At 40.6% G+C, this 485117-nt stretch overlaps 5 protein-coding genes, 2 long non-coding RNA genes, 1 other non-coding gene and 2 pseudogenes across 15 annotated transcripts; 4 read left to right on the top strand and 6 right to left on the bottom strand.

Annotated features, from left to right (window-relative positions):
- Positions 1 to 2631: 2631 nt before the first annotated feature.
- On the bottom strand, positions 2632 to 3474 carry LOC114113591 (rRNA N6-adenosine-methyltransferase METTL5). Its single transcript, XM_027965780.3, has one exon. The coding sequence runs from the start codon at positions 3336 to 3338 to the stop codon at positions 2709 to 2711; it is 630 nt and encodes a 209-aa protein (XP_027821581.1). The 5' UTR covers positions 3339 to 3474; the 3' UTR covers positions 2632 to 2708.
- Positions 3475 to 14377: 10903 nt separating this feature from the next.
- LOC105612743 (uncharacterized) lies at positions 14378 to 79923 on the bottom strand. 2 transcript variants are annotated; one of them, XR_009600150.1, is made up of 4 exons: positions 79743 to 79923; positions 72008 to 77378; positions 51302 to 51428; positions 14378 to 28753 (listed from the first exon to the last, which is right to left on the bottom strand). It is a non-coding gene; the product is annotated as an uncharacterized LOC105612743 (long non-coding RNA). The 2 variants fall into 2 exon arrangements; XR_003588694.3 differs by having other exon boundaries at positions 77283 to 77378.
- LOC105612742 (multifunctional methyltransferase subunit TRM112-like protein) lies at positions 56736 to 57095 on the top strand (annotated as a pseudogene).
- A 19183-nt stretch (positions 79924 to 99106) lies between the features above and the next one.
- On the bottom strand, positions 99107 to 100642 carry LOC101119974 (protein O-linked-mannose beta-1,2-N-acetylglucosaminyltransferase 1-like; annotated as a pseudogene).
- A 16591-nt stretch (positions 100643 to 117233) lies between these two features.
- Positions 117234 to 142817, bottom strand: FAM161A (FAM161 centrosomal protein A). 2 transcript variants are annotated; one of them, XM_027966713.2, is made up of 7 exons: positions 142535 to 142817; positions 129847 to 130085; positions 127458 to 128627; positions 126860 to 127027; positions 125152 to 125251; positions 118244 to 118398; positions 117234 to 117813 (listed from the first exon to the last, which is right to left on the bottom strand). In XM_027966713.2, exons 1-7 carry the CDS (start codon positions 142730 to 142732, stop codon positions 117675 to 117677), a joined length of 2169 nt encoding a protein of 722 aa, XP_027822514.1. In that variant the 5' UTR covers positions 142733 to 142817; the 3' UTR covers positions 117234 to 117674. The 2 variants fall into 2 exon arrangements, with proteins under 2 accessions (XP_027822514.1, XP_027822515.1); XM_027966714.2 differs by lacking the exon at positions 126860 to 127027.
- Positions 142528 to 145694, top strand: LOC121819032 (uncharacterized). Its single transcript, XR_006059162.2, has 2 exons — positions 142528 to 143301; positions 143713 to 145694. It is a non-coding gene; the product is annotated as an uncharacterized LOC121819032 (long non-coding RNA).
- Positions 145695 to 158563: 12869 nt separating this feature from the next.
- On the bottom strand, positions 158564 to 171473 carry CCT4 (chaperonin containing TCP1 subunit 4). Its single transcript, XM_015094328.3, has 14 exons — positions 171210 to 171473; positions 168724 to 168776; positions 168178 to 168267; positions 167149 to 167257; positions 166414 to 166556; positions 165179 to 165300; positions 164702 to 164834; positions 163613 to 163752; positions 162306 to 162402; positions 162113 to 162223; positions 161883 to 162013; positions 161476 to 161710; positions 159527 to 159640; positions 158564 to 159297 (listed from the first exon to the last, which is right to left on the bottom strand). Exons 1-14 carry the CDS (start codon positions 171343 to 171345, stop codon positions 159283 to 159285), a joined length of 1629 nt encoding a protein of 542 aa, XP_014949814.2. The 5' UTR covers positions 171346 to 171473; the 3' UTR covers positions 158564 to 159282.
- On the top strand, positions 171050 to 359120 carry COMMD1 (copper metabolism domain containing 1). 5 transcript variants are annotated; one of them, XM_060412080.1, is made up of 5 exons: positions 171522 to 171550; positions 218106 to 218143; positions 219261 to 219432; positions 254923 to 255204; positions 358897 to 359120. In XM_060412080.1, the coding sequence occupies exons 3-5, from the start codon at positions 219346 to 219348 to the stop codon at positions 359002 to 359004; spliced, it is 477 nt and encodes a 158-aa protein (XP_060268063.1). In that variant the 5' UTR covers positions 171522 to 171550; positions 218106 to 218143; positions 219261 to 219345; the 3' UTR covers positions 359005 to 359120. The 5 variants fall into 5 exon arrangements, with proteins under 5 accessions (XP_042101946.1, XP_060268063.1, XP_042101947.1 ...); XM_012168684.5 differs by lacking the exons at positions 171522 to 171550; positions 218106 to 218143; positions 219261 to 219432 and adding exons at positions 190692 to 190885; positions 302777 to 302828 and having other exon boundaries at positions 358897 to 358975; XM_042246012.2 differs by lacking the exons at positions 171522 to 171550; positions 218106 to 218143; positions 219261 to 219432 and adding an exon at positions 171050 to 171155.
- On the bottom strand, positions 176687 to 176793 carry LOC114114142 (U6 spliceosomal RNA). The gene has a single exon (XR_003588981.1). It is a non-coding gene; the product is annotated as a U6 spliceosomal RNA (small nuclear RNA).
- A 60347-nt stretch (positions 359121 to 419467) lies between the features above and the next one.
- Positions 419468 to 452661, top strand: B3GNT2 (UDP-GlcNAc:betaGal beta-1,3-N-acetylglucosaminyltransferase 2). Of its 2 annotated transcripts, none has more exons than XM_060412078.1 (2): positions 419468 to 419626; positions 450167 to 452661. In XM_060412078.1, exon 2 carries the CDS (start codon positions 450176 to 450178, stop codon positions 451367 to 451369), a length of 1194 nt encoding a protein of 397 aa, XP_060268061.1. In that variant the 5' UTR covers positions 419468 to 419626; positions 450167 to 450175; the 3' UTR covers positions 451370 to 452661. The 2 variants fall into 2 exon arrangements, with proteins under 2 accessions (XP_060268061.1, XP_004005900.1); XM_004005851.5 differs by lacking the exon at positions 419468 to 419626 and adding an exon at positions 420850 to 421092.
- Positions 452662 to 485117: the final 32456 nt, after the last annotated feature.

Genomic DNA, 485117 nt, shown 5'->3' with positions numbered 1-485117 from the left:
GTTTTCTGGCCACAAAGGCTGTGTTGGGTGCTCGTTCTGTGCGTTTGCACAGGGCTCTATCATAGCACTTACCACACCACCATATCTACCTGTATCTTCCCTGTTTCTCTCTCTAAAATTGCAAACCTGTAGGGAGTAGAAAGTAGATTATTTTTCCTGGCTGACAGCATCCACCCACTGAATGAATTATGGGAGATGGTACTATGCATTAGAAAAAACATGGAGTCTGGATTCAGACAGACCTAGATTTTGGTTTCTTCCTCTTGTATTTTTCAGTTATAACATGCAGATCACAGTTCTTTCCTCACAGAGCTGTTGTGGAGATGAAATGAGGTATTTAGCACAGGATGTGGCACGTTGGAGCCTGGAGTCAAGTGTGTGTTCCCTTACCCAACTCAGAGCAACCTGAGAACCTGGTTTGAGGGGAGCAGGATGAATTCAGGGTAGGTCATGCAGAAGGAGAAGCCAGTGGGGAGCAATGAGTTGGGCCTGAAGCTGGAGTGGGAGCTGGAGGTACAGGTTTAGGAGTCATCAGCGCTCACTCCTGAGGCCTAGGAGTAAATGAGAATGTACATTGGGGAAGGCTTGGGCCTAGGTCTGCCTTCCCAAAAGAAGGAAGAAGAAATGTTCTGAGGAATGTTAGAGGAGAACCAGAATAAGGAGAGAGAAGCAACAGTGTGACACACTGCAGAGAGGTTGAGGAGAATGTGTTCGTGGGCTTGAACTTAATGAGGTCATTGATGTCCTTGGAAAGACTGTCAGTGTCTGTTTTGTGTGGTTAATCATTTGTTCTAGTTCACAGCAGAATGAGGAGGGCCCTGTGGGACTTGGAGTTCCATAGCAAAAGCCATTGAACTGATAAGCAGGGAAGGAAGGGCTGAAGACAACAATAGCAGCAAAAACTGTTCATAAAGGCTGAGTTGGGGCACAAGCCAATGCCCAGATGCCAGGGCTCTTCCCCACCTCTCTTACTCAATAGTCCTTTAAAATATCATCAGTTCATTAATATGAAAACTAAGGCTTAAAGAAGTTAATTAACTTTTTGGAAGTAAGTGGTGAACTGACTTCACAGCCCTTGCTCTTAATTGGCCTGCTGGGGATGGGGTAGCTTGGGGGAGGGGACTTGGAGAAATCAGTCTGGGAGTCAATGGAGAGGTGTGGCAAGGCTTCTGGGTAGTTAGGGGATGTTTTATATATACAACATGGCTCCCCTGGTGGCTCAGAGGTTAAAGCGTCTGCCTGCAATGTGGGAGACCCAGGTTCGATCCCTGGGTCAGGAAGATCCCCTGGAGAAGGAAACAGCAACCCACTACAGTATTCTTGCCTGGAGAATCCCAGGGACAGAGGAGCCTGGCAGGCTACAGTCCATGGGGTTGCAAAGAGTTGGACACGACTGAGCAACTTCACTTCACTTCACTTCACTTGTATATATAATATACTTCCCTGACACTGCTGGCCAAGTCGTGAGTGAAGGTTGCATGCACGCATGCATGCTAAGTCGCTTACTGTACACCAAAGGCTACATCTAGAGCTGCACAGCCTCACAACATTTCTGCACTCATAGAATGTTCTCCATCTGTGCTGTTGAATACAGTAGCCATTAGCCACAAGTGGCTAGTCGCATTTGAAATGAGGCTACTGTGAACAAGGAATCGAACTTTTAATTGTATTTAGTTTATTAGCTAATTTTAATTAGTTTATTTTTAAACATTTTTATTTATTTTCTATTTTTTTTAGCCACACCACGTGGCATGCAGGATCTTAGTTCCCTGACCAGGGCTGGAACTGGCATCCCCTGCAGTGGAAGTGCAGCTCCTTAACCACTGGAGCACCATGGTAGGCCCTAATTTTAATTAAATTTAAATTTTAAAACAACTGATGCAGTTACTGAAAATTTTTAAGTATATTTTGAAAAATAGTATTTGTTGCTGCTCAGTCACTAAGTCGTATCTGACTCTTTGCAACCCCATGAACTGTAGCATGCCAGTCTCCTCTCTCCTTCAGTATCTCCTGGAGTTTGCTCAAATTCATGTCCATTGAGTTGATGCTATCTAACCATCTCATCCTTTGCTGCCTTCTTCTCCTTTTGCCTTCAATCTTTCCCCAACATCAGGGTCTTTTTCACTGGATTGGCTCTTCATATCAGGTGGCTAAATTACTGGAGCTTCAGCTTCAGCTTCAGTCCTTCCAAAGAATATTCAGGGTTGACTTTCTTTAGGATTGACTGGTTTGATCTCCCTGCAGTCCAAGCGACTCTCAAGAGTCTTCTCCAGCACCACGGTTCAAAAGTATCAATTCTTTGGATAAAACTACTTTTTCAATTAAAAATTTTGTTAGCATTCAAACTGATATTTGTTGTACATGTAATACACACTAGATTTCTAAGACATATGAAAGAAATGAATGTGAAATAGCTCAATAATACTTTTTAATTGGCTAGATGTTGAAATGATAATATTTTTGATTGTGCTCTGCTTAGTCGCTCAGTTGGGTCTGACTCTTTTCAACCCTTTGGACTGTAGCCCACCAGGCTCCTCTGTCCATGGGATTTTTCAGGCAAGAATACTGGAGTGGATTGCCATTTTCCTCCTCCAGAGGATTTTCCTGATCCAGGGATCAAACCTGCATCTCTTTTTTTTTTTTTTTTAATAAACAAATTTTTAATTCATTTTAATTAGATTTTAAGCTGCTTTTGTCTTTGGAGGCTGTTAAAAAGAAAATCGAATTAGATCCACTTCGATGTCTACTGATTTTTTTTTATGAAACTTGTATGATGCTGGCAGGTCGTATCGCAGCTCTGCAATAATATCTATCTTGACTTTCCACTCTGCAGCTTTCTTTTGAATATGTTCTCTAGTTGAGGATTTGTGTAAAGAATATACTGCAGTTCTTGCCATTTCTAAAGCAGTCTTCAGAAATGCCATATCTGTCCCTTTATTATTTTTGGTCCCAAAGGGAGGATTCATAATTACTGTATCAAATGATTTGGACAGTCTGTTAGATAACGAGCATACATCACATTGAACCATGTCTACATTTGTTAACTCAAACTCTTCTACATTCCTATTAAATATTTCCAATGCATCTTCATCTATGTCAAATCCAACACACAACCCTGCTCCTAGCATTGCAGTTCCAATGCTAAGCACTCCACAGCCACATCCTAGATCTGCAATCACTTTATTTTCAATGTCATCATATGTATTATGGATTGTATAGAGCATACATGCTGCAATGTGCGGCCTGGTTGGATACTGTTCTAGAAGGAGCTTGGGCTTTTCGAATCCATCCACTTGTTGCAGGCGACTCTCTAGCTCCTTAAGCCTTAATTTCTTCATTTTTAAAAGAGTGTGCGCAGGGTTTAGAGGCACTGGATCTGTAGAGCAACCTACTTCACCTGCATCTCCTCACCAACCCCTTTCCCCTTATCTTTTTCAGCGCCGCTGGCTGAGGGCCAAGCAGAGGACACCCAGCCAGAGAGGTTCCCGCTCTTCTAGTGCCAGCGGCGGGTGGAGTCCGCGGCCAGGCTTCAACCCGCCTACAAGGTATCCCGCACGGTTACTCGACTGGAGTCGCCAAGGGATCCACACGCCACATTCCTGCACTTCCAGACGCTGCTCCTGCCTCTGCCCGGGCCGGAAGGGCCGCCACGCACGCGCACACGAAACCTGCATCTCTTATATTTCCTGCATTGGCAGGCGTATTCTTTACCTGCTGAGCCATCAGGGAAGCCCCAATATTTTTGATGTGTTTATTTAAATAAGTATATTATTAAAATTAATTTCACCTGGTTGTAGAAAAAAATTTAATGTGGCTACTAGAAAAATGTTAACTGAACTATGGTATGCATTATATTTCCATTGGATAGTTTGCTCTGAAGATAGGGTCCTGGTACTAACAGAAGTTTCAGTCAAATGGTGGGGTTGGAAGGTCTTTCCCCACCTTTTACTACTCTAGTTGTCTCCACTCATTCTTCCTCTCCATCATTCTTATTTCTCACACCCTTGAGGTAGGGAAGGGATAAGGTACCTAATCATACCTCTACATGCCGGGGTCCAGCCCCGGTGGATCCAGGGTGATTCGAAGGTGGGGGGACAGAGTCGGCATCTTTGGAAAAATACATATTTAATCACAGATAGAGAGAGATTAGAAACGGATAGTGTAGTAGGAAGATTAGTGGAGAAAAGGAGGCTGAATAACTTGGATTACGTGGAATAGCATCCATGCTCCAGATGGGAATTCAGCCAGAAAAACGGGAGCAAGAAAGAAGCGACATGGGGGAATCAGTCTTTCCAGAAACTGATCCGGTTTCTTTATTTTGGGGTTTGCTTATATACCTTTTGTTACACATAGGGATGAATACAGAGTCACGCGGGGGTCAGCAGTTCTAACCTTTATCAAAATCAGGTGCTTCACATAAATGTATAAAAAAAGGTCTTAGGGATATTACATCATCTTCTGGCCATGAATGAGACCTGCTGACATTTTATGATCCTTTCTTTCTGATAACCAAAAACTTATTTCTTCCAAGGGTGTTTTTTCTTAAACCAGGCACCACCCTCCAAATAAAGTTACATTCCTATAGGGTGAGGGTGTAGTGAGCTACAATCAAGAAAGGAATTTATTTAACTCAAGGTTAACATGATTAGTCTTAAAGGTTAATACTTATTTCTCCTATATGCTTAAAGGTTAATACTTATTTCTCCTATATGTTAGTTATATTCATTATAAGGGTAGGGAACATGGAGATTTAGCAGCAAACATCAGCCTAACAAATGAAAATCCTTTCACCAATGCTCCCCTTAAGATCTGTTTAGTCTTAAGATATGATAAAGTTACATTTTTACATAGCAAGGACACAGCGATTTATAACAAAGTACAGTGATCTATTACAAAAGAGAAAATCCATTAACTCAAAAAGTCTAGTATTGCTAACATCAAAAACTACTATATTTCCTTTGCTATATTCCAAATATATTGATTAATATATTCCCAGGTGCCTAAGGATATGGAGGCCTGGCAGCAATCATTGACTCAACAACAAGAAAAAGTCCTATGCTAATTAAGACTCTCAAAATACTCCAAAACTCTCTGTGCTGTTTATGGTTGAGAGGTAGTAAACAATCATGTGGCAGGAGTACGGATAATGCTGTCACACAAGCTAGTCTGTCAGCAGAGAGGTTTGACCTGAGACATCCTTGTCCCACCCAGAGCAGGGAATTAGCAACAATTATTGACACAACAAATGAAAAACCCTTCACCAATATAATTCCTAACCAACCCACTATACTAATAATTTCTAACTCCCCAAAAGAATTCGCCTTTAATAAGTCTAAAACATCTCGTGCCTCTCAGATTGGGAGGCTGTAAACAATCACATGTGGCCAGACAAACCTATACAGGTGGGCTAGATAACCTTCAGAGGAGTCCGTAAGCTGAAACACTCTTGTCACACCCAGGAATTTTTATTGCCTTGGGGCTGCGCGTTTACTCCTTCTCCAAGAGAAACGGTTATGGGGGAGAGCCCCCGTAAAGTCAGAGGTGTAGGTGAGAGCATAAAACAGACTCTGGTTTTGGGGTTAGATGCTCGGGAACAGGGGGTTTCCTGAGGCTTGATCACCCCTTTGCGTATGCCAAGCCTCCTTCCTCATGACCTTTGCCATGGGCGGAGTTCCTCACGCTGGCCCCCGGCATCTACAGGGTATTTAGGAAAAGGAGTACATCAAGGCTGTATATTGTCTCCCTGCTTATTTAACTTATATGCCAAGTACATCATGAGAAACGCTGGGCTGGATGAAGCACAAGCTGGAATCAAGATTGCCGGGAGAAATATCAATAACCTCAGATATGCAGATGACACCACCCTTATGGCAGAGAGTGAAGAGGAACTAAAAAGCCTCTTGATGAAAGTAAAAGTGGAGAGTGAAAAAGTTGGCTTAAAGCTCAACATTCAGAAAACAAAGATCATGGCATCCAGTCCCATCACTTCATGGGAAATAGATGGGAAACAGTGGAAACAGTGTCAGATTTTATTTTTTGGGGCTCCAAAATCACTGCACATGGTGACTGCAGCCATGAAATTAAAAGACGCTTACTCCTTGGAAGGAAAGTTATGCCCAACCTAGATAGCATATTCAAAAGCAGAGACATTACTTTGCCGACTAAGGTCCGTCTAGTCAAGGCTATGGTTTTTCCTGTGGTCATGTATGGATGTGAGAGTTGGACTGTGAAGAAGGCTGAGTGCCGAAGAATTGATGCTTTTGAACTGTGGTGTTGGAGAAGACTCTTGAGAGTCCCTTGGACTGCAAGGAGATCCATCCCGTCCATTCTAGAGGAGATTGGTCCTGGGTGTTCTTTGGAAGGAATGATGCTAAAGCTGCAACTCCAGTCCTTTGGCCACCTCATGCGAAGAGTTGACTCACTGGAAAAGACTCTGATGCTGGGAGGGATTGGAGGCAGGAGGAGAAGGGGACGACAGAGGATGAGATGGCTGGATGGCATCACGGACTCGATGGACATGAGTCTGAGTGAACTCCGGGAGTTGGTGATGGACAGGGAGGCCTGGCGTGCTGCGATTCATGGGGTCGCAAAGAGTCGGACACGACTGAGCAACTGAACTGAACTGAACAGGGTATTTAATTTTAAAAGACAGCAAAGGTCATGTAGCTGCTTCACATAAAGAAGCAGCTCACAGTGAGTTACTGCTCACTGTAACTGGATTTAAGGCCTCTGAGACGGGGTATTTGGCCTTCTAAAAGTTTCTGTTGATAGGTGTTGGTGGCATCCTTGGATTTCCAAGACTGTCCCGATTTACAGGTTCTGACCACGTAAGTATTCACACTTGTCAAACTTTGAATCCCAGTTTAAAATTCCAAAATGTGTATCTATGGGAAATTATATGTTTTGCTTATCTGTAATACCACTTTATTATTAAAAATGGGCTTTTCAGAGGAGTTGAAGGATACATGTACTTGCAAATCTGTTTTGCTAAAGCCCCAAATCAGAGCTGGCATTTCTGGGTGATAGAATAAAACACAGACAATTGTACATCTCCAAAGTTGGCTCTTTGGAGCCTCTATTAAAAGGACATGTAGTAGAATCTCTTGTTTATTTTTTATTTTAAAACAATGTAGCCTTGGGGAAAACAATAGAGAGAGGGCATTTGGGTACACTCACATTGTTGCTGAGAGGACTAAATGAATTCATATATGTAAGGTGCTTGGACCAGTGTCTGAAATATAATAAACCCTCAACTCAATCAATGTTAACTATTAACATAAAATAGGCACAGGATACTTCTAGCACACACATATTGTTAGAACACAAAAGATTGGAACAGTCCGACTCCAGGGAGCTAGGTACAGCTGGACCTCAAGAACTTTGAATGCTGCAGGCACTCTGTCTCTTGTCTGTGCCTCTGTGTGTGCTGATTTCATTCTTGCTCACTGCAGATGAGCTTCCTCACGTGGCCAGAAACCAATAACTCTCAAAACTATCTCTTACAATTTCTTCCACTGGAGAGAGCTTCTTCTGAGTTATAGTTGAAAAAAAAAATCCAAGGAAAGGGCTATAGGTGACTTTAGCTTAGCTCAGGTCCCCATCCTTAGGTCCCCAGCCTACTTTGGTGGTAGGAGAGAGGACATACAAGAGCCTGGTTGCTCTCATGGAAAACCAATGGTTGAAGTTTGGGTAGAGAAATTCCCCAACATAAAGGAGACTGTTGAGCACACTCCTGCCAGACTCAGACGTGTGCTGGGGACTCCCAGAGAAAAGCCTAGCCCCAGCTCAAAAACTGTAGCAAATAGAGCCTATCATTTAACTGCTTCCATTGCAGCTCATCACTAAGTCCTTTCTTGAAGGGACATTCAAGCAACCTATCTATCCATGGTTGCCAAGGTTTACCCTTCTGCCATGGATTTACTTCTCCACACAACAGGTTCAGGGAGTAGCTCCTCCATGTTCCTCCATCCTGTAGGGTCTGAGCTTTTGTTAACCATACCCTTCTCTGGCTGGGATTACTGCACTTGTGCTGACCTTGGATCACCTGGTCAGGGTTAGGTATGAACACTGCCTATACACTTGCTGATTGCTCTGGAGACTATCCCAGAAGGGAAGAGCCTGGGGGGAAAATAAGGAAATCTGGACTATGTCAGTGTGGTGTCTTGGGAAAGATAGATCAAAGAAAGTTTTGAAGTATGCAATCAGAAATAAAAGCTGGACTCCGAGTGGACTCTGCACCTCAGCCCAGTAGAGGCTGCAGGACCCCTGACCCATTGCACCAAATTTCGTGTTCTGTTTCCATTCTTGTTGCTCCTCCTGGACCTTTAGGGCAACGTGGGGTTGGAGCGAAAGTGAAAATACAGCGACACAGAACCTGGGATGGTTGAGAGGGCTCTGAAAATTCTTGCTGGTAAGTCTTCAGGCATTTAATCAGGGTTAAAATGGGAAATGTTGAGAGTGCAGAACACTATCGCTCATGCATTTGTTTATTAAGACAGCTCTTGAAAGCAGGAGGAGCTTCTATTAGTGAAAGGTGATTTTTAGAATCAAGCAGTGGATAAATATTGCTGCTGGTTCCCGTCAATAGAGACCTTAGATTTAAAATTCTGGAAAAAGGCTGGAGCCAAGTTAAAGAAAGAACATACAAAAGGAACTCTGCTCCCTGTTTATGTTTGGAGTACATGGGCATTAATTAAGACAGTACTGGAACCTTTGCAGACTTCTGATTCTTTTGATGAAGGTGATGACAACTCTTTTGAAAAACCTCAAAATCAATAGTGAGGCCAGTCACCAAATTATGTTCAATCAAGGTTAGAAACTAAGATTGGGACTGGGCAAAAAATCAACAAGGAAGACTTTATCCTTTGAATGTCAAGATTTCAAACCTCCCCACCCCTTTTTTAATTGGTGGCTCAGATGGTAAAGCGTCTGCCTGCAATGCAGGAGAGCTGGGTTCGATCCCTAGGTCGGGAAGATACCCTGGAGAAGGAAATAGCAACCCACTCCAGCATTCTTGCCTTGAAAATCCCGTGGTCGAAGGAGCCTGATAGGTTACAGTCCATGGGGTCACAAAGAATCAGACACGACTAAGCTACTTTACTTTCACTTTCTTTCATTTTTCCTTTTCACTAGTGGTCACTGCTCCTATTAATCTTCCTCCACCCACACCTATACCTCTTAATTGGAAAACTGATCAACCTGCGTGGATAGAGCTACTGCTGCTAAGTCACTTCAGTCGTGTCCGACTCTGTGCGACCCCATAGATGGCAGCCCACCAGGCTCCCCCATCCCTGGGATTCTCTAGGCAAGAGCACGGGAGTGGGTTGCCAGTTCCTTCTCCAATGCATGAAAGTGAAAAGTGAAAGTGAAGTCGCTCAGTCTTGTCCGACCCTCAACGACCCCATGGACTGCAACCTTCCAGGCTCGCTGTCCCTGGGCTTTTCCAGGCAAGAGTACTGGAAAATTGCCTTCTCTGCAGTGGCTTCTAAAACAAGAAAAATTGGACGCTTTACATAAATTAATTCATGAACAGCTTGCTGCTAAGTCGATTCAGTCGTGTCCGACTCTGTGTGACCCCATAGATGGCAGCCCACCAGGCTTCCCCATCCCTGGGATTCTCTAGGCAAGGATACTGGAGTGGGTTGCCATTTCCTTCTCCAGTGCATGAAAGTGAAAAGTCAAAGTGAAGTCGCTCAGTTGTGTCCGACTCTTCATGACCCCATGGACTGCAGCCTACCAGGCTCCTCTGTCTATGGGATTTTCCAGGCAAGAGTACTGGAGTGGGGTGCCATTGCCTTCTCCAAATGGCATTTGTTTGTTACTGATCCCAAAGATTGTTTTTTCACTATTCCTTTATAACCTGATGATCAACCTATATTTGCCTTTTCAATTCCTTCCGTTAATTTAAAGGAGTCACACGAAATATTTCAATGGACTGTGTTACCTCAAGGTATGCTTAACGGTCCCACTATTTGTCGAAATTTTCTAGCCAAGGCTTTACACCCAGTGTGATAGCAATTCCCTCATGCATATATCATTAATGATATACTGTGACTACAAAAAAGAGAAATGACATTTTTGACACTGAATGGCCATGATATTCTTTAGACTCTGGAGAAAACTGGTTAAAATAAATTTTTTTTTTAAATTGCAAAACCAGTTCTTCTTACACGTGCAGTTAGGAAAAAGTTGACTTGTTAAAATACTTTTTTGGAGCTCCAATTCTGCCTGGGAAACAAAAACATGCCTGGGAAAAAAACCTGAAGTTAACTCTTATCATGTCCTTGAGATAAACAGCCCACTCTATCTGGGACTCTAGCCATAAACAAATTGGCAGAACTCAAACCAAAAAAAAAAAAAAAATGATGGGGCAAAAGATATTTTAAATTTCAAGCGGAAAACTATGTCTGTCTATCTAAATTTATCTGTGTCTCAGTGTGCGTCTTTGTTTTTGGATAATATCAAGTTAATTTATAAATGAGTTCTATTTAAATTCAGGTTCACATGAGCTGAAAATATTCAATATTAAATATCTAACATTAATGTTTGTTTGCTAATCTAATTAAGACATGTCTTATGTCATCAACATTGTGTAATACTTTTATTGTCCCTAGGTTTAAGGTAAACTAAATTTGTCAACAAAAAAGTAACTCTTTATATACATATAAATGAGATGAAAACTTTTAGATAAACTCTATTAAAAATAATTATATTTTAGAAATGTCTATCTAAAATAATCTCTGAGGATTGAGGTAACTTAAATTTCTAGAGTTGTACTAAACTATACGATAGAAGTTTATTGAATAGCTAGGTCATTTCCAAATAAAGTAAGATTTTAAAACATTAATTACTGAATACTAACTTCCTCTTACAGAAAGTTTTTCTTACAGAAAAACTAAAGAGATTTTGGACTACTAATAAATATGTTTGGTGCCTCCTGAGATGTTCTCTATTAAAAAAAAAAGCAAAATGGCACATGTTTAAAAAAAATTATAAATGGTATTTATTATAAACTGGTATTTATGTTCACCAATCTATAAAATGCTAATATATAAGATAGTTCACAGTTGCTAAAGAAAAGTAAGATGTGTACTTTTAATAAAAATTTATAAGGAATGGAATTACATTCTATTAAGGAAAAAGTAAGTACATCTAAACTTACAAGTGGCTGTTCTCTGAATGGGCAAATAGAGTGAAGAGTACAAAAGTATAAAAAAGGTTTGTGGCAAGTGGAAGAGAGTTTTATGCATGATACAAGTTTCTTAAGACATCAAACTGCCCTTGAAATCTTTTATTGTTACTTTGACTAAGTTAATAACTATTGTTTCACAATGAATATAAGCTGGTACCAATCTGAAATTTGATTTTTTCTTCCTGTTAAAAAAAACAAAGTCTTCTTGGAATATGACTTGTAATAATAGACTATATAAATTTCTGTCTAAGTGATTCCTAAATTGATGCTTTTGAACTGTGGTGTTGGAGAAGACTCTTGAGAGTCCCTTGGACTGCAAGGAGATCCAACCAGTCCATCCTAGCGGAGATCCTGGGTGTTCACTGGAGGGACTGATGTTGAAGCTGAAACTCCAATACTTTGGCCACCTGATGTGAACAACTGACTCATTTGAAAAGACCCTGATGCTGGGAAAGATTGAGGCCAGGAGGAGAAGGGGATGACAGAGGATGAGATGATTGGACGGCATCACTGACTCAATGGACATGGGTTTGGGTGGACTCTGGAAGTTGGTGATGGACAGGGAGGCCTGGTGTGCTGCGGTTCATGTGGTCACAAAGAGCCAGATATGACCCAGTGACTGAACTGAACTGAACTTGCTTTTAAAATCTTTTGTTACTTTGATATAATGAATGTTATTTCCAATGATCTATGGAGACTATGACACACATAGACAAAACTTATCTGCTTCTGCAAAATTAGCTCCTCATCAGGAAATTTAAAATGGATAAATAATGGCTATAAACCAAACAGTCAGGGCTATGGAAAGTCCAAGATGGCTGCCTGGCTTTTCCCTGCTCTCTGACAAACTTCAGTTTTATTTGATAAGATAAAGCCTTTCCTGGCAGTAGAGTTAATATCTCACAATGAAAAAAATGGTTAAAATACATTTTCCACGATCTCCAGTGATTGGGAGGACAGGTCACTTTGCTGGACAGGTCATAGAGACATTGACAAAAAACTTCACAAACTTCTTGGAGACCATCGTTTTTACTGACATCCTCGGTCATCAGGCAAGGACCTCAAAACAAAGAGATTGGTTACATGAAATTGAACAGACTGCTAAATATGACTACAATTTTCATGACTTTTTGTCTGACATATTACTGACTTCTAATCTTTGTTTTCAGATATAAAATAGCTCTTCTCCTCAAGTCACTGATGGTTTAAAATAAATTAGTGATTTACACCTGTGGATAAAATTAAAAAATTTTTCTTTTCTCTCTGCCTCACCCCTCCAGAAATTGGAAACATTCGGGTTCTGAACAGCCTCATCAAGGTGAAAAAAAGAAAAAAAAACAAAAGACTGTCTCCAGACATATACAAAAATCTCAAGAGAATACTGCGGAGTTCTGAAAGAAATATCCACCTAACTGATGTCAGGCCTATGACATCTATGTTTCACAGAATCTTAAGTTCTAGTTTTGTTAATTAAGATCTGTATTTACTAAGACTCACTTCTTAGATAATTCCTTATGGTTATGTTACATTGCTAAAAGCCTTCATTAAGTTAAAATAAAAAGGACATTCATTAAGTTAAATTAAAAAGGTCCTTCATTAAAAAAGACACTCTCAGTTTGTTTCCAAAACTTATCTCGGTAACCAGTCTTTAAATAAAGATCAGATGCTCCAGGATCTACAACAAGGAAATTAACAAGCCATAGTCATTTAACAGACTAAGTCAGATGACTTAAAGATGTCACTAGTGAAGTCGCTCAGTCATGTCCGACTCTTTGTGACCCCGTGGACTGTAGCCTACCAGTTTCCACCATCCATGGGATTTTCCAGGCAAGAATACTGCAGTGGGTTGCCATTTCCTTCTCCAGGAGATCTTCCTGACCCAGGGATTGAACCCGGGTCTCCCATATGGTAGGCATTGTAGGCAGACGCTTTACCGTCTGAGCCACCAGGAAAGATCCTAAAGATGTCACTGGGCCATACCTAACAAAAGTTCTTGACTTAAATTCTTACTTATGATTTTACTATTACTGTTAACTATATTGTTTTCTATATTGCCTGTTTTGAGAAATGTCCCTTACATTATTAAATGTGTGACTGAGCCACTGATATAATGATGGTATATAGTTCCATATAAAATCCATAGTTATAACGGATTTCAGAAAACGAAGATCATGGCATCTGGTCCCATCACTTCATGGGAAATAGATGGGCAAACAGTGGAAACAGTGTCAGACTTTATTTTGTGGGGCTCCAAAATCAATGCAGATGGTGATTGCAGCTATGAAATTAAGACATTTACTCTTTGGGAGAAAAGTTATGACCAACCTAGACAGCATATTCAAAAGCAGAGACATTACTTTGCCAACTAAGATCTGTCTAGTCAAGGCTGTGGTTTTTCCAGTGGTCATGTATGGATGTGAGAGTTGGACTGTGAAGAAGGCTGAGCGCCGAAGAATTGATGCTTTTGAATTGTAGTATTGGAGAAGACTCTTGAGAGTCCCTTGGACTGCAGGGAGATCCATCCAGTCCATTCTGAAGGAGATCAGCCCTGGGATTTCTTTGGAAGAAATGATGCTAAAGCTGAAACTCCAGTACTTTGGCCACCTCATGCGAAGAGTTGACTCATTGGAAAAGACTCTGATGCTGGGAGGGACTGGAGGCAGGAGGAGAGGGGGCAACAGAGGATAAGATGGCTGGATGGCATCACTGACTTGATGGATGTGAGTTTGAGTGAACTCCGGGAGTTGGTGATGGACAGGGAGGCCTGGCGTGCTGCAATTCATGGGGTCGCAAAGAGTCGGACACCACTGAGCGACTGAACTAAACTGAACTGAATGGATATAACTCATATATCTTCCTTTGATAAACTCTCTTATGTACATATGACTATTGATACATTCTTTCAATTTATATGGGCCACTGCTCACTCCAGTGAGACTACAAAAAATATACAAAGACATTTATATGCTTGTTTTGCTGTTACAAAACTACCAAAAACTATAAAAACTGATAATGGCCCTGTTTATACCAGTAGAACATTCCAACAATTTCTTAAAATTTGATCTATAAAACATTCTACTGATATTCCCTATAACCTACAAAGACAGGCTATAATGGAGAGGGCTAATTAATCACTTAAACATATAATACAAAAACAAAAAGGGGGAAATGACATAGGACAATAAACAATATTGAATAAAGCTTTATTTACTCTCGATTTTTGAATATTTCAACACAAGCTATGGAAACTGCAGCTGAGCGACATTTTCAGGCTAGATCCACAAATACAATTAAGACTGTGATTTGGTGGCAAGATCCACTAACAAATGCTTGGTCACCAGGAAAGTTAATTACATGGGAAAGAGGGTTTGCTTGTATCTTCCCGGGAGAAGATCTAGAACCTTGTGTGGGTTCCAGCTCGTAGAGTAAAACTGAGCAGAAATAACCAGTGACTCCAGACAACCTCATCATGGTTATGTTTGCCCTGATAACCATCACAGTGAGTATACCCCTGGTTTCAGCAAAAGCAAAGAATTATACTTATTGGACATATATACTTAATCCCCCATTACTAAAACCCATTGATTGGGGGGATTCTATGATCCCCATTTATGTTAATGATTCTTCCTAGATACCAGGACCCGAATATACATGCCTTCCTCTAGTTTAAAAAGAGGAAGGGGCTCCCTTCGGTGTTACTTATGGGTATGAATCCTGGTCAATTTGTGTAGGACCAGCTACAGGATGTGTTAAATTATCTGTGCAAGCCTGGCTGTCCACTAATTCTTCAAATCATAACTACACTAAGGTTCAACTACATCTTCTCTCTGGTCTGAGTTTTGCTTACAACGATTTAGAACCCAATAATGACACCAAATCAGACAGACCTTTATGTGAGCATTGCAACCTGCGGACTGAAAAACAAGATCGTATTCAGTAAGATAATTGCTGCGGGACTGAAGGAGTAGTTTTGATTAATGGTTCCTATGGAACTGTATGGGACTGGTCCTCTAAAGGGGTATGCAGTCTCCAATTGCTCTCATCAAAATCAGTCCTACAATCCTCACAAAAGGCTGTGTTAGCAGGTGCACAAAGTCTTTGACCATACTAATATTACCACTCATTCAGATCATCCAATTATATGGCATTGAAATGACTTGTCACCCCCCTTTTCCACAATTGGATCAAGGAAGAAGGCAAAGGGAGATTTGGAAATTAACTTTAAGTCTTAAAAAATTCCAAATTTGGGATGGACATTGTTCCAATAAAACTAATTATTCATTGACATTTAATACCAGTACAAACTGTACATTTTCTATTCAGGCTTGTGTGAGAGATCCTTATGTGCTCTTGAAAGAAACAGTTTCTATCAGTGAAAGGGTACAGGAACCTTCTTGCCAGGATAAATTATATACTTGCTTATATTCTTCACTTTATAATTCTAATCACTCATTTGTTATAATAAAAATGAGATTGGGAATATGGCTTCCAGGAAATCAAACCAGACCTTGGGAAGGCTCCCCTGAAATACATGTTCTTTTAAAGGTTATAAAGAAAGTAATGCAACATTCCAAAAGGTTTATTGGACTCCTTATAGCAGCTATTGTGGGAATTACTACTATAACCACAACCGCAGCAGTAGCCAGGGTAGCACTGCATTAAACTATACAAACAACTACATTTGTATAGTTCAGTTCAGTTGCTCAGTCGTGTCCGACTCTGTGACCCCATGAATCGCAGCACGCCAGGTCTCCCTGTCCATCACCAACTCCCGGAGTTCACTCAGACTCACATCCATTGAGTCAGTGATGCCATCCAGCCATCTCATCCTCTGTCGTCCCCTTCTCCTCCTGCCCCCAATCCCTCCCAGCATCAGAGTCTTTTCCAATGAGTCAACTCTTCACATGAGTTGGCCAAAGTACTGGAGTTTCAGCTTTAGCATCATTCCTTCCAAAGAAATCCCAGGGCTGATCTCCTTCAGAATGGACTGGATGGATCTCCCTGCAGTCCAAGGGACTCTCAAGAGTCTTCTCCAACACCACAGTTCAAAAGCATCAATTCTTTGGTGCTCAGCCTTCCTCACAGTCCAACTCTCACATCCATATATGACCACTGGAAAAACCATAGCCTTGACTAGACGGACCTTTGTTGGCAAAGTAATGTTTCTGCTTTTCAGTATGCTATCTAGGTTGGTCATAACTTTTCTTCCAAGGAGTAAGCGTCTTTTAATTTCATGGCTGCAGTCACCATCTGCAGTGATTTTGGAGCCCCACAAAATAAAGTCTGATACTGTTTCCACTGTTTGCCCATCTATTTCCCATGAAGTGATGGGACCAGATGCCATGATCTTAGTTTTCTGAATGTTGAGCTTTAAGCCAACTTTTTCAGTCTCTTCTTTCACTTTCATCAAGAGGCTTTTGAGTTCCTCTTCACTTTCTGCCATAAGGGTGGTATCATCTGCATATCTGAGGTTATTGATATTTCTCCCGACAATCTTGATTCCAGCTTGTGCTTCTTCCAGCCCAGCATTTCTCATGATGTACTCTGCATAGAAGTTAAATAAGCTGAGAGGCAATATACAGCCTTGACGTACTCCTTTTCCTATTTGGAACCAGTCTGTTGTTCCATGTCCAGTTCTAACTGTTGCTTCCTGACCTGCAAACAGGTTTCTCAAGAGGCAGGTCAGGTGGTCTGGTATTCCCATCTCTCTCAGAATTTTCCACAGTTTATCGTGATCCACACAGTCAAAGGCTTTGGCATAGTCAATAAAGCCGAAATAGATGTTTTTCTGGAACTCTCTTGCTTTTCCATGATCCAGCAGATGTTGGCAATTTGATCTCTGGTTCCTCTGTCTTTTCTAAAACCAGCTTGAACATCTGGAAGTTCACGGTTCATGTATTTCTGAAGCCTGGCTTGGAGAATTTTGAGCATTACTTTACTAGCGTGTGAGATGAATGCAGTTGTGCGGTAGTCTGAGCATTCTTTGGCATTGCCTTTCTTTGGGATTGGAATGAAAACTATACATTAGTATAGTAGTGGCACCAAAATGCAAGTTCTGCCTGGGGAAGTCAAACCCACATAGACCAAAAAATGGACAATTGATTGATTTAGAAAATACAGTTCTACTAGGGGACAAAGTGCAAAATTTCAAATTACAGATTCATCTTCAGTGTGACTGAAATATCTCTTCATTTTGTGTCACACGTAAGTATAATCAAAGTACATATACTTGGGATCAATTATCTAAACTTTGAGAGGAAACATTTGTAATAATCTATCCTTAGATATTACAAGGCTACTATTTCTATTATGCAAAATGTTCACTTACAATTACTCCCAGAAACTGCTTTATTTAAAGAAATTGAGGAACGCTTACATAAACTTAACCCCATGATGTGGATTAAAACTTTAGGGGGAGGATTACTTGGTACTATAATATCAGGATGTATATTTTTAACTGTTTCATGTATAGTCCTCAGATGTACGAGAAAAACCATCCGAAAACTGATGAAGAAAAGAGTTGCTCAGACAGCGTAAATACTCCTGCAAAAACAAGAAGGGGGTTATGTAGTGGGAATTCCTAATAATGTACTTTCACAGCCTTGAGAAATTTCACAGAAATAGCACCTGGAAAAACAGCATATATTAAGAAACTGTGTTGATGATTACTTTTCATGTTTTTCTTAGAATAATAGCCTTGTTACAAACCCCAAGGCCAGACCCAGAAGGGAGTATGACTGGGATCGTGAAATCATGGACCGTGGAACAGCGGGTCGGCATTAGGCATGAACCCTGCCTACACACTTGCTGACTGTTCCCAAGACTATCCCAGAAGGGAACGGCCTGGGGTGAAAACAAGGAGATCTGGACTATGTCAATGTAGTGTCTTGGGAAAGATAGATCAAAGAAAGTTTTGTAGTCTGCAATCAGGAATAAAAGCTGGACTTAGAGTGGACCCCTGCACCTCAGTCCAGTAGAGGCTGCAGAGACTCACTGCACCAGATTTCGTGTTCTGTTTCCATTCTTATTGCTCGCTCCCAGACTTTTAGGACACTTGAGGTTGCAGTTCAATGACAGATTGCCAAGAGGCACCCATGTGGGTCCCCTGATTTCCACACATAGTCTTCCTCTCTCCCATTGTATAGCGGGAGCCCTGCCTCCACTTGCTGATCAGGAACAATGACCACTCCCAAGATTGTGACTCTTCTTCCTGTCTGTTGCTCCTCAGACACAGGAATCCAAAGTGCCCAGGCAGCAGCCATAGTTTGTCATTTGCTATGTTCAGTGGCAATAGCACACTCCCTGACCAGGCCCTCCAACCCTGCAGAGTCCAGAGTTGCTAGAATAGGAAACGGAAAATCCTCCAGTGAAGTGAAGGTAAGTGGAGCTACTTCTGCTTCCACTTCTTGGTTCCTAGGCACAGATCTCCTTCCTACTGGGGACACAGCACTATATAGAGACCTCTGATTCACTGCATGTACTGCATCCAGGAGCAATGCCCAGTTTTTAAGAGTCTTGCCTCCAACACAGCATTTCAGCTATGCTTTCAGCAGGTCATTCCTTCACTCTATCAGGTCAGCAGCTTCTGGTGCTGCCGTGAATCACAAGGTCCTGGCCCAAACACACACACCTCCTTTATTCAGAACAGGGTCCTCTGGTCATATCTTAGGTTGTGGGATACTATGCTTGTGGATCAAATACTCTGTAAGCCCCTGGATACCTGTGCAGTGGTAATGGCTGCAACTCTGATGTTAGGAAAAGCAAATCCATATTCAAATAAATGTCCATTTATGTGAGAATGAACTTGTCTTCTGGGATGCCAGGGACCTAATTATTCTACTTATAACTGGTCAGCCTCCTCAAGGAAGAAAGCCATATGCAAGGCTGGGCTTTGGTCTCTGACAGGTTGGATACTCAGAGGCAGTAACTATGAGGCCGTTCTATGTGCGTGCTAAGTCACTTCAGTTGTGTCCAACTCTTTATGACCCCACGGACTGTAGCCCACTAGGCCATTGGGCCCATATGTAGCTTCTGTCTCTGCCACTGTGGCCACTCTGTTCACGTGCCCATTGTGCCAATTCCAGTGACAAAGCTTGCACCTACAATCGAGCTGACCCATCTGTAACAAGATTGGCCTTTTTCCTCCTCCTCTAGCTGATCATACTGTATGTCCCCTTGGCCACAGAGGTGAGCTAAGGGAGGAACACTATTGCTCTTAGCAGGTCCAGTATGTCCCAGTCAAGTTATTTAACCACAGCTATCAATTTGGCAGCCAGAAAAGGAGGTGGCATAGCACCAGAGAAGGTATTGGATGCCTGTGCCATCCTACACAGGGAGGGGCAGGCCACAGGAGGGGGCTCAGGAGAGTCTGCAGAGCCACTGTCTTTGAGGGCATCCACTGAGATGTTATCATTCCATGTTTCAGGACTGCAGGTTTTCTCAACCAGAGTATAACGGACCTGCGGTATCTGAGCATTCCACTGTTTGAGGGAGCTCCTAACTATCAGATCCTGAGTTTACTCCTCAGTGTGCTAACTCTTTTACTTTCTAAGCTACCAAAGAGATCTTCTGGCTCTTGTATTTAGCTGTAACTGTTTGTTAATTGCCCTCCATTTCCAATTATTCCTCTGTAAGATGTCAACGCAATTTTTTAATGCCCAACCAATTCCATTACCCTTATGCTTAATCACATGCATTTAAAAAGGCTTGAATCATCTCACCAGCCAGGGCATTCTGCACTGGGATGGCACTCTCTCAAGTCACTACTGGTGATATTTTTAGCAACTGGGCTACCACTTGTGGCTGAGACTATCCATGACCACATACCACTTGGATGGGGGAATCCTCCTTGACAGCAGGGAGGTATGTGGTCTAGTCTGCAAACTGAGTTCGTCATTTTAGTCCACTTCCAGAACCACTTGTGTCAGTGGGTCCTCTGGACAGCAGATATCCAGGCAGGGTTATAAGCTCAAGAGGTTTATTGCTGATAACATCTATTAAAGGACAAAAGGGAAAAGGAGCAGGAGTAGTCAGGATAAAACTTTAGAGCGTGATACAGGTCTGACACCTGGAAAGGAGAAGGGAAAGGAAGAAAGACAGAGAAGTAAGAGCCTTAAACTGAAGTACGGCTTTGACAAAATCTTGGCCAGCACACAGAGGGGGCCAACATCGGGCAGAAATGTCCAGGCACACGTATCTAAGCCATGCTTAGTTACCTATCTATCACCTCCCAGCCTATATCAGGTGAAATAGACTGGGAGCTTCCTGGAGACAGTGGCTCTGGTGCATAGTAACTGGAGGACAGAAGAGGGCTTCTGAGGCTTTGGTAACGATCTGTTTCTTAGTCTGGGTTTCATGTGTGCGGTCATTTTATAAAATTTTATCAAGCCCAGCTTTTATTTGTGAACTTTCATGAATATATGCTATGTTTCTATTTTTTTTAAGTATTTTTTCTCAGGAAACTTAAGTTTCCATTGGTGTAGGACCTGCCACATAAATTATAGGACAGTCATACAATGGAATAATGAAATGGTTTTTAAAATGATGATGAAAATCTATATTTACTGGTACTAAAGTATGTTTGTGATATAGAATTTTTTAATTTAAAAAAGTGACACAAAAATATGTTCAATACGATGCTTTTTACCAAAAATGTAATAAAGCATGTTTTTATACTTAAAGGATTATGGGTATTTTACATAAAATATTAATAGTGGTTATCTTTGGACAGTATATTAATGATTATTATTTTTTCTTTTTAATGTAGTTTCTAAATTTTTATAATGAAAATTTAATTCTTTTCTAGTCAGATCTCCTTCCCCAAAAGTATTTAAAAATAAATTGGTCTATGTTTTAAACTAAGTACTGAATCTATCTTTCAAGGCTCACGCTGAGCATCTACAATGAACAGAACTTTGTGCTAGGTTTTTACAGGGATTTAAAAAAATTTTTTTTAAATTTTTTTATGAGGACAAACTTTGGGAGTTTATCCTCTTCTTAGAGACATGACAGACACACACAGAATTAGAGAGTTAGTTTATAGTCAACAGCCAGGTTATGAGATCCTATCCTTTAGGGTAGGGAACCAAAGCTTTTTTTTATTGGGACTTCCCTAGTGGTCCAGTGGCTAAGACTCCACGCTCTCAGTGCAGGGGGCTGGGTTTGATCCCTGGTCAGGGAACTAGATCCCATATGCCATAACTAAGACCCAATGCAGCCAAATAGATAAGCTTTTTTTTTTTTTTAAATGCTTATTTATCTATGTGCACCCAGGGTCTTTTGGCATCACCTGGAATATGATATCAAAGTTCCATATGTATTGAAGATATTAATTAATGAATAATAGATTAATTAAAAAAAAGAATGTCAGATGAGTAAAAGGCATTTGGGACTAGGGAATTGTATGGGAAGGCTACACAACTGGCAATGTCATCCATAATCATGTTTCAGCCTGAATCCTTACCTCCTACCCTTACTTCTTTCATGAATTTTAGACAAATGTTTATAACAGCAAACCTGATGTTGATACCTGGCTGTTCCAAAGGCCCCTGCAATGTTCAAGGTTGAACTCATTTTCTCACCAACCCTGTTCTTCTTTCTCCTGCTGCTAATGCCACTTGGACCAGAATCCATGGAAGTCATCTTGGACTTCATCTTCTCCCTCAGTTTTCACATTCAGTTTGTTATTAAAATATTATTTCTACTTCTTGGATCACTTTGGAATATCGACTTTCCTCCCCTCTGGTTTCTTCCCTCTGGTCATTCTATCTTATTATCTGTTGTCTCTGTCATTGCTAAGTTGATTTTTCTATAATACAATGCAAATTTAATCACAATTTTCTTCCTTAGGGTTGTCTAATAGCTCTTTGCTGCCATCATAAAACCCACACTCTTTGATTAGCTTGGCTTACACTGTCTTCCAGAATTGGTCCTTTCTACCTTGTCCATCTCCCTGCAAGGCTGGGAGCTCCTGGTGTTGGGGATTATATTCTCTTCATCTTCATTATTCCAGTGCCTAATACAGTTTTAAGAACCCAATAAAGTTTTCCTAAATGAGTGGATGAGGAGGTAAGCCCTGAAGTAGGCTTTGAAGTTTGGGCTAAGTGGATAAAATATAGATAGAGAATCTAATCTGGATCCTTTACACAATTATTGAGTTGCTAAGGTCAGCTTATTGATGAAAGACATTCCTTGTTATTAATTTTTGTATCTCCATAACCTTGCAATGTTTAGCATATAATAGATGTTCAATACATATTGGATTAATTAATCAATAAATTGATGAATGTTATTGTGTATTTAGCCAAGTGAGTATTTCTTTTGGAAAATGTAATGCTTAATTAACTACAGAGCAACTTATTTGGGGAACAGATGAAAACTCTGTTAATACTTTGTGACAAGGCTACTATGCTGGCCAGATACCTGAGCAAACAGAACAGCCCTGAAGGCAATTTAATAGGGCATATTTTTTATTGACCAGAATAGGGACCTGCTGTTGAAGAGGACACCTGTCTTCCGGAGGTCAGCAGCTTCAGCATTAGATTTAATAACTGTAACCAGATATGGCTACAGGTGCTGCCAGAACAGGGCTATCCCAAGGTGTCGTTCAGTTCAGTTCAGTCGCTCGGTCGTGCCTGACTCTTTGCAACTCCATGGACTGCAGCACGCCAGGCCTTCCTGTCCATCGCCAACTCCCAGAGTTCACTCAAACTCATGTCCATTGAGTTGGTGATGCCATCCAACCATCTTATCCTCTGTCATCCCCTTCTCCTCCTGCCTTCAGTCTTTCCCAGCATCAGGGTCTTTTCAAATGAGTCAGTTCTTTGCATAAGGAGGCTAATTTTGGATAAATACCTCCTGGAGGCTTTTAGTATTTCAAAATGAAGACTGTATGCTCTAAGAAGTCATAAAAATTACTGGAGTTTCCATTTTCAGTAGATAGTTAAACTCATATCTTTTATAGTCTGGACATGTAATGGACATGCTGACATTTTAATACTTATATTGACGTTTAGAAGTCAAATATTTTACTAGGAACTTGTAAAGGTCCTAGGAACTTGTTTGCAAAATACCATGTTATAAAAAGTGACCCTGGTGCAATATGATCACTCCTTTAGGAGAACTTGCAAGTAAATTTAGTTAGTTAAAGCTTCTGCCAGCATGATTCTAGCCCAGGGAATAACAAGGATATCTTCGGTTGCCAGTTGATCTTATCCACTGCTTCTCCTGCTAATTTGGAGAAACTCCATTTTGTTGTATGTTCAAGTCTCTGGATTATTGTACCCTTGGACTTTTTTCTCCATCTATTTGTTTCTCTGGAGCTTTTGAGGAACTTTGTGGTCTGTGATATAGTGCCTTTTACTCAAAATACAACAGGGTAAGCTGGTTAAAATATCAACAGTCAAGACTGCAAAGCTTTTTTTTTCTTGACAGGAAGGGTATTAATTCCTTGACAGGAAGGTTGATTAAATGAAGAGATTAAAACTTAATAACAACCTTGGCTAATCTTCCATCATTAAGTTGGAATGTGGCTAAAGGCTTTCTACTGTCATGCCAACACAAAATGCTTTTCTTGCTTCCTGTTTAACTAGCTAGTAACTTCAACAAATAAAGCTTAAATCTTAAATTGAGATGGTTTTCTTTTGGCCCTCTATGGCAGAAAATGGCAAAACAAAAAGGAAGAAGACCAATTTATTCATCCTGGTCACCAAGAGGCTTGGAGCTTTAGGGAAATATTTCCACAGAGATGATATGATGGAAGGAAAGTTATGATCAACCTAGATAGCATATTTGGAGAAAGCGATGGCACCCCACTCCAGTACTCTTGCCTGGAAAGTCCTATGGATGGAGAAGCCTGGTGGGCTGCAGTCTATGGGGTCGCACAGAGTCGGACACAACTGAGCAATTTCACTTTCACTTTTCACTTTCATGCATTGGAGAAGGAAATGGCAACCCACTCCAGTGTTCTTGCCTGGAGAATCCCAGGGACAGGGGAGCCTAGTGGGCTGCCGTCTATGGGGTCGCACAGAGTTGGACACGACTGAAGCGACTTAGCAGCAGATAGCATATTAAAAAGCAGAGACATTACTTTGCCAACAAAGGTCCGTCTAGTCAAGGCTATGGTTTTTCCAGTAGTCATGTATGGATGTGAGAGTTGGACTGTGAAGAAAGCTGAGCGCCGAAGAATTGATGCTTTTGAACTGTGGTGTTGGAGAAGATTCTTGAGAGTCCCTTGGACTGCAAGGAGATCCAACCAGTCCATTCTGAAGGAGATCAGTCCTGGGTGTTCTTCGGAAGGAATGATGCTAAAGCTGAAACTCCACCTCATGCCAAGAGCTGACCCATTGGAAAAGACTCTGATGCTGGGAGGGATTGGGGGCAAGAGGAGAAGGGGAGGACAGAGGATGAGATGGCTGGATGGCATCACCAACTCGATGAACATGAGTTTGAGTGAACTCCAGGAGTTGGTGATGGACAGGGAGACCTGGCATGCCGCGATTCATGGGGTTGCAGAGTCAGACACAACTGAGCGACTGAACTGAACTGAACAGTTCTCTGGAAAATTAATAAGGCTAAGGCAATTTGATTTTTAATGCTTCTGCAGTCTTAGCATAGTGGCTTTGTATAGCCCTGAGCTATGTGTTTAAGTGCAAATGAAAATGTCAAAGTGGACCTCTATACATCATCCCTTCCTGCTGTTTTAAAAATGGTTTCTTTCTTAATTATTTTCAGACTAACAACTTTATTTGAAAACAATTCGAAATGCCTCTGAGTAATTAGGAGCAAGGGCTTCTCAGGGGTAAAGGGGTTCAGTGGTAAAGAATCTGCCTGTCAATTCAAGGAGATGCAAGAGATGCGAGTTTGATCCCTAGGTTGGGAAGATCTCCTGGAGGAGGAAATGGCAATCCACTCCAGTATTCTTGCCTGGAAAATATTAAGGACAGAGGAGCCTGGTGGGCTATAGTCCCTGGGGTCACAAAAAGTTGGTCATGACTGAGTGACTGAGGATGCAGGCATGCAATTATGAGCAAAGCTGGTCCTCTGGTACTGTCTCAACATTAGTCAGGAGCAAATGCAGCTTTCTTGGAGTTTGGTACCTATAAATATTCATGAGGGACAAGGTATCCTAGTGGTTAAACACACCAGTTCTGAAATATGATGTACTGGGTTTGAGTCCTGGGTCCACTGCTCGCTAGTTATGACTTGTGCAAGTTAATTAAAATCTCATTGGTTAAGTAGTGAAAGTTGCTCAGTCGTGTCTGACTCTTTGCAACCCCATGGACTACACAGTCCATCGAATCCTCCAGGCCAGAATACTGGAGTGGGTAGCCTTTCCCTTCTCCAGGGCATCTTCCCAACCCAGAAACTGAACCCAGGTTGGTGGATTCTTTACCAGATGAGCCACAAGGAAAGCCCAAAAACACTGGAGTGGGTAGCCTATCCCTTCTTCCCAACCCAGGAACTGAACCGGGGTCTCCTGCATTGCCGGCAGATTCTTTACCAACTGAGCTAACAGAGAAGCCCATTGTGTTAAAAGGGAACAATAATAGCACCTACTAGCCTAACACAGTGCCTGGCACAATGTCAAGTGCTTGGTAAATCTAATTAGCAATAATAATAATAAGCCGTGGCAGCAGAAAAACCTTTTACCTACAAGATTTTGCACTAAGTTTTGAGAATACAAAAGTATGTAAGATATGTGTTCCATCCTTCTCAGGCTGATGGGAGAGAAAGGATACATATACACATGTGTTTATTAGACATATATATTAATAATAAGTTGAGTGGGTGAGGGAAGGTTTGTTGAGGAAGAAAGACAGGAGCTTGACCTTGGAGGAAGGGCAGGATCCAGATATGTTGACTACAAGACTGGGTGCATTCTCAGGGCTGTCAAAATTGCATGACTGACTCTTCTTGTCAATCTCCTTGAGCATCTCAGGCACTTCAAAGACTAAGAATTCATGGAGCAGGGAGGTAGGGGCAGTTAAAAGGTCTTTGGCTGTTTTTGTTTTTAAACTGGATGTTTCCAGCTTGGTCATTTGAAAACAAAGATTTGTTGCTAGCTTAAAAATATTTCTTTTCCTTAAGTAAATATTTTCTAGAATGAAGAATGGAAATAATCCTCTGCCACAAGAAAAAATTATGCTATATTTTTGCTCTCTCGCCTCCCTGCTTCCAAGATGACCAAGAAAAGAAGGAACAATGGTCGTGCCAAAAAGGGCCACGGCCATGTGCAGCCTATTCACTGCACCAACTGTGCCTGATGCGTGCCCAAGGATAAGGCCATTAAGAAGTTCGTCATTCGGAACATTGTAGAGGCTGCAGCTGTTAGGGACATTTCTTTTTTTTTAGTTTTAAAATGTTTAATTTCATACTGGAGTATAGCGCCTTTACATTGCTGTGTTAGTTTCAGGTGTATAGCAAAGTCATTCAGTTATACATATACATACATTTATTCTTTTTCAGATTCTCTTCCCATATAGGTTATTACAGAGTACTGAATAGAGTTCCTTGTGCTATACAGTAGGTCCTTGTTGATTATCTATTATATATATTAGTGTATATATGTTAATCCCGACCTCCTAATTTGTCCCTCCCCCTGCCTTTCCTCTTTGATAATCATAAGCTGGTTTTCTAAGTCCGTGAGTCTGTTTCTGTTTTGTAAATAAGTTCATTTGCACTATTTTTTAGATTCTACGTATAAGTGATGTCATATCATATTTGTCTTTCTCTGTCTGACTGACTTCACTTAGTATGATAATCTCTAGGGCCATCCTTGCTGCGTGCGTATGTGCTAAGTCACTTCAGTGGTATCTGACTCTTTGCAACCTTATGAGCTATAACATGCCAGCTCCTCTGTCCATGAGATTCTCCAGGCAAGTATGCTGGAGTGGGTTGCTATGCACTCCTCCAGGGGATCCCCCTGACCCAGAATCAATATAGTGAAAATGAATATACTACCCAAAGCAATCTATAGATTCAATGCAATCCCTATCAAGCTACCAATGGTATTTTTCACAGAACTAGAACAAATAATTTCACAATTTGTATGGAAATACAAAAAACCTCGAATAGCCAAAGCAATCTTGAGAAAGGAGAATAGAACTGGAGGAATCAACCTGCCTGACTTCAGGCTCTACTACAAAGCTCCAGTCATCAAGACAGTATGGTAGTGGCACAAAGACAGAAATATAGATCAATGGAACAAAATAGAAAGCCCAGAGATAAATCCATGCACCTATGGACACCTTATCTTTGACAAAGGAGGCAAGAATATACAATGGAGAAAAGACAATGTCTTTAACAAGTGGTGCTGAGAAAACTGGTAAAAGAATGAAATCACTTGCAAAAGAATGAAACTAGAACACTTTCTAACACTATACACAAAAATAAACTCAAAATGGATTAAAGATCTAAACGTAAGACCAGAAACTATAAAACTCCTAGAGGAAAACAGGCAAAACACTCTCCGACATAAATCAAAGCAGGATACTCTATGACCCACCTCCCAGTGTATTGGAAATAAAAGCAAAAATAAACAAATGGGACCTAATTAAACTCAAAAGCTTTTGCACAACAAAGAAAACTGTAAGCAAGGTGAAAAGACAGCCATCAGGGACATTTCTGAAGCGAGTATTTTCGAAGCCTATGTGCTTCCCAAACTATATGTAAAAATACATTACTGTGTGAGTTGTGCCATTCACAGCAAGGTAGTCAGCAATGGCTCTCGGGAAGCCCAGAAGGACCAAACACCTTCACCCCAATTTAGACCTGTGGGTGCTGCCCCACGGCCTCCACCAAAGCCCATGTGAGGATCCAAGTCCTTAAAGACTGAAGAAATACTGGTTTCTCTGAAAAGACAATAAAATGGAAATTATACTTTATGTAGCATGTTGAATATATGTTGCCGATGGAGTGGGGGTTGTGTACATCTTATTTCGGTCTTTGGTCTCCCAGTTTGCATAGCTTAGGGGTGGGGGCGAGGAATTAGGGCATCTGTGTTTGATTGATTCAGCCTGGCAAATGGCTTAACTTGGTGTCTTAAAAATGGGGAGAAAACTAGCAAAGTGAGGAGTGTATCAGGAAGTGACTTAGACTAAGGTGTGCATTCCTCTTGCGGCAACAAGTTCAGTACAGTTCAGTTCAGTCGCTCAGTCGTGTCCGACTCTTTGCAACACCATGAATTGCAGCATGCCAGGCCTCCCTGTCCGTCACCAACTCCCGGAGTTCACCCAAACTCATGTGCATCGAGTCGGTGATGCCCATCCAGCCATCTCATCCTCTGTCGTCCCCTTCCCCTCCTGCCCCCAATCCCTCCCAGCATCAGGGTCTTTTCCAATGAGTCAACTCTTCACATGAGGTGGCCAAAGTATTGGAGTTTCAGCTTCAGCATCAGTCCTTCCAATGAACACCCAGGACTAGTCTCCTTTAGGATGGACTGGTTGGATCTCCTTCCAGTTCAAGGGACTCTCAAGAGTCTTCTCCAGCACCACAGTTCAAAGGCATCAATTCTTCAGCACTCAGCCTTCTTCACAGTCCAACTCTTACATCCATACATGACCACTGGAAAACATGAAGATTTTAATAAAAGTCCACAACTTGAATAGCATAAGGGGATCCGTATTCAGGTCCTTAACCTCATCAAGTTTACCTGCTTACCTTGATCTGCTGCTAAGCCAATCACTCAGCCTTCGTCTTTCTGTGGTACATTGCTCTATGGGGTGACAATGCCCTGAATGCCAGGCATTTATAGAAATTTGTGGAAGTCCCACAAGAGGGGAAAGAGGGGATTTTGTGCAAAAAGTCCAGGAAAAGGCTGAGGTCTGTGTGACAACAGCTCATTTGTTCCAGAATTCAGAAATTAGAGGGTTCCCAGCTAGGAATATACAGTTGACCCTTTAACAACATGGGTTTAACTGCAGGGGATGGAAGTTGTTTTGTTTTCAGTAAATACATACTACACGATCCACAGTTTGTTGAATCCTCAAGTGTGAAAGTACAAACAGATACAAAAGGCTAACTCTAAAATTAATTATATAAGGATTTTTGAAGAGATGGTGCCCCTAACCAATGCTTTGCTCAAGGGTCAAATGTACATGTATATTTGAAAATTTAATATGTAAATGGTTTGCTAAGGACTTTGCTGGTTAGGTTATATGATTTTTTGCCTTAAGCTAAACTAGTAGCTTGGAAGTTTTGATTAAAGTACATATTGTTCCAGGAAAGAAAGCTGAGCGCCGAAGAATTGATGCTTTTGAAATGTGGTGTTGGAGAAGACTCTTGAGAGTCCCTTGGACTTCAAGGAGATCCAACCAGTCCATTCTAAAGGAGATCAGTCCTGGGTGTTCATTGGAAGGACTGATGCTAAAGTTGAAACTCCAGTACTTTGGCCACCTCATGCGAAGAGTTGACTCATTGGAAAAGACCCTGATGCTGGGACGGATTGGGGGCAGGAGGAGAAGGGGACGACAGAGGATGAGATGGCTGGGTGGCATCACTGACTCGATGGACATGAGTTTGGGTGAACTCCGGGAGTTGGTGACGGACAGGGAGGCCTGGCATGCTGCAATTCATGGGGTCTCAAAGAGTCAGACACACACACACACAAAAAAAGAGTCAGACACGACTGAGTGACTGAACTGAACTGAACTGTTCTGGGGGAAAAATATGCTATATTTTATAGTAAAAGTATATATATGCCTACCTTTCTTTGAGAAAACATAAACAGATATATCCTTGGTCCTGAGATATAATAAAAACTCTGGACTATTCAAGTTTATGAACAGCTTAATAAATCATGCTTAAGGAAAAGTGTGTGGTCCAATTTAGTCCAGGGGAAATATGATAGTGTGTTTGATGAGGGTGACAGCAGTGAAGAGGGGGAGAAGTGTATAGATTCATTTTTACAGACAGCCTATTTTAGACATGATATATTGAAGCTAATAGGTAATATTTTCCAAAAAGACTCTTCTCTAGAGACAATAAAGATATTTGGTGCTCTATCATAACCAGAAACTTAATCAAAAGATAGTTTAAAAAAAAAAAAAACCCAAACAATGACATGCTGCTGGTGGAGCTACTAAAATATTTATCTTGAAACCATACTCATTCATTTATTCTTTTATTCAAAATAAACAAAATATTAACAAAATTAACAAAATATTAATATATTATGTTTCCTTCTATGTGCCATGCAGTATGTGTTAGGTATTGCATATCCAATTGTGAATAAAATAAATGTTTCCTTCTCTCATGGAGCTAGAAGAAGACAGACAATAAAATATCACTATATAATTGTATACTCATCCATTTGCTCCAAGAACTAATTCTTTTAAGACTTTTTCTGATGTGGATAATTTTTAAAGTCTTTGTTGAACTTGTTACAATACTACTTCTGTTTCCTATTTTTGTTTTTTTTGGCCCCAAGGCATGTGGGATCTTAGTTCCCTGACCAGGGGTCAAACCCGCATCCCCTGCATTGGAAGGCGAAGTCTTAACCACTGGACCACCAGGGAAGTATCAAGAACTAATTCTTGAGCACATATTCTGTGTTGGGGAATATTTAGGGTTCTGGAGATATAATGATGAGCAAAAATAGACTGGTTTCTGCTATCATGGGGCCTAATTTCTGAAGAAAAAGGCAACTTAAAGTTACACTAAGATAGTAAAGTTATAACTATGTAAGAGCTAAGAAGGAATACAGAATAAGTAAATTTGACCTCACAAGGAGGTCAAGGGAGGCCTTCCTGAAAAAGCGAAGAAAGGATGGAGAACTGAAGGATGAGAAAGAGTTATCTGGCAAGAGAGAAAAGGGGAGAACATTTCAGATAGAAAGAAAAGCATGTTGCTGAGGCCACGGTATGTTATAGAGGCTGAAAGATGTTAAATTTGGCTAGAAGATAAACATTAATCCATGCAAGAGACAGGGAGGGAAGTTAGAAGTGAAGGAACTAACCCACAGAAGCTGTGAGAAGACAGGGTTTCAAAAAGGAAGTCATGGACAACAGAGTCAAATGTTGCTGAGAGGTTAAGTAATATGAGAACTGAGAATGTCCCTTGGATTTCACAACTTGCAGGTCACTGGTGAGTCCAGTGGAATGATGGGCCAGAAGCCAGAATGGAATGGTTTGAGAGTGAGTCAAAGGTGAGTGAGGAAATGTAGGGAGCAGGAGTATAGATTAGGAATCACATTTGGTCACATGTAATGGAACCCAATGACAGTAGCTTAACTAAATAGAGTTATTTTTCTCACATAGCAAGAATGACAGAGGGTGACATTCAGGCTGGTGCAGTGGTTCCATGATGTCGTTAATGTCCTAGAAGCTTTCTTTCTGTTCTGTCATCCTCAGCATATGGCTTTTTTTTTTTTCTCCCAATCAGGAATTCAAAATGGCTACTCACTATCAAGCCAGTGCTACAGACAGAAGGAAGAAAGAAACATCAGGGGAAAGGCCTGGTACCTATACCAGGAAAGCAAACATCTATAAATCCACAGCTGACTTCACGTCATCTGTCAGAGCTGTGCCATGTAGACATTCCTAGCTGCAAGGGAGGCTAGGAAATAAAACTCTTCAGTTTGACCCATGTACTTATACATACTTATATGCAGAGTACACCATGAGAAACTGTGGGCTGGATGAAGCACAAGCTGGAATCAAGACTGCTGGGAGAAGTATCAATAACCTCAGATATACAGACGACACCATCCTTATGGCAGAAAGTGAAGAGGAACTAAAGAACCTCTTGATGAAAGTGAAAAAGGTGAGTGAAAAAGTTGGCTTAAAACTCAGCATTCAGAAAACTAAGATCATGTTATCCGGTCCCATCACTTCATGGCAAATAGATGGGAAAACAGTGGAAACAGTGACAGACTTTATTTTGGGGGGGGGGTCCCAAATCACTGCAGATGGTGACTGCAGCCATGAAATTAAAACACGCTTACTCCTTGGAAGAAAAATTATGACCAACCTAGACAGCATATTAAAAAGCAGAGACATTACTTTGCCAACAAAGGTCCATCTAGTCAAAGCTACATTTTTTCCAGTAGTCATGTATGGATGTGAGAGTTGGACTATAAAGAAAGCTGAGCGCCAAAGAACTGATTCTCTTGAACAATGGTGTTGGATAAGAGTCTTGAGAGTCCCTTGGACTGCAGGGAGATCCAACCAGTTCATCCTAAAGGAAATCAGTCCTGAATATTCATTGGAAGGACTGATGCTAAAGCTGAAACTCCAATACTTTGGCCACCTGATGCGAAGAACTGACTCACTGGAAAAGACCCTGATGCTGGGAAACATTGAAGGCAGGAGGAGAAGGGGCCGATAGAGGATGAGATGGTTATATGGCATCACCGACTCAATGGACCTGAGTTTGAGTAAACTCTGGGAGTTGGTGATGGACAAGGAGGCCTGGCATGCTGAAGTCCATGGGGTCGCAAAGAGTCGGACATGACTGAGTGACTGAACTGAACTGAACTGAGTCTGACCCGTTGCTGCCATGAGAGAATCAGCTTCTGTGGGAAGAATGGGAGATGGATGTTGAGAAGGCAACCACTGCAGCTACACAGCATGTACGAATCACATGTTCAAAAAGTGGGTCACAAAGGGAAGGAGATAATAAGATGACAGGATGGTAGTTGGAGGGGGAATGTGGGATTGAGGATTTTTTTTTAATGGGAATGACTGGAATGTATTTAAAACTTGATAAGAAGGGTCTAATCAAGAAAGAGAAAGTTTAAACATACAAGAACAAAAAACTATAACTGACAGTGTAATGTTCCTTAGGAGGAGGGAATGGAATCTAAATGAGAAGTGCATCCTGTGCTTAATTGCTCAGTCACGTCCGACTCTCTGTGACGCAGTGGACTGTAGCCCACCACGCTCCTCTGTTCATGGGGATTCTCCACGCAAGAATACTGCCATGCCCTCCTCTAGGGGGTCTTCCCAACCCAGGGATCAAATCCAGGTCTCCCGCTTTACAGGCAGATTCTTTACCGCCTGAGCCACCAGGGAAGGACAGGCTCTCAGTTTTAACAACAGGAAGGAGGAAAGGTGTATATGCTTTATTTTCAGAAATGGTGCTCCTATTTCCTCTATAATGTTGGAGGTGAGGTTTGCTATTGCCAATGAGAAGATAGAAAGAAGTGACCAGGGTTTTGAGAAATTTGAGATGTTAAAGTTTGAAACACCTGTTTTAGAGCAAAACTGACTCAAGTATAAAGGGCACAAATAAACTGCTATCAGGGAAATGTTGTTCCCAGTGACTTTCCTGAGAAATATATTACAGAATGAGCTTTAGACAATCAGAATGAATAGAAAGACATCAACAAAAGGCCCAGTGTTGAGTAGTAAATATACAATGATTTACAGAACTACCCATACCCATGCCTATGCTCAACTGAATATTGTCCCATTTCCATGATTAATGTAAACATCATTTATTCAACAAAATATTGAGTGAATATCCTCTACACACTAGATACTTATGCAGTGGTTTTGCAGCAAGCTAGGAGGAGTTGGGGTGGGTGAGAAATAGAGCCAGGGAAAGGGCAGCAGTGAGAAAGCAACTGTTTAAAAAGATGGACACACTCTTAACTGGGGAGGAACATAGAAATCTTAACATCCAGGCCTAGGGTGAGTGGCTAAACTCCACCCAGGCAATGGCATGCAAGGGGTGGTCTGATCTGAGGATAAGATAGGCAATTGTCATGGTGCCAGGGGCAGACCTAGAGTCAGATCAATCGGAAATAAGAGCACCTGGAAGAGAGGTCTAGCTGTGAAGACAGTGGGTGCAAAGTTAGAGGGTGAAACAGGTTTTAGCAGGGCTGCTTTCTTCTTGGTTGATTCTTCAAAATATCAGCTTTGAGAGGTGGCAAGAAACCTAGATGTTAGATCCCCTAAAGTAAAGAAGCCTGAGAGATTGATATAAGAAAATTTCATCTGAATAATGTTGCCCATATCAAGAGCTAGGCTACCCTCCATATGTGTCTATCTTATACTGCATAGTGCAAGAAGATATTTCTATCTCTATATTCTACTTACCACTAAGGATATTTCTATTAATATATTCTACTATCACTATGGAGAGACTATATCATACTCAACAGAGCAGACAGTAATAATAACTCTGTTTACTGTACATATATCAGACACTATTCTAGATACATAATGGGCTATATTTCATCTTATCCTTAAAACAACCCTCTCAGTTAGCCATTATTGTTCCTATTTACAGAGCAGAGGATGCTGAACCTGGTCCAGTAAGTTTAAGTTATTTTGCCCAGTATCACATGGCTGTAAATGGCCAAACCAGGATTCTAGTCCATGTGTGACTCCAAACCTACCACTATGCCATAACTGTTACATCACACTGTTCTGGTACAGTGCTGAACACTTCATGTCACTTAAGGATGTTAATGATTAATGATTTAATTGGTCTACATCTTTAGTGAGCAAAACTGGGATCTTAGCCCATTTCTCTGTTGCTAAAAATCACAAGACCATGCTGCCCTCTATCAGCTTCACTGACATTGGCCACTGGTAATTTTCAGAATGAATTTGACTTACAAAAATACTTACAAAAAACATTTTACTCAGCCTTACCACAAATATTGGGCTTTTCTGGTGGCTCAGCTGGTAAAGAATCAGCCGGAAAGGTCTCTGAGGGAGACCTGGGTTCGATCCCTGGGTTGGGAAGATCCCCTGGAGAAGGGAACAGCTACCCACTCCAGTATTCTGGCTACCTACTCCAGTAGTCTGGTCGCAAAGAGTTGGCCACAACTGAGTGACTTTCACTTTTACCACATATATTATGAGCACTGAAGCTGGCACATTTATACACACAAAAATCAATGCAAAAATTTTTAATGACTATTAATTCAATTCGTGGTTCAGTTCAGTTCAGTTCACTCACTCAGTTGTGTCTGACTCTTTGCAACCCCAGGAACCACAGCACGCCAGGCCTCCCTGTCCATCACCAACTCCCAGAGTTTACCCAAACTCATGTCCATTGGGTCGGTGATGCCATCCAACTATCTAATCCTCTGTCGTCCCCTTCTCCTCCTGCCCTCAATCTTTCCCAGCATCAGGGTCTTTTCAAATGAGTCAGCCCTTCAATTTGTGGTAAGGTCTAGTTATACTCATTGCAGCATTCACTTTTTCCATAACCCGTCACTTAAAATTTTATTTTCACTTCTAGAGGAGTTAAAAAAAAAGTGATTCAGGTTCTTTTACACTTTTGTTTCCTTATCACTTATTTAATGGAAATCTTCAAAGATATACAAAAGTAGAGAAAATAGAACCTCCAAGTATAACTCAGTTTCAACAATGATTATTTTTCCAGTAAGTTTAATAGATAACATGATTTCCGATGAGAGTTATCTTTTAAATCCTTACTAATCTAATTACTACTTCATTCAGATAGTATCTCAGTGTTTCTACATTAATAGTATAATTGCTACCTCATACTAATTAACTATGGCTGATGTAAGGGAGCTTTGATATATTGTCAAATGCTGTTGTTGAAATTAGCTAACTATAGCCCAGGAAGTATTTCTGTCTTACTGAGAAAATGATTGTTTTAAGTTTTAGCTTAGCTTGGTAGTGAAACTGATTCTGCTTGATATCTGTTGGCCCTGTTGGGTTAGTCTATGTTTACCACACTAACCATCTAATCTTAACCCTCTTTCTGTTAACACAGAAACTGAGAAAAAATTTATCCTATGCAAAGATAATCAGAACAGAAAATGCAGCCACCTGAATAATGGCAGCATGCCTAATGTATTTCACAGCTATTCGTAGTAGGTCCACTCAGACAGTTACAAGAGGCTCATAATCCTGAAAGTTTGATGCCAGCGTGGGCAGGTTGACTTTCCTGGTTCTGATCCTTTGCCAGTCTTCTTTATGACATAACAAAGTAAATCAGGTAAGAGAGCATAAACATTTCAACCAAAACCTATCCTGGTACTAGATAACATAAATGAAAACAATAACAAAACTATACTCAACTCCTGGAATTCTTGACAGTGGAGCCATTATACTGTATTTTAATATAAATATAATAAACATGGTTCAAGTATTTTTCCCAGAAATTTTAAGACTAAAGTATTTTTTACTCTTCTAGCTAGAAGACAAATATCTTGTTAAGATGTAGATTTATTGATATTAGAGATTTTTTCTTATATAAAAATCTCAAGCTAAATTTTGACCTTTTCCCAAGGCCTCAAGTGACTTTTAAAATAGATTAAGCACATACCTTTCTTAAAATCATTTTTTAATTTCCACAATAGCTGTATGTCAAATCCCAAATAATCTGGAATTGGTCAATATGATCTGATAGTACTGTTTGCTCCCACCTCTCTTTTTCTTCTGGTCACTTACAAGTAATCAAAATTTTTCAGATTCAGATTTAGTGAGCTGTATTTCAAGCTACTTGGCAAACTATCTGTTTTAACCCATCCAGTTATATAGTTAATATTTTTTAGTATTTTCTTATAATTGCTTCTTTAACATACTAGAATCTTGACAGTTACTCATCTTCCTAATCAAAACACTGTTTTACATTTTGATATATTCTCAAATCAAAATAACTATTTTCTATTTACAAGGGACTCACTTGAAACAACTTGTCACAGTTAAAAATAAAGGAATAGGAAAAGATTCAGTAGGGAAATGCTAATAAAAAGGTGGATATAACACTTTTATGCTCATTATTCTACTTGGATATTATTTGGTATAGCACTTCAGTATTATAAATATTTAACTTTTGTGTATAAGGAGTCTGAATAAAATAGGTAATAGTGATGACATCTTAATCCTACTGTATAGTTCTGGCCTACCCCAGCCCACTGCCTCTAGGATCCCCCACAACTCAGGAGGTGCCCAGTGTGCCAGATGCTCCAGTGCTTTTACACTCACTCCCAAAACTCGAGGTATAGCCTTTTATGCTTCCCTGGTGGCGCAGATGGTAAAGCGTCTCTCTGCAATGCGGGAGACCCGGGTTCGATCCCTGGGTTGGGAAGATCCCCTGGAGAAGGAAATGGCAACCCACTCGAGGACTATTGCCTGGAAAATCCCATGAATGGAGGAGCCTAGTAGGCTACAGTCCATGGGGTTGCAAAGAGTCAGACACGACTGAGCAACTCCACTTTTCACAGCCTTTTATACCTCAAAATCTAGGAATGAATAAACCTGGAGCTCAACTGACTACAAAGTCAACAACCTTGAAATTCTCCCAAGCCCAGTGATCTCTGCTTTCACTTGGCTTCTTGTAAGCCTGTCCACATCAGATTCCATCACAGGTTCAAGCTCACGCTGAATCTCCATTCAATGAGAGACATTTCAGGGCCCTGGGTCTCCCACCCATTCTGTAGAGACCTCCAGGCCTCAACTTCTGGCATTACAACACAGGCCCTGAGCTTTTCCTCCTCTGTGCATCATGTAACGCTGGCCCAACTGTGGTAGCGTTCCTCGTTCCTTTTCCCCTCAATCGAAAACAATTACATTTCTGCCCCTAGGTTTATTTCCTCTAAATACATACTATGCTGAATGTTTTACTCTTACTCTGTTCTAGGCACTTGGTCACCAACCCTAGTTTGAAAAAAAAAATCCTAGGGGGAGGGACAACATAGGGGTAGAGCATTAAGAGGTACAAGCTATTAGGTATAAAATAAACAACAAGGATATATAGTACAACACAGGGAATACAGTCAAGGTTTTATATTAATTATAAACAGAGTATGACCTTTAAAAATTTTGATTCACTATATTATACACCTATAACTTAAATAATATTGTGTATCAACTATACTTTAATTAAAAATATAATTAATTAATTAAAAATTTTTCTGACCACAATCCACCTTAAAAAATATAGATATTATGACAAGGTCTATCAAAGTTTTACCTAAGCAATACTTAGTTCCCTTATCATATGGCAATGCAATCTGATATTTTCTTTTTTATTATTCAGCCACTAAATTGATTTCACTCATCACTAATGGGTTAAGACTCTCAGTTTGAAAACCCTTGATCTAAAGAGTCTCTCTGGGGTTCCCTGGTGGCTCAGTGGTAAAGAATCCATCTGCCAGTGCAGTCAAGACTCAGGTTTAATCCCTGGGTTGGAGAGATCCCCTGGAGAAGGAAATGGCAACTCATTCCGGTATTCTTGCCTGGGAAATCCCATAGACAGAGGAGTCTGGTGGGCTATAGTACACGGAATTGCAAAGAGTTGGACATTGCTGCCAGCTAAGTCGCTTTAGTCGTGTACAACTCTTTGTGATCCTATGGACTGTAGCCCACCAGGCTCCTCTGTCCAAGGGATTCCTGGACAAGGGATCTCCTCTGTCCAGGGGATCTTCCAGATCCAGGGACTGAACCCACATCTCTTACGTCTCCAGTAGTTGGACATGACTTGGTGACTAAACAATAACAGAGAATCTCTCACCCCCAACTCCCCACTTCATCCCACCTCTGCAAGACTCTTCTGGCTTGCTGTCTATCAGAACCAGGTCAGATAACATGAAGTCATATTTAAAACAATCACTGCCTTATTTCTTTGATATGCTAAAAAGGAATTCTTTTCCACAGAAGGACAGCAGTCCCTGGGCTATAAAGGAGGTACTTTTAGTAGTTAGAAATGGTGAAGAGTTATTTAAAGCCTTCTAGAAAATATCCATGATCTGAAATCTTATTAAAGAGCACATGATTGAAAGTTAGGCAACCTAAGTCCTTGTTTCACTCAGCCGTTGAGTGTTGTGTGTGTTTGCACAGTCGCTCAGTTGTGCCCAACTCTTTGTGACGCCATGGACTGTAGCCCACTAAGCTCCTTTGCCCATGGGATTTTCCAGGCAAGAACACTGGAGCAGGTTGCCATTTCCTACTCCAGGGGGGTCTTCCTGATCCAGGAATGAACCAGTGTCTCTTGTATCTCCTGCATTGGCAGGCAGATTCTTTACCACTAGCAGCACCACTTGGGAAGCCATTGAGTGTTAGGAGGTACATCACTAAGCCTCTCTGAACCAAGGGATCTCAATCTAGAGAATAATATGTAAATCTGATAATATATAAACCCTATAAATCTAATGATTCATTCATGCATTCATTTGCTCATTCACCAGACAAATGCTTCATTGATTGTGTCCCAGGTAGACCTCTCACTGCTCATCTGACAACTCAAGCTGGGTGGGCCAATGTTATAAATTTATCACACACCACATGTGATCATATGCCACATAAATTTCTCATCAAATTTATGTTTCATCAGGCACCACAGGGGAATGAGTTGCTTCATATAGGCACATTATCCAGAAAAAATGATGAACATTCATATAAACCACTTAAAATGTCTTCAAAATACTGTACCTAATTTCATTAATGGTTTAATTAGCTAATTCTAATAGTAAGGAGCTTTAAGATTTTTGAATTATTAAACAAGTTTAATTTAAAATGTCAAAAATGTAATATTTGCTCTAATCCCCTCTCTGTTCTTTTTCCTTCCCACTACCTTTTAACTCTCGGTTTAACTGTCATAACACCTCATGAGTTGGCACAATCAGTGGTAAGAGAATTACTAAAAGCCATTCCTACACCAACATAGATAGCAGTTGCTTAACTGTACACAAAAGTGACTGTAAACTACATAAAATATCACATAGAACTCAAACTAAATATATTCTCCAACTCCCAATTCAGCATGATCCCCAAAATGTCCACAGTCACTCCAATGCCCCATGATGTAAGGAGGAGTTGGATTGAGAGACAGCAGTTTTAACTGATTGTTAATTTTACAAAGACATATCTTTGGAAGGCACTCATACAAATGAAAAGTCCTGAAAGCTAAGCTTCACTAGATCATGGTAAATCTGCTTCCATCAAGTACCAATCACTGAGTGAAAATGTGAATATAGTGAGCCAGTTACAAGCCTGACAGTGGGGTTAAATGGGTCGGCATTTGATTTTTAACTTCACTGTTTACTAGTTTGTGACTGTGAGTGGGTTACTTAATTTCTCTGTGCCTCTGGTTTTCAATACTGGGAAGGGGATAATATTTAACACATAGGGCTGTTCTGAGATATTGAAAGATATTACGTACAAAGCATGTGGTTTGGTGCCTGGCAGATGGTTAATGCTAATAATTAAGACTCAACATTCTTAACTATTAACTCAACATTCAAAAAGCTAAGATCATGACATTCAGCCCCATCATTTCATGGCAAATAGATGGGGAAACAATGGAAACAGTGACAGACTTTATTTTCTTAGGCTCCTAAATCACTGCAGATAATGACTGCAGCCATGAAATTAAAAGATGCTTGCTCCTTAGAAGAAAAGGATGACCAACCTAGACAGCATATTAAAAAGCAGAGACATCACTTTACTGACAAAGGTCCATCTACTCAAAGCTATGGTTTTCCCAGTAGTCATGTATGGATGTGAGAGCTGGACCATAAAGAAAGCTGAGTGCCAAAGAATTGGTGTTTTTGAACTGTGGCGTTGGAGAAGACTCTTGAGAGTCCCTTGGACTGCAAGGAGATCCAACCAGTCCATCCTAAAGGAAATCAGCCCTGAATATTCATTGGAAGGACTGACTTTGAAGCTGAAGCTCCAACACTTTGGCCACCTACTGTCAAGAACTGACTCACTGGAAAAAACCCTAACGCTGGGAAAGGTTGAAGGCAGGAGGAGAAGGGGACGACAGAGGGTGAGATGGTTGGAAGGCATCACCAACTTGATGGATATGAGTTTGAACAAGATCTAGGAGTTGGTAATGGACAGGGAACCCTGGTCTGCTGCAGTCCATGGGGTCGCAGAGAGTCTGACACGACTGAGCGACTGAACTGAACTGAATAATTAAGACAATAGTTATGCACAGATGATGATGATGACTATATTGACTATGATAAGGTGGTCAGAGGATGTTGAGGGGTATAATGCTCTTTGATCCCATAATAAATGCTTTCCAAACAACTGTAATTTTTTAAAAAGTCCTTTGGTTGACTTAGTTTTAGTTTCCAAAATTTTGCAAGATTCTGCAATAAAATCTGATGAAAGATGACTTAAGGAATTTTCTCATTTAAACCAAGAAGCAGCATAAACAAAAAGGGAATTAAGGTAGAAAAATGGTAAAACTTTGGGAAATATTTTCATATTCCTGGTATCCAGAGAGACAACCAATTTTAATACTATTGCCAATTTTTTCCAAGACTCCTGACTTCCCTTAGCTCCTCTTCTGCTCTGTGGCTTCCAATCAGTTTTAGCTGACCTACAGCTGTTCTTTGCACAATTTTAGCTCTAATTTCCATGTGGTTTACTATTCCATGCCCCTCTATAAAATCTTTGCTTGTTTTTGTATAACTAAAGGGTTATAGTAGCAGGGAAAAGTTCTTGGCTCCATTTAGGGTCACACTCTCACTCTTCTGTCAGTTTTACCAGTGTTTGGAAATGACTAGATGCTAGGCTTACACATCTGGAAGCATTAGAAACCTCCAAACTGCTTATTCATTGATCCAGAGACTCCTCACCCCCCACCATAATAGACATTCTGTAGAAGGGAGAGTTGCTTTGTGGAAAAGCTGTCAAAATGGAAATGACAAGCAGGAATCCATCAATTGTTGTTAGAGATGCTGTGAAGACAAACTGCTTGCAACTGTAAAGCATCTGAAAGCTTAAAATGTTAAGTCTTTCATTCAGGGATACAAATGTTAGCAGGACTATATGCTTTCCAGTAAAATAACTGGTTTTTTGTTTTTCTAATTACAGCAACTGATGATTCTTTTGTATTTTTGTTAAAGCATTTGCTTTCGGGAGATTGTAAGGCTAGACCGCAGGCAGGTTACTGTGCAGGTTTGAACTTGTCTTCTCATGCTAGAAAAAGAGCTGTGAAAAGAACTCAGAGTGCATGAAATAATAGAAGGTGTATTTATTGGTCTCTGCCCCTGGTTCCCTGCACAAAGCTCCTAAAACTCTTGCAATTTTCTAAGTGATCAGAGTGGCTATGTTCTAATGAGACAGTGGCTGGTGGGCTCCTGGATGGGGGCTGGTCATCAGAAAGATGAAACCATGATTAGAAGCGTGGAACTTTCAGGAACACCCCCTAACCCTTCAGGAAGGGGAGAGAGGCTAGAAAATGAGTTAATGATCAGTCTTCACTATGTGATGAAGCTGCCACAGAAATCCCCAAAGTACTGGGAACTCCCAGGTTGTCAACACATGGAGGATGGAGGTACCAGGAGGGTGGCATGGCTGACAAGGACACGGAAACTCTGTGCCCTTCCCCCCATACATTGCCTTATACATCTCTATCATACAGATATTCATCTATATCCTTTATCATATTATTTTATAATAATTAGTAAACATGAGTTAAATGTCTCTTTTAGTTCTGAGAACCATTCTAGCAAATAATAAAACCTAAAGAGCAGGTTATAAGTTTTTTTAGCTGATCAGTCAGACCACAGGTGACACTCTGGGACTTGCGACTGGCACCTGAAGGTGTGAGTGTTGGCGGCGGGGGGTGGCGGGTGGGGGTGGTCTTGTGGGACTGAGCCCTTAACCTATGAGATATGATACTATTTCCAAATAGATAGCGTCAGGTTTGAGTTAAAATATGGGACACCCAGCCGGTGTCAAAGAACTGTTAGATGTGTGGAAAAGCTACACACCTGGTGGCAGAAGTGAAGTGTGGCACTAGTGTGACAGGAAAGGAGACACAGCAAACGCTTTTCCCCTACAGAGTGGTTGGGCCCAGTACTGTAAAGCCTACACTGCAGGGTGGAGTAGAATATGCCCCACATGTGGCATTATTTAAGACTTAGTAATCAGCTTGGGAAATATTCTGTCATCCATAGTGACTGGTTTATTCTGGTTATATGGAACCAGACCACATCTGAGACTATCTAGAATCTATAAGCACTCTCTCAAAACTCAATAATAAGAAAACAAACACCAAATATTTAAACAAACAAATCTGTAAAAAACGGGCAAAAGACTTGAAAAGATACTTCAGAGAGAAGCTAAAAAGATGGCAAGTAAGCACATAAAAAGATACTTACATCATTAGCTATTAAAGTAAATCATAGTGAGATTTCACTATCCTTATTAGAATGGCTAAAATAAAAGACTGACCATAATAAGTATTAGCAAGGATATAGATCAACTGGAACTTTCATACATTGCTAGTAGGAATGTAAAATGATACAACGACTTGGGAAGACTTGGCAATTTCTTAAAAATTAAATATATACCTACCATCTGACACAGCCATTCTATTCTCAGGTATTCAGCCAAGAAAAATGAAAGCATATGTTCATACAAAGACTTATACGTAAATGTTCAGTGCAGCTTTGTAACACCCCCAAACTGGAAACAATCCAAATGCCTCTCAACAGTAGAATGGATAAAAGAATTGCGGCATATCCATAAAATTGAGTACTATTTTATTTATACACACAACATGGATGAATCCCAAAATAACTGGGTTGAGTGAAAAAAGCCAGACAAAAAGTACATACTGTATGATTCCAATTATAGAAAAATTCCAGAAAATGCAAACTAATTTATACTGACAGAAGGCAGATCAGTGGTTTCCTGGGGATGGGAGTGAAGGCAGGAGAGAGGAATTACAAAGAGGCAGGAGGAAACTTTTAAAGGTGATGGGTTTGTCCGTTATCTTGATTTGGTGATCGTTTTTCAGACTATCCATATGTCAAAACTTACCAAACTGTACACTTTAAAAATGTGTCTTTAGGGTATGTCAATAATATCTGACAATAAATTTGCTACTATCTGCAGAAGATATTAAGAAGAGGTGGCAAGAATACACAGAAGAACTGTACAAAAGAGATCTTCACGACTAAGATAATCACGATGGTGTGATCACTACCCTAGAGCCAGACATCCTAGAATGTGAAGATTTCAAATCCTGGAAGATGACACTTTGAAAGTGCTGCACTCAATATGCCAGCAAATTTGGAAAACTCAGTAGTGGCCACAGGACTGGAAAAGGTCAATTTTCATTCCAATCCCAAAGAAAGGCAATGCCAAAGAATGCTTAAACTACCACACAATTGCACTCATCTCACATGCTAGTAAAGTAATGCTCAAAATTCTCCAAGCCAGCCTTCAGCAATATGTGAACTGTGAACTTCCTGATGTTCAAGCTGGTTTTAGAAAAGGCAGAGGAACCAGAGATCAAATTGCCAACATCCGCAGGATCCTCGAAAAACCAAGAGAGTTCCAGAAAAACATCTATTTCTGCTTGATTGACTATGCCAAAGCCTTTGACTGTGTGGATCACAATAAACTGTGGAAAATTCTGAAAGAGATGGGAATACCAGACCACCTTACCTGTCTTTTGAGAAACCTATATGCAGGTCAGGAAGCAACAGTTAGAACTGGAAGTGGAACAACAGACTGGTTCCAAATAGGAAAAGGAGTACGTCAAGGCTGTATATTGTCACCCTGCTTATTTAACTTCTATGCAGAGTACATTATGAAAAATGCTGGGCTGGAAGAAGCACAAGCTGGAATGAAGATTGCCAGGAGAAATATCAATAACCTCAGATATGCAGATGACACCACCCTTATGGCAGAAAGTGAAGAGGAACTCAAAAGCCTCTTGATGAAAGTGAAAGAGGAGAGTGAAAAATTTGGTTTAAAACTCAATATTCAGAAAGCTAAGATCAGGTGTCTGGCCCCATCCCTTCATGGCAAACAGTGGAAACAGTGTCAGACTTTATTTTTTGGGGCTCCAAAATCACTGCAGATGGTGACTGCAGCCATGAAATTAAAAGACGCTTACTCCTTAGAAGGAAAGTTATGACCAACCTAGATAGCATATTAACAAGCAGAGACATTACTTTGCCAACAAAGGTCTGTCTAGTCAAGGCTATGGTTTTTCCAGTGGTCATGTATGGATGTGAAAGTTGGACTGTGAAGGAAGCTGAGTGCCAAAGAATTGATGCTTTTGAAGTGTGGTGTTGGAGAAGACTCTTGAGAGTCCCTTGGACTGCAAGGAGATCCAACCAGTCCATTCTAAAGGAGATCAGTCCTGGGTGTTCACTGGAAGGACTGATGCTAAAGCTGAAAACCTTCATACTTTAAAACGCCAATACTTTGGCCACCTCATGCGAAGAGTTGACTCATTGGAAAAGACTCTGATGCTGAGAGGGATTGGGGACAGGAGGAGAAGGGGAAGACAGAGGGTGAGATGGCTGGATGACATCACCAACTCGATGGACATGAGTTTGGGTGAACTCCTGGAGTTGGTGATGGACAGGGAGGCCTGGCGTGCTGTGATTCACGGGGTCGCAAAGAGTCGGACACGACTGAGTGACTGAACTGAACTGAACTGAACTGAATTGAAATCTGCTAAAAATAGCATATTTCCAACTTATCTTTCCTTTTAAAAAATGTTTTTGAAGAACCTATATGTATAATATAATATTTAGTGTCCTCTTAGCCAGATCCTATAAAAAGGCCCACAGCTGCTCTAGTACCACCATAAACAGGAGAATGTAAAGGAATGGAAACAGTAGAAAAAGACAGAAGTCAACTGGCTGCTATAAAAATATTTACAGATTTTATAAAAACATACACCCATTTTGAAAACACTGACAAGGCTTCTCCCAGGGCCCTGGAGGAAACTCATGGAAGTGAGGGACTGATGGAGATGAAAAGTAACTCCTAAATACTCCTTGGATTTGAGGGGAGGTGAGGAGGAACATGTGGATCCAGCAGAACACCACACTTCCCAACTTCAGGGGCTCACATCTGCAGTCTGGATATTAAGCTATGTGACCTTGTTCTGAGGTCACAAGCTGGTAAGGCCTGAGGATGTATCAATTACTAAAGGAATGCGGCAAGTTTTGCAAGGTCAGTGGCACTATCCTTGGGAGTTTCTGCATGATCACCCAGCACAGACCTGCGTAACTGCCCAAGAGATATACCAGTGTGCTTAGACACAGGAGTGTAAGACAAGACTTGGGGATTCTATTAGTATGCTGCTGTGGCTATTATTTGCTGATTTGTGACTTGAGGGGGTCATATACTATCTGGGTGTTGATTTCAACACTAGTAAAACAACAACAGGAATTACCTTCTTGTGGAGTATACTGAGATCTTTCCATGGAAATAATTTTTACCTTTGTTCTGAAATCTGGCTGCTCTCTTCTAATATCTAAAACAGCCTTTGTAATGGGAAGAAAGAGAAATAAAGAGGTGAAAGAGAATTAGACAGCCTAGGCAGGTGACTCTAGGTAGGCAGCACTCCTGCACTGGGCTGGGGCTGCTAACATCCTCCCCTCACTCTAAGGAGCCTGATTGAGCCTTTAGGAGCCTTGTCACTGAAGGTCCTAAAACTTAAGCCTTATTTGCTTGAAGTTAAGTCCACCTCTATCTAGAACTTTTCTATTACATCTCCCTCAACTCCAATTTTTTGAAGTTACTATTTATTGGGTATTTATAGCCAACAAAATTTATGATTATATTTCTTTAAGAGAAGCCTGTTGGTGATGAAAATCTGAAGTACTATCTAGAATTGGAATGGGTCCTATTTGGTGTGGTGTTGGAGGTCCAGGATACAAGATCATTAGTAGCAGTCCAGAATACACTGTACCCTAAGCCTACCCAGTCTCCCCCTCACTTTAGTTACTAAATCCTACATTTTCCTTTTTCTTATATTATTGTTCATTTTGCTAGAGTACATACCCAAATGTTTATCTCAATAATAATCTGGGGGGTGAGGGGTAAAACTTCTGAATCTTTGGGTATGGAAAAATATTCTATACTCTCACTCGAAAGCTAGTTTGTCTTATTTTTTTCTCGGATCGTAGAAGACACTGTTATGTCTTCCAGCAGTGTTGCCAGTGAGGAATCTGGTGCCCCACTGATTCTCATTCCTTTGAGCTTAACCTGTTTGTCCCTTTGGAAGCTTTTAGGACTTTATCTTTATCCCTAGTGTTCTAAAATTTCACCATGACAAGTCTAAGTTTTGGTTCTATTTTGTTCATCTTGGCTAATATTTTCAATTTAAAGACTTGCATCTTTCTTAAACTCCAAAAAATACACTTTTATCACTATTTTTTCCTCTGCATTCTCTTTTTCTCTCTTCTTAAACTGAAAAGAAAGTAGGGAAAACCACTAGACCATTCAAGTAAGACCTAAATCAAATCCCTTACGATTATGCAGTGGAAGTGAAAAATAGATTCAAGGGATTAGATCTGGATAGACAGAGTGCCTGAAGAACTATGGATGGAGGTTCATGACATTGTATAGGAGGCAGTGATCAAGACCATCCCCAAGAAAAAGAAATGCAAAAAGGCAAAGTGGTGGCCAGAGGAGACCTTACAAATGCCTATGAAAAGAAGAGAAGTGAAAGGCAAAGGAGAAAAGGAAAGATAAACTCATTTGAAAGAAGAGTTCTAAAGAATAGCAAGGAGAGATAAGAAAGCCTTCCTCAGTGATCAGTGCAAAGAAATAGAGGAAAACAACAGAATGGGAAAGACTAGAGATCTCTTCAAGAAAATTAGACATACCAAGGGAACTTTTCATGCAAAAATGGGCACAATAAAAGACAGAAATGGTATGCACCTAACAGAAGCAGAAGATATTAAGAAGAGGTGGCAAGAATACACAGAAGAACTGTACAAAAAGATCTTCATGACCTAGGTAATCACAATGGTGTGATCACTCAGCTAGAGCCAGACATCCTGGAATGTGAAGTCAAGGGGGCCTTAGGAAGCATCACTATGAACAAAGCTGGTGGAGGTGATGGAATTCCAGTTGAGCTATTTCAAATCCTAAAAGATGATGCTGTGAAAGTGCTCCACTCAATATATCAGCAAATTTGGAAAACTCAGCAATGGCCACAGGACTCGAAAAGGTCAGTTTTCATTCCAATCCCTAAGAAAGGCAAAGCCAAAGAATTTTCAAACTACTGCACAATTGCACTCATCTCACATGTTAGCAAAGTAATGCTCAAAATTCTCCAAGCCAGGCTTCAACAGTACATGAACTGTGAACTTCCAGATGTTCAAGCTGGATTTAGAAAAGGCAGAGGAACCAGAGATCAAAGTGCCAACATCCACTGGATCACTGCAAAAGCAAGTGAGTTCCAGAAAAACATCTACTTCTGCTTTATTGACTATGCCAAACTCTTACTGTGTGGATCACAACAAACTGTGGAAAATTCTGAAAGAGATGGGAATACCAGACCACCTGAACTGCCTCCTGAGAAATCTGTATGCAGGTCAGGAAGCAACAGTTAGAACTGGACATGGAACAACAGACTGCTTCCAAATCAGGAAAGAAATACATCAAGGATGTATAGTATATATTGTCACCTTGCTTATTTAACTTAAATGCAGAGTGCATCATGAGAAACGCTGGGCTGGAAGAAGTACAAGCTAGAAGCAAGATTGCCAGGAGAAATATCAATAACCTCAGATATGCAGATGACACCATCCTTATGGCAGAAAGCGAAGAACTAAAGAGTCTCTTGATGAAAGTGAAAGAGGAGAGTGAAAAAGTTGGCTTAAAACTCAACATTCAGAAAACTAAGATTATGGCATCTGGTGCCATCACTTCATGGTAAATAGACAGGGAAACAGTAGACACAGTGACAGACTTTATTTTTTTGAGCTCCAAAATCACTGCAGATAGTGACTCCAGCCATGAAATTAAAAGACACTTGCTCTTTGGAAGAAAAGTTATGACCAACCTAGACAGCATATTAAAAAGCAAAGACATTACTTTGCCAACAAAGGTCCATCTGGTCAAAGCTATAGTGAGAGTTGGAATATAAAGAAAGCTGAGAGCTGAAGAATTGATGCTTTTGAACCGTAGTGTTGGAGAAGACTCTTGAGAATCCCTTGGACAGCAAGGAGATCCAACCAGTCAATCCTAAAGGAAATCAGTCCTGAATATTCATTGGAAGGACTGATGTTGAAGCTGAAACTCCAATATTTTGGCCACCTGATGTGAAGAACTGACTTATTTGAAAAGATTCTGATGCTGGGAAAGATTGAAGGCGGGAGAAGGGGATGAGATGGTTGGATGGCATCACCGACTCAATGGACCTGAGTTTGAGTAAACTCCGGGAGTTGGTGATGGGCAGGGATGCCTGGCATGCTGCAGTCCATGGGGTCGCAAGGAGTCGGACATGACTGAGTGACTGAACTGAACTGAACATGTATATTGAATCTTCTAGATCTTTTAACTTTTGTCTTTTGAAATGAAAAAGGGAAAATTTCTCAGCCTCTATCTTCCACTTACTAATTTATTCTTCAACTACCTCTCTTCTTTTAACAGATCATCAATAAACTCTTTCCTTGAATGTTTAGCTCTTCTCTTTGTTGAGATCCATGGTTTTCTTACATAGGATTGATTTTCCACAAAATTTTGATGATTTTTATATCTGTTTATCTTGTACCTGTTAATTCTTAGTTTCCTGCTCAATATATGTAATAATAGCTTGCCCTTTTTTAACTAAAGCTAAGGGATACGCTACGAGGAAGAGTATCTTAATGATTTCTCTTTTGAGGAATTTCCTGTCTCTCTTGGGGGTCAGGAGCTGGTTCAGGGAGCATTACTCCCTCTCTTCAGCTTCAGTGTCCATACTTCTTTAGCCAATAAACAAGCATTGCTGCCACTTGCTGTTTAGTGGAGGAGTGGGAGACAGGTTGAGGTCAACCAGCCTAGTTACTTGGTTTTATTTATGTGTTTATTTGGCTGTGCAGGGTCTCAGTTGCAGCACTTGGGATCTTTAGTTACAGCCTGAGACCTCCCAGTTGCAGCATAACGTATCTAGTTCCCTGACAAGGGATGGAAACAGGACTCCCTGTATTGATAGCGCAGAGTCTTAGCCGCGGACCACCAGGGAAGTCCCAGTCTAGTTAATATACCCCTCAATTAATCACTTTAATGGATGTCCAGGGCTTGTCCATCTCACTTATTTTATCCATTGAGTCCAGAGTTGGTATGACACCAAAGTCATATTTCTATAACCCTCTTCTCCTACACATTTTTGGGTTGTGGTTTCATTTAGTTTTGTTCCTAGATATATCTGATTCTGTCTTAGATCTTGTAGGGATTTCCCAATGTTTCTTTCTGATAAAACTCTTTCTTGTTTTTCCAAGCTGTTATAAGTTGATATGCACATGTGCATGTGTGTGTGTGTGTAGCATGTAGAAATGTAAAACAGCCCAATGGAAATAGCAGCTATCCAATAAATGCTGTATATTTTGAATGCATTAAAGAATGAATGCATGTACATGTTCGGTGTGTTTTACACACACACAGACACCTTTCTGAATTTTAGGTGAGAGGTGATGAGATGAATGTTCTCAGACTACTATCCATAATTATGAATTACTTTAAGACTTGGGGCATGTGCAGAAGAGGTAAGTTATTTCTTTGTTGTGTTTAAATGAAAAAAAAAAAGTCGAATTGAGAAGGGAATAATGCTTTAGTTAGCCAAAGTAACTAATTTATCTAGACCAAGTGGAAGTTTTATTTATTACACATTTGTTTCATAATTATATTCTCAGTGTTTATGTGTAAGACATGGATTTGGCACTGTGGACAGATACAGTTGTATTTTTCTCTTTTTCCTCTACTCTAGCTTACCTTGCCTCCAATATACACAGCAGCCAGAATAAGGTCATTTCACACAGAAAGATATGTGTTAAAATCCTTTCTCTGTCACTTACTAGTTATAGAGCAAGTTTGTCTGAGCCTCAGCTTCCTTATTTAAACGATATAAAGATATCAGCCACATAGGCTTGTATTAAATGTAATGATACACAAAATGCCTCATATAGTGGATAATAAGTAAATAAAATGCATAGTACATGAGCACAACAAACATCAGTAACCTTTCTACTCCTCTACCCTTCTCTCCAAGAACTTTATTTTCTCACATTTCTAATTGCAGGCTTTTAAACTAATGTTCTGATTATCATTCAGTTTCTTATGAGTTTGCTTAACATGAATTTATAAAACATGTACTTTTGTATATTAAAAAATGATAGAAAGCAGCTTTATCATATATGTCAGAATAAACTTTTCAATTTATTCATAAATCTATTTGTTTTGCAAACACTTATTGAGCACTTACTTTGAGCCAGACACCATGTTAACCTCTGAAGTAAGTTGACTCCTCATAACAGGGCCAAGACTAAGGTCAGGAAGCCAGGAGAGTGAGACATCTGCCTTTAATGCAAAATTTAACGGATGCCAAAAAACTGAAAAAATCAAGATAAATAATATCTTAATGAAGTATTTTAAAAATCAAAATTAATAGAAAAAATCCATAATGAACCCATCAAAATTTTAAATAAGGATTGAATCTACTTCAACGAATTTTTCTCTTGTCTCAGGCTACAATATGATTTACTGATACTATTGATTTTGTCTGTACATCCTTTGAGGACAGTAGCCTTCTTCATTCCAATATGTTCTTCTGGTGGGATTATCAGGTAAACTCAGACACTTAAGGCCACACAGATGGACAAATGAACCAAGCTGAACTAAACAAGAGTATCTCATTCTCTTGATCATACTGACTGATACAAAACAGGATAGGTAAACCATCATGGTAGTATCTTTATCTAGGAATGAATGAGGTCAACACAGAGAGCTAAGTAGAGCCAAGAGTTGTGGAGGGGGAAGGATACAGATAAAAAAAGAAATCTGGAGGATAATTTCATTTGAGTGAAAATAAGAGAAGCTGTATCCATCTCTTAACTTGCCAGGGACATGAGTCAAGAAATTTCCATTGTGCTTACATTTACTTGAGTTGGGACTGTCCACACTTACAAACAGAGGAAGCCTGACTAACACAATGTCTAAACAAAGAGAATTTCAAACCTTGAGGAGGACTGGTCATCACTGTAAGTTTAGAAAACATCTTAAAAGCAGTACATCTTCAGTATTGCACAGGGAAATGGTTGCCACAGACATAACTTTATAGTACAAATAAAATCAGAAGGTCCTTAAGATCAACCAGCTAATTCCATTTGATTTGATTCCAAGCAAGCCAACAAGCCTTTGATTGTAAATTGCCTTCCTAGGTAGAACTGCCTAGAAAAAGCATAATAAACTGAACAAGTGTATCCGGTCTACTTGACAGTTACACTGTTCATTGTTAAGCAATAAGATGGCACCTAATGAGTCAACACCCTAGAATCAGATCACTTTGGTGGATGCTAACATTGGATGTGAGAGTTGGACTGTGAAGAAGGCTGAGCGCCAAAGAATTGATGCTTTTGTACTGTGGTGTTGGAGAAGACTCTTGAGAGTCCCTTGGACTGCAAGGAGATCCAACCAGTCCATTCTGAAGGAGATCAGTCCTGGGATTTCTTTGGAAGGAATGATGGTGAAGCTGAAACTCCAGTACTTTGTCCACCTCATGAGAAGAGTTGACTCATTGGAAAAGACTCTGATGCTGGGAGGGATTGGGGGCAGGAGGAGAAGGGGATGACAGAGGAGGAGATGGCTGGATGGCATCACGGACTCGATGGACGTGAGTCTGAGTGAACTCCGGGAGTTGGTGATGGACAGGGAGGCCTGGCGTGCTGCAATTCATGGGGTTGCAAAGAGTCGGACATGACTGAGTGACTGAACTGAACTGAACTGAACATTAATTTTTCTGAGCTAGAAAGGTTTAGAGGCAACAAAGTCTAGTGATGGAAATATAAACTCTTGAGCTAGACTTCTTGAATTTGAATCCTAGCATTGCCACTTACTAGTGTGTGACTTTGGATAAACTACTTAACCTAATTATACCTTATTTTCTCACCTGTAAAATGGGAATATAATAGTGACTACCTCATAACATTATTAAATGAGAATTATGAGTTAATCTTTATAAAGAAAGTAAAACTTACAAGTACTATAAAATAAAATAATTGAGTTTCCCTAGTGGCTCAGACGGTAAATCTGCCTGCAGTGCAGGAGACCAAGGTTCAATCCTTGGGTCAGGAAGATCCTCTGGAGAAGGGCATGGCAACCCACTCCAGTATTCTTGCCTGGAGAATTCCATGGACAGAGGAGCCTGGTGGGCTACAGTCCACACGGTCACAAAGAATCAGACACAACTGAGCTACCAATACTTCTTCTTCTTCAGACTAAAAAAGAGACCTGGGATATGACATCTACCTTATGCTGCAGCTACTCCAGGAGACTGTATAACTCTCTAGCACACAGAGTTAGAACTTACTTCAACTATCTGCTTACATTTTAAACTGACTGGTTGGCTTCTAAGCTTCTAGAGGGCAGGGACTGTGCCTTACTCATCTGTTTTTTTTTGTACTTCTAATGCCTGGGACTGGGCAAGCACAAGGAGACAGTACCCTGTTCACAGAATCCAAAGACATGGATTTGAATCTTCACTGTACTACCTACTACATATGCTGGAACAATTTACTTAATTTCCTAGACACTCAGTTCCTACAGTAGTAAATGTGGACTACACACAAAAACTACTAGAACTGATTAACAAATTCAGCAAAAACAGGATACAAGATTAACATACAGATATTTGTTGCATTTCTTTACACTAACAATGAAATATCAGAAAGGGAAAGAAAAAAATCTCTTTTAAAATCACATCAAAAGATAAATTAGGAACAAATTTGACCAAAGAGGTAAAAGGCTTATATGATGAGAACTATAAAACATGGATAAAGGAACCGGAAGATGATTCAAACAGAAAGATCCTATGCTTTGAATTGGAAAACTAACATTTTTAAAATGGTTATACTACCCAAAGCTGGATCATGGAAAAAGCAAAAGAGTTCCAGGAAAATATCTATTTCTGCTTTATTGACTATGCCAAAGCCTTTGACTGTGTGGATCACAATAAACTGTGGAAAATTCTGAAAGAGATGGGAATACCAGACCACCTAACCTGCCTCTTGAGAAATCTGTATGCAGGTCAGGAAGCAACAGTTAGAACTGGACATGGAACAACAGGCTGCTTCCAAATAGGAAAAGGAGTACGTCGAGGCTGTATATTGTCACCCTGCTTGTTTAACTTATATGCAGAGTACATCATGAGAAATGCTGGACTGGAAGAAACACAAGCTGGAATCAAGATTGCCAGTTGAAATATCAATAACCTCAGATATGCAGATGATACCACCCTTACGGCAGAAAGTGAAGAGGAGCTAAAAGCCTCTTGAAAGTGAAAGAGGAGAGCGAAAAAGTTGGCTTAAAGCTTAACATTCAGAAAACGAAGATCATGGCATCCAGTCCCATCACTTCATGGGAAATAGATGGGGAAACAGTGGAAATAGTGTCAGACTTTATTTTGGGGAGCTCCAAAATCACTGCAGATGGTGACTGCAGCCATGAAATTAAAAGACGCTTACTCCTTGGAAGAAAAGTTATGACCAACCTAGATAGTATATTCAAAAGCAGAGACATTACTTTGCCGACTAAGGTCCGTCTAGTCAAGGCTCTGGTTTTTCCTGTGGTCATGTATGGATGTGAGAGTTGGACTGTGAAGAAGGCTGAGTGCCCAAGAATTGATGCTTTTGAACTGTGGTGTTGGAGAAAACTCTTGAGAGTCCCTTGAACTACAAGGAGATCCAACCAGTCCATTCTGAAGGAGATCAACCCTGGGATTTCTTTGGAAGGAATGATGCTAAAGCTGAAACTCCAGTACTTTGGCCACCTCATGTGAAGAGTTGACTCATTGGAGAAGACCCTGATGCTGGGAGGGATTGGGGGCAGGAGGAGAAGGGGATGACAGAGGATGAGATGGCTGGATGGCATCACTGACTTGATGGACGTGAGTCTGAGTGAAACCCGGGAGATGGTCATGAACAGGGAGGCCTGGCGTGCTGCAATTCATGGGGTCGCAAAGAGCTGGACACGACTGAGCGACTGGACTGAACTGAACTGAACCCAAAGCAATCTATAGATTTAATGTGATCTCTATCAAATTACCCATGACATTTTTCACAGAACTAGAATGCTGGGGTCCAGCGCTGGTGGTTCTTTGGTAATTCGAAGGGGAGATGGAATCGGTGTCCTAGGAAAAAATTTATTTAATTACAGATATAGAGAGAGATTAGAAACGGATAGTGTAGTAGGAAAATTAGTGGAGAAAAAGAGGCTGAATAACTTGGTTTATGTGGAATACCAATCACCAGCTACGTAGGCCACAGGTGTCTTTCCATTCTCCCGAAGGAGAGGAGGCACTGAGGCCTCCCCGGTCCAATCTTAGAAGCCCAGGCAGAATTAGCAGGCTTGGTGAGTACCCACATACCAGATGGGAATTCAGCCAGAAGGGGAAAGAACGACAAGGGGGAGTCAGTCTTTCCAGAAACTGATCCCATTTCTTTATTTTTCAGGTTTGCTTATATACTTTTTGTTATACATAGGGATGAATACAGAGTCACGTGGGGGTCAGCAGACCTTACCCTTGTCACAATCAGGTGCTTCATATAAAATTATACAAAGGTCTAAGGGGTTTTACATCATCTTCTGGCCATGAAGCCTGCTGACATTTTATGGCCCTTTCTGGTAATGGTCAGTCAACTAGAAAACTTACTTTTTCCAGGGGTGATTTTTTCTTAAACTAAGCACCACCCTTCAAATAAAGTTGCATTCCTATAGGGTGAGGGTGTAGTGGGTTACAATCAAGAAAGGAATTTACTTGGCCTAAAGTTTAACATGATTAATCTTAAAGGTTAATACTTATTTTTCCTATATGCGAGTTACATTCATTATAAGGGCGAGGACTATGGAGATTTAGCAGCAAATATTGGCTCAACAAATGAAAACCCTTCACCAATTTAATTTCTAATCAACCCACTAATACTATACTAACAATTTTCTAACTTTTTAAAAGAGTCTGTATATAGAAAGTTTAAAGCATCTCGTGCCTCTCATGGTTGGGAGGCTGTAAACAATTACATGTGGCTGGACAAACCCGCTCAGGCAGGCTAGAGGACCTTCAGAGGAGTTTGTAAGTTGAAACACTCTTGTCATGCCCAGGAATTTTTATTAACTGGAGCTGCAAGTTAACTCCCTCTCTGAGAGAAATGGTGATGGGGGAGAGCCCCCATAAAGTCAGAGGTGTAGGTGAGAGCATAAAACAGTAAAGTATGCACTCTGGTTTTGGGGGTAGATGCTCGGGAACAGGGGGTCTCCTGAGGCTCGATCCCGCCTTTGCATATGCCAAAGCCTCCTTCCTCATGACCTTTGCCATGGGTAGAGTTCCTCACACTGGCTCCCGGCACTAGAACAAATAACTCAAAATTTTATGTGGAGCCATAAATGACCCAGAATTGCTCAAACAATCCTGAGGAAAAACAACAAAGTTGGAGCCATAAATCTCCCAGACTTCAGACAATGCTACAAAGCTACAGTAATCAAAATGGTGTGGTATTGGCACAAGAACATACATCTGAATCAATGGAACAGAATAGAGAGCCCAGAGATAAACCCACACCCCTTTGGTCAACTAATCTTCAATAGAGGAGGGAAGGATATACAATGGAGCTTCTGGTTCCAGCTTTGCAAGAGCATGTAACATAAACATGAAGCTGCTCATCCACAATCTGCTGAGCTTGCATGTGTGGGGAGTGAGGCCCTATGGCTTTCCTCTGCATGGCCACTGAGGTCTACATCAACCCTGTGGAGTTCAACCCCAACTTCGTAGTATGTATGACACTCAAAGTGGAGTGGGAAGTGCTTCTGGAGGCTGCCAACAGCCTGCATCTGATCAAGGTGCCCAAAGAGACAATTCAGGGATATAAGCATGACAAGAAATTTCTGAGAAAGAGGCACCATATACTGCTGGAGGTGGATGGTTGGAGGGCATCCTGCAACGCCCAGAGTCAGGATGTCTATTCCCCATCAGCCATGGGATCCCCAACATGTTGGCTGCTGAGTGGTGAGGAAAGTATGTTAGTTTCTCAGTCATGTCTGACTCTTTGTGACCCCCTGGACAGTAGCCTGCCAAGCTCCTGTCCATGGAATTCTCTAGGCAAGAATACTGACGTGGGTTGCCATTCCCCTCTCCAGGGGATCTTCCCAACCCGGGAACGGAACCTGGGTCTCCTGTGTTACAAGCAGATTCTTTACCAATTGAGCCACCAGAGAAGCCCGTGATGAGGAAAGTAAGACTTAAAATTGTGCCAGGCACCAGTTTTTCACTCTGTGATCAAGTGTATCTTTGTTTACATGTATCTTGTTTGCTAGTCCTATCCTGTGTATCCCTAATCCTTGGCCTATTGGCACAACAAACACACTATGTTTTTGAGCTCGATATTACATTTTTTTCTCATTAAAGGTTCAAAACAAACAAACAAAAAGAATATAGAATGGAGAAAAGAGTCTACAGCAAGTGGTATTGGGAAAATTGGGCAGACATACAAATCAATGAATGTAGAACATATCCTCGTTGCAATGGTGAATGGAATTGTTTCCTTAATTTCTTTTTCTACTTTCTCATTATTCGTGTATAGAAATGCAAGGGATTTCTGTGTGTTGATTTTATATCCTGCAACTTTACTATATTCATTGATGAGCTCTAGTAATTTTCTGGTGGAGTCTTTAGGGTTTTCCATGTAGAGGATCATGTCATCTGCAAACAGTGAGAGTTTTACTTCTTCTTTTCCAATTTGGATTCCTTTTATTTCTTTTTCTGCTCTGATTGCTGTGGCCAAAACTTCCAGAACTATGTTGAATAGTAGCGGTGAAAGTGGACACCCTTGTCTTGTTCCTGACTTTAGGGGAAATGCTTTCAATTTTTCACCATTGAGGATAATGTTTGCTGTGGGTTTGTCATAGATAGCTTGTATTATGTTGAGGTATGTTCCTTCTATTCCTGCTTTCTGGAGAGTTTTTATCATAAATGGATGTTGAATTTTGTCAAAGGCCTTCTCTGCATCTATTGAGATAATCATATGGTTTTTATTTTTCAATTTGTTAATGTGGTGAATTACATTGATTGATTTGCGGATATTGAAGAATCCTTGCATCCCTGGGATAAAGCCCACTTGGTCATGGTGTATGATCTTTTTAATGTGTTGTTGGATTCTGATTGCTAGAATTTTGTTGAGGATTTTTGCATCTATGTTCATCAGAGATATTGGCCTGTAGTTTTCTTTTTTTGTGACATCTTTGTCAGGTTTTGGTATTAGGGTGATGGTGGCCTCATAGAATGAGTTTGGAAGTTTACCTTCCTCTGCAATTTTCTGGAAGAGTTTGAGTAGGATAGGTGTTAGCTCTTCTCGAAATTTTTGGTAGAATTCAGCTGTGAAGCCATCTGGACCTGGGCTTTTGTTTGCTGGAAGATTTCTGATTACAGTATCAATTTCCGTGCTTGTGATGGGTCTGTTAAGATTTTCGATTTCTTCCTGGTTCAGTTTTGGAAAATTGTACTTTTCTAAGAATTTGTCCATTTCTTCCACGTTGTCCATTTTATTGGCATACAACTGCTGATAGTAGTCTCTTATGATCCTTTGTATTTCTGTGTTGTCTGTTGTGATCTCTCCATTTTCATTTCTAATTTTATTGATTTGATTTTTCTCTCTTTGCTTCTTGATGAGTCTGGCTAATGGTTTGTCAATTTTATTTATCCTTTCAAAGAACCAGCTTTTGGCTTTGTTGATTTTTGCTATGGTCTCTTTTGTTTCTTTTGCATTTATTTCTGCCCTAATTTTTAAGATTCCATTCACCATTGCAACGAAAAGAATAAAATACTTAGGAATATATCTACCTAAAGAAACTAAAGACCTATATATAGAAAACTATAAAACACTGATGAAAGAAATCAAAGAGGACACTAATAGATGGAGAAATATACCATGTTCATGGATTGGAAGAATCAATATAGTGAACATGAGTATACTACCCAAAGCAATTTACAAATTCAATGCAGTCCCTATCAAGCTACCAGGCACATTTTTCACAGAACTAGAACAAATAATTTCAAGATTTGTATGGAAATACAAAAAACCTCGAATAGCCAAAGCAATCTTGAGAAAGAAGAATGGAACTGGAGGAATCAACTTGCCTGACTTCAGGCTCTACTACAAAGCCACAGTCATCAAGACAGTATGGTACTGGCACAAAGACAGACATATAGATCAATGGAACAAAATAGAAAGCCCAGAGATAAATCCACACACATATGGACACCTTATCTTTGACAAAGGAGGCAAGAATATACAATGGAGTAAAGACAATCTCTTTAACAAGTGGTGCTGGGAAAACTGGTCAACCACTTGTAAAAGAATGAAACTAGATCACTTTCTAACACCGCACACAAAAATAAACTCAAAATGGATTAAAGATCTAAATGTAAGATCAGAAACTATAAAACTCCTAGAGGAGAACATAGGCAAAACACTCTCAGACATAAATCACAGCAGGATCCTCTATGATCCACCTCCCAGAATGCTGGAAATAAAAGCAAAAATAAACAAATGGGATCTAATTAAAATTAAAAGCTTCTGCACAACAAAGGAAAATATAAGCAAGGTGAAAAGACAGCCTTCTGAATGGGAGAAAATAATAGCAAATGAAGCAACTGACAAACAACTAATCTCAAAAATATACAAGCAACTTCTGCAGCTCAACTCCAGAAAAATAAACGACCCAATCAAAAAATGGGCCAAAGAACTAAATAGACATTTCTCCAAAGAAGACATACGGATGGCTAACAAACACATGAAAAGATGCTCAACATCACTCATTATTAGAGAAATGCAAATCAAAACCACAATGAGGTACCACTTCACACCAGTCAGAATGGCTGCGATCCAAAAATCGGCAAGCAATAAATGCTGGAGAGGGTGTGGAGAAAAGGGAACCCTCCTACACTGCTGGTGGGAATGCAAACTAGTACAGCCACTATGGAGAACAGTGTGGAGATTCCTTAAAAAATTGCAAATAGAACTACCTTATGACCCAGCAATCCCACTTCTGGGCATACACACCGAGGAAACCAGGAATTGAAAGAGACACATGTACCCCAATGTTCATCGCAGCACTGTTTATAATAGCCAGGACATGGAAACAACCTAGATGTCCATCAGCAGATGAATGGATAAGAAAGCTGTGGTACATATACACAATGGAGTATTACTCAGCCGTTAAAAAGAATTCATTTGAATCAGTTCTGATGAGATGGATGAAACTGGAGCCGATTATACAGAGTGAAGTAATCCAGAAAGAAAAACACCAATACAGTATACTAACACATATATATGGAATTTAGGAAGATGGCAATGACGACCCTGTATGCAAGACAGGGAAAGAGACACAGATGTGTATAACGGACTTTTGGACTCAGAGGGAGAGGGAGAGGGTGGGATGATTTGGGAGAATGACATTCTAACATGTATACTATCATGTGAATTGAATCGCCAGTCTATGTCTGACGCAGGATGCAGCATGCTTGGGGCTGGTGCATGGGGATGACCCAGAAAGATGTTATGGGGAGGGAGGTGGGAGGGGGGTTCATGTTTGGGAATGCATGTAAGAATTAAAGATTTTAAAATTTAAAAAATAAAAAACTAAAAAATAAAAAAATAAAATTAAAAAAAAAAAAGAACATATCCTCATATCATACACAAAAAATAAACTAATAATGACTTAAAGACTTAAATGTAAGATATGACACCATAAAACTCCTAGAAAAAAAATAGGCAAACACTCTCTGACATAAATTGCACAATGTTCTAAGTTAGTCTCCCAAGGCAATACAAATAAAAGCAAAAATAAGCAAATAAGACCTAACCAAACTTAAAAGCTATTATGCAGCAAATGAAACCATAAAAGAAAATGAAAAGACAACCTATGGAATGGGAAAAAAAACCTTGCAAAAGATGCAACCAGAGAAAGCTTAATTTCCAAAATATACAAACAGCTCATATAACTCAAGAACAACAACAATAAACTCAATCAAAAAACGGACAGAAAACCTAAATAGCTGGGCTTCCCTGATAGCTCGGTTGGTAAAGAATCCGCCTGCAAGGCAGGAGATGCTGGTTTGATTCCTAGGCCAGGAAGATCCACTAGAGACGGGATAGGCTATCCACTCCAGTGTTCTTGGGCTTCCCTTGTGGCTCAGCTGGTAAAGAATCTGCCTGCAATGCAGGAGACCTGGGTTCGATCCCTGGGTTGGGAAGATCCTCTGGAGAAGGGAAAGGCAACCTACTCCAGTATTCTGGCCTGGAGAATTCCACAGAGAGCATAGTCCATGGGGTCTCTAAGAGCTGGACGCAACTGAGCAACTTTCACTTTCTGAAGAAGATACACAGATGGCCAAGGGGCACATGAAAAGATGCTCAATGTTGCTAATTGTTAGAGAAACACAAATCAAAACTACAATGAGGTACTATCTTAGACTGCTCAGAATAGCCATTGTTAAAAAGTTTACAAATTATAAATGCTGGAGAGCGTGTGGAGGAAAGGGAACTCTCCTGCATTGTTGGTAGGAATATAAATTGGCACAGCTACTACAGAAAACAGTTATGCAGGTTCCTTAAAAAACTAATAGTAGAGATGCCATATGATCCAGCAATCCCACTCCTGGGCATATATCTGCAGAAAACTCTAATTCAAAAAGATACATACACCTCAAAGTTCACTGCAGCACTATTTACAATAGCCAAGACATGGGAGCAAACTAAATGCCCACTGACGGATGAAAAGATAAAGATGTGCTATATAGACATAATGAAATACTACTCAACCATGGAAAAGAATGAAATAATGCCATGAATGGCTCTAAAGATTATCATACTAAGTGAAGTAAGTCAGAAAGACAGACAAATACCATATTATTATCACTTATATGTAGAGTTTAAAACATGACACAAAAGAACTTCCTTATGAAATAGAAACAGACTCACAGAGATAGAAAACAAACTTTTGGTTGGCAAAGGGGAAAGGTGGTGGGGGAAGGATGAATTTAGGAGTTTGGGATTAGCAGATACAAACTACTATATATAAAATAGATAAACAACAAGGTTCTATGTATAGCATAGAGAACTATATTCAATATCATGTAATAAACCATAACGGAAGAGAAAGAATATTTACATCAGTTCAGCTCAGTCACTCAGTTGTGTCCGATTCGTTGCGACCCCACGAACTGCAGCACACCAGGCCTCCCTGTCCATCACCAACTTCCGGAGTTCACTCAGACTCACATCCATCGAGTCAGTGATGCTATCCAGCCATCTCATCCTCTGTCATCCCCTTCTCCTCCTGCCCCCAATCCCTCCCAGCATCAGAGTCTTTTCCAATGAGTCAACTCTTTGCATGAGGTGGCCAAAATACTGGAGTTTCAGCTTTAGCATCATTCCTTCCAAAGAATACCCAGGACCGATCTCCTTTAGAATGGACTGGTTGGATCTCCTTGCAGTCCAAGGGACTCTCAAGAGTCTTCTCCAACACCACACTTCAAAAGCATCAATTCTTTGGCACTCAGCTTTCTTCACAGTCCAACTCTCACTTCCATACATGACCACTGGAAAAACAATAGCCTTGACTAGATGGACCTTTGTTGACAAAGTAATGTCTCTGCTTTTCACTATGCTATCTAGGTTGGTCATAGCTTTTCTTCCAAGGAGTAAGCGTCTTTTAATTTCATGGCTGCAGTCACCATCTGCAGTGATTTTGGAGCTCCCCAAAATAAAGTCTGACACTATTTCCACTGTTTCCCCATCTATTTGTCATGAAGTGATGGGACCAGATGCCATGATCTTCGTTTTTTGAATGTTGAGTTTTAAGCCAACTTTTTCACTCTCCTCTTTCACTTTCAGCAAGAGGCTTTTTAGTTCCTCTTCACTTTCTGCCATAAGGGTGGTGTCATCTGCATATCTGAGGTTATTGATATTTCTCCTGGCAATCTTGATTCCAGCTTGTGCTTCTTCCAGTCCAGCGTTTCTCATGATGTACTCTGCATATAAGTTAAATAAGCAGGGTGACAATATACAGCCTTGACGTAATCCTTTTCCTATTTGGAAGCAGCCTGTTGTTCCATGTCCAGTTCTAACTGTTGCTTCCTGGCCTGCATACAGGTTTCTCAAGAGGCAGGTCAGGTGGTCTGGTATCTCCATCTCTTTAAGAATTTTCCACAGTTTATTGTGATCCACACAGTCAAAGGCTTTGGCATATATATGTATATGTATATACATGTATATACATATATATATATATATAAAACCAAATAACTTTTCTCTACACCAGAAACTAACAAGACATAGTAAATCAACTATACTTCAAAAAAAAGAGTAAACAACTTTATTGAGGTATAACTGCACATTTAAAGTGTACACTGTTTTAACATATGTATATACCTGTGAAATCAACACTGCCACCTAGGTACTAAACATATCAAGCGTACTCTATCACTCCCCAAAGTTTTCATGAACATTTATGTTCCATGAACGTTTAGGAACAAAAACCAAATCTTCAGACTCCTGGGCTGGTGCTGCTTCTCTTATACCTGAAGGAAATTTGTGTTATTGACCCATATTGTATGCTACTGCACATTTATGGAAAAGAACATAATTGAAAATAAAAGATTTTATTTATAGAAGCCCCATTGTATACTACAGACACTATGAAGTCTGCCATTCGGTGAGACATCCTGCCTGCTTCCTGATGAATCATCAATTCAAAGTCCTTCCAGAGACCCTGCCCTTGAATTCTGGGAGGTAACCAGGTTTACTGTGTCTTTATAATAACTTCCCTTTTTGCTCTCTGCTTATGCAACTTTAAGCAGAACCTTTGCCATTTGTTATCTCATTTCTTCCTCTTTATCTCAGTTATTTTCCTTTTCTTCTGTGAGGGTGGTGGTGAAGTTCCTGTGCTTCTAATATAAACTGTCTGGGTTCAAAACCCATTTCTCTCACTTACAAACTACAGAGCTTTGGGCAGGTTATCTCTCTGCAAAGCCTGGTAGTTTGACATTAAATTCTTAGTGAATGTTACATACAACTATTTTCTCTGTAAACTGGCTTATATACTATTCAGCCCACATGGCAGAGATGTCCAAATCTCCTGTCTCATAGGGTCATCCCGTCCCCCATCTCTAGGGTTTACATCTGTATCTTTAAGAGACTAGTTTATTAAAAGCAGAATCCCAGCCAACACAATGTTCTAAATTGGAAAACAATTAGTAAAATTGATTTTACTTCTATATTTCTTTCTGGAACCAAGTAATATTTTCATGTAAATCTACATTAAAGGTTTTTTTTCCCCAGATATATACATATATGGGAACATTAGATGTGAACTAGTTAGTTGCGAAAGAATTAGTAGTTTTGCTTTTAAAAAATCAAGTCAGATGTACCTTTTGTTACTGCTCTATAATAAACCCTTAATGTATATTATTTCATTTAATCCACATGTCTCCACACTGAGTAACCTGAGGAGGAAGAGGATGCATCGGTCTTGCTGTCTTATGTGGCAGAGGTGGACGAGGTAGAAGGGGAGGCAGGAGAGGCAGGAATACTCAATGCAACACAAAGGAAATACATCATAGTTTCTGTCTGACTTTTTTGCTTTTTCCTTTCTCTAAAAATGTTCATATACCACAAACCACATGATATTCTGTAAAATGAACACTTTGGCAATAATGATGGAGACACGAAAAAAAGTCTCATACAGTTTTTGCCCCACAATTTTTAGATTTTCACACAAAGACACATACAGAAGTTTACTAGTTCAATGATGATTTACTATTAGCGTGATGATTTACCACTCACTAAGTGACAGTGAATCATAAGGATCTTCATCCTTGTCTTCACATTGAATAATCTGGGAAGGAGCAGGAGGAGGGGTTGCTCTTGCTGTCTTAGGGGTGGAAGAGGTGGAGAAGATGGAAGGGGAAGCAAGAGAGACAGGCACACTCAGTGTAACTTTAAGGAAATATTGTAATTTCTGAATGACTTTTTTGCGTTTTCATTTCTCTAAAAATGTTTCTATATGGTAGCCACCACTATTTGCTTTAGTTTCAGTGCCCATATCATAGAAGTGCTGAGGTCATAAAAGAAGTCAAAAGTAGTCCTGAATAATTGGAACCTTTCTGCCAGATTGTCTTATGTCAATTTGTCTTTTGGCACTGCTTCTTCTACATCTTCCTCCTTTTCTGGTCTTGGTTCAGAAGCGCTCTTCTCCACTAAGTCATCTTCTGTTAATTCCTCTGATGTGGTGTCTACTAGCTTTTGAATTTCTCCAAGATCTAGATCTTGAAACTCTTCACTCCCCCTCGCTACCTTTGTTGCCATATCCATAATCTCTTTCACGATCCCCTTGACTGGTTCTGTTGTAAATTCTGTGAAGTCAGGCATAACAGCTAGACACAGTTTTCTCCAGCAGGAATTTCCTTTCAGGTTTGATGGCTTTCAGGGCTTTTTCTCAACAGTGATGGCATGTATTCAATGGTATAATCCTTCCAGACTTTTATGATGTTCTATCGGGTTTCTCTTCCATAGCACTGACAATCTTTTCCATAAAGTACCATACATAATGAGGTTTAAAAGTCCTTATGACCCCCTGATCTGGGATTTCTGGTGGCTCAATGGTAAAGAATCTGCCTGCAGTGCAGGAGACCTGGGTTTGATCCATGGGTCAGGAAGATCCATTGGAGAAAGGAATGGCTTTTGTGGCATACCCACTCCAGTATTCTTGCCTGGAGAATTCAATGGACAGAGAAGCCTAGCAGGCTCCATGACAGTCCATGGAGTCACAAAAAGTCAGACACAACTCAGCAACTAACACTTTCACATGACCCCCTGATCTAGAGGCTAAATTACAGACATTGTGTCTAGTGGCAAGCAACCACTTCAACACCTTTGGAGTGGAACTTATGAGGTCTGAAGTGGCCAAAGGCATTGTCCAGTATCAAAAGAAATTTAAAAGGCAATTACTTACTGGCAAAGGTACTTCCTGACTTTAGAGACAAAACATTGATGGAACCAATCAAGAAAAAGTGTTCTGGTAGTGTAGGCCTTCTTATTGTAAAACCAAAAGACTGGTGTTTATCTTTTCCCTTCATGGTTTAGGAGTTAGCAGCTTTATAGATAAGGGCAGTCCTGATCATAAACTGGACTGCATTTGCACAAAATAGTAAAGTTAGCTTATCCTTTCCTTAAATGCTGGTGCTCACTTCTCTTCCTTACTAATAAATGTCTTTTGTGGCATACCCCTCCCCTCGCCAGAATAGAATACTTTTTTCTGCATTAAAAACTTGTTTAGGCAGACATCCTTCCTCCTCAATGATTCTTTTAATGACAACTTTTCTGCTGTCTGTTGCTGAGCAGAAGCTTCTTCTCCTATTATCTTGACATTTTAAAGCCAAACTTCTTTTTAAAATTATCAAACTATTCTTGCTGACATAAATTTTTCCTACTTTAGGTCTTTCACCTTCCTTTTAAGTTGTTATATGACTTCATTTTTTCTGGAATCATATTAGACTCCATAGATAAGTCTTTCTTACAGCAATACTTCACCCACACAAAAGGGTTACATTTTCAATATGAGATAAAAAGGCATTTCATCAACAGTGCAAAGTTTTGCAACAGTTACAAGTTTCTGTAGCTGCAGCAACAGTTTCCTTTTCCTTTATTAACAATGGTCTTTACACTGGATTTATATATCTTGAAATGGTGGGTAACCACAGCTGCAGATCAAACAGATCAATCTATGCTGCATATCAAACAGTTCAAATTTTTCTTGTAATATAATGACTCTGCTTCTTGGAAGAACTTCCAGGATCATTAGCAGCACTTTGTATGGGTCCTTGGTGTTATTCAAAGTTTATAGCATTGCACTAAACACGATGAAAAATCTTTGAAAACCATGAGATAATCTTTTACTGCAATATAGATTTTACTAGAGACACAATTGTTCACATGGAGATGTTTAGTGTCACATAGCATTTTACTTGCAACATGAAACACTAGATTTCATCGTTACAGCAACAGGAGGTAGCTATGAAATTATTAAAGTAGTACTGCTGCTGCTAAGTCGCTTCAGTTGTGTCCGACTCTGTGCGACCCCATAGACGGCAGCCCACCAGGCTCCACCATCCCTGGGATTCTCCAGGCAAGAACAATGGAGTGGGTTGCCAGTTCCTTCTCCAATGCATGAAAGTGAAAAGTGAGAGTGAAGTCACTGAGTCATGTCCAACTCAGCGATCCCATGGAATGCAGCCTACCAGGCTCCTCCATCCATGGGATTTTCCAGGCAAGAGTACTGGAGTGGGGTGCCATTGCCTTCTCCAGTTAAAGTGGTACACCATGTATTATAGTTAATTTTATGCAGTTATGATTTAATACTGCTTCTTTATGTTTATCTTTTTCTTAACTGGGAATGTTGCCATGTATGCTCTGTAAGTGACTGTGTAAATTTTGAAAAATTTTGAACTTTTTACAATAGACTTGTTTATATTTTATAGTTGTTGATGTTCAGCCACTAAGTTAAGTGTGACTCTTTGCGACTCCATGAACTGTAGCATGCCAGGCTTACCTGTCCTTCACTATCTTCCGGAGTTTGCTCAAACTCATATCCATTGAGTCAATTATGTCATCCAGCCATCTCATCCTCTGTCACCCCCTTCTCCTTCTGCCATCAATTTTTCCCAGCATCAGGGTCTTTTTCAATGAGTTGGCTCTTCACATCAGGTGGTCAAAGTACTGGAGCTTCAGCTTCAGCATCAATACTTCCAATGAATATTCAGAATTGATTTTGGGGGGGTTTGACTGGATGATCTTCTCACTGTCCAAAGGACTCCTTAAAGTGTTCTCTGGCACCACAATTTGAAAGCATCAATTCTTCAGTGCTCAGCCTTTTTTATGGTCCAACTCTCACATCCATACATGACTACTGGAAAAACCAGTTTTGACCTCAGACCTTTGTCAGCAAAGTGATGTCTCTGCTTTCTATTATGCTGTCTACGTTTGTCAAAGGTTTTCTTCCAAAGAGCAAGTGTCTTTAATTTCATGGCTGCAGTCACCATCCACAATGATTCTGGAGCCCAAGAAAAGTAGTCTGTCATGGTTCCCACTTTTTCCCCATCTATTTGCCATGAAGTGATGGGACCAGATAGCATGATCTTCATTTTTTTGAATGTTGAGTTTTAAACTAGCTTATTCACTCTCCTCTTTTACCCTCATCAAAAGGCTCTTTAGTTCCTCTTCACTTTCTGCCATTAGAGTGGTTTCATCTGCATATCTGAGGTTGGTATTTCGCCCAGAAATCTTAATTCCAGCCTGTGAGTCATCCAGCCTGACATTTCTCTTGATGTTCTCTGAATATAAGTTAAATAGGCAAGGTGACAGTATACAGCGTTGACGTACTCCTTTCCCAATTTTGAACCAGTTTGTTGTTTCATGTCCAGTTCTAACTGTTGCTTCTTGATATCCATACAGGTTTCTCAGGAGACAGGTAAGGTGTTCTGGTATTCCCATCTCTCTAAGAATTTTCTACAGTTTGTTGTGATCCACACAGTCAAAGCCTTTAGCATAGTTAATGAAGCATTTTTTTTTTAAATTTTTCTTACTTTTTCTATGCGCCAATGGATGTTGGCAATTTGATCTCTGGTTACTCTGCCTTTTCTAAATCCAGCTTGAACATCTGGAATTTCTTGGTTCATTTACTGTTGAAGCCTAGTTTGAAGGATTTTAAGCATTACCTTGCTAGCATGTGAAATGAGCACAGTTGTACAGTAGTCTGAACATTCTTTGGCATTGCTTTTGGGGACTGGAATAGAAACTGACCTTTTCCAGTCCTATGGCCACTGTTGCGATTTCCAAATTTGCTGGCATATTGAGTGCAGCCCTTTCACAGCATCATCTTTTAGGATTTGAAATAGCTCAGCTAGAATTCCACTACCTCCACTAGCTTTGTTAGTAGTGATGTTTCCTAAGGCCCACTTGACTTTGCATTAAACAACGTCTGGCTCTAGGTGAGTGATCATACCATCGTGATTATCTGGGTCATTAAGACCTTTTTTGGTACAGTACTTCTGTGTAGTATTGCCACCTCTTCTTTATCTCTTCTGCTTCTGTTATGTCCTTGCTCTTTCTGTCCTTTATTGTGCCTATCTTTGCATGAAATAGTCCCTTGGTATCTCTACTTTTCTTGAAGAGATCTCTAGTCTTTCCCATTCTATTGTTTTCCTCTTATTTCTCTGCATTGTTTACTTAAGAAGGCTTTCTTATATCTCCTTGCTATTCTCTGGAACTCCACATTCCGTTAGGTATATCTTTCCCTTTTTCCTTCACCTTTTGCTTCTCTTCTTTTCTCAGCTATTTGTAATACCTCCTCAGACAACCACTTTGCCTTCTTACATTTCTTTTTCTTGGGAGTGGTCTTGGTCACCACCTCCTGCACAATGTTATGAACTACCATCCAGTAAATGATACTTCAGCAAATGATAAAATACCCTAGTACCTGCGTATATTTTATGCATTCATGACATACCATACTTCTTTTTGATATTTCTAGGCTACACAATTTTTGAGTTATTTTCAAACTGTCACAAATCTAAAAAAAGTTTTGAATCTATTTTTTGAAGAAATATGCATTTAAACTGCCTTCACAGTTCAGTCCCAAATTGTTCAAGGATCAACTGTATATATACATATGCACATAAACACACACACACAGACATAGAACAAATCTCTTATTACTTAAGGCAAACAATCAAAACCTGATATCCAATATTCTTTGAAAAGTTATTTACTTTCAATGACATTGTTTCATAGGATATAAAATTAAGATGTTAGCTAACATAATCACTTTTTCTTGCGTGTAATAGCTAATGAAAACACATTAACAAAGCAGTCATGTCAAGTATTTTAAACTGTCCTTGAAAGGGTAGACACCAAGAGTTCTCCATAGACTCCCCACTGTTCTTAGGGTAGAGTTTCTGCCTCTTCTCTTTGCACCTCCTCATCCCTGATCAAAGCACTTCCAAAGAATTGTCTATACTTAATTTTTACTGACTCTCCTTTCTCTCTTGAGCCTACTCCAATCAGATTTTCCTCCCACTGTGTAATAAAAACTGCACTTATCAGAATCAACAATGACCTCCATGCAGCCAAATCTCAAGGAGAAATCTCAGTTCATATCTCATATCACCTAACACGAGCATTTGATTTATTGGTTGGTTTCTTCTTGAGATAGTTTTGTCAGTAGATCTCCAAGTCACCCCCGTCTTCAGTTCTCCTTCTATCTCAACGACCATTCTTTCTCGGCATTCTTTGCTGAATTCTCCTTTATCTTCCTACCCTCTAAAAATTCGAGAGTCCAGGACTCACTGCATAAACCTCTTCTCTTTCCTATCTACACACTCATTCATTGAAGTTTTCATCTAGTCCATGACTTTAAATGCCATTTACATGCTGCTGCCTCCGAAATTCCCATGTCGAGCCCAACTCCTATGCAAACTACATATCCCACAGGATATTTCCCATCTCCATTTGTATGTCTACAGGCATTTCAACAAGCCCAAAACTAAACTGCTAATCTTCTGCCCTAGAGTACTCTTCCTTCAAATTCTGCACTTCATAAAACAGTAGCACCATTCTTCCACTCGCTCAGGCCCAAACCTTGGAATCACATTTGACTCCTCTCCTTCTCACACATCCCACATCCAATTCATTAGAACATCCAGTCAACTGTACTACAAAACTTATTCACACTACCAGTCACACTACTTCTCACTACCTCCTCCTCTGCCACCTTGGACCAAACCTCGATAATCTCATGTTCCCTTCACTTAGTCAATTTTTCACCCTGTGAAGCAAAGCATTTAAAAGGTTAAGTTGGATTGTTACTTTTCCTGCTTAAACTTTCCTATGGCTTCCCATTTTACTCAGAATGAAAAGTCTTTGTGACTATAACCCCTTATATGATGTTCCTACCATTACCACCTCCACCAACTCTTTGATCTCATTTCCTACTGCTCTCCCCTCTTGCTCATCTATCGTACCCACAATACTGTCTTTGCTATTCCTCACACACACAGAGCACACTCTATCTCAGGGTCTTTGTATTTCTAACATTCTCCAAGTATTCCCATGTAATGCTCTACCTTCGTCACCTAGATCTTTCCTAACTATCCCATATAAAATAAATCCTCTCATCTTTTTGATACTCTATCCTGATTTATCATTCAAAGAACCTTTTTTACTTTGCAATATTTGTAGATTCATAAGCACTTGCAAGAAATAATAGAGATCCTGTGTACCCTTTACCCAGTTTCCCCCAGTGGCCACATTTTACAAAACTACAGTGCAATATTGCCACTAGGATATTGACATTGATACAGCCAAGATACAGGACACTTCCAGTTCTATCAAGGATTCATGGTGCTCTTTTACCGCCACACCCATGACCCTCTAACCTCTACTCCCTTCTAATCCTCAGCAACCACTAACCTGTTCATGTCTAATTGTTTTTATTTCAAGAATGTTATATAAGTGTAATCATACATATTAACTTTTGAGGGTTGGCCTCTTCCACATAACATTATTCCTTGGAGATTCATCCACGTTGTTGTGTCATGGCATTTTTTTACCACCTGATATAAAAACATACATTTTTATTTGCTTATTAGGCCAAGTGAAGGACAGGAAAGCCTGGCATGCTGTAGTCCATGGGGTTGCAAAAGAGTTGGACATGACTGATCGACTGAACAACAAGGCTAAGTTTCCTGAGAGCAGGGAATCTATTTTGTACACTGTACTATAGTGTAGATATAAAATAAACATTTGTTGAATAAATTAAATCCAGACTCTTTAACATGACTGATAAGACCCAAATGAAGCATGCTTACCTTTCCAACCTTATCTTTCATTTCCATGACTCCTCCACGCTGCCACACCACTCCCATCCAGATACACTAAATAGTGAATAATGCCATTCAATTACACTAAACATCTTGCCATTTATAGCAGATTGCATATGTGCTCTGATTTTTTTCATATTGACTGTTTACAACAGTGGCTCTCAAACTGTAGTGTACCTCAGAATCACAGGGATGATCAGGTTTATTAAAACAGACTGCTAGACTCCAACTTCAGAGTTTTAAATTCAGGAAGTCTGAAGTCCTGAGAATCTGCATTTCTGACAAATTCCCAAGTGATGTCGATTCAGCTGGTCGATGAACTGTGTGTGGAAAATCACTATGTCAGAACATTTTAAAATTTCCCTCCCCATTTCACGTGCCTAATTTCTTGGTTAACTTTTAGTCCCTCCCATCCCCTAGAACATGGTGTTCATGGTACACTGTTCTTACCCTATCACATCACTTATCACAGGATATTATAATGTCCTATTTATGTATGCTTCTCTTCTGCCAAACGATATCCTCAGCACTTAGTACAATCTGATACAGACTAAGCACTCAATGTATATGATGACTGAATAGGTCCCTTAATTTTGATACCTTAAAAGACTCAACTGAAATAGTATCTTTACAGTCATAGGATATTTAGAAGTACGTGCTTCTATATGCTCAAAATAAAAGATGAAAACACCAAGGATCATTTAAGGCAATTTTTAATATTAAGATTTTATAGAGAGTATTATTGTTTATTGCAGTTCTTTTCAAACAAAAAAATACACCACACATTGAAATAATGACTGATGACAAAGGTTAAGAATGCAAGTTAAGATACTTTAAACATTATTTTTTCAATAATTACTTCAAAGTCTGTATTTTGTTCTTCTAAAAGTGTACTCTCTTGCCTTCAGACTAAACACCCAAACCACAGACTACCTAACCCAGCCAGGACTTCAAAGAACACTGTAATTGACCCCCAGTGCTCACCAGATGTTCAAATCAGAACATATTCACTTGTACAGATCTATAGACTATTACTAAAATTCCAAAATCCAAAAAAAACTCTCTAGAAACCTAAAGTTTTTCACAAGTTTGAGTCAAATTCATTTAGCAGCAAATCTTACCTGAACATGTGTGGTTACTATATAGGTTATATAGCTTTATCCAAATTAGTGTTAATACTAACGGATTTTTTGTGGCACGTTTGATTATGTTTGATTTTAAAATGCTACTCTAGACCCCACTGAGTGTTACAGAAAATATGGTATATACACTATGTGAAGCGAGTGAAGTCGCTCAGTCATGTCTGACTCTTTGCGACCCCATGGACTGTAGCCTATCAGGCTCCTCTATATACACTATATTATACACTATATTATATACTATAATACACTATGCTATATTTTACACTATATATACACTATATTCCTGTCTAAAATCCCAACAATCTTGAGTTCTGAAACACACTGGACCCAGAGGGTTTGGATAAACTTACATGCCTATATTAAGAATGAGTTGTCAATTTCTCTAACCCTTACATTTTTGTCTACTATATTTGAAATATTTATCCAAATAATGTCCCCTATTGTTTTATCCAATTTTCTGTTGATGGGTGGGGCTGTGTTCCCTCTGTTATTTACCTGGGGCCACACTATGGTGGAGGTAATGAAGATGATGGCAATGGTGACCTCCCTCAAAAGGTCCCATGCACGCACTACTCATAATGGTGTGATCGTCACCTAGACACAGACATCCTGGAATGTGAAGTCAAGTGGGACTTAGGAAGCATCACTACAAACAAAGCTAGTGGAGGAGACGGAATTCCAGTCGAGCCATTTCAAATCCTAAATGATGATGTTGTGAAAGTGCTACACTCAATATGCCAGGAAATTTGGAAAACTCAGCAGTAGCAACAGGACTGGAAAAGGTCAGTTTTCATTCCATCTCCAAAGGATGCTGAAACTACTGCACAATTACACTGATCTCACACTCTAGTAAACGTGAAGTTGCTCAGTCATGCCCGACTCTTTCGGACCCCATGGACTGTAGTCTACCAGGCTCCTCTGTCCATGGGATTTTCCAGGCAGTAGTACTAGAGTGGATTGCCATTTCCTTCTCCAAGGGATCTTCCCAACCCAGGGATCGAACCCAGGTTTCCTGCATCATAGACAGACGCTTTACTGTCTGAGCCACCAGGGAAGTCCCTTTACACTCTAGTAAAGTAATGCTCAAAATTCTCCAAGGCAGGCTTCAATAGTATGTGAACTGTGAACATCCAGATATTCAAGCTAGATTTAGAAAAGGCAGAGGAAACAGATATCAAACTGTCAACATCTGCTGGATCATTGAAAAAGCAAGAGAGTTCCAGAAAAACATCTACTTCTCCTTTCTTGACTACGCCAAAGCCTTTGACTGTGTGGATCACAACAAACTGTGGAAAATTCTGAAAGAGATGGGAATACCAGACTACGTGACCTGCCTCTTGAGAAACCTATATGCAGGTCAGGAAGCAAGAGTTAGAACTGGACATGGAACAACAGACTGGTTCCAAATAGGAAAAGTAGTATGTCAAGGCTGTATATTGTCACCCTGCTTGTTTAACTTATATGCAGAGTACCTCATGAAAAACGCTGGGCTGGAAGAAGCACAAGCCAGAATCAAGATTGCCGGAAGAAATATCAATAACTTCAGATATGCAGATGACACCACCCTTATGGCAGAAAGTGAAGAGGAACTCAAAAGCCTCTTGATGAAAGTGAAAGAAGAGACTGAAAAAGTTGGCTTAAAGCTTAACATTCTTAAAACGAAGATCATGGCATCCGGTCCCATCACTTCATGGGAAATAGATGGGGAAACAGTGGAAACAGTGTCAGACTTTATTTTTTTTGGGCTCCAAAATCACTGCAGATGGTGATTGCAGCCATGAAATTAAAGGATGCTTACTCCTTGGAAGAAAAGTTATGACCAACCTAGATAGCATATTCAAAAGCAGAGACATTACTTTGCTGACTAAGGTCCGTCTAGTCAAGGGTATGGTTTTTCCTGTGGTCATGTATGGATGTGAAAGTTGAACTGTGAAGAAGGCTGAATGCCGAAGAATTGATGCTTTTGAACTATGGTGTTGGAGAAGACTCTTGAGGGTCCCTTGCACTGCAAGGAGATCCAACCAGTCCATTCTGAAGGAGATCAACCCTGGGATTTCTTTGGAAGGAATGATGCTAAAGCTGAAACTCCAGTACTTTGGCCACCTCATGTGAAGAGTTGACTCATTGGAAAAGACTTTGATGCTGGGAGGGAATGGGGGCAGGAGAAGAAGGGATGAACGAGGATGAGATGGCTGGATGGCATCACGGACTCGATGGACGTGAGTCTGAGTGAACTCCGGGAGATGGTGATGGACAGGGAGGCCTGGCGTGCTGCGATTCATGGGGTGGCAAAGAGTCGGACACGCCTGAGCGACTGAACTGAATTGAACGCAGATATACGGAATTTAGAAAGATGGTAACGATGACCCTATAATGCAAGACAACAAAAGAGACACAGATGTAAAGAATAAACTTTTAGACCCTGTGGGAGAAGGCAAGGGTGGGATGATTTGAGACAATAGCATTGAAACATGTGTGAAATAGATCGGCACTCCAGATTCGATGCATGAGACAGGGTGCTCAGGGCTGGTGCACTGGGATGACCCTGAGGGATGGGATGAGGAGGGAGGTGAGACGGGGGTTCAGGATGGGGAACACATGTACACCCATGGCTGATTCATGTGAATGTATGGCAAAAACCACCACAATATTGTAATTAGCCTCCAATTAAAATAAATTTTTAAAAGATAAAAATAGTTTTCAGGAATTCACTGGTGGTCCAGCAGTTAAGACTCTGACTCTCACTGCTGAGGGCCTATGTTCAATCGCTGGTCAGGGAACTAAGATCCCACAAGCTGCGTGGCACAGCCAAAAAGAGTTTCATTTTATCTAACATTAGCTAAATACTGTTGGGAACTCAACGTTTCTATTCATGTATGATACTTTCTTTTTAAATCAAGGAAACTCTATACTTCTTTGGGATCCTCATGGCTCACTACCATCAGATGAATCATCATCATCCTTAAATGAATCATCACCAGCACAACTGAAAGTATAGAACTAAAAAAAAAAATGCCTTGTGGGAAACATATCATTTTGAAATGCATCTCAAAGGCTAATGTCACATTTACAAGTCATTGACATTTGGCAGACTCAACTGATGAAAGTAGAATTTTTGTAGATTAAAATGTAAAGGGGACAACAATAGCAGATTTATCACTGTAAAGAGGAAAAACACCTTAAATATATTTAGGAATGAACCGAACAAAAAACATATAGGATCTAGGAAGAAAATGCCACTGCTGCTGCTGCTAAGTCGCTTTAGTCGAGTCTGACTCTATGCGATCCCATAGACAGCAGCCCACCAGGCTTCCCTGTCCCTGGGATTCTCCAGGCAAGAACACTGGAGTGGGTTGCCATTTCCTTCTCCAATGCATGAAAGTGAAAAGTAAAAGTGAAGTCGCTCAGTCATGTCCAACTCCTAGTGACGCCATGGACTGCAGCCTACCAGGCTCCTCTGTCCATGGGATTTTCCAGGCAAGAGTACTGGAGTGGGGTGCCATTGCCTTTTCCGAAAATGACACTGGGAAACAGTAAAGGAAAACTTGGGTAAACAGAGGGCCACATACTTCTATTCAGCATATTTGGTTTCAGAAGGAAGAGGAAACATTTAAGTGACTTTAAATTGAAAGAGAAGTTTATTTGAAGAGTAGTACCTTGTGTAGATAGGCTTAGTAGGGCAAACCAGGACCCAGAAAGTTCCAGAACCCCAGGCAACTAACTTCCCTACCACTCACTTCTGGGAACCCAAGGCTTTGTAAGTCTTCTGCTGTCTGTCTGTCTGTCACTCTCTGTTGTGGGTCAGACATCTCTCCCTCCCTTATGTGCTAGTGTCATCACTTTCTAGGTCAAGACCAGGTAAGATGAATTGCAAATTTCTCAAGAGAGAATCTGATTGGACCGATTTGAATCCTACTCCTGGTCCAATCAGCTATGGTAGGGGAGGGAAGAGGGTTAAGTGGGTACCTGCTCACTAATAAAAGATAAGGATGTAGACTGGAACATGAGGAAGTGGTACAGGCAAATTGAATGGCATGTCCCTTATAGATGAGCAGACTGCATACTGTGGAGAGGCAATTCAACATAAGAGGTTAACAGCACAGGCTCTGGGACCAAACTACCTGCATTTGACTTTACTAAGTCAAATTAGTTGCTTGACCTTCAAGAAGTTTCTTGACCTTCAACAAGTTATTCAATCTATGCTTCAGTCTTCTCATCTGTAAAATGAAAATGATAATAGGGTTGCTGCGGGGATTGAATGAATGAACACGAAGAAAGCACTCAGTAAAAACTACTTATTATTTTTATAAAGATGCCCATCTCCCCTAAAGTTATCTATAAAATTAATGCAAGTCCAATCAAAATCACAACTCTTTTAATTTGACAAAGCAATTTTAAAGTTACTATGGAAGAAATATCCATGGAGAGGATGGCATAAGTAGAATGGGAAGAATATATAGACTGATGCAAGTTCATGTCATAGATCTTACAATGGTTGCTTCACATTATATTTTTTAATGTATGTATATGACAAATTTTTCTTTTATATACATCAAATATATTTTTAAGAAACAATTCTTTAAAAATATATTCCAAAAAAGAAGACTATTAAGCATGGATTTACCCTACCAGCAGTTTAAAAATAATTTAAAGTATATTAAAACAATAATATTATTATCCAATAACAAGTCAATGAAATAGAAAGTAAAATATATGTGGAAATTTAGTACAGTATAAAGGTAGAATTTTAAATCAGAGAGAAGACTGGGTGGTGTTCAATAAATAGTGTAGTGCAACCAAGTCATTCGGAGAAGGCAATGGCACCCACTCCAGTACTCTTGCCTGGAAAATCCCATGGATGGAGGAGCCTGGTAGACTGCAGTCCATGGGGTTGCTAGGAGTCGGACACGACTAAGCGACTTAACTTTTACTTTTCACTTTCATGCACTGGAGAAGGAAATGGCAACCCACCCCAGTATTCTTGCCTGGAGAATCCCAGGGACCGGGGAGCCTGGTGGGATGCCGCCTCTGGGGTTACAGAGTCAGACACTACTGAGGCAGCTTAGCAGCAGCAGTAACCAAGTCATTTAGGGGGAAAAAAAAAAATCATGCTAGATTCTTCCCTTCCTCCTCCTAACTAAACTTCAGAAGGACTAAATATTGAACTATTTTTAAGAAGATATCTAAAAATGTTAAAAAAAAAAATACACAGGTAAGCATGGCATTAAAGCTGGAAACAGGAAAAGACCTACCTAAAAATGTCTTTCTTCACAACCACCCCATCAGCTTTAACTTCTACTCATTTGCACTTATTTGTGGATTCTGATTAGCTCTATATAAAGTTTTAACATAATACAAAATTGAACATATACAATTTTGTTATATATTTTATATAATCTTATCATGTACTTACTTTTCTTGTACCTCTATTGTCTTTCTACTTAGCCCACACATCAGTGGCACAGTCCATTCTTCACTCTGCTTCTCTCTCTCTTAAAATAACTTTCTTTTAAAGTTATAAACATGTAGTTTTTCTTAAGAGAATTTTAGTTTTGTTTTCTTGAGCTCTATCTGTAAAGTATCTTGTTTGCATTTTAATTGAAATTGATAATCTACAAATAATTTAGAAATGAATTGTATTCTTTGCTATTTTAGCTCATCTGGTATCATATGTTATTTTTCCTAGACTGCTTTTTCTCCTTCAATAAAAGTTTTATTGGCGGGGTGGAAGCCATACATAGAAAAAGAAGACAAGAAAAACTTTTCAGCAAATAAACACCACAAGCTATATTATAAAAGATAAATTTAAAAAGGTAAAAATATTTGTGATTACATTCAGACAAAACTTAATATTCCTAATTTACAAAAAGCTCTTATAATTTTTAAAAAAATGTTAATATTCCAGATAGGCAAAAATCATGAATTGGCAATTCACAAAAACAGAGCCAATAAATATATGGAAGATGCTCAGTTTTACACCTGGTCAACGAGATGTAAATTAAAACAAGATGAAAAAATGATAATATTTTTTAAGGTGATAAAGATCACAAAGATTGACAATACTCAAGATCTGCAAGAAGACCACCTAGCTATGGTTCACCCACTATGTTGGTGGAAAACTTTTCAAGGGGAGAGTCTGGTAACAACATATAGAACTCTACAAATGCGCATTCCCTTTGATCCAGTAAATGTATTTCTATGAATTTATGTTAAGGAAAATCAGGGATATGTACAGGTTTATGTATAATAATCATCTAGTATTGTTTGCACAACTGAAAGACTGTAAATACCCTAAAGGTCCAACAATCTAGAAACTGACTGAATGTATTAATACTATATCCATATAGCCATTAAATCCATATAGCCATTAAATCCATATAGCCATTAAAAACGCTAATGTAACCTACTTTATCTGGAAAGATGTGAGGAATTTGGAAAATAGAATATGCTCATATTTTCCTATTAAGAAAAAAAAGTTTATGCGTATGCATGAAAGCTCTAAGTTTATACAGAACTAAGTTAATACGTTATTTCTGGGTGACGAGATTGTGTTTTTCTTTTACATACGTTTATGTACTTACTATTGGACAGTTTTGCAGGGATCAGGCATTTAAAAAAAAAAAAGAGAGAGCAGCATTCTTCTTACAATCAAAGAATACAGGGACACTTAATTTGCGGAGGTAAAGAGGCCTCGGGTAAGGATCCTGCTAGAACGGGAGCGGAGGGAAAAGTTCCCGGATCGCCGAACCTCGCCGTACTGCTCCGGCGAGAGCACAGCGACCGGAAACACGCCACGCGAGATCTCGGGGATTCTGGGTCCGGAGGTACCCGCATTACCTCTCACGGAAGAAAGTGTTACCGTTTGAAAATTATCTCTTTTCTTTAACACAACACCGACTATCAGCGCAGTCAAAGGACGTTTCTATCCTGAGAGGAGTGCGGGGGAGGTAGGCAGAGTTAAAGTTTTTCCTGAAAATGAAAGGCTCCCCCTCTCCCATCCACCCGCCTCTTCCCGTCATTCTGGAGGCGCTTAGAGGCCGCCGCGGGGGAAGGCCGTTTCTATGGGTGACGATTTACAAGAACGCTGCCAGCGTCAACAACGCTAGCAGACTATTGTGTGCTACCGCTGCCTAGAAAGGTGGACGGTGCGCAGCGCAGCGTGGGACGTGGAGGCGAGCTACACACTGATTGGCCCGCGGCTGCCCAGGCCGCTGCTGGGGGCGGGGCGGGGGCGAGACGGGATGGCGCGCGTGCGCAAAGGTGTCCCCTCGAGCCGGACTCCTTCCCGGGTGCCAATGTGGGTGTTCCAGTCGTGGAACTGGGCGGAGCGAGGGGTTTGATTATGGCCTGGTCGCGGGAATGGGGGCCGTTAATCTTTCACACACGCATAACCAGCAGGGCGCATAAATCAGCGAGGCTTTCCTTTGAGGCCTGGCCCACTGCAGGCGAAGAACCGCGGAGGAGTGAGAGGCGAGGCCCAGGCTAAAAGATCGGATCACATGCCGGACACTGTCTGCGTAGCGTAGGGCGGGGAAACCCTGCGGAAAAGCCAGAGTGGAAGGACCGAAAGCCCAAACACTACCGCTCCCTTTGGCTAGATACCTAAGTTTATGGTGATAAATTAGTAGCTTTGCTATAGAAGCCTAGTTTCAAGTCCCAGAGTGGACAAGAATCACATACTGTTTTGAGAGAGTAATACCTCCATGGGAGACCTCGAAGCCCAGTAAGGCTCCCAGATTTCCTGACCATTTGGTGAATGATGTTCAGAGGAAAAATTTAAGATATGTCCATCTGTGTAACTCTTCAGGCTTAAATACCTGTTTATCTTAAATTACAAAATTAAGTGATGGAAACTTTGTAGTAGTTTATAGTGACCCATTGGCTACTATTCATTATCGTTTTAAATTTTTCTTAATTTGTAGGTATCAGAGAGCCTTTTGCTATTTTATTCTTGGAGTATTGTAAATGAAAAATTTTATATCAAAAAACTGCAAAAAAAAAAAAGCTTAAATATAATGACATATATATTAATAAAACTCCTAGAGGAAAACGTAGGCAGACCACTCTATGACATAAATCACAGCAACATCGTTTTCAATCCATCTCCCAGAATAGTGGAAATAAAAGCAAAAATTAACAAACGGAACCTACTTAAACTGAAAAGCTTTTGCACAGCAAAGGAAACAATATTATTACTGCCTGAGCCACCAGGGCATCCCAATAAGCAGAGAAAATATGGGAAATCGCATGTGATTTATTTTTTTATTTCTTTTCCCAATTTTCTAGCACCCAAGCCCCCATGTAAAACTATAATAGAGGTAAGCTGTGCATGTGTGAATCTGGCCTTCCGCATCGCAGCAAATGTTTTGGGAACTAATTTACAAGATAGATTACTGCCCAGGAATTTGGCCACTGGGTGGCAAATATACAGTACAGATGCAAATAACACTGTGATGTGTTTGCAAACACAACTGATATATTGAAATCAAGACCTAGAAATTTTGGTTGAAACTTATTGTCTAATCCCAGCCAGATGAATTGACTACTAAAACCAAACAAAAAAAAATCAACATTTTTATAGTATTTAAATAAAGACTCAGTATTTCATAGCACAGTTTTCAAAATATCCAAGCTATGGCCTAAAATCCAGCATTCCAAAAACCAGGAAAATCTAAATTGAGAAAAGACAATCAAGAGACACCAATGCCAAAAGGACACAGATTTTGGAATTATCCAACAAAGATTTTAAAGTAGATATTGGAAAAATATTCCAGACACTCTTGAAATGAATAGAAAGATAGAAAGTTTCAGCAATGAAATAGATGAATTCCACTTGTGGGAATTGGAGACAAACACAATAACCAAAACCTGAAAAATACAATAACCAAATTTAAAAGTTCACTAGATGGCTTCAAGGACATAGTGGAGAAAGCAGAGGAAAGAGTTAATGACCTTGAAAGTAGATCAATAAAAATTAATGATTTAAAAGATCTTAAATGATCGAAAATAAAAAGGATAAACCCAAAGCACGCCCAGACACATCATAATCAGACTGCTTAAAACTAAAGGCAAAGAAAAGTTATCAAAAGAGATTTTTGTCTAGAAATCTAGAGAATGGGAGGGAAACATGTATTATATAGGGAACTATTATTCAAATGAAGATGAATTTTTCATTAAAAAACATAAAGGCCAGGAAACAGAACATTTTGAAATGCTGAAAAAAACAATGCAACTCAGAATTCTATATCCAGCAAGAAAAATCCTTTAGGATTAAAGTGGAAAAAGAAACAAACATTCTCAGGTAAAGGAAAATGAAGAGCATTTGTTTCTAGCAGACTTGCTTTAAAAGAATTGCTAAAGGAAGTTTTTCAGGCAAAAAGGAAGTGATACTAAAGGGAAACTTAGAACATTGGGAATGAAGAAAGAGCAACAGAAATGGTAAATATAAAATTACTCTTCTTGTGTTGTATAAATCATGTTTCATTGTTGAAAGCAAAAATAATAATATCTGATGGGATTTTCATTGTATAGAGGTGTTATACATAGGACAAACTATAATACCCTACAAAAGTGTGGCTATATGATGGTATTCTTTTTATAATCCACTTAGAGTAGTAATATGTTGATTTTATCTAGGCAGTGAAAAATTAAGTATGTATATTATAATCCCTAGTGAAAGTGAAAGTGAAGTCACTCAGTCGTGTCCGACTCTTGGCAACCCCATGGACTGCAGCCTACCAGGCTCCTCCATCCATGGGATTTTCCAGGCAAGAATACTGGAGTGGGATGCCATTTCCTTCTCCAAAAGAGTAACCACTAAAAATCTGGATAAAGAAATATAGTAAAAAAATCTCAAAACATTAAAATGGAACACTAAAAAAATACACAAATAAAGAGCAAAAGAGGCAGGACAAAGAAAACAAAGGAACAAAAAAACAAAGAAATCAAACAGAAAACAAATAATAAAATGGTTAACATAAACTTAAAGACATCAGTAATTACATTATGTTTAAAGGACCTATATGTGCTTGTGTGCTAAGTCATGCTAAGTTGCGTCAGTCGTGGCCTACTCTTTGCAACTCATGGACTGTAGCCTGCCAGGCTCCTCGGTCCATATACCAACTGAAAAACAGAGATTGTCAAAACTGATCAAAAAAATTCATGACCCAACATGTGCTGTATATGAGAAACTCACTTCAAGTATGATTTAGAGATTAAATAGTAAATAATTTTAAAAGATATATTTTTAAAATTCTAATAAAAAGAAAATTGGAATGGCTATATTACTATCAGACAAGGTGGCAGAGGATGAGATGGTTAAATAGCATCACCAACTCAGTAGACATGAACTTGAGCAAACTCTGGGTGATAGCGAAGAACAGGGAAGCCTGGCATGTTGTAGTCCATGGAGTCACAAAGAGTTGGACATGACTTAGTGACTAAACAACAACAAAAACATAAAAGTCGACTTCAGAGCAAAGGAAGTGACCAGGGTAAAGATTATTTCACAACAATAAAGAAGTCAGTTAATTAAGCAGACATTGTTTATGCACCTAACCACAAAGCTTCAAAATACATGAAGCAAATCCTGTCAGAAGTAACAGAAGAAATATACATATCAACAATCATAGCTGGGTACTTCAGTACTTCTCTCTTGGTAATATACAAACTAGGAAACAGAAAACCAACAAGAACTTAGAAGATAAAGATATAAAAGAATGTAACACCAGAGCTTAGAAATTTATCATTCCAAAACTACTGTAATTCAAATAGAATTTGGAAGGATTTGCCTAATCATCATTGTAATCAAGAATCCAAGAAGTAAAGATGCAATGTAATAGTGCTAATGAGTTTTTTTTTTAAAAAGAATATCAGTTAGATCTAATTGACATTTGTACAACACTCCACCCAACAACACAATACACATTGTTTGCAGGTGCCCAGGGAAGATTTACCAAGATTGACTATATCCTAGGTTATAAGTCATAATATATTAAAAGAATTAGAAATAATGCAAAGTATGTTCTCTGACATAATAGAATCAATAGCAGAAACACAACAAGAAGCTCTCAAAACACTTGGAAATTAAGCAATATACTTTTAAATAATCCCTGGGACAAAGAGAACGTCTTAAAAGAAATTAGAAAATGTTTTGAAGTTTAAAAAAAGAAAAAATACAATCCAACAAAATTTGTGAGATGTGGCTAAACCAGTGCATAGAGGAAATTTTACAGCATTAAAATGCTTATGTTAGAGAAGAAGGAGGGTCTCAAATCTTTGACCTCAGTTTTCATTTTAAGAAAACTAGAAAAAGAAAAGCAAAAATAAGCCCAAAACAATAAGAAAGAAGGAAAAAATAAAGATAGAGGCATAAAAATTAAGTTGAAAACAGAAAGGTAGAGAAAATCTATAATCAAAAAGCTGTTCCTTTGAAAGAATCAATACAATTGATGAAACTTTATCAAGACTGACAAAAAAAAGAGAGAAGACACAAGTTACCAGTATCCAAACTGAAAGAATGGATATTACTAGACTCTACACACATTGAAAAGATAATAAGAGAATGGTATGAACATATCTGTACATGTAAACTCAACAACTTAGATGGAATGTACCAATTCCTCAAAAACCAAATACTACCAAAACTCATCCAACATAAAATAGAGAGGCATGAAGAAAGAAAAAGCTTGAACTCATTTTATGAGGCCATTGTTACTCTGATTTAAAAACAAAGATATTACAAGAAAAGGAAATGAGCTCAGTGCCCCTCATGATCATAGAAAAATCTTCAACAAAATATTTACAAATTGAATTCAGTAATATAAAAAAAGAATAATACATCATAACCAAACAAGGTTTACTCTGGGAATGGAGGGGGTGTTCAGTATTGACAATTTAATCTGCCAATTTACTACACTAAAGAAGAAAAACTACATGACCATTTAATTGATGCAAAAAAATAATTTGAGAAAGTTAAATTCCAATTCATGATTAAAAAAAAACTTTCAGGAACCTAGGGATAGAAGGGACTTTTCTCAACATGATGAAGGGCATCCTCAAAAAAATGTACAGCTGACATACTCAGCAATGAATGGCTGACTGCTTCCCCTTAAGATCAAGGCAAGGCTATCTCTCTCATTGCTCTTATTCAACATCATTGTGGAAGACCTAGGCATTAGAAACAAGAAAAAATCAATAAAAGGTATATGGATTGTAAAGGAAGAAATTTGAAGATGACTCGATTATCTACAAAGAATACTCCAAGGAATCTATCTCCTCCACCCCAACAAATCTTCTAGAACTAGTGAGTTTAGCAAGGTTATACGGTCAAGACACAAAAAAATCAGTTGTATTTTTTTGTAATGAAATGAAAAATCAAAAGTTTTAAAATAATATTTATAAAAATTCAACAAAGTGAAATATTTAGGTATAAATTTATCAATATATATGCTCTAAAGTGGAAACTATTTTAATTTGTCTCAATCCCCTCTCATAAATGATTTTAGGATCATTGAACATTTATGTTTTTATATTATGCTTCATTTACATTTTTCTTTTTCATTTACATTACAGTTTGCTTCATTATACATTTTCTTCAAAATGGAATTATTTTATTATTATTTTATTATATTATTGACATTTTAAGGGCTGTCTAATGCCAAAGAATGCTCAAACTACTGCACAGTTGCACTCATCTCACACACTAGTAAGGTAATGCTCAAAAATCTCAAAGCCAGACTTCAGCCGTACGTGAACCTCGAACTTCCAGATGTTCAAGCTGGTTTTAGAAAAGGCAGAGGAACCAGAGATCAAATTGCCAACATCTACTGGATCATTGAAAAAGCAAGAAAGTTCCAGAAAAACATCTATTTCTGCTTGATTGACTATGCCAAAGGCTTTGACTGTGTGGATCACAATAAACTGTGGAAAATTCTGAAAGAGATGGGAATATCAGACCACCTGACCTGCCTCTTGAGAAACCTATATGCAGGTCAGGAAGCAACAGTTAGAACTGGACATGGAACAACAGACTGGTTCCAAATAGGAAAAGAAGTATGTCAAGGTTGTATCTTGTCACCCTGCTTATTTAACTTATATGCAGAGTACATCATGAGAAACGCTGGGCTGGAAGAAACACAAGCTGGAATCAAGATTGCTGGAAGAAATATCAATAACCTCAGATATGCAGATGACACCACCCTTATGGCAGAAAGTGAAGAGGAACTCAAAAGCCTCTTGATGAAAGTGAAAGAGGAGAGTGAAAAAGTTGGCTTAAAGCTCAACATTCAGAAAACGAAGATCATGTCATCCGGTCCCATCACTTCACGGGAAATAGATGGGGAAACAGTGGAATCAGTGTCAGACTTTATTTTTTTGGGGCTCCAAAATCACTGCAGATGGTGATTGCAGCCATGAAATTAAAAGACTCTTACTCCTTGGAAGGAAAGTTATGCCCAACCTAGACAGCATATTCAAAAGCAGAGACATTACTTTGCCAACAAAGGTCCGTCTAGTCAAGGCTATTGTTTTTCCAGTGGTCATGTATGGATGTAAGAGTTGGACTATAAAGAAAGCTGAGCCCAGAAGAACTGATGCTTTTGAAGTGTGGTGTTGGAGAAGACTCTTGAGAGTCCCTTGGACTGCAAGGAGATCCAACCAGTCCATTCTAAAGGAGATCATTCCCGGGTGTTCATTGGAAGGACTGATGCTGAAGCTCAAACTCCAATACTTTGGCCACCTCATGCGAAGAGTTGACTCATTGGAAAAGACCCAGATGCTGGGAGGGATTGGGGGCAGGAGGAGAAGGGGACGACAGAGGATGAGATGGTTGGATGGTATCACTGACTTGATGGATATGGGTTTGGGTAAACTCCGAGAGTTGGTGATGGACAGGGAGGCCTGGCCTGCTGTGATTCATGGGGTCACAAAGAGTTGGACACGACTGAGTGACTGAACTGACTGACTGAACATTTTATCATATTGCTATAGCAGTATAATATAGGAAGAAGAATGTGAGCTTTTTAAACAAGTCTGAATTCAGATTGTAGTTTCTAAAAAACTAGCGGTGTGACTAGAGGTAGGTGACCTTTCTCAGCTCAACCATGATAAAATGCCAACTTTTCAGGAGTGTTAGGAGTTAAATACAATGATATGTGTAAAATACCTGATACATGGTAGGTTCCCAACAAAGTAATCATTATTAATATCTTAATTTTAATCTTTCTCCTATATTATGACATTTAAGATTGTTTCTTAGCAGAGTATTTATTCTGGAGTCCAAGAATTATTAGTACTCCCTTTTTCAGGATCTTGGTTTTCAGGTTTTTAAATCTTCAAACATTATGCCAGTTTATTAATAAACTGAGCAATGCTTGTAAGCGTGTTTGCCTGTAGTTTAGTTGAAGATATAGGCAGCCCTACAAAGACAGGTGAGAAAACAGAAGCATAGACCTAAGAGGCCGCCCTTCCCCAAGTGGAGAAAGTTAGCATGCAGCAAACCCATGGTGGGGAGGGGGTTGGGGGGCTGCAGTGGGGGGATGGGGGGATGGGGGGGTGCGGTTATCACTCAGCCTTATTCTGCCCAACTAGATAGAGGCTATATTCAAATTCAAACTGGAGCATAGCTATCAGAAGATAATTAAAATCATCAAAATGGAAGTGATAGTCTATTGGCAGCTTTCTGCTATTGTTTTGTTTGTTTGGGTTTTGTTTTTACTTTTACTTTCTTGCGTTTTAACACTTTCTGACCCTGGCAGAGTAAATGATACTCTTTTTTTTGCAAGTAAATTTTGGTATAAATTTTGGTAAAGAACTAGCTAAGTATTGTACTGGGCTTCCCTGGTGGCTCAGACGGTAAATAATCTGCCCGCAATGCAGGAAACAGGTTTGGCCCCTGGATTGGAAAGATCCCCTGGAGAAAGAAATGGCAACCCACTCCAGTATTCTTGCCTGGGAAATTCCATGGACAGAAGAACCTGGTGGACACAGGTTCATGGGGTCACAAAAGAGTCAGACAGGACTTAGCAACTAAACAACCACAAAGTATGTTTCTAATACATTAAAATTGCCTTTAGCAATGCTTTCATAGGCTATTAATATAAAGAAGTTACATCGCACTATTATTATTTGTTCTACAACCATGACAATTAATTGGTTTTTATTAAAAACTTCTTTATATTAACAGCCTATGTGCACATTTTCAATGAGCACAATATACAATTTTTATAATTCTTTTCATCTTTTCTATGTTATATTTGCTTTGGTTACATTTATTGAAATGTAGAAATAAAGGTACAGCTGATGCATTGTACATGAGAATTTGAAGAAAATCGTAAGGTGTTTCTGATACCTGTTGAACATTTAGAGTTGTATGAAACAATGTTTAAGAATTTTAATTTACAAAAGTAGATTAATTTTACAAAGCCAGATTAGGAAAAGATAACGTTTAAGATATAGCCTTTTCAGTGATTTTTAAGTAGTTTTAAATAAGGGTAAATTTTTATAGTGCTTAGGAAAAAATACATTTCTCAAATCATAAGTCAGAAAGATTTATAGCACTATTTAGTGAGTAAAAAATATTTTAATCTTTGAATTTCTTTCCATATGTTTTAAGCAAACTGTCCTTATTTGATTAGTCATATTTCAAATCAAAATTGTTAGATATCTAATTGCTAGACAATGAATCTAGTCTAGAAGGTTTTTTGTACAAATAGCTGAATGATATCCAGAAGAAATCATTTTTTCTAGGGGACCAAAACAGCATGATCCCCCTTTCCATGATGAGCATTTAATTTCTTTCCCTTTTATGGACTAGCAAAGAGGCAAAGGGGTATTTTACATGCTGATACTAATGTATGAGTCAAGAAATATTTGAACTTTATATTATCTTCATGTATTAAAAAAATCTTTAAAACTCACAGCAGATATTGTCATTTTTACAAGCATTAAATATTATGTCTTTACTTAGGTGGTTTTCAATTATACTTTCCCTGTGCACTCAAATATTTAGCACAAATAGCTCCATGGAGATGACAAAATGCAGCTCAAACACAGTTCAGTTCTTTCTTCTCCAGTATGTGTGATCTGTTTCCATGGAAATTTCATGTTGACCAAGAATTGTAGAAATACTATATGCAAACATATCTCAGAAGCAAACCTTTTTGGAGAATATTTGTGATTTAATTTGAGTCACTCCATTAAAACTGTTCAAATAAAAGAAGACTTTTTTTCTTTAGCATAGACCATTCTACAATTTTCCTTAGCTTTAATGTATTAGTCTAATAGATTTGGAGACTATAAGGACCTTAATAAGTCTTCTGATGAGAGTAAAATTAAATCTTAATGATTTAGGTAAATGTATTCATTTGAAAAAGATGATGGACTTAATATGAGCAAGGTATTGTTGGGATGCTGAAAGGAATACAAAAATGTACATAATATGGTATAAAATGAGGTGTCTGCAGTAAAGTTGACAGTGTGCTTTGGTGTGTAGAGGAGGAAGGGAATGTTTCTGATTGGGATGATCAAGGAACTCTTCTTGGATAATACAGCATTTGAACTGGGTCTTGACCAATTCACAAATTAAGGAGAGAGTCTTCCTGGTGAGGGAAACCACCTGAGCAAAGGCACAAAGGTGGGAAAGCAGAGGGTACAAGTGGGGAATGACCAATCCAACTGGCTGAAGTGTAAACGAAACACGGAGGTAAAATGAAAAGGAAAGTGGCAGGTAGCTTTTGTAGGGCCTTGAATGCTGTGCTAATTTGGATATTGTGCTCAGTAGCAGTAGTGTTCATTTAGGCGCTAATCATCTGGACTATCAACAATAATTGAATATTGGGTAATGAGAAACTAAGAAACGGAGTAGATCACTATTTTGAGAACCATGGTACTGAAAGGGGCAAGAACAGCAAAGTAGCTTGAAGAACTAGCAGGCTAAAAAATGGTTTGAGAGGATATCCTTGGTGGTCCAGTGCTTAAGACTCCAAGTTTCTACCGCAAGGGCCACAGATTTGATCTCTGGTCAGGGAAATTCCAAATGCCATGCAGAACAGCCAAAAGCAAAACAAAATAAAAACAAATGGAAAAAAAATGGTTTGAGAGATATAGTAGCTTTAAAACATGTTGTCAAGTTTTTTTTCTAAATTCCTTTCTTTTAAGGATGGACACTCCCAAGGAAATGGAAATAAAAAGCTAAAACAGACAAATGGGACCTAATCAAACTTACAAGTTTTGCACAACAAAGGAAACTATAAAGAAAACAAAAAGACAAACAACAGACTGGGAGAAAATATTTGCAAATGATGCAACTGACAAGAGCTTCATTTCTAAAATATACAGACAGCTCATACAACTTAATAACAACAAGAAAACAAAAAACCCAATCAAAAACTGGGCAGAAGACCTAAATATACATTTCTTTAAATAAGACATACAAATGGCCAACAGGGACATGAAAAAATGCCCAACATCAGTAATTGTTGCAGAAATGCAAATCAAAACTACAGTGATTCACACTGTTGTGCAACAGAAACTAACACAATATTGTAAAGAAATTATACTCCAATGAAAAATTAAAATTTTATTTAGTTGCAAAAAAAAGTGGCTGGACATAAAGTCTAAAGCAGGTAAAAGGGCATGTGAAACTATAAGGGGGGGCAATGAACTAAGACTCTGAAACTGGGTCTTCTACAGCAACCATAATCTGTATCACACATTTCACATTTTATTCATAAACTACTGAAATTATCATGTAACTTTTTTAGGGTGTGAGCCTAGTTGCCCTGACAATATCCCAACTCTGAGTAGTGATCATGGTTTATACTTTTTGTACTCTCCTAGCAACTAGCGCATCGCTCCATTCTACATTTGTTGAATCAATGAATATAATCATTCCAGTATTCTCTCTGTTTTCTACTAATTTTTTTTCTTCCTGCACAATAAGCCTCTGATTGAGGCTAAAGATCTGCTCCTTTTAGAAAGTTGAATGTGTTCCAGCCTTGTCTCTAAGAGCCAGTATTTCTGGATGTTTTTAAGAAGCATTACATAGTAATGAAAAGGGGGACAATACCTGGTTGGTTAAAAATAATAAGCCTAATTATGCCTATGTGAATTAACTTGAAATAAATCTTGGATGATTTCTCTTCAATCTGACAAAAATCACAATAAAAGTGAAAAGGTTTAGGGGAAAAATAGATAGATGAGCATTCTTCTGGAAAATCAGGGGAGGCAGAAGCTCCCGTTAGAAGAATCACACAGAAGCTAGGATTTGAAGTGGCTTCCCAGCTGAATGGGACATTTCTGTATTCTTTACCTGGTGCACTCTTCTTTCAATTGTTTTCCTGGAAGCAATAAGCTTGTTAAAGTCCGATAAAACTATTGCAAATAGGCAAGAAGAAAAAAATGCAAGTAGGTTTCTAAATCACCAAATAGAGTCAGTGATTGCAATGATATTAATATATAAGTAGTTCTTCAGATCTTTACCACCTGCCTTTCTGCTCACATTCCAACTCACCTTTCCCTCAGTTCACATTTTTCTCTATCAGTTAGTGAATTGACATTTTGAAATACACAATGATAGAACCAAGAGGTTCAGTTTTGGAAGTCACTGCCTTTGTTGATGAGTTTATGTGATTATTTGAAGGTTTTATTCAAATGTTGAATATTTAAAATGAAATATTTGAATATTTATTTTTATTGTAATGAAAAGAACTTGGACTTCCCTAGTGGTCAAGTGGTTGGGAATCTGCCTGCCAGTGCAGAGGACATGGGTTCAGTCCCTGGTCCAGGAGGATTCCATGTGCCGCAGGGCAACAAAGCCCAAGTGCCACAACTACTGAAACCCGCATACCTCAGATCCCATCCTCCACCACAATGAGAAGCCTGAGCACCACAAGTAGGGAGTAGCCCCCACTCATTGCAACTAGGGAAAGCCTGTGTGCAGCAGTGAAGACCCAGCACAGCCAAATAAATAAACTGAAAACATTTAAAAAATAAAATGCGGAGAAACCAAAAATGAATGCGTTGATTCCAGTGAGAGCAAATTTAGGATTTACATATTCAGTACAATTTAGACAAAGGTGTAAATTATTTGACTGTCTAAAAGGACCAGAACTTTGCCACAAACAGATGCTCATTGTAAAGAAAAAGAAACCAATGAAAGAACACATAAAAAATGCTGGGACTAAATTACTAAAAATTGTGTCTGAAATTGAAGTATAATTAGGGATTGTATAATTTTTAAGTCTTCTATCATGTTAGTCCTACTTTCAGCCAAATAATACTTGTGGACAAAGAAAGAACTGTCTGTATTGTGTTGTTCTGTGTTCCAGGAGGTACCACAGAGACAGGTAAGCAGAGCTGCAGGCCTCCCACCTCTGTTTCAGCTTCTGCCAAAATGAAGCTCATTTTCTGATTTACATTCTGGATTTTGAAAAAGATTTCTTGCAAAGAAAGAGTTTCCATGCAACCAAACTCTGCAAATTATGGCCCTGTCCTGATACAGTGTTTATACAAGAACATATAGTGGTTCAGTTTTTTTGGAGGGACTACGTAGCAATATCTGTTAAAATCTAAGCCATCACATTGACTCAGCAATTTTACCTCTAGCAATTGTTGTTGTTCAGTCACAAAGTCTTTGTGACCCCATGTACTGCAGCATGCCAGGCTTCCCTGTCCTTCACTATCTCCCTGAGTTTGCTCAAATTCGTGTCCATTGAATCAGTGATGCCATCCAACCATCTCATCGTCTGTCGCCCCCTTCTCCTCCTGCCCTCAATCTTTCCCAGCACCAGGGTCTTTTCCAAAGAGTTGGCTCTTCGCATCAGGTTGCCAAATTATTGGAGCTTCAGCTTCAGCATCAGTCCTTCCAATGAATATTCAGGGTTGATTTCCTTTAGGTTTGACTGATTTGATCTCCTTGCTGTCCAAGGAACTCTCAAGAGTCTTCTCCAGCACCACAGTTCGAAAGCATCAATTCTTCAGCATTCAGCTTTCTTACCGTCCAAATCTCACATTTGTACATGACTACTGGAAAAACCAAGCTTTGACTATATGGACTTTTGTCGGCAGAGTGAAGCCTCTGCTTTTTAATATGCTGTCTATGTTTGTCATTGGAGAAGGAAATGGCAACCCACTCCAGTATTCTTGCCTGGAGAATCCCATGGACGGAGGAGCTTGGTGAGCTACAGTCCACAGGTCGCAAAGAGTTGGACACGACTGAGTGACTTCACTTCACTTTCACTTTCACTAGGTTTGTTGTAGCTTTCCTTCCAAGGAGTAAGAGTGTTTTAATTTCATGTATTTCATACAAATAATCATTCAAAGATAAAAAGATACATGTACAGGATTTTTATTGTAGCATTGTTCATAAAAGCAAAAGGTTGAAAAATTGCAAGTATTTATACATATGGAATTGGTTAGCATAATGATATTCATGTATTGGGATGTTACATATTCTTTTGAAAGAATGACATGGAAAGATGTCCAAGATATATTAAGCCTAAAAAGCAAGTTATAAAACATTATGTTTCCATTTGTAAGTCAAATAATGTCAACAAATAAAACCATTGCTTTGACATGTGCAAATGGGTAGGTGTTACCTTACTTCTCTCTCTCTTTTTTTGTTTGGCCATGCCCAGTGGCTTGTGGGATCTTAGTTTCCTGACCAGGAATCAAATCCAGGCTATTTGCAATGGAAGTACAGAGCCTGCCAGAGGGAATTCCCTTTACTCCTTAAAATTACTGAAAATCATAGGTTTACTTGTTTTAAATATCTTTATCATTGGGCTTCCTGGGTAGCTCAGCTGGCAAAGAATCCGCCTACAATGCAGGAGACCCTGGTTCGAGTCTTGGATTGGGAAATTCCCCTAGAAAAAAGGGATAGGCTACCTATTCCAGTATTCTTGGACTTCCCTGGTGACGTAGATGATAATGCCTGCAATGCAGGAGACCTGGGTTGGAAAGATCCCCTGAAGGAGGGCATGGCAACCCACTCCAGTATTCCTGCCTGGACAATCCCCATGCACAGAGGAGCCTTGTGGGCTACAGTCCATGGGATCCCAAAGAATTGGGCACGATTGAACAAGCACAGCACATCTTTATCATTGGCAAGATATTTTCTTATTTAAGTACAAGATTGTACATGCATGCTAGGTCGCTTCAGTTGTGTCCGACTCTTTGAGACCCTTAGGAATGTAGCCTACCAGGCTCCTTTGTCCATGGGATTCTCCAGGCAAAAATTCTGGAGTGGGTTACCATGCCCTCCTCCAAGGAATCTTCCCAACCCAGGGATCTGAACTTGTGTCTCTTAGGTCTCCTGTGTTGAGAGGTAGGTTCTTTACCACTAGTGCCACCTGGAAAGCCCAAATACAAGATTATCTTTATTCAACTTTGGAACTATGTTGCGGTTTTCCATAACTGCTCTGTCTGAAAGTCTAATTTCTTGTTATGAAAGAGTGATTAATTAAACTTATTATGGGTTGTAGAGAGTGAGAAAAATAACTTTAAAGAGTTTTTATAGTTCTATAGGTTAAGATTATCAACATCAACTATAGAATTTAGTGACATGGTGTAACAAAATATAAGTTGACCCCTCAAGCCCTCACAAACACAATATCTTAATCACATTCAAAAGAACAGTGATTTTTGCAAATTGGTACAAAAGGGATTTCCATAATTTAATCTTAGAGAGCTGCTCTGTCTTCGTTTTTCAGTCATTAATTGGGTTGACCAAAAATAACAGATTTTGTTCATACAAACATATTGAAAGGAACTGTAAAATCATGAGACTTTGTTGTTGTATGTGTGATCAAGTCTTTCATGCCTTAATTTCACACTGGAAGATTTCCCTTTCTCTGCCTCACTACCTCAATCACAGAAAAACACAGGAAAAAGGGGTGTTCAGAACACTGGATGTTTCCACAGACATGTGGGGCAGAATTGTCAGGATAAATTTTACAAATCAATTAAACCAACACTGTCAAAAGTAATAACAGAGAAATGAAAAGTATACATTCCTTGTCTCATTCCAAATCCTAACAGAGGATTGTAAGTGCTTTAAAGACAGTCCATTAGAAAACAGACCATGGTTTTACTTGCCTTATTCTAACTAGGAAGATTGCTATCTCACTCTATACTTTTTGCTCCCTGGAGAGATCACAACGGTGAGACCATGGAAGGCATAAGGAACACTCATCATCTGGAAAGCAACTTAAAGCATAGGTTCTTGTACAACAGAGCTCAGGCAAATTCACAACATCATAGACACAGGAACAGGCTTAAGAAGGAACTTTACCAACCAAGAATCTGCAAGAGAAGGTACAGACAGAGGTCACACAGGGGCAAGGTGCTCTGTGGGACATGTCATAAGTGAGCATTTCGATGAAGGGACATCCTCTCTTCTTCAAGACCAAAGCTGTAAACATTCTTGTCAGTGGTGTTCATGCAGACTACTTGCTATCAGACTGTGTAGACGTCAACTGTCAAGAATTACCTGAGAGAGCCAGCTGCTTGTGTCTGGACTCCTTGGGTGTCCATGGGAAGTTGTGACCCCTCCTGCAGGGAGGGAGGAAGTCACCTGTGCCAAGGAAAGGGGAATTTGGAAGAAATAGGGAGACTGCTGGTCACAGCTGGTCAGTTGTCCAGACAACCCAGAGTGGTCTCCTGAGGTCATCTGCAGACTATTCTGTTTCACCACTAGGACTGGTCAGATATCTCTTTACATTAAAAGACACAGAATTTAGAATTCTGCTTTTATTAAAAATTTAAAATGCTCGTTTCTGCCACAATTGTTTGTAATCCTGAGAACCTTTTGAGGGGCTTCTGTTTTATGCCAATTGGAACAAAATTTAAATATTTTAAAAACTGGCCTTTAATTACGAATTTTAAAGATTCTTATTCAATGCCCTTCTGGCTTTGGCTCTCAGTGTTTCTCCTTGGAGTTTTGTCACTTACTCATTGCCACCTGCTGGATGAAAAAAGAAGTGCAGCTGAACATTTGCCTTTTCCTTAACATACCTGTCAGCCCTTCTCCGCTCCTCCAAGGAGTGGCGCCTTATTGCCCCAGGTGAAGGCAGAGGAATGTAGTACGGACTCAGGAAGAAGGAGGTTCTCTGACCTTTCCACTCCTGAGTGTGTTCTGCAACCTGCATTCATCCCTTCACCCCAGGGGTTGGGGGTGGGTAACTTGATGAACGGGATAGCAGCAGGTAAATTCACTGACTGCTCCCGAGAGCCAAGACGAGTACCTGTGATGATAAGACTGGCTGCTCCCATACATCCGCTGTTGAGATCAGAGCAGCTTTGATAGGTTTCTGTACCCTGTGGACTGGAGAAGGAAATGGCAACCTACTCCAGTACTCTTGCCTGGAAAATCCCATGGATGGAGGAGCCTGGTAGGCTACAGTCTATGGGGTCGCAAAGAGTCAGACACGACTGAGTGACTTCACTACCCTATGGACAGGTTAGGTTTACTTATTTAGGCTAATGTCAGATGACCTTAGGAATAAAAATCAGAGAAAGCTATTTTCAAGGCTGTTCGTAAGATATAAAATTAGGCTTAAACAAGAGATTTGAAAACTTGTTCACCACAGACCACTAAAAGTTTTCATGGCTCCATGAACACCTCTAACTTTTTGTTTCAAGAATATTGTTGTTGTTCAGTCACTAGGTCATGTCAGAGTCTGCGATCCCATGAACTTCAGCACCACTGTTTTCCTTGTCCTTTACTATTGGAAATTATTGTTCAAATCTGTCACCTTTCCTATTGAGCTCCAGTTCAGGTAACCACAGTGTGTCCCCTGGACCTCTCTCATCCCAGCCCGACAGGTCTCTGCTTCTGTCTTAGCAACCGCCAATCTATTTTCTCACTGCAACCAGGACAATCATTATAAAATGGATGGACAGAGGAGCCAGGTAGGCTGCAGTCCATGGGGTCGCTGAGAGCTGGACACAACTCAGTGACTTCACTCTCACTTTTCACTTTCATGCATTGGAGAAGGAAATGGCAACCCACTCCAGTATTCTTGCCTGGAGAATCCTAGGGACCGGGGAGCCTGGTGGGCTGCCATCTATGGGGTCGCACAGAGTCGGACACGACTGAAGCGACTTAGCAGCAGCAGCAGCAGCAGCAGCAAGCGTACCATTGCCATTTTTGAAGTCACGACTTTAATAAGCTTGGTGTGGGGGGCGGGGGCGCTTCCCCAGTGGCTCACTGGTAAAGAATCCACCTGCCAGTGCAGGAGATACGGGTGCAATCCCTGATCCGGGAAGATCCCACATGCCTCAGAGCAACTAAGCCTGTGTGCCACAACTATTAAGCCTATGCTGTAGAATCCGAGAACAGCAAATACTGAAGCCCACATGCCCTAGAGCCCAGGCTCTGCAACAAAAGAAGCCACTGCAGTGAGAAGTTCACACACCACAACTAGAGAGTAAAAACTGTGGGGCCACTCAGGGGCTGCCCTAGTCTCCATCTTTCTTTCATTTTAACCTTTTCCTGTCATTTTCAATTCTTGCCATGTTAACCCACTTCCATTTCCCAAGCACTGGCCTCTCTCTCATTTCTGGGCCTTCACATGCATGTACTCATACGCACTGCAGACTCTCTGAACAACTGGCTGATTTGTATTCACTCTTTAGGCCTCAGATTCCTTTCACAAGAGATGTCTGGTCTTCCAAGGCTGGTGGGGCTCTGCTCCCAGTCCACACCCTGGCCAGCACCAGGAAAGCACCATTTTCACACTGTCTATGAGAAACCATGTCCTTGTCACCACTCCATTTACACTGCACAGTTCTGGAGGACAGGGAATGGGTCTTGTTTACTTTTGTATTCCCAGTGCCTAGTACTGTGCCTGGCAATAGTAGGTGTTCAAAAAACAAATGCTGCATGAATACATGAAATAGCATATTTGAGACACTTAATTTCCAAGAAAAGAAAATGTATGCTGTAAATTTTACAGAGTAAATCAGAATCAATGTCTTTCTTTAAAACTAGGTTTTTTGGTTAAAGAGGAATTCACAACTTACTCTCATAATTTTACTTTAAAAATACTGAGGCAAGAAATAAAAACGTGCCCTGAGCCCATCATAAATGAAATGACTCATGAGACTCATTTAAATCTTTCTTTCCGAAGACTTAACTTAATCAACAGAATATATTACTTAAGAATGAGATTTTCATGAGACCAAATACTATTATGAAAAATAAGTGTGATTTTACACATTTATTAAAACTGGCCATATTTATCTAATCCATAATACTCTTTCCCACTAAAGAAACTGTCAAAATACTTTGTTTGAATAAAGTTGTAGAACACTTGTTTCTTTCTTTGTTTTTTAGTGTTTTTTTTTTTTTTTTTTTTTTTTTTAGCTTTTCTCCTTTTTTAATCAATGACTACCTTATACAGCTTCGGAAATCTGGACAAAGAAGACGCTGAGAAGAGGCCTGGTTCCGTGTCTGAGGATCTCTGAGTGAGTCTGCATCAGCCAGTGGGCCCCAACTAGGTCTGTCCATGGTTTGGGCACAGCAGTTTCCTGAGCAAGAGCCTGCCCCACCCTCAGGGTAGCACCCCAGTCCAAAAAAAAAAACAAGGCCCTCCAGGCTTCAGCCTCTTTCCAAGGCCCTCAGGAAATAGGTTAGATTCTGAACCCGGCCTGGGAGGAGGAAGTTTACAAAGGGCAGGCAAGATCAAGTATCCAGGGATCCCAGTGATTCCTAGGCACTCTCCTGCCCTTTCCTGACAAGGGAGCAAATAAATAGACCTTCAACTCAGGAACAGAGGTGTTGGAGCAGGGACCCCCTCCCCTGGGAGTTAGTAATTAAGTCTCATGTTAAAAACAAACCATCCCCAGCCCCTGCCAGTGTCTACAAAATCCTAAAGGATTGGGTGAAGGGCTAGCCTGCCTGGGGGTATACAGCACCCAGCCCTGCAGGCTCCTGGAGAGGCTCTCACGTCTGTTCTCCAGCTCCTGGGCTCCCTCCTCTTTGTGGGTGGCTCCAAGAAGACTGATGGTGGCTTCTTCATCGAGTAGGGAGAGGCTGGGCCACCCACCGCCAGAAAGTGTTTCTTTTTCTGAAACAGTCTCCATAGGCCCCGGTGGTTGCCACGCACATCCAGGTCCCAGATAATGGAGGCACTTGACAAGCTGTGTCCAGGTGATGAAGTCATCATCTTTCTCAGTTTGGATAAAGGCTGTGTAGGTGTGGCCCTCTGTGCCTGGCAGGAAAAGGGTCTTCACAAGGGTTCTTGCTGTGGTCGAGAACCTCGGCTTCATTGAGCAGCCTGTGAACTTCCACTTCATAAGCGTGCTTCTTCAGACTGTCCATGTTCCTGAGCTGGACACCTGGAACTGTGTTGAATTTGTGTTTCTGTGAGTAATCCTCATGGAAGCAGCTGTTCATGCTGAGGCCAATGATGCCCAAGTGGTAGGATCAGGACACATAAGGGATGTTGCACTCTGTACCTTGGCATTGTTCCAGCATCGGCATCCACATATCCCAAGCCCAGAGCTTTTCCAGTGTGGACCACTGGGGCTCAAGCTTCTCCTTGTACAAGGATTTCTGAGCACCCAGCCCAGCCTAGGGCATGGTCTCCATATGGCACAGCAGTGCTGGGTCCTCAGCTGTGTGCTCATAGCCCTGGTCATTCCAGGGAGAGATCCAGTGCAAGCCGTCGTCCTCCTCTAGCAGCTGGATGGATTGGCTCAGGAAACTGAAAATATCCACAGCAGTGTCCAGGTCCTCCTTCCAGAACCACAGCAAACCTGGCTTCCGGAAACAGGTTGAAAGTGGCAGTGAGGCTGGCCTTGCTGTGCTGAGACACACGGGTATTCTTGACACCGACGGAAGTGTGCTGGATGCCCCTTGGACCAAACAGCATCCACCACAGCAGTAGGTTCCTCATAGTAGCCATCGATGAAAACTGTTATCATCTGGAAAGACAACCTCCGGGCTGAGGGTGGAGAACACAGCATCCTGCACAGGTAGCTGGGCCGGTTCCCTGCAACGACAGCCACAGGCGCATTGAGGACCTTGTTGTCTGGGGGTGGGTCAGGGCTGAACTTGGAAGGCTTGGGGTCCTTGCAGCTGTACCCGTTCTCGTCGCCCTTGATTTTGCTGCAGAAGCAGCGGCTGTGACGGTTCCGCTCCGTGTCTGCCCAGTGGCACATCTTCATCTCTGCCTCTTCAGCTGAGCTTAGTGGCACAGCTGTCTTCAGCAGAACTGAACCCCCACAGGAGGAGAGGGCAGGTGAGTCAGAATGTTTCTCCCCAAGGATAGGACCTCCTTTTCATCCCACAAAGGCCCAGGTGTCTCTCCAGCCCAGGACAGGGCCAGCCTGGCTGTCGCGCCTCCTCAGCAGAGCCTTGGCTGTGTCCTTGAGATGGAAGGAGCCCTTGTCCTTAATGATGCAGATGAACCCCCGGCCAGGTGCCGCCATGTTGAGGAACAGCAACCATGGCCTCACCTATATGAGGAGCGAGCATGCCTGCTAAGTCGCTTCACTCGTGTCCTACTCTTTGTGACCCCATGGACTGTAGCCCGCCAGGCTCCTCTGTCTATGGGATTCTCCAGGTAAGAGAGTGGATTGCCATGTCTTCCTCCAGGGGAATCTTCCCAACCTAGGGATTGAACTCTGGTCTCCCATATTGCAGGCAGATTCTTCACTGTCTGAGCCACCAGGGAAGCCCAGGTCAGTTTCTACTTCCCAGTAAGATATCGCTCCACTTTTTCCACACCCCAGAGGGCTTGATGAGGGGGCTGGGCTTCCAGTCCTCCATGCTGTATTGGGGAGCAGGGGGCGGTCACCACTGTCCTGAACAACCCATGCCTGCAGGAATGGCTCAGGGAGCCCAGGCCCCGCTGAGGCCGCACAGCTCTGCCCAGCGCACTGCAGCTTCCGTCTATTCCATGCCCCTGGTGGCCCCACCCTGGCCCACACTTGTTTAAGAGACCAGAAAGCAGGACAAGTTTAAATTCTGGGCCTCCAAATCAAATTTTGGGAAGACTTAACAGCATCAAAATTACATTATTGTTAGTCATGCCTGTTCTTCTCTTATCGTGGGGGCCCCCAAATACCCCCAAAGGCTGTAGGACTCCAGCTCTAACTGTGAAACAGACACAGTTCTGTGCCCTGGCATGTGGCAAGGACTCTGAGGTCACAACCTGGTTTCATGATGAGGAGATAATGACTGCAAGTGATGAATGGTAAGGGCTTTATGTTCTGTCTGCAAATCATGATGGGAATCTCACGGTACAAGATATAAAACAACTTGTTCTCAAATATTGCTTTGCCATCTCCACTGCTCATTAACTTAATTTTGTGGGAGTTTCTGGATAAAGACAAACACTTTTATGACCGAATCACAAATGTTATTATACAAGCCTTTGGAAAATGCAATTCTATTGTTATATTTGAAAATAGTCATTGCTTTTCTTTGTTTTCCAGAGATAACTATGTTTTCCAAGGACAGCAAAGGAAAAATGCAAAAAGATATCTCCTGGTATTCTCATCGTGGGAACTTCCCTTCAGCTATTAATACAAAATGTCAGTGTAGTAGGCTAGGTGATGGCCCTGGAGATATCAGGTCAAACACCCGGAACCTGTAAATGCTGCTTTATCTGGATAAAGGGACTTTGCAGATGTGTGTGTTTTTTTTTCTTCCAGATTTCTTTTCAGATGGGGAGATAATCCTGGATTATTGGTTGTCCTAAATGCCATCAATACATTTTTGTAAGAGAGAGGGAGACAGATATTTGACAGAGACATAGCGAAGGTGATGTGAAGATGGAGGCAGAGATTGGAGTGATGTCATCACAAGCAAGAAAGGTCAGCAGCCACCAGGAGGTGGAAGAGACGGGAACGAATCTTTCCCTAAAACCAGAGCAAGAAGGGCCTGTGACACCTTGATTTTTGACCCAGTGACACTGATTTCACACTTCTGGCCTCCAAGACTATGAGAGACTGTTTGTAGTGATATGTGACACAGCCACAGGAAACTGCCACAACTAGGGTTACCGAGGGGCTAAATGGGCTTCCCTGGGGGCTCAGTGGTAAAGAATCCGTCTTCAATGCAGGTGACACGGGTTCAATCTCTGGACTGGGAAGAGCCCCTGGAGAAGGCAATGGCAACCCACTCCAGTATTCTTGCCTGGAGAATCCCATGGACAGAGGAACCTTGCCAGCTACAGTCCATGGGAGCTCAAAATAGTCAAACACGACTTAGCGACTAAACAACAACATGGAGCTAAATGTTTATTTTAGTGGATTTTGATTATAGTCCTGAGGATTCATTCAACAAATACTGATCAAACACTTACCATGTGTCACTAGACTATAAGCTCCATTGGGCAAAGATTTTTGTTTAGTTCACTATATGCTTAGCATCTGGAACAGTGCTTGGCACATAGCAGATGCTCATAAATATTTTGGAATGATATTTGCTTGCCACTCTTCTAGGCCCAAGGACATAGTAGTGAACAATGTAGATGACACCTCTGCATTTGGGATGCTTACATGTTAGTGGAAAAGAGACAATAAATACACAAATAAATATATTACATTATGCCTAGTAATGATCAATGCTCTATGGGAAAAGCAGAGTAAGAGAGACTGGTAATGTGAAGTGGTGCCTTTTTAGACATAGAAGTTAGAAAAGGCTTATCAGAGGTGACATTTGAACAGAAGACTGAATGAGGTGAGAGAGCAAGTCTGGTGACAATCTGGAGAAAATGTTACAAGCATAAGAAAAGGCATGTGCAAAGGTCCTGTGGTGGTTAAAGGTTTGGTGTGTTGGAGGAACAGGGACCAGCGAGACAGTCAGTGTGGCTTTGGAGTGGAATGTCTAACAATGGGGCTCCGGGAAATTAGATCAGAGAGGTGGGCACGGCAGGATCTAGATCATAAGGGACTTTTTTTTGGTTAGGACTTGAAGTAGGTATATCTAATTCTCTACCAAGAATTTATTTGTTGTTCAGTTGCTAAGTTGTGTCTGACTCTTTGCAACCCCATGGACTGCAGCATGCCAGGCTTCCCTGTCCTTCACTATCTCCTGGAGTTTGTTCAAACTCATGTCCATTGAGTTGATGATATCATTCAACCATCTCATCCTCCATCACCCCCTTCTCCTGCTCGCAATCTTCCCTAGCATCAGGGTCTTTTTCCAATGAGTTGGCTCTTTTTACTGGGTGACCAAAGTATTGTTAGCTTCAGCATCAGTCCTTCCGATGAATATTCAGGGTTGATTTCCTTTAGGATTGACGGGTTTGATCTTCTTCCAGTCCAAAGGACTCTCAAGAGTGTTCCCCAGCACCACAATTCAAAAGCATCAATTCTTCGGTCCAGCTTCCACATCTGTACATGACTACTGGAAAAACCATAGCTTTGACTTTTGTTGGCAAAGTGATATGTCTGTTTTTTAATACTAGTTTAATGACTAGTTTGTCAGAGCTTTTCTTCCAAGGAGCAAACGTCTTTTAATATCATGGCTATAGTCACCGTCCACAGTGATTTTGGAATACAAGAAAATAAAATCTGTCACTGTTTCCACTTTTTCCCCATCTATTTGCCATGAAGTGATGAGACCAGATCCCGTGATCTTCATTTTTTGAATGTTGAATTTTAAATCAGCCTTTCTACTCTCCTTTTTCAGCCTCATCAAGAGGCTCTTTAGTTCCTTTTTGCTTTCTGCCATTAGAGTGGTATCATTTGCATACCTGAGTTGTTGCTATTTCTCCCAGAAATCTTGATTCCAGGTTGGAATTCATCCAGCCTGGCATTTCACATGATGTACTCTGCATGTAAGTTAAATAAGTAGGGTGACAATATACAACCTTGATGTACTCCTTTCCCAATTTTGAACAAGCCCATTGTTCCATGTTCGGTTCTGTTGCATCTTGACCCACATACAGATTTCTCAGGGATAGGTAAGGTGGTCTGGTATTTCCATCTCTTTAAGAATTTTCCTCCACCAAGAATTTATAAGTGATCACAGATTTTCTGACTTTAACTAGTTAAGAGAAATGTTTTCACGTATCTACCTTTCTCCTCATCCTTTTCTTCTTCCAGGCCCTAAGTTTTAAGTTTGTTGTTTGGCTTTATGGATGGATGGTGAGTTTAGGTTGTCTCTTCTAGTGGGAGCAGAGACTGGATTTACAAAGGCTGTTAATAGTATTGTCTTTGAATGAGTAGCACTGTTGTTCATCATGACACATTAACAGTATATGAAAGATTCTGCTCAGACCCTGCTTGGTGAGAGGAATTAGAAAAGACTTGCTTTGTGGGATAAATTATTTCCAGAATTCCTTTCAAACAGAACATACATTACTTTGCAAGTAATGCAAAGGTTAAAATGACTTCCCTCATACAGAAAACACTGCAATGCACAGGACTTTTCTCTGTAGCTAGCTCATTTATGTGATAGTATTATTTTCATTACTCAGTCTCCTCCCCTTTCCCAGTGGTTTCTGTCAAAAATGGACATTAGTCATCTAAGTTAGGATTTGCATTATTACTGGCTAAAAATATTCTAATGAATAATGCTAATGTTGGGAAAATTACTCAACAGTCCAGCATCAAGTGCTCTAATCTATAAAACAGGAGTGATTCTGTTTGCCCTATCTACTCAATGTACTCACTGAAAAAGTGCTCTTTTTATTTTGCAAAATGGACTGTAATCCAGAAGATGGTATTATGTCAAAAGAAAGAAAATTAAGTTGAGTAGCTTGGGGCATTTCCTATAAACCATTAGAGCACTGTCAAATTTGCAAATAACAAAAACTATTTTCTTTTTTAAACAACTATTTCAAATACATGCATTCAATGAGTATCACAGAATTAGCACCATTGTCAATTTTTGCCTTTATTCAGTCATTCAACCAATATTTTTTGAGCACCCACAATGCACCAGGTACAGTAATTGGCAAAATGGTCACAAGCCCTGCCCTCGGGGAGCTTCATAGATCCATCTCAGAAGTGACTTCTGAGCAAGGTGAGAACACCAGTCTGGTTATTTTGCTGTTAGTTTTTTTTTTTTTTTTTTTTGAAACAAATGCCACTAGTTTGACTACTTATCTTATTCACTAGTCTTGTCAAGTTACTTTTGTCAGTATTTTAAAAAATTAACTTGTTCTCGAAGAAGAAATATTTGGCACCACTGTGATACTCAAAAGAATACACCCTAAGCTCAGAAATCAATTTCAAACCAGAAGGAGTGTTCTAAGTATGTGCTTATCCACATACTTAGTGGCTCAAAATATACTGAGAACTATTCCTCTGAAGGAGCCATCACTTCTTAAATAAATGCATGTTGAGGTTCTATTTTAAAACTCATGTTACTGTTTTTAGCCCCTGCTTAAGAATCTGGCGTTACTTTACATGGAGCAGGCTTCAGATATGGCAGTGACTGCAGTTGCTCCCTATTATTCTGTCAGTGTCATTGCAAAATCTTCATATTAAACATCTGGGGAATGGCAACATGAACCATGTCTTAAAATCAGAGGAAAGACTAATGGTCTTGAAATTTTAATAATAGTTCTCAGTTTTTATTTAGAAGCAAATCTCTAGGGAAAGTGTTATGAGTAACTGATTTGAAAAAATTTAAATCATGTGTATTTTTCACATGAAAGCAATTTTGCTTTCCGCATCTTTATTTGAAAGAATCAAATCTCACATTTGTCAGATGAAATTGCTGCTTAAATTATCTGAGATGACGTTCACATTCTTTTATGGAAATCAAATTTTGTGAGGTTGTAGAATTACTTTAGAAATGACAGTGCAGTCTTCACTCTTCCAGGAGAGATTGCTAATTGGAGTTGAAGCATTATTAATAAACATCCTCCTGAAAGCACTCAAGCTAACCCAAAGCCCAGACAAAAATTAAATAAAGTAAGTTAGTTCTTGAAATGAAACTCTTGAAACCCCAACTTGAGAAAATAACTAGGAAAAAAACATAAAGAAAAAAGAAAAAATTGACAGAGTATTAAAATGACAGAATACTTATTAAAGGAAGTATTTTTTAACTACATATTTTTCAATTACACACATGGCATAGATTATACTATAGTTTTGAAATATATCTGTTCATTGTCTCTCTTCTCTCACTGCTTGAAAATGTAAAATAGAAAAGAGATTTCCATGTGCCTGCACCTCACATGTGCAGAGCTCCACACTGAGATGCCTGCTCGGCCACTTCCAGGGAGGGCTGTCCAGAGTGGGGGACATATGGCCATGAGTCAGCTGCCTCTGACATCACCCTTTGTTGCCAGGTGAAGTGCAGGCCCAATGCTGCTCGACATTCCAGATGTTCAGAAGACCACCGTCTTGGTATGGGCTTTCCCCAAAGCAGACCCTGGGATGAAGATTTGGGTACAAGTATTTATTTGGAAGGTGATCCCAGGATACTCAGTGAAGGAGAGGGGCAGCTGCCATCTGACAACCACTGAAAGGAGGGAGAGCAAAAATTGCCTTGTTTTCAAAGGAAGTATTTTGAGATTTTAGTTATTAACAGTAAACATATTTAAAGCTTCTTAGTAATTGTTTACAGACAATGCAAAATATTTTCTAATTATGAGCTGAACCCAGGATTTAAGGTAGGCTCTTTTTTTCTTTTAGGCATAGAATGTGCTCTCCAGGAAACTACAGCATTACTGTATCTGCGATGCATGATAAGAATAAGTTCAGGTAGGCTTAGAGGGGAAATGTAAGTTGTTACTCCTGGGAGAGAAGGGACTACATCATTAAAATGACACGTGAAAGTGAATTCCCTGGCTGTTCAGTGATTAGGACTTGGTGCTTTCAATTCCCAGGCCCGGTTCAAGTCCCGGTCAGGGCACTAAGATCCTGCAAGCCACAAGGCACAGCCAAAAAAAAAGTGAGGTGTGAAAAGCACAACACGATAGATGGGTATATGGAGTGGGGCGGGATGGATGATGCCTAATCACAAGGTAGTTGTAAATAGATAACATGCTGCTGCTGCTGCTAAGTCACCTCAGTCATGTCCGATTCTGTGCAACCCCATAGATGGCAGCCCTCCAGGCTCCCCCGACCCTGGGGTTCTCCAGGCAAGAACACTGGAGTGGGTTGCTACTTCCTTCTCCAATGCATGAAAGTGAAAAGCGAAAGTGAAGTCGCTCAGTCGTGTCCGACTCTTAGCGACCCCATGGACTGCGGCCCACCAGGCTCCTCTGTCCATGGGATTTCCCAGGCAGGAGTACTGGAGTGGGGTGCCACTGCCTTCTCCAGATAACATGTTGACTTCCTTTTAAATAAGAATTTTCAAATGGCTTGATCCTCTAGTTCCTTTTTAAGAACCATGGTAACTCCATATCTGGCCTAAGATGTATAAACATCATGAAAAGGTCCCCAGGGCTGCAGAGACTGGTTAAACTTGTTAGTGTGCTGAATTTGAGGGCTGTTGCCTCTCCTTGGCTCCCTTCTCAGCATTTTCCACGTTAACAGACCCCCACCTTCCCACCACCAGTAAATGGTTTACTTACCTCTGCCTTTGAGTTGTAAAATGATTCTTGTGTGCTAAGTCACTTCAGTCATGTCTGACTCTTTGCGGCCCTATGCACTGTAGCCTGCTAGGCTCCTCTATTCATGGGATTCTCCAGGCAAGAATACTGGAGTGGGTTGTCATGCCTCCTCCAGGGGATCTTCCTGACCCAGAGATTGAACATGCATCTCTTTCATCTCCTGCACTGGCAGGTGAATTCTTTACCACTAGTGCCAACTGGGAAGCCCACCTCCCTAACCCATTTCATCCCAAATCTTTCCCATTTCAGCAAGTGGCAATTCCAACTTCTAGCAGCTCAATCTAGAAACTTCATCCGTGGACTCATCAATTTCTTTCACATTCCACCTTAAATTCCTTTTAATGTCGCCTTTAAAATGATCCAGAATCTGAATATTTCTCATTATTGCCTCTATTACTACACTGGTCCAAGCCACCATCATCTCTCACTTGGATGATTGGATCATTGAAACCACCTTCACTGGTCTCCTATGCACCAGCCGGAGAGACCATTTCAAACTCAAGTCCCTCTTCAGTTCTCAGCACTTGCAGAGCATCCCATCTCATTTAAAACAAAATACAAAGGCCTTACTGTGGTGTAGAAGGCTCCAGGGAATCTGGGCTCCACTATTTTCCTAACCTCTCATCTTACAACTCTCTGTCCCTCATTGCTCTGGCCTCACTGGTTTCCTTGTAGTTCTTCAAAACCCCAGGCTCACTCCCATCTCAGGGCCACTGTATTTGCTGTTCCTTTAACTGAGATGCCCTTTGCAGTTATCCACACACCTTATGACCAACCTAGACAGTATATTAAAAAGCAGAGACATTACTTTACCAACAAAGGTCCGTCTAGTCAAGGCTATGGTCTTTCCAATAGTCATGTATGGATGTGAGAGCTGGACTATAAAGAAAGCTGAGCGCTGAAGAATTGTTGCTTTTGAACTGCGGTGTTGGAGAAGACTCTTGAGAGTCCCTTGGACTGCAAGGAGATCCAACCAGTCCATCTGAAAGGAGATCAGTCCTGGGTGTTCATTGGAAGGACTGATGTTGAAGCTGAAACTCCAGTACTTCGGCTACCTGATGCGAAGAGCTGGCTCACTTGAAAAGACCCTGACGCTGGGAGGGATCGGGGGCAGGAGGAGAAGGGGACGACAGAGGATGAGATAGTTGGATGGCATCACTGACTCAATGGACATGGGTTTGGGTGGACTCCAGGAGCTGGTGATGGACAGGGAGGCCTGGCATGCTGCAGTCCATTGGATCACAAAGAGTTGGACACAACTGAGCAACTGAACTGAACTGATACAGTGCTTACTTTCTTCATGTTTTTGCTCAAGTGCTGCTTTATTGGAAAAGACTTCCTTGACTCTAATTAGACAAATTCTCCCCAGTCACTTTTTACCCCCTTACCTTGCTTTATTTTTCTTTATTCATCAGCTGACATTATGTTTTAATATGTATTATTATTATATATAAAAATTTATTTTTCATTGAAGGATAATTAACATACAGAATTGTGTTGGTTTCTGCCAAACATCAACATGAATCAGCTATATGCATACATGTCTCCTCCCTCTTGAACCTCCCTCCTCATCCCATCCCATCCCACCCCAGCTGCTTATCACCCCCCACTAGAATATAAGTTCCATGAGAGCAGGGATTCCTTTTTGTTGTTGTTTACTGATGTGTTCTCAGTACCTAGATTAAGCTCTTAGTGACTGAATAAATTAGTATGTATTATGGAGCATTCTGATTATCTTATATAGGTTATTTATAGGCTAGATCTCCGGTTAAAATAAAAGAATCAGAAGCCTTCAGTAAAACGCAGCCTGCTTTAAAAGAAGGATGCTTAGGGGCTTCCCTGCTGGTCCAGTGGTTAAGAATCCTCCATGCAGGGGACACCAGTTCGATCCCTGGTCTGGGGAGATCCCACATGCCACAGAGCCAACTATGCCTGTGTGCCACAGCTAATGAAGCCTGAGTGCCTAGAGCCTGTGCTCTATAACAAGAGAAGCCACTACAATGAGAAGCCCATGCACCATAACGAAGAGTAGCCCCCACTTACCATAACTAGAGAAAGCCCGCGTGCAGCAATAAAGACCCGCCACAGCAAAAAAAAAAAAAAAGATTAATTTTTTAAAATGCTTAAATCCCACACTCCAAGAACAGGTGGGTAGTGAAAACCCTTGTGTTATGCTCAAAGATTAGTGTAACAATTTTAGGAAAAAGGTTATTCTTAAGAGTCACACTATTGAAATTGTTTATTGAAACATATTGTGCTTTACATGATTATTGAAATGTTTATTCAATATGTTTATTGAAACATATTTTAGATTTATTCATTAATCAGTCACTCAGAAATACAGACTGAGCCCTTCCTGTATGAAGGGTGATGGGCCAGTCCTGGGGATTGAAAGGTGAAAGAAAAGTGTGGCCCTCAAGGACTGACCATCACTACCAATTACAACAGAACACGGGGAGGTTCTGAGTTGGCAGGTGTGTATGATGCTTGAGAGTCAGAGCTGCTACATGTCAAGGTAACGTCAAAGGCACCGAAAGACCCCTGGAAAAAGTGACAGGAGTAAAGATGCACAGACGCCATGGGAGTCAGGCAGCGGGGTAAAGCAGAGCTCCAGATGGGGTAAGCAGAATGCAGCCAGAGAGACAAGGGGGGCAAGGTTTGTTGAGGCCGTGAAGTGGCTCAGAATGGCTGGAGGGTCACTTGCCAGTGAGAAAATGACTGCTTTAAAGATGTGTTGGGATGTGGACTACTGAACTGAAACTGTTGGTTTTAAGTCTAAGCGAACAATTTCTGTTACAGGAGATGTAATGAGGTGGCACAACTCTTTGGGAAACTTTCTGGTTTCTTTCGGAGATGAAATTGAATTGTGGTACCCAGTGTTTGAGATTCAGAGGTTTGTTCATTGGTTTTTCAACTGGAAAGCACCTAAGGTTCATCCAGAATTTATCCCCATTTTCTCTGAGTTCCTAGGATCCTGACAGTTTGCACTTTGAACTCTTTGGCCACTTATTATCAGTTCTGTTAGATTTCAACTGCTTTTTACAGAATGCCTTGATCAATGCATTCACTTCCATGTCTTGTCTTCTCTCCTTCCTCTCTTGTCATTTATCATCTTTGTCACTCATCTTTGTAAGACTTGGATTCTCCTAGTTAGTTGTGATGTCAGTTCCAAATGGTAATTAAACCATTGTCTATTTTGAGGAAAACTTTGAGTAACTGAAATGCTTATTGTAACATGAATTGAAATGCATGCAATAGTAGATATTTTAAAGGATACGATTAGAATTAAACATTATCTTTAAAGCAATTTTTAAAATGCCTTCTCTACACAAAATATATTACGTAATGTTCAGCTGTTAACACCCGGCTGTCACCCTCTGCAGTAAGACCTTGTTATCTTCAAGTGTCTGAGCAGATGTAATTTCCTCACCTTTGCACATGTTCACCTTTCAGAGGGTGGGTGCGGCACACACTAGGCTTCTGACCCTTTGTGTGTGTTCTCCTGCGGCAGAACCATGGGCCACCAGGACATTAGTCATACCTTGTCCCCTCCTTGAGGCTGATTCAATTGGCAGGTTCCTTTCAGCTCTCCAGGGGTGCCGTGAAGCATGCTGGCATGGTTTTTTAGTTTTCCACAGGGCCTTGCAATTATCTATCACTGGACATGGCCGCAGTGGTGGACCCAGAGTTCTGGTTGACTCTGCCTCCACCCGACTCACTGCAAAGTGCATTTATCAGCAAGCCTAATGATACGTGTTGTGTGTATTATTTGACTTTGAACAACGGGCTCTTTATTTTCTGCCCTACTTGCCTTGGTGACCTCAGCCCTACAATCACTCTTGGATCGAGCCACACTGACTGACCTCAGCAAGAGGAAGCAGGGACCCAGAGCAGTATTTCTGAAGTGGGATGCACACACAGGAGCAGGAGGGAGCAAGATGCCCATTTGGTGTGGAAAGAAGTGACTGCTAGAACATTTCTGCTCATTTTGTTTCAAAAAAGTCAGTTTCACCAAATTGACTGTGTGGATTGTCCCTGGCTATTCACATGGTCCGGTCCTCAGACAGCCAAGTGCCAGTCCGGGACACGGCCTCTACTTCTGTTCCTGGACTATTGTGGCTATGCAGCTCAGGCTGTGTGTGCCCTGGCAGGTAGCTTCACAGATTGTATCAGCAGCTTTCCAAAACTAATCCTCACAGAACAGACAAGTGGCTTTATAAGAAAATCCTGCAAAGACACCTCTGACTGAGGCTAATACTCTCAACACAAGCACAAGGGACAGGAAAATATCAGAGCACTTCTCCTGTACCTGGTATGAGCTCTTAATCAGCGACATAAGGAGGCAAAAACAATGATAGTCTAACCAGTCTTGTTTGGAGTGAGCCAAAAAGTTCAAAGTTAGCAGATGATTGAAATAAGCATTTATGTACGCTGTGATCAATAGCAAACCTCATCATATGTGGATACTGAATACTAAGCATTGAGTCTTGTGCAGTATCTTTCTCAGCATGATGGGCATTCAAGCCCATCGCTGAGATACACTCAGCTTAGAACCATCTTTCAGACTGCTTTATCATCAAGTGTTAAACCAACATTTCCAAAGTAAGACACCATATTCAATCACCTTTTTCTAATGGGGCAGAAGTTTTAAAAATAATTATTACATTTTAAAAACTACTTTTAAGGGACTTTTCTGGTGGTCCAGTGGTTGAGACTCTGTGCTTCCAATAGGGTTCAATCCCTGGTCAGGGAACAAAGATCACACATGCTGTGTGATGTGGCCAAGGGGAAAAAAAAAAACATGAAAAACTACTTTCAAGACAGTGTTATAGACTAAACTTCCCCACAGCAATGAAGACCCAGAACAGCCAAAAATGAGGTAATTAAATAAAATAAAGGAATTTATATAACAAAACAGACACAGACTCAAAGGTATAGAGAACGAACTTGTGGTTACCAGTAGGGAGAGGGAAGGGGGAGGAGGAAGATAGGGAAAGAGTTGATTAAGAGACACAAACTATCAGGTATAAAATATATAAGCAACAGGGATATACTGTACAACACAGGGAAATATAGTCATTATTTTGTAATAACTTCACATGGGGCATAATCTATAAAAATATTGAATGATTACACTGTATACGGAAACAAATATAATAGTGTAAATCAATTATACTTAAATTTATTAAGAAAAAATAGTAAGTAGTTCAAATATCAGTTCAGTTCAGTAGCTCAGTCATGTCTGACTCTTTGCGACCCCATGAACTGCAGCATGCCAGGCCTCCCTGTCCATCACCAACTCCCGGAGTCTACCCAAACCCATGTCCATTGAGTTGGTGATGCCATCCAACCATCTCATCCTCTCTCATCCCCTTCTCCTCCTGCCCTCAATTTTTCCCAGCATCAGGGTCTTTTCAAGTGAGTCAGCTCTTCACATCAGGTGGCCAAAGTATTGGAGTTTCAGCTTCAACATCAGTCCTTCCAATGAACACCCAGGACTGATCTCCTTTCAGATGGACTGGTTGGATCTCCTTGCAGTCCAAGAGACTCTCAAGAGTCTTCTCCAACACCACACTTCAAAAGCATCAATTCTTCAGTGCTCAGCTTTCTTTATAGTCCAACTCTCACATCCATACATGACCACTGGATAAACCAGAGCCTTGACTAGACAGACCTTCATTGGCAAAGTAATGTCTCTGCTTTTGAATATGCTGTCTAGGTTGGTCATAACTTTCCTTCCAAAGAGTAAGCGTCTTTTAATTTCATGGCTGCAGTCACCATCTGCAGTGATTTTGGAGCCTCCCAAAATAAAGTCAGCCACTGTTTCCACTGTTTCCCCATCTATTTCCCATGAAGTGATGGGACCGGATGCCATGATCTTTGTTTTCTGAATGCTGAACTTTAAGTCAACTTTCTCACTCTCCTCTTTCACTTTCATCAAGAGGCTCTTTAGTTCTTCTTCACTTTCTCCTGTAAGGGTGGTGTCATCTGCATATCTGAGGTTATTGTTATTTCTCCCGGCAATCTTGATTCCAGCTTGTGCTTCCTCCAGCCCAGCATTTCTCATGATGTACTCTGCATATAAGTTAAATAAGCAGGGTGACAATATACAGCCTTGACATACTTATTTTCCTATTTGGAACCTGTTTGTCGTTCCAGGTCCAGTTCTAACTGTTGCTTCCTGACCTGCATACAGGTTTCTCAAGAGGCAGGTCAGGTGGTCTGGTATTCCCATCTCTTTCAGAGTTTTCCACAGTTTATTGTGATCCACACAGTCAAAGGCTTTGGCATAGTCAATAAAGCAGAAATAGATGTTTTTCTGGAACTCTCTTGCTTTTTTGATGATCCAGCAGATGTTAGCAATTTGATCTCTGGTTCCTCTGCCTTTTATAAAACCAGCTTTAACATCAGCAAGTTCATGGTTCACAATTGCTGAAGCCGGGCTTGGAGAATTTTGAGCATTACTTTATTAGCACGTGAGATCAATGCAATTGTGCAGTAGTTTGAGCATTCTTTGGCATTGCCTTTCTTTGGGATTGGAATGAAAATTGACCTTTTCCAGTCCTGTGGCCATTGCTGAGTTTTCCAAATTTGTTGACATATTGAGTGGAGCACTTCCACAGCATCATCTTTTAGGATTTGAAATAGCTCCACTGGAATTCCATCACCTCCACTAGCTTTGTTTGTAGTGATGCTTCCTGAGGCCCACTTGACTTCACATTCCAGGATGTCTGGCTCTAGGTGAGTGATCACACCATCATGTTTATCTGGGTCGGTTCAAATATAATTTCTAACAAAATATATAAATAATTTTGTATCTCATTTAAATAAAAGAAGGTCTAGTTAAAAGTTTCTTGAGGACTACTCTGTCCTCTGACACTGTTACTTGAATACCCTAGCTTACAAAGAACTCTTCTGTATATTAGCCAGTCTTTCCCACAGCCATCCAAGATAGGTAACGTGGAGAAAAATGGAATTTTCTCAGTCATGTCTGATTCTTTGCAACCCCACAGATGATACAATTTTCATTTTTTAAAGAAAACTGAAGCTTGGTCCTGAAACCAAGTCCTATACACTGCCCAAAAAACTGAGAAGAAACAGAAAGCAGAGTAAATCCTTAGGAAGCAAGTTATGTTTTAAATGTTACAATTTGTGAATTGCGTTTGAATAGGTTCTCAATAAATTGAAAGGGAAATGTTTTCAATCTATGTGTACTCATTTTGAAGTAATTATAAGCAAAATTTAAAACTATATTCATCTATTTAGTCAAGCCTTTATTAAGTACCTACTATATGGATGATGCTGTGAAAGTGCTGCACTCAATATGCCAGCAAATCTGGAAAACTCAGCAGTGGCCACAGGACTGGAAAAGGTCAGTTTTCATTCCAATCCCAAAGAAAGACAATGCCAAAGAATGCTCAAACTACCACACAATTGCACTCATCTCACATGCTAATAAAGTAATGCTCAAAATTCTCCAAGCCCGGCTTCAGCAATACGTGAACCATGAACTTCCAGATGTTCAAGCTGGTTTTAGAAAAGATAGAGGAAACAGAGATCAAATTGCCAACATCCGCTGGATCATGGAAAAAGCAAGAAAGTTCCAGAAAAACATCTATTTCTGCTTTATTGACTATGCCAAAGCCTTTGACTGTGTGGACTACAATAAACTGTGGAAAATTCTGAGAGAGATGGGAATACCAGACCACCTGACCTGCCTCTTGAGAAATCTGTATGCAGGTCAGGAAGCAACAGTTAGAACTGGACATGCAACAACAGACTGGTTCCAAATAGGAAAAGGAGGACGTCAAGGCTGTATATTGTCATCCTGCTTATTTAACTTATATGCAGAGTACATCATGAGAAACACTGGACTGGAAGAAACAAGCTGGAATCAAGATTGCCAGTAGAAATATCAATAACCTCAGATATGCAGATGACACCACCGTTATGGCAGAAAGTGAAGAGGAACTAAAAAGCCTCTTGATGAAAGTGAAAGAGGAGAGTGAAAAAGTTGGCTTAAAGCTCAACATTCAGAAAACTAAGATCATGGCATCCGGTTCCATCACTTCATGGGAAATAGATGGGGAAACAGTGGAAATAGTGTCAGACTTTATGTTTTTGGGCTCCAAAATCACTGCAGATGGTGACTGCAGCCATGAAATTAAAAGACGCTTACTCCTTGGAAGAAAAGTTATGACCAACCTAGATAGCATATTCAAAAGCAGAGACATTACTTTGCCGACTAAGGTCCGTCTAGTCAAGGCTCTGGTTTTTCCTGTGGTCATGTATGGATGTGAGAGTTGGACTGTGAAGAAGGCTGAGCGCTGAAGAACTGATGCTTTTGAACTGTGGTGTTAGAAGAGACCCCTGAGAGTCCCTTGGACTGCAAGGAGATCCAGCCAGTCCATTCTGAAGATCTGCCCTGGGATTTCTTTGGAAGGAATGATGCTAAAGCTGAAACTCCAGTACTTTGGTCACCTCATGCGAAGAGCTGACTCATTGGAAAAGACTCTGATGCTGGGAGGGATTGGGGGCAGGAGGAGAAGGGGACGACAGAGGATGAGATGGCTGGATGGCATCACGGATTCGATGGACGTGAATCTGAGTGAACTCCAGGAGTTGGTGATGGACAGGGAGGCCTAGCGTGCTGCAATTCATAGGGTCGCAAAGAGTCAGACACAACTGAGCGACTGAACTGAACTGATATGGACAATCCTGTACAAAATATTTAAGGAATAGAAAGATGAATTTTTAACTAGTGCCAACTCTCAAGGAGAGTTTTCAATCTAATGATAATGAGTTTAACACAAACTGTAGGAAAGGAATTAGGAGTAAGCGTTTGCCCTTGAGAAAAATCACCTCATTTTTGTAGTTTAAGGCATAAATTGCCAGTTGGTAAACAGTGCCATTATACTCACTTTTATTAGTTCATCATCTTTAAAGGAGGTAGATCTTTTTCTTTTCTTCTAAAAACATCTTATTCAATCACATCTTTATGACTGGTTTGAATTTTTAAAGCAAAAGTTTGCTCAAAGAGCAAAATAAGATTCATAAAATCAAACTGACATTATGCACAGAAAGACAAGTATCTACAACAGCATGTAAGTTCAGTATTAAAGGGTTAAATCTGAGTTACTTTGAGACTTGTCCTGAACAAGTTCGTATGTACAATTTCATCATCTATAAAACAGGGGTGATATTTAATTCCAATTAAGATTATAACTCAGATACTACAATTATTTCCACCTGTCATAATAAACAGAGTTAAAAAAAACTAGTATAAAAAGTTTTCTAATAATTTATGTTTTAAAAATAAACTGGAATGCAAGTAGGTAGAAGAAAAAGTGACGATGGTGTGGATAATTTAAACAGTAACTCTCGGTGCATAAATGAATATAATTGTGCAAGTTATCTATTTTTTCCTACATCTTACTACTTTTTAAAAAATGGCTCAGATAAGAAACTTAAAATACCTAGTAAAATAACTTTTGAGGGTTCATTTTGTGAGATGTATTGAAGAGAAAAAGGAGGAGAAAATAGTGCAATTTAAAAATATTTATTTTTCAATTCATGCTTTCCAGAACACTTTTTCCAAACAAATCACCAAAGGCCAATACTTCTCTCTACTCTCAATGTTAAGTGATTTTTCCACCCAAAATAATAAAGCGATGTATACTTTTATATCTAATCAGTTTGTGACAGCTGTGATTCTCAAACATTTTTAAAAAATAGATCAAAGTTGCAAACAGACCATATACAGTGATTTTTAAAACTGGAAGGCAAAACCTGACTCTAAATGATCAAATTACCCATTAGCTGGATTTGGCCTTTCCAGGCCACAGGAGGACTTCGCTCAAGAGTCCTGCACATAACAGATGGGTTCTCATAGATGTCCTTAACACCACAAGTACAGCTGCTGATGCCCAATGTTGCCAACAACAGCAGGGGCACAGAGAGGCGACCCTGCCAATTGACTCAGTTTTATTCTTCAACACATTTCTCTTCTCCATTCTCTTCATTGACTTCATCTGTTTCCTTGCAAGAATCTTGGCTGTTGGTATCAGTAAGATAATTTTCTTCCCCATTCTCTCTTTCTTCTATTTTTTCTTCTTCATTAAAGCTAGAGGAAGAAATTTATCAATCTTTCAAAGCAAAAAGGATTTGGTTTAAAGGTAAACAAACCCTCTGCAATGTATGCCATCCTGCAGCCAGTCTTCCTCAAAGTGTATAAGCTCCAATTTATCAAGAAAAGTCTATAAAAGTACCAATCGGGAAAGTAAAGATTGACTCTTTAAGCTTCATTTGAAAGCATGTTATTGTTTTCACTATTTATGTCAGAAATGTACATTATTTGACTTTAAAAAATATTTCATCACCATGTAATATTCTGAAGTGTCAAACATGTTAAAAAGTCAGTATGTTTTATAACACTTCACGTGTGTTCCATTAGATAAAACACCTTTTAAAATCTTATAGAACAGATTTTTATGCTTTTCTGCAAGTAAGAATTTTTTCAAAGGTTAACCATTCAGACATCTTATATATGTTACCTTTCTTTATCTTCAGTGAAATTTTTCATCTCTTGATTGCTGAAGTACTCAAATATTTTTCCACTTTGGCCTTTCTTTGAAACAAACTCATCAGATATTCCTAGTGCTTTTAAAGTGTTAGAATAATGCTTTTCTGCTGCCATTCTTGCATTTTTCTATAGGAAAGACAAACCTTTTTAGAGGAGGACAAAATACTTCAAGTTTCCACTAAAAATGTTAAAAGCTCCAGTGAAAATTAAATTCAATAATCACAGCTGGTTGAAAAATATGCATACTCTGACCAGCAATTCCACTCCTAAGTATGTGCCTAGAGAAACTCCAACCTATGTGCCCAAAGAGACACACCAAAATGCTCAGAATAGTACTGTTTGTAACAACCCCAAACTGGAAACAACCTAAATATCTATCAACACTAGATGGATAAATAAATACTGGTGTGCTCATAAAACAGACTAAAATTAAGCAGAAAATGAACTCTAGCTGTATGTTACAACACGGATGGACCTCACAAACAACACTGAACAAAAGCAGCATGCCACAAAAGAGAACACATAGTAGAAAAGACCCAAAACAGGCAGAACTAAACTACGTTGCTTAGGGATTGGTACATCGGTGGTAAAACCATAAAGAAAAGCAAGGAAATGCTTATCTCAGAAGTTAAAATGGTGGTTACCTCTGGGTGAAATAGTTTTAATCTGGGCAGGGCACACAGTGTTTTGGGAGTACTGGCAATGCTCTAATGCTTTATTTGTTAACATGGGTAATGGTCACATGAGTTTTGAACTATAATTGTTCTTTACACTGTACTGTTTCATGACTGTTCAAGGATATCTGAAAAAAAAAATCAGTAAGAAAGTAAGATCATGTGACAGGTGTCAGAGGGTTCTTTATGTGCCTACTATAAATTTTACTCTTTACAAGCCATGTCTCTAATCCACTGAAGAGTATAAATCATCAGTGTTGTTATCTTTACTGTGTGGGGGAAGCAATGGATACAGCAGGAAAAACATGAATTTAGAGCTGGGTTCAAATCTCCGGACTGTTACTTCCTGGCTTTGGGGCCCATGGGAGTCTTGATGACCCTCTCATACCTAAAGCAAATCAATTATCACAGTTCCTGAGACCACAGGCTTTACAGAAAAACAAGATAACTGAGGTTCATATGAGTGCCTTGGCTCCTGATAACACAGGCTTTACAGATTCACAAGATGACTGAGGTTCACACGAATGCCTTGGCTTTGTCCACTTTTACCTCCTATGAGTGGGTGTGAACTAGCACAGGGCCAAAAGTCACTCTCTGAACCTGGAACTAAAGGAAAGTGATGAGGAATGGCCCAGCCCCGATGCACCAGTGGCATCCCATCCTGAAAAGGGTGTAGAAGAGCTCCTGGTCTCACCCCAAAATTTAACACAGAAGAGGAACCAAGATACTCGGTCCACCCTTCCTGAGGTTAAGTGCTTTGCTTAAAGTCACAGAATATACTGAGGGAAAAGCAAGTCTCCTAATCCTTTCCTGGGTCTTCTTCACTCTACCATGCTGCTTCCTCTAAGTGGTAGTGGTCATCCAACGTGGCCTGAAGCCTGACTTCGGTAATGCAGTGTCAGATATTTTCCTAACCCAAGGATTCCAGGATAAGGAAGGACCCTGGAGACTAGTGTTCCATGGGAGAAACCAAAATGGCAAGGGCTGATTACAATGGATGAAACTATCACTAGCGCATTTTCTGACACTCTAGAAAACTGAAAAAGAAGCAAACTGCTGCCAAAATGCACCCACTGTGGATGATGATTTTTAGACAAGTAAGTAAAAACGCAACCAGAGGCTATGAATACCAACAGACAAGCCTTGGGCAACTGAAAGGCATGGCAAAGTGACCTGAGAACAATGCCCCAAAGACTGTCAAGCAGGATAAAGAAACCCCAGACCTAACTCAATGTGCTAAAAAGAATATATTCTGATTTAAGCAAATGAGGTATAAAAGATATAAATGATACTAGTCAGTGTTACTGCTCTTAAGCCTTTATCTGAATTTGATTTAAAATTTGATTTAATGCTTTGTTTAATACTTGGTTTGAAAGTGAAAGTCACTCAGTCATGTCCGACTCTTTGTGACCCCATGGACTATACAGTCCATGGAATTCTCCAGGCCAGAATACTGAAGTGGGTAGCCGTTTCCTTCTCCAGGGTATCTTCCCAACCCAGGGATGAAACCCAGGTCTCCCATATTGCAGGCAGATTGTTTACCAGCTGAACCACCAGGGATGTCCCACTATTTGGTTTAAAATCTGATTTAACATATTCAGTTAATAAATCCTGTGATTTTTAAGAAATAGGAAAACATGGTTTGTTCTGTCCTAGATCACACGCTAACTCTGCTAGGGGGATAGCTCAACAGCAGCAAGCAAATAATTAACACTTATAAATGGGCAATGCATACTGTTGTGAGTGAATTTATTAAATAACAGCTGTTAATTAGCAGTAATAGTACCTGCAAGAAAAAAAGTACCAATATATGTTAACAAACCCAAAACAATGGTGAGTCACTGCCAGTCACTCTGTATATAGAATTTATTATCTTTTAATATTTCATATCAAGGTGAATAGTGTGTAACTGTTCGTTTTTAAAACAAACATGTCCCCCTCAAATTTCACCATGCAAAAGAACTGTAAAGAGCATGAAATAAAAGTGGTTAAAATAACTGAATGATTATTTTGTTTTTGTATCTAAGATACTGCAAAAAACAAATTATCTTTGTTTCTTTAGGCAATTTGTCTACAATCACTACTCTAGTTTGAAGAGGAAAAAATTACTTAGTTTTATAAGCCTAAGTTTACTTTATAGCAATTCTTTCCTGTATATAATAATTACTGACCACTTATTTTGTGGCAAGCCCTCATGGGAGGTAGAAGTATATGGGGAGAGGAGAGCATATGTGTTGGCTGAAGTTGTTTGAAGAAAATATCAGCTATGAAACTAACCTATGCTTTCAATATTTAACACTTCTTTACAGGTTTAATTTCACACACACCACTATTTTGCCACATTTTCTCTGGTGACTAGAAAGACTGGGAATTCACAGCATTGCAGAATTGCTTCTTACTGCTGAGACTCATCACTACTATGTTAGGGTAGTGCTCTAGGCCTGGGCTAATCACAGGGAGAAACAGTCCAGTTTGGGTTCAATAAATGTTTATGAACATGTCCTCTGTGCCATATGCTGTCTTAGGAGCTGGCAACACAAAGATTGGACCAACACCTTTAAAGGTAACTAGCTGAAAGAGAAGAGAGAGCATTAAACAGATAATTTCCACACAATATATAGGAATAAAGACAGAAATGCACAAAGGGTGATAAAAGAACACAGAACAAATAGCATGCAACTCAACCTGGGGACACAGTGCAAGAAGTGATTTTATACTAAGCCTTGAAAGAGTCAGGGGAAAGACACAAAGAAGTTATATGGGTGTTGAGAAACAGCCTGAATAAGGATTTCAAGTTTGAGGGACTTCCCTGGTGGGTCCAGTGGCTAAGAGTCTGTACTCCCAATGCAGGGGGCCCGGGCTCAAATCCTGGTCAGGGAACTAGATCCCACAGGCTGCAACTTAAGAGTTTACATGCCCTAACTAAAGAGTTCACACATCACAGCTAAAAAGACCCCACATGCCACAACAAAGATCAAAGAACCCGACTGCTGCAACTAAGACCTGGCACAGCCAAATATATGAATAAATATTAAAAAAAAAAAAAAAGATTTCCAGTTTGAAACTAGTGGTGTGGTACAGTCTGCAAGTAAAGCGTGTACACAGAAGGGGGTGGAGGCGTGCAGTGGTCGATGAACTAAAGAGGTCAACAGGGATCAGATAAGAGAGGATTCGGTACACTATGTTAAGACTTGTGGACTTATCTTCTGGGAGAAAGCAGGACAGCTTAGTGCTAAGCATTTGGAAGCAGGCTGACTCGGGTTCCTAGTTCCATTATTTACTAACTATAGACATTAAGAGTTATTTACTTTCTTTCAACTTCAGTTTCTTCCTCTGCAATACAAGAACACCCATCTTGCAGCACTGTTTAGAGAAGCCAATGTCAAGCTCCCTTGATACCATTTACTGAAAATGAGAACACAGGGCATCAGTGAAGTGGATGATTGCCACCGTTACTGGGGTGAACACTGCGGCAAGGGAATGGGAACGGCAAAGAGAAGACAGAGTGAGTGGCTTTGCAAAGAGCAAGGCAAGAAAACCAGTCAAACCATAATAATAACTCAGACAGAAAATAACAGCGGCGTCACTTAGCATTTCACCATCAGGAATGGAGAAAGGTAGAGACAAAAGTTGTTTAGAAAGGAACTTCTCAGGTCTCAGAGAGAACTGAGAAAAAGTTGGGGGGGGGGAGGGCAGTGGTTTCCAGTCATCTAAATTGCAGCCCAACAAAAACACAAAAGTAGAGAGGAAGGTCTATTCTTCCCAGAGAGGAAGGTCTATTTTGTGGCAAGATGAATATAAGATGCCTGTGAGAAATCTGGGTAGATATATCCAGACGAGTGGACGTAAAACTTGCAGTAGAAAGCTGGAGAAAACTATGTGAAGCAAAAGTCAATCACTTTATGCTGAGTAACGTAGAACAGCTTATGATCATTTTTCTCCCCTAAAGTTGAAACTGGGATGTGAGAAAAAAAATCCCTTAAAGGGAAAAGTGTTACATAGCTTATATCCAAATCAGTAAGTAAAGGGTTCCCATAACTTTGAGAGATTGCAATATGCCACAACGAATGTCCTTTGTCCTCAGTGAGACTCTGACAAGGACAGTCCTATAGGACACTCATCTCTCCCAGACACTTGCTGGCAGCAAGCTCCAAATGAAACAGCTTGAAATTCACAACATAGCACCTGTAACCTCTAGGGATTTTGTCTATTTTTAAATTACGTAGCCCATAGGAGCTTTTCCCTTATGGATACAAAAAGATCACCTGACATCAACACATTTCTCTAAAGGGAAAGACTGTAAAACTGAGTATAAACCTAGCAAAATCATGATTCATTGTTCACAGCACCAAGCTTCTTTTTTTTTTCCCCAATAAAAAGGAAGTACTCACACACACAGAAAAAAAATTTATGGTTACCAAAGGGGAAAGGGAAGGGGGATAAATTAGGAGGTGGGATTAACAGATATACACTACTTTACATAAAATATATAAATAACAAGGCCCTACTGTATAGCACAGGGAACTACGTTTAATGTCTTGTAGTAAACTATAATGGAAACGAATCTGAAAAAGAATAGATATATATGTATGTGTATGTATACATATATACAAAAAAACTGAATCACTTTGCTGTATACCAGAAACTAATACAACATGGTAAATCAACTAGACTTCAATCTTTAGAAAAAGGAAGTAATTTCACTAATTATAGCTAAAACTAAAAATTATAGACTCACTTAAAAAAGAACTGATCAACAAAACAAAAAGGCAACCTACTGAATGGGAGAAAATATTTGCAAATCATCTATTTGACAAGAGGTTAATATCCAAAATATATAAAGAACTCATATAAGTCATGAGCAAAAAAAAAAATTTTTTTTTAATGGGCTAAAGATACGAATAGACATTTTTCAAAGAGGATATTCAAATGGTTACAGGTATATGAAAAGGTGCTCACCATCACCATCATTAGGGAAAAACAAATCAAAACCACAATGAGATACCACCTCTCACTTGTTACAGTGGCTGGTCTCAAAAAAAACCAACACATAACAAATGCTGGTGAGGATGTAGCGAAAAAGGGAACCCTTGTGCACTGTTCATGGGAAAGTAAACTGGCACAGCCATTATGGAAAACAGTATGGAGATTCCTCAAAAAATTAAAAATAGAACCACTACACAATCCAGCAATTCCACTCCTGGGTGTTTATTAAAAGGAAATGAAATCATTATGTCAATTCACTGCAGTGTTATTTACAATAGTCAAGACATGGAAAAAACCCAAAGGACCATCAAAAGACGAATGGATAAAGAAAATGTGGTATATATGGAATACTATTTGGCCACAAAAAAGGACATCCTGCCATTTGTAACAATACAGATGGACCTTGAGGGCATGGTGCTAAGAGAAATTAGTCAGACAGAGAAGGACAAATACTATAAGATCTCATTTATGTGTGGAATCCAAACACACACACACACACAAAACTCATAGAAAAAGATATCAGACTTGTGATTACTGGAGGAATTGGATGCAGGTGTCAAAAGGTACAAACTTCCACTTATAAGATATGAAAGTACTGAGTGTAATGTACAACCTGATGACAACAGTTAACACTGCAGTGTGGAATATATGGAAGTTGCTAAGCGAGTAACTCCTAAAACTTCTCAACACAAGGAAAAAAATTTTTGGTAACAATAAGGTTGATAGGCATTAACTAACTGTAATAATCATTTCCTAATATATGAATGTCATTATTATACTGTACATCTTAAATTTATACCTGCCAAATGTCAATTTTATCCCAATAAAACTGGAAAAAAAAAACTGGCAGAAATAAATCTGATTCAGTTAGCCATTTTGTTTCATTTTTTAATTCTTCAAAGACTTCCAATTCGTATCATGAAGCCTCACCTCAATATTTGGCCAAGTTGGTACTGAAAAAAGACTAGCCATTGAAAACAGGTTGTGAAACTATTATTTTGAAAATGAATGGATTAGTAGCATGTGCTTTATCAAGCTTATGAACCTCAAGATATAAGGCTCAAATTTAAGCAAATTACTTACTGATGTGGTGAAGCTGTCACATAATAATGTCTCAGTAAATTACATAATACATAAGAAAAATGGACTATGAAAATTAGGAGCTAGAGAGGTTAAAAAAAAAGGCTGACAATAGCTCTCAAATTCCAACAAACACAACCTGAGCAACTCTTTCAAATAGCAGCGGCCTGTTTTTTAATTTTTCTTCTCTTTCTTCTAGTTCTCGTCGATATTCTCTCATCCTTTCCTTTTCACTCTTTCTAAAATCAAATAAAAGGAATGGCATTTTTAAAAGAAATAAGAACTTGCACATATAACATTTAGCTTAGATGACAAATCAGAAATTAAATCATGAGCACATTTTATGACAATTTCTTTTCTAGACTGGTAAATTTTTTTTTCCCATTAGACTGGTAAATTTTTAAGGAATGCAGAATACAAATTCTAGGTTTTAAGAGCACACATTTTACATCTCAGGCAGTCTGGGTATGCTATGATTCCTGAAATCTTCAAAACAAGAATGGATTAAGGGGCTTCAAACTGGCCTCAGGAGATTAATCAATGCCCTCTCATTTATAAACCAAAAAATTTGGTCCAAATTAGGTATCTTCTCTTTGAGGAATTTCTTCTGAAAATTAGACGGTGCTCTTCTTTTTTCCCTAGATGAGATCTCCTATAGGCTGGTGGCACAGTTAATTAAATGGAAGCAGGGTAGGGGAGAAACAAGGAGTATGGAAAGAGCACATATAGAGAAACAGGAACCAAAACACAAAAACTCACAGTGAATATATTCACTGTTTGAACCAGATCCTATAATGAATTAAACTATGCTACTTTCTCTATGTAAAATACACTACTTCTACCAAGATCATGACTTCCTAGATTAGAAAAAATAATTATACCATAAAATGATAATTATGCTTAAATATACACAATTTAGCATTATGGAAAATCCAGTTTACTTTCTAAAGATGAAAAGTATATTTCTAGAGAATATTTTGCTCACGTATCAAATCAAGCTCCTTCTATCAATGAGTTACACTGATACACATTTTAAGGCATATATAAAATATATACATTATAAAGGAATATAATAATTATTATATATAATATAATAATATTTAAAGGAATGATCACAATTAAAAGCAAATATAGATTTGGGGGGTACTTATAAATCAGATTAAAAATTAATAAATCATATTACTTACCCAGCTTTGAGGGAGATACTTTACTACTTAAACATGAACATTTTTATGTTGCAACATAAAAATATTCCTCTGGAACACTGATTTTCAAACTTTGTACTGCAGAATTCCAGTGTGTCACATACCACTAAACCTTAACACACATGTTAGTTGACACATCACATAACTGATGCTAACATCAATGTGCTAATCTGTGTTATCAGATTTTGTGTAGACTTTAGAACAAAGGTCTTGGACATATTTGTTTACTGAAGAATATTTTCAGGTTACACAGCAAGCTATTAAAAAAGAGCTTTGTGTGAATCAAGATTTTTCTCAATATCACACTGTACAATAAAAAATAATATAAATAAAAAGTTTAGATGCTGATACAGGATTAAAACTGTGAACCATGGCCACAGTATAAAATGCTTCTATCCATCAACACAGCATCATGGTCTTCATTGTGGGGTGAGTATGCATGTTGGTTCTTACCATGAAGTGAGTGAGGGTTAGAGTGTGTGTGCATAAGCAAACTGTAAGTAATTGACAGCAACCTGAATCCACAAACTGAAATACTGACACTATTCTTCATTCATTCATATATTTGGGGGGGGGGGTCCACTGATGAAAAAAAAAGTTTGAAAACCAGTGATCTGGAGGGTCAGGGTTCTCTCGTGATACCTGAGAGCTTTTATTCTGGATTTAGACATTTGAGCTAAACTCTCATGTGAATCATAAGCCTTAGCCCGGGTTGTCAGGAGTTTCTGCAATTCTTTCATTCTTTGCTTCTGCTTAGTTAAGATCCGATGTCTCTCTTCTTCCAACATTTTCTTTTCCTCAAGTGATCTCCTGAGGGCAACAAACTAAGGCTTAATTCACTTTAAGCCAATGAGAATATTGTTTAGTAAAGATTTAGCACAGGATAATTCAATGGCTGAAAAAAAAGGGCAACCTTTTGAGAAGGATCTGTGTCGTAACTAGAAATCGATAGGCTGACTGTAACCTTTTCTAGCCCCAAAGATTCATAAAATGGAAAATATATCTAGTTCTTGGATCTTCCTGACCCAGGGATTGAACCCCAGTCTCCTGCATTGCAGGCAGATTCTTTACCATCGGAGCCACCGGGGAAGACCTCTTAGCACACCTTCTGGCAATATGTTCTATATTTTACAGTAAAATATGTTACCGGATAATATAGCATAGTATTTTCAAATCCCCCAACACAAAATCACTAGAGCGACCGTGACGTGAGTCAGTCATCATTGTACTGGTTACTTACCTTGTGGCTTGCTCTCTTCCTCGGGAGGACACCGTGGGCATTGGAGGGTTGCAGCTACGAGGTGCAGGCTTTGTGTTTGCATCCCTTACTGGTGACGCGCGCCTTGGAGACAGATAAGGCCAACGTGTTTCTTTTAAATTCTCTTCATCTGCTTCAATGTCTGCCAAAATTTTCTCTCTTTTAGTGGATGAATGTGTGGCTGCCTGAAGGTCACATGGTTCACAGACTGTCAGGAATTCGGGATACTTCTGTTCTGAGTGGCGTTTCTGATACCTCTCAGGTTGGTCTTCCAAATCAGCAGTCTGGCGCCTAACCCTGTGTTTATACTTGGACTTCTCAGCTTGTTCAGGACTCCTGGACTTCCTTGTAGCAAAACTCCTGCGAGCTGGACTGTAAGGCAGAGGGGAAGGGTTCTGTAAAAAGTCTTGAGTTCTCTGATGTGCCCTAATGTTTTTATAGAGTTCTTCTTCTGTTAACTTGTCATTGATAGTTGAACCGTAAGTAGATCGAGGTATAGGTCTGGCTTTAAAACGATTTGTTTTCTTTTTAGACTTAAAAAAGTCTTTCAGCTGCTTTTCCCGAACTGCTTGCTTCTGTTCCTCCCTTGCAACAAACTTAAAGGGCTTTTGAGAGGCTAAAAGAGCTTCTTTGTTTCTCTCCTTCATAGCCCTCCTCCGTACCTCATTTTGCTTGACTATATCATGATAAAGGGGGAGAAAGACGAATGCAGGAACTGGGTTGGCTCGGAATTTTTTCTTACACTCTGACTCTTCTTCTTGCTTCTTGAGCAGTTTGTGTACCATTTCAATATCTGATTTCGATTTCATGCTCTCTTCTTTTTTCTTCTGCTCTCTAACTGTCATTTGAAAAGGCTCAGGTACTGTAATCCTTGGCACCCATTCTTTCGGTCTCTTTCGTTGTTTTTCAAGTACTGGCAGGTTGACATTTTCAAACTGGATATAATCTTCTACACTGAAGTTTGTCCACATGTTGTTGATGAGCTCCTTAGCATAGGTCATCATACTGCTTTTCTCAGAATACTTTTTTTCTAAGTTGGGCAACTCTTCTTCAGAGGAAGACACAATCAAGGAGGAAGACTGACTTAAATCAGGTTCTGAAATTGATGTCACTAATGAGACAGGGTGATATGAGTTCTTTTCTGATACAGACCTAAGTGAGGAGAATAATCAGGTTACCTTTTCAGTTGCATGTGACCAAATAGAAAAATTAAAAACTACATAATTTCTAAGATCAAGGTAAAATCAGTTAGAAAATAGGAATTGGACAGGGCTGATGAAAACTATCAAATTTTTTTAGAACAGAGCCTGGGAGATGCCTGAAATTTATCTAAGTCGACGCCCTCATTTTACAGGGGAGGAACCTGAGACAGTAGAGTTTCCTTATATCTAACCACTATTGAATTCTCCACATGTTTTCCAGAGTTACCATCCTAAAATATACGTCTGATCACATCACTTTCTTTCCTGAAACTTTCCCATGACTTGCCATTTTACCAAGCTTAGATTATAAAGCCCCTCAAGACTAGCTCCTGCCTACCTTTCCCTCTCCCTACCCAGGTCACCATTCTTAAGTCAGATCCAATCATAGCAAGTTTCTCCCACCCTGTGGTGATTTCTCAAGGCACTTTGTACACATGGTTCCTGGTGCCTAGAAGGGCACTCCTTGCTTCCTACACCTGCTTCAGCTATTTCTCCCTTAAGACTGAACTCTGATATGATACTTCACTTGCCTGTACCCCTCCACTCACACTCTGACATGTTCGACTGCTCTTCCTCTCTCTCCATGATACTCTGTTACACCATGCTGTATTTTTGGATTTCAGATTGTCTTTGATCTCCTTGAGAGCATCTTGATTTTGAGTCCTCAGTGCCTAGGCAACATCTGGTACACAGGAGATGCACCATCAGTGCTGACTAACTGGATGACTGGCTTCAAGTTTCGAAAGAAGCAGGTTTATGGCAAAAATGACTATTTTGAAAACAAATCAGATTTATGTCTTAGTTCTGAACAATCTGTGTTATATCTGCAAAGAGCTCACATTAATCCACATATTATAAAAATAAAAGACATTTAAAATGGAATTCTAATATTCAACATTTGAAAATGGCCCAGGCTAAATATTTTGATACATGTCTAAGAGTGGTGCATCGGAGAGAAAAGACGTGAATGTCCACCAAATAACCCTCAAAGCAAGAAGCTACCTAGTAGGTTGATAAGCCATCAAACAATCTGAATAAAAACCCACCTCCATATATCATTAAAAGCACAAAGCGATATTTGAGAGAAAATATTTTGAAATAATTTGTTTTGCATTTTTAACTATACATTTTATCTTACAGTCTACAAATAACAGTATGGACAAACTTACCTGGAAGAGACACTAGCAGCTTCTTCCCTGGTGACTGCTGGCTGAACTTCCTTTAAATTTAATTTATTCTGGTACAATTTCTCTAACTTTGCCATAGTTTCTATGTGGGCTGCCTTCAGCTCTTCTAGTTTCCTGAAATACTCTTCATTAGAGTGGTAAATATCAGAAAAGTCCACAAAATCCTCATGGCTTATATGTTTTTGTTCATTCACCCTATAAATGCTGGTGTTAAAATCAGCCTGGTAGGATGAAAAAAACCTGTTATATGATGTCTGGAGTTGTAAGACAAATTAAGTTGACACTTATTCCCAATGCTGCTTTTTTAAAAGTCCACTTAATGAGGTTATATGTTTACTTGTGGACTATGTACATATAACATAAGTTACTTGTGGGCTGTATACATTTTCTCCTAATAAGCATTTTATTAAGAATAAGAGAGAGAGAGAGAGAGATAGAGAGACCAAGTTGCCAGAAAATAAATACTGTTTAATCCATCTTTAAAGGGTGGTTAGATTCTCAAATTATGTACTAAGAAACACTACGGCAGGATCAAACCAAATCACGCTTTATAAAGAGCCTCCTTCTCAGAGCAGGCTAATCTGAGATGAAGAACACAGTTTCTCCTGTTGCAGACCAACCAACCATAGCCCAGTGCCCTCTCTGAGCTGGGCTTTGCAGTGTGGGCCCCAAGGGTGTTTCAGCAGAGAGGAAAACTGAATGAGAATTCCGGGAAATGTGGGAATGGAGGGAACAAATCTTGGGGGCTCATCAAGAAGCCAGAGAGAAACTCTCCTCCATGTGCATGGGGTGGGGGTTGGGGGCAACCTCAGGAACAGCAGGAGGTGAAGGTAGGAGGGACTTTCAGAATAGCCACTCCTGTGGGCAACAAGAACAGTAGCTCCCATGGTGACAAGGACTGTGGGGGTGACAAGGGAACAAGAACACATAGGGCGGTTATTCTATATACACGCCTACAAGGGTAAGGCTGATCCTTTCCCCCTCACTCCCTTCAAATACCTTTCAATTTCCTTTAACTGAAAGAACTTTAAAGAGGTAAAACCCCATATCCTCCACAAGTATATAAAAATTGCTCAGGTAAGAAACAATTGAAATTGTTTATGATACTATGCATAAAAGGTTACTATGGTTTTAAATTTAGCTTACTGCCTGAAATAGACTCAAAATGAAAAAAGTATATTTGCCAAAGAAAAATAGAGATCCAACCTGATAAGACTCTAGAAAATAAACCTGAATAGTGTCTCCCAACAGAAAATTCAGAAGATTCAGTTGTCCATAATACTTATAACACTTTAATGGGCTCAAAAACATGAGGCCAGTGTTGTACCACTTGCGATAACTTAAGAGAAAACAAATGAAAGAAAACAAGTTTTCTTCCGTAGAACAAGTGTGCAGAAATTTATTACCAAATAAACTGGAGAATTTCTTTATGAGTCATGTTGCTGTTGTTCAGTCCCCTCGTTGTGTCCAACTCTTTGTGACCCCATGGACTGCAGCACGTCAGGCCTTCCCGTCCCTCACCATCTTCCGGAGTTTGCCCAAGTTCATATTCATTGCTTCAGTGATGCCATCCAGCCATCTAATCCTCTGACGCCCTCTTCTCCTTCTGCCCTCAATCTTTCCCAACATCAGGGATTTTAAAATGAGTTGTCTGTTCGATCAGATGACCAAAATACTGTAGCTTCAGCTTCAGCATCAGTCCTTCCAGTGAATATTCAGGGTTGATCTCCCTTAAGATTGACTGGTTTGATCTCCTTGCTGTCCAAGGGACTTTTAGGAGTCTTCTCTAGCACCACAGTTTGAAGGCATCAATTCTTTGGCGTTCTGCCTTCTTTACAGTCCAGCTCTCACAACTGTATGAGACAACCGGGAAGATCACAGCCTTGACAACATGGACCTTTATCAGCAGAGTAATGTCTCTGCTTTTCAACACTGTCTAGGTTTGTCATAGCTTTCCTGCCAAGAAGCAATTGTCTTCTGATTTCATGGCTACAGTCACCGACAGTGACTTTGGAGCCCAAGAAGAGGAAATCTGTCACTACTTCCACTTTTTCCCCTTCTATTTGCCATGTAGTAATGGGGCTGGGTGCCATAGTCTTAGTTTTTGTAATATCTAGTCTTAAGCTGGCTCTTTCACTCGCCTCCTCATACTCATCAAGAGGTTCTTTAGTTCCTCCTCGCTTTCTGCCATTAGAGTAGTTATCATCCACATCTCTGAGGTTGTTGATGTTTCTCCCACCTACTTAGACTTCAGCTTGTAACTCGTTCAGACCAGTATTTCTCAAGATGTGCTCAGCGTATAGGTTAAACAAACAGGGTGACAGCAGACAGCCCTGTCATACTCCTTTCTCCATCTTGAACCAATCAGTAGTTCCATCTAGGGTTCTAACTGTTGCTTCTTGACCCGCATACAGGTTTCTCAGGAGACAGGTATTCTCATCTCTCTAAGAGCTTTCCACAGTTTGTCATGAGCCATACAATCAAAGGCTTTAGCACAGCCTAAAAGATGAAAGAGAGAGGTTTTTCTGAAATTCCCTTGCTTTCTCTATAATCCAGTGAATGTTGGCAATTTGATCTCTAGTTCCTCTTCCTTTTCTAAACCCAGCTTGGACATCCTCAAGTTCTTGGTTCACATAATGCTGAAGCCTAGCATGCACAATTTTAAGCATGACCTTACAAGCATAAGAAATGAATGCAATTGTCCGATGGTTAGCACATTCTTTGGTACTAGCCTTCTTGGGAACTGGGATGAGGATGGACTTTTTCTAGTCCTGTGGCCACTGCTGGGTCTTCCAGATTTGCTGACATAATGAATGCAAACCCTGATGGCAACATCCGTTAAGGGATTTGAATAGTTCTGCTGGAATTTCATCACATCCACTAGCTTTATTAATAGCAGTGCTTCTTAAGGCCCACTTGAGTCATACAACTCACTTAAGAGAATTTTCTGACATCTTCTGCTGTTTTTTCTATGTGCTCTTCACCATTACCTTCTTAGCTGTGAGAATGAGTACTTTGTTAATTTCCTCATTCATTCAATATTTAGACACTCAGTCTTTAGCTAGCTGCTGAAAGATACAAATCAGGTAAAAACTCTACCTTCCAGAAATGGCAACTCATTTTAGTATTCTTGCCTGAAAAATTCCATGGACAGAGGAGCCTGGTGGGCTATAGTCCATGGGATCGCAAAGAGCTGGACACGACTGAGTGACTGAGCACATCAGCACATATTGTGATCTAAAATGGTTGTTTCCTTTTGTGTTCCTACCAGAGTTTGAGACTTCTGGTTCTTTCATATTCTTGCCAATATCTTTAGTCTTTTTAAACTTCTGACCTTTTGAATAAATGTGTAGCATTAGAAAAAAAAAAAGACAACTCCACTTTCCAGAAGCTTCCAGCTAGTTTAGAAGAGGACACGCAGCTAAACAATCAATAGCAGGCTCTGAATGAGACAGAACTCCTGATTCCTGCCCATGATTTCCTCTGAGCTGAGCAGGGAGGCAGAGAAGTGACCATGTATGTCATGGTATCAGGGAGCTTGAGAGCTCACAGAAAGAGCGTCTAATTCTGACCGGGGGAAAGAAGAGGCAAAGTTTGCAGAGATCAGAAAGACTGGAGACACAAGGCTGGATAAGAACAAAGTTTGTAAAATACAAGGAAACTGAGGCCTAGGGCTCGAACATTCACTGTTACTTCATGATGATGCAACTGGCAGGTCTCTGTCCTTGGTGAGGAAACTGAGGCTCAGAGGAGTCCGGTGACCTGTCTACAGTCACACAGCTAGTAAGCAGCAGAGCTGGACTCCAATACCACGCCTGTTAGACTCCAAAGACACACCACACTCCTCCCAAGCGCAGAAGGGTTTTTTCACTGCAAGTGGAAGTAACAAGCATGCTGTGCTCAGAGGAAGGTATACAGTCTGAGAGGGGGTGGGGAAGAGCATATATGGAGCACAGCAGAGGAGGGAAAACAAGGTGAAAAAGGCAAGTCAAGAGCCCCAACCAACAGCCCAGTGGGCCAAGCCACAGGCACCAGGAGCCCTGAAGGATGTGAGCAGAGAGTGAGTCAGTAACACTCAGAAGGACTCTCTGGTAGCAAGTGAAGTGGAGGGAAGGAAAGCAAGGTTGGTGGCGGTTAATGGGCTACTGGGAGATTTAAGAGGCTGAATCATTAACCTGACAATGGCCTGGACTGTGCGCAAGAAACTGAAAAAGTTTTCTGTTTGGAGTACTGCATGTCTAGGTAAATGACGATCTGCCATTTATCAGTAGAGGGGCTACAGGGAAGAGGAGTATTTTTAGGGAAAGGAAATTAATCTCTGTTTAGGACACACTAGGTGTGAGGGGACAGTAGGGCAGCCCAATGTCCAGGAAACAGAGGGGTAAATATATCTGGAGACCTGGTAAGAAGGCTGGGCTGGAGATGGAAATACAGGAGCCAGCAATGCACACAGAAATGCAGGTGCAGCCCTGGGTGTAGGTAAGGCTTCCTGTGCGCAGTGAGAGGCAAGAACTTGAGGATGGAAATATTGGCAAACACTAGCATCCAAATAAGCAGTGACAGGACTTCCCTGGTGGTCTCCTGGTTGAGAATCCAGCTGTCAATGCAGGGGACACGGGTTCAGTCCCTCGTGTGGAATGATTCCACGCGGCATGGAGTAACTAAGCCCGTGCATCACAACTACTAACCCACGAGCTCCAACTACTGAGACCATGAACCTAGAACGTGTTCTCCACAACAAGAGAAGCCACCGCAATGAGAACCCCATGCACTGCAATAAAGAGTAGCTCCCATTCGCCACAACTAGAGAAAGCCTGCAAGCAGCAACAAAGACCCAGTGCAACCAAAAATACAATAAATGACTAATTTTTAAAAATATGTACAAAAAAGTATGAAATGGACCATGATCACAAAAGATCACAAAGATCAGCCTGAAACTGAGCAGAATCCCGTGAGGCCCTCCAGGACACAACAGTCTTTCCATGTCCTTGTTCCAAAGAGCAGATGCAAATAGTTATTAATTAGAGGAGTGAGGGACTGTAGGAAAAAAAAAGAAAGGCAGTCAAGAAATAGTGTTTGGAAGGAGCAGGGTCCTGGTTCCTCCTTAAGGGAAACACAAAACAATCTGATATAGAAACTAAGGTACCCACCCAGGTGGAGGATGGTAACTTCAGGCTGAGCAGAAGCACATGGATCCCAGCATGGTTGGAACTGGAAGACTGATGATTGAGCTTCCTTGACCACCACTCTGCTACCTCCCATCAACCAATCAAAGAAAAGGTCACACACCCTTGAAGCCCACCCCCTAAATTTTGCTTATAAAACCTCTTCCCCAACAGAGTAGTTGGGCTTTTTGAGCACAAGCTGCCCATTGTCCTTGTTTGGCTCTGCAATAAACCTTTCTCTGCTCCAAGCTCTAATGTGTCGGTTTGTTTGGCTTCACTGTGCATTGGGCAAATGACCCTGGATTCAGCAACAAAGTGATACCATATTTAAAGGAAGGGAGCTTTGGTTTTGTTTCAGTTTGGAAGATGCTAAAAGACTTCCTGGAGGAGGTGATATTTGAGCTGAGCCAAAGAATGGAAAAACTGGAGGATCAGAGAAAGTATATGGGGAAAGAGGGAAAAGGTACTCTAGAAAGAGGAAATGACAGTAAAAGCAGTGGGGATGGGGTTGTGGGTGGGTGGGTGGACATGGTGGAAAGCACACAGCTGCAGGCTATAAGGAAAGTAAAAATGCACAAAGCAATTTGGGGCAGAAAGCCTGGAAAGGGAGGTTAGGGCAATCAAGATGCGGTTTCTGTTTCTGCCCTGGTCATCTGGTTTCAGCCCCCTTACAATCCTTCAAAGCTGAAAGGGTCAGACACTTTGCAGTTTGGAACGTTCATATGGCTTGGGGGAAAGATTACAGACATGGTGTCAGAATTCTCATTCAAGCCTAGGTTCTGCACTTCTTAGTCATGTGGGGAGGCTAAGAACTTTGGAACTTCAGTTTTAAGAAACATAAAGTATGTGAGCCAGTTGTTAAACTATTGTCTCACAGCTCCAAACCTGCTCTGTGATGCTGGGGACAGGACTCTGCAAACCACATTTCCGCTTTGCCAGAGGCTTCCCACTAGATTCTGCCAAAAGTGGGGCTAGAGGGAGGCTGCAAGGCTGGAGCAGGAAGAAGGGACTATTCCTTCTGGTTAGCTCTCCACCTGTTTGTCTGCTTGTATCACCGCAGCTTCCCTGGTGGCTCAGACAGTAAAGAATCCGACCACAATGTGGGAGACCCGGATTCAACCCCTGGGTTGGGAAGATCCCCTGGAGGAGGAAATGGCAACCCACTCTAGTATTCCTGCCTGGAGAATCCCCATGGACTACAATCTATGGGGTTGCAAAGAGTTGGACATAACTGAGTGACTAAGCACAACAACACAACATCACCCCAGCAGTGTTCTTCCTCTGGGCAGCAGCAGCTCACTCTAGCAGCAGGGGCTGATTCCAGTCTACAGGTTCTCTAGTGCTCACAGAATCAGCAGAATCACCCCGAGGGCTTACTGTTCCCTCCCCCTCGGATGCTCTGCCTCCAGATATCTGCACGGCCCACCTGCTCACTCCTTCAGAGCTTTACTCAAAATGTCATCCTCTCCACAAGGTCTTCATTGACTACCCGTTTTTGAAATGACAACCTCTCCTCTGACTCACTGTCACCCTTTTTTTTTTCCTGCTTTATTTGTCTCATAAGTACTCACCACCAACTGACATTCTACTCATATTTGCTGATGTAGTTGTGTATTACATGCCTGCCCCTACCAGAAAGTAAGCATTACGAAAGCAAGCCTTTGCTTTGTTGTGTCCCCAGTACCTAGAAGAGTATATAGTCATTGAAAGACTCTCAATCAGTGTTTTCTAGATAAACAAATGTCCAGCTAAAACAATATTAAGTCCTCCCAAGGGGAATGGACAGGTATTCCCTCACAAAAGACTGAATCAAAGAAATATTGGCAGCTCTAAAGAGCTATATTCTACTGAGTATTAAGGAAAGGGCTTCTCTTTCAAAAGCTATCATTAAAATAGGGTAGATATTCCAAAGAATAGTTTTTAGCCAAAAGCATCCACCATTCATTCTTTTAGACTCTTCCTTAAAAGAAAGTCTTATAACAATCATTTTCACAAAAAGGATGAAGTTTATTTGAACCTGGAAAAGATGTTTGAAAACGATAGAGAAGGATGCGTAATTTCTAAAGAGATACCACAGGCCTGATTTTCCAAGAGCCTAAGATTGCATCCTTTCCCTTTAACTGTTGAGCTTTTTGTAGAATGTTGTACACACAGCCATGAGATTAGAGGATAATCTTTCCTAGATTGGCTTGACCCATTTAGATGATGACTCCTTCCAACACATGTTGCTTCATTAGTAATCAGCATTCATCATTATCTGTGTTAAAGTTATCATCTATAATTCTGGAATTTTTATTAAAAAAATTTTTTTGCATTAAAGGGATTTGTAAGGAATGAGGCAAATCTACATGTAAATGATAAAAGGAAAAAAAGCAAGTGGCAGGACAATATATACCTACAAAATGCTACCATACATTAAAATACTATGTACACAGGAGATAGGAAAAGGCCTAGAGTATATACCTGATTCAAAACAGCGACTACTAGGACTTCCCTGGTGGTCCAGTGGCTAGGACTCTGGGCTCCAATGCACAGGGCCTGGGTTCAATCTCTGGTCAAGGAACTAGATCCCACATGCTGCAGCTAAAGATCCTGCATGCTGCAACTAAGACCGGGTGCAGCCAAATAAAACGAACATTTAAAAAACAAAACAAAATAAAACCCAGTGGCTACTAATGGGCGGGGGTGGGGGGAGCCAGGAGGGGCCAGACTCTCTTTTTGCAGGGAGAAGCATTAAAGGGCCTTAGTCTTATTTATAACATTTGAAATTTTAAAAGGAGAATGTTTATGTATTATTTCTATAATTAAAATGTAACAACAACAAAAAAAGAAAATGTTTTGTGAACAGTAATACTAAATTAATAACTGAACAATTTCTAATGGCTGCTTGGTCAGCCTGGCACCTCCTGTGCTCCTGGAAGTGGCTCTCACACTGCCCCCACGATCCTGCCTACCTGTTCCTTGCTATTCTACCTGCTCCCACCTCCACTCCCCAACTGCAAATGATAACACCTTTATTTCTTCAGGAAAAAAGAAACCATCACAGGGAAGTTCCCTCATCCTTCCATCTACAAAACTGCCCATTTTTGTGCCCCTTTTCGCCTTCCCTCCTGCTTCAAAGATGAAATGTCCCTTCTCTTAGCAGCATCTGACCCTTCCCCTCATCACTGAAACCAATGAATTGGAAACCTCCACACTCCAGCAATAATTCTACCATGGGAGCGGATCTTAACCTCTTTTGCCCCATTTTCGCAACCTGACTGTCGTTGAGGGTTTTAAGAGCTCTATACTAGGCTCCTTCTCTTCTTTCTCTGCACTCTGCCCCTAAGTGACTTCACTGTTTCAAAAATGCTGAAAACTCCCAGATAGAAATATCCAACCCATGCCCCACAGATCTACAGTTTCATAGGCCCAACTGCTTCCTACAACTTTCCACTTGCTAGTTTCACAGATATCTCAAATTTACCTGTTAAAAACTGAAACCTTGATTCCCACCGGGCCTCTGAATCTAATCCTCTTCAAGTTACTCCCAATTCGGTAAATGGCATTATCTTCCGCGCAGCTGGTCAAACCAGAAATCTGGGAATAAGCACTCTTGACTTCTTCCATGGCCTCACATAAGTCCTATACAATTTGTGTTCACTTCTTGCCTGGACTTCTTGCCTAGGTCCAAGCCACTGCCTCTGGCCCCTTAATCACTGCAACAGCCTCCTACCCAATCTCCTTTCTTTGTCAAACCCTCTAATCATTCTCCACAAAGCCATCAGAGTCATCTTTAAAAAATGTAAGCAGAAACATACTAGATCTCTTAAAAGTCTCAAAGACTTCTCATTGCACCTGCAATAAACACTAAACTCTTTACCTTGGTCTATAAGGACCTCCTTACCTCTCCGACCTCATCTTCTGCCCTCTTCCCCTCTCCTTTTTCCAGTCCTGTTGGCTTTCTTTCAGATTCTTAATCACACAAAACTCTTTCTCTGCCTATCTTTGGGCCTCTGTATATGTTGCTCCCTCTGCCTGGAATGCTTTTCTCACCCCCAACCCCACCCCCATCTTCAAAAATGGCTGCTCCTTCTCATCCATCAGGCATTGGCTTAAACGTTAACTCACTGAAGTAGGTCCTCACCTATTGCATTTTTAATTATAGTAGCCTGGGCACCTCTTTCCCAACATTTCCTGTCTTATAATCATTTGACTGCTCATTTTTTATTGTCCAACTTCCCCATCAGACTGGAAACACTGTGACAACATGAGCTATGTCTGCTAGCACTCACTTCTGAATAGTCTGTTACTGGCACTTAATAAATGCTCAAAATTTGCTAAAAAAGAGAAGGCCATCCCATTAGGAAAATCCATGAAATTTTAACTGTGAATTATAGAATATTGCTTTACCCATATCATTATCAACCACAAAGCAAGACCTGTGAACTGATATCTCCAACTGAGGCTAGATTCAAAAAATATGCCTTAATGCCCTTATATGGGCACAGAGTCCTGCAAGGGGTGTATATGGAGCCATGGAGGCTTGGGAGAAGTGCCTTTGGCAAGCCAAAGGATTTAAAGGGGCCTACTATGACAGTAGATGGGGAAACAGTGGAAACAGTGGCAGACTTTATTTTGGGGCTCCAAAATCACTGTAGATGGTGACTGCCGCCAAGAAATTAAAAGACGCTTACTCCTTGGAAGGAAAGTTATGACCAACCTAGACAGCATATTAAAAAGCAGAGACACTACTTAGCCAACAAAGGTCCATCTAGTCAAGACTATGGTTTTTCCAGTAGTCATGTATGGATGTGAGAATTGGACTATAAAGAAAGCCGAGTGCCGAAGAATTTATGCTTTTGAACTGTGGTGTTGGTGAAGACTTTTGAAAGTTCCTTGGACTGCAAGGAGATCCAACCAGTCCAACCTAGAGGAGATCAGTCCTGAGTGTTCATTGGAAGGACTGATGTTGAAATTCCAATACTCTGGCCACCTGATGTGAAGAACTGACTTACTTGAAAAGACCCTGATGCTGGGAAAGATTGAAGGTGGGGGGAGAAGGGGATGACAGAGGATGGGATGGTTGGATGGCATCACCAACTCAATGGACATGAGTTTGGGTAGACTACGGGAGTTGGTGATGGTCAGGGAGGCCTGGTGCGCTGCAGTCCATGGGTTGGAAAGAGTCAGACATGACTGAGCAACTGAACCGAACTATGACAGTTAGTTCTACATAATCAATTTTGTGTGATGGCTATGGTAAGCTGAGTTAACTCCATTTTATAGACGACAAAGTTGAGAGAAACTAGCGTTTAAAAATCAAGGTGAGATATCAAGCCAAACTGTGAGGAAGGTAAAGCTTGTCTGCTGCACTTTCTTTCTTGCCTTTCCAGTGCTTTGTCTGCCCACCCCAGTGTCTCCATCAGGTCTACTGCTATGTGCTGCACGCTAAGTCACTTCAGTCGTGTCAGACTCTTCGACCCTATGGACTGTAGCCTGCCAGGCTCCTCTGTCCATGGGATTTTCCTGGCGAGGATACTGGAATGGGTTCCATTCCCTTCTTCAAGGGATCTTCCTGACTCAGGGATCAAATCCACGTCTCTTACATCTCTTGCACTGGCAGGCAGGGGGTTCTTTACCACTACTACAGTGGCAGCTGATCCAGATTTCCTTTTGGTTCCTTTAAGTACTGTGGTCTCAGAATAGCGTTAAACTTAGCTTCCTTTTTTCTTTTTTAGTGAGACACTGTCCCTTAGAAACTAGCTTATTAGATAAACTGATCTCTCCTAAGGTAATATTTCTAATACAAATTTGCAATTTTACAGGGTACTCTGGAAGTATACTTGCAACCACAGAAATGACTGACTTTTCCACTACAGCAAGCCAGAAGAGAACTTAATCTCCTGTTCTCTTTTGGATAGGTGTTCAAATAACAGCCCCACTGGCAGCTGTTATTATTATTACTAATTTATACAAACTGTCTTTTAGCTATGACATATGCTCTTATTTCGTTCTCATAATACCCCAGTGAGAAAAGAAAGACAGTTATTTTAGAGCTCTTTTATAGATAAGGAAACAAACTGAAAGAAGTTACATCTTAATATTAACTAGCAAATGAACAGATCCTAACCCAGGACTCCAAATTCTTCTCTTCATTCAAATCATTTTTCAACATCAGTCCACCTCCTTCATTGGGTATTGAAATTTGAAGCTTTATCATGAATGAATTTGGTTGTAGGTCACTCATTCTGGTTGAAGTTCAGGGTCTTTGAATCTGCTTTACTCTGGATAACCTCAAGCAGTTTATCTGTTGGTAAAATACTGCCCATAAAAGGTGTTACTACAGATTTTCTCATTACCATTTCTAGTGCAGATTAAAGAAATTAGAATTCCAAAATATCCAGTGATTTCTAATAGCCTTAGACCACAAGATCCCCTGGAGAAGGGAAAGGCTGTCCACTCCAGTATTCTGGCCTGGAGAATTCCATGGACTGTATAGTCCATGGGGGTTGCAAAGAGTTGGACATGACTGAGTGACTTTCACTAGACTACATGTTTTTAACCTAAGATGCTTTGAGCAAACAGTATTAAGAATTTGGGGGGACTTCTCTGCTGGTTAAGACTCTGCACTCCCAATGCAAGGGCCTTGGGTTCCATCCCTGGTCAGGGAAGTAGATTCTGCATGCCACAACTAAAGAATCCACACAAAGGTTGCATGGAGGCAACTGAGTCTCAGCACAGCCAAATAAATAAATATTAAAAATAACAAAAGAATCTTTACCTGGGGTTAAGAAGGTTTATACCTGCAGATTGCTGGTTAAAATTCAAAGTTCTCATCTTTTAAGGGAATAGAGCAGATGGCAGACTTGGCCCCCTACCTGGCAGACAGGTGTTCACAAAACACTCGACACTGAAAATCGATCTGTGAAAAAGCTGTTTCTCCTCACTCTGAAGAGCCGTGTGGCAACACTGGAGCCTCAGTAATTTGCTTCTCTGGAGGCTTAACTCTGTTTCTGATCTCCCCACTAAACTCCTGCTGGTTTTAACCATCATCTCTCATGTATTGTATTAAGACGCACTAATAACCAAGACATTGAAGTGACAACAAAACACACCTGACAACACAGCTGATTCACTTGCGTTTTTTGGATTATTCTCTGTAGGACAGCACAGTTTTCCTCGAGTTGAAAGGAAAAAGAAAAAAAAAGAAAAGAAAAGAAAATACCTACTCCCAACAGTTGCTGGAGCATAAGAATAAATTTCTGTACTTTTCATTAGAAATAGCGTAACGTAAATGCCCTCCAAGAAATTTTTACAACAACCTCTTTGGTTAAAAGACTTTTCAACGCCTCGGTTTCGAGCATTTTCCGTGAGGACCCAGAGGACTTGGTGGGCCAGGCTCACCTGTACGGGTCAGGACAGGGTTCGCATTTCCCAGCCCGCGCCTCACCACCGGGGGTCGCCGATCAGCCTCCAATTGCACCCGGCGCCCAGCCCCACCCCACTGCCCTCCCCTGCATTACCGGCGCCCGCGCCAGCCGTGCCGCCGCCTCTTTCTCTTCTTCTTCTTCCTCCTCTTCCTCCATGGCCGCCGCCGCCGCCGACAGGGAATTCAAAGGGTCTTTGCGTTCGTACTGGGCGACCCGCGCTCCGGTGTTGGGATTGACCGGGGTTTGGAGACTTCTGGCCGCCAACTTCGCCGCTCGGTGCGAAGCAGCCATCACCGCGCCGCCGAGGCCTGAGCGCCCGCGCTGGCCCGGGGCGGGGAAGCCGGCGTGGCCGCAGGCGCCCGATTGCTCTTTGCTTAGGGTGGTGGTTACTAGGGGCCCGGTAACTAGGGACGCTACAGGGGCCGCGAGGGGCCAAAAATCACTTAAAACCGGCGCCCGCCGCGGGGCCCCTTGGATAGTGGGAGTCAGTATTGAGTCTTTGCTGGTTTAGAGGATTGGTCGGGGGAATAGGGCACCTGGTCCCTCTTCTTCGCATTTCACCCCCTAAATGCAGACTTCTCACATTACACTAATGAAACGATTTGTGCTGTGGGGCTTTTTATTCATTGAAATAATATGTTTGGAGGAGGTGGCGGCGGCAGAAGAAAGCAGGGCGTGTTATCGTGTCGCGGTCTCGGGACAATGGTAACGTTTGCATCCCGCGACCTAACATGGCTCTCCAGCGAGCCGGAGAATGGGAAGCCGTGAGTTACTTTCTACCCTGACTTGAAAGCTAACGGAAGTCGACCAATCTGGAGGAAGGTGGAGCCTGGTCCACCCACCAGTGACTGAGAGTGCAGGTGTGTGTGACCCGAACGTTTGCTGCTTGGGTTCCTCCGCTTTATAGTGGTGGGGATCGGAAGGTGTAAACGCCCACCAGTAGCCACAAACAAGCCTCATCTCCACCTCACCCCCAACAACGTCTCCCACTTGGGATTTGGGCGCTTCAGATGACGCCTTGCCGCTACACCAAGCGCCTGTAAAAGAAGCCTAGCCTTAAAATATCAGGCGTGGTGGTGGTGCTGCTGCTGATGATGCTAAGTCGCTTCGTGGTGCAGTGTCAGCCAAACCCCTACTTCCTGAGGCTGAGGCCCCAGCCACCCCCCACTCCTGGCCCTACAACCTGCTGTCACCACCACAAAGTTAGGGTACGCAACGCGCAATATCCAGACCCCTTCTCTGAAGTCTGAACCAAGTATTTCTTCCATCAGGAATGTAAACACTTGCGAAACACCCTACTCCCTCACCTTTCTGCAGGCTGCTCTTTGTTTTGGCTGAGGATTTGCTTTGACCACTGGAACAGACACCGGCTGGATTCTTAGCCAAAGCTAGAGTTGGAAGCCCATGAGGTATGGACGCTGCAAATGACCACAGAAGGGACGTCCAGGCGTTTGCATGCAGCGAGTTCTGTGGCTGCACGTAACCCTCTTGTGATTTGACCCCGACCCCAAATCAGCATGCTGAAACACTGAAAATAGAACATTAGAAGAGAGTGGAAAAGAAGCAGTAAGTGTGGAGGACATATTGTATGTGTATGTAGAAGAGCAAAAAAGCTTCCACTCGTGAGCAATATTCTAAATTTGCAGTTATCTTTTAAACTGTTTTTACTGAAAAATAGTTGATTTACAATGTTGTGTTAGTTTATGTACAGCAAAGTGATTCAGTTATATATACATAAATTTGCAGATATCTAATAATATAGCCTCAAAATATATAGAGCAGAAATGGACAGATCTACAAGAAGAAAATGACAAATCTTATCATCGTAGGAAGAATTATTTTTGCACCTTTGTATTGAAATATATACAGTGCAATGAATAGATCTTAAATGTGTAGTTGGATGCCTTTTGACAAGTGCGTATACTCGTAAATCATATTAAGATACAGAACATTTCAGTCATTCCAGAAAGTTCCTTTGTGCTCCTTCCCTGAATGGTCACCATTTCACATTTCCTTGACTGTTCTAGAACTTCATATAAATGGAATCATACTGCATATAGTCCTTTTTCTCTTAACTTCTTTTTATCAACATACCGGTTTTTAGGGTATATATAACATTCGTCCATGTTGTATATAGGGGTGGTCTGTTCCTTTTTAATTGCCGAATAGTATTCTTTGCTAAGATAATAGTTTTCCAATACTAGAAGAATTTTCCTCTTTATTTTGTGCTATTCATAATGTAACAGTTACAGACAAGATATACTCTTACATTTAATCAGCACCATTGTGCTGTACTCAAGTCACTTCAGTTGTGTCCAACTCTTTGCCACCCCGTGGACTGTAGCCTACCAGGCTCCTCTGTCCATGGGATTCTCCAGGCAAAAATACTGGAGTGGGTAGCCATGCCCTCCTCCAGCAGATCTTCCCCAGCCAGGAAGTGAACCCTTAACTCCTGCATCTCCTGCACTGCAGGCGAATTCTTTACTGCTGAGCCACAAAGGAATCCCAATCTGCACCAATAACATTGTCTGTATCACTTTCTTAAGTTTATTCGCTTGCCTGTTGTTTCCATTTATTTACTATTTGTTTGCTGTCAGTTTGGATCCTTCAGGAAGATGACACGAAGAAGGAGTTAGAAGTGAAAGAGACTTATTGGGGGAAGTTTCTGTGAAAGATAAAAGGAGAGGAGTAGGAATGTTTTCAGGACAAGATATATTCTGACACCTTAGATAAGAGAGAGGGAAAGGAGAATAATTGTGTAGGAGGAGGCTGAAACTACAGTGAAGGCCTGAAAAAGTCTCAGACTTGTTAAAAAGAGAACTCCAACACAAAGATTGCACATAGAGCAGACATGGCCAAACACTACCAGTCCTGCAGTCTCATCATTGGCTAGCACTCTCTTTGAAAAGCAAGGTCTCAGATGGTATACTTGGGAAAACCCTGAAGTGCTGTGGTTGCAGCCTGTTTGTTAGCCAGTGGTATGCTGGTAAATGGTTGATGACGGTCTCTCTGGGAGAAAATGTGTGTGTGATTATCCTTATAAATTTTAGTAATATAAGGAATTGTAGCACACAAGTTGTAAATAATACATACTTCTTACTGTAAATCCCCTACAATTGATTCTTCCAGAATACTTTCACTGCTTTTTGCTGAACTCTTATATCTATAGCCAACCTATGGTTACAACTGACTGATAAATGCTGGTTGATATTTTTGTTTGTATTAATGACTAAAATGAAAGTGAAACAACCAACATGTACATTAGAATTTCACTTGTTTGCCAATGTTGTGAGCAACTTCTTCACTAGAATACTTTTCTAACACTAGAATAATTTTCCTTAAATTTTTGTGCTATTCACAATGTGACAGCTTTAGATACCACACACTAAGTTTTTTCAGCATTACTAACATTTTCTTTATTGCTTTAAGTTTTGAAGTCCAACTTGTAGCACAGGCTGATTTCCACGGTGTCCCCCCCACTACAAGGGCCAATTTCAAGTTACCAGTGTCACATCACTAAACATGAACTTGGGGAAAGATGCCCAATAGGACACCATTACACAGTTTTTCCACCACACAGATAAAGAGTAACAGTCTCGAGAGCATAGGTATAAGAAAATGTAGTAATAGAAGAGGAAGTGAAGAGTTTTGAGAAATTATCTTTGTTTTGAATATAATTTAATTATAATTTAGCAAAACAATTTTTAAGAATGGCTATCTTTAACAACCAGTTTGAAAATATCCTGAAATTTTTACAATCAGCTCTCTCAAGGCAGTACTGACAGGCTCTTGTACACTGCAGTGTCAACTGACTGCAGTCCTCACAGCAGAGCATGTCTTTAAGGGAGATCTAAGCAACTAAGTCAGATGGCTGCCACATTTGCCACTGTGAATAAGGCAGCTATGAATACTCCTGGATATGTCTTTGATACAGTAATGTACATATGGAGGGGTGTAGATGATTTGAAGAGCACAATTACATACAGAGAACACAGGTCTATGTGAAAGTGAAAGTCACTCCACCCTGTCTGAGTCTTTGCGACCCCATGAATCGCAGCACGCCAGGCCGCCCTGTCCATCACCAACTCCTGGAGTTCACTCAGACTCACGTCCATTGACTCGGTGATATGATCCAGCCATCTCATCCTTGGTCGTCCCTTCTCCTCCTGCCCCAATCCCTCCCAGCATCAGAGTCGTTTCCAATGAGTCAACTCTTCGCTTGAGGTGGCCAAAATACTGGAGTTTCAGCTTTAGCATCATTCCCTCCAAAGAACACCCAGGGCCGATCTCCTTCAGAATGGACTGGTTGGAACTCCTTGCAGTCCAAGGGACTCTCAAGAGTCTTCTCCAACACCACACTTCAAAAGCATCAATTCTTCAGTGCTCAGCCTTCTTCATAGTCCAATTCTCACATCCATACATGACCACAGGAAAAACCAGAGCCTTGACTAGAAGGACCTTAGTCGGCAAAGTAATGTCTCTGCTTTTGAATATGCTATCTAGGTTGGTCATAACTTTTCTTCCAAGGAGTAAGCGTCTTTTAATTTCATGGTTGCAGTCACCATCTGCAGTGATTTTGGAGCCCCCCAAAATAAAGTCTGACACTGTTTCCATTGTTTCCCCATCTATTTGCCATGAAGTCATGGGACCAGATGCCATGATCTTCGTTTTTGAATGTTGAGTTTTAAGCCAACTTTTTCACTCTCCTCTTGTGAGATGAGTGCAATTGTGCAGTAGTTTGAGCATTCTCTGGCATTGCCTTTAGCCCAGGTAAATAACAGGGAGGGATCTCACATGCTAGTAAAGTAATGCTCAAAATTCTCCAAGCCAGGCTTCAGCAATACGTGAACCGTGAACTCCCTGATGTTCAAGCTGGTTTTAGAAAAGGCAGAGGAACCAGAGATCAAATTGCCAATATCCTCTGGATCATCGCAAAAGCAAGAGAGTTCCAGAAAAACATCTATTTCTGCTTTATTGACTATGCCAAAGCCTTTGACTGTGTGGATCACAATAAACTGTGGAAAATTCTGAAAGAGATGGGAATACCAGACCACCTAACATGCCTCTTGAGAAATCTGTATGGAGGTCAGGAAGCAACAGTTAGAACTGGACATGGAACAACAGACTGGTTCCAAATAGGAAAAGGAGTACGTCAAGGCTGTATATTGTCACCCTGCTTATTTAACTTATATGCAGAGTACATCATGAGAAATGCTGGACTGGAAGAAACACAAGCTGGAATCAAGATTGCTGGGAGAAATATCAATAACCTCAGATATGCAGATGACACCACCCTTATGGCAGAAAGTGAAGAGGAACTAAAGAGCCTCTTGATGAAAGTGAAAGTGGAGAGTGAAAAAGTTGGCTTAAAGCTCAACATTCAGAAAACGAAGATCATGGCATCCAGTCCCATCACTTCCTGGGAAATAGATGGGGAAACAGTGGAAACAGTGTTAGACTTTATTTTTGGGGGCTCCAAAATCACTGCAGATAGTGACTGCAGCCATGACATTAAAAGACGCTTACTCCTTGGAAGAAAAGTTATGACCAACCTAGATAGTATATTCAAAAGCAGAGACATTACGTTGCCGACTAAGGTCCGTCTAGTCAAGGCTCTGGTTTTTCCTGTGGTCATGTATGGATGTGAGAGTTGGACTGTGAAGAAGGATGAGCGCCAAAGAATTGATGCTTTTGAACTGTGGTGTTGGAAAAGACTCTTGAGAGTCCCTTGGACTGCAAGGAGATCCAACCAGTCCATTCTGAAGGAGATCAGCCCTGGGATTTCTTTGGAAGGAATGATGCTAAAGCTGAAACGCCAGTACTTTGGCCACCTCATGTGAAGAGTTGACTCATTGGAAAAGACTCTGATGCTGGGAGGGATTGGGGGCAGGAGGAGAAGGGGACGACAGAGGATGAGATGGCTGGATGGCATCACCGACTCGATGGACGTGAGTCTGAGTGAACTCCAGGAGTTGGTGATGGACAGGGAGGCCTGGCATGCTGTGATTCATGGGGTCGCAAAGAATTGGTCACGACTGAGCGAATGAACTGAACTGAACTGAACTGAACACATCCCCAGCCATCAACAGAAAATTGGATTAAAGATTTACTGAACATGGCTGCGCCTATCAGAGCAGGACCCAATTTCCTCAGTAGTCAGTCTCTCCCATCAGGAAGCTTCCATAAGCCTCTTACCCTTCTTCATCAGAGGGCAGACAGATTGAAAACCACAATCACAGGAAACTAACCAATCTGATCACGTGGACCACAGCCTTGTCAAACTCAATGAAACTATGAGCCATGCAGTGCAGGGTCACCCAAGAAGTCTGGGTCACGGTGGAGAGTTCTGACAAAATGTGGTCCACTTGAAAGGGAATGGCAGACCGCTTCAGTATTCTTGCCTTGAGAACCCCATGAACAGTATGAAAAGGCAAAAAGATAAGGCACTGAAAGATAAACTCCCCAGATCAGTAGGTGCCCAATATGCTATTGGAGATCAGTGGAGAAATAACTCCAGAAAGAATGAAGGGATGGAGCCAAAGCAGAAACAACACCCAGGTGTGGATGTGACTGGTGATGGAAGTAAAGTCTGATGTTGTAAAGAGCAGTATTGCATACGAACCTGGAATGTTAGTTCCATGAATCAAGGCAAATTGGAAGTGGTCAAATAGGAGATGGCAAGAGTAAACATCGATATTTTAGTAATCAGCGAACTAAAATGGACTGGAATGGGTGATTTTAACTCAATGACCGTTATGTCTACTACTGTGGGCAGGAATCCCTTAGAAGAAATGGAAGAGCCATCATAGTCAACAAAAGAGTCCGAAATGCAGTACTTGGATGCAATCTCAAAAATGACAGAATGATCTCTGTTCGTTTCCAAGGCAAACATTTCAATATCAAGTAATCCAAGTCTATGCCCCAACCAGTAATACTGAAGAAACTGAAGTTGAATGGTTCTATGAAGACCTACAAGACCTTCTGGAACTAACTGCCAAAAAAGATGTCCTTTTCATTATAGGGGACTGGAGTACAAAGGTAGGAAGTCAAGAAATACCTGGAGTAACAGGCAAATTTGGCCTTGGAATACGGAATGAAGCAGAGCAAAGGCTAATAAGAGTGTTGCCAAGAGGACGCACTGGTCACAGCAAACACCCTCTTCCAACAACACAAGAGAAGACTCTGCACACAGACATTACCAGATGGTCAATACTGAAATCAGATTGATTATATTCTTTGCAGCCAAAAATGGAGAAGCTCTATACAGTCAGCAAAAACAAGGCTGAAAGCTGACTGTGGCTCAGTCATGAGCTCATTATTGCCAAATTCAGACTTAAATTGAAGAAAGTAGGAAAAACCACTAGACCATCCAGGTATGACTGAATCAAATCCCTTATGATTATACAGTGGAAGTGCGAAATAGATTCAAGGGACTAGAACTTATAGACAGAGTATCTGATGAGCTATGGACAGAGGTTCATGACATTGTACAGGAGACAGGGAACAAGACCATCCCCAAAGAAAAGAAATGCAAAAAAGCAAAATGGCTGTCTGGGGAGGTCTTACAAATAGCTTTGAATAGAAGAGAAGTGAAAGGCAAAGGGGAAAAGGAAAAATATACCCATTTGAATGCAGAGTTCCAAAGAATAGCATGGATAGATAAGAAAGCCTTCCTTAGCAATCAATGCAAAGAAATAGAGGGAAACAATAGAACGGGAAAGTCTAGAGATCTTTTCAAGAAAATTAGAGATACCAACGGAACATTTCATGCAAAGATGGGCACAATAAAGGACAGAAATGGTATAGACCTAAAAGAAGCAGAAGATATAAAGAAGAGGTGGCAAGAATACAAAGAACTATACATTAAAGATCTTCATGACCCAGATAATCAAGATGTTGTGATCACCAACCTAGAGCCAGACATCCTGGAATGTGAAGTCAAGTGGGCCTTAGGAAGCATCACTATGAACAAAGCTAGCAGAAGTGATGGAATTCCAGTTGAGCTATTTCAAATCCTGAAAGATGATGCTGTGAAAGTGCTGCACTCAGTATGTCAGCAAATTGGGAACTCTCGGCAGTGGCCATAGGACTGAAAGGTAATTTTGCATTCTAATCCCAAAGAAAGGCAATGCTAAAGAATGCTCAAATTACCACACAACTGCCACTCATATCACACGCTAGAAGTAATGCTCAAAATTCTCCAAGCCAGGCTTCAACAGTACATGAACCGTGAACTTTCAGGTGTTCAAGCTGGATTTAGAAAAGGCAGACGAACCAGAGTTCAAATTGCCAACATCCTTTGGATCATGAAAAAGCAAGAGAGTTCCAGAAACATCTACTTCAGTTTTATTGACTATGACAAAGCCTTTGACTCTGTGGACTACAACAAACTGTGGACAATTCTTAAAGAGATGGGATTACCAGACTACTTGACCTGTCTTTTGAGAAATCTGTATGCAGGTCAGGAAGGAATGGTTAGAACTGGACATGGAAAAACAGACTGGTTCCAAATCGGGAAAGGAGTACGTCAAGGCTATATATTGTCACCCTGCTTATTTAACTTATATGCAGATACATCATGAGAAATGCTGAGCTGGATGAAACACAAGCTGGAATTGAGATTGCTGGGAGAAATATCAATATTTCAATATCAAATATCAATAACCTCAGATATGCAGATGACACCAGCCTTATGGCACAAAGTGAAGAAGAACTAAAGAGCCTCTTGATTAAAGTAAAAAATGGGAATGAAAAAGCTGGCTTAAAACTCAGCATTCAGAAAACTAAGATCATGGCATCTGGTCCCATACTTCATGGCAAATAGATGGGGCAACAGTGGAAACAGTGACAGACTATTTTGGGCAGCTCCAAAATCACTGCAGATGGTGACTGCAGTCATGAAATTAAAACACACTTGCTCCTTGGAAGAAAAGTTATGACCAACCTAGACAGCATATTAAAAAGCAGAGTGAGTGAGTGAGTGAAGTCACTCAGTCGTGTCTGACTCTTTGCGACCCTGTGGACTGTAGCCCACCAGGCTCCTCCATCCACAGGATTCTCCAGGCAAGAATACTGAAGTGGGTTGCTATTTCCTTCTCCAGGGGATCTTTCCAACCCAGGGATCGAGCCCAGGTCTCCTGCACTGCAGGTAGACGCTTTAACCTCTGAGCCACCAGGGAAACCCAAAAAGCAGAGACATGACTTTACCAACAAAGGTCCATCTAGTCAAAGCTATGTTTTATCCAGTAGTCATGTATGGATGTGAGAGTGGACTATAAGGAAAGCTGAGTGCCAAAATATTGATGCTTTTGAACTGTGGTGTTGGAGAAGACTCTTGAGAGTCCCTCAAACTGCAAGGAGATCCAACCAGTCCATCCTAAAGGAAATCAGTCCTGAATATTCTTTGGAAGGACTGATGCTGAAGCTGAAACTCCAATACTTGGCCATCTGATGTGAAGAACTAACTCATTTGAAAAGACCATGATGCTGGGAAAGATTGAAGGCAGGAGGAGAAGGGGATGACAGAGGATGAGATGGTTGGATGGCTTCACCAACTCAATGGAGATGAGTTTGAATAAACTCTGGGAGTTGGCAATGGACAGGGAGGCCTGGTGTGCTGTAGTTCATGGGTTTGCAAAGAGTTGGACACGACTGAGTGACTGAACTGAACTGAACATACATATTTAGTAATATACATATTTTAGAAAATATGTATATAAATATATTTTATATATTTTAAAGGGCTTCCCAGGTGCAGCTAGTGGTAAAGAATCTTCCTGCCAGTGCAGCCAGGAGATGTGAGTTCAATCCCCGGATTGGGAAGATCCCCTGGAGGAGGGCATGGCAACCCACTCCAATATTCTTGCCTGGAAATTCCTGTGGACAGAGGAGTCTGGGAGCTACAGTTCATGGGGCTGCAAAGATTCAGACACAAATGAATGACTGAGCACATAATTATAAAACAATAGAAATAAATTTACATAAATATGTATATAGAACCATTGGAGAGTATGTATTATTTTAGGAACACATGGAACTTTGTAAAAAGAAACCATAGCACTAAGCCATAAAGCTAGCCACAAGACACGTCAAAGGATTAATATTGCACAGTCAACATTCTCTGATCAGTTAGTGCAATTAAGTAAGAAAATAACTTTTTAAAAAAGCTAGAAAAAGCCTTTCGGTTTGTTGACTCTGGGCTTCCCTGGTGGGTCAGATGGTAAAGAATTCACTTGCAATGCAGGAGACCTGGCCTCCATCCCTGAGTTACGAAGGTTCCCCGGAGAGGGAAATGTCTACCCACTGCAGTATTCTGGCCTAGAGAATTCCATAGACAGAGGAGCATGGCAGGCTACACAGTCCATGGGGTGGCAGAATTGGACATGAGTGAGGGACTTTCACTTTCACTTTGCAGACTCTAAAATATTTCTACAAAACAACTCATGGTTACAGAAGAATTCATGACAGAAATGATAAAATACATATATATTTAAATTATATATGAAATAAACATTACAGTTACTTTGAAACCACTTAAATGTATGTTAAATAAAATCATATATTATGTTTATATATCAAAACATAAAGTATACTAATATATGATTATATATTAATATGATAGTACATTAATGTATTTAATAACTTGTTTTTAAGCTGTGTGAAGTAATTTTTTTTAGCCATGCCACATGGCTTGCGGGATCACGGAATCTTAGTTCCCCAGTGAAGGACTGAACCTGTGACCCCTGCAGTGGAATTGTGGAGCACTAACTGCTGGACTGCCGGGTAATTCCTGTTTTGTTTTCTGATAGCAGCCATCAGAAAGGGTTCAGTTCAGTTCAGTTCAGTTGCTCAGTCGTGTCCGACTCTTTGCGACCCCATGAATCACAGCACTCCAGGCCTCCCTGTCCATCACCAACTCCTGGAGTTCACTCAGACTCACGTCCATCGAGTCGGTGATGCCATCCAGCCATCTCATCCTCTGTCGTCCTCTTCTCCTCCTGCCCACAATCCCTCCCAGCATCAGAGTCTTTTCCAATGGGTCAACTCTTCACATGAGGTGGTCAAAGTACCGGAGTTTCAGCTTTAGCATCATTCCTTCCAAAGAAATCCCAGGGCTGATCTCCTTCAGAATGGACTGGTTGGATCTCATTTCAGTCCATGGGACTCTCAAGACTCTTCTCCAACACTGCAGCTCAAAAGCATCAATTCTTCGGCGCTCAGCCTTCTTCACAGTCCAACTCTCACATCCATACATGACCACTGGAAAAACCAGAGCCTTGACTAGACGGACCTTAGTCGGCAAAGTAATGTCTCTGCTTTTGAATATGCTATCTAGGTTGGTCATAACTTTTCTTCCAAGGAGTAAGCGTCTTTTAATGTCATGGCTGCAGTCACCATCTGCAGTGATTTTGGAGCCCAAAAACATAAAGTCTGACATTGTTTCCACTGTTTCCTCATCTATTTCCCAGGAAGTGATGGGACCAGATGCCATGATCTTAGTTTTCTGAATGTTGAGCTTTAAGCCAACTTTTTCACTCTCCACTTTCACTTTCATCAAGAGGCTCTTTAGTTCCTCTTCACTTTCTGCCATAAGGGTGGTGTCATCTGCATATCTGAGGTTATTGATATTTCTACTGGCAATCTTGATTCCAGCTTGTGTTTCTTCCAGTCCAGCGTTTCTCATGATGTACTCTGCATATAAGTTAAAGAAGCAGGGTGACAATATACAGCCTTGACGTACTCCTTTTCCTATTTGGAACCAGTCTGTTCCATGTCCAGTTCTAACTGTTGTTTCCTGACCTGCATACAGATTTCTCAAGAGGCATGTTAGGTGGTCTGGTATTCCAATCTCTTTCAGAATTTTCCACAGTTTATTGTGATCCGCACAGTCAAAGGCTTTGGCGTAGTCAAGGGTAGGAGGTGTTATCTTGTAGTTTTGATCTGCATTTTCCTAATGATTAGTGCTGTTGAGCATCTTTTCATGTGCTTATTGGACATTTATATATCTTCTTAGGAGAAATGTCTATTCAAGTTCTTTGCACATTTTTAAATTGTGTTGCTTTGTTGAGTTTTGGTAGTTCTTTCTAGACATTCTAGGTGAAAAAATTGAAAAAGTGAAGGTGTTAGCCACTCAGTGGTGTCTGACTTACATTCTAGGTAGTAATCCCTTATCAGATATGGGATTTGTAGATATTTTCTCCTTTTCTGTGGGTTGCTTTTTTACTCTGTTGATAGTGTCTTTGATGCACAGAATTTTAAAATATGATGAAGCCCAGTTTGTCTTTTTCTTTTGTTATCTGTCTTTTATGTCAAATCTAAGAAGTGATTGCCAAATCTAATGTTGTGAAGCTTTTGTTCCGTGTTTTCTTCTAAGAGTGTTATTGTTTTAGGTCTTAATTTAGGTCTTTGATCCATTTACAGATAACTTTTATGTGTGGTGTTAAGTAAGGGTCTCATATCATTGTTTTGCATGTAGATGTCCAGTTTTCCTAGCTCTATTTGCTGAAGACTGAACTTTCCACATTGAGTGGCCTTGGCTCTCTTGTCAAAACTCATTTGACGATATATGTGATGCTTTTGAACTGTGGTGCTGAAGACTCTTGTGAGTCGCTTGGACTGCAAGGAGATCCAACCAGTCCATCCTAAAGGAGACCAGTCCTGGCTGTTCATTGGAAGGACTGATGCTGAAGCTGAAACTCCAGTACTTTGGCCACCTCATGCGAAGAGTTGACTCATTGGAAAAGACCCTGATGCTGGGAGGGATTGGGGGCAGGAGGAGAGGGGACGACAGGGATGAGATGGCTGGATGGCATCACCGACTCAATGGACACGAATTTGGGTGAACTCCGGGAGTTGGTGATAGACAGGGAGGCCTGGCGTGCTGCGATTCATTCGGTCGCAGAGTTGGACACGACTGAGCGACTGAACTGAACTGATGAGGGTTGATTTCTGGGCTCTCTCTTCTATTCCATTGGTTTAAATGTGCGTCTTCGTGCCAGTGCCGCACTGTTTTGATTACTGTAGCTTATAATATAGTTTGGAATCAGGGTCCATAAAACCTCCAGCTTTATTCTTCTAAGCAGTGCTTTGGACATCTTTTGTAGTTCCATACAAAATGTTAGGATTATTTGTTCTCTTTGAAAAAACGCCATTGGTATTTTGATAAGGGATTATATGGATCACTTTGGATATATTGACACTTTAACAATATTTTGAATCCATAAACCTACAATCTGTTTCCATTTGTCTTCAACAGTGTTTTGTAGTTTTCACTGAGCAAATCTTTCACCTTCTTGGGTTAATTTCTAAGTATTTATTTTTTGATGCTATAATGAATAGAATTCTGTAATTTTTTTCCATATTGTTCGGTTAATGTATAAAAATGCAAATGATTTGTGTCTTTTGTATCATTACTTTGCTGAATTCATTCATTCATCACAACAGCTTGTGTGTTGTCTTTGGGAGTTTTTACATCTAAGACTATATCTGCAGAGGCAATTTTACTTCCTTTCCAATTTGCATGCCTCCCTAACTGCCCTGGCTAGAACTTCAAGTACTATGCTGAATAGGGGTGGAAGAGTGGGCATTCTTGGCCTCTTTTTTTCAGTAAAAAAGCCTTCAGTCTTTCACTGTCACTCTGTACTCTCTATTGTGCTTTTACTTGCATGACTGATTTTTCATATTTTGATGTCCTTTAAAAAACTGAAGTGCAGTTGCTATCCAATGTTACGTGTACAATACAGTGATTCACAATATTTAAAGGTTATACTCCATGGTTATTATGAAATATTGGCTATATTCCTCGTTGTACAATGTATCTATTTTATGCCTAATAACTTATATCTCTTACCCACCCTATATTGCCCTCCTTCCTTCTCTCGCCACTGGTAACCATTATTCTAAATTTTTTGTGATACTCACTAGTTTGTTGTATTCCACAAATAAGTGATTTCATACAGTATTTGTCCCTTATTTCACTTAGCAAATGGTCAAGCAGTATCCCATTGTATATATAATACATCTTCTGTATCCATTCACACTACTGATTTTTTTTGTTGAATGCCAGACACTGTGAATTTTGTTATTATATCCTAAATTTTAAGCTTTGGTCAGATACAGATATGTTGCTTGGGACTTGTTTGATCCCTTTAAAGAAATCCTGTGTTGTGGAGTCCAGAGTGGTCTTTTTGGCTAATTCAGTCTTGCTATTAAGGCTGTACTCTTCTGAAGGCTCTACTCATTCCCTATTATAATACAAGGTTTCTCCAATCTAATAAGAATTTAAACTATTTCAAGGCCACTGTTAAATACAGTCTACTACTTTTCACTGGTTTTTCTGTGAACTCTATATAGTTTTACTGTACACAGAAATACTCAAAGACTTGACTACACCTCTACACATCCCTGGGAATTGTCTGTAAAGCTTTGTTTTCTAGTACTCCGTTCTACAACTTCTAGCCACTCAGTGTATCTGAACCTTTGATCCCTATCTTAATTCAGCAATATTGATGGAAAAACTATTAATCTGTACCTTTAAAAAGCTCAATAAACTTAAAAAGGGACAAGAAATTTTAAAGTGGGAAGTGAACAACTTACGGGACATCCACGTTTCACATTTACTTGATTTCAAGAAAAATGTGAATATACAAAAGTGCATCCATCTGACTCAAACTGCCCCATGACACACAAAACTTCACACACACCTCAAAAAAACTGAGATATTAACTTTTATAAGCCAAACTCAACACATCCAGTGTTGCAACCTAGGTTTCATATAACCCTCCTACTACTTTGCAATGACATTAGCTCCAACAGCCATTTCAATTTTCCGGTGTTTTTTAAATGGCATATGTAAAATTCTTAACCACTTACTGTTTGTGAAACTATTTGATCAGGTTCCTTTTGTGTTGTTAATGAAGTCTGGGGGTTGTCACTAACCACATTTCTCCTCTAAGCCCTGTGGTTTCTATTCCACAATTTTGCATATCAAGATTTTTAAGAATACATCATATTATAGAACTGACTTCTATGGCAAAATGTCAATAGTTCGAGGGTATAGGGTGTTCATACTGTTCTGTGAACTTAATAAAAAGCTAGGGTGGGAATTCCCTGGCTGTCAAGTGGTTAGGACTCAGCGATTTCACTGCTATGGGCCTGAGTACCCTGGTCCAGCAATTAAGATCCCACAAGCCACGGGGTGTGGCCAGAAAAATAAAGAAAATGAGAGTGAAAAAATAAATAGTACTCAAGAGGAAAAAAGTATGCAAAACCTTTGTCTCATTAGGATAGTCATCCTTCCTATTTAAAAGCATACCTTAAATATTTAACAGGATAATTTTCCTTTCATTGCTTTAGAATTATTTAACTGTATCAGACCACTATTTTTGAGTTTTGTCATTTGGCCTTTCAAAGCACCACTGCTTCCCAAAACATTTTTATAAATTTTATAAACTTGTAAAACCCAATCAAACCCTAAATAGTGGCTTAATTTACATCAAACTTAATGACTAACATTGTCTTGTTAGCATTCCTTTTATAAATTTTTAAACATATTTAGATACACACACATAAGGGTGCTGAATAACTCTTAAAAGTTCCAATATGAATAATTCTGGCTATTTTGACTTAATACCCATTAAAAACAGAAATAATTACTGAATTATTAAATTCCAGACTATCCAAAGACTTATCTGAATTTACCACTTACCAGATTAGTCATTTTAATTAACTATTGGAGTTGTCAGATACAAAGGAACTTCATACTGATTGGCTGAAGTTCTCCGAAACCTTTAGGAATCCCCGTCCCTCCATCCACTGCTTTCATAGTACTCTTTATATATAACACAAAAGATGGTCAAAGTAATCACGGATTATGTAAGGCTCAATTTGTGATCCACCTTAACGGTCTGGCCTTTATCCAAAGGCAATCAAAAGCCATGCAAGCGTTTGTAAAGGAGTGCTTGGCAAGTTAAAAGAAGACCACTAAGCTATACATAGAATGTGTGCAAAGTTGACTAGATGGAGACTGAAACAAGGACAGAACTAGTTAAGTTTTCCGGTACTCTTGGTGCAAGATTAAGGTGTTTTAAACCACTGACAAAACACTTACTTATACAAACAAAATTTGCTACATATATATGCGTATTTTTATTTATAGAGGGAATCCCAATTAACACAACAGTGGTTCTCAGAAAAAGAGGTAAGAATGAGAAAGACTTTCATTTTTCACTCTTTCTGTACTGTTAACTTTTCAAACAGCATATATATTACTGAAAGTGGGGGTTTATCAGGGTGATGAGCAGATTGGGCCATTTTTCCTTCTCAATACTTCTATCAAGAAACACAAAACTGGAGACTTCCCTGGCAGTCCAGTGTTTAAGATTCTTTGCTGCCCATGCATGGAGTGTGGGTTTGATCCCTGGTCAGGGAAGTAAGATCCCACATGCCACGCAGCCAGAAAAGAGAAAAACCACCACCACCACAACCTAACACAAAACTTAAAAGTACCCAGCAGTAAGTCCGTAAGAATTTAACAGGCAAATGTTACTACTTTTTTCTCTCTTCACAGGGATCTCAAGTGAATCAGAAATAACAGAGTTTGGGAGAAAGTGGGAATAATGCAGAGTATAGAGCAATAAATTAACCTGCTTTTTGAAACCATGTATTTAATATTTTCATTAAACTGTGTCAATACAATTTCAAGCAAATGCCAACTGGAAGACCAGGCCCAGAAATTCATAAAAGAAACAATCTTCCAAACAACAAGGAATGCCAAGGTGCTCTTCCACTCCAGCTGCACCATCAGCGGCCATGCTGGTGCCAGTCAGACCGTGTTAACCAGATTACCGAGTGTTTACCTGAAAAGAGAAAAATTTCAAAACCTGTAAGGACACAATTTTAAGGATGGAAGATGTTTAAGGTGGTTATCCAAACTTCCCCATTTTTATAGGTGAGAAAATACTAGAAGTATGAACTGTTTTCACCCTGATGACTAGCAAACTAACAACATTTATTGCTCCCACCCCAACTCCTCAAAAAATATGCCTTTCTGCCCTCGTAAGAAATTCACAACCTGTATATACTTACCACATCATCAATTTTCAGAATGCTCCGGACAGTTTCAGTTGCTAGAGTCAGTGCACTGACTGAAACCAACAGAGGCTGGACAACCAGTTCCTCCAATATGTTGGAAATACCACCCTGCAAACCAGTACAAGTTGCTTTTAGAATTTATAATGATACACATTACCAACTACACTGTTACCAGAAAACCGCAAAGCCTTTCAAGCTTAGTTTTCCTGTAGTCTAGTCAAGAGTCAGATACTCTCTACTAAGCATTTCCCTAAGTTATAGGCTGTTTTTCAACTGAAATCTAGAAAAACTGAATTAATGCTGTACTCTCCCAATCTGAACTCCAAAATAATTCCTTGTATCTTTTATTTTAAAATTCCTGGCAAAAATTAAATAGATGATATAGTTATTAAATTTAAGATTTTTTTTGGCTATATACCTGAAAATTTGTTGAGTTGCTCAGTCTTGTCTGACTCTTTGCGACCCCATGGACTGTAGCCTGTCAGGCTTCTCTGTCCATGGGATTCTCCAGGCAAGAATACTGGAGTGGGTGGTCATTCCCTTCATCAGGAGATCTTCCCAACCCAGGAATCGAACCCAAGTCTCCTGCATTGGCAGGTAGATTCTTTACCACTGAGCCACCAGGGAAGCCCTCAAAACTAACACTCTAAATCAACTATCTCAATTAAAGAAAAAAGGTATAAAATTTTAAATCATTTGATTCCCAGTTCTGAATTTGGCCAAGTCTAGTCTACCTGGTACTTTATATCATTCTCACTTTCCACTTTTAGATTCTTACTGCCACTATTCCCTCACCTTTAACCTAGGATTACTGCTGATGGTCTTAATAGGCAATCCTGTCTCCATTCTTCCCTCCTTAAAATACTCTTTCCATCACCTTAGTCTCTTGGTTTAAACAAACACACACAAAAAACAAAAACTCCCAACTATAGGAATTTAAAAACAAACACCCAGCCACCCTACCCATTCATCAACAACTCAAGGGACTCTTCATTCTAGCTTTTATCCAGTTTTTCCAATCTTAAAGTCCATTATATGATCAATACATCACCTCTGCTCTAGACAAAATGAATTAACGTTTTTGGTCCCTCTTACCTGTAAATCACTGCTTCCCCATCTGAAACTTTTTTATCCCCTACCAAACCAAAGTTGCAGCTTCCTAAAACTTTCCCTAACCAGTGCCCTCGAATCTACCTGCTTCTATCATTAAAAAAAAAAAAAAAAATCACCTTGTAGTGCCCATTTTCCCCCCTTACATGTTAACTGTCTTCTCAATAAAAGGAGACGTTAATAATGCAACAGGAGAAATCAGTACTGTTCTATGTGTCTACCCTATGAAACTACACCAGGCTGGTGCTCACAACAGCAGCAATGGTTAACTATACACCAGCCATCTTTGTTAAGAACTTTCTATTTGGTGGCTCAAATGGTAAAGCATCTGCCTACAATGCAGGAGACTCAGGTTCGATCCCTGGGTTGGGAAGATCCTCTGGGTAAGGAAATGGCAACCCACTCCAGTACTCTTGCCTAGAAAATCCCATGGACAGAAAAGTGTGGTAGGCTACAGTCCATGGGGTCGAAAAGAGTTGGACAACACTGAGCAACTTCACTTTCACTTTCTATTTAGTAATCCATTTAATCCTCACAGGCCTATGAAGGAACTATAATAATCCCTGTTTTTACAACCAAGAAAACGGAAGCACAGATTTAAAGTTGTACAATCATAAAATGCAGGGTTAATGAACAAAATACTATTTCTCACTTAATGCATCATCTTCATTTTCACTCATTAGCATACATTAACTAACCTGCAGGTTTTGTATCCAAATTGAAGGTTACTCTATTTTTAATTAGAAAGCCTTTCATTCCACAGACAATTATAAAGCTTTTAGTATTTTATATTAATCAACATTTCCTGCAGTAACAAAAGTTTAAATTACTACCTTTCGGACATTAATGCCTGTAGTTTTTTCTCCCTGGGCATGCCGGTTTCTTAGTTCTGTTACAGTAGAAATGGGATTCAGGCCAGCATTTTCAGCTAGTGTAGATGGAATGACTTCCATAGCATCTGCAAAAGCACGAATGCAGTAGGATTCCATACCACTCAATGTTCGTGAGTATTCAGTTAACCGTAGGGCCAACTCTATTTCTGGAGCACCACCTCCTGCAATAAGAGCTCTGAAATTCAGAAGTGTATTTTTAGTTTATTTTATCCAACAGAAATAATGATTTATTTAAAAGCTTAATACTCTTTAAAGTTTTAATAATACTAAAAATCTTTAAAATGTAAAATCTTATATAATCAAAATATGGAAGTTTTAATGATCAAAACGTTACTTAGTAATATTACCTCTTTTTCACTAAACAGCGAATAACACAGAGCGCATCATGGATGGAGCGCTCAGCTTCTTCAATCACCAATTTGTTAGAACCACGAACAACAATTGTAACTGTTTTTCCAGGGCTTGCACAACCTGTAATCTTTAGTAAACAAACTCCAGAATTAGGTTATTTCAAGGATTAAAAAAAAAAAAACACATCCAAACCCCAAGCAAACAGAAACTTAATTTTAATAGTTACCTTGATCAGTTTGCCAGAACCATTTAAGCTGACTTCCTCAGCTAACTCAGCAGATCCCAGCATGTCAGCAGTGAACTGGTCAACATGAGCAACTGGTTTGGTTCCAATCGTCTGGGAATAACAGTCACATTCACCAACTCAGATGTCTGACTAGTGAACATTTTCACATATACAGATATTAAGAATATTTTACCTTACAAATGAATTCAATGTCTTCTCTTTCAATATCCTTTACCACCATAATCTTCATTTTGTTCAGGAAATGTAATGCAAGATCACTAAGAGCATCTCTAAAATACAGAAACAGTGATTACGTCAACACTGGTTTAGAACAGAAATTTTGCTATTTAACTCCTTAGGATTTTCCATAATTTTACTATTGTTTAAATGGCCAATTATTTAATTATTTGTGAAAGGAGATGCTTTAAATAGCTTGACCAAGTTTATGAGCTCAAAATTCTTAAATAAGATTTCTAAAGGATAATATTTAAAATGTACCCCAAGGACAGTTGTAAAACACACAAAAGTAATTGTCATCATTCTTCTGATAGTTAATTAATACTTCATGAATTTAGAATTAAGTATCATGCTAAATTATGTTTAAGACCCCACAAATTTACATGTTTACACAAACTATCTGAATGACTCCCGCACCCCAACAACCCTGATACTGAAGGGTAGATATCAGTATCCTTGTTTTACAGATAAGTAAACTGAGTTTTGAGAGCAATTTATTAGAAGTTACTAGCTATTATGTAACTTGAATTTAGCAAGAGGTATTCCAACTCTTCAAGAAGGTGTCTATATCAAGAGATCCACAATACTTATAGAGAGTACATAAGAATGCGTCTATCTATTAGAAGAAAACACTGAAACATCAGTTTCTTCAAGGCATCAGTTCAAACTTTGGAGAATTCTTTCAATCCGTGGACTATCTAGTATTCCTCCAATCCGTGGACTATCCAGGATTCCCCTCAAAACTCCTAAAATTTCAAGACAAACTACTGCATGGCCTTTTAAAGAACTTCCCTGGTGGCTCAGATGGTAAAGCATCTGCCTACAATGCGGGAGACCCGGGTTCAATCTCAGGGTTGGGAAGATCTCCTGGGAAAGGAAATGGCAACCCACTCCAGTATTCTTGCCTGGAAAATCCCATGGACGGAGGAACCTGGTAGGCTATAGTCCATGGGGTCACAAAGAGTTGGACACGACTGAGCGACTTCACTTTAAATAAATACCTCTAAAATTTTACCTAATAAGGTACCTTTTTACTTGATAGTAAGGATCTTCGTCAAGAAGGACATATATCCCACACTTAAATTATCATAACAAGAAAGGAACTCATTTTAGATAATTTACCAGAATACTACAATGCCCTAAAATGCAAATCTGTTCCAGATTTCTAGTGGTTTAACACACCCCTAATGCTTCTTAAAAACTGCTAGAAGGGATCCAAAATCAATTATTGTTAACAGGTGATAAAAATAAAATGCCCCATACCTTAGAATAGACTTCTGTATGAGAAGAACATTACATCCTGTTTTTTTAATTTGCTTCACTAAATTTAAAATATAAGCTCTCTCTTCTCTTAGCACTCGATCCATTTGAACATAGTCAGAAACCACTATTTGATTGTCCATCTGTTCAGAAAAAGAACATATTAATAATTTGGATTTTAAGAGTTCTTAAGCAAAAAATGAGAATTTTAATGAAAATATTATGTATAATATAAACCCAAAGAAAATCACACCAACCTAGAGATTACATAGACACACACAGTGAAAGTCTAGAAAAGTGAATATAAATGAAATGCAACTCAGGTTTTTTACTTTTACCTATACACCTTACTGGTATTTTTCACAATGTTGTGGAAATCATTAAAGGTAAAAATGATCATCCTATTTCATGGATACGTCAATTGTCCTCATAAAAATTTACATGTTACTGAAATAACTTCAATTGCATCCCTTTTACTCCATGGTTAAAAAATATTGATATGCTGAAAGCAATTAAAGACAAGTACTATTATATTTAAGACCTATAAAAGACCACTGATTTTTACATGGGTTAAAATTTGGGAAACAAACGACTGAACAGGAAACCTATATGCTAACACAATATGAAATGAGAGCAAACCTGAATCGGGTGACAAAGAGCAGCCACTCCTTTAGGGAATGGTGCTTATCACTAACAGATTTAATATGTTAAATTAAAAATCACTTTTGGAATAAAAACAATAAGCTGGTTTAAAGTTCTACTATGCAAACATAAAGACAAAGAATCTGGAAATCCCTCTTAGACCACCACTTTCACAGAGCCTAGCTTTACTGTTTTATACATATCCTTATGATTATTTGTCTTCATTTGAGAAGTCAATGCTCAATTTCAATAAACAGCCAACTGAAATTAAATCCATCACATGCGGCATCCAACATTTTATACTTTTGTCTTGATTTTACTGATTTTTAAATCCTTGCTTTCTATCACTAGTATTAATATCAGCATTTTCTATTTTTATAATAATCAGCAAATATCTTTGTTATTAGAAAGTCAAACAGCTAAGGAATAATTTCATTTGGTTTTACTTACATCTGTTTTGGGAGCAGATAAGCAGAACTGAATAAGCCCAATTTTAGCCTTTTCAACTCTGGTTATGCCAGAATTTGCTACCTTTTGAGTAAGAACCAGACCTTCCACCAACTCACAGTCATCAATTGTCCCACTAAGAAAAAAGAAAATGAAGAGACAGTTAAGAGGGGAGGGAAATCTCCAAGTTTAACAGACTGGAAACAGATTAAAAATCATCAGTCTGATAAAATGTGCTTCAACCTCACTCATATTTATTAATGGCCCATTTCTGAACCTCTCTGATCACACCACTGCTCTGCCATCACCAGGGAATATAAACTAACTCTTCAAATTTCCACATTAATATCAGCTGTCATGAAAATAAAACAACTAAACGTACATGACTTTCATCTACATTTTTCATTTAACTATTTTTGAAACAGCTTATGTTTACTTTGAAAATTAATTTTTATTAAAGTTATAATTAGAGATGCTTACCCAAGCTTCTTAACTATTTTAATATCTCTAAGATCTACACTAGTAGCTGTGGCTGGGTCAATCACTTTCATCACTGCATCTACACTCATTGGAGAAAGGAGACTTGAATACTGGGACACAACCTAGTATTAAAAAGAAAAAAAGTTAAGTGTCATAAAATGTTGTTAACAGAGAAAGTCCCAGTTCTTTAGTGATAAAGATATTCAAGAAGTAATCTCAATTACTTTTTTGAGTGGGGTGGAGAACATAAAGGGTCAGACACAACTGAGGTGATTTAGCACACACAAGGAGTACATGTCGGGAAACATTACATATAAACTATCTTTTCCACTCAAGTTTGACCGTCACCAATAAAAATATACATTTGCGTTCCTCTTTTATTAATAGTCAGGACTGACTAGATTACTAGTAATTCAACAGGAAATCCAAAAGAACAATTTTATGCTGAGGTTTCATATTTAAACTGAATTTATGCTCAGATGTTATATATGTGCAACCCTATTGCTGAGGGGCTGATAAAAATAGGTAATGGTTAGAACATATTGAGCATGAATTCTATGTCATGCAGTAGCTTTAACACTTTACATTCATATACTTAATCTTCCAATGAAAAACCTAAAACATACAGCTTAATTAAGTGGAGCTGGCACTGAACCCAAGCAGTCTAGGCTCTATGACCAATGCTTATAACCATTATGATATTCTAAATTAGTCTAAATTAGTTCTGGGGATATTTATCAACACTATTACTTAATATCACTAATACGATCTAGATTTCCCCTTAACATTTAAATAACACTGATGAAAAGGAAAAAGAATGGAGTGGGCATGGGACACACAACATAACAGAAAATAGGTAACATGAGCTTCCAAGAAACTGAAAATAACATTAATGCTTTATATTTGATTTAAAAAAAATAGCAACATGGTTAAGAGATGGACCATGATGGGCAGCCCTATCTGGGGTTCAAGTCTCATCTCTGCCTCTCATTAGTGGATCTTGGATAAGTTATTTAACTTCACTTTCTTTTCCCATCTGTAAAATCAACTTACCTAAAAGCCTTGACGTTAGTTAATTTTACTTGAACTAATTCAGTTATGCAAACTAGTTTAGTTACCCACTCTTGAGAGTTAATATTTATGAACTATACAGCATCAAAAACCACAGAATAAGAGTTGCAGTTCCTGACGAACTGAACTGTACTTTTACAATGATCGCATTGTGCTTGTCTCACCTTTGAGTTCAATGAAGTGGCCGCACTATTTAACAAAGTTTCTCTGTCACTCAGTTCCACAGGTCGAGACATGTCAGTCAAGATGTCAATGCCCTTTTCCAAGGCCTTCTGGAATGACTCAGAAATGATGGTGGGATGAATCCCTGTCATTTGTGAAAGGGTAGTTAATTTAATAATAACAGATAAACATCATACTTGACGTGACTTAAAATTTCTTTGCTCATTACAACATCAAAGCAGTCAAATTTTAAATTATTCTTAATAATGGTTCGAATAACTTTAACTACTAATGTCTAATGATTTATTTCTATTTAATTCGAAATAAATTACATATTATGTGATACTTGAGATTAAAACCATTTTTTTTTTACTTTACAAAGATTCTATAAGTCTACATAATAGTAAGTGACTGAGGAATCACAACTACATTTAGGCAGTATGTACCAAAACAAGAATCCTTACTTTCTCTCCTAAATCACTGCTCTCATCTATAGCCTGTTTAGTAATACCACCAACCAGTCATTTTTTAAAAGCAAAATTTTATGAAGTTCCATTCAAAACAAAAGCAGGAAAACCAGGGGTGGGGTGGGGTGTGGGGAGACCCAGAAGCAGAAAAAAATTTTTAATACATGATAAACAGCAAAATTAGCTGTTTCAAATTAAATTGTTAATCTCGTATTACTTAATAACTTTTGCCTTTATTCAGTAATAAAGTATGTCTTATGTCCTACCCACCTTTCTGAAGAAGCTTGGTACAGGAGTCCAAGAGAGAGCCAGCAATAATGACCACTGATGTGGTGCCATCTCCTGCTTCTATATCCTGAGCCTTGGACAGCTCCACCAGCTGGGTGAACAGAACATGTCAAGTTGTTCAGTAAGAACTGGTTCATGAGAACCCAATAACAGCGTCAGTGACATTCACATCATGTTCACTTACAGATCTTGATTATCAGCACTGTAAGAGTCAATATACTTTTCTTCTGATTTTTTGTCCACCTTGGTTTGATTTAAAAATGATGACCTATATATTTGTGGCATGCAAAATTCTATTTACACACTTTATAAGAAGCTATATTATGATTTATAGTTCAGACTACAGGTTGTTTTTTCTTCCCATTACTTAAAAGAACTAGGGGCACTCTATAGATTCAGAAACTATGAAGTGCAGGATTCAGATGAGAGGAGATTATTAGTTTGAAATCCTTGGCCATATTTATCTAAACTGACCCTGCATGAAGCACAACCTGACCAGTTTTCAGTCACCTTTACCTAATCAAAAGGGATTTTTAAAACAGGAATTTCTAAGGAATTTGTTTTTGCTGATATTTTGACTCCTCACTTGACACTAGAATCACCATTATGACTTGTAGTTGAATTAAAAATTGTTCTTAAAAATAAATATCAGGGAAAGTTTAAACACAAGATTTATTTTGCAAACAAAAAGTTCTACTTTCAGCTAACACCCACTGAACTAATAATTGGTACAAATTTTTTTTTAACAGTACATTTTTTTCTCTCTTCCTTATATGTGTGGCACGTTGCTGTGGAAAAGGAGAATCATGTTTTATTATGATTTTCAACGAAGAACATAATGCTAGGCATACAACATATCCTAAAAATATGCCTGATTAGCATAAAAAAGAGAAACTTTCACCATGTTTAAACTTACCATGTGATCAAATAAAACAAATTTAACTGCTTACCGAATATCAAATAATACACTTAAAGAAACCCAAAACACTCTCACCTAAAAATTACACTTACCATTCTGGCTGCTGGATGTAACACCTGCATTTGTTTCAGAATGGTGGCACCATCATTTGTAATGGTCACATCACCTTTTCCATCTTGAATCTGCAAAGTATAGTTTTTTAAAGGTTGTTATTTCAAAAAAATTTTTTTCTTTATCCAGTATTAATGTGAAACCCTAAAAGCTCTACTAATTTTAATACTTCTTGTACAGAACTTATGTTTGCATAATGCTTAATTTCAAATTGTTTTCCCTTACCCTGGTGTAAAGATTAAGAACATGCAGTAATAGTCCCAGTTTACAAGTGAAATACCTGGGTTTTTTTCCTACTTAAAAGTGAAGGAACTAAGACACTAAAAAAGGGATACAAAAGATATTATAAAGAATCATCATAAAATATGAATTATAACTAGGTCCCATTCACCCCAAAGTAATCTGTCCCTTTCTGAACTCTCAAAGCCTTTCTAACACTTTACTTTTTAAACAGCACATCTTAACCCTCTATAGAGAGCTTGCAGTAGGCACAGTAGTACTAAATAAGTAATGAATGAGCCTTTTACCATTTTATCCATTCCTTTTGGTCCGAGGCTTGTTCTAATAGCATCAGCAACAGCTGTAAATAGGGAAACAAGAAAAAGAAACCAAGACTCTTTAAAGAGCAAAGCATTTCTTCTACTCACAAATAATCATCTTGTCCTTATTAGAATATGGTGCATAACAATTCACTGTGTTTGCTAAAGGAAATTCTATACCTAAAAATCTACTCAAAACAGAAATAATTATTTTACTCCTTTAATTGTACGATGCTTCACTTTTTGTTGCTAAAGTCACTATATGTAGCATTTGTACCCTGCACATATGGTAGAATAAATGTTGAAGTCACCTAATCCTATTAATATCAATATAACTTAAGTCATGTGCTCTGAATGAGAACTGCATTACCTTTCCCATTCTCTGAAACAAAACAAACAGCAATAACAGGACAAGCTAGATCTCCTAGCACATTCTACAGCCCTACTTGCTTTTGTATATTTCACAACTAAAATAATGCTTTCAGTGGGTTGTATTAATACATAATCTTAAAAAGATTATAAGAAAATATTTGTTATAGCTTAAAAAAATTCTACTTAATTATTTCATAATTGGGGGCTGCATTTCCTAATTATTCAGCCATCATTAATCACTCTTTCAGGTGATTTTAGTGGACCCACATGGCAACGATTCTACAAGCAGACCCAATTCACTTTAAGAACACCCTTACAGTCATCTACAGGAAACCTCTAGAAAGGCACACTATTCAAAACATAAAATTTTTGCTGATCACCTCCTCAAAAGTGTCTGAAGTTTAACATACTATGTAGTACACAGTATTATCTGTTAAATGACTTGTGCTGAATAGTACTAGAACTACCACAACTATTTGTGTGTGTGTGTGTGTGTGCTGTTTTGACATCGTCAACCAAAGAAAAAACTGGCTCCATGAATTACACTAAGGATGCATCTGGCAACAGCTTTTCCCCACCAGTCTGTAGGGTTCTGTCTGACTTGGACAGTCTAGTAGTCCCCCTTTGTTCCAGGAGCTCTCCTCACTTAAGATGTAAGGGTCAAGTTTACAAGTAAGTGGCCTTTTCCTCCTATATGCATTCCTCTCTTGTCCAATTTCAATTCTCTGTGCAGGGATGTTTCCAAATTTGCGGAAGTAAACATCCCATCCTGTTACCTTGTTTGTTGAAAATCTACCATATTTTATAGCTTTTCCGGCCCCACAACATGGCACCAGAATTTACCTAAACACCTTGTTTCTAATGAAATAAATCTAAGCTTCAATTATGGTCTCTAGATAACTTTCAAACAACCTTCATTTCAGGGTAGAGACTCTCTTGAACTTTCAAACGACTCCTAAATTTACCATTTAGTCATTCTGACATCCTCAACTCATTTAAGCCTGAACCAGAACCTAGTCTCTCTTCTTCCACCATACTTCCTTCAGCGTTACCTGATTTTTTCCAGCAGTAGCAGCACCATACCCTCAGTCCCCTGGACAGATAACCTCAAATATCTGTAAGGCTGTACTCTATGTATACATATACACACACCTGGCTCCTCAGATGCTTTCTTATTTAAGCCTTACAGCAACCCTCCAAGGTAGCTATTATTTCATTATACTGAAAAACAATCTGTAGCTGCGGGAGTCGTGTTAACGCCTTTCCAGAACAACAACAAAGGACACCTTGTGGCCCCACTCTACCTTTCTGATCTCACTTCTCATTTCTTCAGGCACCTGATGCTCTAACCCAAATGAAATACTCCCTGTACTCAAACACATAACGGGCAAGAACTCTAAGCCTCTGTTCTCACTTTTTTCTTCTAGACTCTTCTAATTCATCCCGACGTCTCTTAATCCTCACAACTTTTTTTTAAGCGAACTTTTCCATCCTCAATTTTATAGGCAAGAAAACCTTGGTTAAAGGTCACAAAGCCACGAAGTAACGTAACTAAACGAAACCCAGGACTTCTTGAATTCCACCAAAAGCCAAACTCTTCTTCATTTGCTGGCTGTACGTGCAGAGAGGACACCAAAGCTCAACGCAGCCTCATAATTACTCTCAAACAAGGTGGGTCGGTCTCTTTCACACCCCCCAGTACAATGGACCCCGCCCCAATTTAAGGCGCGGAGAGTTTACCCGAATTCAATAGCTGAGCCAGAAAAGTATTTCCCTATTTTAATAAAACAAAAAGACTGTAAAGTATTATGCAAACATTCTACCAGTAGACCGCTGCATGAGGGCCCCGGCTGCTTTCTTAAGTATGGTGAAAGCAGCACGCCCCGGAAAATTGTGGGCGTCTAAGACGCAGAATGGGGCCAGTATAAAGGCTTCCATACTCGGGGTCGGGAACAACGGCGAACAGGAAGGAGGATCCCTGCACTGAGCTTATTCTATGAGAGGCCCAAAGCGGATCATCTGAACGAACAGCCCACCCAAGGCTGGGGGTAAGAGTGCACACTCAGGCCCGGAGGGCCGCGACTCAAGCCGGGGAGCGATACCTTTGGCTGCGGAGATGTTGCTGAAGCGGATCTGGGCCGGCTTATCGCGGTCCTGATAGGCGCTCTTCCCGCGGCCGCCGGCAGCCCCGACAGCCCCGGCGGGCGGCCCGGTCCGGGGTGCTACGTTCTCGGGCATGGCAACCTTGGATGGGTCTGCGTGAGCTTGGGAAGGACGGATGGACAAGGATTGCGGCTGACCAGGGACCAACCGTAAGCGCCCACCGCCTTCACGAACCTTCCAGAAAGCGGCACCGCCGCCGGGAGGAGGAGGAGCCGGGGAAGGGGTCCTTCCTGGAGGCGCGGCGCTGCCGTGACGTCACAGACTGCCCGCCGCGCGCCGGGTGAGGGGGCCAGCGCCGGGGAGCTGGGGGCTGGCTGGGGCTCTTGGTCCGGGGTCCTTTGGGCCGGGGGCGCGCTGAGCAAGCTCGGGGGAGGCAGAAAGGCTCACTTGCGATTGTAGGCTGGTGTCGGGACACCTCATCTCCCCACTAACCCCTCCTCGGGCCTGAGGACCCCTCGTTAACTGCAGTTGGAAGTGTCACTCCCGGGTGGGTGGGGTTTTTGCCGGCGGTACGCTTGTATTTTTGGAAAAGGAAATGGCGACCCAATCGAGTATTCTTACCTGGAGAAAATCCACGGACACAGGAGCCTGGTGGGTTACAGTCCATGGGGTCGCAGAGTCGGACACGACTGAGCACAGACCTGTATTTTATTCAGTTTTATTCGTTTTGAAAGCGAATCGGAAAAGAGATTTGGCAGTTCAGTTCAGTCGCTGAGTTGTGTCCGACACTTTGGGATCCCATGGACTGCAGCACGCCAGGCTTCCCTGTCCATCACCAGTAATTCCCGGAGTTTACTCAAACTCAGTCCCATTGAGTCGTTGATGCCATCCAGCCATCTCGTCTTCTGTCGTCCCCTTCTCCTTCCGTCTTCAATCTTTCCCGGCATCAGGGAGTCCAAGGGACTCGCGAGAGTCTTTGTCAACACCACAGTTCACAAGCATCAGTTCTTCGGCGCTCAGTTTTCTTTATACTCCAACTCTCACATCCATACATGACTACTGGGAAAACCATAGTTTTGAAGCAAGGGACCTTTGTTGGCAAAGTAATGTCTCTACTTTTTAATATGTTGTCTAGGTTGGCTTCCCTGGTGGCTCAGAGGGTAAAGCGACTGCCTGCAATGCAGGAGACCTGGGTTTGATCCCTGGGTCAGGAAGATCCCCAGGAGAAGGAAATGGCAACCCACTCGAGTACTCTTGACTGAAAAATCCCATAGAAGCCTGGTAGATTACAGTCCATGGGATCGCAAAGAGTCGGACATGACTGAGGGCCTTCACTTTCTTTTCTTCCAAAAAACAAGCATCTTTTAATTTGATGAATGCAGTCACCATCTACAGTGATTTTTGGAGCCCCCCCCCAATAAAATTTTGTCACTGTTTCCATTGTTTCCCTATCTATTTGCCATGAAGTGATAGGACCAGATGCCATGATCTTAGTTTTCTGAATGTTGAGTTTTAAGCCACCATTTTCACTCTGCTCTTTCACTTTCATCAAGAGGCTCTTTAGTTCTTTGCTTTCTGCCATAAGTGTGGTGTCATCTGTGTATCTGAGGTTTTTGGTATTTCATGGGCAATCTTGATTCCAGCTTGTACTTCAGCCAGTCCAGCATTTCACATAGTGCGCTCTGCACATAGGTAAAATAAGGTGATGATACACAGCCTTGACGTACTCTTTTCCGGAACCAGTCTCTTGTACCATGTCCAGTTCTAACTGTTGCTACTTGACCTGCATACAGATTTCTTAAGAGGTAGGTCAGGTGGTCTGGTATTCCCATCTCTTTCAGAATTTTCCACAGTTTGTTGTGATCCACAGTCAAAGGCTTTGGTGTAATCAATAAAGCAGAAGTTTTTCTGGAATTCTCTTGCTTTTTCAATGATCCAATGGATGTTGGCAATTTGATCTGTGGTTCTTCTGCCTGTTAATCCAGTTTGAACATCTGGAAGTTCACGGTTCACGAACTGCTGAAGCCAGGCTTGGAGAATTTTGAGCATTACTTTACTAGCATGTGCTGCTGCTGCTGCTGCTGCTGCTGCTGCTGCTGCTAAGTCGCTTCAGTTGTGTCCGACTCTGTGCAACCCCATAGATGGCAGCCCATCAGGCTCCCCCGTCCCTGGGATTCTCCAGGCAAGAATACTGGAGTGGGTTGCCATTTCCTTCTCCAATGCATGAAAGTGAAAGTGAAGTCGCCTGGTCGTGTCCGACTCTTAGCGACCCCATGAACTGCAGCCTACCAGGCTCCTCTGTCCATGGGATTTCCCAGGCAAGAGTACTGGAGTGGGGTGCCATTGCCTTCTACTAGCATGTGAGATGAGTGAAATTGTGCAGTAGTTTAAACATTCTTTGGCATTGCCCTTCTTTGGGATTGGAATGCAAACTGACCTTTTCCAGCCCTGTGGCCATTGCTGAGTTTTCCAAATTTGCTGGCATATTGAGTGGAGCACTTTGACAGCATCATCTTTTAGGATTTGAAATAGCTCAACTGGAATTTCATCACCTCCACTAGCTTTGTTTGTAGTGATGCTTCCTAAGGCCCATTTGACGTCACATTCCAGAATGTCTGGCTCTAGGTGAGTGATCACAACATAGTGGTTATCTGGATCATGAAGTTTTTTGTGTGTGTGTAGTTCTGTGTATTTTTTCCACCTCTTCTTTATATCTTCTGCTTCTGTTAGTTCCGTACTGTTTCTGTCCTTTATTGTGGCCATTTTTGCATGAAATGTTCCCTTGGTATCTCTAATTTTCTTGAAGAGATCTCTAGTCTTTCCCAGTCTATTGTTTTCCTCTGATTCTTTGAATTGATTGCTGAGGAAGGCTTTCTTATCTCTCCTTGCTATTCTTCAGTGTATGTATAACATAATTCGTGTAGCTTTTTAAATCCCTTAAAGATTGAAGGCAGGAGAAGAGGACAACAAAGGACAAGATGGTTGAATGACATCCCCAACTGGATGGACCTGAATTTGAGCAAGCTCTGGGAGTTGGTGATGGACAGGGAAGCCTGGCGTGCTGCAGTCCATGGGGCTTACAAAGAGTCGAACCCAACCGAGTGACTGAACAACAGCACCCCTGTCTTGCCTCTCTTCCCAGCCCCTTTACCTCTCTGCACTGGGAACCACTAGTTTTTTGGGGTTTTTTTTCCCCTCCTATATTTATGAGTCTGTTTCTGTTTTATTATATTCATTCACTGGTTTTATTTTTATAGAGTCCCTCATATAAGTGATAACATATAGTATTTATCTTTCTCTGACTAATTTCACTTAGCATGATATTCTCTGGATCCATCCATATTGTTGCAAATGGAATTTCATTCTTCCTGTGGCTGAGTAGGATTCCATTGTGTATATATACCACCTTTTCTTAATCCATTTATCTGTTGATGGACACTTAGGTTGCTTCCATATCTTGATGTTATGAATAATGCTACTATAAACATTGGGGTGCATATATCTTTTGGAGTTAGTGTTTTCCATTTTTTCAGATATATACTGAGGAATGGAATTGCTGGCTCATATGGTAGTTCTATTTTTTTCATTTTTTGAGAATCTTCCATGCTGTTTTTGACAGTGGCTATACCAGTTTACCTTCTCGCCAATATTTTTACCAGTGTTTGTTATTTGTGTTCTTTTTGCTGCTAGCATTCTGACAGGTATGGGGTGATAGCTCGTTGTGGTTTTGGTTGGCATATTTCTGATGATTAGTGTGTCTTTCTCTGATAATTAGTCACTCAGTAGTGTCCGACTCTTTGTGATCTCATGGACTGTAGTCTGCCGGGTCCTCATGGAATTCTCTAGACAAGAAGACTAGAGTGGGTTGCTGTTTCCTTCTTCAGGGGATCTTTCTGACCCAGGGATTGAACCCAGGTTTCCTGCATTGCAGGCAGATTCTTTACCATCTGAGATGCCAGGAGGCCCCTATGATATTGAACATCTTTTCCTGTGCTTGTTGATCATCTGTATGTCTGTTTTGAAAGAGTGTCCAGTCAGGTCTTCTGCCCATTTTTTAGTTTTCCTTTTTTAAAAAAAATACTGAGTTGTACAAGCTGTTTATATATTTTGAATAGTAACCCCATGTTGGTCATGTAATTTCCAAATATTTTCTCCCGTTCAGTAGATTGTTGACTTCCTTTGTGGTACAAAAGCTTTTTTAAAATTAAAAACTTTTTTAATTTTAATTTTTTTTGGTTGCATGCGATCTTTGTTACTGTGCATGTGCTTTCTCTAGTTCCAGAGAGCAGGGGATACTCTTTCTCGCGGTGTGTGGAAATCTAACTGTAGTAGCTTTTTTGTTGCGAAGCACAGGCTCTAGGCACACAGTGTTCGGTAGTTGTAACATGCAGGCTCAGTAGGTACTTGCTGGCTCTAGGGCCTGGGCTCAGAAGTTGTGACCCACGGGCTTAGCTGCTCCTTGGACTGTGGAATCTTCCAGGATCAGAGATTGAACCCATATCTCCAGCATTGGCAGGTGAATTCTTATCCACTGTACCACCAGGCAGTCATGTACAAAAGCTTTTAAGTTTAATTAAGTCCCATTTGGTGTTTTGTGGGTTTTTTTTTTCACTTTTGTTGCCTTGTGACTGCTTTTCTATTTAGATGTTGGAATTGATTGTTCTATATTGATTGATACTAGGTAGCAGTTAAGAGGTTTAAATACACAACTGGTTAAATACCAAAGAATCTTAAAATTTTTGGACCTGTGATTGCCTGCCAAGTCAGGACTGCCTGTGCAGTTAGTACAGGGCCCTTGTTTTACAGTAGCTTCTCCTGCATAACATAGTCACTGACTCTTTGGGACCCTGAACATTTTAGTAACAATCAGTTATTAGCTCAGTTATGTTTAGCTAGTTGCAGTGCTAAACCTTGTACACATTTCATCTCCTGTAATACTCTGAACAATCCTATGAAGTCAGTCTTTTATCTTTTTTTTGGTAGGAGACAGGGAATGAAGCACAAAGAGACCTGAATCTCAAGGTAAATAAATGGAAGCAGTATTCCAATAGAGCAACTTCAGAGGTAATAAGCTACAATGCTGGGCTTTTTTTACTTCTGTATTTTAGATTGGAGGCTTATGCAGGTGAAATTCTTTCAATATTTGTTCACAAATAATTTCTTTTTTTTTTTAGTTTTTTATTTTTTAAATTTTAAAATCTTTAATTCTTACATGCATTCCCAAACATGAACCCCCCTCCCACCTCCCTCCCCATAACATCTTTCTGGGTCATCCCCATGCACCAGCCCCAAGCATGCTGCATCCTGCGTCAGACATAGACTGGCGATTCAATTCACATGATAGTATACATGTTAGAATGTCATTCTCCCAAATCATCCCACCCTCTCCCTCTCCCTCTGAGTCCAAAAGTCCGTTATACACATCTGTGTCTCTTTCCCTGTCTTGCATACAGGGTCGTCATTGCCATCTTCCTAAAAAAATATGGAACGCTTCACGAATTTGCGTGTCATCCTTGCGCAGGGGCCATGCTAATCTTCTCTGTATCATTCCAATTTTAGTATATGTGCTGCCGAAGCGAGCACACCACAAATAATTTCTTAGCATCCACAAAATGATGGTTGCCTGAAATAGATTCAGTGATAATTTTTCGTAGTTCTTAATCCTCTGATCCTTAGAAGCTTTTACTCTCACTCAGGACACTGGCCCTAGAAGATGAAGCTTCTTAGGTGTTCCATGATCTATAAGTCTAGGGTTGATTTCTCTTCAAAGGATCAGATTATGTCAGTGTAGCCTCAAACATTGGAGAAGGAAATGGCAACCCACTCCAGTGTTCTTGCCTGGAAAATCCCACGTACAGAGGAACATGGTAGGCTGCAGTCTATGGGGTCGCTAAGAGTCTGACACGACTGAGTGATTTCACTTTCACTTTTCACTTTCATGCATTGGAGAAGGAAATGGCAACCCACTCCAGTGTTCTTGCCTGGAGAATCCCAAGGATGGGGGAGCCTGGTGGGCTGCCATCTATGGGGTCGCAGAGTCAGACATGACTAAAGCGACTTAGCAACAGTGGCAGCAACCTCAAATGTGCTATGATTATTTGTTAAAACAACTAGTGTAGTATGATGCAAACAAGTATGATGAGGATGATGGAAATAGCATTAATTTGGGAGCTCAAAATTCAGGCTTGAGTTCCATTTCTGCTATATCAGTTCAGTTCAGTCGTTCAGTTGTGTCCGACTCTGCGACCCCATGGACTGCAGCAGGCCAGGCTTCCCTTTCCATCACCAACTCCTGGAGCATGCTCAAATTCATGTCCATCCAGTCGGAGATGCCATCCAATCATCTCATCCTCTGTCATCCCCTTCTCCTCCTGCCTTCAATCTTTCCCAGCATCAGGGTCTTTTCCAATGAATCCATTCTTCGAATCGGGTGGCCAAAGTATTGGAGTTTCAGCTTCTGCATCAGTCCTTCCAATGAATATTCAGGACTGATTTCCTTTAGGAGTGACTGCTTTGATCTCCTTGCAGTCCAAGGGACTCTCAAGAGTATTCTTCAATACCACAGTTCAAAACCATCAATTTTTTGGCACTCAGTTTTCTTGATATTCTGACTCTGATTCATGACTACTGGAAAAACCATAGCTTTGACTAGATGGCCTTTGTTGGCAAGATTATGCTCTGCTTTTGAATATGCTATCTAGGTTGGTCATAGCTTTTCTTCCAAGGAGCAAGCAAATTTTTAATTTCATGGCTACAGTCACCATCTGCAGTGATTTTGCTGCTGCTGCTGCTAAGTCGATTCAGCTGGGTTCTACTCTGTGTGACCCCATAGACGGCAGCCCACTAGGCTTCTCTGTCCCTGGGATTCTCCAGGCAAGAATACTGGAGTGGGTTGCCACTTCCTTCTCCATGGCAGTGATTTTGGAGCCCCCCAAAATAAAGTTAGCCACTGTTTCCCCATGTATTTGCCATGAAGTGATGGGACCAGATGCCATGATCTTTGTTTTCTGAATGCTGAATTTTAAGCCAACTTTTTCACTCTCCTCTTTCACTTTCATCAAGAAGCTCTTTAGTTCTTCTTCACTTTCTGCCATAAGGGTGGTGTCATCTGTGTATCTGAGGTTATTGATATTTCTCTCAGCGATCTTGATTCCAGCTTGTGCTTCATCCAGCCCAGCGTTTTTGATGATGTAGTCGTCATACAAGTTAAATAAGCAAGGTGACAGTATACAGCTTTGATGTACTCCTTTCCCAATTTGGAACCAGTCTATTGTTCCATGTCCAGTTCTAACTGTTCCTTCTTGACCTACGTACAGATTTCTCAGGAGGCAGGTCAGGTGGTCTGGTATTCCCATCTCTTTCAGAATTTTCCACAGTTTTTTGTGATCCACACAGTCAAGACTTTGGCTTAGTCAATAGAGCAGAAGTAGATGTTTTTCTGGACTAGATGTGTAATCTTGGGACAGTCATTTAAGTTCTCTGGGTCTTATATTCCTCGTCTATAAAGTAGGAGGTTGAATTCAATGGCTTCTAAAGCTTAGTAAACTGTACTGTTTTTATCCGTGTGAGAAGTAGACCAGTTAGCCAGAAGTGACAAAGCAGAATTTGGAAGATGCCGTTGTTGGCTCTGGGGACAGTCTCCATAGGTGTGATACCTTAATTCTCTGAAAGATTTCAAGTTATAATTACGTATTTTTTTCTGTAACAATTGATATCAGAATTATTTTTCTTCCTAGGATTAAGCAATAATACATGCCCAAAGCCAAAGGCGGGTTCTAGCAAACTTAGAAGTTCTGTGATCTATTGTAAGTAAACAAGTAACCAGGTAGTCTATCTAGAAACAGAGATGAACTAATATTTAATTAGTATAGCACTCTCCAGAGCCATAAAAGTTGCAGATTTGTGGACAGACTAGATGACTCTTATTTTGGAGGTCTAGAAAGTATCCCATGGACGGAGGAGCCATGGGGTGGAGAAGAGTCGGACACGACTGAGCAACTTTACTTTCACTTTTCACTTTCATGCATTGGAGAAGGAAATGGCAACCCACTCCAGTGTTCTTGCCTGGAGAATCCCAGGGACAGGGGAGCCTGGTGGGCTGCCGTCTCTGGGGTCGCACAGAGTCGGACACGACTGAAGTGACTTAGCAGCAGCAGCAGCAGGAAGTGTGGTGGTGGGGCACAGCACTTTGATAGGCAGCAGACACTAGATACTTCCTGGCAGAAAATGAGACAAGCTGAATCTGAGTCTAATCAAATTCCTAGATGTAACTACAAATTTACAGATTTGTAGGACACACAAGGACAGGAAAATATATTTTTAAAAACTGATATCATGTGGATATAGTCAATAAAATCTAGATTATGAGAAACTCATTAGGACAAATGACCTACAAATAAATTACAAGAAAATAAAGCCCAATGAAGCTGGAAGGAGAACCTATAGCTAATTTCATTTGACTGGCTAATCTACTACTTAAATATTCAGACAAACTGTTAAAAAATATGAAGTTTGTAAGACAATTGGGAATTGATTGATTGATATTCTTTCATTATTAAGAAAGTGTTTTTCTTTTACTGTGTAAGATAGAATAATGTATTATTTTTTTAAGGACCTATATCTTTTAGAGAAGCATACTGAAATATTTACAGATAAACTGTTATGATGTCTGGGGTTTTCCAAATGAAAGAGAAGGGTCAAGTGGATGGGAGCAGAAAGGAAACAAGATAGGCAATTTATTTGTTGAAGTTGGTGATAGGGACATGGAAGCTCATTATACAATTGTTTTCGCTTTGTATGTGTTTGAAATTTTCCACAAGAAATGTTTTTTAAAAATGTTTGGATAATCAGAAAGAAAACAAGACTAGATTTCTCCAGGTATGCCCCATCTTTCCGAAATCAATCCCATTTAAAACCTTTGAGTCTGAATTTGAATTAAAATATTTTAAAATGCAGAATGAGAGTTTTGTTTTATGGCAATTTCATTCCAGATGCTTGCTATGATAGTTATATTGATTAGCACAGCCCACTAAAGGGTGAAATAACACACCAGATACATGGCGAGGTAGCCTGCAAATAAATGAGCCCCTTTATGCTCTGAACCATCATCTACTCTGTCACCAAGGTTCTGTATTTTGGGGTAGTGTGTCCTGAATCCTATTGTTACACTCTGGGGTTCCTAGTGTTTCTCAACACACCATTCTGTTTCATGCTTCCCTATATAAGGACATGCTATTTCACCTGCCGCATACCTGGCTATTCACATTAAGCCTGTCTTTGACCTATTCCGAGTTAGCCATTTTTTTCTTTCTCTCACCACCAATTCTGATAGCTACTTCTAGGTACTAGGTAGTAACAACCCTTAGTTCATGACTTTTTTTTTCTGTTGTTCACTGCATTTTAATAATTTATTGATGTAAAGGAGGAAAAAATAATTTTCCCTTCCACTTCTGTTCTGGTTGGGACACCTGTAACAAAAGACAGATTAATGAGAAAAACAAACAGGTTTACTAACATGTACACCTCGTATACCTGGAGAAGAAAATGGCAACCCACTCCAGCATTCTGGCCTGGAGAATTTCATGCAGAGGAGCCTGGCAGACTATAGTCCATGGAGTCTCATAGAGTTGGACATGGCTGAGCGACTGACACACACACACACCCCTTATATGTGGAATTTCCCTGGTGGCTAAGCAGTAAGGAATCCACCTGCAATGCAGGAGATGCAGAAGACATGGGTTTGATCCCTGGGTCAAGAAGATCCCCTGGAGGAGGAAATGGCAACCTATTCCAGTATTCTTGCCTGTAAAATCCCATGGACAGAGGAGCTTGGAGGGCTACAATCTAGAGGGTTGCAAAGAGTCAACATGACTGAGCAACTGAGCACAGTATATGCCTCATATATGCATGTGACATACCCAGGGAAAAATGAGTAACTCAAAGCAGTGGCTTAGAGCTCCTGTTTATATACCATCTTCAGCCAAAGACAAAAAAAAAAGGACCATGTCCAGAAGATCATTTATAGAGAGATGACAGGGAAAGGCATGATAAACAAGAGTGAGGTTTGAATCACAGATTTAAGTCGATTTCTTCTCCATCAATAAGGGTCTAAAATTGTCTTCTGGCATTTGTTTTTGTACTTCCTGGTAGACAGGGAAGGAGGAACACCTTTGAAAATGTTGTTTTAGTTGCTAAGTCTTTTGTGACCTGAGGGAGCTTAGCCCACCAAACTCCTCTGTTCATGGGATTTCCCAGGCAAAAATACTGGAATGGGTTGCCATTTCCTTTTCCAGGAAATCTTCCCAACCCAGGGATGGAACCCATGTCTCCTGCATTTGCAGGGGGTTTCTTTACCACTGAGCCACAGGGAAGTTCTTTGAAAATGTATGTCCTGCTTTTAAGTGAATAGGAGGAGGGCTGTGAGCTTTCCTTGTATCTGCTTCTCAGTTGCCTTCAGCTCAACATAATCCTTAAGCCAAAGTCATATATTTTGGGGTGGCATATTCTGCGACCACTCATTTACCTATTATTTTCTCTTTCCAGAATGTAAGATTTTAGAGGAGTGTGTCTTATTCATTCTCTGTCCCCTGGAGCCTAGCAGAAAGACTGGCACAAAACTCTGAATCAATATCTGTTAGTGGAGAGTGAATGGTGATCAAAATACAACTGGAAAAGGCAGAGGAGAGACAGGAAGCAAGGAGAGTTTATTGCAAAACTTAGGGCCAGTGTATTTCCACATTATCTCGGTTCACATTTTAAATTTTAATATTTTTAGAACTGGGAAACTTTATAAAAACACATATTGATGGCCTGGAACCAAAGAGCCTGTAAGCCATAAAAGGAGTAATTTACCAGGGCAAGTGACTAGCTGCTTTATGAGACTTAGAATGGGCATCTATTTGGCCACAGTGAAAAGCAAACTCGACCAGAAGGGCTGCTAGTTAGATGCTTGTAGTTTCCTTTGAGACAGGGCTCAGAGTATTTTCCTTGCTGTTGTCTTATAGCAATTAGGCAGTTCTTTTAATAGGCCTGCACCCAGGCTTATCATCTGGAAATCAGGTTGTGTTTTGAGATTTAAGAAAGCTTTGTACTTTGGTCCTTTTGTTTGAAAGGTATTCTAAAAATGCAATCCTTCCCAACCTAAAATAGTTACATTGACAATAGCAGCCTCTGGTGGCACAGAGGTGATTTTCTTTTATTGGTCACCTTGGTGTTTTGGAACCTGTAGGCTCAGGCAGGCCCTGTATTAAAAAAGCAAAATTCAACTCGGTAGATTTTAAAGATCTTATTGGCTTTCTTCATTGATTGATGAATCAGGCAGCATCCAGTCAAGCAAATAGAAAGTACAATAGCCCCAGGAGCTGTATGAAATAAAAGACTTATAGACAGAAGGGAGCAGGAACATGTGTTGTACAAGACAAAAAAGACTGTTTATTACAAGATCACCTTTGTTTAGGGGGTGGCAAGGATCTACCAGTTTACCTAAGTGGTATTGATTAGGAGATTTCCTGATTGGTAATTAAGTCTCAGTTTGGTGATGTGACTCTATCCTGGGCCTCCTTAACTTATTTTTAACAAGTGATATGTCCAGGTATTACATACACTGGAATGAGAGTTGAATAATGGTAACGATATGCAGAATTTCTCCTGCTTCTATTAATTGTGAGGATTAATTAGACTGGGAGTACTAAGAGAGAGCTCCTAAAGCCAGTGGGAAACTGGCAAGTATATATAGTTTCAGGGGGGCAAATTAACCCACAGATATTGTAGGCTGTATTTGATGTGTATTTGCATTTGGGGGAGAAAATATCTGAGGCTTCTATAAAATTCTGACTTTATCAAAATGTTTAAGAAACACTACGAAAGGTATATAGCTTTTCTCAGTGATGTAGAACAAGTGTTCTTTAAGCTTTTTGTTAAAAGGATTCTGATTTTAAGGCATAGTTATCATTTTTAAAAACTGAAATAGTTGATTTACAGTATTGTGTTAGTTTCAGGTATAGAGCAAAGTGATTCAGATATACATTTTTCCAGATTATTTTCCATTATAGGTTATTCAGTTCAGTTCAGTTCAGTTGCTTAGTCATGTCTGACCTCATGAACTGAGCACGTCAAGCCTCCCTGTCCATCACCAACTCCTGGAGTTTACTCAAACTCATGTCCACCGAGTCAGTGATGCTATTCAACCATCTCATCCTCTGTCGTCCCCTTCTCCTCCTGCCCCCAATCCCTCCCAGCATCAGGGTCTTTTAAAATGAGTCAGCTCTTCACATCAGGTGGCCAAAGTATTGGAGTTTCAGCTTCAGCATCAGTCCTTCCAAAGAACACCCAGGACTGATCTCCTTTAGGATGGACTGGTTTGATCTTGCAGTCCAAGGGACTCTCAAGAGTCTTCTCAAATACCACAGTTCAAAAGCATCAATTTTTCTGCGCTCAGCTTTCTTTATAGTTCAACTCTCACATCCATACATGACTACTGGAAAAACCATAGCCTTGACTAGATGGACCTTTGTTGACAAACTAATGTCTCTGCTTTTTAATATGCTGTCTAGGTTGGTCATAACTTTCCTTCCAAGGAGTAAGTGTCTTTTAATTTCATGGCTGCAATCACCATCTGCAGTGATTTTGGAGCCCCCCAAAATAAAGTCAGCCACTGTTTCCATTATTTCCCCATCTAGTTGCCATTATAGAATATTGAATATAGTTCTCTGTGCTATACAGTAAATCCTGTTGCTTATCTATTTTAGGTATAGTAGTTTGTACCTGTTAATCCCGTAATCCTAGTTTATCCCTCCCCTGCTTTCTTCTTTAGTAACCATGAGTTTGTCTTCTATGTCTATGAGTCTATTTCTGTTTTGTATATAAAAGTTCATTTGTATAATTTCTTTTTTAGATTCCACATATAGCAATACTACGTATTTGTCTGACTTACTTCATTTAGTATGATATTCTCTAGGTCCAACCATGTTGCTCTAAATGGCAATATTTCATTTTTATGGGTTAGTAATATTTGTGTGTGTGTGTGTGTGTGTGTGTGTGTGTGTGTATGTATGCAAAGTAAAGTGAAAGTGTTAGTTGTTCAGTCATGTCTAGCTCTTACAGTTGTGTCTGACTCTTTGTGACGCCATGGACTGTAGCCCATCAGGCTTCTCAGTACATGGAATTCTCCAGGCAAGAATACTGAAGTAGATAGCCATTCCCTTCTCCAGGGGATCTTCCCGACCCAGGGATTGAGCCGGGGTCTCCTCCATTGCAGGCATTTCTTTACTGTCTGAGCCACCAGGGAAGCCTCTGTGTGTGTGTGTGTGTGTGTGTGTGTGTGTGTGTGTGTGTGTGTGGTGGTTTGTGTCCGACTCGTGTGTGTGTGTGTGTGTGTGTGTGTGGTGGTTTAGTCACTAGTTTGTGTCCGACTCTTGTGACCCCATGGACTGTAGCCCACCAGGATCCTCTGTTCATGGGATTCCCCAGGCAAGAATACTGGAATGGGCTACCATTTCCTTCTCTAGGGGATATTCCCAATTCAGGGGTTGAACCCACATCTCCTGCACTGCAGGCAGATTCTTTACTGTCTGAGCTATCAGGGAAGCCCGTGTGTGTGTGTGTGTGTGTGTGTGTGTGTGTGTGTGTGTGTGTGTGTGTGTGTGTGTGTGTGTTATGTATATATATACATATATATATGTAACATATATACTATATCTTTCTAAACCAGTTATCTCTTGATGGGCCCTTTATTTATTTCTATTGACCACACAGTGCAGCTTACGAGAGCTCAGCTCCCTGAGCAGAGATTGAACCTGGGCCACAGCAGTGAAAGCCTGGAATCTAACCACTCAGCTACTAAATAGCTCCCGATGGGCACTTCAATATATCATTTCATTAAATAACTTTTTATTACAACAGTATTACATGTACACTGTACAGTTCAGTTCAGTCGCTCAGCCATGTCCAACTCTTTGCAACCCCATTGACTGCAGCACGCCAGGCCTCCGTGTCCATCACCTCTCCGGCAGTTTACCGAACTCGTGTCCATTGAGTCAGTGATGCCATCCAACCGTCTCATCCTCTGTCATCCCCTTCCCCTCCTCCTTCTGTGTACTGAGAACCTGTCTTGTCCCCTAAAATCTTTCCCAGCATCAGGGTCTTTTCAAATGAGTCAGTTCTTCACATCAGGTGGCCAAAGTATTAGAGTTTCAGCTTCAACATCAGTCCTCCCAATGAACACTCAGGACTGATCTCCTTTAGGATGGACTGGTTAGACCTCCTTGCAGTCCAAGGGACTCTCAAGAGTCTTCTCCAACACCACAGTTCAAAAGCATCAATTCTCCTATGCTCAGCTTTAAATATAGTCCAACTATCACATCCATATATGACCTCTGGAAAAACCATAGCCTTGAGTAGACAGACCTTTGTTGACGAAGTAATGTCTCTGCTTTTTAATATGCTGTCAAGGTTGATCATAACTTTCCTTCCAAGGAGTAGCTTTTTAAAATTTCATCACTTCAATCACCAGCTGCAGTGATTTTGGAGCCCCCCAAAATAAAGTCTGTCATGGTTTCCACTGTTTCCCCGTCTATTTGCCATGAAGTGATGGGACCGGATGCCATGATCTTTGTTTTCTGAATGTTGAGCTTTAAGCCAACTTTTTCACTCTCCACTTTCACTTTCATCAAGAGGCTCTTTAGTTCTTCTTCACTTTGTGCCATAAGGGTGGTGTCATCTGCATATCTGAGGTTATTGATATTTCTCCTGGCAATCTTGATTCCAGCTTGTGCTTCATCCAGCTCAGCATTTCTCATGATGTATCTGCATATAAGTTAAATAAGCAGAGTGGCAATATACAGCCTTGATGTACTCCTTTTCCTATTTGGAACCAGTCTGTTGTTCCACATTCAGTTCTAACTGTTCACACAGGTTTCTCAAGAGGCAGGTCAGGTGGTCTGGTATTCACATCTCTTTCAGAATTTTCCACAGTTTGTTGTGATCCACACAGTCAAAGGCTTTGTCATAGTCAAGAAAGCAGAAATAGATGTTTTTTCTGGAACTTTCTTGCTTTTGCAATGATCCAGCAGATGCTGGCAATTTGATCTCTGGTTCCTCTGCCTTTTCTAAAACCAGCTTGAACATCTGGAAGTTCACGGTTCACGCATTGCTGAAGCCTGGCTTGGAGAATTGTAAGCATTACTTTACTAGCATGTGAGATGAGTGCAATTTTGCGGTAGTTTGAGCATTCTTTGGCATTGCCTTTCTTTGGGATTGGAATGAAAACTGACCTTTTCCAGTCCTGTGGCCATTGCTGAGTTTTCCAAATTTGTTGACATATTGAGTGGAGCACTTTGACAGCATCATCTTTTAGGATTTGAAATAGCTCAACTGGAATTCCATCACCTCCACTAGCTTTGTTCCTAGTGATGCTTCCTAAGGCCCACTTGACTTCACATTCCAGGATGTCTGGCTCTAGATGAGTGATCACACCATTGTGATGATCTGGGATGTGAAGATCTGTTTTGTACAGTTCTGTGTATTCTTGCCTTCTCTTCTTAATGTCTTCTTCTTTGTACACTGTAGACATTTAGAAAAATCAGGTTAGCAGAAAGAAGCAAATAAAAGCCATTTGCTCAGAGATATACTTCATAACCATTTTGGTGACTAACCTTCTGGATTTTTCTAGGCAGGTTGATAGATTCAACTCTATAAACCCAAGGAACATTTTGCAATATAAGTAACAAGCATTAGTATTCCTAATGTATAAAGAGCATTTAGAAATCACTGAAGTGACAGAAGCCTCTGTAGAAGATGGACAAGGAAATGGGAAGATATACCAGCAGTCAATCACTATATATAAAAAGTCCTCGCATAAAGGTGGTTGTTTAAAACAAGACAGCAGGACCCAAATGGAGTCACTTATCCTAAACAAACTCCACATCACCAAACTGAGAATTACTGTTTAAGCTCTCAAGAAATGGAATCTTAAACCAGTCAATCAGGAATTGCCTAATCAGCACTAGTTAGGTAATCTGCCTGATAGATCCTTGACATCCTCTAAAGGAAGATTACCCTGTTAATAACCAACCTGATTTTTGTTTTGAAGTATAACTTCTTGTTCTCACTCCCTTTTGCCTATAAAAATCTTTCATTTTTGTACAGCTCCTTTGAGCACCTTTCTAGCTAAGATTGGATGCTCCCCTATTCATGAATTATTAAATAAAGTAATCAGATCTTTAAAATTTACCAAGTTGAATTTTTTTTAACAGTTCAGAAGGTACAAACTTCCATTTTTAAAATAAATAAATCCTGGACTTCCCTGGTGGTACAGTGGATAAGAATCTGCCTGCCAATGAGGGGACATGGGTTCCATTCCTGGTCCCAGAAGAGTCCGGCCTGGAGCCTGTGCTCTGCAACAAGAGAAGCCACCGCAATGAGAAGCCTGCGCTCCACAATGAAGCGTAGCCTCCATGCGCCGCAACTAGAGAAAGCCTGCACACAGCAACAAAGACCCAGTGCAGTCAAAAATAAATAAAGAAAATAAGTCCTGGGAATGTAATGTACAACATGTAATTCTAGTTAGTGATACTGTATTTTTTTTTTTTTAATTTATGGCTCAACTGTAAGGCCTGTGGGATCTTAGTTCCCTGACCAGGGATTGAACCCAGGCCCTTGACCACAAAGGTGAGTCCTAAGAGTTGGATTGCTAGGGAATTCCCAAGAATTGCTAAGAGAGTTAATTAAAAAAAATTCTCATCACAAGGAAAAAAAAAATGCAGCTGTGTGATGATGGATGTTAAATAGACTTACTCTACTGATCATTTACAGTACATACAAATAGAATCATTACATTGTATGTTTGCAACCATTATATTGTCAATTATATAGATGAAAAAAAAATTCACCCTCAAAATTTAAGAAATGCATATTAAAACAATAAGATAACATTTCTTTTGTATCAGATGGCAAAGATGATAAAGAATAGTATTAGTGTTTTAAGGTTTCATGGAAATAAATTGCTACAGCTTTTCTGTTGGGTAATTTGGAAGTCATGTGCTTAATAGTGCTTTTTATCCACTTACCACCCTTATATTACTTTTTCCCTTACATGGACCATTCTCTCCAACTCCTCCAGGCACACTTAACAGAATGTATAGTTTATTTCTAGATTTGCTTTTCTTTGAGTTATGAAGCATCTCTGAGTTTGCTTTTTAGAAAATTAATTTCTTTAAGGAAAGAAATACCTTACATCTTTTCTAGTACAAAGAATACCTCCTGACTTCAGGTAGATGATGGGTAGATATTAAAATAGTCCAGACCAGTGATTCTGAACAAGATGGTACTACTTTGAAAGGGGTATTTCAATTGTCCCAGTTATGGAAGAGGAAAAATGGCCCAGGCCAGATGGGCACCGGGAATACAAAATGTCTTGCCATGCAAGGGACATTCATATAGGTGAAAAACTTACCTCTTTGTTATTGTCTGAGCCCGAATTCTAAAAATTATACATTGAAATGCATATATTATAACTTATTTTCCTTTTATTTTTGTCCTAAATTATGGTTAAGTCATTGATTTTAAGTTGAGATATAATTCACATACTACTGAAATTCATATTCTTTTAAAGTTACAATTCAGCGGGTTTAGTATATTCACGAAGTTGTACAATGATAACCACTAATTCTAGAATGCTTTCATCATCCCCAAAAGAAACCCACTGGCAGTCATTCCTCATTCCCCACTCCTCTAGTTCATCTGCTTTCTGTCTCTATGTTTCTACCTGTTTTGTACATTTCATATAAACAGGATTGTACACTATCTGGCCTTTTGTGGCTTTCTTCTTTCACTTAGCATTCTTTTAAGGCTCATCTATGTTGCAGCATATATCGGTAACTCATTTTTTTTTATGTTTAATTGAAGGATAATTGCTTTAAGTGTTGTGTTGGTTTCTGCCAAACATTGAATGAATCAGCCATAGGTATACATATGTTTGGGGCTTCCCTGGTGGCTCAGATGGTGAAGAATCTGCCTGCAATGCAGGAGATCTGGGTTTGATCCCTGGGTTGGGAAGATCCCCTGGAGGAGGCATGGCAGCCCACTCCATTATTCTTGCCTGGAGAATTCCATAGACAGAGGAACCTGGCAGGCTACAGTCCATGGGGTCACAACGAGTTGGACACAACTGAGTGACTAAGCACAGCACAGCATGCATATGTCCCTCCCTTTTGAACCTCCCTCCCACCTCCCTCCCCATCCCACCCTTCTAGGTTATTACAGAGCCCAGGTTTGAGTTCTGTGAGTCATACAGCAAATTCCTATTGGCTATTTATTTAACGTATGGTAATGTGTGCTTCCATGTTACTCTCTATATACATCCCACCTTCTCCTTCCTCTCCCCTGACCTGGTCCATAAGTCCATTCTCTATGTCTGAGTCTCCATTGCTTCATTTATTTTTATTTATTTTGCTGCACAGGATCTTCAATTTTTGCGGCATGTGGGATCTTTTGTGGTGACATATGGACTCTTAGTTGCAGCATGTGGGATCTAGTTTCCCAACCAGGGATTGAACGAAGGGTCCCTGCATTGGGAACCCAGAGTCTTAGCCACTGGACCAGTAGGGAAGTCCTGTAACTCATTCTTCTTTATTGGTGAATAATACATTGATTTTTGGAAATTATATGGGCAGGAAGTTATATTATCTATGCACTTTATTTCAGGCTAGTAAAGAGTTTACAAAATATTTGTTATAGAAAGGAACATTGAATAAGAAGCACTAAGCTAGTTGGAAACACAAGACCATGTATGTATGTAAAAAGGCAGTTAACAACCCAAGCAGACATACTATCAAGTAGAGTCAAATTTTCGGGGACGAAAGGATTGGGATTAGGCTAGGATAGGATTAGGCAGAGATCAGATTTGAGTGATAGATCCTATTCAGTTAAAGGACTGGCAAAGCCTAGAGGGCGAAACAGCCAACCAAAACTTAAACCGCCACCGGCATAGCATGCTACTCCATCTAAAGTAATCTTCACCGAGTAATTTCCTCTCTGAGTAGGCCCTGGGGTTGAAGAGGGAAATCAGCAGAAGCAAAATGAGGGGTCAATGAATTGATAGCTCCGCACTGGCAAATGTACGGGTTGTGTTTTGCAGAGCTTGTTATTGTTCAGTCGCTACGACCTGTCCAGCTCTCTGCGATCCCATGGACTGCAGCACGCCAGGCTTCTCTGTCCATCACTATCTCCCTGAGTTTGCTCAAACTCATGTCCATTGAGTCAGTGATGCCATCCAGCCATCTCATACTCTGTCGCCCCCTTCTCTTGCCCTCTAGTTTTCCCAGCATTAGGGTCTTTTACAATGAGTCAGCTCTTCGCATCAGGTGCAGAGCTGGGAGCTGCTAACAGCGACCTCTGCTGGCACTCCTCCGCCACTTTCCTCTCGCGCGTTTGTCCGGCAGTTTAGGCCCATCTCGGCTGCCGTAGTGCTGTCGCGCTCAGCTGTCAGTGGCCTTTGCTAACCATGGCGGCCGAACTTGAGAGTTCCAAGTGCCTGAGTGGGCTGTTGAGCGGCCTGGCTCAGGATACTTTCTACGGGCACCCGGGCATCACGGAAGAGCTGCTGCGGAGCCAGCTGTATCCGGAGGTGTCACTTGAGGAGTTCCGCCCCTTTCTGGCGAAGATGAAGGGGATTCTTAAGGTAGCGCTTCTCTCCGCAGCCTCTGCTGCGGAGCCGAGTCTCTTCCCTGCCGCCCTCCAACTGGTCCCCTCCGAAGCCGAAAGGCTTCCCTCCTCAGACCTCCACTCCAGGGGCTCCATGTTATGCTTCATCAGGTCCCCGGCGCTCGCTCTGTCGCCTCTTCTCACTTTCTTAGGGCTCCCGGCAGCAGTGCTGACCGACACCCACCGAAGACTCGGGTTTTGTCTCTGGGCACTTCTCTGTTGTGTAGGTCACGATTTCGAGTTGCCTCTGCAGATCTCTGCGCTCCATACTATTTAATATTAAGAGCGATCAAGCCAGCAGTTTTCCTGCGCCGTTGAAGTGTTCAAGAGTGTTAGTGGTCAAATGTTTGCCGGGATAAGGGGTGGATTAGCCCTGTCAAGCAGTTTACTGTAAGGTTAGGAGAGCATGTTCATTAGCTTGAAGTCAAAGCGTAGCTCAGCCTTCCCCAGTAGAAATGCAGTGAGAGCCAAACATAACAACTTTACAATTTCTAGCAGCCTCATTTAAAAAAAGTAAAAAGAAAAACGTGAAACTAATTTTAATATTTAACCCAATATATCCAAAGTATTTGTTCCCATGTAATTAATATACAAAATATTAATGAAATGTTTTATATTAGTTTTTTCATTAGGCCTTTGAAATCTGGTGTATATTTTGCATTTAAAGCACATGTCAAATTGGACTAGTCACTACTGCAAATGCTCGACAGTCATACGTGGCTAATGGCTACCTTATTGGATCATACTGGGTTAGACTAAGAACTAGCAATAGGATGGAATCTAGTAATGAAGTGTACGCAAGAGATAATTTGTAGAAATATATTTTTGGGGGGGGCTTTCTATGTGTTGGGAATTCTTTTAGACATTTTCTATTTTGTTTAATTTGTTTCTTGCAGAAACCTTATGTGGTACACCCCCATTTTAAAAATTGGGAAACAGGCTCTGGGAGTCTAAGCGTTTAGCCTAATGGTTACACTGATGAAAATCAGTGTTGAAATTTCATCTGTTATCCTTTTGCACTTGCTGTGTTTCAGAACTGCTTCTGGTACCTTAAAGGGCAGTTATGTTTCTTTTTTTTAAAAACTGCTTTTGCTTATAGGATTGGAATCTGGAAAAAGAAAACCGAAGCAATTATTGAAAACAAAGTAAATGGATTGTCTTATTGAAATGTAAGAAGTAATATCTCATATGTGATTCTGGACATTTTAAGTAATTTTGGTTACGATGAGTCACTAGTGAATGTCTTCTGTTTCTATCAAATGTTACTCTTAAAGTGATAAGAAAAGATTTCTTAGAGAATTTGACATCTTACCTGAATTTCTGAAGTGTTTGCTAGGCCTGTAAGGGAATGAGGATAAGGGACTGAAGACTGAAAATTAAGAACACCACAGTGTTTTAGAATCTCTAAATATTGGGGGATATTTTGAATCTTTTGTTACGACAAAAATTGAAATATACTGAGAAAGAGTATTGTGGAAACCCTCCTTTATTTTCTTTAAAATACATTGCCATGTAATATCTAGATCTTGCTCTCACTATTCTCAGTCCTCTGCCTGAGGCTGGATTGAGTAGCAGGAATCTTGGTTTTGGGAGTAGAACTGAAGATTTGCCTGTGCTTCACAGTTTGAGGTAGGAAGGGAAAAAGACTTTGATTGGTTGGCTTAGGGCTGAAACTATGGGCTCAAGATAATATCAAGTTCCAGTCTTCATTTACCTTGTAAGCACCACTGAGGGATAAACATCTCTAATTCTTATGAAAACGTAAAAAGTAAATATGAATTTAAACAAAAAGGCTTTGAGCAGAGATGGAATGTCCATCTGCAATAGAAGAGAACATACACAAATAAACATTATACAAGGATGCATAGTATTTGGAATTAGAGGTCTGAGTGGACTACTTGTGGACAGAAAAGAGATATTAGCTCTTTCTGGCAAATTTCCTGGAAATGCCATTTTTGTTGCTCTTGAAGAAAATATAGAGTATTTTAGATTAAAATGAAGGGCAGCCATATAGGGCATTTAGGCTAAGAAAATAGCAGAGGTGGAGCAGGAAAACGTAGAGCACATTCAAGAAATGGTGAACAGTCTAATTTGACCAATGCATGGCCATACCCAGTTTGGAGTATTGGTTGAGGAGGCAAGAAAAAAGGGAAACTACTTTTTATTCCTTTATTCTTGCTTTTTAGCAGGTTATACTTTTTTCCCCTTCAATTAAAAAAATTTTGGTAAAGTACACAAAACATAAAATTTATCATCTTAACCCATTTCAAAGTATACAGTTCATTGGTATTAAATACACTGATAATGTTGTACATCCATCACAACCATCTGTATCTGTAACTTCGCCTTGCAGAACTGAAACCCTTACCCATTAAACAGTAACTCCATATAAATCACATCTCACTCCCTGACCAGCGCCCTCCATTTTACTTTCTGTCTTTATGATTTTGACTACTCTAAGTGTAACATATAAGAGGAATCATATAGTATTTGACTTTTTTTGTGACTGGATTATTTCATTCCACCATGGTATCTTTCCGGTTCATCCATGTTATGGTGTATGTCAGAAATTCCTTCCTTTCAAAGACTAAATAATTGTCCATTGTATGTATCAGTATGCACCACACTTTGCTTATCCATTCATGTGTCAGTGAACACGTAGGTTGCCTCCTTGCTTTAGCTCTTGTTAATAGTGCTGCTGTGGATATGGGTATACAAATACCTCTTTGAGGCCCTGCTTTCAATTCTTCTGGGTATATACCCAGAAGTGGAATTGCTCATATGGTAATTCTATTTTTAATTTTTTGAGAAACTGCCATCCTGTTTTCAACAGCAGCTGTGTCATGTTACCTTCCTACCAGCAGTGTACAAGAACTCCAATTTCTTCACATCCTCATCAGCACTTGTTATTTTCTGGGTGTGTCTGTGTGTATATTTTGACGGTAGCCATACTAATGACTATGAAGTGGGCAGGGTATACGTTTTTACATAATGATGACTGCAGAGGTCAAAACAGTTTTTTCTTCTGTCTATGGAGTCTCAACAATCTTGAATTCAACGTGCAGGCTAGAAGACAAGCAGTGAGGAAAAATATTAAAGAAAATGTAGGAATCTAGACAGAGGGGAAAAAGAAAACTAAGGATAAACATGGAGTAGTGTCATACCTTTCAGTGATCTATAGAGCCTAAAGTTCTACAGAGAGAGTGAAAATGAAGAGGGACAACAGAGGTAGGAGGAAAGGAAGGAAGGGATGTGAAACTCCCAGCAGGGAATAGGCAGTGGGTATATGTTGATAGTCTCCTTGTTGCCAGCTGCCTGCCTTCCTTTATTCATAGGCTATGTTTCAAGTTCAGCTGCTTCCTGAGCTGTAGCCTTTCCCTCTAACCTTCACATTCTGTGCCCAGGTGTAGTGTACTGACTGCTCACATTTGTACTGGCGCCTGTTTTCCTCTTGAACAGGAGCTTTTCTGCCCTACTTGGCTGGGACATGAACCCTTTAGGGCAAACCCTTCATCAGTGTGTAGATACATGAAGCTGACTCTTCACTAGCTTTAGTTTTATTTTTTGGTATCTCCTGAGAAGCAGTGAAATCAGTGATTTGAGTTTGGTGTATTTAGTTAGGGAAATGACATCCCCTATAAATACTCTGCCATGTTTATCTAATTTTTTTTTTGCTGCTTATATTTATAATTTCAACTTCTCGTAGATATGTGTTTGCCTAATCTCGGTTTCTTGCTTCCGCTGTTAACCTCTCAGGGATGCTCCTCAATTCTAGTTTACTAGAATTCTGGAGAAAGATCTTAACTATGAAGCTGGATCACAGTTTGTACACTTATGTTCTCTGTTCACTACTGCCCTCTGTTGGTGACATTAGTATATTTCCTCACCGAAATTTCCTATTAAACGAAAATTTTTAAGGAAAATTCTGTTGAGTATTGTTTTGTCTGTTGTTGATACAGGTCTTCCCCAGTGGTTTAGCGGTAGAGAATCTGCCTGCGGTGCCGGAGGTGCAGTTGGCGCAGGTTCAATCTCTGGGTCAGGAAGACCCCCTGGAGGAGGAAGTGGCCCCCTATTCTAGTATTCTCGCCAGGAAAATCCTACGGTCAGAGGAGCTTCTCAGGCTACAGTTGTGGGGTTGCAAAGAGTTGGACGCAACTGAGCATGTGCACGTGCGTGCGCGCGCGCGCGCACACACACACACACACACACACACACACACACATTGTTGATATCCTTTGTTCACATTCTTGCTATCACTTTTAAAAAAAATTGAAGTATAGTTGATTTACAGTTATTAGTTCAAGGTGTATAGCATAGTGATTCAATATTTTTATAGATTATACTCCATTTAAAGCTATTAGAAAATAATGGCTATATTTTCCTGGGCTGTACAATCTATCCTTATTGCTTATTTATTTTATACTATCTTCTCTATGGTGGCTCAGACAGTAAAAGCAACTGCCTGCAATGCGGGAGACCTGGGTTTGATCCCTGGGTCAGGAAGATCCCCTGGAGAAGGAAATGGCACCCCGCTCCAGTACTCTTGCCTGGAAAATTCCATGGGTGGAGGAGCCTGGTGGGCTGCAGTCCATGGGTTTGCCAAGAGTCGGACACGACTGAGCGACTTCACTTTCACTTTTCATCTTCTCTATGATTTGTATTAAAAGTATGTTTAAATTCTATTTAGAAATCTGTAAATACATGCCGCAGTTTATGGCTTGGCTCTCCCGTTCCACTTTTGTCTTCTACAGTCTGCCTCCTACCTCCTACAGCACAGCTGCCAGTGAACCTCGGTTTTTCCCCAACTTTACTGAGATATGACAAATAAACCAGTGACCTTTTTAAACCATACATCATACCTACTGACTGCCTTGCTTTCAACCATGTCATATTCCTGAGCTTAAAATAAGATCCAGTCCTTTTTACCATAGCCTATAGTTTCCTGTGATCTCACCTTTACCAGTTTCTCTGATCTCATTGTCTTATTCCAGCCCCACTAACCTTGTCTTTATTTAAACCTGTTAGGTGCTTTCTGAATCTGTTCAGGACCTTTGCAGGTAGTTGTCCATATGCCTGCAGTGCTTTTCCCCCAGATATTCATTTGGATTGTTTTTTTACTTCATTCATTCTCTAGCTAAAAGTGATTTCCTATGAGGTCTTCCCTGATCCATGCAAAGAGCCTCACCCTTCCACCCCCACTCTTTTTGCCCTGCTTTACTTATTCTCATACTTCTTACTAACTGAAATTATATATACCCTATTGGAATGTAAGCATTAAGAGGGCAGCGCTTTATTATTACTTTTTCCATTTTTTAAAATCACTAACACCTAAAGCTGTTTTTGGCACATGGTATGCATTTAGTAAAAATCTGTAGAATATGTGAATGAATGGATAGTGCTTAAATGTGGAGATTGCCATTAAAAAAGTAATCACAGAGAGAAAACCTATATTACTTCTGTATGGGAAGAGCTGGAAGGAGTCATACTGTGGAAGGTTATAACCAGGGGTCAGCAAGCTATGACCCCTGGGACAAATCTGGCCTGCAGCCCATTTTCATAAATACATTTTTATTGGAACATGGCCATGTGCTCATTCATTTACATCTTGTCTGTAACAGCTTCCACCACTGTAATAATAGAGTTGAGTGGTTGTAACAGAGATCTTGTGGCCTTCAAAGCCTAAGATATTTACTACCTGAATCTTTATAGAAAAAGTTTGGTGATTCCTTTCTTAGAATTTGTTCCTAAATTCATATGTAATACTTGGAAACAATCTTGTATATAAATTATATGTTGGTTGCTGCTGCTGATTTAGTTGCTAAATCATGTCCGACTCTTTGCGACCCTGTGAACTGTAGCCCACCAGGCTCCTCTATCCATGGATTTCCCTGGCAAGAATACTGGGATGGGTTACCATTTCCTTCTCCAGATCTTCCTGACGCAGGGATCAAACCTCTGTCTCCTGCTTGGCAGGTGGATTCTTATACCATTGAGTTGCTAGGAAGGCCCTATTTATTGGTTACTTGATAGAAATCTAAAATAGAAATATATAAGAAATAGGGATTATTTGGTCTTATGCACACTTGAGGAATTTCACTAATCTCTTCTTTAGGTCATGAAGCTTGTGGTAAATGAGAAATAAGCTTTAATAATTCTGTAGTGCTATATGTATTCTTGGTAAGACATAATTTGAATTTGGATTTTTTTCATAGTAAGAGGATGTAAAATTAACATAAAATGTATAAAATCAATGTTGCAAGCTTAAGAGTCAAGTTATACCATCAATGTTATGAAAACTGGTTTACATTTATATGAGAAAATAACATCAGTAACATATTAAGATTTAAAGTAGTAAAAGATTAAGAAATATTTTTATCTATAAAAACCCGCTTTTGTGTCTACTCTTGAAGCTATGAAAATTTGTAATTTTTTGAGAACTAGATTGACCAGAAAGGAAAGACCTGTGGTAATACAGTCTTGGTGTGTCTTATAACAGAAATAGGTCTTCTGAAGGATGCTGCATTTAGTTAATTTTCAGTTTTGCAAACATTTACCTACCTATATGCTTTCCCTTAATACTTTTTATTGTAAATATTATTTAACTTTACAGAAAATACAGAAATCAGATGTGCAAAAACACACAAGTATCATCTGTTGACATCAGTTCAGTTCAGTTCAGTTCAGTCGCTCAGTCGTGTCTGACTCTTTGCGACCCTATAGACTGCAGCACATCAGGCCTCGCTGTCCATCACCAGCTCCAGGAGTTTTCCCAAACTCGTGTCCATTGGGTCGGTGATGCCATCCAACCATCTCATCCTCTGTCGTCCCCTTCTCCTCCTGCCCTCAATCTTTCCCAGCATCAGGGTCTTTTCAAATGAGTCAGCTCTTCACATCAGGTGGCTAAAGTATTAGAGTTTCAGCTTCAACATCAGTCCTTCGGATGAACCCTCAGACCTGATCTCCTTTAGGATGGACTGGTTGGATCTCCTTGCAGTCCGAAGGACTCTCAAAAGTCCTCTCCAATACCACAAGTTCAAAAGCATCAATTCTGTGCTTAGCTTTCTTTACAGTTCACCTATCACATTCATACATTGCTACTGGAAAAACCAAAGCCTTGACTAGACAGACCTTTGTTGGCAAAGTAATGTCTCTGCTTTTTAATATGCTGTCTAGGTTGGTCATAACTTTCTTTCCAAGGAGTAAGCATCTTAATTTTATGGCTGCAATCACCATCTGCAGTGATTTTAGAGCCCAGAAAAATAAAGTCAGCCACTGTTTCCCCATTGATTTGCCATGAAGTGATGGGACCAGATGCCATAATTTTAGTTTTCTGAATGTTGAGCTTTAAGCCAACTTTTTCACTCTCCTCTTTCACGTTCATCAAGAGGCTTTTAGTTCTTCACTTTCTGCCATTACAGTGGTGTCATCTGCATATCTGAGGTTATTGATATTTCTCCCGGCAATCTTGATTCCAGCTTGTGCTTGATCCAGCCCAGCGTTTCTTATGATGTACTCTGCATAGAAGTTAAATAAGCAGGGTGACAATATATAGCCTTGACGTACTCCTTTTCCTATTTGGAACCAGTCTGTTGTTCCATGTCCAGTTCTAACTGTTGCTTTCTGACCTGCATACAGATTTCTCAAGAGGCATGTTAGGTGGTCTGGTATTCCCATCTCTTTCAGAATTTTCCACAGGTTGTTGTGGTCCACACAGTCAGAGGCTTTGGCATAGCCAATAAAGCAGAAGTGACAGCGGAGCTTGGTGGGCTGCCGTCTATGGGGTCGCACAGAGTTGAACACAACTGAAGCGACTCAGCAGTAGCAGCAGATGTTTTCTGGAACTCTCTTGCTTTTTTGATGATCCAGCAGATGTTGGCAATTTGATCTCTAGTTCCTCTGCCTTTTCTAAAACCAGCTTGAACATCTGGAATTTCACGGTTCACGTATTGCTGAAGCCTGGCTTGGAGAATTGTAAGCATTACTTTACTAGCATGTGAGATGAGTGCAATTGTGCAGTAGTTTGAGCATTCTTTGGCATTGCCTTTCTTAGGGATTGGAATGAAAACTGGCCTTTTTCAGTTCTGTGGCCACTGCTGAGTTTTCCAAATTTGCTGGCATATTGAGTGCAGCACTTTCACAGCATCATCTTTCAGGATTTGAAGCAGTTCAACTGGAATTGCATCACCTCCACTAGCTTTGTTCATAGGATTATGAAATAATTATAGTAAACCAAGGGAAATTTAGCAATGCTTGTTTGTAAGTTTGTTTTTTTTTTTTTTTTTTTTTTTGGCATTCCTTTGTTTTTGGAGACAAGGAATGGATGTTTCATTTCTCTAGGTATAGTGAGGGCACCTCTCGTATGAGGATTTTATGACCTGTTTTAGAGGAGAAGGATTGGTGGCGAGGTCAGGGCAACCTTTCTGCTCTTTATTTCTTAGATTCCTTCACCTTATAATAGTCAATATGCCAGGGTGCCGTAATTTGGGGTAGCATGTCACCATCACCACCAGCCTCTCTCTCTTTTTAAAATACAAGGCGGTGAGCATACAGTACATAATTTTCTGCATTTGACTTTTTAAAAATTTGCCTCTTTTAAAAAAATACTATTCTTGAGTATTAGGAATTCAGTGCATTTGTACTCAGCACTGGAGAGAGTTTTTTGCAGAGGCTTTTGAAGAGCATTATATGGCTGTCTTGTTTTGGGGTAGGCTATAAATTGAAGAGGTTAAATTCCTATAAAGGGATACCCTGTTTAATCTTTTTAATACTCCAGTAAGTTTAATGTTTTGCATAATGTGGTGTGTTTACTTTTATTATTGGTGTATGTTGCTGTTATTATTTATTTTTAAAAATTTAGTCCTCTGTCACTTTAGCTACCTTGTGTTTGTATGGCAGCTTCTTTTATTTATTTTTTATTTTTTTTGGCCATGCCGTGCAGCTTATGGGATCCTAATTCCCTCACCAGGGATTGAACCCGGACCCTTCAGCAGTGAGAGCACAGAGTCCCAGCCACTGGACTGCCAGGGAATTCCTTGGTATATATTATTTTAAAAGCACAATTTGATTCTAGTTTTGTTGAAAGTATTTATAGTAAAAGCAGAGGCTTAAAAGTGAATTTGATATCAAGTTTATAAAACAACTCAAGTTCAGTGCTCATTAGTGATTTTGTTGTGGAATTTATCTTATGAAAAAGTCTGTTGTGAAAATCCATCATGCTTTTGAATGTTGAGCTTTGTTGTCTCTGCAGTACAGTTTTTGGATTTATTATATAATGTAGAAAGATTTTAATATGTAAGATATTTTAAAATCTGTTACTGGCCTCTCTTTGCAAATAAAGAAAAGTACGTAAAGCAGTATCTTTTTGATATTTAACTCACTTTAAGAATGAATTTCACCCATATATGTTTTAAACAACAAATAAAAGGTAATAAGAAGTTAAATTAAGTATAAAAAATGGATGCAAAATAGCTGATCTTAAAATGTTTAGATCAAGAGACGTGAGCAGGAGAGACTGAATACATTTGACTTATTCTGCCATATTTTCAGGATTCAATCGTCTTTGTCTTAACTATAAGCAGTGATTCTCTTCTTCTACGTTAGGTGGCAGTAGAATATTGGCTTGCTAATACACTGATAAAATAGGTTGGAAGCAATATAACGTTTAAAATGTTCTTCTTGAATTGTTCTTAGTTCAGAAAACAAAGTTGCTTACTCAATAATAAGAATTTGTTATCCAAAAGCGGTCTGAATATTTGGTTAGATATTTTGAATTTAGAAATATCATTTTTTTGAAAATGTAAAGCTCTGTAAACAGATTCCTTTTGCTATAGTTCTCTAGTGAAGTGAAGTCACTCAGTCGTGTCTGACTCTTTGCGACCCCATGGACTGTAGCCTACCAGGCTCCTCCCTCCATGGGATTCTCGCAGCAAGAGTACTGGAGTGGGTTGCCATTTCCTTCTCCAGGGGATCTTCCCGACCCAGGGATTGAACCAGGGTCTCCTGCATTCCAGGCAGATACTTTAACCTCTGAGCCACCAGGGAAGCCCCATAGTTCACTAGGTTTGTGTAAATAAATTTTGCTAACTTCATTGATGATTTTTGAGAATTTTTAAAAATTTAATTTTATTTTTATAATATGTTTTTAATTGAGGTATAGTTGATGTACCATATTATATGTTATAGGTGTACAAGATAATAATTCACAACTTTTAAAGGTTGTACCCCTTCTATAGTTATTATAAAATATTGGCTATATTCCCTGTGCTGTACAATATATCCTTGTAGCTAGTTTCTTTTATACGTAATAGTTTGTACCTTTTAATCCCCTACCCCATCTTGCCCTTCCCTGACTTTGGAAATTTAGATGATAACTCATGAGATGTATTCCTACCTCTCTAAAGGACTGGCAAACAACTGTTTGATGTTATGTTTTTATGTCACTGGATATCATATGATAAAGCAGCAATTGCATATTACCAAGTAGACTTTGCAAAATATGTGAATAGACTCAAGTGTCCTGTAATGAGGTGTTCTGTAAGCTTTTTTCTTTCTTTCTTAGTTTAGCGTAAAATTCATATTAATTGAAGACCTATTTTTGGTCCTTTCCTCAGAGCAAGTTTCTAGGTCTCCTTTTCTCAAAGCAGGTTTCCAGGTCTGAAAACTTGACTTGGATGGAAGGAGTTCCTGGGTAAGAATATATACATATTTAATTTTAATTTTGGTTATGCTGGATCCTCACTGCTGCGTGCGTGCTTTTTCTAGTTGGAGCGAGCGGAGGCTGCTCTCTGGTTGGGGTGCGCAGGTTTCGCACTGTGCTGGCTTCTCTTGTTGCGGAGCACAGGCTCTAGGCGTGCAGGTTTTAGTAGTTGCAGCACACGGGCTCGGTAGTTGTGGTGTGTCGGCTTTAGTTGCTCCTTGGCATGTGGGATCTCCCTAACTAGGGAGCAAACCTGTGTCCCCCCTGTGGCTGATTGATGTTGAGGGTTGACAGAAGACAAAATTCTGTAAAGCAATTATCCTTCAGTTAAAAAATAAATAGATAAAAGGAAAAAAAAAACCCATAAACCCTGCATTGTCAGGCAGATTCTTATCCACTCCACCACCAGGGAAGTCCAGTAGGAGTATTTTTAAAGACAATTTCTATCTTGGATATACCTGTCAAGTACAGCCAGTCTTGTTTATTCACGGCTTCTGTGTCAGAGGATACAGAGAGACAACTGTACTGTGCCATTTCATTTAAGAGACTTGAGCATCGGTGACCTGTGGACACCGAAGGATAGCTGTTTTTACCAAGTCTCTAGTAGGTTATAGGGGCTTCCCTGGTGGCTCAGTGGTCAGGAATCTACCTGCTAATGCAAGAGACCTGGTTTCAGTCCCTGGATCAGGAAGATCCTCTGGCCAAGGAAATGGCAACCCACTCCAGTATTCTTGCCTGGAAAATTCCATGGACAGAGGAGGCTACCGTCCATGGGGTCACAAAAAGAGTCAGACACCACTTAGCAACTAAACTACAAATATGCTGTATACCCTGTTCTGTTTACAGAAGTGATTATCACAGCCCATGCGTTGAAGAATCCTGTTTTACATGGTAAATGTCATGAGAAAGGCATAAATGATGTGTTCTGCTAGAATGGATCCTTATTTATAATCTTTTACTGGGGTGTCCTGCATTGCAGGCAGATTCTTTACCAACTGAGCTATGAGAGAAGCCCCTTTATAAACTACAGACATACAATAACTCACGTGTTTTTTGGTCATAATAAAGCACCTGCGTTTTTTGGCTTTAACTTAAAATGTAGTTTTTATAAATTTTAACCTCCATTATGGTTCATCTTTAATGAAAAATTTGTTTCAACTAATTCAGTTTTTTAAAAAAAGCCGTATTATAGAAATTTTGGTATGGGTTGTGTTATGTGTGCTCTTTATATGCCAGTGTGAAATTATCTCTGAAAGATACTGTTCTCTGTCATGACATCTGATCTCTTCCTCAATTTTCTATAGACCTGTTTCTAAACAAAGAAGCTACCATTTATAAAATCCTTAAATTTCTATTATGTTTTTCCTGAGCATATATTACTTAATAAATAGTCAAATCATTTACAAATTATTTATGATTGTTTGTTAATTCCAGTGAACATTTATTATTTTTAAAGTTTATTTTTTAATTGAAGGATGATTGCTTTACAGAATTTTGTTGTTTTCTGTCAAACTTCAGCATGAATCAGCCATAGATATACATATATCCCCTCCCTCTTGAACCTCCCTCCTGTCTCCCTCCCCATCCCACCCCTCTAGGTTGATACAGAGCTCCTATTGAATTTCCTGAAACATACAGCAAATTGCTGTTGGCTATCGATTTTATATATAGTAATGTAAGTTTCCATGTTACTCTCTCCACACCCTCTCCTCCCCTTTCCCCATGTCTGTAAGTCTGTTCTCTATGTCTGTTACTCTACTGCTGCCCTGCAAATAAATTCTTTGGTACCATCTTTCTAGATTCCATATATATGTGTTGCTGCTAAGTCACTTCAGTCGTGTCCGACTCTGTGCGACCCCATAGATGACAGCCCATCAGGCTCTCCTGTCCCTGGGATTCTCCAGGCAAGAACACTGGAGTGGGTTGCCATTTCCTTCTCTAATGCATGAAAGTGAAAAGTGAAAGTGAAGTCACTCAGTTGTGTCCAACTCTTCGCGACCCCATGGACTGCAGCCTACCAGGCTCCTCTGTCCATGGGATTTTCCAGGCAAGAGTACTAGAGTGGGGTGTCATCACCTTCTCTGATATATGAGTTAGTATATGATATTTATCCTTCTCTTTCTGACTTACTTCACTCTGTATAATAGGCTCTAGGTTCATCCACTTCATTAGAATTGACTCAAATGTGCTCCTTTTTATGTCTGAGTAGTATTCCATTGTGTATATGTACTACAACTTCTTTATCTGTTCATCTGTCAGTGGACATCGGGTTGCTTCCGTGTGTCTGAAGTGAAGTGAAGTGAAGTCGCTCAGTTGTGTCCGACTCTTTGCGACCCCATGACTGTAGCCTGGGGAGTGGGTTACCATTTCCTTCTCCAGGGGATCTTCCCGACCCAGGAATCAAACCCGGTCTCCCGTATTGGAGGCAGACCTTTAACCTCTGAGCCACCAGGGAAGCCCTGTGTGTCTAGCGAACATTTATTGAGCACCTACTGTGTTCTATCTAGTCAAGGCTATGGTTTTCCAGTGGTCATGTATGGATGTGAGAGTTGGACTGTGAAGAAAGCTGAGCGCCAAAGAATTGATGGTTTTGAACTGTGGTGTTGGAGAAGACTCTTGAGAGTCCCTTGGACTGTAAGGAGATCCAACCACTCCATTCTGAAGGAGATCAGCCCTGGGATTTCTTTGGAAGGAATGATGCTAAAGCTGAAACTCCAGTACTTTGGCCACCTCATGCGAAGAGTTGACTCATTGGAAAAGTCTCTGATGCTGGGAGGGATTGGGGGCAGGAGGAGAAGGGGACGACTGAGGATGAGATGGCTGGATGGCATCACTGACTCGATGGATGTGAGTCTGAGTGAACTCCAGGAGTTGGTGATGGACAGGGAGGCCTGGAGTGCTGTGATTCATGGGGTCGCAAAGAGTCAGACAGGACTGAGCGACTGAACTGAACTGAACTGTGTTCCAGATTAAAGATTTAATCTAAAGATTTACTGAGCATGGCCCCACCCATCAGAGCAATACCCATTTTACCCCACAGCCAGTCCCTCCCATCAGGAAGCTTCTATAAGCCTCTTATCCTTATCTAAGAGGGCAGACAGAATGAAAACCACAATCACAGAAAACTACCAAACTTATCACATGGATCACAACCTTGTCTAACTCAATGAAACCATGAGCCATGTGGTGTAGGTCATGGTGGAGAGTTCTGGCAAAATGTGGTCCCCTGGAGGAAGGCGTGGCAAACCACTTCAACACTCTTGCCTTGAGAACCCCATGAACAGTATGAAAAGGCAAAATGATAGCTTACTGAAATGTAAACTCCCCAGTTTGGTAGGTGCCCAAAATGCTACTTGAGAAGAGCAGAGAAGTAGCTCCAGAAGGAATGAAGAGGCTGAGCTAAAGAAGAAACAGTGCCCAGGTATGGATGTGTCTGGTAGTCAAAGTCCAATGCTGTAAAGAACAATATTGCATAGGAACCTGGAATGTTAGGTCCATGGATCAAAGTAAATTAGAAATGGTCAAACAGGAGATGGCAAGAGTGAACATTGTCATTTTAGGAATCATTGAACTAAAATGGACTAGAATGGGTGAATTTAACTCAGATGACCATTATATTCACTACTGTGGGCAAGAATCCCTTAGAAGAAATGGAGTAGCCCTCATAGTCAACAGAAGAGTCCTAAATGCAGTACTTGGATGCAGTCTCAAAAACAACAGAATGACCTCTGTTCGTTTCTAAGGCAAACCATTCAGTATCACAGTGATCCAAGTCTATGCCCCAACTACTAATGCCAAAGAAGCTGAAGTTGAACAGTTCTATGAAGACTACATGACCTTCTGAAACCAAAAAAAGATGTTCTTTTCATCATACGGGATTAGAACGCAAAAGTAGGAAGTCAAGAGATACCTGGAGTAGCAGGAAAGTTTGGCCTTGGAGTACAAAATGAAGCAGGGTAAAGGCTAACAATTTTGCCAAGAGAACACACTGGTCATAGCCAACGCTCTCTTCCAACAACACAAGAGACAACTCTACACATGGACATCACCAGATGCATAATACTGAAATCAGATTGATTATATTCTTTGCAGCCAAAGATGGAGAAGCTCTATACAGTCAGCAAAAACAAGACTGGGAGCTGACTGTGGCTCAGATCATGAACTGCTTATTGCCAAATTCAGACTTAAATTGAAGAAAGTAGGGAAAACACTAGGCCATTCAGGTATGACCTAAATCAAATCCCTTATGATTATACAGTGGGAGTGACAAATAGATTCAAGGAATTAGATCTGATAGACAGAGTGCCTGAGGAACTATGGATGGAGGTCCATAACATTGTACAGGAGGCAGTGATCAAAACCATCCCCAAGAAAAAGAAATGCAAAAAGGCAAAATGGTTGTCTGAGGAGGCCTTATAAATAGCTGAGAAAAGACATGAAAGGCAAAGGAGAAAAGGAAAGATATACCCATCTGGATGTACAGTTCCAAAGAATAGCAAGGAGAGATGAGAAAGCCTTCCTCATTGACCAATGCAAAGAAATAGAGGAAAACAATAGAATGGGAAAGACTAGAGATCTCTTCAAAAAAATTAGAGATGCCAAGGGAATATTTCATACAAAGATGGGCACAGTTAAAGATAGAAATGGTATGGAACTAACAGAAGAAGAAAATATTAAGAAGAGGTGGCAAGAATACACAGAAGAACTATACAAAAGAGATCATAATGACCCAGATAACGAAGATGGTGTGGTTACCTGCCTAGAGCCAGACATCCTAGAATACAAAGTCAAGTGGGCCTTAGGAAGCATCACTACAAACAAAGCTAGTGGAGGTGATAGAATTCCCACTGAGTTATTTCAAATCCTAAAACAGGATGCTGTGAGAATGCTGCAATCAATATGCCAGCAAATTTGGAAAACTCAGCAATGGCCACAGGACTGGAAAAGATCAGTTTCATTCCAGTCCCAAAGAAAGGCAATGTCCAAAAATGTTCCAGCTTCCACACAGTTGCACTCATTTCACACGTTAGCAAAGTAATGCTCAAAATTCTCCAAACTAGGCTTCAATAGTACATGAACCGAGAACTTCCAGGTGTACAAGTCGGTTTTAGAAAAGGCAGAGGAATGAGAGATCAAATTGCCAAGATATGTTGGATTGTAGACAAAGCAAGATAATTCCAGAAAAATATCTACTTCTGCTTCATTGACTACACGAGAGCCTTTGACCGTGTGGATCACAACAAAGTGTGGAAGATTCTTCAAGAGATGGGAATACCAGACCACCTTACCTGCCTCTTGAGAAATCTGTTTGCAGTTCAAGAAGCAACAGTTAGAACTGGACATGGAACAACAGACTGATTCCAAATTGGGAAGGACTACGTCAAGGCTGTATTTAACTTATATGCAGAGTACATCATGTGAAATGCTGGGCTGGATGCAGCACAAGCTGGAATCAAGATTGCCGGGAGAAATATCAATAACCTCAGATATGCAGATGACACCACCCTTATGGCAGAAAGTGAAGGGGAATTAAAGAGTCTCTTGATGAGGGTGAAAGACAAGAGAGAAAAAGTTGGCTTAAAACTCAACATTCAGAAAACTAAGATCATGGCCTCTGGTCCCATCACTTCATGGCAAATGGATGGGAAAACAATGGAAATAGTGAGAGACTTCGTTTTCTTGGGCTCCAAAATCACTGCAGATGGTGACTGCAGCCATGAAATTAAAAGACACTTGGTCTTTGGAAGGAAAGCTATGACAAACCTAGACAGTGTATTAAAAAGCAGAGACATTACTTTGCCAACAAAGGTCCATCTAGTCAAAGCTGTGGTTTCTCCAGTAGTCATGTGTGAATTTGAGAGTTGGACCATAAAGAAAGCTGAGCGCTGAAGAATTGATGTTTTTAAACTGTGGTGTTGGAGAAGATTCTTGAGAGTCCCTTGGACTGCAAGGAGATCCAACCAGTCTATCCTAAAGGGAATCAGTCCTGAATATTCATTGGAAGGACTGATGCTGAAGCTGAAACTCCAGTACTTTGGCCACCTGATGCCAACAACCAACTCTTTAGAAAAGACCCTGATGCTGGGAAAGATTGACGGCAGAAAGAAAAGGGGATGACGGAGGATTAGATGGTTGGTTGGCATCATTGACTCAATGGACATGAGTTTGAGCAAGCTCCAGGAGTTGGTGAAGGACTCGGAAGCCTGGTGTGCTGCAGTTCATGGAGTTGCAAAGAGTCGGACACTTTGAGTGACTGGACAGCAACAACAGCAGCTATGTTCCAGGTCCTGTGCTTGGCACTGGAAATATGAATGAACCAAACTGTCAATTGTCCTGCCTCCCAAACCTCACATTTGGTGAGGCTGGGATATCCTGGATACAGTAAGCAAGAATATGTGCATAAAAGGATGATGGCAGAAAATGTATTCATTTTTTACGTACTGGCTCCCTTTCACCTCTAATAGTCATTTTTGATCCCTGAAAGTCAATGACAGACACTCCCTAGGGTAATGAATCTTAAATCATTAGTATCTTTGATTTTCTTCCACTAGATTTTACTTAAAATCAAGGTGATAGATATTAACTTTATATACATTTGATGTTTAGAACAGAATCTCCTAGTATGTTATTTTTACCATCCAGATTTGGTTGGTGTATAATCAATTTTTTTGTATAGAGATATAAAGTGACTTAATTTTTCTGTTAAGGATTCCACACATGTATATGAGGTGTATATCATACATGAGCTTTACTCTTGTTTAGATCTCTTTAATTATCTGTTCCTAAAGTCAGTGGACTTTATATCTTTTCTGGCTTTTCAGCTAAGTTTCCTAGAAAGGACACTGAAATTTTATTTTTAAAAACTTGTTGAGTATTGCATACATACAGAAAGGTACATAAATCACTTGTGCAGCTTAATGAATTTTCCCAAACTGAATATACCTATATAACCAGTACCTTGATCAAGAGATCAAATGCTGTCGTCATTATGCTTTCTCTGGGCACCCACCTCCAAGAGAACCACTCTCCTAACTTCTAATCACATAGTTTAGGTTTTTTTTTAAATTTTAAAAATTTATTTATTAAAAAAATTTTAATATAAATTTATTTATTTTAATTAGAGGCTAATTACTTTACAATATTGTATTGGTTTTGCCATACATCAACATGAATCTGCCATAGGTGTATATGTGTTCCCCATCCTGAACCCCCCTCCCACCTCCCTCCCTATACCATCCCTCTAGGTCATCCCGGTGCACCAGCCCCGAGCATCCTGTATCATGCATTGAACCTGGACTGGCGATTCATTTCACATATGATATTATACATGTTTCAATGCCATTCTCCCAAATCATCCCACCCTCGCCCTCTCCCACAGAGTCCGAAAGACTGTCCTATACATCTGTGTCTCTTTTGCTGTCTCACATACAGGGTTATCGTTACTATCTTTCTAAATTCCATATATATGCGTTAGTATACTGTATTGGTGTTTTTCTTTCTGGCTTACTTCACTCTGTATAATAGGCTCCAGTTTCATCCACTTCATTAGAATTGATTCAAAGGTATTCTTTTTAATGGCTGAGTAATACTCCATTGTGTATTTGTATCACAGCTTTCTTATCCACTCGTCTGCTGATGGACATCTAGGTTGCTTTCATGTCCTGGCTATTATAAACAGTGCTGTGATGAACACTGGGGTACATGTGTCTCTTTCAATTCTGGTTTCCTTGGTGTGTATGCCCAGCAGTGGGATTGCTGGGTCATAAGGCAGTTCTATTTCCAGTTTTTTAAGGAATCGCCACACTGTTCTCCATAGTGGCTGTACTAGTTTGCATTCCTACCAACAGTGTAAGAGAGTTCCCTTTTCTCCACACCCTCTCCAGCATTTATTGCTTGTAGACTCTTGGATAGCAGCCATTCTGACTGGTGTGAAATGCTACCTCACTGTGGTTATGATTTGCATTTCTCTGATAATGAGTGATGTTGAGCATCTCTTCATGCGTTTGTTAGCCATCTGTACTAATGACATAGTTTTGTTTTGCTTTTTGTGAATCTTATAGTACGTACTCTTGTGTCAGGCTTCTTTCACTCAACATGTTTATGAGATTCAGCATTATTGCATACAGTTGTAGATCATTCATTCTTATTGCTGTAGAGCAGTGGTCAGTAAACTACACCACACAGGCTAAATCTGGCCCCCTGCCTCTTTTTGTGCAGCCAGTGGGCTGAGAATAGTTTCTATGTCTTCTAATGGTTAAAAAATTTTTTGTGACACATGAAAATTATATGAAATTCAGATTTCAGGGTCCATTATAAAGTATATGGTTGCTTTTGCTCTACAAGGGCAGAGTTAAGTAGTTGCAGTAGAGACAGGATGGTTGGCAAAGCCTAAAGTATTTATTGTCTGCCCTTTACAGGAAAAGTTTACGAACTCCTGCTGAATACACCACCTACTCCAGTGTTCTTGCCTAGAGAATCCCAGGGACAGAGGATCCTGGTGGGCTACCGTCTATGGGATTGCACAGTCGGACACGACTGAAGCGACTTTGCAGCAGCAGCTAAATACACCAGTGTTTGAATATATCACAATATGCTTATCCATTCTACTGTTGATGGGGATTTGAGAAGTTTCCAGTTTTTGCCTTATAATGGATAGAGGATAGTACTTTTCTGCCCTAAAATATAACCATTTTTTCCTCATGTTTCCTCCATTGAGCAGAGAAACCTTTCTTTTTATTTAAATTTTTAAGTATATGATGTAATATCACTGACTGTAGGTACAGTGTTGTGTTTCAGGTCTCTAGAGGTTATTCAATCTTCCTTAACTCAAACTTTATGCCCACGGATTAATAACTCCCTATTACCCCCCGGCATCACCTTTCCACTCTTTGATTCTATTAATTTGACTGTTTTAGATTCCTCGTTCAAGTGGAATCATGCAGTACTTGTCTTTCTTTGACTGGCTTTTATCTCTTAATAATATGTCCTCAGGGTTCATCCATGTTGTTGCATATTGCCAAATTCTTTTTCAAGGCTGAATAATATTATAATAATATTGTATGAGGACCAGTTTTGATCAGGTCACATACAGGTTGATTTTATAAGCTTTTATATAATTTAATTGAGCTGTATTTTGTCCTGACAGATAGATTGGATGTAGGAACCTGTGCCCTGAGGTGTATTTCTTTTGAACTCCTTTATAATTGAGATATGTTCTGCTTTGAAGCTGTAAATAATTAAATATGTTTGTATATTCTTTTCTTCAGGTTTTGTACCTCTGTTATCTCTCATACATTTTAAAGCCTGCCCAATGGTTCTTTAATGGTCTTATGAATTAGTACAGCTAGTGCAGTGTTTATCTTTTCTCTTATTCTTATTTTTCCTTTATTATTAAGTCATTTTTATTTCTGCAGGATCAGGACTTTGTCTCCTGTTGCAAACCTATGAACTTCAGCTGGTTGTGGGGCTCTGGTTATAATGAAAGATGACCTCTAAGCAATCTGTTTCTTGAAAAGTTTTTTTTTTTTTTACATAAATATTAAGTCAGGAACTTGATTAGCACACTAATCATGTGCTCTTTCCTAGGAGAAGGCTTTATGGTCTGTCAAGAGAAAGGGAAAAATGGGTATTTTTTTTAACTTTGTAATTGCTTCTGGAGACATTCCCATAAACATACCTGAGCTGGCCACAAAATGTTTTTTTAGAAAAGGCTAAATTCTTTTTCCATGAAGTTAAAGGCTAATGTGTTGCTTGGAGTATTTAACAGGAAGAAACTTTTACTGTTCTTCATCATGGATCTTTTTTTCCCCTTGCTGACAGAGACAGAAGTCCTATACCCAACTGGAAGAACATAGAAGATGAGTAGGTTATTGGGTAAAAGTAACTTGCCAGAATGAAAGCCAATTAGTAACCATGAGCTTCTACTAAAGAGTGTAATTTAGAAGCATCCTACACATTAGGTTGTGGCATAAATAGTCACTTAACAACAGATCCAAGTCACTCTTTGGTTATCCAATGAATAGAGGGAATCCTAGCCTAAAGGATTTTTACTAGAGAAAATCCTGGCTTTTACTCAGAAATATATTTTCTATCTTTCATTATAATACTTGAGATAAGCATTTGTAATTATTTAAAACATGTTACATTCTTGAGTTTAATCATTTACAGAAGCATTAAAGTGTTATGTAAATAAATTCTGTTGGTCATTGTTTCTGAGAATTAAACCAACCCAGCCTTACTTTGGGGGAAAAGAATGATTGATGAGTTTGCTTTACCTTTCTTTACTTACCTGGTTTGTGTGTGTGTGCATTTTTTTTTTTTTATTGAATGAAAGATTCTTTAAATTCTGTAATTCTTTACAGTTTTCAAAAGTTTCACATATGATATAATCCCATAATACCCCCTTTCTCCTACACAACCCTATTTTGTCCTTCATATGTGTGTGTGTGTGTGTGTGTGTGTGTGTGTATACCACATCTTCTTTATCCATTCATCTCTTGATGAGTAGCTAGGTTGCTTCCATACCTTGCCAATTATAAATACTGCCAGGAACATTCATTTACATACTTGTTTTGCATGAATTTTCTTCATCTTAGTCTCTAAGAAGCAGTCCAAAATTGGCAGTGCTATTGCTTCTTTTATTTCTTTTATTGACTTACTATGTTTCCTTCATTATATGATCTTTGTTGTTGTTTAGTCACTAAGTTGTGTCCGATTCTTTTGCAGCTTCTTGAACTGTAGCCTACTAGTCCTCTCTGTCCATTGGGTTTCTCAGGCAAGAATACTGGAGTGAGTTGCCGTTTCCTTCTCCAGGGTATCTTTCTGACCACGGTTTGAACTGGGTCTCCTGCACTGCAGGTGGATTCTTTACTACTGAGCCACCTGGGAAGCTATTATGTAGGTACAGACTGAAAAATTAGTTTTTTTGAACCTTTATTTAACTTGAATATATTTTTCTTATAATGTGTTCTGAAGAGTGTTTTGGACTTAAATTACATTTGTCAGCAGTTTAATAACAGACTGCATAAAAAGAAACATAGGAGATAGTCATTAGGCTTATAGCCAGAAAATGACCAGGTCTTGGCTTATAGTGTTTCATATTACGACATTAGAAAACTTGGTAAATTTTGGTTCTTACCAATGACACGGGATTATTTTTTTTGGAAGAATCTGGTCCAATGCAGGAGGTATCCTAAAGATTTGCTATGAAGACAGAATCTTAAATTCTTGGTCTGTTTTTTTTAGGTTCTGTTTCCCTCCTGATTTTTTGTTTTAAATAGCTTTGTGGCTATTTTATTATCTTATAAAAGTTTATGAGTTTTAATTTTTTCCCCTTTTGCAGCTTTATGCAACTTGAATGTGATTAAAATGTGGAGTAATTTCAGAGATACTATTAGTTATAATTACTTTAAAAGATCCCTTGTAGACACCTGCCCAGAAACTGTTTATTACCTATGTAGGAGAAGCTTAAGATAGGGGTAGACATCTGATCCCCTTGGACTGCAAGGAGATCAAACTAGTCAATTGTAAAGAAAATCAGTCCTGAATATTCATGGGAAGGGCTGATGCTGAAGCTGAAGCTCCAATACTTTGGCCACCTGATGCAAAGAATTGACTCATTGGAAAAGACCTTGATGCTGGGAAGGATTGAGGGCAGGAAGAGAAGGGAGTGACAGAGGATGAGATGGTTGGAAGGTATCACCAGCTCGATGGACCTGAGTTTGAACAAGCTCCAGGAGTTGGTTATGGACAGGGAAGCCTGGCATGCTGCATTCCATGGGATCGCAAGGAGTTGGACATGACTGAGTGCCTGAACTGAACTGAGACATCTGTTTGGAGGAAAATGATTAGAATCAAATCAATAGAATCACTATTGACTTTTCATGATTTCTGATTTATCATCTAAATTTGTTCCAGAATCACGAAACTTGTAGATCTTTTTGTTGAGTAACAGTGTAATTTAATATAATCCTAATATAATGTTCTGTAATTATACTAGGTTAATATGGAAACAGCAAATTGCTTTCAAGATATCTAACCTCAAGAGATCTTTGCTAAAGCAGATACTAGGCTATTTCAGGCTTTCAGAATATGAAGATTTGAAAGCTGGCATGATTAGTAGATTTGGAAACAGAAAACAACACTCTTTCATAGAATATCTTTTAATTGAATTTTATTATTTTGTTATTCTTTCATTATTTTGTTACAATTCTTTATTAAATTAGAAGCCCTTTTAACATTCCACCAGGTTAATTTTCTTCTAACTAGGTAGGTACATTGACTGATAGATAATGCAGAATTTAAGTGGTTACTCTAATCTGATGATGAAACAGGTGTGGGGGTAGGCATCTATCTTTCTTTCATTCCATATTCATTAAACTGTGTGCATAGTATTCTGCCAAGTATTGGAGGAAATAAGAATCATATAAGACACTGTATATTTCACAAGAAGCTTGTAGTTTACTAGTCTAAAATACCTCACCCACCAAATGATAAGGCTTCATTTTCATCATTAAAATTGCTTAGAAGGATCAAAATTAATCTGTTTAAATTTCACAACATTCTGTTTCTACTTATGCACCTAAACAACAAAATAGTCACATGAATACAGCGGAAGGAAGCAAAGTAACTTATATGATCCACAAGATAGGAGATGGATATGAATTATAAAGATTTTTGCACAATTTGAAATACTGAATTTGAATTCCATAGTTTACTACCATTTACTTTTATTTTCTGTTTTATAGTGAATTTGTATTCATTGAGAGTAAATTCACTTAAAAATTAATGGATATAGATCTGAAAGTCTTGGGTCTGAGTCATGGGTTTGGATCAGGCTTTAATTGGGCAAGCCATTAGAATTGCTTTTAGTTTCACTAACTCTTTGTCTGCTTTGGCTGCCGTAACAAAATATGAACTGGGAAGCTTAAACAACAGAAATGTATTTCTCACAATTCTGGAGCCTAGGTAATCTTAAGATCAAGGTGACGGTAAAGTAGGTTTCATTCCAAGTCCCCTTTTGGCTTACAGGCAACTGCCATTTCACTGTGTGCTCCCATAACCTCTTTGTGCGTGCGTGCAGGGAGAGAGAGGATGAACTCTCTGGTATCTGGTCTTATAAAGGCACTAATTCAATTATGAGGGTCCCACCCTCATCACCTCATCTAACTCTAATTACCTCCCAAAGGCCCCATCTCTAGATAATCACGTTGAAAGTTAGGGCTTCAACATATAAATCTGGGGGGTGGGAGTGAGGTGGAGAAACAGAGTATTACTCTTGTTTGAGGAGGAAATTAATTTTTGTGCTTACTGTTTAGTTTGTGTATAAACCTCTTCTGAAGAATTTAACAGCCATCAGAATCTTTTAGCTAATGAGTTTGACATTTTCAGATTCACCTAATGAAAACCTGTGGAATGTTCTCATTCTAAAGTCAGCCAGATCCAAGTTGTTTTTGCATGGGGAGAGCAAGCAGTAAGCAGAGTAGGAACTGGATATCTGTTTAAGCTGTGATAGTGACTTGTTCTTATCTTTTGACTTTGCTAAAGAAGAAGGTAACAGTGTCTGCTCCTGGGAGACAACTCTGTGTCCTGTTCCCCTTAAAATACAAAACGACAGTATGACTTTTCTTTGGACCATGTATGTCTCCTGATATGAAGCATGCATTTCATGTTCTTTATAGTAGCTAAGATCCTTGAAACACAGTACTGTTGCTTTTTAAAAAATGTAAATAGGCTTAATTTTTTGGAGCAGTTTTAAGTTCGCAGCAGAAAGTACAGAGAGTTCTCATATGCTTCCTGCTCCCACACAGGCACAGCCTCATCTATTCTCAACATCCCCTCCAGAATGGTACATTTGTTACAATAGATGAACCTGCCTACGCCTACACGTTATCATCACCCAGAGACCACAGTTTACCTTAGGGCTCACTTGTTCATCTCTCTGTTCCCCTTCTCCTTGGCAACCACTGGTGGGTTTGTTTTTGTTTTTTGTCTCCATGGTTTTGCCTTTTTTAGAATGTCTTATAATTGGAGCCATAGAGCATATAGCCTTTTCAGATTGGCTTCTTTCACTTGGTAATATTCATTTAAGATTCCTCCATATCTTTTCATGGCTTGAAAGCTCATTTCTTTTGAATAACATTGAATTGTCTGGACCTGTCACAGTTTATCCCCTGATGCTGAAGGACATCTGGTTGCTTCTAAGTTTTGTCATTTATGAATAAAGCTGCTATAAGTACCCGTGTGCAGTTTTCTGTGTGGACATAAGTTTTCAACTCATTTGGATGAATACCAAGGAGTGCAATTTCTGGATCATATGGTTGAGTATGTTTTCTTGTTTGTTTTTCTTTGAGTAAGTTTGGTTTTGTAAGAAACTGCCTAACTCTCTTTCAAAGAAGCTGTAGTATGTTGCATTCCCACCAGCAATCACTGAAATTTTGCATTGTATCACATCCTTGCCAGTCTTTGTGTGTCAGAGGTCTGGATTTTGTCCATTTTAGTAGATACATTGCTATTACTTCTTGTTTTGGTGGTTTATTTCTGAGAATTCTAGGGACTGCTTGATTGTGTGAAAGTATTATTAAATATCTTTCATGACAGACAATATATTTACTCAGAATAGAATCTAATTGCAGTTGCTAAAGAGTCTTAAGTGTCTGAATGTTTATGTTGCTTTAATAGATATTTTATACCCTGACTGCAACTAGGATCACAAATCATATATGCATATAAAGAAGAACTAGAAGGAAACTTTTAAAAGTGACTGTTGGACTATCTTTTCTTTTTATTAAGAATTATATTTGTAATAAAGTAAAGGGAAGCTTAACTAGTTTACCTTTAGTATGTGTTTTAAATATTTAAGATTTGAGTTGGTTTTAGTTATAATCTAGGCCTTTTGTTAACTTTGTGACATCTTTTTTTTAAAATACATTATATGTTGAAGCATATTTTTTAAAATTTTATTTATTTTTAATTGGAGGGTAATTGTTTTATAATAGTGTGTTGGTTTCTGTCATACATCAACATGAATCAGCCATAGGTATACCTATGTCCCCTCCCTCTTGAACCTCCCTCCCACCTTCCATCCCATCCTGTCTCTCTAGGTTGTCATAGAGCACTGGGTTTGAGCTCCCTGTATTATTTGCCTTGCAAATTCCCACTGGCTATTTATTTTACATTTGGTAAAGTATATGTTTCAATGCTCTCTCTCAATTCATCGCACCCTGTTCTTCCCCAGCTGTATCCACAGGTCTGTTCCCTGTGTCTGTGTCTCCATTGCTGTCCTACAAATAGGTTCATTAGTACCATCTTTCTAGATTCCATTTATATGCGTTAATATATGATGCTTATTTTTCTCTTTCTGACTTACTTCACTCTGTGTAATAGGCTCTAGGTTCATCTTTCTCACTAGAACTGACTCAAATGCGTTCCTTTTTATGGCTGAGTAATATTCCATTGTATATATGTACCACACTTTCTTGCATTGACAGGTGGATTCTTTACTACTAGTGCCACCTGGGAAGACCCTGTACCACAGCTGCTTTATCCATTCATCTGTCGATGGACATCTAGGTTGCTTCCATGACCTAGCTATTGTAAATAGTGCTGCAGTTAACATTGTGGTACTTGTGTCTTTTTCAGTTATGGGTTCCTCAGGGTATGTGCCCAGTAGTGGGATTGCTGGGTCATAGGTAGATTTATTCCTAGTTTTTTAGGGAATCTCCATAGTGTTCTCCATAGTGGCTGTATCAGTTTACATTCCCATCAACAGTGCAAGAGAGTTCCATTTTCTGCACATCCTCTCCAGCATTTATTGTTTGTAGATTTTTTGATGATGGCCATTCTGACTGGTATGCAGTGATATTTCATTGTAGTTTTGATTTGTATTTCTCTCATAATGAGCAGTATTGAGCATCTTCTCATGTATTTATTAGCCATCTGTTTGTCTTCTTTGGAGAAATGTCTGTTTAGGTCTTCTGCCGACTTTTTGATTGGGTTGTTGTTTTTCTGTTTCTTGTTTTAACATAAGCTGCTGTTATATTTTGGAGATTAATCTTTGTGACATCTATTTTTGTTAGATATATATTTTTAAAATCTTCTCTTAAATGTTGTCATTTTTTTCCTCTTTGTTTGATTGTATTCCAGAAATATGGCAATTTGATAAATAGAATGTGAACTACCACAGAGTTTAATGATTTTGTATATTTAAAATGTTAATGTTTAAAATACCTTAACACCATACCTATGGGTCTGTAATTCAGATTATTGATGACTTTTCAGCTTAAAAGTTTTAAATTCCACTCCTACCTGTATTCTTTTAGGTTCCTGTGAAATTTGACAAATGTTCTCCGTGATTATGTTTTTCTTCAAAGCAAGAATAAGACTTGAAAATACATTATATCAACAGCAATAAAACATATAGCAAATTATAATTGCTTATGTGCTAAGTCATCTTACAAGAGAAAAAGATTCAGAATTTAAAATAAAGATTTTGCTTTTATAGGAATTGCATTGCAAGAAAGAAGGAGAGGCAGATAGAGGGTGAGCACTGTCATCTCATTTTCTTAGTACATCAAATTAATATTTTTCTTGTTTATAAATAGAGGCATGTTTTGTGTGGAGAGGGGGACAATGGAGTGAATTGACTTATTAGAAGGGAGGAGAGTTCTCTTGATCCTCAGAGAATACTTGAACCTCAGGTAGAGGGGCCTAGAGGGCATGAGACTTCATGGTATTCAACCTTGGAAAGGAACAGGGAGGGAGCCAGTAGCAACACATGTTAGCATACTTCAGGAAGACTATTTGTTAGCCATACTGATAACAGACTTTGAAAGTGAACATTGTGTTTGTCCAGTAAAGCATTATGGATTTATCATTTGGTTCTTTTTCTCTATCCATTGAAATAAAATGTTGCCTTATTGTGAAGGACCTAATTTCTTCATGTAAATCAGGGAGTCAGCTTGTTGCACAGAGTGTCAGTTCCTCAAGTTGTTTTTTGGCGGGGGGCCGGGGGGAGGAAGCATTTAGTGATCAATTAGAATTGGAAAATGCTGCATGCTAGATGTCTTTTTTGGAAATGAGCGTTAACGTATTAAAGACACAAAGACATCATGCACAGAGAAACATGTCTAACTTTCTTTCACTTAGGGTTTCTCAAACTTAATCTATGGAATCTCAATCCCCACCCCAACTCCTTCCCTAGCTGTGGCAACCATAATAGTTTTCAGTGGAACAGTGGTCTGTAATAGTTAACACTTAAATAGTTCTTATTGTATGCCAAGCACTGTTTTAAGGACTTTACATATATTAATTTGTTAATCTTTGCTGCATTCTATCTTCTTTCTCCCCCCCAATGTAAGTACTAGTGCCTCACAAACTTTGGTCAATTGAACAAGAGGCAGTGTAGTACAGAAGCTGAGGGCCCAGACTTGGAGCCCTGACTGGGTTAGAATCCTAGCTAATTAAATTCCATTTACAGCTTGTGATCTTGGCAAGTCACTGATTCTGTGCTTCAAGTTTTTTTAAAAGATAGAAACAAAACTTTGAGTTATTATGAGAATGTTCAGTTATAAGAAAAGTAGAGATTAGTATACACTTCACCTAAATTATAAATTGTTAATATTTTTCTATATTTTCTTTCTCTTCTTTTTTCGTGGAGTACTTTAAAGTATATGCCATGATGGAAGCAACCTAGATGTTCATTGGCAGATGAATGGATAAGAAAGCTGTGGTACATATACACAATGGAGTATTACTCAGCCATTAAAAAGAATACATTTGAATCAGTTCTAATGAGGTGGATGAAACTGGAGCCTATTATACAGAGTGAAGTAAGTGAGAAAGAAAAACACCAATACAGTATACTAATGCATATATATGGAATCTAGAAAGATGGTAATGGTAACCCTATATGTGAGACAGCAAAAGAGACACAGATGTATAGAACAGTCTTTTGGACTCTGTGGGAGAGGGTGAGGGTGGGATGATTTGGGAGAATGGCACTGAAACATGTATATTCTCATATGTGAAATGGATCGCCAGTCCAGCTTCAACGCGTGAGACAGGGTGCTCGGGGCTGGTGCACTGGGATGACCCAGAGGGATGGGATGGGGAGAGAGGTGGGAGGGGGGTTCAGGATGGGGAACAAGTGTACACCCATGGCCGATCCATGTCAATATATGGCAAAACCACTACAATATTGTAAAGTAATTAGCCTCCAATTAAAATAAGTTTATATTAAAAAATATATGCCATGGTATTTCACTTTAGCTTCAATGTGTCTCTAAACTGCATAACACAATATGATTATACAACTAGTACAATTAACAATAATTCCTTAATGTACAGTGTTTCCATGATTACCCCCAGAAATGTCTTGCTGGTTTATTCAAACCAGGATCTGATCATAGACCACACACTGCATTTGGATGTTAAGTCTGGAAGGAAAATAATTAGTAGAGATAAGGTTGAGGGAGTTGTTTTTGGATTTTAGTAATGAAGTAGGACATAGATTCCCTGCAGAGATTGAGGGATAGGAAAGACGATTTGGAGCCTGGAGAGGCTAGAAAAAAATTGGAATAAATACAGTCAAAGGTGAAGAAATAGGTGTTAGGTAGCTTTGGTGGATGAAAATGCCCAGCAAGAGAAGCATTGAGAGTCATTAATGGATATCACCTTAGTCAGATGATCAAACTCAGCATCATCAATAAACGAATTGACATCTCTGCCTCATAGATAATATTTGTGCCCCCAAACCATAAACCAACTCTAATGAGTAATAGCCATCTTGTAAAATAGCCACTGTAGACTCTTCAAAAAGTCAAGAGAGCAGGGTCATTGGATGTCATCTTGGAGACTGTAAGGAGGAACAAGTTTTCCAAGTAAAGAAAACCATTTATTGGGACATTTAATTGAAGATTCTAGTGGTTTGAATATAAGGAGTATAGAGTTCAGAAAAGATCAAGATTGGGAGTTGGGATAATGATGTTGATAAAAATGTAACTTTCCAAAAAAGTCAACTTGTTACCCTCCTACAGATTCAAAAATAAGCACACAGATTACAGAATTTACTTTACTCATATTAAGTGAGGCAACCAAGGATATCTAATCCATACAAAGGAAAAATCAAGGGACTTCCCTGGTGGTCCAGTGGTTAAGCCTCCAGGCTTCCACTTCACGGGGCACTGGTTCCATCCCTGGTTGGGGAACTACGATCCCACATGTTGTGTAGCAAAAAAAAGAAAAAGTCATAACAGCACAAATTTTTGTGGTATAAAGGAATGGTATAAATTGTAAATTGAGACTGGACAAAACTAGGTTTTTCCCCACTCCTGTAGGAAGGAGGGGGAGATGTCAAATTACTATTTGACAGTCCATAATTTACATATCTATCAGTAGTGTACCACTTATGGAGTGTTGTTAAGTAACTCAAAGGCATTTAACTGGACTAGAATCTGATAGCCTGGAAAAGTGTGATGTATAGGATATTTTGTTCTGAGTTCCTCATTTAATCCTCACTACAATCCAGCAACCCTGATGCTGGGAAAGATGGATGGCAGGAAGAGAATGAGATGGTTAGATGCATCACCAACTCAGTGAACATGAGTTTGAACAAACTCCAGGAGACAGTGAAGGACAGGAAAGCCTGGGGTAGCAAAGAGTTGGACATGACTTGGTGAGTGAACAACAGCAGCTCTCCAGCAGAGGAGATAATCTTCTCTCCATGTAATTACAAAATTGATGCTTAGAGTAGATAAATAACTTGCCTAAGATCTTACTTATTAAAGGGGAAAGAGTACTGAACACAGGTTATTTTGACTCCTTAATCTGTAGTTTTAATCACTCATAACAGATATAAAAATGTACTGTGTAGAGGAGGAAGCCATTAGTTTCTGGAGCTGTGTTCTACAGGAGTTGGAGAAAAGATGGAGGTTGTTGAGGGTTATTGCAACCAGATTAAACATCTTGAGCCACAGCATTCAGATGTGAAAGATGATGGGATATTTGGGAAATGGTAAGTACATCACTATTTCCCATCACTTCTTGGGAAATAGATGGGGAAACAGTGGAAACAGTGTCAGACTTTATTTTTGGGGGTTCCACAGTCACTGCAGATGGCGATTGCAGCCATGAAGTTAAGAGACACTTACTCCTTGGAAGAAAAGTTATGACCAACCTAGATAGCATATTCAAAAGCAGAGACATTACTTTGCCGACTGAGGTCCGTCTAGTCAAGGCTATGGTTTTCCCTGTGTCATGTATGGATGTGAGAGTTGGACTGTGAAGAAGGCTGAGCGCCGAAGAATTGATGCTTTTAAACTGTGGTGTTGGAGAAGACTCTTGAGAGTCCCTTGGACTGCAAGGAGATCCAACCAGTCCATTCTAAAGGAGATCAACCCTGGGATTTCTTTGGAAGGACTGATGCTAAAGCTGAAACTCCAGTACTTTGGCCACCTCATGAGAAGAGTTGACTCATTGGAAAAGACTCTGATGCTGGGAGGGGTTGAGGGCAGGAGGAGAAGGGGACGACTGAGGATGAGATGGCTGGATGGCATCACTGACTTGATGGACGTGAGTCTGAGTGAACTCTGGGAGTTGGTGATGGACAGGGAGGCCTGGCGTGCTGCGATTCATGGGGTCTCAAAGAGTCGGACACGACAGAGTGACTGAACTGAACTGAAGTACAAAGAAATGTCAGCAACTCCCACCTTCCTACTTAGAAAAAATCATTCTGCGGGTTACTTAAAATGATGTTTGACCATTTTAGTGAGTTTGTGCGTTTTAGGAGACAGTTTATTACTGTGGAAACAAATAGGATTTAGAGGCAGAAATACCTTAATTACAATTCCCAGTGTTACAGTTTACCAGTTGAGTAAAGTTGGGTGAGTTATTTAATCTTTTTGAACCTCTATTTATTTATTCATATACAGAATAAGGAAAATAATTTCTAATTCAGCTAGAACTAGGAGTATAACATATGTGACACTGTATATAAAACTCCTAAATAGTGCTTGGCATATGATTTGTATTTAATAATTATTGCTCTTTTTATATTAAAATCCTCCCATGTGGTCAATGTTAATTCTCTTTAATCCTTCAGAAAAGTCATTTACTTCAGGAATTTGTATTTAGATCCAGTGGATACAGAGTAAATTACAAAGGTCCTTGACTGTGAAAAGAAGAGACCAGTTGTAGAGTTAGTGTTTTTTTTTTTTTTTAAGTAAAACATAAACATTTGCATAAGTAATATACAAGTAAAACTTTCCTCATTATAAAGTTAGATTTTAGTTATTTCTTTCTGATAGCTGTGTCCATCTGCAGTGGAATTGACTTTTAGACACAATGATGACAGTCTTCTAAGAAGCTAAGTCATATGCAGCTGGGGGTTTTTTGGTATCTTTTCTCAATACCCTAAGTGAAAGTGAAGTCGCACAGTCGTGTCTGACTCTTTGCTACCCCATGGACTGTAGCCTACCAGGCTCCTCTGTCCATGGGATTTTCCAGGCAATAGTACTATAGTGGATTGCCATTTCCTTCTCCAGGGGATCTTCCCGACCCAGGGATCGAACCCGGGTCTCCCGCATTGTAGACAGGCGCTTTACCATCTGAGCCACCAGGGAAGTCCTTTCAATATCCTAAAGAGCTAACTAAATTTTTCAGTTTTAGAAAAAAGAACTTGTCTTATATTATCTTTTTCAGGGGTACCACCTTATCTATATAACCATGACTACGTGTTTTAAAATTCTAGGTGACTGCTTTTGGAGTTCAAGAAAAATAGGAGTTACCATAGTAGAGCAAGCCAGCCAACTCCCAAGACAGTCCTCTTTCAGTTCAGTTCAGTCGCTCAGTCGTATCTGACTCTTTGCGACCCCATGAACTGCAGCACGCCAGGCCTCCCTGTCCATCATCAACTCCCAGAGTATACCCAAACCCATGTCCATTGAGTTGGTGATGCCATCCAACCATCTCATTCTCTGTTGTCTCCTTCTTCTCCTACCCTCAATCTTTCCCAGCATCAGGATCTTTTCAAATGAGTCAGCTCTTCACATCTGGCCAAAGTATTGGAGTTTCAGCTTCAACATCAGTCCTTCCAATAAATATTCAGGACTGATCTCCTTTGGGATGGACTGGTTGGATCTCCTTGCAGTCCAAGGGATTCTCAAGAGTCTTCTCCAACACCACAGTTCAAAAGCATCAATTCTTTGGCGCTCAGCTTTCTTCACAGTCCAACTCTCACATCCATACATGACTACTGGAAAAACCATAGGATTGACTAGACAGATCTTTGTTGACAAAGTAATGTCTCTGCTTTTTAATAAGCTGTCTAGGTTGGTCATAACTTTCCTTCCAAGGAGTAAGCGTCTTTTAATTTCATGGCTGCAGTCACCATCTGCAGTGATTTTGGAGCCCCCCAAGATAAAGTCTGTCATGGTTTCCACTGTTTCCTCATCTATTTGCCATGAAGTGATGGGACCGGATGCCATGATCTTAGTTTTCTAAATGTTGAGCTTTAAGCCAACTTTTTCACTCTCCTCTTTCACTTTCATCAAGAGGCTCTTTAGTTCTTCTCTTTCAGCCAGAACAGTGGTGTCATCCGCATTTCTGGGGTTATTGATATTTCTCCCAGCAATCTTGATTCCAGCTTGTTGTTCCTCCAGCCCAGCTGGAGCCCGTTTCTCATGATGTACTCTGCATAGAAGTTAAATAAGCAGGGTGACAATATACAGCCTTGACGTACTCCTTTTCCTATTTGGAACCAGTCTGTTGTTCCATGTCCAGTTCTAACTGTTGCTTCCTGACCTGAGTACAGGTTTCTCAAGAGTCAAGTCAGGTGGTCTGGTATTCCCATCTCTTTCAGAATTTTCCACAGTTTATTGTGATCCACACAGTCAAAGGCTTTGGCATAGTCAATAAAACAGAAATAAATGTTTTTCTGGAACTCTCCTGCTTTTTCGATGATCCAGCGAATGTTGGCAATTTGATCTCTGGTTCCTCTGCCTTTTCTAGAACTAGCTTGAACATTAGGAAGTTCATGGTTCACATATTGCTTAAGCCTGGCTTGGAGAATTTTGAGCATTACTTTACTAGCATGTGAGATGAGTGCAATTATGCGGTAGTTTGAGCATTCTTTGGCATTGCCTTTCTTTGGGATTGGAAGGAAAACTGACCTTTTCCAGTCCTGCTGAGTTTTCCAAATTTGCTGGCATATTGAGTGCAGTACTTTCACAGTATTATCTTTTAGGATTTGAAATAGCTAAACTGGAATTCCATCACCTCCACTAGCTTTGTCCGTAGTGATGCTTCCTAAGGCCCACTTGACTTCACATTCCAGGATGTCTGGCTCTAGGTCAATGTGGGTGATCACACCGTCGTAATTATCTGGGTTGTGAAGATCTTTTTTGTACATTCTGTGTATTCTTGCCACCTCTTCTTAATATCTTCTGCTTCTGTTAGGTCTATACCATTTCTGTCCTTTATTTTGCTTATCTCTGGATGAAAATTTCCTTTGGTATCTCTGATTTTCTTGAAGAGATCCCTCGTCTTTCCCATTCTACTGTTTTCCTCTATTTCTTTGCATTGATTGCTGAGGAAGGCTTTCTTATCTCTCCTTGCAGTTCTTTGGAACTCTGCATTCAGAAGCTTATATCTTTCTTACTCCTTTGCTTTTCGCTTCTCTTCTTTTCACGGCTATTTGTAAGGCCTCCTCAGACAGTCATTTTGCTTTTTTGCATTTCTTTTTCTTGGGGATGGTCTTGATTCCTGTCTCCTATATAATGTCGCGAACCTCTGTCAGTAGTTCATCAGTCACTCTGTGTATCAGATCTAGTCCCTTAAATCTATTTCTCTCTTCCACTGTATAGTCATAAGGGATTTGATTTAGGTCATACGTGAATTATCTAGTGGTTTTCCCCACTTTATTGTATTTAAGTCTGAATTTGGCAATAAGGAGTTCATGATCTGAGCCACAGTCAGCTCCCGGTCTTGTTTTTGCTAACTGTATAGAGTTTCTCCGTCTTTGGCTGCAAAGAATGTAATCAATCTGATTTCAGTGTTGGTCGTCTGGTGTTGTCCATATGTGGAGTCTTCTCTTTTGTTGCTGGAAGAGGGTGTTTGCTGTGACCAGTGTGTTCTCTTGGCAGAACTCTATTAGCCTTTGCCCTGCTTCATTCTGTACTCCAAGGCCAAATTTGCCTGTTACTCCAGTTGTTTCTTGACTTCCTACTTTTGCATTTCAGTCCCCTATATTGAAAAGGACATCTTTTTTTAGCGTTAGTTCTAGAAGGTCTTGTAGGTCTTCATAGAACTATTCAACTTCAGCTTCTTCAGCATTACTGGTCGGGGCATAAACTTGGATTACCGTGATATTGAACGGTTTGCCTTAGAAACGAACAGAGATCATTCTGTCGTTTTGAGATTGCATCCAAGTACTGCATTTCAGACTCTTTTGTTGACTATGATGGCTACTCCATTTCTTCTAAGGGATTCCTGCCCATAGTAGTAGATATAATGGTCATCTGCGTTAAAGTCACCCATTCCAGTCCATCTTTGTTCACTGATTTGTAGAATGTCGATGTTCACTCTTGCCATGTCTTGTTTGACCGCTTCCAATTTGCCTTGATTCATGGACCCAACATTCCAGGTTCCTGCAATATTGCTCTTTACGGCATCGGACCTTGCTTCTATCACCAGTCACATCCACAACTGAGTGTTGTTTTTGCTTTAACTCTATCCTTTCATTCTCTCTGGAGTTATTTCTCCAGTGATCTCCAGTAGTATATTGGGCACCTACCAACCTGGGGAATTCATCTTTCAGTGTCCTATCTTTTTGCCTTTTCATAGCGTTCATGGGGTTCTCAAGGCAAGAATACTGAACTGATTTGTCATTCCCTTCTCCACTGGACCACATTTTATCAGAACTTTCCGCCATGACCCATCCATCTTGGGTGGCCCCACACGGCATGGCGTAGTTTCATTGAGTTAGATAAGGCTGTGGTCTGTGTGATCAGATTGGCTAGTTATCTGTGATTGTGGTTTCAGTCTGTCTGCCCTCTGATGCCCTCTCTTAGTGACTAAATAAAATAAATCATCCTTTTAACAGAAAATACCTTTCTTTATTTATGATTTAAAATCTTCTTTTATCCATTATATTGTATGTATAGAAGCTCAAAGCAACCGTCCAGAGACTAACTTTGGAGGCCTTGTCTTGTTTTTCACATTGCCTACAAATCTTTCCTTCTTTCTCTGCTGACATGTTTAATTCTTCTCTGACAATAATGTCTACTTCTGTAAAGTCCGTTATATAAAATGTATATGAAGGCCACAAGTGTGTTTCTATAAAACAGCACTTGCATTCCTGGCATTTCCTTGTTGTTATTTCAGTTGTCTGAGTTGCCAAGAGATTCAGATACCACACATGTTTTATAGACCCTTCAACAGTAAAACAGACAGCTATGTTCCATGCAAGGAGAACAGATCAGACAGGCAAATACAAAACCTGTTGGCTTTATGTTCTCTGCTCCCTCTTTTTAGTTCTAAGTTCACCATAGACTTTGCAGAGATTGGCACAAAGTCTAAGGAGCAAAGAAAAGGGAACAAGCAGCTTTCATTTAATGCTAAAATACTAAATACTAAAATACCCAAGTCCAGTATAACCATCAGCTGCTACATTTAAAAACAAACTGGGCTTGAGATGTGTTGAGTGTGTACATGTGACATGTGGGGGAAGTGGAGAATGAAAAATAAGTTTTATTGATTAGTAGGTGGGACAGTTGGGAAAGCTCCCCTGAAGGGACCATGGGGTTGCTACTTTCTAAAGACAGAATCAGGAGATGCCCATATCACACACCCTAAATGAGTTTTGCTTCAGGCTTGTGCCATTCTAAAATATCAATGTGAAGGAATAAAATCATAAATAAAATCTACTTTTCTCCTAGAAAGGCTTTGTAAGTTCATGAATTGAAATGTTCAGTTAAGGGAGAAGGCCAAAGATATGAAATTGAGAAGTAAACATAATGGAAGACAGAGGGCTAGGATGGTGTAACAGTCACTGGTTTATCAGATTTTATGAATTAGTGAAGAGCCTGCTAGAGCCAAATATTACTCTTCACGTGTTCATTATCTTCAGAGCATTGAGTTTGTTATTTTTATTAACTAGCTTATCTTAAAACGAGTATCTTTTCTGTTTCATGGCTTTAAAATTTTTTTGGTTTGTTTTGTTCTTGTTTCACTGCTTGATGTTAAGAGGAAAACTTTTACAATTTGGTTCCAGTGGTTGTTGCCTGCAGATTGTGGCAATAGATTAAGAGGAAAAAGACCAACTAACTTTAGGCTTGCCTGGTATATGCGAGGGAGTATTCAATAGCTCTCTGGAGAAGGAAATGGCAACCCACCCCAGTGTTCTTGCCTGGAGAATCCCAGGGACGGGGAAGCCTGGTGGGCTGCCATCTATGGGGTCGCACAGAGTTGGACACGACTGAAGTGACTTAGCAGCAGCATTCAATAGCTAGCGACAAAAGGTTTATATACCAAACTTAACAAGGGTGGTGGTGGTTGGGTTGATCTTAGTTTTCTGAATGTTGAGTTTTAAGCCAACTTTTTCATTCTCCTCTTTCTTTTTCATCAAGAGGCTCTTTAATTCTTCTTCACTTTCTTCCATAAGGGTGGTGTCATCTGTATATCTGAGGTTATTTATATTTCTCCCAGCAATCTTGATTCCAACTTGTGCTACATCCAACCTGGCATCAGCATGATGTACTCTGCGTATAAGTAAAATAAGTAGGGTGACAATATACAGCCTTGACAAAATCCTTTCCTGATTTGGAACCAGTCTTTTGTTCCATGTCCACTTCTAAATGTTGCGTCTTGACCTGCATACAGGTTTTCCAGGAGGCAGATTAGGTGGTCTCGTATTCCCGTCTCTTGAAGAATTTTCCACAGTGTTTTGTGCACACAGTCAAAGGCTTTGGCATAGTCAATAAAGCAGAAGTAGATATTTTTCTGGAACTCTCTTGCTTTTTCCATGATCTAAAGGATGTTGACAATTTGATCTCTGGTTCCTTTGCCTTTTCTAAATCCAGCCTAAACATCTGAAAGTTCACAGTTCACATACTGTTGAAGCCTGGCTTGGAGAATTTTGAGCATTACTTTGCTAGAGTGTGAGATGAGTGCAAATGTGCAGTAGATTGAACATTCTTTGCCATTGCCTTTCTTTGGGATTAGAGTGCAAAGTGACCTTTTCCAGTCCTGTGGCCACTGCTGAGTTTTCCAACTTTGCTGCCATATTGAGTGCAGCACTTTCACAGCATCTTTTAGTTGAAATAGCTCAACTGGAATTCCATCACCTCCACTAGCTTTGTTCGTAGTGATGCTTCCTAAGGGCCATTTGACTTTGCATTCCAGGGTGTCTGCTCTAGGTGATCACACCATCGTGGTTATCTGGGTCATTAAGATCTTTTTGTATAGTTCTTCTGTGTATTCTTGCCACTTCTTCTTAATATCTTCTGCTTCTGTTAGGTCTGTACCATTTCTTTCCTTTATTTTGCCTATCTTTGCATGAATATTTCCTTTGGTATCTCCAATTTTCTTGCAGAGATCTCTAGTCTTTCCCATTCTATTGTTTTCCTCTATTTCTTTGCATTGATAACTGAGGAAGGCTTTCTTACTGTGCCTTGCTATTTTCGGAACTCTGCATTCAAATGGGTATATCTTTTCTGTTTTCTCCTTTGCCTTTAGCTTCTCTTCTTTTCTCAGCTATTTATAAGGCCTCCTCAGACAACCATTTTCCTTCTTTGCATTTCTTTTTCTTGGGGATGGTCTTGATCACTCCCTCCTGTGCAGTGTCATAAACCTACATCCATAGTTCTTCAGGCACTCTGTCTATCAGATCTAATAGCCTGAATCTATTTGTCACTTCCACTATATAATACCAAGGGATTTGATTTAGGTCATACCTGAATGGTCTAGTGGTTTCCCCTGTTTTCTTCGATTTAAGTCTGAATTTGGCAATAAGGCGTTCATGATCTGAGCCATAGTCAGCTCCCGTCTTATTTTTGCTGAATTTATAGAGATTGTCCATCTTTGGCTGCAAAGAATATAATCAATCTGATTTTGGTATTGATCTCTGGTGTTGTCCATATGTAGAGTCTTCTCTCTTGTTTTTGGAAGAGGGTGTTTGCTATGACCAGTGCCTTCTCTTGGCAAAAGTCTGTTAACCTTTGACCTGCTTTGTTTTGTACTCCAAGGCCAAAGTTGCCTGGTGGGAGTAGACTGTGAACACATTTTCTGTGTTCAGAGGGCATCCAGTCCAGATTTTTAGATGTTGGGCTCAAAGTATCTTTAGATGGTAGAGTGAGACATCAATGTCAGTTACTTCCCAGAGCAGAGCATGAAAGATCATGTTTTTGGTGACCTTCCCAGGTGACCCAGATTTGAAGTTATAAGTGGTTTTAAGTTTAAAGCAAATTGTCCAGCTTCAGCTTGAAGTCTTTGGAGCAGGATTACCTAGAGTTTCAATAAGGATCTGGGTAATCAGGTTTTAGTTGTCAATGATGTCAAGTCTCACACACTTGTAAAGTAATGCTCAAAATTCTCTAAGCCAGGCTTCAGTAATATGTAAACCATGAACTTCCAGATGTTCAAGCTAGATTTTAAAAAGACAGAGGAACCAGAGATCAAATTGCCAGCATTAGCTGGATCATTGAAAAAGCAAGAGTTCCAGAAAAACATCTATTTCTGCTTTATTGACTATGCCAAAGCCTTTGACTATGTGGATCACAACAAACTGGAAAATTCTGAAAGAGATGGGAATACCAGACCACCTGACCTGACTCTTGAGAAACCTGTTTGCAGGTCAGGAAGCAACAGTTAGAGCTGGACATGGAACAACAGACTGGTTCCAAATAGGAAAAGGAGTACATCAAGGCTGTATATTGTCACCCTGCTTATTAAACTTACATGCAGAGTACATCATGAGAAACTCTGGGCTGGATCAAGCACGAGATGAAATCAAGATTGCCAGGAGAAATATCAATAACCTCAGATATGCAGATGACACCACCCTTATGGCAGAAAGTGAAGAACCAAAGAGCCTCTTGATGAAAGTGAAAGAGGAGAGTGAACAAGCTGGCTTAAAGCTCAACATTTAGAAAACTAAGATCATGGCATCTGGTCCCATCACTTCATGGGAAATAGATGGGGAAACAGTGGAAACAGTGTCAGACTTTATTTTTGGGGGCTTCAAAATCTCTGCAGATGGTGACTGCAGCCATGAAATTAAAAGACACTCCTTGGAAGGAAAGTTATGACCAACCTAGACAGCATATTAAAAAGCAGAGACATTACTTTGCCAACAAAGGTCCATCTAATCAAGGCTATGGTTTTTCCAGAAATCATGTATGGATGTGAGAGTTAGACCATAAAGAAAGCTGTGTGCTGAGAAACTGATGCTTTTGAACTGTGGTATTGGAGAAGACTCTTGAGAGTCCCTTGGACTGCAAGGAGATCCAACCAGTCATCCTAAAGGAGATCAGTCCTGGGTGTTCATCAGAAGGACTGATGTTGTAGCTGAAACTCCAATATTTTTGCCACCTGATGTGAAGAACTGACTCATTGGAAATGACCCTGTTGGCTGGGAAAGATTTAAGGGGGCAGGAGAAGGGGACGACAGAAGATGAGATGGTTGGTTGGCATCACCCACTCAATGGACATGAGTTTCGGTAAACTCTGGGAGTTGGTGATGGACAGGGAGGCCTGGTGTGCTGCAGTCCATGGGATCTTAAAGGGTTGGACATTACTGAGTGACTGAACTGAACTGTACTGATGTCATGTCAAGAGAGTAAGAGAAAAAATGGAAACAATATGGTAGTATCCAATCTACTTGGAGGTAAGAAATAGCTCAAAGACAATGAAAAGAACTAGAATCTGATAACTCACAAGAGCTGTAGTTTTCTGCTGAAAAAAATTCTCTCTGCAGTCATAAAATTTCCCTTTATATTTATCCCTATTTTGATCAATGATATCAAAGTAAGATTATCCTTGTTTATAAAATAACCCTAATCTAATTAAATTTGTCCTAATTATTTACATAAAAATAATAATTATATTGATCACTTAAACTTTTTAAATTTTCTTTGCTGAGACTTATAAGAAATCTCAGATTGGACTTAAAACATGTTTGAGACCAGAAAGCCAATTTAAGAACTTACCACCAGACTTTACCTGCAGTAATCTATAGATTTGGGTAAATTCCTTTTTCTTGAGGTCCCCTAAATATCTCAAAGTTCCTAAACTTATGACCAATGAACTTCCTCAGTCACCTGTAAGGCTGGTAACCTGTAAGTTAGGTTACAGGGTAACCTCCAAGTGGACTTTGTAAGCAATGACTCTTTATTTATTTTTTTACAGCACAACAAAATAATTATTTTAATTTTAAAAAACCACAAATGCCATTATCACTATTAAAAGAACTAAAAACAAAATTGTAAGTAATTCTTAATTTTACAAAATATAATAATTTGATTTAATGGCTATACTTCCCTGATTATCCTAAAAAATTTGAGATCAATAGGTTTGAATCCATATTTAGATAAGATTCATGTATATTGCAATTGGCTGAGATTTCATTTTTAACCTATAGGTCCCCCCTTTTAGGTTTTTGTTTTCCCTCTTATTTCCCCCCCTGAAGAAACTGGGTCCTATAAAAGAATGGTTCTCAAACTTCAGTGTGCACCAGTGTGCTTTAAAATCATCTGGAGAACTTGTTAAAAGCACAGATTGCTGCATCTGGTCTCCAGACATCCTGATTGAGTATTTTTTTTAAATTAATTAATTTATGTATTTTACTTTACAATATTGTATTGGTTTTGCCATACATTGACTTGAATCTGCCATGAGTGTACATGTGTTCCCCATCCTGAACCCCCCTCCCACTCCCCTCCCCATCCCATCCTCTGGGTCTTCCCAGTGCACCAGCCCCTAGTACCCTGTATCATGCATCAAACCTGGACTGGTGATTCATTTCACATATGATATTTTACAGGTTTCAATGCCATTCTCCCATATCATCCCACCCTTGCCCTTTCCCACAGAGTCCAAAAGACTGTTCAATACATCTGTCTCTTTTGCTGTCTCGAAAAAATTACCTTCTTTCTAAATTCCATATATGTGCGTTAGTATACCATATTGGAAAAAACAAGAGAGTTCCAGAAAAACATCTGTTTCTGCTTTATTGACTATGCCAAAGCCGTTGACTGTGTGGATCACAATAAACTGTGGAAAATTCTGAAAGAGATGGAAATACCAGACCACCTGACCTGCCTCTTGAGAAACCTGTATGCAGGTCAGGAAGCAACAGTTAGAACTGGACATGGAACAACAGACTGCTTCCAAATAGGAAAAGGAGCACGTCAAGGCTGTATATTGTCACCCTGCTTATTTAACTTATACGCACAGTATGTCATCAGAAACACTGGGCTGGAGGAAGTACAAGCTGGAATCAAGATTGCTGGGAGAAGTACCAGTAACCTCAGATATGCAGATGACACCACTGTTATGGCAGAAAGTGAAGAATTGAAGAGCCTCTTGATGAAAGTGAAAGAGGAGAGTGAAAAAGTTGGCTTAAAGCTCAACATATAGAAAACGAAGATCATGGCATCCGGTCCCATCACTTCGTGGCAAATAGATGGGGAAACAGTGAAAACAGTGGCCGACTTTACTTTTTAGGGCTCCAAAATCACTGCAGATGGTGACTGCAGCCATGAAATTAAAAGATGCTTAATCCTTGGAAGGAAAGTTATGACCAACCTAGATAGCATATTAAAAAGCAGAGACATTACTTTGTCAACACGGTCCGTCTACTTAAGGCTATAGTTTTTCCAGTGGTCATGTATGGATGTGAGAGTTGGACTATAAAGAAAGCTGAGTGCCGAAGAATTGATGCTTTTGAACTGTGGTGTTGGAGAAGACTCTTGAGAATCCCTTGGACTGCAAGGAGATCCAACCAGTCATTCTAAAAGAGATCAGTGCTGGGTGTTCATTGGAAGGACTGATGTTGAAGCTGAAGCTCCAATACTTTGGCCACCTCATGTGAAGAGCTGACTCATTTGAAAAGACCCTGATGCTGGGAAAGATTGAGGGCAGGAGGAGAAGGGGGCGACAGAGGAGGAGATGGTTGGTTGGCATCACTGACTCAATGGACATGAGTTTCGGTAAACTCTGGGAGTTGGTGATGGACAGGGATGCCTGGCATGCTGTGCTTATTGGTGTTGCAGAGTCGGACACAACTGAGCAACTGAACTGAACTGAACTACTGTATTCTATGTAATACCGTCTATTAAAGTACACAAAAGCACAGCCACTTTTAGAGGATGCATGCATGTGACAGTGTACTCCAGACATGTGAATTACTTATATGATTCGACATACGAATACACATTCCCATCTTTGGGAGTTTGCAACTTGAAGGTTCATATGTAGGGGACTTATTGTAGTTTATATAAGCACTTCCTTTTCCTAAGTCAATTAGGGTAGAGCTTCTTTCTTAATTTAGTAAAATGGAGATAGGAAATATTACATATGTGTATCATATTTTTAGACAGACGGGAATGTAGAGAGCTTTATGACTTTCATCCTAAAATTTTAGCTATGTGTCAGACATAAAAACAGTAATACAGAATCCACTTGTTTATATGTAAGCATTCTCATCTTTGTCCCACCTTGTGTTTTTATTGAATAGTGTATCTGGTAAATGGGAGAAGTTGTTACCTGCTCAGAATAAGGGCTACAGCTTTTTACCTTTATTTTGGAAGAGTTTTAAGGTTTTCTTTTGTCCTGATATAAAATCTTGTGGAGAATGTGGACTAGCAATTAACCTTTTTTATCCAAGTGGTTGTTTTTGTGAGTACTGAGGTCCTTAGAGGGAGTGGGCAGGGGGCTGAAGTTCCAATGACTCTAGGGAGTTGAGGGGCTCACATGCAGTGGGCAAAGCCTTGGAGAAGCCAGCTTAGGAAATCTTTAAGTTTTTCTAAAGAACCTTTGGAAGTTCTAAATTATTCTTGTAAAGGCATACCAACAAGGAGAAAGCAGAGAGTTAGAGTTAGTGGTGTAGTGGCAGAGCATATGGTCAGCAGGAGTTTGAGAAGGACGATTTTAGTTGACTTAAAGTTCCCATGATAGGAGCAGGACCAAGTAGTGAGAACAGAGAGGCTTGAAACAGAAATCCAAGAACTCACAGCCTGAGTAAGCATAGCGCCTTCAAAGCAGCAGAGAGACCTGGAAACCAAAGTTAGAAATAACTTCCATCCTAAGGTGTACCTTACAAAAAAGAAGCCTGGAACTCTAACTCAGCTTCAGAAAGTATGCTAATTCAAAATGTGATGCAAACCATAAGCCTTTTTATGGGTTAGGCATAGCTTCAAGAGACATCCCCCCAGAAGGTACACAGAAGTGACATGTCTATTTAAATCTGCCCATTTAAAAATTCAGTCATTTTGTGTTATTAGTGAGTTATAACAACTTAAAAAATATATATTTTGGATACGTTTGTTATCAGAAATATAACCTGCAAATATTTTCTTCCTGTCTGTGGCTTGTCATTTAATTTTGTTTTGAACTGCAATAAGTATTTGATTTTGATAAAGACCAGCTTATAAATTTGTTTCTTTATAGGTTGTACTTTGGTGTTGCATTTAAGAGCAGTTTTCATGTTGAAAAGTTCTCAAAGATAGTCTGTTTTATTTTTTTCAAGGAGTTTATAGTTATAGGTTTTACATTTTAGTATATGATCCATTTTGAGTTAATTTTTGTGTGTCAGCTAATGTTCTCATGCATTCTTGTTGGAGGAGATAATTGGTTCTTGAAGAATGAAAAAATCTTTCTGTATTTATGTGTAAACCAGAGGTAGAGCAGATAAACAGGGACTTCTCTGGTGGTCCAGTGGTTCAGAATCTGTCTTGAAATGCAGAGGACATGGATTCAATCCCTGGTCTAGGAACTAAGATCCCACATGGCTTGGGGCAGCTAAGCCTGCTGTGCCACATGAAGGTCTTTATGCCCCAGCTAAGACCCAATGCAACCAAATAAATATTAAAGAAAGATAAATAGGATATTTGTCGCATTAAAAATTTTTGAGGAGAGGGCAAATTAAATTTAAAATATCTCAAGGCACTTCTTAGGAATGTGTAATGAAAACTTGAGGAACGCAGTCTATGTTAAACTTTATGCATGCTATGCTTAGTCACTAAGTCTTGTCAGGCTCTTTGCGACCCCATGGACTGTAGCCCACCAAGCTCAAGGGATTCTCTAAGCAAGAATGTTGGAGTGGATTGCCATGCCCTCCTCCAGAGGATCTTCCCAACCGAGGGATCAAACCCAGGTCTGCTGCATTGCAGGCAGGTTCTTTACCATCTGAGCCACCAGGGAAGTGGGTGCACAATTAATGCCAACTCTGTTTATTGAAAAGACTATCCTTTCCTCACTGAATTGTCTTTTCACCTTTGTTGAAAAATCAGTTGACCATGAATATAAGGGTTTGTTTTTGAACTCAATTTTATTCCACTGATCTATGTCAGATATGACTTTAAGATCACATGTAATTGGTAGAATAACTTTTCAGGTGCTTCAAAAATTAGCACTTTAAAATTAATTCCTTATAATTTTTATTTAAAGGAAGATATGTAATTTTTCATTGAAGGAAGATGCATGTTTCTAATTTTCCCCAAGTAAAAATTGCATCGGAAAATTTTATTTACAGTGAAATGGGAAAAGTCTTTTGTTCAAGTATACTTTATAAGGTCAGGAAACTTTGATTCGTACTCTAAGAATGAAGTTATTTAGATTTTTTCAAATGCCTGTTTAACTCAAAGCATTAAAGAACCAGCAGTGTTTCAAACAAAAAGTCATAAAATCATTCTCATCAATGCATTAAATCCTGTTATTAATTCTTATTCTGCTGTGCTGTGTCTTTTTGCTGCATAGGCTTTTTTGTCTCGTTTCAGACAGTGGGGATGACTGTCTAGTTGTGGTGCAAGAACTTCTCATTGTGGTGCCTTCTCTTGTTGCAGAGCATAACCTCTAGGGCATGCGGGCTTAAGTAGTTGTGGCTCCTGGACTCTGGAGGACAAGCTCAATAGTTGTGGCACATGGGCTTAGTTGCTTCGTGGCATGTGGGATCTTCCAGGATTGGGGATTGAAACTGTTTCTCCTGAATTGGCAGGCAGATTGTTTACCACTGAGCCACGAGGGAAACCCTTTCTGAAGTTCTACAGTAGGAATGCGTGCTTCTTAGCTGTATACCCAGAGAAATCTGTATATCTAGACATCATAACACTTGTTTCTTAACCATTTTCTCTTCTTTTTGTTATCTTCTTCATTGTATTTTTCATTTTTATATTTGTGATAAAGAATTGAGAGACTAAGTAGTGTTTCTGAACCTATTATTATCTGAATTTTGTTTTTTCAGCTTGTTGAGTATTTGATATCTAAATAAATGTTCTGTGAATATTCAGAATAGCAGATATATTTACTTTGCTGTAAATGAATATAATTAAAAAATCTAAAATTACTGTGATACAATTTTTATTAATATGAAAGCATAAACATGGATGTAAGACTTCATTGCCTTTTTTTCTCAATATTTTATTTTTTTGCCTTACAGAAAACTTGTCTGAGAATGTTCAGACATCCAAAAGGGTAAATAAGTATTTACTTTTATTGAAGTATCAAGGTTTGATTGCCTTAAGGAAAGAAGTTCTATAAAGCTACCCTCAAGGGACTTCCCTAGTGATCCAGTGGTTAAAAATCCACCTTGCAATGCAGGAGACTGGGTTTCACCCCTGGTGGGGGAACTAAGATCCCACATGCTGTGGATGAGCAACAACTACTGAGCTCTTGTGCTCCAGAGCCCATGCCACACTAGAGTCTGTATTTCACAGCTAAGACCTGATGTAGTCAAATAAATAGGTAAGAGAGAAAAGAAAAAAAAAACTGCCCCAAAAATTCTGGGAAGTTGGGTAGGTTTATTTGCTAGCTAAGAAAATCCCATGGACGGAGGAGCCTGGTAGGCTGCAGTCCGTGGGGTCGCTAAGAGTCAGGCGCGACTGAGCGACTTCACTTTCACTTTTCACTTTCATGCATTGGAGAAGGAAATGGCAACCCACTCCAGTGTTCATGCCTGGAGAATCCCAGGGACAGAGGAGCCTAGTGGGCTGCTGTCTGTGGGGTTGCACAGAGTCGGACACGACTGAAGCGACTTAGCAGCAGCAGCAGCAAGCATACCTTCTGGTACACATAATTATTGGAGCACAGTGACTAAGTGCTGTCTATCCAAGATTTCCCAGTTGTTTGAGGCTGTTTTTAAATTGTTGATGTTCAGACTTCAGTTTTCGCAAGTGTTCTGTTACCTGATACGGATATATTTAACCAGATTCATCACTAAATCTATTACATTGTGTACTTTTATATTTTTCTCACTCCTATCTAGCTCTCTATAACCAGATTTTGGGCTGTCTGCCCTTAATTGGATGTTAGAGCAGCCAGAAAGCTGGAAATTTCTTGGTATAGTCACTGTTACATAGTAGTTGTACTTGTTATTGCACTTTGGAATGTATCCAGAGGTACTCTAGGTGAGTCTGTAACTGGCCAAATGTTTCTCTTAGTAAAATGTTTCTTTTTTAATGTGTAAATTTGTTAGAATAGAATATGGCAGTAGTACTCAACAGACACACTAGTCTGTTGTATATCATTTTTAAATTTATTTATTTTTAATTGGAGGGTGATTGCTTTACAGTATCGTGTTGATTTCTACCATACATCAACATGAAATCAGCCATAGGTATACATATGTCTTCTCCCTCTTGAATGTTGACAGCAAATTTATAAATCACTATCAACCCCATCACAGAGCACAGGTTTGAACTCCCTGCGTCATACAGCAAATACCCACTGGCTATTTATCAGTTGTGTATTAAATCTGGTAATGGGAAATATGAATTTGCCTTTGAAATATGATTTGATTGCATTTCTGTGTTTATCTATGCCAAATGAAACATGGTTGGATTTTGTTTACAAAGGCTCCAGTAATTTCCCAGGTGTGGAGACATCAGATAAACAGAGACTATTATTTTATCACAGATGGCAAGGAACAGGACTAGTTACACAGATGTGTGAGGAATAAAGTCTCCTACTTACTCCATATCTCTCCTTTTTGCTAAAGTTTCCTTCTGTTGGTAATTTTCAATTGTTGAATTGTGTGAATTGAGAAATTCTAATGATTGCAGCTTTTCTTTTTTTCCTGTAAGAAGAACCAGGCATAGACAACAGTGATTTATAAAATTTGCTGTCAACGTGAAATATTTTCTTTTCTCCGCTTTGAAGAGTAATAGCATTTTCTCATTTCTTATTTTTAGCTTTGACTTTAATCTTTTCAATTTGTCCATAGCCAGCACCTTATTTTCTTCTTGGTATCCTTTTTTCCCTCCTTTTAAATGTAGCCAGGATTTTTATTATAGTGGAAACGGGGCTGATTAGCTATTAGTTGATGAAGTCAGATATGAGATGAGTGTTTTTAGTTTAAAATACAGCTGACCTAAACTGCAAAAATAATAGACTCAACACCAGTGCTTCTTTTTTTTTCAACTTTATTTTTTTTTAATTTTCAATTTTATATTGGAATCACCAGTGCTTTTTAAATGATGTCTGTTGAGGACCAGTTTTGTTGTGTGTGTGTTTGTGTGTGTGTGTTGTTTTTTAGAATTTTCCATTTCTGACCCAAAACACATAAAAATACAAGGTTTAATCTTTTTGTTAGAATAATTGATGTAAAAAAAAACCCCATTACATTGTCAAAAAAGTTTCTGAATGTTTATTCTCTTTCTACAGTCACCTTGTTGGGGACTTGTAATGAAGTTTGTGAACTGGCCTTGGTCTGCAGACTGTACTTTGGGTAGTACTGCTCTAGATTTCCGAGTAAATAAGGAAAGCCAAGGATGCTGCTTTGCGCTTTTGGTTACACACCGGATTATGTGCTCTTCAAGGCATGTTTGTGTTATTCATCTTTTTTGAGAGCTTAGAACAGGACCTGTTGGGAAGGTGGTTGAAACTAGGAGATGAAGATCATACAGTGATAACAATTGGAGTCATAAGACTGAGTGGGCTAGAACAATTGCTGCAAATACTCAAAACTGAATTGGGAAGTAGTAACATAGGAGGGTTTCCGTATCAGATTATCTTTTTTTTCTTCAGGAATAAAATAGGCCTTAAAATTTTTTTTCTGATAAAGTGCATTCAATAATAATGGCAATTAGAGACAGCTTTCATCATTTTGCTCTACTTTAAGAATACAAAAAAACCGTACATAAAGTAAACAACACAGACTTAGTATAGCACAGGGAACTATATTCAGAACTATATAATGGGAGAAGCGAAAAATATATGTAGGTACATACATACATAGTGTAACTGAATTGCTTTGCTATACACCGGAAAATAACACAATATTATAAATCAATTATACTAAAAAAAATGTACAAAAGCTGCATGAAGCCAAAGATATTTTATAGGAAGGAATAAAACTTAGGAGGTTTAACAAGATTGAACCACTTCAAATTACCATTTTTGTAAGTCAAAAACGGTTGAATGCTGGTAATTTTATGTAGCTCAGTCTATAGATGTAGTAACATGGAACGTTAATGCTGGGGGCAGAGTACATGGAGATCATTTAGGAGATCCCCTTCATTTAATTTTAGGGAAACTAAAACTCAGAAAAATGTTTCAAATAGCAAAACCACTTTCTAACTGCAAGTGCAGTAAATCAGATTTTACTAATTTGCATGATAAGTCGCTCAGATATGTCCACCTCTTTTCTACTCTGGACTGTAGCCCTCCAGGCTCCTCTGTCCTGGGGTACTCCAGGCAAAAATACTGGAGTACGTTGCGGTGCCCTCCTCCAGGGAATCTTCCTGACCCAGGGATTGAACCTGCATCTCTTGTGTCTCCTGCATTGGCACGTGGGTTCTTTACCACTGGGAAGCCCTTTTTACTGAAAGTAAAAGACAAAACTCTTTTTCTTTTGGACTCGTTCTGCTTATGTTTTGGACAAGGTTCTACTTTAAATAATAGCATAAACAATTTCAAAGGAAATATTTAATTTTTTAAAAACAAGAAAGCTTTTGAAAACACTAGTTTACCTAAACCAGTTTTTGGGCCGTTTCACTTGCTTTAGCTCATTATGTGAGTTTTTATTTCAAGAGACTATAGAAATGCAACTAAGATCTTTTGACCTAGTCTTTGATCTTTAATTGTGTAACTATATATTTCTTTTATTATTATTATTATAATAAAATCCTTTTTGACTGCGCTGGATCTTTGTTGCAGCACGCAAGCTTCTCTACTTGTGGCACTTGGGCTTACTAGTTGAAGCACATGGGCTTTGTTGCCCCAAGACATGTGGGATCTTAGTTCCCCAACCAGGGATTGAAATTGGGTGTCCCATGCATTGGAGGGTAGATTCTTAACCACTGGACTGCCAGGGAAGTCCCTAAATATATTTTTGGCAGAAAGTATTCTTATGAAATAAATCAGCAGAAAAAACATTCTCTTTATGACCCTTTACTAACAAGCAAATATTAATAGTCACTAAAACAATACCCAGCTGTGGATGTGACTGGTGATAGAAACAAAGTCCGATGCTGTAAAGAGCAATATTGCATAGGAACCTGGAATGTCAGGTCCATGAATCAAGGCAAATTGGAAGTGGTCAAACAGGAGATGGCAAGAGTGAACGTCGACATTCTAGGAATCAGTGAACTAAAATGGACTGGAATGGGTGAATTTAACTCAGATGACCATTATATCTACTACTGCGGGCAGGAATCCCTCAGAAGAAATGGAGTAGCCATCATGGTCAGCCAAAGAGTCTGAAATGCAGTCCTTGGATGCAATCTCAAAAACAACAGAATGATCTCTGTTTGTCTCCAAGGCAAACCATTCAGTATCACTGTAATCCAAGTCTATGCCCCAACCAGTAATGGTGAAGAAGCTGAAGTTGAACAGTTCTATGAAGACCTACAAGACCTTGTAGAACTAACACCCAAAAAAGATGTCCTTTTCATTATAGGGGACTGGAATGCAAAAGTAGGAAGTCAAGAAACACCTGGAGTAACAGGCAAATTTGGCCTTGGAATTCAGAATGAGGCAGGGCAAAGACTAATATAGAGTTTTGCCAAGAAAATACACTGGTCATACCAAACACCCTCTTCCAACAACACAAGAGAAGACTCTACACATGGACATCACCAGATGGTCAACACCGAAATCAGATTGATTATATTCTTTGCAGCCAAAGGTGGAGAAGCTCTATACAGTCAGCAAAAACAAGACCGGGAGCTGAATGTGGCTCAGATCATGAACTCCTTATTGCCAAATTCAGACTTAAATTGAAGAAAGTAGGGAAAACCGCTAGACCATTTAGGTATGACCTAAATCAAATCCCTTATGATTATACACTGAAAGTGAGAAATAGATTTAAGGGCCTAGATCTGATAGATAGAGTGCCTGATGAACTATGGAATGAGGTTCGTGACATTGTACAAGAGACAGGGATCAAGACCATCCCCATGGAAAAGAAATGCAAAAAAGCAAAATGGCTGTCTGGGGAGGCCTTACAAATAGCTGTGAAAAGAAGAGAAGCGAAAAGCCGAGGAGAAAAGGAAAGATATAAGCATCTGAATGCAGAGTTCCAAAGAATAGCAAGAAGAGATAAGAAAGCCTTCTTCAGCGATCAATGCAAAGAAACAGAGGAAAAGAACAGGATGGGAAAGACTAGAGATCTCTTCAAGAAAATTAGAGATACCAAGGGAACATTTCATGCAAAGATGGGCTCAATAAAGGACAGAAATGGTATGGACCTAACAAAAGCAGAAGATATTAAGAGGTGGCAAGAATACACGGAAGAACTGTACAAAAAGATCTTCACGACCTGGGTAATCACCATGGTGTGATCACTCATTTAGAGCCAGACATCCTGGAATGTGAAGTCAAGTGGGCCTTAGAAAGCATCACTACGAACAAAGCTAGTGGAGGTGATGGAATTCCAGTTGAGCTATTTCAAATCCTGAAAGATGCTGCCGTGAAAGTGGTGCACTCAATATGCCAGCAAATTTGGAAAACTCAGCAGTGGCCCCAGGACTGGAAAAGGTCAGTTTTCATTCCAATCCCAAAGAAAGGCAATGCCAAAGAATGCTCAAACTACCGCACAATTGCACTCATCTCACACGCTAGTAAAGTAATGCTCAAAATTCTCCAAGGCAGGCTTCAACAATATGTGAACCGTGAAGTTCCTGATGTTCAAGCTGGTATTAGAAAAAGCAGAGGAACCAGAGATCAAATTGCCAGTATCTGCTGGATCATCGAAAAAGCAAGAGAGTTCCAGAAAACATATATTTCTGCTTTATTGACTATGCCAAAGCCTTTGTGTGGATCACAAGAAACTGTGGAAAATTCTGAAAGAGATGAGAATAACAGACCACCTAACCTGCCTCTTGAGAAGTCTGTATGCAGGTCAGGAAGCAACAGTTAGAACTGGACATGGAACAACAGACTGGTTCCAAATAGGAAAAGGAGTACATCAAGGCTGTATATTGTCACCCTGCTTATTTAACTTATATGCAGAGTGCATCATGAGAAACGCTGGACTGGAAGAAACACAAGCTGGAATCAAGATTACCAGGAGAAATATCAATAACCTCAGATATGCAGATGACACCACCCTTATGGCAGAAAGTGAAGAGGAACTAAAAGCCTCTTGATGAAAGTGAAAGGGGAGAGTGAAAAAGTTGGCTTAAAGCTCAACATTCAGAAAACGAAGATCATGGCTTCTGGTCCGATCACTTCATGGGAAATAGACGGGAAACAGTGGAAACCGTGATGGACTTCATTTTGGGGGGCTCCAAAATCACTGCAGATGGTGACTACAGCCATGAAATTAAAAGATGCTTACTCCTTGGAAGAAAAGTTATGACCAACCTAGATAGCATATTCAAAAACAGAGACATTACTTTACCGATTAAGGTCCGTCTAGTCAAGGCTATGGTTTTTCCTGTGGTCATGTATGGATGTGAGAGTTGGACTGTGAAGAAGGCTGAGTGCTGAAGAATTGATCCTTTTGAACTGTGGTGTTGGAGAAGACTCTTGAGGGTCCCTTGGACTTCAAGGAGGTCCAACCAGTCCATTCTGAAGGAGATCAACCCTGGGATTTCTTTGGAAGGACTGATACTGAAGCTGAAGCTCCAGTACTTTGGCCACCTCATGTGAAGAGTTGACTCATTGGAAAAGACTCTGATGCTGGGAGGGATTGGAGGCAGGAGGAGAAGGGGATGACTGAGGATGAAATGGCTGGATGGCATCACAGACTCGATGGACGTGAGTCTGAGTGAACTCTGGGAGTTGGTGATGGACAGGGAGGCCTGGCGTGCTGCGATTCATGGGGTCGCAAAGAGTCAGACACGACTGAGCGACTGAACTGAGAGACAAATTGCTTTTGCTTTCCTGAGGTCTTAAGTAGCATTCTGTAGTTTATAGACTTAACTAAACAAATGTCTGCACGTTTTGCATTGCAAAATTTTTGGAACCTTGACAGAAATGTTGGCAAATAAAGGTTTGTTTTTGGTTACCATGAGTAATTTCTATGGGGGTTGAACTATTGTTAGTTCTTGGTTAGCTTTCTGTGCCTCTGTGTCTGTTTTCCTTAGAAATGATGATGAATTTCAATCCCCTTGATGTGTTCCAGTTCACTTACTTCATGGAAATTAGGGGAGTGCATAACTTTCTGAAGTTCTTAATTACTGTTCCCATTAAGTAGTTGGAGAAGCAAATATTTATATCTCGTGCATTATCTTGCTTAATTCCTAATCATTCTTTCTTCTTGGATATAACATAGTCACTAAAGAAGTAGCTATTTATTCAAACAATTGCCTTGGCACATTGCAGCAATATTTTTTTCCTTACCATGTTAAAAAAAACCCCACACAATATAACTAGAAAAAGATAGTTATTTCCAAGTAGAACGAGATTGATGGTAAGTATATTATTTGTGGGTGAGAATTTTCTGCTTGTTTTTTAAAAATTATTTATATAAGTTGCTAGCAGTACTGATCATGATAAGAAATATTTCTTCAATTAAACTTTGTTTCTTTCTTGGAAAAATAGAATTACCTATAATTCAAGGTCATTTATATTTAATTGAATAAGATACTTATCCTAAAAGTTTATTATTTATCTTTGACATTATTTTATCTAGTTCATTACAAAGAGCTACAAGCTATTACCCTGCATTGATTCATCACTTATGTTTGATACACTTAAGAAATAGTACTTTTGGGTTATTGAATTTATGTCCCTGATATTCTTCTTCTTAGTAGTGAGAAGCAAGATTTTCCACATTAATTTGTATTTATTATATTAGACTAGCAGGTTTACTTTCCTCTTTTCATCCAGAGTAAAATTAGAGATATTAATGATTCTTATATGGTAATTCTAGTTTTGATTTTTTGAGAAGTCTCCATACTGTTTTCCAGAGCAGCTGGACCCATTTATATTCCCAACAGTGCGTGATGGTTCCCTTTGCTCCACGTCCTTGCCAGCGTTTATTTGTTGTCTTTTGACGATAGCCATTCTGACAGTTCTGAGTTGATGTCTTGCTGTGATTTTGATTTGCATTTACTTGATGATTAGTGATGCCCAATGTCTTGTGTCTGTTCGTCATCCATATGTCTTCTTTGGGGAAATGTCTATTCAAATCTTCTGCCCATTTAAACTTTTTTTTGCACTATTGAATTGTATGAATTCTTTGGATATTAACTGTTTATCAGATATATTGTTTGAAAACATCTTCTCCCATTCATTAGGTGGCCTTTTAGAACAAATTTTGGAATTATTTGTTCTGGTTCTGTGAATAATGCTGTTGGTATGTTGATAGTGATTACATTGTATCTGTAAATGCCTTGGGTAATATGGTCATATTAACAAAATTAATTGTTCCAATTTATAAACACAGTATTTTCTTTTTGTCTGTGTTATCTTTGGTTTCTTTCATTAGGGTCTTAAAGTTTTTCACGTATAGGTCTTTTACCTCCTTTGTTAGGTTTGTTTCTAGTATCTTATTATTTTATAAATGGTATTTACAATACACTCCAGTATTCTTGGAAAAGGAAATGGCAACCCACTCCAGTATTCTTGCCTGGAGAATTCCATGGACAGAGCACCTGGAAGGCTACAGTCCATGGGGTCGCAAGAGTTAGACACTACTTAGTGACTAAACCACTGCCAGTATTCTGGCGTGGAAAGTTCCATGGACAGAGGAGCCTAGTGCTGGGTACAGTCCACGGGGTTGCAAAGAGTTGGACACAACTGAGCGACTGAGCACACACACACATTTTAAAATTTCTCTTCTGATAATTCTGTTAGTGTATAGAAATGCAACAGATTTTTGTATGCTAATTTTGTATCCTGCAACTTTATTGGGTTCATCTATGAGTTCTCATAGTTTTTTGGTGGTATCTTTAGGATTTTCTATATATAGTATCGTTATCTGTGAAGTGACAGTTTTACTTCTCTTTCAATTTGGATTCCTTTTATTATTTATTTTTTCTTGTTCAACTTCTGTGGCTGGAACTTCCAATTCTGTGTTGAATAACAGTGGTGAGAGTGGGCATCCTTATTTTGTCCCTGATCTTAGAGGAAAGGTTTTCCGCTTTTCACCATTGAGTATGATGTTGGCTGTAGGTTTGTCCCATATGACCTTTATTATGTTGAGGTATGTTCCTCTGTACCCACTTTGTTGAGAGTTGTTATCCTAAATGGATGTTTAATTTTGTCAAAAGCTTTTTCTGCATCTCTTGAGATGATCATAGGATTTTATTCTTCAATTTGTTAATGTGGTATGTCTCATGGATTTTTGGATTTGAACTATCCTTGCATCCCTGGCTGTGTGGATCACAATAAACTGTGGGAAATTCTGAAAGAGATGGGAATACCAGACCACCTGACCTGGCTCTTGAGAAACCTGTATGCAGGTCAGGAAGCAATAGTTAGAACTGGACATGGAACAACAGACTGGTTCCAAATAGGAAAAGGAGTATGTCAAGGTTGTATATTGTTACCCTGCTTATTTAACTTATGTTCAGAGGACATCATGAGAAACGCTGGGCTGGATCAAGCGCAAGCTGGAATCAAGATTGCCGGGAGAAATATCAATAACCTCAGATACGCAGATGACACCACCCTTATGATAGAAAGTGAAGAGGGACTAAAAAGCCTCTTGATGAAAGTGAAAGAGGAGAGTGAAAAAGTGGGCTTAAAGCTCAACATTCAGAAAACGAAGATCATGGCATCTGGTCCCATCACTTCATGGCAAATAAATGGGGAAACAGTGGAAACAGTGTCAGACTTTATTTTTTAGGGCTCCAAAATCACTGGAGATGGTGACTGCAGCCATGAAATTAAAAGACGTTTACTCCTTGGAAGGAAAGTTATGACCAACCTAGACAGCATATTCAAAAGCAGAGACATTACTTTGTCGACAAAGGTCCGTCTAATCAAAGCCATGGTTTTTCCAGTGATCATGTGTGGATGTGAGAGTTGGACTAAAGAGGGCTGAGTACAGAAGAATTGATGCTTTGAACAGTGGTGTTGGAGAAGACTCTTGAGAGTCCCTTGAACTGCAAGGAAATCCAGCCAGTCCATCCTAAAGGAGATCAGTCCTGGGTGTTCATTTGAAGGACTGATGTTGAAGCTGAAACTCCAGTACTTTGGCCACCTGATGGGAAGAGCTGACTCATTTGAAAAGACCCTGATGCTGGGAAAGATTGAGCGCAGGAGGAGAAAGGGACGACAGAGGATGAGATGGTTGGATGGCATCACCAACTCAATGGGCATGGGTTTGGGTGGACTCCGGGAGCTGGTGATAGACAGGGAAGCCTGGTGTGCTGCAGTTCATGGGGTCGCAACAAGTCGGACATGATTGAGCGACTGAACTGAACTGCATCCCCGGAATAAATCCCACTTGATCATGGTGTATGGTCCTTTTAATGCATTGTTGAATTGGTTTACTAATATTTGTTGAGAATTTTTGCGTGTACATTTATCAGTGATACAGGCCTGAAGTTTTCTTTTTTTTTTGTAGTGCCTTTGTCTGGTTTTGTGTCAGATGATGCCGGCCTCAAAGAATGAGTTTAAAAGCATTTCTTTCCCTTCAATTTTTGTTGGAATAATTTGAGGAAAGGCATTAACTCTTCTTTAAATGTTTAGTAGAGTTCACCTGTGAAGCCTTCTGGTCCTAGACTTGTTTATTGGGTTTTTTGTTTGTTTGTTTGTTTGTTTTTTCAGTTACTAATTCAGCTTCACTACTGGTAATTAGCCTGTACATATATATATATATATATATATATATACATATATATATATATATGTATATATATATTTTTTTCTGGTTCAGTCTTGGGAGATTGTACATTTCTGGGAATTTATGCATTTCTTCTCAGTTGTCCATTTAATTGGCACATACTTGTTTGTAGTGATCTCTTATGACCCTTTATATTTCTGTGCTGTCAGTTGTAAATTCTCCTTTTTCCCTTCTCGTTTTATTTATTGAGGCCTGTGTTTTTTTCCTGATGAGTCTGGCTAAGGTTTATCAATTTGGTGTATCTTTTCAAAGAATCAACTCTTAGTTTCATTGATCTTTTTGTTTTTGTTTTGTTTTAGTCTCTCTTTCATTTATTTCTGCTCTGGTCTTTATTATTTCTTTTTTGTCTATTTTAAAACATTATTGACCTGCACAGAAGAATTTCAAATAATTTATGTAGATACTTGGCCTCCAAGAAGCTGGAGCAGAATTTCCTGTTCCTAAAGTGTGGGCTGCTTATGGTGACTTCCTACCAAAGAGTAGATTATAAGCCCTGTTGCTAACATGTATTCTTGATGTGATATGATGAGAATGACAAGTTACCTCTAGTTTTTCTCCCTGATCCTATAACCCAGGCTAACCATGAGAAAAGCATGAGGCAAATCCTCACTGAGGAATATTCTACACAGTACCTGACTAGTACTCCTCAAAATTGTCAAGATTACCAAATACCAAGAGAGTTTGAAAAACTATCATAGCTAAGGGAAACTTAAGGAGAAATGAAGACTAAATGTAATGTAACTTGGATGGGATCCTGGAACATAAAAAGCACACCAGGTAAAAACTAAGGGAAAATGAATAAAGTATAGACTGTGGTTAATAATAATGTATCAGTATTGATTCAGTAATTGTCACAAGTAAGGTGTAAGGTGTACATAGCCAAGGAAATTGAGTATGTGATACTAACTCTGTACTATTTTCACAGCTTTTCCGTATATCTGTGTTAAACTTTTATTAAAAACATTAAAAAAATTGTAGATGCTACTAGAGCTTTCTATGTGCCTCTCAGATTGCATTCTCCTTATCCTCTGAAGTATTCTCTGACCTGCATTAGGTCTTGATTATCAACCTCATGTATAATATTACATTTTTACTATATATATGTTTTAAATTTATACTATTTTTCATCTGATAAAATTTTATATAAATAGTATCATACCTTTATATATTTGTGTGCAGTTGACTTTTTTGTTGTTCAGCATTGTGTGTGCTTTATTTGTATTGATAAATATAATTCTAATTCATTTACTGTGTGTTAGTCCATTGTTTGTCACTGACCATTTTTGTTGTTGTAGTTCTGGACATTTGGTTGATTCTAATTTATTACTATTACTAATATTGTTGAAATAACTGTTCTTGTATGGGACTCCCAGTGCATAGACATAAGACTTACTTGAAGGTTTTTCCATTGCAGAAGAGTTGTTGAGTTCTAGAATACGTACATCTTAAATTTTGATAAATAATACAAAATACAGTGGCCACAGGACTGGAAAAGGTCAGTTTTCATTCCAATCTCAAAGAAAGGCGATGCCAAAGAGTGTTCAAACTACCTCACAAGTGCACTCATCTCACACGCTAGGAAAGTAATGCTCAAAATTTTCCAGGCTAGGCTTCAGCAGTACCTGAACCATGAACTTCCAGATGTTCAAGCTGGATTTAGAAACAGTAGAGGAACCAGAGATCAAATTACCAGCATCTGCTGGATCATCAAAAAAGCAAGAGAGTTCCACAAAAACATCTACTTTTGCTTTATTGACTACGCCAAAGCCTTTGACTGTGTGGATCACAACAAACTGTGGAAAATTCTTAAAGAGATGGGCATATGAGACCACCTGACCTGCATCCTGAGAAATCTGTATGCAGGTCAAGAAGCAACAGTTAGAAGTGGACATGGAACAACAGACTGGTTCCAAATAGGAAAAGGAGTACGTCAAGGCTGTATATTGTCACCCTGCTTATTTAGCTTATATGCAGAGCGCATCATGTGAAGTGCTGGGATGGATGAAGAACAAGCTGGAATCACGATGGCTGGAAGAAATATCAATAACCTCAGATAAACAGGTGACACCACCCTTATGACAGAAAGTGAAGAAGACATAAAGTCTCTTGATGAAAGTGAAAGAGGAGAGTGAAAAAATTGGCTTAAAACCCAACATTCAGAAAACTAAGATCATGGCATCCGGTCCCATCACTTCATGGCAAATAGATGGGGAAGCAATGGAAACAGTGACAGACTTTATTTTGGGGGGCTCCAAAATCACTGCAGATGGTGACTGCAGTCATGAAATTAAAAGACACTTGCTTCTTGGAAGAAAAGCTATTACCAACCTAGACAGCATATGAAAAAGCAGAGACATGACTTGACAAACAAAGGTCCGTCTAGTCAAAGCTATGGTTTTTCCAGTATTCATGTATGGATGTGAGAGTTGGACTATAAAGAAAGCTGGGCACCAAAGTATTAATGCTTTTGAACTGTGTTGTTGGAGAAGACTCTTGAGAATCCCTTGGACTGCAAGGAAATCCAACTAGTCAATCCTAAAGGAAATCAGTCCGGAATATTCTTTGGAAGGACTGATGTTGAAGCTGAAACTCCAATACTTTGGCCACTTGATGCAAAGAACCGACTCATTGGAAAAGACCTTGATGCTGGGAAAGATTGAAGGTGGAAGGAGAAGGGGACAACAGAGGATGAGATGGTTGGATGGCATCACCGACTCGATGGACATGAGTTTGAGCAAGTTTCAGGAGCTGGTGATGGACAGGGAGGCCTGGCGTGCTGCAGTCCATGGGGTTGCAAAGAGTGGGACAGGACTGAGCAACTAAACTGAACTGAATACAAAATTGCTCTTTGAAAATGTTCTATTCCCACAGCAGTATATGAGAGTTGTCAATAAAGTGAAGAAACAACATTTAGTGTTGTGGAATAGTTTACTTTTTGACAGTTTAATGGATGGGAAGTACTATTAGTCTCAGTTCAGTTCACTTCAGTCAACTCAGTTGTATCTGACTGTTTGTGACCCCATGGACTGCAGCATGCCAGGCCTCCCTGTCCATCACCAGCTCCTGAAACTTGCTCAAACTCATGTCCATCGAGTTGGTGATGCCATCCAACTATTTCATCCTCTGTCATCCCCTTCTCTTCCTGCCTTCAGTCCTTCCCAGCATCAGGGTCTTTTCCAATGAGTCAGTTCTTCACATCAGGTGGCCAAAGTATTAGAGCTTCAGCTTCAACATTAGTCCTTCCAATGAATATTTAGGATTGATTTCCTTTCAGATTGACTGGTTTGATCTCCTTGCAGTCCAAGGGACTCTCAAGAGTCTTCTCCAACAACACAGTACAAAAGCATTAATTCTTTGATGCTCAGCTTTCTTTATGGTCCAACTCTCACATCCATACATTAGTTTACATTTTCTTTATTACTAGTTTAGGTTGCTTTTTTTTAGCCAACTTTTCTACTCTCCTCTTTCACCTTCATCAAGAGGCTCTTTAGTTCCTCTTCACTTTTTGCCATTAGGATGGTGTCATCTGCATATCTGAGGTTATTGATATTTCTCCCGGCAATCTTGATTTCAGCTTGAGCTTCATCCAGCCCAGCATTTCTAATTATGTGCTCTGCGTATGAATTAAATAAGCAGGGTGACGTTATACAGCCTTGATGTACTCCTTTCCCTATTTTGAACCAGTCCGTTGTTCCATATCTGGTTCTAACTCTTGCTTCTTGGTTTAATGGATGAGGGAGCTTACATGTCTGAAATAAGGTCCTGGAGCAACACCCCACCATGTGCAGCAGACGGTAGGGCGGACATGGTGGCAGGTTTCACTCCTTGGTGGAAGGGATAGTTTAGTCACTTATTCGTGTCTATATGGAAGAGGAGATTGCCAATTGTAGGGGGAATTACGTCAGATTTGCTCAGTGGTTACCAGGGAAATCAGAGGCCCACACCCCTCATCAGCCTTCACCCCTCATCAGCCTTTTGATGAAAAGAGCCACTTGCTGGAGCCTGGGACAAGTTTGTAAGGTCAGCCATGTGAGTAAAGCAGGTGCTGTTAGGCAGGGGATATACAGAGAACAAGAGAACAGCCATCTTGAGTGACCTGACTGTAGAGTTCTTTTTAACCTTAAATGAAATACGTATGTAATTATAATTCACATATAATAAAGTTAATATGCATAATTTCTAATCAATATGGTGTCATGAGTATAATGTAAAGTTATGAGGAAAATGAAAAAGTGAAGTAATTTTAAATGTATATTTAAAAATCTGAATGTTGAGGAACTTTTGCTTCCACTAAGACTTCGCTTCCATTGCACAGTTTCAATCCTTGGTCAGGAACTAAGGTCCTGGATGCCATGTGGTGCAGTAAAAAAAAAAAAAAAAAAGTAAATGTTGAAGCATTACTGAATTAGAACATATAATGAATTAAATACTTATAGGTATATGTAGCATCATTGTGAATGTGCAGCAATAAGTGCAGACAGATAATATGGTTTGGTAGTTTAGCTATAAAAATACGAATGGTATTGCCTCTGGTAATGAGATTTTGTAAAATGCTCAATAGCCTGTTTATAAAGTTCTGACCAAACCAAAGTACAAGCTATGTTAGTTGCATTCCTGGAAAATTCAGAACTTACTAAAACTGTGCAAAAAATACTTTTTTTTTAATGCAAAAAGTAAAAGAGTAGTTTCTAGGTCCAAGTAATTATAAACAGGTTTTCTTTCCACATGATCTTAGATGGGACACTGCCAAGTCATGTGTGACGTGTCAGTTTTTTTTGTAGCATGTTCTTGAGCAGGGGTTGGCAAACTACATTCTGCAGGACACACTGTTTGGGCAAAAAAAAAATAGAGAGAAAACTATGTTATAGAGATGGTAACGCATTTTTTTAGGTGAGTTGATTCCAGTTCAAGGTATTATTGATTGGAATCCAATCAAAATAACTTCTGTCACAAGTGAAGTTAAATCAGAGTAGATTTCTTGATATGCTTTGAGGAAAAGAATGATACACATCACCTGTGTTGTGCTGTGATATTGTGATGCAAAGTGCCAGTGGAAATAATTTTATTTAATTATAATATACAAGTTAATGTTTCTGTTGAGTCACATAGGCAGAAATTTTGGATCCTTATACCTGGTAAATAGGCAGATATTCAGTAAATGTATGTTGAATTGTGAGAAATGCCTTTAATGTATGTTCTAACATTTACTGTACAATTTTTATATTAATAGAAGAATGAAAGACAACATGTTTGTCTTTCAGCCTCTGTTCCACCCATTCGGCCTATATTCTATGTGTACACTACCTGCCTTTACATTCCTCTGTTCTAATGCTTAAGTTTAGGTAGAACTTTGGCTTCCAAATGATAGCTATACATCTTAAACTATTTTGAATAGTAAATGGGATTTTTTTTGGTGTCTACAGGTGGAAAAGATGCTGAGATAACATGGAGTTGAAGAGAGGTCTGTAGGGACCAGGGCCTTGGGGATTACAGAACAGGGATATCACGCCATTAGAATCCATTTTCATCTTTTTTTGCAGTCAGATATTTTGCCAGAAAATCAAAGATGACTGTTTGCAACCATCTAGCCTCATATTCTTCTGGTACCATCACACCCAAGCGGCAAGACCACTTCTCCACCTACTCTAAATTGGGAGATTAATTTGGGTCAGTCATTGTGCCCAGAGAAAGGAGGTATTGTATTTTGGTTTGGAACTCTTGGTCAGGCAGGGGAAAGCTTGTTCTGAGATGAAGTATTAAACATCACTGTCCTATCCAAGGCTCCGTTGCCTGAGCCCTTTGATGATTTCCCACTTCAGTTTAGCTGCTTATTCTTCTCAGAACAGCAGTGGCAGTTAAGGTTTGAAAATTTATGGAAAAGCATAATGTAGTATACTTTAGAGTAGTATTATTGAATATGAACTATTTGGTTGAAGATAGGCTACAAATCTAAAATAATACATTAACAAAATTTATTTAGTACTTCTTATGGACAAGGCATCACACATTTATAGTATATCAAACCAAGCCTGGCTATAAGGCACTGTGAAATTATGTAAGATTTCATCAGAGCTCTAATTCATTTTACTCTCATTTTATTATTTTATTTTTATATTTTTGTTATTTTCTCATCATGGAACTGGATATTTATAGATTATAGTTATTAATAGAGAATTTGAGTGATGTGGATTTTTTTTTTCTTTTGGCCACGGCTTATGGCTTCTGAGATCTTTGTTCCTCAACCAGGGAATGAATCTGGGTCCTCAGCAGTGAGAGCATGGACTCCCGTCTACTGGACCACCAGGGAATTCCCAATGTGAAATTTTTAACAGTAGCTTTTCTGATATTCAGTATTTTCAAAGGGAATATTTTTGTACTTATGAAGAGCTTATTCTCATTACTGTCTTTTGATGACCTTCAAAAAAGATTTATTTATTTGGCTGTGCTAGGTCTTCATTGCTGTGCATGGGCTTTGTCTAGTTGCATCCAGCATGGACCGCTCTCTAGTTGGAGTGCATGGCCTTCTCATCGTGATGGCTTCTCTTGTTGTGGAGCGCGGGCCCTAGGGCCTGTGGGCGTCAGTAGTTGTGGGACATGGTTCCAGTAGTTATGGCTCGCAGACTCTGGAGTGCTGGCTCAGTTATTGTCCTGCAGCAGGCTTAGTTGCTCCATAGCATGTGGGATCCTTCCGAACCAGGGGTTGAATCTGTGTCCCCTGACTCTCAACCACTGGACCACCAGGGAAGGCCTTGACCCGCTTTGAAAGCTTTTTCAGTGATTAAGAATCATTTAAAAGTGTGATCTGTAGTTAAGAAACTATGTTTTTCTAGTTACCTACAAAATTCAAATTTATTCCTTTTTCTGTTTTTAGTCTATTGCATCTGCAGACATGGATTTCAACCAGCTGGAGGCATTTTTGACTGCTCAAACCAAAAAGCAAGGAGGGATCACATCTGAGCAAGCTGCTGTCATTTCCAAGTTCTGGAAAAGCCATAAGACAAAAATCCGAGAGAGTCTTATGAACCAGAGCTGCTGGGACAGAGGGCTTCGGGGCTTGAGCTGGAGAGTTGATGGCAAATCACAGTCAAGACACTCAGCTCAAATACATACTCCTGTTGCCATCATGGAGCTGGAAATAGGGAGAAGTGGACAGGTGAGTTCAAACTTCGATCCATTTCCCTTTGTAAACTATATTTTCTATTATATATTAGCCATACATTCAGAACAATTTATTTTACAGTCTTTGTTTGCAGAGATAATAATAGGAAAAGAGTCTTCTTTTTAGAATCCTTTTTCAGAGATAGAAATCATCTGAAAATGTGGATATTCTCAATTGTGGATTGAGTCTTAAAGCCACCAGCCTCTGGTATAGCTATCTCAGAGGAGCAAAATGGATCAATAAGGTGACTGCACAGAAGTTGGCCACTGCTCCCTTTTGGTTAGGTGTCATATTCAGAAAATCCAAGGCAATGATAAAGATGCTAAATAAAGACCAGAAATTAAGATTAAACAACACAGAACGAAACTAACTCACATAACTCATCTTTATAGGCATTCGGGTATAAGAGGCCATGTATTTTAATTACAATATTGTCCTAAAGACCCTGAGTATGTGCTATTTCTGTCCCTGAGCCTACAAATAATTTTAAATTGATAATGATTATTTACAAAACAGTACTGCTTTCCTTGTGATGGAGAAGGAAATGGCAACCCATTCCAGTACTCTTGCCTGGAGAATTCCATGGACAAAGGAGCCTGATGGGCTCCAGTCCATGGGATCACAAAGAGTCGGACATGACTGAGCAACTCTCACTCACTCACTCACTGCTTTCCTTTCATTTTCCAGTGTCATTATGGCAGACATCCACATGGCTTTTCTTGAAGTCAGTTTGAACTGGCAGTCAGGTGACTGCCAGATCAGACTTTTAATGACCTGGTATATGTCTTTTGGGGAGAAAAAAGCAACAACTTGTAATTAAGAAGAGAAAACCCAGATCACCAAATTAGCTAATTAGATTTATTTCCATGTAAATAATCAAATAAGTGGTTCTGTTACATGCTATAATAGAAATGTATTTCTTTTCTTCTAATAAGGAGAACATTTTTTTAGCTGGCAGATTTCCTCACATATTCCCTTCTTGAGTTTCTTAGGATTGTTCAGTATTTGTAGTTCCCTAATGACTTTTTAATTGTAATTTAAAAGATAATCCCTTTTTAAAAATTGTACTTTTGCAAAATTTATTTTGAGATCCTTTTATTCCTTTATTTTCAAGCCTTTATGACTTTGGTTTCTCTAATCCTAAAGTCCATTTTCTTAACCACTCCAATTATTCCTAGACCAAAAATCAGACATTTAAAAAGGTACAGAAAGTATTCTTGGATATTTCAGTTTCACTAGCCATTTGTATAGGCTATTCATTTTTTATTCTGGCAGTAGTGATTATTTCATTTTGTCTTCTAGTATTTGTTATTTGGGCAAGAAGATGCAAACATGTGTATTTGCTTTGACTTTCCTAGAAAACCATGTGCTGTGCTAATAAGTCGCTTCAGTTGTGTCCGATTCTTTGCCACCCTGGTAGCCCACCAGGCTTCTCTGCCCATGGGATTCTCCAGGCAAGAATACTGGAGTGGGTAGCCATGCCCTCCTCTAGGGGATCTTCGCAACCCAGGGATCAAACCCGCGTCTCTTAACCTCTTCTGATTAGCAGGCGGGTTCTTTACCACTAAGTGCCACCTGGGAAGAAAACTATTATAGTGTTCCTTTAACTTGATATTTTCCTAGTATTTTTTAAGCTAGGGTTTATAATGTGCCTTTTGATTTTATATGCCATCTAAACTTACTGGGTACTGACACAGGGATTTTAAAAATCTATTTTTGAGTTCCTATGATTTTCCTTTCATTTTGTTAGCTAAAGTAATTAAAAAAAACTTTTTTAAAAATGGTGAAATGGTTTTTTGTCGATCAGTAATTCTAAATGTCACTACAGATGTTTTTTAGCTAGCTTCAGGAACATTTCATGATTACTTAGAATAAGTTGGTAAGCTTTTTTTTAAGAGGACAGATATTTTAGGCTTGACAGCTATATAGTTTCTGTCACAAATACTCATCTTTCTTGCTGCAGCTCAGAAGCAGCCACAGGCAGTATGTAAACAAATGAGCATTGCTGTTTTTCTAGAAGGTTCACCTATTTCAGTAGAATCAATAGGTCCTAGAAGTCAGAGAGTCTTTCAGCACTCGTCTAAGGTAAATTACGTAGATGAGGTGACATATATGCCCATTTTCTAGAGAAGGTATACGAGGCAGATAAGTGACTTGCTTTAGACACAGCTGCTAAGTGGTTAAGTGAGAATTAAAATGGGGATCACCAGACCTAGTTTTTCCAAAAATCATTGACGCCTGCATCGAGGAGCTTTTTTAGCTTCTCACAGTAGTCTGTGCCAAGAAAATATGTTAGGTATACAATGTGGTAATCAAGAGCATTGATAGGAATATCACTGAGCAATAAGAGGGAAAGGACTTTTGATATACACAACAAAATGGTTGAATCTCAAAATCATTTGCTGAGTGAAATAAGTCAAATGAAAAGTTTTTTTAGCATAATATATGATTCTACTCATATAAAATCCTAGAAAATGCAAAGTAACCTATAGTGACAGGAAGCAGCTGCCTAGGCATAAGAATAGAGAGAGGGATGAAGTTAGATTACAGAAAAGTGAAGTCGCTCAGTCATGTCCGACTCTTTGTGACCCCATAGACTGTAGCCTACCAGGCTCCTCCATCCATGGGATTTTCCAGGTAAGAGTACTAGAGTGGGTTGCCATTTCCTTCTCCAGAGTATCTTCCTGACCCAGGGATCAAACCCCGATCTCCCGCATTGTAGGCAGACACTTTACTGTCTGAGCCAGCAGGGAAGGCCTAGATTACAGAGGGGTGCATGAAAATTTTTAAGTGTGGTAGAAATGTTTATGTTCATTGTGACAGCAGGTTTATGGACATATATGTACATCAAACTTATGAAATTGCATACTTTAGATATGCAGTTTATTGTACATTATTTATACTTCAAAGTTGTAAAGAAAATGATCACTATGCAAGTGATTGGATATGTACTTAAACCCACAAAAATTCTTTGATTGCAAATATATTCTTAAACCAAGAAAAGGTGTAAAGAAAAAAGTAAACTGTAATAGAAACTAGACTGGTGGTAAAATATACAACCCAGATCCTACTGGAAATGTTTTTGTGAGACCTGGATCCTTGGTTAGTACTTCTGTCAGCTTCTAGGTGAATGTTATTTATGACATACTCTACTAAGTCAAGTTACCAATTTTTAGAACATACATAGGCAACAAAGGCAAATTTATTTTCACAGTACTGTCATTGGATGAGTTTGTTAGAGAATTAATGATGCTAGGGTCTTAAGAGGTTGCTTCTAAGAAGAATGATCAACTTTTCTGAACTCTGGTGTGTATGTCTATTCATATATCTCAATCAACTAAATCACTGTGTTCATTTTGTGTCATTTTAAATCAGTGGTTCTTGTTCAATGCTGCATATAAGAATGAGTTTTGGATCTTTAACGGTTTTCATGCCCTGGACATATTTCACACTAATTAAATAAGAATCTGTGGAAGGCTTCCCCAGTGGCTGAGTAATAAAGAATCTGCCTTCCAATGCAGAAGGCACAGGTTTGATCCCTGATCTAGGAAGATCGCACATGCCGTGGAACACCTAAGCCTGTGGGCCACAATTACTGAGCTTGTTCTCTAGAGCCCAGGGGCCTCAACTGCCGAGCCCACATGCCACAGTTGCTGAAGCCTGCCTGCCTAGAACCTGTGCTCCACATCAAGAGAAGCCACTACATCGAGAAGCCCGTATATTGCAACCAGAGAGTAGCCTCGCTAGTCTCAACTAGAGAAAAGTCCGCGCAGCAACAAAGACCCAGCACAGCCAAAAATGTAATAAATTAAAAAATAAAAATAAAAAAGAGAAGAATCTGTGGGAATGGGACCTGGGCATCAGTGTTCTTTAAAATTGGTGATTTCAAAAAAAGAGTGGGGACTTTCCAGGCCATCCAGTGGTTAAGACTCCACTGCAGGGGTTACAGGTTTGATTCTTGGTCAGGAAACTAAAATCCTGCATGCCCTTTAGTGTGGCCAAAATACAAACAAACAAACAAAAAGCCAACTAAACTGGTGATTTCAGTATTCATCTAGGATTGAGAACCACTGTGTTAAAGGTAGCAAAATACTCTGATTTAAAATGTTAACAGAGCTTGGCATTAAATTTTTACAGTGAGAATGATGTTGGCCTGTTAGTTCTACTTGCCATAATTTGTGAAGTGTTTGAGGACTATTTAGAAAAGGCAGAGGAACCAGAGATCAAACATCTATTGGATCATAGAACAAGCAAGAGAGTTTCAGAAAAACATCTCCTTCTGCTTTATTGACTACACTAAAGCCTTCGACTGTGTGGATCACGACAAACTGTGGAAAATTCTTCAGGAGATGGGAATATCAGACCACCTGACCTGGCTCCTGAGAAATCTGTATGTAGGTCAAGAAACAACAGTTAGAATAGGTCATGGGACAACAAACTGGTTCCAAATTGGGAAAGGAGTATGTCAAGGCTGTATATTGTCACTGTGCTTATTTAACTTATATACAGAGTACATCATGCTAAATGCTGGGTACATCATGCTAAATGGGTGAAGCGCAAGCTGGAATCAAGATTGCCAGGAGAAATATCAATACCTCAGATATGCAGATGACACCACCCTTATGGCAGAAAGTGAAGAGGAGCTAAAGAGCCTCTTGATGAAAGTGAAAGAGGAGACTGAAAAACCTGGCTTAAAACTCAACATTCGAAAAACAAAGATCATGGCATCTGGTCCCATCACTTCATGGCAAATAGATGGGGAAACAATGGGAACAGTGACAGACTTTATTGCAGATGGTGACTGCAGCCATGAAACTAAAAGATGCTTGCTTCATGGAAGAAAAGCTATGACAAACCTGGATAGCATATTAAAAAGAAGAGACATTACTTTGCCAACAAAAGTCTGTCTAGTCAAAGTTATGATTTTTCCGGTAGTCACATGTGGATGTGAGAGTTGGACCATAGAGAAAGCTGAGCGCCAAAACACCTGATTCTTCCAAACTGTGGTGTTGGAGAAGACTCCTGAGAGTCCCTTGGACTGCAAGGACTTCCAACCAGTCTATCCTAAAGGAAGTCAGTCCTGAGTATTCATTGGAAGGACTGATGCTGAAGCTGAAGCTCCAATACTTTGGCCACCTGATGCGAAGAACTGACTCATTGGAAAAGACCCTGATGCTGGGAAAGACTGAAGGCAGGAGAAGAAGGGGACGACAGAGGATGAAATAGTTGGATGGCATCACTGACTTGATGGACATGAGTTTGAGCAAGCTGTGGGAGTTGGTGATGGACAAGGAATCCTGGTGTGCTCTGGCTTCAAAGAGCTGGACATGACTGAGCGACTGAACTGACTGAGGGCTATTTATTCAGGTACTAGATGTGGTGGTGGTAGGTTTTTGGGTCCCCCTCAACTCCCTGCTTAAGTTTCTCTCTCCTACCCAGTTTGTCTGCATTACTTCTTTCTTTGGTCCAAAAAGTACATTTGACAGTTGGCAGCCAAGTGCATGTATTACCTCTTTTTTTTTTTCTTGTTAACTGCAATATATAATACCTTTGAAGTATGAGGAAGCCAAAGTAATAGAGAAGTTACTAAGGAAGTAAATATTTAAGGAAGTATGCAAAGCTAGAGAAAATGACTATGCACTAGTAACCTAATTACTTTTCTTGTAGTAAATGTTTTTCTTCTAACAGAAATAAAATTTTTGCAGGAATAAAACATGAATTGAGTCGTAAAAGTACACAGAAAACTTTGAGGTGAACATTTCATGTCCAAAGGGAAGAACATCAGTGCTTTACTTGTATAATTGATATCCTTTCTAATTTTATCATAAATCATAGAGAGATCTAAGCCTTGAGGACTGGCATGTATATTTAGGAAAGTTTCATTGTTTTGCTTACTTCGTCAGAACCACTGTTGTGTTTGTCTTTCCTGGAACTGAAATAGAATTTCTCATAGAATGTTTTTCTTTTTTTAAACAGTAATGTTCTTTGGCGAGGGCGGGGGAGGAGGGGATCGTTTATATGCTTAGTAGAGTCTCGTATATAGTTATTTCTCTCTTTTGAGCCTCAATTTTGACTTTTTATAAAGACATGTTAGTTTTTCTTTTGTAACTTCCTCTTTTTCAAGACCAGTAAGACATTTTGTGAGGAAATATTTTGCCACAACTTCCATGCTAAACCATCCAGTAGTAAATTATTTCTTCTTTCCTCTGCTAAATTGTTTTTTCTCAAGTATTTAGAGATTCCCCACCTGTAGAGATCCTGAAGTATAAAGCTCTGTTTCTTTCTTGTTATTAAAAAAAAAAAAAAGGCTAATGTTGTTGCCTTTTCTAGACAGAGTTTTAGTGTATCAAGCACTCTAGTTTGGGGCTAGGTTTTTAGCCAACATAGGGAAGAAGTAGAGTCTACCTTTACTGTTTTTTTTTTTTTTTTTCCTGTCGGTCTCATCAGATGTGCAGTCCTGTCATTTTCAAGCAGTTAGATAAGTTAGATAAGATATTCGATATCAAGAGATTATATACAATGGTGAGTGAGTATCAGTGAAAGTTGCTCAGTCATGTCAGACCCCAGGGACTGTAGCCCCCGGCTCCTCTGTTCATGGAACTCTCCAGACAAGAATACTGGATTGGGGAGCCATTTCCTTCTCCAAGAGATCTTCCCAACTCAGGAATCAAACTTGGGTCTCCTGCATTGCACACGGATTCTTTACCATCTGAGCCGCCAGGAAGCCCAAACAATAATAACCATGCTCTTATTTCTTGGATGAAGACAGATTTGGCTCTGGATTAAAAGGCCAGTATTTTGTCTGAAACATAGGTAAATATCTAATCTCAAAGAAAGTAATCACTTATTTTTAATTTGCACAATTCCTTCTAAAACAATGTACACTGATCTCCTTGTTTAATTCTGTCTGGTAAGGAGCAAGAACCTGCTAAAACCTGAGTAATAATCAGTTTTATGTCAAGTGCTCTTACATACTATTGTAGACTCTTAAGCCTGAGCATAGCCACCACAACTCCCTACTTTGTGTCCTAGGAGAAGAAGCAAAGTTTAAAACACATTCTCTCTTTCTCATGCCTTTCTCTTTTACATACGTATTTATACACTTATCTGTATATGTATCAGTATGTGGGGAAACTTGTAAGGATGGGATATAGAGAATTAACACTTGGTCACCATTTTGAGATCACGTTGCAATAGCTTGGATAATCTTATTTAGTTATACAAGTTGTAATGCTTGGCCTATTTCTGATAATTCTTGTTTTTAAAGTTGGATTTTCACTTTTAATAATGTAATAAAGGAAAGCCTCCAGAGAAATTAGTCAAACTAATCTAACAAAGCACTCTTTGTCAGTATGGATTGATGAAATTTAACAGCTTGAGGATGCTTTAAATCAATTTAGAATACTTTTTTTTAATAGAGGAATTTTCCATTTTATGTTTTATATAAAGTTTCAAATATTGGGTTTATTTAAACTTTAGTTCTAAATAGGTCAACCCTTTTTGTAGCTCTAAGATATATTTCATATTAGTTTGTTTTCTAAAGTTGTAGTCCTAAACTTACAGTTCCAAGATATAATTTGTAGAAGGACAGTGCCCAAGGTCTATAACAACACAGAAAATAAATAGAGTAAAAAATTTGGTCCTCATTGAAAGCTGTTGTGATTTTTATTGTGTTCATTTTTGTTAAACAAACATGGAGACCCAAAACTTAATATTCAAATTCTGGCTAACTCTGAATTAGCTATTTGCAAAAATACCTTGTACAGAAGGAAATGTTTTACAAAAGAAAAAAGATGCTAGAAAACTTTTGTTAGCATTTCTAATTAGAATGAAGAGAAAATAGGTAATAGCCAGTGGGGGGAAAAATTTAAGTGATCATCTAGTTTTGAAACAATTAAAACCAGAACTTTTTAGTAGTCGATAATTTACCAGTTAAAAAGTTGGCATTTTGGGGTATTTTAATGTAAGAATTATGTAGTAATAAGTGGCATTTAATATTTTAATGTGTTAAAGATTAGACTGGTCTACTGTTAATACACTTGATTTTCTTAATCAAGTGTTTGTTCAAAAATTTATATAATATTTTTGCATTTATTTTGGTCTTGAGTGACAGCCTTTGAAACTTATGAACAACATTTGACATACTTGAATTCTCTATTCTTTGAAACACTTGTCTTCTGAAACACCATAGTTGCCTAATTTTCCTTCTAATTTCTAGTCTTTTTTTTTTCCTTTTCATATTTTTCTTGCTGGTTCTTTCTTATTTCCCCAGCTTCTCAGTGTTGAAGTGTCCCTGAGCTTAAGTTTCCTTCCCTGTCTGCAACATACTTCTTGCTGCTGCTGCTGCTGCTAAGTTGCTTTAGTCGTGTCCGACTCTGTGTGACGCCAGAGGTGGTAGCCCACCAGGCTCCCCCGTCCCTGGGATTCTCCAGGCAAGAATAGTGGAGTGGGTTGCCATTTCCTTCTCCAATGCATGAAAGTGAAAAGTGAAAGTGAAGTTGCTCAGTCATGTCCGACTGTTCGCGACCCCATGGATTACAGCCCACCCGGCTCCTCTGTCCATGGGATTTTCCAGGCAAGAGTACTGGAGTGGGGTGCCATTGCCTTCTCCTAATACACTTCCTAGGTGGTCTTATTTGTTTAATGGATTTAAATACCATCTATACTTTAGCAACTCACAAATTTGTATTTCCAAACTGAATTTCTCCCTTAAATTCCATGTGTATACTTATGACATACTTGAGAACTCTAAATGTGGAAAGGCTATCAAAAATTGAATATGCCTCAGACTAAGTTCCTCTGTTGCCTCCCTTATTTGTTCCTCCTTCATTTTTTATCATCTCAGTCAGTGTTACCTCCATTCCTCTAGTTCCTATCCTTTTCCTCTCATGCTCACATCTAGTCCATCATCAGATCATGCTGGGTTTAATTTGATTACTCTTCACTGTTCCCTCCACTCTGTTCAGATCACCATAACTTCTCTCCTAGATTGTAGGAACATCCTTCTAACTGAAATCTCTGCATCTGCCTTTGGCAATTCTCTACACACGGCAGTGTGTCAACAGTAACTCTGTTAAAGCCCAAGTCAGTTAATGTGTTCATCTCTCTTTAGGGCCTTCATATCACAGTCAGATTAATAGCTCTCTCCCTTGCCCAGTCTACTGTAGCAAGACCCAGTGGCCTTCTTGCTGATTGATGGATGATGCTAAGCATGCTCCCTCTTTAGAGTCTGCACATTTGCTGATCTCTCTCTCTTGATTGGTCTTGATTTAAGTATCCTAGAGTTAGTCTTTTCACTTGCCTGAGGTCTTTTTAATTTTATTTCATTTACTTATTTTTCTAAGGTCATTTTAAAAAATTTACCTTCTCAATAGTACCTCTCTAAAGTTTAGTCTTCACTTTCTGTTTTAATTTTTGAAAACTTTATTGAGCCATAATTTCCATACAGTACAGTATATCTATTGGAAGTATCCCATTTGATTAATTCTGGCTGGTGTATATGTATACTTGTGGAACCACCATGGCAGTCAAGTGACAGAACAGGTTATTCATCCCTTGAAAGTCTCCTTCTTCCCCTGTACAATCCATCTCACTCTCTCCAGCACAGTTCCTAGACAACCACTGATCTACATTTGATCATCATCGATTAGTCTTTTCTGCTTTATTTTTTCTTCTTGGCACTTATTGCTGCCTACCATGCTATATATTTTATTGTACCTATTATACTTGTCTGCGCTCCATATTAGCATGCAAAGGGATGAGGATTATTGCTGTTTTGTTCATTGCTAATTTTCAAAGTCTAGGATGCTACTTGACACGTGATGTTCAGGAAATAGTTGTTGAATGAATAAACGAATCATATAACTCACTATTTTACTAAGCATCTACTATCAGGCACTCTGTAGGTGTTGAGGATATATCTGTGAACAATATGGACAACTCTTATCTTAAGGAGCTGACAGAAAACAAAAAATAGTAGTAAGTAGTGTAAGAAACGGAGAAGGCAACGGCACCCCACTCCAGTACTCTTGCCTGGAAACTTGCATGGATGGAGGAGCCTGGTAGGCTGCAGTCCATGGGGTTGCTAAGAGTCAGACATGACTGAGTGACTTCACTTTCACTTTTCACTTTTATGCATTGGAGAAGGAAATGGCAACCCACTCCAGTGTTCTTGCCTGGAGAATCCCAGGGACGGGGGAGCCTGATGGGCTGCTGTCTATGGGGTCGCACAGAGTCGGACACGACTGAAGTGATTTAGCAGTAGCAGTAGTGTAAGAAAGTGTATCAGGGACTGCAGAGCCTTATCAAAGCTCAGAAGAGGAAATGGCTCTCTTTACCCAGGAAGTTGAGAAAGGTAGTTCTAAGGAGGTAACATTTGCATTTGATTTCGCTGACTTCATGTCTCATTCAGAGTGTCGTGAACTAAGAAAAATGAAAAAGTTAGTACAGATAGTATGACTTCTCTAGAGTTTATGAGCATAATCCTTTTGTTTAGCACATAGGTGTGACCTTTGGCACGGGTTTAGTACAGGTTGCCCATTCTTTCCTTCTTCCTTTCTTCCTTCCTTCCTTTCTCTCCTCCACCTCCCTCCTTCCCACCACTTTTTTTTTCTTTCCTTTTTCTAGGAAAAAAACAAAAACAAAAGTTTTCCTACATGTTGGTTTTCCAGTTTCTCAAACCATAGGTAGTAACAAGTACCAGGAAGTTAATTGGCAGAAAAATTGTCTCAAGCAAAAGCAAGACTCATTTACTATAGTAATTTTCAGCATCGCTGTGTATCAGACTCACTTAAGGAGCTTTAAAAAATTATGGACCCCCCAGACCCCACCTCAAAGTAAAGGACTTTTGCTTTTGTTTGAGAGAGGGAAGGCTTCTCTAAGAAGGCAGGGTGGTTGGAGAGCACACAGTACATGCTGGAGGAACAGCAAAGGCAGGAAGTTGGCCTTGGTAGGAAATTTGAAGTTTTATTCAAAGTATAGTAGGAAACCATTGAAGGACTTCAAAACAAGGGGCTGATGTAATTTGATTTATGTCCTCACAGAATTCCTGAATTCATGTGAGAAGGATGGATTGTAATAGAGTCAAGAGTGAAGCCATGATTCTGAGAGGTTAGGGAAAACAGTCACCAAGGTTAGAACTGTTTTTTTGCACATTAAAAGCTATTCTCTTTTGCTTCCAAATATCTGTGTGATATTAGTAGGTAAAATGGGATTTCAAGGTAAAAACAAAAATTCTGAAAACTTCCTCTTTCATTTTATTAGCAAGGTTAGGTATCTAGAATAAACAGAGCCAAAATTGTACTCTGTTTCAAAATGGGTTTTCGTGGGTTTACCTGGACTTCTGACAGTCTTCATCCCACATTTCTACCTCTTTCCCATAATTAGGACGATCTCCTTCCTTTTCAGATTTTGTTGTAACATGTTTCAAAACTTGGCAAAGCCTAGGGATAACTAATAAAAATCATTACAGTGCCAAAAGAGAAAGCATAGTCAGAACACTTAGCAGGTGCTATAGTGGTGGTCCAGGTAAGAATGTTAGCCAGGAAGATGGAGATAATTTTAGCAATCAAGGTGGAGAGAAGTGAGCAGATAGAAGAAATGTTTTAATGTAGATAAGCTGCTTTGGGATGTGTTGGAAGCGATGGAGGAAATGAAAGAAAGTGAGGAATTGGGAATAACTTGTTTTTTTGTATGAATATGTTAGTAAAAATTGGTAACCTTAGTCTTTGTTTTAACAGTCTTACTTCTAAGTTTGATGGGGTGGTTTAGTCACTAAGTCATGTCCAACTCTTGTGTCCCCATGGACTAGCCTACCAGGCTCCTCTGTCCATGGGATTCTCCAGGCAAGAATACTAGAGTGGGTTGCCATTTCCTTCTCCAGGGTATCTTCCAGACCCAGGAATTGAACCCAGGTCTCCTGTGTTGTAGGCAGATTCTTTACCAACTGAGCTACAAGGGAAGCCCCTACTACTAAGTTGGCCATCTAATATACAACTTGAGTTTTTTGATAGCTGTTATCACTAGCCCTTCCACTTGAGAAAAATGTAAATCAAAAGAAATTATTTAACATTTGGCAATTAAGAAAATGCTTTTGTGCTCAAGTAATTTTATTATTTTTTTAAAAAGCCCCAATTTATGAAGAGATGCATTTGAGATTTTTGAACTTAAATTCTTAATGAGCTTTAAAAAAAATCATTATTTCTTATGATGTGCCCTTTTCTTTCTGTATATTATGTTTCAATGTAAAGATTTAAAGAGAGAGAGAGTGATCGGTGTTTGTCTTTGCAAACTTGTTGACTGTGTTTGAGAACAGGGCTTTAGCACTGGTGAAGTCCTCAGCTTCTAATAGCCTGCCAACAGGCAGCTCGTGGACTTCTTTCAGATTGTTGCCATTCAGGCTCTCTGGTTCTATTCTTGTGGACAGATGGGATATTTGAGAGGAAGCCAGAAAACCAAGCTTTAAGAAAACTTGGAAACAGTTTTTGTGCTAAACTCAGGGTGACTGGGTATCCTGCCCAGCAATGTTGAAGCTGCTTGTGTTTGTCTAGTATTTCTGTACTGGCTCAGGGCCTGTGGGCTTCATTCCATGTATGCTGCTGCTTTACAGCCAAGATAAATGTAGAAGGCCTCTGACCCAAGCCCACTCTTAGCACTTTTAAAAAAGTATGTAAAATATACAAGATGTAAAATTTACCATTTAGCTATTTTTAAGTGGTATTAAGTACATTACCACTCTCTATTTCTAGAACTTCTTTATTATCCCAAACAAGAACTCTGTACTCATTAAACAATAACTCTCCATTCTCACCTCTCTGGCCCCTGATAATCTCTGTCTACTTTCTGTGTCTTTGAATTTGCTTATTATACAAGGTACCTCATGAAAGTAGAGTCATAAAATGCTTACCCTCTTGTGTCTTGCTTACTTTGCTTTGCATAATGTGTTAAGATTTATCCATGTTGTAGCACTGTGTCAGAATTTCATTACTTTCTGAGGCTGAATAGTATTTCACTGTATGCCTCCACTGTGTGTGTATATATGTACACACACACACACACACACATTTTATTTATCCATGAATCTGTTCATGGTCAGTGGAGTTGTTTTCACTTTTGGTTTTTTGTGAGTAATATCATTATGGATGTGATGTACAAAAATCTGTTTGAGTCCCTGCTTAGGGTGTACACCTGGGAGTAGAATTGTGAGAACATATGATAATTCTGTGTTTAAATTTTTGGAGAACTGCCAAACTGTTCTCCACAGTGGCTACAACCACTTTTTAACCTTTCCAGCAGTGTGCAGGGGTTCTAATTTCTGCACATCCTCATCAACAGCTTTTCTTTTCTTCTTTTTTTTTTTTTTTAATTGCCATCCTAGTGGATTTGAAGTGGTATTTCATTGTGGTTTTGAGTCACATTCCATAATAATTAGTGATGTTGAGCATCTTTTCATGTACTTATTGGTAATTTGTATATCTTCTTTGGAGAAATGTTTACTTAAATCCTTTGCCCACTTTTAATCTGGTTGTTTGTTGTTACTGTTGGGTTATATGAGTTCTTTGTAAGTTATGGATATCAATCACTTATTGGATACATGATTTACAAATATTCTTTGGCATTCTGTTGTTTGTCTTTTCACTCTCTAGATAATATCCTTGTATGTACAAAACAATTTTAATTCTGGTGTAGTCCAGTTTATCTATTTTTTCTTTTGTTTCCTATGCTTTTAATATCATGTCCAAGAAATAATTACCAAATCCAGTGTTATGAAACTTCTCCCGTTTTCTTCCAAAAGTTTTATAGTTTAAGCTCTATGTTTAAGTCTTTGATCCATTTTGATTTAATTTCTATTTATGGTGTAAGGAGCCTGGCTGGCTACTGTCCATGGGGTTGCAAAGAATTGGACATGACTGAGCGACTAACACTTTAACTTCCACAAGGTCATTCGTAACATTTTTGGATGGATTTTTAAAAATTTAATTCTCAATTGAGGAAAAATAAAGTGGGACTTTTGAACTTACAAGCTAAGTTTCAATTTTATCATGTTTCTCATCTTTCTGTAATTAATTAAAGAGAGCTCAGTAGTATCACCCAAGATACCGGTGGCACTTAATAATAAGTTGTAGTCACTAAAAGTGAGCTCAGATTAACTGCCAAATGAGTTCAACAGCTTTCATTGCCAGGGTTATTAACTTAAGTAGATTAGAGGAAGTCAATAATAGTGGAAGTATGTCTATATCTGAATTTTAATGTTATTTGTCTGTGGTTACAGTACAGAACAGGAACTGAATTATGATGATAAAACTAATGACTGCATAGTTCACTGAGTGGTGACATCCAAACAAGATTGATTACAAAGTGTGTTTGACCAGTTATCCTGTGATGAATAACTCCCTCACACATGCCCTTAGTCTAGGAAAAACAGCTTAGCCCTCTAGGAATATAATTTAAGGTTTTCATGCTGTATCACCTGTTTTCCATGATCTATCACCTATTGTGCAGTCTAACCATGTGGGACTATATTTTCCATACATGCATATCCTTTTCTGTTGCTACTTGGAATGTTCTTATCCATGCCCATTTTCACTTGGTTAAATCCTCTCTTCTTTAGCATTCGTATTGCTGATTATCTCTGCCATGAATTCCTGTCTAGTTATCTCAACTAGATCCGATAATCTGAATTCTCAGGATATTTGAACCTTTCTTTAAAATTTCTTACAACTTAGACTTTTTAAAAATTGAATTTATTTATTTTTAATTGAAGGATAATTGCTTTACAGTATTGTGTTGGTTTCTGCCAAACGTCAAATGAATCAGCCATCAGTTCAATTCAGTTCAGTCGCTCAATTATATCCGACTCTGCAACCCATGGACTGCAGCACGCCAGGCTTCCCTGTCCGTCACCGACTCCTGGAGCTTGCTCAAACTCATGTCCATCGAGTCAGTGATGTCATCCAACCATATCAGCATCTGTTGTCCTTGTCTCATCCTTCCTTCAGTCTTTCCCAACATCAGGGTCTTTTCAAATGAGTCATTTCTTTGCATCAGGTGGCCAAAGTATTGGCCAAAGTATTGGAATTTCAGCTTCAGCATCAGTCCTACCAATGCATATTCAGGACTGATTTCCTTCAGGCTGGACTGGTTAGATCTCCTTGCAGTCCAAGGGACTCTATAAAGAGTCTTCTCCAACACCACAGTTCAAAAACATCAATTCTTCAGCGCTCAGCTTTCTTTATAGTCCAAATCTCACATCCATACATGACTACTGGAAAAACCAGAGCTTTCACTAGATGGACTTTTGTTGGCAAAGTAATTGTCTCTGCTTTTTAATATGCTGTCTAGGTTGGTCATAGCTTTTCTTCCAAGGAGCAAGCATCTTTTAATTTTGTGGCTGCAGTCACCATCTGCCCCCCAAAATAAAGTCTATCACAGTTTCCATTGTTTCCCCATCTATTTGCCATGAAGTGATAGGACCAGATGCCGTGATCTTCGTTTTTTGAATGTTCATTTTCATCAAGAGGTTCTTTAGTTCTTCTTCACTTTCTGCCATAAGGGTGGTGTAATCTGCATATCTGAGGTTATTGAAATCAGCCATAGGTATATCTATGTCCCCTCCCTCTTGAACCTTCCTCCCACCTCCCTCACCTCCCCACCCCTCTAGGTTGTTACAGAGCCCCGACTTGAGTTCCCTGAGTCAAATTCCCATTGGCTATCTAACAACTTAGATTTAAAATAAAAAACAGAGCATTTACTATTAGTGTCTAACTTCAGTTCAGTTGAATTCAGTTCAGTATCTCAGTCGTGTCTGACTCTGCAACCCCAGGAATTGCAACATGCCAGGCCTCCCTGTCCATCACCAACTCCTGGAGTTCACTCAGACTCACGTCCATCGAGTCAGTGATGCCATCCAGCCATCTCATCCTCTGTTATCACCTTCTCTTCCTACCCCCAATCCTTCCCAGCATCAGGGACTTTTTTCAGTGAGTCAACTCTTCGCATGAGGTGGCCAAAGTATTGGAGTTTCAGCTTCAGCATCAGTCCTTCCAATGAACACCCAGGACTGATCTCCTTCAGGATGGACTGGTTGGATCTCCTTGCAGTCCAAGGGACTCTCAAGAATCTTTTCCAACACCACAGTTCAAAAGCATCAATTCTTCAGTGCTCAGCTTTCTTCATAGTCCAACTCTCACATCCACACATGACCACTGGAAAAACCATAGCCTTGACTAGATGGACTTTGTTGGCAAGCTAATGTCTCTGCTTTTTAATATACTATCTAGGTTAGTCATAACTTTCCTTCTAAGGAGTAAGCATCTTTTAATTTCATGGCTGCAATCACCATCTGCAGTGATTTCGGACACGACTGAAGCGACTTAGCAGTAGCAGCAAAATAAAGTCTAACACTGTTTCCACTGTTTCCCCATCTATTGCTATGAAGTGATCGGACCGGATGCCATGATCTTAGTTTTCTGAATGTTAACCTTTAAGTCAACTTTTTCACTCTCCTCTTTCACTTTCATCAAGAGACTCTTTAGTTTTTCTTCACTTTCTGCCATAACGGTGGTGTCATCTGCATATCTGAGGTTATTGATATTTCTCCTGGCAATCTTGATTCCAGCTTGTGCTTCATCCAGCCCAGCATTTCACATGATGTACTCTGCATATAAGTTAAATAAGCAGGGTGACAATATACAGCCTTGATGTACTCCTTTTCCTATTTGGAACCAGTCTGTTGTTCCATGTCCAGTTCTAACTGTTGCTTCTTGACCTGCATACAGATATCCCAGGAGGCAGGTTAGGTGGTCTGGTATTCCCGTCTCTTTCAGAATTTTCCACAGTTTGTTGTGACCCACACAGTCAAAGGTTTTGGCATAGTCAATAAAGCAGAAATAGATGTTTCTCTGGAATTCTCTTCCTTTCTCGATGATCCATCAGATGTTGGCAATTTGATCTCTGGTTCCTCTGCCCTTTCTAAATCCAGGTTGGATCTGGAGTTCATGGCTCACGTGCTTTTGAAGGCTGGCTTGGAGAATTTTGAGCATTACTTTGCTAGCATGTGAGATGAGTGCAATTGTGCAGTAGTTTAAACATTCTTTCGCATTGCCTTTCTTTGGGATAAGAATGCAGTCCTTTTCCAGTCCTGTGAACACTGCTGAGTTTTCCAAATTTGTTGCCATATAGAGTGCAGCACTTTCACAGCATCATCTTTCAGGATTTGAAAGAACTCAACTGGAATTCCATCACCTCCACTAGCTTTTTTCATAGTCATGCTTCCTAAGGCCCACTTGACTTCATATTCCATGATGTCTGGCTCTAGGTGAGTGATCACACCATCGTGATTATCTGGGTTGTAAGATCTTTTTTGTATAGTTCTTCTGTGTATTCTTGCCACCTCTTCTTAATGTCTTCTGCTTCTGTTAGTTCCATACTGTTTCTGTCCTTTAATGTGCCCATATTTGAATGAAGTGTTCCCTTGGTATCTCTAATTTTCTTGAAGAGATCTCTGTTTCTTCCTCTGTTTCTTTGCACTGATCGCTGAGGAAGGTTTTCTCATCTTTCCTTGCTGTTCTTTGGAACTCTGCATTCAAATGGGTGTATCTTTTCTTTTCTCCTTTGCCTTTAGCTTCTCTTCTTTCCTCAACTATTTTAATGGCACTCTTATAAATTTGGCCCCACACATCAGAACAAGACCCAGTTTCATCCTCAAGCAGTCTTTCCCATCAGGAAGCTTTCTCAAGCCTCTTATCGTTCTTCATCAGAGAGCTGACAGACTGAAAACCACAATCACAGAAAAATAACCAATCTGATCACATGGACCACAGCCTTGTCTAACTTAGGGAAACTGTGAGCTATGCCGTGTAGGGCCACCCAAGATGGACAGGTCATGGTGGAAAGTTCTGACAAAATGTGGTCCACTGGAGAAGGGGATGGCAAACCACTTCATTATTCTTGCCTTGAGAACCCATGAACAGTATGAAAAGGCAAAAAGATAGGACAGTGAAAGATGAGCTCCCCAGGTCAGTAGATGCCCAGTATACTGCTGGAGATCAGTGGAGAAATAACTCTAGAGAGAAGGAAGAGATGGAGCAAAAGCAAAAACAGCACCCAGTTGGGGATGTCACTGGTGATAGAAGCAAAGTCTGGTGCGTTAAAGAGCAATATTGTATAGGAACCTGGAATGTTAGGTCCATGAATCAAGGCACATTGGAAGTGGTCAAACAGAAGATTTACATCAACATTTTTGGAATCAGCTAACTAAAATGGACTGGAATGGGTGACTTTAACTCAGATGACCATTATATCTGCTACAGAGGGCAAGAATCCCTTAGAAGAAATGGAGTAGCCATCATAGTTAACCAAAGAGTCTGAAATGCAGTACTTGGATGTGATCTCAAAAATGACAGAATGATCTCTGTTCATTTCCAAGGCAAACCATTCAGTATCAATGGTAATTCAAGTCTATACCCCGACCAGTAAGGCTGAAGAAGCTGAAGTTGAACGGTTTTATGGAGACCTCCAAGACCTTTTAGAACTAACACCCAAAAAAGATGTCCTTTTCATTATAGGGCACTGAAATGCAAAAGTAGGAAGTCAAGAAACAGCTGGAGTAACAGGCAAATTTGGCCTTGGAGTGTGGAATGAAGCAGGGCAAAGACTAATAGAGTTTTGCTAAGAGAACACACTAGTCATAGCAAACACCCTCTTCCAATAAGACAAGAAAAGATTCTACACATGAACATCACCAGATGGTCAATACTGTAATCATATTGATTATATTCTTTTCAGCCAAAGATGGAGCTCTATACAGTCAGCAAAAACAAGACTGGGAGCTGACTGTGGCTCAGATCATGAACTCCTTATTGCCAAATTCAGACTTAAATTGAAGAAAGTAGGGAAAACCACTAGACCATTAAGGTATGACTTAAATCAAATCCCTTGAGATTATTCAGTGGAAGTGAGAAATAGATTCAAGGGACTATATCTGATAAAGTGCCTGATGAACTGTGGACGGAGGTTCATGACATGGTACAGGAGACAGGGAGCAAGACCATCCCCAAGAAAAAGAAATGCAAAGAAGGAAAATGATTGTCTGAGGAGGCCTTACAAATAGCTGTGAAAAGAAGAGAAGCAAAAAGCAAAGGAGAAAAGGAAAGATATACCCATTTGAATTCAGAGTTCCAAAGAATAGCAAGGAGAGGTAAGAAAGCCTTCCTCAGTGATCAGTGCAAAGTATTAGAGGAAAAGAATAGAATGGGAAAGACTAGAGATCTCTTCAAGAAAATTAGAGATACCAAGGGAACATTTCATGCAAAAATGGGCACGATAAAGGACAGAAATGGTCTGGACCTAACAGAAGGAAAAAATATTAAGAAGAGGTGGGAAGAATACACAGAACTATACATAAAAGTTCTTCATGACCCAGATAATCACAATGGTATGATCACTCACCTAGAGCCAGACATCCTGGAATGTGACGTCAAGTGGACTTTAGGAAGCATGACTATGAACAAAGCTACTGGAGTTGACGGAATTCCTGCTGAACTAATCCTTAAAGATGATGGTGTGATAGTGCTGCACTCAGTATGCCAACAAATTTGGAAAACTCAGTAGTGGCCACAGGACTGGAAATGGTAGTGTTCATTTCAATCCCAAAGAAAAGGAGTGCCAAAGAATGCTCAAACTACCACACAATTGTACTCATCTCACACGCTAGTAAAGTAATGCTCAAAATTCTCCAAGCCAGGCTTCAGTAGTACGTGAACCATGAGCTTCCAGATGTCCAAGCTGGTTTTAGAAAAGGCCGAGGAACCAGAGATCGATTTGCCAACATCTGTTGGCTCACTGAGAAAGCAGGAGAGTTCCAGAAAAACGTCTCTTTCTGCTTTATTGACTGTGTCAATGCCTTTGACTGTGTGGATCACCACAAAGGGTGGAAAATTCTTCAAGATATGGAAATACCTGACCACCTGACCTGCGTCTCGAGAGATCTGTTTGCAGGTCAAGAAGCAACAGTTAGAACTGGACATGGAACAACAGACTGGTTCCAAATCGGGAAAGGAGTACGTCAAGGCTGTATATTGTTACCCTGCATTTTTTTTTTTTTTGAAGGAAGGAATAAAACTTTATTTGGTAAGCTAGGCATCCTAGAAGATGGCAGGCTATTGCCCCAGATATCATCTTATCTGGGTCTGAATGCCAGTTTCTTTTATAGACAGAGAAGAGTAGGAGGTGAGGAAAGTGAAAGTGATGTTGCTCAGTCGTGGCCCTCTCTTTGCGACTCCATGCACTGTAGCCTACCAGGCTCCTCTGTCCATGGAATTTTCCAGGCAAGAGTACTAAAGTCAGCTCCCATTTCCTTCTTCATCACCATGTTTATTTAACTTCTATGCAGAGATAAACGCTGGGCTGGATGAAGCTCAAGCTGGAATCAAGATTGCCGGGAGATATATCAATAACCTCAGATATGCAGATAACACCACCCTTATAGAATAAAGTGAAGAAGAACTAAACAGCCTCTTGATGAACGTGAAAGAGGAGAGTGAAAAAGTTGACTTAAAGCTCAACATTCAGAAAACTACGATCATGGCATCCCATCCCATCATTTCATGACAAATAGATGGGGAAACAGTGGACACTGATGGACTTTATTTTTGGGGGCTCCAGAATCACTGCAGATGGTGACTGCAGCCATGAAATTAAAAGACACTTTCTCCTTGGAAGAAAAGTTATGACCAACCTAGACAGCATATTAAAAAGCAGAGACATTACTTTGCCAGCAAAGGTCCATCTAGTCAAGGCTGTGGTTTTTCCAGTAGTCATGTATAGATGTGAGAGTTGGACTCTAAAGAAAGCTGAGTGCCAAAGTATTAATGCTTTTGAACTGTGCTGTTGGAGATGACCCTTCAGAGTTCCTTGTACTGCAGAGAGATCCAACCAGTCCATCCTAAAGGAAATCAGTCCTGAATATTCATGGGAAGGGCTGATGTTGATGCTGAAACTCCAGTAGTTTCGCCACCTGATGTGAAGAGCTGAAAGGACCCTGATGCTGGGAAAGACTGAAGGCAGGAGAAGGGAAACAACAGAGGATGAAATGGTTGGGTGGCATCACTGACTCAATGGACATGAGTTTGAGCAAGCTCTGGGAGTTGGTGATTGACAGGGAGGCCTGGCGAGCTGCAGTCTATGGGGTCAAAAAGAGTCAGACATGACTAAGCCACTGACCTGATAAATCTTATTTAAGGTCACTCCCTTAGGTGAAAGCCACTCCTAAAGATTTCTATATGATATAAGCCATTTTCTGTTTTTGGTTTCTACTAAGTGATGATGGCTTGTAGCATGTTAGAAACTGTTCAGTTCAGTTCAGTTGCTCAGTCAGAGTCTTTTCCAATGAGTCAGCTCTTTGCATGAGGTGGCCAAAGTACTGGAGTTTCAGCTTTAGCATCATTCCTTCCAAGGAAATCCCAGGGCTGATCTCCTTCAGAATGGACTGGTTGGATCTCCTTGCAGTCCAAGGGACTCTCAAGTCTTCTCCAACACCACAGTTCAAAAGCATCAGTTCTTCGGCGCTCAGGTTTCTTCATAGTCCAACTCTCACTTCCATACATGACCACAGGAAAAACCATAGCCTTGACTAGATGGACCTTTGTTGGCAAAGTAATGTCTCTGCTTTTGAATATGCTATCTAGGTTGGTCATAACTTTTCTTCCAAGAAGTAAGCGTCTTTTAATTTCATGGCTGCAGTCACCATCTGCAGTGATTTTCGAGCCCCCAAAAATAAAGTCTGACACTGTTTCCACTGTTTCCCCATCTATTTCCCATGAAGTGATGGGACCGGATGCCATGATCTTCGTTTTCTGAATGTTGAGCTTTAAGCCAACTTTTTCAGTCACCTCTCTCACTTTCATCAAGAGGCTTTTAGTTCCTCTTCACTTTCTGCCATAAGGGTGGTGTCATCTGCATATCTGAGATTATTGATATTTCTCCTGGCAATCTTGATTCCAGCTTGTGTTTCTTCCAGTCCAGCGTTTCTCATGATGTACTCTGCATAGAAGTTAAATAAGCAGGATAACAATATACAGCCTTGACGTACTCCTTTTCCTATTTGGAACCAGTCTGTTGTTCCATGTCCAGTTCTAACTGTTGCTTCCTGACCTGCATACAGGTTTCTCAAGAAGCAGGTCAGGTAGTCTGGTATTCCCATCTCTCTCAGAATTTTCCACAGTTTGTTGTGATCCACACAGTCAAAGGCTTTGGCATAGTCAATAAAACAGAAATAGATGTTTTTCTGGAACTCTCTTGCTTTTTCCATGATCCAGCAGATGTTGGCAGTTTGATCTCTCGTTCCTCTGCCTTTTCTAAAACCAGCTTGAACATCTGTAACTTCACTGTTCATGTATTGCTGAAGCCTGGCTTGGAGAATTTTGAGCATTACTTTACTAGTGTGTGAGATGAGTGCAATTGTGCGGTAGTTTGAGCATTCTTTGGCATTGCCTTTCTTTGGGATTGGAATGAAAATTGGCCTTTTCCAGTCCTGTGGCCACTGCTGAGTTTTCCAAATTTGCTGGCATATTGAGTGCACCACTTTCACAGCAGCATCTTTCAGGATTTGAAACAGCTCAACTGGAATGCCATCCCCTCCACTAGCTTTGTTTGTAGTGATGCTTTCTAAGGCCCACTTGACTTCACATTCCAGGATGTCTGGCTCTAGATGAGTGATCACACCATCGTGATTATCTGGGTCATGAAGATCTTTTTTGTACAGTTCTTCCATGTATTCTTGCCACCTCTTCTTAATATCTTCTGCTTCTGTTAGGTCCAGACCATTTCTGTCCTTTATCGAGCCCATCATTGCATGAAATGTTTCCTTGGTATCTCTAATTTTCTTGAAGAGATTTCTAGTCTTTCCCATTCTGTTGTTTTCCTCTATTTCTTTGCATTGATCGCGGAAGAAGGCTTTCTTATCTCTTCTTGCTATTCTCTGGAACTCTGCATTCAGATGCTTATATCTTTCCTTTTCTCCTTGGCTTTTCGCTTCTCTTCTTTTCACAGCTGTTTGTAAGGCCTCCCCGGATGGCCTTTTTGCATCTCTTTTCCATGGGGACGGTCTTGATCCCTGGCTCCTGTACAATGTCACGAACCTCATTCCATAGTTCATCAGGCACTCTATCTATCAGATCTAGGCCCTGAAATCTATTTCTCACTTCCACTGTATAATCATAAGGGATTTGATTTAGGTCATACCTGAATGGTCTAGCGGTTTTCCCCACTTTCTTCAATTTGAGTCTGAATTTGCTAGTAAGGAAACTGTAGTAGTTGACTAAAATAATCTGTGAGTCATACTTTTAAAATCTTGAGAAATCATTTTGTCTAACTAATAGTACTCAGAATCATCATCTTAGAGCTTTCAGAAGCTATAGGAAAGAATTTTGTAGCTCTGCTTTTAACCTCGTCTTTTAGACCAGGATTTCTTGTCAGTGTCTTAAACTTTTCTTGGAAGTCATGTGTTACTTTAATGTTGTTTGCATCTGGAGAGACTCAGAATCTTCAAAACCAGCAAGTTCTGGGTCCTTTTCGTTGAGTTGTTTTTGAGATGTTTATTAGGAATTTTGAAATTTGGGTTGGGGTTTTAGTGATGTAGCCTTGGCAAAAAGAAAGATCTGGAAGTCATGAGGATTCATTCAGCAGCCCTTGAATTTGAAAGATTATTGAGGAGCAGAAGGAAGGCAAAGAGTGGAACTTTGAGAATTGTGGACCTTCAATGAGCAAGTGATTAAAGACTCTGTGAGGGAGGCAGTGTTGGACGGGGTCAGTGATAGATTGGAGAAATGAAACATACAAGATTGGAGAAGTATTGATGATGGTACTTTCTCACTTACTTTACATGCTGAGTTTAGTGGGAAGTTTTCCAGTTTTCTCTTGATATAAATTCTTTGAGTCAAGGAGACCAGTACCTTTTTATAATTAAAGTTATGATTTTAGCTTTTCTATTAAGCTGAAGGATAAAAACACAGCCTTGGAAGCAAAGTTGAAGAACTTATCTAAACAGCTTGCCCTCTGTGTCCATAAAGTGTGAGTGCAAAAGTGACTCCTATAAGAAAAGAATGCTATATGCTTAAATTCATTAATACTTTAAAAAACTGTAGGTTGTCTTTTTGGCTGAGTTTTAAGAGTTCTTTATGTATTCCTTTTTTTTTTTTTTTTTCTTTATGTATTCCTGATGTTAAACTCTATCAGATATATGATTCACAAGTGTTTTCTCCTGTTCTCTATGATGTCTTTTAATTTACTTGGTAATGTCCTTTGATATACAGAAACTTAAAATTTTTATAAAGTCCAGGTAATCTGTTTTTTTCTTTTGTTGCTCATGCTTTTAATGTGAAATCTAAGAATCCATTGCCAAATCTGAGTCATGAAGATTTATCTTTATTCAGCTTAAGAGAAATCGGTCATTGTTATATATTTAGTCGTGGGTCCATTTTGAGTTAATTTTTATATATGGAATAATGTAGGGATTGAATGAACTTTTCTTTTTGACATTGTATTTTAGAGTGAAAGAACCTCAACATGTGAATGTGTAAGTTTGCTCTTGAGGACAGTCAATATCTCATTCAGCTTATAGTTTATTTTATTAATTTTCCTATAGTATAGTTTTTAATTCTATGAGATCCTAAGCAAGTTGCTAACTCAAGGTTTTTGAAATTATTTTTTCCTTTATTTTTAACCTTTTGAATTTTGATAACGAAGGGGGATAGTTGTAGAAACTGTAAATTAGATATTCTGAGATCAGTCTTCTAATGTCATTTGCCAGTGCTTTCTTTTCCTTTACATGAGGTGGGGACCAGTGTAAATTGAGATGCTTGGTGAACAAATCATGACAGTAAAGTATTTTTAGTAGTCGGTTTAAATGTTTTTTTGGAATGTGTTTTAATTCTAGTTTCACATTTTTATTTACCTTGGGCTTCCCAGGTGGTGCTGGTGATAAAGAACCTGCCTGCCTGTGTACATCAGTAGATGTAAGAAATGCAGGTTTGATCCTGGAGTTGGGAAGATTCCCTAGAGAAGGGAATGGCAACACACTTTATGCCTGGAAAATCCCATGAACAGAGGAGCATGGTGGGCTATAGCTCATAAAGTTGCAGAGTCAGACACAACTGAAGCAACTTAGCACGCACAGCAGTCTAGTATGGGGGTACTTCTAAATAACATAGTTATTATAAATTTGTATTTTGCACCCTCGTTAGTGGAAATGATAATGTTAATAAAAAATAGAAACTCAAAATGCTTATAAGCCACATTAAGAAAAGGTAACTTGTCTGTCAACCTGAAGTAGAATCAAAGAGCAAAGTGATGAGTGGGGGGTTAAAACTGTGGACCTTCAGTGTCCATGGTAAGTGTTGGTAGCTGACTTTGATTCCTGTGTAGTCAAAGGAAGTAAATGCATTTCACATGTATGCCATTTACAAATTAAAAAAATATATATCCAGATCACTTAAAAAGTATGCGTGAAGTGGTAAATACTAAGTACCTCTGAGGAAAGGACAGAGGAAATTGAGATAAGGGAAGAAAACAGTGGTACCGTGTAAATTTTTATTACTTAAAAAATATCCAAAAACAAAAAGAAAAATTGGGTGTGTGTGTTGTGGGAAAGAAGGAGTACTCATAGAAATTTAGTCTAAGGAAACAACCTGGGATTCTACAAATATTTATTTATTTATTTATTTATGTTGTTTTTCAGTCATTAAGTCATGTCTAACTCTTTGCAACCCCATGAACTGCAGCATGCCAGGCTTCCCTGTCCTTCACTATTTCCCGGAGTTTGCTCAAACGCATATCCGTTGAGTCAGTGATGCCATCCAACCACCTCATCCTCTGTCGCCCCCTTTTCCTCTTGCCCTCAATCTTTCCCAGCATCACCGTCTTTTCCAATGAGTCAGCTCGTCCCATCAGGTGGCTGAAGTGTTGGAGCTGCAACTTCAGCACAAGTCTTCCAATAAATATTCAGTGTTGATTTCTTTTAGGATTGACTGGTTTGATCTCCTTGCTGTCTGAGGGACTCTCCAAGAGTCTTCTCCAGCGCTACAGTTAAAAAGCATCAATTCTTCGGCTCTCAGCTTTCTTAGTGATCCAACTCTCACATCCATACGTGACTACTGGAAAAACTATAGCTGACTATGAGGACATGTCAGGAAAGTGATGTCTCTGTTTTTTAATACGATGTCTAGGTTTGTCATAGCTTTTCTTCCAAGGAGCAAATATCTTTTAATTTTGCAGCTGCAGTCACCATCACCATCCGCATTGATTTTGAAGCCCAGGAAAATGAAATCTGACACTGTTGCCATGTTTTCCCTATCTGTTTACCCTGAAGTGATAGGACCAGATGCCATGATCTTCGTATTTTGAATGTTGGTTTTTAAGTCATCTTTTTACTCTCCCCTTTCACCTTCATCAAGAGACTCTTTAGTTCCTCTTCACTTTCTGCCATTAAAGTGGTATCATCTGCATATGTGATGTTGATATTTCTCCCGGCAGTCTTGATTCCAGCTTATGCTTCATTCAGCCCAGCATTTCACATGATGTACTCTGCGTATAAGTTAAATAAGCAGGGTGACAATATATAGCCTTAACATACTCCTTTCCCAATTTTGAATATTCAGAAAATTCTGCATATTTACATAAAATTTATTTATATAAATATTTATTATTGTGTTTAGGTGATGGAAAATTAGAAACAGCTGCATGTCCAATAATAGGTGAAAGAATGAGGAGCAGAGAGGGAGAATGAGTGAATAACCATAAAAATGGTTAGATACACTCTGTGAAATATGCTACAATCATTTTTTTTAGATCAAAATTTTTAAAGATTATTTAATGATATTAGAAAATGAAATAGTGCTTCCTGTGGAGGAAAAAAGCAAAATACAGAGCTGTATATATAGTATGTGTAGTATAATCCATATTTTAAAATAGTTTATTCTTATAAAGTACATGTAACATAAAGTCTACTTTCATTGACATTTAGTACATTCACAGTGTGCAACCATCATAACTCCAGATTTTAGAAATGCATATTTATTTGTATAGAAAAAAATGCCCTCCAAAATACATAACAAATATTCTCAGAGAATTATTTTTATGTGATGGAGATTATCTGCATTTCTTGTTCTTTATCTGTTTTAGTATTTTCCACATTCTCACAGCCTGTTTTCTTTTTCCTAAAGAGTCGTTCTAAGCTTGAAACTAGTAATGTTTATTTCTTTTGTTTTAAAACATTTAAATAAAATGTTTATTTTCTCTTTATTTTGAAATGTCATACAAAAGGCTGAAGGGCTTGCGTAATTTGGAAAATGCTATACTGCATCAGGTTAATAATAAGGAAAAAGGTTAATTAAGAAATTGAATGAGGTTTAAAAAAAAAGAAATTGAATGAGGTTTAGAGTTAAACTCTTTGATAATGGTTTAGATTCTTGTTATTGGATAACATTCTAAAAAGTTATTTCATTGAAAATTTAAAATTAATTAATAAATACCATTGTTTATATTTTCTGGTAGTAAAATGCTCTTCAAATATATTTTAAACCATAATTAGCAGTATTTGGGTGATAATGTTATAGAAGAAATCTTTGCAGTATATTTGGATTTAAATCTGCTGTAGACAATATTTTATTTTACCTGCAATTTGCACAAGGAAAAGTTAGATCTAGGATCTTTCTCAACTAAAGGAAATGTATACAAGATTTTTAAAGTGTTGATTATAAACCTGGTGAATTTCTTTATAGTGTTTGTGGTTGTACTCTATAGATAAGTAAATTATACATATATCTTTTCTGTTGATGATTACATTCCAGGGAAGTTAAATCAGAATTTTGTATTGAATGTGTTGGGAAGAACTTTAAAGTTATCTATGAATGTTTCAGAGAACCTTGCTTCTTCAGGACCTGTATAAATCCAAATTTAAAGAAAACCTTTCCCTGCCTGTCTAGTCTCTTAAGAATGGTCTTCATTTATAGGCTCCTGTAAATATGTAATGTGATGTTACCTTATCTAACAAATATGAGTTACCTTATCAGCATGGTATATGCAAAATTCAGAATATTTACTATAATACTATTTTCTGCCCTAACTTACCTGATACCAATTGACTTATAATTTCCTCTGAACCAAATGTCAGACGAAACACACACACACACACACGAGAGCTGTGGGTTTAGTTTTATTTGGGGACTTACTGAGGACTGTAACCCAGGAAACAGCTTCTCACATAGCTTTGAGGAACTGCTCTGAAGAGGTAGGGAGTGGAGCTCAGTGTATATATAATTTTGGTGAAGGGGGTAGGGGCAATCAAGCACATATCTCACTAGAAGGTTGCTGCTAGTCTCAAGAAGCTGATGTCTCTGTTAATGATTTTAGTGCTTTCTAGGTTTGAGAATGGAGAAGGCAATGGCACCCCACTCCAGTACTCTTGCCTGGAAAATCCCGTGGATGGAGGAGCCTGGTGGGCTGCAGTCCATGGGGTCGCTAAGAGTAGGACACGACTGAGCGACGTCACTTTCACTTTTCATTTTCTTGCATTGGAGAAGGAAATGGCAACCCACTCCAGTGTTCTTGCCTGGAAAATCCCAGGGACAGGGGGAGCTTGGTGGGCTGCCATCTATGGGGTTGCACAGAGTCGGACATGACTGAAGCGACTTAGCAGCAGTAGCAGCAGCAGGTTTGAGAAGATGTAAACAATTGAATTCATAAAATTTCCTCCTGAAAATATCTAACTCTCTGAAGGCCTGTTCTGCCAGTTTTTCCCACAGCACAGAGTGCCTCATTCCTTGGCTCCACCTTCAGCTCCTTTCAGGGTGTGTTAAAGGTCAGTGACTGCAGTGGCTAGTGACTTAATTCTTGAAGAACCAGATGGCTAGTAACTTTTTTCATAATAGCAGGAAAGGGTGCTAAGCCCATAATAATAAAAAAGATGTCATTTGGCTTCTGACAGGTTAACAAAAGCTCAGTGTGAATGTACTGTTCTTATTCCTACTTTACATATAGGAAAACATGGTCCTGGAGAGTTGATGTAACTTGCCCAGGGTCACACAGTAAAAGATAGAACCAGACACAGGCCAGTTTGAGTTCAATCAGACCTTATGTCATAACTTAGCAACCCATCTAGGTATCTTTTGCTGTGTGATCAGTGCTATCCCTCACTTTTACCCACTTAGAGTTAGTCTGTTTTGATGCTAAAGCTTATGTGTTTCCTAGGAAGGTGATGTTGTCATCAAAGGTATAGGGGAAAGATGGTAGATTCTGGATCCTACCATTCCTGGACTTAAATTCTGTCTCTAATACTTATTGACAAGTCACTTAACCATTATGATCCTCAGTGTTCTCATTCATAAAATGGGCACAGTACCATATACTTAATAAAGGTTATTTTGAAGGTTAAAGATAATATATATTATGGTTAGTACTGAAATCAGATTGATTATATTCTTTGCAGCCAAAGATGGAGAAGCTCTATACAGTCAGCAAAAACAAGACTGAGAGCTGACAGTGGCTCAGATCATAAATACCTTGTTGCCAAATTCAGATTTTAATTGAAAAAAGTAAGGAAACCACTAGGCCATTTAGGTATTACCTAAATCAAATCCATACAGTGGAAGTGACAAATAGCTTCAAGGGATTAGATTTGATAGAGTACCTGAAGAACTATGGATGGAGGTTTGTAATGTTTTACAGGAGGCAGTGACCAAAACCATCCCAAAGAAAAAGAAATGCTAAAAGGCAAAATGGTTGTCTGAGGAGGCCTTACACATAGCTGAGAAAAGAGGAGAGGCGAAAGGCAAACGAGAAAAGGAAAGTTATACCTATCTGAATGCAGAGTTCCAAAGAATAACAAGAAGAGATAAGAAAGCCTTCCTAAGTGAACAATGCAAAGAAATAGAGGAAAACAATAGAATGGGAAAGACTAGAGATCTCTTCAAGAAAATTACAGATACCAAGGGGACATTACATGGAAAGATGGTCACAATAAAGGACAGAAACAGTATGGAACTAACAGAAGCAGAAGATATTAAGAAGAGGTGGCAAGAATACACAGAAGAACTATACAAAAAAGATCTTCATGACCCAGATAATCACGATGGTGTGATCACTGACCTAGAGCCAGACATCCTGGAATGTGAAGTCAAGTGGGCCTTAGAAAGCATCACTACGAGCAAAGCTAGTGGAGGTGATGGAATTCCAGCTGAGCTATTTCAAATCCTAAAAGATGATGCTGTGAAAGTGGTGCACTCAATATGCCAGCAAATTTGGAAAACTCAGCAATGACCACAGGACTGGAAAAGGTCAGTTTGCATTCCAATTCCAAGGAAAGGCAATGCCAAAGAATGTCCAAACTAATGCACAATTGCACTCATTTCACACGCTAGCAAGGCCATGCTCAAAATTCTCCAAGCTAGGCTTTAACAATATGTGAACTGAGAACTTCCAGTTGTACAAGCTGGATTTAGAAAAGCCAGAGGAACCAGAGATCAAATTGTCAACATCCGTTGGATCATCGAAAAAGCAAGAGAGTTCCAGAAAAACATGTACTACTTCATTGACTACACTGAAGCCTTTGACTGTGTGAGTCACAATAAAGTATGGAAAATTTATTCAAGAGATGTAAATACCAGACTACCTTACCTGTCTCCTCAGAAACCTGTCTGCAGGTCAAGAAGCAACAGTTAGAACCAGACATGAAACCATGGACTGGTTGCAAATTGAGAAAGGAGTACGTCAAAGTTGTATATTGTCACCCTGCTTATTTAACTTATATTCAGAGTGCATCATGCAAAATGCTGGGCTTGGTGAAACACAAGCTGGAATCAAGATTGCCGGGAGAAATATCAATAACCTCAGATACACAGATAACACAGCCCTTATACATAACTATTGTAGTTTAATGGCCAATCACCACACATACGTTTAATGGGTTACTGGTAAGTTTTCTCAATGTACCTAACATCTGAAGTGTCTTTGACCTTTGAGAAATGGTTAAAAAAAAAGCCTGATCCTGTGTGTTTGAATGCTAGACTGTTGGAGCTTCAGTTTAATCACATGTTAAACAAGAAAACCAAGTGATACTTTACAGCACATGAGGCCCAAATCACATGCTTTATCATCAGCATCTTTGATGATGAAATAACCGGAAACTATCACTGGGTGCCTCTTCTGTTAAGGCAATATTTCACATGTTTAATTCTTTCAGTTCTTCCAGCAAACAGGAAGCTTAAAGCAAAATTTCAGTATTTGATTTAGATAAAAATTTTGTTAAAGTCATGTAGGTCCAGGCCTCCACAGAACAAACTTATGTGACAAAGGGCCTTGGACAGAGTGGAGTAGGGGTTCACCATATATTTATGTGAATCATATCATTTTTGTGTACTGATGTATTTTCTTTCAAAGAGAGACTTCTTCTTTAGTACTTTCTTTAAATGTTTACGCAAAATATCTCCCCACTCATATGAGACATAATTTTTATGTTAAAACTCAAAGCTCAACTGAAAATTTGCTCCTTGAGGTAAGTTTTTATTGACTGTGACAGCTGTTTGGTAAAGATTCTCAGATCTGTATCTGTAATGTTGAGAGTGAACCAGAGCCTGTCTGTAATCTGTGATTATCAAGGTAAGATGGTTTCCCACTATATAGGTATAGAGATTTTTCTTCTTGAGTCAATACTGGTAAATTAATATAGATTCTTTTCAAGTATAGTTAACAAAGATATATTAAGCTTTCTATTTACTTTAACTGGTAAGATAGGTATATTTTGTAATATACAAGTTACATGGTATTTAATATTTTAAATCATGCTTTGATGTATATTATTTTATCAAATAATTACAGCACTATTGTGGGTAGGTAGTATAGCTGTTAAAATTCCTTTTTAACAAATGAAAAAGCTGAGAGAAAAATTATTTGCTTTAGCTCATATATGTGGTCTGTAGCACAGGCAAGAAGGAAACAAAGTCACATTCCAGTTTGCTGTCCTCTTCAAAAGACTACATAGTCTTTAAATGATCATGTGTTACAATTTCACTATATATTTTTAGGTACAATAGCTAGTTCATTGGATATAATGTTTTTAGTGGTAAGAAAGGAGCAGATGGGAGGGAGATTCAGGATTGGGAACTCATTCATGTACACCCATGGTGGATTCATGTCAATGTATGGCAAAACCAATACAGTATTGTAAAGTAAAATAAAGTAAAAATAAAAATTTTTTTAAAAAAAGGAAAAAAAATTAAAAAAAAAAAAGGAGCAGAGCTGATAATGGCTTCTCTGGAGCTGATACAAAGGTTAATTTTCTTTTCTTACTTTGTGTAATTTTAGCTTTGAGATCAGCTCTGACTTTCTCCATGCTTTTTGTAGATGCAGTCACTCATTGGTTTTATATGTACAATATCAATCATCTTCATCCTGTTTTTTTCCCAAATTTAAGGTTTATTTTCAAAGGTAAGTTAAGTTTGAGATTTGCTCTCAGTTGGCCCTTGCTATTAATAAACTTGACCTGCTGGTTGGCAGTTGTTCAAGCCCAGGAAGGTTTATGCTGGTATTTTGAAAAAATAATATTTCTTTGATTTATGAACCTTGTGTGTGCTTCTGACAGTAATCCTTTTGCAGAAACGTATACAGTGTTAGCATAATATGTGATGGTTACTCAGGTGGGTGTGGAAAAGAAGTTTATGCTGTAGTTTGCACTCAAATACGTTTATTTATGCCTAAAAATCAATTGTGGCCTCTGCTTCTGCTTCAGGTGTCGGTCCATCAGCAAATTCAGAACAGCATGCTGTTCACCATTCTCGGTTCAGAAGCTGCTTAGAAATCTTGAAATAATCCTTTCCTTTGGCCTGCTGTTCCTCCATTTTGGTGTTCCAAAAGGCTTCAGCAGCTTTGGAGAGGTTGACTGCCTCTTCTTGACAGTGCCCCACCCCAGTCCACCTCATTTAACTAGAACAGCTTATAAGATAACTTCCATTTAAGATTTTATTTAAATTGTATTTGAAGGAAGATATCTATATTTAACTTTGGAAACAAAAGACTTAACTAGTGTGCCTGTGTCAGCATTGTAAATGAGGTGACAGTATTGCCAAAGAATGAAGTACTCCTCCTTCCTTCCTGTTACATCACACAGTACCATGGGCGTAGTTCAGCAGTTAGTAAGCTCTGCCTGTCCACTATCTGTGGAACAGTACACATCAGATGTAATTTTTACTTTTACTCCTATCAATATATATTTTTGAAAATATGGTAACTATGAAAAGTGTTATTTTACTAGTCTTGTTCATATTTAGATTAGATTAACTTTATGGATTTCCCAAAGGGAATGAGTCACCATCTGATGATGGTGTTTTACAGTAACCATATTTTTTCTGAGTCATCCTGATCTCCAGAAGCTCCTCAGAGTCTCACAGAGGAGGAGAAGTGGAATATGGGTATACTGAGCTCAGGCCCCAATATCTACTTCAGGCAGAGCAGTTGCAGTTTTACCTGTTGAATTAGTGAAGTTTCACAAAATATTTAGCTTGAAAGAGAATTCCGGAGCTAAACTTTGAGACCACCAGATTATTAGAAAGACCTAGGAGTTAGGAAATCTAGGTACCAGTTCTGGCTATCCCATTAACTAGTTTGGTAGTGTCAGGAAAGTCACTTAACATGTCTTTCTCAGTTTTTTTGATTAAAAAATTAAAATGGCGTTAATCCTGTCTAAAGTTGTTTTCTAATAGTGGTTTTTAAGACTGGTGAATCAGAAAGTGTGATAAAGATACTATTATTAATGGGTACAATTCCCACCAACTGAAAAGCCTAAAATGGTTTTTAATTTTATTGTAGAATTTATCATGATAATAACAAAAATTTCCCCTAATTTTCTATGATCCAGGGCATTGTCATTTCTTCTTCTATATATATATATATTTTTAAAGATTTGTTGGCAGCCTTCCTTAAAACTTGATCTTTTTCTTTCTTTCCAGCTGTGCTGGGTCTTTGTTGCTGTGCCTGTGCTTTTTTTGCGCAAGTGGGAGCTACTTTTCTTGCAGTGTGCGGGCTTCTCATTGCAGTGGCTTCTCTTGTGAAGCACAGGCTCTAGAGCGCACAGTCTCAGTAGTTGTGGTTTACGGGCTTAGTTGCTCCATGGCCTGTGGGATCTTCCCGGACCAGGGATTGAACCCGTGTTCCATGCATTGGCAGGCAGGTTCTTAACCACTAGACTACCAGAGAAGTCCCTACAATGGTTTTTGGTGGGAGACAGTGATTTTATAAACGCAAACACACACACAAATGTGTGTATATGTGTGTATATTTTTAAAAAGTTGTATTAATTTTACTTCACTGTTTCTAAGAACATAAGTAGATAAATGAAGCTTCGCTTGGAGAAAATTTTAACTGTTCCTGCATTCCCAAGAAAAATCAAGTCCAGGATGCTTGCATTAATTTTCAGTTTTTGAAGGGTCAGAAAATTGGGCCTAAATTGGGTTAACACGTTTATGACACTGATGCTGTTACCCTGCTTAGTTGAGTTGGGTGTCATTTCTTTTCTTCTGTCCTTGAAGCAGAGAGTACAAGCTTGTTTTCTTTAGGGAATCATCCCAAACCTGTAAATGCCACAGTTTGTGAAATCACAGGGGCATGCATGAAGAAAAAATCTTATTCAGAAAAGCTTATCAATTGTATTCCAGCTCTAAAGAGAACAAGCCTGTCCTCTTCTCTTTTACCTGATGGAGTATCAGAATGGCCTCTCAGTAAGGAGTTGAGTAGCTAACTTGATTCATAGAGAAATGAGAATAACATTGTGACGTAAGATGGTGCTGGCTGATTTTTAGCTCTTGAACAGCATATGCATTTTAAATATTGGTGGAATTAACCTGTTCCTTGTATCATACCACCAGAGTGGGATTGCCCAGGTTACAATTTTGAGCGCAGCTGGCCAGTTTCTATCAGCTGATATGGATGCAGAGGAAAGCAGAGTTCTGTCTGACAAAGAAATATATCTGTCTATGGGGTTTTAAATGTGAGATATGCCAGAAGTGTAATATATCCTATCTTCTGAAAGTTAACAAAATAAAATATCTGAAAAGATATATTCTTTTTCCTTTTTTATATCTTTCTACTGAACAAAAAAAGTCCTTGGAACCAGGAATTCCATAGGAATTAAAGCATTTTTAAATGGTCAGAGATTTCCTTGCACATGCAGTTTTATTGTTCTTGTAACATGCAGTTTTATTGCTCAAAAATATTCCTGAGAAACATTTAGCAATTCCATAATAATTATAACAAGAGCCACTTGTTGAGTGCCTCTTCTGTGCCAATTCTTAAAATAATATTTTAAGGGTTATAAATGAGGAAAAAGGTTTAGTTGAACGATATACACAAGGTCATACAACTCAAGTAGGAGGGTTAGAGGACTGAGCACAATTCTCTCTTGCTGTAAAACTCTCTCCCTATCCATGCTGTCTCTCAGTGAAGAATTATTCATGAAATCTCTCTCTTAGTTAGAGTATAGTTTCCCTTTACAATAATTTTTGTCAAGTGAATCCTACCTTACTTTTACTTTTCGTGGTGAAATTAGATATACCTAAAAATGAAAATCCAAGACTAAATTAAAATATTTCGGGAAGAAAGTTAAGGTTGGAATCCTTGGGATTATGTATCACCAACATTGATTTGCCTTGCTGAGGCTTGTCACTTGTCACCTCTTTTTGTTGTTTGTGTTATGTTCTTTAGTATAGAATTTTCCCCTGACCACTGATCACCCTTTTCCTCTTCACACTGCTGTACTCCCCACTCCTAAGAGATTGTGGGGATCTTTAAGGTCCACACCACCAGACACTTTGCTCTTCCTCCAGATACTCATGACTAATATGGGGATGCAATATTTTAAATATTCTGAGTATTCCATTTAAATATTTTAAATATTCCATTTAGTCATAGATGCCATCATCCAACATGATATGCTTCAGCCTGAAACTTCTTCAATTCATGACTTTAGGTTAAGTAACTCCATTTCTATTTTCTGGATCAAAAACTTTGGATCTCTTTTTTGTTCATAATGAAAAATACTTCTAGTTTTTCTTGATAGATTACATTTGTAAAGTTGATTTGTATTTTCTGCTATCTGTTTTCTTAATAAAAAGAAATTGAGTAATAATTGAGCTATTTTTATATGTTTTATGTGCTGGCACTAAGGTAATGGTACCACTGGTAAAAGTAATCCTCTGATGAAGATATCAGGCCAGTTAATGCTTTTACCTTCCAAAGGTATTTATAAGAAATTAAAATACCTCATTATATTTTTAAGGTCAAAGAATACTTCAAACCTATTTTTCTGTGCAGATTTAGGCACTTGAGAAGATTGTCAGATATCCTCTAACTTTGGATTAAGGAACACTGAGTTTACCATCTTTCACCCAATAAATACACATTGTTTTATTCAAATAGGCTAAGCCCTATTGTCATTTTGAGATTTGTCAATGAGTCAGAGCCTTTGGAAGTAGCCTTTGGAGCTGAGCCAGTGATTCTGGGTATAGCTTTAGGGAAACAGAATAGCTTATACTTTGGCCCTTTGCTAGTTGGAGATTAAACAAGAATAGCAGTCATGTTCACTAAGGATGTCTACTTAATAATGGCTGTGGTGGTTTAGTTGCTAAGTCGTGTCTGACTCTTGCGACCCCATGGACTGTAGCCCACCAGGCTCCTCTGTCCATGGGATTTTCCAGGCAAGAGTACTGGAGTGGATTGCCATTTCCTTCTCCAGGGGATCTTCCCAACCCAGGAATTGAACCCAGGTCTCCTGCATTGCAGGCAGATTCTTTACCGACTGAGTTGTGAGGGCTAGGTGACCTAAAGTGTCTTTTTAAATTCTCAGATTTGAGTTAACTGCTTTATTTCAGTTAACTGTTCTTTGTTAGATGGCTTCTTTTCCGTTGTTTGTTTGTTTTTTTTTTCCTCTCTCACTACAAAGGTGTGTCTGTCTATCCATCTATATATGGAACCAAATCAGTTTTCGACACCATAAGGAAAGGTTTTAAATTTTTTCTTGGTTGTCATTTAGTGGTATCCCGTATGCAGAAAGTATGTCTCTATTTGCTCTGTCCTTACGGTAAATTTGAGTTAACTTGAACTTTACTTTTGGAAGTTATGTCCAACTAAGTCCACCTACCAAATGATTGGAAATAGTAGCAGAATAGGTTTTTCTATAGGTGTTCTACTTCCTGCTCATATACAAACTATTCAGGATGAAACTGAAACAAAGATGGCAAACTGGTATAAGAGGGAAGGGGAAGGAATACTATTCTTCATATGAATAGCAAGGAAAAGGCTTAGGTGCCTACCCTGAGAAACTTGACCTAACCATTAAAAAAAAATTAATTTATTTATTTTAGTTGGAGGCGAATTACTTTACAATATTGTAGTGGTTTTTGCCATACATTGACATGAATCAGCCATGGGTGTACATGTGTCCCCCATCCTGAACCCCCTTCCCACCTCCCTCCCCATCTCTTCCCTCAGGGTCATCCCAGTGCACTGGCCCTGAGCATCCTGTCTCATGCATCGAACCTGGAGTGGCGATCTATTTCACATGTGATAATATACATGTTTCAGTGCTATTCTCTCAAATCATCCCATCCTCGCCTTCTCCCACAGAGTCCAAAAGACTGTTCTTTACATCTGTGTCTCTTCTGCTGTTTTGCATATAGGGTCATCATTACCATCTTTCTAAATTCCATATATATGCGTTAGTATACTGTATTGGTGTTTTTCTTTCTGACATAGTTCACTCTGTATAATAGACTCCAGTTTCATCCACTTTATTAGAACTGATTCAAATGTATTCTTTTTAATAGCTGAGTAATCTTCCATTGTGTGTATGTACCACAGCTTTCTTATCCATTTGTGTGCTGATAGATATCTAGGTTGCTTTCATGTCCTAGCTATTGTGAACAGTGCTGCGATGAACATTGGGGTACATGTGTCTCTTTCAGTTCTGGTTTCCTCAGTGTGTATGCCCAGCAGTGGGATTGCTAGGTTGTATGGGAGTTCTGTTTCCAGTTTTTTAAGGAATCTCCACACTGTTCTCCATAGTGGCTGTACGAGTTTGCATTCCCACCAACAGTGTAAGAGCGTTACCTTTTCTCCACAACCTCTCCAGCATTTATTGTTTGTAGACTTTTTGATAGCAGCCATCTGACCAGCATGAGATGGTACCTCATTTGTGGTTTTGATTTGCATTTCTCTGATAATGAGTGATGTTGAACATCTTTTCATGTGTTTTTAACCTAACCATTTCCTTTTCATCCTTCTTGTCTTGGATATAACTTGATTATGCAGATTTTTCCTTGACTTCCCTGTCTCGGTTACTACCCTCTATTACATACCGTCCATAGCTCTTCCTTTTCCCTTGTTATAATACCTTACCCTAGTTGTAGTTGCTTGGTTAACTGTCTCACCAGACTTTAAGGGCCATGCAAGTAGGAATTAGCCTGTTCTTACTGCTTGTTGAATCACAGGTACTTATGATAGTACCAGGCATCAGTTCATCGCAGTTCAGTTCAGTCGCTCAGTCGTGTCCGGCTCTTTGCGACCCCATGAATCGCCAGGCCTCCCTGTCCATCACCAACTCCTGGAGTTCACTCAGACTCACGTCCATCAAGTCAGTGATGCCATCCAGCTATCTCATCCTCTGTCATCCCCTTCTCCTCCTGCCCCTAATCCCTCCCAGCATCAGAGTCTTTTCCAATGAGTCAACTCTTCTCAGGTGGCCAAAGTACTGGAGTTTCAGCTTTAGCATCATTCCCTCCAAAGAAATCCCAGGGCTGATCTCCTTTAGAATGGACTGTTGGATCTCCTTGTAGTCCAAGAGAGTCTCAAGAGTCTTCTCCAACACCACACTTCAAAAGCATCAATTCTTCGGCACTCAGCTTTCTTCACAGTCCAACTCTCATATCCGTATATGACCACTGGAAAAACCATAGCCTTGACAAGATGGACCTTTGTTGGCAAAGTAATGTCTCTGCTTTTGAATATGCTATCTAGGTTGGTCATAACTTTTCTTCCAAGGAGTAAACGTCTTTTAATTTCATGGCTGCAATCACCATCTGCTGTGATTTTGGAGCCCCCAAAAATAAAGTCTGACACTGTTTCTACTGTTTCCCCATCTGTTTCCCATGAAGTGATGGGACCGGATGCCATGATCTTCATTTTCTGAATGTTGAGCTTTAAGCCAACTTTTTCATTCTCCTCTTTCACTTTCATCAAGAGGCTTCTGAGTTCCTCTTCACTTTCTGCCATAAGGGTGATGTCATCTGCATATCTGAGGTTATTGATATTTCTCCCAGCAATCGTGATTCCAGCTTGTGCTTCTTCCAGCCCAGCATTTCTCATGATGTACTCTGCATATAAGTTAAATAAGCAGGGTATAGTGATGCCAAATATAAACTTATTGCATTAATGAGGAAATGAATAGTCGCATGTTATGAGAGGCTGGGTGAGGAGTTGCCCAACTCATTCCCAGTGTTTTAGTTTTCTAAACTAGGAACTCTCCTCTGAAATCTTTGCACTACCTTATCTAAGTAAAGACTGACAGAACATTAAGGGTGAATGTGGAGCAAATTAACTGTTTTAACGGAGGTCTTATATAATTTTACAGGTGGGTGGTACCTTTTTTAAAATAACTACAAGTATACTTAGCCATTTGTTTCTAAATTTATTGTGCTGAGCTTTTGAGATATGTGTTTTTTATTCTTCTACTGCTTTCTGATTGGGCTGTATATAAATTTTTTCGTGGATATTCATGTCAGCTTAGTATTTTTGTCTGAGCATTCATTGGTTTGATTTATAAAAAAGGATTATAGATTTATAGGTTTTTATCATAGAAACTACTTGAGTGTACAGTGTGTGTGGGTAAAGCCTGAAGGACGGGAAATAACCCTTTAAACTGTGCTTTAAATAATGTGTTATTGTTTATGATAGCTTTGTATCACTCGTGGCCTTTAGGAATATTTGTTATGTCATTTGTAAAGTGTTTTTGTTTCTCTAGGGGCCATGGGAGCATCAGAACATTTTCCACAGGAAACCCATGATCCTTAAGGAGTAAAGACTTTTTCTTTGCTGTTTTATGGCCTTCCTACTGCTAACCTCCAGCAGCAACTGCTAACCTCCAGGTGTTCTTTTCGCTTTCTGGCTTCCCTCTAATTTGGGAATAATTATATTATTATTTTTTATAGTTTATAATATAATTCCAATTATATTATTCAGTTCAGTTCAGTTGCTCAGTCATGTCCAACTCTTTGCAGCCCCTTGGACTGCAGCACACCAGGCTTCCCCGTCCATCACCAACTCTTGGAGCTTACTCAAACTCATGTCCTTCGAGTTGGTGATGCCATCCAACCATCTCATCCTCTGTCGTCCCTTTCTCCCGCCTTCCATCTTTCCTAGCATCAGGGTCTTTTCCAATGAGTCAGTTCTTCATATCATGTTGCCAAAGTGTTGGATTATATTAATATATAATTGGATTATATTATTATTATTATATGATTATATTCCAATAATTATACTCCAAAATTTTTGCAAATTTTGGCAGCAGATTTGTAATCCATTTGTTTGTTCTTTTCCTTCATTGTGATTAACGAGACTAGATTTTTTTTTTTTTTACGAGACTAGATTTTAATTTGCAGGTTTTCTTGAATTTGTGAATTATGTAACAAACTTGTAGTATGTCCAGTTAGTTTTTGTAACATTTGGTTGAAGTGGGATGTCATTTTGAAGGTAGAGACATTTACCTTATTTCTGATGGCCTTCTAATCTACTTTCTGGTTCATCTCTTGCTTTTGTTTTTTACTAATCTCATCCTACTTTGATGCTTTTAAGTGATTTCTATATTGGCCTTATTTTTTAAAACGTATCAATTTAAATTGTTAATTAGGCATGATGCTGCTGCTGCTAAGTCGCTTCAGTAGGCATGATGCTGCTGCTGCTAAGTCGCTTCAGTCGTGTCCGACTCTGCGAGACCCCAGAGACGGCAACCACCAGGCTCCCCCATCCCTGGGATTCTCTAGGCAAGAATACTGGAGTAGGTTGCCATTTCCTTCTCCAGTGCATGAAAGTGAAAAGTGAAAGTGAAGTCACTCAGTTGTGTCCGACTCTTAGCGACCCCATGAATCGCAGCACGCCAGGCTCCTCCATCCATGGGATTTTCCAGGCAAGAGTACTGGAGTGGGGTGCCATATAGAATTTATAAATGTTAAAGTAGCTGTTTGCTATAGTTTATTTGTATAGTGCCTTTCCTGGTTCTATATAAGTGTCTTATTCATCTTCTTGGCGTCTTTACAAAGTAGATTTAATAGGACTACTAAACAGAATTATTTAATAGAATTATTCTTTTTTTATATTCTTTTTCTCAAAGGGTGAACCAGGCATTGTAGACTAGTAGTCAGTTTCAAAGAAAAGCAGAAAGAAGTAACAGAACAGGACTTTAGGAATCAGGGTTCTGCTCCTTCTCCTATCAAAGAAAGTCTGGTGAGAATTGGCTTCTGCTCATTTGAGTATAGGATCTCCAAGGAATGGGCTTCTGACCATGTGAAGAATGACCTATTTTCTTCCTGTATGAACTATTAGAAGTCTTCTGTCACGACATTCACATTAATTTGATCGATGATACAGTCATTTGGGGATCTGGAAGTATTAGTATTGTTTTTATGGAAGAAGAAAATGAGTCCTGGATAAGTCATATAACTTTGTTTTATTTCAGCGCTCCTTTAGAAGGTACTAAATGTGTAGCTAAATCTGTGCTACATAGATATGCTATACAGAATTTGATCTGGGTAAGGAGATAAGACAGGCGCTTATGTATGCAGTTCTGACCAGTAAAATATATGATAATATGATCTGAAAGACTGTGGACAAAAATGCTAGACAACTCAAAGTCAAAGGAAAAGAGTTCATGAAAAGGTAACTTTTGAGTTGGACTCCAAAAAAAAAGATAGGATTTATCCAGAGCCCTTTGGATTTTAACAGAGCTGGAATTTGTTGTCCATATGGTATTCATTATATGCTATAATTTTTTGCCAGAAAAATAAAATTAGTATAGAACTCACCATGGAACATTACTTTGGCCACCTCATGTGAAGAGTTGACTCATTGGAAAAGACTCTGATGCTGGGAGGGATTGGGGGCAGGAGGAGAAGGGGACGACCGAGGATGAGATGGCTGGATGGCATCACTGACTCGATGGATATGAGTCTGAGTGAACTCCGGGAGATGGTGATGATGGACAGGGAGGCCTGGCGTGCTGCGATTCATGGGGTCGCAAAGAGTCGGACACGACTGAGCGACTGAACTGAACTGAAGCAAAGAGAAGAGCTTAGACTTATTGGCTTGATCCTCCAAACAGTTCATTTTCTTTGCACTGAGTCTTGACAACTTGATTCGAAGAATGTAGCAGATGCTAGTTTTGAGGAGAGAAACTTGATGGATTTCTTTTTTTTTCTCTCTCTCCAATTCATAATTTACAAAGTCTTCATTTTTTCCAATGTTTACTTCTCTGTGTAGCCATAGTACTGGAATAGGTGGTAGGTGAACTAATACATGACTTACAAAGATAGGACTAGTCAAGTGATAATCTTGTGAAGCTAATAAAGTGTTTGGTCTTGCTGTATTATCTCTGAGTGCAGATTAGAGGTGGTTACTCCCACCACCTCCCTGAACTCTGGAAATAAGCCAGAGTTTCTTGCTTGAGATAGACGTTAAGAAATGTTCATTCAGTCTTCAGTTCAGTTCAGTTCAGTCGCTCAGTCATGTCCGGCTCTTTGTGACCCCGTGAACCGCAGCATGCCAGGCCTCCTTGTTCATCACCAACTCCCGGAGTCCACCCAAACCCATGTCCATTGAGTCAGTGATGCCATCCAAACATCTCATCCTCTGTCATCCCCTTCTCCTCCTGGTCTCAATCTTTCCCAGCATCAGTGTCTTTTCAAATCAGTCAGCTCTTCGCATCAGGTGGCCAAAGTATTGGAGTTTCAGCTTTAACATCAGTCCTTCCAGTGAACACCTAGGACTGATCTCCTTTAGGATGGACTGGTTGGATCTCCTTGCAGTCCAAGGGACTCTCAAGAGTCTTCTCCAACACCACAGTTTAAAAGCATCAATTCTTCGGCACTCAGCTTTCTTCACAGTTCAACTCTCACATCCATACATGACCACTGGAAAAACCATAGATGGACATTTATTGACAAAATAATGTCTCTGCTTTTTAATATGCTGTCTTGGTTGGTCATAACTTTCCTTCCAAGGAGTAAGCGTCTTTTAATTTCATGGCTGCAATCATCATCTGCAGTGATTTTGGAGCCCTAAAAAATAAAGTCAGCCACTCTTTCCACTGTTTCCCCATCTATTTGCCATGAAGTAATGGGACCAGATGCCATAATCTTGGTTTTCTGAATGTTGAGCTTTAAGCCGACTTTTTCACTCTCCTCCTTCACTTTCATCAAGAGGCTCTTTAGTTCTTCTTTACTTTCTGCAGTAAGGGTGGTATCATCTGTATATCTGAGGTTATTGATGTTTCTCCTGGCAATCTTGATTCCAGCTTGTGCTTCCTCCAGCCCAACATTTCTCGTGATGTAATCCGCATGTAAGTTAAATAAGCAGGATGACAATATACAGCCTTGACGTACTCCTTTTCCTATTTGGAACCAGTCTGTTGTTCCATGTCCAGTTCTAACTGTTGCTTCCTGACCTGCACATAGGTTTCTCAAGAGGCAGGTCAGGTGGTCTGTATTTCCATCTCTTTCAGAATTTTCTACAGTTAATTGTGATCCACACAGTCAAAGGTTTTGGCATAGTCAGTAAAGGAAAAATAGATGTTTTTCTGGAACGCTCTTATTTTTCAATGATCCAGCAGATGTTGGCAGTTTGATCTCTGGTTCCTTTTCTAAAACCAGCTTGAACATCTGGAAGTTCATGGTTCACGTATTGCTGAAGCCTGGCTTGAAGAATTTTAGGCATTACTTTACTAGCGTGTGAGATGAATGCAATTGTGTAATAGTTTGAGCATTCTTTGGCATTGCGTTTCTTTGGGACTGGAATGCAAACTGACCTTTTCCAGTCCTGTGGCCACTGCTGAGTTTTCTAAATTTGCTGGCATGTTGAGTGCAGCACTTTCACAGCATCATCTTTCAGGATTTGAAACAACTCAACTGGAATTCCATCCCCTCCACTAGCTTTGTTTGTAGTGATGCTTTCTAAGGCCCGCTTGACTTCACATTCCAGGATATCTGGCTCTAGGTGAGGCTTACTGGACACCAAAAAGTCTTCAGGAGAGTTAAAATATATAGTCACTACTCTCAAGTTCTTTATAATCTGGTTGGGGAGACAAAAATGAAGAACATAAGCTAAGGCTGTGTGTTGTTAGTACTTTTTAGTTCATAAGCACTTTTCCCACAGATTCTGTTTTAGATTATCAGAATCACTATACCAGCTGTCCTACTGACAGACTAGAAGCTACATCATTTAAGTTGACGTAGATGAGAAACTGTTTCACCACTTACTTAAATTGCCAAATTACTAAATACTACTAGTCTGTGGGAGAAGGAAATGGCAACCCACTCCAGTATTCTTGCCTGAAGAATCCCGTGGACAGAGGAGCGTAATGGGCTGCTGTCCATAGGATCACAGAGAGTCGAACATGACTGAAGCGACTTAGTATGCATGCGTGCATTGGAGAAGGAAGTCCAACCCACGCCAGTATTCTTGCCTGGAGAATCCCGGGGACAGAGGAGCCTGGTGGGCTGCCGTCTATGGCATCACACAGAGTCGGACACGACTGAAGCGACTTAGCAGCAGCAGCAATAATCTTATAGGAATGAGAGAAACCGTTGTCATCAGTAGATTTTAGGCAATTTACAAACACCCTCACATTATATAGTAAAGTTGGTCATGTGAGTGTATTTTTCTAGGAAGAGTGTCTAGTTTTTATCAGATTCCTCCCTTTCTCAATTGATTTATAATTATCATTTCATCAGATTTTGAAAGTGAGTCTGTGGCTCCAAAAAAAAAAAAAAGTTTAAAAACTACTTGCCTATGTTATTTGGAGAATACTTAGAGAATGAGTCCTTAGCTGAATTACGAACAATAAGCCAAGTGAAGAAACAGCAATCTGGACAGAAAAGTGACAACACCTAAATTTCTTCCATCATCTCTAGCAGGAGTGCCCTGAATTGCTAGATGTTCAGCATAGATTCCTGGTGAAGTTTACTTTCTTATGTTAATTTTCCTACTTCCCTTTGCTGTCACCTGTGTTCTATAATGTACAGGTAATTGGTTCAGATATCGTGGTTACATCAAAGGTCTTAATAATTAATTTTTAGATTTGATTTAACTAGTAGATTTTTTAGTTAAAATGGATAGGAGAAATACATTTAAGAAATGATAATACACGTAGAAGTCATGATAGTTTATCCTGAAAATTGAATAATAACTGACTTCCCAATACTATGGGTAGAATATCTATATAATTTAGCTCATTTAACAGACATTGCCACACATGATCATGGGCCAGAAACTGCTGTAAATACAGTACCCAGGGGAAAAAAAAAGACCTTGACCTTGCTCTTATAGAGCTTTCAAAACAAATTTCACAAATGTGCTTATAATTATGAACCCGGCTATACTCTTCAATGTCTTTTTATGAAAATCCCAGATAAGATCACTGACCTACATTGACAGGACCGTTACTGATGATTGCTCTCTTCCTCAACCAGTGCTTCTCACTGGGGGCTTGTGAGGAAAGGTTGCCCACAGAATTCATCTGGCAGTGTCAGGAAACAATTTCGCTTGTTCCAGCTGGGAAGATAATACTGATATTTAGTACATAGAGGCCAGGGATGCTGTTAAATATCCTCCAATACACAGAGCAGTCTCCACAACAGTTATTCAGCCCAAACTGTCAACAGTGTCAAGACTGAGAAACCGTGCCCTAGATGGACATTTCAAAGTGACTGAACAAAGTTGCCATAAGAGTCAGGACAGGCATTTCAGTATTGCAGCATCGTATCGCCCGAAGGTTCTAGTGTTTCCTCAGATTTTATTTAAAGACTCTTTGATGTACTCGTGTCTGCTTTTGGTTCATTTCAGTGGATGTGGTTAAAGTGATAGGGGATGATGGCTTGGGTTTAAAGTTGGGAACTATGCTTTCTTTTAAAAGATTACCCAGACTGTAGGGGTATGATTAATATATTTCTTTTATTATCTCTGACTATCAAAATTTATTGAATTCCATGACTGTATCTAATAGGTAAGTCCCAAAAAATGATCATTATAGATTAACAGATAGGGAGGGCTTAGATAGGAACCAACATAGGTGTTTATTTCTAGATGAATAGTCTAGAACTAGCTTAATGTGCAGCTAGAAATCTTACTAAGATGTAGGCTCATTATATCTGCATTTCTGTCAAACTTCTGGGTGGGAAGGCTAGGTGAAGCATTAGATCATAGCACAAAATAAGAATGCCTGAAGTATCACCATTCTTCAGCCAAACAGAAGAAGATTAAAAGGCTTTTTATGCTGTTAACAATTTTAGTTTTACTTTCTGGTTATAATAGTGATGAAACTAATGTTGGAGAACATTTGAAAAACATTTAAAAAGTGGGAAATCTCTAGTACTAATCTCTACCATCCCAATAAGGTTACTCGTATTTTGTGTATTTTCTTTCCATTATTTTATCTTTGCTGAGTCGCTTCAGTTGTGCCCGACTCTGTGCGACCCCATAGACGGCAGCCCACCAGGCTCCCCCGTCCCTGGGATTCTCCAGGCAAGAACACTGGAGTGGGTTGCCATTTCCTTCTCCAATGCATGAAGGTGAAAAGAGAAAGTGAAGTCGCTCAGTTGTGTCTGACTCTGAGCGACCCCATGGACTGCAGCCTACCAGGCTCCTCCACCCATGGGATTTTCCAGGCAAGAGTATTGGAGTGGGGTGCCATTGCCTTCTAGGGGTTTAATATATGTATGCTTAACTATAATGTATGCATTATAAAATTCTATATCTGCTTTTGCTGAAAGAAAGAAGAAAAAAAGTCCCCCCCCTTTTTTTCTCATTTTCTTTGTCCTCTCTACTACTGCATTTTATTGTTCAGCTTTGGATAATTTAGGAAAGAATTTATCAGTTAGGAAGAGATCTGCTGAGAGGGATAAAGAATCACATGCCTTACTGTAAAGACTTCATTTCGTAAGCTGACTTATGTCATGTGGCAGTTAAAAATATATTTCTTATCATTGGGAAGAACAAAGCTGAGAAAAGTCTGTCCCTTTAAATATGATTTTCTTTTTCCTTGGATAATGCATAAGCAATATTCTGAAACTTTACGTAGAAAAGGAACATGCCATTACTATTTGAAATTGAACAGTTTTTTTCTTAAGGAACTAACATTTCTTCCTTATAATTGGAAGCTCAGTGATAAATGTAAGATTAAAACACAGGTGTACGTTGATATGCAGGTACTGAAAACCTGTGAGTGAGTTGAATATATGTGATGGTGAATCTTATTTTCCACTTACAGATCTTCCTTGACTTACGATGGGATTGTGACCTGATAACTTTCATAGCCCATTGTAAGTTGAAAATATCATAAGTCAAAAATCATTTAATGGACCTAACTTACCTATCATCATAGCTTAGACTAGCCTGTATTAGAAGTGCTCAAAACAGCCATGTTAGTCTATAGGTGGGCAAAATCATCTAACAAAAAACCTATTTTATAATAAAATGTGGACTATCAGTAATTTATTGAATGCTATTCTGAAGGTGAAAAACAATAGTTTTCTGGGTACAGAATGATTGTGAATGTATAGATTGTCTACGCTTGTGATTGTGTGGCTGACTGGAAACTATGGGTCTCTGCCTCATCCCAGGAAAAATCAAAATTCAAAGGACAGTTTCTGTTGAATGAGGATCTCTTTCTCACCACTGTAAGGTTGAAAAATCATGAATTGAAACGTCATTAATTCTGGAACCGTCTTATATTATTTACCGCTAATGAAGGTTGTAAAGAAATTTTACAGGTTATTAGAGAAAATTACCCTTTGCTCTATGCTTTTGATGCAGCTTGTCTTATTATCTGCTTGCCTTAGTTAGGCTCGATTTGTCTCATGAAGGCTTCTATTCTAGATTGACAAGTAATTAACTTATACACTGGACTTTTTGGTTATCATAAAAGTCTATTTTTTTAAGCCGTCTTAGGTCTCTGAAGTTTCAGTGAACTATTTATTTCTTTAACTCAACTCATAATTTGTTCAGTTGCTAAGTCGTGTCTGACTCTTTGTGACCCATGGACTGCAGCACATAATTTGTAGTGTAACCAATTTAAAAAAAATATATAGTCATTTTATAGAGCTGAAAGAACTTTTATTGCTGTGCTAAAAAGTTTACCATATTTTCATATTGTATAACTGTCAATCTAAGTGATTTATAACAAACTATTTTTGCTCATCTTTGATCTTTCAAATCTCTTGATAATTTTTGTGTTTTTGCCTGCATGGCACATGGGATCTTAGTTCTCAAACCAGGGATTGAGCCCAGGCCCATGGCAGTGAAAGCAATGTGTCCCAATCATCTGGGTCATCAGGGAATTCCTGTCTTTTTAAAGTTGGCAGATTTATGAGAGTGATTATGTGATGTAAACCAAAAGAATCCAAAATGCAGTACTTGGATGCAGTCTCAAAAACAACAGAATGATCTCTGTTTCCAAGGGAAGCCATTCAATATCACGGTGATCCAAGCCTGTGCCCCATCCAGTAATGCTGAAGAAGCTGAATTTTAATGGTTCTATGAAGACATACAAGACCTTTTAGAACTGCTACTGCTACTGCTAAGTCACTTCAGTCGTGTCCAACTCTGTGTGACCCCATAGATGGTAGCCCACCAGGCTCCCCCGGCCCTGGGATTCTCCAGGCAAGAACATTGGAGTGGGTTACCATTTCCTTCTCCAATGCGTTAAAGTGAAGTCGTGTCCAACCCTCAGCGACCCCATGGACTGCAGCCTACCAGGCTCCTCTTGTATGAAGACATACAAGACCTTTTAGAACTAACACCCCCAAAAGATGTCCTTTTCATTATAGGAGACTGGAATGCAAAAGTAGGAAGTCAAGAAACACCTGGAGTAACAGGCAAATTTGGCCTTGGAGTACAGAATGAAGCAGGGCAAAGTTTTGCCAAGAATGCACTGGTCATAGCAAACACCCTCTTCCAACAACACAGGAGAAGACTTTACATATGGATATCACCAGATGGCCAACACCAAAATCAGACTGATTATATTCTTTGCAGCCCAAGATGGAGAAGCTCTATATAGTCAGCAAAATCAAGACTGGGAGCTAGCTGACTGTGACTCAGATCATGAACTCCTTGTTGCCAAATTCAGACTGAAATTGAAGAAAGTAGGGAAAACCACTAGAACATTGAGGTATGACCTAAATCACCTTATGATTATATAGTGGAAGTGAGAAGTAGATTTAAGGGACTGACAGACATCTGATAGATCTAGATGTGATAGACAGAGTGCCTGATGAACTGTGGATGAAGGTTCATGACGTTGTACAAGAGATGGGGAGCAAGACCATCTCCAAGAAAAAGAAATGTGAAAAAGCAAAATGGCTGTCTGAGGAGGCCTTACAAATAGTAGTGAAAAGAAGAGAAGCGAAAAGCAAAGAGAAAAGGAAAGATACAAGCATCTGAATGCAGAGTTCCAGAGAATAGCACGGAGAGATAAGAAAGCCTTCCTCAGTGATCAGTGCAAAGAAATAGAGGAAAATAATAGAATGGGAAAAACTAGAGATCTCTTCAAGAAAATTACAGATACCAAGGGAACTTTCATGCAAAGATGAGCTCAATAAAGGACAGAATGGTATGGACCTAACAGAAGCAGAAGATATTAAGAAGAGGTGGCAAGAATACACAGAACTGTACAAAAAAGATCTTCACGACCCAGATAATCATGATGGTGTGATCACTCATCTAGAGCCAGACATCCTGGAATGTGAAGTCAAGTGGGCCTTAGAAAGCATCACTACGAACAAAGCTAGTGGAGGTGATGGAATTCCAGTTGACCTATTTCCAGTCCTAAAAGATGATGCTGTGAAAGTGGTACACTCAATATGCCAGCAAATTTGGAAAACTCAGCAATGGCCACAGGACCGGAAAAGGTCAGTTTGCATTCCAAGTCCAAAGAAAGGCAATGCCAGAGAATGCTCAAACTAGTACACAGTTGTCCTCATCTCACACGCTAGCAAGAGAAGGCAATGGCAGCCCACTCCAGTACTCTTGCCTGGAAAACCCCATGGATGGAGGAGCCTGGTAAGCTGCAGTCCGTGGGGTCGCTAAGAGTCAGACACGACTGAGCAACTTCATTTTCACTTTTCACCTTCATGCATTGGAGAAGGAAATGGCAACCCACTCCAGTGTTCTTGCCTGGAGATCCCAGGGATGGGGGAGCCTGCTGGGTGCCGTCTCTGGGGTCGCACAGAGTCGGACACAACTGAAGCAACTTAGCAGCAGCAGCAGCAGCACATGCTAGCAAAATAATGCTCAAAATTCTCCAAGCCAGGCTTCAGCAACACGTGAATCATGAACTTCCAGATGTTCAAGCTGGTTTTAGAAAAGGCAGAGAAACCCGAGATCAAATTGCCAACATCTGCTGGATCATCTAAAAACAAGAGATTTCCAGAAAAGCATCTATTTCTGCTTTATTGACTATGCCAAAGCCTTTGACTGTGTGGATCACAATAAACTGTGGAAAATTCTGAAAGAGATGGGAATACCAGACCACCTGACCTGCCTCTTGAGAAAGCTGTATGCAGGTCAGGAAGCAACAGTTAGAACTGGACATGGAACAACAAACTGGTTCCAAATAGGAAAAGGAGCACGTGAAGGCTGTAAATTGTCACCCTGCTTATTTAACTTATACACAGAGTACATGGTGAGAAACGTTGGGCTGGAGGAAGCACAGGCTGGAATCAAGATTGCCGGGAGAAATATCAATAATCTCAGATATGCAGATGACACCACCCTTATGGCAGAAAGTGAAGAACTAAAGAGCCTCTTGATGAAAGTGAAAGAGGAGAGTGAAAAAGTTGGCTTAAATCTCAACATTCAGAAAACTAAGATCATGGCATCTGGTCCCATCACTTCATGGCAAATAGATGGGGAAACAGTGGAAGCAGTTGCTGACTTTCTTTTTTGGGGCTCCAAAATCACTGCAGTCATGAAATTAAAAGATGCTTACTCCTTGGAAGGAAAGTTATGACCACCCTAGACAGCCTACTAAAAAGCAGAGACATTACTTTGTCAATAAATGTCCGTCTAGTCAAGGCTATGGTTTTTCCAGTGATCATGTATGGATGTGAGAGTTGGATGGTAAAGAAAGCTGAGTGCTGAAGAATTGATGCTTTTGAACTGTGGTGTTGGAGAAGACTCTTGAGAGTCCCTTGGACTGCAAGGAGATCCAACCAGTCCATTCTAAAGGAGATCACTCCTGGGTGTTCACTGGAAGGACTGATGTTAAAGCTGAAACTCCAATACTTTGGCCACCTCATGTGAAGAGCTGACTCATTTGAAAAGACCCTGATGCTGGGAAAGATTGAGGGCAGGAGAAAGGGATGACAGAGGATGAGATGGTTGGATGGCATCACTGACTCAATGGATGTGAGTTTGGGTAAACTCTGGGAATTGGTGATGGACAGGGAGGCCTGGTGTGCTACAGTCCATGGGGTCACAAAGAGTTGGACATGACAGCGACTGAACTGAACTGAAACCATTGGTTATTTAACCCTGTTATGCTGTTGATTCTTTTACTGATTTTCTCAGATGTGACTCTTTTTGGAATGGATTTTTAAGTCTTCTATAGTTATATCACAATTGGTTATTTTTGGGCCTCCCAGAATTGGTTGAAAGCAATGCTTTAGATAGTTCAAAGGTTTTTAAAGCCATATGTTCATTGAAGCATGTAAATGGTTCAGTAAGCTCATCTACTCTGTCATGAGCATGATTAGGCTTCAGAGCAAGTATCAGCATTCTGTGAATATGCCAACGACTTAGCTGATCCACTCAACTGAGTTCACTCTTTAGAAGACTCTCATTTATGCTACACAAATAACCCTTCGGACCTGCTTCATTACATTGTGCATGCTAAATCACTTTAGTCCTGTCTGATTCTTTGAGACCCTGTGGACTGTAGCCCACCAGGTTCTTCTGTCCATGGGAATTCTCCAGGCAAGAATACTGGAGTGGGTTGCTGTGCCCTCCTCTAGGAGATCTTCCTGGCCCAGGGATCAAACCTGTCTCCTGCATCTCCTGCATTGGCAGATGGGTTCTTTACCACTAGTGCCACCTGGAAAGCCCTTGCCTCATTGTATCGGAGGAATAGTAATTAAAAGTTCCTCATCTCCTTTCTCAAAGAACATATGTATCATCCTCATTCAGTCTGCTTTGATGGGATGACTCTTAAACTGAATGATAAGGAATCTCTTCACCATCCTATTTTGATTTACTTATTGTATTAGGATTAAGTTCAGCTGTCAGTTACAGAGATCCAAATTAACAAAGACTTTAAAAAGATAGGAATTTATTTATTTTTTATGTGAAAATCCAAAGTTAGATTTTGTTCCATTTAGCCTTCATAGTTCCAGACTTTTCAACAGATCACTCTGCTATTCCTTGGGTGTAATCCTTGTTCCTCTGTCCCAAGAAGCTATTATATCTACATCTCAGGCAGCAGGATGCAGGAAAGGGTCAAAGAAAGGAACAAAAGTTACATATTGCCTTTCTATTAAGGAAGATTCCTTGAAGCTGCCAGCAGCAGTTCTTACTTTTATATACCATTGATTGGAGCTGAGTCACATGGTCATACTTAGCTGCAAGGAAGGGAAAGACATATTTTTATTCTAGGTAACTACATGTCTCATTTATTACTGTGGAAGAAGGGATAGATAGAAGAAGGGATAGATACTGAGAAACAAATGGCACTGTCACACTCAACATGATTTGTTTCCTCCTCTGTCACTGAGTGAAATAAATTCCAACATAATTTCATCCCAATTTTAGCATAGTATCTTTAAGTTATTATTAATAAGAACTTATTAGACTAAGATGAGGGGGAAAAATAGAACTAACATGAACTATGTGTTAGTGTATTCACACAGCTCTTCTGTTTTTGAATCTTCATATATTGTTACAGTTTATGTTCTCACTAACCACTACAGTTTCTTTACCATTTGGTCCAAAGGGACAGGATTTGTCTTCAAAGAGTCCTGAGCTTGAAACCTAGATTGAGTAAAAAATGTCATTGTCAATATCTTATAATTCTGACACCTTTATCACCTTCTTATGAAGGTGAGCTCCTGACTGCATCAGAGAATTAAAATGTGAGTCACAAAATAATGAGAGAAAGATGAGTGTGGGAGCCATTTTGTGTCAGAAATGACATGAATGGTGTTAATAGAAAAGTTTTCCTAGTAATGCAGGGCATTTAAATCAGGATACTGTCCATAGTAACAGAACATGGAACCATGAGAAGTTGGGATCTCTGGAAAAGAAATCAGGACCAAAATCAGCTAATGGGAAATAATTTTTTTTTAATTTTATTTTTTTACTTTACAATACTGTATTGGTTTTGCCATACATTGACATGAATCCACCACAGGTATACATGAGTTCCCAACCCTGAACCCCCCTCCCATCACCCTCCCCATATCGTCTCTCTGGGTCATCCCAGTGCACCAACCCCAAGCATCCTGTATCCTGTATCGAATCTAGACTAGCAATTCGTTTCTTACATGATAGTATACATGTTTCAATGCCTTTCTCCAAATCATCCCACCCTCTCCCTCTCCCACAGAGTCCAAAAGTCTGTTCTTTACATCTGTGTTTCTTTTGCTGTCTCGCATATAGGGTAATCATTACCATCTTTCTAAATTCCATATATATGTGTTAGTATACCGTATTGGTGTGAAATAATTTATCTCTATATTTGGGGAGGTACTTGGTTTGCTTTTTAAGTGTCAAATTTTATTGATAGGGTTTTGTATAGTGGAAGGCAATGGGAGATACTTCCACCTTGCTTTTCCAGTGAATGAGAGAAATAGTATTCTAAACTTTTAAAGATTCAAATGCATTTTTGAGACTGATGAACAGAGTCTAATATTGGGTCTCTGAGAAAAACGGTAAACAGGTCCCGTTCTTTCTTTTCAGTTGTCTGAAATGAGCCCAGTGAATTCCTTTGGGTTTGGCTGACCTCAGCAATTAGGTTTCAGGGATGACTGCAATGGTTAGCTTGGTTATAATGTAGTCCAGCAGGACATTTGGAAACACATTTGCCCAGATTCTGAGGAACAGCGAGCATGTCCATCGCAATGATGCCACACCTTTGCCTCATGGAAAAGAGCTTTTTGTGAATGAGGTGTTAGAGTTGTCATATTTTTTGTTATATTTGTCCATCTAGAATTTTCGTGTCCTTGACTAAATTGCAAATGTTCAAGAAATAATTCTAACACAAGCCAAAAGTTACATTCCCTACTCATGGAGCACTTTTTAGATATTTCAAAGTACTTAAAAAATCATTTTTGAATGCAGAAGCTTAAAAGAACTTAAGTAGCTTTCCCAAGACAATATAGTATTACTATACTTAAGAAAAAATGAAAAACACATTATAAATTTAAAAGATGTGTGGAACTAGTATACATGTTAACCAAATTCTATGAAATGTAATTCTGTGTATTAATATCTTGAATTGGGTAGAAGAATGCAAACCTGTAATGATCTACATATCACAGAGTTTTCAAGTATCTGCTCTTGGCTGCCCATCTACTTTGTTTTTCTTAAAGTAATTTCTCCATGACATTTTATTACAAAAAATTTCAAGCATACCAAAAGTTGAAATAATTATACTAGCAACACTTGTACAACCCTATGCATTTTCTACAGTTGTTAATATTTTGTTATTTTTGCTTTATCACTATCTTACCATCTATCTTTCCACCTATTTTTAAAAATATACTTCAAAAGTAAGTTGCAGGCATCACACTCCTCCCTTACATTTTTCTGCATGCATTTCTTTAACTAGATTTGTTTATGATTTTTAAGGTAGAATTTGTATATCCTAAAGTGCTCAAATGTTAAGTGTATGATTTCATGAGTTTTGAAAAATGCCTACACTGGTGTAACCAAATCCCCATCAAGATACAAAACATTTCTATCATGCCCAGAATTTCCCTCTTGCCTCTTCTGAGTCAGTCCAAGGCCCTAGAAGCAATCACTCTTCTGATATTTTAAAAAATCATGGCTTAGTTTGCCTGCTATAAAACTTCATTTAAATGGAATCATAGTATATATTCCTTTGTGAAAGGCTTCTTTCACTCAGCATGTTTTTGAGATTTATCCATGTTATTGCATTAATCAGTATTTCATTCCTTTTTATTGCTGGTTAGTATTCCACTGTATGAATATACTATACCTTATTCATTCATTCTTCTGTTGATGACCACCTAGACTGTTGCAGTTTGGGGCTAAGAGATAGATAACAGCCAACAACTATAATATAATATACAAATATATGTGATACAAATAACCACTTCATGGCAGTAGAATGGGAAAAAGTGGAAACAGTAACAGACTTTATTTTCTTGGGCTCTAAAATCACTGTGGATGGTGACAGCAGCCATGAAATTAAGACACTCGCTCCATGGGAAAAAAGCTGTGACAAACCTAGATAGCATATTTAAAAGCAGAGATATCACATTGCTGACAAAGTTTCATATATTCAAAGCTATGGTTTTTCCAGCAGTCATGTGTGGATGTGAGAGTTGGACCATAAAGAAGGCTGAGTGCCAAAGAATTGATGCTTTCGAACTGTGGTGCTGGAGAAGACACTTGTTCCTTGGACAGAAAGAAGATCAAACCAGTCAATCCTAAAGGAAATCAACCCTGAATATTCATTGGAAGGACTGATGCTGAAGCTGAAGCTCTAATACGTTGGCCACCTGATGCCAAGAGCCGACTACACATTGGAAAAGACCCTGATGCTGGTAACGATTGAGAGCTAAAGATCCTGCATGCCACAGTGAAGAATGAAGATACCAAGTACCACGACTAAGACCCAGCGAAGCCAAATGAATAAATATTTTTAAAAGAAAGGAATTAAGAGAGAATAAAACATGGTCTTATATACCTAGCCACATTTATACTACTTCCACTGCTTTTTGGTTCATTTAAAAATTATTTTTATCATTTTTAAGTTCCATTGATTTATTTTCTTTTATCTGTACCAGTAATACAATGTATAGATTTTTTATGTTTATTTATTTAACTGAACTGTTTTTTCTTTTTGAAGATCTGTTTCTCCATTTGGTTTTTTCATTAGTTTGAGGAATCTTCTATAGCATTTCTTATTGTACAGGTATATTCGCAATGAGTTTGCTTTGTTTTCAGTTATCTGAAAATATCTTTATTTCATCTTTTGACGGATATTTTTGCTGAATTTGGAATTCTGTAATTTTCTTTCAGGACTTTACATATATTGTTTCACTGTTTCCATTGTTTCCAATCTAACATTCAGTTCAGTTTAGTTCAGTTCAGGCACTCAGTTGTATCTGACTCTTTGTGACCCCATGGACTGTAGCACGTCAGGCTTCCCTGTCCATCACCAACTCCTGGAGTTTGCTCAAACTCATGTCTATCGAGTTGGTGATGCCATTCAATCATGTCATCCTCTTTGATCCCTTTTGCTTCCTGCCTGCAATCTTTCTCAGCATCAGGGTCTTTTCCAATGAGTCAGCTCTTCACATCAGGTGGCCAAAGTATTGGAGCTTCAGCTTTAGCATCAGTCCTTCCAATGAATATTCAGGACTGATTTCCTTCAGAATTGACTGGTTTGATCTTGCAGTCTAGTCACATATGTTATTCTGGATGTAATGTGCCGATTTTAATTGGCTGTTTTCAAAATTTTCTGTTTATTGAAGTTTGCCTTTCAGTAGTTGAGTATGCCATGCCTAGGTATGAATTTCTTCATAAGTATCCTCCTTGGTATTTATTGTTATTCTTAAATTTGTACATTTATGTCTTCTATCAAATTTGGGAAACTTTTGGTTGTCATAAGTCCTCTTTTACTGCCTTACTCCCTTTCATACCCCACTTTTTCTTATGGATATCCAATTACACATGTCTTGAATCTTTTAATATTGTCCCGCCTGTTCCTCAGTCTCTGTTCCCACCATCCCCTTTGGTCTTTTTTCTCCCCTTTGTTCTTCAGACTGCATAATTTCTGTATCTTCAAGTTCAGTGACTCTTCTGTCATCTCCAGTCTTGCTTTTGGAGTGACTCAGAAACAATCTAATGTTGTTTTTCCTATTTATTGAATTTTTTACTTCAGGTATTATATTTTTTAGTGTTAGAGTTTTTGTTTGGTTATTTTATAGTTTCTATTTCTTTGCTGAGATTTCCTATCTGTGCATTTATTTCAGACATCTTATAATATAGGTATCATAGCTATTGGAAAAGGAAATGGCATCCCACTCCAGTATTCTTGCCTGGGAATTCCCAAGGACAGAGGAGCCTGGTGGACTACAGTCTATGGGGTCAGAAAGAGTCAGACATGACTTAAAAACTGAGCAACAATAATTATAGCTATATCTGCTAATTCCTACAATTGGGTCATTTCAAATTTAGTCTCTGTCCATCTGATTATGTGTCACATTTTCCTGTTTCTTCATATGTTTAATAATTTCTTGTTGTGTAGTGTGTGTGTGTGCTCAGTTGCTCAGTCGTGTCTGACTCTTTGTGACCCTTTGGACTGTCACCTGCCAGGTTCCTCTGTGTCCATGGAATTTTTCAGGCAAGAATACTGGTGCAGTTTACCATTTCCAACTCCAGGGGATCTTTCTGACCCAGGGATTAAACTTGCATCACTCGTGTCTCCTGCATTGGCAGGTGGATTCCTTACCACTGCGCCACCCATAATACAATAGCGCATTGCAGATACTGTTGGTTCTGATTCTCTGAGGAATGTTGATTTTTTGTTTGTTTGGTTGGTTTTCAGGCAGTTAACTTGACTGAATCCAACACTGAACTGCAGTGGGTAGCAGCTGAAACATTTGTTCACATCTTTTAGTTTTATTGGGCTGGGTAGAATCTGTCCCTTGTGTACAGAATTTACTTATCAGCCAGACATTTCAGTAAACTCATATGAAGAATGTGGAGTTTCTTTTCTGTGGCATACTCTCTCTATGTCAAGAATTTTTCCTTAATTTCTGGATGTTGTGGTAGCCTCAAACTCTGTTTTCTTGGTTCCTCAACCCAGAAAGACTGCAGATTTTGATATTTTAGTTGTCGACCCAGCACACAGTGGGGTGTGTCCTCAGCAAAAAGCTGTTTAAATTTAAAAGAGGGCATGGGGCAACAAACTCTCTCAGCTGGTACTTTCCTAGATGTTGCTGCTGCTGCTGCTAAGTCGCTTCAGTCGTGTCTGACTCTGTGCAACCCCATAGACGGCAGCCCACGAGGCTCCTCTGTCCATGGGATTTTCCAGGCAAGAGTACTGGAGTGGGGTGCCATTGCTTTCTCCTCCTAGATGTTGACTCCCTAGCAATTTCTGTCTGCTATTGTTTTTTTCTTTGCCTTTAGATTTTGTTTTGTCCAGTTTTTGTGATTCTCCGCCGCTAGTGGAAGTAGAACATTTTTCTTTGGTTTCAAGAAGAAGGAAAAAAAGACTGCCTCAAGTTGTTTTTAGAAAAGAAGATGGGGCAAGAGGCCTTCAAGCAGTGTTTTAAGGTTCTTCTCCTTGGTCTTTCTAGACGTCAGGGACTTGGTCTTATTAATATTTTATCTCCATTATTAAAAATTTGAAATAAGAAAGCAACATGATATAGGGGGGAAACCTGAGAGTGAGTGGGGTGTCAGGAGACCTAAACGATAGTCCAGCTCCTTCGTAGACCAGGTGGTTTTCCATTATTCCAAAATTAATTTTTTATTTACTTCAAAAAACTGAGAAACACATGTCTCTATACAATATTTTAAGTTTTATCAGTATCCTAATTTGGCTTTGCCTACATCTTCTAGTGTTATGAAATGTGTTTTTTAAATGTTTTATGTAACCAATGTTAGTATTTGGAGCATGTTTTTGAGTAAATTTCACATAAAATTTGAATTGTGAGAATAGAAAAGTAACATAGCTTAATGAAAAATAAAAAATAGTACTCCTTGAACAAGAAGAAAATTAGAATAGCATGCTAGTTGCTTACAGTCTCACCTTTCCACATTTGGACACTATTAATATCAGTAAAATTCATCTCTGTATTACTACTCCTTAGACTTAAATTACTTGAGGCACATCAGAAGTCAGCAGGAAAAAATATTGCCGTTTATGTTTAGATTTTTCTGGCCATGTGGAGCCTACCAATTTACGACACTTGTTAAGGTCTTCAGAGGTCATCCTTGTGAGGTGCTGCTGAGAACACGTCTGCTACCTCTGCTATTCTGTCATCCTCACCTAGTAGTTAAAGAGCACATTGCCTACCAGCTGTACTCAGTTTACAAGACAGCACAACTAGTAACAAAGGCACACCTGTTTAACCAGCTTTTGTTGAGTAAAGATGAAACTATTAAACACATCACACCTGAACCATCCCTGGACAATAAACTATTCTAATTGAGATCTGGGTTTGAGTTGTCCTTCCAGTAGCAAGCACACACTTGTATAAATTTGCTCTACATTCTCTTGTTTCTGGTGGCGTGTGTTTATGAGGGAAAGTCTCTAGCTTCTAAAATGTTGTAGAACTTGTCCGTTTTCACATATATTTGATTGTTTACACTTTGCTTTTCATTGTGGTATTTTTTCCTATTCTTACAACTCAAATCCTTTGGAATAAAAAGATTGTATCAAACACTAACATTCGTTGCATCTAACATTACAATTTTTTTTCCCCCTTCAAAAGGGTAAAGGAAAGCCAGGAATGAGGAGTTTAAATCTTGAATATTTTCTATTTGTAATGAAATAATGAAAGTGGGGTTGGCCCTGCTGAAGAGCTCTGATAGGCCTGTAATACTGAGTTGGGAGTCCACTGAAGACCATTTTGGAGCAGAAGTATGTACATATCTGAATAAATTGGTTGTTCTGATAACAACATTGGGTTGTTTTAGAGTTAGTGAACTCTAAACAGCGTGTTTCCATTGACTCAGAGTGTTGTGCAGACTAAAGAATAAAGATGAAGTGCTATGGTTCTTGTCTCTCAAGAACTGTGAAGAATCGGAGGTTTTACCCTACTTACAAGCTAACAAATTAATCTGCCACAGTTTTATGAACGCTGGCAGATTCCCGGGTCAGAGACAAAGGACTTCGTTAGTCCTGGGGGTGGTGGCAGTAGTAGAAATAGTAGTAGCCAGAGTACCAGCAGTTGTACTGTTTGCCCACTTCATATCACTCTGTTGACTCTGTTTACCAGAGTGATACAAAGTGGGCCAAGTGAACCCTGCCAGGAAGGAGAGATTATCGTAGTGGACAATAAACACACCTACCCTCTACTCCAGAGGGTGACTTCATCGTCCGTAGCTGCTTGTACTAACCATTTTAAAATATTTATTTATTTACTTTGACTGCCTGGGGTCTTAGCTGTGGCATGCGCAGTCTTTGATTGTGGCGTGAAGTCTTCTCTGCAGTTGTGGCGCATAGGCTCCAGAGCGTGTGAGCTTTATAGTTGCGACACTCAGGCTCTCTAGTTGTAGCATGTGGACTCAGTAGTTCTAGTATGCAGGTTTATTTGCCCCATAGCATATGGGTTCTTAGTTCACTTGGACCAGGAATTGAACCCACATCCCCCCCCCCCCACATTGGAAGGTGAATTCTTAACCCCTGGATCACCAGGGAAGTCCCTGTTCTAACATTTTGAAAAGATAGTCTGGAACAAATACCGTCAGTGCTTCAGCTCACAAAATATCCAGAAATGTGAGAGGCCTGTGGAAAATTGTTGCTTAATGGTGACCTTTAGTATGTTCTTTTAAAGCATAATATTATGTGGATGAACCGAATAAAACAAAACACGTGAATCAAGTTTTTCTCTTCCTTTTAAAATATTGTTAATATTTGATCTAGAAAAATGGTACAGATGAAATTATTTGCACAAGAGAAACAGAGTCACAGATGAAAAAAAACAAACTTATGGTTATCAAGAGGGTGAAAGGGAGGGTGGAGTGAATTAGGAGATTAGGATTTTACATATACACACTACTATATGTTCAGTTCAGTTCAGTCACTCAGTTGTGTCCGACTCTTTGCAACCCCATGAATTGCAGCATGCCAGGCCTCCCTATCCATCACCAACTCCCTGAGTTTACCCAAACCCACGTTCATCGAGTTAGTGATGCCATCCAGCCATCTCATCCTCTGTTGTCCCCTTCTCCTCCTGCCCCCAATCCCTCCCAGCATCAGGGTCTTTTCCAGTGAGTCAACTCTTCACATGAGGTGGCCAAAGTACTGGAATTTCAGCTTTAGCATCATTCCTTCCAAAGAAATCCCAGGACTGATCTCCTAGAGTCGATAACTAATGAGAACCTGCCGTATAGCACAGGGTGCTCTACTCAGTGCTCTGTGGTGACCTAGATGGGACAGGAATATAAAAAAGAGTGAAATATATGTATAACTGATTCAGTTTCCTGTACAGCAGAAACTAACACAACATTGAAAAGCAACTATAATGTCAATTAATTTAAAAAATTAGATGGAAAAATTTTTTTAAGAGAAACATGTACCCCAATGTTCAAAGCAGTGTTATTTATAACACTCAAGCTATGGAAGCAATCTGAGTATCCATCAACAGTTGAATGGATAGAGAAGATGTGGTCTATATATACAACAGAAGGCTACTCAGACATAAAATAACAAAATTTTGCCATTTGCTGTAACATGGATGGACTTGGAGGGCATTATGCTAAGAGAAATAAGTCAGAGAAAGACAAATACTATATATCTCTTATGTGGAATCTAAACAATACAACAGACTAGTGAATATTACAAAAAAGAAGCAGACGCACAGGTACAGAGAATAAACTGGTGATTACCAGTAGGGAGATGGTAGGAAAGGACAGGAATGGGAGGCACAAACTACTGAGTGTAAGATAGTAAGTAAGGAAGTGTTAGTCACTCAGTCGTGCCCAACTGCAGCACACCAGGCTCCTCTGTCCATGAGATTTTCCAGGCAAGGATACTGGAGTGGGTTGCCATTTCCTTCTCCAGGGCATCTTCCCAACCCAAGGATCGAACTCTGGTCTCCCGCACTGCAGGCATTCTTTACCGAGTGAGCTACACCTGAATGTAAGATAGTATTAAGGATTTGTGTACAACACAAGGAATATAGCCAACATTTTTTAATAACTGTAAATGGGAAGTAACCTTTAAGTTTGTATAAAAATTAAAAAAAAATTTAGTGTATGAATCAAAACTAATTATGTAACTTCAGGCTACCATAACCCAGAAGTTTACAATAGTAACATTTTATATGCGCTTACCTTAAGGGGAACCTGGAATTTAACTGTTATTTTTATTTCAAATACTCTTTTAAGAATAATATTTTTCAGGTATTGCTGCTGCTGCTGCTACTGAGGACATGTTTATTATAATTGTTAAACTAATATTTAATAAAAGTCTTCTGAGTAAAACTTGTGATAGACTATAGCTCAAGGGAAAAATTAACCTGGATGTTTCTTTATAATTCAGAAGAGGAGAAACTATTTAACTGGAAAATTCTTTGTGATGATTTAAATTCTGTCATGCAATTTGATTATTTAATTAGAGTTAGAAAGTCTGTGAAAGGAAATAAGAGAAATAAGAATGAGAAGAGGCTAGTCACCAGGGAGGAAGTATATGACCAACCCAGTGGTGTTTGGGTCTTTGTGTGGTGGTCGGGTCTCCCAGTTACCGCTCTAGTAGAAGTGCAGCAGAATTAACAGTGGTCTTTCCCACTCAGTTTTGCTGGTTTTAGGAAGTGAAACTGACATTCAGATTTAATTTGAATTTACTAAGGCTCTTGTTCCCTTTTTTAATAATATGAATTTATTTATTTTAATTGGAAGCTAATTACTTTACAGTATTGTATTGGTTTTGCCATACATCAACATGAATCCGCCACGGGTGTACACGTGTTCCCCATCCTGAACCCCCCTCCCACCTCCCTCCCCATACCTTCCCTCTAGGTCATCCTAGTGCACCAGCCCCAAGCATCCTGTGTCATGCGTCAAACCTGGACTGGCGATTCATTTCACATATGATATTATACATGTTTCAATGCCATTCTCCCAAATCATCCCACCCTCTCCCTCTCTCACAGAGTCCAAAAGACTGTTCTATACATCTGTGTCTCTTTTGCTGTCTCGCATATAGGGTTATCATTACCATCTTTCTAAATTCCACATATATGCGTTCGTATACTGTATTGGTGTTTTTCTTTCTGGCTTACTTCACTCTGACTTTTTTTTTTTTAAGATAAAGTTGGAGGGAGGACAGCTGGATTCTTGAATTACCATTTCTTTTTTTTTTTTCAATTATCATTTCTAATCGTTTCCTGAAAATTACAAATAGAAAAGAACTCCCCAACCTCTCTTTTTTCTTTACTGTTGTGCTCTCTTAAGACTATCTTTGTTTAGCATTTTAATACTTATACTATAGTTTGAGGGAGAAGAGGGCGAAATATGTGTATGAAAATGCCTAAATTCTCATTTACAATGAGGGGACAATGAGGGGAAATTTTGATTACAACTGCTTCACTCCTGGAATGACTGATCAGGGATGCAAATTAGCACTAAGTGTATATATAGTTTTAATAGCCTATTTGTTACTGCTAAAGTCCTAGGTTCAAGTTTCAATATTCGAATGTGGAGAAAAGGATGGAATTTCATGAGTACTTAAAATTAGACTCCTAAATGAAAAATTAGAGAAAATATTTTAATTGTGTGGCCCATTCAAGGCATTTTCCCATATGTTTTCTCTCTTGACTGTCAACAATCCCATGTGGTAGGTGTTATCTGTGGACACACGGAGTCTTCGTTGATGATAGGTCTTGTATTAGAATTAATTTCTACTGATTCTTAGTCCCACATTCTACTTACAGGATGCTGACTGCTATCTCAAAATCCCAGTTATTGAAGAAGCACACTGGTCATACTGTAAATAGACATCCAAGTAATTTGTTCCTGGTCATAGAATGGAGTCCAACTATAGAGTACCATATACATGGTCAGTTGATTTCAGCAAAAATGCAAAGGTGATTTAATGGAGAAAGGATGGTCTTTTTAAGAAATAGGAGCAAAGGAACATTTGGAATTAAAAGTGATTCCCAGAATTTATGCAAATATAGTGGTTACCTCCAACAGGACTACTAGAGAACGCAGTTGGGAGGAGGGGGGATACTGTGGCTTCAAAGGTATTGACATTGTGTTAATTCTTCAGGTGTTTCATTGGGCATCATGTGTTTTTATTCTTAAAGCCCTACATATATGTTGTATAAATTCTTGACTACATGACTGAATCCTTAAGAAATAAAATTTAATTAACTTTGAAAAGATACTGAAGACCTTTTTGGAAAACAGGAAAACCATTGTCAAAATCAGTCAGTCCTACTTTATTAAATAGTTTTTGTCTAAAGCTATATTAGTTGTTATTTAGGGGAAAAATGACTTTCCATAACCTAGGACAGATATTTATATTCTGGTTTTATTTTTACTTTTTTTGGTGCTGCTGCTAAGTCGCTTCAGTCATGTCCGACTCTGTGCGAACCCATAGACGGCAGCCCACCAGGCTCTGCCGTCCCTGGGATTCTCCAGGCAAGAGCACTGGAGTGGGTTGCCATTGCCTTCTCCAATGCGTGAAAGAGAGAAAAGAAAGTGAAGTCGCTCAGTCATGTCCAACTCTTAGTGACCCCATGGACTGCAGCCTACCAGGCTCCTCCATAGCATGATATTAATTCTGTGTTTTTGGACTTTGCAGAACAAGAACAGAGGCAGATATGGGAAATTGGAAGGTTTTCAGCAAGGCCAAAATAATTTAGCAACCTGATAGTAAATGATCTATGATAGAACATCAGCCTTCATTTATTAAGGCCAAGATGTTTATTTGAGAAAAATAATTAGAGCTCAGGTAGTCTTTGTTAGAAGTAGCAACTCAAGTGGGAAGCTTACCAATGAAGGGGAAAGGGGCTGGTAGGAGTAGTGGGGAGGGCAAAGATTTAGGTTAAATAAAAATAAATAATAATATGTATTGGTGGGGCCTGAAAGACAAACTCTCACTGGCTGTATTTCTTTCTGGCAGACTTGTGAGATGTTTTCAAGGGGGAATAAATATTAGTTTTCTATTTTAAGAAAGATAATTTTTGATTTGACTTTGTCTTCTTAGTGTAACATTTAGTACTTGCTTTGCTAACGTTATTACTTGTGGCTGAAATACAAGCTCTTGAGTATAGGCTATAATTGAGTTTAGGCTCCTGATTACTCCCGAGATTAGAATTCTCTCTGGCACCAACAATTTAGATCTATCGAAATGTGTTAATTGTGTTTAATCTTACAATTAAAGTACATGCTCTTGTAATACTGCAGTGTTCTATTCTGATGTTAACCATCCAAAATTAGTGCAGATCTCCCAGTTAAAGACATGGTGCTCCAACAGACTGCCCTCACTTCTGACTCTGGTTGCAAGTTTGGGGGGTCTCAGAACACCTACACTTCTGACCAACTGGATACAAATATAGGAGGTTCCTGCAACAGCCCCCCTCAGATTTGGTAATTAGCTAGAACAACTCACAGAACTCAGGAAAGCACTGTACTTATGATTTCAGCTTAATTATGAAGGATATGAATCAGGACCAGCCAGATGAAGAGACACACAGGGTAAATTCTAAAAGGGTTCCAAACACAGAACTTTCATGCCCTCTCCCCTTGGCATCTGAATTCATCTCCCTCCTAGCACATTGATATGTTCATCAACCAGGAATCTCAACTGAGCTTCTATGTCGAGTTTTTGTTGGGGATCACATTTCCAAACCATTGACTGATTGTACCATTGGCCACATAATTGAACTCAGTCTCCAGCCCTCTTGCCCTAATGGGAGTTGGACTGATATTAAGTGACTCAAAGTCAACCCTCTGATCACATGGTTAGTCTTTCCTACTTGGTTTGACCCCATTCTGAGTCACCTTTTTAGCATAAGCTATCTAGGGGCCTACAATGAATCACCTCTAGAGTGTAAACTATAAGAGCCCACCATGAATAACAAGACATTCCTATCAAGGGGGAAATCCCAAGGGTTTTGTTGCTCTCCCAGGAACCAGGCACAAAGACCAGTCATATCTGCACTGTACATCACTCTGGATCCAGAGAGTTAAAAGGTATTCAGGGCCTTTGCTCTCTATTTCTGGTGTTGTCTTTCAACAGTAGTATCAATTTATCTTCTCTATTTTGTCTCATCATTTTCTCAGTACAGGAAAAACTAGGAATCAAGTGATGAAACCAAAGCCATTACCTTTCCCTCTCACCAAGTCTTTGAAGCTTCTAGCAAGGGAATTCTGTTGGCAGCCTCTCCCTTCCCTCTGAGCCATTAAGGCATAGACTGCAAATTGGTGACATAGGTTTTAGCAGGGGCTTCCCAGGTGGCACTAGTGTTAAAAGAACTCACCTGCCAATGCAGGAGACATAAGAAACAGGAGTTCAGTCCCTGAGTTGGAAAGATCCCTTGGAGGAGGGCATGGCAGCCCATTCCTGTATTCTTGCCTGGAGAATCCCCAAGGACAGAGGAGTCTGGAGGGCTGCAGTCCGTAGGGTTGCAAAGAATCAGGGACAACTGAAGTGACTGAGCGTGCACACACAGGTTTTACCAGGTGTTATATTGGTGCACCCTTTGAAAAAACGTTTTTAAATTACATGCCAGTGTTTTTTTAAAAAAAGAAAAAAAATGTGGAGAATTCGCATTAATGTGAACTTTCAAACTTGTCTTAAAGTTTAAAAATATATGTATCACTGGCCTGTGTTCCTACATAGCAATATTTGGATGCAGTTTAGGAATCTATGCGGTTGCTCACAATCCTTACCTCCCTCATCCTCCTACTTCCATTGAGCAACTTGATTTAAAAAAAAACAAAAAACTTTATTTCTTATCAGAGTGTAGCCAGTTAACAATGTCGTGATAGCTTCAGGTGAACAGTGAAGGGGCTCAGCCATACGTATACATGTGTCCATTCTCCCCCTTACTCCTCTGCCATCCAGGCTGGCACATTGAGCAGAGGTTCCATGTGCTATACAGTAGGTCCTTGTTGGTTATCCATTTTGAATATAGCAGTGTGCACATGTCCATCCCAAACTCCCTAAATGGCCCTTCCCCCTGACAATCATAAGTTCATTTTCTAAGTGTGAGTCTTTCTGTTTTGTAAGTTCATCTGTATCATTTTTCAATCCCACATTTAAGGGATATCATTTAAGGGATTCCACATTTAAGGGATACCTTCTCTGTCTGACTTATTTCACTCAGTATAACAATCTGTAGGTCTACCCATGTTGCTGCAAATGGCATTATTTCATTCTTTTTAATGGCTGGGTAATATTTCATTGAGTATATATAACACATCTTCTTTATCCATTCCTCTGTCAGTGGACATTTAGGTTTCTTCCATGTCTTGGCTGTTGTAAACAGTGCTGCAGTGAACACTGAGGTGCATATATCCTTCAGATCATGTTTTTCTCTGGATATATGCCCCAGAGTGGATTGCAGGATCATATGGTAGCTCTATTTTTAGTTTTTTAAGGAACCTGCATAATCTTCTTCATAGTAGCTGTGCCAATTTACATTCCCCACCAAAGATGTAGAAGGGTTCCCTTCTGTCCACACCATCTCAAGCATTTATCGTTAGTGGATATTTTGATAATAGTCATTCTGGCTCGTGTGAGGTGATATCTCATTGTAGTTTTGATTTGCAGTTCTCTAATAATTAGCAATGTTGAACATCTTTGCATGTGCCTTTTGGCCATCTGTGTGTCTTTTTTGGAGAAATATCTATTTAAGGTCTTCTGCCTATTTGTTGATTGGGTTGTTTGTTTGATGCTATTAAGCATCATAAGCTGTTTGTAAATTTTGGAGATTTGAAAGTCACATCATTTGCAAATATTTTCTCCCAGTCTGTGTGTTGTCTTTTCATATTGTTTATTGTTTCCTTTGCTGTGAAAAAGCTTTTGAGCTTAAGTAGGTCCCATTTGTTTATTTTTGTTTTTACTTCCATCATTCTGGGAGGCAGATCAAAAAACTATTACTGTAATTTATGCTAGAGAGTGCCCTGCCTGTGTTTTCCTCTAGGGATTCACCTTTAGGTCTTTAATCCATTTTGAGCTTTGTTTTTGTATATGGTATTAAAGAATGATCTGGTTTCATTTTTTTCTTATAGGTAGCTATCCAGTTTTCCCAGTACCATCTGTTGAAGAGATGGTCTTTCCAACATTGTGTAGTCTTGCCTCTTTGTCATAGATTAATTGACTGTGGGTGCATGAGTCTGTTTTGGGGTTTTCTATCCTATTCCATTGATCTGTATTTCTAGTTTTGTGCTAGTACCATCCTGTTTTGATGACTGTAGCTTTGTAGTATAGCCTGAAGTCAGGGAAACTAATTCTTCCAGCTCCATTTTTCTTTCTCCGGATCGCTTTGGCTGTTTGGGGTCTTTGATATATCCATACAAATTTTAAGATTTTTTGGTTCTAATTCTGTGAAAAATGACATTGGTAATTTGCTAGGGATTGCACTGAATCTGTAGATTGCCTTGGGTAGTATAGTCATTTTGGCAGTATTGCTTCTTCCAATCCACAAACATGGTATATATCTTTTTATCTGTTTGTGTCTTCTTCGATTTCCTTCACCAGTGTCTTATAGTTTGCAGAATACAGGTCTTTCATCTCCTTAGGTAGTTAATTCTTAGGTTTTTTTGTTTGTTTGTGATGGCAAATGGAACTGTTTCCTGAATTTCTCTTTCTGATCTTTTGTTGTTGGTATATAGAAATGCAACAGGTTTCTGTGTATTAATTTTGTAACCTGCAACTTAACCAAATGAATTCTAGTAGTTTTCTGGTAGTATCTTTAGAATCTTTTATGTAGAGTATCATGTCACCTGCAAACAGTGACAGTTTAACTTCTTTTCCAATTTGGATTCCCTTTACTTCTTTTTCTTCTCTAATTGCTATAGCTAGAACTCCCAAAACTATGTTGAATAAAAGTGGTCAGAGTGGAGATCCTTGTCTTGTTCTTGATTTTAGAGTAAATGCTTTCAGCTTTTCACCACTGAGTTAGAGTTAGCTCTAGATTTGTCATATATGGCCTTTATTATGTTGAGGTATGTTCCCTCTATGCCCACTTTCTGGAGCATTTTTATCGTAAATGTGTATGTGAGACTTGAACTATAAAGAAAGCTGAGCGCCGAAGAATTGATGCTTTTGAACTGTGGTGTTGGAGAAGATGCTTGAGAGTCCCTTGGACAGCAAGGAGATCCAACCAGTCCATCCTAAAGGAGATCAGTCCTGGGTGATCATTGGAAGGACTGATGTTGAAGCTGAAACTCCAATACTTTGGCCACCTGATGTAAAGAGCTGACTCGTTTGAAAAGACCCTGATGCTGGGAAAGATTGAGGGCGGGAGGAGAAGGGGATGACAGAGAATGAGATGATTGGGTGGCATCACCAACTCAATGAACATGGGTTTGGGTAGACTTCTGGAGTTGGTGATGGACAGGGAGGCCTGGCGTGCTGCAGTTCATGGGGTCGCAAAAAGTCAGATACGACGGAGCGACTGAACTGAACTGTACTGTATTTTGTCAAAAGCTTTTTCTGCATCTATTGAGATGACCATGTGGTTTTTATTCTTCAGTTTATTGATATGATGTATCACATTGATTGATTTGTGGATATTGAAAAATCCTTGCATCCCTGGGATGAATCCCACCTAATTTTGGTGTATGATCTTTTAGTATACTGTTGTATTTGGATTGGTAGTATTTTGTTGAGGATTTTTACGTCTGTGTTCATCAGTGATATTGGCCTGTAAGTTTCTTTTTTTGTGGTATCTTTGTCTGGTTTTGGTATTCAGGTGATGGTGGCCTCATAGAATGGGTTTGGAAGTTTTCCTTCCTCTGTAATTCTTTGGAACAGTTTCAGAAGGATGGGTGTTAACTGTTCTCTAAATGTTTAATAGAATTCACCTGTGAAGCCATCAAGTCCTGGACTTTTGTTTGCTGGCAGCTTTTAAATCACAGTTCCAATTCCCTTGCTGATGATCGGTTTGTTCACATTGTCTGCTTCTTCCTGGTTCAGTCTTGGGAGACTGTACCTTTCTAAGAATTTGTTCATTTCTTCCAGATTGCCCATTTTATTGGCATACAGTGAGCAACTTGATCTTTAAGGAATCTCTGAGTTTAAAAGGGAAGAAAAGCCCACAGTCCTCTGTTTATGCCATCTCAGTTCATTCTGGTTATAGTCGGGTCAGGTGAGCATTGTAACTCCCATTTTGTAGTTGAACAAAATGAAACTGGGATGTGGTCAGGGAAAAGTTGCAGATACAGATTTGACAGCAGTATTAATAGGGGTTGTATGCTATTGATGTCCAGCAGAGGATCGCTTTACAGTCCCAACTCTGTTTTATTTGTTTGTTTGACTGTGCCAGGTCTTCCGTCTTCATTACAGCATGCAGAATCTTCAGTTGCAGCATGCATAATGTTTATTTGTAGCATGTGGGGTCTAGTTCTCTGATCAGACATTAAACCTGGGCCCCCTGCACTTGGAGATAGTGTCTTAGCCATTGGACCCCTGGGGGAGGCCCTCACCTCTCTTTAAACAGTCACTAAATAGAATAAGGAGCTTCCTTCTCCAGTAAGTTTTCTTTATCAAGCACCATTTCAAAAGTTACCAAAAAATTCACAAAATTTATAAAAAATACAGAAATATATAAAACTTTACATAACCCTCAATTCTGCCAATAGTAGTATTCTTTCACTTTGTCTTCCTTGTTAAATATAATCATACTTACAAGGTTTTGAGCAGTAGTTGGATGTTTTTACCAAAATTGGATTATACTGTATGATACAAATTATTCTGCTAACTTGCTTTATTGCTAAATAGGTCATGGACAATTTTCAAGGTCAGTAGATACAACCATAAATCACTCTTTTTTTTTTTTTTTGGTCTGCTGCCGTGTGGCGTGCAGAGTCTTTAGTTCCCCTACCAGAGACTGCACCCGTGCCTCTTGCAGTGGAAGTGCACCTTCTTAGCCACTGGGCCCCCAGGGAAGTCCCAAATCACTCTTTTTTTAATAGCTTACTATTAAAAAATAAGCATAGTACTTATTCCACAGTCTAGTCAAATATTAGTGATATTCAAGATATTTCCACTTTGTTGTTTTTAATTGCTGTTTCTGTTACTACATACAATCTAGCAGAACAATATCCTTATGTATGCTTGTATGTCCTTACATACTGGTGCTTTTGTTTCTGTAAGAGAATATTAAAGTAGAGTGTTTGTTACAAGAGGCATGTATACCTTAACTTTTAATAGTTATTGCTAGATCACTTTTTTAAAGGTAATAATAATTCACAGTTCTGCAGCAACACATAATATTTCTTTTTTGCCTTCATCTTTACCATCCTTGAATGTTATCATTCTTTAATTTTTCATATCCTAGATTTTTAAAAAGTTATATCCCATTGTTGCTTTATTCTGTATTTCCATGAGCACTAGCAAGGTTGAGTCTGTTGTCATGTGTCATATGTCATAGAGATGTCTGGAATCTCTTATTAACTGCTTGTATACATCCTATGTCTGTTTTTTTTTTTAATTGGGTGGCTTATGATTTATCAACTTAGAAGTTCTTTGTGTTATAGGAATTTTAAATCTATCGTGTATAAGAGACACTTATCATTAGACATCAAAATTAACCTTGTATCCATTTATTTAATACAATTTATCACTGAATTTGATCCCTGTGTCGGGAAGATCCCCTGGAGAAGGAAATGGCAATCTACTCCAGTACTATTGCCTGGAAAATCCCATGGACAGAGAAGCCTGGTAGGCTGCAGTCCATGGGGTTGCGAAGAGTCGGACACGACTGAGCGACTTCACTTTCACTTTTCACTTTCATGCATTGGAGAAGGAAATGGCAACCCACTCCAGTGTTCTTGCCTGGAGAATCTCAGGGACGGGGGAGACTGGTGGGCTGCCATCTATGGGGTCGCACAGAGTCGGACACGACTGAAGTGACTTAGCAGCAGCAGCAGCAGAAGGTTAAGAATTGGATATAAGAATCCTCTCCCTACAAAAATGACCAAAGTCTGTTGTTTGTATGTGATCTGTGATTCTGAATTTCTTTATTTCTCTGTTTTGCTGAAGAATAGAACAAAGGCCTTTGCCCCCAGTTTTGAATGTGTATAGCCTTTGTCACTACTCTGTTTCCTGTAAAATGATAATTAAAATCTCAAGATTTGATTAGATTTAGATTAGACATTTTTGTCAAGATCATAGGTGAGTTTTAAACAAATTTTGCGGAGAGGAAAGAGAGATGCTTTTTAGGGCATAGGGTGTTATGGAATGATCTAGCATCTTGAGAAAGTATGGCCAGAAAGGAAGGAGTGACAGAATAGCTCTAGGTACTGGAGACAAAGAAGTTATTAGTTTTCATGAAGCCGTACCTATCTGTTGATCATTCATTAGTGGACACATTGCACTCAAAGTATTCCCTTAGATTGGCTACTGAAATTCCGACTTTTGAAATTTAATTGAGTATCTCTTCTCTCCTAAATAAGCACAAACTTTAGGTAAACCTGAGGTAGGAAAAATGATACCAGAATAACCCCACTGATCATTGATAATGAAAGCCTTTGATCTGAGCAGTTCAGAGAGCTATGGGAACATTATCTCATAATTCTGAAATGTTCTCTGAAGTAGGAGGGCAAATACTATTACCCTGACTTACGAATGTATTGATAGTGTATGATCTTTGAAAGGTTAGTGAGGTGCTCCACGTGGAGCTAAAGGCAAAGTAGGGATGAATTTTAAAAACTGTTTTTTAATATTTTGAGAGCACTCTAAGCCCACAATTGTTCTTTTCAGAACTGTAAAGATTATTATAATGTTCCAGTTCAGTTGCTCAGTCGTGTCTGACTCTTTGTGACCTCATGAACCGCAGCATGACAGGCCTCCCTGCCCATCACCAACTCCCAGAGTTCACCCAAACCCATGTCCATTGAGTCAGTGATGCCATCCAACCATCTCATCCTTTGTCGTCCCCTTCTCCTTCTGCCCTCAATCTTTCCCGGCATCAGGGTCTTTTCAAATGAGTCAGCTCTTTGCCTCAGGTGGCCAAAGTATTGGAGTTTCAGCTTCAACATCAGTCCTTCCAGTGAACACCCAGGACTGATATCTTTTAGGATGGATCTTGTTGGATTTCCTTGCTCCTTGCTGTCTAAGGGACTCTCAAGAGTCTTCTCCAACACCACACTTCAAAAGCATCAATTCTTTGGCTCTCAGCTTTCTTTATAGTCCAACTCTCACATCCATACGTGACCACTGGAAAAACCATAGCCTTGACTAGACAGACCTTTGTTGGCAAAGTAGTGTCTCTGCTTTTGAATATGCTGTCTAGGTTGGTCATAATTTACCTTACAAGAAGTAAGCATCGTTTAATTTCATGGCTGCAGTCACCATCTACAGTGACTTTGGAGCCCAGAAAAGTAAAGTCAGCCAATGTTTCCACTGTTTCACCATCTATTTGCCATGAAGTGATGGGACCGGATGCCATGATCTTCGTTTTCTGAATGTTGAGCTTTACGCCAACTTTTCCACTTTCCTCTTTCACTTTCTCAAGAGGCTCTTTAGTTCTTCTTCACTTTCTGCCATAGGGGTGGTGTTATCTGCATATCTGAGGTTATTGATATTTCTCCTGGCACTCTTGATTGCAGCTTGTGCTTCTTGCAGCCCAGCGTTTCTCATGATGTCCTCTGTGTATAAGTTAAATAAGCAGGGTGACAATATACAGCCTTGACGTACTCCTTTTCCTATTTGGAACCAGTTTGTTGTTCCATGTCCAGTTCTAACTATTGCTTCCTGACCTGCATATAGGTTTCTCAAAGAGGCAGGTCAGGTGGTCTGGTATTCCCATCTCTTTCAGAATTTTCCACAGTTTATTGTGATCCACACAGTCAAAGGCTTTGGCATAGTCAATAAAGCAGAAATAGATGTTTTTCTGGAACTCTCTTGCTTTTTCCATGATCCAGCGGATGTTGGCAGTTTGATCTTTGGTTCCTCTGCGTTTTCTAAAACCAGCTTGAACATCTGTAACTTCACTGTTCATGTATTGCTGAAGCCTGGCTTGGAGAATTTTAAGCAGTACTTTACTAGCGTGTGAGATGAGTACAGTTGTACTGTCATTTGAGCATTCTTTGGCATTGCCTTTCTTTGGAATTGGAAGGAAAACTGACCTTTTCCAGTCCTGAGGCCACTGCAGGGTTTTTCAAATTTGCTCACATATTGAGTGTAGCACTTTCACAGCATCATCTTTTAGGATTTGAAATAGGTCAACTGGAATTCTATCACCTCCACTAGCTTTGTTTGTAGTGATGCTTCCCAAGGCCCTCTTGACCTCACATTCCAAGATGTCTGGTTCTAGGTGAGTGTGAGTGATCACACCATTGTGATTATCTGGGTCTTGAAGATCTTTTTTGTATAGTTCTTCTGTGTATTCTTGCCACCTCTTCTTAATATCTTCTGCTTCTGTTTGGTCCATAACATTTCTGTCCTTTGTTGTAATATAGTTTGAAATTTTTTCTAGTCAAAAGATAAAAACCTGATATGAAAATTTTTGTCTCTTCTGGTTAGTCCATTTCATACTCAACTTAAATATTCCTGTTGGGTGCTTAGTAAGTAGTTAAAGATGGTCCCTCTTATCAAAAACATTTAAGGCATTACAAAGAACGATGGACATCCTGTCATTTCATATTTATCACTTAAATGTCCTCAGTGTAACATTTTGTTCTTAAATGTTCTCTAGGCTGTATAGTGTATCTAGTATCCAAAATCCATTTGGGGTGTGGATTATTACTAACTTTTGAATAGAGAAATTTCTATACATGAATGTGTGTTATTCTTACTTGAAACATATTTCTCATTTCCCATTTCAGTTAATGGCATCACCATCACACAAATCACACTGGAAATATTACTGATTGTCATTTCTTTTCTCTCCCTTGCCTCCAGTCCATTTGGTTACCTAGTCCTTTATGTCTGCAGGTTTTTTGTGTACCCATCTATCCGTTTATTCCCATGGGCATTGTCTTAGCTTAGGCTTTTTACTCATCTCTAATCTCTTGCATCTTAGTCTTTCACACTGCTTCTTAAAATATACGTTTGACCATTTAACTCCTCTTGAATGGCTTTCATTCCTGATGGAGTTAGGCATTAAGTCCATATGCCTTACTATGAAATCTCATGGCTGTATCCCTTCCTAATTCTTGTTCCATCAGACTAGACTTTAAAACTTTATGCGAAAACTCCCCCCTATTTTTGTACTTTTGCTGTTCCCTTTTCTTCAAAATGGGCTTACCCTGTGTCTCAGTGGTAAAGAATTCACCTGCAATGTAGGAGACCCAGGAGACGTGGGTTTGATCCCTGGGTCAGGAAGATCCCCTGAAGGAGGGTATGGCAACCCACTCCAGTATTCTTGCCTGAAGAATCCCATGGACAGAGGAGCCTGGCAGGCTACAGAGTCGGACACAACTGAAGTGACTGAGCATGCAGGCATACAAGCACGCATGCTACTTCGAAATATAACTGTTTCTTCCTATAGAAATCTAAATACCCAAGTCATTTCCTTCATGAATCTCCTTAATTCTTTCAGTGAGATGTAATACCCTCCTGTATATATTGAGTTGGCCAAAAGGTTCTTTCAGATTTTTCTGTAAGATGTTATGGGAAACCCAAAAGAACTTTTTGGCCAGCCCAATGCATTTGTAATACCTGGGCTAAGGAAGGAATGATGCTAAAGCTGAAACTCCAGTACTTTGGCCACCTCATGCGAAGAGTTGACTCACTGGAAAAGACTCTGATGCTGGGAGGGATTGGGGGCAGGAAGAGAAAGGGACGACAGAGGATGAGATGGCTGGATGGCATCACTGACTCGATGGACGCGAGTCTGAGTGAACTCTAGGAGTTGGTGATGGACAGGGAGGCCTGGCGTGCTGCGATTCATGGGGTCGCAAAGAGTTGGACACGACTCAGCGACTGAACTGAACTGAACTGAACTGTTGAGTAGATCAATTTCACAGATTGATTCATCTTCCTACTACTCCTAAAAATTGGCTAGAAAGAATAATTTTTTTCACAGGTGTTAAAAATCCAGAAAAAAATTGCCATCTTTGGACATGTTTCTTGAAATCACCAATATATTGGTTTGGTCAACAAGTTCATACAGGTTTTTCCGGAAGATGTTGTGGAGCCAGCCTAATAGCTAGAAATGGATTCTTCTTTTGTCCATAGTAAACTACCCTAAACACTTAAAATTTTAAAGCATGTGTTCCACTGTATTCATTTCTATGAAATTGCTGTAGGACATTAATACAGGCTGACAGAATTCACAGTTTACCCTCACTTGTTCCATTCCTCTGTTCTTCTTACCAGCTGCCCTTCATAGTTTAGAAGTAAGTGCCTGCACTGTGCCAGGGACAGTTCTAGGTGCTAGAGATACAACTGTAAAACCAAACATAGTCTCTTTTCTGGTTTCAGGAAGTGTTCATGTTGTGTTGTTCAGTCGCTCAGTCACGTCTGACTCTTCCCCCCCCCCCCCCCCCGCCATGGACTGCAGCACGCCAGGCTTCTCTGTCTTTCACTATCTCCTGGAGCTTGCTTAAACTCATGTCCATTGAGTCAGTGATGCCATCCAACCATTTCATCCTCTGTCGCATAAAGTCATATAAAGAAAGCAAATATATACACTACAGCAGATTAAGAATTGTACGAAATGCTAAGAAATACAGAAAATCTATCTCTATTTGACTGGGCTAAATTGCTTGCTTTGAATCTAAATTTATATGTAAATCTTTGCTCGTCTGTCACTTTCCTTGCCCATGCTAATTTTGTTTAGGTTTGTATTTTGGGTTCCAGATTACATACTAATATGTAGAATTTATTAAACTTAGATATAATTTTAGAAATAAATGTTTTTCATGATAAATCATATAAGTTCTTAGGAAATCATAAACATCAAATTTTAATAATTTTTCAGCATTAGGGGATTATATTTAAATGCTAATTTTAAAAACTTTAGAAAATGAACAATCATTTTTCACTTGTGTGAAAGTGTTTTTTTATGTGAATGGTAGTATGCTTGAATCGTGGTGCACACATACACAGGCATCATATTTAGTCATATGAACAATTTGTTTCCATTGGGTACCAGTTAATCTTACATGTTTGCTAATCTTAAATGTCCATCACATCCACTTGGCTTTAAAAGTTGTCTGTGCTTTCCCTAGGGTAGCTTATTGTCCACTCTTCCTAAGCTATAGCAAAATGCGTCTATCATTGTCTGTGCTACCCTGCCAGCTAACCTAAGAGAAACTACTTTTCCTGTAGTCACTGCTGTGTGAGTAGTAAACCATGCCAGCTTTTCATCCCTACCCACTGACCCTCAGTTAATTAGATCAGACGGAACCCTAAACAGGTATTTGTGACATGGTTTGGTGTAACAGGCTGTTCCTGAGCCATGGTTTTGGGTTGAGATAGGCTCTTTTCAGAATTTTCAACCTATTGGTGTAGAGAAGCTACCAGATGGTGATAAGCATTGTAGCTGAGAGGTCACCTAGAACTTGTGTTAGGATATTAATTATTAGTCATATGTATACTGCAGGATTATTTTTTGGAAAGAAGAGAATAGAACTAAGATGTTTGTGTGTTTGGGAGGGGTGGTGATGTGTGCATGGGTCTGTGTGTGAGTTTGCGTGTATGTGAGAGAATAATAACTGTTCCTGATGGTCTCATAAATGTTGAGAGGCCCAATCTGGTTTCCTCACTGTCCTACAGACCTACCATGCTCATTCCCAACTCTGTGTATTTGCATATGTTAGTCTACCTATTTTTGGTCTTTCTCCCCACTTCAGGTCACCTTGAATAGTACCACCAGGTTCAATTCAGTTCAGTTCAGTCGCTCAGTCGTGTCTGACTCTTTGCAACCCCATGAACCGAAGCAAGCCAGGCCTCTCTGTCCATCACCAGCTCCCAGAGTCCACCCAAACCCATATCCATTGAGTGGTGATACCATCCAACCATCTCGTCCTCTGTCGTCCCCTTCTCCTCCTGCCCTCAATCCCTCCCAGCATCAGAGTCTTTTCCAAAAAGTCAACTCTTTGTATCAGGTGGCCAAAGTATTGGAGTTTCAGCTTCAACATCAGTTCCTCCAATGAACACCTAGGACTGATCTCCTTTAGGATGGACTGGTTGGATCTCCTTGCATCCAAGGGACTCTCAAGAGTCTTCTCCAACACCACAGTTCAAAAGCATCAATTCTTTGGCACTCAGCTTTCTTTATAGTCCAACTCTCACATCCATACATGACCACTGGAAAAACCATAGCCTTGACTAGACAGACCTTTGTTGACAAAGTAAAATACTCTGGTTTCTCTTCAGATCAGACCACCAGGTTAGTGTTCCTTAAAATTTTCTAATAATGATATTTATTTGACCAAAAATCATTAATGGTTCCCATGTTACCTTTGTGATAAAGTTTAGTTTCCTTCATTATATGTATATGATCTTTTTCAACTGTTTTCCAGGATGTTTTGTCCAAAAGAACAAAGCCTATTAGTTTGGTATTTTAGTATCTGAGATCGTGGTACAAGTCTATAGTTCTATTCTTGTGGCCATTTGTCTCCAGGAACTGTACTGATAATATCAGTTAGACTGGGAGCCCCATAATCATTTGTTGCATAAGAAAAGGCAAATGGGTCTGAGGCTGAAACATGAGCTGCCAAAGACGTCTCTCTATATGTTGAATGTAAATGAATAGTGGTGCGTTCAGGGCCTAAGGCTCCTGGTGGGAAACTGTGAGCCCCGGCTCCCCTATCCAGCTTCTTGCCAGATGACAGGCAAGTCTAATGAGAGCTTTGTCTGATCATTAACCTGACAATGTTGCCAAAGTGTCCAGTAACCCTTATTTTCCATTTTAAATTCTAAATGTTTTTATTGATCAGAAAGAAATAACCCTTCAGAGATCATTTAATTTTTGCTTTGAAAGCTTTGACCAACAATTCAGTGCCAACAGAATTGATTTATAGTGTGGTTGGTTAAACTGGCATTCATTTGGGAATTTTTCAGGACTCCCAAGTTGTATGGGTCAGCATTCAGCCTTATCCTCTATTTTGTAAAAGTTAGTAAAGATAGAAACATATAACTTTTAGCAAGATACAAAGTACAATGATTTCCCCTCCTTGTCATGGCCTTTATCTTTTAAAGGTTATCTATTAAAATCTTAACTTTTTACTCCAGAATTCAAGATTTTCTCAGTCTTCTCCCATCTGCATCTTGTTCGTTCAGTAAAGGAATTCTGTTTTTTAGCTGAGCAAGTCTGTCCATTCTCTTTCCTCCCCACAACATGCCAGGCATATTTCTCCCTCAGTGTTTCTGCATATAATGTTTGCCTGGCTTGAAATGTCCTCTCTCCTATCGCTAACTGGCAAGGCCCAGCTTAATATTTACTTCCTCAAATCAAAATAATGTAAATTATATATCAGCATCAATAAATACTTTTAAAATAAATGACTCATCCTTTTACTGGCAGAAGGCATATACACTATGAATTTATAGTTACCCCAGCTGACTGAGCAGTTTGCAAGTAAAAATCTCAGGAGCATCACACAAAAATGTAATTTCTTAAATTGTTTGAAATAACAAAGACTGGTCTACAGTGGACCCACTTTTCTACAAATAATAGGTTAAAGCTGAGAAATTATTATCCTTTTAAATGATACTTGTATTTACCAGTTTGATCCTACCACTCCTCATTCTCTCCCCATATTGCCCTAGGCTCCTTTGGCTCTCTACTTGGCCCTCTGCCCCGTAGGCAATTGAATTTAAGATAATGGTTATGGAGATACCCAAGTGTAGTATTCCAAAAAGAAAAGAAAGATTATCAAGGTCTTTGATAGTCTTTGTCTTAACAGCTAAGAGAGGTGACTTCATATTTATTTCTTACCTCCTAATTGATAATAGTGAAAATAACTCATAAAGTAAGGATGTTTAATCAAGGGGTAAATTATGAAGAAATGAAATACCCTTCAGAAAGTAATGTTCTGATCTTAGCTTAGAGTAAGGAATAATCACTAAGAAGGCTGTCTTGAGACTTCACATTGCTTTTTAGGATCTGTTACCTCCAAAAGGTGAGCCCTTTGGGACAACAGTGGAAGCAAAGATTTCAGAACAGCTAATATACAGGAGTAGGGATTCATTTCGGAGAAGGCAATGGCACCCCACTCCAGTACTCTTGCCTGGAAAATCCCATGGGCTGAGGAGACTGGTAGGCTGCTGTCCATGGGGTTGCTAAGAGTCGGATTCAACTGAGCAACTTCACTTTCACTTTTCACTTTCATGCCTTGGAGAAGGAAGTGGCGACCCACTCCAGTGTTCTTGCCTGGAGAATCCCAGAGACGGGGGAGCCTGGTGGGCTGCCGTCTATGGGGTCGCAGAGAGTCAGACACGACTGAAGCGACTTAGCAGCAGCAACAGCAGCGGGGATTCATTTGGTCTTGAATATAGTTACTGTTCCTTTTCTCATCGCCTTCCTGTAAACATTTTGATTACACAATAATAAATTATATTTGTCCAATGTTTTAAATAAGTCCTTTTATCATATTACCTCATTTAAATTTCCTGAAACCCTTACACAGTGGGATACAATAAATGAAGAACGTCAAGCTCTGGAAGTTTGAGTGAATTACCTAAGTTCATATGAATGTTAAGTGATAGACTTGGAACTAGATCCTTGATCTTGAGATTTCTGGCCTTGTTCTCTATAATTTTATATTGCCTGGGCCTTCATTATCTTGCTATGAATGATCTCATCCTGCTTTTATATGTGTTACCAAAGGACAAGGGCAATGATGCCAAGTCCATAGCAAGGAGACAGTAATGTGAGAATTGCATTTTAGAACTGGGTCAGTGTCTTATGGGCTTCCCAGGTGACACAGTGGTAGAGAATCTGCCTGCCGATAGAGGAGACGCAGGAGACGCTGGTTTGATCTCTGGGTCAGGAATATCCCCTGGAGAAGGAAATGGCAACCCATTTCATTATTCTTGCCTGGAAAATTCCATGTACAGAGGAGCCTGGCAAGCTACAGTACATGGGGTTGCAAGGAGTCAGACGCGACTGAGCACAGTACAGTACAGCATCAGCATCTTATAATTTATTCAGTCTTCTTTCTTCCTTGAGTAAACTACCTGGAAAGTGGCTAGCAGTTTTCTCAGAACGCCAAGAGTTTTTCTTTTCCCCCTACACCGCACAGCTTCAGTTCAGTTCATTCGCTCAGTCGTGTCTGACTCTGCGACCCCATGAATAGCAGCACGCCAGGCCTCCCTGTCCATCACCAACTCCCGGAGTTCACTCAGACTTTCGTCCATCGAGTCAGTGATGCCACTCAGCCGTCTCATCCTCGGTCGTCCCCTTCTCCTCCTGCCCCCAATCCCTCCCAGCATCAAAGTCTTTTCCAATGAGTCAACTCTTCCCATGAAGTGGCCAAAGTACTGGAGTTTCAGCTTTAGCATCATTCCTTCCAAAGAAATCCCAGGGTTGATCTCCTTCAGAATGGACTGAATATTGAGCTTTATGCCAACTTTTTCACTCTCTTTTACTTTCATCAGGAGGCTTTTTAGTTCCTCTTCACTTTCTGCCATAAGGGTGGTGTCATCTGCATATCTGAGGTTATTGATATTTCTCCCAGCAATCTTGATTCCAGCTTGTGTTTCTTCCAGTCCAGCGTTTCTCATTATGTACTCTGCATGTAAGTTAAATAAGCAGGGTGACAATATACAGCCTTGACGTACTCCTTTTCCTATTTGGAACCAGTCTGTTGTTCCAAGGCTTTGGCATAGTCAATAAAGCAGAAATAGATGTTTTTCTGGAACTCTCTTGCTTTTTCTATGATCCAGCAGATGTTGGCAATTTGATCTCTGGTTCCTCTGCTTTTTCTAATACCAGCTTGAACATCAGGAACTTCACGGTTCGTGTATTACTGAAGCCTGGCTTGGAGAACTTTAAGCATTACTTTACTAGCATGTGAGATGAGTGCAATTGTTTGGTAGTTTGAGCATTCTTTGGCATTGCCTTTCTTTGAGATTGGAATGAAATCTGACCTTTTCCAGTCCTGTGGCCACTGCTGAGTTTTCCAAATTTGCTGGCATATTGAGTGCAGCACTTTCACACCATCATCTTTCAGGATTTGAAATAGCTCAACTGGAATTCCATCACCTCCACTAGCTTTGCTCGTAGTGATGCTTTCTAAGGCCCACTTGATTTCACATTCCAGGATGTCTGGCTCTAGGTGAGTGATCACACCATCATGATTATCCGGGTCGTGAAGATCTTTTTTGTACAGTTCTTCTGTGTATTCTTGCCACCTCTTCTTAATATCTTCTGCTTCTGTTAGGTCCAGACCATTTCTGTCCTTTATCGAGCCCATCTTTGCATGAAATGTTCCCTTGGTATCTCTGATTTTCTTGAAGAGATCTCTAGTCTTTCCCATTCTGTTCTTTCCCTCTATTTCTTTGCACTGATCGCTGAGGAAGGCTTTCTTATCTCTTCTTGCTATTCTTTGGAACTCTGCATTCAGAGGCTTATATCTTTCCTTTTCTCCTTGGCTTTTTGCTTCTCTTCTTTTCACAGCTATTTGTAAGGCTTCCCCGGACAGCATTTTGCTTTTTTGCATTTCTTTTCCATGGGGATGGTCTTGATCCCTGTCTCTTGTACAATGTCACAAACCTCATTCCATAATTCATCAGGCACTCTATCTGTCAGATCTAGGCCCTTAAATCTATTTCTCACTTCCACTGTATAATCATAAGGGATTTGATTTAGGTCATACCTGAATGGTCTAGTGGTTTTCCCTGCTTTCTTCAATTTCAGTCTGAATTTGGTAATAAGGAGTTCATGATCTGAGCCACAGTCAGCTCCTGGTCTTGTTTTTATTGACTGTATAGAGCTTCTCCATCTTTTGCTGCAAAGAATATAATCAGTCTGATTTCGGTGTTGACCATCTGGTGATGTCCATGTGTAGAGTCTTCTCTTGTGTTGTTGGAAGAGGGTGTTTGGTATGACCAGCACATTTTCTAGGCAGAATTCTATTAGTCTTTGCCCTGCTTCATTCCGCATTCCAAGGCCAAATGTGCCTGTTACTCCAGGTGTTTCTTGACTTCCTACTTTTGCATTCCAGTCCCCTATAATGAAAAGGACATCTTTTTTGGGTGTTAGTTCTAAAAGGTCTTGTATGTCTTCATAGAACCATTCAACTTCAGCTTCTTCAGCATTACTGGTTGGGACATAGACTTGGATTACTGTGATATTGAATGGTTTGCCTTAAACGATCAGAGATCATTCTGTTGTTTTTGAGACTGCATCCAAGTACTGCATTTTGGACTCTTTTGTTGACCATGATGGCTACTCCATTTCTTCTGAGGGATTCCTGCCCGCAGTAATAGATATAATGGTCATCTGAGTTAAATTCACCCATTCCAGTCCATTTTAGTTTGCTGATTCCTAGAATGTGGACGTTCACTCTTGCCATCTCCTATTTGACCACCTCCAATTTGCCTTGATTCATGGACCTGACATTCCAGGTTCCTATGCAATATTGCTCTTTACAGCATCGGACCTTGCTTCTATCACCAGTCACATCCACAGCTGGGGATTGTTTTTGCTTTGGCTCCATCCCTTCATTCTTTCTGGAGTTATTTCTCCACTGACCTCCAGTAGCATGTTGGGTACCTAGTGACCTGGGGAGTTCCTCTTTCAGTATCCTACCATTTTGCCTTTTCATACTGTTTATGGGGTTCTCAAGGCAAGAATACTGAAGTGGTTTGCCATTCCCTTCTCCAGTGGACCACATTCTGTCAGCTCTGCCCACCATGACCCGCCCATCTTGGGTTGCCCCAGGGGCATGGCTTAGTTTCATTGAGTTAGACAAGGCTGTGGTCCTAGTGTGATTAGAATGACTAGTTTTCTGTGAGTATGGTTTCAGTTTGTCTGCCCTCTGATGCCCTCTTGCAACACCTACCATCTTACTTGGGTTTATCTTACCTTGGGCATGGGGTATCTCTTCCCAGCTGCTTCAGCAAAGCACAGCCGCTGCTCCTTACCTTGGATGAGGGATATCTCCTCCCGCTGCCCTTCCTGACCTTCAACATGGGATGGCTCCTCTAGGCCTTCCTGCGCCCACACACCTCATGGCTTGGGGGATCTTAATTTCCCAACCCAGGATTGAACTGGGACCCTCTGAAGTGAAAGCATGGAGTCCTAACCACTGGACCTCCGGGGAATTTTGAATGTCAGAAGTCTTGATCTACGTGTCTGTTGTACATCAAAAACATTGACCTATATGATCTGGTGAAATTGCTTTTTAAATTGTTTTAATTTATTGCCTCTTTTCCTGTTAGAATGTTAGCTCTTCAAGGGCAGAGGTTCCATCTGGCTTACCATTGACTCCTCTGTTTAGAACTATACCTAGCAGATATGAGACAGTTAATAAGTATCTGATGTCTGATTCACCTCCCTTAGTGTTTTATGATCTTTACATTCAGAACCTGCTGCCCCGCTTCAAATGTTAGTTTTTTTTCTGACATTTACTTTATCCTTTAGGTCTAACATGGGTGGTCAGCCTTATGAAGGATTGTGGACATTGACCTAGAGCAGCTTGGAGTTAAAAGGAAGAATTTTATGTGATAAAAGTCTGTGTGTGTGTGTGGTGTGTGTGTGTGTGTGTGTGTGTGTGTGTGTGTGTGTGTGTGTGTGTGTGTGTGTGTGTGTGCGTGCGCTCGTGCACTCAGTTGCTCAATCATGTCTGACTCTTGGCAGCCCCATGGACTGCAGCCCACCAGGCTCCTCTGTCCATGGAATTTTCCAGGCAAGAATACTGGAGTGGTTTGCCATTTCCTCCTCCAGGGGAAAGAGTCAAGTGGCAAACAGGTTTATATTTGTATACCTTTTTTCTCAGTGCTGCTTGTATTTGGCCCTTTGGGGCCATCAATACTTTCAGGTCCCTTTAGTTCAGAAGTGTCCTGTGTTAAGGTCTGTCTATTGCTATGAAGCAGGAGAGGCTGGGGAGTGTTGCTTTATTGGATTACAAGCAGATTTTAAGGTTCTGAACTTTAGCAGGAAGTCTTCTACATAGTAAGAGTTTTGTGATAATGCAGGCGAGGGAAATACACAGACATGTTTGAACCAGTGCATCAGCAAGTCTGCTATTTCCAAAAACAGAGAGCATAAAAGTTGAGATTCTGAAAAGTTAAGAAGGGCTTACTGTTTAGTCCTGAGGCTTTGCCAGTTTCTTCATGGTTGAGCTTGGCTTTTGCTAATTCCTAATATTTGAATCCATTGGGTGGTCATGTTGAATAAAGACCTCTATTAAGAAGGCAAAAGAGGACAAATCATGTGCCTGATCCTTGCAGGGAGCAAAGACTGTTGAAAGAGCACAAGCCTCTCAGGATGTTAAGTAACACTGTAAAAACATGCAGAAGTTGATTTACTGTTTGGGGCTTGACATAGCCTGAAGCCGTTGGTGCTATTTCCCACTGTGAGAACTTTTTTGTTTCTCCAGGAGAGTGTTAGGTCCTAGCAGTCTTTCACAAGACCGTTTGTCACTATTGAGAGAGAAGTGTCTGTTCTGAGGAAAACAGGGCTGTAACTAAAGTGTTCAGCAGAACTCCTTTGAAAAAGTGTCAGAGGGCAGGATGTATGTAACACAATAGAAAGAAACACTAACATTTTTTTGTTTGTTTACAGTTTTAAAGTTTTAAATTTACTTAAATTTATTTTTGGCTTCTCTGGATCTTTGTTGCTGTGTGCAGGCTTTTCTCTAGTTGCAGCAAGCAGGGTCTACTCTCTAGATGCCGTGCTGGGGCTTTTCATTGTGATGGCTTCTCGTTGCAAAGCAAGAGCTCCAGGCGCATAGTCTTCAGTAGCCATGGCGCACGGACTCGGTTGCCCCTTGACATGTAGAATCCTCTTGGATTGAATCTGTATCCCTGCATTGGCAGGCAGATTCTTCACTGCTGAACTACCAGAGAAGTCCAAGACCAACATTTACTGAGGGCCTGTTTCACACTAGACGGTGCTGGGTGCTTGCATATGTGCTATCTAATTTAGTCTTTATAAGAGTCCTTATAAGATAGCTATTATTTTTCCATTTTCTAGATTTGGAAACCTAAGCTTTAGAAAATCAGATAACTTTCCCAGGGTCACCCAGCTGTTAATAGTGGAGTCATGTCTAAATGCAAGTTGTCTAACTCTCAAACCAGTGATTTTTTCCCTTCATAATATTGCTTTGGGCTTCATGTGTAATCATGGAGAGGTCTCATTTCTTGATCTTCCTATAGGGGGTGACAGAAGCAGAGTATGAAATAGCAGAGTTTACATGTATTTACATACTCCTTTCTGACCCTAACCTTCAAAATGTCTTAAATATACTGAACTTTTAAACATAACACTGAGTAGGATCTTAATTGGAGAAGGCAATGGCACCCCACTCCGGTACTCTTGCCTGGAAAATCCCATGGATGGAGGAGCCTGGTAGGCTGCAGTCCATGGGGTCGCCAAGAGTAGGACATGACTGAGTGACTTCACTTTCACTTTTCACTTTCATGCCTTGGAGAAGGAAGTGGCAACCCACTCTAGTGTTCTTGCCTGAAGAATGCCGGGGACGGGGGAGCCTGGTGGGCTGCCGTCGGTGGCGTCGCACAGAGTCGACACTACTGAAGCGACTTAGCAGCAGCAGCAGCAGGATCTTAATGGGTGATGCAGCAGAGTGGCTGACAAGTGCTTTTCTCTCTAAAGATGTTTACAAAAGTGTTTATCACTTTCTGGAAATGTCCAGTTATGAGCCATTATGTCCTAAAGAACAGAGGTTAATAGTGACCTTAAGGGTATATAGCATCATCATTGTCTTATATTTAGACTTAACCTCCAGTTGAGAATTCCCATTTCTGAAACAGTTCACTTTAATCTGAGTATTTCTTGAAGGCAGACTCAGACTTAAGGTCTCTGTCCAATAAAAGAGAATTATTGGAAGTTCTGTGTTCATACTATAGTATTTTTACTCTTCACTGATGAAGATAAAGGCTTCACATAAAAATTTTCTCTTGTCCTTTCAGACTACAGATATAAGCTCTCATTTCAGCATGGTGATGAGATCATAAAATTTTCCTTTTGCTTTGCTGGAGGCCCCTTCTCACAGTTTGAAATGTAAGACACAGGAATTTTCTTGTTTGCTTCATTTTATTTTCCCCCCTAGGGATCATTTAACTTGCATCTGAATTTCTAATTGAGAGGAAAACATAAAAATGGAGATATATTTGAGATAATAACCTAGAAAAATAACATTTAAATTTGATTCCAAATCTCAAAAGTGGATTTGTATATCTGTATCTTCAATACTTTGAAGAATTGGTTCAGCTACTATACTCCTTTTTGTCTGTTTGTTTGGTCTGGTTTTAATCTCTGACATAGAGGAGTGATTTAACATAAATAGAATAATTTTTTTGTCTTCTAAGAGAAAGTGGGGAGGGTGAGATCATCTTGCTGAACCAATAGATTGGAAATACTCTGTACTCAAGCTCCCTTACCATCTCGCTCTGGGCAAGGGAATTATGGAAATGAAGTAAGAATGGCATCTTAACTGTGGACTTCCTGATTTTCAGTGTTATTGTTGAATATTAAAATTATCTCTCAATTTGACTATAAGAAAATTACTTGATTTGGGTATTCTACTTTTTCTTAGAATTGACAGAGACAAATTGACAGGAAGGGATAGACTTGAACCTGAGCTCCTGACACTGCTTTTAGTCACAGTATTCACTGCTGCTGCTGCTGCTGCTAAGTCGCTTCAGTCATGTCCGACTCTGTGCGACCCCATAGAGGGCAGCCCACCAGGCTCCGCTGTCCCTGGGATTCTCCAGGCAAGAACACTGGAGTGGGTTGCCATTGCCTTCTCCAGCAGTATTCACTAGCAGTCCCCTAAACAAATTCACATTTTTGGCAGCTGTAACCTGGAGTTGATAGAGATGCTGCTTAATCAACCAATATTATTTTAATGTTCCTGGGGTATGAGATACTGTGGTAAAATCAGAGAAGTGTAATATTCAGTTTATCCCACTCCAAACTGTGTTACTTTGCTTTGGATATGTTATCTCATTCAACCTTCACAGCAACCTGGTCCATTAAATCTGTTAAGAATCATCATTTTACAGTTTAGGAATTTAAGACTTAGCCAGCCACACAGTTAGAAAGTAGTGAAGTTTTAATTTAGGTTTGGATTTAGGTTTCTATAACTTCAGAACCCATGTTCACTAATCACTGGAGAAAACTGGGAAATAGATAGGTATTTGCACATACACAGAATCTCATCATGAAGAAAGATGAAGAAATCGGACAAACACAAATTGACATTCCATGAAATAACTAGCTTATATCCTTCGAAAATATTGAGATCAAGAAACACAGGAAAGGTTGACTGAAAAACTAATCTAGGTTAAAGGAGACTAAAAACGCATGACATCTAAATGCAATCAGTGTGTGACTGGGTTTGATTTGGGAACAGGGGAAAAAAAAACTTCATAGAGGACATTATGAGGTATTTGATAAAATTTGAATACAGAATGGGTTAAATAGTGTTTCTCAGTATTATATAACCATGACTATGTATGAAAATGTCTTTTCTTTAGGAAATATATACTAAAAATTTTAGGGATAAAAGGCCCTGATCATCCCCTACTTACTCTCAAGGGGTTTGTGAGAGAGAGAAAATGACAAAGCAAATGTGGCAAAGTATAAATAATTGAATAAATGGTAAATCTGGGGAAAGAGTGTAGGAGAGTCGTATTTTTATCATGTTTTTTATATACTTGAAATTATGTAATGAAAAATTTTAAATGCCTTATGTTCTATAAATGTGGCTAGAATTCTTTAGGAACCTGCAAAACAGAACTTAGGCCAGGAGACGAGGACCATTCATGCTTCCTCTGCTGGCAAAGAATTTGCCAAAGCAAGTTAAGAAGATAAACATAGACTGTTATTTTAAAGAGGAAACATAAGTCAAGATGTTTTTCTTATACCTCCTTTGGGGACATCTCTCTTTTCTTCAGAATAGTTGGTTGTTTTCATTAATATTTTTGTCTTATTTCTTGGGCCCCTCTTAGATAGTTCTTATTTCTGACTTGCTAACATAATCTTGGACGGAGTGGTAAATGTATTCTTTTTAATGAAATAAACTACAAAGTAGAATAAAAATTGTTTTTACTACTGTTGGTTAATTTTCTTAGACTCTGATGCTGGGAGGGATTGGGAGCAGGAGGAGAAGGGGACGATAGAGGATGAGATGGCTGGATGGCATCACTGACTCAATGGACGCAAGTCTGAGTGAACTCCGGGAGTTGTTGATGGACGGGGAGGCCTGGCGTGCTGCGATTCATGGGGTCACAAAGAGTCGGACACAATTGAGTGACTGAACTGAACTGAACTGAACTGAATACCACATATACTGTCTCTGTTTTAGGTGGTTGTCAGTCAAACCTCGATTATGTACGAGTGAATTACGCTATTTTGTGCATTATCAAGGTTACTGTTTTTCTTCACTCCAGCAGTCCTGTTTACCCTTGCCTTGGCCAGAGAATGAGTAAAGTCGCTCAGTCGTGTCTGACTCTTTGCAACCCCATGGACTGTAGCCCACCAGGCTCCTCCATCCATGGGATTCTCCAGGCAAGAATACTGGAGTGGGTTGCCATTTCCTTCTCCAGGGGAATCTTCCCTACCCAGGGATCGAACCCAGGTCTCCCGCATTGCAGACAGACGCTTTAACCTCTGAGCCACCAGAGAACAGATGTGGGACAGCTATGAAGGTAGCCAAAGTATGGGGGCTTCCCTGATGGCTCAGTTGGTAGAGAGTCCGCCGACAGTGCAGGAGACCCTGGTTTAGTTCCTGGGTTGGGAAGATCCCCTGGAGAAGGGAAAAGCTATCCACTCTGGTATTCTGGTCTGGAGAACTCCATGGACTATATAGTCCATGGGGTCACAAAGAGTCAGACATGACTGAGCAACTTTCACTTTCAAAGTATTAGAGCTTCAGCTTTAGCATCAGTCCTTCCAGTGAATATTCAGAGTTGATTTCCTTTAGGATTGATTGGCTTGATCTCCTTGCTGTCCAAGGGACTCCCAGGGGTTGACTCACCGAAGGGGACCCTGATGCTAAGAAAGATTGAGAGGAGGAAGAGATGGGAGTGGCAGAGGATGAGATGGTTGGATGGCATCACTGACTCAATGGACGTGAGTTTAAGCAAACTCCGAGAAATAATGAAGGACGGGGAAGCCTGCTGTGCTGCGGTTCATGGAGTTGCAAAGAGTCAGATACAACTTAGCAACTGACCGAAAACAAAATATGAAGGATGTTAAAGGTTTAACTTCATGATTTAACATGTTTTTCTTTTTTTCCAATACTTTTTCGTTCTGTTTCCTTTTTAAAAAAAATGAGATTATAACTGCCATATAACACTATATCAGTTTCAGATGTACAACATAATGATTTGATATTTTTATGTATTGCAAAATGATCATATTTATCTTTGTGTATTCTAAAAGTGCCTGTAAATGCTGATGTGATTTTTTTCAAGATGAATGATTTGGTATTCATGGATTAGATAACAAGCCAGAATTGGGAATTCCTTCTAATTGTAGATGGAAAGAACCCCAGATTTAAGCAAGTATTTTGGTTCAACTGATTGTGATCTAGGAGGAGTCTCAGGGAGCTCCATACGTAAGTCAGTAGAATAGCAAAAATAAATATTGCCTCCAACACCCGGTGATGGGGACAAATAGCTATATATATAACTCAATCCTCTCTGCCTCCCCTCACAGCCACACATTCACAGATAGAGAAAGGGAATAAAAGGCCATCTTGCCCCAGAATAAGAACTTAGTCTCTGTAATGCATCTCTGCATATTAACCTTGGGTTATCATACTGTCAACGCCCAGCTTCCTTTTGAATCTTGGGTACTTAGTTTTTATGTTATTATATATGAATGTGAGTCAGGATCATGAAATGGTTAAGTACTTGGACTCTGAAGCCAGACTTGGGTTTTTTAAAAACTAGTTCTACCACTTACTACCTGTGTGGTCTTAAACAAATTGTTCATCTTTCCTTATCTGTAAAATGGGGTAAAATTTTCACCAATGTGAAATAATACATGTAAAGCACTTAGTGTCATACCTGGCATTTTGCATGTCTTCGACAAATGTTAGCTATTGTTAGTTATCACTCCTATTAGTATCATCATTAGTGTCATTTCTAATGACATTTCTTGCATTTGCTTAAGTCTTCAGATTTGTCATACTTTTCCCACAGTCTCTCCTACTTCTGCCTTCCAGGCTGACTTCTTTTTAATTGAGGCATTTCATTTCTTTAGGCATTTCATTTTCCCCCAGGGTTCAGAGATCATCCTGAACCTCCCTCAAGGTTTTCTATTCCTTCCATTACTTCCGAAACCTGCTGAATGAATGGTGACAAAGAAAGAAATTCTTTTTCTTCACCAGTTAGGACCTGACTGCCTGTTCTGTCTTTCGCAAAGGATTGAATTTATAATCCTAGTTTCTAAAACTGTGGGCAGTAATAAGTAAATGAGGCCTTACTTTCTTTTCCTCCATAAATTGGATCAGAAGTATATCAAAACCCATAAAATCCATTGCATTATCTGATGAAATCTTCCAAATATAGCTGAAAAGATCTGATTTGGGATTAGATGGACAAGGTCTGTCTGTTCTAGTCCAAAGTACCTTTCCTCTGGCTTGGCTTCTTCCTAGTAACAGGGCATTTCTAAGGGTCAAATGAGGTAGGTCATGTGTGGGAAACAGCTTTCTAAACTGTAAACACAATGGTAATGGGAGGGGTGATTATTACCTACGGACAAAGGCCCCAGCAACCTAAGTGATGCCAGGATTCAACCTCGACAATAAAGATGCAATCTCCTGTCTTTCTGCTAGCTCCAGAAATTCACAGTAAACTCTTTGAGCTAGAGAGTAGTGACTAACTTCATTCAGTGACTGCAAGGCCTGTCTTCTTCCTTCATCCTAGTATTCTCTGACAGAATGTTGTGTCAGATTCCAAGTCAGTCTTCAGGGCTGGACTTTGGGACACAGAATGGCAGTGAGGTACTAAATGGGGACTGGGAGTGAGGATTAGGAAAGATTTCTTTGGTGCCATTTTCCAGCCCTTATCCTGGCAGCCCTTATTGATTAAATGACATTTCAAACTCAAGTCCGGTAAGGATGAGGCCAGATATGGCTTCTGCCACACTGGGCTGGCAGACCTGAGCAGTCAGAAGATAGCTTTTGTGTGTTTGCGTGTGTCTTTCTTATTTCTAGACTATTAGAAATTCTTTTCTGTAAAGTGTGAATAGCAAGCCTAGACTCATATGAGCTTATCATCATCATCATAACTGCAAACACTTAGGTGATGCCTGATAACACAGTGCACTCCAAGCATTGGGGATTACTATGGAGTGAATTGTGTCCCCCACAAATTCAAATGTTAGAATGACAGTTCCAGCCTACAGTGCCTCAGAATGTTACTGTATTTGGAGTTGGTTGGAAGCCCAACAAAATTAGTCCCCACACTCCACAGCCTTGCCAGGAAAAAAAAAAAAAAAAAAAACGCATCCCAAACTCTTTCTCCCCAAATCAGTGTTTTCTGAATTCAAAAGTCCCCTTATTCTTCATCATTTCATCCTTTGCCCTCCTTGCATAGCTTCACTTGCTTCCTCTAAATGGAAGGGAAATGCTGCTTTCAACTATGCCTATTTCTGCTTAATCATGCTGTCATACATGACTTAAAAGAAACCACACTGAGGAAGCTGGGAATAGATAGGTGGTGCTGTTGGCAGAGCAGTGGAGCTGGGCTCTAATTGGACATCTTCTAGTTGTCTTCCTCCTGCCAAGGAGTTTGTCATTCACTGCTTCACGCTTGTCTTTTTATTGGTTGTATTAAGGTGTTTCTCCCATCATAATCTCTAAGTTTCAAGAGCCCCTTAGAAAGCAAGTGCCATTGCCTACTTTGTTCCTGCCTAATTAATGGTATCGCCTAAACAAACTACTCTTGATGAGGTGTTTTTTTAAATCTTCTCTATTCCTTTCATGTAAATATATTTTAGTTTGTTTGTCAAAGCTGTTTGCAAATGAGTTTGCTCTGGAAGGTACCTCATCAGGAATGATGAGACACCCCAAGTTGAACTTCAAAGTAAAATTAACAACACTGTTTCTCATGTGCTAAAGAGTTTTGTCATTTGGTTTATCTAAGATTTAAGTGAAATTTCTCCTTCCCTCAGTGTGATTTGCCTTTTTAGCTGTTTCACAGTTGATCCTTTGGTCCTTTGTCCATTGTCACATGAGAACTAGTTCTCCTTAGCCAAAACTCTGTATTATTTCCTGAAGATCAAACAAGAGCACCTTGTAATAGTTTTTTACCAATATATATTTCAGCCACAGTATTTCAAAATACAGAAAATCTTAACAGCTAAGTATTAAATCCTGCTGAAAATGAAGTTATAAAATGAAGTAGAGCACAGTGCTTTGTAGAAATCATCCAATAATCTCATTGTGTTGAGCTTTTATTATTTATATAACTTGGTTCCATTGATTTTTTAATATTTATTTATGATTGGTTTACAATATTCATTTGATTTCTGTTATACATCAGCCTGAATCAACCATAGGTGTACATATGTCCCCTCCCTCTTGAATTTCCTTCCCGCCTCCCACCGATCCCCACCCCTCTAGATTATTACAGAGCCCTCTTTTGAGTTCCCTGAGTCATACAGCAAATTGATTTTCTTTTGTTGGGTGTTTCTAAAATACTAAGTGTTGTTTAGTATTTATGTAGATCAGTACAAAATTGGGTCTGCCTAATTAGTTCCCAGTCTAATCTGTAAATGTACATTAATCAGGTTTGAAAGAGTCCAAATTGAGGGTCAAATGTAGGTGTCAGTTGGCAGTGGGTTGAATCAAAGAGCTGGGAATTTCAGGCTTCATGTAAGTGAGGCTAGTCTTTGGATTTCTTTTGTTTTTGTTTTTTTTTGTGGTAAAATGAAGATTGATGTACCTTTACCTTTCACTGTACACTGATGGAGGTGTCCCAAGGTGGCTCAGTGGTAAAGAATCCACCTGCCAGTGCAGGAGATGCAGGCTCAATCCCTGGGTCGGGAAGATCCCTTGGAGGAGGAAATGGAAACCCACTCTAGTATTCTAGCCTGGAAAAATCCCATGGACAGAGGAGCCTGGCAGGCTGTGGTCCATAGAGTCATGAAGGAGTTGGATGTGACTGAGCACAAGCACATACACTGATGGTGAGCAGATAAGTGTCAGATTGCTCAGAAATCTTGGGGGAAGATGAATAATGATAGTCTTGGTTTAGCAGTACAGAATTTGGCCAGTGAAAGAACCTCTCATTCTTATAAGGTCAAAACTATTTTCTCCCTTTCAGAAACAAGTCAGGTTTCCTGGGTCAAAATACATGCTCCATTTGACCACACATTGGCAGGGACAGTCCAGTTTTCTTCTAGGTCATAACTCTAGATTTTTTTCCAGCTAAGAAATCTATAACCAAAAGAATTTTAGGGTCCTATTCTTGGTATACTCCTTCTTTCTCTCTTCTTAGAAATTCAAACAGCTTTGAGTGGACAGTGTTCTTGGAATCTCATTGCCTTGTTGGGTCACAGGCCCTGAGCTTGCAGATGAAAATGAAAGCACCCCACGTGTGTGTGTGTGTGTGTGTGTGTGTGTGTGTGTGTGTGTGTAAATTCAGCCTTTGGTTTTCATTGTGATTATCTTGCTGCTGCTGCTGCTAAGTCACTTCGTCCAACTCTGTGTGACCCCAGGCTCCTACCAGGCTCCTCTGTCCCTGGGATTCTCCAGGCAAGTACACTGCCCCCTATAAAAATTCTCTAGGTTTTCCTGGTGATCAGGTGATTAGAAAGCCATGGAGAGGATGTATCTAGGGTAAGACTAGCTTAAGATCCTTCATCTGTGGATCTGTGCATCTGATATGAGAAGGATTTGCTTCTGGTATTTTCCTGATTTTATGTTTCATGCCCTACCTATTTGTCCCACTTTCCTCAGTTCCTCTTAATGGTAGGTACCATGTGTTTTAAGGCAGGCTACTTGGGTTCATTCTTCCTGGAGGAAAATAAATCTCCCAATTTAAGTGATAGAAAGGTGTAAGTGACTTTTTTGTATTACCTCTCCTGGGAGTATTTCTGTATTAAAGACATTAAGCTAAGAACAGTAGTCCTGGTTACTAAAGGAAGGGAAATATTTGGGATAAGAAGATCTTTCTGGCTTAAATTACAACCTTATGAGTATAATTTTCCAAAGTAGTTATGTGAAGTCACAAAGTTCCTTCTAATAGCTCTAATATCCATTTCTAAAAAACCGTCTGCAGAGCTGCTATGATTTGGTCATATTACCCAGTTTAAGTTTCACTTCCTTTTCCCATTTTGTAGAAATACTTAAAAGATGGCCCCCAAAAGGAGGAGGAAGTCAAGCAGCAGAGACCCAGATAATCAGTTTCTGAATAATGAAGATCTGATGTTATTTTATTTAAAAATTGTGCCACTTTATGTAAAACCCACATGCACTACTTGAAAGGCTGAAATTAGGTGCCTTAGATTTGTTTAGCAGTAGCTTACATTGTTGGTAGATCTGAAACTCCCTGGATACCCGATGTCTCTCTTCTCTCTTGAGTTTCTAGTTAACTAATTAAAAATTCATGTTTTCTCATAGAATTTATCTTTTAATGTAGTAGAATTTGTGAGAGTGCAGACTTTTAAATTTTTAAGCACTTTAAACTCCTGTTGTCAAGTTGTCCTCACAGAAGTCCTTTGAAATGCCTGAATAATATCATCAGAAAACTCAGTAATGTTATCCAGTGATGGTTAATGCTTCTATACTACACCAAGAATACTCTCTCCTCTTCTAGGAGACTGAGGGAGTGTGGATAAATGCTTCCTGTAGGAGCTGCTCTGGTTCTGAAACTACCATTATCTTAGTCCCATAGTTGATCTTGGCACATGGGGACATCTATTGAGTTTTGGGGTAAATCATTTCAGTTTAGTTGTTCTGTCATTAAGTTTCAGTCTTAGCTTCCAAAAGACTCTGACTTTAGTCTTTTCTGATCTTCAATAGAATAATTTGCTTTGTACTTTATAGTATAATGTTTTTCCCTTTTGGAAAATTGCTAAAGCTTGCTTTTTACACAGTAAATGTAGGACTTGTCAGCTGTCATATTTGAAATTAGGATTTCCTCAGGATTAAAAATGGCCTGAGTAAGGACCATTGGTTATATTAATAAGATGTATTGCTAAAAATCTGTGTTGAAAGATTCAAAAACATTATAAATCACAAATGTTCTTTTGGAAAGTATTGTTTTAAGCTACCGCCTAAGCTATCCATTGCTTTAGATTTAGGGCATAAGGACAGGTTGTAAAGATGAGGGCATTAGTCTGGTATCAAGACCTTTGATGCAGATTCTTAATGAAATGTCACCTTGCACAGTTGTTACTACTATTGTTGTTTTTCTTCTTTTTTAATATCAAAGTGCTATTATATAAAATTTAATATCAAATTACAATAGAAAAAAATTAAATACTGATGCTGGTTCATACTGTCATTTATCACTTGGAGGGCAGCCTTTCTACCAACTTAGGCATGATAAAAATTCTTGCCCTGCTCGTCTTTGGAGTTTGTATTTGGTGGTTATGTACTTTCACAGTCTGAAGAAAATCTTCTTAATGTCTATACTGAAGCAGTGATTAAGGCCAGAAAGTAAAGTGGGAGATAAAGAAACAATACCCACACATAGAAAATACTGGAAATAGCAGAGGAGAAGAAGTTGGGAGTAGGGGAATAAAATCCTGACCTCTTTCTTCTCTTGCCAAAACCCCACTATAAACCAGAGAACAAGAGAGTGACACAATCTTAGAGAACTTCAAACAAGGCAGAGAAAGATGGGGAATGGTATGAAAGTGATCTCGGCGAGGCAGTAGCAAGCCGTGGAGTGACGCGAGATCTTAATTCCCTGCCCAGGAATTGAACCTGGGTAGCCTGGATGAGTGGAGAAGGCAATGGCACCCCACTCCAGTACTCTTGCCTGGAAAATCCCATGGACAGAGGAGCCTGGTGGGCTGCCGTCTATGGGGTCACACAGAGTCAGACACGACTGAAGTGACTTAGCAGCAGCAGCAGCAGCCTGAATGAGAACCAGGAATGCTAGCCACCAGACCAGCAAGGGCTAGAGGCTAGGAGTCATTTTCCCCTGGATCTTTGCCCCCAGTGAAGAATGCATTTATCACGGAAGCAGAAACTGTGAATGTAGGTACAAAGTTGATTATTAGAGACATAGCACGAGTGGGAGAGCATATAGAGAAATAGTTTTTTAGTTAAGACAGAAAAAGGCAGAGATGCACACCCAGAGAGAAAGGGTGTGGGTGTTCCCCTTAGTGAGGAGGAGCTCAGTAAAGAGGTGATGAAGCTACCTACATAGGTCAGTTCTTCCGTTCTTTGTCTTCCTTCGGGCCCATTATCTGGTTTCTTTTTCCACACCTGACCTACCCTGGGATCCTTCCCTGGGTTGCGTATGCACCCCTCAGCCAAGATGGATCTCAAAGTGAAGGCTTCTGGGAGGAGCAAGACCAGTTATGGCCTGGCTTTATCTCTTGACTTTTGACTCACAGGAGCTTTTCTGTTCATGTGTAGTGTCTCCCTTGTCCCAAAAGAAGGGGAAGTAGAGATCCCTTAATCCTTTACTCAAACAGAGTTTTGCCTCTCTTTGTCTTTGCCATGACTATGACCTTAAGATGTTTACAAGAAACAAACCCTGGCTATTTACCTGGCTGTTTACATTTCAGAGAGCAAACAGAAGGCTGATTGTAAATGACTTACTTAACTGGAGCCCACCTATTTCTTGTCTCAAGAAATGGTAACAGTTGTTAAGTATCCAGCCAGAAGCCCACTTCTTTGTGTCCAGTGAACTATAAACAGGAGGCCAGTTATAAATGTCTAACCTGGAGCCCATCTACCTCCTACATCAAAAGGACAAGTGGAGAATAATCAGCACAGTTTTCAGAGAACTATAAAATTTAATTTTGGATAAGTGATTCCTTATGAAGTAACATGGAGGATTCTTTGCTACAGAGAAGCTATTTCCAGGTCTCCTGAAGGAGTTGGGAGCAGTATTGGTATAATTCTGAGAAAGCCGCAGAAAGTATGGGAATGAGTGGTGAACACAGATTTACCTATGAAGCTGTTTTAAACTTCTCTGGTGGGCAGTATTCAAAGCCCTGGCTACCTTATTTATTATCTAATTCCTTTTCAAGACACCATTGCCAATGTTGACCTTTGCCAAATGTTCTTTCTCTTTCCAGAAGACTCATAGTGGCAGAGCTGCAGCTCAGAGGATTAATTTCAGTTTAGGAAAGGACAGCCTAAACAGAGGAATAGGTTTCATGGCTTAAACTTTTTGCTCAGTTAAGAGTCTCTTTGTGTCAGTAAATGCAGCCAAAAGAAAAATTGGGGAATAGCTTTATGAAAACTGGTCACCAAATGTGGCCTTCTGAATTAGTATTGGTTAGTGGGATCTTAAGGCACCCTTTCCTCCTCCATTGTCCAAATTTGGAACATGTTAGAATTTGCCAAAGTTGTATTATAATGTTAAATATGACCAATAAATTGGGATAGATCTTTGTGGAGACTTTGCACAGGAAATAATATAGAAGATATAGGCTATAAGATTTCTGTTTTATGTTGAATTTATTCTAAATGGTTCCACTTAGATTTTTAATAGGGCATGGCAGTCCAATCCAGTATTCTTGCCTGGAAAATCCCATGGACAGAGGAGCCTGGTGGGCTACAGTCCATAGGGTCACAAGGAGTCAGACATGGCTGAAGCAAATGAGCACACAGGTTTTTAATAAGTCACTTTTTGTCACTATAGTATTGTTTTGCCAAAGAATTCATCAGGGTATGCTGCTGGACCTAGATAAAAAGGTCTTTTAAATGATAGTACAAACAAAAAGGTTATTTAGTATGTAGATTGAGAAACCAAACACTTGCTTAATAACAGCCTTTAATTATTATATAAACAAATAATCAGTTATATTCTCTGACCTTGCTGGGAAATGAGTTTAAGCTAAAAAAGTAAAGATTTAGGCTTGACACATAAGACTTTCCTGAAAAAAAGAATAGTTATCTGGGAAAGGAGTTCCTTAGGAACATGTAAGATGTCCTTTTCTAGATGTCATTAAAAGCTAGCTTGTTTTTTTTTGTTGTTGTTAGTTTGGAGAGAGTAGCCCCTCAAGGATCTCTTGTTAGGATTTTATGACTTTTTAGCTTTTGTACTTGGAAAGAATATTTGAATAGGTTACCTTTGCTTTCTTGTCTAATTTGGAATAGAACCCTTGTGTCTAATGCATTGCTGTACTCGTGATCAGAGTACATATTCTTAATGATGCATCTGCTCATTCACCTGCTAACCATTAACCCTTGGACTGCAAGGAGATCAAACTAGTCAATCCTAGAAATCAGTCCTGAATATTCATTGGAAGGACTGATGCTGAAGCGGAAACTCCAATACTTTGGCCACCTATTGCAAAGAACTAACTCATTGGAAAAGACCCTGATGATGGGAAAGATGGAAGGCAGGAGGAAAAGGGGACAACAGAGGATGAGATGGTAGGATGGCATCACTGACTTGATGGACATGAGTTTGAGTAAACTGTGGGAGTTGGTGATGGACAGGGAAGCCTGGAGTGCTGCAAAGAGTCGGATACGACTAAGTGAACTGAACTGAACTGAACCATTTTCTGACTCTATCTGATGATGTATCTACACTCTACTAAGAAGTAAGTTCTACATTTGATTCAGATACTTAAATATAGGAATTTAGTCTTATCATCTTTCATTATTATGACTAGTTAGGCCCAGATCAAGATGGATGACTGAGGAAAAATCAAGTGTTTCCAACTGCTGTTTTACTTCTTGCATCTGGTGAAAAGCATCATTTGCATTTCTAAAGATATTTTTCAAGTGCTTTAGATGTATTTTCTGCAAGGCATCCCAGCCAAATGCAAAATTTGGACAAAGCTCCATTTGATAAGCCCCAGTTTAAAGGCTCCTGATTTCCTGATAAAATATTTTGGTAGCATAACTAGATGAAGCCAGGCCTTGATAATGCAGTTTCAAGTAAGCTGTTTCTTCAAGAGTCATGTATGGTTATAGGTGTCTTTTTAAGACTGTTAGTCTCTGTTGTTTCCAGAGGAGAGAGGTGAAGTTTGAGAGTGCATGGGAAATATTTGTTTAACTTTGGACTCTGTTTAACCTGCTTCTTCTCTCTGATATTTGATTTCCCTCAGAAGTGAACTGAGCTTCATGAATACTTAGAGGTCCAATCAAAGATCATTTGAATACTGAAAATTACAACAAATAAATGATCTTTAGTCAGAAGACATCCTGGCTATTTATTAAACTTTGTTCAGATTTTCCTATCTCTAGGAACATTGTCCTTGATAAGCTCTTCCCATATAAATGGAAAACCAGGTGTTTTATTATTGTAGCAGGCTTTATCTCACTGAGGTGAAACATGGGTTACATCATCTTTTCTGCCAGTTCCTAAATATATATGTTGGACTCTGGTAATTATTAGTTCCTAGACAATTGTTTCAAAGACCAAATATTTTTAAACGTTTTAAAGTCAGGCTAAAGACCTGACATGGACAATGGACTGGTTCAAAATTGGGAAAGGAGTATGTCAAGGCTGTATATTGTCACCATGCTTATTTAACTTCTGTGCAGAATACATCATGGGAAATGCTGGGCTGGATGAATGACAAGCTGAAATCAAGATTACCAGGAGAAATATCAACAACCTCAGATATGCAGATGATACCCCTCTAATGGCAGAAAGTGAAGAGGAACTAAAGAGCCTCTTGATGAGAATGAAAGAGGAAAGTGAAAAGGCTGGCTTGAAACTCAACATTCAAAAAACTAAGATCGTGGCATCTGGTCCCATGACTTCACGGCAAATAGAAGAGGAAAAAGTGGAAACAGTGACAGGTTTTCTTTTCTTGGGCTCTAAAATCACTGTGGATGGTGACTATGGCCATGAAATTAAAAGACACTTGCTCCTTGGAAGGAAAGCTATGGCAAAACCTAGACAGCATATTAAAAAGCAGAGACATCTCTTTGCTGACAAAAGTCTGTATAGTCAAAGCTATAACCATTAGTCATGTTCAGATGTGAAAGTTGAACCATAAAGAAAACTGAGCACCCAAAAGTTGATGCTCTAGAATTGTGATTTTGGAGAAGACTCTTGAGAGTCCTTTGGACAGTAACAAGGTCAAACCAGTCAATCCTAAAGGAAATCAACCTTGAACATCCACTGGAAGGACTGATTGTGTAGCTGAAGCTCCAATACTTTGGCCACCCGATGTGTAGAGCAACTCATTGGAAAAAACCCTGATGCTGGGAAAAATTGAAGACAGGAAGAGAAGGGAGCGGCAAAGGATGAGATGGTTAGATAGCACCACTGACTCAATGGACATGAGTTTGAGCAAACTCTGGGAGACAGTGGAGGACAGAGGAGCCTGGTGTGCTGCAATCCGTGGGGTTACAAAGAGTCAGACATGACTTAGTGGCTGAACAAAAACAATAAAGTTCTCATAAAAGTGAATGAAGAATAAGAGGCTTTCAAATCTGAGACCTGTCCTTAATTTAGCCAGGTACCTAATTTGCCATACGTCTGCTTTTATTTCCACAAGGAGATAACCCTGCCTGTAGCTCAAACACAGGGAGCATCTTTCTTGTTCTTTAAATTCAACTAAATGAAAACCTAGCAGTTTCTAAGCTCACATATGAGACTATACCCCTTTCCTATTTAAATACATGTTTGAGGAAAAGTTCCTTGTGGTCAAGGAAAGCTGCCTTTCCTCCCTTTGAAAAACTCTCATCCTTCCTTCCCTCTGTACTTGTTTCTCCTAGGGGATGTTCAGTGCCATTAATATGGACACAGCACAGCTGCTCACCAACAGCAAAGGCACTTTTACAAAATCAAATCCTGAGGGTTCTTCTAGCTGATGACAGAGTGAATCCCTCTCTTTGAAGGGAGGGATCCCTGCCACTTTGGACAGGGTTGGGAAATGCCATTTTTTGAGAAAGGAAAATATAAAGAAAAGAACATTGACCCAATGGCTATGCCATCAACAAACAGAAGGGTAATAGGTATGTCATTTAACATGCCTGAAGCCTCAGTTGTTTACCTAAAAAGGTAGCTGGTCTCTAAAAATTCATACTGCCGTAAAATTACATGGTTATTGATCTTGAGGACCTTGAATATGGTCACTCGGAACCATACTTCTCCCTTGTCTCTGAAGTCAAAGTGGACCTAGAACTTGTCCAGTGTACATGAGACTTCTGTCACATGCTTCAAAGTGTCATCATGCTTTTCTCTAAAATCTACCTAATTCAGGGTAGATTGATCCTAACAGTGATTAAAAGGAATGTGTGTGAGGGAATCTTAGGAGAATTGGCTTGCAGCAAGTGGAAAGGCCTCAGAAATGTTTAAGGCTGTTTTCAAGATCTGGTTATCTTTCAGTTATCTGGTTGATGTTTCCCAAGCAACTTGTTCATAGCTTGTCATAATTTCTAATATAACCGCTAAATCGAAGAGCGTAATTCCCAGGCAAACAGAGAGTCAAGCCAAATCCTCTCTCCATTGTTTTTATTACAGGGTGCTATGGAGACCGCATGGACTTTGGAGTCAGCCAGAGCAGGGAGTTCACAATCTGGCTCTGCCTTTTTCTGGTTTTGTGATACATGTTAACCTTCCCATGTCCCAGAGTCTTCATCTATAAAACAGCAATACTTAAGTCGTTTGGTTGCTCAGTCATGTCCAGCTCTGCAACCCCATGGACTATAGCCCACCAGGCTCCTCGGTCCATGGAATTTCCCAGGCAAAAATGGAGTCAGTTGCCATCTCCTACTCCAGGGGATCTTCCCGACCCAGGGATCGAACCCACATATCCTGCATTGACAGGCAGGTTCTTTACCACTGAGCCACCAGGGAAACCCAATACTTAAGTACTTACTTTAAAAATTATTTTGTATCTCTCTTTAGCATTTATGAAATATCTCATAGAGGTAGTTTCATTTAGGGGATTGTGTGGGTAAAATATCATTTAGGTTTTGAGACTTAAGTCAGGCTTGCTGGGTAGAGGCCCTGGCCTTTGGAGCTAGGTCATACCAGAAGCAGAGCTTTGGATAGTTTTGGGGATCTTGTCTAAAATGTCCTTTTATGTTTTCCAGGAATCTGAATTTCTGTGTTTGGAATTTGATGAGGTCAAGGTCAGTCAAGTCCTGAAGAAGCTCTCAGAGGTAGAAGAAAGTATCAGCACACTGATGCAACCAGCCTAGCTGAAGATGGAGATGTTGAAGCAGAGGTGTTCGTGATCCCACCCCAGAGGCCTGCTTTTTTAAACAAAGAAAAATCGTATTCCCCTAATAGTATTAAATCCTCAAGTTCAAATCTTGCCTGCCTCTCCTTGCTGTGATTTCTCTGTCTCCCTTTCAGTTACTCTTACAGTTGATCTCCTGCAGAAGTCCTTACCTTTCAGCACACAGAGGCATTCATAAGAGCATTTTTTAAAAAGGACTTAAGGACCCTATCCTCAGAGATTTGAATCCCCCCTCAGACTAGGGTGGGATCAACTTTAGAAACCTTTGCTATGGTGGGTTATTCCTGGGTAGGATTATAGGAATTTATACATGATCAATCATGTAAGAATTTTTAAAAAGGGAGAAAACATTTTAGTCATGCAAATACAGACTGACCAAATGTGGCCTGAACTGAGGCCTGAGGAGCCTGCCTTCCCTACAAGAGGTTTACTGACCTTAGTAACACATGAGATGCTTCTGGAACTGATTCAGGCACTTGTATTAGTTCTGCCTAAATCTAAGGGCTGGGAGTGGGTGGCGGCGGGGGCGGGAGGGCGGGGGGCAGGGTGGTGGTCTGGTTTGATCTGAGCTACTGGGAAACTTGGACTTTTCTGAAACCTAGAACTAAATTGCCTCATCATTCAGGGACTCCCTTCACTTAGTTCAGGTCAGGATTGTGGGAAGGGAAAACATCTACTGGAGTGATGGGACGTCTTTTACCTTAGAAATTTTGAGTTATCACGTAAAACCTCTTGAAGAAAATTTCTTTGAGAAAACTAGGTCCTGTTAGAGAGGTTATACCAAACACCAAGAACATTCTAAGAATATAAATTGTTAACCAGAACGTTAAGGCTGTGGTCCTTGCTGAACAGCTTTTATCGTCTGATAATGATAGCATTCAGAAACTTCAGTTGTCTTTGGGATGTAATGTGTCCCCAGAATGTAGTACTCTTGGTCTGTGGTTACAACATATGTCAGTTCTAATGAATTTATTCCAGGGCAGTAATAATTCTTCTGTTAAGCATTTTCTCCTAAATCAATTTAAAGACATTTTAGGAGCTTTTCCAAAACCGAAGCAGAAAATTTGGTTTCTTCTCTGATTAAGACCATCCCAGCAGTTAGCAAACAATGACCAGAAGGTTTTGAATGTAGCCTCTGTGGACCCTTCAGAAAACATCTTCAAACAGTATGGTAAACAGAATCAGAGAAGTCATGTGGTTTGGTGAAAGAGCTATTAAAACTTGCTTTCTGTTCTCAGGGCTACTGTCAGTTGATCCAGGAGAATTTAGATAATGTCTCCTGTTGTAAAATGAAGGAAAAGAGTATCTCATCAGATAATGGAATTCCAGATATCACTGGAAGGGAGAACTGTACCTACCATGTTAGTCTTGGATCACATTTCCAGCCTGAAGGAACAGCCCGTGGGTCCACAGGGAGAAGACATCATTGTCGTGGTTTGAAGCTCTATTTAGTGAAAGTAACAGCCACAGAAGTGGACATAGGCTTGGTCATTATATCATTAAGCCCTGAGTCTTTGGAAAAACTATTAATGTATACTGAATTTTTCAGAATAATAACAAAAGAAACTGGTTGCTGAAGGTGGGTCCCACATTTAACACTAAACACTTTTGAGTGCAAGTGGCTTTAGACAGGCTGTGTTTATGTGTGTTTTATGTTTACTGCTGATACTTTACTTTCTGATTGCCAAAGGTGTATATGTTTGTTATAGTCTTGTGAAAATATAAAACACAGTAAGAAGAGTTAAATGATCCATCAACCTAATAAACACAGATAACAAAAAGAAGGCTAGGACTAGAAAGAGAGTTGATTTTTCCCTGAATAAATTCCTGAAAGTGGAGCACATAGGTTTTTTCCCAGGTTTTGTTTTTTTGTTTTCTCTGAGGTATGATTGATGTACAGAGTGCAGTTTTTAAGACTTTACTAAACATTACAAATTCCTTTTCAGTTAATATCAGGTTAAAAATCAGTTTGTGTTACCTCTAAGAATATATGAGACTTAATCATTCCCTTCCTTGACTATTGGATGTTATCTGGATTTTGTATTTTCTGGTGAGTGAGGGAGTGAAAATCGCTCAGTTGTGTCCAACACTGTAACACCATGGACTGTAGCCCACCAGGCTCCTCTGTCATGGAATTTTCCAGGCAAGAATACTGGAGTGGTTTGCCATTTCCTTCTCCAGGGGGTCTTCCCAACCCAGGGATCAAACCCAGGTCTCCTGCGTTGCAGGCAGATTCTTTACCATCTGAGCCACCAGAGAAATTTCTGTGTTTTCTGGTACTAACCTATTTTTGTAAATTTTTGTAAGGGGAACTTTCTTGTACTAGGACATCTTCCTGGGGATAGTGCAGAAAGGACCAGAGAAGGAGAAAACTGTCAGAAAGGTCCTAGCAGACCCCACTAGGTTGCCTACTTCTTTAATCCTAGATTAAAATCACCTTAGAGTTCAGGAAGTGTGGGGCAAAATAAAAACAACCCTCAGCGTGAAATGGGCCTCGCAGAAATTGTCCATTGGTAAATCATAAGCACTGTAACTTCCAGTCTGTTTAGAAACAGTATAGAAAGGCCAAACACTGCACTCAAAAGAAGCTTCAGATTCAGTAGTTTCATGTTGCTAAGGAGCAAAAGCCTTGGTCTTGTTCTCAGGACTGCCTTATCTTGGAAGCTCTGGTTGCCAGTGGCTTAATCATTGGAGGCTTCAATTCAACCATTACAGTCTCCTCTTTCTTTTATAGAACCTGTCTTCCAAGGTGTTATTCTAATGATGATTCAGAATAAATCACAGCATTTTAAAGCTTAGCAATTCTTTACCAGCTGAGCCGCAAGGGAAGCCTATGAATACTGGAGTGGGTGGTCTACCCCTTCTCCAGCAGATCGTCCCAACCCAGGAATCAAAGCAGGGTCTCCTGCAATGCACGTGGATTCTTTACCAACTGAGCTATCAGGGAAGCCCCTACTTTAACTTCAGTTCAGTCGCTCAGTCGTGTCTGACTCTTTGTGACCCATGAATTGCAGCACGCCAGGCCTCCCTGTCCATTACCAACTCCCAGAGTTCACCCAAACTCATGTCCATTGAGTCGGTGATGCCATCAGCCATCTCATCCTCGGTCGCCCCCTTCTCCTCCAGCCCCCAATCCCTCCCAGCATCAGAGTCTTTTCCAATGAGTCAACTCCTCATGAGGTGGCCAAAGTACAGGAGTTTGACCTTTGGCATCATTCCTTCCAAAGAACACCCAGGACTGATCTCCTTCAGAATGGACTGGTTGGATCTCCTTGCAGTCCAAGGGACTCTCATGAGTCTTCTCCAACACCACAGTTCAAAATCATCAATTCTTTGGTGCTCAGCCTTCTTCACAGTCCAACTCTCACATCCATACATGACTACGGAAAAAACCATAGCCTGAACTAGACGGAACTTTGTTGGCAAAGTAATGTCTCTGCTTTTGAATATGCTATCTAGGTTGGTTATAACTTTCCTTCCAAGGAGTAAGCATCTTTTAATTTCATGGCTGCAATCACCATCTGCAGTGATTTTGGAGCCCCAAAAAATAAAGTCTGACACTGTTTCCCCATCTATTTGTCATGAAGTGATGGGACCAGATGCCATGATCTTCGTTTTCTCAATGTTGAGCTTTACGCCAACTTTTTAATCCTCCTCTTTCACTGTCATCAAGAGGCTTTTTAGTTCCTCCTCACTTTCTGCCTTAAGGGTGGTGTCATCTGCATATCTGAGGTTATTGATATTTCTCCCAGCAATCTTGATTCTAGCTTGTGCTTCTTCTAGCCCAGCGTTTCTCATGATGTCCTCTGAATATAAGTTGAATAAACAGGGTGACAATATACAGCCTTGACGTACTCCCTATACTATTTGGAACCAGTCTGTTGTTCCATGTCCAGTTCTAACTGTTGCTTCCTGACCTGCAAACAGGTTTCTCAAGAGGCAGTCAGATGGTCTGGTATTCCCATCTCTTTCAGAATTTCCCACAGTTTATTGTGATCCACACAGTCAAAGGTATTGGCATAGTCAATAAGGCAGAAATAGATGTTTTTCTGGAACTCTCTTGCTTTTTTGATGATCCAGCAGATGTTGGCAATTTGATCTCTGGTTCCTCTGTGTTTTCTAAAACCAGCTTGAACATCTGAAGTTCACGGTTCACGTACTGCTGAAGCCTGGCTTGGAGAATTTTGAGTGTTGCTTTACTGGCATGTGAGATGAGTGCAATTGTGAGGTAGTTTGAGCATTCTTTGGCATTGCCTTTCTTTGGGATTGGAATGAAAACTGACCTTTTCCAGTCCTGTGGCCACTGCTGAGTTTCCCAAATTTGCTGGCATATTGAGTGCAGCACTTTCACAGCATTATCTTTCAGGATTTGAAATAGCTCAACTGGAATTCCATCACCTCCACTAGCTTTGTTCGTAGTGATGCTTTCTAAGGCCCACTTGATTTCACATTCCAGGATGTCTGGCTCTAGGTGAGTGATCACACCATTGTGATTATCAGGGTCATGAAGATCTTTTTTGTACAGTTCTTCTGTGTATTCTTGCCACCTCTTCTTAATATCTTCTGCTTCTGTTAGGTCCAGATCATTTTGTCCTTTATCGAGCCCATCTTTGCATGAAATGTTCCCTTGGTATCTCTGATTTTCTTGAAGAGATCTCTAGTCTTTCCCATTCTGTTGTTTTCCTCTATTTCTTTGCACTGATCGCTGAGGAAGGCTTTCTTATCTCTTCTTGCTATTCTTTGGAACTCTGCATTCAGAGGCTTATATCTTTCCTTTTCTCCTTGGCTTTTTGCTTCTCTTCTTTTCACAGCTATTTGTAAGGCCTCCCCAGACAGCCATTTTGCTTTTTTGCATTTCTTTTCCATGGGGATGGTCTTGATCCCTGTCTCCTGTACAATGCCACGAATCTCCGACAATAGTTCATCAGGCACTCTGTCTATCAGATCTAGTCCCTTAAATCTATTTCTCACTTCCACTGTATAATCATAAGGGATTTGATTTAGGTCATACCTGAATGGTCTAGTGGTTTTCCCTACTTTCTTAAATTTAAGTCTGAATTTGGCTAAAGGACTTCATGATCTGAGCCACAGTCAGCTCCTGGTCTTGTTTTTGCTGACTGTATAGGGCTTCTTCATCTTTGGCTGCAAAGGATATAATCAATCTGATTTTGGTGTTGACCATCCGGTGATGTCCATGTGTAGAGTCTTCTCTTGTGTTGCTGGAAGAGGGTGTTTGCTATGATCAGTACGTTCTCTTGGCAAACTCTTGCCCTGCTTCATTCTGCATTCCAAGGCCAAATTTGCCTGTTACTCCAGGTGTTTCTTGACTTCCTACTTATGCATTCCAGTCCCCTATAATGAAAAGGACATCTTTTTTGGGTGTTAGTTCTAAAAGGTCTTGTAGGTCTTCATAAAACCATTCAACTTCAGCTTCTTCAGCGTTACTGGTTGGGGCATAGACTTAGATTACTGTGATACTGAATGGTTTGCCTTGAATGTTTGTTAACAGAGATCATTCTGTTGTTTTTGAGATTGCATCCAAGTACTGCAGTTTGGACTCATTTGTTGACCATGATGGCTACTCCATTTCTTCTAAGGGATTCTAGTCCAGAGTAGTAGATATAATGGTCATCTGAGTTAAATTCACCCATTCCAGTCCATTTTAGTTCGCTGATTCCTAGGATGTGGACGTTCACTCTTGCCATCTCCTGTTTGACCACTTCTAATTTGCCTTGATTCATGGACCTGACATTCCAGGTTCCTATGCAGTATTGCTCTTGACAGCATCGGACCTTGCTTCTATCACCAGTCACATCCACACCTGGGTATTGTTTTTGCTTTGGCTCCATCCCTTCATTCTCTCTGGAGGTATTTCTCCACTGATCTCCAGTAGCATATTGGGCACCTAGTGACCTGGGGAGTACCTCTTTCAGTATCCTACCATTTTGCCTTTTCATACTGTTCATGGGGTTCTCAAGGCAAGAATACTGAAGTGGTTTGCCATTCCCTTCTCCAGTGGACCATATTCTGTCAGACCTCTCCACCATGACCCACCCATCTTGGGTGGCCCCACATGGCATGGCTTCGTTTCATTGAGTTAGACAAGGCTGTGATCCGTGATATTAGATTGACTAGTTTTCTGTGAGTATGGTTTCAGTGTGTCTGTTCTCTGATGCCCTCTCACAAAACCTACCATCTTACTTGGGTTCCTCTTACCTTGGACTTGGGGTATCTCTTCATGGCTGCTCCAGCAAAGCGCAGCCGCTGCTCCTTACCTTGGATGAGGGATATGCAAGCAGGTAGTGAGAAACCAAGGATGACATTGAGGATATGAAATCTTGAGTGCTGACATTGTGTCAAGCTAGTAGTTCTTGAAATTCTTTTTTTAGACATGAGTGAAAATTTAGAAAACAGAATATAATAGCTATTCAAGGAAATTTAGGTATGACCTAATCAAATTCCTTATGATTATACAGTGGAAGTAAGAAATAGATTTAAGGGACTAGATCTGATAGAGTGCCTGATGAACTATTGTCAGAGGTTCATGACATTGTACAGAAGACAGGGATCAAGACCATCCCCACGGAAAAGAAATGCAAAAAAACAAAATGGCTGTCTGGGGAGGTCTTACAAATAGCTGTGAAAAGAAGCGAAAAGCCAAGGAGAAAAGGAAAGATATAAGCATCTGAATGCAGAGTTCCAAAGAATAGCAAGGAGAGATAAGAAAGCCTTCCTCAGTGATCAGTGCAAAGAAATGGAGGAAAACAACAGAATGGGAAAGACTAGAGATCTCTTCAAGAAAATTAGAGATACCAAGGGAACATTTCATGCAAAGATGGGCTCGATAAAGGACAGAAATGGTCTGGACCTAACAGAAGCAGAAGATATTAAGAAGAGGTGGCAAGAATACACAGAAGAACTGTGCAAAAAAGGTCTTCACAACCCAGATAATTACGATGGTGTGATCACTCACCTAGAGCCAGACATCCTGGAATGTGAAACCAAGTGGGCCTTAGAAAGCATCACTACGAACAAAGCTAGTGGAGGTGATGGAATTCCAGTTGAGCTATTTCAAATCCTGAAAGATGATGCTGTGAAAGTGCTGCACTCAATATGCCAGCAAATTTGGAAAACTCAGCAGTGGCCACAGGACTGGAAAAGGTCAGTTTTCATTCCAATCCCAAAGAAAGGCAATGCCAAAAAATGCTCAAACTACTGCACAATTGCACTCATCTCACATGCCAGTAAAGCACGCTCAAAATTCTCCAAGCCAGGCTTCAGCAGTACGTGAACCGTGAACTTCAGATGTTCAAGCTGGTTTTAGAAAACACAGAGGAACCAGAGATCAAATTGCCAACATCTGCTGGATCATCAGAAAAGCAAGAGAGTTCCAGAAAAACATCTATTTCTGCTTTATTGACTATGCCAAAGCTTTTGACTGTGTGGATCACAATAAACTGGAACATTCTGAAAGAGATGGGAATACCAGACCACCTGACCTGCCTCTTGAGAAACCTGTATGCAGGTCAGGAAGCAACAGTTAGAACTGGTCATGGAACAACAGACTGGTTCCAAATAGTATAGGGAGTACGTCAAGGCTGTATATTGTCACCCTGTTTATTCAACTTATATTCAGAGGACATCATGAGAAACGCTGGGCTAGAAGAAGCACAAGCTAGAATCAAGATTGCTGGGAGAAATATCAATAACCTCAGATATGCAGATGATACCACCCTTAAGGCAGAAAGTGAAGAGGAACTAAAGAGCCTCCTGATGATAGTGAAAGAGGAGAGTGAAAAATTGGCATAAAGCTCAACATTGAGAAAACTAAGATCGTGGCATCTGGTCCCATCACTTCATGGCAACTATATGGGGAAACAGTGTCAGACTTTATTTTTTGGGGCTCCAAAATCACTGCAGATGGTGATTGCAGCCATGAAATTAAAGGATGCTTACTCCTTGGAAATAAGGTTATGACCAACCTAGACAGCTTATGCAAAAGCAGAGACATTACTTTGCCATCAAAGTTCCGTCTAGTCAAGGCTATGGTTTATCCTGTGGTCATGTATGGATGTGAGAGTTGGACTGTGAAGAAAGCTGAGCGCCAAAGAATGATGCTTTTGAACTCTGTTGTTGGAGAAGACTCGAGAGTCCCTTGGACTGCAAGGAGATCCAACCAGTCCATTCTAAAGGAGATCATTCCTGGGTGTTCTTTGGAAGGACTGATGCTAAAGCTGAAACTCCAGTACTTTGCCCACCTCATGCGAAGAATTGACTCATTGGAAAAGACTCTGATGCTGGGAGGGGTTGGGGGCAGGAGGAGAAGGGGATGACAGAGGATGAGACGGCTGGATTGCATCACCAACTCGATGGACATGAGTTTGGATGATGGACAGCAAGGCTTGACACGTGCAATTCATGGGGTCACAAAGAGGTGGACACAACTGAGCGACTGAACTGAACTGAAAGGAAAATAAACATTAAACAAATGTTAGAAAAGATTAATACACAATAAATATCTAAACCACCGAAGGGACCTTGTAAAGAAGGAAGGCTTCCAGAGTCAGCTCAGAAATGATTGGATATTTTCCTGAAAGAGCAAGATGCTAGTTGCCACTTCATAATTCTTAACTGTCTAACTTCCCAGTCAAGGTTTTCAAAATCTTAGATGGTGATGTAGCTAGCAGAAGGGAAAACTAGATGCAAAGTGTTTAGATTTTTATATCAAAATCTGAGAAATATCAATTTATATGTAAGTGGAGTCAGTTCTCCCTTATCTGGGACAGCTATAATCATCTCTCACCGCATCACAACTGCATACCACACTCACTAGCCTTTGTTGCAAAAGAATCTGCCTCATCCTGCTTCCTGTTAGATAAATGGTGTAATAACTGACAAGTTTAGTACATGTATTATCAGAATAAAATACTAAATCTCTGCAGGAGAAGATAGTAAAATATGAGTATTTATATGTTTTGCTCACCGAGGAGAATAAGCAGACTTTTTCTGTCTTACCTGCTCTTGGCTTGTTTTCTGTTTCCTGCTGGTGTAGTGTTTCAAGTTCTGTTGATCGACAGTATGCAGGCGGGGGAGAAATGGAAAGGGAGAAAATGCAGATTCAATTGTACGAGTGGAAGAAGAGATTAAACTACTAGTTTAAAAGGTATTTAGAGTGAATAATGAAAATAGGTAAAAAAATCCTTAATGCTCCTATTATACTGCAAAAAAAGTAGCCCATGCTCTTTAAAAATTATTAAAGATTATTTAATTTTTAAATCAGCATAGAATTATATAGAACCAAAATTCCATCTCCCTTGTCTTTTGCTTAAAAAAAAAAAAAATCTCTCCTCTGAAGTAGTTACTGTTAATAGTCTAGAATGTGTGTTGCCTTCCAGACACTTTCTATGCATGTCGGAGTAAGGGGTATAAACATACATACACACATATGCTGTCTCTTTATATATGTTTATATAGTTATATGTTCAGATTCCTTCAAAGCATCATTTTAGATGCATTTTAGTTAGGCTCTTAACGTTTGGAGAACACATGGTGTCTTAAAGAACAATGAGAGCTATGGTTCCTCTCTCCCGGAAAAAGACATGCATATATATGTTCACTGAATTTTTCTTTCAGTCTCAGGTTTATGAATTCCCAGAAGGCAATCTGCTGCCACCTCTGAGTGAGTGAAAGTTGCTCAGTGTTCGACTCTGCGACTCCATGGACTGTAGCCTGCCAGGCTCCTCTGTCCATGGAATTCTCCAGGCAAGAATACTGGAGTGGGTTGCCATTCTCTTTTCCAGAAGATCTGACTCAGGGATTGAACCCGGCTCTCTTGCATTGCAAGCAGATTCTTTACTGTCTGAGCCACTAGGGAAGGGGCTCCTCTACCAACTCCCTGAGGCTTATGGAGCCAGGGACAACCAAGAGAACAGCAGCAAATTATAGTGGATTTGGGAAGGATTATTATTTATAGCAGAAGTCTCATGAATCAGTATGCTCAGGATACCCTTAGTTGAATTTTCTGGTCAACAGAGTTTATCACAAAATCTTTTACCATCACAAAACTTTCAGTGAAAAACTATATAACAAGTCTGAGTTCACTCACCTGTGTGATAGCCAGGGCTCCCTCAGTATTCCACCCTCATCACTTTGTGCCTGCGGAACTCTCACACCTGCTGTCACAGCACCTGTGGCATTTTAATACACCTCCTTGTCTGCACCTGTATCTCCCCCACCTCCACCCCAGAGGCTGTGAATTCCTTGAGGGAGGGACCTTATCCCATCATCTTTGTATCCTTCCCCCTCCCCTGCCTGCAAGAGTCTCCACAATTGTGCTTGAGATGAAAGCACATCAGAGGTGTGATGATCCAGCTGAGTATTAATCAAATCCATGGCTTCCATGTAGTAGGGGAAAAGAAAGTATTAGTCAGAGAGATCTAGGTTTGAATCACAGCTCAACACAGGCCTGACTGTGACCTCAGGCAAGTTTAGTTTTCTCATCTGAAAATAGGGAGAACTTTTTTTTTAATATATAAAATGGATGATAAATCACATTCACAGGGTTATATACTATTGGGTAAATAGAACTTAGGAGATAATCTAAAAAATGTCTTTTAGAGACCCAAGGGCTCATTGACCTGGGTCAGATCCTGGCTCTTTTATTTACAAGTAGTGCAAGCTAGAGCAACTTATTTACCATCTCTGTGTTCCAGTTTCTTCATTTGTAAAAATGGAATAATAATACAGTAATACCTATCTCATTTGGCATATTGGGAGAATAAAATGAGTTAGGTAGAAAAGACTTCTCAAGTGGTACCAGAGGTAAAGAATCTGCCTGCTAATGCAGGAGACCTGCAGAGATGCAGCTTCAATCCCTGGGTCAGGAAGATCCCCAAGAGTAAGAAATGGCACCCCACTCCAATGTTCTTGCCTGGAAACTTCCATGGGCAGAGGAGCCTTGAGGGCTACAGTCCATAGGGTCACAAGAGTGTGACGTGACTGAGCACAATATGTAGAAAACCCCTGGAATAATATCTGCATCGAGTTGGCACATATGTTTGCTGCTACTATTACTATTATCATTATTATTACTGTTAGGAATGCCTCAGGAAGCTGAAAACCAATAACCATGAAGCAGTTTACAAGTAGTTCATGTCAGTAGCCAATTAAGTGCTAAATTGAATGGTGCTAACACAATTGCTATGAAAGTTTCAGCAAAGAGAAAGGTCGGAGGGGGCTGGAGTCAGCAGGAAAGGTTTAAGCCAAAACTTTTTAAAATCAGGTGAAATTGTGGAGACTGAAGAGGTACGTCTTTTGATCTGGAGGCGTAAAGGGAACACAAGTCCAGGAATGGGTAGACTCACTCCTCTTCATGGAAGGGTCCTGCCTTTCCTCTTGGTGTGGATGTTTACAAATCTGAATCATATCTGGCTGAACATCTGGGACTCAGGATCTAGGTGATGAGTTGTTGCAAATGAAGAGCTGAGAAAAGGGAGACTCAATCAGTGGTGTTCCCATGGAAGACAAACAAAGCTAAACATAGCTGGAGTCAGAAAACCTGTGACTGCCAACAGACGTGGGACTGCACAACCTAACAAAGCCCAGGGCTCCCTCCCTCCCTGAGGAGATGAGGCCACAAGCAGTTTCTGCAGCTGAACTGTGTGCCCATTCTGGCTCGACTGGGAAGGAAGGTGAGGTCTGATGTTCTCTCAAGGGTGATCTACCTCCTGAAGAGAATCCCCAGGGCCTAGATTCTGGAAAGGGAAGGGAAAACAAGGAAAACATAAAAAGAGACTTTGTCTTGTTTGTCCATAATATTCATATTCATGTTCCCCAAGCAGTGTGCAGGAAGGAATGAGGGTTCTTTAAAAAAAAAAAATACTACCTGCTCTTTCCCTCAAAGCAGCGTTACATTGTGGTGACTTAAAGGGGGTGAAGGTTGTTACTTTGCAAACTGAACTTTGCCCAGAGGGTTTGTATTTGCTATCAACCAACATCAGCCAGAGTGGCACCCAGGAAAGCGGGTGCGACAGGTAACATTCACTCTTCCCTGAAACCCCAGCCTAACCTGGAGTGACTAGCCCAGGTAGGGGCTAGAGATGAGGTGCTAGATCCTCTGGGGAGTGAAGGTCCACCTGGCTTTGGACCTCAGATCAAGGAGGTACCTTTCTCCAGATCCCCTCTGAGGTGGAAGAAAGCAAATCACTTTGTGAGTTACTTATTGTGTGATCCAACAAAGTGTAGATGTAACCTTTTGCTAGATAGTGTACCACCACCTCTAATATGGTCCATAGGCAATTTAGAGAAAAACCTCCCTTCCAATCATGAAGTAAGTAAAATAAATAGTAAATAAGGAAGTAATAACTATCCAGATAATTCAAGCTGAGGAGTATCCAATGGGCAAGTTATCAGACCCACCCAATTCCCTTACTGAGACAGGTGGGAAAAGCTGATCCTTCTCTTCATTTGTGCTTATGTGTATGATTTTAATAAAGGGGGAAAGGTAAGGCAAAGGTTTAATAAACAGCTCCTTTCCTCTCCCTGTACATATAGGGAGCAGTTGAGCAAAAAGCTAAGGGAATTTGATTCAGAAGTTCCCTGAAGAGCTGGAGAAACCTCACTGGGGACTTGACCCTGGGAGAATCAACGTGCAGCTCCTGTGGGCAAGAAACCTGGGAATCACTGCTCGAGGGGCAAGACCCAGCTGGTTCCCTGTTGCCCTGTGTGAGTCCCCTGGGGAGCAGTGGTTGCTGCATAACAGCTGGGCCATTCTTTGTCGGTGGAACACCACACCTAGTTTTGTACCTAGAAGCTTAGCAATTAACAAACAACTGTGAACTTCCAGATGTCCAAGCTGGTTTTAGAAAAGGCAGAGGAACCAGAGATCAAATTGCCAACATCCACTGGATCATGGAAAAAGCAAGAGAGTTCCAGAAAAACATCTATTTCTGCTTTATTGACTATGCCAAAGCCTTTGACTGTGCGGATCACAATAAACTGTGGAAAATTCTTCAAGAGATGGGAATACCAGACCACCTGACCTGCCTCTTGAGAAACCTATATGTAGGTCAGGAAGCAACAGTTAGAACTGGACATGAAACAACAGACTGGTTCCAAATAGGAAAAGGAGTACGTCAAGGCTGTATATTGTCACCCTGCTTATTTAACTTCTATGCAGAGGACATCATGAGAAACACTAGACTGAAAGAAGCACAAGCTGGAATCAAGATTGCCAGGAGAAATATCAATAACCTCAGATATGCAATGACACCTTATGGCAGAAAGTGAAGAACTAAAGAGCCTTTTGATGAAAGTGAAAGAGGAGAGTGAAAAAGTTGGCGTAAAGCTCAACATTCAGAAAACAAAGATCATGGCATCTGGTCCTAACAGTTCATGACAAATAGATGGAGAAACAATGGAAACAGTGGCTAACTCTATTTTTCTGGGCTCCAAAATCACTGCAGACGGTGACTGCAGCCATGAAATTAAAAGAAGCTTACTCCTTGGAAGGAAAGTTATGACTAACGTAGACAGCATATTAAAAAGCAGAGACATTAGTTTGTCAACAAAGGTCCATCTAGTCAAGGCTATGGTTTTTCCAGTAGTCATGTATGGATGTGAGAGTTGGACTATAAAGAGGGCTGAGCACAGAAGACTTGATGCTTTTGTACTGTGGTGTTGGAGAAGATTCTTGAGAGCCCCTTGGACTGCAAGGAGATCCAGCCAGTCCACCCTAGAGGAGATCAGTCCTGAGTATTCATTGAAAGGACTAATGTTGAAGCTGAAACTTCAGTACTTTGGCCAGCCTGATGTGAAGAGCTGACTCATTTGAAAAGACCCTGATGCTGGGAAAGGTTGACAGCAGAAGGAGAAGGGGATGACAGAGGATGAGATGGTTGAATGGCATCACCAACTCAATGGACATGAGTTTGGGTAAACTCCGGGAGTTGGTGATGGACAGGGAAGCCTGGCGTGCTGTGGTTCATGGGGTCGCAACGAGTCGCACATGACTGAGTGGCTAAACTGAACTGAACTAACTGTGGTTTGTTAAGGATCTGGTATGAGGAGGGATTAAAGTCTCATTCTTTTCTTCCATTTTGTTATTTTATCCTTATCCTAGAGAAAGACTGAAGATTGCTGGAGACTTATTCCATTTCTCACTCTTATTTGATTCCAATCCCAAAGAAGGGCAATGCCAAAGAATGTTCAAACCACCATAATTGCACTCATTTCACATGCTAGCAAGGTTATGCTCAAAATCGTTCAAGCTAGTCTTTGCAGTACATGAACCAAGTACTTCCAGATACACAAACTGGGTTTAGAAAAGGCAGAGGAACCAGAGTTCAAATTGCCAACATTAGTTGGATCATAGAGAAAGCAAGAAAATTCCAGAAAAACATCTGCTTCATTGACTATGCTAAAGCCTTTGACTGTGTGGATCACAGCAAACTGGAAAATTCTTAAAGAGATAGGAATACCAGACCCACTTAACCTGTCTCCTGAGAAAACTGTATCCAGATCAAGAAGCAACAGTTAGAATCCAACATGGAACAACAACAGACTGGTTCAGAATTGAAAAAGGAGTATGACAAGGCTGTATATTGCCACTCTGCCTATTAAACTTATATGTAGAGTACATCATGAGAAATACTGGGCTGGATGAATCTCAAGCTGGAATCAAGATTGCTGGGAGACATTTCAGCAACCTCAGATATGCAGATAATGCCACTCTAGTAGCAGAAAGAGAAGAGGAACTAAAGAGCCTCTTGATGAGGGTAAAAGAAAAGAGGGAAAAGGCTGGCTTGAAATGCAACAGTAAAAAAACTAAGATCATGGCATCCAGTCCCATCACTATGACAAACAGAAGGGGAAAAAGTGGAAGTAGTGGCAGATTTTATCTTCTTGGGCTTCAAAATCTTTGTGGAAAATGACTGTAGCCAAGAAATTCAAAGAAATTCCTTCCTTGGAAGGAAAACTATGACAAACCTAGACAGTGTATTAAAAAGTAGAGACATCACTTTGCTAACAAAGGTCCATATGGTCAAAGCTGTGGTTTTTCTAATAGTCATGAATGGATTAGAAGGTAGTGGCACCCCACTCCAGTACTCTTGACTGGAAAATCCCATGGATGAAGGAGCCTGGTAGGCTGCAGTCCATGGGGTTGCGAAGAGTCGGACACGACTGAGCGACGTCACTTTTACTTTTCAGTTTTGTGCATTGGAGAAGGAAATGGCAACCCACTCCAGTGTTCTTGCCTGGAGAATCCCAGGGACGGGGGAGCCTGGTGAGCTGCCGCCTATGGGGTTACACAGAGTCGGGGAAATGACTGAAGCAACTTAGCAGCAGCAGCATGAACGGATGTGAGAGTTGAACCATAAAGAAGGCTGGGTGCTGAAGAATTGATGCTTTCCAATTGTAGTGCTCAAGAAGACTCTTGAGAGTCCCTTGAACTGCAAGATTAAATCAGTCAATCCTAAGAAAAATCAACCCTGAATGGTCATTGGGAGGACTGATGCTGAAGCTGAAGCTCCAGTATTTTGGCCACCTGATGTGAATGTGCTATCTAGGTTGGTCATAACTCTCCTTCCAAGGAATAAGCGTCTTTTAATTTCATGGTTGCAATCACTATCTGCAGTGATTTGGGAGCCCAAAAAACTATAGTCTGACACTGTTTCCACTGTTTCCCCATCTATTTGCCATGAAGTGATGGGACCAGTTGCCATGATCTTAGTTTTCTGAATGTTGAGCTTTACGCCAACTTTTTCACTCTCCTCTTTCACTTTCATCAAGAGGCTTTTAGTTCCTCTTCACTTTCTGCCATAAGGGTGGTGTCATCTGCATATCTGAGGTTATTGATATTTCTCCCAGCAATCGTGATTCCAGCTTGTGCTTCTTCCAGCCCAGCGTTTCTCAAGATGTCCTCTGCATAGAAGTTAAATAAGCAGGGTGACAATATACAGCCTTGACGTACTCCTTTTCTTATTTGGAACCAGTCTGTTGTTCCATGTCCAGTTCTAACTGTTGCTTCCTGACCTGCCTATATTAAAAAATGCTTACTCCTTGGAAGAAAAGTTATGACCAACCTAGATAGCATATTAAAAAGTAGAGACATTACTTTGCCAACAAATATCTGTCTAGTCAAGGCTATGGTTTTTCCAGTAGTCATGTATGGAGAGTTGGACTGTGAAGAAAGCTGAGCACGGAAGAATTGATGCTTTTGAACTGTGGTGTTGGAGAAGACTCTTGAGAGTCCCTTGGACTGCAAGGAGATCCAACCAGTCCATTCTGAAGGAGATCAGCCCTGGTATTTCTTTGGAAGTAATGATGCTAAAGCTGAAACTCCAGTACTTTGGACACCTCATGTGAAGAGTTGATTCATTGGAAAAGACTCTGATGCTGGGAGAGACTAGGGGCAGGAGGAGAAGGGGACGACAGAGGATGAGATGGCTGGATGGCATCAGTAACTCGATGGACATGAGTTTGAGTAAACTCTGGGAGTCGGTGATGGACCGGGAGGCCTGGCGTGCTGCGGTTCATGGGGTCGCAAAGAGTCAGACATGACTGAGTGACTGAACTGAACTGAACTGAACTGATATGAAGAGCCAGTTCATTGGAAAGACCCTGGTGCTAGGAAATATTAAGGGCAGGAGGAGAAGGGGAGACAGAGGATGAGATGTTCATATAGTGTCACTAACTCAATGGACATGATTTTGAGTAGACTTCTTAAGATAGTGAAGGACAAGGAAGTCTGGCACACTGTAGTCCATGGGGTCACAAAGAGTCAGGCATGACTGAGAGACTGAACAACAATAAATCCTTCAGACAGAATTAAGTGCATGCTTCCAGCTAAGTCAAAAGTTTTTTGAGAGATTTAATTTTTTTCAACTATCAAAAGTACCACCATAATCATAGCAAAAATCAAGTCTTTGTAGGATTTCTTTGCTTTCATAGGTTTTTTATTTTTAATTGTAAATGCAAAGAAGGGAGGAGACTTTTTTTCAGGGTCTGTTAAGAGTCTTAATCATGCCTGATATACCACAAAGTTCCAGAGTGCCCTGTGGGATCAGTGTAGGGCTGCCCAAGAGGCCCAGGCCACTGGAAGAGAGATTGATTGTATTCAAGAATAAGAGGGTATTTCCCATTCCAGGAGCTCAGAACTTGGACCTGGGCCACTGGGTGAAAGTCTATGAACATTTCTGTCTTCAAGGAGCTCTTTTGTTTTGATTTTAACTTTACACAAATAATACGTGGACAGATTGTCCTTGAGAAACACTTAAACCCTACAATTAAGGCTAAAGTCTCCTATGACCAATGCCAACCATCCATCCTGATTTCTCCTCCTCTTTCCCAGAAATTACCTCTGTGGTCATTTTGAGTGTATCTCATTCCATTTTTTAAAAAATGATTTTTACCTATCTTCATGGATATGATGTGAGAGTTGAACTATAAAGAAAGCTGAGCACTAAAGAATTGGTGCTCTGAGGCATGTGAGATCTTCCCAGATCAGGGATTGAGCCCATGTCTCCTGCACTGGCCAGCAGAATCTTCACCACTGAGCCACCAGGGAGGCCCCTCATTATAGTTTTGATTTGTATTTAGATTTCTACCCATTGGTGATGGATGGAAAACCTGGCATGCTGCAGTCCATGGGGTCTCATAGAGTTGGACATGACTGAGCAACTGAACTGAACTGAATTGAACCCACTTTTTGATTGGGTTGTTTGTCTGTCTGTTTTGATGTTGAACTATATGACCTGTTTGTATTTTTGGAAATTAATCCCTACTAGTGACATTCTGTGACAAGATTGGTACAGACATTCAGAAAAAGTGTTAGAAACATTTACAGCAATGTCTGTTGAATGTAATAAGAAGGTTGAGCATATACTGGCATATTGCTAGTTTGGTTCCAGACCACCACAATAAAGCAAATATGGGTTGACCAAAAACTTCGTTCGGGTTTTCTGAACAATGTTATAGAAAAACTTGAATGAACTACTTGCTCAATCCAATACCACAATAAAGCAAATACCACAATAAAGCAAATACCAAAGTAAAGTGAATCACATGAGTTTTTTTGTTTGCCAGTGCATACAAGGGTTATGTTTACACGATACTATGGTCTAAGCGTGCAATAGCATTATGTCTAAAAAAACATATATACCTTAATTAAAAAATACTTTACTGATAAAAGCTGACCACTGTCTGACAACACAGGATTTCCATAAACCTTCAATTTATGAAAAATTGCAGTATCTGTGAAGTGCAATAAAACAAGGTATGCCTGTATTGTGTATATCTTTAACATTTCATTTTGTGTTTTACAAAATTATGTTATCTTACGAAATTATCAGAGTGTGATAGCTTGGAAATTTCAAAACTTCTCTGGTTTGGCAGTTTTGTGATCTTATACGAGTAACTAAAACTCAGTGTGCCCCTTCTGGTAGGTCTGGTAGGTTATTGAGATGATTAGAGGTAATGAATGTATCTGAAGCACCTGGTACCGTGCCTGACATTAACAGAAATTAATGGGATCCCATCATGAAACAGTTCCTAACAAAACTATCTTCCAGTTGGCTGTTGAAGAACGCACAAATTGTGGAGTGTGGTGAGTGAATCTTTTTATTCAGGATCATGAATCATATTCTAACTGATATAGAGTACATTGTGGCCCCAACCTCTCCTTCCTATCTCGTCTCATGTTCCCCTTCCCCAGAGTCCTTTTCTCTATTTCTTCCTCCAAAGATCCCAACTGATTTTTATTTCTTAAAAGCACAGTCATTTTCTGTTCCTGAAGCAGAGTGGGGGATGGAAATTTCTGGCCACTGTGGTCTGGCCTCCTGTTCAAGCATCTAAAAATAACCAGACCATTCATACTGGGCCAGTTTACCTCCTGCTGGCGTTTCTGCTGTGTCCTTATTGTGCTAAAAGAGTATCTGTTCCTTCTTTCCCGTATTACAGAAAGCGCCTTTCTCTCACCTTCGCCTTAGTAGGTATCAGTACCTTTATTGCTGGGGGCACTGTTGTATGATGGTTAAGTGCAGGTACTTCATAGCCAGAAACTTCGGATTGAATTCTGACTCTGCTACTTGTTAGTTGTGTGGCTTAGGGAAAACATAACTTTTAAAAATTATCAGAATTGATATTAGAAGCAATAATATCAGGGCTATTTATTCTAGGGGAAAATGAGTTTGAGCCATTGCCTAACCTGACTATTCAAGAAAGTGAAATGGAGTAAAAGGCTTTACCAGGCCATCTTTTCTTCCAGGATTCCACAGTTGTTTTGTTTGACAGTAGAAGATCACTGGTTTAGTCTGACTCTAGTTCTGAACTTTGCTGGTTAGGGTGTTTTAATTTAAGGCAATGTGATTTAAAACTCCTCTGTGATTGGGACTTCCCTGGCTCCCAGTGGCTAAGACTTTGAGCTTCCACTGCAGGGGATGCAAGGTTAGTTCCCTGGTCTGGAAATTAAGATTCCACAAACCACATTCCACGTGGCTAAAAAAAAAATTTTAAGTAAAAAAATAATAAATTGTAAAAGGTAAAATTAATTTTTAAGAAGTCCCTCTGTGATTTAAAATTTACTTCCTATAAACCAGAAATTAAGTCTAGAATCTTCAGTAGCTCAGATTAAAATTTTGTCTAGAATATGAACATTCTTTTGAACCTAAATTCCTACAGAGATTTCATTCTAACAACTAACTAAGTAGCTGTTTGTTTCCCCAACTTTCTTCTGTTTATCTCCACTGACTTGTCACCCTAAGCTCAGACATCACTCTCTTAGGGATGCTGCCTCCATTCCTCCAAGTCTGTTGCATGGACCCCATTCATAGCTTCACTGAAGAGGATTGTAATTGCCTGTGAGTGTACCTAGATGTCCTACCAATCAATGAACTTCTTATAGCCCTCTACCCTATCTTCCCCAGTCCCCCCTGACTTTCACCTCCTTGACACCTGCCCATCCTTCAGTCCTCAGATCAAACGGTATACCTGCTATGGAAGATGTCCCCATGTATACCCGCTATGGAAGATTTCCCCATTATAGAGAGCTATAATTTCCTGTGTTTTTTCTCTCATGGCATTTATCACTAGTCATTTTTTTTTATTTTCATGAATTTCTGTCTCTCTTATTAGACTACAAACTCCTTAGAAGCAGGACCATGTTTGCATATAGCTTACTACTGTGTCCTCAGCACCTAGCATGGCACCTGGCTCCTTGTAGCAGTTACTAAGTATTTACTTGCTGATAGAGGATGCTGTTTCATTCATTCATCCCCCTTAGGACAAACTGTCTTGATATTTGTGGTCTTTACAGACCACGGGCATACAAGCCATTTATGGTATGAGAGAGAAAGGCAGAAAAATAGGTCTGCAAGGAGCAAAGAAGATAGGAAACTATCATCTTTTTTAAAAAATTTATTTCTGGCTGCACTGTCTTCATTGCTGCAGGCGGGCTTTCTCTAGTTGGGGCAAGTAGGGGCTACTCTTCCTTGTGATCGGGCTTCTCATTGCAGTGGCTTCTCTTGTTGCAGATCATGGGCTTTAGGGCATGCAGGCTTTAGTAATTGCAGCAGCCAGGCTCAGTAGTTGCAGCTCATGGGTTTAGTTGCTCTGCAGCATGTGGGGTCTTCCTGGACCAGGGATAGAACCCATGTGCACTGCATTTGCAGGTGTACCACCAAGGAAGTCTGGTGAACTATTCCTATCAAAAGTTAAACCTGAACCTAATCAAGACTTTAGACCTAGCTTCTATTTTACAAGAAATAAAGAGATAGAAGAATATTTGATAACAACAGCATTGATTGCAAGGAAGCAATCAAGCAAATCCAGAAAATTTAAAACATTCTGCAAGACAACTGTTCTACACAAAGGTTGTGACAAGAAAAAGTTGGAAGATTATTCTAAATTAAAAGTTTAAACAGGCATAATATCCAAATGCATTATGTGAACCTCGATTTGGTTCCTGGTTGTAAAAAGGCAATTACAAAAGACATCTTAACTGCAATTTGAGAAGCTGGAATACGGACTCTATATTAGATGACACTTTGAAATTGTTATGTTTCTTATATATCTTATACACAAAAAATGTCCTTATTCTTAGAAGATGTATGATAAAATATTTAGGGTGGAGTGTCATGATGTCTACAACATAGATGATTCAACAACAATAAAATACATGTATAGATTAAGCAAATATGGGCAAATATTAACAATCATTGAATTGAATTTGGGTGAAAAGTATACAGAGGATTACTGTGGAAGGTTTTTTCATTTGTTTATGGTTTTTGGATTGAGGGAGTCAGGTTTAATTTACATAGAGTAAAATTCAAAAATTTTAAATTTACATAGTGTAAAGTTTTATTTTGACAAACACATGCAATAGTGTAACTACCATCATGGTCAAGATCTAGAATTTATCTATTGCTTTCAAAGCTCTCCTTGTCTCTTTATAGTCATTCCCTCATCCTGTACCCCCAACCTTTGGCAACACTGATCTATTCTCCAACTCTATAATTTTGTCTTTTCCAGAATGTGATATAAATGCATTTTAAGTCTGGCTTTTTAGACTTAGTATGCTAGTTTTCTAGGGCTGCTCTAACAAAGTACCACAAACCAAGTGGCTTAAAGCAACAGAAATTTATTGTCTCAGTTCTGGATGCTAGAAGTCCAAAATCAATTTGTCAGGAGGTTCACGCTCTCTGGATGGCCCTTGAGGAGAATCTGCTCATGCCTTTCTCTTCGCTTCTGGTGTCACCAGCAATCCTTGGTGCTCTGTATCTCACAGCGGCATAACTGCAGTCTCTGCCTTGACATTGCATGGTGTTCTCCCTGTGTGTTGCCTGTCATTGTGTTAGTTACCAGTGGTATTGAAGTAAGGGCTCACCCTATTCAAATACATGACCTCATCTTAGCCAATTTTATCTGCAATGATCCTATGTCTAAGTAAGGGCACATTTTGTGATGCTGGGGTTTAGGATTTCATATTTTTTGGAGGGGAGATACCATTGAACCTATGAGACTTAGCATGATACATTTGAGATTCACGTATGTTTTCACATGTTTCAGGAGTTATCAACGTGTAGTATCCTATTGTGTGGATATATCATGCTTGTTTTTATTGAAGTACGGTTGACTTACAATATTATATTAGTTTCAAGTGTTACAGCAGAGTGATTCAGTATTTTTATTGAGTATACACTGTTTAAAGTTATTATACAATAATTGCTATATTTTCTTGTTCCTTATCTATTTTATACCTAGTATTTTGTATCTCTTAATCCCCTACCCTTCTCTTGCCCTTCCCCCCTTCTCTTTCTCCACCGGTAATCCTAGTTAGTTTTCTATATCTGTGCGTTTGTTCTGTTTTTGAATATACATTCATTTGTTGTATTTTTAGATTCCACATATAAATGATAACATACAGTATTTGTTGTCCTTTGATTTATTTCACTAAACATAATACTCTCTAGGTCCATTATATTGTTGCAAATGGCAGAATGTCATTGTTTTTTATGACTCTAATAGCCTGTTATATATATATAATTGTCCATTCATCTGTTGATAGATACTTGGGTTGCTTCTGTATCTTGGCTACTGTAAATAATGCTGCTGTGAACATTGGGGTACATGTATCTTTCTGAATTAATGTAGCTTTTTTGAGGAAAATTCATAGTTTACCACAGTGGCTGCACCAATTTAATGCCACCAAAAGTGTACAAGGGTTTCCCTTTCTCTACATCCTCACCAACAGTAGTTATGGCTCATGGGCTCTAGAGCATGGGCTAAGTAGTTGTGGCACACCAGCTTGGTTGCTCTGTGGCATATGGAATTTTCCTGGACCGGGGACCAAACCCCTGTCCCCTGCATCAGCAGGTGGATTCTTATCCATTGTACCAAAAGGGAAGTCTGGAAGAATTAATATTGTTAAAACATCTACATTACCCAAAATAATATGCAGATTTAACGTAATCCCTATCAAAATACCATGACATTTTTCACAGAACTAGAAGTAATCTTAAAATTTATGTGAAACCATAAAAGACCCCAAATTGCCAAGCAAACTTGAGAAAAAAGAAGCAAGTAGAGATATCATGCTCCTTGACTTCAGACTATATTACAAAGCTACAGTAATAAAAACAGCATGATACTAGCTTCCAAACGGACACTTTGATCAATAGAACAGAACAGAGAGTCCAGAAATAAACTCATGTACCTATGGCCAATTAATCTATGACAAAGGAGGCAAGACTATAAAATGGAGAAAAGGACAATTTCTTCAATAAGTGGTGCAAGGAAAAGTGGACAGCTGCAGAATGAGATTAAAACAGTTCCTCACCATATGCAAAAATAAATTCAAATGGATTAAAGGCCTAAATGTAAGACCTGAAACCATAAAACTCCTAGAAGAGAGCAGAAGCAGAACATTCTTTGACATAAATCATAGCAAAATTATTTTAGATCAGTCTCCCAGGGCAAAGGAAATAAAAACAAAAATAAATGGAACCTAATTTGGACTTTTGGACTCAGAGGGAGAGGGAGAGGGTGGGATGATTTGGGAGAATGGCATTGAAACATGTATACTGTCATGTAAGAATCGAACCGCCAGTCTACGTCCAACGCAGGATACAGCATGCTTGGGGCTGGTGCATGGTGATGACCCAGAGAGATGTTATGGGGAGGGAGATGGGAGGGGGGTTCATGTTTGGGAATGCATGTACACCCATGGTGGATTCATGTCAATGTATGGCAAAACCAATACAGTATTGTAAAGTAAAATAAAGTAAAAAAAAAAAAAAAAAATGGAACCTAATTAAACTTAAAAGCTTTTGCACAGCAAGACAAACCATTGACAAGACAAAAAAACAACATTCTGAATGGGAGGAAATATTTGATATAGTCAAGTGATATGACTGATGGGGTTAATATCTAAAATATATAAACAGCTCATACAACTCAATATCAGAAAAACAAACAATCTGAGTGAAAAAAGGATATACCACATTTTGTTTGTCCATTTATCAGCTGAAAGACATTTGGATTGTTTACCGTGTTAGCCAATTATGAATAAACACTATAAATATAATTTATACTTATATAACACTGGATTATGACCACAGTATTAAATGTAGCATTATAATTATTAATAAATACTGCTACTGTAGGCATTTGCATATAGATTTTTGTGTGAACAGAAATTTTCACTTATCTTGGGTAAATATCAAGGAGTGGGATGATTATCTCTAGAGAAACTTCTAGACTTTTCCCAAGTGGTGGTACTATTTTCCATTCCCATCAACAGTATAGGCCTTCTACATTTTCATTAACACTTGACATTCTAAGTTTTTCTGATTTCAGCCATTTCAATGCATATTTAGTGGTATTTCACTTTGGTTTCAGTGTGCATTCCCCTAATGACTTATGAGGGCTTCCCAGATGGCTCAGTAGTAAAGAATCCACCTGCCAAGCAGGAGACATGGGTTTGATCCCTGGGTCAAGCAGGTCCCCTGGAGAAGGAAACAGCAATCCACTCCAGTATTCTTACCCGGGAAATCCCATGGACAGAGGAGCCTGGCAGGCTGCAGTTCATGGTGTTTCAAAGAGTTGGACATGACTTACTGACTAAATAACAACAACAACAACAACAATGACTTAGAATATTAAGCATCTTTTCACATGCTTATCTGCCATTTTGGTACCTTCTTTGGTAAAATATCTGGTCAAATATTTTGCCTATTTTTATTAGGTTATTTGTTGTGTGAATTCTCTCTATATTCTATATATAAGTCCTTTAGTAGATATGTGTTTTTAAAATACTTTCTCCCAATCTGTGGCTTACCTTGTCTTTTTCTTAATAGTGTCCTTCAAGAGGAGAAACTTAATTTTGATAAAGTCCATTTTATTTTTATGGGCTGATCTTTGGATATTATTGTACATGTTTTTCAGTTTTTCTGTGAGTTTGAACTTTTTCTTTTTTGGGGGGTGGCTGCTGAAGAAATGAAAAAAGTCAGTGAAGTTCGCTCAGTCGTGTCTGACTCTTTGCGACCCCATGGACTGAATGGTCCATGGAATTCTCCAATCTAGAATACTGGAGTGGGTAGCCTTTCCTTTTTCCAACCCAGGAGATCCATCTTCTGGATCTTCCCAACCCAGAGATCAAACCCAGGTCTTCCACATTGCAGGCAGATTCTTTACAGTCTGAGCCGTAAGGGAAGTCCAAAAATACTGGAGTGGGTAGCCTATTCCTTTTCCCGTGGATCTTCCCAACCCAGGAATCAAACTGGGGTCTCCTGCATTGCAGGCAGATTCTTTACCAACTGAGCTATAAGGGAAGAAATGAAACTTTCACAATAAAAAGTTGGGGAAGAAAAGAAGGCAGAGACAGCTATTTTTTAAAAAAGAAGCAAACAGTTATTAAGAGGCAAGCAATACAAGATAAAGTCCTTTTTAAAAAAACTCTCCAATCTGGCTTTTTTTCACCCTTTAGTCCTCCACAGATTCAGTCCCTTTCAACCCTACTGTTTCTTCCTCAATTCCTTGTTTAATCAATCTCAAGAGAATAAGAGAGAGTAGGAGGGAGAGACAGAGAGGAAAATGTGATTTTGGAACATTTCAGCACTCATGATGGGGAGTTTTGGACCTATTCTTAGAAGTTCCCCTGAGACTGGAGTGGTAGTGACCCAGACTCCTCAGCTTCAGGAACTGGAGTTGATTTTGGCTGTGAAATGAACACCCATGAGTGTGTGCTAAGTTACTTCAGTTGTGTCCAACTCTTTTTGAACCTATGGACTGTAGCCCTCCAGGCTCCTCTGTCCATGGGATCTTCCAGGCAAGAATACTGGAGTGGATTGCCATGCCCTCCTTCAGGGGATCTTTCCGACCCAGGGATTGAACCCATGTCTCCTGCATCTGGCAGGAGGATTCTTTACAACTGAGGCACCAGGGAAGCCCCTGAGACTGCAGAGAGATTGTTCAGATCTCTGGAGCCTGACTTGTGCTCCCTCAGTCGTTGACGAATAGCAGGCCATTGCCAGGCCTGGTGAGAGGCTTGCTGAAGCTACGTAATCTGTGGCCCGAGAGGTAGTCCTCAGCATGGTAGGAAACTGGTCATCTTGTTGCCTATAGAAGTTCTCCAAAACCAGAAGATGAGCAAAAGGAATTCCAGTCAGTGAACTGGCTTCCTGTCTACCTTCTACCAGCTGTTTTCCTGCTGTACACATCTGTCTCATCTCTCCTGGGCAGGGCTTTGTCCATCACATTCTATTCAGATACTAGTGGTGTCTCCCTCATTCCACCCTCTGTATGATACTTTGAAGCAGGTTTGAAGGGACAATAAGAACCTAGGTTAAACTCCCTGTAGATTGTTTTCAAGGTGGTAACCCAGACAGAGGAAGACCTAAGACATTTTTTGGACTCTTTGTGATGACCCTTTGATTTATCTTGCTTTCTCTGCTGTTACACTCATTCTGCCAAAAAGGAACTAGTTGCAAACACATGGAAGCTTAATTCAACTGGGGTCCTAATTTTCTGATTCCTGGCCTGAGCCTGTGTCATATGTCCTGAGTTATCAGCGTTGTCCTAAGTTATAGTCTGGATGGTCTTTGGAATATTCTAATCTGCCCAAGTCTGTTTTGGATTAAACCCAGCATTGTCACTTGTCCAAAAGTAGGTTTCCTTCTAGGAGAAGGTGCCTCTATCAGAGTCACAGCTAACTTTGAACCCTGTTGACTGCCTTCAGCACATGGGTAATGTGGTGGGTTTTGTGTGTCATTAACTTCCCAAAGTTCAGACTTTGCAAACCAGTCAGACTCATTTCATGCCTAATTCGGCCATATTGGCGTTCCACAGGGGACCCTGTGGCCCATGTTCTCTCTCCCTCAATCAGCCTCAGATGCTTCCCCAGTGTCACCAGCTGCTGATCCCAGAGCTCCTGCTGAGTATAGACAACCTCTGCCACAGTTAGTACTTGGCTGCTGCTCCCATTAGAACAACCGCTGATGTTGGTATAGTACTTTTCTATTTAGAAAGCATGGTTGAATACAGTCTTACTTAATGCTCATCCTAACCTTGTGAGTATCCTTATGAGTAATTGTACCTACTCCCAGTTTTCAGGTGAGGAATCTGAGGCTCAAAAGGTCAAGTCGCATATCCATGTTTACATAGCTGATGTTTTGAGAAGGGCAAAACTGGATTCAAACCCAGGTCTTCTGAGAAAAATAGAATGTTTAAGCTGCTTTTATAGAATATTCCTAGAAAGATATATAAGAAACTAATCTCATGGATGGCCTGTTGGGATAAAAGAACTGGGTGGCAGAGAGACAGCAGTGGCAGGAATGTTTCCCACAGTATACCATTCTACAAACCACGTTACTATATTATCCATTAAAGAAAGAGCTTGTCCCTGCCTTCTTTCTTTGGGCTGATCTGCTGATTCCTCTATCAGTGAGCAGCTTAAAAACCACTCATCCACCACTCAGCTGAGTGCATCAAGACATCACACTTCTGAAACTGGCAGCATTTTGGTGTCAAATTTGTGTACTAGCTTCCGTCTTCCAGCATGAATCCATTTACGTTACACTAACATAATGTGTAGAGACACACCCCATGTCCTTCAGGGAAAAAAACAGCTGCGTTTTCCTTGTCAAGGCAGCCCAGCCCTGTTCTCCCTGCAGTGCATCTCAGCCAGCCTCATAGGTATCTGAGGTTGCAGGGAGGCGACAGCACCCTCAGTCTCATCAGCCAGGGGAGGATTGGGGATGATCCACTGTTCCAAGAATGCAGAGTTTGGGGGCAGGATGGGTTTTTTTTCCCCTGTCAGATTCTTAGAAACCAAATTTGATTAGAACCAATTTGATTCTTAGAAATCAAATTCTTATTCCCCTATCATATCAAGAAACAAGCTAGAGGGGTGGGGACTTCCAGAATGGCAGAGTAAGGAGCTCAGCAGACATCTCTGACAAACAACAGCTTGGTGAAATATTAGTCTCTGAGAACTGTCCTAAGAGCATACCGCAAGTGAAGAAACATTCAAAAAAATCTACTAATTTCAGTAAGAACAGGGTGGGGCTAAGGCATTTGAGGGGTTTCCCTGGTGGCTCAGTGGTAAGAATCACCCTGCCAGTGCAACAGACAGGGCTTCAATCCCTGGGTCAGGAAGATCCCCAGGGGAAGGAAATGACAGTCCGCTCCAGTATTCTTTTCAGGGTAATCCTATGGACAGAGGAGCCTGGCAGGCTATAGTCCATGGGGTCGCAACAGAGTTAGACAGGACTTAGGAACTAAACAAACAACATGGCATTTGAGACAGGGACAAGCTCCTTTACTCCTGTCCCCTGTTATTCACCCCACGCATTCTGCTCCATACAAGTACAGCCAAGAAGACATGAGCTCCTTCCCAGTATCTCCCAGTCTGGGATTACAGTTTAACCCCTGGAGGGACAGGCTCCCCTGGGGTTAAACTCTCCCCTTTCATACCCCTTATTGCAAAAGCTCTATTGCAGGCAAGCACAGCAAAGTGGACCAGGTCTCCCTTCCCCAACCCAGTCTTCACTCATAGAAACTGGATCACTCATACATTGCCGGGAGGAATGTCAAATGGTACCGCTACTCTGGAAATCAGTTTGGCAGTTTCTTAAAAACCTAAATATACAACTACCATACAACCCAGCAATTGCAATCCTGGGCATTTATCCCAGAGAAATGAAGACATATGTTCAAACCAAAATCTATACACATATGTTTATAGCAGCTTTATTTATAATAGCTCAAAATTGGAAACAACCCAAACATCCTTCAACAGGTGAATGGTTAAACAAATTGATACATCTATAAGATGGAATACTCCTCAGCCATAAAAAGAAACTATTAATCATGAAATAACCTGGATGAATCTCTAGAGAATTATGCTGAGTGGAAAAAAAATCCCAAAAGGTTATATACCATATTATCTATTTATATAACATTTTCTAAATAGAAAAATTATAGAAATGAGGTGGAGATTATAGTTGCCAGGGATAAGGAGGAGTTGGGGCTGGAGAGAAATGTGTGTGGCTATGAAAGGAAAACATAGGGACTTCCCTGGCGATCCAGTGGTTAAAACACCAGATTTGCACTGGAATCCCTGGTTGGGGAGCTAAGATCCCACATGCCGTGGGGTGTAGCCAAAAAAGAAAAATATATATATAACATAGGAGATCTTAGTGATGATAGAAATGTTCTGTGTCTTGACTGTAGCAGTGTCAGTATCCTGATTGTGATATTGTACTGTAGTTTCACAAGATGTTACATGGGAAAAGTTGTAAAGGATTTTTTGATCTCTATATTATTTCTTACAGGTATGTATAAATCTGCAATTACATCAAAATAAACTTAATTTTAAAAAAATGAAAAGGATTTGAATAGACATAGACATTTGTCAAAAGATGTACAGATGGCTAATAAGTACATGAAAAGATGCTCAACATTAGAGAAATGCAAATCAAAACCACAGTAAAATAGTATAGCTAAAACTAAAAGCAAGACAATAACAATTGGTTAGGAGGATGCAGAGAAATTAAAACCCTAATACATTGCTAGTGGAATGTAAAATGATGCAGTCAATTTTGAAAACAGTTCTTCAAAATCATAAACATAGTTACCATTGACCAAGTAATTTTAATCTTAAGTAAACATCCAAAAGAAATGAAAATATATATTTATCAAAAACTGTTTTTCAACGATAAAAAGGAATTACTGATACATGCTACAAGATGGATGATCCTTGAAAACATTTTAAGTCAAAGAAGTCAATTGCAAAAGACCACATGTTACATTTACAATTATATTATATCAAATGTCCAGAATAGGTAAATCTATAGAGACAAAGTAGATTTGTGGTTGCCTGGGGGCAACCTGGGTGACTGCTAATGAGTATAGTATTTCTTTGGAGGAAAATGAAAATGTCTAAAATTAGATTGTGGTGATGTTTGCTCAAACCTGTAAACTTACTAAAGAACATTGACTTTTACCCTTTAAAAAGGCAAATAGTATGGTATGCGAATTATATGTCAATAAAGCTAAAACAAGAAAAAAGCTTGAATTCAAGCTATCTCTTTCATACTCTTTTTTAAATTTTTTATTCGGAAAAATTTTTTAAGTCACAAAAAGTTGTAAGATTCACCCACCACTGACATTTTGCCTATTTTTAAGGTCAAATTCCCTTGGCTTTGGGCTAATGTAGTTTTGTTTTTTTTTTTTGTAGGCCTGGGTTTCAGATTGTGTTCCTTACTCTACTCCAGAGTTTGCAGTAGAGCCACCTGGCACTGTTTGGAGACGTCTTGGAGGCAGCTGCTACTGGCATTCAGTGAACAGAGGCCAGGGAGGCTGGGAAACATCCGACAGCACAGGGCAGCCCTCCCAACCAAACTTATCTGGACCAAAACACTAGTAGTGCCAAGACTGAGAAACCAGTTGTACTCAGTCTGTTTATCAAAAAAAAAGAAATATTGTGGTCTTGTTAAACAGAGTGGGGATTTTATTCTCAGATTAGAGCTTTCAGGCTTCCCTAGTGCCTCAGTGGTAAAGAATCTGCCGGCGATGCGGGAGACGTGGGTTCAATCACTGGGTCAGTAAGATCCACTAGAGAAAGAAATGACAACCCACTCTAGTAGTATTGCTTGGGAAATCCCATGGACAGAGGAACCTGGTGGGCTACAGGCCACGGGGTCTCAAAGAGTCAGACACGACTGAGTGACTACAGGACAACAAGAGCTTTGGAGTGTGGAGTGTGCATATGATTTATTATTTGGTCTTTCAGTTGGTTCCCTACCCTAAACATTTACCTTTTCCCTATGAGGGCAGGAGCCAGACAGAAAATGCTGCAGCATCTGAGCAACATTGTAAATGAATGGGCACTTAAGAATTTGGAAAAGACGATAGGGCAGTAACTGGGGAGTCAAGTGGCAGCATTAACAAGGCCCAGGGGACAGTGAAGCCGGTGAATTGGGAAATCTGGTCCCAGTTTGAGGCTGCTTTATCATGGCACTGAGATAGACCACAGCCATAGGGCTTAAAGGATCCAAGAGGTAATTTCATACATGACTTCTTGCTACTTTGGTTCCCTCATGAAATGCTGTCACTGTGGCCATTCCAAGAGGTTGGGGTTGTCAGGGTGACTGCATGCTAGGATATCTTGGCATCCAACTTTTCAGTGGATATGCCCTCCCAGTGCCACATGAGGGACCTGTGTAGGGTTTCCATGGTCTCTAGAGAAGATAGGAACCACAAAGGGAATCTTGGGTCCTCTGAAAGGCCTTTGTTCAGGCAGTTGAAGCTTTCATCCACCATTACATATATATATATATATATATATACATATATATACACATATGTACATATATATGTATGTATCAGTTCAGTTCAGTTCAGTTCAGTCACTCAATTGTGTCCAACTCTTTGCAACCCCATGAACCGCAGCACTCCAGGCCTCCCTGTGCATCACCAACTCCCGGAGTTTACCCAAACTCATGTCCATTGAGTCGGTGATGCCATCCAACCATCTCATCCTCTGTCATCGCCTTCTTCTCCTGCCTTCAATCTTTTCCAGCACCAGGGTCTTTTCAAATGAGTCAGCTCTTCACATCAGGTGGCCAAAATACTGGAGTTTCAGCTTCAACATCAGTCCTTCCAATGAACACCCAGGACTGATTTCCCTTAGGATGGACTGGTTGGATCTCCTTGCTGTCCAAGGGACTCTCAAGAGTCTTCTCCAACACCACAGTTCAAAAGCATCAATTCTTCTGTGCTCAGCCCTCTTTATAGTCCAAGTCTCACATCCATACATGACCACTGGAAAAACCATAGCCTTGACTAGATGAAACTTTGTTGACAAAGTAATGTCTCTGCTTTTTAATATGCTGTCTAGGTTGGTCATAACTTTCCTTCCAAGGAGTAAGTGTCTTTAATTTCATGGCTGCAATTACCATCTGCAGTGATTTTGGAGCCCCCCAAAATAAAGTCAGCCACTGTTTCCACTGTTTCCCTATCTATTTGCCATGAAGTGATGGGACCGAATACCATGATCTTAGTTTTCTAAATGTTGAGCTTTAAGTCAACTTTTTCATTCTCCTCTTTCACTTTCATCAAGAGGCTCTTTAGTTCTTCTTCGCTTTCCATATACCATGATGGGCCTAGGGTGGGTACATGGGAGGGTGCTGGTCATGAACCCCTGAATCCTTTATTTCTGCATTTTCCCAGAATGTCTGAAAAGTGTATCCTGCTCTGAGAGGGCACGCAACAGTTTTCAGTAAATATTTGAATCTAAACTGCCTCAGGCACTCCATGAGGCACACTAGTGGACAAGAGAGACTAGACCTCTAATCTCAGACATCATATATTAACAATAATGTTTATTCAACAGCTGAATTTTCTCTGTTGAGAAACTGGCTTTATCACATCTTTGCTTGTTATCATCAGAAAGGTTTCAAGTTGAATAATACTAGTCAATGAGAGCAACAGAGGGGTTGTCTGTTGAGTTTTCTATTAATAGAAGGGTTATTAACCATCAGCTGGAGTCAGAGGCTATAGAGAAAATCCTTCTTAAAGTGTTTATTTAAGTGGATAAGCCACTAAAAGCTCAGTCATTGAAGAGCAAAAAAGTGAAATGGAAAACACAGGTGAATAAAGTGAACCTAAAACTTTTGAAGACAAATGGGAAAAGCTGAATGATGGCTTTCTAAAAGAATGTTATTGCATTTGGGTCTTAGAAGCTAAAAGCATTCTTTAAAGCAAGATATAGTCATTGCGGATGATAAATACGAATTTGGCCACATCTATTTTTCCTTTTAACTAATTTTAGTTGTGTTTTCCTTTTTGTTATTCTGTTTTACATAAAATATTTTAAATTTAAAATTTCTTCAAAGTCTATTCGGCATAGGGTGGGGTATAAATAAATACTTTTTTGAAAAATCAGAACAACGTGTGGACAATAGATGTCCCCTGGGATGAAAGTCAGGAAGGGCAGGGTGGAGACAGGTATGCCAGCAAGGACAGAAAGTCCCCTGATAGCATTATGCCTCTATGAGGTCCTGAGCACAGTGTTCTAGGTCAGTCCAGACAAAACTGACCTTTGTTTAAAGAGTTTTTAAAACCAAACATTTTTGGTACATCAAGGCCCTCTACTCCTTAGATAACTGAGATCCAGTAACTGTAACAGTAACTATGTTACTATGTAATTTTATCCATGTTCCCAACCTCCATGCAATGGACAGAAGTCGAGGAAAATGAGAGACTTGAACTGGGACGATAATACAGGAATCTTCCTTAACAGAATCTACTAGAAGAGGATAAGGTGCTCTCTCAGGTTGAAAATCAGGTAGGAATTTTTGTTAACTTTGTCTTGTTTCTTTGCAAAGCACAGGCAGAATCTGAAGCCCTGTTTGGAGATCCAAAGAATAAATGCCATTTCTTTCACCTGGAGTTTCAAGCAGCCAACTTTGAGCCTCTGCTGGATCCAGACAGTGACTTCCTCTAACCCTTCCACAGAGTTATGGAGTTTTTTCCCCCTCTGAGCACAAAACAGGCATTTCCCTGACACAGGTTTCTGTGTTCACACATAATTGCTGGTGAGCCTGTTACTGGTGGCTCATAGGATTGACTTTGGAGGAACTGGCTTCCTCATGCTCTCATCTTGCTTCCACAGTTTCTCATTTGTGGGAGCTGAGTCTCCTCCACATTCAGAGAGACTAACTTGGAGCCAGACATATAGATGAAACTAGTTAGCGTCGGCTCGATTGTTTTAAGGTGTTTATTAGCTTTCTTAAAGAGGGTATGTACACATCTATTAGAATGGCTAAAGCAAAATTAGAAACAATACCAAATGCTAGCAAGGATGCAGAGAAACTGGATCACTCATACACTGCTGATAAGAATGTAAGGTGGTACAGCCACTCTGGAAAACAGTTTGACAGTTTTTTACAAACCTAACATGTACTTACCAAATGACCCAGCAGTTTCGTTCCTTGGATATTTATCCTAGAGTAATAAAATCCTATGCTCACACAGAAACCTATTCACGAATGTTTATAGCAGTTTTATTCATAATACCCAAAAAGCAGAAATAACCAAGATGTTCTTCAACAGTAGGTGAATGGCTAAACTTTGGTACTTCTGTTTATTTACTTATTTATTGGCCACGCTGTGTGGCATGCGCGGTCTTAGTTCCTCTGCCCAGGATTGAACCTGTGTGCCCTGCAGTGGGAGCCCAGAGTCCTAACCACTGGACCACCAGGAAATTCCCCAAACTTTGGTACTTCTATACCGCAGAATACTATACAGCAATTAAAAGGAATGAGTTATTGATTTTTTTTAAAAGCCCATTCAAGAAGACACATCGTATGATTCCATTTATAGAACATTCATAAAATAGCAAGATTTTAGAAATGGAGAACAGATTAGTGGTTGTCTGGGATTAGGATTATAAGGAGAAGGAGCAGGACAATGGATACAGTTCTGAAAGGTAACTAGAGAGATCCTGTGGTTATGTAATTGTTCTGTATTTTGATTGGGATAGTGGATATACAAACCTAATCATGATTAAATTGTGTAGACACATACATGAGTACACGTTAAACTAAAATATAAATAGAACAGGTGGATTATACTAATGCCAGTATTTTAGTTGTATTAGTGGCTTTTTGTGTTTTTTTTTTTTTAAACTTATTTATTTTTGGCTGTGCTGGGTCTTTGTTGCTGCTCAGGCTTTTCTCTAGTTTTCTAGAGAAAACTAGTTGCAGTTTTCTCTAGTTGCAGTGAGCCTCTTCATTGCGTTGCACAGGCTTCTTATTTCAGTGGCTTCTTTTGTTGTGGAGCACAGGCTCAAGGGCTCTGAGCTTCAGTAGTTGCGGCTCATGGGCTCAGTAGTGGTGGCTCCCAGGCTCTAGGGCACAAGCTCAACAGTTGTGGCCAGCAGGCTGAGTTGCTCCGTGGCACATGGGGTCTTCCTGGGTCAGGGATCGAACTCGAGTCTCCTGCATTCGTGGGCAAATTCTTTACCCCTGAGCCACTGGGGAAGCCCTGTTTTAGTGTTTTGAGAACTGTTAGCATAAGGGGAAGCCTGGTGGGCTGCCGTCTATGGGGTCGCACAGAGTCGGACACTACTGAAGCGACTTAGCAGCAGCAGCAGCAGCAGCAGCAGCATAAGGGGGTATTGGGAGGGGAGGCTTCCCAGGTGGCCCAGTGGTAAAGAATCCATCTGCCAGTGCCAGAGATGCAAAAGACATGCATTTGATCCTTGAGTTGGGAAGATCTCCTGGAGTAGGAAATGGCAACCCGCTCCAGTATTTCTTGCCTGGAAAATTCCATGGACAGAGGAGCCTGGCAGGGTACAGTCCGTGGGGTCACAAAGAGTCAGACACAACTGAGCAAGCACGCAGCATTCGGGGAAATAGGGTGAACAGTATATAGATCTCTCTATATTCTTTCTTACAACTGCATGTGAATACACACTTAATAAAATTTCAGCAGCCATGCAAATTAAAACAAAACAAAACAAAACTCAGCAAACTGGGAATAGAGGGAGACGTCCTCGGAATGATAAAGAGCACGCTTGTCCTCCCCAGCAGTTGGTATTTAGGGTTTCTTTTGTGTGTGTGTCATTCTCACAGGTATGTAGTGGTATCACGTTGTTGTAATTTGCAGTTCCCTAAGACAAATGATACGGTGCACCTCTTCATGTGCTTAATAACCATTTGCAGATCTTCTTTGGTGAAGTATGTGTTCAGATCTTTTGTGCATTTTTAAATTGGGTAGTTTATTATCTTATTGTTGAGTTCTGAGACTTTGTATATTATATACAAATACTGTGTCAGATATGTGTTCTGCAAATGTTTTCTCCAAATAAAGACTTGACTTGTCTTTTCATATTTTAATGATGTCTTTAAAAAAGAAATTTAATTTTAATAAGATCAAGCTTGTTTCTTTCCTGCATCATGCTGTTGATTTTATATTGAAAAACTCATTATCAGACCCAAGGTCATGCAGATTTTCTCCTATTTTTTCTTCAAGAAGTTTTGTAGTTTTGCATCTTACATTTAGGCCTATGGTCCATTTTGGGTTACTTTTTATATAAGGTGTAAGGTCTGTGTCTAGGTTCATTTTTTTGCATATGAACATCCATCACTCTCACAAAAACAAAAATCAAAAAAACCCACAGTGACGGTCATATGTCAAAGGAATATTGGAGCCAATGGAATAGAGTTCTTAATGGCCAAAGCTGGAACAATTTGAGCAACAAAATTAATAAAGTATTGTAGTATTATATTATAGCCATAGCATAAAATAAATATTCATGATTCCATCTGGTATCAATAAATGATGGAATAAATAAATAAACTGGGGAGACTAGATATATCTCCCATGCAAATAACTGATGTAGGTTTTCTGCCCTTAAGAGGATAGAACATAATTTTCCACTCCTTAAATATGGTTTGTACGTGGTGACTTTCTTCCAAAGAGTATAGTATGGAAATAGAGAAAAAAAGAGTAGCTTTACAGTAGAGAGTGAAAGTGTTATTCATGTCTGACTCTTTGCGTCCCCATGGATAGTAACCCCCCAGGTTCCTCTGTCCGTGGGATTCTCCAGGCAAGAATTCTGGAGTGTATTGCCATTTCCTTCTCCAGGGGATCTTCCCAACCCAGGGACTGAACCCAGGTCTCCTGCATTGCTGACAAATTCTTTACCATCTGAGCCACTAGGGAGGGAAGCCCCTAGTTTTATAGAAGAAAAGCCTGACAAACACTGTCTCAACCAGGTGAGCAAAGGTAACATCAGCAGTGATAAATCATATTGTTAGTTATGTTCCAGTCCATACTAGATGTGATGAGGGCAGCACTTTACCACTGTGGTCTTCCTCCCCAAAACACATTACACCAGTCTCACTGTGGGGAAAACATGGGACAAGCCACAACTAACAGATATCCTGCAAAATATTAGACCAGGAAGTCCTAAATATTAGACCAGGACCCCTTAAAACTCTTATGGGTCATCAGAAAACAAGAACGATAACAACAGCAAAAAAAGAAAAGTCCAAGAAACAGTCACAGCCAAGAGGAATCTAAGGACGTAGGCTATGAGCCACTCAGTTGTGTCCAACTCTTTGCAACCCCATGGACTGTAACCCGCCAGGCTCCTTTGTCCGTGGAATTATCGAGGCAAGAATACTAGAGTGGGGTGCCATTCCATTCCCTTCTGCAGGGGATCTTCCTGACCCAGGGGTAGAATCTGGGTCTCCTGCATTGCAGGCAGATTCTTTTACCTTCTGAGCCACAGGGTATCCCAGGTGCGATCTTGATACACAAAAGGGACATTAGGGTAAAATGAGGAAATCCCAAGTATGAGCTTTAGTTAGTAAGAAAGTATCAAGATTGGCCCTTAATTGTGAAATGCTGATAGGGGAAATAGGACATGGAGTATATGAGAACTCTCTGTACTATTTTCATAATAATTCTGTACATTTAAAAGTGTTCTAAAAATAAAAACTTATTTTGAAATAACAGGAACTGGTGTGGTTCTTGTGCCACCCTGGAGAAGGTCCCAGTGCACCTATGCCCAGGCTGGGTGCAACATCACTTCTTGGTCTCTGCTTCAGTTTTTTCTCTTTCCCCCTTTCCCTCTGCGCTGCTTGTGCAGAGGATTCAGTTCTGAGACTGCCTAAAGCCACTGGGAAAATGGTGGGAAATTCACCATCATCGTTGCCAGAAAAAGCAATTTATGGCTTTATTCTTAAGTTCCCAATTTGGCTTCACACTCTTATCTCCTGTGGGCTTTTATTTCTGAATCTTGGCTAAACTCCTCAGGCTTAAGCTTTTGGCCTCAAAAACACTGGACAGTTACATTATCTGTCCACTTCCTATTTCTATAGTAAGGAGCTACAGTAACCTGCTAACTCTTATCTGGAGCTCATACAATTACAGATAACTATTCCCTGGTGGCTCAGATGGTAAAGAGTCTTCCTGCAATGCGGGAGACCCGGGTTTGATCCCTAGGTCGGGAAGATCCCCGGAGAAGGAAATGGCAACCCACTCCAGTACTCTTGCCTGGAAAATTCCATGGACTGAGGAGCCTGGTAGGCTACAGTCCATGGGGTCGCAAAGAGTTGGACATGACTGAGCAACTTCACTTTCACTTTCACATGCTAAAAATCACAGCAGAACAAATACCAAGAGAAGTCATCCCAGTGTTACGAGATATCCCTCTTGTAGTTCTTTCTTGCAGCCAAAAAACTTAATACTCCAAACTTAGTTATATGTAGGCATACTAACACCAGGCATTTATGTTCTTGAGATAGTCATTTTGACCACAATTATTTTCACTCTGTCTTCTATTAATACCCAGTATTGATATGTAAAAAAAGTGAGCTGAACTTCTCAGATTAAGTTCTATCAATATTGTAAATGTTCTTATATATTAATTATTTTGAACATAAATAAATAAAATTGAAGATAAAAGGAATGAACTATTGATACACCCAACAACTTGGATGGATCTCAAATTAGGTTGAGTGGAAAAAGTCAAACGCAAAATATTACATTTACATAGCATTTTGTATGACATATAGCAATTTATATTAAAAATTTTTAATAACAAAATTATAGAGATGAGCATAAATTGATATTTGCTAGGTACTCTTGTCTGGAAAATCCCATGGACTGAGGAGCCTGGTGGGCTGTAGTCCATGGGATTGCTAAGAGTCGGACAGACTGAGTGAATTCACTTTCACTTTTCACTTTCATGCATTGGAGAAGGAAATGGCAATCCACTCCAGCGTTCTTGCCTGGCGAATCCCAGGGACAGGGGAGCCTGGTAGGTCTATGGGGTCGCACAGAGTTGGACACGACTGAAGCGACTTAGCAGCAGCAGCAGCAGGGGTTCTAGAGATGGAGAGAGAGGAAAAGCATGAGTGCCAACAGGGAGCTGGAATGGTCCTTGTGATCATGAAACAATTCTGTATCTTGACTGTGGTAGTAGTTATATGAACATACATATGGTAAAATTGCATAGAATTAATAATACATCCATCTGTGTGCACGCACATATGCACCAGTGCATGTTAACCCAATGAAACTGGAATAAGCTTTGTGGGTTGTTGTAAAGTCATCTTCCTGGTTGTGATATGGTGCTAAAGTCATGCAAGATGCTACCACTGGGGTATATGGGTCAAGAGTAAATGAGTAAAGGGGAAATAGAATCTCTCATTACATTTTCAGAACTGCATTTATTTTTATTTATCAATTTGTGGCTGCATCCAGTCTTAGTTGCAGCATGCGGGCTCTTTGTTGCGGAGCATGGGCTCTGGAGCACATGGATTCTGTAGTTTGCAGCGTGCAGGCTTAGTTGCTCTGCAGCATGTGGGATCTTGTTCCCAGATCAGAGATCAAACCTGCATTCCCTGCATTGGAATGTGGATTCTCAACCATTTGACTACCAGGGAAATCCCTCTCATTACATTTTATAAAGGCAATAACTATTGTTTTTACTTATCCTTCTAAAAAAATTGACATAATTTTTATACTAGAAAACTCACCGTTTAAAGCTTATAGTTCAATGGTTCTTAGTGTTTGTAACTATCACCGCTAATTCCAGAGCACTTTCATTTCTCCGAAAGAAACCCCAAATCCATTAGTAGTTGCTCCCCATTCTCCACCCCCATCCTCTAAAAACTATTCATCTATATTCTGTATCAGTAGATTTGCTTATTCTTGATATTTCATATATGTAGAATTATACAATATGTGTTCTTTTGTGTCTATCTCCTTTTGTCTAGCATGTTTTCCAGAATCATCCATCTTGGAGCATATATCAGTACTTTATTCCTTTCTGTGGTTGAATAATATTCCATTATATAGATATGCCAAATTTTATTTATTCATTCACTGATAAACGTATAGATTTTTTCTACTTTTTGACTATTATGAATAATGCTGCTATGAATACTTCTGTATAATCTTTTTTTAAAAAACATACATTTTTCATTTTCTTGAAGACATACCTACAAGTGGAATTTTGGGATCATGTGGTAACTCTATGTTTAACTTTTTGAAGGACTGAAACAGTTTCCAAGAGGCTGTGCCATTTTGCTTTCCCACCACCATCAGTGTATGAAAGGTTCAATTTTTCCGCATCCTTACTAATACATGTTATTGTCTGTTTCTTTGATGATAGCCATTCAAGTGGGTGTAAACTGATATCTTATTGTGGTTTTGATTTTCTATTTCTTATTGACTCAGTTTCAGTAGGCTTTGTCTTCCTAGGAATTTGTCTATTTCATCTATGTTATCTAATTTGTTGGCATATAATCATTCATAATTTCCCCTTATAGTCCTTTCTCTTTTTGCAAGGTTAATAATAATGTTTACTGTTTCATTGCTGATTTTAGTCATTTTGAGTCTTCTTTTATCTCTTTCAGTCTAGCTAAATGTTTGTCAGTTTTATTGATCTTGACAATGAACCAACTTTTGGTTTTGTTTATTTTCTCCATTGTTTTTCTAGTCTGTTTTGTTTATTTCCTTTCTAATCTTTTTTTCTCCCTTTCTTCACTTGCTTTGAATCTAGTTTGCTCTTCTTTTTCTAGTTACTTTGGGTGAAAAGTTAGGTTATTGATTTAAGATTTTTCTTTTTAAAGAGAAGCATTTATAACTTCTTTGCATATTCTTTTGCAGTTTCCTGTGAACCCATAATTATTTCAAGTTTTTATTTTAAATAAAAACATAAGGAAAAAAGTATGCTCTGCCAGAAGAGTTGTGTGTGAGAATGACTCAGTCATTGCCCATAGCCTCAAGGAGATTAGTGGAGAAAGATACACATAGAGTGATTTAAAAGATGAGACGGCTGCAGAGATGAAAAACACTGACGGATGTCCAGGGAAACCACGCAGGCACAACTGAGGGCTTATATGAACTGGAGAGTGATGCTCTTATCACGGGAGTTTCATACTCAGAGAGACCAGTTCCTAAGGAGACTGGCACTTATTTCTTGTCAATCTAGGGACCACAGCTGAAGCCATTTGGGGCAGGGATGGAACCACACTCTGATTAAGGCTAATGTTCCCACCTGAGGTCTTTTTCTCTGAAGCTCAGAATGCTCAAAGATATCCCCATCTCCTACCAAGTCACTCAAAGTGTTTAGCATGGGCAGACTGACTGCCTTTAAAAAACAGGAAGGAAAAACTAGAAAATTTGTTGGGGTTGCTGATATATTTAAAAATTTCTTTAAATTTTTAAACAATTGCAGATTCACCAAAAATAGTTGCAAAAACAGTTAACAGAACTCCAGATACCCTTCACCCAACTTTCCTTACTGTCCCAAAGGTTAACAACTTACATTGGATTCCTAACTCCTTTTAATGTTTACTAAAAAAAAAAATTTTAGACTAAGTAATACATTCTTTTAGTTTATAAAGCAAAACAATATAAAGAGGTACATAGGTGAAAAATCTTGTTTTTGCCCTTGCCCTTCTACTGCATCAGTCTTATCCCTCACAAACACTCATAATCATCTGTATTTTTTTCTTTTTTTTTTTGGTTGTGCTGCACAGCTTGTGGGATCTTAGTTCCCTGACCAGGTACTGAACCCGGGCCCTGGACAGTGAAAGTATGACACGCTAGCCACTGGACCGCCAGAGAATTCCCATCCGTATTCTTTGAGCAAAAGTAATAAAAATATTTTCATATCTCCTCTTCTTCTCTTTCCCATCCAAAAACAGTATTCTATGCATACTGTTCTGGATCTCACATTTATCATTTAACAATATAGCTTAGAAATATTTTCAAATTAGAACATAGTAATGCTATTTTTTTAATTGAAAAGGACTTCAGTATTTCTCTCATCTTTGCCCCACTGTCTTCCAGCATCGCTTTAGACCTACTTCTTGCTTCCTCGCTCACTTTCCTGTCTAACCTCTATTGTTTAAATCCCCAGTTCCCCAAGCATAGTTCATTCTCTGTGCTGACAAGCTCAGGGCTTTTACAGACCCCAGCCAGTGTGACTGGAGCGAAGCCACCAACCCCGTGGGCCATCAGGACCACAGGGACACATTCAGAAGGGACAGCAACAGGATGATGATTGCCTTAGCATGAGCGATGCCCCAAAGAGAGCACTCTGGGCCAAGAAGAAGAAATGATCTGGAACAAGGCCTTGTTGCTAAGCAACCCCAGAGAGGATGAAATTAACGCAGTCTGTTTTTCATGTAACTGCATCTCAAATGAAAGCTGAGGCCAGAGTTGATCCCATGCAAAATTAATAATTACCGCATGATTCTTTCTTTTAAATGGCTGCTGCCAAAAGACTGAGAACTGAAGAAACCAATATATCCTTCTTTTAAAAGAGGTGAGGAGGAGGAGGGCGGGGGAAACAGAACAAGTATATTCAGAGGCTGTGTTTTTCCATTTGCATCTTAGGTAGGAAATCGGGCATCTTAAACTGCTGTTGAATCTGCCTGGTAGGAAACCTGCTTTAATAGTAGATCCCAAGTAGATGAGATAATATACATCAGAGAACCATGGAAAGGTAGTTTTGATTTAGAGGTGAGACAAAGCTTCAGATCACATGAGACCCTTCTCAGAAAATTTTAAATGTACCTTTCTCTCTTGGTATGTTCAGAGAGGGCACATTATCATAAAACTAAAATATCCCTATTGCCTCCACCCACTCTCCCTAACTCCACTCTAAAGGCTGAAAGAGGGGCACAGCTTGATATGCTCAGTAAACCTTGCTTTTTGAGAACTTATCAATATTAAAAAGGCATAAATGACACAGAAAAGATGATTCCACCCCCACTCTGCTTCCACTGCATTGCTGCTGCTGCTGCTAAGTCGCTTCAGTCGTGTCCAACTCTGTGCGACCCCATAGACGGCCCACCAGGCTCCCCATCCCTGGGATTCTCCAGGCGAGAATACTGGAGTGGGTTGCCATTTCCTTCTCCAATGCATGAAAGTGAAAAGTGAAAGTGAAGTCGCTCAGTGGTGTCCAACTCTTAGCGACCCCAAGGACTGCAGCCCACCAGGCTCCTCCGTCCATGAGATTTTCCAGGCAAGAGTACTAGTGGGGTGCCATTGCCTTCTCCGTCCACTGCATTAATTTGGGTTAATTAACTATGTGGTTAGAGCTGAGCAATATTCTTCTCCTCAAAAGAACATTTTGGATTATTATTATATGGTTGTACAATAAAATATATCTCAAAACAAAACATTTTTAGCCAAAGAAACTAATGTTATTAGAGAAGGAAAACTTTCTTCCTGAATGGAAGGTCTGACTCTAACTTCCTGCTGCAAAGATAGGTGTCTTCCTCACTAACTGTTTATGCAGTATATTTATTTACTAGCCTTGAACCAGGACCCTTTCTTGCTTTCCCTCTTCCACCCACCCCCTCAGCTCATACTGGGTCACTCTGAGCAAACACCCTCCCAACCAGCTTGCCTCTGTAAAGTGATGAATGTTTGCTGATTGAGTTGAGCAGAATGTACTAGAACGTGGAGAAAACAAGATAGCAAAAAGGGTGCACTTGATCTTTGGAGCCTCTATCACTTGCAGTCTCAGCAGGAAATAGATGCTACATTCAAACCGGGTGCTTTGAGGAATGTTTAACAAAGGCATTATTTACAAGGGTTGGTGGGGGAACCATAAAGGATTGGTGTTACCTGGGGATGGTAGCATTGGGTTGGGAGACATTACAGGTCTAAGGCCTGAAGAAGAGAGAGAATTGGGAAGCAGAGCAATGGTAGGGAGGGGGCCTCCTTATAAGAATGTAGCCCTCTTGGGGGTATGTATTCCCTGGTATCGCTTGCCTCCTTGTCTCTGATCTCTGGCTAGGGTTCTCCATTTGGCTGAACCCCACTGGAAGTCAGGGGATAAGGAAGTGTTTGAATGTAGTCAGTATTGATCAGCCTCCCAGGTATGGAGCATGGGGAGAGAGACTGTGACATGAAAGACAACCAAGGTTAAGCCTTCATTAATCCCTCTGGTTCCCAGTCTTTTCAATCATTCATTCAGCCAGCATTACTGATCTCCAGCTTTGTACAGGCACAGAGCTAGGAGATACAGCAGCAAACACGGCAGCCCTTCTGGAGCTTATGATCCCTGTGGCGGTGTCAGGCCTGGGCAAGCTTCAAACTACATCATCTCCATCACTAAAGGTCTGAGGTCACACAAGCCCTCCAACTCCTACCATGGTGACTGCATGACTTCTCTTTCTTCTCTTCCCTCTTGGTCAGGAATAGAAATTCTCTTGTTACTATAAGTAGCGGTGGTAACGAGAGTATGTATGTGTAGGTGTGTGTGCTAAGGTATGGATATTGAAAGGTACATATACAGAGGAGCTCAGAAAAAGGAAAATAGTTGGGCATCGGGAAAGGGAGGAATAGTGGTAGAGCTGAGTCAAAGGAGCTTTACTCCCGGACGTGGTCTTTAAGGACCGAGCTTCTATCTACAGTTGTGTACTCTGCTTCCTCCACATACACCGGCTTCTATAGATTCTGCAGTCTTTCCATGCCAGTTCACTCCAGGCCACTGCCTTGCTATCTGCATGGCCCTTGGGCTAGGCCATGGTCCTGGGCAATTAGTGGCCATTATTGGACATAGAACAGTTGGTGCTATTTTTCTGAGCAGGGGGCTCTGGCTAGGGGAGGCTCCCCTTCTATAGGAGATATTGAGTGTGGTAGAACGCACAGCAGATAAGCCTCATATGAAAAGCTCCTGGAAGTCAGAGGTCAGGGACCTGGGTCTTACATTGGTTTTCCAGTAGCCCATGGCACTGTTTCTTTTAAGTCAGCTTATTAGTCAATATTTACTGAATTAGACTGGGCAAAAAATAACCCTTGACTTACAATCGGATACCTTAACCACATCTGTTCTTGGAGATCTTTTAACACACAAAGACATATGATATTTGTTGAGAAGGACTTTGTTGATCCGCAGGCAGAGAAGGTGACCTGTGTTGGGCTCATGAAAAGACATGCTGGCAAAGCATGTATCCTGTTGGGGACAATGGCTCCCTTTTTCCTGAAATGCCTGCCAGCTGTGTGTGGCCAAGCCAGGGCTAGGCTCAGTTTCTTGCACTGTTTCTCACAGCAGCAGGAGAGAAAGTGAGGCACTGCTTCCTGCTATGGTAATCCTCTTATTTCATTTCAGTGATACAAGTTATTGACCTTGTGCAGAGAGACAGACACCATCAGTTCTTCCCAGAGCAAAGATGGCCTTTCTGATGGTGAGCATGGGCCTTGTCGACTTAAAAAATAGTCACAACCTAAAAGTTGAGAGGGCTTCCCTGGTGGCTTGGTGGTAAAGAATCTGCCTGCCAGTGCAGGAGACAGAGGAGATGGGGGTTCAACCCCTGAGTGAGGAAGATCCCCTGGAATTGGAAATGGCAACCCACTCCAGTATTCTTGCCTGGAAAATTCCATTGACAGAGGTGCCTGGCAGGCTGCAGTCCATGGGGTTACAAAGAGTTGGACACAACCGAGCAACTGAGCACAAAAGTTGAGAGTTATGTTTTATTCAGTGGAAAGTTTTTGGGACTTAAGCCCGGGAGGCAGCATCTCAAATAGCCCTGAGAGAATTGCTCCATGGAGGCAAGGGGAGGAACCAGGTTCTATAGAAATTTTGCAACAAAGGGCAGGTAGTCTGAACATCAAATGATTATTGCTAATTAAAGAAAACCAGGTTTTCCGGGATTCCCCAGTGATCCAGTGGTTAGGACTCCATGCTCCCAATGCAGGGGCCCTGAATTCAATCCCTGGTCAGGGAACTAGATCCCACATGCTTCAACTAAGACCTAGCATAGCCAAATACATAAATTTTAAGAAAAGAAAGAAAACTAGATATTCCAAGTTAAGGAATTCAGTACTTTTCTATATATGGGGAGCTGCAAGTTTGGGCTAACTTAAATCATTCCTTTCATATGCATCTCAACTATGGGGCTAGTATCCTGTGTTTTTCACATCCTGAGCTTCCTTGGGGCTCACTGTAGGGAGTGACTGTACCAGTCAGATGGCTGCTGCTGCTGCTGCTGCTAAGTCACTTCAGTTGTGTCCGACTCTGTGATAGCAAGTATTCTTCTCCTTCCTGAGTGCCCTTAGGACTCACCAGCTCACATTGGAGGGCTGCAGTTCCTGATGACTGTGACATCATTGTTTACTGACATGGTAGGGAATATTCCATTTCTCAGCCTCAGTGTTGTGCATCATGAGGATATTTTCTTCCTGGGTGGATACGAGGGATAGATTTCTTTTGGCTGAAAAATGGGATATGAATGATACCAGAAACTGCTAGCAGAAATGTCTTTGGGCTCTCCTTACATTTCTGGCTGAGAACCTCTGAGGCAGAAAACAACAGTTTCCCTTGCAGAAACAGCTGGCCCTTTCTACAGGACACAGCTTTCCAGACAAAATACTGAAGTCCTCAGGAGACTTGCTCATCCGGAAACTAAGCTGGACAACAACTTGAAGGTTATCCATGAACAACAGAATTTGACCCTTAGGGCAGAGGAAGGTTTTAATTAACTTCATCTGAGAAGTTTCCAAGGCCTTTCCAGCTGTTTTGGAATGTTGTGTTCCAGGCTTTAGAGATTAAAACTTTCCTTTTTCTGGCATCCGAAAGTGACTTTTGGAAGCAAAATAGGAACAGCTTTTGGACCCCAATATCACAGCACATCAGCCAGGGCTGGATCTTGCCACTAAAAGGGGAAAAACTGTCTCTGGGGTCTCCTTGGGGCCAGAATGTCATGAGGACTTGGCAGCCTTGGAGCAGACTCTGCTAGGGTCTGGGTCTTCTCCCAATATCTGCAACTCTAAGGGGCAGCTGGCAAAAAATGAATAGCCAGCCATGCAGTGTTGAAATCCAAGAAAGGGGGAACGGTTGGCCCTTAAGTATCCTAAGGCCTGGTTTTCCTGACATCTTGAAGCAGAGGGTACCTGTTTGGACTAGTGGATCCAAAAAAATAAAGAAATGGAATTTTTTTCTCCACCTAAAGGATGAGCTACATCTTTTCACGAGTGGATATCTGATTCCCTCATTCATGGGAGGTTGGTTGAGCCCCCTTTGTCCATCAGGACCATCAGTACTGGTGGAAAGAGCAGCACAGTCACACATTTTAAGGGCAAGGACCATGTTTCATCCTCCTTGGTCTTGCTTGTAACAGACGTTCACGTACTATTTCGCTGAAATGGTCCTCCCAAAGTCACAGCTTTTTCCATTATCCAGTGTCTGTTTTCTTCCCCTTTCCCTCCTATAACTTATCTCCTGTCTCACCAAGTCAAGAAAATACATTCATGGTCTTCCCTATGCAAGTTGCTGACTTGCACCATAGTTCACCTGCCAATCAAACCAAAAGAGAATAAGAGGGAAGAGAAATAAAATTTGTTTCCCTTGAGCCCTGCCTTGTTGTCTTCTGGCACAACTTGGTTCTAAGAGGTTGCTGGTCACACTGGCAAAAAGCTTTTTTCACCCTAATGCTTTCACCCCAACTGTCCACTCTCACTGAAAAAAGTTGTTGTTGTTGTTGTTGTTGTTGTTTTTAAGGAATGTGTTCTGATTATGAAAGTAATAAATACCATTTAGAAAAGAGAATAAACTGTTCCCCACCCAATACATCTGTTGTGTTCCTAGCCTTTTATTCCAAATGAGACCACACAAAAGCAGGCTTGCCCCTCTAATCAATGGCTTTAATTGACATATTCAGTTAATTAAGACATCTTTAATATACACCTACAATGAACGTAGCAGAGTTTGGCACTCTTAAAAACACAAAATAGGTTTAAGATAGCCTCAGCCTCAGCCTTCCAGGAGACAAGAGCTCTGAGGCCACAAAGCCCGTTGCTGTGTTCTGGTCTTCTGCTGACTTCCACGCAGCCAACCCTGATGGCCACCTGTCATGCTGAAGCCTTCTCTTCCATGGGCTGGTGCATCTCCACAACCTGTTTTCTGCCTTCTGTTTCTAAACTCAAATTCAACTGCTAACTCCCAAAAGCCAGTGCTCAAGAGACAAGTATTGGTTGGCAAAGGACAGATTATTTATCTGGGAGACTGGCAACCTAAGGAGAAGGTAGACTCATGTCCCAGAACCAATTCCAAACATTCTGCTTGGCCATGTGAGTTTTTAAAGGGCAAAAAAGGAAGCTGCTGCTGCTGCTGCTAAGTCGCTTCAGTCATGTCCGACTCTGTGCGACCCCATAGACGGCAGCCCACCGGGCTCCCCCTTCCCTGGGATTCTCCTGGCAAGAACACTGGAGTGGGTTGCCATTTCCTTCTCCAGTGGATGAAAGTGAAAGTGAAGTCGCTTAGTTGAGTCCCACTCTTAGCTAGTCTCAGTTGATCGTTTGACGAGGGGTCATTGTCTTCATCATCTTTCACTATGTGCAGACTTGTTGATTCTTCGTGACCTTTCTTTAGACTCTACCTTGTTCACAGAGTTTGCTCATGGGATTACTGCAGGGGGAGCTGGGGGAAAGATCTAGTTATCTGTTAATTACTTAGTCTTCATTTCTACATCTTTAAGGAGAGAATCTACATTTAGGCAAGACATTGTGTGATCAGGGATTACAAAACTATCTGATTAGTGAGGCATGGAGTACATGCTATAGGGGTTAGGTTAAATATTGCCTAGTAATCTCACATCTGTACTGAGTTTTTACAGTTTGAGGGAAAAAGAAATAGGCAAATAGAATGGGGGCAAAGGAGCTGCTTACACATTCTCTCTCACTTCTTCCTGGCTTCCTGATCCTCCTTCGGGCCCATTCACTAAATTTGGTCCTCAGCCTTCTTCACTTCTCTCTTTCTTTTCATTCCCTGGACCGTTTCAACCATTCCCATGACTTCAGATACCATCTGTATGCTGATAATTCCCTGAAATATGTGTCTTCATTCCGATATATTAATATGCCTGGGGCAGTGCCTGTGATCAAACACATTAACATACTTGTGGTGAAATATGGGAAAAAATGAAAACTGTAACTACCCCTGCCTATAAATTCCAGTCAGGTTTTGCTGCCAAACTAACCAAGTTAGTTGTAACACCACTATGAAAAAAATTCTTTTCCTTTTCCAAAGCTTTATGGATTTCGGAATTGCAAAGAAGATTATGGGCCTGTATGAAAAGGAATGAGTGGCCTTTGTTAGTCCAGAGGGGGAAAAAGGATAAAGAAAACTATTCTGCATTTTCCTTTCCTTAGAACAATGAGTATCCATAAGACTTGAGGTCTTTCCTGCTGGAATGAAAGTGACCAAAAACTTGTAAACAGTTTTTCTTGTTAAAGTAGTAAGATAATAAAGTTCTATCATATCTGGCCCTCTACTGTAATAGTAGCATTATCGGATGCAAGTCCTTCGCTCCACCTAGAGTTTCTCACTTAGCTGAAATGCTTGGGGTTTCTGTAATACACAGTCTCTGTACTTCCTGCACATACACACAATCATACCTGTGATTGACTTTAATTCTTGGGCATTTAACTAGATACATAATAATTAACGAAGTAAATTCTCCAGCTCCTTTCAATTCAATGACAGCTGTTTTCACACCCTAGTTTAAAACTTTTCTGTGGGTTGGCTCTAAAGCCAGATGAGTAACAGACCCAGAGAATGTTCAAGAGGCTAGGGATGGGGGTAGGGCCACAGGGCAGCATAGAAAGGCAGGATAAAATGTTATTTTAGTATTTTCATTGAGACAGAGGAAAAATTCATGCAAATATCTCTGCTCTCACCACACCTCCCTCTTTGTTTTAGAAAGCCTTTCTTTGTCCAAATCTCAATTTTTGGATTAGACCCCTGTTGACTATGTCTGCTTAAGTCCTAGATAAAAGCTTATTTGTTTGACCTGTCGTATCCGTAATTGGCCTAACTGTTCGTTTTGATTTTCCCATTGTGTAGATGGTGCTACGAAGCTTGGCAGGAAGCACACTATGGAAATGTGGAGCTGAACAGCTTAATGTGTGTAATTTGGGAAGTTCAGCGGATGCCAGGGCTTAGCAGGCTCCCAGCTTATTCAAGGCTGTTCCTGTGGATTTTCATTCTTGTGGGCATCAAGCTCCTCAAGTCTGAGGGCTTGGGTCCCACCCAGACTCAGTGCCCATAGCCATGTCCCTGCTGCCCTCCTCTTAAAACCAGGATGGTAGCTGACAGTTGGAGGCTCCTCTGTCACCTCTGCCTAAGGAAGTGGAAGGGTAATGAGGTAATTGGGTTCCAGAGGTGATTCAGGTAAAGGCTGACATATAAGGCTTTCTCTAGACATGAGTGTGGACTCCTCATTGGTTTCTAGGAGGCCTGAGGTATTGCAACATCCATCATTCTTACAGAGCCACCCAGATCCCCACTCCAAGACTGAAGCACTCATTTCCCCATCTCTTGGGAGGGATGACAGCAGCCATTAGCTGAGAGGCTGAAAAGAGTCACCTTGTCCATGGTAGTGTCCCTTGCCAGAGGCAGCCCACATCTAATGTCTGATCTGTGCAGGAGTAAAAAGATCCAGCTCCCTTACCTCAGTTGAGACAACTCTGAGCCATCCCAGCCCCAGAGCTGTCTAAAAGATCAGCTAAGGTTTGTTTTTATTTTTTCCAAATGATTTACTTTTTTTTAGTAAATTAATCTCTCCCTTTATTTTTGGAAACATTTTAACTTTTAGTTATATATTGGAGTATAGCTCATTAATTATCTTGTAATAGTTTCAGGTGTACAGTAAGGGGACTTAGCCATATATATGCATGTATCCATTCTCTCCCAAACTCCCCTCCCATCCAGGCTGCCACATAATATTGAGCAGAGTTCCCTCTGCTATACAGTAGGCCTTGTTGATTGTCCATTTTAAATACAGCAGTGTGGATATGTCGAACCCAAACTAACTATCCCTTCCCCTGAAGGATTAGCTAAGGTTTTTCTTGTGATTTCATTGTAGCTCAACTTCTCCCTTTGTGCATTCCTGCTAACTTCACTTCTCCCCATTGTTGATGCTGAGAGTACTCTCCAATAAACTTCCTACATACAGGGCCAGGGAAACCCTACCTGTAACATCTGCTTTGTCCTGGTTGGTAGCAGTGACTGTTCTTCTTCATGTGAAGATTCAGCAGTAAACCATAATTAATTTAAACTAGTCAAGGGGGTTCCATTTACTTAGCCAGTGATTGGCGTAGAACTCCATCCCCGCAAACGAGTTGGAAAGGGGAACCTCCTGGGAAAGTATTCCTGAATCATAAAAGAGAAAAGGAGAAGAAGAGACTGTTTTCTATCTGAATGAGATGCTTGTAGAAAAGAACAGAGTTGGGAAGAAGGTGGAGCCAAGAAAATACCAGAGAAATCAAACTGAAGAAGAGGCCACCCTGCTTAGGATCTTTTGGTCATCTGTGATAAATCCCCATTGACAGAACAGGAGGGATTTGTCACACAAGAACTTAATGATGGAGTTGGCTCTACAATCTGTGATTTTTGTTCCAGTTGTCTGATTCCATTTTCCCACCCTTTGAGGATTTTGCTTTTTTAAATATTTGTCAGGATTCTTTCTCTTGGAAGTTTCTTGATAACCTAAACTCTCTTTTTTCCTGACTTCTGGTGAGCAGTAATTTGACTTTGGTTGATTAATTAAATTCTGCCTCTTTTTTCTATGGCATTATGGGCTTGGGATTTATAGAGTTAATGTTATAATGTTATGCATTAATGTGTATGTACAGCTAGGGGTGGAGAGAGGGTGACCTCTAAAAGAAGCTGAGTCTAGAAAACTATGTCCTGGGATGACTTTTGATGAGAAAAGTAGGAAATAGTGATGGAAAGGTTTTCAAATTGTAGAGGAGCAAGGGCTTGAACCTAATGGCTTGAACCTTTGGCTCAGAATAGGGTATTCATTTTTAGGAACGAGTATCCTCTCTGATCTGGCATTTATTTTGACAAGTCAGTTCATAGCTGCCCTAGAGTTTGATGCTGGAGAAATTGCCCAGCACAGTAGTGGGACTGATGGTGGGGAGCCCCTCCTTCTTTCTCCTACTTGCCTGTACTCCCCTCTGCCTAAACTCTGAAACAATGTTAGTTACTCAGTCCTAACTCTTTATGACCCCATGAACTATAGTTCTTCAGGTTCCTCTGTCTATGGGATTTCCCAGGCAAGAATACCAGAGTGGGTTGCTATTCGCTTCTCCAGGGGATATTCTCCACCCAGGGATTGAACCTGAGTCTCCCGCATTGCAGGCAGGTTCTTTACCAACTGAGCCACCAAGAAAGCCTCTGCTTAAAATCTGCTTCCCCCTTTTTTTTTTTTTTTGCTGGTTGAGGTTTAATCTATAACCAATGAAGCGCACAAATGCAAAGTATACAGTGTGATGAGTTTTGACAATGGTATGTAATCATCATTCCAATCAACAGATGAAATATTCTTCTCATCTCAGAAAGTCCCCTCAAGTCTCTTTCCAGTTATTTGTCTCCTTGTCCCCAAGGCAATAAGCATTTTGATTTCTGTCCCTATAGGTTAGTCTTCGCGTCTTCTTGTACTTCATGTATATTCTTTGGTGTATGACTTCTTTCATTCAACATGAAAGATGTGGTTTTGAGATTCACCCACATTGTTGCATGTATCCTGCTTCACTTTTAGAGACTATCCATGGGGTCCACTGGGGCTTCCCTCATGGCTCAGATGGTAAAGAATCTGCCTGCAATGTGGGACACCCAGGTTCTGGAAGATCCCCTGGAGAAGGGAATGGCAACCCACTCCAGTATTCTTGCCTGGAGAATCCCATGGACAGAGGAGCCTTGTGGGCTACAGTCCATGGGGTTGCAAAGAATTGGACACGAATGAGTGACTAATGCTTTCACTTTTTACATGGCGTCCACTGCTCTTGGATTTCTCTGTCATGTTTAAGGAGGAGATCCTACCCGTGCTGGTGGTGGTTTTATTGTGAGACAGTTTGCCAAGTGAGTTTCGTAAGTCGCTGGTTCCTGAAGACCAAGCAGGTGGTTTCTTCCAGGGACAGTCAAATAATCTTTCCATGCTACACGGAGATAATGACAGCTGATGTCGAATTCTTTGAAGTGAGGACAGACAGCAATTCCTTCTGTGGGCTCCCAGGACAAAGGTTGATAATTCCCAAGATTCTATGCCAAGATACTACCTGAATTTTGACCTGGTGAGTCGTGACCTTAGTACCACTGCCAAGGGCACGGGAAAAATGAACATTTATTAAGTACCATGTGCTTAAAGGCACTTGGTCATAAGTGATCTTAACTTCCCTTCCTGGGAACTCTTTGAGACAGGTCTTACTATACTCACGAGGATGCACAGGGCTAAATCTGAATTAGGTCTTGAACCTGGGTTTGCAGGACTCCGTATCGTAATTCTTCACCAGCAGCAGCCAAAATGTAAGTTTCTGTGTCCATTTGAGGTGGCACATGCATGTCACCAGGGACAGTTTTGCCCATGGCTGGTTTGCTGCAGGGCTGGGGAGGACTCAGGGCTGGATGTACTTCCTTTCTCAGTAATGCCCACTGGAATGTGCAGGTGAGTCTTCCTTTTTGAAAGTGTTCTCAGCTCTTCTTAGCCAGGCAGCTCTGACCTTTGGTAAAGGCCAGCATATCTTTGTTATGTCCCTTGGAAATCACTGTTGTGTAACAGCTGTGTTTCCAATTGAGATGGTTTCCAGACCCGGGGAAGCTTTAGAAAGGATGATGCCAGCAAAGAGGCATTAAGTCCTCTAATAAGCTTATGCCCTGATAATCGTATTAATGGCACTGTCTCTTGCTTGATGCTGCAATTATGGGCCTCTCCTCTTGAGTGTAATTTTGGAGTTTGATAATAATTGAGAATATGATTTTGCATTTCTCTGTAACAAGAGTTCTATTCCCTAAAGCAACATGGTGACCCTAACAGAGATGATTGTTCATGCCCTTTCAAACTGCTGACCGTGTACCTCACCACAATGTCATGAACAAACTAGACTTACTCACCTCGGAATTCGGAGTTCTTCCAGCATCAGGGCTCTTGTGGGCTATGGAACAAACCCCCTGGGAATCATGACATTGGTTTCTAGCATCTGCATCTGATAAAGAGGCTTTATGTTTTTCTGCTGTTGCAAAGTCAAAGTAACCTTGGGAGAGAGGGTCTGCTTTAGGAGTCAGGTGATTTTTAACATGTGACTTAGTTGTCAACATTCAAGATATTATCTCTAGTATCATGTGTTTGGCCTCTAGAAAACTACTTCTGGGACCTTCATGTTCTCAGTCTAAGTTCCAGGCAGTTTGGACTAGAATTCTAAGAACTTCACACTTGCCATCAGGAATTCATATATTTAGCTATTGACAGGAGGTGGCTATTGTTTTCATGGCCCCAGCTGGAACTGATTAACAGGCTAGCAACTCACTGCTGTCTTTCTGGAGAAACCTTTGTCCAGAGGATATATGAGATCTGGGGATTTCTGCTTCTGATGCTACACATGTGTGCTTGGCTCTGTGGCATGAAGGGATCTTTCCCAGGCCTGCAGTGAAGGGAGGAGGGAGGCCCAGGACAGAGGCACCAACCAGGGCATGGGGGCTAGCCACCAAGCAAGAAGGCCCTCATTATGAACAGTGTCCACAGAGCTGCAGGAGTTGGCTTCCATATAACCAAGTGGGTGGAAGCCAGCCCTGGGGCTGCAGGTTTTGGCTTCTTGGGCAGTTTCATGGGGCCTCTATCTGAACAGCAGGTGGCTGAATGCTTCTGGGGCATGATAGGTAAGGGCAGAAAAGAGTAAAGGAGGCAGGTGTGAGAATGGGCTCAAGGCATTTTTTATGGACATGCAGGTGTCCTAGGCAGATGGCAGAAGGAGGGGCACCCAGGACTCTATGGTTAAAAGCCCACAGTCTGGCTAGGCAAAAATACCTTGTGTGTGCTGGCACCAAAGGGCACAGGAAACTTGTTGAAGATCAACCACTGTTTCTCCACCAGGAAATGGGTGACATGAGAGACCCAAACACGAGAGGCCCAGGGCAAAGCATGGGATACACTGTGTAGTCCCCAGGCTACCCAGCCAGCTCGAGGGAGCCTGGGATTTATGAACGACAGGGGTGATAACAGAAGCAGGGGCGCCAAGAGAGAACTGTCGACCTGGAAACTTTCTGTAGACCCATGTCAGACTGACAACTTTGCAGCCGCAAAGGAATGGACATATTTGCAACTATTCTCCTCAGGATAAATGAACAGTCTGAGCCCCTTCCACCCCACCTTCTCCAGGAAGGCTCCCAGACTTTCCCCAGCTCTGGTTAATTGTTCCCTTGTCTGAGCTCTTCTTGTCTGCACCCTACAGTTTAGCACTTAATCAGACACAGCTGTGCATTCCTCTCTAATTGTTTTGGGTGTGTTTGTCCTGTCTCCGGGGCAAGATTACAGCTTCCTCTGGGGTAGGGACTCACAATCTTTGGGAAAGAGCTCCTGGGAGAGGTGTGGGTGCATATAAGGGGCTTCTGAAGGAGTGAAATCACTCACATTCCTATAGCGCTTTGCTGTTTAGAAAGTTATTTAGTTAAGTTGTCTCCTCTATTCCTTACAATTGCCCTGAAGAGAGAACATATGCAGCAGAGGTGAGGCAAGCCTGGGATTCCTGATTTACAGCCAGTGCCTCATAGGGGTTCTTTTGCTGGACAAAAAAGCCCCCAGTGGAGAAGAGGGGGAGGAAGAAGGGAGGCCTCCACAGGCCGTTCTCCCTGGTGGGAATCTCGGGGAGGAGAAAGAAAGGAGGGGATGGCCCTGGCTTTCAGGGCTCCTGTGAGGCTTCATAGAGACAACTAGGGCAACCCCAACTGGACCCATTGTCTGCTTTCATGCCCGCACCTTCCCCCCTACCACTTTCCCACCGCCATGCCACCCCACCCTACCCCCAGCTCCTCCATGCTGCCATCAACCCACAGTGCCCTCCCCTTTCTGGGAAAGTTTCCCATCTTCTGAACTGGTCACTCCTTCTTCCTCACTCTCTTAAGACTTCAGCTCCTGGCTCCGTGGTCTTTCACACCATGACCCTGACCCCAGTTCTTGCCCACAGCTTCCTGGATGGCTTCACTATCCGCCCAGAGGACGCACCCAATACCCTGCCTCTCAATCTCTTGACCTTATATTCTCCAGTGACTTTCTCCTCTACTCTTCCCCATCACATCCTGGCTTTGTCATCATCCTAAACTTCTCTACCTTCTGAACCACAAACCTAAGCATCCAAAGCTCTGATTCCATCCCCTCTTGTTCTAGCATGCCTGAGCCTTGGCTGCTTTGGTCCTTCCAGCGCATTCACTTCTGTCCTTTCTCTCTGGTCACACATCAGGTCAGCCCTACTGTTGCCAAGGTTCTCAATTCCTTGGCAAAAAGAATTTGCTCCTCTGCGCTAGCAGTTCCTTTACGTGAGCCTGCACCAGAGCAGACAGCTGAGCTCTGCTGGAGGAAATCACAGAGGAGGGCCAAACGGTGCCTTACAAGTTCAAACCACCAATCTTAGGAGGGTTGCCATGCTCCCTTGCCATCCAGCGGTATCTCTGGTCACTTCAGCCCTCCCACCTTCTGCACAGTGTCAAATGTTTTCTACTCTCTTCAGATCCCTCCTTGCTCTGCTCCCAACCTCCTCCCAAACTGAGAGAAAGGTATGTGGTGGAAAGATGCATCGTCATATACCGAACCTGCTGGTCCAGTTGATCTCCAGCCTCCCTGCTCCTGTTATAACAGAGGAGGCAGCCTCCTGCATGAGGTCAGCCTTTCCACTCAGACTGTTTCACCCTGGCCCATGGTCACAGGGACCACCTTCATTCATTGTCCTTTCTCTGCTGTACCTTCATCTTCTTCTCTATAAGGTCTTTCCCATCAGCATTTAAACACATTCAATTTATTCTACCCTAAAATAAACTAAAATAAACCCATTGCTGGCATAACATTCTTTCCCAGCTATTTCTATCTCTGAACCTTCACAGTTAAACCTTTAAAGATTTGCCTGTAGTTAGCCCCTTTCTCCATTTCTTCACCTCTCACTCACTTCTCAATCCACTCCAGTTTATCTCTCATCCCTTCACCCTACCAGTCATTGCTTGTAAAAGTCCCAGTGACACCAAGGACACTCAATCCAGTGGATGTATTCAGGTTTCACTTCCCTTGGGTCTCTCAGCCATTTTGAGTGTTGCTGGCTACTGCCTCTTTATGACACGTTCTTTCCTTGGGCTCCATGGCCCCACTTCTGCAAACTCCTATTTTTTTTTTCCCCTGCCTCTCCGGGTGCTCCTCCACCTCTGCCAGATAGTTTGCCTCTGGCCAGCCTTTAGACAGGGAAGCCCTGGTGGCTCAGTGGTAAAGAATCCACCTACTAATGCAGGAGATGTGGTTGTGATCCCTGGGTTGGGAAGATCCCTTGGAGAAGGAAATGGCAACCCACTCCAGTATTCTTGCCTGGAAAATCCCACGGACAGAGGAGTCTGGCAGGCTACAGTCTACGGAGTTGCAAAGAGTTGGACATGACTTAACGACTGAGCATGCGCACGAGCCTTTAGATAAGGGTTTCTCAGGCTCTGTTGTAGGTCCTCTTCTGGTAGGCTCTACACATTTCCAGGATGCCATCTCACTCTTGGGACTTCACTGCCACCTCTATAACAGCCATTTCATTCCCAGCCTCTCCACGGAGAACCGGACCCTACAGCCAAGCACCTACTCAACATCTCCACTTGGACATCTTATAGGAACCTCAAACCCAGCTTGACCAAATGTGAACCTTTGGAAGGTTTTCTCAATCCTCCTTTCCCAAAGGTCCCCCAACTCAGAACATGGCACCACCACCCATCTGGCTGAAGAAGCAGAGACCTGGAACTTCTTGCTTCTTCCCTAGCTGAGCAGTTGCCACGTCTTGTGGTCTTGTCTGTTATCTACTTCTTTTTCTTTGTTCTCTGGCACAAACAGCCCTTTGCTTTATAGCAGCAGCCCCTGAACTGTTCCTCCACAGAACTTCTCCCTCTTCCCTGCTCCTTCTTCACATCTAAGTCAGAGTGATCCCACTGAAAATGGTATAGAAGGCCCTGGATGATCTGTCTACTAGTCTCTGCTTACGCCTCGAGCCTCCTCCTCAACCACACCCCCTTTTGTAGCCTGAACCTGCCAGGAACTCTTCTCCACTCTCCTCTCCTCTTTGCCTGAGTAAATCCAGCTCACCCTTCAGAGCTCAACTCAAATATTACCTCCTTTTGGGTTCCCCAGACAAATGGTCCCTCCACCTTGCACTCTCTTTGACCAATATTACCATTGTAATCATACAATTGGTAGTGCACTTAATTGTTAAGTTCCTCTCTCTCCTGCTAGACTGTGAGCTCCAAAAGGGAAGACTGTGTCTGTGTTCTGCTAGTCACACAGTGACTAGCCCTGTGTCATGCACCTGGTAGATGGTCAGCTCATATTTGTTAAATAAATGAATAATACATATTTACCTACTCATGATGGACCCAAGCCCCAACCCTAGGGCAGAGACTGCAGCCAAATGGGCATTTAGCATTGAGTAATTTAGCGGAAGAGTAGAATTCAGCATTGAGTAATTTCCCCCAAGACACAGTATAATAGTTACAGATACATTCCCAGCTGCGTTAATTAATGGCACTATGGAGAGAATGTGCTTATTTTTTAAATTTCAGGGCCTGGGCAGCTTTTGGCAGCTGCAGAGGATACTGCTTAATTTCCTGTTGGTTGCCAGCTGACATTGTAGTAGCTCCTTTACTAAAACCCCTTGGCTGACAGTCCCTGGAAATACGTTTGTGACTACTAAGGGTGCATTTAAAGGGAAGGCATATGTGTAGAAACAATATAATGATCTGATGGCAGAAAAAAATGTTCAAACGTCAGTCTTATCCCATCACAGCCTTTAAAGATCAGAAAAGCAGCATAGAGATATTTTTATCTAAACCAATAAACACGGTTGTTGTTCAGTCGCTAAGATGTGTCTGACTCTTTGTGACTACATGAACTGCAGGACACCAGGCTTCCCTATCCTTCACTATCTCCTGGAGTTTGCTCAAACTCATGTGCATTGAGTCAGTGATACCATCCAACCATTTCATTCTCTGCTGCCCTCTTCTCCTTCTGCCCTCAATCTTTCCCAGCATCAGGGTCTCTTCCAATGAGTCAGCTCTTCACATCAGATGGCCAAAGTATTGGAGATTCAGCTTCAGCATCAGTCCTTCCAATGAATACTCAGGGCTGCTCTCCTTTAGGATTGACTGGTTTGCTCTCCTTGCTGTCCAAGGGACTCTCAGGAGTCTTCTCCAGCACCACAAAAAGCATCAATTCTTCGGTGCTCAGCCTTCTTTATGGTCCACCTCTCACATCCATACATGACTGCTGGAAAAACCATAGCTTTTGAGCTTTGACTATAGCCCTTTGTCTGCAAAGAGAAGTCTCTGCTTTTTAATATGCTCTCTAGGTTTGTCATAGCTTTTCTTCCAAGGAGCAATTGTCTTTTAATTTCATGGCTGCAGTCATCATCCATAGTGATTTTGGAGCCCAAGAAAATAAAACTTGTCACAGTTTCCACTTTCCCCCCATCTATTTGCCATGAAGTGATGGGACCAGATGCCATGAGCTTAGTTTTTTGAATGTTAAGTTTTAAACCAGCTTTTCGCCTCTCCTCTTTCACTTTCATCAAGAGGCGCTTTAGTTCCAATTCAGTTTCTGCTATTAAAGCGGTATCTGCATCTCTGAGGTAGTTGATATTTCTCCGGGCTATCTTGATTCCAGCTTGTGAGTTATCTAGCCCAGCATTTCTCATGATGTACTCTGCACAGAAGTTAGATAAACAGGGTGACAATAGACAGCCTTAACATATTTCTTTCCCAGGAACATGGACTTGGAATTTAGTATTTTGACACAGAGAGAAAGACACAGGCTCGTTTGTTTATTAATTTATATATTCTGTAGAGCTCTTAAATTTTTTCTAATATCTTGAATTCTTTAAAAATGTTTTATTAGTTTTCTAAATTATGAAAGTTAATATGTGTGTTAGTCCCTTAGTCATGCGTGACTCATTTCAACCCCGTGGACTGTAGTCCACCAGGCTCCTCTGTCCATGAGATTCTCCATGTAAGAAAACTGGAGTGGGTTGCCATTTCCTTCTCCAGGGGATCTTCCCAACCCAGGGATTGAACCTGGGTCTTACACATTGAAGGCAGATTCTTTACCACCAGGGAAACCCCATGAAAGTTAATATAACTGGAAAAAAAAATTCAGAGTCAGTAAGGTTATAGAACTCATCTCCCTTCCTTCTGACACCTCAACCCCACATCTGGGGTATATTGACAGCTCGTCTGCATGCTTCCAGATGTTTTTCTATGAATTATCAAAAGTCTGATTGTTTGGACTTTATGTCCCAGTCTTAGAAGAATCATGTGATCAACGTAAAAGCAAAAAGGACCGAAGGCTGCAAATCAAAGCTTTCCCAGATCTAACTCAGAATTCCTGTTTGTGGAGGACCGCACCCATGAGGTGAGCCTCAGTGCATCCAGCAGCAACCAGCTGCCCTTTTGCTCTGAGTTTGGATTAAGAGTAAGGGCCCACCGTTGAGCTGGCCGAGCTCAAAGGTGCCTGAAATGACTACTCCCGCAGTTCCTTCACTTTCAGGTAATTTAGCTTCCGAAGGCCTCCTGGAAAATGCACATAATTGCGGGTGTGGTGTTCTTAGTCTGATTATCTAAGGGGGATTGCTTTCTTTCTGGAGAGATAAATACTTGGGGGGAGGAGGGCGCTTTCAGGTGCGCCTCTGGCCAGGCTTACCTCCCGGCGGTGTGCAAGGGGACCAGTTGCCTGTGCTGGCCCTTTCAAACCAGCGCAACCTCTCCATCCGGTCGCGCCGGGTTTATCTGGGGCCCTCAAACTTGTGTCAATAGCAACTTAGACTCACTTAAGAATACAGTGCGCTGACAAGCCGGCGGGGGCGCTGGGATAGGAGGGTGGGTCAGTGGTCCCCGGAATTCCGGCGGGTGCTTGCGGTTAGCGCCAAGTCCCCATCTTGCCGGAGGGATGTGTGTCACAGTTCAGCCATTAAGGCTGCACCTAGGTGTCCGGCCTGCCCCCTGGGGCCGCGGCGCGGGTTCGAGGCACAGCGTCTGGACATCTTGTGTCTCTGGCTTCCCAAGTCTCCCATGGGACCTGGAGGAAACACCAAAACTCCTCTCCCCACGTCCTGGGCGGCTTTCATAAAACCGAAGATCCGGTGCCGGTGCCAAGTAGGCGTCATTCGGGCGCCTAAGAGTTAGTGGCAGGTACTGGATGGGCAGAGAGCAATTGTCAAGTCTCCTTTTGGCCTTGTTTCTCCCTACCCCCATCTTCCATAGTGGAACCCCAAGTTCAGCCCAGGCGTTTGGGCCGCCGGGGTTCGGTCTAGGACCTGTCACGAACTGACTCCGGCCAGAAGACGCCACTAGAGTCCTCGCTCAGGCGCTTAGTTTCCCAACACCGGATGTATTACAACAGGGGCGACAACACGAGGCATTTGGGTTAGACTGGAGTAGGAAAATAGTTCTTTTGAACTGAGAGCTGCCCTTTCCCCACCGAGGGTCTAGTTCTTGGCGGGGGCGGAGGCGGAGTCTCCTTCCCCCCAGCTTAAGACTGCTTTCCAGGTGAGGGCGCCGAGGCTCCCCGGAAATCAGGAGGAACTCGGAGCTCCGGCTGATCGTGGGCGCGCACAGCTAGACAGGCTGGAGCTGAGCCGTACCCAAACTCCGGGCGCCGGGCCTCGGGCCGGGCGGGGCGGCGACGTGAGGGGCGGTGCCGGGCCTGATTGGTGCGTCGGGTGGGGGTGGGGCCAGGAGAGCTCCGCTGCGGCGGCGACGGAGCCGGGAGCCGGGGCCGGAGCCGGGAGCCAGACGGCGGCAGAGGCGGCAACAAGTGCCGGAGCTGAGCCGAGGCTGGGGCCGAGCCGAGCAGAGGCGGAGCCACCCCGCCGCCGGGCTGCCCCATAGCGGGCGCCACGCATGGAGCGAGAGCGGCGGTGGTCGCCGGGCTGAGCCGCTCGGAGCGGCCGGGACGTGGATGCAGCCGCGATCTCCCGCCCCCGCCCCGCCGAGCAGGAGCTGCTCCCGGACAAGGTAGGGCCGGGCGGGTGTGCACGCTTCACCTCCGCAGGCCGGCCGCGCGCCCTCCTCTCTCTGTGGTCCCCGGCTTCCCCGCCACGGGACCCTCCTCTCTCCCTCCACCATCTGCTTCCTCGAGGGTGCCGGCTTCGCACTGGCGCCCCAGCGGAGGAATCAGACTCTAGCTGTCTTCCTGCCGCATCTTGGCGTCCCGGTCCTCCCCCTCGTCCCCCCCTCTCCTGCTACCTTCCTGGTACTAGAGGAAGAGGTTAACGAAACCCGCGGCAGCGTGTCTTTCGAGCCTCTTGCCCCATTCCACACCTCCCCTCCTAGGACTCGGGAACATCCCCCGCTCCTCCCCGCTGCACCCCAACTTCCGGGGGAGCCCTCGCCGGGGTGATGCAGGCGTTGGGAAAGGGGGGCGTCAGAGGCCCTGGCGTCCTCATCTGGGTTGCACAGGTGTTTTGGGGAGGGGTCCCTGCTTGATCTCACGCTGCACCCCCGCACCCCACCCTCGTACTGCGCTGCCTCCCGTGCCGCATGGGAAGATCAGGTGTTCCGAGAGCCGCGAGCAGTCGTTCCCCACCCCCATCCACCCGCCACGGTCAACCTCTGGTCCCTAAAGGCTGGTTTCTGTGAAACTTAGGAGAAACCTTTCGCGTTGACCTCTACAGAAATATTCCACGCCGCCGGCGAATGATTAACCAGGCTACTTGACCGAAGCCTGGGATGGGGGGGCTGGGGTGGGGGGGAAGGGTGGGTGCTGCGGGAGCGGGTCTAGCCGGCCTCTGCGAACCACCTTGCGTGGGGGTGTGGGCGTGGAGGGGTGCGGACTCTGAAGGCCGCGACTGCAGGTCCTGGAGGCTGCCCCACGACGGCAGGCGGACCCTTCCGGAGCCTGTAAAACCGAGTCACCTTAATTTCCAGGCCACGGGATTTTCCACTCAGGGCTGGGGAGCCCCAGAACCCACTTTCTCCCCATCAAGTGAGGAGGAGCGGCCGAGATACTCAGCACGAGTGTCACGACATGAAAGCACATCTCTGAAAATAATGTATATATTTTAAACCTGGACTGAAGAGGAGGCTCCTTTCCTTAAAACAGAGGGGTGGTTTGTCTTTTCTCCCCTGCTCTCCAGCTATGGCCTCCTGAATCTCCCTAACTTCGCAGAACGGTAGTTTGGAACAATTCTACCAGTCTCCTGCCGCTCTCTTGTTGTAGCCTTGCTGTAGATTTTCAGATTGCAAAGGCAGTTGTTGAATATGGGCTTCTACTTGTTATAACAAATCCTTCCAGTGTAATGTAGCCCCAGGAGGTAAGGGGATAGTTAAAGAGGTGGCCGATAGGTCCTGGACTGGAACTAGGAAGGCGGAGACCCAGCCCAGCTCAGCCCTGAGGTCTCATGGTTTCTCCCCTGTGGATCTGACGGCTGACCAGGAGGGAGGGTAGGGCCGTCACTTCTTCCCTCAGTCCTAGTTCCCTCTTCTGTTTCCTTTGAATTGCAGGCAGATTCTTCACCGTCTGAGCCACCAGGGAAGCCACCTTCTTTTGAATAGAAGTTATTAATAAGCTTGGTGGAATTTGGGAGAGTGTCACACAGAGTCCCAGGGCTCTTAAACCAGATTAGATTTTAAGACCAGGGAAGAGGCCCACACAATTTAGCAACTAAACAACAACAGGATGATGTTTGCCAGACTCCTCGCTCTACATCATGGGGGTGTGTTGTGTGTTCTCAGTTGCTCAGTTTTGTCTGATTCTTTGTGAGAGTCAATGGAAGCCATGGACTGCATGTAGCCCACCAGGCTCCTCTGTCCATGGGAGTATCCCAGCAAAAATACTGGATTGGGTTGCCATTTCCTCCTTCAAGTGATCCTTCCAACCCAAGGATCCAACCTATGTCTCCTGTGGCTTCTGCATTGGCAGGCGGATTCTTTTATCACTGAGCCACTTGGGAAACCCATCATGGGGGGTTAAGAAATGCTTAGTAAGTGGTGGTCATTGTATAATCAGTACAGAAGTTTCTCCAGGCGCCAACTTCCCCTTAACAAAAACAGTAACCATTTAGATTTGTTGGAGACTGAAATCAGCCAAATTTGGCAGATGGCAAATAGTTTTTGAAATCCAGGGAATGAGGTAATCTTTTGAGGAAAATAAGCATAATACGCTTGTAAAAGTTATAAATTTTTTTCTGGGTTTCTGATGGGAGAGTTGAGTGTACATAGGTGGCTTGTAATTTTGAAGATTTCTTTGTTTTTGCTTTTTAAAGCCCACAGTTTAGATTTCTTTGAGATGCTAAAGGTTTGCTAAAAATAAGAAAGTGAAACTGATAATTCATGGTTGATTTTTCATTGTACAGTTTACTCAGATGTGTGGCTATTTTTTTTTTTAAGGTTACACTAGGAAATGAATGAGAATCCAAAAAAGTTAATAATCATTTTGCTTTATCTTACCTGATGCATTGTTGGTATAAAACTAAGATGTTCTGGGTAGAAGTGTGTGGCACTTTTTCAGCTGATACAGGGTTAAGTGAAAAGGTGAATCCTTTGTTTCACAAACTTGGAAACTGTGGGAGAGGAAAATTTTTTTTTCCCTTCTAAGTTCTTTGGCTGATCTAATAATTAAATTGATCTCGCACAGATTAATTGGAGAAAAACATTTCTATGTATGGGGATTAAAAACATGGGACCCAAAGAAGTGACCACAGCAGGCAGCTTTCATACCTTTTCAATAAGGAAACAAATTTGTGAAGAATTGACAAAATAAAGGGGTTTGGGTTTAGGGTAACTAATCAGCAAAGGAGTAACAAGGTTTGTTTGTACAACCTTCTCAGCCCTAAATTCCCTATCTCTGGTGACAAAGATGCCTTCTACCCTCCTAGTGCAGGGAGGGGACCTTCTTATGGAAGACTGATCTGCTTTCAGGGGAACAGAGGGAGTCAGTATGTCCTTACACTGGCTGGTCTCTCAAGTAACTTTAATTCAAAATAATCATTGTGTCAAACTGACATATTTAAGGGTGGCATATTCTGTTCCCCTTCAAAACTTCAAAGTTTTAATGTTTGCTGACTGCTGTGTTTTTTGTTTGGTTTTTCCCCCCAACCATAATTTCAGTTCAGTCGCTCAGTCGTGTCCGACTCTTTGGGACCCCATGAACTGCATAATTTAGGAATGCTGAACCAGGGCTGCGAATGTACACCCTGTTCATAACATACTGGGTCAGTGCTTTTCATTCAATATAGCTGGCCTGTTGGCTGTGCCTAGTCGCTCAGTTTACAACTCTCTGCGACCCCATGAACTGCAGCCCACCAGACTCCTCTGTCCCAGGAATTCTCCAGGTAGAATACTGGAGTGGGTTGCCTTGCCCTCTTCCAGGGTATCCTCCCAACTCAGGCATCGAACTCAGGCTTAATTGGCCATATTTGGCTCTACTTAGGTTTTCTTTTCTTTTTTAACAGTTTTATTAGGCAGGTTCTTAAAGACTTGAAAAATTAATACATGCAAATGGTTACTTTTAGAAATGTTGCAGTTCTTGCATCTGGGATAATATTGGGTTATGTAATCTTGCAGCGTGCCCAACAGTGATGCATGAGTTACCAATGCTGAAAAATTCTCATAAAGTCCTTTTGGTCTTATTTACAAATACTCAGGAGGAATTAAAATCATTTCAGTCAATTGCCTGGCCTTTTTGGTGTGTACAGCTTCTTAAAACATGAATTAAGCTGGGATCTGAATTTGAAGGTTGGGTTTCCTGGCTTGCATAATCCATGGCACCTAGTAAAGACATACACCCAACACGTGCGGAGTCAGCTGTCCCTCCCCACTTCCCCCGAGATGGGATAACTGTAACTAGACGCTTGCCAAACTGTCTCCAAATTGTGGGTGAATAAATTCCTCTCTCAGGAGAGGCAATTACCTCTTGACTAAAGAGGAACATGGATGTGTGGGGTAAGGCTTGGAGCAAATTGATGTAACAGTTTCATCATCACCAGCTGATGATGAGACTTTGCTAGTCTGAACAAAGCTTTAGTGGGAAGAACTTGTTACTTGATGGAGAGTTTATTAATCGGACATACGCGACACAATGACTTTACTGCTGGGAAAAGTGGTTTGAGTTTTCTGTTACAACTTGCATTGAGATTTTACACTCACTGCCTTAATGCCCCTACTGTGAGTTTTATGCTCTTTGCCCACCAACTTTGTCTTCTTGCCTTGTCTTAGTTTTTGTAACAAAATCCAAACTTCTCTTGGGGGTCAGCACTGTTGATAAAGTTACAACATATGTCTTGAAATATTTTGTGTAGTTTTATTTAGGTACTTCCATGGTAGGAGGCCGTCTATGGCGTCGCACAGAGTCGGACACGACTGAAGACTGAAGCGACTTAGCAGCAGCAGTAGCAGCATAGATAACTCTAAGGATTTTGTTACAAATTACTTTCTCTGCATCTATGAACATTCCTTTAGAGCAAGGTTTAAAATTATTTTCATTCTGATGTGGCTACAGAGGGGAAATTCCCAGTAGTAAGGAAATTGATACTTTCTACTTTTCATTATGTAACATTTAAAAATAGATTTATTGTCTAATGCCTCCACTCTGGTGGAATTAGGATGTACTTCATTTACCAAAATGTTTTGAAAAACCGACTGTCCAAGGGAGTCAATTCTAGAGTGTGGTCAGTTCTGTCAAGTGGTTGTGTGATATTTAGTGTTTAAAGGGCATGAACTTGGAGGTAGTGGTGATGTTTAGTTGCTAAGTCATGTGCAACTTTCTGGGACCCCATGGACTGTAGCCCTCCAGGCTCCTCTGTCCATGGGATTTCCCAGACAAGAATACTGGAATGGATTGCCATTTCTGTCTCCAGGGGATCTTCCCCACTCAGGGATTGAACCCGTGTCTCCTGCATTGACAGATGGATTCTTTACTGCTGAGCCACCTGGGAAACCCTTAAGTATGTAAAGTGCTCTAATAAGTGTGCAGCTCATATGTGTCCACTGCTAAATCAAGAAAATTATTTCAGTACCCCAGAAGGTCCCTGTGCCACTTTCTAGTCAGTCTCCAGCCCCTAGAGGGAACCATTATTCTGACTTACATCATCTTAGATGTGATACATATCATCATATGTTGGTTTTGCCTGTTCTTAAACTCCACTTAAGTGGCTTTTCCAGACTGACACAGTGTGTAGTCTTGTGAGACAGACCTGGATTTGAGTTTCATTTTTTGCCACTTACTCTGATGTGATTACTGTGTGATAATTACTCTAAGCCTCAGTTTCCTCTTTAGAGAAATAGGGGAGATTACCTCAGATTTGCTAAGAAAATTAATTTGATGATGCACTTAAAATACCTAGCACTGTGCCTGACATAGTTTTCTTTGTCCTCCTTTTATTTCTTTAAAAAGATGGTAACTAAAGCAACTATATCTTCTGTATTTTAATATACTGTTTCACTAAATAAAAGCTGTGTAGGTCTTCTATTGAAAATTAGAAGTCAGATCTTTGTTGAGTCAACACATTGGTGTTGTAGCATTCAGCTTAAATGGAACCTATTATTTGTTAATAGTTGATCACCTATCATTTTTGATATTTCCTCTGTAAGTCATAAAATAACAGTCGTTGAAATGTCTCTTTTAGAGCTGATTAGTCACCTGTGTGCTGTGAGCTAAGATGCAGTGATGACAGCTGGTTCACACATGTCTGTGAAACCCGTGGAAGAGTTTGATTTAGATAAGAGACATCATTAAGTGCCCAGGGTATCCAGAACAATATTTTACTGCCTTATGTTTTGTAAAATAATTATTTCAGAGTGAAAGCACGGGGCCAGTTGTTAATTGCATGCTTCAGACAACCCATTTAAAACAGTTTCAAGTTTTATAGTCTTCCTTTATGAGTGATATTGTATATTCAATGGTCTCATGTTGCCAGTGTTTGTGCTTTTTAAAAATATATATATATATTTTGTATTTTTGGAACCATTTTTAAAGTGTATCTTGATGGTACTATGGCATTCTTTCTAAAAGACTTTTTTTGTTATGTTTATTTAGGGAAGCAATCAAGATCAAGTGAAGAGAATGAAGTTAATTCCATCTCTTAATACTGTTAATTGCTGTTAGTTGGTTGAGATCCTTCTAGGTGTTTTTTTCCTACATCTGTATACTTGCAGAATGAGACTAGGAATAGCCCGTTGCCAATGCTTTAGTCAAATATAAAGCAGGTGCCTGGCTGAGAGGACAGAAGTTTTGAAGGCTTGGATTCAGATCCATCCTCACTCTGGCCCTACTTGTGTCTGGACCATGCAGTCCCCAGAGGCTCCATCATGGAGACTCCTGGTCTCCAGAGTACAGTGGCCAAAGGGGAAAACCTGTCCTTGGACAGTCCCACCACCTACCACCCACGATCTCAAGATAATCTATAACAAAAGGGTCACTTCGTTCACTTAGCCAGCATGCAGTGAGCACTTAGTGGATGCCTAGCACGGTGTCTGGCTCCTTGTATATTCCTCAATGGGCCAGGCACAATGCTTGCCATCAAGGAGTTAGCAATCTGGTTGGAACTCTAACCAGAAACTGTTGAAGGAGCACTCTGACAGAGAGAGGTGCGAGAAGAGTGCAGAATTGGGGGCGGCCAAGAAAGGCTCCGAAGGAGGTTGAGTTGGGGCTTAGCCTTGATGGATGAGTAAATAACTTAGGGGCAGAGAAACGAGGGCAGAGGCGGTGGGGATCGCAGGCTTGTGGCCGTTTTTCAGGGAAGTAGTGGGTGATCCCGTGGGTTTGGAGGTCAGGGTCCTTTAGGGAGAGGTCATAGGACACCATGCAGCCTTGATGACAGTGTGAAGAAGCGGTGCCTGGTCAGGGACGTTGTGGGGAGCCATGGAAAGTCCTTGCAGAGAGGACACGAGGACATGTCATGGTAAGGCGTGTGTTTATCAGGAAGATGAGCTTGAGCCAGAGAGGTGGGTGTGAGGGAGTTGTGACTGTGGGCCCAGGTCATTTCATGGTCTCCTAATGGGGCTCCCTGCTTCCCGTTTGCCCCACAACAGTCTGTTTTCAGGAAGAAGCTGGGGGCATCTTTAAAAACTGAAACTGTATTACATAACTTTTACTTGGAAGCCTCCGGTGGCCCCAGGTCCCCCTCAGAGTAAAGCCAACACTCTGCCACCTGTTGGGCCCTTGGTTCAGTTCACCTCCTCTTCTAGCGTTGCAGCTGGAAGTCAGTTGAAACTGTTTCTTTGACTTGCTTTCCGTTGCTTTTGTTATTGTAATCATACATGATGGCCTGTCTCAGAGAAACCTGCCCCTCTGCCTGACTGTTAAGCTAAAGTGCCTTTGTTCAGAACCCTGTCCACCTGGAGATGGCGGAAAGAAAGAAATTAACACATCCCCCTGTCGGAGGCTTGCCATTCTAGAAGATGTTTGCCTTTCTACTTTGTTTCCTCCCCTCCCTCCCCCCATCTCGGATGCATAAAAGAACCTGGCATCCAAACCTGACAAGATGGTTGTTTGAGACTTTAGTCTGCCGTCTTGGTCAGCCGGCTCTCGGAATAAAGTCGTGTTCCTTGGCCCAACACCTCGTCTCTTGGATTTATTGGCCTGTGTGGTGGCAAGGAGAACAAGCTTGGACCTGGTGACGTTAGCTGTCCCGCAACTGGCCTTCGGGCTCTCCTGTCTGGCCTTTACATCGGCTGTCCCCTCTTCTTGGAATTGCCTCCCCTTGCTCCTGCCCCGCAACCTACTCTCTGAAAAGAGAGGCTATCTCTAACCCTTTCCTTCCTTTCCCCCGTACTGTGCCTTCTATTTCGTCTAAGCACTATCAACCTTCTGATAATCAGCCACATAACTTCATTCTTCTTGGTCTGTTTGAAACATTGCTTGGTTTAACTAGGTGCTTGATATATGTTGAATTAGGTCACTTCATCAGTCTTGCTGGGGGAAGACTGAGGGCCCAAACCAGGTCAGGGATGGTACAGTATTAAAGTGTGTGTGTGTGTGTGTGTGTGTGTGTGATTTATTTGAAAGTGAGAGAGAAGATTCTCATAGTGGATGGCTGGAGATTTGGAAGGCAGGTGTGAAGGAAGTGGGCTCCACACCCGAGTACATCTGGACGTTTCCTAGCGGGACACTGGAGGCTGTAGTGTGTGGCAGAGGGCCTGGAGGACAGGAGTGTAAGGTGAAGGAAGACCAGCGTAGGCCTGAGCCCAGAGCTGTGGAGAGGACCCACTTGGGGCGATGGGGCCAGGATCAGAGGCTGCCAAGATGCACAAGAACCAGTAGAGAATTGGGGATAGGAGATGGTCTTGAACTTGTGGTGGGGTAGGAGTGGTGGCCAGCAGTGTTAGGTGCTCTGGGAAGTCAGGAGAGGCTGTGGACTCTGAAGTTTCTAGAGGGTGAAGGGGATGGGAAAGTCGAGGCACAACAAAGGGGTGTGGTGAGGCGGAGAACATTTTCTGGAAGTTGATGGAGAAAGGAAAGCGCAGCCTGTGCCTGGAGCCACTGGAGAGGGAGCACGTTGAGGTGGGGGATGAAGTGGAGATTGTCGTTGATACAGGAGCCAGGCAGCAGCAAGGGCTGTCGCAGGGGAGGGCGGTCTTGTGGGGGCTGGGGAGCGACTTACTGAAAAGGGAGACTGGTCCATGTGGAGAACAAGAAGTAGGTCTTGGTCCCTGAGCTGATATTAAGTATCTTTGTATCCATGGCAACCTACTTAGCTTGTTCCCTCCTCATCCCCACCTCCTGCATAATAAGAGAAAACCTGCGCAGCCAGGCTTATGTGTGGATTGTTTGAATCCTATGCAGCCACCAATATGAAAGTGTTAACACTCCAGTAAGGTTATTTCCATGGACCATAAACTTGCTAAGGCTTATAATTTGTGCTTCAGAATTCTGTTGTTGTTTATTTTCTTTGAAAAGCACTTAACATCCAAATGCTTCTTAAAGTGCTTCTTGTTTTTTTGAATCCTGATCAGAGTAACACAGTTGTTTTTTAAAAAAGGAAAAACAAAAACCAGCTTCATGTCTGGGTGTAGATTGTTCAGTGGGAAGCCTGGTGTTGTTTTCAGGATCAAGTCTGTGTACCTAACAATGAAAGGGTCAAAGTGGGTTTGTTACAAATACCATCCTCACTCTATTATTTAACGTTTGGAACTAATAACATGTATTTTACATTTTTTATTTTATGGCTAAATTTGATGCTTGTTTATAAGGAACTTAATGTAGGTTTTATTCTTTAAAGTAAATGATATGCATCCCTTTTATTCTTCTTCTCCCTTCATGACATAAGGAGTTATTTTTCTTCAAATGAACTTAAAATATCTCTCATGAATACTCCTATTTTTAACTGATTGCTTCTCTCTTTTGAATTTTTTCAAGGTTCTGATGGATCCTCTTTAAAAAAAAAAAAGCCTCTTTAAAATAGAAATTTTTAAACAGGTGCAGATACAGAGAGTGACATAATGAAGCTCCAGGGAGCCATCACTGGTTTCAGCAAGATGGTCTCCCCTTTTTGGTCCCTGCCCCATAGGCGACTGAGATGCTGTGTGGGCACCACTGAGAGAAAGAGGGCAAGCTCCTGTGGCCCTCCAGGTGTGGGTGTGGGAGTCACTGGTGTCGGGATGGTGGAATTGGGAGTCATCGGTGTGGGGGTGGTGGACGTTCTGGGAGTGACTGGACACCTCGAGAGAGAAAGGAGTGAGGAAAGTGTACATATGGCACTGAGAAATGCCTGGATTGCTGTGTCCAAGATGTTTTCAAGGAGGTGGTGGTAATCTATGGTATATGAAGGTGACATTCACAGAGACACTTAAAATTAGGTGATTAGGTGATTTAAGAAAACAAACTTATGGTTCCCAAGGGGTCAGGGGGTGGAGGGATAAACTGCGAGATCAGGATTGACATATACACACTGTGTGTGTGTGTGTAGTCACTCAGTTGGGTCTGACTCTTGGCGACCCCACGGACCGTAGCCCGCCAGGCTCCTCTGTCCATGGAGTTCTCCAGGCAAGAATACTGGAGTGGGTTGCCATGCCCTTCTCCAGGGGATCTTCCTGACCCGGGGATTGAACCCTCATCTCCTGCATCACAGGCAGATTCTTTACCATTTGAGCTACAGGGAAATAATATACACACTACTAGAAGGAAATGGCGACCCAGTCCGGTGTTCTTGCCTGGAGAATCCCAGGGACGGGGGAGCCTGGTGGGCTGCTGTCTATGGGGTCGCATAGAGTCGGACACGACTGAAGCGACTTAGCAGCAGCAGCAGCAGATACAAAATAGATGGACCTACTGTGTATAGCGCAGGGAGCTCTATTTGATACTCTGTGATGACCTATAGGGGAAAGGAATATAAGAAAAGAGTGGATATATGCATACCTGATTCTCCTTACTGTATACCTGAAACTAACACAACATTGTAAATCAACTATATTCCAGTAAAAATACAATAAAACTGAGTGATTTAAACTGCTTGGTTAAAGAGGCCCAATTTCTAAGCTGCTCAGCAGCGTGCTCATATACTGAGCAAACAACATGTTCTCTTTTATTTTGGCAACACAAATTTTTCTTGGCAGGTGGCCAGAGAAAGCGATGTTACTATTTCATCCCTTCTTTAAATATGTACACATTAAGTCTTGGTTGAACGGCTTTTCCTTTAATAGAACATTTGGACAAAAGGCCAAAATGTCACTGTTTTGAGGATGTATATTTTAAATCTGTGTGATTTATTTTGATACTTAAAAAACCTAAAAACAGTTCTCAGGCACCTGTTAGTAACTTGTTGACAATTAACCAACATTTGAGAAACAGAGAAGAGGCAGGAAAGAAATCTGGGAGATGGAGGCTAGAAGAGAGGGGAAACCACTGTGCTTGTTTGGTATCCTGTCCTGAAGTTGCCACCCGAGGGCCACTTACCACTAGAAAGGTTGTCTTCTGGGACGAGACTGCCCCTGACTCAGAAGTGGAATCCCAGGGGGCTTGCATTTTAATTGGATGTGCTGTGTGCAAGTGGCAGAGCCTGGCACTCACCATTTGGGGTGCTTTGACCTCACAGTTACAGCTTGTAGGTTGGGGAGCCTCTTGTTCATGCCTCCCTCAGGGTTGAGGAGAATGGCTCTCAGCTCACCTGGCACTGTTCAGGTTGGGACATGTTATTGGAGGTGGGGTGGTTCTGGACAACTAGCTCTTGGTACTCCGTTTGAGGGGCTTCAGTTTTGGGGAATCCCAAATGCTAGAAGGAGAGTAGATTAAATACAGTGCACTGGGGGAACTGAGCCTGTCCTCGTGGAAGAGGAGGTGGGATTTGAACCTGTACTTTTAAGCTTGGGGGAAGGATTGAGAAGTAAGAGAATGGATGTTTCCGGCTGGGAGAAGCCAGCATGAGCTGTGGTGTGGATGAGGACCACAATTGTTTTTAAGGGGTGCTGTGTCCCAGGAGGTTTTGAGGATGGCATGCTTGGGTCTCGGATGGGGTCTTTGTGAGAGTGCTTAAGGAAGAAGGGCTGCGTCACGCTCCTCCGTCCTGGCTGTGCCAACCCTGCAGCTCTGTGCCTGAATTCAAGTTTGGCAGTAGCTTAGATGGACTTGCAGGCTGGGAGCAGCCCATCTGGGGTCCCTGTTTATGCCCCCTCCCTCTACTCTCTATCTTGGGAACCTTGAATAAGTTTCTGGAAGCAGATCATTTATCTGTAAAATAAGGATACCTCAGTAACCATTGTATATCCCCTTGGGTCTTTGGCATACATCCAGGCACATGGACCAGTGTTACTGAGTCCAAGCTTGTACTGTTCACTACATGACAAGGCAGTCAGTTGAGAGACAAGATGCTGAGGCAAGGGGTAGTGACTTTATATGGAAAGTCAGCAGATAGAGAAGATGGTGGGCTAGTGTCCCAGAGAATCGTCTTACCCAAGTTAGAATTTGGGCTTCTTTCATAGTAAAAGGGAAGAGGATGTGGCAGGTTATTGCAGACTTCATGGTGTCAGAATCCTTTGTTCGTGCAGCTGTCCACATAGGTGTCTTGAAGTTCATGATGCTTCTGCAAACCTTCAGCAAGACAAATGTATTCTCTGTACTGAAACTTTTTATCTTTGTATGATTAGGAAGTGTTATGCCTTTAAGGGTTAGAGCTTTGAGAATAGGCTCTCCTGTGTATTTCAGGCTATAGGCAACATTCTTTTTGTTGTGGTTTAGTTGCAAAGTTGTGTCTTACTCTTGGGCCTTGGGCACACTTCCAGGCAAATGGACCAGTGTTACTGAGTTCAAGCTCCTACTGTTCACTACATGGCAATCGCAATTCTGAGTGATTCAGGCAGTTATCTCAAAGCTGCTTCTTTAAGAGACTCCAAATGTTTAAGCAGGGAGTCCTGGAGCCTGAAGCATGGTACTTTATGCTCATTGGTGTCCCCTTCATTGTGCCCAAGGGGAAATACTGTTTAAGGAAATTTGTCACTGGGAAACCTTCATACAAACAGCCAAGATATTGAGACTTCCCAAGGCAATTTATTAAATTACTTAAGTTAAACACAGTGAATGTCACTAGTATTAATGCAGTCCCAACTTGAAGCATGTTCAAACAATATTTATTTTGGGAGATTATATTTTTATTTTGGAAATAAATGTAAACAGATGTAAACTTTGGTTTTGCATGAGTTGATGGAGATGCTTTCAAACCCTACAATTCATGGGGGCAAGAATTACCAAATTTAATAGAATTGGGAAGGGCATTGGTTGATTTGAAAGTTTGTAGAGTACCTTTTGCCTGGGGGAGAGCATGGCAACCCACTCCAGTATTCTTGTCTGGAGCATCCCAGTGGACCAAAGAGCCTGGCTGGCTGCAGTCTATGGGGCTGCAAAAAGTCAGACACGACTGAGCGACTCAGCACAGCACAGCACAGCGTACCTTTTGTAAGTGATATAGGTGAATCTCTGTGATGGTGGTAGATTGAATTTGGCTGCTCAAATGCTTAACATTAAAGTGATTGTCTTAAAAATCTAAAAGTTTTACTTTATGGTCATTTACTGCTGTCCGTGAAATTAAGTGGTGAGGAATTTGAAAGTCAGTCCAGAAACTTTGAGGAGAGTCAGTTTTTGATTTTGTTAAATTAGTCTTTGAGTTGTTCATGCATTTTACTACGTAAAATGACAATGATCTCTTTTCAGTGATAGGTGAAAATATTCTTTCTCAGTTGATTTCATCAGCTTTTCTCTATACATACCTGTAGACAGGAGCCCACATAGCAAGCACCAGATTCTCTCCCCCACCCCATCTCTGTCCACCTAGATCACCAGGCCATGGCTGACAGCTTGCTTGTTTCCAGAAGCACTTATACAAGGTCAGATTGATAACTTAGTTTATATACCTTATATTAAATAATGATAACTTAGTTTCCAGTCCAGTATTTTTATTAATTTTTATTAATTACCTTTTCCCCATCTTCCATCCCTTGGACCTGTGTTTGTTTACAGATTTGTTTAATCGTATGAGACAAATGTTTCCAGAGACTTTTTTAAAAATTAAAAACAATTTTAAAATGATTATTCATTTACTTTTGACTACATTGGGTCTTTGTTGCTATGTGTGGCCTTCCTGTAGCTGGGGTGAGCCGGGGCTACTCTATAGCTGCGTGCACGGGCTTCTCATTGTGGTGGCTTCTCTTGTTGCAGAGCACAAACTCCAGGGCTCGTAGGCTCAGTAATTGTGGCACTTGGGCTTACTTGCCCCGCGGCATGTAGAATCTTCCTGGACTAGGGATCGAATCCATGTCCCCGCCTTGGCAGGTGGATTCCTAATGGCTGGCCCTCCAGGGAAGTCCTCCTGGGATTTTTAGGTGATGTCTTGTGTCGAGATGACACGCAGTGATGTTGTCCTCGTGGACGAGGCACGGAGGGGAAACCCCAGGATGATAGTTGTGAAGAAAAGTGGCCTGGCCTGACACACAGACAGTCAGGGGCCAGGGAGGCTCTCTGGGGGACCTGGAGATATGGGGCCTGTGTGTGAAATGACTCAGCAATGCTTTGTGTGGAGCAAAAGAGGAAAATGGTGAAAGAATAAAGCTCTTATTTAGTCCTTGTTCCTTTACTGCCCCTCCTGGTCACGTCCTTCTGGTCCTCAAGTTTTACTGTCGTCAGCCAGACGCTAGACAGAAATGGAACGGCCCAGCTCCTGCTCTTAGTGCCCTGTAAGGTGTGTCAGACTCCTTCCCCACGAGATGTGATAAGTCAAATAAAGGTGTATTTAGTGTGAAGACGCAAAGAGGAAGTAAGAAAACCACAGGCGGAGGGCGGGGGAGGCGGGGGTGTGGGGTGTGGGGGTGTTTCTGATCAGGGAAGGCACCACAGGAGGTGGTGCTGCCCGTGTTTTTTATGTTGATAGCCCAGAATCAAAGCAGTGAGAAGACGACTTTGTCAGTGATGGTGATTCTCAGTGCTGGCCTCCTCCCTGTGCTGACCTCGGGCGAGGCTCTGCGCCTTCCGGTGCCTTGGTTTCCTCTTCTCTGCAGGAGAAGGTTGGAGTCCCTGAGGTCTAAGGCCCTGGGAAAGAAATCCTTATAGCTTCTGTGGGCAACAAACTCAGGATAGGGTCTGTGCGGAGTGCATGTGCATGTTCTGGAGAGAGGGTGCAGTTTGTGGCCAACATTGCTCTTCCATCACCTTTTTTTTTTTTTCTTTGATGCAGACTAGTGTCCGTTCCTCACAGAGCCTGGGGAGCTGGGCTGCTGGCCGGCTGGGAGCTCACCTCTGGCAGGTGGCCGGTGGGAGGACCAGGCTGGAATCCCTGCTGTTTCTGGCTGTGGTGCCAGAGTGAAGGGCGAGGAAAGGCAGAATTTTCTCTTTGTAAAAGCTCTTGACAAAAGGGTTTGCCCAACAGGTTTGTTAGACTAGGCCGGTGCAAACACTGCCAGTCTCTCATTCCTCAGTGTGATTAACACCTGCCGTGGAAGCCGCAGGGACTCCACCCTCAGCAGGGGCACTGCCCGCCCGAGCGGACCAGGATGTCTGGGCACCTTGAACTAGGGACCGGCTCCCAGCTGGAGATTTTGTCTACATTATTCCTTTCTCATGCTTCTCAAGAAACTCGACTGCCTGGCTTTCTTTGGAACTACCTGCATGTTCCCGGGTATCCACAAATGCAGTGACTTCACTTCCTAAGTCTTTTTTTTTTTTTTTTTTTAATTGCAGCTTTATTTGAGGATTCTTGAAATCTTCTGAGCAACAAGGTTGTGTGGTAGGAGTAAGAGTTTAGACTTGGGGTCAGGGTCCAAGGTCCAAGTCCTGGTTCTACTCAGATTAGCTTTGTAACCTCAGGCTAATGGTTTCATATTTTTGAGCTTGTGACGGTTAGTTGAGAAAATCCTGATGTAAAAAATGGGCAAAGGGTGTGAGGAGTGGGAAGTCAGGAGGGAAGTACAGTTAAAACAGGCAGAGGTTGTTTTTGTGTGAAGATTAAAAAAAAGGACAAGGTCCACAGGCAGTGTGGAGATCTCTGTGCTCTCTGGGGTTGTACAGTCTGGCTTTTTTTTTTTTGATGAGGAAGGACATGGAATAACTTGATTGTTCTCTTTGTAATTTTTTTCAAAGGAAATAATAGACAGTGTACAAAGACGCACAAATGAGGTTGTTCATCAGATTTTTTTTTTCTCCCAATTATAGGGAAAGTCCAGAGAAGGCAGTGGCACCCCACTCCAGTACTCTTGCCTGGACAATCCCATGGATGGAGGAGCCTGGTGGGCTGCAGTCCATGGGGTCGCTAAGAGTTGGACACAACTGAGTAACTTCACTTTCACTTTTCACTTTCATGCATTGGAGAAGGAAATGGCAACCCATTCCAGTGTTCTTGCTTGGAGAATCCCAGGGACACGGGAGACTGGTGGGCTGCCGTCTGTGGGGTTGCACAGAGTCGAGGACACGACTGAAGTGACTTAGCAGCAGCAGCAGCAGCAGGGAAAGTCAGAAACAACTCATGGGTTAGTGATTGGGTAGCAGTAGTGTTACTCGCTCGGTTGTATCTGACTTTGCAATCCCATGGTCTGTAGCCTGCCAGGCTCCTCTGTCCATGGGATTCTCAGGCAAGAATACTGACTGGAGTGGATTTCCATGCCCTCCGCCAGGGGATCTTCCTGACGCAGGGATAGAACCTGGGTCTCCTGCGTTGCAGGCAGATTCTTTACCATTTGAGCTACAGGGAAGACAGGTCAAATGCCTGTACTCTGTCAGAGGTACTTTAGAGATCTGTTGGTGGCTTAGTGGGTAAAGAATCTGCCTGCAGTGCAGGAGATGCAGGTTTAATCTCTGGGTCGGGAAGATCCCCTGGAGGAGGGCATGGCAACCCACTCAGGTATTCTTGCCTGGAGAATCCCATGGACACAGGAGCCTGGCAGGCTACAGTCCATGGGATCACAAAGAGTCGGACATGACTGAAGCAACTAAGCATGCATGCATGATAGAAGGTGAGTCACTCAGATCATGCTGCCTTCGCCTGTCCAGATCTGCTTTACAAAAATTAAATCTCTGAACACAATAGCCAGTTGTCTTTGTAATGGACTTGGAGGTCAAATTTGGAGCTGTTCTTCATTTTTTCCCTTATTTCATATTCCTGTGTGATTTAGTCAGGCTTTTTTTTTTTAGATAGAGGGGCTGTGAAAGCACATGGTGGCTCTCTCTCTGGCAACAGCACTTGTTACTTAGATATAGGCATGGTGCATGCTTATCCCATGGAAAGCCCTTGGGCTTATCTGCTTTCTCCAGTCGCCTCAGAACTTATCTGGCCACAGACTGGCTGCTGCTTTACTAGCAGACACTCTGTAGCCCCACCGCACCGCTTGCCTGCCCTGCTTCTCGTCACTTCTCTGAAATCTACCCTGTTTAAAGCTCCACTCGGGTCCTGCCTCATCCTCTGCTGTTGACAAATGTACTGTCATGTATTTGTTACTTAGTTATTAGTTTGCTGTATGGGACCCATGTTTTATACACTTTCCACCTAACTTAAGACTCAAATAATGATGTTCATGGTTGGAAATGACTTCAGGTGGGTGATAGAGAGATCTCTAACTTGTACCAGTTTTTAACTATTGTCTGTCAGCTCCCAGTCCACCCTTTGTTGTCTGATCTATGAAAATGGATCAGAGCTCTTCAGATATTTTTCCTTTGCCTTCTCTCAAGTTGAGGGCTCTGAAGAGGATGATGCAGGAGAAGGAGGTTTTCCTTCCTGCTCTCCAGAGTGTAAAACCAGGCTCCTACAGAGCCTGCTGGTTTTCCCGTGGGCTTGCAGGCTGCAGCTTTCTGCAGTGTGCGCCCGCCTTGTCCTGTCTGCAGCTCTCATGACTGTGATAGACTGGGGAGCCTGAGCCCAGCTCAGGTTGCTGCTTCTCCTCAGTCCCCACATGTATATATGGGAGCCTGGTGGTCCTGACCATCTAGAGAGCTGGCCACGTATGTTTGTCCTGAGCAGTGGCCCTGAGCACTTCCTGTCCAGGCCATGCATTGTCATGCTAAGCTCCTGCAGACGGAGGTCTCTCCAGCTCCTGGGTCCAGTGGTAGCCGGACTTCCTGTGTGGACAGGACTCCCTCTGCACCCTTGTTTTCTCCGCCTAGCTCCCAGTAGTCTCCAAAGTTTGCTTCCTGTCTCCCTCCGCATGGGGATTCCTGTATTTCAGGCTTTGTACCGGCACCCTAGAGGGTTATTCCTGCTTTTCTGGTGACTGGACCATCCTGGGCACCCAGAAACTGCCCCCTGTACCTTCTTCAACAAGATACAAACCTTGCTTCCATGTTTGTCCTGTTTGGGGTACCTTTCATCTAGTATAAGGCAACCTGTAGAGTTCTATTCAATCTTTGTTGTTTAATCACTAAATCATGTCTGACTTTTTTGCAACCTTATGGACTATAGCCCATCAGGCTTCTCTCTCCATGGGATTCTCCAGGCAAAAATACTGGAGTGGATTGCCATGCCCTCTTCCAGGGGATCTTCCCAACCCGGGGATTGAACCCTCGTCTTCTGCCTCTCCTGCATTGGCAGGAGATTCGTTACCACTGAGCCACCAGGGAGGCCCTTTAGAGTTATCAATTATAATATTTTATAGTTCTGTCTTTATAGTTGCTCAATTATCATATTTTTAAACTTCCCCTGCTTGAATTATGGTGGGGTTTCTGCCTCCTGGTTGGACCCAGACTGAAATACATCCCATGTAACCCAACTGAGCAAACATATGGATGAGCCAGAGAGAAGTCTAGGAATTTCTCTGAGGACTTGTTGAGAGCCTGCCAGACTATGCTGGTTTGTACATAGGTTCTAGAGCTTGACGTGGAAAAACTTCCCAAGCCATACCCATGTACAGGCTCTTTAACAAGGACTTCTGAAACATGTTAAGTGCCCCAGGAAGTGACTGCCTGCATTGCAACATTTCTTTTCTAATGGTTTCCCGCCTGGGTAAATAGGTGCCTCCAATCTTTCAGTCTGTACCAGGGGCCTTTGTTTAGGCATGTTCACTTTGTCCCTCAGCTATTATGGCCTTGGTGGAACTAGCAATTATTGCTGGAGGTCCACCCCCCTATCAGAAAGGAGTGTGGGGGTCCCTCTGGGGCTGGAATGGAGGGATTGCCTGGATGCTCTGCTAGTGGAGGGATGAAGCCTTCATAGACTCTCTGCTGGACCCCACATGCCTGCATTCCCACTCAGGTGGGTGCAGGGCTGCCTGTGGGCCTGGCTGGGGCTTTCACCACAGTTTACCTCTTCAGATCTAGCCCCTACCCTCCCAGGTCTAATATGGACTCACTACTAATAGTCTTATCGCCTATAACTCTAGAAAAGCCTTTACATTTTTTCTACTCTAGTACTTAAAAAAGTGAGACAGGTTTTATAAATACATAGGTCATTGAGCAGCACAAATATAGTTCCCAGTGTCATCCCTTTGGAGAAGGGTCATGTATATTTATTTAATCTAATTTCTACTGAAACAGCTATATTCAGTGAACTCAACCAGATGACCAAAATACCTGTTTGTTCAACAAATGCAGAATAACTCTTAGATGCTACAACCTGGGGTAGTGGCTTTGCAGGGTGAAGACCTTGACCACAGAGGGTACCCTCGCTCCTGGATGCTTCAGGAGTGACACTTGACCGAATTGAGGAGTAGAAGAAGCTCTTCAGGAAGGCATGGCAGACAGAGGGCACTCTGTGGATGGCAGAGGGAAACTGGGACTGTCTGGAAGAGACTGTGTTTGCTGTGGTTGGAGGTGAAAGTGTCCATGGTGTGGCGGTGGGGGATGCTGGCAGGAGGGGCTGCGGAGGAAGCACAGAGCATCATAAAGGGACTAGAGGGCATGTGAGTGAGAAGATGGAGGGGTGAGGCTGGTGTTGAGGCTGGGGCATATCCTTGGGCAAGAGGTCTTACAGAAGAGGGGCAGAGGCCATGCGGCCCTGAGCTCTGGGAGTGGAGGAAAGAGGCGTTTTAGAAGACAGCACAGTTATATTTAGGCTGTGGGGATGCAGTGACACGGTGGTGGCGGTGACCACACCAGGAACAGCAGGAGCAGGGGTGGGTGCATGTGCAAAGGCTGAAGACTGAGTTGTTGGGAAACCGGGATATTTGGGAGCTGCGGGGAATAAGGCCTTGGGCTCCTACAGTCACCAGCCGCAGAGCCTGATTGGAATAGAGGAGAGCTGAGAAGGCGGTGACATTACTGAGGTGGGAACACAGATGTGGAGAGCAAAGGAAGAAGGAGCTCACTGCTGCTGGGGTGTGCACCTGGGCAGTCGGTCCATGGTGAATGCAGGACCCTGGAAGAGGGACTGCACACACACTGAGTATCTGGAGTTAGCTGGCTCAACATGCGACCCGTGGTTTCTTGTTTTGCTGCTGCTGTCTTTACTTATTTTTGGCTGTGCTGGGTCTTCGTTGCTGTTGCTTTTCTCTAGTTGTGGCCAGTGTGGGGTACTCTTCAGTGCAGTGTGTGGGCCTCTCACTGCAGTGGCCCCTTTGGCGGAGCACAGGCTCTAGGGTGCACAGGCTTCAGCAGTTGTGGCACACAAGCTCGGTCACTCCATGGAACATGGGATCTTCCTGGATCAGGGGTCGAACCTGTGTCTCTCCTGCACTGGCCGACGGATTCTTTACTACTGAGCCAACAGGGAAGCCCTGTTGGTTTGGGTTTTTTTGGGGGGGGGTCCTCCTTTTGGAGTGACATTTAAGGTGATGGATAGAACGGTTTCTAGAGGGAGAATATTTATAAAGAAGCAGTGAACAACAGAACTTGAGAAATGTGCTTAGTGTTAGGTGGAGGAACCAAACCCACCAAAGAAAACTATTGAATGCCTGTTTTACACTAGACAACACCCTGATATGGCAGGTTATATCATCACTTCACAGGTGAGGAAACTGAGGCTCAGACAAGTCAAGTAACTTCTAGGTCACACAGCTAATAGTAGGGTAGCAGTACCAGAATTTAACTCTGGGTTGTTTGGCTCCAGGTGCCATACTAATTTTCCAAAGTGCAGGTGGGTCTGGAACATACCTGTCCTCAAACATCTACTAGCTTTGTTTTATAATGACACAATCTTGTACACTGAAGATCGTGAACCCTTACCAGTTTTAGTAAAGGCAGGGGCAAGATGGCCTGTGGGAAGGTTAATCCCTATCATTGTTTACTAAATTTTCTTCTTTCTCCTTTTCTGAAAATCTGAACATGTTTATGTGAAGAATGATCTTAGTGTTTGATTTTATTTTAAATGGTAAGTACCACTTGAGACTTCCCTGGGGCTTCCCTGGTGGCTTAGACGGTAAAGAATCTGCCTGGAATGTGGAAGACCTGGGTTTGATCCCCGGGTCAGGAAGATCCCCTGGAGAAGAGCATGGCTATCCACTCCAGTTCTTTTGCCTGGAGAATTTCATGGGTAGAGGAGCCTGATGGGCTACGGTCTGTGGGGTCACAAAGAGTTAGACATTACTGAGCGGCTAAATACACACCATTTGAGAAAATCAGCCACATTGGGCTTTGGGAGAACTGTAATCAGTGGGGATCAGAACTTGTCCTGTAGACACTTAGATGTATAATGTCGCTTGTGGGGACATATAGGTGAATAGATTCATCATGTATACTTTTCCCTTCAAATTTTGAATGTGAAGCTACTACTGCTGACTTATGAACCAGATTCCTTGAATTCAGTTGATCGTTGTTCTGACTTACAGACCAGAAAATGTCAGACATATGTTCTCGCTAGGTGAGGGTGTTGAGGGCATCTTGGGGCACCCCAGCTCCAGTCCTGACAAGAACTGCGGCCAGGCTTCTTGCTTCCATTAAGGAACAAGCTCTAGGTACGGGCCCACTCCTCTGGCCCCAGCAAGATGCCGCACTTATACCCTTATCACTCAGCCGTCTGCCCTGAGCACTGGAAGGTATTCCCTGTCTCCCGCAGAACCACTTAGCTGCAAGCTGTCCCTCTCTCTGTCTGAGCAGAACCTGAAAAGGTCTGGCAAGGACCAAGCAACAAATGTTAGCAGCCTGGGAGGTAAGGATTTAGGAAAGTCACTCTCGCCGGGGTTCTGGAGTGAGGACGGAGGAGGTTGGGCAGGCTGATTGACGTCCAAGTCCCCTGTCTCCGTGTGATATGGCAGCAGGCTTGGGCTCTAGATCCTTGAAGGATTTGTGTATCCTGTTTGGGGAAGAGAATGAGCAGGAAGCAGGATCCTCCCTGGACACGGAGGCTGCTAGCCCAAACTTTTGTGACTGAATCAGCAACTTGGATTTCCAGCCTCCAAGCCTCAGCCTGATTGGATTGAATGGCTGGTCGTTTCATTTCATGATTACAAGAAGGTCCTGCCTTTCTTTTATCCTTAACATTGGTTCTAGGGATGGGGGAGCATAGGCATAGGTTTTGGATTTGGTCTCAGTGTGGTTGCTGGCTCTGTCCCTGACTAGCTGTTGGTGACCATCTACCTAACATACCTGAGCCCCTTGGGATGGGTGAGTGAGTCCCTGACTTAGAGTTTTGTAAGAATAGGTCCTTGTGTCTGGCAATGGCCACATTAAAATGTCTTCTGGCCAGTGCTTTGCTTTTAGAACTGGAGGGAACCTTTTAGAATCATCCTCTTTTGTGGTGCCAGTCTGGCATCCAGGAATGAAACACTGGGATTATTTAAACTGCTTATAGGGGAATAAAATGTCTATAGCATAATCATTCAGTAAGGGTTACTTATGACCCCACCCTACCTCCCATATCTGACTTTGTCTGATGGTAGTTTTGAGGGTTCAAATGTATACATATAAAGCTTTAACATTTTAAAATAATTTTTTAAGAAGATAAACCATTGAAAACCAGACCATCATCTTTTTAGTCCCTTTCGTCATAAGCCTGTGCTGCAGTGTTCGTTTGTATCATGGTTTAAAACTCAGATAATGGAGCTGAACTGCTTAGATTTGAATCCTGGTTCTGCCATCTGCCAGCTGTGTGACCTTGGACAAGTTCAGTCACCTCTCTGAGTATCTGCCTCATAACATCACTGGTGCCTAGCATATAGCCAGTGGTACCTAAGTATTTATTAAAGCCGATATGTTCATATTTTACTGTTATTTTCAAGAGTCCTCTCTAATACATGGCTTCAGGCAGAGAGCACGGACCCTGGGAAGGATGTGCAATGATCTAGGGGTGGATGTCGTGACAGAACTTGTGCAGAATACTGCAGGGTCCAGGACAGGGTTGGAGTGTCTGGGACTGTGGGACCATGGCCCACGCTAGTGATGTGGGCTGCAAAAATGGGGACCTCATAATAGGATTTGTGTGTGACATGTTCCCTACGCCCATCCCATCAGTCTGGATGTGTGCAGTAGAGGATGTTGAAGGGAAAAGATGGTGCGGCAGCATTAAAGAATTAAATAACCTATAATCCTGCCACTCTGATTACACTGGTTTTGGTTTTGTGTGGTATTTTATCTGGATTTTCACATAGTTTAAGCGTGGCATCTGTACTATTTTGTAGTCCATCTTCAGCTAACATAAATTTGTGTGTGTGTCTCTACCTTTCTAAATATTCTAACTGCAAAATAAAGGAAAGTGGAAGTGAAAGTCGCTCAGTCGTGCTTGACTCTTTGTGACCCCATGGACTATACAGTCCATGGAATTCTCCAGGCCAGAATACTGGATTGGGTAGCCTTTCCCTTCTCCAGGGGATCTTCCCAACCCGGGGATCGAACCCAGATCTCCCACATTGCAGGCAGATTCTTTGCCAGCTGAGCCACAAGGGAAGCAAAGAAGGAAGTGGTTACCAAACAAAATCAGCTGTAGTGTTTTAGAAGTTTCAAGACTGTTCAGTCTTTGTTGGGGAGAATTTACTCCCAAGTACAAGGTGAAAGCTAAGGTGGTTCTTTGTTTGCACATGGGATTTTCTGTTTCTGTTACTCACAGTAAAAATTCTGTGTGTCACAGTGAGGGTTGTATAACATCTTCCCTAGCTGCAGGGTAGATTTTCTTACTCAAATTCTTTTTGAGCAGTGTAACTTCCTGCTTGAAAAAGGACACGGAATTGGTTTTATGTCTGTAATGGGAATATTTAGTCAGATATTCAGAGAGCTTTTTCCCACAGATATTTTTATGGAGGTCACTGCTTTTTCCTCCTTTCCATGAACTTTGGTTTGTTGTAATAGTCTAGTTCTCATGCGAGGGACTGTGCCTTGGTCACAAATGAAAGATGACATTTAAACTTGATAGAAATGTCAAGCTGGGAATCTGGGTGGTTTTCCTACCCTTCCTGCCCAGGTTGGTTTGGAATAAATGCCCTTTAGAAATAATGGTAAGAGTTGGCCCAAGCTGCACTTTGGGGAATTTAGGAAAGGAAGACTGGCCGCTTGTCAGAAGCAGGGCTGGGCATTTCTAGGCTCCCATTTCCCTTTCTTTGGAAAGTCTTGGTAACCACCAAATGTACCACGATCCGGTGCCTTGGGTCTTTTCAGTCTTGAGCCAGCCTTTGAGACTTCACTGTTGAACTGAACCAATTCAACCAGTTACAATACTGTGGGCATGCCTTATAGAAAAAGGAGGAGCTCCAAAGAGCCCTGGCTGGGAGCCAGAAATCTGTTTCATCTCAGCCTTATCACCTAACCCTGTGACATTTGTGTGCTCAGTCGTGTCTGACTCTGTGACTCCGTGTACTGTAGCCTGCCAGGCTCCTCTGTTCATGGAATTTTTCAGGTAAGAATAAAGTGTTCTGCCATTTCCTTCTCCAGGGAATCTTCTTGACCCAGAGGTCAAATCCACGTCTCCTGCCTTGCAGGCAAATTCTTTACTACGTCACCACCTGGGAAGCCCTCATTTGCCCAGTTAACCCTCTCTGAGCTCCCATTTTTCTCCCTGGAAAAGTGGTATCCTCTCAGCTTTCCTTAGGGAGCACAAATGAGAAATGGACAGGAAAATGTTCTGGAATCCTTGAAACAAGGGGAGGATGGTGTTCCTTTGAGAGCCATGAAGCCCTGTCTTGGCTGAGGGGATAGGACGTCCTGCCTGCCTGGTTCTTGATCACGGATGGAAAAGCCTGAATTGCATCAGTGAAGCTGGAAACCTTGGCCAGGATCAGTATTCCTCAGAGTATTCCCGAAAGAAGTATTGGTACTTTCTGTGATAAGAAACTCCACATCATCACTTCAGATGGTTCTAGTTGAATTGCAGGTATCCGTAGGTCAGGATGCATAACTGGCTTTTTTATTTGAAATCATATTATTCACCCTGAATCTTTTTCTAGGAAAATTAACTTAGAGGTTCACAGTCTGTGCAGAAAGTACTGTGCTTCTCTTTTTTCCTTCCTTAAGCTGTCCTCTTCTACTCTAGGAATTTCAGGAATATCCATATTCCTTTTCTGAGTTGAAAATTTTTGTCAAGTAGTTAGCTGTTTGTAGCATGTGCTGTTTTCCTTCCAGATCTTCCTCACTGTAGGCTTTCTCTGTTCCCCCTCATACCTTTCCTTGTCCTCCTTTCAGCCTGTCCACGTGAAGGGCAAGACCTCCAGATCAGTGATACTGGGTCAAGTGCTACTTTAACTTTAGGAGAGTTATCCTGACTTAGAGGAAAGGTTTGTTTTTAGAAAGCATATTGTCTGGAATCTGGAGATCAAAAAAAAAAAAAAAAGAAAAACAGAATGAGACCATGATTTATTTACTAATAGGATGACTGATTCTTTAACTGTATCAGGTACCCACCCACACAGACACATTCACGCTCTCCTGTCCTTGCAAGTCAGTCCCATAGCAAAGAGGTTTAGGTTGCCAAAGATGTGCTGGGCTGAGACCTTCAGTTTGCTCATAGGTATGTTCAAAGGCTCTTTGAAAGGAGCTGACCTAAGGAGGAGGGCATGGCCCTTAGACTTAGTGTGGACATTTTGAATTATTCAGGTTGTATGTGGCTTGGTGCCCTTTGAAACTATAATTAAGGAGTAGGAAATACCTTATGGTTTTTTTTTTTTTTTTTTTTTGTCACTTTCTTTGAAGGAAGTTTAAGAAGGCCCTTGGTAGCTCAGTAGTGGGATTCTTGAGGGCTGGAGGGCGGGTAGTGGTTGAGAAGGGAGGGAAGAATGAGGTGATGGGACACTGCTTACCAGGTGAGCTGAGACCACGCACATACCTTTGTATCTGCTGCGTTCTCTAGGTGTGTAAAAGCTCTGGGGGAGTGAAGGTATGACATAGTGACTGGCTTTGTGAAAACATCTTTCACTTATATGTCCTTAGCCAGAACCATCCAGCAGTAATAAATACAAACAACTAGATTAGAATCTACTGGACAGACTTTTAAGAGACACAAAAAGTTTGTGAATTCTCAGCATGACAAATACCTCTTCTACCGTGGGGCTTATTTGTTAGAACAAGGGAATCTTAAAATCTTACAGTAAAAAGTAAATACTACTCTTGATTAAAATATATAATAATTAATAAGTAAGTTACAAAGATGTAATGTACAGCACAAGGAATATAGTCAATATTTTATTGTAACTTTGTATGTAGTATGATCTATAAAAATATCAAATCACTATGCTGTATATCTGAAACCAATACATTATAAGTCAACTATGTTTCAGTTAAAAAAACAAAATCCAGTGCTCCTCCAATAATACCAAGCTTGTTTCCTTTACACCATTCTTTTTTTATTACTAGTTTAGTTTTTAGGTTTTCGGTTCTGGTTGTGCTGGGTCTTTGCTGCTATGTGCGGGCTTTTCTCTAGTTGTAGTAAGTGGGGGCTACTCTCTAGTTGTGGCGACTGGGCTTCTCACTGTGGTGGGCTCTCTTGTTGTGGAACATGGACTGTAGATCCTGGGCCCAGTAGTTGCGGCATGCGGGCTTAGTTGCCCCATGACTTAACGGAATTCTTCTGGGCCAGGGATCGAACCTGTGTTTCCTCTCATTGACAGGCAGCCTCCCAACCACTGGACCATCAGGGAAGTCCTACGTCATTCTTTTTGAACTTCCATGTTTCGTATTGAAATTTTAGAAGAATCAATCTTTATTAACTGCAACCTGCCACCCACCCACCCCTCTGCCCCCGGCCCAAACCCACTTTGTTCTAGAGGTCAGAGAAGAGTGGCTACCATTTGCCATAGTGGTCTTGAAACCCCATCACCGTGGTTAGGATTCCAGCTCTGCCCTTAACATAGTTACTTCTTTAAATCTGTTTCCTCAAGTATAAAATGGGAATAAAAGTAACAGTATCTACTTCAGAGGTTCATTGTAACAAGATAATGCACTGGCACCTGAGAAGCAATCCTTCAGGATTCTTTTCAAGGATGAGTTCTCAGCTCTAGAATTAACCTGATAAGAAAATTCTTTACCGGTTATTGCCGTTCCACTTTTGAGGATTGTCTCTTAATGTCAGGCGTATCTAACCGGTTGTTCTTGGGTGGTCATCCATCTCAGTAGTGTTAGAACTCTGCAGTTATAGCACCAGCAACCTGTCTCATTACTCTCTCTTTCTTGCGTTGCCCACAGCCTGAAGTCTGTTCTTGGCCTTTGATATTTCACTAAAATGTCATTTTCATTTCTCTTTTCCTTCTTGCTATAAATAGCAGAGTTCTCAAGGATACAGTTTGAGTTTTGACAAATGTATACATGCATGAAACCATCATCTAGATTAAGATATACAAAGTACATTTCTGTACCCCAGAAAGCCCCTCCTGACCCTCTCCATTCCAAACCCCCACCCCTATCACTTTCAGATTTCTAGGGTCTAAATTAATTTTTGCCTTCTTAAACTAACATAAAGGGAGTATGAGGCCTGTCTTCTCCCTCACTATACTATTTTTGCTCTAGCAGTAGTTTTCCTTTTTATAGCTGGGAGTTGTTCCAGTGTATGAATGTACCACAGTTTTATAATCCATTCTTCTCTCGATGGCATTTGGGTTGGTCTCATTTGTGGGCGATTCGGATGAAGCTGGTGTGTGTCTTTTTATCTCTCTGAATACTCGGTGTGGTTAATGTCTCCTCTTAGCCCTGCAGCCTTGGGCAAGTGTCTTAGTCTTTCTGCCTTGGTTTCTTCATCTGTGAAATGGTAGGTTGGGAAATAATTCAAAGTCGTGGCCACCATTTTTTATTAAAAAAAAAAAAAGGAAATAGAATAAAATAGGTGATTACGGTGGATGACATGGAACTGCACACACTGCAGCCCACATATGAATAGCTATGTGTATACAGGTATGTACATGATAACAAATATAGATTGTTTTTGTCATTTTGAATTGTGAGCACATCTGTTTGCAGCACACTAGTTTGTATATGTCCTTGTATAAGCAAGGAAGTTTAAGCTGTGAGTTGTCTAGTTAATGTGTATCTCTGCCCTCAGGTATCTAAAACAGCCACAGTGTTAAGGATCACTTACTCACACCTCACTGTGGACCAGCCAGTACTTTAAAAGCTTACAGCCCTTGAAAGTTTCCTATTCAGTTCAGTTCAGTCGCATCCAACTCTGTGACCCCACGAACTGCAGCATGCCAGGCCTCCCTGTTCATCACCAACTCCCGGAGTTTACCCAAACCCATGTCCATTGAGTCAGTGATGCCGTCCAACCATCTCATCTTCTGTCATCCCCTTCTCCTCCTGCCCTCAATCTTTCCCAGCATCAGGGTCTTTTCAAATGAGTCAGCTCTTCACATCAGATGGACAAAGTATTGGAGTTTCAGCTTCAACATCAGTCCTTCCAACGAACACCCAGGACTGATCTCCTTTAGGATGGACTGGTTGGATCTCCTTGCAGTCCAAGGGACTCTCAAGAGTCTTCTCCAACACCACAGTTCAAAAGCATCAGTTCTTCTGTGCTCAGCCCTCTTTATAGTCCAACTCTCACATCCATACATGACCACTGGAAAAACCGTAGCTTTGACTAGACAGACCTTTGTTGGCAAAGTAATGTCTCTGCTTTTTAATATATAGTCTAGGTTGGTCATAACTTTCCTTCCAAGGAGTAAGTATCTTTTAATTTCATGGCTGCAGTCACCATCTGCAGTGATTTTGGAGCCCCCCAAAATAAAGTCAGCCAGTTTCCACTGTTTCTCCATCTAATTTGGCATGAAGTGATGGGACCAGATGCCATGATCTTAGTTTTCTGAATGTTGAGCTTTAAGCCAACTTTTTCACTCTCCTCTTTCACTTTCATCAAGAGCCTCTTTAGTTCTTCTTCACTTCTGCCATAAGGGTGGTGTCATCTGCATATCTGAGGTTATTGATATTTCTCCGGGCAATCTTGATTCTAGCTTGTGCTTCCTCCAGCCCAGCGTTTCTCATGATGTACTCTTCATATAAGTTAAATAAGCAGGGTGACAATATACAGCCTTGACGTACTCTTTTTCCTATTTGTAACCAGTCTGTTGTTCCATGTCCAGTTCTAACTGTTGCTTCCTGACTTAAGTGGGTTATTATCACCATTTTATAAATGGAGAAGCCGCTGAGACATCAGTTGTTATACAACTTGCTGGAGGTCACAGAGCTCAAATCGAGGATGGTAGAGTCATGATTTGAACCCAGGTACTGCAGGTCTTGAATCTGTGCTCTAAACCACTGTTCTGGGGGACATGAAAGAGACAAGTGACATTTGAGCAAATGCAGTGAATAATAATCTAATCAGTACCATGGTCCTCTCTTTTATTTCAGATATGAGAAATGAGTGTTGGACGTCGAAGAATAAAGTTGTTGGGAATCCTGATGATGGTAAATGTCTTCATTTATTTGATCCTGGAAGTCTCCAAAAGCAATAGCCAAGAAAAAAATGCAAAGGGGGAAGTAATAATACCTAAGGAAAGGTTCTGGAAGATATCTGACCCTCCTCGGGCATATTGGAACAAGGAACAAGAAAAGCTGAACAGGAGGTTCAATCCCATTTTGAACACGTTAGCCAACCAGACAGGAGAAGCATATGGATTCTCCAATATAAGCCATCTAAATTACTGTGAACCTGACCTGAGGGTCATGTCAGCAGTTTCAGATTTCAACAGTTTGCCAGACAGATTTAAAGATTTTCTGCTATATTTGAGATGTCGAAATTATTCACTGCTTATAGACCAACCAGATAAGTGTGCAAAGAAGCCCTTCTTATTGCTGGCGATTAAGTCCCTAACTTCACATTTCGATAGAAGGCAAGCGATTCGGGAATCTTGGGGCAAAGAAACCAATGTGGGGAACCAAACGGTGGTGCGAGTTTTCTTACTGGGCCAGACCCCCGCAGAGGACAACCATCCTGACCTTTCAGATATGCTGAAATTTGAGAGTGAGAAGCACCAAGACATTCTTTTGTGGAACTACAGAGATACATTCTTCAACTTGTCTCTGAAAGAAGTACTCTTTCTCAGGTGGGTGAGCACTTCCTGCCCAAATGCCGAGTTCGTGTTCAAGGGCGATGATGATGTTTTTGTGAACACCCATCATCTCCTGAATTACTTGAATAGCTTATCCGGGAACAAAGCCAAAGATTTGTTTATTGGTGACGTGATTCATAATGCTGGACCTCATCGGGATAAGAAACTCAAGTACTACATCCCGGAAGTTGTTTACACTGGTGTCTACCCGCCTTACGCAGGAGGAGGCGGATTCCTGTACTCCGGCCACCTGGCCCTGAGACTGTACAATGTAACTGACCGGGTCCTTCTCTACCCCATTGATGATGTTTATACTGGAATGTGCCTTCAGAAACTCGGCCTCGCTCCAGAAAGACACAAAGGCTTCAGGACATTTGATATAGAAGAGAAAAGCAGGAGTAACATTTGTTCCTATGTAGATTTGATGTTGGTACATAGTAGAAAACCTCAAGAGATGATTGATATTTGGTCTCGGTTGCGGAGTGCTCATTTAAAATGCTGAATTATGTGCAAACTACATTTTACATAGAAATGTATCTCAAATAGTTCCCATTTGTGTTCTCTTCCATTAGAGGTCATTTCTATGTAAAATCATCAAAATTGCCTTTATGGGTCATGTCCATTTGACGGCCCCTAAACTCTTCAGTGTGGTACTTCCTGAAGAGGGAAAGCAGAAGATGCTAATTTTTTATGTAGAATAAGACAAAGTGAATGGTTCTGACCCTTCCTGTTAGCCAGTGGTCATTATTTTCTAACTTGTCCCCCTCATCATCTGAAATCATGTTTCTAGAATTTGACCATATTTTTGTTTTGCCCTCATATGATGATAATCCTATTTCCCATTATAATGAGTAAATTATCAGTTTAGGTATTCATAAACCTATTGGCAAAAGAGACATTGCTCTATATGACTCAGTGGTTTTAGTGAAATGCAATTACATTTGTTTTCATGAAATTTAGATGAAGTTTTAAAATCATCTAGAAAAAATTGACTTTTGTCAGAATTGCCCTGCCACCCCAACAGTATTTCTTTGTGTTAACCAAATCAATCAGTTCTGCAAAATGAGCATCGCTGGATGACATTCAACCAGTGTATCATGTTGTGGTCTTACGATCATCATGAGAAAGCTTAACTATCTTGCATTTGGTCTCCTGTGTGGTATCATGATAGTTCTCTTTTTTAGTATTTGAAAATAATGAGTATGATTCCATAATCTTCAAACTGAAGATTGAATTGTCCCTGGCAACCATATTGTATTTATAATTTTTCATTGTGGACCAGGAAAGCATATGTAATTTTTGAACTTTAAGTGAAAAGATTGAAATTGCAGACCTTGTCATGAATGGTTTGTCAGTTTGAAACTGCAGGATTCTATTCTTGCCGTATGGTTACATATTACTTATACAAAATTATTATCCTAAGTAGTGACTGCTTTCCTGTTTCAGTGTAGAAGTACCTGTGTTTTTATTTATTGTTCAGATCAAATACCAAACATTTTCTTAAATATATTTTGTGTAATATTTTATTTGTATACAGTGTTGTTGACTTATTTAACTAGAGCATGGTATTTTAAATAGTAAAGTAACATGTTAAATAAAACTAATGGTTATTTTTGAATTTTAAAATCTTCTTTTTTGGGGGAATATAAACTATAATTCTGCCAAACTGTTGCTTATATATACTATCTTGTGACATGCTCTCTTGAGATATTTTTGTGTTATAGAGATGAAGATTCTTACAGATGTGATAGTAGGGACTGTAAGGAGATAGAAATAAAGTCACCATATTTTTAATTGTCATGTGTAACGTGTCATCTATAATCTCTGTTTCCTGTATTTAATTACATTTTCTCCAAAAGACCTTTCCCAAAAAGGCCACTGTTTCCCCCCAGAAACTATTGACTACAGTAGTAACACTGAGCTATACTGTTTTCTCTGTCTCCTTGGGTCATTTGTCTTTGCATTTAATATTTTTAAAAGTGCTTCCCCATGTAGCATCTTTAGAGAGGAGCATGAGTACTTATTTATGCTTCCACTTCCTGGTAGTATGAAGAATTTAACTAGGAGATGGAGCAGCATCTTAAACATTGTATCATCCTAAGCCATATCCATTTTGGGGTTTGTGTGTTTCTGTGAAACATAGATGTATGTTCCATCTGTGATGAAACAGAGCAGCCTTGACCACCCATTATTTTCCTGGACTTGTGTTGAGAAGAAACTGCTAACGTTCAGTTAAAAACAAGTAGGCATTGGATGAAAGTCAAAAAACAGAAGGCTTATTGTGAGAACACATAGCACACTGTCCTCTCCCACTGGGAATGCTGAGGCCATACATGTGAGTGGATGTGAGGACACAGATACTCACTCACTGTGGGCTTTGAAGGCTTGTAAGTTTGGTGCTTCTCAAGGGCTCATGTGCTGGCGTCTGACCTCTCGGCTCCAGTGCTTGTGAGTAAAGGGTAGTGGCCCACACCACCATGTCAGGTTTAGAGAAGAATGATGAAGCTCTCAGAACATTCATATGCAGTTGGTTCACAAATTGCTTGTGTCCATTTACAAGCATGTGCTTCCGTGACCATGTGCTCTCAAGTAGCAGATTTCTCTCCTGAGGAAGATATCTTTTAATTTTGTTTCTTTTAGGGATTCTCCTTCACTGAGATTTCAAGTCTGCAGAGAAAGAAGAGATGCAGAAAGTTTTGAAGCATGTGTTGAAAAGCCACGGAGGGCCTTTGGTGAGCCTCCTCATCACATGTAGCTTCGTTTGAACATCAGTCCTTGGTGCTTGATGATGTTTGGTAGGTGAGATGCTCTCCAGATCTTTATTTGGCCAAGGTTCTCATGCAGTCATTACCTGAGTCCACAACACAGGTCATTGACCTCATGGGATGACCCTTTTTCAGCAAAGGGATCCTAAGTATTGGGCTCACCATTGGTACTGGCTGATTCTAAACTCAGGAAGCACTTTTGGTGCCCTTGAGATAGATTCTTACCTGAGTGTCCATCTCAGGTGTAAGTATTAGATCTAATTCATTCTTAGGGAAACATTCAATAACTGAGGCTTCAGAGGAAACTGGTATTTGAACCTTTTTCATGCTTATTCACAAGTCATGATGATTTTGAGTTTGAAGGTCAAAAAGGCTAAATGAGCATTGCCAGAGTTTGGGCTTTTCATCAACCCAACCAGGTTTTAAGAGGAAAAGGATGAAGGAGACCAGAATGGCTCGTTTCCATCCCTGACTCTGGTTTCCTGTCTTGAGTTGGTTGAGGGGAGAATAGAAAAGAAGGGCAGGAAGTTTGAGTCATGCTTGAAGTTGAATCCAGAAATAAAGGCACCCAAAGTGTGACCACCTCCTACTTTTCTACCCGTGATTGGTATGGTCTGGAATGTCTGATATGTACTGGGTTATCTTGTTTTCTCTCAGATGCATCTGTAAGGAAAGCTGAAATGAAGTCTTTATTTGGGCTAAAAGTTAACTTCTCTGTGATTTGCCTTGAGAAAAATGTCAGATGAAGTAACAATTCTTGTTTAGACCAGGAAAATAAATAGTTCATGTGCTGGACTGTGTAGAGTATAGGATACATTGATTTTTCTGTTATGTTAATTCTGTATTGGCTTTACTTTTCTGATGCCTGGGTCACCTGCCAAATAACTTTGAAACCAAACTTAACCTAATTAGCGTTAACAGTAAATGTGAAAAATTAAAATATTTATCATGATGTATTCAGGTCTCAAAGTAATTTGAAAGGAAAGTTTTTTTCCCCCCTTAATATCATCTCGGAAGGTAGAGGCCAAAAATTGGGCCCTTTTGTCTTTAAGGAGTCCCTAAAATCTTATTTGTTCACATTACATATGAAATTCCATATTTATTAATTATAAGGTGCAGTACTATTTATACACCACTAAAAAACCCAATGTGATTTGTATCAATTGTAGGATATGCCTCAGTTGTGGGAGGTGTTAAAATGTGAAATACTACATTTTAGGATAACTGAAGTACCGCATTAGTGTGTATGTGTGTGCCCTTAAATTGAAAGATGGAGCCTTGTTTAGGTTTATTTGAAAGGTGGAGCCCATTTAGGTTTATTTCCTGCTTCTCTCACTTTGATCTGTGTTTAGGAATTTTCACCCAAGCAATCATAGTAGTGGCTTCTGAGCTTTGGCAGTTGTTTTCTTCCTGTCCATTGTGCATTGTGAAAGGGGATGTATTGATTGTGCTGAAGAAGCAGAAGTAGAGTTTTTAATTTGATTGTAATCCAAGGGCTTATTTTGAAGTCAGGGGCCAGGCGGTTGAACAATGGTGCTTGCAGCTTCCCGACAGCTGCCCTGTATCAGGGAAATGCTCTTTCATCTTACACAAGAAGTAAGCGGACTGCACCAGGAGCTTGCATCCTCAGTGTCAGCGTGGGCTTGCTCATGACTCTGGAATCCTACCATCTTGTATAGAGCCCACCCCTAGCCTGTCTTCAACTGACGCTTCATCTCATCATCCAAGTCCTCCCCCAGCTTGGCTTCCCTGACCACTCTGTTGAAAGGTCATCAGTAACCCTGATCCTGGTACCAACTGCAACCACCTCTTCTTTTAAAATAATTTTATCAAAATGAAAAAAGTATTATCCTGCTCTTGGTTGGGGCTCTTCCAGAAACAGATCTTAGGAGGATTCCAGCTCAAGTTGTGTAGGGAAGTGTAGGTGCATGGTTCATGGTGAAGTGATGCTGGGGAGGCAGACAGCCAACAGTAGTGTGTGTTAAGCCAACTGGCACCACAGAACTGGAGTTAAGTCCCTGGGGCATCTCTAAAGAATAGTCCAGAAAGCGTGCCTCTGCAGGATCACTTCTCAGGCTTGAGGGGGCTCGGCTATCTTTCGGTAACAGCTCTGTTGAGACATTCAAGCGTACAGTGATTTTGAGTAGGGTTGTGCTGTAACTATCAGCATGGTCCGGGATGGAAACAGTTAGGTTTTCAGTGGTAACCATTCTATTACTTAGCCCTTTATAGAATGTTTAAATTTTGGCTGTGTATTTTTTCTTTTCCTTAAATTTCCAAAACAGTATCTTTTTCTCTAATTACTCGTCTTTCTGTAGCCGCCTGTCTTTACGGATGCAATGACTTCTTATAAGAAAATAGACATTTATTTTGATAATTCATGGATTTTCTCAGGGCTTGGTAATGAAGAGAATAGTAAAGTGATTACTTGCCATTTTTATGAATGAAGGACTGAACTGACTTGTATAAGTTCCTGAGAAGGATGTCTTGTTCAGGGCTATTCATCCAAAAGGCCACTTCCCTGCATTTGGAGTGAGGATCTATAATAAGTGTGTGTCCCAGTTTAGGCTGATGTCCTTTCAGGTGGGAAGCAGAAGATTTGACCCTAGATGCTGAAGCTGCCTTTCCTGCATCTCTGCTCAGTTTAGGGACCATTTCCTAGCCTGTAAGCTGAGCTCATGCTCACTGAACTTGTTTTGTGTGTAGTTATGCTTGTGGTTGTGGGGCGATGTTGATCCAGCTGTTATACAGCCAGTCCCTCAGTCAGATCACCCCCATTCCCTCTTCCATGCTGGGAGCTTCTACGGGGCTCCCTTGGGAAGGCCGGCCACACATCCCCTGAGTCTTTGTTATTCATGTTCTGGACTCTGCTCTCCTGGTTTGCTTGCTAATACAATTCTGTATATTTTCTATTTTTTCAGAGATGAAAACTTTCTCTTCTTTGCTGGTGGGGTTTCTTTCTTCCCTTTTGTCTCCCTGATTGTCATTTCAAGGTGATTTTAGTAGTGGGAGGAGGCTAACACTTCTGCCTGTGCGCTATTCTGAACCAGGGTCCTCTGACTGTCCCTCCCCTCCCCAACCTCTGCAGCATCTCACTCCACACTGTCCCTCCCGTCCTGTGCAACAGGTGCTCCTCACCCATGTGTGCCATCATGAAATCCTCCTGCCCCTTAGTGCTGCCAGCTCCCTGGTTCTGAGCTTCCCATACTGCCCCCACAGCCTCCTCCCTTCTGTCCCCCTCCCCAGTATTTCCATCACTAAGCCCCACTCCTCAGTCTAGTGAAGAAACCAGTGGGAAACCTTTCCAAGTTGATTTCTTATCCACCTCTCCTCTGCCACCTTCCTCTTCCACCCTCCTCTCCTTCTCTCCTTCCTCTGCAGAACCTGCATCCCTTGTTTCTCCCTGTAGGGACAGATCTGCCTTGAGACCTGGCACAGACTCTCGGGGTCACACTTGCCAACTTTGTAGACTTAGGGTCACAGTCAGGCCCCACAAATGTCCTCCTGGAACCCACTGCCATCCTAGGGAAAGGGTTGTCAGGTCTGGAAGAGGCCTTATGAAGTGGAAGGCATTCCATTTTATGGTTTCTAAGGTGAATATCCCCCAGATTTAAAGGACTATGCCCTGGCTTCTGATCTCTGAATGCTGTTACGTCTGGGGCAGGTAGTGTGGGGTGCAGAGACCTTCAGTTGCCCACGAGTGTGGTAGACTTGTGAATGCCCCTGGGATCAAGAAGATCAGTATGGAAGGTCAGTTCCTTTGTTGTTGGGGTCAGAGCACTTGCCTTGCCCTGTCTGTTGATATCTGCCCTGTGCTCCCTTCAGAGCACCCCCAACTGCCTTCATGGCAGGCCTCGCCTTCCCTCCTTTGTTTGTCTGTATTCTCCTGAGGGTCACAACTGGAACTGGCCTGAGAGGGTCTGGGACAGAGCTGTCTCCCCCTGCTCTGTCCTCCACACTGTCCCTTGAAGCTGCTGAGGGGTGGGGTGGGGGTGGGGGTGACCTGGGGAAGGGGGCTTGTTCACAGACACCCGACCCTGCACAGACAGCACCCCCTCAGCTGCCAGAAATTCCTGGGTAGGGGAGAAGTGGCTAGGCCTTCCCCAGCTTGCTCTGGCCCTAATCAAGATCTCCCTGGACAAAGACCTGGCCCCCACCTCCTCTGCATCAGTGGCACTCTGGACTCTTCCTCTTGTTCAAGGGTTCAAGGCCTTGGGTTCAGAATGCCTTTTCCCACTTGTCCTACCTCATTGCAAAATGGGATACAGTCATGAGACGTTAACTAATCATTGGGTGATTTCTTTCCAGTCTGCGGTTAGAGGAGAGAATGGAAACATTGAACTTTGTTGGCACATTGAAGAGTTAGCCTCGGGGAGCCTTGGAGGGGCCTGGCAGGAACTTCACTGTGCAGAAGCGCAGGGTCAGACAACAGGTACCGAGGTCCAGATGAGCAACCAGGCTTAAGTCCTGCCTGTTCTGCCCCGTTGAAACCTTGAGGCCCAGCATACCTGGAGCAGCAAGCAGCCAGAAGCCAGAGCCCCAGATTCCCCAGCCTCAGATCTGCTCTTATCCTCCCGGCCAGCAAGATGGGAGAACCCCCGAGAGGCACAAAGAGAAAAGAACCAAGAAAGTGATCAAACCTGGACAAACCTGAACCTCTTAAATAGCAGTGATCTCACGTGTGTCTGCTCTTGTGGGATGTGAGACATGAGTATTGAGGGGTAGAGTTGTCGCATTTAAAGTTGGTGGGAAATGCCTTTTTCATTTGATTGCAAAAGCTTCCCAGAGTGAGTCATTGTGGAAGGAATGAAGAAGGAGGCGGTGTGATGCACAGTCAGAAAAGCTAGAGAAACTTCTCTCTCACTGAGCCCTGCTAGATTGAAGAACAAGATGAACAGAAAGATGCAGAACAACCCCGTGGAGAGCCCATTGGCCTGTGAGGCGGAGAGGGACGATTCACGTTCTGTCTTGCTGGTCACACCTCCAGAAACTGCGGAATGAGCTGGCATGGTCCGTGCAACTGAGTACTTGTTCAACAAAGAGGGCCTATTAGAGCCCTAAAATCCCCAGCTGTGGCAGATTTTTAATAATATTGCAAACAAAATAATGTCTGCTTTATTCAAAGCATGGGCATTTTTCACTGCTGCTAGACCAACCCCATAAGTTACTCTTCTGAGATGGGATTGATTTGTTTGGAGACTCTTGCACTTAGAAGACATCAAATTCAAAAATAATTTTAAAATTAAAAATTTGAATTAATTTTTTATTTACAGAAACGTAGAGCAGAGAGTACCTGTACATTTCCACCCAACTTTCCATAATGTTAACATCTTGGGTGTGTGTGTGTGTGTTAATGGCTCAGTTGTGCCCAACTCTTTGGGACCCCATGGACTGCAGCCCACTAGGCTCCTCTGTTGATGGGGATTCTTCAGGCAAGATACTGCAGTGGGTGAAGTGAAGTGAAGTGAAGTCGCTCAGTCGTGTCCGACTCTTTGCGACCCCATGGACTGTAACCTACCAGGCTCCTCTATCCATAGGATTTTCCAGGCAATAGCACTGGAGTGGATTGCCATTTCCTTTGCCAGCGGATCTTCCCGACCCAGGGATCGAACCCAGGTCTCCCGCATTGTAGACAGACGCTTTACCGTCTGAGCCACCAGGGAGCAGTGGGTAGCTATTCCCTTCTCTAGTTTTTCCCAACCCAGGGATCAAACCCAGGTCTCGCACATTGTAGGCAGTTTCTTTACCATCTGAGCCACCAGGGAAGCCCAGCTTCTGACATGACTACATCAGAATGATCAAAATGAACACTGAGCCAGCCAACAACAGGAAATCCACACTGCTCTAATTCTATTTCCTACGCTACAGACCTTATGGGAACTTTACCAGTTGTTTCCACTAATGTCCACTGGGGTCCTATTCAGGGGCCCACATTATATTTTGTTATTTTTCTTTGACCTTCTCCAATCTATTAGTTTCTAAACCTCTCCTTGACTTTCCTGACTTAAATCCTTTTGAAGAGTACTTGATATTTGTACAGTGACCTTCAGCTTGGACTTGTCTCGTGATTGTTTACTCACGATTAGCATGAGGTTTTGCATTTTTGGCAATAACACCACAGAAGTGCTGTTCCGTCCTCAGTGCATCCTGCTGGGGCTCCTGGTGTCAAGATGTCCCATTCCTGGCAATTTTAACCTTGTTCACTGGATTTCTTCTCTATAAGGTTCTTTATCTTTGTAGTTAAGAAATGCCTTGGAGGACATTTGTACATTGAAAAGTTTCTATGTTTAAAATTAACAAATATCTGAGTTAATGCATATAAAGCACTTAAAGCCTGGTGTGCAGTAAGTGCTTAATGAAGATAGCTGGGTTTTTCATCATCACTATTATTGCTGCCTCTGTCCCAGGTCTATCCCTGGTTTTCCTCTGGTCTTGGCTACCTTTACTGTTCCCTTCATTATCCTCTGCATCCCCTGCCGATCCAACCCACACTGGTTACTTCCTCACACTGGGGCTGGCTCTCAAAATATCTGTGGCAGGGAAGAGCTAGCAGTGTCTTGGCTCACGGGGTTGGGGTGATGCAAGAGCCTCTTGTTACTCCAGGGCAAGGGGAAAGCCTTACTAACAGGAAAGTGTATCTCTCTTTATGGGATGTGCTTACAGAACTTATGGAATGTTCTATAATATGTGCTTATAGAAGTGGCCTTGGCTGGGGGCTGCTCAGCTGGCCCATGTCCCTCATGGTAGAGGTCTTGGCCAGGACCTGAAGATCCACGGTCACACTCCTTGTGGACCTGGAGGGACAGGATATGGAGGGCCCACCTGGCAGAGGCTTGAAATAGGAGTGAAAGTGAAAAGTGAAAGTGAAGTCGCTCAGTCGTGTCCGACTCTTTGCAACCCTGTGGACTGTAGCCCACCAGGTTCCTCCATCCATGGAATTCTCCAGGCAAGAATACTGGAGTGGGTTGCCATTTCCTTCTCCAGGGGAATCTTCCTGACCCAGGGATTGAACCCAGGTCTCCCACATTGCAGGCAGACGCTTTACCCTCTGAGCCATCAGGGAAGCCCAAAATAGGAGTGAGCTAGAAGTAAATTCCTTCAAAGAAGTCAGTGAAGTTTACTCCAGTAAGGCAGTGGGTTGCTGCACTGAGCCATCTTCAAGGGTCATCCCAGAGTGGACGGTCTGGTCAGGGGTGGAGGGAGCCCTGAGCAACCCTCCCTTCCTGCATGGGACAAGGATGCCCAAGTAAAGCAATGCTGGTTCCCACTGCATGAAAGCAGGGGGTCCTTGGCCAAGGTCAGGAGATGCCAATGTGCTCAAGGTTGCCTGCTACAAAGTGCTGTCCCAGAAGTTCTTTGTCCTAACACACAGAGCTTTGTTTACAGAATGGCTTTCCTTGGCAGTCTTCTGGACCTCCCAGACTCTTCCCCTACTTTAGTCCCCACTTGAACTCTATTTTGATGCAGAGATGAAGTTTCCATGTTTGAGAATAGCTGCCATGTGGAGGATGTTGTAACTACTGTTTTTGTCTGTAGCACGCTTTCCTCCATTCTCCTCTTTTTGGAGCCAGGCTGAGCCCCAGGACTGGAGTGTTGAGCACATGGCCAATCAGGTCCCGTGGGCATCCTCCCTGGACTGGGAGAATCTTCTTCATGGCTAGTGGAGTTGCCTGGCTGGCTCCCTGACTCCCCTGGAATCTTTCCATCAGTAGAGGAAAAGGGTAAGGGAGACTTGTGTGAAGCAGGAAGATGTGTGGAGGGAGTGATGGTGACACCCGGGAGACTTTGAGCCACGGGTCTCACCCACCACTGGCTTCCCTGGCTCTGCGAGCCAGTGCATTCCCTTTCCTCTCAAGCTCACTGGAGTTGGGTTTCATGGTCAAGGTTGATAACGATGAAGGCTAGTTCCTTCCCTGAGTTCTAGGTTGAGTCCAGCTGTGGATGCCTCCAGGTGCTTACTCCAAGGCAAGTCCATGCCTCCCAATGGCAAGTCGATGGCTCCCAGGAGGCAGCTGGGGGTGGGAGTTGATGTCCTTGTCTTAGGCCAAAGAATCTGGGTGAAAAAATTTAGGAATCAGGCAGTGGGGAATAGGAAGTAATCTTTCTTTTCTCCCAGGATGTGTTCAGCATCAGTCTGGAGATCCCTGGATGAGACAGTTTATAACTTCTCTTTCAGGGTCAAGTTTAACAGCTCAGTTTTTAAGTGAGAGGTCTGGTGACATGTGAAGAGCCAGAAAAATAAAAGGGAGAGATGTGTGTGAGCAAGCATGTGTGTTTGCATGTGTAAAATTGAGTTCCTTGTGAGAAGATGCTAGTGGGCTGGGAGAAGATTGAGGAGGGGGAGGTGCTTACTGCCTCTACAACCAGGGCGTGGGATGCAGGTCCCCTGTCGGGCTCTCAGTCAACGGAGGGAGACCCTGGCAGCTCTATAGGGGTTAGCAAGCAGCTGGGTCCAGCTGGGAGGAGAAGGTGGATGGGTGCTCGTTAGGAAGTTCTGTGCTCCAAGCTGCACGGGGCTTTCCGGGACTGAGTGAGCAGAGTCTCAGCTGCTGAGGTTGGAATAATCGATTGTTCCAATCGATGTGATCATTCTTGAAAGCATGCTTGGTGTTGTCAGATGTGGGGAGGTGAGACCTCCAGGTCTTGCTGGAGGGAGTGTTAGGAGTCTGGTTTTGTGGGGAGCACTCTGGCTGCAGGGAGGGAAGTTCGGTGCGTCTGTGGGATATGATACTTTGAGCCCATTGAGTGGGATGTAATCCATTGAGCCATGGATCCATTGATCCTCCATTGAGTCCTGGTTTCCTCCTTCATTTTGCAGATGAGGAAAGTGAGGCTTAAGAAGTTATGTCAACCCAAGTTCGGGACCCAGAACTTATGCCTGGGGTATCTGACTTCAAAGTGTAAGGGCTTTACTGTGCTGTGAGACTGTCTCCCTGGGCCTTCCAGAGGAGCATGTGTAAGGCTATCACTGTCCCCAGCAAATGCCACCAGCGCTGTGACACCCCTGTCTAGGTCCCCAGCCTGGAGGAGCTTCTCTTTACCCTTTGAACTTTAACGCCTCTGTCCAGAGGTTCCCTCTCGTCAGCCTCTGTGCTCAGGTTTGTGGTCTGAGGGTCTGACACAGCCCCACCCTGGTCTCCCGCTGTGCAGGTACTGGGGCTCTACTTGAAGACCCATAGTGATTGTTGATGAAGATGTGTTAGTTGAGGAGAAAACTGAGGCTCATAGAGCATGTGACCTTTTCATTTCAAATAGGTAGTTAAAAGGCCACACAGGTTAGTGACTGCCTGGGGCTTAGAGGTGATGGAACGGGGAACCGGGCAGTGACTATTAAGGAGTATACGATTTCTTTAGATGAAAACCATCAAATTCATTGTGGTGATGGTTGCACAACTCAGTGAATATACTAAAACCACTGAATTGCACACTTCAGAAAGGTGAAATGTGTGGCATGTGAGTTATATCACAATAGCATTGCTGCTAAAAAAAATTAAATTTTACCAAATCTAAGGGGGAAAAAAAGGTAAGGTTCCCCCCCCCCCAAAAAAAAATGGTTCCAAATCTTGCACAGAAACAGAGCAAATCAGTTGATTCAGACTGTTTCCCTAATACTAGTATCGGACACGTTAGACTCTATGATTGTTACTGCCTATTAGGTGTATCCTTTTAATGCTTCCTGCCCACTTGTCCACTGGGCTCTTAACACCTATGCATGCTTAGTCACACCTAAACTCTTTGCGACTCTAGGCAAGAATACTGAACTGGGTTGCCATTTCCTCCTCCAGGGGATCTTCCTGATCCATGGATTGAACCCACATCTCCAGCTGCTCCTAAACTGCAGGCGGGTTCATTACCACTGAGCCACTGGGGAGAAGGAAATGGCAACCCACTCCAGTATTCTTGCCTGAAAAATGCCAGAGACAGAGGAGTCTGGTGGGCTACAGTCCAATGGGTCTCTAAGAATCATACATGACTGAGTGGTGTGAGCATGCGAACGCACCCCAGTTGTCCATACACTCCTTCCCGATTCTGCAGACCAAGGCCTAAGACTTTTTCTGATCCTGAAATTCTATAATTCTGCTTTCATGAGGCCATGAGGTCCCTGTCTTTCCATGAGCTGGTTGCTTGGAATCAGGGGTACAGTCAGGGCAAAGGCCGTCGGCCTCTGGGCTCAGTCGCTTTGCTGACCTCGTGTCCTTCCTCCTGTTAGACTAGGTGCTCACCCAGGAGGAGGCTGGCGCTGGCTTGTTTGTCCAGGAGTCTCGAGCGCCGGCCGTCCCGTTCCTCCCCTTTACTGACTTTGGAGAACTGGTTTCTTTGTCTGCACGTTGTCTCCCATACACACCCACAGGACAGAGGTGTGTCCATCCTAATTGCCTCTGAACCTGCACATAACTGCAGTTCAAGAGGCGGATGCTGGATGAATGAATATGCAAACTAATATTTGCTGAAGGAAGACGTATGTGAGTGCATAGGTAATAGTTTCAGATTCCCAAGTGTTTATCCTAAGTTTTTTTTTTTACTACCCAGATTGATTGATTTGAGTTCAGTCTTTGTTCTCTTCCCCTTAGTTTTCTAGTGAAAGTAAGTACAAAGCTTTATGAGGCAGATCTCTGTTGTGTTTACTTGTGTATCTTGTCTATAATAGGAGCTTAATAGAGTCGTCGAATAAATGAAGAGATGAACAGGTAATATTTGTTGAAGGAGGAAAAGGTAACGAGACAAGCAAAAAGTCTCCAGAGAGGAAAGGAAGAAAGAATAGGGAAGTGTTTATTCCACACAGTCGCTAACTTTTTTTTTTTTAAGTTGAAATATAGTCGATTGACAATGTTGTGTTAGTGTTTGGTGTATAGCAAAGTGATTCAGTTATACATACACACACACACACACACACACACACACACACACACACATATTGGGCTTCCTTGGTGGCTCAGATAGTAAAAAATCCACCTGCAATGTGGGAGACCTGGGTTTGATCCCAGGGTTGGGAAGATCCCCTGGAGGAGGGCATGACAACCCACTCCAGTATTCTTGCCTGAAGAATCCCCATGGACGGACGAACCTGGTAGGCTACAGTCCATGGGGTCACAAAGAGTTGGACCCAACTGAGTGACTAACCACACACAGCACATATACATACATAATGTACACACATATATATACTTTTATTCTTTTTCATATTCTTTTCCATTGTGGATTATTACACAATACTGAATATAGTTCCCTATACTGTAAGTAGGACTTTGATGTTTATTTTAATGTATAGGAGAGTTTGTCTCTGCCAATCCTAAATTCCTAATTTATCACCCCACCCTCTTTCCCCTTTAGAAATTATGAATTTGTTTTCTATCTCTGTGAGCCTGTTACTGTTTTACCAAAAAGTTTATTTGCATCGTATTTTAAATTCCACATTATAAGTGCTGTCTTGTGGTATTTGCCTTTCTCTTTCCACACAGTTGCTGACTCTTCATTTTTTATTTTATTTGGGAGGGGGTGGCACTTGACTTTTCCCCAGTTTTGTTGAGATATAATTGACATAGTGAAAGTCGCTCAGTCGTGTCTGACTCTTTGTGACCCCATGGACTGTATAGTCCATGGAATTCTCCAGGTCAGAATACTGGAGTGTGGGTACCTTTCCCTTCTCCAGGGGATCTTCCCAACGCAGGGATCAAGTCCACGTCTCCCACATTGCAGGCGGATTCTTTACCAGCTAAGCCACAAGGGAAGCCCAAGAACACTGGAGTGGGTAGCCTATGCCTTCCCCAGTGGATCTTTCAGACCCAGGAATTGAACCAGAGTCTCCTGTGCAGGCAGATTCTTTACCAACTGAGCTATCAGGGAAGCCCCATAGTTAACATACAGCCCCATATAAATTTAAGGTGTACAGCATAATGATTTGATTTACATACATCATGAAATGATTACTACAACAAGTTTACTGACTATTCATCACCTCATATATACAAAAAAGAAAAGAAAAAGAAAAAAATATTTTTCCTTGTGATGAAAACTCTTAGAATTTACTCTCTTAAAAATTTTCGGTGCACGGGGATGACCCAGAGGGATGTTGTGGGGAGGGAGGTGGGAGGAGGGTTCATGTTTGGGATCGCATGTACACCTGTGGTGGATTCATGTCAATGTATGGCAAAACCAATACAGTATTGTAAAGTAAAATAAAGTAAAAATAAAAATTAAAAAAAATTTTTTCATATATAACATAGAGCAGTTAATTATAAAAATTATGTTGTACATTATACCCCTCGTACTTATTTATCTTATAACTGGAAGTTTATACCTTTTGACCACCTCATCCAGCTCCCTTTTTCCCCACCCCCTACCTCTGGTAACCACAGATTCGATCCCTTTTTCTGAGTTTATTTGTGTCTTTGTTTTTTGAAGTATAATTGAACTAGAACACTATATTTGTTCCTGATGCACAACATAGTAATTGGCTGTTTCTATACATTACGTAAATCTAGTTACCATCTTTCACCATATAAAGATATTACATCATCATATGAACTGTATTCCTACACTAGACATTTCATGACTCATTCTCTTTTTAGTTTGAAGTTTGTGCTTCTTATCTGTCCACTGTCTCACCTATTTCACTCGTTCCCCCACTCCTTTCCCCCTGGCTAACTCTTTATTGTGTCCTCTCCATCTGTCCTATTTTGGCCCCTTGAAAGTGAAATGTTAGTTGTTCAATCCTGAGTCTTTGCAACCACATGGACTTCAGCCCACCAGGGTCCTCTGTCCATGGAATTCTCCAAGCAAGAATACTGGAGTGGGTTGCCATTCCTTTCTCCAGGGGATCTTCTTGACCCAGGGATCGAACCCAGGTCTCCCACATTGCAGTCGGATTCTTTACCATCCCACCTGAGCCACCAGGGAAGCCCATCCTGGCCCCTTCCATGGACTCAAGCTGCCTGCACAAGGATAACCTGAAGATAATAAACACCTGGCCGTAGGTGCCAGTCGCTTACCTTGACTACCTGTATCACTTCTTGTCCAGTCTTCCAGCTCCCATTTGCCTCAGCTCTTAGCTTTGATATCTGTCCCAGTCCTGCATTTAATGACTCATTTTGAGACCTGAATCTTAGCCTGGGGCATTTGACTGGGGTCTGGCATTCAGTCTCCAACCCTGCCTATGGTCACAGTGGATGAGACACTTCTAATTTTTGCCCCAGCCTGTAGGCCAACCAGCCATGTTGTGTCCTGTCCAGTGTCCCTGTCAGTGGAGGGAGATAGAAAATTATTCTAGAGACCAGCTGCTTCTTGGGGCCTCCAAGTGTCTGAACTTAGTGACTTGCTTCTAACTAATAGACTGTGACAAAGATATGGAGATGTCACTTTCATGATTAGATTATAAATGATTTCCTGTTAGCAAACCTTCCTTTCAATAGCTTTTCTTTTTTTAAAGGAAAGATGTATTTTAAAATTATTTATTAATTTTTGACTGCAGTGGGTCTTTCTGGCCTCACTAGAGATTTCTCTAGTTGCAGCGAGTTGGGGGTACTCTCCAGTTGCATGCAGTCTGTGGGTTTCTCTTGTTGCAGAGCATGGGCTCTAGGGCACGTGGGTTCAGGAGCTACAGCAAGTGGGCTGAGTCGTTGTGGCCCTCAGGCTTAGTTGTCCCTTGGCATGTAGGATCTTCCAATACCATCAAACCCATGTTCCCTGCATTGGCAGGTAGATTCTTAACCACTGGACCACTAGGGATGTCCTCCTTTTGGTAGTTTTAATGGAACAAGTTGTGTTGGAAAGGCCTATGTGGCAAAAAACTGAGAGTGGCCTGTCTGCCAACTGGGAAATGGAGCCATTAGTCTAAAAACCCTCACGGAAGTGAATCCTGCCAACAACTACATGCATGGGCTTAGAACTGGCTCCTTCCCCAGTTGAGCCTCCATATAAGACTACAGACCCCAGGCCAACACATTATGGTTGCAGCCTTGATTCCTCTCCCTCAGTAACTCTAAGATAATAAGTGTATGTGAAAGCACTAAGTTTTGGTGTAATTTGTTATTCTACAGGTGATAACTGTGTTTGTGTTTTGTTTTATGCTCTCCACCAAGAGATACATTTACTAGGAAGCTAGTGAAATTTGAGTTTGTGGGCTCCTCACTTGCACAGCCCTGGGATTGCTGCTAGCCATGTGTTCACACAGTCATGTTTTTGTAAAGTTTAGGAAGTATTTTAACAGCAGTCAGTTAGGGCTGGGGCTTCTTCCTGCTTCAGCCTTCCTCTTGAGCCTGGCTGTGTGGCTATAAGTGAGGACGTTTTGAGGACTGACTAAGGGAAATTTGATTTGAAGATACATTTTGTGAGACTTGGGGATGTCCATGCATGTGACTTGCAGTCCCTTCTGTGTCAAGCCATGTTGCTGGCAAGGTTTCACAGGCTGGTGCTTGGCAGAGTTAGGATTCAATCTGAGGTTCATCTCATGGATTTAATGCTAGACTAGGTTGATTTTCATATTCTCAGTGGTTCATCAATGACTTGATTTCTTAAAGGCATGAGAATCTGCCTTCAGATACTTGCTATATTTGACACTATTCTCTACCTTCCAACCTGGTCTAACAGCCTGGTCTTATCACTCGTTGACATCATCCCTGATCCCTTTGCATGATCCATGGAACTTCTCTTTGCTGGGCCTGCCTGTGCTCATACTTCTCCCTCAGCCTGAACTGACCTCTCCTAAACACACCTATATAGTCTTCTAAGTTTTGGCTGTCTTGCTATGAAAAACTGACATTAACATGAAACTCATATTGAGCCTCTATGAAGATATTGATAGCAAAATGGATGATGAATGTAGTCAATTCCAAACATAAAATGAGTCACTGAACAAGAAAACTTGAAAGTCCCTGGAATTAGTTTAGCTCCTATATAAAAGGAACTTGATAATTTTCCCCACATTTGGGAAAAAAATCGAACTATATACATAGCATTATGGAGAGACTTTTGTAAACTATCAATATAAAGCAAGTTTTCATCAAACATGCTAAGAAAGACTGACTGAGTTATCCTTCTGTTCTCTCTATAAAAAATCATTTCACAAAATTATTATTCTGTGACGTATGATCAGAGTGTACAGACCAAAAAATACAGGGAAAATGTACGATAGAGGTGTCTCAGGCAATTTATAAAAGTATGTAATTTGGGGGGATGTTATGATCCTTTTATTTCTAAGCTATATACAATTTTTAAATTCGTTGAAATTTTCTTATTTCAAGAAATTGTGTGTGTGTGTATTTGATGTTTTGTGTTCTCTCTTTTAAGATGGTCACAAAATTGCAGCAGCTTCAGGGTTTAGAAAGTTTGGCTCTGCTCCTGTTCCCATCAAGTAGGACAGAGAATTTCTTGATGGAAAGATTGAAATTATTTCTTTCTACTCTCCCTGCTCTGAGTCCAACTGTATCTTACGTATCCTTAGAAGGGCAATATATATATATATTTTTCTAAATTTAATTCAACTAAAAGTGCTTTGGTTTTGAGAAGAGCAGGCAAAAGGAACGGGTGATGAAAGGGATCTTCTGTCTGTAAGGTGATCAGGTAGAGTAGGAAAGAGGGAAGTTCCCTTTAAACGGAGAAGATGGCAGAATCAGAATCTCAGGTGGAAGTTGTACCAGAGACACTTCAGTTAATTGTGAGAAGTACCTTTCTAATAGTTGACCATATGTTGAGGACCCTACCTGGCCAGGCAAGATGGACTCCATGACACCTGAAGTCTCCTCTTTCAACACCTGGATGCTGAGGGTGGCAGTTCAGGCCTGACTAGAGGAGCTGGTACCTGGAGATTGGACTTGGCCTTGGGGCAGGGTGGACTCTGGGGCACAGATCCTATTGTAAGTCTAGTCCAGCAGGTAGACCTCTGGGCCCAAGAATGGTGTCAAGAAGACCTTGTTAGGAGTGGTGGAGGAATATTTGGAGCTTTGGAATAGGAGACTGGTGAGAGGAGGGCTGAGCAGGTTAGTGTGACAGATGTTGGGCTCTAAGCAAATCAGAAGCCCAGCCTGGGGGAGGGGATAGTGCTGAAGGAAACAAGGTCAAATGCCAGACTTTGGGAGAATCAGATGGAATCCCCTGGTTCAAGACCAGCTTGCAGGCCTGACTTGTGGTCTCATTGGCAATTCAAGTCAGCTATATGAGCAAGTAACCACAGTGAAATATCTCACGTCATTTAAATACAGCTAAAAATTCTAAAATCTCATTTACCTGTTGATGTTCTCTGCAGTTCTCTCTTCCTTAGCATAAGGGCAGCTACTTGAGACCATCAGAAACAATAGACTGAAGAGAAAGGTAGTGTCCTTAATCTGATCTTTTTGATGATGCTGCCTCTCAAGCTTTTCATATTGTCTGAGAAATATCAAAAGGAAGCTCTTGAGAAAGGCTTGAGGCCTCAGTCATTTCCTGTCAGTCCCAATATAGATTGCAGATCACAGGCTGAGAAAGTCTCTTTTAGCAGGGCTGTATGCCTTAACATCTCAAAAGATGATCTGCTAAACAAAAACAGTATCAATCTGTTGTAGGTTTATACATATGTAAGAGTAAAATGCATGAAAACCATTGCATAAAGCCTGGAAACAGAGAGAAAAGAGTGTACTATTGTAAAGTTTTTATATGATACGTGAAATGATATAATGTCACTTGACGGTAGCTTGTGATAAGTTAAAGATATAAACCCTGGGTCAGGAAGATCCCCTGGAGTAGGAAATGGCAACTATGAAATTAAAAGATGCTTGCTCCTTGGAGAAAAGCTGTGACAAACCAAGAGAGTGTATTAAAGCAGAGACATCACTTTGCTGACAAAGGTCCATATAGTCAAAGCTATGGTTTTTCCAGTAATCATGTACGAATGTGAGAGTTGAACCATAATGGAGGTTGAATGCCGAAGAATTGATGCTTTCAAATTGTGGTGCTGGAGAAGACTCTTGAGAGTCCCTTGGACAGCAAGGAGATCAGACCAGTCTGTCCTAAAGGAAATCAACCCTGAATATTCATTGGAAGGACTGATGCTGAACCTCGAATACTTTGGCCACTTGATATGAAGGGCAGATTCATTGGAAAGGGCCCTGATACTGGGGAAGATTAAGGGCAGGAGTAGAGGACGAAAGAGGATGAGATGGTTGGATGACATCATCGACTCAATGGACTTGAGTTTGAGCAAACTCCAGGAGATAGAGAAGGACAGGGAAAACTGGCCTGCTGCAGTCCATGGGGTTGCAGAGTCAGACATGACTGCACGACTGATCAACAACAAGGAAATGGCAACCCACTCCAATGTTCTTGCCTGAATAATCTCATGCATGGAGGAGCCTGGCGGGCTGCAGTTCATAGAACTGCACAGAGTTGGACATGACTGAGCAACGGAGCATGTACTCATGCACTATAAACCCTAAAGTAACCATTAAAGAAACAGAATTATAGCTAATAAGCCAATAAAGAAGGCAAAATGGAATAATAAAATATGCTCAATTAATTTACAGCAAGGCAGAAAAAGAAGAAAAAGGAAACAATAGAAAACAAATAGCAAGATGATAGACTTAAAGCCTAATTATGTCAATAATCACATTAAATGAAAATGGTCTCAGTCAGTTCAGTTCAGTTCAGTCGCTCAGTCATGTCCCCATGGACTGCAGCACACCAGGCCCCCTGTCTATCACCAACTCCCAGAGTTTACTCAAACTCATGTCCATTGAGTCAGTGATGCCATCCAACCATCTCATCCTCTCTTGTCCCCTTCTCCTCCTGTCTTCAATCTTTCCCAGCATGAGGGTCTTTTCAAATGAGTCAGCTCTTCACATCAGGTGGCCAAAGTATTGGAGTTTCAGCTTCAGCATCAGTCCTTCCAATGAATATTCAGGACCGATTTCCTTTAAGAGAAAATGGTCTAAACACACCCAATTGAAAGATAAAGGATGTCAGATTGATTTTCAAAGATTCAACTTTATCAGTTCAATCTTACCAGATTATCAAGATTGAACTATATGCTGCCTTGTATGAAACACACTTAAATGTCTAGGTAATAAGGTAAAAGTAAAAATGAATGGAAAAAATATACACGCATGCACTAAAGAAAGCTGGAGTGGCTATATTAATATTAGACAAAGTTGATTTCATAGAAATAAAGTCACTTCATGATGACAAAGGGGTCAATTCATCAAGAAGATATAAAAATTCTAAATATTTATGTACTTGACAGATCTTTAAAATACATGAAGCAAAAGCAGGTAAAACAGCAAAGAGAGACAGACAAATCCACAATTATGGTTGGAAGTTTCAGTACTCTCCCTTCAATAATTGATGGGACAAGAAGATCCAACCTACTCCAGTATTCTTGCCTGAAAAATCCCATGGACAGAGGAACTTGGCAGGCTACAGTTCATGAGGTCACAAAGAGTCAGATACAACTGAGCGACTAAGCGTACGTACAAAGATAGAACATTATTAAGGATATAGATGATTTGAACAACATTATCAACCAATTTTATGTAAAACATTCTGCTCAATAACAGCAGAACATACATTTTCAAGTGATAATGTCATATTTATCAACATAGACCATATTCTAGGCCATGAAGAAAGTCTCAGATTTTACAAGATTAAAATCATACTAGGTATCAAGATTTCCTTGGTGGTCCAGTGACTAAGACTCCAACTTCTTAATGCAGGGGACCTGGGTTCAATCCCTGGTCGGGGAACTAGATCCCACATGTCGCAACTAAGAGTTCGCATGCCGGAAATAAAGATTCCACTTGCCACAACTGAAAAAGGATCCTGCCTGTCACAAGGAAGATCGAAGATCATACATGCGGCAACTAAAACCTGGTGCAGCCAAATAAATATTTTTTAAAAATACTAGGTATCTTCACTGGCCATAATGGTATTAAATTGGAAATCAATATCAGACCTCTGGAAAACCCCCAGTACTTAATAGCACACTTCTAAATAAGACATAGGTAATAGAAGAAATCAAAAGGGACATTAGAAAGTCTTTGAACTGGATGAAAATGAAAACGTGGCCTATCAGAATGTGTGGGCCACTGTGAAAGCAGCGCTCTGGGAGGGCAGTATCTGGAGCCCTAAATGCTCATTTCAGAAAAAAAGGTCTCAGGTCAGTGACCCCAGCTTCCACAGTAAGAAACTGGAAAAGGGAGACTAAGCCGGAATGACTAACAGAAAGGAAATGATGAAGATCAATGCAGAAATTAATGAAACAGAAAATAAGAGAGAAAACTAATGAGCCAAAACCTGGTTATTTAAGAAGATCAATACAATTGATAAACATCCTACCAGGCCATAAGGAAAATAAAGCATAAATTACCAATCAGAAATGAAAGAGATAACATCACTAGATTCCACAGATATTAGCAGGAACATAGAAAACATTACGAACAAGTTTATGCCAACAAGTTTGACAACTCAGATGAAAAGGACAAATTCCTGGAAAGACCCAAACTACAAAAGTTCTCTCGAGAAAAAAAATAGACAACCCTAAAAGCTCTCTAAAGAAATGGCATTTGTAGTTAAAAACCTTTTCCACAAAGAAAGATTCAGGGCTGAATGGCTTTACTGGTAAATTCTACCAAACATTTAAGGAAGAAATAATATTGGTTCCACATAAACTCTTCAAGGAAATTGAAGAGGAAGGCGCATTTTCCATTTCATTTTGTAAGGTTAGCATTGTTCTAATATCAAAACTGGGCAGACACTGCAAGAAAACCACAGACCACTATTTATCATAATCATTGGTACAAAAATTCTAAACAAAATTTTAACAAATTGAAATCCAACAGTATCTGAAAAGGATAATTACAACCAGGTAGGGTTTATCCAAGCATTGCAATATTAATTTAACATTTGAAAAATGAGTCAATTTAAGTCACCATATTAACAAATTCAAGCAAAAGAGCTATATGATTATCTTAATAGTGTTGACTGAAAAAAATGCACAACCCGGAAGTTAAGAGTTATGTTTTATTTGGTGGACAAAATTGAGGACTTAAGTTTAGGACACAGCATCTCAGATATTTCAGAGAGACTGCTCCGAAGAAGCGAGGGGGAGAGCCAGGATATATTGGATTTTTTGCAACAGAAGACCATATAATTGGAACATCAAAAGATTATTGTTAATTAAAGAAAACCAGAGGGACTTCCCTAGTAGTCCAGTGGTTAGAACTCCAAATTTCTACTGCAGGGCGTGTGGGTTCAGTCCCTGGTCAGGAGAACTATGATCCCACAGGCCCTGGAGTGAGGCTAAAAAAGAAGGGAAAGAAACCCCAAAACCAGATATCTTAAGGACTTTAGTGCTTTTCTATGTATGGAAAAATGCAAGCATCTGGACTCACTGAAATCATTCCTTTGATATTCACCTGAGCTATCTGGGGCCAGTATCCTGTGCTTTCTCCTCAGGTGCACCATCAGGTGGCATAGGGGGGTGGCTGCAGCGGTTGGCTGTGGATGGTGGGCATCTGGTTTCTACCTGAGTTCTTTTAGGGCAGTGGCTTGATGGCTGCAAACCACCTTTGTTTACTGATGTGGCAGTAAATATTTTAGTTTGCAATAGATAATCTTTCAAGGCAAAAATATTTAATTAATAAAGATGACAAGAGAGACAAAACTTTGAGGTCTAGGGCCCTGGGTTATAACCACACCTTTCCATGCAGAATCAGTCCCAGTGCTTCCCCAGATCCCACACAGGGCAAATCCTTACATGCATTGTCTGTCCCTGGGAACTTGGGGAGGGACCTATGGTTGTTTAAGATAAGTAGAGACTGGTGGGCCGTTCCCCATCCTTATTGCTAAGAGGTTTAAGGTATTTAGGAATTCCAGGAACCAAGAAACTTTTGGATAATGTGTTCACCACTGTGAAAGATTCACTCTAAGGTACAGAGGATTTTCAGACCATACGTAGGCAACAGCACAGAGGCGTACACATCCACACCCTAGAACAACAACAAAATGGTATTTCTCCTAAGGGAACAAGCTCTGAAGAAATTTGACTCTGCAAAAGCAGAGACATCCTTTTACATTATGATAAGTAATTTATCACCGACATTTCCTGCTTAGCATTTGCATAACGTTAATGATTGAGGCAGGTGGTTTTCCAAGAAAAAGGGGAGATTCCAAGTCTACTTATTGCGGATAGAAAGCTATTCCCAACTTTGAAATCCCAGCTTTTAGATCTTTGTTTTTCTGTCTTCTCCCAAGCTCTGGGTGGCCTCCCCCAGCAGTCTCTGAAAGAAGGCAGCTCCTCCCACGCTCTTAGCTGGGTCTGGGAACCCAGCCCAAGGCCTTGGCAGAAGAAACTTTGTTAGCCCTCAGCACCTGCTCCAGAGTTCTCTCCTGCCTTCCCTCAGGGCTGCAGGGTCTCCTTTACTCCAGAATAATCCTTTAAGGAGATGCCTTTGATGAGATTTGGGTGCTTGGGCTCAATGGTAGTTTGTAGGACCAAGGTAGAACTCATCCATCTGCTGGGTGTGGCCTGTGCTAGGAACTGAGAACCACAGGAAATGAACAAGGTAGAACAAGGTGTCACTCACTCCACAAGATACTTATTCATTGCAAAGCAAGGTAGGTATCTGCTGATCAGGACTCAGCCTTGCATTCCAAACTAGTCACCAAGATTGGGACACCTGACATTTGCATTCTGGCAGATTCTCTGAAATCTAAAGCAGCACCTGTGAGACAGTTTTACCAAAAATGGCTTAACCAAGTCACTCAACCTATATTCAACAGGAAACAGAGGTGATAAAGGAACAGGTTAAACTGTATCATTCACACAGAGACAGGGGGGCATTCTGTAGGACACATGACCTTTCAAAAAGTCAGTGTCACATGTAATAAAACAATGAAGATCATTCTATATTAAAAGAAGCTAAAGAACCGAATGCAAGGTATAAACCTTGGTTAGATCCTAGTTGGAAAAAATGAAACAAAACCTAACCGTGAAAGGCAGGTTGAGGGACAATTGGGGAAAATTCGAATTTGAACTGGATGTTAGATGATGTTAGGAAATCACTATTATTTATTTTTATTATTACCAAATTTTCTTTAAAATTTTAAAAATTGGAGTATAATTACTTTATACTGTTGTGTTGGTTTCTGGCAAACAACAATGGGAATCAGTCATAATTATATAGGTATCCCCTCCCTATTATTACTGATAATATTATTATGGTTATACAGGCAAATGTCCTTATTTTTAGGAGGTGCATGATGAAATAATTAGTGATAGAATGTTTTGATGTGCAATTTATTTTCAAATTATTCAGCCCCTCCAAAAAAGGGCCAAAATGTTAGCAACTGATTTCATTCTATTATCCATTTCAACCGATAGGTTGATAATTTCAATAAAAATTTTTGAAAAAAAAAGGAACTAGAGTATTGCTCCTCTCAACGTTTCCTCTTATTCCTCATGTACTAAGTTTTGGGGTGTTTTATGTATTTGTTGTCATGACTGCTAGCAAGAATAGCTCTTGGAGCACCCAAGGGGCGGCATCTGGAGTTGGTGCTCCACGGAAGACTGGGTAACAGTTCTCTGCTTTGGCTGATTCTACCATTAACTGGGTAGTATGGGCGGGGACAGACACCTTTTTCTAATACTCTTCTAGGTTTTGAGCTGGGCCTCTGCTAAAAAAGACAGGTTAACAGGAGAAACAGAAGTTTCTTAACATGTATCTCATATATATAGGAAGAGTAAGTCAGGAAAGAGTAACTCAAAGAGATAGCTAGAACTTGAGCATAAATACCATCTTAAGCTAAAACAGAGGAATAAAACTGTGGAGGAAGCAAATTATGGGGAAGTGGCCAGGAAAGGTAAGTAAATAAGGGTAAGGTTTTTCATGCAGATTCGAGTCTGTGCCTTCTTCACAGATAAGTGTCCTGTGATCTATGTCTACCCTCTTTCCTGGCGGGTGCCCTCTTCCTCTTTATGGAGAGGAAGACACCTGTACGAATGGAGAGAGTTCCTTTATAGACATTAATTTCTCTTATGAAAGGGCAACTTCTACTCTGTTTTCAGTGCGTCTCTTCTGTCTGCTTTTTCTCAAAGTAATCCTTAAACCACAGAGGCATAATTTGGGGTGGCATGTTGTAGTCTCTTGAGAAAACTTTATTAGCCTTTGCCCTGCTTCATTCCATACTCCAAGGCCAAATTAGCCTGTTACTCCAGGTGTGTCTTGACGTCCTACTTTTGCATTCCAGTCCCCTATAATGAAAAGGACATCTTTTGGGGGTGTTAATTCTAAAAGGTCTTGTAGGTCTTCATAGAACCGTTCAACGTCAGCTTCTTCAGCATTACTGGTTGGGACATAGGCTTGGATCACTGTAATATTGACAGTGTAATATTGACAGTGTAATATTGAATGGTTTGCCTTGGAAATGTACAGAGATCATTCTGTCATTTTTGAGATTGTATCCAAGTACTGCATTTTGGACTCTTTTGTTGACCATGATGGCTACTCCATTTCTTCTAAGGGATTCCTGTCCACATTAGTAGATATAATGGTCATCTGAGTTAAATTCACCCATTCCAATCCATTTTAGTTCACTGATTCCTAGAATGTCAACGTTTACTCTTGCCATCTCCTGTTTGACCACTTCCAATTTGCCTTGATTCATGGACCTGACATTCCAGGTTCCTATGCAATATTGCTCTTTACAGCATCGGACCTTGCTTCTATCACCAGTCACATCCACAACTGGGTATTATTTTTGCTTTGGCTCCATCCCTTCATTCTTTCTGGAGTTATTTCTCCACTGATCTCCAGTAGCATATTGGGCACCTAGTGACCTGGGGAGTACCTCTTTCAGTATCCTATCATTTTGCTTTTTCATATTGTTCATGGGGTTCTCAAGGCAAGAATACTGAAGTGGTTTGCCTATCCCTTCTCCAGTGGACCACATTCTGTCATACCTCTCCACCATGACCTGTCCATTTTGGGTGGCCCCACACGGCATGGCTTAGTTTCATTGAGTTAGGCAAGCCTGTGGTCCGTGTGATCAGATTGGCTATTTTCTGTGATTATGGTTTCATTGTGTCTGCCCTCTGATGCCCTCTCACAACACCTACCGTCTTACTTGGATTTCTCTTACCTTGGATGTGGGGTATCTCCTCATGGCTGCCCCTCCTGACCTTGAACGTGGAGTAGCTCCTCTTGGCCCTCCTGCACCTGCACAGCCACCACTCCTTGGACGTGGGGTTGCTTCTCTTGGCCACCTCCCCTGACCTCGGGCATGCGGTAGCTCATCTAGACTCTACACATGGATGTCACCAGATGGTCAACACCAAAATCAGATTAATTATATTCTTTGCAGCCAAAAATGGAGAAGCTCTATACAGTCAGCAAAAATAAGACCGGGAGCTGACTGTGACTCAGATCGTGAACTCCTTATTGCCAAATTCAGACTTAAATTGAAGAAAGTGGGGAAAACCACTAGCCCATTCAGGTATGACCTAAATCAAATCCCTTATGATTATACAGTGGAAGTGAGAAATAGCTTTAAGGGACTAGATCTGATAGACAGAGTGCCTGATGAACTATGGACCGAGGTTCGTGGCATTGTACAGGACACAGGGATCAAGACCATCCCCATGGAAAAGAAATGCAAAGAAGCAAAATAACTGTCTGAAGAGGCCTTACAAATAGCTGTGAAAAGAAGAGAAGCGAAAAGCAAAGGAGAAAAGGAAAGATATAAGCATCTGAATGCAGAGTTCCAAAGAATAGCAAGGAGAAATAAGAAAGCCTTCCTCAGTGATCAATGCAAAGAAATAGAGGAAAACAACAGAATGGGAAAGACTAGACATCTCTTCAAGAAAATTAAGATACCAAGGGAACACTTCATGCAAAGATGGGCTCGATAAAGGACAGAAATGGTATGGACCTAACAGAAGCAGAAGATATTAAGAAGAGGTGGCAAGAATACACAGAAGAACTGTACAAAAAAGATCTTCATGACCCAGATAATCACGATGGTGTGATCACTCACCTAGAGCCAGACATCCTGGAATGTGAAGTCAAGTGGGCCTTAGAAAGCATCACTACGAACAAAGCTAGTGGAGGTGATGGAATTCCAGTTGAGCTGTTTCAAATCCTGAAAGATGATGCTGTGAAAGTGCTGCACTCAGTATGCCAGCAAATTTGGAAAACTCATCAGTGGCCACAGGAGTGGAAAAAGGTCAGTTTGCATTCCAATCCCAAAGAAAGGCAATGCCAAAGAATGCTCAAACTACCGCACAATTGCACTCATCTCACATGCTAGTAAAATAATGCTCAAAATTCTCCAAGCCAGGCTTCAGCAGTACGTGAACTGTGAACTTCCAGATGTTCATCTGGTTTTAGAAAACACAGAGGAACCAGAGATCAAATTGCCAACATCCGCTGGATCATGGAAAAAGCAAGAGAGTTCCAGAAAAACATCTATTTCTGCTTTGTTGACTGTGCCAAAGCCTTTGACTGTGTGGATCACAATAAACTGTGGAAAATTCTGAAAGAGATGGGATACCAGAGCACCTAACCTGCCTCTTTGAGAAACCTATATGCAGGTCAGGAAGCAGCAGTTAGAACTGGACATGGAACAACAGACTGGTTCCAAATAGGAAAAGGAGTACGTCAAGGCTGTATATTGTCACCCTGCTTATTTAACTTATATGCAGAGCACATCATGTGAAATGCTGGACTGGAAGAAGCACAAGCTGGAATCAAGATTGCCGGGAGAAATATCAATAACCTCAGATATGCAGATGACACCACCCTTATGGCAGAAAGTGAAGAGGAACTAAAGAGTCTCTTAATGAAAGTGAAAGAGGAGAGTGAAAAAGTTGGCTTAAGGCTCAACATTCAGAAAACTAAGATCATGGCATCTGGTCCTATCACTTCTTGGGAACTAGATGGGGAAACAGTGGAAACAGTGTCAGACTTCATTTTTGGGGGCTCCAAAATCACTGCAGATGGTGACTGCAGCCATGAAATTAAAAGACACTTACTCCTTGGAAGGAAAGTTATGACCAAGCTAGATAGCATATTCAAAATCAGAGACATTACTTTGCCAACAAAGGTCCATCTAGTCAATGCTATGGTTTTTCCAGTGGTCATGTATGGTTGTGAGAGTTGGACTGTGAAGAAAGCTGAGCACTGAAGAATTGATGCTTTTGAACTGTGGTGTTGGAGAGGACTCTTGAGAATCCCTTGGACTGCAAGGAGATCCAACCAGTCCATTCTGAAGGAGATCAGTCCTGGGTGTTCATTAGAAAGACTGATGTTGAAGCTGAAACTCCAATACTTTGGCCACCTCATGTGAAGAGTTGACTCATTGGAAAAGACCCTGATGTTGGGAGGGATTGAGGTCAGGAGGAAAAGGGGACGACAGAGGATGAGATGGCTGGATGGTATCACCGACTCAATGGACATGAGTTTGGGTGAACTCTGGGAGTTGGTGATGGACAGGGAGGCCTGGTGTGCTGCGATTCATAGGGTCGCAAAGAGTCGGACACGACTGAGCGACTGAACTGAACTGTTGCAGTCTCTTACTGTGGCCCCTGCTCTGTACCCCAGTCAGCTCCCCTATGACTCAGTAGTCACTGTGTTCAAGCTTTATAAACATGAAATTATTAAAAACATGCCAACAAACATGGAAGTGATTCTTCAGACCTGCCTTCAGAGAGTTAATAATCTACTTGAGAGATATAGGTCTTTCATCAACTCCCTGTAAAACAAAGAGGAAGAGTATCAGAATCATGACAAGAGTTTCTAAAAGGAGCCATCAATCTTGTTGGAGCATTTGGGAGGGACTCGGAAATGGCACCCCACACCAGTACTCTTGCCTGGAAAATCCCATGGACAGAGAAGCCTGGTAGACCACAGTCCATGGGATCGCAAAGAGTCAGACACGACTGAGTGACTTCACTTTCACTTTCACAAAAGGCAGCTTTTGATCCCACCTTGAAGGATTTTAATAAGGAGAATGTATTGCATGCTTGGATGGAAGATGAAAGTGAGCAAAGATCCACAAATTACTAAAAGCACCAGTTAGTGTTGGAAAACCATGTTGTCAAGTGCCTGCTTTGGAAGTGGAGAGGTCAAGAGTTTTGTAATTATTGGTGTGATTGAACAGTTTTCCCCGTGTTCATGGTCTGTTCATCTATTGACATTTTATATGTTTGGTCTTGGACTTAGAACTCGTCCTTAGATCTTAGCCCTAGAGCTTGATGTTCTTCCATTTCTGTGAATCACATAAAGGCTTTCCTTTCATTATCTTGGAAAGAAAATGCTCGCATAGTAGAGGTACAGAATCTTCTTTGATTTTCGAACCTCCTGATGGCTATGTGGACATTTAACCATCCTATGCTTATTTGATTCAAGATAATTTGAAAAGAGGGGCTTCCTTGGTGACTCAGTGGTAAAGAAACCACCTGCCAGTGCAGGAGACGTGGGTTTGATCCCTGGGTCGGGAAGATCCCTTGGAACAGGGCAGGGTAACCTACTCCAGTATTCTTGCCTGGGAAAATCCCATGAGCAGAGGAGCCTGGCAGCTACAGTCCATGGAGTGACAGAAGAGTTGGACATGACTTAGCGACTAAACAACAACAACAACAATTTGAAAAGAAGAGAAGAAATTCTTGAGCCACAAAACCCAAATCACGGTTTCTCAAATTTGCTCCAGATGGGGCAGGAGGTTATGAATTACAGCAATGTGTAAAAGATGTTATATGAAGTTGTTATTTTTTCATTAAAAAGTTATTTTTGTTACTAACTGGAGATTTGAGTCAACATCACCAACTCAATGGACATGAGTTCGAGCAAGCTCTGGGAGGTGCTGAGGAACAGGGAAGCCTGGTGTGCTGCAGTCCATGGGGTCACAAAGACCTAGGCACAACTGAGTGACTGAAAACAACAACTACAGATTTAATAAAATGCTGGCCAACTATTGACTGTTCTTGAAAACCAGAGAGCACAGTTTTCAGAGTCAAGCTGACTTGGGTTATAATCTTGGCTCTCTATTTATGAGTCATGAACTTGAGGGTATGTAAATTCAGCTTTTCTGAGGCTCAATTTTCTCATCTGAGAAATAGATCTCACTAAAATATAACCAAGCCTTCCTGGGAAGCTCAGATCTGGCCTCATCAAATAATGGCACATTAGAAAAACAAGGGGAAAAACCACTTAAATCTGACTGTAAAAGGATTAAAGAATAATTTACCATTTTCTTAGAAATTGGGACGTGTTTTCAACACATGGGAACTTGTAATTGATAGCTTTCCTTCCTTCCTTCCTAGCACATGAATGATGTATGTTGCCATTGATTACATGTGATAGTCAGTGGTGTCTTAGATTAGATGAAATCTGGCAGATTCTGTGTTCTGAGGTTTTCCTGAAGCTATAGAAAAAGGAATAGGTTATACTTCATGTACTAGAACTTTGAGAAATCCTCTCCAAATATCCCATTCTTTCCCCAAATTCTCCTCCCCTTGATAGGTAGTGACCTGACACTTTCTTCTTTTATCTTTAGCCTTCTCTCCAACCTATCAGCCCCTGCCAGGCTTCTTCTAGCCCCTAATTGCTGTTCTCAATTTCTCCTTCCCCTCTTAATCTTCAGCTCCCTACAGCCTCTCAGAGTCTCCATATTTTTATTCCAATTTAGCCCTCTCTCGGCTTCTCTATTTCCTGTTCCCAAGAGCAGCCAAATAATGTACCTTCGTAGAAGGCAAAGAGCAAGGAGGCAATTATAAATACTTAACACTTAATTTTTTGTGTGTGGTTTAATAGATAATAATACCTTTTACCTCAGGAGGCTTTGTGAGGATTAGAAGAGATAGGGAATGCAGACACTTGATAAGTTGCTATTAATAATTCAATCAATGTCAGCTATCATTATTTACTCTTATTATAAATGTGCTTCTCTGATAGCTCAGTTGGTAAAGAATCCACCTGCAATTCAGGAGACCCCTGTTTTATTCCTTGGTTGGGAAGATCCGCTGGAGAAGGGATAGGCTACCCACTCCAGTATTCTTGGGCTTCCCTTGTGACTCAGCTGGTAAAGAATCTGCCTGTAGTGTGGGAGACCTGGGTTCAATCTCTGGGCTGGGAAGATCTCCTGGAGAAGGGAAAACCTACCCACTCAAGTATTCTGGCCTAGAGAATGCCATAGACTGTATAGTCCATAGGGTCACAAAGAGACAGACACGACTGAGCCACTCAGTCACTCATTCATTCTATAAATGATTTGTGCAGTCAACATTGTAACCGCAAACAAAAGAAAAAACAGACCAAAGATAAAGAATCACCTACTGTCTTACCTTTACCTATTTTCCTGGTAAAGATCATAAAAATGTCACACTGAAATTTGATTTTTACACTTTTATAGTGACAGAGCATTCTTATGAATCACAGTCTATAAATGGAGATATAAAAGGGTGAAAAGAAAGTCACTGCACTTTTTTAGTGCATGTTAACATGTAGCGTTATGCGATATTTTTAGATCATCACAGAGAGGAACTTACTGTCATCTTCCTGTTGCTAGCATAAATTGCTTTTTCTCAGAAGAAGGCCGTTTGGCAGACCTTTTGAAATTCAAAGGAATACTACTACCTATTATTCTAATGAAGTACCCTAAGAGAACTATAAAAAAAACCTTTGGAAGATAGGGTAATAATATTTAAGATGCTGTACCATTTCTAATCATGTGATTTAAAATGCAACCCATGGTCTTGGCTTTCATTTCATATCATGTGATTGAGAATTGAAGAGACTGCATTAAAGGCTGAGACCCTGCTATAGACTGAATTGTGCCCCCCGACCAAATTCATGGGTTAAAGCCCTATCCCCTAGCCTGATGATATTTAGAGATGGGGCCTTCAGGAGGTGGTTATAGTTAGATGATGTCATGAGAGTGGGCCCTCATGATGGGATTAGTGCTCTTGTAAGAGAAACCAGAGAACTCTCTCTCCCTGTGTGCACAGAAAGAAGAGAGAACATAGTGGTAGAAATTCAAAAAGAAGAGAAAACATCTTGGCCAGTGACAGGGCAAGAGAAGGAGCTCAGAATGAACCTTGCTTTGCCAGCACTTTGGTCTTGAGCTTTCCAGCCTCCAGAATAGTGAGAAGAAAATTTCTGTTTAAGTCACTCAACCTATGGTATTCTGTTATGGAGCCCAAGTAAACTAATATGGTCTGGTTTCTCCCATATTTAAAATCAGCAGGAAGGTTAACATGGAGCTTTCTTAGGCCAGCCTCTCCATGCAAGGGAAGTAAGTCTCCTTTTTGAAAGATTTGACAATGTAAGTAGTAAAGAATACATGTGTAATATAGGCATATCTTGGAGATACTCTAGGTTGGTTTCCAAATCACCACAATAAAGAGAGTCACATGAGTTTTTCTTATTTTCCAGCACATATAAAACTATATTTAAACTATACTGTAGTCTATTAAGTGTGCTATAGCATTATATCTTTAAAAAAGTACATAAATTAATTTAGAAATTCTTTATTTATTAATTGGAGGATAATTGTTTTACAGAATTTTGTTGTTTTAGAGATTCTTAATTAGTAATAAATGCTAACTATGACCTGAGTCTTCAGGAAATGACAGTAATAACATCAAAGGTCGCTGATCACAGATCACTATAACAAGCATAATAACTGTGAAAATGTTTGAAAGATTGGGAGAATTGCCAAAATGTGACATAGAGAACGGAAGTGAGAAAATACTATCGGAAATATGGATCAGACAGTCTTGCTTAAGGCAGGATTGCTACAAACCTTCAATTTGTAAACAACAGAGTATCTGCGAAGTACAATAAAACGCAATAAAATGAGGTATGCCTGTATTGCAAATGAAGCCTTGATGAAATGCAGAATTAGTTTTAAGAAATTGCAACATGCTGCTTGAGTGTTCCTTGATATGTTTGCTGGCTAAAAGATGGAGATGATGAGGCCATACCCAGGGCAGGATATTTTGCTGTTTTAGCAGGTTTCACACTGCTTTGTGGGTATTGACTGCTTCAGCAGCTTCTCAGAATAAGGGTCCCCTGGTTCAGCTAAAGACTAAAGTCCACGTGCCTGGGGTAGGATACGAATGACCTCAGATTTCCTCGGCATATCTAAATATGGCAAATTAAAGAGTAATTTCCCTGAGAGCCAAAAAAATTTCTTCTTCCCTTCTTCCATTTTTCTGTTTGTGTGGTGGGAGACAAAAATTTTGCTTTTTAGAACAAGAAACAACTGCTACCACCTTCTCATTCTTGAGAAATATGTCTTATTGTCTGAGAGGGAATTAGTTCTCAGTCTGGGTGAGTCCCTGGATGGCCTCGGTGTTCATGGTGGGCATTCACTCCGGTCCAGGCTAAATGCGTGGGGCCACGCCTTCCCCAGTGGGGTGGGAAGGACTTTGAATCCCTAGAGGCAGCCTTGGAGGAGGGGCTGAGGGGCAGAGAAGAGAAGGGAGGGAAGGCAGAGAGTTTTAGAGAAAGGAGAATGGAGGAC

This window comes from Ovis aries, chromosome 3, assembly GCF_016772045.2.
Source record: "Ovis aries strain OAR_USU_Benz2616 breed Rambouillet chromosome 3, ARS-UI_Ramb_v3.0, whole genome shotgun sequence".
Classification (NCBI taxonomy): domain Eukaryota; kingdom Metazoa; phylum Chordata; class Mammalia; order Artiodactyla; family Bovidae; genus Ovis; species Ovis aries.
Note: the sequence above shows the minus strand (reverse complement) of the source record. Positions and strands in the feature narration are given on the sequence as shown.

What these genes read in the sequence shown, in the direction of transcription:
- LOC114113591 (XM_027965780.3), bottom strand. Translation starts at nt 3,338, where the DNA reads ATGAAGAAATTAAGGCTTAAGGAGCTAGAGAGTCGCCTGCAACAAGTG.
- FAM161A (XM_027966713.2), bottom strand. Translation starts at nt 142,732, where the DNA reads ATGGCTGCTTCGCACCGAGCGGCGAAGTTGGCGGCCAGAAGTCTCCAA. An exon ending in GCTGCTAGTGTCTCTTCCAG is followed by an intron (nt 128,628 to 129,846) that starts GTAAGTTTGTCC and finishes CTCCTCACTTAG; the next exon opens with GTCTGTATCAGAAAAGAACT. An exon ending in TCCAGAATAAAAGCTCTCAG is followed by an intron (nt 125,252 to 126,859) that starts GTATCACGAGAG and finishes ATTTGATTTTAG; the next exon opens with AAAGAGTGAAAAGGAAAGGA.
- CCT4 (XM_015094328.3), bottom strand. Translation starts at nt 171,345, where the DNA reads ATGCCCGAGAACGTAGCACCCCGGACCGGGCCGCCCGCCGGGGCTGTC. An exon ending in TACCAAGCTTCTTCAGAAAG is followed by an intron (nt 166,557 to 167,148) that starts GTGGGTAGGACA and finishes CACAAATGACAG; the next exon opens with GGATTCATCCCACCATCATT. An exon ending in ATACAGAAGTCTATTCTAAG is followed by an intron (nt 162,403 to 163,612) that starts GTATGGGGCATT and finishes TCTGTATTTTAG; the next exon opens with AGATGCTCTTAGTGATCTTG.
- COMMD1 (XM_004005852.6), top strand. Translation starts at nt 190,709, where the DNA reads ATGGCGGCCGAACTTGAGAGTTCCAAGTGCCTGAGTGGGCTGTTGAGC. An exon ending in AGATGAAGGGGATTCTTAAG is followed by an intron (nt 190,886 to 254,922) that starts GTAGCGCTTCTC and finishes TTCTGTTTTTAG; the next exon opens with TCTATTGCATCTGCAGACAT. An exon ending in AAATAGGGAGAAGTGGACAG is followed by an intron (nt 255,205 to 358,896) that starts GTGAGTTCAAAC and finishes TATGTTTTCCAG; the next exon opens with GAATCTGAATTTCTGTGTTT.
- B3GNT2 (XM_060412078.1), top strand. Translation starts at nt 450,176, where the DNA reads ATGAGTGTTGGACGTCGAAGAATAAAGTTGTTGGGAATCCTGATGATG.